The sequence below is a fragment of the Drosophila suzukii genome, chromosome 2R, assembly GCF_043229965.1.
Source record: "Drosophila suzukii chromosome 2R, CBGP_Dsuzu_IsoJpt1.0, whole genome shotgun sequence".
In the NCBI taxonomy this organism is placed as follows: Eukaryota; Metazoa; Arthropoda; class Insecta; order Diptera; family Drosophilidae; genus Drosophila; species Drosophila suzukii.
Genome location: NC_092081.1, coordinates 20,392,596 through 20,858,958, shown reverse-complemented (window position 1 = coordinate 20,858,958; position 466,363 = coordinate 20,392,596). Strand labels below are relative to the sequence as shown.

General features: G+C 40.4%; 61 protein-coding genes, 1 long non-coding RNA gene and 2 other non-coding genes across 114 annotated transcripts; 29 read left to right on the top strand and 35 right to left on the bottom strand.

The window, feature by feature from the left end:
- The first annotated feature begins 12,780 nt into the window (after positions 1-12,780).
- Positions 12,781-47,519, top strand: Pkc53E (Protein C kinase 53E). 13 transcript variants are annotated; one of them, XM_070994633.1, is made up of 16 exons: positions 16,486-16,618; positions 18,429-18,516; positions 18,641-18,847; positions 20,451-20,477; positions 24,025-24,056; positions 24,137-24,216; positions 25,421-25,535; positions 42,285-42,413; positions 43,078-43,234; positions 43,296-43,644; positions 43,953-44,126; positions 44,186-44,277; positions 44,337-44,538; positions 44,601-44,789; positions 44,847-44,987; positions 45,051-47,519. In XM_070994633.1, the coding sequence occupies exons 3-16, from the start codon at positions 18,648-18,650 to the stop codon at positions 45,201-45,203; spliced, it is 2,040 nt and encodes a 679-aa protein (XP_070850734.1). In that variant the 5' UTR covers positions 16,486-16,618; positions 18,429-18,516; positions 18,641-18,647; the 3' UTR covers positions 45,204-47,519. The 13 variants fall into 13 exon arrangements, with proteins under 13 accessions (XP_065719874.1, XP_070850734.1, XP_065719875.1 ...); XM_070994634.1 differs by having other exon boundaries at positions 16,499-16,622; XM_070994635.1 differs by lacking the exon at positions 16,486-16,618 and adding an exon at positions 16,786-16,874.
- On the top strand, positions 31,655-37,676 carry LOC108009246 (uncharacterized). 4 transcript variants are annotated; one of them, XR_011603670.1, is made up of 8 exons: positions 31,655-31,765; positions 31,821-32,770; positions 32,826-33,829; positions 33,894-34,591; positions 34,656-35,606; positions 35,671-36,321; positions 36,382-37,384; positions 37,452-37,676. It is a non-coding gene; the product is annotated as an uncharacterized protein (transcript). The 4 variants fall into 4 exon arrangements; XR_011603673.1 differs by lacking the exon at positions 31,655-31,765 and having other exon boundaries at positions 32,620-32,770; positions 35,671-36,311; positions 36,382-36,397; positions 36,470-37,384; XR_011603672.1 differs by lacking the exon at positions 31,655-31,765 and having other exon boundaries at positions 32,620-32,770; positions 36,382-36,397; positions 36,470-37,384.
- LOC139352468 (uncharacterized) lies at positions 37,758-39,201 on the top strand. Its single transcript, XR_011603674.1, has 2 exons — positions 37,758-38,854; positions 38,911-39,201. It is a non-coding gene; the product is annotated as an uncharacterized lncRNA (long non-coding RNA).
- Positions 39,329-39,780, top strand: LOC139352178 (uncharacterized). Its single transcript, XM_070994637.1, has 2 exons — positions 39,329-39,558; positions 39,618-39,780. The coding sequence occupies exons 1-2, from the start codon at positions 39,450-39,452 to the stop codon at positions 39,710-39,712; spliced, it is 204 nt and encodes a 67-aa protein (XP_070850738.1). The 5' UTR covers positions 39,329-39,449; the 3' UTR covers positions 39,713-39,780.
- A 298-nt stretch (positions 47,520-47,817) lies between the features above and the next one.
- On the top strand, positions 47,818-51,196 carry LOC108008852 (uncharacterized). Its single transcript, XM_017072757.4, has 3 exons — positions 47,818-48,853; positions 48,917-49,094; positions 50,488-51,196. The coding sequence occupies exons 1-3, from the start codon at positions 48,243-48,245 to the stop codon at positions 51,124-51,126; spliced, it is 1,428 nt and encodes a 475-aa protein (XP_016928246.3). The 5' UTR covers positions 47,818-48,242; the 3' UTR covers positions 51,127-51,196.
- Positions 51,090-51,609, bottom strand: LOC108008853 (uncharacterized). Its single transcript, XM_017072758.4, has one exon. The coding sequence runs from the start codon at positions 51,476-51,478 to the stop codon at positions 51,167-51,169; it is 312 nt and encodes a 103-aa protein (XP_016928247.2). The 5' UTR covers positions 51,479-51,609; the 3' UTR covers positions 51,090-51,166.
- Positions 51,610-51,665: 56 nt separating this feature from the next.
- Positions 51,666-52,177, bottom strand: Vha16-4 (Vacuolar H[+] ATPase 16kD subunit 4). The gene has a single exon (XM_017074318.4). It carries the CDS (start codon positions 52,162-52,164, stop codon positions 51,688-51,690), a length of 477 nt encoding a protein of 158 aa, XP_016929807.2. The 5' UTR covers positions 52,165-52,177; the 3' UTR covers positions 51,666-51,687.
- Positions 52,178-52,371: 194 nt separating this feature from the next.
- On the bottom strand, positions 52,372-59,264 carry mute (muscle wasted). The gene is made up of 8 exons (XM_017074317.4): positions 58,667-59,264; positions 58,281-58,611; positions 57,144-58,224; positions 56,617-57,088; positions 54,717-55,737; positions 54,521-54,654; positions 54,131-54,459; positions 52,372-54,072 (listed from the first exon to the last, which is right to left on the bottom strand). Exons 1-8 carry the CDS (start codon positions 59,168-59,170, stop codon positions 52,692-52,694), a joined length of 5,253 nt encoding a protein of 1,750 aa, XP_016929806.2. The 5' UTR covers positions 59,171-59,264; the 3' UTR covers positions 52,372-52,691.
- On the top strand, positions 55,949-56,599 carry Ufm1 (Ubiquitin-fold modifier 1). Its single transcript, XM_017074319.4, has 2 exons — positions 55,949-56,065; positions 56,164-56,599. Exon 2 carries the CDS (start codon positions 56,250-56,252, stop codon positions 56,511-56,513), a length of 264 nt encoding a protein of 87 aa, XP_016929808.1. The 5' UTR covers positions 55,949-56,065; positions 56,164-56,249; the 3' UTR covers positions 56,514-56,599.
- Positions 59,265-59,638: 374 nt separating the features above from the next.
- On the top strand, positions 59,639-61,500 carry PIG-V (phosphatidylinositol glycan anchor biosynthesis class V). Its single transcript, XM_017072272.4, has 2 exons — positions 59,639-59,839; positions 59,907-61,500. The coding sequence occupies exon 2, from the start codon at positions 59,917-59,919 to the stop codon at positions 61,270-61,272; it is 1,356 nt and encodes a 451-aa protein (XP_016927761.2). The 5' UTR covers positions 59,639-59,839; positions 59,907-59,916; the 3' UTR covers positions 61,273-61,500.
- Positions 61,501-61,690: 190 nt separating this feature from the next.
- On the top strand, positions 61,691-63,176 carry LOC108010187 (protein C1orf43 homolog). The gene is made up of 2 exons (XM_017075030.4): positions 61,691-62,405; positions 62,463-63,176. The coding sequence occupies exons 1-2, from the start codon at positions 61,780-61,782 to the stop codon at positions 62,884-62,886; spliced, it is 1,050 nt and encodes a 349-aa protein (XP_016930519.2). The 5' UTR covers positions 61,691-61,779; the 3' UTR covers positions 62,887-63,176.
- LOC108010186 (glyceraldehyde-3-phosphate dehydrogenase) lies at positions 63,042-64,303 on the bottom strand. The gene has a single exon (XM_017075029.4). It carries the CDS (start codon positions 64,259-64,261, stop codon positions 63,182-63,184), a length of 1,080 nt encoding a protein of 359 aa, XP_016930518.2. The 5' UTR covers positions 64,262-64,303; the 3' UTR covers positions 63,042-63,181.
- Positions 64,304-73,719: 9,416 nt separating this feature from the next.
- On the top strand, positions 73,720-73,790 carry TRNAG-GCC (transfer RNA glycine (anticodon GCC)). Its single transcript has one exon. It is a non-coding gene; the product is annotated as a tRNA-Gly (tRNA).
- A 6,581-nt stretch (positions 73,791-80,371) lies between these two features.
- Positions 80,372-105,785, top strand: Cbp53E (Calbindin 53E). 2 transcript variants are annotated; one of them, XM_017073522.4, is made up of 12 exons: positions 80,372-80,561; positions 92,816-93,030; positions 93,628-93,713; positions 93,778-93,867; positions 94,833-94,919; positions 94,998-95,138; positions 95,676-95,731; positions 95,800-95,845; positions 100,870-100,881; positions 103,850-103,906; positions 103,990-104,061; positions 104,117-105,785. In XM_017073522.4, the coding sequence occupies exons 2-12, from the start codon at positions 92,880-92,882 to the stop codon at positions 104,261-104,263; spliced, it is 945 nt and encodes a 314-aa protein (XP_016929011.1). In that variant the 5' UTR covers positions 80,372-80,561; positions 92,816-92,879; the 3' UTR covers positions 104,264-105,785. The 2 variants fall into 2 exon arrangements, with proteins under 2 accessions (XP_016929011.1, XP_016929012.1); XM_017073523.4 differs by lacking the exon at positions 100,870-100,881 and having other exon boundaries at positions 80,374-80,561.
- LOC108009293 (uncharacterized) lies at positions 105,703-107,026 on the bottom strand. Of its 2 annotated transcripts, none has more exons than XM_017073525.3 (3): positions 106,887-107,026; positions 106,052-106,472; positions 105,703-105,997 (listed from the first exon to the last, which is right to left on the bottom strand). In XM_017073525.3, exons 2-3 carry the CDS (start codon positions 106,414-106,416, stop codon positions 105,805-105,807), a joined length of 558 nt encoding a protein of 185 aa, XP_016929014.2. In that variant the 5' UTR covers positions 106,417-106,472; positions 106,887-107,026; the 3' UTR covers positions 105,703-105,804. The 2 variants fall into 2 exon arrangements, with proteins under 2 accessions (XP_016929014.2, XP_016929013.2); XM_017073524.4 differs by having other exon boundaries at positions 106,052-106,495; positions 106,887-107,015.
- ste24c (ste24c prenyl protease type I) lies at positions 107,024-108,494 on the bottom strand. The gene is made up of 2 exons (XM_017073518.4): positions 108,344-108,494; positions 107,024-108,283 (listed from the first exon to the last, which is right to left on the bottom strand). The coding sequence occupies exons 1-2, from the start codon at positions 108,452-108,454 to the stop codon at positions 107,024-107,026; spliced, it is 1,371 nt and encodes a 456-aa protein (XP_016929007.2). The 5' UTR covers positions 108,455-108,494.
- Positions 108,494-110,042, bottom strand: ste24b (ste24b prenyl protease type I). The gene is made up of 2 exons (XM_017073520.4): positions 109,878-110,042; positions 108,494-109,822 (listed from the first exon to the last, which is right to left on the bottom strand). The coding sequence occupies exons 1-2, from the start codon at positions 109,977-109,979 to the stop codon at positions 108,581-108,583; spliced, it is 1,344 nt and encodes a 447-aa protein (XP_016929009.2). The 5' UTR covers positions 109,980-110,042; the 3' UTR covers positions 108,494-108,580.
- Positions 110,043-110,177: 135 nt separating this feature from the next.
- Positions 110,178-111,886, bottom strand: ste24a (prenyl protease type I). Its single transcript, XM_017073519.4, has 2 exons — positions 111,700-111,886; positions 110,178-111,536 (listed from the first exon to the last, which is right to left on the bottom strand). Exons 1-2 carry the CDS (start codon positions 111,790-111,792, stop codon positions 110,274-110,276), a joined length of 1,356 nt encoding a protein of 451 aa, XP_016929008.2. The 5' UTR covers positions 111,793-111,886; the 3' UTR covers positions 110,178-110,273.
- An 11-nt stretch (positions 111,887-111,897) lies between these two features.
- Positions 111,898-113,546, top strand: AsnRS-m (asparagine--tRNA ligase, mitochondrial). Its single transcript, XM_017073516.4, has 3 exons — positions 111,898-112,056; positions 112,119-112,326; positions 112,391-113,546. Exons 1-3 carry the CDS (start codon positions 111,967-111,969, stop codon positions 113,473-113,475), a joined length of 1,383 nt encoding a protein of 460 aa, XP_016929005.2. The 5' UTR covers positions 111,898-111,966; the 3' UTR covers positions 113,476-113,546.
- On the bottom strand, positions 113,480-115,195 carry NiPp1 (nuclear inhibitor of protein phosphatase 1). The gene is made up of 5 exons (XM_017073521.4): positions 115,041-115,195; positions 114,765-114,979; positions 114,487-114,701; positions 113,846-114,425; positions 113,480-113,782 (listed from the first exon to the last, which is right to left on the bottom strand). The coding sequence occupies exons 1-5, from the start codon at positions 115,067-115,069 to the stop codon at positions 113,661-113,663; spliced, it is 1,161 nt and encodes a 386-aa protein (XP_016929010.1). The 5' UTR covers positions 115,070-115,195; the 3' UTR covers positions 113,480-113,660.
- Positions 115,196-115,484: 289 nt separating this feature from the next.
- Positions 115,485-117,687, top strand: LOC108008337 (phosphatidylinositol 4,5-bisphosphate 5-phosphatase A). Of its 2 annotated transcripts, XM_017072165.4 has the most exons (3): positions 115,485-116,538; positions 116,985-117,254; positions 117,329-117,687. In XM_017072165.4, exons 1-3 carry the CDS (start codon positions 115,795-115,797, stop codon positions 117,356-117,358), a joined length of 1,044 nt encoding a protein of 347 aa, XP_016927654.2. In that variant the 5' UTR covers positions 115,485-115,794; the 3' UTR covers positions 117,359-117,687. The 2 variants fall into 2 exon arrangements, with proteins under 2 accessions (XP_016927654.2, XP_016927653.2); XM_017072164.4 differs by having other exon boundaries at positions 116,985-117,687.
- A 60-nt stretch (positions 117,688-117,747) lies between these two features.
- Ehbp1 (Eps15 homology domain containing protein-binding protein 1) lies at positions 117,748-129,137 on the bottom strand. 7 transcript variants are annotated; one of them, XM_065863807.2, is made up of 14 exons: positions 128,994-129,137; positions 127,769-128,019; positions 124,817-125,024; positions 124,572-124,753; positions 124,319-124,503; positions 122,938-123,781; positions 122,380-122,582; positions 121,926-122,323; positions 121,671-121,760; positions 120,589-120,891; positions 119,854-120,529; positions 118,992-119,088; positions 118,737-118,925; positions 117,748-118,678 (listed from the first exon to the last, which is right to left on the bottom strand). In XM_065863807.2, the coding sequence occupies exons 2-14, from the start codon at positions 127,870-127,872 to the stop codon at positions 118,600-118,602; spliced, it is 3,558 nt and encodes a 1,185-aa protein (XP_065719879.2). In that variant the 5' UTR covers positions 127,873-128,019; positions 128,994-129,137; the 3' UTR covers positions 117,748-118,599. The 7 variants fall into 7 exon arrangements, with proteins under 7 accessions (XP_065719879.2, XP_065719882.2, XP_065719883.2 ...); XM_065863810.2 differs by having other exon boundaries at positions 122,938-123,715; XM_065863811.2 differs by having other exon boundaries at positions 122,938-123,712.
- A 440-nt stretch (positions 129,138-129,577) lies between these two features.
- On the bottom strand, positions 129,578-133,294 carry Paip1 (Poly(A) binding protein interacting protein 1). 3 transcript variants are annotated; one of them, XM_017074899.4, is made up of 4 exons: positions 133,144-133,294; positions 132,899-133,013; positions 131,664-132,610; positions 129,578-131,162 (listed from the first exon to the last, which is right to left on the bottom strand). In XM_017074899.4, exons 3-4 carry the CDS (start codon positions 132,573-132,575, stop codon positions 130,323-130,325), a joined length of 1,752 nt encoding a protein of 583 aa, XP_016930388.2. In that variant the 5' UTR covers positions 132,576-132,610; positions 132,899-133,013; positions 133,144-133,294; the 3' UTR covers positions 129,578-130,322. The 3 variants fall into 3 exon arrangements, with proteins under 3 accessions (XP_016930388.2, XP_036669429.2, XP_070850732.1); XM_036813534.3 differs by having other exon boundaries at positions 132,899-133,044; positions 133,144-133,227; XM_070994631.1 differs by lacking the exon at positions 133,144-133,294 and having other exon boundaries at positions 132,899-133,089.
- Positions 133,295-134,129: 835 nt separating this feature from the next.
- Positions 134,130-137,355, top strand: NtR (neuronal acetylcholine receptor subunit NtR). Its single transcript, XM_017072312.4, has 8 exons — positions 134,130-134,516; positions 134,997-135,128; positions 135,203-135,355; positions 135,587-135,774; positions 135,838-136,369; positions 136,641-136,781; positions 136,932-137,098; positions 137,153-137,355. Exons 1-8 carry the CDS (start codon positions 134,204-134,206, stop codon positions 137,273-137,275), a joined length of 1,749 nt encoding a protein of 582 aa, XP_016927801.2. The 5' UTR covers positions 134,130-134,203; the 3' UTR covers positions 137,276-137,355.
- Positions 137,356-137,473: 118 nt separating this feature from the next.
- LOC108008240 (cuticle protein 16.5) lies at positions 137,474-178,752 on the bottom strand. 2 transcript variants are annotated; one of them, XM_070994630.1, is made up of 3 exons: positions 178,538-178,752; positions 138,335-138,658; positions 137,474-137,768 (listed from the first exon to the last, which is right to left on the bottom strand). In XM_070994630.1, exons 1-3 carry the CDS (start codon positions 178,670-178,672, stop codon positions 137,505-137,507), a joined length of 723 nt encoding a protein of 240 aa, XP_070850731.1. In that variant the 5' UTR covers positions 178,673-178,752; the 3' UTR covers positions 137,474-137,504. The 2 variants fall into 2 exon arrangements, with proteins under 2 accessions (XP_070850731.1, XP_065719563.2); XM_065863491.2 differs by lacking the exon at positions 178,538-178,752 and adding an exon at positions 139,322-139,721.
- a (arc) lies at positions 147,367-193,497 on the top strand. 4 transcript variants are annotated; one of them, XM_065863214.2, is made up of 10 exons: positions 147,367-147,433; positions 148,576-148,845; positions 166,761-166,820; positions 181,506-182,281; positions 183,816-184,067; positions 189,444-190,926; positions 191,185-191,675; positions 192,745-192,915; positions 192,979-193,096; positions 193,161-193,497. In XM_065863214.2, the coding sequence occupies exons 4-10, from the start codon at positions 181,531-181,533 to the stop codon at positions 193,189-193,191; spliced, it is 3,297 nt and encodes a 1,098-aa protein (XP_065719286.2). In that variant the 5' UTR covers positions 147,367-147,433; positions 148,576-148,845; positions 166,761-166,820; positions 181,506-181,530; the 3' UTR covers positions 193,192-193,497. The 4 variants fall into 4 exon arrangements, with proteins under 4 accessions (XP_065719286.2, XP_016929580.2, XP_016929579.2 ...); XM_017074091.4 differs by having other exon boundaries at positions 191,185-192,416; XM_017074090.3 differs by having other exon boundaries at positions 147,395-147,648; positions 191,185-192,416.
- Positions 149,233-150,592, top strand: LOC108009611 (ribonuclease kappa-B). The gene has a single exon (XM_017074097.4). It carries the CDS (start codon positions 149,625-149,627, stop codon positions 149,940-149,942), a length of 318 nt encoding a protein of 105 aa, XP_016929586.1. The 5' UTR covers positions 149,233-149,624; the 3' UTR covers positions 149,943-150,592.
- Positions 152,123-153,853, top strand: gom (gomdanji). Its single transcript, XM_017074095.4, has 4 exons — positions 152,123-152,141; positions 152,306-152,427; positions 152,512-152,835; positions 153,129-153,853. The coding sequence occupies exons 2-4, from the start codon at positions 152,382-152,384 to the stop codon at positions 153,683-153,685; spliced, it is 927 nt and encodes a 308-aa protein (XP_016929584.1). The 5' UTR covers positions 152,123-152,141; positions 152,306-152,381; the 3' UTR covers positions 153,686-153,853.
- LOC108009610 (uncharacterized) lies at positions 182,493-183,413 on the bottom strand. Its single transcript, XM_017074096.4, has one exon. The coding sequence runs from the start codon at positions 183,411-183,413 to the stop codon at positions 182,610-182,612; it is 804 nt and encodes a 267-aa protein (XP_016929585.2). The 3' UTR covers positions 182,493-182,609.
- Positions 193,454-195,338, bottom strand: LOC108009608 (tRNA pseudouridine(38/39) synthase). Of its 2 annotated transcripts, none has more exons than XM_017074094.4 (5): positions 194,981-195,338; positions 194,830-194,921; positions 194,291-194,773; positions 193,665-194,228; positions 193,454-193,609 (listed from the first exon to the last, which is right to left on the bottom strand). In XM_017074094.4, the coding sequence occupies exons 1-5, from the start codon at positions 195,262-195,264 to the stop codon at positions 193,533-193,535; spliced, it is 1,500 nt and encodes a 499-aa protein (XP_016929583.2). In that variant the 5' UTR covers positions 195,265-195,338; the 3' UTR covers positions 193,454-193,532. The 2 variants fall into 2 exon arrangements, with proteins under 2 accessions (XP_016929583.2, XP_065719287.2); XM_065863215.2 differs by having other exon boundaries at positions 195,000-195,159.
- Positions 195,339-195,728: 390 nt separating this feature from the next.
- Positions 195,729-198,241, top strand: Fbxo42 (F-box protein 42). Its single transcript, XM_017074236.4, has 3 exons — positions 195,729-196,136; positions 196,195-197,573; positions 197,632-198,241. The coding sequence occupies exons 1-3, from the start codon at positions 195,956-195,958 to the stop codon at positions 198,070-198,072; spliced, it is 2,001 nt and encodes a 666-aa protein (XP_016929725.2). The 5' UTR covers positions 195,729-195,955; the 3' UTR covers positions 198,073-198,241.
- Positions 198,167-204,195, bottom strand: LOC108009691 (uncharacterized). 2 transcript variants are annotated; one of them, XM_017074238.4, is made up of 2 exons: positions 203,999-204,195; positions 198,167-199,305 (listed from the first exon to the last, which is right to left on the bottom strand). In XM_017074238.4, the coding sequence occupies exon 2, from the start codon at positions 199,295-199,297 to the stop codon at positions 198,257-198,259; it is 1,041 nt and encodes a 346-aa protein (XP_016929727.2). In that variant the 5' UTR covers positions 199,298-199,305; positions 203,999-204,195; the 3' UTR covers positions 198,167-198,256. The 2 variants fall into 2 exon arrangements, with proteins under 2 accessions (XP_016929727.2, XP_070850729.1); XM_070994628.1 differs by lacking the exon at positions 203,999-204,195 and adding an exon at positions 200,874-201,010 and having other exon boundaries at positions 198,167-199,306.
- LOC108009692 (uncharacterized) lies at positions 200,243-200,843 on the top strand. Its single transcript, XM_017074241.4, has one exon. The coding sequence runs from the start codon at positions 200,343-200,345 to the stop codon at positions 200,841-200,843; it is 501 nt and encodes a 166-aa protein (XP_016929730.2). The 5' UTR covers positions 200,243-200,342.
- On the top strand, positions 200,938-203,901 carry LOC108009690 (uncharacterized). The gene is made up of 2 exons (XM_017074237.4): positions 200,938-201,205; positions 202,520-203,901. Exon 2 carries the CDS (start codon positions 202,520-202,522, stop codon positions 203,771-203,773), a length of 1,254 nt encoding a protein of 417 aa, XP_016929726.2. The 5' UTR covers positions 200,938-201,205; the 3' UTR covers positions 203,774-203,901.
- Positions 204,196-204,497: 302 nt separating the features above from the next.
- On the top strand, positions 204,498-207,110 carry MED16 (mediator complex subunit 16). Its single transcript, XM_017072168.4, has one exon. It carries the CDS (start codon positions 204,572-204,574, stop codon positions 207,029-207,031), a length of 2,460 nt encoding a protein of 819 aa, XP_016927657.2. The 5' UTR covers positions 204,498-204,571; the 3' UTR covers positions 207,032-207,110.
- Positions 207,111-207,634: 524 nt separating this feature from the next.
- On the top strand, positions 207,635-210,880 carry EndoB (SH3 domain containing GRB2 like, endophilin-B). Of its 6 annotated transcripts, none has more exons than XM_017074779.4 (6): positions 207,635-207,840; positions 208,003-208,500; positions 208,597-208,632; positions 208,708-208,898; positions 209,070-209,274; positions 209,802-210,880. In XM_017074779.4, exons 1-6 carry the CDS (start codon positions 207,763-207,765, stop codon positions 209,928-209,930), a joined length of 1,137 nt encoding a protein of 378 aa, XP_016930268.1. In that variant the 5' UTR covers positions 207,635-207,762; the 3' UTR covers positions 209,931-210,880. The 6 variants fall into 6 exon arrangements, with proteins under 6 accessions (XP_016930268.1, XP_016930269.1, XP_070850727.1 ...); XM_017074774.4 differs by lacking the exon at positions 209,070-209,274 and adding an exon at positions 209,480-209,720 and having other exon boundaries at positions 207,641-207,840; XM_017074780.4 differs by lacking the exon at positions 208,597-208,632 and having other exon boundaries at positions 207,636-207,840.
- Positions 210,805-213,313, bottom strand: LOC108009994 (uncharacterized). Of its 2 annotated transcripts, none has more exons than XM_017074773.4 (5): positions 213,176-213,313; positions 212,899-212,990; positions 212,704-212,840; positions 211,306-212,641; positions 210,805-211,229 (listed from the first exon to the last, which is right to left on the bottom strand). In XM_017074773.4, exons 1-5 carry the CDS (start codon positions 213,198-213,200, stop codon positions 211,134-211,136), a joined length of 1,686 nt encoding a protein of 561 aa, XP_016930262.2. In that variant the 5' UTR covers positions 213,201-213,313; the 3' UTR covers positions 210,805-211,133. The 2 variants fall into 2 exon arrangements, with proteins under 2 accessions (XP_016930262.2, XP_070850726.1); XM_070994625.1 differs by lacking the exon at positions 213,176-213,313 and adding an exon at positions 213,121-213,138.
- Positions 213,314-214,153: 840 nt separating this feature from the next.
- LOC108009865 (uncharacterized) lies at positions 214,154-219,084 on the top strand. The gene is made up of 6 exons (XM_017074567.4): positions 214,154-214,304; positions 214,414-214,505; positions 214,571-214,722; positions 214,788-216,123; positions 218,612-218,906; positions 218,960-219,084. The coding sequence occupies exons 1-6, from the start codon at positions 214,211-214,213 to the stop codon at positions 218,962-218,964; spliced, it is 1,974 nt and encodes a 657-aa protein (XP_016930056.2). The 5' UTR covers positions 214,154-214,210; the 3' UTR covers positions 218,965-219,084.
- On the bottom strand, positions 216,359-218,369 carry Acadvl (Acyl-CoA dehydrogenase very long chain). Its single transcript, XM_017074568.4, has one exon. The coding sequence runs from the start codon at positions 218,327-218,329 to the stop codon at positions 216,440-216,442; it is 1,890 nt and encodes a 629-aa protein (XP_016930057.1). The 5' UTR covers positions 218,330-218,369; the 3' UTR covers positions 216,359-216,439.
- A 905-nt stretch (positions 219,085-219,989) lies between the features above and the next one.
- On the bottom strand, positions 219,990-233,016 carry Tab2 (TAK1-associated binding protein 2). Of its 3 annotated transcripts, XM_017074500.4 has the most exons (6): positions 232,723-233,016; positions 224,220-225,873; positions 221,746-221,949; positions 221,106-221,678; positions 220,500-220,553; positions 219,990-220,436 (listed from the first exon to the last, which is right to left on the bottom strand). In XM_017074500.4, the coding sequence occupies exons 2-6, from the start codon at positions 225,841-225,843 to the stop codon at positions 220,408-220,410; spliced, it is 2,484 nt and encodes an 827-aa protein (XP_016929989.2). In that variant the 5' UTR covers positions 225,844-225,873; positions 232,723-233,016; the 3' UTR covers positions 219,990-220,407. The 3 variants fall into 3 exon arrangements, with proteins under 3 accessions (XP_016929989.2, XP_016929988.2, XP_065719826.2); XM_017074499.4 differs by lacking the exons at positions 219,990-220,436; positions 220,500-220,553 and having other exon boundaries at positions 220,639-221,678; positions 232,723-233,015; XM_065863754.2 differs by lacking the exons at positions 219,990-220,436; positions 220,500-220,553; positions 232,723-233,016 and adding an exon at positions 226,445-226,693 and having other exon boundaries at positions 220,639-221,678.
- Positions 233,017-233,242: 226 nt separating this feature from the next.
- mip40 (Myb-interacting protein 40) lies at positions 233,243-234,299 on the top strand. The gene has a single exon (XM_017072503.4). The coding sequence runs from the start codon at positions 233,340-233,342 to the stop codon at positions 234,132-234,134; it is 795 nt and encodes a 264-aa protein (XP_016927992.2). The 5' UTR covers positions 233,243-233,339; the 3' UTR covers positions 234,135-234,299.
- A 190-nt stretch (positions 234,300-234,489) lies between these two features.
- On the bottom strand, positions 234,490-235,412 carry Fkbp12 (peptidyl-prolyl cis-trans isomerase Fkbp12). Its single transcript, XM_017072468.4, has 3 exons — positions 235,262-235,412; positions 235,029-235,099; positions 234,490-234,960 (listed from the first exon to the last, which is right to left on the bottom strand). Exons 1-3 carry the CDS (start codon positions 235,296-235,298, stop codon positions 234,742-234,744), a joined length of 327 nt encoding a protein of 108 aa, XP_016927957.1. The 5' UTR covers positions 235,299-235,412; the 3' UTR covers positions 234,490-234,741.
- A 638-nt stretch (positions 235,413-236,050) lies between these two features.
- On the bottom strand, positions 236,051-236,822 carry AANATL4 (Arylalkylamine N-acetyltransferase-like 4). Its single transcript, XM_017072744.4, has one exon. It carries the CDS (start codon positions 236,779-236,781, stop codon positions 236,113-236,115), a length of 669 nt encoding a protein of 222 aa, XP_016928233.2. The 5' UTR covers positions 236,782-236,822; the 3' UTR covers positions 236,051-236,112.
- Positions 236,823-237,408: 586 nt separating this feature from the next.
- Positions 237,409-238,247, bottom strand: LOC108008875 (arylalkylamine N-acetyltransferase-like 2). The gene has a single exon (XM_017072780.4). It carries the CDS (start codon positions 238,172-238,174, stop codon positions 237,506-237,508), a length of 669 nt encoding a protein of 222 aa, XP_016928269.2. The 5' UTR covers positions 238,175-238,247; the 3' UTR covers positions 237,409-237,505.
- Positions 238,248-239,934: 1,687 nt separating this feature from the next.
- Positions 239,935-248,276, top strand: DAT (Sodium-dependent dopamine transporter). Its single transcript, XM_017075101.4, has 8 exons — positions 239,935-240,187; positions 241,322-241,575; positions 245,146-245,280; positions 245,341-245,495; positions 245,614-245,789; positions 245,845-246,222; positions 246,287-246,524; positions 246,846-248,276. The coding sequence occupies exons 2-8, from the start codon at positions 241,389-241,391 to the stop codon at positions 247,473-247,475; spliced, it is 1,899 nt and encodes a 632-aa protein (XP_016930590.1). The 5' UTR covers positions 239,935-240,187; positions 241,322-241,388; the 3' UTR covers positions 247,476-248,276.
- A 110-nt stretch (positions 248,277-248,386) lies between these two features.
- On the bottom strand, positions 248,387-255,323 carry Syn2 (Syntrophin-like 2). Of its 2 annotated transcripts, none has more exons than XM_036813186.3 (10): positions 255,031-255,323; positions 252,425-252,489; positions 252,213-252,362; positions 251,875-252,160; positions 251,647-251,811; positions 251,068-251,252; positions 250,845-251,003; positions 250,544-250,768; positions 250,282-250,485; positions 248,387-250,145 (listed from the first exon to the last, which is right to left on the bottom strand). In XM_036813186.3, the coding sequence occupies exons 2-10, from the start codon at positions 252,482-252,484 to the stop codon at positions 250,035-250,037; spliced, it is 1,545 nt and encodes a 514-aa protein (XP_036669081.1). In that variant the 5' UTR covers positions 252,485-252,489; positions 255,031-255,323; the 3' UTR covers positions 248,387-250,034. The 2 variants fall into 2 exon arrangements, with proteins under 2 accessions (XP_036669081.1, XP_016930502.1); XM_017075013.4 differs by having other exon boundaries at positions 255,145-255,323.
- A 13,404-nt stretch (positions 255,324-268,727) lies between these two features.
- On the bottom strand, positions 268,728-270,647 carry loopin-1. Its single transcript, XM_017072403.4, has one exon. It carries the CDS (start codon positions 270,425-270,427, stop codon positions 268,844-268,846), a length of 1,584 nt encoding a protein of 527 aa, XP_016927892.2. The 5' UTR covers positions 270,428-270,647; the 3' UTR covers positions 268,728-268,843.
- Positions 270,648-272,291: 1,644 nt separating this feature from the next.
- Positions 272,292-308,387, bottom strand: Sema2a (Semaphorin 2a). 3 transcript variants are annotated; one of them, XM_017074641.4, is made up of 15 exons: positions 292,324-292,383; positions 291,295-291,688; positions 281,570-281,657; positions 280,927-280,978; positions 278,631-278,699; positions 277,668-277,775; positions 277,283-277,420; positions 277,078-277,210; positions 276,437-276,793; positions 275,683-275,911; positions 274,903-275,239; positions 274,570-274,733; positions 274,351-274,503; positions 273,818-273,926; positions 272,292-273,385 (listed from the first exon to the last, which is right to left on the bottom strand). In XM_017074641.4, exons 2-15 carry the CDS (start codon positions 291,458-291,460, stop codon positions 273,314-273,316), a joined length of 2,175 nt encoding a protein of 724 aa, XP_016930130.1. In that variant the 5' UTR covers positions 291,461-291,688; positions 292,324-292,383; the 3' UTR covers positions 272,292-273,313. The 3 variants fall into 3 exon arrangements, with proteins under 3 accessions (XP_016930130.1, XP_036669196.1, XP_016930131.1); XM_036813301.3 differs by having other exon boundaries at positions 291,295-291,621; positions 292,324-292,345; XM_017074642.4 differs by lacking the exons at positions 291,295-291,688; positions 292,324-292,383 and adding an exon at positions 308,252-308,387.
- Positions 308,388-312,999: 4,612 nt separating this feature from the next.
- Positions 313,000-315,902, top strand: knon (knotted onions). The gene is made up of 2 exons (XM_017072492.4): positions 313,000-313,286; positions 313,727-315,902. The coding sequence occupies exons 1-2, from the start codon at positions 313,132-313,134 to the stop codon at positions 315,810-315,812; spliced, it is 2,241 nt and encodes a 746-aa protein (XP_016927981.2). The 5' UTR covers positions 313,000-313,131; the 3' UTR covers positions 315,813-315,902.
- Positions 315,903-321,148: 5,246 nt separating this feature from the next.
- On the bottom strand, positions 321,149-323,496 carry S-Lap8 (Sperm-Leucylaminopeptidase 8). Its single transcript, XM_017072425.4, has 2 exons — positions 323,196-323,496; positions 321,149-322,871 (listed from the first exon to the last, which is right to left on the bottom strand). Exons 1-2 carry the CDS (start codon positions 323,295-323,297, stop codon positions 321,369-321,371), a joined length of 1,605 nt encoding a protein of 534 aa, XP_016927914.1. The 5' UTR covers positions 323,298-323,496; the 3' UTR covers positions 321,149-321,368.
- A 2,644-nt stretch (positions 323,497-326,140) lies between these two features.
- On the bottom strand, positions 326,141-327,328 carry LOC108008793 (chymotrypsin-like protease CTRL-1). The gene is made up of 4 exons (XM_017072690.4): positions 327,092-327,328; positions 326,925-326,973; positions 326,688-326,863; positions 326,141-326,628 (listed from the first exon to the last, which is right to left on the bottom strand). The coding sequence occupies exons 1-4, from the start codon at positions 327,303-327,305 to the stop codon at positions 326,183-326,185; spliced, it is 885 nt and encodes a 294-aa protein (XP_016928179.4). The 5' UTR covers positions 327,306-327,328; the 3' UTR covers positions 326,141-326,182.
- A 151-nt stretch (positions 327,329-327,479) lies between these two features.
- LOC108008837 (serine protease grass) lies at positions 327,480-328,656 on the bottom strand. 2 transcript variants are annotated; one of them, XM_070994624.1, is made up of 4 exons: positions 328,431-328,656; positions 328,246-328,312; positions 328,020-328,195; positions 327,480-327,965 (listed from the first exon to the last, which is right to left on the bottom strand). In XM_070994624.1, exons 1-4 carry the CDS (start codon positions 328,645-328,647, stop codon positions 327,556-327,558), a joined length of 870 nt encoding a protein of 289 aa, XP_070850725.1. In that variant the 5' UTR covers positions 328,648-328,656; the 3' UTR covers positions 327,480-327,555. The 2 variants fall into 2 exon arrangements, with proteins under 2 accessions (XP_070850725.1, XP_016928232.2); XM_017072743.4 differs by having other exon boundaries at positions 327,502-327,965; positions 328,246-328,294.
- On the top strand, positions 328,452-330,630 carry LOC108008238 (protein G12). Of its 2 annotated transcripts, XM_065863599.2 has the most exons (3): positions 328,452-328,572; positions 329,977-330,443; positions 330,499-330,630. In XM_065863599.2, the coding sequence occupies exons 1-3, from the start codon at positions 328,548-328,550 to the stop codon at positions 330,610-330,612; spliced, it is 606 nt and encodes a 201-aa protein (XP_065719671.2). In that variant the 5' UTR covers positions 328,452-328,547; the 3' UTR covers positions 330,613-330,630. The 2 variants fall into 2 exon arrangements, with proteins under 2 accessions (XP_065719671.2, XP_016927518.2); XM_017072029.4 differs by lacking the exon at positions 328,452-328,572 and having other exon boundaries at positions 329,797-330,443.
- Positions 330,631-351,198: 20,568 nt separating this feature from the next.
- On the bottom strand, positions 351,199-351,943 carry LOC108008237 (uncharacterized). Its single transcript, XM_017072028.3, has 3 exons — positions 351,686-351,943; positions 351,458-351,634; positions 351,199-351,402 (listed from the first exon to the last, which is right to left on the bottom strand). The coding sequence occupies exons 1-3, from the start codon at positions 351,941-351,943 to the stop codon at positions 351,229-351,231; spliced, it is 609 nt and encodes a 202-aa protein (XP_016927517.2). The 3' UTR covers positions 351,199-351,228.
- Positions 351,944-352,643: 700 nt separating this feature from the next.
- LOC108008236 (uncharacterized) lies at positions 352,644-353,648 on the bottom strand. Its single transcript, XM_017072027.3, has 3 exons — positions 353,390-353,648; positions 352,983-353,159; positions 352,644-352,926 (listed from the first exon to the last, which is right to left on the bottom strand). The coding sequence occupies exons 1-3, from the start codon at positions 353,645-353,647 to the stop codon at positions 352,750-352,752; spliced, it is 612 nt and encodes a 203-aa protein (XP_016927516.1). The 5' UTR covers position 353,648; the 3' UTR covers positions 352,644-352,749.
- Positions 353,649-354,163: 515 nt separating this feature from the next.
- Positions 354,164-354,920, bottom strand: CheB53b (Chemosensory protein B 53b). The gene is made up of 3 exons (XM_017072026.3): positions 354,645-354,920; positions 354,414-354,590; positions 354,164-354,359 (listed from the first exon to the last, which is right to left on the bottom strand). Exons 1-3 carry the CDS (start codon positions 354,900-354,902, stop codon positions 354,177-354,179), a joined length of 618 nt encoding a protein of 205 aa, XP_016927515.2. The 5' UTR covers positions 354,903-354,920; the 3' UTR covers positions 354,164-354,176.
- A 766-nt stretch (positions 354,921-355,686) lies between these two features.
- On the bottom strand, positions 355,687-356,454 carry CheB53a (Chemosensory protein B 53a). The gene is made up of 3 exons (XM_017072025.3): positions 356,196-356,454; positions 355,961-356,137; positions 355,687-355,903 (listed from the first exon to the last, which is right to left on the bottom strand). Exons 1-3 carry the CDS (start codon positions 356,451-356,453, stop codon positions 355,733-355,735), a joined length of 606 nt encoding a protein of 201 aa, XP_016927514.2. The 5' UTR covers position 356,454; the 3' UTR covers positions 355,687-355,732.
- Positions 356,455-378,347: 21,893 nt separating this feature from the next.
- Parp16 (Poly(ADP-ribose) polymerase 16) lies at positions 378,348-379,888 on the bottom strand. Its single transcript, XM_017072641.3, has one exon. The coding sequence runs from the start codon at positions 379,602-379,604 to the stop codon at positions 378,516-378,518; it is 1,089 nt and encodes a 362-aa protein (XP_016928130.2). The 5' UTR covers positions 379,605-379,888; the 3' UTR covers positions 378,348-378,515.
- A 1,999-nt stretch (positions 379,889-381,887) lies between these two features.
- Positions 381,888-396,427, bottom strand: LOC108010178 (uncharacterized). Its single transcript, XM_017075021.4, has 9 exons — positions 395,792-396,427; positions 395,446-395,552; positions 394,376-394,694; positions 394,171-394,275; positions 393,297-393,958; positions 392,831-393,055; positions 383,820-384,457; positions 383,122-383,336; positions 381,888-382,553 (listed from the first exon to the last, which is right to left on the bottom strand). The coding sequence occupies exons 1-9, from the start codon at positions 396,368-396,370 to the stop codon at positions 382,446-382,448; spliced, it is 2,958 nt and encodes a 985-aa protein (XP_016930510.4). The 5' UTR covers positions 396,371-396,427; the 3' UTR covers positions 381,888-382,445.
- LOC108010177 (NADP-dependent malic enzyme) lies at positions 392,782-395,447 on the top strand. The gene has a single exon (XM_017075020.4). The coding sequence runs from the start codon at positions 392,867-392,869 to the stop codon at positions 394,739-394,741; it is 1,875 nt and encodes a 624-aa protein (XP_016930509.2). The 5' UTR covers positions 392,782-392,866; the 3' UTR covers positions 394,742-395,447.
- Positions 396,428-396,918: 491 nt separating the features above from the next.
- Sema2b (Semaphorin 2b) lies at positions 396,919-448,872 on the bottom strand. 4 transcript variants are annotated; one of them, XR_010653474.2, is made up of 16 exons: positions 448,650-448,872; positions 433,706-434,258; positions 410,584-410,671; positions 409,015-409,066; positions 407,608-407,676; positions 407,237-407,347; positions 406,349-406,486; positions 405,799-405,931; positions 404,958-405,314; positions 403,526-403,754; positions 402,284-402,787; positions 401,285-401,437; positions 400,394-400,502; positions 400,122-400,215; positions 399,171-399,415; positions 396,919-399,034 (listed from the first exon to the last, which is right to left on the bottom strand). XR_010653474.2 is itself a non-coding variant. In XM_036813271.3 (15 exons), exons 2-14 carry the CDS (start codon positions 433,881-433,883, stop codon positions 400,129-400,131), a joined length of 2,205 nt encoding a protein of 734 aa, XP_036669166.1. In that variant the 5' UTR covers positions 433,884-434,258; positions 448,650-448,872; the 3' UTR covers positions 396,919-399,034; positions 400,122-400,128. The 4 variants fall into 4 exon arrangements, 2 of the variants coding, with proteins under 2 accessions (XP_036669166.1, XP_016929598.1); XR_001767459.4 differs by having other exon boundaries at positions 399,171-399,302; positions 448,650-448,871; XM_036813271.3 differs by lacking the exon at positions 399,171-399,415 and having other exon boundaries at positions 407,237-407,344.
- On the top strand, positions 411,739-413,833 carry Menl-1 (Malic enzyme like-1). Its single transcript, XM_017074110.4, has 4 exons — positions 411,739-411,984; positions 412,035-413,234; positions 413,289-413,583; positions 413,667-413,833. The coding sequence occupies exons 1-4, from the start codon at positions 411,811-411,813 to the stop codon at positions 413,831-413,833; spliced, it is 1,836 nt and encodes a 611-aa protein (XP_016929599.2). The 5' UTR covers positions 411,739-411,810.
- On the top strand, positions 413,944-417,668 carry Menl-2 (Malic enzyme like-2). 3 transcript variants are annotated; one of them, XR_010653607.2, is made up of 5 exons: positions 413,944-414,090; positions 414,146-415,342; positions 415,400-415,694; positions 416,289-416,529; positions 416,795-417,668. XR_010653607.2 is itself a non-coding variant. In XM_017074111.4 (4 exons), the coding sequence occupies exons 1-4, from the start codon at positions 413,944-413,946 to the stop codon at positions 416,465-416,467; spliced, it is 1,818 nt and encodes a 605-aa protein (XP_016929600.2). In that variant the 3' UTR covers positions 416,468-416,745. The 3 variants fall into 3 exon arrangements, 1 of the variants encoding a protein (XP_016929600.2); XR_010653606.2 differs by having other exon boundaries at positions 416,289-416,683; XM_017074111.4 differs by lacking the exon at positions 416,795-417,668 and having other exon boundaries at positions 416,289-416,745.
- A 5,782-nt stretch (positions 448,873-454,654) lies between the features above and the next one.
- LOC108009625 (uncharacterized) lies at positions 454,655-456,169 on the bottom strand. The gene is made up of 3 exons (XM_017074112.4): positions 455,925-456,169; positions 455,563-455,701; positions 454,655-455,504 (listed from the first exon to the last, which is right to left on the bottom strand). Exons 1-3 carry the CDS (start codon positions 456,108-456,110, stop codon positions 455,398-455,400), a joined length of 432 nt encoding a protein of 143 aa, XP_016929601.2. The 5' UTR covers positions 456,111-456,169; the 3' UTR covers positions 454,655-455,397.
- Between the last annotated feature and the right edge of the window lie 10,194 nt (positions 456,170-466,363).

Genomic DNA, 466,363 nt, shown 5'->3' with positions numbered 1-466,363 from the left:
GATCCTAAAAGTAGTTTGCGAGACTATCAACACTACTTTCCTCTTTATTTCAAGATCACTTCTTCTCGAAAATCAACTTCGATAGTATTTTCTTCTTGAATTTAAGAACGTTTCTTCTTGAAAGCTTGAGAAGACAATTTCTCAAGCTAAGAACATTAATTTTTAAACATCGCTTACGTAATCATAACATGATTATTTTTTAAGGCTTCTTTTTAAAAAATATAAAAACTAAATAACTAACTAACTCTTGTGTTAATGGTATATTCTTGTTCTTGCTCAACTTTTCTCTCTGTGTTCAACTAAATGAGATCTGGCTGTTACCAAGGGAGTCGCCTCGGCCCTGCCACATTTGTTAATTACTTTTTGGCCATAGACAGTTTTGTGCTGACCTCAGCGCCAACTTGCTGAGTGAGGCAGAGCTGCGGGGCTCAGGACCCCATCCCATCAGCCTTATCTTATAAATGAACAATTAAATAATGCCAAGGCCGAGAACAAACAGGTGAGGGAAGTAATCAGCTATGCGCCAGCTTGGACGTGGAGCGAGATGGATGTGGATCTGAATGTGAAGGGGAATGGACTGGAAAGGAATGCGCCGTGAATCAGCTCCGTCACAGGCCATAAGTCACCCAGGACATTGCTCCATACTCTATGCTCAGCATGCGTAATTATGGGCTCGTAATCAATCCCAGACTGCCGGGGAATGGAATGGTAATGGAGAAAGGGGTGGGACTTTCCCAGCAGGCAACTGTTGAGTCTAGAAGTAGACCCACGAAAAGAAAGTAATAAGCGGCAATCGTAAATTCAAATCAAGTGCCTGAAATTGCTAGATAAAAGCCAAGTCCAGCCCTCTCAAACACACATGCCAGACAGAAAAAAAATACAGGATATTAAGGGGTATGCAGCACTCTTAATAATGATGTTTTATTGCTTAAGTATTTTTAATAAATTTAAGTTTATTTTTTCAGGTACAGTTAGAGAAATATACGAACAATCTGTATAAAATAGCTGAGGTATAATAATTAAATCTAAGAAACTTTAATTAACCAAGGGTAAATAATACATATTATTTAAGTATTAGTGCAAGTTCCCTAATGTATACTGAAAAATTGGTAGAAAAATTGGTAAGCCCTTTACTCAAATACATTTTTATAAATTTGATATTAACAAGGATAAATAAAATACAGTATGCAAGGGAAATAATTTCCATGGGAAGGAAATCTTTAAAAATGTGTATTTCTTCGGGAAAACCATTTACTGAAAAGCCATCTAAAAACATTTTTTAAAAATGCTTGAAAATTATAATATGATATTTAATATTCTTTATTAAGTATCCCTAAGCACTCATTGTAGGATAACTAGGTTTTGAGAATGCTAATTTCACAGTGACTAATTTTAATGACTGAAAGTGGTTCATGAGGCAGAATAGGACAACAGGCGGTCGACTCCTCCGCTCCGTTCGTCTGAATCCCTATCTCCGTAGAGCTGGCAGCTAAGTTGCCAGCACATCGCACAATTTATAATTTTAATGCTGCTGCTCGGCTGTGCTCTTTGTTGCTGGCCGGAGATTCCCCAGACCCCATCCACAGACCCCATCCACAGACCTTTCCCCGCCATAACACTTTTAGCACATAATAATAGTCCGGGCCCCGCAATTACCGAGGGTCAGGAGCGAGCGACCGAGGCGCCGAGGGGCCAGGATAACGAGCAGGACAACGACGGCGCTCAGGACACTTAAAGTCGGCAAAGTGTAAAAAGGACCGCACCCGATCGATAGATGTTTGACCCCAAAGCAAAGTTTGCCTTAACTCGGACATTGGGTCTCAAACTCAATCTGTTGGTGATGGGTTCAATGGGTGTGCTTGCAGGAGTAGTTTCCTGCTCAAGGAGCTGCTCGGTTTCGGATTCAGATACGATTCCCGATCCAGATACAGATACGGATACGGATACGTATACAGATGGATTCACATTCATTAGCCGACGCTTCTCGCTACAGTGGCGGGCGATTTGATTACGGAGCGACTGCAATCAGGCGGCTAAACAAATCCCCAAGTGCTCATCGCACTGCCGATGACAGCGGTTCGATATCGGGGAAAAAACTTGAAATGGAATACTCGCTTAATGGCTGGCAAATTCAATTTCGATTCCAATTCCGCAACATAATGAGCCTCGCTGGGAAATGAGATGGAGCCATATCTCATACACCACGGTGGCCCCAGATTGAGTCCTTTCGGGCCAATTTCTTGGCCATTTCGCAAAGTTTTGCTTAATCTGTGAAAGTTTCCTGGATAGATTGGATGTTTGGCAAACACTTTAAATGATTCCCCGACTTTTGTTGCCTGCATCTGGCCTTGAGCAGGTTATAAATGACCCTCTGTCGGGGGAGGAAAAACAGGGCAGATGGACAGGTGACAGGTTGGCAGGAGCCTCCTGCTGCCCATCTTTCACATCCTGGCCTTCGTTCCCACACTCATTTGTCTTATTGAGCGCACTCACATCTACATAAGCTCTCACTGAGGCCTCGAAGATACTTAACTGGCACTTGAGATACTCTTAAGTTCAGGTGGGAAATTAAGCAATTATGAAGGGGTAAACATAGGATGGCTCTTATATATTCTAGAGGCAAACACATCATATCCTTTTTAACTCCTTTGTTACGATTTGTTTACTTTTGCAGTTTTAGATTGCAAACTAAGTTTTGCCAAAGAAAGCATATTGATTTACCATATGAATTCTAAAGTAACTTGGTTTATACACTTAAAATTTGTTTTGGTCTATTAGAGTATTCACGTTTTAGGTTTTTCAGAGGCAAGCATCCTTATTGACTTATGATCTCATTATTGATTTATCATATGATAATCATTATCATTATTATTTACTATTTAAAATACTTGTTTTAAATACTTATAGCTTGTTTTGGTCTCTTATTTATTTTAAGTTCCTACATCTTTCAACATCTACAGAGTATTGAGCTAAATGGCTTTCACCATTCTGGATTCTAATTAGCAAATGGCCAGTGCTGCGAAAAATCAGCACAAAGCATCCCTAAGGGATTTGAATAAATCAAAATGGGAAAAGCTGGTGGTAACTGAAATCTCGGGAAGCGTTTACATTTCAATTCAATATGTTTGAGCAAGATTTGCCTGGCCTGCTTACCCATCCTTGACTGGTAAAAGTTTTTCCACACTCCTTCAATATTTATTTAGCTCGGAACTTTCTCCTCTGCGCTCGACCGGTAGAAAGTTCAAGTTTCTGCTGCCTTTTGTGTGTGCGGGGGTCTGTGGAAAAAATGGAAAATAAATTTGATTTATGCCAACAACTAAACCGAATCCATTGTCGCCCCATCAGATAGCATTGACTTTTGTTTGCCTCTATCGAGTTGCATATATGCAGCTGCCGGTTCTTGTGGAAAAAAGTACAACACAAAAAAATTGCAAATAGAAAGCAGAGGGATAACGATTTGCAAATTTGTTGTGCGAAAGCTTTCTTTGTGCCCTGTTTTTTCACATCCTTTTTTGTGGTTTCATCAGCAAACATTTGAATTTCCGATATGTGTTTCGGGGGCTGCTGCTCGAAGGCCTTCCCTCGAATGTATGTTCTCTCAGCCCCGTTTGTGTTATTAATTTTTTTGGTACTTCCTGTGTTCTGCCGAGTTTCCAATTGGCCCACAGACAGACGCAAGGGAAAACATCATTTTCGAATTTTCCACCAGACCAAAATGCGTTAGCCCAGTTAGCTGTTGGTTTTCCTCCGTTTTCCCGGTTCTTCTCGGCTTGTTGCTCCCAGCCAAATTGGCATAATAAACAATGACAATGGAAGCCACTGCCGTCGAGTGACTGATTTCTCCTTCTCCACCAGGCCCTGGATTTATCCGTATCTGTATCTACATGTATCTGTATCTGTAGCCGGGTTTGCGTTGCACGGAAAGTGAGTTAGCGACAGGAGTGTTGCAAGAACCAGAGGATGTGCGGATGTACCAGCGGGGCTGCCACACATGGCCCAACAATGTGATTTCGAGGGGAACATTAACGAGACAGCTCGTAAGATTTTCAATGCCGTCAGGAGATGAAAGATACTTTAAGTTTCCAAGTGAACCAACTCGATTTCCTTTTGATGTTTACCTTGCACTTAGTTACAAAGTGATTTTACACCAAGATCATGGGAAATACGAGAGTTTTTAAAGGTATCATAACTAAGAAGAGTCTATAAGAAAATGTATATATTATTTTAATATTTTAATATTTGTTATAAAATATATCCCATTTTGCTCATTGTACCTCTTAGCTTAATTAAGACCATAATGCATCGTAGGACATTATCTAATGCCAATTATCGGAAACCTGACAAACTTGTGGCAAGCTCACAAAAGTGGGCAGAAGTCTGCCATGCCTGAAGAGGTAAGACAATAGTACTTTTCCCCCTCCCCTGCCATCTCCCCACCCCCAAGACATTTCCCAAACAACATGGCTTTCGCATCTTTCGAGGAGGTCCTTGCTCAGGGCCATTCGTCCTTGTAGGGCTTGCATCTGCTACATCCCCAGCATATTGAACATCGACCACTACAACATCAACAGGTTCCCCGAAGACGATGATGACTGACCTAACGATGTTCCAGCGCCAGAAGTTAGGGTCTCGTCCCATGATTGATGGGGGGGACACAAATTAATAGCTTTAATTAAGCGAATATCGGAGGGACGTGCATGTCTAAGCCATTCATCATCAGAAGTCGTCGAGAGGGATTACAGGGCTTTCTTGGCATCTTCTCATTGGAAATGTCCCCTTAGAAAACTGAACAATAATAAATTGTTTGTACACACTCGTCTCTATACAAATACTTATGGAGTTTGCCAGCATTTTGATGTATTTTTAATGCTGTCTTTGTAGGGAATATATGATTAATGGTTTATGCTTCGAATATCTGTGTGTTTGGGTGTGTCCCCAAGTGTTGGCCTGTATGGGTATTTATAAGTCATTGGGTTCGTTATGTGTCCTTTAACGATTCAATGAGCTCTAAAACGGTTTTATTGATTTTGTGTTAATACTGCAGGGCAATCCGTAGAATTGGGGGAGTGGGTGGAAAATGGGAGCGGTTGGGGGCCGACGACTATAAATATTGATATGCACAATTTAGACCGCGGCGATACGTGCCATTTACCCATCTGGCGGTTCTGCAGTTTAATGAACTGTCCCAGTTGGCGAGGCGACAATCGGATACTCAATCTTGAGATGTATTCAATAGTCACTGGGGCAAAAATATGGTGTGAGATTTAAGATAATAATAGTATATATTATTTTAATGCTATGGAAATATATTTAAAAATTTTTTTAACTTATAGTTTTGATCTTATGATTTTTAAATGGTTTTTGTTATTTTTATTAAAGTCCATAAAAATTTCTTAACTTTTTTAAATGACTAGCATAAAAAAAGATTACCTAATATTATACATATTAACAAGGAAACTAAAAATAAATTTATTTTTTGGGAATGAATAAGATCTTATATTTCAAAGCCAATGAAACTATATTTTGAATTTCGAAATACTAGATAATATCTCGTTAACGAATACAAATATAAGCTGATTACCTACTTTTAGGCACTCAATAAATGTTGTTTCAAGTCTTTAGAGGCTACACAACCCATCTTATAATTCCATTTTCTCTGTGCAACTAATGTGACATGCGAAAACCGCAAAACAGCATCCGTTCTGCGTAACCACATACCCCCATAACCACCAGGACAATGAGTTCGAAGAACCATTTTCGTCCTGTTGATATTGATTTGTCAGGCAGCACCACCCAACCGCTGAACCACTGAACCACCCACCCACTTACGCACAGGTAACGATGTGATAAACGTGCCGTGCAACAAATATGCGACAGCCACGCCCATTGCGCCCCCGAGCCACACAACAAACCCCAACCACCCAACCCACCGAACCCACTTTTCGCATCCCATCGCAAAAAACCCACCGAAATTCCACGTCATTCAGCTGCCAAACGAAATTCAAGAGCCGAATCGGGGTCAGGGGTCACGGGGAGTAGCGGACGGATGAGTGGGCATCATCATAATCATAATTAGTCTGCTGAGAATGGCAGCCGCAACGATGTTGGTTTCGGTCTGTTAAGTGCAAAATATTGTAAAAAGAAGAAAGATTTTCGTAAATATATATGGTACATTTTTGGGGGGCAGGGAGCATAACATCCATGTACCATAAACATCTAAATACAATACATTATCATTTTTTTAATATACTAAGGACTAGTATTTATGGAAACCTTATTTAATATTACGAAACACAAACTCTTCGGTTTTAATTTAAGCCTGGTGAAGAAAAACGTCCTTACACTTATATTTATAAGTTTTTTAAAGAAACGTTAAAGGAATTGCTACAAAAATCTGTATTGATTAAAAATTTGGTTGTTGGTGTACCTACGTAAAAATCGAAAGCAAACCTGGTATACGCCTTAAAGGGTCAAAGTATGTTATTACGTTTTTTGAAACATTTGTATGGTAATGGTAGCCATATTCAAAAAGACATGAATGAAAAAATGCGAATTCTTCAGTTTCATTATTGAATTTCAACCTATTGAAGTATAATGCCTTTTTAATTTTACTTAGATGTTTTATAAAGAGAGATTATTAGAAGTGCCACGAAAATCTGTAGTGATTTTAAATTAAGAAAGAAGAAGTACTTATTGTAAATTCTAAAAACAAAATGTAAGCTTGGTATACACTCAAGTAGTATAGACATAATTTATAAGGTTTCAAAATATTGTTTTTTTTTAATTTTTATGTTAAAGAGATTTTTTTCTGTGTATATTTGGACTGATAGACTGGCAGACAGACAAAGAGGCATGCAAACAAGGATGAGCACACAGAGGTGCACAAACACCCATACAGCTGTGCTGCCTGCTTTTGGGCATTAGGCAATTGTTTCAGCCTCCATTTTTCAGGCGGAACCCCCGCTTTTCCACCCCGGAAAAGCGTCGGTTGCCGTTTAACTGCCGCTTGACACAGGCCGAAAAGGAAAAGTGAAAATAACAAAAGCGAGAGGCGAAAGACAACAGAGCGAAGAAAGCAGGCTCGATGAAGGCAAATGCCAGTCGAAAGTGAAGGTGAAATTTGCCATGAAAACAATGCGAGACAGTGCGGTGGTTACGCCTCTTTTTAGCCCACTTTGCGGGGCTTTTGACTTTCGTTTTGGGCCTGAATTGCGACAGCTGTGTAAGCACAGAAAGACATTTAATTATTCATTGAAAGCACAACCAAATGAGGAAACAAAATACACTTGAATTATGGCAAAACCTAAATCAGACAGAAAGTAAATTAACTATTTTATATTAATATAAAAAATAACCGATTTAATTAACCTGTTTTAAAGCCAAAACCTTAAGGGTCAAGTGCTTAATTTAACACTCGAGTACTTGACGCCCGCACACGTGTGCAATTAACGCAACTGACTGATTCAAGGCCAATAATATCTTGACCAGCGCGTTCAGCTGGAATTCATTTACAAACAGTGGTCACGACAAGGATACATTTGCTATCCGTTGGCCAAGAAGTGACCACAATTAGGAAACTAATTAATGAAGTGGGAATTACTGAAAGAAGGCCTTCGAAAAGGAGGAGCACAAAGGCCTTGCTACTATATGTCTTATAGAAAATGTTAGAAACAATAAAATAAATTAACGATTTAAATTAAAATCAAAATCCTAGGAAAACCAATTTATCAGCTGTCTAATAAAATTCACTAATTTACCACATATCTTAAATTACAAAAAATGCAATGCAATTGTTGAAGCTTTTCAGACCTTTCAACTCTTCTCCCATCTGAATCGTTTGGGAGTTGAAGCATTCAATTATTTCGCTGGCACATCCTGCTGCAAACTTTCGGTTGGTTTATTTATTTTCTGAAACGCTGGTTTTTTCCGTCTATAGAAAGTAATTAAAAACCATTGAAACTTTCGACCGCCGCTGGGAAATGGCAATGGAATTAGTGCGCCATTTTACTTGACCAGGGGGAACAGAACTTTCAATTTCAAAGGAACTTAGCGGATTTACAGGGAACCGAAAGTTCAGTTCCCTTTATTTTAAGGGGCAGCAGTGCAGATGTCCCGGGGCCCTTTTCCAAAATTTATGCGTGTATACGCTGCGTATACGTGATGAACCCTGCATTTCGGCGGCATACGTATTACGTATTCGCCCTGATGGCCCAGTTAGAGCCCGGCATTTCTCATTTGTCTCGTTTCGTATCGCCTCGTCTCCATTTAGTGCTCCATGGCACGCGCTACAATTCCATTTTAATTACACGACCACAGTCGTCTGTCGACTGCTCGGCCCATTTGGAGTGCTTTGAGTGTAAATTAGTAGCTGGCAAACGATAAATGGGGATTTCGCTTACTCAGCCCCCCAGCCAGTGGGCCATTTGGTAACTCCGGGGCCCGAGATGCCACGTGTTGAATCCTTTACGACTGTCGGGAGACAGAGCCAGAAAGGGGGACCATAAACATGCCCAGGGATCCGTTGGCAACGGATATGGGAAGTCGTTGTCGGGGGCACTTCAACATTCCACCGCCCTGGCCTGGTCTAAATGAAAATTATTTTGCGTTAATTTGTTGTGCAAATCTCTGGTTTTAAACGGATAACTTTGCATGCAAATTGCTGTTTAAAAGGAGCAGCAAAAATCCAATATTTCAGCCAAAATATGCAGTAAACATTCGGTTTTCGAGCTGTTATTATTGTAATGAGGGAACAATAATTGGAAAATTGTAACCAATTGACCGTGGAATGCCATAAGAATGCAAATGGCCGGTTGAAATGTGCGTGTGTGCAATCAGCGATTCGATTGTCCAACTATTGATTGTGTGTTTATAGTGTGTTTATTGTAATCCGGCTTGTTTGAGGGCCCACTTATTGCAGTCACTGTGCAGCGAGGATATTACCCTTAATCGCACTCACTGTTAACTCAATGAGACGCAAACGGGCAAAGGACTTTCGATGGGGAATTAAGATTGATGGCAGTCAATTAGCGAACAGCAGGTACGGGTAAACCTGTGATTAAGCAGAGATTAAATTCCGAATTGCCACTATTGAAAGTACTTTGGGGGATTAAAGTAACAATTAGGATGTTGCAGATATTTCGGGGAAAACTATATATGCGAGATAAATAAATAGCAATTGTTTAACAGATCACAGATAAGTAATCATGCCTTTACTTTGGGATATTATAAAATTGAACGGATAGATTTAATTTTTAAAGTATTATAAAATTTCCAAAGAAAACATACCAAAATAAAAATTGAATTCATCCGTAAGTGCCAAAAAAGCGTTTCCATGGAACTGAACCAATCACTCACATCGATTTTATAAAAACTGGTGGCAGGTATATTTAATTTGTAGGGTATTTATAGATTTCCAAAGAAAATTAACCAAAATATAAGTAGAATTCATCCGTATGTGTCAAAATAGCAATTACATGGAATTTAACGAATCACTTACTACGATGTTATACCATTATTACTAGAAAGAAACCTGTTGATAAGGATTGATGCCAGTTAATTAGTGGTCATCCAGAGTTTTACCAGAGATGATTTCCTGAAAAGGCTTAATTAAAGTACTCAGGTTATTCTGACTTCCAATTATGTTTCGCATTCATTGTTCCTCCAGCTCAAAGTTGACCCACATCCAGTTGATTATCCTTTGTTCCAGGAACTCGACTTTCATTTGCACTGAGTTGTCCCATTCCTCATTATCAGCGGCGGCATCTTCTGGGGCATTTGCAGCTGGGAAAGGCACTGGGAGCTGCCACATACAGGACACCGAAGTGTCATCGCCATGGCAACAAAAGCTGCGGCGGCCTTTGGTTGCCCGCAGTTCGATTGTTGCTGCCAACCCACTTTTGGCCACCTCGGCCCACTGAAAACCCCCCCTCCCCCTTAACCATTCATGCCAATGAGGAAGCCCATTGTTCTAGCCTGTTTCTGGCCGGGCCAAGTGGCCTCTACGCTTGCTCTTTGTGCCCCGATGCCTGCGAATTGGATGAGTTGTGGGTCAAAGTGGGTGAAAAACACGCACATTGATGGAGGAGACACATGCCAAACTTCACCAAGCAACCATGAATAGATCTATGCAAAACTTTCACCAGCAGGTCACAACATAAATGACACTGATTCTATACAAAAAGCTATGCATTTTTAATTTCTGTTAAATAAAGGTTATTTCTTAATTAAGAAAAGAGGAATACATAAAACTTAAGTCTAGTTAAGCCTTTGAAAAATTTTAAAACATATAAAAAGTAAATACATATAGGGGATAGGGATGCCACACAAACAGCTTTAAATTCCACTTTTATTTGCCTTAAAGTATGCTACAATATATTCATAAATTCATTGCATACTTTTAGACTCCTAAAAAGGTGGTTTATAAATAATTTCTAAAATGTCGTGATAATAGTAACGTTTATAAAACACAAGTTCTAGGTTTTATGCACAATTTACTTGATTGAAAGCAAATAGCATATTTTCCAACTCAACAAAAACAGAAGTCAACAGCAATATATTATCATAAAGGTTATATTTTCGCTTAATAAATATAAACGTCCGATGCTTTCAATTTTCTTTGCCACCCTCTGTGTTCCTCCAATTAAATAAGACGGAGAAAGTTGCCCTCGTAGCGATCCAAAAGTTTGGCCAAACTTTCTGACAACTGACAAGTTTGGACATACAAAAGAGCGAAATAAAGCGAAACCATTTTTCATTAAATTCTTATATCCTTTAAACTTGGCCTAGTCAGGCAAGTCAACTTTAAAATTAACTATTTAATGAAAGCAATCTATAAGAACCGTATGTTAAGTAACTTTTTAAGTTGGTTCACTTTTTGGTTGAGCAATTACCATGTAAATATTTGTTAACTGAGCACTTCCTGCCAAAGCTTTTCAAAGCATCCCCAAAAGTATGTCCCAAAAAGAAATCAAAGAACTCAGTGAAACCAATTCCCTATATCCCCAATTCGATTCACGACAAACCGCCCAAAATGAACGAACATTTCCCCAGGCGAAATGGGAAAGCGCTGAATGAATTTCGTTGAATTATTTATGGGCTTCCTTTTTTTTATTTACATGAAGCTGCTTTTTTAGCTGATAACTCTGCACGCGAACTGGGCAATCTGTGCTCCATAAAAAAGCCGAGCTATCAAAGAACAGCAACACTTTGCCCCCAATACCAGGGCATTAATGTGCACGGGGAGATAAAAAATACAGTGAGTAAAGAGATTTCATTTGCATGTATTTCGTTCGGGATTCCCTTTTTATTTAGGCGCAAGGCCTTGACAATCGCCATGTGATGACGTGCCAATGTCGAATTGGGATAGGTTGTTATTTCAGCCGATGGTGATTTTTTAGCCACAACCACTTCATGGATTTTGGCACTCGGCCAGCGGGAAAACGAGAGAGGTGGGGCAACATATGCAGATGCAGAGATACAGAGATACAGAGATACATTTGCATCTGCACATCTGTTCGAGGCCGAAAAACGAGAGGAAAAAAGGGAGAACTGCAAGAAAAACAAGCATTTAAAATCGCTTTATTGTTATCCAGGTGGCAAAAGGGGAGAGGGGTCGCAACGCAATTAGCCGCGGATTCGGGGGATCGGCGGACAAGTTCCCAGCGCCACTGTTGCGGCAGCAGGCCAAATTGAATGTAATAAGAAAATGCAATAAATTCTCGCAAAAGCCAGACAAAAACGAAATGGGCCTCAGTCTTCACCAAGTCGATGGGGAAATACCCTTTACAGAGGAGGAAAAATTGTATCCACCAAGATATTAATGGAAAGAATGGGTTAAAAGAAGATATAACAAGTACATGAATTTTAATATAATTAGATTTACGTGTAGACCTTAATATTATACCAATAATATACTAATAATTTTATAACGTTTGCCTTTAGGTATAGAAAAATAAGACCACATAAAAATTACATCATTGATATTGGAGAACAGAGAAGCTAATCAATCAGGTTAAACAATATTTTGAGCAATTATTATTTGATCGATCTTTAATTTATTTATTTTTATTTATTATTGTTTATATTATATTATATTTATTTATTTATTATTAAGAAAGACCAAAAATATATTTTTTGACTTGTATTTTTTTTAACATGATAACTAATTACATCTGATATGTTTTGTACCAAAAGCATGGCTTGATATTCATACGGATATTTCCTTTCATAAACAAAATCATTTAAAGATAAAAATAATTTTTCTTAATTTAAAAAGTTATTGACTGCATCGTATAAAGCTAAAAATAATTGTTTGTATTATACAAAATTATTCACTTGCACTACTTAATCGTGACGACAGTGCAAAATAAAGTGTTGACACACCATAAAGACGTTAAAAAAATAATTTAAATAAGCAAAAAACCATAACGCCGGTTTAATGTCCGTCGTCGAGCGGTAATTAAAAGTAATGATTAACCATTAATTGGTAATGGCGAGTTTTCGTGGATTTTTTCGTTGTGCACCAAATAGATCAGCATTTCCACTCGACCGCCGCCCCAGCAGCGCGATCAATTAAGACGCAAACAAAAACCAATCGCTGCCCGCTGCACAGTGGGCCTGATCGGGGCAAAAGTCACTAGAATTGCGCCGATTTCACGACCGTCAAAAGAGCAGCGGCTGCGACGCGACTGCGAATGCGATCGCTTTTGTGGGGCAGACAGAAGCGAATTGTATCTGAGAGATACGAGTTCGCCGACAGTCCAAAAGTTCGACTGAACGGGTCGTGGGGAGCGTTTTTTCGGTTTTTTTTTGTTTTCTGCGGCAAATGGCAAACGGCCACCGATTGAAAAGTGCCGAAAAATATAACAAGACCGGGAAACGAGTAAAAATAAAAACGAATGTAAACTCTCACTGGCAATCTAATTGTTTGGACAACAGCTGGAACATTTGAATATAACAAAGCAGCGAAATCAATTGGTTCTTCCGCATTTTAGCCAAGAATTATACATATTTAATGGCATTAACTATAATATTTATTAAATAAAAGAAATGAAGTTTAAATTAATAAATAACTAAAGCCACGTTAGTTTGCATGTGCATTAATACAAAATTATTAATAAACAACCACAAAGAAATGTCAAATAAACTGCAAATACATCCCCAGTTTTAATATTTATAAAGCAAATCATCAATAGTGCAAAGTGAAAAATGTGTATAAATGGTAGTTAGAATTGGCATAAATCGTTTGCATAAATTAAAACATTTTAGTAAACAAATCGTTAATCACCATCAGTGGCGAAATGTGAAATGCGCGATAAGATTGGCTTTGTTGGTTTGATTGTGAGCTTGATTGCCACAATTTGTGTCAATTATGCGTGAGTGACACGCCCTTTTGTACCACCGCCCACGCTTTTAATTGAAATTTGTCTGTTTTTTGTCGTTTCTGCCGGTTTTTCGTGTCTTGTGTGCGTGCGAAAAATGCCCAGTTTGCGCTGATAAAGAAAATTAAAGCTGCACAAAGCACTCGAAGGCGGGAAATGCCAGGGAAAGCGGGAAAAGCAGCCAAGCAAAGGCAATAACAAAAAACCAAGGCCCTGAGGGCAAAATAACACAAGCAAAAAAAGCAGAGCAGCCGAGTGAAAGTATGGGATTCTGATTGGAAATTACCATTTGAGATACGAATCGATTTAATGATGATTTAGCAGGTTTGGGTTTCCAGCAGCCACCGCTTTTAAGACCCTTACAAAGTGTTCAGATGTGGGCTAAGTGCACTGGAGCGATTCTCAGAAATGAGCCAAGTGTCGAAATAATTTATTGGTTTACAATTAGGGGGGATTAGCACATTGGGATACCCATTAATATGGTTTCCGATGAATAACATTTGTGTGGTCATGGAATTTAAGCAAATTGTTATCTACGAAACAAAAATATTTATTTGGCTTATTTTTCATTCACAAATCTTATGAGTAATATATTTTGGATATGCGTAAATTACCATTATTAAGTTCAAAACAATCTGCTCATGCTTGTTATGAAAAGTATTATCCACTTTCAAAAATTTGCCAGTGTGAATAAGCGTTTCCGGTTCCAATTCGAGTTAATATAAATTAACGAATACATAGTGAATGCAGTTTAAACAATTTAAACCGACATTTCCATTCGTGAACAATTCAAGCAAAGTGTGGGGAGGTTTATAAAAAATATCCAAGAGGCAAGTCGACTGTAAGATGCCCTCTAACTTCTTATGCTTCTTATATTCTGGCTTAACAAACCAATAACTAGCATACCCCAAATACTGTATGATGTACAAAATAGCTTGCCGCCGAGAAAATACTTCAATGGGTTTTAATTGCCTTGCTTGCAATTGAAATTTATTGCCCAGTGTTTGCGATATCTAAAGCAAATTATTCATAAATTACTATCTGCTTGGCCGAGTGACGCCAGCATTATCAGCTATCTACTGTGCGATATTCCGCTTTATCTATGCAACCGAATTCCGATGGCTTTCAACATGCCCATTTACATGTCGACCGACCAAGCAATTGGCAATGGGAATTTACCACAATATTTTATCTCCAATTTTGGGCGAGCGTATGTGTGCGTTAGGAGGGGTTATTTATTCGCCCGCCCAAATATTTGGTATTTCTATTAGAGCCAAACCGACCGACTAACCGAAAAGCGAAAATGTTGTGATAGTTTATGGTCTGTCCGTGTCTCTGGCAGATAAATAATTATTGCATTAGCCGCGAAAAGCGTCCGAACCGCTCTCGATTCGATTCGTTTCGTATCGTAGGAACGCCCCAGCTTGATTTTGAGCCGGGCCGCGAAACGTGACACTTGGCTATCAGATGTGGCACCGTGGCTAAAAGCGGGGGCATGTGGCACGTAACAGGTGGGCCAATGGGTAGTGGGTAACAGGTAACAAGCAACCACGCCGAAGGTTGCGGTTGGGCAGATGTAAGCGGAGATCCGCCCACATCGAGAATTTATCTCATATCCTCTGGTTCGGACGCCAAGCCAAACACGCTCACAAAATTGGTCATAAATAATGGAGTGGTAAATACATAAATTAGGGCTATAAATTACCAATTTTAAGTTCAACTGAGTGAAAGGAAACCAAAACCAAATCACAACAAGATTGTTAGGTTAGGAACTGATATAAAGTCTTAATGTATTTTTGTTTATATCAGACGAACCCTTACTTAATCAAATTCATCATTATAAACTTGACGATAAGGCGGACTTGCCTTTGAAAAATATAAGGATTAACCTTATTACTTTTGAGTTGCAATAAACAAGCTTTAAAATATGAGCAATAAATAATGGAGTCCAATCACTCGTCTAAATAGCAAGTGGAACGGAAATATTCCACACAACACACATTAGCAAATATTTCCACAAAATTTTCCTAAAAAATGTGTACTTATGAATTCTTCCAGTAATTATTCGATATTGATCTTTATCTGGTTTATGACTCTTAGCTTTTATATGGCGCGTCAATGGGTGTTGTGCAATAATGATATAAGTACGTCAAGGTAATTAAAGCTTAAAAAGAAATAATTATGGTTATAGTATTTTTATTTTTATCTTATCAAAAGTAACTTTATAGACAACTTATTAAGCTCCACACAGAGAAAATTCTGACGTTTTCGTCTGAGTTAAAAATGTTCTTAAAAATATAACGACATTTTTGAAGATGAAAATGGTTTCACTTTGCTTGAATCAATCATCAAATAAACTAAAAGTCTAGTCAGTAGTGTATTCTTATCAAAAAGTTTTAAGGTAAACTCAATTTAACTTTTCTCTTCTCACCATTTCGTTCTAATATTAAGAGCATTGATACCAAAATGTTCATAGAAGGTTTTTAAGAACGAATGTTCTCAATTAAAGAACAATGTTCTTGAATATTTCTCTCTGTGCAGATGTATATCTTTCTGTAAAGCATATGTTCAGTTAAAGTTCGTTAAAAATATTACTGATGAGATTGCTCTCCCTAAAAAATTTATATCTTTTTTATAATACTTACTATATCCGCTATATAATCAAAAAATGATATGTTATAAAGCTTATTTTTGGTCCATGGTTGCTATATAACGTTGGTAACCAGTAGCTTTGATAGTTAGAGATCATGTTCCCTATCACTTGGTCCGATCAGCTGCGAAGGGGATTCCATTTCCAAATCGAATCAGCTCTTTTTCGACTTTTTCCACCGCAAGTCCCCGCGAAGTGGGCCCAAAACCGGCTGGCCCGTGACCATTTAACAAGTTTCGTTCAGTCGAATCAATTAGCGCTGACGATCGGATCGCCAAGAGCGTCATCGGGGGCTCCAGGGTCTGACGTTTTGGATCGTTTCAGATTCAGTTTTGGGTTTACTTATGTTAATCAGCTGGCCGGGATGCAAATGAGCGTTAACAGAGCCGCTGCTTTGGGCTAACAGAGCTCCCAAAAGCTCTCTACGGATATTTTGCTCCAGAAAATAAAGGCAGTCGGTTGGCCAGAACGCGTTTGTGACTCGAGCGAAGCGCACGTGCCGGGAAAACGATACGAATTCGCAGAGCCCAGAGGCCAAGAAAGGAAAAGCTGGGGAAAAACTGCCCCTACATTTTCCAGCAGTGTGTGTGTGAGTGAGTGCGTGCGAGAGGCAGAGGAAATCTTGTGTAACCCGCGGAGAGGCAGTGGGAAAGAGAGAGGGCGACAGCTGGGAAATTCACCACAGGCCATGGACTTGGATTTTCCGCTCGTGTGAAAATGTATTCGCACGCTCACTACGTTTCGGTACGCCACCAAAGGCAGTTGCTCCTCTGATTTTCCCGTCTCGTGCGTGTAGTGCAGTGTAGTCCCAATAAGACCAGTCACAGAAAGTCATTGCTGGAAAAGTAAACAAAATAAACGCCAAATGCCGATGGCACAAGTGCTTGAAACTAGAAATTTAACTCCCAAATACTGGGCTCTATAAACCAAAAAATACCTCTCATGAGAATAGCAGAAAAGCGGTCATAACTATTACAGCCATTATGGTTAAAAAAGTGCCCTAAAAAGCGGAAAACAAAAAACAGCGCAGCCAAGTGATACGGAAATGATAGTAACTGTTGCTTTTCGTTGGCAAACACAATTGTATCTGTGTTACAGGAACACAGAGCTTCAATCGAGTCCTTTGTGGATTTGTGTTTGCGATTCCGTCTTTGGATTGTGGCATCAATCAATGTGAACTCTGCAGATTTTGTATGCCTAGGCAGGGTAGCAAAAGGGTTGCTTTAACTATTAAACAGTTAGATTAAAGTGGTAGAAAATAAGGAAATTTAAAAAATAAAAAAGTATTTACATTTATCAAAACGCTTTCAATTAATTTAAATATAGCCTTATCAGTGTGTTTTAGCCCTAACACATTTAGAGTAGCAAAGGCCTAATGACACTAGCTTGAGACTTGGGAAACTGACTGGATTTATTTTAAAAAGTCAAGACAACCTAACTTCAATATATAAACTAATGAGATGTAGATATGCTGGTTACCACTTCTCTCTAGGTTTTTAAAATAGGTCCAGACAGTTAAACAAAAATTAAGCAAGTGTCATAGGGGCTTAAAACAAAGAGCACACTACGTATGCTTAATTTTTTTATAGATAGAACTAGGGTCAAAATTAAAAACTTTAAAAAAGTGTGATACAGAAACTGTTTAGGGAGTGGTAACAAAGTGAAACAATAAATAAAGAGATTATTAAACTTATCTATAGCTGTTTAAAGCCATACCAAATGGATTTTTGGATAGATCACGAGCTACAAAATGACCAAAAATTGTTATTCAGCAGGCAAACGAGGAATGCAATCTAATATTTATGCGAGCGTTGTGAGTTCAAAACAAATATAGGGTGTACCCCGATCGAATCCCGAATTGGCCCACCTGCACAGGTGAGAGCAGTGGCCAGCAAGAACGTGTCTGTTGGCGAAGCACACAAAAATTGGCGTTGCAAAAATTTCGATAAAGCTGAAAAACAAAAGCAAAACATTGAAATAAATATTATTTCGTTTGCACTTCGCTTTTTTATTTGCACGCGCGTCTCTTTTTGCGGGGAAAAATAATATTATTTGCAAAGTTCTTATTTAGCTGCCAGCCCCCCAAAAACCCCTTCAGAAATTCAGAAATTCAGAAATTTGTACAATCAACCGTCGGCGCATTAAAATTAATACTAATTATGAGCTTGTTTGCCCGTCTACCGGTGACATTTGCCTGACTTTTTGTTTAATTGCTGCGCTTGTTATGAGAAAAATCAATTGAAATCGATGCGAGTGGGACGCGAGTGAAAAATAATTAAATAAACGGCCGAACGTGCGGCCAGTGATTAATAAAATTATGCAAATCGCTTTGGGCATCTCGTTTAAAGCGGGCATCTCAAGTCCAGTTTTTGCATCGTTATTTTCTCGCATTATTATAGGATGACATTTAGGGCCTAATAAAAACACGCCGAGAACTAAAACTGAAAATCAATAAACACAAAGCCAACCAGCCAGCCAGCCAGAGAAGTACGTAACAAGCCAAATGCGGCAACAACAAGTGAGCAAGTTAAAGAACCTTTGCGATTTGTAAACGCTGCGAAATACCCGTCGAGCTAAAAAATAGAAGAAGGTAAAAAAGAACATTTAATAGGCGAACAATGTCGGAGGGCAGCGATAACAACGGGGATGCCCAGCAGCAGGGGGCGGAGGGCGAGGCCATGGGCGAGAACAAGATGAAGTCCCGCCTTCGCAAGGGAGCCCTCAAGAAGAAGAACGTCTTCAATGTCAAGGATCACTGCTTCATAGCCCGGTTCTTCAAGCAGCCCACGTTCTGCTCCCACTGCAAGGACTTTATCTGGTGAGTTTCCTATCTGTAGTATGTAGCATCCCCAAGTTATGGAGCCCCCCATCACCCAAACATAGAACCACCCACATATACCCATAGAAAACTAAACCCCCCTCCCTTCGACGGCACTTGTGGGTCTACCAAGCATGGCCAGCAATGCGTCCACATAACATCAGTGGTGGGAATCGATAAATGTATATTGACAAGGCGAAAGAACTGAGCAACAATAGCGGAATAGCGCAAATAATAGAGCCACATGGCAACAAAAACAAAGCACCCACAATGGGTGCCAGTGGTCAAACCCAATTTTTAGATAAATATCGAATTAAGTCTTTGGTCAGCATAGCACTCCTGAAGGTACTTTGTTCCAGGCCAGGCACTACATTTAATAAAAGATTTCAGTTGTTCGAAATATCCACAAAGGTGTATCCACAAATGGGCAATCCGGTTTAAGTGCATGCATTTATAGTATTTATTCAGGGTTTTGTTTATCATCACAAAAAGATTAAAGTTGGCTTTCTTTGCTTTTACTAAAATTGTTGTTTAGATTGCATGGTCAACAGTAGGTACATATCTTAAGTAAAGAACACAGAAGTGACAATCTAAAGAAATTTTACTGAAAACTTAAAACAAACAAATAAAAACCAATTATAATTAAATTTAAATATTCAATGCTGCCAAAGTAAATTATTACATTTCTTATTAAGATTGCATAGTTGTCTTAAATAAGAAAACGGAAATGGCAATCTAAAGAAATTAAACTGAAAACTAAAAACAAATTAATAATGGCCCACTCAATTTAACTTAATACAAAATGCAAACAAAATATATTCAAAACACAATTTCTAATAAAGCTAAAAATTCATTTAAGCAAGAACCGAAAAAATGCATTACTTGCCAGATTTATTTAATTAAGATTATTATTCCTCATTTATTTAAGGGGTGTAAAATATTTGACAAATAGAAAAAATTTAAAAGCTCTATTTACTAGAAATATTAAAAGGAGAAAGGTATTTAATAAATTAATCCCTGCAATTAAGAAACTCACATTTAGTGAGCAACTTATTTATAACGTTAACAAAATAGTTAGTAAAATCAAATCAGGATTCCGATATGAATAGTACACATTCTAAAAATTCAAAAAAGTTAACTTTAATTAAATAAATTTGTTTTAATTTTTAAAATCTGTTTGAAAAAGGTTGTACCCCAAGTAAACAGACCCCTGTACCTCCAGTCAAGTAATTCCCCTCAAAGACTTGTTGTTTTAGCTGGTCCTAAAGTTCAACCTGAAGCTACAACAAACCAGCAAAAACAAAAGCTAACCTGTGTAATATTTAATTTAGGTAAGGCTGCCGAAATCTGTCTTAATCCATTGTTGCTCCCTAAGCAAAAACAAACAGAAGGGCAGGGTAAAAACACCGAAATTATGTGGGGTAACCTGTTTACTTATGGCAGTCCTGCCCGCCGAGACCCAGAATTCACTTCCTGGCCTGCCAACATCCCCGTGGATTATAAATCAATTTCATGCGCATTAAGTTCCCCCTCGAAAAAACTCCTCCGTTGAAAAAAACACATTTGTTGACATGAATTTTGAACAGAATTTTGGTTTTTGCAGCGGTTATCAGTCGGGATATGCCTGGATGTAGGTATTCTAAAAGGATCTACTTTACTCCATTCATTGCGTAATGCTAGAGAATCGTGGTAGAATTTCGAATTTGAAAATCGTTGTAGAATTTCCATCAAAGAAAGTGGAAGTGTGTCGTGTGGCCCACACAAATTAATTAATTCGCCACTTAATATTCATAGTCAGAGTTGCCCTCCAACCACAGACACTTTGACGAGCCATTCCAGGGATATTAATTCATATTTAATAAACAAACACACTCGGTCTCTGCGCAAAGTGTCATAATGCCGCATCGCTGCGATGACAATTTAAAGCCAGAGTCTAATTAATGGATATGGAAGTCGCTCGCACAAAGCGCAGCCAATTTATTAAGCTTGTCTTGTGACTCTAGTCATCGCTTTGGGCTCTTTAGCTAATTGTCGGCCAAGACATTTTGGCAATAATTAAATTAATTGCTGTTTAAAATGCGAAACCAGCCGCCAGCATCATCGATCTATGCCCATAAACCTGGGTGGTTCCAAAATCGAAATTTTGGCCACCCCAACGCCCAAAAAAGTATCAAGTGAAACAACAAAAAAATCTCTATTCGCTGTTTTGCCGGCACTGCATCATTATTACACGTAATTAACGCGCTTTGACAGCAATACCAGCAAATTGGCTAAGTGCCACGCCCACCGCCGCAAAACGCCTGCTTTTTTTGGTAGGGGGGCTGCAGCTAATTAACAACTCCAGCCACTGTTACACTTGGTTTCGACTTTTAATTAATAGTGCGGGGACTTTGGGGGCACGCACACAGGGCCCAGTGTTGCAAAGAGGCGTTGCAGGCACGTATCTGACGCACCGGGGGGTGGGCGGTTGGTTCCGGGGGTGTGGCTTTGGGGGGCACTGTGGGTGGTGCGGCAGAGCTGCGGCGGCAAAGTGTCACCCGCCTTCTTTTGCGGGTAGCAGGTGAAACATTTGCCGTGTTTACGGCACGTCATTTGCATAATAGCGCGGAAACCGAAAAGGTCACCATGGAAATTCCAGATGGAACCTCGAAATACCCTGAACATATCAATTTGCATTTTGCAAATGATAAGAGAGGGATTAAAAAAAGTTCACTGATTTTACATCATGGTTTTTGAAGTTCTGAATAATTTACTGTTGAAATTAAATATTATTTGGTAGATGACAACATCTTTTATTAATTGAAAAAGTACACTGATAAAAATTTTATAATATACATAAAAATTTGCTATTTAATTTAACATATTTTATTTTACACATATTTATAAATGATTTAATTTTTAAACATATGAGTTTGGGTAGAAAATATTAGACACGACATTAGTCTAATTAACTTTAAGGAGTATAAATCAAATTTCATATTAAAATCAAGATGTAACATCTTTAAAATGAAAAACATGGCAAAATGTCGTTTACTATATTCTCAGTGTATGCAATTTATCTAACTTTAAATAACAAAGAGTAATTTTAAAATGGGCTTCCGATAAGATAACTAAGTTTGTAAGCCTATTACGGCTAATTAATTGGCTAAAATTCAATTGAATACAAAAATGCCACAAATTTTATGCTGTTTAATTTTTAACTGCTAAAATAAATATTTTCCTGCGATTCAGGACATTCCATATTTCTGTTTGATTAATTAATTTAAATTGCAAACATTCTTAACCCCACCATCCCTTTGTGTCAGTTGGGCCTTTTTTCACGTTGTTGAAAAATATGCGCTTAATTAAAAATTGAAATGCATAAAAAAGATGCCTCGAATCGTAGCATAACTGCAGGCGCGGGAAAATTGCTTTTTCACATCATTTGATGGGCAAACAAAAAGCGAGGGAAAAGCCGGGGGAAACTGAAACTGAAAACAGCGAAAAGCCAGAAACAGACAACCTGGTCGGACAAAAGAATTAAAATTAAATGGAAAGTGGAAAGTGGAAAATGCGGGCTCGATGGAGGGAAAGAAACAGAATTATGAAACGAGCCACAATTTCGCACTCGTTAGCAGCGATAACAAATCGCCCGATTTGTGTGAATTGTCCAAGTGGTTACGACCTAATCGGATCAACTTTACTTTGGTTAACGGACCGAACTTTGACCGGGTTTCGGGCCCGTTCGTGCTGAAACTTATTCAACTGCAGTTGCAAAAGTTGGCCAAACAATTTCCACCGCCTCAACTTGCTCCTTTTATAATTTATATATATAGCATATAGTATATATGCGTTTTCCCACCGTGCATGTGAATAATTTGCCTTGTCCCAAATTGCAGTCCGGACTGGACACCAAAGGTTTAGGGGCTTGGGGTGGCCAAAGCGGTTTGTGGTCAAGTCATTTATGGTCGAGGGCTGGGACTCGGCTGGGAGCGGCCTTTTGGCCCTCCAACAGGTCCTGGCCATTAACTAGTGGCCCGAATTGGGGCTGAATGGCTTTAAGTTCTCCATCTAAATAGGCAAATATTCAGGAAACTCTTTTAAAAGGGCTTTAAATATTTTTAAATGTGAACAAGAGATACAAAACCTTTAAAGGCAATAGAAGAAAATTCTTTTAACATTTATAACAAACTTTTGGAACCGTAGACCTACATATATTATACAGCAAAGACCAACAATTAAAAATGTTAAGTCTTAAAACATACCTCTCATTTATTGATATTCGTTCAGATATCAACCAATCAGCTATTCATTTTATTAATATTCCGTTGCAATAGATATTTATGTATATGGTCCTGTGCTATCATGTAAAAATAATTGACACGAAGATCAAACGTGTTTTAAAATATATTCAATATTTGATTTTCACAATAAAAAGTCATTGAACAAGTGTTATTTCTCATTTATAAGAACAAGATTTATTTTTTAAAATAAATCGAAAATAAAATCTTTTGCTTATTTTGGATAACTAAACCGAAATAATATATTTCGTGGCCTCCACTTTCATGTAGATTTATTTTTGTCACTTGATTTTTTTTCTCCGTCGCATAACTTTTAGTGACAGAGTCTGGATTGTATTCATTCATTATTTTCATTAAAGTTTAAAGTAGGTATAGTTTAAAAAAAAACAATGTAGTCTTGTTAGTCTCAAATTCTTCATCCCAAGCATACATTTACTCAATAGGCTAAAGGTATGGACTTACCATAGCTGAATTATTTTATTAGATAAATATATAAAGCGTAGTCAAGATCAAATCAGTTGGTATTTAATCAGTATACTAAATATAAAATCATGCTAAATTGATATTGCAATAATTATCATCATCACTGTTCAAACTTATTCCTCCGCTTTTTACTTAAATAATTACGTAAAGTAATCAGGTTCACTTAGAGTAGTTACGATAAAAGCAAAGCAAACAATTTGACATTTAAGCAAGCCTAAACTGTGAGATTCTATGAATTCCCTGAACCGATTTTATATTGATTATTTTAAACGACCCATGGGGCTGGCGACTGATTGGTCCCCCCTCGCGTAGCGTATTGATTAATGGTGAATTAAGTATTTATGCTAATTGATGTAATGCGAGTAATGTAATAGCTCTGCGGACACAAATTGACTCGTTTCAATTTTTTTACAGGGGCTTCGGGAAGCAAGGATTTCAGTGCCAAGGTAAGGGATCCCCCCTCGGGAACTTCGAGAACTTCGACCTGCAAATAACCCTTGCTACTTTCTCCTTTCTCCGCCTGCAGTCTGCTCCTACGTGGTGCACAAGCGGTGCCACGAGTATGTCACCTTCATCTGCCCGGGCAAGGATAAAGGCATCGATTCGGTAAGTGCGCACCAACACATATGCTAAACAGGACAAATATATATATATGGATATATGGATATATATGTGTGTGCAGGATAAGGCACCCGACTGCAGTTCCATGTGCGAGTGGAGGCGGAACGGGGACTTATTTGCATTGCTTTTAGTCTTTGTGGGCTCTGTCAAATTAAACTGTCATTTGGATTTTCGGTTATGCCGGGCTTCGTCCATCCGTCCATCCGTCCATCCGTCCGTTCCAAAAGTCCCAGCTGTCATGTCCTCTCGTCCCGACTCGCCTGTCAACTTTGCTTTGCCAGCTAAGCAGACTCGGGCTAAAAATGCGAGTTTTCCTTTGCTGCTGGGTTATGGAAAATGTCATTCGGATTTTTTCGCATACATCAAGCTTTCTAGAGTGTATTTATTCAGGCGAACCGCAACACCCAAAGAAATGAGGACTTTCCATATTTTTCTTTATACTATAGTATATGATAATCAGTGTTGGGAAGTTCCCAGATACCTAGGTACCATTCTTAGGAAGTAATGCCTTTCCCAACACTAGTAAAAAAATGTTTCTTTTTCGCTTTTATATTATGATCACAGTTTACGTGATTTTATATAAAATATTAAGTACGTCCCCAAAAAAATAGGTATAAAAATCTTTGATCGGGTCGTAAATATTCCTTAGAATTTTCTTTCCGTGTTCTGCTGACTATCCAAAGGAAAATGCTGTGTTGGGGAGACAAGCAAAATATGGCAGGAATATATAGAGAAAAGAGTCTCAGATGGATTGCGTTTTGGGGAAGGACAGCTATAAAATAGAGTAGTTTTTTCCGGGCTTAAATTTCAGTCCCCCCCCTCCGCCAAACAACGCACATGGAAAATGTAGGAAAAATATTTTAGCTTAAAAGCAGTTGCAAACTTACACTGAACTTATGTAGAGTTTGTCATTTGTTATGTTTTCAGTGCGAAAGTTAAACGCGAATTTGTTAATTTGTCATTGTGCTCTGTTGATTTACCATGAACAAAATTTGTACTTTGTATTCTTTTCCATGTGTGCATCCACCAAAATCAAACCAAAAACTCAATTCGCTGTCCAACTCACGCTGTCACGAAACCACGCACCAAAAAATAAATAAAAAAACACAACAAAACAAAATGAATTCGCAATCGAAATTGAAATTGAATTGAAAATGTTGCAACCAAAAATAAAAATAATCGAATAAAGGACTCACCAAAAACTCAACACAATTTCGAGCCATTCACATACGCAGGACCCACGTTCTGCGATCATTGTGGTTCCCTGCTGTATGGCATTTACCACCAGGGTCTCAAATGCTCAGGTAACCCCCAACCCCCTAAAGCTAGAACCCTTTTTGTAACCCCGATAAGTGTTTTTCCCCTCCGGCTTCTATCTTCTATCTCTAACCACAAAAGTTTTTCGCTTCTCTCTTTCACTTAACTTTTAATCCTTTTCCGAAATACCGAAAAAACCGAACAACCCGAAAAAAACCCCGACTGACTGTGTAAACAATGATGATAATGTGTGTGTGTGTATCTGTGTCGGAATTAAATTTTAAACGCAATTTGACCTGGTCAACAACATGGGAAAGTTTCTTTGGCAGGCCCTAAAAGTTAATTATTTAAATTGTTTAACCTACAAACATACAGATAGGTAGCTATATATATGTGTAAGCAGGCCGCACCTTTGTAAATATGTCGATACACCCGGGCAAAGGCTTCCTTTTTCCGTATATGTATGTATTGCTTTGCTTGCTCTTCACTTTCCCGTACCGAACCGCACCGAAAGTTTTCTCTGTGTGCCACGTGTAACCCACTTTTCCACCCACTTTTTCGCTCATATTCCCCCTCCCTTTTTCCTACCAATTCATTTGCATAATTATGCACATGCCAGGGATACTCCGAGGATTCCAGTGGATGCGGAATGGGCCCAACTTAGTTGCCAAACAATGCTCGTCATTTGTTTAGACATTTTTGTGCAGCTGGCCTGTGATATAAATATAATTTTAATGTCTTTTGGGCCCACTAACAAATTGTGGAAGTGCCACAGATAAAAAGTTTTGCAGGTCGGCCCTGCCTCGAGGTTGCAACAACTGTGGCATGTGCTCTGAATTCCTTATCCCTACACATTTTTTCTAACTTTATGTGTTTATATTGTAGCCCTCAAAGCATTTTTGATACAACTACTATACAAATTACGAAGGTAAATAAAGATATCAGGATAGAACGAAATAATTGTTAGCTTGTTAAATTAATTTTTTATGTTATTAAAATAGAAAAAAAAATAGAAAATAACACTAAAATAAATTTTATATTTCATAAATTACTTTATTATGTTCTCAAAATAGGGATATTTATTGGCTATTATTTTAATCCTCTAATTCGGAACTCTTATAAACTACCAAAGACAAATGATAATATTGTAGAGTTGTCTATACAGTTTAAAGATTGGCTTTATATAGGACTTTTTCAGTCATAGAGTTTAATTTCTAATTTGAAAATATTATATATATCTATTATAGTAATTTTGAAGACCATAAACTTTGTTTTAAAAACGAAATAATTTTTTTTAGTAAAGTGAAATATTGAATGTAAATATCACTAAAATTGTATATAATATTTTTTAGCTTGATTTTTAAATTTGATCTTAGTAAAGAAAAATCTTGGGAATAAACATGACTACATCCCTTTTTAATATTTTTGACCTGGATTTTTAAATTAAACCATGAAACAAATATTTGTTTTTCATTTTTGCCAGTGTATCCCTTTATTAAATACAAGTCAAATGTTTTATGTAATCAAGGTTTACCCCTTGAGTAGTTTGATAAGTATTGTTTCGGCTGCTTTTCTAGAGAAACTGTAACTACAGTAGACCATCTTCCATGTGGCTTGTCAGTGGATCTGGCAATTAATTCACAGCCATGGCAACTGGCCTAATTAGAACGAGTCACAAGTAAACACCTGATGCAGAGCCAATAAAAGAGCATTCTGCGAATTGGAAAATCAAATGTCAATTCCAAGTGTGCCGTCAAGTGCGAAGCCATGGCCATGGCAACCCCTGGAAAATGCTTTCCCCCACCTTCTCACCAATTGTGGCTTTTCCCCCGGCCCCCTGTTCGTGTGTGTGTGTGAAATACAATCTGGCCTAATAACCTTACATGTTGCCTTTGTCAGTTCCTTTCGCTCTTTATTGCATCAAATCGGATCAAATCTATTGCGACAGGTGTAGGCAAATCAATTTTTGCCAAAGCTTAGCTCTTCACACCTGAGCAGAATCGTTTGGGTTTTCTCGAAATTTGATGGTAATTCGTACTTCAAGCGGAAATTGAAAACAAATGCAGTTAGGCTCATAAAATGCCATCATATGGCCGTCGGATCCCCAGCGATATGACCACGTTTAGGAACCCCTGCCCATCTGTTCTTATCTACGTTGTCTGAATAAATGACATGGCAATTTATATTTGCCAACGTTTTCCACCACCCCATTTGTTATCAAGCATCAGTTGTTAATATGCTGGCAGTTATAGTATGTATGCTGGCGTTTTATATACCAAAAATTACATTCAATGGAGTAATGGGAGCCGTCATACCATCCCACCTAGCTAGATGATGATGATAGCGATATGGAAAAGTGGAGCGAAGCGATTTTTACGATGGTGAGGCACAAATTTGTTAGGTGACAGCGAGCGACGCAAGGAATGCTGTGATAAATTTTCGCTGCAAATATTTTTTACAAATTTCTGCGCTGGCACGTGGCAAATAAGTAGGCGTCAAATGGGGGCGTGTTAGCCAAATGAAATTCTATCTGCGTTTAGGCGAGTGTGTGTGAGTGTGCGGTAGCCAAAAGATTTATTGGGAAATGTCTGGCACAGGGTGTTTGTTTACGATGCTTTCATGTGGTGAGGCTGATACTGTGATGTAATGATAAGAATGAAGCACATTTTATACAGTCAAGCTTCAGTGGCTGGAACTTTTATTTTGGGGTGTAGTAAATTGGTTTGGTACATACATATTTCATTTTAATTGGGTCACCAGTGCCTTTTTAAACAAGTATAAGATTAAGGGCTGTAATCATTATAAGAGATACTGAGAGAGACTTTGTTTTATTATTTTCTCTCTAAAAATAATCAATATTTTTCAGTTTTATAACCATTTACCAGGTGTAGTCATTATTTCTAAGCCAAAAAATATGTGTCGCTCAGAAATAATTATTATAATAAGATTATAAAATAATATAACGATGATATTCCTACTCAAGGTGGTATTGAATTCCTGATAAATAACACAAAATCATAATATGTGCGAAATTAAAACGGTTTATTAATACTTACCAAATGGTATTATTATTTATTTGATAGTTTTCTGATTCTTAAATCAAACATATTGGTTATTTTTGATCCCTGGGTAAAAGTTTTCTTATCACTAAACAAGAATTTATGAATAGACATACCAAGTATATATTTTTGCATTCATTTTTATTATTAAAGTTCCAAGCCACATTAGAAATTGAACAGCCCATTCTGTGAGCTATTGAGGTTCCACTGTGCACCCGAAATTCCGCAATGTCGAGGGCCTCGGGACTCAATTCGAGTTTCGGCACCTGTGGCTATCCAGGGTCCCTCAAAGACGAGTCCAATTGGAGGCCGCGTACACACACGTGTTTACCCTCAATGCGATTGCATTTAATCCAAACAAATCCGCCCACCAACGCCCACCCACGCGGCCTTGAGCATGCCCGCCAAAGTATGCAACAACTTTTTTCGTTGCTGCCAAGGACGTTCGTGGGTGTGTGTGTGTGGGTGTATGTCTGTCTGAGTGTGCGAGTGTGTTTGCTTTCCGCTGGTGTTTGTCTTTTGGTAGCAAAAGGATATTAATGGCTGAGCAGCTGTTGAACCTTGGCGGAGACAAACAACAAATGGCTGGGGCCCCCAAAAAAATAGAAGGAAGGACTACGAGTATATATGGGGGAACTACTCAGTGGATGCTCATGCTGGCGCATAATGCTATCAAGTGTCCTTGCCTGGGGCACCACCCACATCCCATCCACCCACCGCAAACTGACACAACAATCGAGGGCGGAATGTTCAACCCACCCACCCACGAAAAAGAAATAACCTTAAAGTTTGCACCCAATGTCACGTGTGAGAAAGAATTTTGTTTGTGTGAGTGTGAGAGCTCCTTGAAAAGGATTAGGCAGCATTTGTCTTTGTGTGCAACCTTCGCTTATGTTCTACTGTATAATAAATATATATATTTCTGTGTATATACCCACTCATCACACTGCCACCATAAGCCCGCCCACATTTTCATTTGATTCCGCTGTTTGTGACATGTGACGGCCAACTTGCAACTCAATTAACGTCGCGTTTATTTCATTAGCACGAAAGCAAAACTGCAGAAGTGGAAGGCATCTGCAACAAAAACCCCCGAAGAGGGTGGCATTTTGGATGTAAACAGCTATTGAAAACGTTTCTGGAAGTCATTAAATTTTTCGATTTAAGCTACCATTTTTTAGAGGTTGAGACATTTCCATCCATGCTAAAAAACCATTTTATCAGTATATCAAATCAAATATTTTCGGAATAACAAGAATCCATTTATGAAAATATTAAAATCCTCTCAAAAACCTATGTATATTTTTTTGTATTAAACATATGATATAGATCGGAAATCCTTTTAAAGATCCTAATATTACTTTCCCAAACTAAAAATATTAAAGAACCAAAAATAAAATATATTGGACCGTTGACTATTAATCCTTATAATTTAGCCCATACCTTAACAAATCTTTATTTAAATCAAACATTATAAACTATGTTGGTGTAACACCATTAAATCATTTTCAGTAGCATCAGCTTTTGTTGCCCATTTCGTGCGTCCTTAATGTCAAGTTCCTTTGTAGTCCTTTGTGTTAATTTGCAATTGCACCTATGTACATAGCTATTACGAACACCTATTCCCATGCCCTGCGTTAATTTTCCATTAGTTTTCTCTTCCAATTCGAATTCCAAACCGAAATCGAAATCGGGCAGGCGCATCAAATGCCCCACAAATGGCAGAATGTCACCTTCCTGTCGCCGACGTTCTGTGACCATTGTGGGTCTCTTTTGCACGGCATCACGCACAAGGGTCTCAAGTGTCGAGGTAAAGTCCCCAGAAGTCCCCCCCCCCCCCCTATATACATAGTATAGCCCCCAACTTGTCGCCGAAAGTGTCCCAACTCATTTGCATTTTTGGTGGCGTTGCCGCAGAGTTTTTAGATTGTTGCAATTTACAATTAGCAGCGCTTTGTTTTCCGCTCAAGTGTGCACTTGTCTCTGTGTTTGTGTTTGCCAGGGTGTGCGTGTGTGTGTGTGTATCTGTGTGTGTGCGGGTGGATGAGTGTTGTGCACACTTGGGCGAATTGTTTGTTGTTGCTTTTGTCACTGCCGCTGACAAGTTTTCCGCCAGCTTTTCCTTTTCGCTTTTCCCGCTGCCTGCAGTTGCTTTTTCTTTATTTTCCTTTCATTTTTCGTTGACATTCTTATAAACTTGTTAATTTCCACGTTATTGCAAGTGCATGTCAAGTTTGCCAAGGCACTTAGTAAATGTTCACTAATTTTAAAGGGTATATTTACGGACTTACGGATTTGTAGATCCCATGTTTAGCGTATAAATTTACGCGTCATTTGGCGTTATTAAGGTATTTGTGGCATGGGTATGTTAGGCCTTTTTTGGTCCACAAATAAATTAATTACGCGCCATTGACCCAAACAAATACACACAAAGACCACCTGGCCCGAAGCAAATGTAAATGTGTGGGTGCCCAAGGCGGAAGTCCCTGGAAGGTGAGCCTCTCATTGTTGTTTACGATTGTATTGTTCCGGCTCCCCGAAATAGTGTCATTACGTATTCTTAATATATTATATGGAATAATCCAAAAATTCAAGTTACAAAATTTATTCATTCATATTTTACCAATTTAATAAAACATTAGGTCTGAAAATATTCTCGTTTAGGTTTAATATATATTCTGAGAGTATTTCATAGAAATAATCAGAATCAAAAAAGGATATTTTACAAGCTACATAAACCGGATTCTTATAAAAGGCAATGAGAAATACTAATATTATATTTGTTCCATCAGAAACAGTAATATTTTGATCCATAGTTATCGTTTTAACTAAGGGGCGCATATCAAGACTTTAAGAAAGTTAATTGGCTTGTGCGATCTTCAAACATTTTTAACTCATCAAGATACTTTTTTTTATTCTTTTAATAGTTGATTTAATGACAGTTATTATGGCGACTGCAGTTTTGAAAGAAAGAGTCATATTATATAAAAATAAAAAAAACAACTATGTTAATCCAGACCTTGACCAAAGCTTTTAGCTAATAAAGACCTTGACAAATGAATTTTCCGTTACCCACTATAAAAGCTCCTTGAAAAGTTTACTGGGGTTTACTTAACCATTCACCATAAGGATGATCAGCTACATAAAGGTCCTTCTGTTGGCGGCTCTTCTGATCATCAACATAGATTTTGGCTGGTCTCAGTATCCTCCCTATAGGAGTCAGTAAAGCGACAGTAAAGTGTGGATTGCTACTAGGTGTTCTAAATTTTCCAGTATGCTACAATTTGAAAGGATACTGTGGATCAACTCGCGCCCGTTGCAAGGAGATAGGAACTCGTGAGGAATGTAGGCCAAGGGAAAAGTGCTGTCTGAAGTAGTTCCTCCAGTTCGTACTACGATTTGGCCAAGATGCTGCCTTCTTCATCTTTTAATTAAAATAAAAAAGCTTACTTGTAAGGCCCTTTAAGTTAACGAATATTTTCCCCAAAACTTTCTATGTCAGGATAAGATTAGTTACCCTTTTAAAGTCTGTATTTGACAATTTTGCTGTCAATTTCTTAATAAAGTTTTAATACAGTGGCCCACCAAAACCACATACCAATGAATTTGAGCTAATGAAAAAATGCTGATGGTCCAAAGAAAATACACAAATTTGCCCTAAAAGGTTACTTCTTAATTTATTGTACAAATACAAAAATATTTATGTTACTGTTATTTATTTATTTCAACATAACTGTTTTTCAGCTATAACTAAATAAAACTGTTGTGGTGTAACAGAGTTTTTATCCTTAAGAGTATGTATAGGCAGCTAATCATTTTCTTAACATTAAATATTTTTTGTAATCCATATCCGATTACCTAGTACCAAGATCAATAATAAGCAAAAACACCTCTTAAAGAGGTAAAAAACTAGTGACGATCGCACTTTCAACATTCAAAAGTTCTGAAGTCAACTTTTGTTATATTTTTTCCTGTGTAATTTGGCACGAGCATATAATATAGAAATTAAAGAAACAATTATGTTAATCCAAACCTTGTCCAAAGCTTTAGCTAATAAATACCTTGGCAAATTAATTTTCTATATCACCTGCTATAAAAGCCCCTTGAAAAGTTAAACTAGGCTTACTTTCCATTCACCACAAGGATGATCAGCTACTTGAAGGTCTTTCTGTTGGCAGCCCTTCTGATCCTCAACATAGATTCTGGCTGGTCTCAGTTTAGAAGTCAGTACGGCGACAGCCATGTGTGAACTGCTAAAACGTATTCTACATTTTTCAGAATGCGCCATGGGGCGGGGATACTGTGCATCAGTTCGCGCCCGTTGCAAGGAGATAGGAAATCGTGCGGAATGTAGGCCGAAGGAAAAGTGCTGCCAGAGGTAGTTCCTCCAGTTTGTACTACGTTTTGACTAAGATGATGCCTTCTTCCTCTCCTATTTAAAATAAAAAGCTTACTTAAAGGGAATTTTCTGTTAACAGATTTTCTCCCCAAAACTTCCTATGTCAGGATAAGATAAGTTACCCTTTAAAGTCTGCATTTGACAATTTTGCTGTCAATTTTTTAGTAAAGATTTTATACAGTGGCCCACCAAAAGCACATACCAATGAATTTGACTTAAAGAAAAAATGCTGATGGTCCATAGAAAAGTACACAAATGTGCCCTAAAAGGTTAGTTCCTACTTTATTGAACAAATACAAAAATATTTATTTTACTGTTGCGGTGTAAGAGTATGTATAGGCGTTTAATCATTTTTTTAAAATAAAAAATTTTTTGTATTCAAGATCTATTGATAACAAACAAAAACACCTCTTAAAGAGGTAAAAAACTAGTGACGATCGCACCTTCAACATACAAATGTTATGATGTCAATTTTTGTAAAATTTTTTTCTGTGTAATTTGGCACGAGCATATAATACAGAAATTAAAAATCAATTATTATAATCCAAACCTCGTCCAAAGCTAATAAATACCTTGGCAAATGAATTTTCTATACCACCTGTACAAAAATAAAGATATTGTACTTACTTCGTCACGACGTGGACTGACGTCCACAATGATTACGTGTATATCACTAATATTAAAAACTTCCTTGGACCAAAGTGATTTTCTTAACCCAGACTAATCCATTTAGAATAGGTGTTAATATAAAAGCCACCATGGGAAATTCTATTGAACTAGTTAACGACAATGTCCAGATTCTTTTGGGTCTTTCTGCTGGCAGTTCTTCTGACGCCGAACGCTAGTCCTAGAAGGCACCGGCCAAAAAGGAGTCTTACTGCACGTTCGTATATTATCTATCTTATTAAATACTAGCCATCACTGACATAGTCCAATCCGTGCTTCAGGATGTGGATCAGGATGGTGTTTGCCTGTGACTTACCACTGCCACCGTATAGACAATAAATGTTGGGACCCGAGGACAAAGTGTTGCTTATGGAGCGAAAAAGAGTGGAATAAAATTCCGTAGGCTCTTTTTGTTCCAATGAAGAATCCTCGCAACTCCATCGGGATCAAAGCCCCTCCCTTCACCACCTAGGTGAAAAAAATGATACAAGATGTCTTAAGAACACTGAAAATAAAAATGTTTTCCGAAATCCTGTAATTTTCTTAAAGGGATATATACGTAACGAGGTAAAAATCTAGTGAAGATCGCATCTTCAGCAAACAAAAGTTCTGATATCCACTTTTGTGACGAAAATTTATTATACAATCTATTATACAAATACAATTTCTTAATTTTTTTAACATTCGCCACGCTTTATCAAAGTAGTACAGCTAAACCCAAGCACATTGAGTAGCAGCGTGCCGAATGTAAGAATATTAGGTAATTGTATTTATTTCGTCACTACATGGACTGCCGTTCACACTGATTTTTAACCCAGACTAATCCATTTAGAGTAGGTCTTAATATAAAAGCCACCATGGGAAATCTTATTGAACTAGTTAACGACAATGTCCAGGTTCTTTTGGGTCTTTCTGCTGGCAGTTCTTCTGACGCCGATCGCTAGTCCTCATAGAAGGCAAAGGAGGAGTCTTGCTGCACGTTCGTATATAATCTATCTTATTAAATGCTAGCCATCACTGACATAGTCCTATCCGTACTTCAGGATGTGGATCAGGATGGTGTCGGCCTCTGACTGTCCACTGCCACGTTATAAACTATAAATGTGTGGACCCGTTGACAAAGTGTTGCTTATGGAGCCAAAAAGAGTGGAATACTAAATGGCCGCATGCTCTTGAATGAAGGATCCTCCAGGGTAATTCGGGTTGAGGATGGCTAATAACGAGGACTACAACTTTTCAAAATATGTTTGATTAATGTTTAAATCTAAATGAACTATATTTAATGTTCCTGGATGTCATCCAATCCATTTGTTTTTGTGGCGGACTCACGGGGCCTTATATGTTGCCTATGGAGTGAAAAAGAGTGGAATAAAATTCCGTAGGCTCTTTTTGTTCCAATGAAGGATCCTCGCTACTCCATCGGGATCAAAGCCCTTCCTTTCACCATCTAGGTGAAACAAATGATACAAGATGTCTTAAAAACCCTGAAAATAAAAATGTTTTCCGAAATCCTGTAATTTTTTTAAAGAGATATATAGACAAAATGGATTATATATATATATATATATATATGCGTAACGAGGTAAAAATCTTGTGACGATCGCACCTTCAGCAAAAAAAAGTTCTGATATCCACTTTTGTGACGAAAATATATTATACAATCTATTATACAACTACAATTTCTTAATTTTTTTAACACTCGCCACGCTTTATCAAAGTCGTACAGCTGAACCCAAGCACATTGAACAGCAGCGTGCCGAATGTAAAAATATTAGGTAATTGTATTTATTTCGTCACTACGTGGACTGCCGTTCACACTGATTTTTAACCCAGACTAATCCATTTAGAACAGGTGTTAATATAAAAGCCACTACGGGAAATCTTACTGAACTAGTTAACGACAATGTCCAGGTTCTTTTGGGTCTTTCTGCTGGCAGTTCTTCTGACGCCGATCGCTAGTCCTCAGAGAAGGCAAAGAAGCAGTCTTACTGCAAGTTCGTATATTATCTATCTTATTAAATGCTAGCCATCACTGACATAGTCCTATCCGTACTTCAGGATGTGGATCAGGATGGTGTCGGCCTCTGACTGTCCACTGCCACGTTTTAAACTATAAATGTGCGGACCCGGTAACAAAGTGTTGCCAATGGAGCCAAAAAGAGTTGAAAAGTAAATATCCGCATGCTCTTGAATGAAGGATACTCCAGGGTAATTCGGGTTGAGGATGGCTAATAACTAGGACTACAACTTTTCAAAATATGTTTGATTAATGTTTAAATCTAAATAAACTATATTTAATGTTCCTGGATGCCATCCAATCCATTTGTTTTTGTGGCGGACTCACGGGGCCTTATATGTTTAAAAAGCCATTACTTAAGCCTTCTGACATTAACAATATTCTTGATGAACTTTAACATCTACGGTCAATGTGTTTTGCTATGCTATTGAAATTGGGCCGGAAAGGTTTTAAGTAACGCGCAAAATGGATTAGACTGGGCCTTAATGCCACATTCATTTCCTGTTTTGAAATCCACAGCTACCCAGACTAATTAATTAAGCTAAGCTCTGTATATATAGCCCATCGGAAAGTCTGAATCTTGTAGTTTTTAGCCATGGTTCGATTCTTGAGGGTTTTTTTCCTGGCAGCACTTCTGGCTGCGATGTTCAACACTGCATATGGGTATCGGCGAAAAAGAAATGTAGGCGAACGTACGTGAACGATACCTTCCTATATATATATGAACATAAATGGACTTATTAATAATTTAGGATGCGGAGCAGGATGGTGTGTATTAAGGACTCATTCATGTCGACCGATTAACTCGTTGTGTTCCACATATCGTGAAAAATGTTGCAGATTTCCTGGATGGCGTTGATCTGAAAGATAATGATGTGTGTGGAAAAGGACGGCGTGTAACTAAATCAACACTTGCCACAATGTATTTGATTGTTCTTAAAATTTAAATGAAAGTGTTTAAACATTTCCTAGACCATGGGACTGAAAAAATATATGCACTTCAATAAAAATTTGATTCATAAACACAAAATTGAGACCGCCACAGCCTTTTAATATTTGTAAGCGTTAGATTTCAAAGATCTCTACGTTCATACAGTCAGACAGTTGTGATCCTGAACAAAAATATATATACATTACAAACGTTCCCTTACATACATTTCAACGAACACAACGGGTATATACATTTTACTTTATTGTTCAATGTTTAAGAGCATCACTGCAAGGTTTGGGACGACCAATAAAAATGTGGCCATGGAAAAACATATATTAACTTTGAAGCCAAGCTTTAAGCCAATTTGAGCAAAAGAAAATGCAATTGTCCCGGCACTGAGTGTAAAAGAACCTCAAACAAGTCAGTCAGTTAAAGCTCTTGGGCAAATTAAACGAAGATGATCCAAAATGAAGATCCTAGCTATAGAAATGTTTATAAAAAGTATAAAAAGATAGAATGGGAAAGATACATATATAGTATTTTGGGTCAAAAAGGCCTAGGATTGATACAGATGGTTTTAGGTGATGTGATAAATGGATTAGCCCGGGTTTTCATTTCAACCGCTTTTAAGAACTACAGCTAAAGCATTTCAGTCCCAAACTAATCAATTAAGCTTAGCTCTTAATATATAAACGACAAGAAAAGTCGAATTGAAGTAGTTACAATCATGATCAGCTTCTCTTGGGTCCTTCTGCTGGCAGCTCTCCTGGCTGCTATCTTTTATCCTTCGTTTGGGGATCGACAAAGGAGGACAATTGGTGCACGTACGTACATCCATTCTGGTTTTTCTATACCTCACCCCCAACTGACATTGTTCTATCAATGAATTAGGATGCGGACAAGGATGGTGTGTTACTAGGACTAACCCTTGTAACAATACATTTGATTATTGTTCAAACCGTAATGAAAAATGTTGCCTATTCCCCGGATGGACCACATTCCAGGGTAGTTAGGGTTAAGGATGGCTTATAACTAGGACTAAAACATGTCAAAATATGTTTGATTAATATTTAAGCCGAAATATAAAATATATCATGTTCCTGGATGCAAGTCCAATCCCTTTGTTTTTGAATTACAGTTCTGAATTACAGTTCTCTGGATCCTTAATGTTATTCTCGATTAGATTAGATTACTAGAGTGGGTCTTTGTGCCACATTAAATTTTCTCTTGTAAAATTCACAGCTACCCAGATTAATCGATTTAGCTTAGTTCTTAATATATATCCCATTGGAGAGTCTGCATCTTTTAGTTACAACTATGGTCCACTTCTTATGGGTTTTAATAGAAAAGAAGGCCATAGAAAAGAAGGCCATGGTAAAACAGACATTAACTTTAGAACCGTGCTTTAAGTCAATTTGAGCCCAAGAAAATACAATTGTCACGGCACTGGGTATAAAAGAACCACAAACAAGTTAGTCAGTTAAAGTTCTTGGGAACTTGAAGATCTTTCTTATGGCAGCCATCCTGTCACTGATCTTTGGTCCTAGCTTTGGACTAGTTCGTTAGTACAAACACTCGTTAGTATCCTGTAATCCCTCTAAAATTCTTCTCAATATTTTGGGCTGTGGTCACGGGGGCATATGTACAGACATCCTCCCAATTCCGTGGCCAACGGAGGCAGGACATTGCGCAGAAGGACAATGTTGTCGCGTAAGACTCTAGAAGTTTCCAGTTTATACTAGAGAGATGGAATAATGTTCATAAAATGTATAAAAGGATAGAATATTATTTGCTCTTGCCAAATATTTGAACTGTTGACTGAAATTTTCTAACTTGCTTTCAATGAACTAGGGTGGCCTTACACATATGACAAAAGTTTACGTAGCCTTTCAAATACCCTTTGCCATATGGTAATTAACCATCGAAGGGTGTATTGTAATTCATCAGTTTGTAAAATTTCGGACCAATAGAAAATGGTAGTATTTTTAGAATTTCGGGATGATATTTTTAATACTCTTATAATACCTACAGACTGAATCTATCTTGTTCTGAAAGGAAAACTTCATTACTCGTAATCATTTCCAGTCTTTTCTGCGATAACAACCTGCCTGAAGTTGTCAGCTTTAATTTTATAATTACACGGTCAAAATGAATTGTTCATGCTACCAAGTATTTAGCTCTTAAGAAAAAGCACCTAAACAACTAGAAGTATTGAACGAAGATGGTCAGCAGCTTGAGAGTAATTTTGGTGGCAGCCTTACTGTGTGTGATTTTTAGTACCAGCGATGGGAAGCGTAAGCTCTTACACTTTAATATTGGGATCTTGCAATATAATCAATTTACGTTTTAGGATGTGGAGGAGAAGGATATTGTGTCCCACAATACTGGGTATGTCAGGTGATAGATGGTTTCTGCAGCCTAATTGAAAAATGCTGCAGAAAACCCAGATCAGGGTGGAAAAACTTAGGAGACAGTGGGTGGAGACAGTTAGGATGAGGAGAGGTTTCGCCCCAAGCCGAATAGTTCCCCCACCAAAACTAAGTTACATTACAAGCGTATAAAAAATGTCATTGACATGTAATATTGTTTATTTTTCATATCACGAAATATATCAGGAGGGAAAAGTCAATAATTTCTATAACACGTTTAAATTATTTTTTCAATTATAAATCGATTAATATTAAAACATCTACCTAATTCATACGAAGTGGGATTTCTTAATTTCATTCTATAAAAAATCAAAAAAAATAGGTAAGCCAAGGTAAGGTAAATGTTTTAAAAATAATCGATTTATAGAAAATAAATTTTGTGAAATCAGTAATTCCATGGTAGTCCGAGGCAATTGAAATTATTATGCCCCAACTTATTTAAGCTTCTTAAGATAACAAAATGCACTCATTTCAACCGTTGGATTATATGAGGATGGTTATCTTTTCAAAGACCTTTCCTTTGGTATCTTTGCTGTCCATGATATGTTATTCCAGCGCAAATCACTACGGTGAGTGTATATCTTTTCATATAAGAATCCAGCTCAAAAAGTGTTTTTAAATGCTATAGCGCCTTGTACGTCAGCTGGACGCTGCTATACCGTCAACAGACCTTTCGGACATTTTCAACAGACAAGGTGTGTTCCCTGCGCAATGCACGAATGAGTTAATAATATTATTACGCTTTTTAGTTTAAATGTAAACATTTAAATAAAATTTAACAAAAAAAAGAAGCCATAAATGTGTACCACATTTTATGTGACACCAATATCAGCGACCTTAAATTTAAAGAACCACCTACGATCCCAAATATTATGCCTTAAGAGCGTTGAAGGGTTTCTAACTTCCAAAAAATTTCTGTCAGAAAGGCCAATATTATATAGATTTAGATCCATAATTTCAGTTTTTTGTTATTGGTAGTATTTGAAAATAGGTTTCCGTAGACAATGGTATACAAAGTTTCTTGTTGGATTGATCCGCATGATAATTGTTGGAAAAATAATCAGGTCACACATTTTTATTTACAAAATTTCGTTATGCATTTTAAAGCAAAGTAACTTTACAAGCTTCTCAATTTATCATAACAGTTATTTGTCTGAGCTAAAATGGTGAGGTATTTGATATTTCTTACGATGACATTCCTGGTCGGCTTCCTTGGTATTTGTTCTGCCTATCACTACAAACGTTAGTACCTTTCTTATAACGTAAAACACAATCAAAAATTGTTGAAAACCTAAGGATGTGGAGCTGGACTTTGCGTGCCATCGGATATCAAATGTAGTTCTCCTAGATCATCGATTTTCTGTACTAAACTACAAAAATGTTGCTTTCTGGGAGTATCAAAAAGGTCCGGAAGGAAGGGAAAGCACTGAACTTTCGTCTTTTTTTTGTATGCGTAGCTACTTTGTATACGTTTCAGCTAAACGTTAATCAGCTGAAACGAAACAATTTTAAATGGCATAATTTAAATATAAAAAATTCAAGTACGTCTTAAAATCAGTTTCATTTACCAAAATGTCGATCCACTTGAGTTTTCTCCTGATCTTAGCTATTTTAGTTATAATAAACATTGGAGAATCTTTTCGCTTAAAACGTTTGTATATTGTCATTATTATTAATTGTCTTGCTAATTAATATATTTTAAAGGCTGTGACGATGGACTCTGTTTGCCAAAATACGTTTCTTGCAAAAAAAAGGTTAAAACGGAAACAGAAATTTGTAAGAAAAATGAAAGATGCTGTAACAATACATAAACCTATAAGCCGATCATCGTGACTCACTAAAAATCACGATCATACAAAAAAGTATTCCTTTCAGAAAACATGCGCTGAATTTTTTTTAAATATAAATGATGATATGAGTTAAGACTATTATTTTGATTCTCCCGAAAATAAAGTAGTATTGTACTTAACAACAGGGAGCTTATTATAATAAATATATATCCCTTATTGACATCCAAAGATACACTAATTCTATCCCCATGCACAGCACATTTGCATAGGAAGAATCATTTTTGTTTAAAATAATTTACATATTTCTGTAATTAATAATTGTAACAAAGAGTAGAAGCCACTACTGAATTCATATTTATTTTTTGCAAAAATGTGCGTCAATCACATTTTTGTAACTTAAACAAAAAATACATGAAACATGACCGATAGCAAAGTTCTAAGTTTGTTTTACAAAAAATTGCAAAGTTCAGATGCAAAAATATTTGAAATTCGGCATGTAAAACTTTTAACTGATCCACAAACTGCCCACAAAAATACACTTGATGTAGACGAAAATAGTATATGCAAACAGACGGGGGAACTCAAATACATATGAGTGCAAGGATACAACCCGAAATGGCGCCCACATTATGAATACACACTCACAACTGAATGTTTTTTTTGCCATGTCAAAGTTAACCCTTTTTTTTTTTGCCTTTGTGTACACATTTTTGCACATTCTGTGCTGACCAACATGCCACAGGGCCGCCCCGCAAAACGTATCTTAAATATCACGCATACGCAGGGGGAGCCGGACATTACGTATACGCAACGTTCGCTCGAATGAAATTAAGACCTTGCCAAGGGTGGCGGTTGGGAACCGAAAGTAATTTTACACTTCACCAAAGCGGAATGTTGCCAGCAGAAAAGAGCCCCAAAAGGAAAAGTCGTGGAAAGCGGATATGTGAGAGGAAACTGAGGCAATCGGCAAAAACAGGATGACGCCCATTGATGCCCCATGATGGCCGATGATGATGGCAAAGTGCTTTAATTGAAAACAAAACGTATTTCATGAAAATGAATAGCAATTCGATTTTAGCGAATAATTTCCAATCGAACGCTTGCCACTTGTCAGAGCCAGAAGAAGCAACAGTTTGTCAATTTCCGTTGGCAGTGAAATGGGAGAAAACAAGTCCCCGAAGAGGGGCAGATGGGTGGAAAATTGGCTTGGGTTCTTTTTTACTGATTGCTTTTGCCAGAGGGCAGATTTATCGGCTGAATATCCACAGGTAAACTTTAGTTTCAACGGCGTGCAAGGTAAGTACCCCACTTAGTTGTGTGTGCGAGACTGTACTTTTGTGCGTGAGAGTGTGCGTGTGTGTATGCTTTGTTCCACTTCAACATCCAACTCATGCCTTCTATCAATCCCACTAACCAAACTCTATTAGCAAGCCCTTACTCCTTTGCCTTTTAACTATCCCGGGACAGAGAAATAAAGATTTTAAAAACTTTTCGAATCCCCTCAGCATGTGACATGAACGTGCATGCCCGCTGCAAGGAGAACGTGCCCAGTCTGTGCGGATGCGATCACACCGAGCGGCGGGGTCGCATTTATCTGGAGATCAATGTCAAGGAGAATCTGCTAACTGTCCAGAGTAAGTGGCCCCCAAAGCCAGGGGTATACAAATTTAAGCCGCTTAAGCATTGTTACCAATTATGGCCCAATGGCCTAAGTTTTTTATTTTGTTTGTGCGCCCGCTTTGAGGCAAAAGTGGGCAAAAAGTTTACAGAATATATGTAAGGGCAAGTGGAAAAAAAAAAAAAATTATGCCCCGGGAAACCTCAAAGTTTCCCAAGCAACGCGCTTAAAATGTTACATCTTCTCCACAGTCTTTGCGCCTTTGTATTGCTCGGTTGCTCTGCGTTCCGTTTCGTTTCGTTTCCTGTTGGGGGAAAGCTTTGCGGCCGAAAGTTGCAGGTCCTTTGGGCTCCTGGGAAAATTGCTTACGATTTGCATTAATTCATTATGCGCGCTTAAGGAAATTCTCCGTATTCGTTCTCCTTCGTTAGCCGCAAATGCCACATAATGAATACCAAACTAGAATGCAGTTGCAGAACAAAGGAGCGGCATGGGATGGTTGGATGGATGGATGGGTGTCCTCCAGGACACAATGCTTTGTTCGTGCCCAGGAGCATATTTCACGTAATTTCCGTAGCTGCTTTTGTGCCCGGAGTTTTCACTCAACCGGGATGGGTCTTAATTGACTGCTTATGCCACTAAGGTTTGCATTACCCACATTCTATTGTCCTGCTTTTCAGTCAAGGAGGGTCGCAATCTCATACCCATGGACCCGAATGGACTCAGCGATCCCTATGTGAAGGTGAAGCTCATACCGGATGACAAGGATCAGTCGAAGAAGAAGACTCGCACCATTAAGGCTTGCCTGAATCCTGTTTGGAACGAGACACTCAGCTAGTAAGTGTTTTTGAGGTAATTATTATCGCACTTATAATTATACTATTGTAACTATTATTAGTGACCTGAAACCCGAGGACAAGGATCGGCGGATCCTGATCGAGGTGTGGGATTGGGATCGAACCTCGCGCAATGACTTTATGGGCGCATTGTCCTTCGGCATCTCAGAGATCATCAAGAACCCCACCAATGGTTGGTTCAAACTGCTCACTCAGGACGAGGGCGAGTACTACAATGTGCCATGTGCGGATGACGAGCAGGATTTACTGAAGCTCAAGCAGAAACCTTCGCAAAAGAAGCCTATGGTTATGCGCAGCGACACGAACACACATACGTCCTCCAAAAAGGACATGATCCGGGCCACGGACTTTAATTTCATCAAAGTTCTGGGAAAAGGATCATTTGGGAAGGTGCGTATCCTGACTTATTTCTAGAATATCAATGAGGACTGGTAAATTTAGTATAAGTCCTACTTAAGTATGGGTCGTATCACTATGATGTGTCCGCCCTCTTGCATTTTGCTCTCTTCTTCTACTTCGGAGAGTTTCGAATATTGCTATAATTGATATAATTTTTAAAAAGAGGAAATCTGAGGATTACTATAAAAAATTCGAATATAAAATTGATCCCTACTTGTTTTTTTCTGTGCATCAACCAAACCTTTTCTTTTAGATTATTTGTAAATATTTTCCATACTTTATTTAATCATACATTTTAGGTTTTGTTAGCCGAGCGCAAGGGCAGCGAGGAGTTGTATGCCATTAAGATACTCAAAAAGGATGTGATCATCCAGGATGACGACGTGGAGTGTACCATGATCGAGAAGCGTGTCCTGGCGCTGGGTGAAAAGCCCCCATTCCTGGTACAACTGCACTCCTGCTTTCAGACAATGGTGAGTCTAGCAACGGGGAAGGGGTATCCAAGAATAGATAAAGAATACCTCCTCTTCAGGACCGATTGTTCTTCGTGATGGAGTATGTGAATGGAGGCGATTTAATGTTCCAGATCCAACAATTTGGCAAGTTCAAGGAGCCTGTTGCTGTGTAAGTGTCCTTGAAAGCCTACAATCGTTCCCGTTAGTTATTTTTCTCTCCTCCAATAGGTTTTATGCCGCTGAAATAGCCGCGGGACTTTTCTTCCTACATACCAAGGGTATACTTTATAGGGATCTGAAGCTGGATAATGTTCTCTTGGACGCCGATGGACATGTGAAGATTGCGGACTTTGGGATGTGCAAGGAGAATATAATGGGTGACAAGACCACAAAGACCTTTTGTGGAACCCCTGATTATATAGCTCCCGAGGTGGGTTTTACAGAAAAATATATAATTAACCAAATAACATTGTATGCTTACCATTCCTTTAGATAATTCTTTATCAACCCTATGGCAAATCGGTGGACTGGTGGGCCTACGGAGTGCTGCTTTACGAAATGCTAGTGGGTCAGCCACCTTTTGATGGCGAGGATGAGGAGGAGCTGTTTGCAGCCATAACTGATCATAATGTGTCCTATCCAAAGAGCCTAAGCAAGGAGGCCAAAGAGGCCTGCAAGGGCGTAAGTTATTACTAGAACTTTTAGATGATAAATTATTAATAATAAAATGTTGTATAGTTCCTAACCAAACAGCCAAATAAGCGATTGGGTTGTGGCTCCACTGGCGAGGAGGATGTGCGTCTGCATCCCTTTTTCAGACGCATCGATTGGGAGAAAATAGAAAATCGCGAAGTGCAGCCACCTTTCAAGCCGAAGATTGTAAGCAGAAACAGCCTTATATCTATAAATCACTACCTTAATCGTATAATAATTACTGTCCAGAAACACCGCAAGGATGTGTCCAACTTTGACAAGCAGTTCACATCAGAGAAAACAGACTTGACGCCCACGGACAAGGTGTTCATGATGAACCTGGATCAATCGGAATTCGTTGGGTTCTCCTACATGAATCCCGAATACGTCTTTAGCCCATAGATATAGATCCGATCTGATCCGATCTAGTTTCCATGCTGCGAGTTGTGTCCCCTAAGTCTATTTTGATATTGATTACTAAAAAGACATCTTGTTACTCTCTGTTAAGTTTTCTGTTTTGCTTTTCGACCATTATGTGTATCTATATTTATTAAATTGTTAAGTTTTGATTTAATTTTAAGTGCTAGAAACTGTGAAACAGAGCTTTAGTTGTGGAATTTTCGAATACTGTTCAAGAGCACGTCCTCACCTCAAGCCAAAAAAAAAGAAAGCAATAAAATTGAACATTTCAAATACTTGCTAGCCTATCACTCTGCGTAGAAGTTTCATCGGTTCTGTCCGATTTCAAACCATTTTTCAAAAATATATATTATACATTTCGGCAAGCTATAAGCATTTGCATTTTCCATTTGGAAGTTAACTTTTTAGACAACATCTGAGTGTTTTTGTAGCCAATTAATCGATTTTAATAGTCAATACCGTGGGAAAGTCCCCATACTTTCGCCGACAGAGCAAAGAAGTGAGAGAATTAGGAGTTTTGGGCCAGGTTCAAACGTCATTCGATTGTAGTGCTAGCCCCGGCATTATAATCAAATCGAAAACGCGTTTAGGTGAGTTCGCCAAAGAGGGAGAAATCAAGGAGAACAACAAACGTTCCCATTATATTCGAAACTTAAGCAGAAATATCATAGAATATGTGTTTTTTTAAATTCCATTAATATATCAATGTGCGTGTACATTAATTTTACGATTTATTTAAAAAGCATTGCAAACACACGTATATATAGCACGTCTATATATATGGCTGGCATAGAGTCTCAATGTACCATAACTAACAAATTGCATAGCAATAAGTTAAGCCTAGACGATACTTAACACTTAAACTGTAAAACTAAAACTGTTTGCTCCTAACCGAGGGATAACTACGTTAGATCGTTCTTGAGTTGGAAACTTTAGTACCTTCCCAGGAATCTAGCTACTAACAACTACTGTTTAACTATGGGAAAAGACAATCTACTATAAGCATGTAAATCTATAGTCATCGTATATTATAGCCTAGACCGATTTCCAAATTAGCGCCAGCCGAGCTAAGCTTTTGTGCCTCTCGTAGCTATCTTTCTCTCATAGAAGAAACCTTAACAGAATTCATGCCAAACGAGGCTATACGTATTTATAGGGAAATTATAATATTATTATATATGTATGTCTGTCGAAGTGGAATTGTAGCCAAGCTAATTGCGTAGGGCACAGCAGAGTAATTAAATCAGAACTAACAATTAACATGAATTGGTAAAGCTTAAAAGTAGTTTGAACTAGTACATTCGATGCATAATAAACTTAAATACTTATAAACTCGAATAGATAAAATTGTGTAACTCCGAACTTGAAGCATTTAAAACGTTTAATTTAACTCTCCAATTTGAAATCAAAACGTAATCTAAGCCAACAAGGTAGATCAAAAAAGCTGTACTCAATCCCAAGTGGATGGGTTCGAATCACAACCACGATGAGTAGCACTTAACGTTCAACCCGAGGGATAAAGAAATTTGCTCGTATTTTTAAAATAAATGTAAAGCCTAATTAACATATATCAATAGATGTATATGTGTGTCTGAATTACTTTAATGACTTTTATGGCAAATGAAGGGAGCGAAAACACTTTTCAAGTCTGTTCAAATATTGAAAATATTACAACTTGAAGAAAATTAATTTTTATTATCAAACTATATACATATTGAAGTGCATATTGGTAGGACTTTAACTGCATACAGTTTTATTTAGAGTCAACACTTTTACAAAACATATTTATGTAATTTTGATGATTTTCATGGTCATTTTTTAAACCAAAGTCTCATGCGTATGTATTTTAATTGCATATTAAATTAGTACAAAACAAATAGATATATACACCTATACATTAATATATTTATATCTATGAAATATCGATGTGAATTACTTAACAGATATAATACCATACGATATCACGCGAGAGAAAGAAAAACTTCCAAACGAAACTCTCGAGAGAAACCCAAACTAAACTAAAGAAAACTATTTTTACGTCTGAATAATTCACCCATACCCCTGAACAATCAGTCGAAGCTATATGCCTGTGCATATATGCATCCACTATATACACTTTCGAGTACACACAGACCCGAGCTAAATGTAATCTATAATTTATTGAGCCAAGCCAAACAAAGAGAGACAAACTCAAATAAATCAAACCATCGGCTTTGGGCTCACCACACACATACAATACGAGTACCCATGAGTAAATAAAAATACTACTAAATACATCTGAATCTCTGAAAATTAAAATGTTTATCTTGGGTTACGGAATTTTAAATCTACGTTTAATGTTCTTATTAATTTCACACAGGAAAAAAAAAGTACTCAAGGTTAATTTTGAAATTCGCATGGTAAATTATTTATTGGATTTTTTCTCTTTGAAAATTCTCTCAAAACAAAAGAAAAGAGAGAAAAGAGCAAGATAGCGATAAAAGTTACTCTGGGTAAGAGCGAAACAGCAATATTTGAAACTCTCCGAGAGAGTACAAGAGAGAAAAAAGTTAGATGGTGATTATGTCAAAGTGATACTGAATTTCATCAATATGATCATCATATCTTATCAATATTGTTCTCTGTGTACCATTAGCAATTATAGACCTAAGGGACCCCAAAAGGTATCTATAATTCGACATACTATAAACATATCCAAACCTGGTGATCATAAATTTGCAGAGCCCCACTAGGTATGCAACCAAAAAAAGAGAACGCTAGGATGTCGGACCATATATACTTATAGTACCTATATAAAGGCTAGATATTAGATAAAGGGAGAGGGCGATCGGCTGAGATAGAGCTCGATGTTGAGGTGGGTTTGCGTGGCGGCGTTATCATTGATTGCGTACAAATTAACATTTATGCGTCCGTTAGCGTTAGATAATCTTATCGTGAATTTGCAACAATTAGATAGACGTGTCCAGCGGTCGCTGCCAAATCCTCCTCTTCACCCAGTCAGCCAGTCAGTCAGTGAATAACATGGCCAGTCATCGAACCGTTCCATCTGTCATGTACACCATGAATTTCACCAGACCAGACTCCGGCTGGAACCCCGAGATGGTGCACAGCGATGAGTGCATCTTCCAGAGGAGCCCGCCCAACGTGGTGATCTTTGTGCTCTACGGACTGGCCGTGCCCACTTTGTCTGCCTTTGGACTGTGCACGAATTTCATCAATGCCGTGGTCTTCATGCGACCCAAGATGACGCCTTCGGCCTTCAGCTATCTGGCGGCCCTTTCCTGGATGGACTGCATCTCGTGTCTGCTCATTACGCTGACCGCCCTGTCCAGGAGCTATTTCTACGACATTCCAGCCTGGATCGCCTACGACTATCAGTGGCAAACGCCATTCTTTGGCATCAGCACGGGAGCAGCCAATCTTATCCTGGCCTGCCTGAGCTTGGATCGATTCACCTATCTGTCCAGTTTCAAGAAGAACAATGGAGCTCCTCGGTTTTGTCGCCGGAAGGTGGCTCGCTGTATGATCCTTGTGGCCATAGGCACCTCCGTAGTGGTCAATTTGCCGTACTTCTTTGTCTTCTATGTGAATGACTCGGGAACTTGTCACGTCACTGACTTCTACTACTCAAAGTGAGTTAAAAGAGATGTGGATTTGGCGATTTGATATTTACAAGAAGGTTATCTTTTCGTCAGGTTTTATAAAGTGCAAAACTGGTTCACCTTTGCCTTGCTGGCCCTTTTGCCAGCTATATTTCTGTTCATCGGCAACGGGGCCATTATCATAGCCTTCCGAAAATGGACGAAGCAGAGCCGACGGTGTCAGGCGACCAACACCAACGCCAATACCCTTACCACCGCCAAGAGATACCAGGTATGACTATAGGAGTGATTCTGTTTATGCTATTAAAGTGGTTCAATTTATGTGGAGGAAACAGAATAATAATAATAATATAATAATAATATTAGTAATAGTCCAAAAAATATAATATACATTCATAAATTGAAAAAAATAATATTCAAAAAACAGTGAAATTATATAAATCATAGTCCTAACAAGAAAGGACGCTATAATCGAGTACCTCGCGCGAAATAATATTAGAATAAGGAATGCCATACACCGTTGAACTCGTTATTAAATTCCCTATCGATTGGAATTGAAAACATCAAGCTTTATTATATCATTATTTGCAAAAACAAACAAAGATTTTTTATGCCTACATCTACGTTCTTTAAAAATCTAAAAATGGATGCATTTTTCTGACGAAATCGATCTGCACTTGCGAGTTTAACGGCTAGTTTCTTGCTCTTTAACACCAGGACAACATAATCCGTAGGAGGTGGCTGCTGGGCGCTAACATTTTCTTACTGGAAGGCAACCGTTAGTTTAGTATAAGCAGACTAGAGATGGGGAATCGCTTGATCGGCAACCAAGCCTCCACATATTTTGAAATGCCACACCTCTAGATAGGCCTTAAAAACTAATCGTTTTCCACCTACGAATTTTCCTGCTCACCGGGTGCTCGAAATTGAAAAATCTCTAATTTAGTGTAACAAATCAAAAGGATTCGTAACAAATTTTCTGTAAAAATGCTGGATTTATGGCTCTCAGACACCAGGCGAACAGAAAACTTAGCAAGTGACAGTTGGCAGCTAAAGGTGCTCTTAAATAACTGTTCATTTTCAAAATGGCTGCCCTTTCCATATTTCCCCTTCTCCTACTGACCAATAGGAATCTATCAGCATGGGAAACAACCGTTAGTTGAAAGCTAAGCGCAGACTAGAGATGGGCAACCATGGCTGTATCACGAGTTTGTCACGATATGCACGAAATAAAATTGAAATCCTATGCATATGCACAGGTCGTGCCAAAATTAAGCAGTCACGAGGCCATCTCCAATTAGCTTACATTAAACAAATCAGCTGATCGTTTATCTACCTGCTAAACGTTTATTTTCGCCTGGTATCTGAATTTAAGAAATCTAGCAATTTGACAATTTTCTGGACGATCAAATAAGGATTTTTGGATTTCTATGAATTGACATTTCAATAAGGTCTGAAATTTAATTTCTTGATCATTGACACCAGGCCAACATAATCCGTAGCAGGTTGCTGCTGGGTATAAAAATAAATTATATATATGTTCTATAAATGTAAAAAATAAAATATATTTTTTATTGTAATTTTTTTAATGTATGCTTTTTATAACACTACTTATAACATATTTCTGGCACAACCCAACTTACACTATACCTTTCTAATTGCAGCACCAAATGAAGCTGACCATCAGCATAGTGATTGTAATTACATTGTACCTGGTTGGTGAACTTCCCGCCCACATGACTGCCAGGAAGAGCTCCTTAAATCTAATATTCGGCGGTGATATCAACAAGGTTGATGAGTCCTTCATGGAGCAGCTGGAGGTGATCTGCATAACGCTAAATGCGCTGCAATTGTCCCTGAACATAGTGGTCTATGCCGTGATCAATCCTTCGTTTATGCCTGAGTTTTTCCTGTGCCTCAAGGGAACCTCGGATGTGTGCTTCGGACTGTGCTGCTTCCGGGCTCTGCGAAGGATGTGGATTCGGTGCCGGGCTCGGCGACATCAGAACGCTACGGCGGAGGAGCAGGTGGTCAGCACTGTGAGTCTCCAACATCCCCCGGTGGATGAGGCTCTGCCATGTGGTTGCGAGAGCTGGGCCAGTGATTCCGGCTGCAAGAACAATGCCCATTGCAAAACGGCAGTGGGTACCTTTACCATGAAGGATTCTGAACATGAAGAAGAGATCCATTGCCGTCGCGAGTCAGAGGTTTTTTACACCAGATCTAGCGCCTGCCTGCACTCAAAAGACTCCGCTCCCGACGAGGATTCCATATTTAGTTCTAGCTTTATTATCATAACTTAAGTACACTTATTCACTACACTTTAGACTTAAGAGTAATCAATTAAATGAGCATTGTGCTATATCGGTTGAAGAGACGGTTCCATATCTTATTGGTGAATGCTCGAGCTGCCTTCTCATTGCCATCGAAAACCTTGTAGTACGGATCTCCAGGTTGAATCTTGTGTATCACGATGTGCATCATTCCTTTACCCTGCTTATCATCCTTATGAAGTTTTCGTAGCATTATTCGTTTTTTAGTGACATTCCCTTGGATATCAGTTGAATTGGCTATCGTTGCATTGGGTTGAGCTTGAACTTGAGTTAGCAAAGTGCAACATACGATGTAGAGACCAAGAAAGTAATGGAGATGCATCTTTATATGAAGTGAAGCCAATGGAATCCGAATTGTAACTGATCTACTGAGAGATATGTAACTGGCTCTGAAAAAGTTTTAACAGCTGATCAAACAGTTTCAAACTTGATGAATGATCAGCAGATGGAACAGACCATCCAAAACCAGTTTCATACCATTGAGAATTACTGAATTAATAGGTGAGATGAAACATGTTTATTAACATCACATTACTTTGTAAACAAGTAAATGGCCACAATGAGACCATAGAGTCCCAAGACCTCGGCAAATATCAATATTAGAATAATGGCCACAAAGAGTTTCGGTTGCTGGGCAGATGCCCGGACTCCAGCTTCACCCACCACGCCAATAGCAATTCCAGCCGCCATCCCAGAGACACCCACCGCCAGTCCAGCACTTAGGTTAAGGAATCCCTTGTAGGCGCTATAATGTTTGTTTAGCGATCCAGCCAGCAGGACCGCAATCACCAAGCCATAGATGGCTATAATGCCAGCCATGACCACTGGAACAATCGCCTTCATGATCAGCTGGGGATGTTTGATGGACATCGAAGCTATTCCCACAGAGGACTTGGCGGTTCCATAGGCAGCACCCAACGTGGAAAAGACAATGGCCGACACGGAGCCCAAAACGCAGAAGAAGGTGGCGAAATGGGGTTGATCCAAAGTTAGCTCCGGACTTGACATCGTTTAGCCGAATATATTGTACTTCTCGGAGCAGGAATAATCCCAAAGTTCATTTACTTTTAAAATTCAAATAACTTTGAAGTTCTTCAACGATGTTGCTCGATAATATAAATATCTTGTGTTTTCTAATACATTTAATATGTTTTTATATACAGTCTTTAAAATAACCGATAACGAAAAATATTTTGAAATCAGTTTAAACAATGATATTTTGAACACCAAGATGTTTGTTTTATTTTACATTAAACTCTCCTTTAATAATGTATATGCTTTGGACTCCTAAATAGTAGTCGAATTTAACTAAAAGTAGATTTCAAAATACTCAAATGTATATTATAGAAAAAAGATATTCTAGAGAGAATTCATATAGTTCAAAATAAGCAATCAATCAATATCAACTGCGTTTCATTTCTTTCTTGAACCATTCATAAAACTATATAATGTCTTCGTTTATGTACAGCTTAGTTATTATTAGTAACCTATTTCAGCGCGAGCTATAATACACAAGAAAATATTTCAGACAGCACTTACTTTCCCTGCAACTTGGACAGAAAATCCATGAGGAACTGATGCCTTCCACGTAATTCGCCTATGCTGCGGTGCTTCAGCTTGGCGCACATGCGACGAATAAGCTGATCTCGATCGCGTGCCCCCATTTTCATTTCGATAAGTATTACTTTGTCCTCTTCACGCGTCCAGGCGGCCGAGTGGGAGGTACCAGACTCAGATTGCGATGTGCTGGCAGTCGAAGCAGATGCTGCAGTTGTTTGATCTTCGTTGGGAGTGCAGTTGGCTAGCGTGGCCACAACATCCAGCTTGCAGTCCTCGTCGCTGTCAAATTGCGTGGTGATCACGTGCTGCGGCGTATTCCCTGCACTCACTAGTAGTGGCTCTAGCTCCTCCTCCGATTGATCCAAATCCATTTTGAAGGGCGTAAAAACTGGCATGTTCTCGGCGCTATCGTCAAGGTTCACAGGCTCGGGCTCAATTTTTGTAACAGTTGCAGGACTAAAACGGATTGCTGGCTGTTCCTTCGCCTGCGCAATAATCCGTATGCCCGCCTTTGTATCAGATGCATCCCGAACACTTTCTTGATCAATCAGCGTGCGCAAACGTTTGGCGCACTCTATGGCCGGCGAAGATGAAGGCTGTGACTCATGGATTACGACCATAGGCTGATTACTGGCACGTTGTCTGCCCTGAGTTTGATTAAGAGGAGATCGGACCTTTTTGGTGGGTGACTTTCGTTTGTCCACATGAGGAGAACTATTGGTCGTACCCAATAAAGGACTCAATCCGGAGTTGTTAAATGCCGATTGCTTGCGTGGGGATATGTCACCAAAGTTAATGGCAGTTTTCTTAGCGTGTGGGTGGTGGTGACCATGAGAGTTAGCCATATTGGGTGTGCTGGTGGCTGCGTTACTAAAGCTGGAATTTGTATACAAACTGGCATTCAATCGGATGGCATGCGCTCTTAAGCCCGCTTCATCGCACATCTCAATGGATGAGCAGCTGTTCTGCTCATCCCCTGTAGTATCGATAATCAGAGCACGACTGGCATCATCCTCCTCACTCCGATCCGCAGCATCGTCGCTATCGGTATTGGCAGCCAAACTAAGAAGCTTCTCTCCCTGGGCACGAATACCATGGGCACAGGTCAGGGGTTCACTGGAGACCGTTGGCACGTCATGAGATTGTTCATTGTAAATACTAGCAGCCATAAAGGAAAGCTTGGCAGGTAACAGGATCTTGGCCCCATAAAATATCCGACCATTAATATACTTTAAGTGACAACCAGGTTTACTTGGCGTAGGTACATCTACGAATTCATGAATCGTTTCCGTATATTCCCCCGTTGTGTTGTTCTGTACATCATGCAGATTTATAGTCTCCACAGGAGACAGGATTCTATAAAGGTCAAAAGGTTATAATCAAGTAACAGGGGTGATGGTTTCGTTTCCCTCACCTTTTCGGGGGCTTTCCCTGCGGGAATTGCTGCACAAACCAATCGACCAGAAATTGATTGCCCTTGAGCAAGGGCATTATCTTATTCTCGACCTTCTTCATGCTCACATTAGGCAATTCCGCCAACTCGCTGAGGCAGGCATAAATCTTTCTGATCTGAGCGGGCTGCTTGCAGAAGTAGATGTTGAGTTTGTTGATGAAGTTGGTAGCATTGCTTATCATAAAGTGCTCGAAGAATTTGCCGATCTCAGCGGCCTCGGCAGGTAGCAAAAAGTTAAGGAATACCTCAGCCAGCTCGGGGTGATTGGGCAGCAAAATTTCTTCCACTTTCTACGGGATGAAGCAAATGTTTTATAATGCACAGACGATAAGCAAAGCAAATAACTCTTACCAGATATAGAGCGGAAACTTTCTCCTGCCTGGGATCGAAGTTCTGCAGGAGACTATTGAATTTTCGGCAATCGTCTATGCGATCGGCATTTAGCAGGGCTTCCTCAACTTTGTCATAGAAATTTAGCGCAAAAACTGTAAAGGCAAGGGAAATGAATAAGTTTCTTTCATTGATTGAAAGTCAGGGCTAAACTTACTGGCATCTTTGCGATTGCGTTCTTCAGGAGAATCTGGCTGGAGCATGTGGCGCAGCATCTCCTCCTGCCGATTGGCCCTCCTAAGCTTTGCCGCCTCTTCATCTCCCCTGGATCTCTTTGGCTGCGTTGCAGTTGCTGCCTTCGCGGTGGTGGTGCTGCAGAACATCTTTAGGTCGACCAACAGTTGGGTGTACAGTTCGAGGGCCAGAAATCGAATGTGCACGAGCTGCACCAACTCGCAGGCTTTAAATTTTTCCCTACGCTGACGCAGGTAGGACTCGTAGGTGATGATTAGCGAATGGCAGCGCTTGCTCAGTTTATGGCGCAAACGTTCGCGCAATTTGTGGTATCGACTGCGGGCTGACGATGATCCCTTTCTCGATTTATAGGCGGATTGAACCTTTGGCTTAAAGATTTGGTAACGCGCCCTCTTGGCGTATCTACCTGCAGATGAGGTGCTGGTATCCTGCTTCGGCAACAGATCCTGCTGTACTGCCACGCTGGTGGAGTCTTCCAACTGGCAGATTTGCAGACTGTGTGTGAACTCGTCTACTTGGAAGTTGATGGCTGGCGGAGCATCGTCGGCCAGAGGCGGAGGAGCTGGGGGCAGGGCCAATAGACCACTGCAGTCGGCGCTAGTATACAGACTGCGGTTGATGTTCAGCACATTCTCCGCCAGACTTCCGCCGGGCACAAGAGGCACGGAGACCCCAGAGATTCCGGGTAGGTTTCCAGCGCTTGCATCGCCGCCAAAGACATAATTCACATTGATGGTGAGCTGCGGGGGCTGTTCCGCCGGACGGGGCTTCCTCTGTGGTAGCTTCCTCTTCGGTTTGCAATCCTTGGGCGGTTCCGAACCAGCAGCACTGCCATCAGGGATTGCCGCCCGACCAAAACTGTCCGGCAGCAGCAAATCCTCGCCGACAGCCTCGCGCACAAACTCCAGATACGAGGCACTGGCTACCGAGGACGCTTTCAAGGGCTTCAAGTAGCGACGGGTGCGCTTTTGCTCCCAGGATTTCTGCAAAATGTCAGCGATTGAAAATTTTCCGCAATTTATAAACACAACAGAGATGGCACAAGCTCGGTATGTGGTTATCGATAACTTGTATAATCGGTACCTAGCCACCTATAGACAGAGATCGGACCTTTAAGCTGTTGTTTGCATGCAACAATTGGTAAAATCCATTGTAAACAAGTATATGTATAGTTTTATAAACAAAAGTTTGCAATTTGATAAATAAGCACAAGTACCTAACCGGTTACGTACCTAGGTACGATTATCTAAACAAAATCCGTCACTATCGATAACTAGGTGCCTGCCTATCGCACTTTTGACTGCACTAAAAGTAAGAGCGACAACATATTTCTTTGTTTTTAAATAATATAAAACTAAGTTTAGTCCACAGACCAACTAATTTATATTCTTTCAAACTATTCCCAACAGGGCTTAAAAATTCTGACGGCTACAAACAGCAAAAACCCGTTTTAACTCGGACAAAACTAAAACTGACCACGTCTGCACATTCCAACATGAGCAAAGTAACCTTCAAAATCACGCTAACTTCGGACCCCAAGCTGCCCTTTAAGGTGCTCAGTGTTCCGGAGGGAACTCCTTTTACCGCCGTCCTGAAGTTCGCCTCGGAGGAGTTCAAAGTGCCGGCAGAGACGAGTGCCATCATCACGGACGATGGCATCGGCATCAGTCCACAGCAGACCGCTGGAAATGTGTTCCTAAAGCACGGATCCGAATTGCGCCTTATTCCCAGAGATCGGGTGGGCCACCAACTAAGCTAGTTTCCTAGGCCCTCTGTATTTTCCCACTGAGATTCCCCCCCTTTTTCAATGCTTATTAAAATGTTAAACGATGTAATCCGTAATAACCCATTGTAATCCTTACCTCAATGTAGTATCGCCAGCCACTGGGCAGCTCCTGGTGACGTTCTCGTGGTGTTCTCACTATTCCACCCTCGAAGCCCCAAAGGATGTGGTTAGCAGGCGGTGCCCGGTCGCGTTCGAGGAAGTATTTCACTGGATTGTACTGCTTCGAGTCGCGCAGCTCAGTAATCTTCATGAAAATCCGACGAGCTGTCTTGCCATAAATCGTATCTTTGGCCATTCGTTTGCAGGCAACCCGGATGGGATCTGCCCCTTTGCGTAGTGGTCTTTTGGCTTTTCCAATTACCGTCATGTGCTTCTCCAGACCTATGGCAATGAGCTGATACTCGGAGGGTGCATAGGCGGTGACCTGGGTTAGTTTGGGTTGAAAAGCCATCCGGGGTAGATACTGAGGATACATAAACACCCGGCTATCCAACATGAGATCCATTATTCGAGGCGCTAGCCTGGGAACCTGGCGCGTGTGGCCATCACTATAAAAGGGAAGATAGCGTTAGTCTTGTTTTATTGTAACTACCTTCAACTTACGTCAAATCGGTTTCTTTGTTGATGAAGTCCATCATTTTCTCGTTCTCCTCCTTAAACTCATCACTGCACAGATCCTGCTCCCACTGCCTAACCAGCTGGACAGCCTCATTTAGATTCCAGCAATTAAAGCTTGCATCTTTAGCTGCCTTTTTGTGAAGATCTTCCAGCATTTCCCTGGGCTTCTTGGCCATGGGGTACAACGTGGGATGGGAGTAGGTTTGAAGATAACTCTGACTCAGCAACTGGGTATGAATGCGAAGCTGCTGCTGAAGCATGTCATGCTGGCACTGGGTGAATCCCTTGCTCCTGGCGAGGTGATTCAAGTTAGATGGTTGGACATTTCGCAGGTTTTCAAACTGGTCCTCATACTCCGAGTAAATATGTTTCTTCACTGAGATGTATTCCCATGTGAAGTTCGTATCAAATGGTTTTTTGTAACGATCTTCATTGCTTTTTGGTAACACTGGTGGTTGAATTGGTTCCGAGTTAGAGAAAGCCTGTAGAGATTCTTCTGTCAATGGGTAATTAACCAACGTGGAATTATTGGCTACAACTTTGGCAAGTTGGAAGCAATCGGGTTGTCCAGGTATAGGAACAGCGATAAGATCGGGGGGAGTACTCAAAGCACTAGATGGTATGTTTACAACCTTGCAGGGTGGTCCTCCAGGACCATTTTGCAGGTTTCCCTCCTGCATCACAGCCAAGGGAACGGGCATTACCATGCCCATTTCGCTCCCAGAGGGTATCACAGTTGGTTGAAAGACCTGCTGATCTTGCTGCTGGCAATTTATCACTGCCTGATCATCAAAATCGATATTCCGGCTAATCTGATCAATGGGAGCCATCGAAACGTTGGCACTTTCAATGAACTTCTGAGGTGTTTCCAATTCAATTGATTCCAAAGAGACACCCTCTTGCAGCAGGCCAGCAAATAGCTCAGAGACCAGGTCAGTCAATTCCTTTTTGGATATGTTGACATCGCGCAGCTCCTCGGCGTTCTCATACTCCGAATCCAAATGATCGGCGGCAACATATTCCGGATCGTTAATAGGATCATCCTCGTCGCCCAGTATAGTGTTGTCTGTAAGATATTAGAGTTTATAAAGTGTACCAAACATAATTCAAAGGCCTACTAACTCAGTGGCTTTGTAAAGTCATTTAGGAACTGCATCCAGTCCGCGTCGGTGGCGGTCATTTCGTTTTCCACCACATCACTGGGCTCTACGTCAGGCGGTACAAACTCCGACTGCAAATCTTCGATGGTAGTCTGTTGCAGACAGAATTTTGAGCGAGTTCTGGTGGCAATACGCAGGTCTTCTTTATCGAGCAGACTTTTGTCCAAAGGCATCTTAAAGCAACCATCATCGGAGAACTTTACAGGGGATTCCTCGTTTGCAGTTAACGGAGTTTGAGGTGTGCAGGGATTGGAATCGAAATCCGATGCTATGGTGCTGGGATCATCATCGGACTGCGGGTTGAACAAGGGTTTAGCGTCGGTCAAGGAGCTTACTTGTCATACCTACAAAAAAATCCTCCTCCTTGAAGGTGTATTCTTCGTCCTCCTCATCGGAGTGCAAGTCCTCGCGTATTAGAGCCTCTATGCCATCATTGTCGGTGGGAGTCTCATTGAGCTGGGGCAGGGAGATGCCGGGAGTGCAGTTCAGTTCCCGGGCCTTGGCTCGGGTGAGTTTAGGCACGGATGGAGTGTCCGTGATGATGATGGCACCCCTTTTCTGCTGCTCCGCCGACTCCAACTTCTTTTCTCGCGCCAGCTCGTCCTCCGCCTTTAGGGTGACCAATGCCAGGACATGATCGTTGCGCACCACCTTCCGGACCACCTTTTGCATGTCCTCGGTGCTGATGGAGTTCTCTTTGGCCACTTTCCGAAGCCGGCGATCAATCTCCCTGACATCCTCGTCCACCTGCGAGTCGATGCTCTGGCGGTCCACGCGACGCCGCTTTCGCGGCCTACGGGGAGTGGAGCTACTGCTCTTTGTGGCCTCCGACTTTTTTGCACTGTTCGGCATTCTGTGGCTTCATTTGTTAATGAAATTCCAACGTAAACTTAGCTCAAACAGCAAAACAAATTCACAAACAACGAAATGCCGCCACTATAATATGCCATATCGATTAGAGATGGGACAAAGTCGATAGGTCGATAGTATCGATTCAAATAAAAGTTAAAAATTAGTTTAATTTAAAAATTTTCAGTCCTTTAATTTGATCCGTTTATATATATCTTGTAAGTCAATTTTTAACTTAATGTATTACATCTAATACTTGTCCCGACAATGCTCGCTGATTTAAGACAAGTAGTTCTTATTCAAATTATACATTTAATAAATGTTTGATGACTAGATGTGCAATCGTTTTATTAAAATGTATTATTTATATATAAAGTAAACATATCGGTTCCCAGTTCGATGTCTCATCGATTATATCCCTGCCAAACATCGATGCTTCCGATGTTTTCAAAACATCGATGACATGTTTGCTAGAATCAATGTTTCTCCACCTCTAATGCTCTGCTTTTCCGGGCTTCTGCCCAAAAGTAATATAAAATAAAACCCGCCGGACGGAGCAAATGTCACCGGGAGTGGAGACAGCTTGAGTAGCAACCGAGAAGCTGAGCCGCCCTCTTCCCGCCGCGGGAGTGTCTAGACCAAGAGTTCCGTCTCCATTGCTGCAGACGTGAGGTAAGCCCGCGATTTGACATGAATCACATGCACAGCGAATGATGAGTGACTCCACCCAACGCTCTAGAAACCGGAAGATGACAGAGAAGGTTACCAAACTGGCGCTGGCCAGTCGCCTCATCGTGCTCGTGGTCCAACTGATGGCCAATGGAGCCCTGCCGGAGCACAAGCCGGACGTATTTCGGATGCCGGTATCGGACGAGCCGAAGGGCTGCTGCGAGTGGATAGACAAGCTGGTTCAGCGCTGCTTTGGCGGCTTGAGGCACTGGGATGGAGAGTACTTCCTGCACATTGCCAAGAATCTGTACTCCTACGAGAACACCCTGGCCTTCTACCCACTGTATCCGGTTGTGGTGCGTCACGTGGCGCAGGCATTGGAGCTTGTCGGACTGCCCTTGTCCCCCGATTCCATTCTGCTCCTAGTGGCTATCGGTCTGAACGTCTGGCTCTTCTGCGAGTCGGCCAATCTGCTGTTCCAGCTCACCCACCGTATGTTCAACGACCTAAACAAGAGCTGGTATGCGGCTTTGATATACTGCTTCAATCCTGCCACCATTTTCTTCACGGCTGCCTACTCGGAGTCCTTCTTCGCCTACGCCAGCTTCTCTTTGATGCTGGAGTGCCTGAAACCGACAGACCATTTCCGGTTTTTACGTTTGGGAGCCGCTTTAGCCGCCTGTTTGGTGTGCCGTTCAAATGGATTGATCACCGTGGGATTCCCGCTGTACTTCTTCGCCCGCCAGCTGCTGGTCAAGAGCAAGGAAGGTACCTCCTGCTGGCAGATGGGAAAGATGGTCCTGACTATTCTGGGAGCCTTGGGAATTCTACACACCTACTATTTCTACATCTACCGGCTGTACTGCCTTCCCTCCACGACGGCGATTCATCCGAAGCACATCGTGGACTACGCCGAGGAGCGTAAATACCTAATATCTGGACGGGGATCTGAAGGATCTCCCTGGTGCCAGTACACTTTGCCATTCCCGTACACCTACGTGCAATCGCACTACTGGGATGTGGGTTTTCTGCGCTACTACAAGTGGAAGCAGCTCCCCAACTTTCTGCTGGCCCTGCCCATGCTGAGTTTTATGCACTGGCACTGCTATGATTACCTGCGTGACTTCATCAGGTCGGTCTGGGCTAAGGTCACGCCTTCTGGCTACAGGGAGCTGGTCAAGGACCACATCACATTCCCCTTCGTGCTGCACGCTGCGTTTCTCACCCTCATCTGCACCGTTTTTGTGCACATCCAGGTGTCCACCCGACTGCTGGCCTCGGCCACACCAGTTTTCTACTGGTTTGCCGCTGACCACATGCCCAAGACCCTGGCCCAGCTTAAGCTGCGCTCTAAGGCGGGAGCTCTCTTTATATGGTGCACTACCTACAGTTTGGTGGGTACGGTGCTGTTCTGCAACAATTACCCCTGGACGTAAGCTACTGGAGTAATGGAGAGGGAGCTAGAGGAGACGCTGGTTGCCAAAGAGACTGTTCACCCGCAGGGATTGCTTTTTAGTCTGTAAATAATCGTCCAATTTCTCTAAATTTAATTGATCATTTTTGAGACGCTCAAAAGTATTGGTTTCCCATGTAAGTTTCTCATCTATAAAGACTTTAAATTAAAAAAAAATTGCAAAATACAAATTGTTGAGATTTTTGGCTAACTTTGAAAAGTTTTCAAATATTGTGGGACTAACATATTTGATGTGGCGGTTGAAAATATTTTTCACTATTGTACAAACGCATTTGAATATAACTGAATGGCGGGAGCTTTTGAATATTTAAATACTAGTGCAGTATTTTCAAAAGTGGCTAGCATCTTTTGTTTTTTATCTATGCGGTCACACTGTCAATCAGCTGTTTTGGGTGGCGGATCAAAACAACAAAGAAAATTGTGCAGAAAATTGTTTATTATTTAAAATCCTCGCGGAAAATATATTCCCATGGATGGGCATCTGCGCCTGCACAAGGTGGGCGACTTCGCCGCACCGAGTCTCCAGGAGAAGTCCAGCAAAGCGGGCGGCACCATGGAGCAGCTTTCGGGTGTAATGATAATCATCATAATCAGTGGCGGTGTACTCACCTGCCTGATGTTGTTCATCTTCGCCAAGCGTCAGATCATGCGCTTCCAGCTGCGAGGACGTCGTGGCCCCCACGTGCCGGTGGGCAACGATGCCAAAAAGGCGCTGAGGAGGGAGATTGAGCGGCGCTTGGACTGCATCCAGAAGATCACCCAGGAACCGAAGCTGCTATGGAACGATGGCGACAAGTACATCGTTCAACCGGAGCAGGACTCGCCTCCGCCGCCTTACTATTACCGCATGAAGGCCGTGGACGATGTGAAGCTGCTGGAGGCGGAGATCGCCCGGGCGGATGGCAGCTCACGACATGCCCCGGAGAGCCTGAGGGCCTTCCTGCTGACCACTTTGTCGGTCACTTTGAATGGAGCCGGTCAGAGGATGATCCATCAGTACTGCGATATGTACGAGCACGCCCGGCACGATCCAAATGAGTTTGGAAAGGATGAGTACGAGGCGTATCACCACTTGCTGCTCAAGCTTTTGGAGGCGTGAGTTAATTGGAGATGTACTTCTCTAAGATAAATAACTAAGCTTCTTTCTCTCAGATCCAAGCAGCTTAAGAACTACAACTCTCGAAAGGCTTCGCCCGCGAGAACTCCACGAAAACAGACCAAAATGCATTCCCTACTGGATCCAGCTCGCCTGCGACCACCCACCACCTTGGAGAATGTTCAGCCCAGCAGCGAACTCACGACTGGACAGCACGCCAAGGTCAATTTGACGCTGGGTCTGCAGGGTGGTGGCGGTGGCGGTGGTGAAGGGGAGGCCGAGCTGGCCACCAATCCGCTGCATCTACAGGCGCCCTCAGAAAGGGATCTTATCATACGCAATAGAATTAAGACTCCCACTTTGGACGACATCATCGTAGAGGCGGATCACCACATGAGCAGTGATGTGGGAGTCTTAGAGGACAACGAAATTAAGAGCATTTCGTCCATGCAATTTCAACGGAACTCCAGCAATGTCTAAGCTTATAAATAGTAGTACTCAGCCATTTAAAAAATATTTGTTATTATCGCTTATACTTTAATTTAAGTTATTAATTTCTAGTAGTCAAAACAATAAACTTTTTGGATAACCCACATCTTTTACATGTTCTTCAAAAAACCTATTGATTTGTATGCTCATACTTTTATTTAAAATACAAGTTTAACCGCTTTAACTTATCTATAAGAAGCGCGTGTAAATCTGGTAAAATTGTTTCAAGTGATTCAATGTTTCTAGAGAAATATTAAAGTAAATATGATTTAAAATTCTAATCTATTCACTTCTTGCAAGGATCATCCTTTTTCTTGCAGGGATCTTCTTTCTCCTTACAAGCATTTTTTTCCTTCTCGGCGCACTTGTCGGCCAACTGGGCATAGAGAACCAGGTCCAGGAGTCGACAGGAGTAACCAGTCTCGTTGTCATACCAACTGATCAGCTTGACGAAGGTGTCGTTCAGGGCAATGCAGGCCTTGGCATCGAAAACGGAGGCAAACCGTGATCCGTTAAAGTCGGTGGACACCACCTCCTCCTCCACATAGCCCAGGATTCCCTTCATATCGCCCTCGGCCGCTGCTTTGATGCACTTCTTGATGTCGTCCATTTTGGCGGGCTTGGAGAGGCGACACGTAAGGTCCACCACAGAGACGTTGGGTGTTGGCACGCGGAAGGCCATTCCAGTGAGCTTTCCGTTCAGGTCCGGAATAACTTTGCCCACTGCCTTGGCGGCCCCCGTGGAAGCGGGGATAATGTTGGTCATGCCACTGCGTCCGTCCCGCCAGAGCTTGCTGCTGGGTCCGTCGATGATCTTTTGAGTGGCGGTGGCCGCATGCACGGTGGTCATCAGGCCCTCGCAAATCTGGAAGTTATCATGCACCACCTTAGCCAGCGGCGCCAGGCAGTTGGTGGTGCAGGATGCATTCGAGATAATCTTCATGTCCGGCTTGTATTTATCGAGATTCACTCCGCACACGAACATCGGAGCATCGGCGGATGGTGCTGATATGACCACCTTTTTGGCCCCACTGTCCAGGTGCGCTTGGCAGGTTTTCAGGGTGGTGAACCGGCCGGAGCACTCCACCACCGTGTGGACGCCCATGTCTCCCCACTTTACCTTCTTGAGATCCGGCTCCTTGAGCAGCTGGATCTTCTTGCCATTCACGACGAGGCAGTTTCCCTCTATCGAGATCTTCTGGTTGAATTGCCCATGGGTGGAGTCGTATCGCAGCATGTAGGCTAGGTACTTGGGATCCAGCGAGGGATCATTGATGGCCACAATCTGCACATCCTTGCGCACCAGAGCCTGGCGGGCGAACATCCGTCCTATGCGCCCAAAGCCATTGATTCCGATTCCGGACATTTTATGACTCGAATAATTTTGAAGAATTTTGCTATGTGTATAGAAAGATTATCCAACTACATACATAGTAGGTGAACTACGAAAAAGCCTTCAAGAGTAAAATGATTTCCGGATCCCAGCTGCCCCTGATCCGCTTCAGCTTTTGGCTCCCTGTTGGAAGGCATACATAATTACGCAGCTGGGTATAAATCAATCGAACTCGACCACCTGCCGAAGTTTCTCACGAAACAAAATTACAATAACCTTCGGGAACGCCCATTCCGAATTGTCTGGAGCCCCAAGGAAGTGGGAGTGGCTCCCAAATTGCTGCCCACACACATTGCCGTGCATAGAAAATCCAGCTTCAAGGGTCATTACTCACCTTTGTGCGGAATGCTCGAGTCCCTCGGGACCCCACCCTTTCTCACACTTTGAAAAACTTACTGACGATATTGGGTACCACATTAAAAAAAATAATTTTCCAAAGAACTTACATATTTGGTACATGGTTGACTAGAACTTAAAAAATCATTTCTATTTTTTCGGAGACTTAAAAAAAAGCTCATATTATAACTGGTGATAGGATCATCAGAAAATTAAGATGTTTTTTTAAGTCTTTTGAAAAATATTTATAATAGTAATATTAAAAGTAACAAATAAAAATGTTATTTTAAATTTTTGGAGAGGCTTTAAAAAATCAATTATTAAAAATACTAAAGTATCAAAAATGTTAAAATTAAAAAAAAAAAAAATTGGTTCATAACGTTTTGAGTTATGTTGCCACCATTTTTATGTAAGTAGTTTTTTCTTTTTAAGCATACCAGATGACGGCTATCAACCATAGAAATTTCCGTTCCCGGTAGCCATCTGCCCGCTCGGCCCATGACTTGGCTGGAAATACAATATTGAATCGAGTTGTATTCGGTCGGCCTTTGGTGGAGACCCCACTCTGGTATCGACCTGTACCTGGGTTAGGGAAATCGTTTTGCGTCTTCAACTAGCTATGACAACTTAACTTTGATGAATATTTTATTTATGGATCTGAAGCAACAGCAGGACGGCTGGCAGCATGTTGCTGGCAACATTTCGACGCCCCCGCAGAAAATTCCAACTGAGCGCAAGGACTCTCTCTCTCTTCTAATTTTGGCCAGGACAACGGGGCTCTCCGGGTCCTGTGTGGTGAGTTTTCCTTTTTGGGGCCGCGCTGATTACGAAATTGTTGCAGTAATCGCAGCACCCGCAGTTGCAAGCCCCGGATATCTGGAAATCCGAGCTCCAAACTCCTACTCTGGGTATCATTTATGTTAGAACTCAGGATTGGTAGGTGCCATAAATGTTAAACACTCCTCATGAAATCCTATTAAATTTTGGTTTACTTTATGGACTCTGGTCGAACGGTTGGGGTTCTAAGCTGGGTCCGCGGAACCCTTGCAACTTTGTTGTAGCTTGTTTACTTTAGTGTCCCTGCCACTTGAAATTTATGCGAAAAACTTTCAAATTTGAAACTTGCCTGCTGAGAAATGGTCTACTAGGAGCCATGGGAGCAAATCCCCTTTTAAGAGCAGCTTTAACCAAAGTTTGACAAAGTGTTGAAATATGGAATATATGAAATTTAATTCAACGCAAAACAATAAAGATGGTGGTAGAGTTAGGGAAATTTTGGCATAGGAAAGTTTTAGCAGTTTACTAAGGTAAGCTCTAGCTAATGATTTTTGTTCAAGTTTTATCAGCTTGAAAAGATCGCTAAACTAAAAATGAACTGCCCTCCAGCAAGGTTGGAATACTATGTATTCCATATGAAGGGGATTGTTTAAGGCAACCTTAATCTTAATCACTGTTTTTCAAAAATCATTAAGAAATATGGTAGCCTTTTCATATTTCCTACCGTTAAGCACGTAGAACAGTGGGCTAATAAATCTTTTTTGATGGTATCGTAGTAACTTTAATGTACCTCAAGATATCTAGGGAATTTTTAGTTACCAAGGCATACCTCATATACAACATTTTCCCCCAAAATACAGTCAATGTCAGCGCACAAAATGCCCTTTAAATAATAAATAGTAACATCCACTTTGATTATATTTTTGTTCGTGTACTTGCGCACATAAAAGACCAATGGTAAATGTCCCTCCAGGGCCTCTTTAACTTGTTGGCCGGGCCAAGAGCCCTACCAAAGTTGGTCTACAAGCCGGATAAATGTATTTAAGACCGTTGCTGGCATTAAAGCAGACCACACCAGGCTTAAGCTGACTGAACGGGAAAACAAATCGCTTGCGAAATGTTGCGGAAGTGCCAATTGTTTTATTATATGTTTTTCAGCTGCGAAGGACAAAGTGCCTCCATAATTTCCACAGCTGTCAATGCGCTGCGGAACAGCTTAGCATTGGGACCAGAGATTCCCCAGCTCCTTAGCTCCTCCTTAAGTCCTACTCACTTTCTGATCGCATTGAGCTTATATAGTACAAGTACTACACAGAAAAAAAATCTGTAGGGATCAACTTGATACTTGCATGGTATATATTTGGTATATTTTTTACCATTGAATTATTTAAATACCACAAAAAGAGAGGAACTTTAAAAACTCTCTCAAATCAAAAAAGAGAGGAATGAGTGAGATAGCGCTTAGATATTCTCTGGGTAAGAGCGAGAGGTCAATATTAGAAACGCTCAGAAGCAAAAGAGGAGAGCGAAAAGCAAGATGGCGAACATACCAAAGCGATATCTAGATATCACTCGTATCTATAGATGGAATTAATACTGAATTTCATAAAAATGATCGTGATATTTTATATACTTTTTCTCTTTGTGTATATCCCTTTTTTCGATGGGTGCAAACATGTTGTTTGGCTGCTTAGCGATTATCAGGGGGATCAATATTCGGCAGCCAGCCGGTCCCCAGAATAGTTTTCAGTAGCCGGGTGGTACATCATCTCCAAATTGAATTGTCAGGCACAAGTGCGCTGCTTTGCTGCAAATTTCGGGAGGAACAAAGAGCTGTTCGGCGAACAAAGGGATAAGGAGTCGGGGCCACATCCAGCCGAGCTCGACTTTATACTCGCATTCCAACTGACAGCTAATTGTGCGCTCAAGTGCCTAAAGGGGGCGTGGCCGGGATTTGCATACCCAACTTCTCAACTCCCCCACAACTTGTCCTCGCCAGAAATTGGAATTAAATCAAAGGGCCAATGCGGCAGATGGAAATCGTTTATTATGGGTTTTTTCTTTTGTCTGCCTCTGAAAACTTGGCATTTTTGGCAGGTCATGAAATTCGTAACCTACATGAGTCGTATCTGGCCAAACAAATCAGTTGCAACAGAATACCCAGAACGAGGAGGAGAAAATGTTCTCACAGAGGAGTCAACCCATTCAATGACTTAGATATAATTCAATTTGCATTTTTGCGGATGCACAACGACATTTTTCCGCTCGTGTGTTTGTGTGGTATTGAAAGTTTTCGTGGAACTTTCAGGGTAACTTAGTAAATGAGTTTTCAATAAATGTACTGCGGGCATTCCGAGAGGGAAGATGAAGGGAAATGTGATTTATCCGAAATAGGGTTGCACAGGAAAAAGAACCGAAAGGGGGCTAGAATTGTGGATTATATAATTTGGCAATCGATATTGTGGTTTCAATGTTATAAAAGATTGTTTATTGGGATATAGTATTTATAGGATTTAGATCTTATAGGATAAGATCTAAAAATACTAATTTTCTTAAATACTTAAATATATTGTTAGTATAGATTCTTTACTAGTTTTTAAATTTGGAACTTTCGCTTGACTTAAGTTTAGCTTTTAGCTTGAACTTTCATTGAAAATGCTTTCAGTAATGGGGATTAAAGAGTTTTCTAATAGAAAAGTTCTCAGCCTACACCCACTCTAACTTCCTTTAAATTCTTCAAAATTGTTGCAAGTTGCTGTTTAGGGGGGAAACCCGATTGAAAGGATTTCCCTTAAATGGCCCCATATATATATATTGGATTCAAAGGACTCTCCCTTCCTCTATAGACTTCAGCCACCTTTTCTTGTGTTTTTCCAACAACTTTTGTATAAACTCTCAACTTTTCGCTTTCCATGGCTGGTGGCTTTTGACTAATTGACCCCACTGACCAAGTGAGGAATGGCCTTAAATTGAAATTCAATGGAATAACAATTAATTGAGTATACGGGTTCAGGTGCGGTAATTACGTTGATATATGCCTGTTCGCCGGGCTGGCCACTCTATAAATAAGAGAACATTACGTATACGCAAAGGATGCCAGCCAGCGAGTGTGTGTGTCTCTAGCCAGGATATATCCTTGCTGGCACTGTGAAAGCGAGTCAAGTGCCATGAAATTTCATTACCTTCGAGAGCAGCGGCAAATAGCATAAAAGTTAAGCTGCTAGCTAAACCAATTACACTAGAGCCGCGATGTTTCAGCTACCGGGGAGCAACCCACCAAAAGCAGCAACAACCACAGCACTAACTACAACAATAATGTCAACAACGAAGCCAGCAACGAAAACAAATATGTAGTAGTAGTGAAGCCAAGCCGGAAAAGCGGGGAAATTCTGGGGCAGAAGGGAGGCAAAAAGCAGCAACTGTTGCCCACTAAAACAGGAAGAAAAACAGAAGCTTCGGCGGCAGTGGTGCCAACTTCCTATATCAGGACTTCCTCATACGATTGCTGGAAAAAGTACTACCAAACAGTTTAAAGTCTGATATATATACTCTCTGGTACTACCTATTAAGTAGTTGTTAGATTTTATGTGAAATCAATTTTGATTAAAAAATGTTTTCATAAAATCATTATTATATATATGTAGGCATAATCCAATTTTCGGTTGTAAAAAAATATTGTAACCAAGAAGGAATTGCTGATAATCGGATTTATAAAAACGGATTTAACATAAAATGTAAGGTAGGTGTATTGATAAGAAAATGAAATTTTTCATAATAAAATAATATTTTCTTTCAGCTTAATATTGAAAATTTAATAAAATATTACTTTTATTATTTTAAACTTATTGAAAATTGTTCTTATCGTGGTTATTACTAACTAATTTTCAACTTATCGTAGTGAATCGTATAAACAAATCAATAAAATAGAGGGATATTATTTAAAATAAATTAGATTTCTGTTTGAGCATGCTAGAAAATATTTCCAGACAATTCCTCTTGAAAACTCTGTCCGGAAAATGGATGATTTACCAGCACAGTTCGGCGGGGACATTAAAGAGATTTATTTATTTCTTCAACATGGTGTTGTGAGCGAGTATCTGAAGCGAATAAACGAAACGGAACGGAACAAGGGCAATTCCTTCACTTGTCAGCTAACACCTCACCCCAGAAAAAACCCAAAATAACCCCCACCAGACAAAAAGCCAGCTCACTTTCTCACTGCGACTGTCAAAAACTCATTTATTATTTAAATAATATGCAAAGGAGCCGGGGCCGAAGGAAACACGAATAAAATTCAGCCTGTTGTTCATTTTTATTTGGAGGGGCCAACGCAGCAAAAGTTTTGTGTCAAAGTTCGAGCTTCTTTTTTATGATGATGATGATGGGGAGCGACAGGCTAAATTTTTCCTGGCCCAAGGATGTTTGGTGTCAGTCCGCAGACATCCGCTGTCAGTCGGTGTGGCGAGAAAGGAATCGCATTTGGCAAGTCGGGTTACGAAACCCGAACAAGACAATACAAATCAAATAGTTGATTGCACATGCATAAAACAACATTCCCCAGATTATTTACGACCATTGCAATGCATTCAAAACCTCTGATAAATTTGGAAATGTTCGTATATATTTTTGTTAGCCTTAAATTAAATTAAGACAATTGCCTAAAATTGTAACTTCTTTGGGCACCATCCATCCCAAGAAAAGACACGCGAATATGACGGAAACGGGCCCAACTGAATTTATTTCATGACATTTACCACTTACAGTGCCTTATCATTGTCACGACCCATCTCGGCACTCGGCGTTTGAGGGGTTAATATTTTCTCCATTTCACTTTCTGCATAAATAATTGTTTATATGCACGTGCACAAGACTTTATTGCCCTTTCGAGGGGGTCTTATCATGTTGTCCAAAAGTTTCCAACACTTTGACCCTATAAAGTTGGTCTATGTTTTATTTGGCTGCCTTTTTGAAGTTATCTGGGTGTTGTGTTTATTATGCTGTAGGCATTGGATAAAAGTTGGTGTGATGTAATAAACATAATATTGTTTTGAATTTTTAAACAAATGTTTGGCTTTAGAGGCTTAATAAAGGCTCAGATTCAGAGTACCAGAAATTAGAATCCCTAGTTTACAAAAAAAATTTATTGAAAACATGATCTCTATAAATATATATGATTATTTATTCCTATGGAAAATTTGAAATATTTTTACCTTTTAAAGTTCCTCTATGTTTTATTTGAGATAAAAGATAGTGTAGTTTTAAAGTTATTAAAATTTTTTTTTATTTATGGATCCATATTGAAAATGTAGTCAAAAATTCTTAATCCCATACATTATAATTCTGAAGAGCTGTCGATTCGGAACTCTTTTGCTAAATTGAAACTGCATCCGAAAAATCCCTTCCTCATAAATTATAAAGCCCTGACCCATATAAGATATTCATAAGGGTATTCAAGTCGAAGTAGTTGATACATCCACTTTTTCGGAGTTGACTTTTTGCATACCCCCACTGCCAAACCTGCGCTGTCCCTTCCACTTGTTTTCGCTTCATTTGGGCCAAAAACATGCAAGGCAGAGGAAATGGTAGGAAAATGCCTGGGAAATGGGAAACTGGGGGCTCGCGTGACCCGAGTGTAAGAGGTGATAAATAACTGCAAAATGTAGACATCAGAGGCAGGTCGGCTCCGTTCAGCTGTGCCTTTCATGGGTGGGACAAACAAAGTGGTTCGACAAACACAGGAGGGCTTTATGAAGTTCGCCTGGCAGCTAATAGGCCGACAATTGGCCAAGTTGGCGGGGCTAACGAGTTTTCGGACTCCCCGAGATGAATGAAATGCAATTTTCTGATTGCGCCCAAAGCATCCCGAGGACCTTGGCTCGCCTTCTCCATATAACATCCGTACACCCAGTGTCCTTGGCAGTCATATATGGGGTTGGAGATGGGCATGTGCAGATACTGGGGGCAATAACAGAACGTCATGAATGCGAAATGCGCTGGATTGAGATATTTTAGAATGCAACCGGGCTATTGTCCTTGTCTCCTTGACTGTCCTTGGCTAAAAATAAACATAAATGTAAATATGCTGCGGGTAAGACAAAGCCAGCCGCAACAATCGCAATGACAATCACCATAATAATAACAGTGCAGACGCAAAGTGCTTGTTAAACAATTTCAAAGTAACTGCAGGATGGGAGTGGGCCAAGCTGTGCATAAGCAAATTAACTGAAAATAGGCAGGTAATAACAGTCCTTAGCACTAAATCACTCCCCACCCCCAGAAAGCAGACAATTTCATTAGTTCAAGTAGATACTTTTGTTTCGGTTCGATCCGATTGCGCGTAATTCCAAATTAATGCACTAAAGTTGACAACTTAATTGAACTGCACCGCTGTACTTGACATCCAGGAATGGTGGACAGAGCAATAAATTACTAATGACCTGTGACACTTGGTGCGCTGTAATTATCCTAATGATAAGGGGAACTTAAATCAAATGGTATACAATACAAGGTAGGCATTTTATTGAGGGGCTTAAAATTGTTATTAGTCTATAATCTAAGCATATTTAAAAGGGTTCATTAACTTTATAAACATATATCAATATTTCATTAAAAAACGCACTCAAAATAGAATATATACTTTTAAGCCAGGCTGATACTTTTTTTATACAATAAATAAACATTCAAAATGCAATAAATTGCACTTCTGCTTAAATATTTGTTAAATCTCCCTATCGTGACAAAAAATTAAAAAGAATCAATATGTAAAATTTATATAAACCTTAACAACTTAAATCCAATGTAAGTAAAAAACCAAAACCTTTATTATCGCATGAATTTAAGCAACAGTGCAGTCATTATAATCTTCCACAATGTTAAGCAATGAGAAAATCAGAAAAATAAAACACAGCACACTACATTTAATTGAAACAATTTCACAAGCCATATTTATTCATCTGTTGAAACCGCGGAACTGCGGCCTTTCAAAAGAAATTTATTTGGCAAACCGTTAGGGGATTTATTATACGAGGCTTATAGATTATAAGAAAGAAAAATAAAACACAACCAGTGTTTTATGTTAATTAAGATAATTACTTTTTTTAAATTGCTTTGATTAGGGAAAATCTGCTTGAAAATGCTTATAGTGCTTAAGGAATTCAATTAAAAAACATATATATAGAGCCAGAGGACTTAAGCAGGAATCAGAAAAGTTTCCATGGAAATGCTGTCACATTTCTGCTTCCGATTTGAAGCCCCAGTTTGTTCATGTAAATGCGAACTAAAAGCGGCAAAAATTTCACATAATCCTCAAACAGGCACCCGGAAAAACAAACAATGAACTAGGAGAAAATCCAGGAGCAGCAGAGGGGGCGCAGGACTCCAAGGATAACTGCCGCCTGTCCGTGCATATTTTATGAGTTCCACAAGTTGTCAGCGGGGAATGGTGAAAAGGGGAGTTGGGAAGAACCACCCCTAAGCTTTTAATTGGCCACGGGAAAATGGAGGCCAAGTTTTCCACTGTGAAAACTCTGGAACGAACCCCCCAAAACAATGTACGCATTTCATCGCCCAGCGACGAAGTGAAGTCATTTCCCCAGCAAAGTGCTCAATAAACTAGTAAATGAGATATTGCCACAGCCATTCCTCAAGCCATCAGTTCATCAGTCCATCCATTCATCCACTTCCCACCTTTTCAATTTCCCCCGCCCATGCAATTTATTGACTTTTGTTTTTCGGGCCTTTGGTCTATTAAATTCCACGCAGTACAAAATTATACCAAAGAATCATTATTTTGTTATGGCTGCACATTTGATAAATATAAACAATATTACGGAGGCAATTTATGGTGAAATTAAAGAATTATGTTGAACTCCGTTGACCGGAACTCGGACAGACGTATCTATAAAGTACGAATATTTATATGCCCTTTGTACAGATATGAAGACATATTTAATGCTTGTTTTTTGAGGATTCCAGGAAATTTATAGCTGGTGCAATTAATTCTTTAAATATTTATAAACATGAAAAATTTTTTACATTTCTAAAATTTACTTTTTAATTTATGCATTTATGCTAATCAATAGAAAAACTTATCATTCTTTTTTGATCAAGTAATAAATTACTTAAAAACATTGTTATAACTTTATTTGTCAATTTAATCTGTGAATTATGACTAGAAACTTATGTGATAAGAACAAAGTTTATTTAAATATTTATAGTTAGTAGTTAGGAACAGCTGCCCAAATAAGTTATTTATAGACTTTCTTGATTAAGCCAACCAGCAAGTGGAAATACATATTTTGGGATCCAGTTTTCAAGAAGCATCGGTGGTTCAGTGGTAGAATGCTCGCCTGCCACGCGGGCGGCCCGGGTTCGATTCCCGGCCGATGCAAAATAAATTTTTTATTATTTTTCTTACACGAAATTACTTTTTATTTTTCCTTTCTTTTGCTGAATTAATTTAACTCTAATCGTTTGTATAAAAAAATTAAGTATCCTTGGCATTTTGATTGAAATGAGGGCTACGTCTTTCTATTCAACCTCATAATCTATACAAAATCTCCCCAAAAACCAAAACACCCATGAAAAAAGAATCTTGCTCGAACCATCACCATTAATCCGAATGAATATTATTTTAAATCGTTTGTTGAATTTTGTGTTTAGGTAAACAGCTCACCAGAATCCATCAATTTTTATGTGATTTGCTACACGAAAGCTAGATTACTCATACGCCCCGAGTGCTGGGCGAGCAAAAATGGCGGCAATGGGCGGGAAAGTGCACAAATTAGCAGTGTGCGAGGGCAAGCATGAAAAGGGGGCGGACTGGGGCGTGATTAAGTTGCTTTAACGTTCTATTAATCATACGCCATGCTGGCCATTCAACAGTCTCTCACTTATCATTTTAAATTATTTTTTAAGCTGCGCGACGGGGATTGAATGTATTCATTATTCAGTAAGTGCACTCACTTAAGAGGAAAGCAAAGTAACCGAGAGAAATAATGCAGAATTTCCAACGAGCGGGAAAACTTTTCATCGATTGCCCGCGAACTTGTAAATTATCGAGAACTTTGCAACCGCAAAAAATTGAATAATTATGCAAAAGCCCTTCAAGATGCGACGGAAAAGTTGCAACCCGCACACTCGAACACTCGGTAACTGGCTGTCTGTAAATATTTGAGTAAGAGCCTTGTGGCAGCCACATGAACATCGGCTTTATCTGGGTGAAAGGAGGTGTTAGGGGGGATTCCTTCAACGTTGGCATAAATATTTAGGATCCAACATCCTGCCACACGTGCACATGATGATGAGAAACCCACTGGGGCGCCGGAAAATTCGCATACGAGCTGCCAAATTACACTTTACGCGGATATTACGCATACGACGTGGTGGCAGCGCTTTAAGTTGCACAAATCCGTTGGATAAATACGTGCGAAGGAAACCATCTCCATCCCAGAGCACCCTAATTCCTTATTTATCCAATTTATTCTTATTGAATTAATCCTTCAACTGTTGCCGCTTCGTTCTTACTGCCAATTTTATTTGGCTCTCATGGCATATTAAGTGCCAGCCATTTACCAAAAGCGAAGCATGCAACCCGGTCTTCCAAATTGAAAGGGGGCGTTAAGGGTGTCAGGGGGCGTGGCACACACACACACACACAGACACGAGGGGGCGTCAAAGTGGGCGTGATAATGAGCTGCAGTTTGTTTTGAGTCATGCGCTGGGCGGGGCAAAAAGGAAATTTGCTTCGTCTATCCAAAGTTAACGAAGTAACATTTCATGTGGCTTTGGAGGAATGAAATCAGAGCAGCATTATACCATATAATCCAGCCTTACATCAACTCAATAAGCAGAGAAGGCGGGGTCTTGAAAATGTCAATGGTAACTGTTAGCCCTTTGTTGGTCATTGTGCACTTACTTGGCCAACTAAGCTAGCTTGGCTTTCTTGGAGCATTTAAGGATAAAAGTCTGTGATAAAATAACAAATTTAACAAGTACCACATTATAATCCTGAAAAACCCCAGCCAGCTTTAAGTTTTTACATCTGAGTCAACACCCTGGCAGCCTTCAACTTCACCTTCAGTCTTACCTTTCAAATTAAGCTCAAAAATTCTGTGAGTTGCCTCTGGAGACCCTGTAGGATCTTCTTTGAGAGCTTTGTCCGATTTTATATTGCACACAGGACTTAGTGGGAAAATGGTAGCAGGACTCCTAAAATAAAAAATAAACTACATCTACATATTTGTAAATGTATTCAAACTACAAGGAATGCTAAGGAATATCCTATAACTACTTTACATAATTTCCTGTAGATGGGTTCACCTCCACCTATTTAATCCCATAAATCACAATGGAACATATTTTCAGGCCATTACAATCGTACTACAATTACAACTGTAAAATCAATTCGCAAACTGAAAATTGAGATGGAGTAAGGGAAGAAAAGTGACAGAAAAACGAGTGAAAGTAGAGAGTGCATTTCCTTTTGACTATGCCAATAGCCTGCAGCTGTCGGGAGAAACCAAATGGCTCGTCAGTGCCAAAAACCACAAAAACATGGTGAGGAGGGAAAACAGTAGAATGCAGCAGCATCGAACGGGGAAATTCCCGCAAAAGTGAAGGAAAAGCGAAAGGAAAAGCAGAGGAACCAACAAGGGAAATGGATCAATGTCGAATGTCTGCCAAGTGGATGGTAATTTAAGAGAGGCTTATGCTTCCAATTGTAATTGGGATTGAGGTTCGGAGAAATTCAAATGAACGGAAGCAGCTTAAGGGATAGACATGATTAAATTATAATACTTTTGTCAGGATAAGCTTTAATAAATCTAAGGATGGTTGTTATTGATGAGTAAATTAATAATCATATATGATATCATTATATTGAAAAATAAAGTAGCGTTCTCCAGAATCCTTCAAATAAATGAACTATAATTCATTTTAAATTCCCTTTACCTATTTAAACCTACTTTAACAATGTTGTAGTTCCTATGAAACCCAAAATTCCACTCATCCTCTAAACCACCCGATACATCCAGGTAAAGTATTCCTAATTAAAACCACATTTCCCCAGCCCGTAATTACTGCATTGTAATTAATACATTTCTAATTTCCCATGCATTGTCTGCAGCCACATTTAAAATAGCTACGCAATTGTATTTCATTTCACTTCCACAGTTTTCCCCCCCAGCTGCCCGTATTTATTAACTGATTTCAATGTCGATAGAGCCCAATGGAATGTCCAATGTCCAAATTTGCACACATGTGTGTATATATATTACAGACCCAAATCCAGTTGCAAATTGCAACATATTTGCATTCGCCACTTGCAACATTTACGATCGACTAAAGCACTCACTCAATCATCGCTGGGGGACAAAAACAAATACAAACAGCAACCAAAAAATACGACAAAATGGGGGAAAATGCCGCAGAAGGGAAAGCGGAAAAGCGGGAAAATGGGTGAGTGTAAGGGTGAAAGTCATCGATTGCGTGCAGCGTTAAATGTCAGCCCGCAGCCAATTGCAGATGTCAACACGTGCACAGAGAAAAAAGAAGGGGAACAAAAACACACGCACACAATTTGAGCCTAAAGTTGGCAGACATTTTCACGACTGAGTGAATGATGGAAAATGCTTTGATTTATGCACGTTTTTCCGGCTGTTCATTGCGTGTCCAAAGCGTTCAATTGCAAAATGCCAAAACTGTCCGATGATTTCATTTTAGAGCAGAGCATCTCCTACCATTAAATTCATTGTGCTGCCTGTCAATCGCGTTAATTTATAATTATTAACCGCGCAGACACATTCCTCCCCACACAAAGGCCAACTAATTAAGCAAGGCAATTATCTTGAGCAGCGACTAAGTCGTCGCACGAACCACTTGAAACTCCAATTAGGGGCGTGGCACATCCACAATCTGTCTAATCCCATCGGGGGTCCAAGGTGATTTGTCCACATCTCACGATTTGCCTATTACCCAACCCCCATTCTGTATCTTTTCCCAGTGTTTGCACTTTGAATTAATTAAGCTGAATTGGATTTGAGTGAGTGTGTTTCTTTTTGTCCTTTTGATTGCAAGATGTTTAATGCAATGTAAACAGAAATAAATAAAGCTTTTGGGCGGCTGCCACACAATCTGCTTTCTCCTAAGCCCCTCCCACACTATGTTATATAATACGCTTTCCCGATGCTGATAAGATGGCGAGCAGAATACAAAAGAATCGGGGGAGCTAAAGGAAAAGGTCCAGCGAAGGCAAGCCGATCTTAGGATACTCTTCAACCGAAACTTGAAAGTAAAAACTCCAAAGATACTTTAAATAAAATATTAATATTAATAATATTACAATCCTTAATGTACTGCCCACTATATGTAGTATATTATTAATAATTCTTATATTAATAATAGTATACAATAGTACAATCCTAAATGTACTACCCATTAAATGAAGAATATAATACTCATATATAATATATTACTATTATTATAATCCAAAATGTACTCCCCAATTAATAACTAGGTATATTTGAATATATTTTCATAAAATATTTAATATATACTTAAGAATTCATATACTGTCAGCTAGGGCATCAAAACAAAGCCACCCAAAGAAAGAAATATTAGCAGGCACATCCGAGAGGATTGTTTTGCGCCTTCACAAAAAGTTCTCCGACGCAATCAAACAAGCGTTCCCAAAAAATATAAACTTTCCGAATTTCCGTCAAAGAAAATGCATACCATCAGTGGAAAACAAAAAGTTATGCCATTCCCAAAGAATGTGTCAATAAATTAAAAGCCGCATAAGGAAAATCACTCCTCAGAACCATCCTAACTAAAAAATCCCCGATTTATTCGCTCCTCTGCAAATATTTGCTCCTTTTGGGGTGAACGTGTGTGTGTATGGGGCCCGATAAATTTTCAAAATTTATTTGAGGCGGCCTGTGGCTGCATTTGAAGTGGTAACCATTACCAATGCCATGATGATGATGCCCCAGTCCGCTTTTCGTATGTACACATTTGCATGGCAAATTTACTGAATTTCTTTTATTTCGTTTTTACATTTTATTCGCTTAATGTTTTATTCATGCGACCCCACAAAATCCCATTAACAAATTTACACATTTTCAATATTGAAAATGTTCTTTACTTTTTGAATAATAAAAACAAACCAAGCTAAATCCAAAAAAAATAACCTGTGAAGCAGAGAAAATTAAGCAATGTAAACAAAGATATTTGCCGAAAAACTTAACTTTTTCACATGCTTGAGGCACTTGTTTAAAATCTATTTTTGAGTTTTTGTGGCTGCTGTTCTATGCTCACATTTATTTGGTATTCAATTATTTTAATCGAACAAAATACACAAACACTTGGTTTCCTCTGTTTTGGATTTTTCCCTTTAAGGCCAAAGACAGTGTGAAAGCTTCTTAGCCTTCCTCAGTTGAGTGATAAGCGGCGCATTAGTGGGGAAAATTTATGGCCAACTTTCATGAGCCGAGCTGCTAATGCCGGGATTTCACAGAGATTTCTAATGGGATTGCTGTCGCGGTTTCACAGATTGTGTTTCTTGTAATTCAGGGGGTAGGGAGTTACTTACACATAATATTCAGCGGTTAAGGTGTTACGTTCATACAGTATTCAGGAGGTAAGGTGTTACGTTCACATAATATGTGGGAGTCAAGTTTGGTTACAACATTGAAATAAAACATAATACTCTGAAGGGGAATTCTTGGAAAGGTGCCATGCAATACTAACCAGAGAGAAAAAAGGCGATAGGAATAAAATGTTTGTAAAATCGTGTAAGGATATTTTCCTAGGAATAAAATCCTTTTTCTTCCTTTTGATTCCCTGAATTTTAATTAATTTTAATCGGTGATAAAATAACAAATTTAACAAACGTCCCGTTCAACAAGTACCAAATTTTAATCCTGAAAAACCCCAGCCAGCTTTAAGTTTTTACATCTGAGTCAACACACTGCCAGCCTTCAACTTCACCTTCAGTCTTACCTTTCAAATTAAGCTCAAAAATTCTGTGAGTTGCCTCTGGAGACCCTGTAGCAATTGCATAATGGACCGTCAGTGTCCCTTTGATATGACCCCAAGATTAGAGAACGAGCACACACAATGGCGTTCATGGGGCGTATGATTAATAAACACTTTTAGTTTTCATTCCGGCCATAGAGAAAACCTTTTCCAGAGTCATAACAATTAACTTTAAAGGTTTAGACATAAATCCTTGCACAATTGTAGTCCTCAAAAAACATACATGTGTATAATAGAGCACGAAGAAAAGGCAGAAAGTGAAAAGTAAAAGATGAATAATGAATGAGCCGCACGCGAGCAGAAGAAAACCAGGTGGATTGAGGGGGCGGGAAAAGGGGGAAAAGCTCGGTGGCCATGCATGAGTAACACTTGACATTGCCTGGCCGATGAAAATGGAAAATGGGAAAGGGGAAGCCTACACCCACCCATCCACACACGCACTTCGCCCGAAGGGCAGCCGAAGGAAGCTCGTTTCTAGTGAATTATAATATGGCATGCAGATAAAACATTGAAAGTCAAAAGGCCCTGGGGGAACTACAATTAAGACTAGTACTTGCCACCCTTTCGCTAGAAACCACCCACAAATGAGGGGGAAAACACGGCAGTTTCAACATTGCCGGAAATCATTTCCATATGTATGTTTATGATGCTTTGTAGATAACTGCAAGAGCTGGCGAAAAGTTTACTCGGCATCAGCCATATCACAAAAAACAAAGCCGAAATTCTGCTTTGGCCAAAAGGAATGGAATTTCGGGAGGGGGCCAAAAACCACAGGCAAGAAAAGCTGGCCAAAAAGAAAAACAATTCAACAGTTTGTTGCCAGCAACATGTTGCCAACGCGGCCCCGGGTAAAATTCGCTCTCACTCTCCCACGCTCTCTCCGTGTTGGGTTTTCCACTTTGATAAAAGCAAAAGACCTGGCCAAAACCGAAACAGTCTGCAAAGGATTCTAGGCGCTAACGGTTCTCCAGAGAAACATCCCGTCAAGATCTACCAACGGCAATCGTCGCGTGCGTTTTAAAAGAATTTGTTACCCGTCGAAAGTCACCTGAAAAAACGGTCAAGCGAAGTGAATTTTAATTTTTGGAAAATTATTTATTCCAAAAGCAAGAAGCAGTTATAAAAAGTAAATATTACAAACCGATTATTTGAAAAATTTATAATGGTGAAAACACCTTTGAACTATGTTGGTTAAGAACGGAAGTTTATTAAAAAATAATTTAGATTACTAAGGAACGTAGAGAAATTTTAAAATGTGGTATCAAATCTACAGAAATTTTTTAAATTTAAGACTCTCTTATGTTTTGAAATAAATAAATAGTAAAGTGTTTCTACTTGGATTTTATTTAGAAGGGTACTATGATTAGTGTTGCGAAGTTCATTATAGTTGTGATTATGCTTTTAAAAATTAGTTTTTAACCAAAGTATTCATCTGGAAAACGGGTCTTACAAAATTATTTAAGAGATTAGTAACAGAGCTTTAAGAAGGAAAAAAAAGACCACAAAACACTTCTCTAAATCTAAACATGGTTCAAGGACCTTCATTATTCTAGAACCAAATATGTTAATACGACCTATAAAGAAATAGTAAAGTCCTTTACATTCAACACGTACTACATTTCTGGGGGATTTATTTTTATGAACCGTTTAATATTTACAAACCACATTCTAAAAACGGGACCATTTTGATCTTTTTGACCCGTTTTCCAATCATTTTATTCAAATTTTATAATTTATGCTAAAAGCCTTTTAAATCTGGCCTAAACTAGCCTAAGCCACCAAAATCCAGACCCGACAAACTCAGAGCAGATTTTCCAGCTAGCCAAAAAAGCTCAATTTGCAACGGTTTCCAAAGAGGTGGAAAATTGGTTTGAAGAGGTCGCCGAAAGAGGAAAGCAACAGGGAAAAATGTTTCGGCATTTATATTCAACCCGCTGACAGCTTAAAGCGTGTCAAATAGCTGAATTATTTTTTTTTTTTTTGTCAGGGTCGAAGAGCAAACCTTTTTGTGATAATTTTTGGAAGAAGCCTGCATTCAATTAAGCGAAAAGGAAAAGGCTGCCCTCATTGGTATGCCAAATGGCAGCCGCAGAAGTTGACAGTGAAATGCTGTCGCCGTGTGTCCTTGACTTTGCCTATTCATACGCAAAATTAAACACCATGGTGGCAAATAATGAGCGGGAATGGGTTGGAATGTCATGGTAATGGCATACACTACACTGTGGCAATGGCATGTGGATTGGGCTGTGGATGGGGCTGCGTGCCAGCATTTACGAGTCCCCCTAATTTATGCTCATTCATAAATCTCCCTCGGTGGAAATCTCTTGCATTCGCCGACGCTGCCGTCGCCGTCGCCAGAATGTATGCAACACAATATAATAAAGCAAATTGAAAATTATGACCATATCAAGGACGTCTAGGAGGCGCCGAGGTTCCAAATACCCTTCAACTAAGCAGGGACACATTATAACATATACCTAAGGATGAGCTTTGTAGGAGTTTATATTCCAATCAGTTTTGGAGTGGATGAGACCCTTTTCAACAAAACAAATTGAAAGTGGTTCGGAGATCTTTATCTAAGAACAGCATTTTTATAAAAAACGTACATTTACCTAGGGACAAGCTTTGTGGGAGCTCATTTTCCAATCAATTTTAAAGGTTAGTGTTAGTCTCATCAGCCCTTAAAAATTATTGGAAATCAAACTCCTACCAGGCTTATAAGTTATAACATAACATATTGAAAATGGTTCAGAGATCTTACATTTCTGATAGCAATCTGATAGAAAATTTAGAAGATCCAAATCAAGCAATAAATATTATTAAAACCAAAAAGAAATTCGGTTTCTTTATCTTCTTTATAAAGTAGATGAACTTTAAGAACATGCGTTTTTTTAAATAAATAGCTCAAAATAAGTTTTGGAAAGGTAGTATATATTTCTACAAACTCATATTTTCAAATTTAATAGAAAATAAACCAAAAAAGGGACTAATAATTACAACAGATAGCAAACATCAAAATAAATACTAAGTTTACTGGTTTTATCAACAAGAATTCCCTGCCTTAATTTACTCTCTCATGCACATTCTTATTGTACAAAGAATTTCATAGATTTATGACAATTATGCTGCACAACCTTTTATGTATTCTGCAACCTAAAGGGAGCTGTCTAGAATAATTGAGAAATATCTAAAAATATTTCGACCCTATACTGAGTTCCCTTGAATTTTTCAGTACATTGTGTTGTCTGCCAAGTGCCAAATTGGCTAATTAGATGACATATGTATGTACCAATTTAAACTTGCGCGAGCCGGATTGTCTACCATTTTATTAAATTGCTTAATGGCTAATTACATTCCTTGTTTAAGACAAAATCAAGCGGTTAAATTCTTGTTTAAATAATTTAAAATACTAATTTCCTGTCTTGCAATATTCCGAGAGACCCGTGCTTTTGTTTGCGTTTTTCTTGATTTGAACGGGGCGCATGGTGCACGCTCTCGGGCAGCGTAAATAAATAGGAATATCAAAACCGAAGAATTATCAAAATAAATACGTTTGTCAGGCCAGAATGAAGGCCTTGTTTGCATTCCACCGCCCGCCTTCTCGGCCATTAAATGGGTTTGGGAAGGAAGTTGGTTATAAATAGACGGCTATTTGCCAAAGGATGGGTGATTAAGCGGAAGGCAAACACTGGTTAAATACGGCGACGTCATTTGACAGACCCAGAGATGAGCAATGATTGCCATTAATTTGAATTAATTTCACACTATCCAGCGGCGCAAGATTGATGGGTTATTTGCAATTCAAATTGTGTGGGCTTTTGCATTATAAACTGGAAACAATGATGTAATCTTTTCCCTGCCAACATAAATATGGGCTCTCTGAGTTTCCAGTATCTTCGGGAAAATTCGTAGAACAAAGCTTCCGGTAATTGTTTTTCTGTTTCAAAGAAATCCGTTTTTCACAAAAGTAATTATGGAATATTTTGATAAAATGCGTGGTTTTTAGAATTCGCTCTTAGAATAAATAATCTTTATAATACAAAAATAAATATAAATAGTAAAGAGAGCTACATGATTATATATTTTTTTAAAAGGAAAGAGTAACAAGATTACTTTTGATCTTTTTTTGGTTATGTTCAATACTTTTTTTTTAATGTTCCTTTACACTGAGGCGTAACATTTCCCACAGCTAAGTGCTATTAATTTCCGCACTTAAATCTTAGGACCCACTCTCTATTCAGAAATGTCCTGCCAAAAGTAAAATACCCAGTTTCCCCCACAGGTATTGGCCGTAATTATCTTTGAACAATGTCAAAAACCAAAAGTGCCATTAAAAAGCATTCGCGCCTAGCCGCAATAATTATTGTAATTACGAGGCGTTTTTGCGGAAAAGTTCTCGAGGTGCTTGAAATCCCCGCAGGCCCTGTCAAATATGTATTTTGTCCGAGCAAACAATCCAAGAAGTGGAGCAAATCCCCCGGCAATCAGCATAATTTTCCTCTTGTTGTTTCTCACATTTTTCCAAATTGACTCGGGCCTGAAATCTTTCCACACGCCGACTTCCAGCTGGTTAATTACAGCTATTGGACCCCAGGCCCATTATTATTTATTATTATTATTATTTTTTCTTGATTATTATTTACGCACAAGGAGCGTAAAAAGGGGCCTCTATTAGCTATGTAAATATTTACATCATCACTTGAGGTTTTTCGGCAGCAATTGCGCGTTACGTCACCAAACCGAATAAACATTCAGGAAGCCTTTAAAAAGCGGTGAAGTAAATATTCAGGTGGGGAAAATATACATATGTATACAGCCATACGAACGCAGTCTGCATTTATTATGATCTTTTTATGGTTCTGCTTTTTCCTGAGTTTCATGAAAAACAAAAGAAATTCACTAAAGAAAAACATATGACGCAGGTTTTTTTGTCGGAATTTCTGGCTTGTTTGTCCGGTTTCCATTTTCACGGTGTTCTTTTGTCGGTTCTTTATTATAACAGGTGATATGAATGCAATTCCAGAAATTGGGCGCACTCCCCTTCTGGAAAATTTGATATAGATTGGCAGGACTCCACACTCTATTTTGTTATTTATAGCTTTTGATTTCTGAATCCTTTCCGACCCTCACAACTGTCATGTCCTGGCTTCTAGTGACAATTTCCAAATTGAGTGACAGGCATATCCATTACGACGTGCCTGTACTGGAAATGGTTAAACAACACGAGTTTTTCCGGTGATTTGTACTTTCATTTATGGCATATCAATTTTAATGTATCTTAATGTGACAGAACATTGGAATTTATTCATTACAAAATAAGCAAGCCCTTAGATTCAATTTTTATTTCGAAATGGAATACTTTCCCAGCTTTGTCACATACAATACAATCAGTATGGACCATAATTAATCTATTCTCCCATTTTATTGCTTCTGGAAAACAATAGATCAAAGTCAGAATCCGTTTGCATGTAGAAGAATCGAAAGCTTTAATTCACAGCTGACGGGGACTAATAACAATCCATAAAAAGGACCACATGGGGAGTTTTCATCGCACGACATCGGTTTCCTCTCTGCCCATTGGGAATTTAATTAAAACTGTCTAAAGCGCAGCGGGTGTCAGTCGCCGGACAAAGAAAAAAGCGTGTTGTCATGCATGAAACCATTATTCCTTAGATTTTCATTCATGGCCGAGTATTTTTCAATATAAATTCACCAGAACCCAATGGTTAACCAGAGTTGGCCAAGCTAATTACGGCACCGCGGTGACCAATATAATGTAATTAAACTTTGGCCAGCAAAAAATGGCCAGAAAAAAAGAGTGTAGAAAAAGCTTAAAAGGAAACAACTGCAAAATAGTTTCCCTCCGGCCCTGCGAATTTTCACACATTTTCTTTCGCACGCAGCGCCGGCTGCGAGGAAAAAGAAAAATACAAATGAAAAATAAAATACACAAAAGCTTTCAAGCAGCAGGCACATCAACAACACATCGTAAACAATTCTTGGCCAGCCCAACACGACAAAAAAATCGTTTTTGCAGTTAGAACAAGGATGAACCTATAGTCAAGTGCCTCGACTATCAGATACCCTCAGCTAAAGGTAGTGCGAGGGAGATGGAGATATGCATGCAGCAAATCGGCTGTTTTCAAGATGGCATACTTCATTTGCTTATAACTTTTTAATGAATTGTGCGATTTTGACCATTTTTGATATGTTGGTGGGTATTGATAATAAGAACAAAATCCCATTTACACTTTTAGAAAATATTAAAAAGTGTATGCGCCATATAGAGTGGCACCCTGCTGAAATAAACTTGCGCTGCGCAAGAACCTCAAGAGTCTGCATGCTATCTCAGCGTTCATATATATTATCGATTCGGCTAGTGATTGTAATCTAGAATATATATACTTTTTAGGAAAAAGCATCTCTCTACCTATTAAATACTTTCCGACAAATCTAATATACCCCTTTACTAACGGGTATCAAAATTGAAGAAAATTTGAATTTGTAAACCGAAACAGATGCAAGACCCCGCGATTCTTGTAATTGAAAAAATTGCTTCTCTAACACCAGTATACAAATTAGGCGGATTATCGACAGTAAATTACAAAGGCATTCTTCTCGGGGCTCTATAATTTCGATAATTGTTTACAAAGTGCCCGAGTCCGGAGGAAGAGGCATCTCCAAGTGCAGAGTACATAAATCAACATCAGAGGCTTCCTACTAAATCGCTCGCCGTTGCAGAGGAAGGAAAAATAAATAAGGCGATTTATTAAAATCAAAGCCCATAAACCATTCAATTAAGTGAGTTCCCTGGGAACATCGGAACATCCACATAGGCATGTGAACTATAATTATGCCAATTGAAATGACCACTTTTGGGCAATTAAAATTGGTTTTTGCACCTCATAAATTTGGAAATTTTCATCCATAAATCAGAGACAAGTTGCCAGTCTTTATTAGCACTATATATTAGCCGATTTAGATATTCATCTTGTGCTTTCCCCATAAAATCTAACGTACCTTGGCACGCAATCAGCTGGTTTGCGATGACCTAGCAAATTGGCATTTAAATTTTTAACTGCATTTTTATGTGGCGTCCGCAACCCCCTTACTGCCAATTTCTTGGGGCCAAATAAAATAAACCGTAATGCAATAAATTAAGCTGTTTTTTGGTTGCCTCTTTGCAAATTGTCTGCCGTACTTTGGGCCATAAATTAAACCTTTACCAAACTCCGAATCTTTTGTGTCCGGCCTAAGCCGTTTGGGATAAATCTCCGGCTTTTGTGGGCGGACACGCAAATCAATCCGGGCCTGCAGTTTAATAACCAGCTCATGGGATTAACTGATGAACGCTCCTTTTTATGGCCATCCTTGCATAAATAAACATATTTCTCAAGGCGTGCCAAGCAAATGTCAATGTCAACTGGCGTCGTTTGGGCCTTGGTTTTCCTTTTTTTGGGTGGGGATGGGCCAAAGTGGCTCCGAGCCAAGGCTAAGTTTATTATGCCGCGAAAAATGCAGGCCCTCAAGGGTGAGTGCCGTAACCCTTGCACTCAAACACATAAGAAAAAAAAACAAAGAACCAAGTCAGAGTACACCCACCAGCAAGGCACACAATGAAGGCCACCTTGTGTTTTACATTCCAAATGCTAGGCACAGTACTTACTCCGAAATAATACAAAATGGGATCTGCATACCCTATTAATGTAGCAAATATTATAGATGATGAACAAAAAGGTTTTCAAAATACACAAGTCCACTATTAAATAATAAACGGAGACCAAAAATAATCATTTTTGAGTTATATTTAAAAAAAAAGCAAAACGGTTTTGATAATTTTACTCCTGTTCACAAGAGGATATATATAAAATATTGAACTTTTTTAGTCTGGTCATTTGAGTATCTTGATGGAGGAAATATATTTTTTGTGGAATATGGTAAATTCTTATTTATAATATTTCAATTCAAAATGTTCTTTTAATACATAATCTCTCTAATAACTAACCAAAATTTAATTTTTCTATTCATAGTAGTTCATTGAATTGTACTTGTTTTTAATGAATAATTATAAATCGATTTGGTTCTTATTAAAAATAATTTAAAAGCTTAATCCTTCAAAGTTGTGTTTGTCCTGCTTGAATAATTGATCTAATTTATGTATATATTATTCCCACGTATTTCATTAAACACATTCAGACAATATAATTATATCTGACATTTTGTTTGCATTGACGTAAGGTAATTGGTCATTTGCATTTCGTTTCTATATTTGTTCTGTAGTTATTAAGATAATTAAATGGTTTTTATTTTAAGAATGATATTTCAATTTCTAAATAAATTTTTTGTTGGTCAATTAAATATGTGGCTGCTTAACCAGAAGACAATATATTAAGCTTTCTCTGTAAAAAGAACTGGAACAAGCCTGGGCAAACTTTCTGTCAGTCAGTCAGTGAGTCAGTCAGTCAGTCAGTCAGTCATTCAGTCAGTAATTTATTTCAATTTGGTCTACGATTCTTGTGCCTGAGCTTCAGGTCCCCTGCACTTGAACACACTTTACAGCGGATTGTCTGTCGGCTTGGTCCGCTCATGTCTCAATGTCAGAATGTGTGGGAGCGTGTGTAAGCAGGAGTTTTTCATATTATTATTTATGAATACGACTTTGGCTGACATTTATATTTTGCGGCAGATGCCTGGGTTGTACGACTCGAAAGAGTAAGGGTTCTGGCTCCTTGGGAGAGTGGTCTTCTAGTTTTACAACTGCTTCACTCAGGGCCAAAGACAAGGAAAGCGCAGTAAAAGTGGAAAAATTATGGTCAGGTAGTAAACAGGAAATTTCCTATTTCGCGAAAGCTAATAGAACAACGGGCCGGGAAGTCCCTTCATTGCGGGACGACTTTTACGTGAGTGCATTTTTAGGTGCATTAGAACATTGATATGATTCTATTAGCTCACACACTCGGGTTTTATCACCTCCAAGGGGGATCATCAAGAAAAGGCATTAAGGGAAACGGTAATTGATGGTGGAAATGATGGATGCCAAAGGATGCCAATGATCCATTAAGAGGTCCTTGGGTGCACGGAACCATAACAAGTCCCTTTTAAAATTGATGGGGTCATTAATTTTAAGAACACCTTTACTTTTGAAAAAAAAAAAGAAACTTTATTAGTTGGTAGTCCGATCAAGATTTTAAAGAACTAAACAAATGTTTCTGATAGAAAAGGTAAAGATTAATAGATATAAAAGATAGTTCCAGTTGAAGTCATTTTAACCTATTAGTTATTACATAGAAAAAAAGCAAATAAGGATAAGTATAATCGCATGGTAAATTTAATAAGTATAATTTGTACCTCCTTAAAAATTCTTTCAAATCAAAAAAGAGAGAGAAAAGAGGGAAAGAGCAAATTAGCTCAAATTACTCTGAATTAAAGCGAGACAGCAATGTTCATAGCACTCCGAAATAGAAAATGAGAGCAAAAAGTAAGATGGCCAACGAATTAGAGTGATACGCGCCGTATCTAGTTAGAAATGATACTAAATTTCTCAAAATGATCATCATATCTTATCAATTTTTTCTCTGTAATTGTTAGTGATAAAAAACTTTTCGCGTGCGGTAATTAAAGCTAAATATAGCCGCACTGCAGGTCTCAGACCAAATCAAGGGAAAACACTAATCCATAATTCAGACTTGGCAGAAAGCCGCAGTCGGGCCAAAGGGCTTAAAATAGAAATAATAACAGACACGCCAGCAACAAGCGCAAGGAAAACCGGAAAAGCGAAAGGGAAAAGGCGAGGGAAGTGACAGCCCGCCGGGCGGGGAAAATAAACAGAGAAACACTTAAATTAAATTGCGAACTGAGCTTAATGCACTTAAAGACGGGACATGGCCAGGAAAAGCTGGGAAAGCTGGGAAAGCGGGTGGCCTTTGTGAGCCACTGTCAATGTCAGACAGACGGAGGGATTCCATTGACAGGTGAGCAGTGCGTTCAGATTCGCTTTCCCCGCATTTCCGCCCACTTTTCCTGGGGCACTCGAGCACGCGCCCAGGAAAAGCCAAGAACTGAGCACCGAGAATCGCGGCTTATGCAATGCGGCCAACGAGGCTTGACAGTTTGGTTTGCTTATCTCCGTTTTTGGCCCAGGGGCCTCCATTTCTGCCTCTTCTGCCTCTTTTTGCCATGCAAGACGGCCATTAGTGACGTTGACTCACCCGAAAATAATTCCCATTCAATAGGTCGCCTCCGACTCCCCATTGATTCATTGCTCCAAAAGAATATTTAAATATGAGGTTGGCAAGAAAGTTTATTTCCTTGGGGACTCTTTGCTTCCGTTTTCGTGGATCGAACTTTTTATCTGCAGTATTTCATTGCTTGTTTTTGCCTTATCGTTGTTTTATTGATTTAATTTGTTTGGCCCCCGGCCGAAAAGTATTGCATATTCGAACAGCAGTTTGGAAACGCCAGTTAAAAAGTTTTCTTGTTTATTCAAACCGACATTTGGTATGCATTTTTGAACATGGAAACTGAAAGTTGAATTTATTTCCTAAAATAAATGTGGTTATTAAAGCACTGAAAGGTTATTTCCTTTGGTGAAACGTACTTCTAATCTATGGGAATGATATTGCAATCTAAGATTGGGCCATAATGATTTATTTTTTTGGCTCTAAGCTGGAAAGGATTGAATATTCAAGGAGCAATTGAAAATTCCAGTTGAAAAGGTTTCCCATTTATTTAAACTGTTCAATCTGAGATTTAAATATTTCGTTTGCAAGCCGGATTTCTTAGCAATCTATTGCTGTGGGCGTTTCTTTTATCCAAGCCATTTTGAAGTCAAGACAATTTATGGCTGAAAAAGACAGCTGCAAATGGAATTTGGCTTCCCAGGAATTCTTTTCCCCAGTCTCTTATCTACTTGGGCAATTAAAAGGTTGTTAAATTTCCTGAAAATTTTGCGAGCTTTTCAAATTATTAAATTAAAATCCTCTATCTTTAATAAATACATAAGGAAGTTTTTCTTTTTTATTCCACATTAAATAAACATATTATACAATTTGGCATTCCTGCAGTACTTTTTCCATGCAAATCCCATTATTTTAGCAAAGTACCTTCTCGGCTTAACCCACAGCTCATTACACAATTTATATTAAAGCCGTAACTTAACCCTCGGCACCCAGGGCAACATTAGCTGGCAGTTGGAGCGGGGCCAAAAGTATTTGCCATATTGCACTCCGGATTGCAAAAGTTCTTGGCCAGCATTCCGCTATAATCGTATAACTACGTATACAGTTCTAGCACTTCCTTTTCCAACATATATATGAGAAAACAAGGACAACAAAGGATGTTTGTGGGGGGTGTGGCTGGTGGAAAAGCGGAAGAGGCTCGAAGCCATTGCAGTGGGTGAAATGCAATTTCCAGGCCATAAAATGGCTGGCCGGGGAAGGGCAGAAATGTCCTTTCAGCCGGCCTTAGCGAAAGCGTTAGCAGGTAATGGCCATCATCGCAGCCGGTTAATGCGGGTAACTTGTTCCTTTGGCAGATAACACGAGTTCCCAAAGTCCTCGCGAACAAAGCGGAAAGTTTCGCTGCAAATTAAATGAAAAGTTAATATTGGCAGCGTGTTCGATAAACAATGGGGACACAGTCAACAAGTTGCTCCTCCTAATGCGATTATTGCACAGTGCCTGATGTCTTTGATAAATGAGGTTTGCTATCTCTGTCCAGCAATATTTAAGCTAAATATGGTTCTGAAAAGGTGTCTTAAAGTATGCTATTTTTATTTTACTGCATACTTTTGGGCACCTAATGCGATTATTGCAGAGTGCCTGATGTATTTAATATTTATTTGTATATCAATATTTTTAAGCTATTCAATTTAATTCACTAAACAAAATGTTTTATTTTCCTGCATACTTTCAGGCACCTTTATAAGTAATTTCAAATGTTGATTAATATTTGCCGACTTTTAAGCTTTCTTAAAGTGTTTTTAAATCCCTATATGGAAACCCTTGTTAAGAACTCTTACCACTTTTCGCTCTTCAAATTCAAATTAGTCACGGTTTTCTTGAGTGCCAAGAACAGTGTGCATTGCGAAACTCATTTAGTGGCAACAGCTGGTGCAAATTTATGCTCACGGCTCTTCTATTCTAAGCATTGTTTTAGCCACAGAAGAGCGACCACAGCAAACTGTCAACGATTCCCACCGCATATATATCCGGATGCCCATAAAGCGAGCAACCGAGCTGGCTAAATCCTAGGCAAACACTCGCTGTTCAAAGTCCACTTGAGCTCAGCTTAGCTTCTGATAAATACCACATGGAACCGTTGTTCAAAATTAAATTGTTTGCTCTAACATTAATTTGCAGGCTATATTTCGGCTTAAAGTCTTATGTGTGCACATAATTAAAACGCCCGAAAGACAAATCGTTACGGTTGCCTAGAAAGCTTAATTTAATGTGGGTATTAGGTATATTGATTTTATATTTAAATTAATTTTAGCTTAACTTAATCCCTGGGAGATTTAATAATACAAATGTTAGTACCGAAAAGTATGCAATGGATTTTTTTTTAGATTATTATAAAAGAGCTGGTTGTCTCTCCAACCAAATTGCTTTAAATTTTATTTGAGCAGTATATATACAATTTAAAAACTTTATAGAAAATTCTAAGGCCCCTTTGAGCGCAAGGTCAATGTTATTTTTATAATTTCTGTAGGTTTTGGACCAATCAAACATTCATTGCCTTACAATAACATTCTGTGCGTCGCAGAAAAATACATGATTTAAGTGGTTTTCCACACAAGGTTTATTTAAATAGTGGCCCCTTTGGTAATTATTTTTTTAAGTGCTCTCTTTTCAGTCGCAGCTTCTTTCTTTTTTCCCCGTCCAACATCATCTGCAGCACCGCCTTGAGCCCAGGGCTTTCCTTTCTTATTTTTAGTGCCACCCAGCCGCGAGGCAACTGCAGACGTGGGTTGTTCAGCAATTTTGTTTACATTTCTTGTTTTTCTTCTTTCCGCTGGTGTATTTAACTCACAATGACTTGTGACAGGGGCGGTGTCAAGCGAGGAGGGGTTCTGCAAGGGGGTCACTTGGGGGTCGCGTGGAGGTGACGTCCTGTCTCATTTCAGCCGCGGGGAATCCCCGCGCACACGAATGCAATGTCGACGCTTTCTGCGCTGCAATGGGACTCCCATTGCGACCATTTCTCACCCGAAACCCACTATCCACTACCCACGTACTACCCCTGTGCCTTTCTGGGGGCGTTTCTGTTTTATGCTATTAATTTGACAGTTTCAGCTGCACTGACAACTGGCTTTTCCCCAGACACCGAGCATAGCGTTTAATGGCCGCAAATTAATTGTTGTATTCCCTGGCTCTTCCCCAGATAATTGCTCAGCATCCAGCTTTTTTTGCGAGGACAAGTAACTAAAAAAAAAGGAAACTTAGAAATGGATTCAGCCGCAGCCGCCGCCGCCAAGCGCGTTCAAATCGAAAAGGCCCACAACTTCATGCGCCAATATCGCGATCCCGAGTCCAGGGAACTCAAGAAGCTGTCGGCCAACCAGTTCATGGATGTCTGGGCGCACTACGATAAGGATGGTGAGTTCAGATAAAGCATTTCATAAGCCAAAACCACTAGGATGTGTAAGAGGGGGTGGGCCTTATGACACAAAAAAAAGTGTTATAACGCCCAAAGACGTTATAGCTTTATGCAGTTAAATATTCTTAAGTTTTTCTGCAATATAATCATCAGATCCAATGGTAAAGTTATAGCTTGATCATTTGAAGAAAGATTTTAAAATTAGAAAAATGCTATAATATGCAATTATACAATTGTTTTTAATGTTAGGTCCATATTTTGTCAATTTTTTATTTTAAGATATAGTAATATCTATGCCACATAGATTAAATATTTTTAGGTATTTTAAAAAGAAAATCATTATTTTAAATATTATATTATTTTATTTGGATTAATGCACTAATATATTAGTGTTTAATGCTCCATAATTTGTTAGCTTTTAACGACAGATGGTTACTATGTCTGATCCTAATTAGCTATCCAGTGACCTGAACTCCTGGGCAAATTAACTTATGAAAACCATTTCAATATTTACCACTTCTACAACCTTATTTGGATAGCAATATCATAATAGAAATGAGCCTTCTATTGTTACATTCTCCCTTTGTTCGCCCCAGGAAATGGCTACATTGAGGGCACCGAGCTGGACGGATTTCTCAGGGAGTTCGTGTCGAGTGCCAATGCCACAGACATCAGTCCGGAGGTGAGCTTTAAGTGGATCTTGAAGTTGGTCAACTGCATCTTAATCTTTCTGCCCCAACCCGCAGGCTGTCACGGACACCATGCTCGAGGAGCTGAAGTCCTGCTTCATGGAGGCCTACGATGACAATCAGGATGGCAAAATCGATATCAGAGAGGTGGGTACTACCTACCAAAACTGACCGACCGCACATTCGGGCGCAAATATCGCTTTGATGGGGCCACCATGACGTATGCGCAATGTTGTCTGTATGGCTTTTTGTATTCCAAATGACATTTCCTTCAGTCGAGTCGTGGTGGCGCCTCTTCCAAATTGGTTTTTAAATGTCTCGGCCCAACCGAGAGTCCCATAAATTATTGGCGTTTTCCCTTGTTGAAAAATAAGAAACTTTCTGGCAAGGTCTTTCCCCAAAAAAAAAAAGTATTTTGTGGGGGCCACATTAAATGAGTTTTTAATTGAAGTTGGACCAACAGCAGCAGCCTGGACTATTGAAAGGAGATTTTTCTGTATGGTTTGCATTTTTTTTTCTACCAAATAATAAGGCACTCTGGGGAGCCGGCTTACACAATGGACTTTTGATAAATGAGCCACCGAAAAAAGAAAGTTTCTGGGTAAGAAAAGTGAAAAGTTCGAGTAGCCGGGCCCCCCTGGATTGCTGATTAAGGTTGGCTGGCAGTACAAAAGGATCCAGGCATTCATAATTCATGTTGTACACCGTATTCATACGCCACGTCGAACATCGATTGCAATGGCTTTGGGTTATATTTCGCTGTCAACATGGGTTTGGCCCGGGGATAAAGTTTAATTGCGATAGTGCGGTAATTACCAGCAGCAAATAAAAATGTAAATTCAACAGCCACAGCGAATTATAAACTTTTCCCGACCACTGCTGATTACTAGTGAAGGGTGACGGCTTCAATTCGACACTTAAATTATGCCAGAAAGTTTTAACGAATGCCTGGGGCGAAACTTTTCCTGCTGTTCGCTAATTAAAGTGCAGTAAAATTTTCTTGGTTTCGCACCCATTGCACCGTAAAACTAGAAGACCCATTTAGTCTCCTCTTAACAAAACCTATTTCATTGTCAAGTCACGCATTGAAACAAGAGGCATTCCTTTTGCAGCTCGCTCAACTTTTGCCCATGGAGGAGAATTTCCTTTTGCTCTTCCGCTTCGATAATCCCCTGGAATCTAGCGTGGAATTCATGAAGGTGAGTGATACTTGGGAATTTCAAATCCTGAAATTCCCCAATTAATTTTGAATTCCCTCTTGTTTCAAATTAAATTAGATCTGGCGTGAATACGACACCGACAACTCGGGTTACATCGAGGCGGATGAGCTGAAGAACTTCTTGCGCGACTTGCTCAAAGAGGCCAAAAAGATCAATGATGTGTCCGAGGACAAGCTCATTGAGTACACCGACACCATGGTGAGTAATCAGAGATCGAAATGTTATATTATTCTACATTTTAAGCAAGAACTGGCTCTCCTTCGAATTTATAATACATATATTAATAAATATTCCAATAAAAATTGAGTATGTAAAATACTTGAGTAAAGATTTTTTAATGAACTAAAAGTTCCTGCAATACAAAAAGTATTGTGTGAATTTCCCAAAGTTACGATTTCATATTAACCTTGACAATTCCTGGAATAAACAAATATTTTATATGCCGCAACATACTGAATACCTCATTAATTTAAAATAGAAAACACAATATACGAATTCTTAGAAAATTAAAATTGCTTATGATGAGTAAATTACTTCTTCAAATAAACTGTATAATGATAGCAACGCATAAATGGAATGCCTAGACAAAAACAATTCCTTTCAAACATGCATTAGCACAATACTATTCTGATCATTGACAGATGCACTAATGTATGCAATTCACACACAATGGTGTAAATAATTCAGTTTCCCAATTAGCAGACAATAATGTATGCCCAACCATTATCCTTTCAGCTCCAAGTATTCGATGCCAACAAGGACGGACGTTTGCAGCTGTCGGAAATGGCCAAGTAAGTGTCCTTGAGGCGGCATTCTCAAATTCCAGGCAGCAGCCAGCAAACCAACTTATTTATTGCAGATTGCTTCCGGTTAAAGAGAACTTCCTTTGCCGCCAGGTGTTTAAGGTAAGTGACAAGCATTTGATATGCCCCCAAGCCAGAAAACATCCTTCAATCGAGGAAATTGCCATCAGGATAGAGCGGTTTTCATAAAATATAATACCAAGAACTTGCATAAGTGAAACTGACTCGGCTTGCCTTGAAAACAAAACACGTTTAGCACCTAGGTTAGCCTGGTTTTTTGGTTTCTCACTAGCTGCAGCCTTTGCTAAATAATTATTCAATAGCTTTGCAACTAACTCAATCAGCAATGCATTTTAGTTAAGTTTTTTATTTGATTTACCTATTATTTTGAGCATTGTCTGTGCCGACTTGGGAGAAATAAACTCTCAGAAAAAATAACAATGACATAAATTTATGAGAGACTGTCATAAATATAAATTCAATTTGTATGCTTAAATAAATAAATCCAGAACCAGACAGGAAATAAAGGTGGGAAAATACAATAATGTGAATGAAAACTAAATGAAATCTGGTTAATAAATATTAGTATAAAAGCTTTCACTCATGAGCAAGCAATTACTCGGATAAATGCAATGCCATATTTCTGTGCATTCTATTGCATTTCCGTGTGTTAAAAATAAATAAAAACCAATTGTCCATTCAATAAAGACTTTAAAAATAAATGGTTCGAAGGGGAAAGTACGTACTGAAAGCAAATAGGATTTTAAATGTTTTTTTTTCCTATTTGAATAGATTCCTCGAAGTTCTAAACCCTTTTAGGGACTTTTCTACCCGCTCGACAGATCAGAGAACAAAGTCACTATTTATTTTTTCTTTCCTTTCCAAACAAATTCGACACTGAGTGCAACATTGAAAAGTTGTGGCCATAATAAAAAATATTCGTGAACCCCACTTTGGCTCCGTCGCAACAAATAAAGCCATGGCCAAGGCAGAAATAGCTGTTTCGCCATATAAAAAAGGCAAGAAATATTGTCTGCAATCGTAAAAATAAACGAAGCAAAATAGCGAAGCTCAGCTGAAACTGGCAGGTGCTTTCACCCACTCTCTCCGCTTTCTTTTTTTCGGCGAAATGAAATGCGTGGGAGCTGGCGGAATCAATTTCCGAAAGCACAGGCTTTCCCATTCCCCAGTTTCTGCCGAAGCGTCAACAGATTTGATGTGATTTGAATTGGGTTGTAAAAAGGCAGAGGAGAGCCTAAACAGCAACCACTGCATAAACAGAAGGTGGAAAGTCCCCAAATGGCTGGCCATTAAATACTTTAATATTAGTTTGCCCAGACTCAGATACCCGAGCAATTAGCAGAAGAAAAGCCATGTGGTGTTTGGGAAAACAAACTTTCTGGCCACTGCCGCCAGATGTTGGGGCTTAAAATTCCCCTGGGAGATTCTACGAACCCATTTGGACTCGGTCCCGAAATGCTGATGATGCCAAATGCGGTTAAATGAAGCACTGTCATTGCATTCGAGGCTGCCTCCGAATGTCACGTAACTTCCCGCAGGCCAAAACTTGGCCAGAAGTGTATGTATTTCGAGCATGTTTTCCGTTCTCGCATTTTAAGCATTTTGGCTAGGAATGGGGACATCTCCAAGAACACCAAGAATCCTTTTTATTTGCTGGCAGCAGCAGCTGCTTGAGAAAGTCTTCAAGAGGAAAACGCCCCAAATTTATGCAGGCCTAATATTGATATTTTTCTCAAGACTTTTGTTTAAGATGGGCTATATGGGATTAAATAAAATATTTATTAGAATCGGTTGAAATACTTTTATAGGCCCAAGTCCCAAGGTGTAAACCTTTATAAAGTTAAAACTATTATATCTTAATAATCATATCTTTGGAATTATACAATATTTTGTAACATACTATAAAGAACTTAGGGCATAACTGATGGGGATTTATGCTTACTATTATAAGACAGTATTAGGTTCATGAGCTCCACTGTCCACAGAATACATACTACTTATAATGGGCAGGCGGAAATAAATGTGGAACCCTCCTCAGCCTTGATAACTCCCAATTTGCTGAGCCAGCCCCTTCGAAATTTTCCGATTCGCGTTTCCCATGCCTTGGGCATACGTAAACTCTTTTTTTTCCGTGTTCGTCCTCATGTTTGGATTTCCTTTTTGCTGTTTGCCACATGAACCACATCGCCACATATGTACAATCCATGGAACAGCAAAGAAAAACCACCTCCATTCGATTGTCGGCGTTGTTCTTGGCAATCAAGTGGGCTAGATCCACAGAAAAAATGGTCTGAAAGCGGGGATATCGGGGGGCATTGAGGGCCCTTATTGTTATTTGCTGCAAATGTACGTGCTTCAGTCGCATTGACGCTTATTCTCATTGCTCATTGGCAGCAGTTGCCGAAAACTTGGATGGGTGGTATATCGAAAGGATTTTGCCACCCCCAACAGTGGCATCAAAGTCCAAAGTGTTGCATTCAGCCTGTACTCACTTTGTATTGGTTTGGATTGCAATTGGATTCCCATTGCACTAAATCACTTTGCTGGCACACCCACGCTCTGTTCCCAAAACTAAGCGAAATTGGCCTTTTCCATGTGGCAAGCCACTCTAGTATTTTAAAGCTAATTATTTCGGGTTTTGCAAAGTTAAGAGAGAACTTATTGCGGTGGAAATGCATACTTTGAAATTGAAACCCAAAAATAGTTGGAAAAGCTGGTTGGCTTATTTCTTGAAAGGCTAAAGCTTGGTTTTTCGGGCTTCAACACCAAAAACAAAGAATTATGAGTTAAAATAATAAATATAACAGTGATGAATTTATTATTTCTATTTAATTTACATGTTTTCCATTCCATAAATCTGATTGAGAGGTTTTTTACATTTAAATAATTAACAAGCCCAAAAGTTATATTATTTTCATAAATTAACAAGTCGAATTTAAAGGTAGTTTGACATTGAATATTGTCAATCAATAGTGCATATTTTGGAATTATCTCCAAATATCAGTTTTTGTTTCTTGATTTCTAAGTCATCTGGTTTTCGCTGCCGATTGATGCTTCGTTTTTTAGAGGTTTCATTTTATAAAGCAGTTTAGATGGTTATTTAAAGTTATTTTCCCTTTAAAAGTAAATATATAAAAGTCAGCTTACTGTGAGCTTACATCCTTCACGCTTTCCAATTCGAAATGGGAAGCTGGTGTAAATTCAAATTCAGCTCGCATGTCCTCGCAACGAGATATTTCTGTTCCGGGTGGAGAGGAGAAGTGGAGGTCCTTCTCGGGATCTGGAGGGGGAACCTGGGCAATGTAGCGATGTGCACTCAGTGGAGCGGCAGTCCGAGCGAAAGGCAGCAGAAGCCGCAGGATTGCACAACGAACAATGCTCATGGGTTGCATGCCGCATATTTGCTCATTGTTACAGCTCGCAGCACAAACGACATTTTATTTGGGTTTTATTGATGGCGGTGGAGTGGGGCATCTAGCGGATGAGTAATGCATAACAATGTAGCGGGACAAGTTGGATTTTAATCGAAAAGTGCCGGCGCGGACATGGTTGCTGTCTCCTGTCTCCTCTCGGTTCCAAGCCACTGAATCCTGAATCCTGAGTCCCGAGGAATCCCGGGAAGCCCCCAAGGGCACCTGGCCAACGGAGATACGCGTATGCAGCGTACTCTACTTGCGCACCATCGTAAGTCGGTCGTTATGGAGTGCCATAAAAATGCGGACAGCCGGGGCTCAGGCAGCCATAAAATAGGCATTTCCAGCACATTTAGCCAAGGTGCAGTTATTACTTTTTATACAATTTCTTAGGACCATAAACCCAGGGCATGCATCAGCATTTTGATATCCGCAGCGGAACGAAGGCCAAGTTATATGCAGGATATGCAGTGTATGCGGGACTCCAAAACTTTTTGGAGGAGCTGCATGACTTGGCAAAACTTCTGTCTCGGGGCGCCTCCAATTATGAGGCACACTGTACTGCTGGCTGGTGGCCAAAAGTGCCAGAAAGCGTTATGCTAATGCACATCACGTATTCGCCGCATGCACCGCAACGAGCAGTGACATAATGTGCTGCAACAGGAAAAGCCAATGGAAATGGCAGCAATAGGTGTGGACAGGACAGCACAGAAAAAGAGGGGGGGACAGCCCAGCAGGACATTGGGAAAAACAACCTGGTACACTTAGCTTTTTGTCACTCGCCTTATTTCTAATGTTTTACGGTTTTTGTGGCTCTAAGTGAAAACGTGACATTGCGGCACAGACAAGTTTTCAGTTCGATTTCTTATGAGTTCCTTACAAACTTACAACTAGTTCGATCTTATAGCCAACAACTTACAAAGCAGAAACCGTTTGCTCTCTAATTGGTAATGCATATGTCTGGTTAACGTTCAACTAAGCGTATACTTAATATTTCTCACTTTTATTTTAGCTGCATCCAGATCTTAGATCTTTTAGCTTACTAAAAAATAACTAAAATTCTAGCCTAAAAACATGTATACCAATTTTAAAATACAGGGTAATCAAAGCGGGTAAATCAATATTAATTATAAAAAGTATTCCCCCCTTGACTACCCTTAAACAAGCAATTTAATTTTAGTTCCTGACCTTTCTAACTTTCTATATATATCTTTTTCGTTTCCCCCCGCCTACCTCCTCTATGCCATCTGTATCTATATGAACATAACAATATACTATATCTGCATATACTTCTATAATCTTGTGCATTTTTATTTCAAAACCAACAACAAAACAATAATCAAACTAAAATAACGATTACCGACTTAATCATACCGTGCACGTGGTGTATAACATTTTGGGCTGCCACCTTCAACTTCCGACTTATCTCACAAATGCAATTCGAAAATCAACTCTGAAATAACTAAACAATTACCGCAAATCAAAACCTTTTGCCATCTGCTGTATATACAAAAAATTTGCATTCAACAATCTGCAACCAATTGCACTGCCAACAATGAAAACAAACAAAATATTTCGTAAAACAATACACAAACTATTTACATTCCTGCAAACAAAACCGAAACCAATGAAATGAAATAAATAACATAAAAAACGTATATGTACTATATATATAAAAACCACACACTAAAGGAGGGCATTGATGTAAGTATCTTCCACCTCATCATCAAGCATTCAAACAATAATACAAGTGCCCCTAAAAAAAAAACCATGTGGGTATAATAACGATTATAGACACTGGTGGCCCATTAAAACTCTCCATAAAATGTTATTATTTTGTAATTTGGATAATACTTGTTTAAACAGCCGTTCTTTGTTTCACTCTTGATGAGAACTCAAGAATCCCAATTGATTGGATTGGTATTTTGTTGTAGTTAGCTTGTTTTACACCCTATTCAGCAAACAAAAAATAGAAACACAATAAAACAAGAAAAGTGCTTTGAATTGGCTTGAAAGAGTCTTGTTATTGGACAGAAAAGCATGACTACTGCATGGATATTTTTTGTTCATTTTAAGTGTGAATGAATCGTTTAAGACTATATAAGTTTTTGCATGAAATAATAAATATATTAAAGTGAAACGTATTTATGAGGTTTTTGAATCTATAAATCATTTAACATGCTACCTAAAAGGATGCAATAATACTATAAATTTTGGAACAGCAGAGTTATTACTATTCAGAAGGTTTTCGTATCTATAAACCACTTTAAAAGTTACCTAAAAGTATGCAACAATATTTTTTATTTCGGAAATTCATCAATTAATAAATACCTTCAAGTTAATCGCAGAGTGATTTATATTTATGAGGTCTTAGTATCCATAAGTCACTTCAAAGTTACCCAAAAGAATGCAATAATACTTTTATTTTGGAATTTAAATTTTTTATTATTTTATAGCCTACTTTTAGAAAACTAATGAAGGGATTTTGAATCAATAGCTGTATTAATCTTCAAAGGTTTCTGCAAGGACCCCATACAAACTATATTAATTTGTTCTGGTGATTAATAAAAGCCCTCTGCTGATTAGCGATAAGAAACTAAACTTTCTGCCAGTAAAAGTTTAAGTAATTTGCCAATTTTTAGGGACCTGTCTCGAGTTACAAATGCGACCCCAACCGCAGGGCAACCCGCACCAAGAGAATGATAGCTACGAGCTACTAATTAGACTTTTGATGGCGTTGGTCCACCCCATTTCCCACTTAACACATCCGCATCCCGAGCCCAAGTACGTGAACAGCTTTGCTCCTAACGATGTGAGGTCCACGCAAATTACACGTTGATGTGGAATTCCACCTCCTCCTCCATGGGAACCTTTTGCATAATTTAGTCATTCGGTTGGAGGGCTGAAGAGCGGGGCATGGGGGATATATATTTTGTGGCCCTGCCATATGGATAATGGCAGCCGCAGGCTGACACACGCTCTGCCACCGGCTTTTCAAAGTGTTGAAGTGTAAAATAATTACTTCATTTCATCAATGTGTGGGCGTATGCCACATCACATCACGTTCAAGGCGCCATTCGACTTAAGTATGAGCAATTTGACAAAGAGCCAGGCCACAAAAAAGCCAGGTCAGGCCGAGAAAAATATATATCACCGGGTTCGTGTGAAATTCAATTTAAGGAGCTTAGCCACCGCCAAGTGGAAACGGGTTCGAAATTTATAATGCCAGAATAAGCACATTTTTTAAAGCTTTGACGGCAAAAGGGTGCCCACTTAATGGGTTTCTAATCCCGTTAAGAACGCAAAAAGAATGCGCCAACTGCGTTTTCATGGCGCCAGTAAAACAAATGTTATCCGACTTTTCCAAGGATAAAGAAAACAAAACGATAAGTTCCACCTCGCAGCTTTCCACTAGCACCTTTAATGCACTGGGGAATAAAATACTTTTTTTTAAGCCTCTACTTCATTGAATTTACATACTTTAAACCTAAAAACCTATCATATCAAAAATAGTATCTTATTTAAAAGTATTGATAAATATCTTAAATAATGAAGGTGTATGATAATTTACATCTTTGCATACTTTTAAGCAGTCTTTTAAAAGATTTTGAAAATATCTATAACTAAAGTATTTAAAAAAGGTTTGCTCTTAAAAATTTAAACTTTGTGTCTAGTATAAAATAGAATTTGAAGGAAAATACTTTGTAGAGCAATAAAATATATATATATTTTTCCCAGTGCACAAGTGAAAACTTTTGAACTTGAGGCGCCACCTTGGCCACGTTGCATAACCCCCAAAATTACAAACTGCATGAGTGTGTGGGAGTGTACTATATATATATAAAAGGTGGGCTTACACATGAGGAAAAATAATTCGAGCAATTTGCCGGGCGCAAATGGAATCAATAAATTTCGTGTTTCCCTCGAGGAAAACACATCCGGTGCAATAGCAAATGAAAGCGGCGAGTGCTAAAGACAAATCTGCTGTACCTGAGCCATAATTCATATTAATTAGCGAATGTCAACGGCAGAAAACACATGTATTAATTGGCTGCATGTTTCATTGGGCTTAATTAGGCTTTAGTATAACGAATGAGTGTGAATATGGAATACCTTTTTTTATGCCTTTCGTATTACTTATTCCATTCCCTTGGGTTATTTCTAAGCATGACTTGTCGTGTGTCATTAAATTCCTAAAAGCATGTTTTTATTATAATTGCGGATGTTTTGCATGAGTTCATGTCATTGGCGCTTTGTATTTAACCAATAAAAACCGAAATCGCACCAAAAGACACACCTCGACCTGTAGTTTAGGTACATGATATTATAGGGGAACATTATTTAACATAATTCGAAAACTTGCAGGATAATCTGAGCAAAAAGAATGTTGTATTTTCCCCCACAACTTACTATTAAATATTTGCTGTACACAACACAAGATTTCAAATTTTTTATGGATTTAGCATACTTAAAGCTCATAAAAGTTAAAGTGCAATGATATTTTCCTTTGTTTTATTGATGAGTTTCAAGTTTTATTGAGCTTATTCAGAATAAAACAAGTATGCCAAATCTAGGTTGTACCCCAAACTTATAAATAAACCTTTATGTAAAACTTGTATTTGTACGTTTTTTAGAAAAAATCATACCAATTGTTATAATCTTATATCCACAGGGCGCCACAAAGTTGACCAAGGAAGATATTGAAAAAGTATTCTCGCTCTACGATCGTGTAAGTAAACCAAATAACTAAAGAAGCTTGGAATGCAAGGCCTAAGCATTATAAAATTGTAAAACATTTTTATATCAACCCAGGACAACAGCGGCACCATTGAAAATGAGGAGCTCAAGGGTTTCCTCAAGGACCTTTTGGAGCTGGTCAAGAAGGTGGGTACCCTCTTAAGGTTAGGTAATGGGAGCTATATTATTTTGGTGTTCCCAGGACGACTACGATGCCCAGGATCTGGCTGCTTTCGAGGAGACCATCATGCGGGGAGTTGGCACCGACAAGCATGGAAAGATCTCCCGCAAAGAACTCACCATGATCCTGCTGACACTGGCCAAAATATCCCCCGACGACGAGGAGTAAGCCGTTGGCTGGAACACATACCAAAAAGAGATTTTAGCCAACTCTATTTTTGTCACCCGATCGAGGGGAATCCAGATAAGAGGCCAACGAGGGCTTTGAGGCAATTGTTTACTTTAGAGCTGCATCCAAAGGGCAGCGAAAAAAAGATTTTGGTATAGGGCGACGATCCTGAGCGAACTGGGATCCAAACCGAAACGAAGCTATTGGTAACACAAATCTAATATAAATGTTTCAATCTTAAATAAATGTTTATCGTACGTTAAGATGTTGAGAGTATATTTCCCCCAAAGTCAAAACCAAAACGGAAATTTATCCAATCAAACAATTTGCAACACTGAATCGAGCCACTTAAAGTAAACAATTAAGAAATGATAACATCAAGATCAGTACATCGATTTTATATTATATTATACATGTATTTATATTTTCTATGTGTATTTGCATAAAGTATTTTATTTAATTACCAATTAAAACTCGAAATAAAAGTAGTTATATATTTAAGGATACAATATTTATTTGAGATTACCTAAGCATAAACGTATATGTGTGGCTACAATCTGTAGATAATTGTTGTTAATAATTGTGTCAGTATCCCTTAACTCGGCAGCGTAATAAGTATTCTTCTCCCATGCTCGAAGGGTGGGTGTGTTTAGCACCCACATTGTACTATGTATATCTCCCGCAAACATCAATCAATCAATCAAGAGCCACTTGCATCAGCCCGAGGGTGGACGCTACTAATGCAGGTGAATGCAAATGCATCTCCCACCTGAACGTGACACTGTCACGCTGAAGGGTGGAAATGTATCTAGTTAACGTTAGAGACACTCGTCCTTGTATTTTCCACCTGAGGGTCTGCGCGAGGGGAGATTACGAGGTGCAGATTGAGGCCAGCTGGCAGCATTTCCACTCAATTTCCCTGCTTAGGCGAATCGGTAACTAAACCTTAACGAAAACTTAAAGTTAACCTACAACGCTATGAACTATCCAACGTTCTTCAAGGTGCTATAGCTATACAAATTACTACTTTTTCGGTTCCTTCCTTGCCTTTACCATAAATTTCTTTGAAACCAATATAATTGAAATCTAAAAAACTAACAATTACTAACTTAAGCTTTAACGCCAAGACAAATTGGTACAATCTTGAAACGGAAATTACCCAAGGAGTCACTTTTAAAATTTCAAAATGATACGGATTAACTGAAAACCACTTCCATCAAATTTAAAAATGGAACCCTGAGTAAAACCTATTGTACACACCCGTACATGCAACAAAATGCCAACTTAACATATAAATAAACTAATTACGATACAACTCTATATGATAACATACTTATGCTAATCCTAAGATATTGTTCAAACCATATGCATGTAAAGCTTCGAAACTGACTTTCTCTATATATACAAGATACCAAATATCGAATATATAACTGGATATATGTCTAATACTATGAAAATACAACAGAAATGTTTTAATAAAGTAAATACAATCTATGCAGACATCAAGGGGTCAGCACTCCAATCGCGGTCTTTCACTTTTCCTAATCCTTATAGAGGCGTTTGTAGCGCCGATTGCGTTTCTCCTGGAGCTCGAGAAGATCATTCAGTTTTTTCAGGATATCAGTGGCATCTAAAACTCGCTCGCTCATGGCGGGAGTAGATTTATCCGGTTCCAGTTCCGGATCAAGGAGTTGGTTGACAATGTCCATGGTTTTCTTGATGCGCAAACAGAAGCTAAAATAGAGTTTTGGTAGTGAGTTATTTAAAATAAACCTGAGATATAGTTACCACTTGGCCTCTGTCATTATATTTCTGACGATAAGCTGCCAGGCCATGCAGTTTTGCAAATGCCAGACACAATAGCAACTCCCCAGAGTTTCCGTGAAGGGATCTTTCCATTCTTCGATGATCGCACACTGAGCTGGCGGAAACCTTACCTTCTCCACCAGCCAGGTGTGCCAGATAACAGCATCTCTGTCCTGAAAATTCACTTCACTCTTCCTGCCGTTCAAAGGCAAGGACGAAAGTCCCTGTTGAGTTGCCATTGATGCCCAGACCTTGGGGTTCCTTCCGAAATGTCGCTCCAGGAAGGCGGCCGCCTCTTTTGGGTGGTCATGCGGATGAGGTTCACTTACGGGACCCAGCTCCATCATCCCATTTTGGAAGTTCAACCAGGAGGGATTCGCGCAGAAGGATCGTGTTGTGTCATCTGCATAAGTAATAAAGGTTTCGCTAACGGATTTTATTTTGGAGAGTACTGAACTGGAATATACAATTTAACTTCTGTAACAGGTATTTCCCTAAGTCGATCATATGGATATTATATCGTGCACTTTCCGTATGTATACTCAAATCTTATTTTCAATAAATGTATAATATATTTTTGAAAAACTTTCAAACATTTTCAAAAAATTTTAAGACACTATCTCAATCTACACTCAAACACCTCTAATCGCATTGTATTTCGGTATACATTCTAACAATTACAATTTTATTCACAGGAAAGAGATTAGGTGGACAGGACAGAAGAGAAGAAATGCGGAGGGTCACATCAGAGCTTGAGGATTTCCCGTGATCGATCCTCCACTTTATTTCGCTTCCTCTATAGATATTCGTAACTCACCCGCTGCCGATGCTGACCACCAATTTGGTAATAGTCCCACAGCGGGGCGTGGCAATTTGTTTTCGAGTCATACTGAAAATTTTTTGGGGATATCTCGAAAAACGTACATAGAAAATAGAAGTAACAGTCGGAGACTACTAGCTGTTTCCAGCTCTCATGGCTTTCATGTCCAATTTCTGCTGGTAAGCCAGTCTCTGAAGAATAGTGGGATGAGTGTGATGCCAGCAAGCATAGCAGTTGTCGTAGACCGGGAAACTCATGTGATCTGCATAAATCTTGATCAGGGCCAACCTCAGTTGGATGGAGTAGCCCATGCGATGAGCGAAGCTATCGGCGGCATACTCGAAGCGCCGTAGATTCCACAGCATGAGTACGTTGGCCAGCGTGAGATATGGAGTCAGAGCAAATCTCAGGACAATGATGAACCCCACGATAATGGGCATAACGCCGGGCGCGAAGCCCACTGCCATGTACAGCTGCGGGCAGTGAAAGAACAATCCAAAGAGTCCCATGGTGAGGAAGAAGTGAATCTTCATGATGATCGTGGCCTTGTAGAAATGTCCGTGCTTCCAGTGACCCAACTCGTGGCACACCACGCCCGCCACCTGCATGTTGGTCAGGCCCCTGCCCACCTCATAGGGCTGGATCTCACTGGTGTCCTTTCCCTTGTTCAGCAGCAAGGTGTCAAAGATCACAATCCTCTTGAGACAGCAGCTCCCGTAGAAGTAGGCATTACTATACTGCATTGTCCGCGTCTTGATAATGAATACACGTTTCATAGGGAAGCCAACCACATCGCAGACACGCTTCACCTCCGTATAGAGGGCAGTGCCCTCCGGCAGAACAACTTGTCGTCCAATGCACGGAATACAGCAGTAGGGCAGAAAGAAGACCAGCAGCAGGGTAAAGACGGCCCAGAAGAGCCAGAACCACAGGAAGAAGTAGTAGCCGATGAACTTTACGCTCATCACAATGGCCGCCGCCAACGGGATCAGGACGAGCTGGCTCAGAACAATGGCGAGGAGACCAATGCAGCAGTAGAGGTACCAAGGAAATTTTCCCGACATCCCGTAGCGCAGCTCCAGCAGGCACTTGTCGTAGATCAGCACCGGCAGGAACCTCAGACAGATGTAGATGGTTAGGTAGAACACGAAGATCATGCTGATCCAGACCTCCTCGGCGGTGACTCTTTGCAGGGACATGGCAGCCAGGCCCCAGAGGAAGGGATAGAAACCCAAGATCAGCTCACACAGTGAAATTATCAAGTCAATGATGTACTTCCAGAGCTGTAGCTCCGTTTTGTGCAGCTCATAGATACGAGCACGATGGTAAATTTCCGGTGGAATGATTCCTCTCAGCTCCTCAGGCACCATAATCGCATTCAGGCATACCAATTGCTAAGATAAAAGAGATCCGGGATCAGTGGCTCAATCCAAACAGAATTCATCACCACTTACCTGTCTCTTGGTGAGTATCATTTCCCATATTCGGTCAACTAACACGATCAGACATAAGATCACCAGTACGATGATAGGGTCTACCTTTGGCCAAGTATCGTAGAATGCCATCAAAACTTATCATGTTCCCCCAACAAACAACAGCACCAGTTGTAAAATATATATCTATATTACCCAAGCCGGATAATTCAATCAGAACCTACTATGTTTGAAAAAAGAAACCGAAAAATATGTTGCCTAACGTCGAACATCCTCCAGGCGAGCCAAACGATCCAGAATGGTGGGATGCGTGTGATTCCAGCTGGAGTAGTATGGATCCGAGACGGGAAATGCCATATTATCCGCATACAATTTGAGCAGCGCCTGGCGAAGTTCACCGGAGTATCCGAGCCGGTTTGCAAACCTATCCGCCTGATACTCAAAGCAGCGCGTCAGGCTCAGCATGCTGAAGTTGGCCAGCGTCATGTAGGGGGTCAGTACGAATCCGAATATGATGAAGCATCCAATGACGATGGGCTGCAGGCCGGGGGCAAATCCCACAGCCTGATAGATGGGACCGTGGGCAAACATGAATGCAAACAGCAAGATAGTCAGTATGAGATGGACTTGGAAGGCCATGATCGCCTTGTAAAAATGTCCGTTCCTCCAGTGACCCAGTTCGTGGGCCACAACAGCCGTCACCTGGGGATCCGTCAATCCCCTTCCTAGCTCCTCTGGCGACAGCTGGGTGAGATCTTGCTTGCCCCTATTCAGCAGCAGGGTATCGAAGATCACAATTCTCTTCAGACAGCAGCATCCGTAGAAGAAGGCATTGCTTCCCGTGTTGGGGTCGTGCACCCGGATGATTCGCACCTGGCTCATGGGAAAGCCCACTTGACGCGTAAGGTACTCCAGTTGGTTGCGCAGGTTCGAGTTCTCCAGCGGCACACGCTTGCCCACAAACGGGTCGATCAAAAAGGGAACCAGCAGCAGTATTATGACCGTCAGGATCAGCGATTGAAGGTACAAGCCCAGGGGAGCGTAGGGTCCCAAGCCGATAAACATGTACACCAAGGCGACTACTACGGCGATGGTAACTACTGCTCCCAAGATCAGGTCGACGACAAAGTGACAGATGCGGAAGCACAATGATGGTTTTGCCCTGGGTTGCAAGCTCTTGATGCAACATTTCTCGTAAATCATTGCCGGAACGTTCTTGACCCAGAAATAGACGCTCAGCATGAGCACGAAGATCACGGAAACGCAAGCCTCGTGCTCCATCCACTTGCCCAAGGCGCATTGGGCGGCCATTTCATACAGCCAGGCGTAAAAACCGAAGTACAGCTCCAGAACACCCATTATAACCGCCGTAAGCAGGGTGTTTACAATCGTGAGCCAGCCTTTGTGGATTTTGTAGACGCGCATCTTGTCATAGAGCTCCTGCGGCAAATACGGGCTGATCACACTCGGGACTTTGTTTGTTTTGTATGCCAAATGTATCTGTAAGAAAAATGAATATGAAAAAAAATACTTGAAAGATACGCTCATCACTTACGTCTCGCAGCAGCAGATAAACGGCCCATAGATTGTCCAGTATCAAGAAGGCAATGATTATATAGAGTATAGCTGCTGGATCATCCCAGAAGTATGCAGACATGTTGGGATCCTCTGACAACAGTCTGACATTTTAGGCATATTTTTTTTAAATTTTATAGCTCCGTTAGGGAATCATTTTCGGCTAGGTTCTGACTGACGGATTTTAAACTACCAGTTTATATGTTCAAAATCAGTTCAAAGTAATCAAAACTTGCAAATGATCTGTTAAATTAACATTCCCCTATTGCAAAGTCTTAAATATTTTGTTGGGGCTTGTCCCCTTACTTTATTATTTATTTGTACGTTAAAACAAAGGGAAACGTGTATACTTTGGTCTTGTGTGATTTTAGCGGTCCTAGTTCAGTTTCTTTTCCTCCTTAAGCTCCTTGAGGCGATTTAGCCGCTGGAGCAGAGTGGGATGAGAGTGGTTCCAGGTGGAGTACAGCCAATCGTACACGGGGAAGCCTAAGTTGTCCACGTTTAGTTTGATAAGAGCCTGACCCAACTGCTCAGCGAATCCCAGCTTGAAAGCGAACTCATCAGCCTGGTACTCAAATCGTCGCGACAAGATCGTCAAGGCGAAATTCATTAGGGCGTTATACGGGGCCAGAACATAGGTAAAAACGATCAGCAGCCCCACGAGAATGGGACGAGTGCCGGGCTGGAAGCCCATGGCCACGTAGAAGGGTGGATATTTGAAGACATTGCCAAAGACCAGGAACATCAAGAAAAGATGAACCTGCATGATAATGATGTTCTTGGTGACGTGTCCCAGTTTCCAATGCCCCAGCTCGTGTCCCAAGACAGCCAGCACCTCCTCGTCGGTGCAGCCCTTTCCCTTTTCCTCCTCAGACAGCTCGGAGTCGTCGGGTTTACCTTTGTTTAACAACAGCGTGTCGAACAGCACAATCCTTTTCGAGTTCCAGAGGCCGTAGAAGTAGGCATTGCTGTGCGAGGAGCGCTTGGATCCCTCTACCACAAACAGCTTGGTGAGCGGGAACTTGAGCGAGGCGGCCAGATCCTCGATGGACTGCCTCAACACACCCTTCTCCAAAGGAGTATACTTGTCAAACAGGGGAGCAATGAAAATCGGGTACAATGTGAGTAAAACCAGCGAGATAACGCCAGTGAAGATCCACAACCAAATGAAGAAGTTGTCTCCGCCGCGCTGGACAATGAAGATAATGGCGGCCGTGATGGGAATCATGAGGACCTGGGTAACAAGGAAGCCCTTGAGCTGATCCCAGGCGAAGAACCGTGCCGTCTGCTTGTTGAATCCGTGCGTCTCCTCCAGCACGAAGATCTTGTAGATCTTGAAGGGCAGTCCCTTAAATGTGCTCAGGACATTCGAGATCAGAACGAAGAAGCAGCTGACGATGATCTCGTTCTTGGAGTCCCAGTTGAGCTTGTCCACCACCTCGACGGACAGCTGCCAGAGCAGGGCGATCAGTCCGATGTAAAGCTCCAGGCAGAGCAGGCCCACGTCCATGACCACCGCCTTGAAGATGCCGAAGTTCTCCTGATCAAGGCCGTACTTCCGCGCCTTATGGAACGTATCCTCGCCCATGTGTGACGTCAGCTCGGCGGGCACCTTCAGTGCGGTGCGGTACACTTTCACCTGGCGGTGGATGAAGAGGGGAATGCATTAAACGGGGCAAGCAATCCGCGCAGCCAATTAACATTTGCGACTCTAATTTTATCATTCGCGATTCCGCATTGATAAAATTCCTCGGCAATGTCGCCATCTCGCTTTAACAAGCCGGCAACAGGGAAAAACTCACCTGGCGCAGCGATATGTAGATCTCCAGGGCATTCTCAATGACAACCAAGAGCAAAATGCTCAGCAGCACGGTCTCTGCGTCCAATTCCGACATATTTAAATGCTATTTCATTAAAAACTAATAAAACTGGAATTTTATTTTACAATCGTTTCGTGACGAACCTCTAGTATGACCGTCGCGCGGCCGTTAAAATATATCACGACGCAAGCGATTTGACAGATCTGGCAACGCCGGCTGCAAGGGAATCAAAACAAAATAGGAATAAAGATGTTATTCCTGCGGCGATTTTATAGCAAATCGGAGCGTATAGCCCAAATATGTAGGTCCCATAAGCCAGGAGACTCTTTGAGCGTACAGGTAGGCTCCATAACTAACAGTCTAAATCCATTGCCCATTCAAAAAATGTAATTTCCAACTAGGGCTGGATCAAAAATGTTCGCCGACTGAAGAATAACACATTTCTGGACATAAATGATGGATCCACGAGCAGTAGGTTCCAGGTGGTGGTGCCTCGGACGCCGGAAAACCAGCACTTAGCTCCGGGCAGCGTCATTTCGGCGGTGGGTCAAGTCCAAGTGTCTCCAAATGGCAGCTTTGAGTTGCATGCGGATCGGGTGGAAACGTTGGGTAACTATGGTGGCTCCAAGATTAAGGAACAAGAACACCTTAAAACAACATATCCTTCCCCCAGCTGAAGGACACCTGCAGGAGGGCTATCCATTCAGCCCGAAGCAGAAACATCCACCGGAATATGTCCGCGAGCATTTGCATCTCCGTTCCCGCGTTGATTTCGTGGCCGCCCAGATGAGGGTCAGGCACAAGGCCCAAAAAGCCATTCACGACTACATGGATGAGCTGGACTTCGTGCAGATCAACACTCCCCTGCTGACCACCAATGACTGCGAGGGAGCGGGAGAAGTGTTCCGGGTGCAACCGGACTCGGAAGCTCTCCTCAAGCAGATGGCCAGACCGAATGTTCCCCTGGAGCAAAGCTACTTCGATAGCAAGGTGTTCCTCACCGTCTCCGGGCAACTACATCTGGAGGCCATGACCTACGGCCTGGGGAACACATACACTCTCTCACCAGCCTTCCGAGCGGAGAACTCCAAGTCGCCACTGCATTTAGCCGAGTTCTACATGTTTGAAGCGGAACTGGCCCATTTGGAGGAGTTGGAAAAGTTGGCGCGGTTCATTGAACAGATGCTTAAGTCGGTGACGAACCGCCTGCTGAAAACGAGCTCCGAGGATCTTAATTTCTGTCAGAAGAACTCAAACTCCAGCTCTGATCTGCCTTGGTTGCAAGTTCCCTGGAAGATAATGAGTTACGATGAAGCCCTGCAAGTTCTGCAGGAAAATAAGGATAGCCTGAAGACTCCCATAAGCCTCGATGAGGGCTTCTCCAAGGACCAGGAACTGTTTCTAGTGGCCCACTGTGCTGCTCCCGTGTTCGTTGTGGATTGGCCTGCGCAGCAAAAACCCTTCTATATGAAAGTCTCCCACACGAATCCCAATCGAGTCCATGCCCTGGATCTCCTGATGCCAGCTGTAGGAGAACTATGCGGTGGTAGCCTGCGTGAAAGTGACCCAGCGATATTAAAAGCCCATCCGCAACTGCCAAAGGATCTGTCCTGGTATGTTGACCTGCGAAAGTATGGAGGAATTCCAACTGGCGGATTCGGCATGGGCTTTGAGCGTTACTTGCAGCTTATCACGGGCGTTAAGAACATCAGAGATGTGATACCCTTTCCCAGGTATCCGCACAGCTGCAAGATGTGATTCGTTAAAGGTGTAAAATATGTCGGTTTATTATGTTTGAAAGTGTAATAAATGTATATTACTCAAGACAATATTTTCAATCATAAACATTAGGAAATTGTAAGTGGGGTCTACATAAAATTGGTTTCTTTACTACGAACATAATTCTCGGTGCTCTGTAATCTCTCAGGCCAGCTAATAAGCCTCTATAGCTGCCCCAACATGGGCTTGCGACCTGGCCAGGCCTCCTTGGCGTATTTCTTTTTCTGTGGACACAGGGCGTCGCCCTCTCCACTGGAGTCATGCGGATCCTCGCCATAGCGACGCACTAAAAAAGGAAAATGGGTTATCATGGGTGAATCTGGAGTGGGATAAGAGCTTGTAGCATTACCATTTGCATTAGCCACAGCCAACTTTTGGGCCAATGTCGAGGTGGGCTCCACGGCCTCATCGAAGACGGGCATCACCTCGGGCGCGGGATTTGGCAGCAGCAGGCCCAACTTGGAACCAATGCTCAGGGGAGAGATGGGCTCCAGATCACCCTTGCCATGGGTTTCGGCTGGGAGGCCTTGATATAGTGAATTAGTAGGCGAGTGGGGCACTGCATTGGGTGGAGGCATTTCCCTGTGCTGCTGTTGCTGGTGCTTCATGTCCGCCAGGCTCTGCTGGAACAATTGGTGCACATGGGCGGCATTGGCACTCGCCAGGCTGCTGCCCGAATGGATACCCATGTGGTTGACATCGTATCGGGCTCTCTTGGCAGGTACCACAGTGGTTTGCACCAGGTTCCTGAAGCGCCCCACATTGGGATCCACATCCTCGGGGTTAATGACAATCTCCTCGTCGTTAAATGTGACATTCCGGATGCGCCGACCCTGCTTTAGGGCGTTCTGCTTTCGCATGTTGGTGTCATCATCGATGCCCAGCATAGAGATGCGTCGGTTGTGGGCCGTGTTGTACTCCGTGAGATTCTGGATGGGGATGGACGGTTAGATAACATGGAAAAGAGCGTCTACTGCAGACTTAACCCACATCAAGTTCGGTTTGGCTTTCGGGAAGGCCCAGCAGAGCTCCATCGCTGGTTTCACTGAGCGGCAGGTCCTCCATAATGTTGCTGTGGTGGCCAGAGGGTCGTTCCCTGAGTATGTAGTTTCGGGTGGAAGCCCCAAAGTGAAAGGTGCTGTTGATTTGCAGTTGTGTGGGCTTGTGCGCCTCCAGTCTGAGGGTTCCAATAAAGGTGCCATGGGCTGGGGGAGATGACAAGGGGGTTAGGATGGGTAGATACCCCTAATTCGGATTTGAGCACTTACTGGAGCCCAGATCCACGAGGTAGGCTATGTTGAGGTGCTTGTGGTACACAAATGCTGAGTGGACCCGCGAACAGGAGGCGTGGTCAATGCAGAAGTCGTTCATCTGGCTGTTGCGACCGAATAAGTAGCATCTTTTCTCATCGACCATCAGTTTCTGGACTAGTTTCTCGTCTTTCAGCACATCCAGATGCAGCCCAGTGGGCGGTTTGCCGGCCCTAAAAAGAGCAAATATTACTTGCTTCTGGGGGAACACAGTTGCTGCCTTTATTAACCCACCAACTGGGGATGTCGTAGCTGCTGGCCATGCGATAAGATTTAGTTAATTCGTATTGAAAGTCGGTTAAACCCGAATTTGTTTATTTTTATGAAAAATCCTTGCCCACCGGCCAGTGTGTACACAAATATGGTCAAATATTGCGTCCAATACGATAGTATCGATAGCCGAAGTAGCTATAAAAGGGGTATTCCTCCTTTTTAATTGGTAAACATAGGGGAGTTGTTTGATATTATTTTTATTTGTTATATATTTTAGCTTTCTACTTAAAGGTTCAGAATAACTTATTCTATATTTATTATAGTTATAAATAACCTTTGTTCATTAAAAAATAATAAATTAATACAAAATTAAAAAGAACTAGCTCGATAGTCATAAGCCACCGATCATACCGACGGCCAGAATGTTATCGATAAGTAATTCGTTCTGGGTGGTGTATTTGAATGATCGCGGTACGGTCATACCTTTCCAACTCAACGGACGGAGAAATAAACATAAATAACGACAGCTGAGAATTCTAAAAATAATATAGGCGACTACCACTAGTTAATCCAATTAAAGCGGCTTAATTAATTAGAGCTCTAAAAACGAATGTTACATTAATGAAAGTAGCGTGTGCAAGTAGCCCTTTCGCTTTGTTTTTTAATGCTGTCGCATCCGCAAACCTGTTTTGGATGCCCGTGAACTCATCTATTGCCACCTTGTGACGACGTCTATAGCCGAAAGTATTAATCATAGATAATTGACGGACGGAAAATGGTTACGACTTCGGTGATTGCCGACCTGTGCATCTTCCTGCTGACCTGGAACGTTGGCACTCACTCGCCGCGGGAACAGGACCTCAGCTCCCTGCTGTCGCTCAATGGGAACACCACCTGTCCGGACAACCAGCTGCCCGACATATATGTGATTGGGTTCCAGGAGGTGAGCACCTCTCAGGTGCTGAAGATCTTCCAGGACGATCCGTGGGTGCTGAAGATCGCCGGCGCCCTGCAGGACCACCAGTTTGTCAAGGTGGACTCCAAGCAGCTGCAGGGCATCCTGATAACCATGTTCGCCCAGCACAAGCACATTCCGCACATGAAGAACATCGAGTCGGAGGCCACGCGCACCGGTCTGGGTGGTCTGTGGGGCAACAAGGGAGCAGTGAGCATCCGACTCTCCCTCTACGGAACGGGCGTGGCCTTCGTCTGCTCCCACCTGGCGGCCCATGATGATAAGCTCAAGGAGCGCATCGAGGACTACCACCAGATAGTCGATAACCACAAGTACAACGCGGAGGGATATCGCCGGATCTTCGACCACGACTTTGTCTTCTGGTTCGGCGATCTCAATTTCCGCCTCTCCGGGGAGATGTCCGCCTGGGATGTGCGCACTGATGTGGAGAACATGCGCTATGCGGATCTGCTCAAGCTGGACCAGTTGAACCTTCTGCGGGAGAAGGGCAGCGCCTTCAGCCTGCTGGAGGAGCAGCAGCCCGACTTTGCACCCACTTTTAAGGTAATTAGTAAATCTTTGACCTCATTATCTCAAAGATAGAAGGGTTTGCTAACCTAGACCTTCTTTATCTCTAATTAAATTATATCATATTAGATATCAGGTTCAATTTAGATAAGATTTACTAGAATTTTGTTTTGTTTTTTGTCACATGCGTGAATAGGGAATAAATCTGCTCGTTTTCTGCCGCTACAAAAACAGTGTACAATAGCAGTCGTCACACAACTAATATGATGCGCTGAGCTATTTTAACTTCGTTAGGGAATTCACAAAAAGTATTATCCGCTGGGGAATTCCCCTTAGTTCAAATTGCCTTGGTTGTCAGTCAAAGCCAGCAAAGTACCTTTTTCCAGCTAACTTTAGTGCCAAAAGCTGGCCAATAATTAAGAAATCGATTTAATTCCCCTTATCTCAAGTAGCCATTTAATGACAAATTTATTTCCCTGCAGTTCGTGGAGGGCACCAACAACTACAACTTGAAGCGACGACCAGCCTGGTGCGATAGGATTTTGCATCGCGTGCAAAGCAACATTTATCCGGGCATTACCCTGAGTGCCAACCAACTGTCTTATCAGTCTCACATGGACTACATGCTCTCCGACCACAAGCCCGTATCAGCCACGTTCAGCTACAAGGTTGACGCAGCCAATCGGACCTTCACCGATGAGGAGCTGCACGAGATGACGCACGGAGCTGCTCCATCTCCCACCGCGCCAAATGTTAGTCTAACCGTCGCTTTTGCTGTGCTTGTAGTTTTGTCCCGTACTCAACTTTGATTTCGCTTCTTTTGTAGTTATTTAACGCTGAGCTAGAGCAATGGTAGCGCCGCCATGACGTCACTTAACTGTATACTTATAAATCTCTTTGCATGCTTTTGCGTAGAATCGATCTGTAGTCGAGTTGTAGAGTAATCAAAAGACTTCCTTGCAGAAGGAACCAGAGAAACGAAAATAATATCAAGTACAATGTGATGGAATCTCGCTAATATAGCAATCCTATAAGCAATTCTCAAGTGATCCAATACACGTATCTAAACTCATAGTATCAGTCAATTAAGATGCGATTTTGTTAACGTTTGATTATATTAAATAAATGTATTTTTGTACAAAAACCTGTTGATCGAATAAATAAATCTGTTGGCTCTCGAAGTGATTCATATTTTGTTTGTTTTTAAAACTGAATTATAGGAGGATGAAAAGTTTAAACACTCGATTTGTTTTTGGGTTTTATCAGCAATTTGTATTCTTTATTAGCTATGTTCGTGGGTTGAACAGTTCTTGTCCCTCGCCTGGGCAACGTAAAATAAAATAATTATAAATATAAATATAAGTATATACATAAGCCACCTTTAAATTACTATTAAAGCGCTTTGTTGAACTTAAGTATGCTGAAATACGTTTTTGCAAAAAGGTAATTCACAAATATATAAGGGTACATTTTTGTTTCTAAGAATAAGTAGTATTCTCAATTAAGTATGGTTAAATAGGTCTTCGCATAAAGGTAATTAATAAATATATAAGTGTACATGTATTTTTGGATGAAGCGTTTTTATGTGGGATAAATGCTAAGGTACAAACTAACGTAAAATTGCCACCTTTATTTCCTAACTCACATTAATTTGCGTTCAGGATTCACTTTAGCTGTGGTTCAGATGGCACAACAACAAAACATTAAACGAAGTTAACACAGTAAAACTCGAATATCTGATTATCATATTGATTAGCATTATTGAACCAAATGAGTGTAAAAGTGTCCCTTTTGAAGTGTCTGTTCTCGATTTTTGTATCTTAATTTACTAACGGACGTTTTGTTCTTTTTCTTTGAATTTCTTTGCTCGAATAGATAAGCAATTTGTTTCACAGTATACCTTTTTTCCAATAACCATACCAAGTGGTCCAAGTATTTGTTGTCGTTGGATATAACGATTGCATAAGAAGCGACACCGAACCACAAAAACCACGCGACCTTATCGCGTGTCTCCGAACATAGTTGTTATCTAACTAGTTACATAGATACGATTGAGTGTAAGTATAATCTCCAGTCAGGTTTGGTTAATTTCGATTTCTATTGAAGAACACATTTGTCTTTTTCGCTGATGTCCACGTGCTCCAGTACCTTCGCGATCTCCTGGTCGTCCTCGATCCTGAAATGCATGGGGGCTTAATTTTTGCCATGATCATAGGGCGAAGCTCCTAACTTACGCTTTCTCTTGGTTGTGCAGATGCTGCACCAACTGGTCACGCTTGTCGACAATCGTCATCAGCTCCTCGAGCAGCAGCCGCTCCTTCTCCCGCTGCACTTCCGTCTTGCGCCAATCCTCCACAGATTGCGCCGCCCGCAGCTCCTGGTTCAGCATTGTATGCTTTCGCTCCAAATCTTTTTCCTGTTCGCTGCGGGGTAAAAGAAGCCATATGATTAGGTCACCCAACTGATAGTGAGGTTTGATGATTGCTTACAGTATGTTCAGCTGCATTTGTCGCCGGAGAAGTGCGTTCTTTTTGTTGACCAGCGTAAACCATTGCGATAGCAGTTGCTCCTCCGTTTCCTCGGTCTCTGTGGAATGTTTAAATGTCTTGTTATTGATAGCCTTTTTATGGGGGTTTTTCTTTGTGAATAACTAAGATTAATTGAAGCTGGCCTGTTCTGATAGGACTTGTTAAATCATTTTTGGAAAGTTTTTATATCCGTTTTATAAGTAACTTAGAATACTTTTAGTTATTAATAGATATTATAATATCATCTAAACCGTTGTTGAAATTAGTTAAAAGATTATATACTTTTATACGAGAAATACGTTTAAAACGGCTAAGTATTAATATTTCTACAAATCAAATTGGAGTAAAATACTCGAAAGTAAAAAACGTAACTGGCCTGGTAGATAAACTTAAACAATGGGAACCATAGATGGTTATACAGTCAAAAAACCAGAACAGGCTCTTCGTGCTTGGTTTTTGTCTAAGTAGACGTCCTTAGGCGGTCTTTAAAGCTGCTGCAGAGCGCTGACTCTGTGATTAGTGAGCATTATACCAGGTCAGATAGAACCAAATCGGAACATATATAGTTAGACACAATTTGGAACGGTTGGCCCGGCCAAGTTAATAAGCAAACACAGACACAAATTAGCACAAACAAACGGCACAGGGGATGAGCGATTGATTGGATGCGATTGAAAGATGCTAGCGGGCAGGCGGAAAGGCGGGCGATCCGGAAGATCTGGGCGGGCGGGCAGTCAGGCGGTGAGGCGTGGCAGTGCATCGGCAAAAGCGATTGGCAGAGCAGCTCAATGGATCAGGCATGAGGGGATGGGCCGCACTTTACCACAATGACTGGGGGTGTGACACAAATGGGAGCGCCGCTCCCGCCGCTGACGGCGTCGCCTGTGGCGATCCTGCTGCCGCCGCAAGGAAGCCGCCCGGCCGGTGGCCGCCAGCGCCAGGACCTCGTCATCCTCGCTGCACGCGGGCAGATTGTCGCAGGAGGACTGCTGCGAGGAGAGCGCCGACGGGGAGCTGTCTAGCATGTGGGTGTAGGGCACAACATGATGCACATGATGCGGACGCAGATGGGCGGGCGAGGTCATGGTCGATGGATGCACACTCTTGGGCACATTCACAAAGCACGAATGGGAGCGCGGCCGGGGGCGCTGGCGCGTGTGCAACTCGTCGCCGGAGTTGCTGACACTGTCGCTGGACGTGTCCCGGTCGTCGTCCTCGCTACCACCACCACCACCACTGCCGGCACCTCCTCCACCAAACAGGCTCTCGTCATCCGAGTCGAGCAGCTTGATGCGTATCACATCACCACCACCAATACTATTTCGGATTAGCCTAAGGATGGGGTTGCCGTTTCGGGCGCTACCCCGACGATTATTACTTGGATTGCCGCCCATCACGGCGCGCAGCTTGGCCTCCAGACTGCTGGCCTTCTGGTCGATGGCCTCCTGCTCCCGCTCCAGGGCCTCCAGCTCGGATTCAATGTAGGACATCTTGTCACCCTGGAAACAGCACTTAAGTTATACCTTGTCACTCCAAAAATCAACCTCTTTCAGCCTACCCTCTTTTCGTGCTTTGGTGAGACGCGGTCCACAATTGCGTTAAAGGACTGCAGGGGACTGCCATTAACTCCGAGGCCCTTAAGACCACTTAACCTATGACTAGGACTGCCCGGTTCCTGCGCATCCAGCTTCTTTGACTGCTCCAGGTAAAACTCCTCGGCTCCGTTGTGGATGGGCGAGATGGTCCGCTCCAGCTTGGGCCTCGTGGGGCTGGTTGGGCTCTCGACGGAGCCGCCGCTCCGCACACGCGTCTCCAGGATGAGGCGACGAGCCTGTTCCCGCAGACGCGCCTGTCGATCCTCCTGCCAGGGCAAAGACATCGAGAGAAGTGAGTGAGGATATGAACTAATTGGCTGTTTTATAGTAAGAAAAGTATACGTAATATAGGGTTTTCTTGGAAACTCAATGAAAACTGTTTAGGATCGTGAAAGATGATATTTTATAAGTGCCATATGGCAGCATGTAAGCAATAAGTAATGTACTAAACAATTTACTTTTACAAAAGGCTCAGTACTTTAGTTTACTTTAGTAAAACGATCAGGGCCTATATCTCAATGTCATGTCAGGACTCTGATTTCTTAATTGTTAAAGAATGTTAAGAAAACTTTTTTTTACATAGAACATTGCCTCAAAATATGTGTTTTCAGCCAGATAAACAGTAATATGATATTGAGCAACTGAATGTTTCTAAAAAAGCAAGTTAACCCAACAACAAAAGTTTACTTGACATTGTGAAGTCGGCGCTTAGTCAATATAATCGCTAAAAAATTATTATTTTTGAGAGGAAATATTAGTCTGCATTGTGTTTTTTTATGTTGTTGGGGAACCCCCAAAAATAATAATATTATAATAACACAAAATCATATATAATAGCTAAAGAATTATAATCGTTGACTAAAAAATATTACAGTCTCATTGTCATTGTTTTTATATTTTTTTTTGTTATTTTTCAATGCGCTTATATTACTAAGGAAATCCCCATAATAATAATACTGTTTATAGGAATCAAGAAGACATGCAAGAGATAAGCTGCGCTGCGTGCGGCGAACGCGAACTGCGTCTCTGGCAAGAAGCTACTTACGTCGTTCGCCTCGCTGGAATTGTAAAGCTTTAGCTTTTCCATCATCAGCTTGGCTTTTTCGCTCATCAGCTTGTGGCGCGTTAGGATTCGCTACAAATCAAATCATAAATAAAGCAAAAAACAATAAAACCAAGTATATACAGAACGGAAAAGCTATGGGAAATCAACTGCAAAATAGGCAAGTAATTAAAGCAACAACTCAATGGATAACTTCAACTCAACGGGGCAAATACTTTGATCCTGGCTTTTACTCACACTGGCCGCCTGGGGATCAATGACGGATTTGGAGATGTTCTCCTTGCCACCCACGGGAGGACCTTCGTCCAGGGAGTCCTCCTGCGGCGGAGGCGACGTCTGGCCGCTGAGCACCGACGACTGATTGGCATGCTGCGATGCGTTGATCGAGTTCTTGTCCTTGGTGGGCGACATCACCTTGTCCAGTATGTTCTTCGAGTTGTTCAGAATCTGATTCTTCACATCCTTTTTCCTAGTGGGCGACAGTTGCTCTGACTTGTTGTGTCCCATGATCTCCTCATCGATGGAGTTTTGATGCAGCAGCAAACTCTTCGGGTGAGAAAAGACGATGCGACTCTGCGACAAATTGTCGGACATATAGTCTCCAATCACGTAGCTCGACTCATCTGCCGTGGATCCTAAAAAGAATACAAGTTTTAAGCTATATCATTTGCATTTTCTTGTCTTGGCGTACCAATTTGCTCGATTTTCAGCTGCTTGCCGGTGAAATGCGCCCTCAACTGATGCAAATAGGTCATCACGCCCAACTTGTCTGGCACTGTCAGCATGTTCATTTCCCGCGGCTCGATTACCCGCGGTATTCCCAAGGATTCCGCCGCGTCAAAGGCAATGCGACAGTTACCCACCACATCATGGGCGCTCAGCTGGGACATGTCACTAAAAAGGGAACACATTTAATTAGTTCACAGTCGCTTTTGAGAATAAATAATTAGTTTCAACATTTAGAATATTTATATATAAGGTAGAAATAAGATAATCAATCATTTGTTCAATCTTTGTGTCTCTAGTAATCTTATTTCGGTTGAAAATACCAATTAAATTGTGACGAACCACATAATCTTAGTTGGTTTTTGAGAGTTAAGAACTATAGAACATTGGTGGATACTTAGATTAATTTTAAGATTTAAAAGGAATATTAGAAATCAACTAATTTTAACGATTAAACATAATTCGTTTTATCTTTCATGACCTTGTTTCGGTTATAAGTAACTAATAAATCATGACAACTCACATGAGCTCCGGCGCAAAGTGATGGATGATGGCGCAGAAGGCCATGCCGTTGCGCCAGCTGGTCGTCAGGTTGGTGACCTTAACATTTTGGTAGTCTTTGGTAACCTCTTTGCACCACTCCAGCAGATCCTGCCCGGGAGTGTTCGTCTTCAGCACGATCTTCTCGACGGGCTTTAGGCTGTTGTTCAGCGAGCCAGAGGTACTCAAACCCGACTGCGATCCTGTGGATTCGTTTATCACAGATGCGGGTGCGAGTGCGGGTGCGGGTGCGGGCGCAGGAGTCGGCGAGGGTTCGTAGCTCTTCTTCAGGTTCAGGGGCTGCAGCTCGGGGCGCTTCACACTCGGTGGCACTACCACCACAGATGAGGCCTCCTTAGTGGACTTGTTCTCCTCTTTGGTCGCTTCCTTTTTGGTGCTGCTGTCGCCACTTTCCTCCTTGAGACTCGTCACCCTCAAGTCCTGATCATCCTCCTTCTCGGTGAAGAACAAGGCCCTTTTCTTCTTTGGCTTCGCATCATCTTTGCTTGCTTTGGGTTCCAGCGGCGTTGAGGTGACCATTTTGTCAAAGGTCTCGATGGTCTTCGACCTCGCTGGCTCCACAGGTGTTTGCTTGGGCGGCTGCCTCACCTCCCCAGGTGACTTAATGGGCGTACTGTCCACCAGGGGCTGCAGTCCATTGGGAGTTTTGAGGGACTCGTCGGCACTACTAAGACCACCGGTTGCTCCGGTTGCTGTGCTCAAGTCTAACTTGCTCGCAGCCTCGCCTTTGCCGTCGCCTTCTAGTTCAAAATGCAATTGATTAATGGACTCGGCCAACGGTGTTGGATCTTCAGATAACGAAGGTACTACATCATAACAAACCAAAAATGAAACGAAAAACAAAAGAAAATATACATTTAACAATTTACGCACAAATTACAGGTTGCAGGAAACCATTCAAGATACGTGATGTTGTGTTGTAGATGTTATGGGATATATAGAAAGGAAATAATTTCGTTTTCAGTCAGAGAGAAATGTCTGTACAAGATATCTACAGCTAAAATGCTAAAATTAGAGCCAATTGATTTGTTGTCTCAGAGTTTGTGGAATTCGGAATTCTGATTTGTGTGGATTAGATCATGCATGATCAAGTTTACATATATGGCATCTACGAGATGCGTAGTTCGAGAACTCTGATCTATTACATTTACTAACGTGTAACATACTTAGCCAAAGCGCTTCTCATAAATGAAACAGAGTTTTGAGCTCCCTTTCCCTTATGTTCAGCCATGGATATACATAATATACATATAGGTTCTAGTCCATTTTTACATACTAACAGATACAAATTCTTGACTTTAAGTACACAAATCATTATAACTGGGTTATGGAAGAGTTCTTACCACTTTGAGGGGTGTCCAAATCAATGCAGCCATTCAGGCTAATTGTCAAATGCTTAAGTTGCTGGGTAAAGTCAGTGATTTCACTACAGTTGTCAAAATCGGGAATGTCCTCCAAGTCATCCAACGGCGCCACATCATTGTTGTTCACGGACATCATGGAGACAACGCTCTGCATGTCTTCGTCCCTGGAATGGATAGAAATAACCCATTAAACCACCATTCTCAGTACTATTTTCAAGGATATGGGACTTACGTGGCCTTTCCTTCCCTCAAGAATACACAGCTTATCGTGAGTTCCAGACTGGCTGCAGTAATCTTCTTCGAGACTGGCTTTAAAGTCAACGTAAAGCTCTGCTGAGTGGATTCTACGCTGGCATACTTCCTCATATTGATGCTGGCATTGGCCAGGACGCGTTTCTTGCCCATTGGGGTGACCTGTTCAGGGATAGATCACCGGTTACTGGTAAGGATCTAAATTAGTTTGGTAGTTTAACCCACATCTTCGATGACGAACGTCCAGTCCTTGTCCTCCAGCTCGTGCGTCCGAGGATCCTTGAACAGGGTGACCGATATGGTGTGATTGTCGGGCACTGGCCAGGATATATTGCCCACCAGGGGATTCATCATATCCGGCTCCCATGGCAACGGAGCACTGGCCACTCGTCTAGATCTCCTGGTCCAAACGATAGAAAGGTTCGACGGTCGCCTGAAAATATGAACATCATATTATTACTAATTCATGCCAAATGGGGATCTCAAAAGTTCTTTCAACCATATTTCTGTATAAGATCATGAATAACAATTTCTGTCCGCCGGATGCGAAGTCATTATATGTACATATGTATTTGGGCTCTTTAGCTGATAAATGAATGTGATGAATGTTTACTAAACAAAAATTCTGGAGGAAAAAAAGCAGTATCTTTCGAATGTCCGAAGATATGGATTATAAATGGAGAAAACCGAAATATTTATAAGCTCTTCTATTCTTGGAACATGTCGTTGCTATCAAGACTTTAAATTGAAGTATACATGCAGTAAAAAAACGTATAACGTAAGACTCGCTTTATTTGCATGACAATCTACTGCGGGAAATCGGATTAATCTATATAATTAGCTTTTCTTCAAATACTTATTACTGCTTCAACTTAAAATAATGCAATATTACAGAGAAAATAAAGGTCAAAACACTGAAGTGATCAACTATCAATCAAGTAAAGCTTATTTTGATGAATATATTGTAAGAGTTCCGCTCGAATTCAGCGCTAAGGGATTTCTGTGGCACCCCCGATAAGCTTGGAGTTCTAAATATAGAGCGCATGGACAAGGGAATCGGAAGAACATCTATGGCTATCATTATTTGTTTAGTAAACAAGCTTTCGGCTCTTTGAAATGATAAGAAATGATAAGGAAAACTTTTTTTAAACAAAAGATAGTACGAACTAAAGGGAAAAGGTCTGCTGATTATATAAAAAAAATAGAATTGAAAACAAAACTAAAATAGATATTCGTGAAATGCGTAATTTTAGGAATAATATATACTAAGATAATTATAATATTTCGGCTTGTAATATAAGGAAAAAAATCATGTTTTTGCGCAGTATCCAGCTAACAAAATATTATTTTCCAAGGCATTATTTAATGGTCATGTATTATATACAGCTGCGGCAACAAAAATAGCACCAGTGTGTAGGCAATTCTTCTTTGTGCTACAGAATGGTAATTTTTTGCAATATTTTTATTCTGTTTGTAAGGGTAAGTAGGGTTACATATCTATTAACTAAAATAAAAGTGGTTACGCCCACAATACGGATGGTTTTTAAAATTTCGATACATTTATCAAAAAAGTAGCAAAGTTATGCGGCAACAAAAATAGCACCACTTAAATAAAAAACTTAAAAAACTTAAAAATAACGCGATTTGAAAATTTTTTTTGATTGAAATGTATGATTTCATACACCTTAAGGTAAAAAAATATTGTTCTAAAGCTTGGGCTGCAACAACAACAACAACAACGACCGACCTTGACGTCACTAGACACCAGAATCTTCCCTTGGCAAAATTGTTGTCTGGCTCTTTCAAAATAGCTCGAGGGCAGTTTTTTTTCTTCGGTTTTGCATTAAAAACATAGTTTTTAACATTTCTGCAAAGATTTTCGATGTGTTTTAGTTCTGGGGCTTGTAAGGTCCCCATTATACCATTTAGCTTAAGGGTTTTAAAACTTTGTACGACTTTCTGACTGATTTTTTTTGGGTTATAACCGTGGTAAAGCTTCGGAAATAAATTAGTTTTGTATTACGAATAAAATTGCATCACAATTTCTGAGCTATCAAGGTGAACATGTTGATCCTGTATGGGTTTACATTATGATATGGTACCAACATTATAGTACGAGAATATGCCCATACCATTATACTTGCTTCACCATTATTATTCTTTGCAAATGTGAAATGGGGACTCAATTTTGGATATGTAGGTTACCTGATGTGAATTTAAAGTCTTTTTCATCTAAACATGAGCAATTTTCAGCCGCCAGACCATATAAGAGTGTTCCTTTTATTGTGGGCCTTATTTAAAACTCGCCCTTCAAATTCACCCATGCTCTGCAGTCTAGGGAGATTTTTTTTTTGGACGTCAAGCGCATAATTGATTTTTATGTACATTATATCCAACTTTTTATGTACTTACAAATATTAAAAAAAAAAAAGCGACTTGATAGGCGCCTAAAACGGGACCTACTTGCATTCATGCAAATGACTTTTTAACAGTTATGGGGTCATTGCGGCTTTCGTACTGCGTGCTATTCTTTTGTGTTCTTGTTTTAGGTAACTACTAATCATTATTTTAAAGAATTCAACGATTCAACTTAACTTATCTTTTGCATTGCCTTTATAAATTAGCTTTTTAAATGTCCTTCTATCTGTATCATTACAGCGCGCTAAATGACCCATTGGGAACACTATTTTATGCATTATTTTACCAATTCACTTAGTAGTACTTATTCTTAATACAACAAAACGAAAAACAGCCAACAAATCTGAGCAAATGAAGTTTTATACCCAAAAACCGTTAATAGTGCTATTTTTGTTGCCGCATAATTATGCTACTTTTTTCATAAATCTATCGAAGTTTTAAAAACCATTCGCATTACGCCCACAACCATTTTTACTTTAGTTAAACGATATGTAAACCTACTTACCCTTACACACAGAAGAAAAATATTGCAAAAAATGACCATTTTGTACACAAATAAAAATTGCCCACACTTTGGTGCTATTTTTGTTGCCGCAACTGTATAGGGAAACGAAATGCATTCCGCTCAAAATACCGCTATTAGCCCTTTCATTTGTATACTAGTTTGCCCAAGTAGAACACTTAGGCCCCGCCCCCACCTACTTGAACCGATTCCCCAACCCATCCATCCATTAATCCACTTTCATATGGAGCACTTACCACTTGGCGGTGGTTTCCAGATGCAGATCGTGGTACGATGCAGTGAACTGGAATTTGGCGGCGCGCTTGAAATTGCGCTGCAATCGCTTCCAGACGCTGGCCATCTTAGCGGGTGTGGATCGTGGGGTTCCTTAATTGGGATTTTTCGGGGTGTTGAGGTTTGTATAAAAATTAGACCCGTTTCGATCGTCGTTGCTTGGTTTGTCACTAATTTATTGTGTCATGTTTACCACTTAACTTCTGCAGGCAATCTGGGTAGAATGAAAACCAATACAAACGATAGATCATAACTATACCATGGTTATTGTATTACACTATTTCTGGTTAGTTTTACAAGGTTCATTCATAAAAAAGTAGTGCCATCTGCAGGTGCAAAAGTGTTTACTTTTGTAAGGTCCAGAAATCACAGAACCACTTTTGTTTATATGTATACATATTTTGGATACGATTTTATTGCTTTGTTGTCTGCGAAATTACTCAAAAACCCACACACACATATATATACGAGAGAACACTGTTTGTTTTTTTCTTTTTTCGTTGTTTTGTGACCTTCAGTTTTGCTTTTCTTATAAATACTCTAGATTTACAGCTTATTGCCAGTTTTGTTTTTGTTTTTATCTATTAATGTTTTCGCGAACGAGTGTTTGTATCTAAGGAGGTTGACCCAAGTCTCGGAAATAGGGTATATCAACCGAGCAAATAGTCTTAAAGCGAAAATAACTTTGACTTGGTGTACTTAAGTCATTATAATTCCACATAGAACTCAAAATTGGCTGATTTCGGATCTGCCAAACACATAAAGTGAGTGAGTTTGTTTGATGTTTACGTACATTTCACTCGACAATATTTTTGAGACCCAGAACTGAGTCACCCCTGTGGCTGTGAACATTATTCTCTTCGCTACTAGGAATACCTAGAACGCTATAACTTTGAAACGACATTGCGTACTAAAGAATCCTTTTGACCACACATTAAACAAGGGTTATAGGTGCAATTAATGGTTTAAAAAAATCGATGTCGTCACTTAGTTTTGGTCAACCTCCCTCCACCTTTGGCTCGCTTCTCACTCAACTCGTTAGCCTCGGCCAAAGCAAAAGGTCTGGGCATGTGTGTATAGGTTTTTAACAATCTTTTCTGTTCACTATTACGGCATTTTTGTTTTGGTCTCCGATTTCGCCTAAAGGTATCTCGGTTTGGAGACCTTATATCCTATATATCACCGTACATTTGCGCGATTATTACGACCACTCGCGTTCGTCTAGTTTTTTATCACATTAGTGCGAATAATAATATAATTCACACCGATTCAGACTACGACCGACGTCTTTCTGCTAGAGCTGGAAATAACATCGGCGATGTATCGATACATCGATGTTTTCCAAAACTCGGGAAACATCGACGTTGAAAACGATGTTTCCTCTTTACACTACTTGGTAGGAAGGAATCTTGGTAAGCTAAGCAAATTTTTTATTAATTAAGTAAAAGAAACTAAAATATACGTTCAAATTGGTATAGATTTCGACAAATATTTGTGTTGGCGGCGCTTCGATATAGAGAAGACTTTGAAAGAGCAGAACAGCAATGGTAATTAGACCGCCTGATATCGAGTATAACTATCGGTATCGATTTATGCACAATCGAGTGTATCGGTTAACATTAGCGAATACACACACCCTCTGATAGCCGATTCACCCACCCGACATACCGTTTCAGGATGGTGTATTCGCTACTGCTACACGCCTTATATCTTTCAATCAGCCCATTGAACAACTTCTTTTCCCCCTTTCAATCAAGTTGTTCAACTTGAACTTGTTTTAAACGCAATTCGATAAATTTTATTTATAATTAAATCATGGTTTCGTTAACATTAATTACAATTATTTAAAAATTAGGCGTGGCTGCTGTTGTTGTTTTCTTTTGTTTTTTTCGTTTTTCGATTTGTATGATCAAGAGAATGTTTTTAATTGAATGTGAAATTTGCGGTTTTGTTTTTTTTCTGCCGTTTATGAGTCTGCATATGTGCCATGCAAGTGTGTGGGTGCGCATATGAGTACGAGTCTTTGAGTGCAGCTGCGTGTGTGTGTGTTAGCGGTTCGAATCGGCGTGGCAGTGGCTTTAATTATATATTTTCACCGTTTACGGCTTAAATCCTGGCTTGGCGATTATTCAAAAAACTGAGAGTTAAAAAGTACAAACTGATGGGTGAACTGGCTATCCTGGCCGAGAGTTGGCTATCAGAGAGATACAGATACAAAACGGGCGTATCACACAAAAAAGCGTTCGAACAAAGTCATAAACACATGTCATAATATGGTAGGTGCATGAAACACGAAGATATCACAAACAATTTGCTATCAATAATTTAAAAGATAATCACAATTGGTTCTGAACCAAGCAACTGCAATCATCGATTCTACAACCGAGAATTTGTTGGAAATGCTCCACTCCTCCGCTCTCTACCATCTACCGTCCTCTTTCTACATCCTAAGCTATGTCCTGCCCACGGCCACGCCCCTGCGAATCCGCCCAACGCCACACAGTCCTCCACAGTCGTCTAGGTCTTCTGTTTGCCCTGCTTGCAGAACTCCTTGTAGGCGCGCTCGGTTTCCTCGTCCATTTCGGCGTCCATTTCCAAGTCTCCGCCATCGCCATCAAAGTCGTCGGCATCGCTGCCCTCGCCGTCCTCGGTGGCCAGGAAGTCGGTCTCCTCGGCGGTCAATTCGCGGCCATCGGGTCCATAGAAGACGGGCTCATCACTCAGGCGCGGCGGCTCCGCCACTGTATCCTCGTCGCCGCCCAGGGCATTGGACACCTTGCGGCCCCAGTTGTTCTGCTGAAGGGCAATCACATTGGCCGCCATGGCGTACTTGCCCGGCGACTTCAACTCGATCGCCTGCAGGGCCGTGATGATCTCCAGCATGTCCTTGGGGCAGTCGGCCGACAGATCGTAGCCAGCCAGCTTGAGCGTCTGGCACAGGCAGCGCACATTCTCGTTGCTCTCGCTGGCCAGCAGCTTACTCAGTGAATAGACGATATTCACGGCGATCAACTGGATGCGCGAGTCATCGTCGCCGCGCAGCTGCATGTAGAGTTCGGCCAGGAAGAGGGCCGTCTCGCGGACCTTCTGCTGCTCATTGGAGCGCATGTACTTGGTCACCTCCTCCTGGTGGTAGTCCAGCTTGCACTTCAGCAGCGTGTGGAACAGCGAGTCCGGCTTCGGGTTGAGCATGTGCAGCAGGTTGTACAGCTTGGCGCCCATGTACCGGAAGTTCGGCTGCTCGATCGACTTCTCGAAGATGTCCTCCATGGCGATGGAGAGCACGAACTGGTTGTTCTCCATGCCGTCGAAAATGGTCAGGAAGCGTGATGCAATCGTATCAAATTGGCCCGGATTCTGCAGGGGGGAGATCAAATGTACTGGTTAAGTGGAATGTTTGTAGTTTAAGGGTGTATAAAGGGTATCATAAGGTCAGCGTAAATTAGATTTATTGCAGGGGCTTTACATGATGAGACTATGAGGAAAACAAGGGAACTTACAGCCCTTAGGTTTACAAAAATAAAAATCAACAAAGTTATAGTTGTCACTTTCCAGTTTAGACCAGTTTTTAAAATATGCTTAATTCTATAACCTACAAGATTGTAGAAGTACTTTAATGAGTTAAATAAAAAGAAAAAAAATGGGACTTAATGCCATTTGATGGCTTGGCAATCAAATCACGCTGTCTTCTATGATAAATTGATTATAGAAAGTATGCATAATAGCCCCCCATTTTGTATTCACCCATTTTTGCAGCTACATGACATAAAAGCTTCGTAGATTTCCAGATTTTTCAAACACACATAAGAGCATCCCCGACATTAACCCTCCAAAAGTCACATCAACTCGATTCCTCACCTGGTTAAGGCAATGTATGACTGTATCGAGATACTCCAGTGCAATGGTGGCCATGTCCGGCTGCGAAGAGTTCGAGGACGACGAGGAGGCCGCCGCGGACGAAGTGGATGGCTGCGGTTGCTGCTGCTGTTGGTTCTGGTTCTGGAAATACTGCTGCTGCTGGTGGCTGTGCTGCTGGTGGTGCGGCTGCTGCTGGTGATGCTGCTGCTGTGTCTGCTGTGCGATTTGTTGGAATGAGTTATTCAAGTGGGTATGCCGTTGGAACTTGGCGTGTTGGTTGTGTGGCTGATGCTGCTGCTGGTGGTGTTGTTGTTGTTGGTGGTGGTGTGTGTTTTGTGGGTGTACCTGCTGCTGCTGCTGATAGTAGTTGCCACCCGAGCCCTGCTGGTTGTTCAGGTGCAGGCGATTCTGCACGGAATTCGTTAGCTTCTGCATATCGTTGTTGAACTTCTGCTGATGGTTGTGGTGATGGTTGTAGTGCGGCTGCTGGTGGTGCTGCTGCTGCTGATGGTGGTGCTTGTAGCCGTTCACATAGCGCTGCTGCTGCTGCTGTTGGCCATAGGGAGCTCCTCCGGAGGCGCCTGCTCCACCAGCCTGCTGGTACTGCTGATGACGCGACTGCTGCTGCTGCGGCTGCTGCTGGGGGGGAGCCACTCCTCGAGGGACGAAAATAGAGGCCGTGGCCGACAGCTTGGACAGGTCGGACAAGGTCTGGGCCTGCGCCTGAATGGGCAACTGCTGCTGGTAGTTCCCAGCTACCTGCCCGTAGCCCTGGGCCCCGCCGGCATACTCCCCGAAGAGATGCGCCTGCTGCTCCAGCCCGGGCATGGCCACTCCGCCGGCTCCTCCGGCATTCGGCCGGCGCAGCTGCTCATACTGATCGTCGGGCTGGAAGGGGGCGCGGCATGACATTGCGGTGGCGGTGACGGCGGCGTTGGACTCGAAAACTGAAAATCACAAAAGGGGTACATTTCAGTGGGGGGGTGTTGGGGCTAGGGGATTAGCGTCTAATCTCTGAGCACAAATCACATTCGTCTTTGAAATCCAGCGTGGTTACGTCTGCGAGCGTCGTCGGGGACGCCAATTCCGTCAGGGTCGCGGACATTTTGTTTTCCTCGCACTGGTTTTAGGCCTTTCCTTTTTTTTTTTCTTTTTTCTGCTCTCTTCTCTTCTTCTTTTCAGGCAATGAACCCTTTTTCAACCGGACTGCTTGCTATTCAATTTGCAATGCCTACCTTAATTCTGTCAAAGTTGAACGTATACGTCGCCGATTTTTCTTTTTGTTGCTTCGTTTTGCTGCGTCGTCACTTTCTCGTCTGCGTCTCTGCTGCGCTGCTCCGATTTTTCTGGCTGGTTTGATAGGGGGGAATTGCACGTTTTACTGGCCGTGGGAAATGGTAAGTCGAGGGGGGTTGGTGGGTGGTTGGGCGGACTGCGGGGGGCCACTGACCGCCGATAAGGACTGGGTAGAGCTACGCACCTTTTATTCGCGCTGCGGCAATTCGTTACAATTATATTTCGATTTCGCCTTTTCACCGTCGGTGTGGTCGCAAGTAGGGATGTGAAAAATATCAAAATATCAATATATAGGTATTTTTTGAATAAAAATATTTGTATCGTGATATTTTTGCACCGGTATATCGCTGTTATCGCTACTCACGTAGTAACGTAACTGTCAGCAAACGTAAGAGCCACGTTGGTGTCAGTTAAGGAGGGAGAAAAAAAAACCCTTTGTCTCAGTACTATTGGTTAGCGGAAAATTATATTGTTTAATAATAATATTAACTATTAAGATTATGATTATATATTAGAATACCTTCGTTGTCTTCAGCGGCCGGGTTGCTCGATTAATCAATATATCGATATTCATCTGAATCAGCGCCACTTCCTTGGTCACTGAAAGTGCTTGGGGATGTTAAGGGCCGTTTACACCGGATCAGACTTTTAGGGTTGTCGCACTTTGTCATTTTAAGTAGGTTTTAAACCAAGAAAAAGTAGCGAAATTAAGACGCTAAAACCTTCTTTTATTTAAACATAAGGAGAAATAAAGGGACCTAAGAATGCTTTTAATTTATTTGTTTCCATCACAAAATGTAATATCACAATTTTTGTATGTTGCTTCCTAATTAGTTTTTTCATTTTCATTTTGTTTTAAATTTCAAGAGTATATTCGAATGAAAGCGTCGGTTCGGCAGAAGAAGTGGCCTTATTAAGTGGAACTGCAGGGTATCATAACCTCTGCAATGGTATAAAAGTCCACAGAAATACTTTCTCCGCACCTTACCAAATTTCGCGAAAAAATTATGCCAGATAAAGCTCTAAAGATGTAAAAAGTTTGATTTTAACCATTTTTAAGTAGATCGGATGCTTTAAACCCAGTATAAGCATTGTGGGAAAAATATCCAAGCTTAGATATCCCAGCTTTATCGGTAGAGAGCGAGACTGAGCTGAATGCTTCAATTCTTTTTAGTTCTTTTTAGTCGATGCCTCAGCTCAGTCAGATTTAAACCGCGCTACGGGAAGGATATCCTAACGACACGATGAACAACCTTATCAAGTGCTTAATGACGATCTGCTGCCTGTGCCTGGCACTGATCGATCAGGCGGAATCGGAACAACCGTCGACTAGATTCAACGTGAGCTTCTCCCAGTTGGATTCTTGCGAAAGCTTCTCGGTTCCAAATACAGGATATGGCTACCGGAAGTTCTATATGCTCCACGAGCTAAGCAACAACAACCGAAAGGCTGGGGAGCGGCTGCACTTGAAATTTTACGTGTTGACCTCTATGGATGCCCACATCCTGCTCTCGGTAACGAGTCATCCAAGGGTAAATGATCGCGTCTACGAGATCGGTACGTAATCTCGGAGTAAAAGGTTCTGTTTTAAAGAGGTTCCTACAGCTTGTAAATTGTTTTTTTTGAACAAAAAGGATGGATCTATAAATTTTTTTAACTAGCAAAGTATAATAGAATTAGGCGATTTTTTTAAGATTTAAAATTATGAATTTGTTCATAAATATTTAGAGAATAAACTAAAAATTCGGGTTTCATTGAATTGATAATAGCTTTTTATGCGACCAACTGTCTAAAATTCCAAGCATGTATTCACTTTTTATCCCCACTGTTTATGCTTTCTAGAGATATTCGCAATAGAACACAACTCATCAGTTTTTGAAAAAGTTTTAGTATCATATTTAACACAAAGAGAAACATTTTACTTGGCACTTACATATTTTTCGAATGACATTGAACTGATTTTATAGACTCCATGACCGTCAATTGAATGCTCTTTCATGACACTGTTTTTATGTGGTATCTTCATTCCGCTTCCAGTGATAGGCGCCGGCGGAAATACGTTCTCCGCGATCCGTACCTCCATGGGATTGAGGCGAGTGGCCACGAGTCAAGAACCGAACTTGGTATCACTGTACGAGCCAACGCCAATAGAGATTGTCCAGACGCAGAGTGAGTTTCCTGCCCCGCAATTTTTCCATATTATCTGGTATTCCCTGCTCTTCAACCCCCAATACAATTCACAGATGGCGAGTTGTTTGTTTATATACCCGGCTTCAAGTCTGAGCCGCTGATGCAGTTCATCGATGAATCTCCGCTGACCATCAACTATATAAGTTTCAGCTCTTTTGGTTCCAATACAGCGCGCTGGTTCTACGACTGTGGCTTTGATGGTTATGGTAAGGATATATATGTATCCCAAACAAATCTTCAGAGGGTGTTATAAGTAGACATCGGATTATATGTGATAATAATTGGATTAAGGATGAATGTTATGTCATAAAAATAATTATTATGGCTTGAAAATTAAGAATTACTGGAAAGTGGATGTTAAAAGATCGATTTCACATATATTCCGATATCTATTCCTAAGTGTATATGAAGTTTTTAAACCTCTTCATAAATTTCAGACAAGGAAATATCTCAGGAGGTGCACGAACCGACTCCAACTGAGAAACTTTTGGACCGATTGAACTTCCTGGCGGAGAATGCCAGCTTGCCAGCGAATCTCAGCTCCGTATTGTTCCACTTCCAAACGCGATCACTGGCCTACGAGCAAACGAACTCCATGCTGCAGACCCGTATGCACATGATGATGGTAAAAAAGGATACCTCTTAGAAAAGTAATGTCAAAATTAAAAATTAATTTATATTCTTTCAGCACTGGCATGACAGTCGCCTTGGCTGGAGACCCCAAGATTTCGGATCCCTGAATTCCTTCGAGCATCCCGATCTGCGTATATGGATACCGCATATGAACGTACTCAACGGAGCCCTGCAGTCCGTGGGTGAGATCCTCCGATCCTATGAGCTGAGGGTCTACGCCAACGGAAACATCACCCTGTACGCCAACAATCTGCAGCTGACCAGTTGGTGTGTGGATAGTGCCCGAAACTGGCCGAACGAGCGGGTGACCTGCGACATCGAACTGGGTCTGAATTTCCAGGAGGGACAGGAGACGTTGGCCCTCATCTACGATAGGTACCGCAAGCCCATTGCGCCCAATGAGCACGTGAACTTGCCCTCCGGCTGGTCATTCACAGAATTATCCGTGGTGCGAGTGGACAGCGATGCGGCGAGGAGATATAATCCCAAGGGAATGATGCAGAAAATGGATGGGGATGTGGCCATAGAGTTTACGCTACAAAGGAACCGCAGCTTCTACATGACCGTCTTTTACTTGCCTCTGCTTGGTAATATATCATATTTGCTTCTCTGCTTTCTATCAAGTTCCTTATTGTATTTTTTTGCTTTAAAAAGGATTATCTCTAATTATCTTGATTAGGAAACCAGTTATTTTTCTGTAATGACTGATGCAGAGAAATTTCTGTTCATAGATTTTACTTACAGGAAGGTTTTTCATATCGATAGCATTAAAATATTTATTTGCTTCCGTAATTAGTTCCATCTCGACAAGTTTGGTAACTTTTAATTTCTCATTATAGTATTTCATTACATTTCCAGCCTGCCAGATGTTCTTGATATTGTCGTTTGTGCTGCGTTCTACTCGTAGAAGTGCCCTCATCCTCATCGCCCTGCTGATAACCGCTTGGGGCCTTATGTATATGACGCGCCACGCCGCCCCGCACTATGAGCCGCCCCTAAGTAAGATCAGAATGCCTTCAGGCTTCGAATATTATGTTTTCAAATTCAGTATGAATTATTTGGTCCTTGTTCCGAATAGAAAATGGATAGTATTATTCTAGATATTATTTCTTTAAGACGAGCTCAATTTAAATATCGTTTTCCCCACAGTGACTGCCTATAAGGCTGTAATGATGGTCGCCACCTATTGCTACATCCTGCACATTTGCATGATATGGCTGGAATTGTATCCTCCGAGGTCACAGGCTCCTGACTGGTTGGTTGCCCTGATAAACTCCAATGTGCTTCGCTGTGTTCTGGGCTTGAGATTTGCAGATGTAAGTGGCTTAAGACTTATTAAAAACCGAATAATATCATAACTTTTTCTGCAGTCCAACGACTATTGCGACATTCAGACGAATCCCTTGCGTCATCTGGCCAAAATCCTGAACAACTTGAGCTCTCTTCTGGTCATAATTACCTTCGCCTTCGTAGACATAACAAGTGGAGTTTGAAAAATCGAATTTTTCTTTATTGTGCCTTTGAGAGAATAGTAATGGTTTCTTAAATAAATAAGAAGTAAACAGAGAAGAAAGTGAAGACATTGCGACTACGGGTTGAGAGGGTGAGGGGAGAACGTGCCTCGGCTGCTGCGACTCCTCGCAGATAACTGCTCCATTCGCTCCATCTCCGACTTAAGATCGACTGGGATGCGGATTTGGAGTATGGATTTGGTATCGGAGCTTAGTGGTAGCCGTAGCCGTGATCATCGTAGCCACCCAGGGACAGGGCCGGAGCAGAGTAGGACTTCAGCAGGGTCGGAGCTGCGTAGCTGATGGATGGGGCCGCATAGGACTTGAGCACCGTGGGAGCAGCGTAGCTAATGGCTGGGGCGGCATGGGCGTAGCTGATGGCCGGAGCAGCGTAGGATTTGATCACTGGAGCTGGAGCATATGCGATGGCCGGCGCAGCGTACGACTTGACCACGGGCTGGGCGTGGGAAACAACCTGGGGAAGATTAAAAAGGGGTTAATACTTGCATATTTAAGGGGTAGCACTGGGGATTCTTTCATAAAATTATTTAAGTAAGAAAACTATCCTAAAACTTCAATTTGATCGGACTAATAGTTTATGAGATATGGGAGTTTGAAGTTATGTTCTTCAGAGTTCCTTCTATATTTTTTAAAAGCTTTGCCGAAAACTCAATTCATTATTTTCCAAGTTTCTTTGATTAAATAGTAGATTTTGAGTTACACTAACAGATACAATGTGGATTGTAGTTTTCTGATGTTACTGTGACCAAATATGAAGTTCTTTGGGTAGGTGCTTCTTTTGAAGTCTCAGTAAAAGTGGTTTTAAGGTGAGATTTTTAAATATTTTTGAGCATTTCCTTTTAACATACTAAGCTAACATGTATGGAAAATTTACCAAGTCATAAAGTATCGGTTAAAACATAAAAAAAAATTATTTTTAGTGCTTGTTTTAGGACATAAAACCCTATAAAATCCCTTAAGTGTTTATACGTGATACTTGCATAGTTATCTGATAGGAACCCAAACCAATCCCGATCTTACCGAGCTGAAGTGCGAGTAGCTGGTGGCCGGAGCTGCCACCTTCACCGCCACAGGAGCCGCATAGGACTTGACCACCGTAGGAGCGGCGTAGCTGATGGCGGGAGCAGCATGGGCATAGCTGATGGCCGGAGCAGCGTAGGACTTAATCACTGGAGCCGGAGCTGAGTAAGTGATCGCAGGAGCAGCATATGACTTGATCACTGGAGCGGCAGCTGCATAGGTGATGGCAGGGGCAGCATGGGCATAGCTGTAGTCCGGTGCCGAGTGTCCATAGTCCAGAAGTCCAGGAGCAGCATTGGCGGCAGCCAGCAAAGTGGTGAGAATCTGGTGGGGTATGAAAAAGAACATGTTAAGTTAAACAACTAAATGTTTACTAGATAAAAAGCATTTCAATAGTCTTTAAATAAGTATTCCAAAATTATTCGTTGTTTTTCTATTCTTTAGGTGGCCCAAAGCTAGAAATTAAGAACCGCGAATTCTTCAGAACACTGGATGACACATTGTATAAGGACCGTCGAACTTATTAAAGAGACTGTTTTGTTCATCGAAATTGTTTTAACTTTCATGTTCAACTTATAGGTTTTTGAAAGTCCTTGTTAAAATATTTTAAACATTGATTACATTTTTTTTGAACAATCTTATTTGCCAGGCATGTCTTTTTCAAATATATCCTGTTAGTTAGTCGAACTCTAATCAAGTCGTTACCTTATAAGGAGGATTTAGTTGAATTTTGATCCTTTGAAAATCAGAAAATGGGGTGTCATACTATCACTAAATTAAAACATTCACTTGACTATTGATTTTATTTTTCCATGAACCAACCAAAGGTCCTAAGTAATTTTACTATACTGAACTTTTAGGAACGATTGATGTAACAAATTGAACGGCAATTCGACAAGCAAAGATCTAGATACACTGTCCGAGTAAGCTAGTTCTATTGGCTCTGATCTGATGATCCTGATCCTTGGCCCGGTCCTTCGCACTCACCAGAAGTTTCATGCTAGCGCTGGATAACGAATCACTTGGCTTGGAGGGAGAATTGCAACTGTAAGTGGATTGCGTGCATTGCGTTACTTTTATACTGCTCGACGACAAGGCAGACCAAGACCACGCACTCGTACTGGGGCTCTCAAACGGACAGTGGACCGGCGGACAGGCGGACGAGCGGACAGAGACAGATCTTGACTAGATTTCGATCTGAGCTTCGGACGGACGAGCGGACAAACAGTCAACAAAGCGGGCCAAGCAGCACCAATTTGTGAAGTATGTATCGCGGCTGAGGTGAAACAGCAATTCTCGTAGACGCAACTTGGAGAGCGCCCCCAAAAGCGGATGACGCAACTCGAACTGGAGCTTGGAGCTGGGAGTTGGGAGCTTGGAGCTGGGAGCTCCGATCTGAAGGCAGACCACTTGCCCGCTAAGGAGTCGCAGGAAAGGCGGCATTTCCACTGGGGGTCTCGAATTGGAAAGCGCGCGCGCTAATTGAACACGCTGATTAGCTGGCCAGTTTTGGGTAGCTCCAAGCTTCAAGCTGCCAGCCTCAATATTAAGGACCACACCCAACGAAAAAATTCAGCCTTGCCACTAACAACTTAATTAGCCAAGCGAGAATGCCGTCTAATTGCTTTCGATGCCATAAATAAGTATTCTCGAAACAATTCTCGGTGTCGCTGGGAAATTCTCCCCAAATTGCATAATGAACGCTTGCCAAATCGGCGAATGTCGATCCGATCCGATCCAAACCGAACAAACAATCCCCGGCTGGCCGAAATATCTAGGCGAGCTTCATATTTATCTTTATCGTGCCGCGAATGCCGCTGCGTGCCACATTTGACCATATTGGATGGGCGATTTCAGCCGCAGCCACGCCGTCTCGTCTCGAGGACACTTGTGCGTGGAGAGGGGCTTTGGATTGAGTCAGCCCCAGTTGCCAAGTTGCCCAGTTGCCCAGTTCCCCAGCTCCAGCTCTCCATCCATCGATCCATTGGGTGTTTGCCCCTTCTCCGTCGGAAATCTGAAATCTGCAATCGGCGGTTGAGCATCTGGCAGCTCGTGGGATTTTTATTGCCGCCTTGATTAACCCCCTGGGGTGGGTGGGGGTATGGAGCTATGACAGGCAGCGATGGCCTTGGGTTATCAAAAACTAATGGTGCTACAAATTTCCTAAATTATTCAGCGAGCTTACAATGTTCTTATCTTAATAAAGGCGTATGCAATGATCAGATTATTTATTCAAATGTCTAACAAACATGGCATTAACTCTTATGGGTGCCTGGAATAGATAGTATTTTGTAACATAAGTTTCTTTAAAGCAAATATAGTGAAAGGCTGCGAATATTGGATCACATATTTGAATACCTCTTAATCTTTAAATATAAACCCTGCATAAATCAACAGTGCGAGACATTACTTGTTCGAAACATTGTTCATTTTATTCGTCTGATTGGATTCATCTAAGTCTGATTCATAGGCTTAGGTCTCCTAAGTGATAGATTATTCTTGACTAAATAGCTGGAAATGAATGTGATTTATGTTAGGATATAAAATGTGAATTGAAAAAAGACCAAAGCCCCATTTGGCTCCGATGTACAAATAGTTGGAACTGTTGCATTTGGGACATCATCGTCTAAAGAATTCGCTTTTTGGTCATGTTATACCATCCTCTTCTTATTGCGGTCTTCTAAAGTAAAGAAAAAGTGGTGTGAAATGCCCGAGAATAAAGATTTATATGAATGAAATTCACATTTTTATAATTTTTATAAGTGAAACTTGTTCGTCCCTTAATTTCAAAAACTGTATTGTACTGATAAAATAACGTAAGGGAGAGAATCCCCAAAATATATATAAACAAGGCATTCGTATGTTGCACATTTCTGTGTTAATTCAAATCTGTGATCGAATCATATTGTTCATGTATGCAAGTTTCTAACATAAACCTCAGACCAACTAAGTTAAACCAAGGTAACTTAGTGACTAATGCTCTGCTCTCTCCTATCTTCAACGCCTTAAAAGTCACGTAGAGTTAAGTCACAGGAATTGCAATAATTTGCAATGTCTCAGATTGGCGCATGCAACTAGCAGCACTCCAAACGGAGTTTCCCCTCAAGAGGCCTCGAAAGCAACACAACAACCTCAGCATCACCATCAACATCTCGAAAATACTTAGCACAAAATGAGAAAAAGACAGCACGAGATGGCAGGAAAGAGACGGAGAGTCACCTGCGATCGGAGTTCATGCATAAATCATGCCAGAGGAATGTGATTTATGTGAAATCTATTAGCAAATATTAAGTCAATAGCAGCAATTGTTGCCAGTGGTCGGCGACTGCCAAACAAGTGTTCCATGTCCAATTCGATGCGGACAGATGCGGACACATACGGACAGATCGCTGTGGTTGGTTGGTTGGTTGTTGTCGCCTCGCTTTATAAATAAAAGATTTCCCAGCCACTGCCCCACATTTTGGCCAGGTGGAAAGCAATTTTCCAGCAATCGATAGTTTGCAGCCAGAAGGGTGGCAAACTCGAGTGCCAAATTGCCACAGTAACACTAAAAACTGAAAACCGATATAAGGCGCTCAGCCTATCCGATCCAATCCAATCCCCATCCCCAACCCCTCTTTCATTTTTTTTGGTTTTGTTTGAGAGCCAAGTCTTTAGACGTATTTGGCGATCGGGCGGCGCGAGCTCCAAAATGGGTGCAAAATACCGCGAATTTTGGATGACGGGCCTAATTAGCCAATGGTCACAGAATGGACGAGAATTCGAGAAATCGAACCGATTGCCCAATGGCTCGCAAGCGCAGAATTCTTCAATTAATTAACGCCGCTGTTTTTGACTTGCAAATGTAATTCGCGGAAAACGGCCAAGAAAAACATTGCAAAATGGAAAATCGCTGCTTAATTAAATCAGAAACAAACCGCGAAACCAACCGGGCAGAAAAGCAAAATAAAAACCGCGTGGCATTTATGACGCTTTGCCTGAATTAATGAATGAATCGTGGTGGACATGGAAATGGACTCGGATCTCGGATTTGGGAGCTGACAAACTTCAAACCTCGTTTCTGACGTGACTGGCAGTTTTTAAAGTGCACAGAAAAGATTTTTATGCTTTTGAGATCGTATCTACATTTTTCCGGTTAATATTTTACTCGTTTTTCCTGAGATTTTCGTATAAAGTTTTTCTTTTGATAAGCAAAAGTAAGGGTTCATTGAAGGTGTGCTACGTGGAACTTAAACCACCTTCACCTTTTGTAGTTGTTAAAAACTATGTATTTATATGGAAAAAACTATATACAAACATGAAATTTTCAATATTTTTAAGTATTGAGGATTAACACATCCTTAAGTTGAGGTAAATTTTTTTTTCTCACTCATTGAAATGAAAGCCTTTTAAATTTGAAACTTTGTTAGAAAAAGCTGTATATTTAATAATACATCCATATTATAGGTTCCCTAGATTTTAATTTATCAATTACAAAAATCAAATCCTTACTGATATATTTTTTTTCGGTACTACGAAGTCCATTTGCATTTGGCAATCCCATCTAAATGCTGACCAATGACAGTTTCCACTCCATGAATCGATTTTTCGCCTTTTTGTTTGTTTTTGGTCAACAGGATTTCTTGGTAAGTGCTTTATTTATGGGATGACTGCTTCGAGGTGGTCGGTTGTGAAACGGTTATTGCCTTTGTAATGGTCAAGATGAAGTGGATGTATGATGAAAGATTCCGTTCCAAAATAGTTATTAAGATAAGTAATTTTTAAATAGGTCTATTGGTTATAATAAGGTAAGTTAAATAATCGTGAAAAAATCATTAGCTTATTATATTTTCCTAGTTTAATTTAAAACTAGTTTGCTTTAAGCTTTAACTTTAATCCAGCTTTTTTATTTTATCAGCTTAATTTCAAGCTTGGCTTAGTGGCGCCATCTGACAGGTTTTCCGGCAACTTCACAGTGCAACAGATGGCGCTAAAACCCGATTTTAGTGCATGTAGTTTTCATGTACAATGTAGATAATATTCATGTATAATATTAATGAAAATAGATATATATTAATAATTAAAATAGCAACTATGGCCGACTCCTCCCTGTACGTAAAGTCTTAAACTTTTGGAAACAGTGTACAATAAATAAAATAAAACATGTTAGAAAAATTAGGAAACCTTATTTGTTGATAACAACATTGAAAATATTAAAAACACAACAAACATTTATAAGGTTATTTTTTTAGTTAATGCTTAAAAATAAAGAAAATATGTTAGTTATTTCCATTAAAAGGTAAACTAAATGCCCTAAATTCAAATAATTAATTTACGTCACTCTTATTCAACTCTTCGTTCTTTTATCGATTGCCCTTTGCAGCATTTCCACGGAAAAATCTGCTACAAGACCCAGAGACTCGAATAAATATAGATCAAAGTCACTGAAGTTAATGACGTATGCACAATACTGCTTTGGGGTGTCGACGATTTAAAGGGGTTAAATGGCGGTCACCGATTTGTGCCCCTCAGAATTCAACAGGTGAGCAAATGGGAGGGTGGAATGGATGTACGGATGGACTTCGCTGAGCACTGACCTTAAAATCCATTTTTAAACACGTTTTGTGCAGAATGCCCCCCTTTCAGGTTTTCAAGTTGGATTGATTGATTTAAAATGGAATAAGATTTAAAGAAGTGCTATAACTTAAATAAAAGAAAATCAAATTAATAAGCCTAGATTATAGGCTGCTTAGTTACAAACCATCCACTGCATTTGTGTGATTGCACACTCAAGATTTTTTATTATATTTGTGCGTTTGTCAAGTGCAGTTTGAAATTCAAGTTGCCTAATAACTTAAAACCCCAAGCAGCTTTAATGGCCATAATTCGTCTTGGCCGCAGAAAAAGTAGAAGAACCCGAAGGCAAAAGCCAAAAGGAGTGTCTTGGTGTTGTTGCCATTGCTTTTGTTGTTATGGCGGTGTTAATGTTGTTGTTGTAGCAGCACTATTGACATTATTGATGGAAATTCTTTTGTGTTTTACGAAAAAAAAAGAATGAAGAAAGTAAAACTTACCGAGAAGCATGTCGAAGTTCTAATGCTCTGAAATACATGATAGATAGATAGGACATTTTCTTGAAAAGTATTATGAATTGGTACATACAACATTTTGTAACTCATTACAATTTGGTCTATACTTTTTTTTATAGATTAATATCAAGGTGCTTTATTTGTTACTATAATATATTTTTATAAATATTATGCAAGCCTGTATATACTATTATATTCCGACTGAGAGTTTGATCCCTTCCTGTATCTTAAGTTAAAAACTTTCAGGTTAAGTAAGTTTTTTTATAAATTAAAATTTAATATCATATCATATAAAAGTTTTATTTTCCTTTTTCAAGGTTATCATTAGCACTTTAGACATTTCTTTTCTAATTTATATGAATGTTATTATTTACCCAATGAAAATTTAGTTATTATTTGGTTATTATTTTTAACATGATAATTATAAGCCGCTTTTGAAATGCAAAATGCTTTCTTTTTGTGAAATTTAGAATACCTTCTGTTAAGAAGAAGCGACGCGCGCTGTTTACCCTTTCCTAGCAGCAAATGAAAGCCCAACGTGGACTTCGTAGACGTTATGTGGACAGGTGCAGTGCCCAGGTAAATTCAGGTGTGTGCGTGTGTTTGCCTCCGTTTTCATTTGCCGTCCGTCTGTTTTTCGAATGCGGCCCATTCCAATAGTATTACCAACACCAATACCCATAACCAGGCCCAAACCCAGACCCAAGGCACATCCATATCCCCCGACTTCTGGGCCCAAAACGAACAGTTATGCAAATCGAGAGGAGGCGCACCTCCTCCCCCTCCTTCCTTTTTTTATTCTCCCACTCGAGAGCTTTACTTTTTTGTTTTTCTGTGTATTTAGCGCCTAATACCCAAGTTTATGTCGCTTAATTATAGACCTTAAGCAGCCGCCGCGAACCGTTGGTTGGTTTAACATGCTAATCGGTAAACTCGGGGGTCTAGCCCTTTTTCCCATCCTGGCGGCGGTGTCGAATGACCTTCTTCTCATCTGAGACGCCACTTGATGATCGAGTAGGGATAGCATGGAAATTCTAGTAGCTTGGGAGCGGAAATCCGCGATGCGAAAGCTTTTGTTAGCCAAATTGGGGTAATCGATAGTACGCATCGATCCCACATCAATCGCCGGCCTTATAAAGCCAACTGTTAAGCGGATTTGGCCAATTCGGTAGCGAGCATAATGAAACCGAATCGAACACAGATCTGCTTTTAATAAGACTTAAATAGCTCTCAGCGGCCACGATTAATATGCCATAAAGGTTGGGCTTTAATTGGCCGTCGAGTGGGACGCCTAAGGCGTTAACTAAGGAAAGTGTTTGCCAAAAGAACAGAACTTACTACAGAATAGAACTTACACTGATAAAAATCATATTAAGGTGCTATTAAATAAGAAGTAATGTTTTTAAAAATAGTATCTTTTTATTTTGATTTTAAGCCATGTCAATAAAAGTATAGATCAGAACTCAAGATATTTTACTTGCACATCTTGCAACTATCTGTATGTTACCGAATTTTCTTAGGTTGAGGTCGAATAACCTAAAATAAATTCGCACAATCAAAGCTCTATTGATATGAAATAAAAACAATTGTTAAAGTATTCATTTTCAAAAGATTTCTATTTTTATTGAAATACACTTTCAAGTGTATTCATTCAAGACAGTCTTTTTCCTTGGAAACTAAAGCTAAGAAATTAGTTTGTAAAATATTTCCAAATCAATTTCAAGATCATTATACCTATAGAAACTTTTCGCCGTGCCTGACCATATGAATATGATGTAAAGTTTTTCAGCTGGCATTGAGAGATAAGAGTAAAAACACATTTCCCGATGCACTTTGCCCTTTACACGAAATATGAATGCCAGGGACTGCATTCAGAAGTGACCACCCAACAGGTGGGCGGTGTTCCAGTGGGTGGTGTTTCAAGGGACCGCGGGCAGCAGTTGTCCTTCATATGCCCTTTTACCTATGACATTAAGTGAGTGAAATTGAGCGACTGACTTGATTAAACCACTTGGCCAACGTATTTGCTGTCCCATCTGATTATTGAGTGCACTCATAATTAATGCAACTTAGCGGGTACTTTAATTGCATTTCAATTTAAGAGCGGGATGCTAAAATTCTATTGAGTGGCGAATACCCTATAAATTTGTCTTTGAGAATGGTTAATTCTTAATAATAGTATTTTATTTAAGAAAATGTGTGATCAAAAGATACCAAATCACTTAAAAAGAAGCTTTGAAAAAGGCAGAAAAAGAACGGTATACCTAACTACAAATTATTTTCACAGTTAATTTTTTAAAAAACTCTTAAGGAATTTATAAAATTTTAAAGTGTTTTACATTGCTTTTTTAAACGAAAATAAAGATTTTATTGGGAACCCATATTTCATATTATTACTCTTTGACTTAATGGACTGTCAAGCTCTCTCCCTCCCTTTCTAAGGTATTTAACACCCACAACATCGAGAGCTAAATGGAGAACGGTGTCGTGGCAGGCAGCTTTTTGTTGGCTACACTGCCCCCACTTGTTGCTCTCTGAGAGTTACTTTTTGAGTGAAAGAGAAATACTGCAGAGAACTCTGCACAGTGGGGTGGGTCGGTAATTTAAAGAAAACATTTATTAATATTGCCTTTGGCCCTTCTATTCTTTCATTACCTTATTGTCCCTATCTTAGAGACAACATTTATCTTAAATATTGACCAAAAAATATTAAATATATATAATATGTAGTTTTCTAATATTGATTCACAAAAAATGTACCATTAAAAAAATTTATATTTATATATATACCAAATAAAAGATTTGGGCGTAAACCATTCTTAAAATATTTATTATATTTAGTCATCTTAAGATCTTATGCATAAATACCATCCCTAGTAGTTGACTCCCACTGAATCGGACCCGATCCACTGTGCGTTTGGAGAGAGAGCCAGAGACCCCAACTATTTAAGCCACAACGCAACGAAACTCTTGCTCAATCTTTGTTTTCGCAGCGCGGCGGTCGCATCGAAGTCGGAAATTAGAAGTAAAGGTGCACGGAGAATTCGATAAATTCAACTGAATAGTTTTGAATAATTTTCAGTGTTTTTTGAATTTGTGATTTTTGGATTTGCATACCGGTTTTTGAAAAACACAGTCGCCATAAAGTGTTATGTTTAAACTTAAACAAGTGCTTCGAAGTGCAAACCCAACGAAAGATACAAGAAAATGTTATAAGCGAATCAGAAATATAAGATGAACAAAAAAGTATGAAGTGAATTTTACCAGAAATGCTATTTTTCTTATCAGTGTGAAGATTTTATTTTTAGAAAGCATAAACTAAGTTCAGTGAAAAAGTAAAGTCTTCAAGGGAAAGGCCAAATTGAAAGCCAAGCATTTATTTCTTGATGAAGTTGCTGTTTTTTTTCCATCGAAATATTTGTACTGATTATTCCTATAACTGCGCTTACAACAAAAACATAAACAGAAATACGAATCAAGTGTGTGTGTGCAATTGCAATGAAAAATGTGCTAAGCAAATAAGGCAAATAACAACCATTTAACTGTAACCGAAACTCCACACTGAGAAAACAACAAGTCGAGAAAAATATTGTCATTTGAGAATGCTTCTTGGAATTCATAATAGTAAATCTTAAAGATATGAACAATTTTAAAATGATATATCCGATTATTACTTAAAGTAATATATTCAATAAATTTAATAATTTCTGTATAGTAACATTTTTATGATAAAAGGCCGAGTTCATAATACTTTTTAGTATATTTTATACTTGCAGTTAGAACGAAAACCTTTTATAACCTATACATTAACTTCAGAATATAAACATTTTTCTTAATTACTTTTTCTTCTGTGCACTCGTAGTGGAACACGGATAAAGACAGGTTGATTGACTTGTGCAAAGGGGAATTCGAGACTTTTAAGATATTACCAAGTTCAGTGGGCAAACGCCCTAATGTCAAGGTCTTTCGCTTGGGGATCGTATTTTAGCCTAATGGACTTGACCCTAATTTTGGGCTCTACGAAATTCGCAGCTTATGTTACCAAAAAACAAATTTTTCAATTAGAGCTGGGGCCTTTGGTCTCAAGTTGCAGCATGTGCCGAAAAAGTAAATTAAAAATATTAATCAATATTTTTTAATGAGTTTTTCTAATTCTTGATTTCTCTCTCAAAGTGTTTAGTAGCCCATGAAACTAACTAACGACAATATACCTAAACAAACAAAGTTAGAAAAACGTTAAAAAACAACCGAGTGTAATAAAAGTTTAGCAACCGCGAAAACGACTTACGAATTTTCACAACAACTTGATGTTTTGTAACGGATTTTCAACAAACTGGTAAAAACTTTATTGTGGATTCTTCTGCTGCTTCTTCTTTGCAACTGCGACAAAAATTTTTTGTGGCTCTGCGGATTTTTTGAGAACGCAAACCATTCACATTCACGGTAAGTTGTGCTAATTATTGCTAAATTATTTGGTTAGCTATTGCAAATATAATATCTTAAGCATGATTCATGGGAGCAATCTAAATCGAAGTGCGCCCTTTAATGAATCAGCTTCTTGGGATGTCCTACATTAAGTTTAGATAAAAGAACTTTCGATATAAATAGAAAATGCATTCAAAGGAATAGCAATCCAATTAAAAGAAACATTTTATTTTTAAAGCCTTAGGAACACGGAGTACGGTTACCTACTTTCCAATCATTTAATTCAAATCAAATAATAAAATATTTAATTAATTTGAATTAGATTATTTAATCCCCTTCTTAAGTTCATGTGGCCTTCATTTTCATGTAAGCTGATAAAAATTTGAGTGCCTTTTTTAGTATCTGTAAAATATAAAATATGGTAATCTAAGCTACCCAACTGGTTTCATAAGTGCTAAAATTCTGAAATATGAATATGGTATAGAAGACTGGCTCTGTCAGCTGTCCATCAACGGATCACATCGAAATTAAACCATTTCGAGTTGAATAAACCCAACCGCAAAGACGTCGAAAGCGAGTGGCACCGGCACCTGAACTTTATAATCCGACCACTTTGATCTAGTACCTCTGAAATCGCACAAGGTTGTGTATATCTATAGGTCTAGCGGGTCCGACACATTCCGATTTCGGTTTCGCTTTCGAAGTCGGCCTAAACTTGGCACCTGTTGCGGTCAGAGCAACACTCGCCTACACTGTCGCACAAAGTTCCGATCGAAGTGAGTTGAATAGAATCGAAAATGGTCTGTGGCCGAAAGTGCTGTTTGTTCTGCCTGTTTATGAGCTCGTGGGGCTTCCTGATGCTGAATCTTCTGGGCATTTTTTTCTATGTCAAATCACTTAATCTGCTGGAGGCCCTGCCCCTGCCCCATAGCTTCAGAAGTCTGGAGGAGTTTAAGGAGCAGGCGGACGAGGCCTACCAAAAAGTATCCATCCGATGCTTTGTCGCAGCCGTCGTCTATCTGGGATTCGTATTCATGTCGATAGTGTTCATCCGCCGTGACATCAAGAGGAGGAAGCGGCTCTACAAAGGGGGTGCACCCCGACACCGACGTTGATCTGTGTTCTCTGTGCGTTCTCTATTGGTTACTGAATAAACTATATATTTTCATGGTTCCAATTGCATTGCACCCACTCGCCGCAAGTCCACCCACTTGTTAGGCCAGATCAGAACCAGTTTGTTGACCGCATTCTGCGATTAGCCTTAGCTTCTTTATCGGCGAACCACTTTTCGAGTCTGCCCCGACTGTCCACTCTTTATTATGCATTCGTCTCGACCAACCGATTTTTGACAGAGCACGTGACACCTTCACCGAGGTGTGTTCTCTTTCGGGCATCATAAATTTCCGTGAAATTCTCTTTCCGAAACATGCTAATGGGGTGTGGGTTCTGAGTCTTCGGTCTTGCTTATTCTGGGGGCCCCCGCCTCTGGGGTTATGAATGTTATTCTTATCGCCGGAGCTTTTGTGTCTTACACGAAAACCGTTGTGTAAATTATCGTGCACGATTTTCTAGTTGTACATTTGTGTATCTTGCTTGTTATCACCATCAAGTGCAGTCTGCTAAAATGTAGTTCACTGCATTTTGGGGGAATTTGGGTAAACTGATTGGGAGATCTTGCGGTACTTGGAAAATGTTCTTATTTACCTGTAAATACAGAACCTAAAAGCCTTATGCAGAACTTGTTCTGGCTGGTAAAAATAGATTTTGTATTCCTAGATCTATTGGGTGGGCAAGAAAGTCATGTCGTTTTTTTTAGTAATCGTTTTTAATCTAATTTATTTACGACTAATCGAGCACCAGGGTCACACTTTTTAGTATCGTTTTAAAGCTTATTGTCTTAGGTACTATCGACGAAAATTTGGTAATTATTCGATAACATTTGTGGAAGCTATAGCAAATTAAACATGGAGGACCAAAGTGAGCATTTTCGGCATATTTTGCTTTTTTACTTCCGAAAAGGAAAAAAAGCGGTCGAAGCTCGCGAAAAATTGTGCGAAGTGTATGGTAAAGATGCCATGAGTGATCGCCAATGTCAGCGCTGGTTTGCCAAATTCAGGCTTGGAGATTTTGGAGTTAAAGACGCCCCACGTTCTGGTCGACCATCGGCCGTTTTTGACGAACAAATTCAGGCTTTGCTGGATGAAAACCGGCGCTATTCAACGCGGGAGATGTCAGAGAAGCTCAGTGTGTCGCATACAACGGTTGAAAACCATTTGAAGAAACTTGGCTACGTAAGCAAGCTCGATGTTTGGGTTCCGCATAACTTAAAGGAAATTCACCTAACTAAGCGTATCAACATCTGCTATTCTCTGCTGGAACGGATTAAAAACGATCCTTTTTTGAAGCGGATCATTACTGGCGACGAAAAGTGGGTTGTTTACACTAATGTCCAACGAAAAAGATCATGGAGCAAGAAAGATGAGCCAGCCCAAGCCACATCAAAGGCCGATATCCATCAGAGGAAAGTTATGCTGTCTGTTTGGTGGAATTGGAAGGGTGTAGTGCACTTTGAGCTGCTGGGACGGAATGAAACCATCAATTCAGATGTGTACTGTCGCCAGCTATCCAATTTGGCGGAAAAAATTAAAGAAAAGGAGCCGGCACTAGCTAATCGCAAGGGTATAGTCTTTCACCATGACAACGCTAGGCCCCACACATCTTTGGTCACTCGGCAAAAATTAACGGAGCTGAATTGGGAAGTGCTACCACATCCACCTTATAGTCCGGACTTAGCACCTTCACATTACCATTTGTTTCGCTCTCTTCAAAACTCTTTGAATGGTAAAAACTTTGATTCAGATGAGGCTGTCGAAAACCACTTGTCTCGATTCTTTGCTGGAAAAGACCAAAAGTTCTTCGAGCGCGGAATTATGCAGCTGCCCGAGAGATGGTCATTAGTGGTCGAACAAAACGACCAATACATAATTGATTAATTATAAGTCCTGATATAAATAAATCATCTTTGAAAATATTGAAAAAAAACGACATGACTTTCTTGCCAACCCAATAGTAGTCTGTCATCTATCCATTGGATAACTCCCAATAAATTGTATTGACTGTTAATATACTGTTGGTAATTTGTTAACTATTTTTCAAGTGTTTTATTTTGCACGCAAAAAGTATCACCTTGAGTTAAATAATATCCGGTTTCTGATCAAAACTAAATTATAAAGATGAACTTCATAGCTTAACAAGTGTAAAAGTATTTAATTTTGTCTTTCACTTTAATACTGCCTTCAAAATATTCTCTCGCTGTAAGTAATTTATAAAACATAATTATAATCATATATCCCGAAAACTCATTAACTTAGGACAGCAAAGACAAATGAATGAAGACTTTGGCTGAACTCAGCAACATTTGATTTTGACATCGATTTGAGATTTTTAAGTTCTTCACTCGATAAATTTTATATTTTAGTAGACAAACACTTGGCTAAGGAAGTACTGTTTCCCAAGACCACGAAGGTGTAGAAGAAACCGCGGGATCTAGAACCATGTCGCGATTCTTAGTAACGGCCAAAGAGCGGCTCCAAAGGGGATGTGAGTTAAAGATACGGTGGTCATTTTATTTTCATAAATTAGATTTAAGAAGTTTTGGATAATAAAACCTGCCTGAACCTCCAGTGCGCTTTGGCCAGATGTTGATCCACAACACTGGTTCTCAGCAAATGGCAGCCAAGAAGCCTCCAGCGCCACCCAAAGTGGTCAAAGCTACTCCACCGCCACCCAAGTCCTCGAAGCCGCCCAAGTGTCCTGGAGACAACAAGGATATGAAACGGAAGCCGGGCTTCTTCGCCAGTGGCGGTCAGCACGCGGTGCTCAATGATTGCCCCAAGCCGGAGGGCGACTTCATGAAGGCATGGTCGGCCAAGAACGGCCGCTATAATCTCATCCTTATATCAGGTGCTCTGGCAGCAGGGGGATCCGTGGGTTATGCCCTTTCTTCAGGTATGAATACAAATATAGTATTGAATTATATTTGACTTTTATCGGTACTAAGAGTTTATGCTAGAAGAAAACCATTATATTTAAGTTTCTCGAGATATCTTATAAGATATCACTTCTGGTGATATTATTTCAACACATTAGGATTAATTAGATGTGTCAACAATGCTCTTCGATGGCTGCGATATATTCGATAAGAATAAGAATGTAAAGGTCTTCGATAGTTCCGATAAATTCGATATAATATAGACCATTGCCGATCGTTGTATCCTGCACAATATACCATACTCCCCCAGGTATCCTTTGTCTAAATTGGAACATTCCCGAGTATCCCTACACCGAGGACGAGATGGAGGAGTTCGAGATCGAGGAGGAGCGTCGGCGGGAGGAGAAGGAGGCGCGCGAGGAGCGCCACCAGGATGCGGTGGAGGCCAGGGAGCTGGGCATCCGTCGCCGCAGGGCCAAGGAGGCCATGGAGCGGGAGGTGGACCTGATGCAGCGGGACATGGACGGTGGGATCACCGACGCCGAGTTGGATGAGCTGCAGCGCCTGGCCGCCGAGCGCGAGGCCTTCGAGCTGTGGGAGAAGGACGAGCTGAAGCGCCTGGAGGAGCAGCAGAAGGAGCGCGAGAAGATCCGGAAGGAGAAGGCCAAGGTCAAGGCCGAGAGGGACAAGGAGCGCGACAAGAAGCGGAAGGAGAAGGAGGCGCAGCTCGAGAAGGAGGAGGCGGAGCGCGAGAAGGCCCGCGAAAAGGCGCGCAAGGAACGCGAGAAGGCCGAAAAGGAGAAGCAAAAGGAGAAGGAGAAGGCCGAGAAGGAGGCCGAAAAGGCCAGGAAGGCGGCTGGATACTAAATTCTCCTGCCAAAGTTCAATTTACTTTGCTGGCAGCAACAAAACCACAACAGCTATCAAAATGTTCCAGTCCGGCAAATACAAAAAACACCCAAGGATTACAGACCCAAAACACTGAAAATACTGTTCAATAAATTAACAAAATTGGTTGCTGTTGGCCTGCGATAAGCATTGTGTGTTGTATCTATAAGATGGATTTCTTAGATTTCTAGACAGAATAAGTAAATAGGTTTAAAAGTAAAACCTAAAACCCAAAGCAGTTTGCTTATAAGGTTGCACGTAAATTTTATTTTCAGAACTCTAACACTGGCTTGTGGGACATAATGAACTTAATTTAAGAAACCTATTGGCTATAGTCTACTATATTCCAAAAAGTAAGAAAACAGTTCATATTATATTATTTTAGATTAATTGTCTGAAATAGAAATTATGGTGTATTTCAAAATTGTAGCTAACGAGTTACATAACAACAATCCCGTATTTTTCAGGGTATACCTCACTCATTACTACGAAATAATAATATAGTCAGCACTAAGCTATTTTTACCCATACCATTGCATTAAAATGAAAATGTGGTCTATTGTAGGTCATACGTTACATCCTCCCTTATAAAATCTTAATCTAATCGAACTGATATCTCTAAACTACATAAAAGTCCAGGACTTAAAAGTTTTTTTAACATTTTAAAATGTATAATTAGTTTTCCAATAAAGACTAGTAAAAGCTTTCCCCAATTACATCCGGCTTAAGGCAGACAAGTTTTGTTCAAAGGAGCCAGGACCAGCCCAACGTATATCGAGGGTCCAGCCAGCCATCTCGCTCCAGCCACTTTATTAACTACTTACCTCGCCACATGCGGCCATTTCCACTGCTATAAAGTCAGCGCTCTGTTTCGGCCCAAATGAGGTGCAACAACAAAATGCTGGATGGCCCGAAGACCGATTTCAGAATGTTATGGCCATCCCCCCGTCCATATGGCATGCATTTAGAGTCAGTCAGGCAGTCAGTGAGCTGTAGAGGAAATGGCTCATTGCATGTAATCAAAGGCAGCGAAATTGTATCTCGCGGATAGAAATACATAGAGCTCAGCATAGAGAGAGCACCAGTGCGAATTCAATTGTGGCTTCAATTACGCATCGTCCACTGTTCGCATAACAACGAGCACTTGTTGTTCGGCCCAGCAAAGTGGTGTTCTTTCTCTGATTCTGATTCGCCCCTCTAATCTATTTAATGAAAATTCGCTACCGATAGATAGATAGATACATTTCGCCCCCCTAACCTGCGATGTATCTGAGTTTGTATCTGCTGTGCTAAGTGTGCCGGCTTGTGCGCACATAATGAATCACAATCGTCGTCAGTTAAGCCCGGCTTATCATTAATCAAATTAGCTGCAGCAACATCAGCGGCAGCAACTACAACAAAACACTTGCTTGTCTGCCACCGAGTTGCAGTTGCATCTTGCGACTTGCAACTTGCAATGCGGCACAGTGGGCCAGATCGCCAGATCGTAATTAACCATTACCATGAGTGCCGCGATTGTGCCATAAATGAGCAATTGCCGAGAGCTTATCAAATGGAGTAGAACAATCAATTAACTGGAAGGGGCGAGGAGAATTCTGGTTCAATCGGGTTCAGTGACCTGCAGAGGTGATCTTAAGACAGCGTGTATCCTATACGATTTTTTAAGGGGCTCTCAAATGCGTCATGGGAATAATAGTATTCCCTAACGTGTTATAAAACTCTAGGATGAGGATGTTGGATCATAATGCTCTCATTAATGTTGGTTTAATGGTTATTTCTACAGGTAGTATCTAAACCTATAAAACACGTGCTGGGAGCACTAGTTATTCATTAGTGATATCTTGGAAACTATAAGACATTAAATGGTTGCAAGTAAATTAATGTTATTTAATTAACTGATGTTGAAAGTATAATATACTTGTTTTTAAGTTATAATATATTATTTAAAAAACGATCATTGAAAGGTTACAATATTTGTTTTTTGGTATTTAGTGTAGTTTAACAACTAAGATTTCCATAAAGGCTCATGATACTAAGTAGCTATGAGGTCTTAAACTTTTAATTTTATAGGAATTTACGGCATATAAGTGGGCTATCTTATTGTGAACATAAAAGATAATAACTAAAATATTGTACAATGTTTTCATTAATTTCATATTATACATACTTTATACAATCTAATTTCCTGCTGCTAACTGACCACTGTACAGTGCCCACACATGGCCAGCCCGCTGAAGCTAGCTAATTTATCACTGGCATTCACGCTTCGGTATTCCCTATTCCACCTATATCCATGTCCATATCGGACCTCGGACCCCTCCCCATCGTCCATTTCTGACTGCGAGTGACATTATTACTGTCACACTGTGTCGCCCGATGCAGCTCCTCTGCCTTTTATAATGCATTTATGCTGCAATTTGTTTGAATTAGCGGCCCGCGGAGCTCCGACTTCCAGTGGATCGGAGTGGATGGAACTTATGGAGCGACTTGGAGACGGGGAAGAGTGCTGCGGGGGCGGAGTGGCGTGGTGTCACCGGTTTAGTGGTTTATTTGGGGCGTGTACCCATGTATCTATCCCGATCCCGTTCCCGTACCGTTCCCCAACCAGCCTGGTACAAGTATCTTATGCAAGCAGAGCTAAAAAAAAAAGTGAGCGAGAGATTGGTCTAAAGTAAAAGTAGCTGCATTTACCCAGTTGCAACACCGCCAGTTGAAAGCTTCCGGGCAGGGGCGTTGCCAATGGAAATGGGATGCAGCAGCTTGAGACCAAAGAAATTCCAAAGTAACTGGAACACATTGCCATGAAAATCCCCTCAAATTTCCATCTACTATGGCTTAAAACAATGCATTTATCTCACATTTATCATGGCAAATAAGAGTTTACAACCGAGTTTATGAGTTTACACTATTTGCTAGATCGTGTCTTATCGGGTTTTACATGTAAATATTTGCATCGGTTGCTGGTTTTTGGGTTTGCGATAAGGTTAAAAGCAGCATTTACAATCTGTAGATTCTAGAACTTCTTTGTTATTTATGGTTTAGGCTGGTGTGGGAGAATGGTTATTAGGGAACCTTTTAGTACTTTATAAAGAAAGAGAGTCTTGGATATTTTTTTTAAGTTCTTTACATTCTTTTCTTTTGTGATGGGTTTTCCCCTGGTTCACTTCTCTTAGAAGTAATTCCCCGTTCATTGACTGGCAACTTTCCCCACCTAAACAAATTGGAACTCTCACTTGATAAGTGTTACAGTAATTAAACAAATTGGCCAATTGGCTTTTGGGGGCCTTTTGAACCAATCCAATGGCGCTGGTAATCGAAGCTGAAGAATTGAGAGTAGAGAATTGAGAACCGAGAATGGAGAATGGAGAACGGCGGAGAACTGCGAGCGTGCCAAGCGGCGTTTTGTATCTGGATTGAGGTCTTGCCACAGTTAGCCGAGCAAAGCGCAGTTATACCAATTCTCCATAGCCGTCTCGGCCACAGTGGGTCAATTCTCCATGCTCCACTCTCGGCAATCAATTTGTGGGACTTGTTCTAGGCCTTCTTCGCCGCTCTTCTGCAGTCTTCTCCGGTCTTTTGCTGTGCAGTGCACGTAGCCTGACTCATTCGTACTCCTCGCATTTGGTATTCCCATTCGCATACTCATATTCGTAATCATTGTAATGAGCCATTTCTCTAGTTACTTTCCTCGCTCGGCGTATGGGCAGGGTTTTTAATTAATTTTCCATTGACCAAGCCTGACAGCTGAGCCTCAGCTTTTGGGGAGCTGAGCCCAGAGCTCTGCCAGCCCAAGAGCATTTCGTATTAATTCTCATTTTTTCGGGCTCCATTTCGGGGTTTTTGGATCCGCCTCTTGTGTGTGGCCTCCGGTTTCGGCGGTCTTCTGTCCAAGCTTTATACTCCAGCTTATTTGCTGTGTGGCCATCGTCAAATTTCGCATTGAAACACGAGACAGTGGAGCCAGAGTCATGGGAATGGTTCAAAATTCTTAAGGTTTCGGGAGAGAAACAGACTGTTTTAATATTTGGAGAGCCAGTAGAACAATTTTCAGAAAAATAAAATATTTTATCAAAACATATTTATGCAGTATTTTACTGAAATCTTTAAAGTAATACACGATGTTATTTTTTATTATAGTAATTATAGATTATATTAATTTAAATTCAAAACATTTTTTACGGTTCTTTATAATACTAATAATAATTGTAATCAAGCGTACATATAGCCAACTTTTACATTATTTTCATGGTACATCCAAAAAATGACATATCCTAGAAGTCCTAAGAGTAACTAATGTTTATTATTTTATGTAAATAAAAAAATACTTATTCGATGCCGAAATAATCAATAAAATTTTTGGGATACAAGCTAGGAGGTTAAAATATTTTCTCTATCTATCTTAACCATCCTATCTATCGGTATATTTTTAATTGATCCTTTACACTTTTCCCAACCTGGTTCCACTGTGCATGTCCTGCAACTGAACTTTGTTATAAATTAAATTATTTTTCATGTTCATACATATATCTCCCTGGTATTTACGAACCCATGAGCAGTACTGATATCGTTATACTAAATTGTAATGTGGGCCTCCTGAAGAAAGAAGCTCGGAACATCAGAATGGAAGAGAGGGCGTAAGCGATTTGTCTTTTGGTTAATTTTTTGTCGGCCCCTTAAGTCAAAGTACCGCTAGGGCCACCGCCTTCGATCCTGCTTTTTACTCCAGTCTTCAGCCTGCGGAATCTCGGGTAATAAAGTAATTAAAGCCCCTGACACTGTTCAATATTTCATCTCTCATCTGGCGGACGGGAGATTAATTGAGATTGGGGCGGCGTACCGGGCATGCAGCTATTACGTACTGATTTGCATTTAATTGCATATGATTGAGAAACGAAAAAAAAACAAAACGTATTAATTTTCACTTAATTTCATTTGGCAAATGCATCACGAAAAATGGTTTCGTTTAGTCAAGGGAAAGCAAACAAAACAGCGAAAGACTGAGGTAATGAGTGCAATAAAACCCATTTGTTGATGACTTTTAAATAAGCAATTTGTGGTTATTTCTGAAGTCCAAGTCTTCAACTTCTCCATCGTTATATGTATATCTGATTTTTCATTTCTTTTGTTAACTGTAAAACGTTTTACTTTCGCGCGCATTTTAATTGCCGCCTGCTGCTTCTGATGAAGATGAAGATAATGATAATGATGATGATGATCTGCCAAATCCGCAGTCCCAGAAACGTTTGGCAACATTTGTTGGCCACGTTAATGTGATGTGGCCACCATAAAAAGCGTGTGAACCCGCTGTTAACTTAACGTGGCGACACTTGGCGACACTTTTCCCTGGCCTTCGCTTTTCCTCAAAGGTGAAGGCGGTTTTTCTTGGCCATTTCCATTTCCCTTAATGGCTTTAGTGGCTTCCGTTGAAAGTGCTTTGGTGGGTTTGTCAAATGGCAAGACACCTTTCTTTGTTGGCATTAAAGATCAACGAAAATTAAGAAGGAACAAAGGATCAGGAATGCTGAATATAACTTCGCATTTATAGTAATATTTTAGAAAATCTGAAAAACTTTTAAGTTTTGGTAAATATGGGATACAAATAAAATATTCCAGAATTGAATAATATATGGTTTTCCAAAATGTATGCTTATTATAGTGTCCTTAGCCACTTTTGAAGTTTTAATATATATTTAAAATAGGATTTTGAACATATTTGAATACTAATACTTTTGGAGTTTTAATATATATTTAAAATGGGATTTTGAACATATTTGAATACTAATTTAAAAATCTTGCATTTCATTTTGAAGTAAACGATATCTGCTATTTATTAAATAAAGCTTTTGCCCATTTTCCAGGCTTAAACTACTTAGTATCTTAATTTTTATGTTTTAAATTGATTTTAGAATGTATTTTTAACAATCATTTTCAATAGTATTTCAATGCATAGTAGTTTCTCAATAAAGTTTGAAAATGTTGTGGCCCAAAGCCACTCACCTGAACCCATTTTCCACCGACCGCAATCCAATTTTCATTTCTTAACCCATTTAAGCACCCTCATTTTCTACGCCACGCGGTTTTTTCCACTTGCATTTTCCGCGGAACGCCGCTGGGCAATCAACAAGTTGCTGATCCACAAAATAATCGCACATTTAATTGCGGTACTCGACCGATCCGTGGCAGGAAAATGCAGTTGCAGTTGCAATGGCAACTTGCAACTGTCAGCGGCTCTTAAAAAATACAGCAAAAAATTTTAATTTCGATTCAGTTGCACAGTGGAAACAATGGACCCTGGATGGCCAACAGTGGACAGCCACTGTTATTTTATTTGTCATGAAAATTGGGTCAACGCCGAGAGAAGACTGGGGGAAGACTGGCCAAGAACGATGACTAAGAAATGTGTTAATGATAGTGAGTGGCGTAATTAGCCAGAAATATTTGTCGTTGGTAAAACGAAAACGTTCGCCATCGCATGCCACACAAAGTGCTCGCATTTTTTGGGCAGCTGGCCCAGAAGGCAGGAAATTGCGTGAATATTTGCTGCAACTTGGAAAATGGTTGGCCATACATAAATTCATTACCTTTTGCATAAAATTAGTTAACCTTCGGTGGGTGAACGTAAGCAAAAGTAAAATCAGAAGGTAAAACCATATATGTATTACCCTTTTTCCGCCATTCGCTTTCAAATGCTTGCTTTTTGATATATCAAAATATTTTTGGTACTCTGATCAGAAATAATATCCATATTATCTATTATCTACTATAATATATGAGATATAGTTTATATAACCAATCGCTTTCAAATGCTTGCTTTTTGACAGAAATCAGAAATATTATCTGTACTATCTACTATCTACTATCTACTAAAATATATTAGAGTATAATTGTTAATAAACTTTCAGTGTGGCACTTAATTTTAAAGCTCTAAAAATTTAATTGTTTTTCCCCCCAAAAAGTTTCCACTTCATTTCTTCATTTCCAGCTTGATTTTACCTCGAGGGAAATAGAATTTCCAGTTTTGTTTATTTAAATATCTGAATAAATTATGCAGAGCCGAACGGCAGCAGCAAAAACGATTCGAAAATCATCAACAAATGAATGTCAAAATAATAACAAATTAACTGCTTCGGTTGCCGTGGCTGCCACAAGAAATATGACAGTTTACAAACGGTAAAAAAAACATGGCCCACAGCAGCGGCAATAAACATTAACTTGGCTTAGATGACGTTGACAATTTCTAAGGCGTCAACTTGTCAGACTTGGACAGCTCATAAGGAAATTTGTCTGCAGGTTGGAAATGGCAGTGGTAGTTGGTGGTGGTGGTAATGTTAGCGGTTAATTAGTTAATACTGCAAAAGAGGTCAAGGAACTGCACTTAACCTTAAGGGGTACACCGAAAAAAAAGATATAGTTATGATGTTAGGATAGTATCTTAAGGATACATGTACAAATTGGGGCAAGGCTGCTTCAATTTAAAACAGATTCACATTGGATTGGATTGATTTACCAAATAGATTAATAGATTTTTTAAGTATTTTAATCAGGATATCTTAGCAACAGAATCCTAAGTTTTATAAATATTTTCTCTATTTCTTTCTGTTATTAAATATTATTTAATTTCTTTAGTTTTGTCAGTGTAAGAATAAGAATTCTGTTTCTTTGTTTGTTTCTCCACCTGTTTGCCCACGCGTCTTTCTTACATGATAAATGATTGAGCAAACTCGAAAGCTCATATCTATTAGGCCAAAGGCCATATGCAGGTAGAACATCATTAAACCCTGTCGTCTCCAGTTTAATTGATATTTTTATGTGAAGAAGATATATGGAGGAGATCCGGCCATCGCTTTGTATAAGATTAATTTCGAGGGGCTTTTTCACGCTGCTTAATGGCAAATACTGGAAAACATTCAACACCTAACCAGCTTCCGTTGCACTTAGACTTCCTCCACCTCATCTTCTGGAATTTAAAGAGTCGGATATAAGTTTGTATGGGAGAGATCCGACTTCAGACGACTTCAACGGAAGTACATTCACGACTCGACTGGCGTTGGTTCGCATAATCAAAGACCCGCAGACAAAGTGTAAAGACCCTTTAGAAATTTATGCTTGAGTCATCCATCGACAGCCGACTTTGGCGGCTTTGGATATGAGTTTTGTGTGGATCTTAGCTTTTTTGTTTGGTCTTTGCTTCCGTTTTTCAAACACAGAACAGCCGCTACGACCGTCAAAACTATCAAATAAATCCACTGCAATTGCAGTGGCAACAGCAACAGCTACGTTTCCGCTGCTTTTGGCCAAAAAAGGCATTCGACAATTATTATTATCGAGTGTGAGTGGAAAGGAAAAGCAACAAGTGCATTACTATATAGTATATACACTTAAATTGCGCCCACTAATAACCCACTGGCTGGGTAAAAGGGACAGCACTACGTTGGCAACTTCTTCGTTTTTATTTGCCAACACGAAAGGCAAAGACCGGTCAACTTGGAAATTGTCAACACAGCCAGCCACTTGCCACACAACTTTGACTACAACTCCCCAGAGTTTTTTGGAGTGGGGCAGGAGGGGGCTAAGAGACTTCCAGCTGCGTAGACAGAGCTCAGACATTGCCCAAGCTGCCTCGTCGTTTTGCACTTTTCCAAAAACATCAATAGACCGGCCAAGTAGGCGAAGACTGTCTACGCTTCCCTGACAAGAAAATCACCGGGAAGTGGGAAATGAAAACGGTGGAAAAGTAAGACATCGTATGTACATATGTTGGTACTTGTTTGTACTTATACTTGCCGATTCCCAACTATAAATATGCTTACATGATTGGGTTTTGTAATAATACAGTACTACTTACATCATGCGTAACAGATATAATAATTCTTATAGCAAAGAAAACTCAAAGTTAAATTAAAATAAATTTAGCAGCCTTAGGAAACTTTGATACAATGATCAAATTTACGTTTAAGTTTGAATTCACAATTACAAAGAGGTGTAAAACAATATGAACTTTAACAAAATGAAAATGTAGCTTAGCAGGGCCAACTTCAAATTTCTCTTCAAATTCCCTGAAAAAGTTATCATAGTTAAGTAAAAACTTTCAAATTTAAAAAAATTATTTTATGCCTGAATAATACATTTTATTCTGTTATAATAGATTCAAAAAAATATATTTATTCATTTTTTAAAGGGAAATGGCCAAATCAAAAATGAAATGATAAGCGATACAGGGATCTTAATCAATAAATAATTTTTCAAGGTATCGTATTCATTTAGCATTGAGGGTTTACCAACCATTTGGCATAGTTTTTGTACCGATTTCTTCTATTTGATTCTCTATCCATAATCTTTTGCAGTTTGGTTGCTTCTTTTTTTTTGGCATGCGCCGCGTGAAAAACGAAATGAAAAGTTGTTGCTGTTGTGTCGATGTCGATGCTGCGATGTTGCAGTTGCTAGTGTTGCTGTTGCTGCTGTTGCTGTTGCTGTTGCTGATGTTGGTGTTGCTGCTGCAGTGGTCAGTTGCCGGCGTATCTTTTGGCCGCCGAAGGCTGCAGACCCAGCGAAATATAGACACACACTCCCAAACACATTTGAAAATGGAAAGTCGTCGTCTGGGTTGTCGTTTGCAGTTTTGTTTTGGGGGTTTCGTTTGGGGTTTCTTTTTATTTTTCTTTTTTTCCCCCCATTTCAGTTTCATATTTATTTTTGTTTTTCATTTTTGGCTGGGCTGCAACCGGTTGCATTAGTGCAACGGCAAGAAACAAGAAACATTAGCACATGCAACAAATTTTTCGTATTATTTTTATTAGATTTTGATTTATTGTTTGTGTGGATTGGATTGCCGGGGCCTATCCGCTAATTGGAATTGGCCAAGTGGGAAAATGTGGTAACTGCCGCGAAGGAATTCTGGTCGAGAAACGAGAAATCTGCTCTTCTCCTTGCGAAGGAAAGCGAAAGTTAGACGCTTTAAATTTGAAATTGAAATTTCTTGTTTCTCGGTTTATGGCCGAGGAAAGGCAAAAGCCGCGATTCGAGCCAAGTGCACGTTTTGTTTGGGCCATAAACTGTGGGTTGTGGGCTGTGGGCTGTGGCCTGCCATTATGAGCTAACTTCGCCAGGGCGGCGGAGAGGTTTCTTTTCGCACTGGACGGGGTTATATAAGGTTTGCGGTTCGGCAAAGCCTTACCGAACGTCATTAAAATTGCAAATTTCTTTCCGTCTTTATCTGCCTGTGTGGATAATGGGACCAGAAACTAATAAGCAGGTGCCGAATGGATACAGAAATATCTTTCCAAAGATATCCCATTGTTACAGACGCCAGTAAAAACCCCAGGGCAAACTGTCTATTTTCTTAGGGGGTTCTGCATGTCAACGCTTCTATAGAATAAAGTTCATAAATAAAACATCAGCTTAAATTAGTGACTGGCCCTGACTGTCTATCGGTTGATATTTGTATGGAAACAAAAACATAAATTGGATTGATTTATAATTTGTATTGTGGGTTTCCTAAACAAAAGTTTGAGACAAAACTACCGTTTCATTGCCAATGCGAGCTATTTAAATATGCTATTATATCTTTTTGATAGCCTTATCGAAGTTAATAAGGGGGTTTTGAGAATGTTTAGAACGGTTTATTTTCATATCTTACCTTTTACGGCTTATAACCAATTAACAACTAAATCCTATGCTCTTCTTTTAAAGACCTGCCTTATAAGGAGTGAATTTCAGAGCACTTTCTTTAATCCATTTAACCATATATACCCCATCCCACGACAATCTCAATGGTAGTAAAATTTCACCCGCTTCAATTTCAATTTCAGGCCATAATCAAATATATTTGGCCAGTGCCCACACAAAAAACACACGCACAACAAGTTAGCGAGTTTATCAATTAACATTTGGATTATATTTACGAGCAAAATATTTCGCTCTTTCATTGCCGTTAAGTGTTTATAACTTTCACTGCATCGAGGCTGTCTCATCTCTCAATAGAAAACATTAATTAAAGCATTAAATGCACATAATTAACGCATTCGCAGATGCTGGCTCTTCTTTCTCTCGGTTATATATGGTTATATATACACAGTGTATCTTTCTCCCCGTTTTTGCCCAACAGTTGCGCATTCGTATCTCAAAGATTTTAATGATTTTCCTTTGTTTTGTGTGTTTTTCGCAATGTTTTCGCATGGGAAATGATTGAAGTGCAGCTTGGCGGGGAAAAGCCGTAGTCATTGAGGAAAAGACATCAAGTGAAGTTAACCTTGAGTTTTCCGGGGTAATAAATTAAACTGTTTTGTGTGTGAGTGGGGCCATTTTCAGTTGCGGTAGGCATAATTTCTTTTCTTCATATGCGGAAGGTATGATCGAATGGCAAGGAAGTGAAACAGACGAAGGCTTCTGAGGTAAAACCGCAGGTTGTTAAGAAAGTTATCAACATTAACTGCCATTTTAATGATAATACAACCAGCTCTTGGCACAAAGACAACAAAACCCATTAATAAATCCCCTCATAGACAAAAGTCTATTATCTCTGACCGTATCGCAGTTAATTTCATGCCAACATTATGTAAACGAAGCCCAAACCAGGCGAAAAGATACAACCAAAATTATATTGGAAGCTTCACCCAAATAAACTGAAGTTTTACAGTTAAATCAAGATGGGCAAAACGCGGCATGTGTGTCAAATACGTTTAAAATGTAAAAAATGCACAGAAACAGAAATCCAACCAAAAAGTAAAGGAAAAATGCAAAATAAAAGCGAATAAAATTTAAAATGTTTACCTTGCAAACCGGTTGGAGCATAATAATCATATCAGAACCGGTTGGATTTAAGAACGGTTCGAAATGAACTGTAGTCAGACCCAGAATCAAATCGCCACAGGTTTTCTTTATTTCCCCCCTTAGGTTGTTGTAATATGCCCAACTTTTTTGGCAATTAATTTTGTAAGTTAAGACAAAATTAATTTAATTTAAAGTAGTGTCAAAACGGATCACAGCCTTATTTCAATTTAATTTGATGGGAAGTTGATTGAGATCTGCGGGTGTGACAAGCGTGAAGCATGCAAAATTGCCGCGACTCTGTAATATTTATAATAAACAACTCAACGCTTTTGGCCAAAAAAAGAGGCAAAAACCAGCCGAAAAAAGATTGCCAAAGTTATTGCCTGCCAGGCCAAGTGACGGCTGCCCAATCTCGGATTTCTCGGTGTACCCCTTACTCGTGGAGTAAAAGGGTATATTAGATTGGTCGGAAAGTATGTAACAGGTAGAAGGACCCCTTATAAGGTATATATATATTCTTGATCGGGATCACTAGCTAAGTTGATCGAGCCATGTTCGTCTGAGCTGAGTTCTCAGAAAGTATAAAAGTTACAAAGTTGGGATTCAGCAAGAAGATTCTAGGGATTCCTGCGCAGCGCAAGTTTGTTTCAGCAAAGTGCCACGCCCATAAACGCCCATGACGCTATAACCTGTCAATATATTTTATTGATAAATACCTATCTAAATGCTAAGAATCGTAACAATCGCATTGCTTTTAATAAAAGTTATGACTAAATAACAAAGGGTATCTGAAAGTCGAATCACTTGACTACAGTGATTCCTCTGGTTTCTCGTTTCGTTTTTTCGGCACATCTCGGTTCCCGCTGATTATTGAAAAGAACTCTTCCGGAACCGCAAGGGGACTATGGTATAGTAATACCTTGGCAGTAGATAAGCCATCGGGCGAGTGCTAATCACAAGCTGCCTTCAACGGGTCCCCTGGCCATTGATTTATTGCCAGATTTCAAGTTAACACTTTTTTGCCCGATCCCAAATTGAGTTATTTATTCCCGGACCGAACGGTCACGTACTCGGCAGCAGCAACAGGTTGCAAGTTGCACATTTCACGTTGCAAGTTGCACGTTGCAAGTTGCAGCTTAGATTTATATTCGTAGATTTTGGCAGTCGTGTTAATGAAGTTTGCTGATTTATGTGCTTATGAGGCTGTCGCCAGTTGCCCACAGGAAGTGCTTTTCGAAAATCGATTTGGAAAATCTAATTGGAGTCTCTTTTTTCGCCTTTGCAGATTCTTCGGCAGCCCAGCTCTCTTCTAACACTGGAGTCATCACTGGAAACCCATTAAGTGGTAAGTGCTAAGACATAAAAATATTTAACAGCTGGGGGTATTTGTCAAACATTCAAGCTGCCAAATAAACGCTTTTGTTTAGTGACTATGGTCAATAGATTGGCAGCCAAAAGAAGTGAGGAAAATATCACCATAAAACCGGGGATTTAATAAGCCATCATGCTCCAGTTATGATCGTTTTGTTCAAGATATCAAGGCACCTTTCCACCACAAAGACAAACCCAACGATTCGTCTTTATTCTGCTGCGTTTTATGGATCTGCTTAACTGCATAACCAGTTTCGGTTTTGTTAATCAAAACGTCAGAGAAACCTTTACGAATGACAGAAAAATGTCAAACATTTGGCTTGTAGGGAAAAGTGAAAATCTGGGAAAATAAAAATGTTCAAACGCAAAAAGAAAATTACTTAAATTGTGGTTTATTTTCCCTGGCAATTCATGCATAAAAATGGGTGCCAAAGTGAAACTGAAACTGGCTTTTTGGTTTTGGTTGAGTAAAGTTTGCAATCATGCCTTTAATGGGTTATAAAATGAGGATTTTAGGGCTGTAAATGAGGACCCAAGGATTTTTACGGTTTTTTTGGGATAAGGAATAAATCAAGCTCAAATTTGGGCATTTATTTCTTGGCCCGAACCGATGTCTTCTTTACACTTAGTCACTTTTATTTTATGCTTATGTTGTTTTATATTTTTTTAACCAAAAGAAAAGTGATTCATGAGATTTTGTGGGTCAAGTTTATTGTTTTCTGTGGGATTACTCTTAGCCCAATGAATCATTTGTATCTTGGCCAAAAACTGAACTCATTTTCCACAACTATGTATTTTTTGAGGCTCATTAGCGATGTTTAAAAAGATGTTTATCCAAACTTCGCACATCTATCGTTTTTATTTTGGGGTTCTTTTCGTTTCGCACTTTATTGTGTCAACACAATTCAAAGCAAATTGCCAATTGTTGTCGGTTTGTCAGTTTTGCTAATTCCCAAACACAACAAACGGAATTATCTATCAAAGGCAAAAAAGAAAAACGTCTTTTGGGCAAACAAAAGGGAGCCAAATAGTGCCCCCAAGTTCATAAATAATTTGTTACAGTTTCTGCGTTTTATTTTGGGTTCCCAATGCTTTGTTTTGGTCTTAAACAACTATAAACCTTTTGAAAGCATTGAAATTTATAGATTCCCCCCAGTCAAAAGCTTTCAATTTTCTGTCCAGCAACGATTCTTGATTGAGAGTTATGAAAGGAATGCTGGGTTCTATAGTTGGTTCTTTTCCAGTTAAACGACTTTCCCGCACAAAGACTGGGGAATGGCGTATAAGAATACTTTCTAAATGCACAAATCACGGCAGTGGGTAAAGAATTCCATGGTGTAAAATAAACATTTCGGTCTCGGAAACCCCTAAATAGGCTTTAATTAACAATTTATGTGCAGTGGACCATCATCTTGATGCATCATCCTCCTCATCGCAGGGGTTTTATCTCCATCGGGGCCTCTAATCTGCTGGCTACTGTGCGTTGTCACAGCCAGCTCCTGCAGCTCCTCTTTTTCTTTTCTGCCCAGTCATCCTTAATTATTATGATTATCGATGTTTTATGCTCTATAATTGCCGTTGGCAGTCGACGGTTGGCGGTGACTTGGTCTTTTTGGGCGTCTCCCTGGCCAGCCCCCAAAATTGCTGTCTTCTGTGCTCCCGACCCTCTTCATTTGATCCCTCCTTTGGCCCTCTGCCCCCTGCCTAATTGATATAATTCTCCAGTTTAACTTTGGCTTACTTTGTTGCATGTCGTCCGACGTCTTCAGGCCCGTCAAGTTCGTGTCCTAAGTCTTTTGTTTTGGCCGTCAACTGCCGCTGGTTCTACATAAATTACGTCGAGTTAATGATTATCTCTCAGTTGGTTAGCCAAGTGTCAGTCTAACGCAAGCCAAACACATATATGTTCGCTGAGATATATGTATATATAAACACCGGCAAACTAACAGTCGACATCAGGCGAAGATAAGTTCGCTTTTGACACACTTGCTGCACAGTGGAGACGTGAAATTATTGTAATAGGCAGTGTGAATACAGTTTAAAAGTGATATAATTATATTTACGCTGACATGTACTACACAAACTATTACATTCGGCTATTATCTAGAGATATTAACTGATTTAAACGTTTTCATAATTAAAATTTTGTAGTGTTGGACCTAATTTGCAAATAGCTTAATAAAATTAAAATTTTTTTAACTTTAACTTTAAATATGACATACTATAGCTAAATATTATTCTTACATTGAAAATACTTTTACATTTTTTTTATATGCTTTTGATCGTTATTCATTTTTTACAAGAAAATAAATTTTATAACTAATCGGCTTAAGATATGACTTTTTTAAGCTGTAATAAATTATTTTCGTTTAAAAAGTTCTGTAAATTGGATCTCTATTTATTTCGACTTATCAGTAAGTAGTTATTATTCATTCGAGTACCATTTTAAATCACTTTGAAGTCACTGTGAGCCAGTTTGTCGGATGGCAGCTCTATCCGGACCACATCCATCCAACTGTCCGGAATGTCCAGGGCGGGCGTGCATTAAAATTTATTATATAAGCCAACAGAGTCGCCTTCGCCGAGTCGCAGTCGCAGTCGCAGCCGTTGCAATCTCTTAAAAATCTCGCGTACTCATCAACAACATTTCAAAGTGTACGTACATCAAAGTGGACTAGCCCCCGACTTCCCCGCCTAACAGTTGTACATGGAAGGTGTATCGCATAAAATCACAAAAAGCTATCTAAACAGGAAACCCAACAGCAACATCAACGGCAACATCAGCAGCAGCAACAGCAACAACAGCAACCACAACAACAACAACAATGTCGTTGGCGGCGTCGAGTAAATTAAAACAAAACGTTGTCGTCGTCTCCTCCTTCTTCTAAAAGAGTTCCTCGGGCCTTGCCACTGATCCTGCCCCCGAAACCCATCCTATACCATCTTATAGCACACCATCCCATCCCCGTTTATACCTGTTGCTTAGATGTTCTACTCCTGCTCCTGCTGCGGCTACTGGATTGCTCCTCCCGGCTGTCTGACTATGTCTGCTACTGTCTGCTGCTTTGTTGCCTTAACACTTTGCACAAATATTATTATGTATTATGCTTTTTCGCCATGTTCCTACCGATTCTACTGCCTCTGCTGCGGGGTGGCAGCCACAACTTTGATGGATTGCACGTCTGTCGTGAAGAACTCAACTTCGACTTCGACTTCAAGCTTTGCCCAGTGAAATGGCAGCCACTTTTTATTCATTTTTTGTTAGTTGGGCGTGAGTAGCAGACACAAATACTACAATATACATGAAAGCCACATCAAGAGCAACAGAATTTGAAGGTCAGATTTGAGTTGGTTTTTTGGGAAAGTCTCCACGGAGCCGAAAACGTCGTTTATTAGCATCATATTTTGGAAGCTCAGATGTGGGACGGAAAAAAAGAGATACCTGTGTGTCTGGGCGCACTTTATGTAAGAGATTTATCTAGCGACTGCATTAAGCTTTAGCGGGGTATCTATTTTAAGTATAGATGTCATCTAAGCATCTGTATCGTATAGGGTTATTTATAAACAAAATTTTAAAACTTTAAAATTGTATGCAAGCAATAGAATTAAAAGCTAATAACCAGAAAATTATGTCAGCTGTCAAAAATGTCATAGATGCATCTGTATAATATACAAGCGATACATTTAAAATCATATATAAATATATATAAATCATATTTAAAATTTTTAACACATTTTGATGACCTTGATTTTTATACCTTATTTTAGTCAAAAGAATATATGAATAAAGTAGGTTTCCTCATGTCGATACAATTCCCTAATGGTGTTAATATTTTAAGACTACGCCTCTGACTTCTCCCCAACTCTTAGTGCAATGATAACAAATATTTTTGTGGCACGCAATTCCCCCTCTCTCCAACGCCTCTGCTTTTCGGCTAGGGTGCGTCTGAACCATAAGCCCAAAAATCAAAAAAAATGACTAAAGATGGAGCTGGTGATGAATTCGACATTGGAGTGCCAATCAAGGGAAAAACTGGGCTCATAAATCGACACGAAAATGTGTAGTATTGAGAAAATCAGGCATGATCTTTTGTCGATTTCGGATTTACAGGGGAAGAGCCCCAGCTTTGGAGCTGTCGATTGATTAGTCACGCCTTTTAGAATTTAGAATTCCGACCTCAGCTGCAGCTGCACATCCCAGGTTCCTTAGCATCGTGGTGTAAAAGAGCTGAGCAAACAGAATTCAAATCTGAATCTGAATCCAAAGCGGCAATTAAGCGGCCAAACGAGTCTAACAATGGAAACTGCGGCCATAAAACAGCATGTGTGCATATACTTATACTCACACTTGTGTTTCTTTGCAAAACCGAGAGACTGCAAAGGAATCTGAACCACAAAAGCAACAGGTGCGCAGCTGGGGATCAGCTTATACAGCCCATATGCACATGTGAGAGAGCAACAAGTTTACCATAATCACAATAATTTTCAACTCAACTGGACACAAGTGGCACAAACGGAAACAACGAGACCAAAACCATACGTAGAATGTGCCATAAAGTGGGGAAAAGGGGTTCGGATTCGGATCGAAGCCTCAAATTGTTGATGGACTGTAGAACCCAACTGGGAAATGAGAACCGAGAACTGAGAACTGGGCAAGAGAAACGATTGTACAGGCAAATCCAAAGCGATTGCTGCCACTAATGATGGTTTAGTATCCATAAGATGCTTCAAGCTGGTCCGAGAATTTGTTATTACTTTCTCTGCTGATGGTTCTTTCATGTGGAAAGATCGTAAAAGATAATTATATGCTTTTAAATGATTTCTTTCACCGCCAACCTGCATTTCTTGGGATTAGTGTCCTGAGTAAATATAGAAGATGTATGCATTTTTATTGGTCTCGTTTATTTTAAATTAGAGTATAATATTAAAAAGAGCTAATTGAGTAATTCCTTGAAAACATGCACTAAAAATAACTTGTTTCTTTGATTTCTTTAACTTCTTCCTGTTATAAGAATGGTTTCAGCTGGAATTTATACCTATACCTACTTATTTATATTGTCTTTCCTCCAATTTCATTCAATGTTCAAATGTGTTAATCAAATTGAGAAAAAATCAATCTATGTATTCCCAGCGACTCGAAAAGTAAATGGTATTCTCCACATAAAATTAATTCTTTTTGGGAATCTTCTTGAATTTTTTTTAAGGGAAAAAAGATGGCTCATTAATATAATATCTTTTATAATTGCACTGAGCAACAATCACTTTTCATGAAAATAATTTCTATTTTACACAGGGCATACATCAATTCTCTTTATTCTCTGTTTGCTGACCTCCGATACTTACTTATGTTTTCTTAAATTCTCTTCATAAGACCCCTTGTATTATAATACAATACGGTTCTCTGGAATTTCACCCAATCTCTAGATCAACATCTCGAGATCCCTAGATCGATTCATGGCCAAGCTTTCGTTCTCGTTAAGACATTCCATGTACATCAGGTCGGTTTCTTTTCACTCCTGGCCATTGTGCAAATTATAAAGCCATGTCCAGGTGATTGACATGCCACGTAACGGGGCAGGAGCCCAGGAAGAGCCGCTCTGAGTCACATTATAAAGCCATAAAAATAACACCTTCGGATGCAGCCGGCAACAGCCGAAGACAAAGTGGCATCCATCATTGGGGAGCGTTTTCTTTTTCGGAGGGGGCCACACGCGGCGATCGACAAGATGGAACGACAAAAAGCCAAGCTAATTACATGCCAAGTAATTTCAATACCCACAGAAAGAAGTTGCTGCCCAGTGCAGTGGTGCTCAATCGCGAGGGGCAGCCAACACGTAATGTGGCAAGCAGCAGAAAACAGATGAAAACAAATGATGGTAAAAAAGCGAAACAACAAAAAGTGGTGCAAGTGAACAGCATGAGGGCCAATGGACTCGCAGCGGCAGTGGCATCATCATCATCATCATCACAACCAAGTCAACCAAGTGGCTGCTGCTGTAAATGGCCAACAACTCGGTCTTGACCCATGGCCAACATCTGTTGCTGGTGGCTCACTCGATGTTGCTAGTTGCTCCCAATGTTGCTCCTGTGCTTTTAAGAGCTTGGGTGTGGAACAGGAAGTCTGCTTCGCTCGCTTTGATATGTAAATTGTGCCAAATCAATGCCTGCCTCTGCCTCTTGGCCTTTCTGCCCAATGTGGTAATTAAAATTGTTGGTAGGCAAAAAAAATGATAGTGTATAATGCCTCGTCTCTAAGATACCCATTGTTCCCTTAACCTTAGGTTAAAAATAAAAAACAGTTGAGTATAGATGAAGAAACGTTGCTGATGACATTTTTATCTACTTTAGATTTTCACATTTTACACTTTACATTATATAGAACATTGTGGGCGCTACAGAGTGCGCTGCGTAGAAATCTGAAGAATCTGCCTGCTTATTTCCAGTGTTCAAGCTGTTACAGTTGCCCAGATCTCAGCGTTCATAGTATGAACTTCAAACGGACAGACAGATAAAACATGTAGCCTTTTAGGGTCGGAAACGATTCCATACACCTGTTACATGCTTTCCGAAGAAAGCAATATACCCCTTTACCGTACAAGTAATGGGTATTCGGAGTAAGCATTAGTATGCAACTCTCACTCGGAGACAGCAGCAGCAACTGCTATCCATATAAGCGGACTGAAAAGAAAGGCCAACGCTCAGTGCTCAACAAAACAATTTACCAAGTTTGGCCTAAACGGCCAGTGACAGTCCGGCGACAACAACAATTGCAACTGTTGCGGCAACAACATCCTCATAGCGAGCATAGCAACACGTGCGTTTGCCTTTTGCAACAGAGCAACAAAGCAACAGCAACAGCAACAGCAACATCCACGGAGCAGCAGCAACATCAACAACATCGAAAGGTGCTTGGCCAGTGGCCAGGTAACTTTGAAGTTTTTCGCGCGAAATTTACTAACGGCACAGGAGCAACATCATCAGCGGACTGGGCAACTAAAACGCGCGTGCGCAACATTTGCCACAAATGGAGTTATCAACCAAATGGGTCTTCATCGATATAAAAATTGATGAAGGCGATCTTCGCGGAGGCAAAACTTTGGCTCTGGCCTGTCCCCAGCATCCTGAGCGATTGCAGGCAGCAATTTTCCAAGGAAATTGCTTTCGCCCCTGGGCCTGTTTGAGCGATGTCGCTGTTTTCTGCAGTCTTTGGAGACTTATTTTTGCTTGTTAGCCATTGCCAGTGATTTGTGTTCTTAGCTAATGAGCAGCTATCAGAAGAAATGTCCAATAAATTATGGCCGCAAGAGCAGCACATTATTCGACTCGAACAAAAGTGAAAAGTGGAAAAGCCCCCTGTGTGGATATTTATTGTTTTAGTATCGTGGAATTTGTCGCTGACTTTGCTGGCGTGCTGTTGTTTGCCTGACACACAAAATCATCGAGGTGTCAAAAGTGAGCGACAACATTTACGAGACACTGTTTGTTTCCTAACCGAGGGCCCGAATTGCGGCCATAAACCTGGACACACTCAACTTGCAGCGTCTTAAAGATGTTGACAGAGATCCGACACAAAGTAAACTTGGATCTGCTAATCCTATGGGATAATGGCGGGCAATGTGGCCCCTTGTTTACCTTTCACTTTTCAACCCGGGTCTTCTTGACACCTTAGAAACAGAGAAGGATCCATTTCTGCGCAAGTTCTTATACTTTTTTTTACAACATTACTACACCTGCGAACCGAAAATACACTGCTTCGAGAAAACGCAATTAAAGCTTTGGGAAGATAATGGCACCCAAAAAGCTATATCTAATGCAATCTGGGCATATTCTTAGATAGCTATAAAATTGAAAAATCGTCACTCTTATGAGTTATTTTAGAAGATTTTGTAAATTATTAGATGTTTCAGCTCTAAGTAGTGCTTATTGTTATGATAAAAGACATCAGTATATAAAAACCCACCTTTTCTATGCAAAACATTGTGTTAAGATGTAAGTTACGAAATATTTATTACAAAAGCCCCCCTTAACCAAGTCTTAGCTACGCTACTGGAGAAAGCAGTAACAACAAACATGTGTATGTGTATTAAACACAATATTATTAATAACTGATATTAAAGACTGCCACTGATCGAACTTTAATGCATGAATTAAGCTTTCCAACTCACAAGTACAGATCCTACAAGAGCTGAGAGGCAGGTCAAGACCCGAAATGCGTAGGGAAACAACACATTCCCCGAGTGCACATGGGCACTCATAATTGAGGTTCAGGCGGTTCGGTCGCATTCTAAGCACTCCTTTTCCACCGCCGTCATGCATTAGCTAATGACAAGCCATGGAACTATGGCCAAATGGGTTGAACAACCTCGGCTGCCTCAGACTCACTGGGCTCCAAATGAAATTGTCATTTCAGAGCGATGCAGTTGCTGTTGATGTTGCTGATGTTGCTGTTGCTGTTGCCGTTGCTGTTGCGCAGTCAGAACAAGTTCAAGGCATAATTGCCACAAGCAACATTGGCAGCACTCGTGTGTAATTGTCGTGGCGGATCAGTCGCAACACCTGATTAAGTGAAGCATCACATGGCTGTTGCCCGTTTTTTATTGCATCACATGTTGCTGGTGTCGAGTTGCGAGTTGCGAGTTGCTAGTGGCGAAGCCCGCAAGGATGTGGATGTGGCGTCCTGTCCTGTCATTGCCTGTCAGCAGCAACACATGCTGCTGGCGCCAGTGCAACAGCAACATCAGCAGCAACAGCAGCGAAAGTATTAACTTACGTACAACAGTTGCTCGATAGCCATTATTTATCAGTCTTTTTTTTGAGCTGTGGGTGTGTGCCTTTCATCAAAATCAGAACTGTATATGTGTGTTCTTCATCAATTTTCTGGAGAAGAGACAAATATTTCATCATCTTTTGTAAACATAAAATTCAATAAGACTCAAAAAACCTAAAAAGAATAGGAATACAATTTGTTAATAAACATCTAATGGCTGGCATACTTTTACACAGATTTAAAAAGGGATCAAAAAGGTTTGAAAGATAGTTTTGTAAACTTAAAATCCTAAATCAAAAATGTTTAAGTCAAAATATTAGCAAATGTTAGCAATTATGCAAAATTTTGTTTGAAATATAAATAAGGAATATTTTTTGGCAAAATAAAAAAGCCTTTGGGTTGCAATATAAATGTACGTTTTGGTTTTATGTTTCTAAAAGTTTTTTTTTATTATATTTTAACTAGCCCTGAGATGTATGATATGTTTATAAAACTATCTTTAAAAGGTAAAAATAAAAAGAAGAATCTTTCTTTATCACCCATGGTATGGAACCATAGCATACCATACCATACTCACTGCAATCGGTAACTATTACTGCATGTGCAATAGCTGCTGCTGCTGTAGCTATTTTGATAAAGCGCGTAATCGTAAAAACGCTAATTATACGATTTTTGCAGCAATGTGATGATTAAATGTTGCAACCGCCGCAGGCCCATCCACTCTTCCTGCGATTGCCAGCCCATCTTCATCTTTTCAGATGGCAATCGTAGGGGCCTTGGCCTCTTCTAGCTGAAGATAAAACCCTGCGACTGGGTATGGGTATGGGTATGGGACTGGGCCTGAGACTGGGTCCAAGTCGCAGCTTAATTAGCGTAGAAAAGGGCGCAGCCAAAGACATGCATCAAACAACTGAACACAAAAAAAAAACTAAGTAAAGTCAATATGGCAAAATAGTAAACTTGCAATTTACGAAAATTGTAGTGTACTCGTACTTTCTTTTTTGTATTGCATAGTGTTTTAACAATTAAACTGTGAAAACTGTTATTTACAAATTCATTTTGTTCTTTTTCTCGAGTTCGAGTTAATAGTAAAATCGTAATAAAACTATTTATTTACTCAAGTGAATTTTGTTAAATAGTGTTTTTACAATTAAAGTAGTAGACCAACTTTTTACGACTTTGTCTTGTACTTAGATGTAAATTTCGAGTTAATAGTAACATTACAATTAAAATCGTAATAAAACTATTTATTTTTTCTCGTTAACATGAACTACAATTTTTTTAACAGTTCAATCGTTCATTTTACATAGTTTTTTTCTGAGTGCACCAACAACGGGTCGAGGAGGATGGGGTGGAGCTGCAGCAGGTTTTAGTGATCTGTCATTGCCGGCAAATGGGAAAAGCAACAGCAACAACTAAAAATAGTTGCACACGTGCATGAATTTCGGACTATTAGACGTAATAGCTGAATGCATCATAATTTACCTTGACATTTAGACCAATGTCTGCGCATGCCAAAGTTAATTGCCAGCGAGCAACATGCAGCATGCAACATGCAGCAGCAGCAGCAGCAACAGCAACATAGCAGCGACAACAGCAACATCAACATCAACAACTATGCAAATGGTTTGCTTACACGCCTGCATTTTGATTAGGTTAACTATTTATAGCCATGCGATGCGGCATCAACGCCGGCAACATTCCACAAGTGAGTCACTGGCAACACATATATGATATGATATGCCTAATTAGCTGGAACGGCGACTGTTTCTGATAATCCTCTTGCACTGGGCAAACAGGTGCCACCTGAAGGTCATCTACTTTTCAATAATGCCGGTTTCTAGTGGCTTACTTCTAGTTGTAATACCACTTTGATTTCGAAGTGGCGAGTGCAATTAAAGCTTTTATTGGCGCCCAAAAAATGCTAAAAATTCTGACAGAACAGATACGATTCGGGGGTTTTTTGTTTTTGGTTTTGTTTTCTGGTTTACTGCCAAAAAGACAAGCCAGCAAAATGAAACTGAAAACCGAACGCATGCGCCAAAGTCGCCGACGCACCATTCAAGGCAGCCGCCGGGCAAATGTTTTTGGTTTTCGGTTTTGGTTTATGTTTCGTTCGAACTGGTCCAAAACTCCGTCTTGGGCCCAAAACTCCAAGTCCCCGACTCCCAACTCCCGACTCCCAACTCCGATTCCGTCTGCGAGTGCGTCTCGGTTTCTGTTTCTGTTTCTTTTGATTTTCATTTTTTCTTTTTCGGTTTCGGCCTGGCCAACTTGGCAACCTTTAAAAGAATGCGGACTTGCCAGTAGTAGACACACTCACTCGCGCACGGTAGATAGGCCATATCGAAAATATATATACATACGTGTGCTTCTATATGTAAGGCATGCACAGAAAAAATAACTCAAAAAGTTTGTGGCAACAAAAGGTAACAACTCTTGTGCTGCCCGGTGATAAAGCCACCAAGTGGGGTGGTCAAGTAGTTTAGGAAACTCGGCTTAAAGATCCAAAAAATAGTTCTTACTTTCCCCCATTAATAACATTATTTTAAGGACTTAGGCATTAGGCTTAAAATTTTCTCTAAAATTACTTATACGACATGTATGCCAACTTCAGTTTTGGACAATAATCGTTCTCTCATTTTTGAAATGGTCGGTTAATTTATCTTTTTAAATAAGACTATAAATAGAAAACTAAAAAACAGTTTTTGGTTGGAATCTACGTCAGTTTGACTAAATTTTAAGAACAAAAGCAACAGTACGTATGAGTGATATTATTTGAAACCAATGTGCAGTCCATAAAATTGTTTCCACAAATTTTTTTGGTATTTCCCAAATGCTAATATTTAAAACATATTGTAAGAAACTGTAGAATCAGATATTTAAAAGCTATGGACATAAAATATTCAAAATACTCGACCTACCAACTCTTCTGGCAACCCGTGGAGCCAATCCATTGCCGCAATTGTTGGCGGGATCATTTGAATCAGTGTGCGTTGGCCAGAGTGTGTGTGTGTTGCCAGTTGCAAGTTGCCAGTTGCAGTTGCCACATGCCGCATGCCGCATGCCACAGCTGTGGCAGCCCGGCTTGTTTACAGGAATTTTACAACTATGCAGCCGGCTCCTCCAGCGAATCGGGCTAAAAGGATGAGGAGAAAATGTTGTTATTACTTATTAAGAAAAAAATAAACACACGAGGCGAGGGCAAATTAAAATAAAATTAAGTGCAGAGAAAAATGGGGGATATACGCGGGGGAAAGGCCATCGGCTTAACCCTGTCCTTGTCCGACTGAGGCGCAGTTTAAAAAATAGTTTAGCAATCGTCAGCCCCGCGGACAGAGAGTCACGTTCGCACTGCCCACTCCTTGGATCCCAGTTCCAACCGATCCCATCCCATTCCAACCGATCCGATCTGAGGCCACTCCATCCAGCCATCTACTCCACATCATCGTCATGCGGTAATGAGCCAAGTGAGGTTCTTGGAATTGCGCCAGCGGCGCGTCCTTGAAACTGGTTTCGCCTCATAAACAAGGCGGCCATTTGCCTGGATATCGGGGCTCTATAATGCGGCTAGAAACTATGACTCGGACCCCGACTGTGCATCCGACTCCGATTCTCGAACCGAAACCGATTCCATCTCCTGGCCATTAAAATTTTGCACTATTAATTAGACAACACACTGGCAATTTATGGCAATGACCTCTCAGAGACCAATTAAATGCACATTACGACAACGTATTGCTCAGTTCTAAACCGCAGGCCCATGCTTAAAAGCGTCTATAAAAATCAGCGAGACAAGGTTCAAAAGCTTCTGATAAAATTAGTAAAATTATTACTGAACAGTAGCCGGAGAAACTGGCGATGCGCATGCTTGAGATGGCAAAGGGGGGTCATTTTTAGGGGTATGAATACCTATAGACGGGGGCCATCATCGAGTCGAAGAAGCAGAAAAGAGCCGCAGGAGAATTAAATTTGGCAGTGGACCGTGGTTTAAATGTATAATAAAAATGTTCCTTACTTTTTCTAACTTCCCTTAATTAACTAACTTACTAAAGTGTTTTATATCCCCTTATTTAAAATATGGGATACATATGTATATCCCATATATGCGAAAAAAATAAATATTTATTAATAATAAATTACGAATTTGAATGGTTTTCTTTAGTTTTTATGTTTTATAAAGAAGTATAAATATGAAGATAATACATAATTAGGCAAATATTTACAACAAGTAGCAGTCTTTATTATTATTGCCAGTTAAACGTAATGGTCAATTTAAAACCAAACAAACAAATTACTTGTTTATTATTCAAGCACTAAGCAATTAATGATCAGAGGCTCAGCAATTGTTAGGAGAAGCTTTTTTAACTCATCTCAAATTTGTTTGTCTTATTGCTATTAAGCACTTTTAGAAGAGAACAATCTATGATACCATATAATAATACCAATGTGCAATAAAAGATAATACTGAGAAAAAGTTTTCAACTTAAATTAAATGTATATCTCAAAAAATATATGTGCACTTCCAGCAAATAGACAACCAAGCCAAAAAGTTTCAAATTTGGCTTAAACATATTACTTTTGATTGATTTGAATGACAAACCCCCTATTTTGAAACAATTTACTCCTGAGTTCTGCATATTGTTAGTCCTATAGGAACGCTTTTTCTGGACTCTATGATACCGCGGCCAAATGAGTGTAATTTTCCTTAATTGTAAACTGTCTAATTTTTCTTTCTGTGTACGAAGTGCGTCCGCTTGCTGCACACGCAAATGTCACATCGATTAGCAGCACCGAGGGCCACGAGATGTGGTATTGCAGCTGGCTAAGCTAACTTGGCTAACCTGGCTAACTCTGGCTAGCTGGTTAGCAGGCTCGTAAAACATCAAATTAGCTTTGACTAGGCTGGCTAATTTGTAAAGTAAGAGGCAGTTGGGCGAATGGGCCATCTTGCGTTGTGGTTGCGCAGCAATTGAGTGGTTCAATGCCCGCCCGGCCACCCACTCGACAGCTGTTTGGTGACCTTCGCCGCCTGCCGTTGACTTTCCTTGATTTCCACACACAATCAGTCGAAAAAAATGTCGAGCAAATATTATGATATGAGCAATGAGTAAAAACAAAAACCACTGAGCAAATATTATATAAGCACACACCACAGCATGTTTTCGGTTATTGTTTTTATTACCGCCTGATAATCACCTTTGATGCGTTTATTGAACCGATAAGACGACAGATCCATTAGCTTATGGGGAAGTTCCAGCCAGCTGATAAGCGTGGAAAGTGTGCGCATTTATTTATAGACTATGAACTACTCTATAAATAAAGCTGTGTATTCAACGTAAACGCTCTGTAAATATACCTACCCATTGCGCTGGGAATTAATCACTGTTATCTGGAGTAGTTCAATCAAATCAAAGGCAGGAAAGTAGGAAATCGATGGATAATCATTGGCCATGCTGTTTGTTAAAGTTGCTGTGGCAGCGGCAGCAGCAACACTTCAAAATTTGCCGCAATTTGCGTTAATTATACGCTCCGTTGGACGAAAAAAACAACAGCTGCGAACAAATAGGGAATGTCGATGGAAATTGCAGACAAATTTGGGCCAAAAAAGAGCTTGCACTACTCTAATTTCGCTTTTCCCGAAAGTAAGCCCACTATTTTCCTACACAGTGAAAAAAAATTGATAACATGCAAGCTAATTTAGATGAAGTTCATTATCAATTCAGTTTACACCTTGTTTTGCTCTCTTTTTCTAGCTCCAAAAGTTTCGAATATTGCTTTTTAAAGAGAGGAAATCCCAGAAATACCATTCCTTAATATTAAGTTTACATTACTCCATGATAAAAATGACAAACTTATTTTTACAAGTTTTTTTTCTGTGTACTTTTGCAGCAACAACAGCACCAGGCAACATAGTATGCGTCTTTTCAAAACGCGCAAATCCACCGACACCTACAGCACACTAGCCGCTCAGCAACAACAACAGCAGCAGCAGCAGCAACCCGACAACAGCAACACTTCCCAAAGCAGCAGCAAAAGTCATACGCCGGCAACATGCAACAACCGATTGACCAAGAGCATTGCGAACAGCACCACCATATCCTCATCGCTGCCTGATCTTAACGAGTCGCCCGTCATGATCCTCAGCTGCACCACCCTGGCCAGCAATGGAGCCACCGCCACAACAGCGGTCACAGCAACAGCCAGCGGAGCACCGGCAACATCTGCCGGGGGTCTGCCGCAGCAGCAACATCAGCAGCAGCCGTTACGCACGGCCACGCCCACGTGTCTGCTAAGTGGTCGGCAGACGCCCTCGGCCATATCGGTGATGTCGCTGCAAGAGGCCACCAGTCTGCACCGCCAGCAGCAGCAGCAACAGCAACATCAGCAGCAGCAACATCAGCCACCCACCATCTACGTGCCCGTGCCCACGAAACTTGGCAGCAATGGCAGCACTGGCAACCACTCGGCAACACTGCTTTTGAGCTATGGCAGCACCAACAGCATTGCCTCCATGCAGCAACAGCAGCAGCAACATGCCGCCCAGTACCAGCAATATGTTGCACAGCGACTGCACGCCGCTTCCAGTAGTTGTTTGTACGAGAAGGGGGCGAGTGCCGGCGGAGGAGCGGGCAGCAACAAGAGCAGCAGATCCCTGACCCCAAATGGTAAGTAAAAGTTATTGAATTATCAGGGGTAACACATGTCAACCCCAAAAAAAGATCACTAGAGTCTGAATGTGAGCCCAACCCTCTGTCATTTTAATGAACATTTCAAGGACATATTCTCAACTAGTAAGTTCAATCCCTTTTGGTTTTCTTAACGAATGGTTGGATAATTTAAAAAAACTATAAATCTTCAATATTTATCACTTATACATAGGTACATTGTACATAGCTAGCCTTTTCTTAAAAATGTTAAAATTAAAATCATTTACCAAGATAAGCATACATAGTTGCTTACCAATTTCAACAACTTTCTTTTTATTGTTAACTGTTATATTAAGTGTAAGAATCTGCAGTCATTTAAAAGCCATTGGCAACCAATATTCGTTTTTGACGCCTCCTCGAAGAAACCCAATCCGTTTATCACACAAAAGTGCGTTGCCATATTACTGGGGGCACTAAACAAGAAATGCGATCCTGCCTGTGATAACATGCTTATAAAGAAATGGCTCGTATCATCACAGACATTTACGAGTCTCAGCCAGTGATCTTCTTTCTCCTCATGAACCTCCCAAATGCTGCAATTGCTATTGGCACCCAACTCCAGGTGATATTCAGCACCAACATTCAACATTTCCCTTTTGTGTTGCAGGCACAAACGTTGACTTTGCAGCAAAAGTCTCAAAAAACTTGGCAAGCTCTGCCCCATATTTTGGAGACTATTGGTCCACATATCTGGTTTAGATCTTCGAAGATTTATCAATTCCTGGGCAAAGTTTGAGAGAAGAACCACATTCAATAGCTGAGATCTCTTGAGGTACCAATAGAGACTGATCCAAAGCCTTAACTTTAAGGAGTTTACAGGATTGAGTTGCTTTTGGAGTTCCAGTGATGATTTTCCTTCTTCCAGCAAACGCGCCCAGGGAATATTCCATGAGATTCGCTCTTGCTGTTCATAACTTAAAGACAAACTTAATTCCATGGTCCAATTATCAAAATTTAAAGGACACTCTTTAAGATGATTGACCACAAGTTCAATTAGAGGACTGTAAACGTTGTTCTTAATGACCGCTTGAACTGGAGGTTGTAGGGAACTTAATCCCAAAAATATTATGAGAGAGATGTAGACGACCATTGCGAAGGAAAAGTTTACTTGGAATGATCTGTATATTTCTTATGGGCTCTGATTGGAATATTTCCCTTCCTGGAATCTCTTCCTTATCGCTTGTTATTTGATAATCTCTTCGAATTTAAGAGCCGATTACACTGGTTTTCATTTCCATAAACAGATACGGATTTCATTACCATATATAGTACAGAGAAAAGAATTTATAATATATAATGATCATATTGATGAAATGAAGAATCAATTCCATCTAGATACAGTCGTATCACATTGACTTGTTTTTTTCGCTCTTACACAGAGTAATTTTCGCTTTTTTCTTTCTTTTCTTTTTGATTTGAGGGAGATAGAAAAATAATATTTTATAAATTTATCATGCCGATATCAAATAAATCCCGATTTGTTTCTGTGTAGGCCACCTGCCCGACTACAAATTGGTGACAGCGGTGCCCGTTGTTGTCCTGGACGATGAACACAAATCGAACTCATTGCCAGCCAGTGAACTGAGTCGCAACAGCGGCGGCAACATGAACAGCAGCAGCAGCAACATCAACGGCAGCAGCAACATCAACGGCAGCAGCAACAGCAACAGCAACAGCCTTGACGTCAGCAACAGCAACTCGAACTCTGGGAGCTCCACTTCCTTGGCCAGCACCACGAGAAATGGTAAGTACTTTGGCCAAAAATAGAACTCAAATCCAGGCAAATGCCGGGAAATTGATTTTCCCATCAAGTGGCGGCGCCTCGAGTGTTTTCTTTTTCTTTCCCCCTCGGAGTTTATTTTATTTTCGAGCAGATAGGAATGGGAAATTTTTAGGACAGAGGTGATGGGCCAAATGAATCCATAAATTAAAGCAGGGGCGAGTGTGTGTTGGCAGGCCGGTATTAAGAGCTCAGTTTAGAGCCCATTTTAATTGAAACAATTAATTTCCGAAGCTAAACATAGGAAGCGGCACTCCCAGTGCTTCCGTGTTTAGCGGAGGGTAAATCAGCGCCAATCAGTGGGCAATTGTCATCGATACGATGCGTGTTTTGCAGTATGCCATCCATATACTCCAAAATACCGTATTGACCCGATTTCGCATCAATGCGCGCCGACAACATCACCGCTGTAATGCGATCCGATGTGTCTGCAACTGGAATTTGTATTGTTTTCAGCTCGGCACGAGTTGGAAGTGCGGAGACCGGGCTGTGGTCTCGTTTTTGAGGAGGAGCAGAGCCCACCCCAAAATCCTACACTACACAGCAAAAAAAAAAAGCTGAAAAGTTCAAAACAACTTATTTTTTTTTTAAAGAGGGCATATTACATAAGTAAACTCTTTTTTTCTGCCCATATATCATTTATAGAATAATGTATATATTTAAGTTCTTAAGAAAAAGTATTATAAGATTGTAACAACAGATTGTACAACATTGTAAGAACAATTATATCATCTCATAAACCTTTTTTATAAAGACTTATTCTTAAAAACTTAAAATTATTTTGAGTTTAGCATTTATCCTTCAGAGAGGTAAACCTATTAGGAACATATTTTTTCAATTCCAATTTATAGTAAAATATTTTTGAATTTTGGGGATAGATAGTCTTATAAATCTTGTTTATAAGGACTCATTCTAAAAAAATTTAAACAGAGTCACGTCAGAAATAAAATAGTTCTTAAATTATATATTTTTTCTCGATTTTATACCTGAGTGTAAAATAGCTAAATATCAGTTTTATTTTCAATTTCCAAATTATAATAACCTCTTTAATTTTTTATAAGATTTCGCAGAGGACCATCTGTAAGACCAACTATAAAATCTGGGTTATTCGGACCAGTTCTGAAATATTTCAATCAGAATCAGTGGAAAAAAGTATTTTTTCTTTATAGTAACAAAGTACTGATTTTATTCCTCAGTGTAATATAGCTCCCAACCAACAGCCGACGAAGTGTGACAAAGCCGGTCATTATATGTCATTCTGTGCAGTTCAGTTCAGTTCACTTTACTTTGGTTGAGTTCAGTTTAGTTTCAATGATTCGCACAAAGAGTGCTTTATTTCTTTTTGCCCGGTTATGTGATATGTGATTGAGGTTTTTCGTTGTATCGATGGTTGGAGTTATAAGAAATAGATATGGGTATTAGAGCTGCTAGTTAGATAAGCGAAGAAACGAGGGCAGGAAGTGGCTGATGAAGTGATTGGCAAATTAAAGGCGAAAATGCGAGAAAATATGGGAAAATATGAACAGTCCAAAGAAAGCAAGAACCATCTATCCATAGCAACTGCAACATTTTCCGATTTTCACTTTTCCCCGGCTGCTCTGCCGACCGCAGGCAGTCATTATAAGCCGAGTTCTTAGCAAACGGCAATTCAAATAATGTTTTTCCACCGCTCTTCGGCAACCGCAAAACGTTTGATGATTGCATTCTGAGATGCCGGCCGACAAAAGCGGCCAAACAGCTGCAAGTCGGGCCAGAAGAAGATATGGCAGGTTTTATCAGGTGCCGCGGGAATATGCAGCTGTTGCTCCTCGAGATTCATTCATCTTGAGAGCCAAGTCATGGCAAAAGCCACTCCAAAGCCATCGCCATTGCATGCCAAAGTCGCATTTTAGGTTCGTTGAGCTTTTGCCGCCTCTAATGCCGAACTTAATTGGCTTTAATTAAAGTTTTGCCAAGTGTGCCGCCCCAAGGTCGATCCCAGTTTACTACAAATGTAAGAAATAGCTAAATAAACATTTGTAAATGGCTTTCAGCAAAGGCAAAGTAAAAAACTGATGAGAAATCAATAATCTGAAAGACTTTGAGCCTTCCTCCCAGCATAAATGCTATAATTTTCGATCCAGTTGAGGTTTTGGATGGAGGATGTATCCACCTCCTCCCTCGTATTTGGTTTTTTTTTTTATCTGGCGCTGCACGCATGCGCATTTATTGTGGATTATCGCTTATTACATGTTCCCCCTGACTTGATTTCAAAACCGATTATCGATCTCTCATTTCCCGCCAACTCCATTCCATTCCGTTATGGCCAAGTCTTCTGAGAGAGGAATTATCCACGAGAATTCGCATTTGTACGTGAGATATTATTGCATGCCATGTGCATTTGGTTTCTGCCCGATTCCCAAACTGATTTCGATTCTGATGATGATTCCGTTTGATCTGAAAGTGGCACAGAATCGCGATTTTTTTGCGCTGGCATTTGCATAAAAGTATACTTAGGTATTTCGACTTTCTTTTATGGGGGACTCTCTGATGCATATCAATTGTTATTGAAATAAGATTTTTGATGCGAGCTCTTAAGATTTTAAAAGATTTGGTTCTGTATATAATTATTTTATTGTATTGTTCCATTATTAATATAAAAACTGATGATATTGGGCCATAAATTTCAAAGTGGCTTAGTTTTAATCGTTTTTTCAACCACAAGTCAACACTAAAAGTAGGTCTTAATCTCTAAATAATCTTACGTTTGCTTGGTTAAAGACCTTTAACTTAATAACAATAATAACAATAATTATTATAAGATTCCTAGATATATTAATAGTAATAAAATTAGAAGAGATTCCTTTGGACCATTCCTTTCCCTGGCAACTCTGGAAAACTCCACTTCTTTCTCCACCTCTGCACCACTTCAGATGCTCAGCTCTAAGATTCAGTTCCAGCTCTCTGGGTCTCAAATGGTTTTGCCTCAACATCGCTTGCATGTCAGCCGGCAAAATTGCAACAAAGCCATCTCCGACTAGAGACTTTTGAGGGGTGGTATAGAAGGGGGAAACGGGCCTCTTGGGCTGGCGGGCATTTGACACCGTCTTGAAAGTTAAGTGGGTGTAGAATTTGTGGCATGTGGCCGGCGGTGACTGCAGATGGAGATGGAGATGGGCTGTGGGAGGGGAACCAGGGATTCCGGCAACGGGAGAGTCTGTTGGAGTGTGGCTGAGGTTGTCATATAATTGATGCCCGCGCGCCGTTTCCTATTATTGTTTAACACTCGGCTGCAGCTCCTCCTTCCCCGTCTCCGTCTCCGTCCCCCATCCCATCCCATCCTGCCCCCCATTTCCTTCGGCTGTGTGATTGCAATGGTGAAAACTTTAATCAAAGGCGAACTCGGTCAGGCCTTGGGTGGAGTTTCGCCGTTTGGAGCGGCTGTCAACCTGCATTGGCTCTGGATCTGGCCACCCCTCAAACGCCTCCTCATCATCATCATCGTAGTCATCATCCTCATCCTCATCCTCATCCGCATCCCGGCTTCCAAGCATCTGCGCCCACACATGGCCTGAGCCAGGGCAATTTGAACGGACCAAAGCCCGCGGCTGGGCTGCGGCTATTAAACAACTTTGGCACGAGTCAGCGAAAGAAGCTGGATAAAGCCAGAGGTGGCTCAGAGTAACCCCAGTGATCACATATCCCGGATCACTGGTGGATGCAGTGACTCAGCAGCAAGAAGAATGAAACCTACTAAAGGAGTTCCACCAAAAACCGTTCCTTTATAAAGTTATAGATAAAACCTCGGATTACACATTTATGTGTACCCCTTTCCATTAAAAAAAATATTTTACATATCCTCTAGACTTTCTATATTACAAGCTTAAAAAACGAAAACATAACTGGAGAATCCTAACTTTAAACATACATATGAATTAAATAATTTGAAAAGACATAGCTCACAAATATTTAAAAAGTTCTTGAATCTAAGAATCATCTTTTAAAAAAAATACTTTTAACATATGTTACACATTAGCTAGATTTCAAAACGATATATTTTTAGGCTTAATGATAATATGTTCTACACCGAGAATCACCTTCTTTGGATATGAAGATCATCTTCTAGTTCTAAAATCCATTTTTCCCAGTGCAAGCAAGTAAGTGGGTTAGTCAGTGACCTGAGTCACTGGCTCGCATCACTGGTCACGGTTTTTGGGTCTCACTCCGCCACTTCGATTTGATGGAAATAGTTTTGGAAATTTTATTGGCGGAGCCGTATAATGGGCTTTGAAGTCAATGGCAATGCGATGCCTTCTTGATCCCTCGAATCTTTTGCTGTGCATGTTTTATGCTAATTGTTCGTAAATGCCCCGACCCCGTCCCGCTGGCTCGGCACCTCATCTTCGGGCGATAAATATGGAACAAGCGCATAAATTTGTTTATTAACCAGATTCGAAGAGGAGCATTCTAGCGCCCAGTCTCTTTGCACTTTTAAGTGTTTGCAATTGCTATTAAGGCCCAATCGTTAAAATATTTTACGATGGTATTAGATATCCGCTGGGCGATGGGCAATACGAGTCCATTTAATGATTGGTTATGCTCTATTAGCAATCGAGGTGTGTTTATTGCTCAATAACTGTGCAGAATTACGATCGTTCGATGACCAGGAGATGGGCTGCTAATGCTGGAGATCAATAGAATATGCATACATATCTTCCTGTCTTATCTATGTGGTTATTTTCTGTGTATTTAGCGCAGTTCTATTAATATACTGCTGTGGGTGTGTGGGATGTAGGTTCAAATGGGAATTAAAGGGGAATCAATTAAATACGTTATCAAGAAAAGGTGGAAAGTTAAGTTACTAAAGGTACACCTAACTTAAGAGCTTTAAAAAAATGCAAATTAGAAAGTTAGTATAATTTAGTTCACCAAATTGTTGGTTATTTTCTATAAAACATATATGGAAACATCCTATCCCTCAACTCTGAAGAAAGCCGCTGGCATTTTTCCTTGTCAAAAGACTTCAACGTCAGTTAAGGTCGAAAGATCTTTAAGGCCGACCCCTTCTTTGTGACTTTATGTGGGGGAACTCCAACCGCAGATGCCTTGAAATCAGATGCCTTTTCACCAGCACGTGGCAAGCCGGCTGACCACAGTGCAGCTGGAGTGGTAGATTGTCATTGGCCATGTCCAAGATCAAGTCCATGTGGAACGGAACCCTGGACATTTTTCATCTGTCAAGGCGAATGCGCCGACTTGCGGCGAGGCGTTGAGATTTATTGAAGTGTTATAATTAAGTTAGAAATCGCTTTCTGATTGCAAATCCTCTATCCTGCTCTCTCCTTGTTTCTCCTCCTGCAGTTTTCACCTGGGGCAAGCGCATGAGTCGCAAACTGGATCTGCTGAAGCGCAGCGACTCGCCCGCCGCCGCCCACAAATCGCACTCGGACCTGAGGAGTCTGTTCCACTCGCCAACGCACCACAAGAGTGGATCCGGTGGAGCCAACGCGTCCAGTTCGGCGAAGGCCTCGCCCTCACCCAGCAGCTCCGGATCGACGACCAGCACCCTCAAGAAGTGCAAGTCGGGCCCCATTGAGACCATCAAGCAGCGTCACCAGCAGCAGCAGCAGCAGCAGCAGTTGGTGCAGGATGTGGGCACTGGCCAGAGCCAGAGTGCTCAGTCCACGCCCACGCATCAGTTCCAGGCGACCGCCCGCCCACAGAAGGCGCTGAAGAACTTCTTCCATCGGATCGGCTCCACCGGCATGCTGAACCATCGCTCCCACAATCTCCTCAAGGCCTCGGAGGCGGCCCAGCAGGCCACACCGGCGGCCACCACGCTGTATAGGAGCAGTTCCACCAGCCAGCTGTCCAGCTGCTCCTACGTCAAGTGCGACGATCCCACCGAGGGTCTGAATCTCCAGCGGGAGCAGCAGCGACTGCCCCGCATTGCCAGCATAAAGTCCAGTAGCTGCGATGATATAGCCAAGGTGAGCAGTTGTCTGACGGCCAGCACAAGTAGTGGCAGTGGTGCAGGCAGCTTGGCATCTCCTCCCAGTGGTGCAGCATCTGGTGGTGCAGGAGGAGGCGGAGGAGGAACTGCACCCAGTGGCCAGCACGATCCCTCGCGACGTGGTGCTTTTCCTTACGCCTTCCTGCGATCCCGTCTCTCCGTGCTGCCCGAGGAAAACCACGGCAACGGACCAGGTCACCTGAAGCAACAGATTCAACGGCAGCGGGAGCTGCACCAGCACCAGCAGCATCAGCGGGATCTCCTCGAGCAGGAGCAGGCCTCATCGCCCCTACCACAGCGCCGATCCCCCGAACAGGCGATGCTGAGCAATGTGTCACGCAACGACAGCATCACCTCCAAGGACTGGGAACCACTTTACCAAAGATTAAGTAGTTGTCTGAGTTCAAACGAGTCCGGCTACGACAGCGATGGGGGTGCGACGGGAGCCCGGCTGGGCAATAATCTGAGCATCTCCGGCGGAGATACCGAATCTATTGCCTCGGGCACCCTCAAGCGCAACTCGCTCATCTCCCTCAGCTCGTCGGAGGGCGTGGGCATGGGCATGGGCCTAAGTCTGGGCATGGGAATGGGTGCGGCTCCATCGACGCGGAACAGCAGCATCTGCAGTGCACCCGTCTCGCTGGGAGGCTACAACTACGATTACGAAACGGAGACAATCCGGCGGAGATTCAGGCAACTGAAGCTGGAGCGCAAGTGCCAGGAGGACTACATCGGCATTGTCTTGTCGCCCAAGACAGTGATGACCAACAGCAATGAGCAGCAGTACCGGTACCTCATCGTGGAACTGGAACCCTATGGCATGGCCCAGAAGTGAGTAGGAATAATATCATTTTAAGAAATCCTTTTTCAAGGGGCGATTTCTCAATACCATGAAAACTTTTGACTTGGAGTTAAATTACTGGTTTGAAGTAAACGGTTTACTCAAAGTTTTAGTTATATTTGTCGGTGGGCAAGAGGTTCGACCATTTAACCTTATCACAAATAGCCAACCAGTAGCTCTAAAACACATTGAGAAATCGGCTTTTAAGAGATGAAATCATCAACGTCTAACTAAACCCTTTCCTTTAGGGATGGCCGTCTTCGCCTGGGCGACGAGATTGTCAATGTGAATGGAAAGCACCTACGCGGCATCCAATCCTTTGCCGAGGTCCAGCGCCTGCTAAGCAGCTTCGTGGACAACTGCATCGACCTTGTGATTGCCCACGATGAGGTGACCACGGTCACGGACTTCTACACCAAAATCCGCATCGATGGGATGAGCACGCAGCGCCACCGGCTAAGCTATGTGCAGCGCACCCAGAGCACCGATAGTCTGACCAGCATGCAGAGCCTGCAGCTGCAGCAGGAGAGGATTCAGGGTCAGAACATGCAAGACCAGCAGCAGGAGCCGGATGTCCAGGGCGAGGATCAGTGCGATGCACGGTCCATGGCCAGTGTGAGCACCATGCCCACTCCGATGCCGCTGATGCAGCATCGCAGGAGCTCCACGCCCAGGCACTCACTGGAAGTGGGTGGGCCGGAGCACGAGCTCCTCAGGAGGCGGGCGCGCAGCTCCTCAGGTCAGCGCAGCTTGGCTCTAACACCGACCCCACTCTTTGCCAGCAGCGGGGGCAGCAGCAGCTGCTCCTCCTCCCCTAACCACCGGTTGTTGGATAACGAGCATGACCCCGCTAACGAGACCGAATCCTATACGCCAGTGTATGCAAATCGGGCGGCGAGCGTGTGCGTGGCCTCCTCGCTGGCGGACGACGAGAAGTGGCAGTTGCTGGCCCGGAAGCGCTGCTCCGAGGGATCCGCCCTGTCCGCCGCCGCCGCGTCGGGCCCCCAGCAGTTTGGCCAGCGCACCCACTACGCCAGGAACTCCATCAATCTGGCCAACTCGCACTATCGCTCGCTCCGGTTTGCCCACTCGCGGCTAAGCTCGTCGCGCCTCAGTCTGTTCATGCAGGCGCCGACTAACAGTCTAACCGGGGAGGGAGTCGCTAACACCCCATCCTCTACAGCCAACAACACAACCACTGATCTCACTAACCAGCAGCAACAGCAGCAAAACCAGCAACAGACACACCACCAATCACTGTACATCAAGCACTCGCCAAAGAGCGTCTCATTGTTCTCGCCTAATCCCTATGTTAACGCCTCATCCTCACCAGCCTCGGCATCCACATCGGCGGGAGCAGGCGCCTCCCTGGCCCCGCCGTCCGCTGCCCTAATGCATCACAGGCCATCGTTGCCGGTGGCCAAGCTAACCATACGCGACGAGGAAATGGCGGAGGTCATCCGAGCGTCCATGAGCGAGGGTGAGAAACAGTAACCCAATAATCCACTAAACAGCTTACTAGAAGAAATCAATATATTACAAATAATTCTGGGGCCGCCACATAAATCTCTAGGGTTTTAAGTCACTTTTAAATATCACTTTAGATATCTTAAAGAATGCAGTGTACTTCCAAGCTTATAGATGTGTTCTTGCATACTTTTAGGCACCTAAAGTGACATTTATAAGAGGTTTTTAAATTCTAGTAACTAAAATTTGGTGTTATTAACTTCAAAATGAAATTATAGAAAAACTAGTCCCCACCACTAAACATTTCCTCTGCATAAACTAAACCCATCAAAAATTTACAGGCAGTGGTCGTTGCACTCCGAAGATCATCACCTTCTTCAAGGGACCTGGACTAAAATCTTTGGGATTCAGCATAGTGGGAGGACGGGATTCGCCCAAAGGCAATATGGGAATCTTTGTCAAGACCGTATTTCCCTCTGGACAGGCAGCCGATGATGGCACACTGCAAGCGGGTAAGTTTTTTATTAGCTAAAATATGTACATTTGTAATCCTCACTACATTAAATCCCCTACAGGCGATGAAATAGTGGAGATCAATGGCAACTCGGTGCAGGGCATGAGTCATGCCGAGACCATAGGACTCTTTAAGAACGTTAGAGAGGGCACCATTGTGCTCAAGATCTTGAGAAGAAAGTAAGTGCAGCAAAGCCAACTTCTTTTATAAATTCAAAACTAATTTGATATTTTTGCTTTGCAGATTGCAGAAAGCTAAATCGATGGGTTGTTAGTTAGTACCCACATTTGACGTTTCCCTTTGATAATACCTGATTATGGACAGCCTGCATCGTTTAACCAAGTTAAATGTTAACTTCATTAATAAAATGAAGCCCTTTTTTGTAATCGTACAAAGCCCCTTGAAAGAACTATACTTATATACAGACTCTATTTAGCATCTAGAATCCCAAATAGTACATAATCAATTGTATGGAGTTACAATTTTAAATTATTTACCCATTCTAGACTAGGCTAAGATTCGAAACGTTGTACAAGTTATATTTACATACGAGTTAAATATATTTACCTGAAATGCAAAATATTTTTTGTTTTAATGAATATTTACTAAAATAAATCACGCTGTTTCCGTTTCGTCCTTGACAATCAGTCGTTGCTTTTTAACGAAATGTTCTATGCGATTCTCCAAACTCTCTGTAAACAATATTGATTAGGGTTAATTTAATATATAAAGAATATATATACATACCACAACGTTTGCGTTCTAAGAGAGGCTGATATTGACGCGGTTTGACGGAATCCTGCAGCAGGATTACTTGTGCCTGCACCTTTTCTTTGGGCTTAAAGTTATCCTCTAATAAGATTTCTAATTCGTGGAGCACATTTCGTATCATGGTGCTTTTCACACTGAATTGCGTCCACTCACATTGAGTGTTTTCAATTAGCTTCTGCAGATTTTCTTCGCTGTATATCCAGTTCGTCAGATCTCGTTCCTCTGAATAAGCGGGAGCACCGGAGGGTTCCGTTTCCTCGGTGGCTACATCCATGGCATCATCATTTACATTCCCATCGATAGGATGATTTACACTCCTCGTGGTCTTGTCCCGGAAATCACAGCGGAAGAGGTTCAAGGGCAAACCAATGGCGGGCGTGTATTGAGGCTTGCAGGGATTAGTCTCCACATCGAGCAGTTTACTGATTACGCTGGGTTGCTCTTTCCTTTGACCAACAAGCAATAGCACAGCCATGATGCAACGGATCTGGTGCCAGAGGAAGGCATTGGCTTGGATTTCAAGGTAGTACATGTCGTAGCCTATGGAAACGTTATAAGAAAAGTGAGGATGTAGATATACTAGTTTTAACACCCAGACATACCTGTCTTCGATTGATTCTCCTCACACGCTTGCACCCTGGCTGATTGCAAGTTTCTCATGTAGTTGGTCACCCCGTTGTGCACGTCCATTTTGCAGAAATTCCTGAAATCCGCATGGCGTACTAGGAGTCCGCATGCTTCCTGCATTGCAGAAATGTCCAGGTCGCCCTTGGGAAAGTAGTAACGATAGCTACGCGAAACGCAATCGAAACGAGCGCTATAAACTGGACTACGCAGTGGCATCCAGGCCACACACTGGATGTTCTTGGGCAGCACCCTATTTAGGAGACCACAATAGTCGATCTCTGAGGACAGAGCAGAGGGATCGAGTTGGGTTTCGGGTGGATATTTGCTGCGCAGATCGATGGAGATCACCTGGCAGAAGGCGCTCACCTCCTTGTCGGTGCGTCCACAGCGATGATAGTTCGAGGTGGCGCGGGATTCGATGAGGCAAGTGCGACTTAGAGCGCGGAACAAGTTGGATTCTGTTGGGTAAATACAAATTAGCGAAAATGTACTACCGGATGGGTAAGGCATCTACCGATGGTGTCATTGGAGTCCTCCTGGCAGGCAAATCCTTGATAGTCCCAACCAAAGTAGGTGATCTTCAGCAGAACATGACGCTTGTGGGCACTGAAAAGACCATGGAAACCATTAAGTTTATTAAATCTCCTAAAACCACACCCACTTACCTGCTCCAATCGAACTTACGTTGCTTCTGTGCCTTGCTGGACACCTTGGTTTCTTTGGGAACACAGTCCTCCGTTTCCTTTCCAAACAATACAGCATATTCCTCATCATTTTTGTCTTGTTCGGTTAATTTCTTCTGCAGAAGGTTTCGCAGCTGAAAATTGTAGGCCTCCAATTGGACAACCTTATCAATCAGCTCTGTTTGGCTCAGTTTTTCCAGAGCCTCGCGGGGCAGGCCCTTTAAACGTTTATTTATAACAATTCTTTTATCACTTGTTGCACTCATTTTGGCGGTAAATAGAAAATAAACAAATTAAAAGCTGCACGTGAATTCAACCAAGCTGATTGCCATTCGCAACGAAACGCCGGCATTGAAGATGAGAAACATTTGGTTTCACTGGTAATACCTAATTTCCACTATCCCCAATTTATGCATTTCAAATGCAGAATTACACTACAAAAATGTTCTTCTGTTTGTCTTGATCAATAATAAGTAATAAATTACCACCAGTATAATATTTTTACATAAATTTTTTGGTAATTATTCTACAATAGACCATGACCATCAAGTCATTTTGTATTTTATACATTTGTTGATTATGTAAACTTGGTTATAATTATTATATTTATGAATTAAAAACCAATAGAAACTATTAAACGAATCAAACACTTTAAAGGTTAGAACAACAGTTTGTTATGTGAGTAGTATTTTCTGTTCTGGTATGTTTTTCTGAGTCTAGTATCTTTCGTGACTCCACGCGCGGTCATACTATCGCACTGTTTATAATTTATTTTAGTTTCCTCAAAAAAGGCAAAAATCATCAGGAGATCGGGCCAGAAGAGTGTCCTAGTACACGGTTACGCGACCCAAGATCTTTCGCTGCCATTTGCTGCCTCTGTGGTGCAGCATCTAAGGGTGAGGGACACCACGAACGCCAGGAAGGCAGGAGGCAAAGGCAGCAAGGACATCATAAAGGATGGACGCGTGCAGCCACAAGGTCGACGGCGAAAATGAGAATTGCGAGGCGACCTTGGCCGCCGTGAATCTGAATGTCCTTCCCGATGAGATACTGGAGTTCATCTTCACCTACCTGCCGCCCTACGGCGACCTGGAGCACTGCAGCTTGGTGTGCAAGCGATGGCGTGCCATTGTGAAGAGTGGGTAATCAGTATTGGAGGTCATAACACTCTTTAAATAACTTGTAATTCTCCCCAGATCTCGTGCGCCGCTCCAAGTTGAACCTGGAGAAGGGCCTTACCGACTTTCGACTGCGCTGGGAGGTGTTCTCCCAGCAGACGGTCAATGGCGGGGCCGGAGCACCCCTGTCCTTCATCGCCGGACGATTTGCACACTCGGCTGTGCGGCACGATAACTCCATGTACGTTTTTGGTGGGGGTTCCTCCTCGGACACCACCTTCAACGATCTCTGGCGCTTCGATTTGACGCACATGCGCTGGGCGCGGCCTGTGGCCACAGGGACCTATCCCTCCCCCAAGGGTAGTGCATCCATGGTGGCGTGGCGAGATCAGCTGGTGCTCTTCGGCGGCTGGCGCTACCCCTCGCTGCATCCACCGTACCAGCCATGGTGTCTGTTTGACGAGCTGCACTACTACGATCTGGGCAAGAACCGATGGCTTCTGCGCAACTCCCTATCCTGCCCTCCACCTATGGCTGGGCACTCGGCCACGGTGCACGGCGATCGGATGGTCATCTTTGGTGGCTACCAGATCAAGGACGATGTCAACGTGAACTCGAACGATACGTGGGTGCTGGACCTTCCGGAGCAGCGCTGGTGGCAGCCGCTCTTCGTGGGCAACACGCGACCCAGTCCGCGATACGGACAAATCCAGGTGGAACTGGGCAGAAACCATCTGCTGGTCGTGGGCGGATGTGGAGGCGCCAATCGGGTGTACACAGATGCCTGGCTGCTGGACATGACCAGGGACGTGTGGTGCTGGAAATCGCTTAATGTGCGCAACAAGCGCTTCGGAGCCGTCCACATGTGGTGCAATCCCGGCTGCAAGGTTAACAACTATCTTGTGGTTGTGGGACCTTCGCCAAACATGCCGCAGGACTTCCAGATGATGAAGCAGAGCAGAGTCCCGGTCGTGGGAGGTCGTGGACCGCCGCCTCCGAACCCTCTTCAAAATCTACCCCCTAGGGGACACCGAATACCAATGCCGGAGCGTCGATTGGGCGGAGGGATGGGTGGTCCTGGACAGAATCGCGGTGGAAACATCCGTCCTGGAGTGGGAGGGGCAGCAGCTGCTCTGGGCCCCCAGGAGCAGTATTTGGCCAACCGAAGAGCAATACTCAACCAGCATATGCAGCAGGCCCAGCAGTTCCTGCACAACAGCAATGTAAACAATAATAATAACAACTACCAGCCACGATCGGGAAGATTGAGTGATCTCCATGCCCCGCCAGCTCCAGCTCCTGCTGCATCTCCCCCATCCCCGCCAGTGCGACCAAACGCTCCTCCATCTCCCGCCGATGGCGATGTGGATGCCGCCCAGCGGCTGCAAAGGAACCTGGCTCTAAGGTGTCGTGATAATGAGCCTAGGCTGCCCAAACGTTTCGATGAGCTATACGAGGTGAGTAATAAAAAGTGCTCTCCCAAAAGCCCTATTAAATATTAATACTTCCCATCAGGATCCCTTTCGTATGGCCGCCTTTAATGTGCCCACTCGATCGCGAAGTGCCTCACGGGATCACAACGAGCGCATCCGACGCATGGAGGAGAAGATGAACGCCATACGGAACTCGCGACGCAGTGCACCCGCCGCTGCCCAAGTGGAACCACAACCACTGCGCGCCCCCTCTCCTAAGCGACTGCGCTGCAATGTGCAATCCCTGTTCGTGTGCGACATCTCCAGCATCCTGGACAGCAGTGAGCCCGCTCTCGACTGGGTGGAATACAAGAACTTCGGCGTGCTTAAGGGCGCTCCGGATCGGTTAATCCTCTCGAGCCTCATTGCTGGCAACGGCGAGCTGATCCTGTTCGGGGGCGTGCACAAGGAGACACTGACGGACATCACACACCATGTGTCCAATTCCATACACTTCCTAAGTGTGCCACGTGATATTATCTAAGCCCTGAACCGACGCCCGTCCTAGTCCTAAGTTATCCGGATAGCAGACTGCCGCTGCTAGCCCTCCCAAATCCTTCAAAGTTCGGCGTTCGACGTTCATTTAGATATTAAATTGAGTGTAATCGATGTGTTTTATGATTATAAACGATTAACTACTAGTGGATCTCTAATCCTTGGCTCTAATTCTAGCTGTCCAGCAGTTTTATCAAGTCGTAAGCTTGCTGAAAGCGCATATCACAGAGGTCATCTTGGCAGGCAACGCACTGCTCCAAGAGCAGTTGAAGTCTTTCGTTGTCTATAGTCTTGAGCAGGACATCCCTTAGCAAAAGGCACGCCTGGTAGATATTCGCATCCAGCTGCTGGCCGGAGCAGAATGCCGAAACATCGAAGGTGAATCCCTCGCCAGGCAGCGGCTCGTACTTCTGTGCTTGTCCAGAAGTGGAGGCAGCGTCCACCAGCACCAAGGAGTCCAAATCAATAAGAACCACCTTCTTGCTGTCTTCGTCGTAGGCCAAATTATCAGCCGTGAAATCGGTTAAGTAGATGCGAAAGTCCGAAAAGCCGAAGGTCAGCTTAAGGGATAGTTGGAGCAACTGGCGAGAGAGCTCCAGGCGAAGATTTTCCTCCGCTTCAGCATAATCTACTAAAGTACGTCCTGCGTAGGATTGAAAATGGGTAAGACCACAGGAGGCATGGGTTTGGGGCACCGGAAATTCAAGCAAATACAAATCCTGCATTAGCAGCGGACTGACATAGTGCATCATGTAGAACCAGGTACTGGCGGAGGCATGGCCACGCTGAGCCAAGTAATCCACAAATCGGGGTTTACTTAAAGAAGTTCTGCAAAGATGGAAGCCACCAGGTCGCTCCTCCAGCTCAAGGAATTCCTTTACCACGTTTTCCGCTTCATGTTTCTGTACATTAATGTCCTTTCTTTTTGCCACTACTTTGGTTTCCTTATGATCCTCCTTCAGCTCTAGAAAGTAAATCGTCCGTTGATCGACGAGCAAGGAGAGCGCTTTCAAAAGTCTGCTCCAATCCGAGGGTTCTGCTATTTTCTGGAATATCTCCTCGCACTGCTCGCGCTGTCCAGAGAAGCAGTCGGGACACAGTTGCAGATCCTTCTCGAAAAGCTCCTGAAAGAGGTCGCTTTGCGGCTTCACCTGCAGCTCCTGCAGCAGGGCCAGAATGAGCACGACTTTCAGTTGTCCAGGCGGCAGGTGCATCACAGGGAGCTGCAAAGGCAAAAGGCAGAAGATGTTAGTGTTAAGGCCATGGCAAAGGGGCTTGCCAAACAACAAAAGAAGACACATGTGTGTGTATCTGGGGGAAATGTGCGTGAGGGCCCAGCCTCCAGTGGCCACTGCGCCATTACCTGTTTGGCCAGCCACATGCCAAAGCCAAACTCAAAGCAGCTCAGGTAATTATTTCTATACGAAGCATTTTTACTCTTTATTAAACTAGTTTGTGAAAACCTATTAATTAATTAAGAAGAAAAAATATGAATCTACTTACAAACTTAGTCGTACAGCTATTAGCTGATGATTAGAATGATTAAAAATCATGACATCAGAATATGAGAAAAGTTGTACAATGCCTACTTATCTGTTATAAAATTTTAATTGCTTTCGGGTTGATTTTTGCTTGTTAAAGATTTCATGTATTTCAAGATACCCCTAATTGATCATATTGATTATTTTATTGATTGATCATATACACATATAACTAGGTATACTATATTATTCTATTATATCCCTTAGGATTTTTAATTTATTTTCCGAAAAAGTGTTATATAAAATAATGGATTTTATTCTTATAATTTGTTTATGACTGCGATTACAGGTGTTTTCCTAAGTTTATACAAAACTTTCAGAGCGTAAGCAAATGGTGTTGTATTCCTATGTTTTTAGATCGCCTTTGACCATTTTCTAAAAACAGCAAATTTAATTCGACCATGATTAAAGCTGATTAGATTACTATGCCAACATTGTTATTTTATGTCGTCATACTCGAATGGAAGATGTACCCCACGGAGTGCGTAGGGTACAAGAGCGACTAGGATCTACAGAAATAACTTTGGTGTGCTTGGTTTCCCGTGCTGAACTGAAGAAGAGTCGATTGAAAGGGTTCAAGGTTGGCCATCAATCGCTGCCAGCAAAAAGCCAGGCAGTCGCTTAATTTGTAATCTCCGCCAAGGTGGGAAGAGCAGCCATTATGGAGATACCAGTCCCTTTGCTCTGCCTCATACTTCAAAATTAGTAGTGCCCCGGAATGGACTGGATCTGGGAGAAGACGTTTGAGTTCTGGTGCTCCTACTTCGGCGACCATGTGGACAATGGCTTTGGTGAAGACTCAGCACCCGCACCCACGTCTTCTCCGGAACTTCAGTCTTCTAAAACTAAATCCCGTGTTAGGTTTAGCAGCAGCACCATAAGGAATTATCAGCTTCACGAACTGGAAAAGTTGGGCTCTACAAATGCCTTTTTCAACTTCCTGCTCGCCCAGCGAATTCGAGAAGTGGGCCTAGTCGGTCTCAACTACCTGGATGTGGTGAATGCCAATAGATTAGTTTCAGAGAAACACATATGGGACTCTATGGATGAGATGAAACGAGAGCCCTATCTAAAACTGGCCAAAAGTATTCGGCAACGCCATATGGGAACTTTTCAGGATAAAAGGAAACGGGAAGAAACGGGCTACCAAATCCGAAGAAGAATCATATATTCGGACCAAAAAAGAGTCAAGAGCCCTGAGAACTCGGCGAAAAACTGAGAGAACGCGAGAGGCCAGAAAAGAAGAGACCTGTAATCGCTTGGAGAACGTCCCCCCATGCCAAGTAAGATCAGTTGAAGGTGGCGCGTTGCGTTCGACGGTTGTCGTTATTCTGGTTCTTGTTCAAGTTCTCCGATCGTGCAACAGCTGGGTCCTCCGGCGCATAAAGACGCGATATCGGTCAAGTTCAGGCGACGACGCGACGATCACTCAATTAGACTCGCCGTGAGGACGCGTGAAATTCACTTTTAATTTCCCCGAACTCAATTTTCGTATACCACAAAAGTTTTACCATATAGATCGCTTTTGTTACGAAGCGTTCGTGTGTTTGCTTGGAAGCGAATTTGTCACAGTGCCAAAAGGTGTGTTTTCGTCTTGGAAATGTCCACTTAAATCGCATACTTTTACAATGTTCTAAAAAGCCATTAATTAGTTTTAAGGTCGTAGGCGAACCCTTCACCACCTTGGTTAGGTAAATTTTACGCAACGGAATCGCGCGATTTGAGTTTAGCAAACAATGTGCGCAGCAGATTTCCAGATTATTGACTGACTGTGCATTAAAAAGATAAATATTTGCATGAGCTCAGCTTGAGATTTAGAAAAGCAGGAATCTGGTGATTAGCACGATCTTCGAGACGAGCCCGCTGTTTACAAATAGCTTTATAAGTACCCTTTACTTAAATTGTAAAGCTTATCATTTCGTTATTATTGAGGGCTATATAGTTTGTCATTAATTTGATATTATGGGGCATATAGTAACCTCCGTTTTAGCTAACCATAAATTATATACTTGATAAGAATGACAAGTGCTGCTCACTGACTATATAAGGCCCCCTTAAAAGTCACCTTAGCCTAATCCACACTTGTCCAAATGAAATCTGTAAAAACACTTAGAACCGGTTTTAAATTACCCCCTGGAAAAAACAAATACAGAACCCGAGCCGGCAATAGATAAATGAATAGCTGGCTGGCAAACTGGCTTGCCGTAGTATTATTTCGGCTTATTGATAAACAAAAGACTGGCATGTGTGCGATTACCTATATACCTATATGTCTGTTTATTATATATTTGCATGCGGTAAACATGCGATATTGGCCATGACTAAGGAAATCTAATAAATGCGGGGTAATTGATATTATTCAATTCAAGTTACGTCACGTTTATTTAACGTACACGAACCTCCTTGACTTTACAGATAATATTTTCAAGGGGGATTTCGTTATCGGACTTTTAATATTTTACGGATCTTAGGCACACGCCCCTATATTGAAGAACCATGAAATGGCAAGCCGAATTGAAAGTGTGCAAATTTGTATTATAAAATATCAAATGATATGGCACTTATGTCTTTGTTTCCTAGGTCTTCTTGAGTCTTAAACATTAAGTCTATATAGGAATATTTTGGGTAAAACTTTTTCCTTGCCTTTCCTTTTTAGCCCTAATCTCTAGTTTGCGGTCAAACAAAGTTTCAACAAACAGGTTTCTGTTTCTTTCAAATGAGAGTCAGCATATTCTTTTGAATCTTTATCCCACTCGTCTCGCTTTCTATTCCCCGTGTCGAAATAGTTTCTACTATATTTCCAATGATTAATGGGCCCTCTTGACACGCGCAAATTAGAAACTGGTTTTCTAATGGCTCATTAATATTAACCACCTTTCTCTGCCCCTTTCGCAGATGAGCATCTCGGCGGTGGATCGCAAAGAGCAGGCCAGCGTGGGCAGCGTTCTGGGCAGGCGTTACGGCCAGCTGCTCCATGGAGCCAAGTACACGGACTGTGTGTTCCACGTGTGCGAAGAGCAGGTGAAGTGTCACAAGCTAATCCTCAGCTCCGCCAGTCCTGTTTTCGAGGCCATGTTCTTTGGTCCAATGCAAAACAACGAGCCAGAGCCGGAAATCGAAATCCACGACATTAGTTCCGCCATCTTTAAGGTGCTGGTGGAGTACATCTACACGGGCGTCGTGGACTACAATGGCCTGGAACTGGTGGCCTGTATTGAGCTGTACTATGCGGCAGAGAAGTATCTGCTGGAGGAGCTGATCGCCGACACGTTGATGGCCATCACCCGCAAGCTGCGCTTTGCCAACATCCTGCCCGCTCTGGAGCTGAGTGTCTGCATGGGCCTGGACAGTCTGCTGGAGGTGTGCATGAACTTTTTTATGCGTTGCTGTGTCAATAATGGACAGTACATGAGCCACCTGAAGGAGCACTATGTGCACGTCTCCAAGGAGTGCGTAAAGGCTATTATAGCGGCCTGCAAGGAGCCGCACAAGCTGCTCATATGGTACGTTTACGAGTGGACGCGCCAGGAGTGCGAGCAGTTGGGTCTAGGTCCCAGTGATGCGGATCTGGTGGTCCACGATTTGGGTGGTGAACCAAGCGATTGGCCCGTGGCTGCGGCTGTCAATGATTTGAAATCTCCAGCTCTGGCTCCTGTGGTTTCGGTGGAGCGCTGTTACTATAAGGCCTGTCGGCCCTTCACAGTGGATTCTGAGTCTCCGGTTTTCCGTCTGCGCCTTAAGTGTTCCAGATTTATCTCACTGATGGGTCTGGTGTTGAACAGCCGGCTGACCCCCAACCGTTTGGGTCACGTTCAGCAACTGGAGTACCGGGAATCGCTGCGCCTGGACCTATGTGAGGTGCCCGCCGAGAGCGAGGGTCCGGCCAGTGAGCCCGTGTGGAGCCACGTAGTCCAGAGCCAGAGCACCAAGTACAACTGTGATCTGCATCTCGGCTGGCGGCGCGAGGAGGCCTGCGTGCTGAATCCGGAGTTGTCCTACGAGCTGCAGATACGCTGGGACACTGGTGCCTACGGCGCCGAGTATCCATGCAGCCTGCAGTCCTGCCAGGCGGACGGAATCCGGTTTACAGACGAGGACAGTTTCAGCGGAAGTCTGGTCAAGGGACTGCGCTACGCCAACCTGGTGTAGTCGCTCAGGGAGCGATACTCGATATCATAATTAGTTAGTCCGTAAGACGTGTGTGTATTTATTGCCCTAAGTTAATGTACGCTGCCTCAGAGTTCAATAAACTGTGAGTAAGTTCGCTTCAAACACAAGGTGTCGACAGGCGGAAAAAGCCGGTTTGCGGGCCGCTTTTTGTTTGGCGGCTGTCGAACTCGATCGATGAGCGCGGTGTACGAGAACTTTACTCACCAGTTTTTGAGAGCACAAATCAAAACACCTGCGGCACCAAGTCGACTATAAACATCGGAATAGTTAATTATTAAAACCAGATCAGTCAGTTCAGATGTAAACAAAACAAAAATTGGTAGGTCCCAGTGTGACCATTCGTTGACTGTGCTTTTAAGCTGAATTATTCAGACTGAAGAAAAAACTTCACACCTAAATGATGTATTCCCACTGAACCTTAAATATTTAAAATATACATCATTGGATATTTAATCATTTAAAATGATATCTGTATGTAAAAAAGTCACAAATAAAATCTCTTTTTAGTTGGGATGTTTTAAATTTTCTTTTCTAAAATACGACTTACAATATATATTTGCTTTTCACCTTATGCATTGATTAACTTAACTAAAATAATTTAAATTTAAATAATTTCGTAACCAGTTTTAAAAGTAATACCTTGGAAAATGCTGTGTGAACACGAATTAATATCCCCTATAGTGTTGTAAAGTTCCGACATGACTGAATATTAGTGTTGAAAGCGTCGCCGCCTGAAAACAATAATAGTCCGCTTTGGTTTTTGTTTACGCTGCTAAAATGACTATTTTGTACAAAGTGGAGGGCAAGGAGTTCGGCAAGGACAGTGTTTTCCCGCACAAGAATGTCCTCTGCTCCGTCTCCGCGCGAAATATCGTGGCGTTCAGTGCCCTGCAGAGCAGGGAGGAGATGCACCCAGGAGATGCCGGCGAAGGATCCCTGCCAGGAGCTGGATTGGGTGTGGGCGCCAGCAACAGCCATGTATACGTCTGCGACATTGTGACGCCCTGGGAGTACTACAAGGTGTGCTCCTCCAAATCCATGATCAGCGTGCTCCAGTGGAGTCCCAATGGAGAGCAACTGCTGCTCGGCTACGTTGGCGGTCGCGTGGAGATTTGGCAGACGAGGAACCAGTCCATCAACTTGTGGCACCTGCAGTTCCACGCCACCGTCCCCAGCGAGGACATCATCGAGGCGCAGTTCTTCCACAACGGCAAGGGGGTGATCTTCAATCCGCAAAAGAAGGATCACACCTACTACGCGGAAAAGTTCGAGCGGATGGAGCAGCAGAAACCCACTCTCAGTGGATTCGGCGGCGTGCCCAGCGAGGGCTGCGTGCTGCTCACTTCCTCTGGTCTTCTGGCTGCTTTCAGTCTGCCCGTGCTCCAAAAGACATCCGCTGGCGGAGGAGGAGGAGTAGAAGGCCCCGCCCACGAAATAGTCGAGCTGACGCCCACGCTCTACAGCATCGGTATCTCGCGCAGCTTCATCGAGCACTGCACCATGACGCCGAGTCCATCGGGAGCCCTGAGTGTAGCCTTCAGTTGCGGCTGGCAGCAACAGTTGGTGCAGTGCTTCAGGATTTTCCTCTCCTTGGAGGGCGAACTGGGTCTAGAGCAGCATTTGGTCATCAAGTCCGAGTCGCAGGCCAGCATATTCTTGGGACCCCTTGACGGAAGGCGGATAAGCCACCTGAAATGGACTCGGGTGGCCAGCGAGGAGGTGATCTTCATAGCCTACGCCTGCCCGAATGGTGGTGGAAGCCAACTGGAGCAATGGACGTTGACACGCCGGCACCAGAGTGTCCACGCACTGCTCCAGGGTGGAGGAGGGGCCAACAGCAAGCCAAACGAGTTCGTGCAATCGGAAAGCTGGGAACAGGTGGGCAAGGTGCAACTGAATGCATCATTGGCCGACATCAGCATAACCCGACTTTCGGTCTCCGCGCCGGACTGCTGCCAGGTGTACGCCATTCTCCAGGACAACAGTGTCCAAGTGTTGGAACCCAACTCGCTAAAGCAGCTCAATCACACACAATTCGAAAAGGTATCAGACGCCAGTGGTGGGGTACATTTCGTCAGCGGCGACTTGACGCCCACCAGCCAAATGCTCCTGATCTTCGATAGCCATGCGCAATTGCACGCCATGCAGGCACCTCTCCTCAAGCAAGCAGGATCAGGTTTGCTGCTGCTGGAGTATTGCATCGTCACTGGCTGCGATGCCAGCGATGTGCTGCTCCTTAATCTTGGAAATCTGGAGGCACTTGTGGAGAAGCTAACGGACAATTTTACGCGGCAACCTTCATATGTGCGCCACTACTACTATGCCAACTTTCTGGCGCTCAAATCCAATCTGTGCCGCGTGCAGCAGCAGGAGTTCGATAATCTAATTATCCTACACGCCATATCCACAACATTCAAGAGTCTTCTTCGACCCTCTGATCTGGGCTTCCAGGACAAAGGACCCGCTGATAACTTGGCCATAAAACTGGCCGAATCCATACCGGATGTAGACACCGTGATGCTAAACCTGGATGCCAAGGACTTTACTGTTGAGCCGGTAATGCTGCAAAGTCTGCAGCAACTGATCCAGTGGGTCACCGACCTGGCCCTCAATATGCTGCATCGCCTGCCCGAGGAAGTGATGAAGAGCAAGCTGTCCGGGAAGCGGCCCAGCTACGATATCAGCCGGGACATCGTGGCCATCAGCAGTCTGCGCGAGCTTCTCGTTATGATCCGCATCTGGGGTCTGTTGAACACCCAGTGCTTGCCCGTATATACCAAGACGATGGACAACATCGATGTGCTGGTGATCCTGTTTCGTCTGCTAACTCGCTTGGCTCAGAATCCCGCGGAGCCGGATGAAATGCTGCTAGACGAGTGCAGTCTGCTGTCCAAGCAACTGCTGATTCCCCAGCCCACAAAGTTCAATCCCACCACACTGCTGAGTGCCCAAGGATTCGCGGCCGTCAAGTCGGGTCAGCTGCAGTTCACCTCGCTGGTGGAACCATCTTGTCTGCAGGACATGGAAACGGAGGAGGTGGTATTCGCCCGCTCGGTAAAGGATGGCGTGAGCAATCTCCAGTTGGGCGCCCGACCCAGCACCATTCGGAGGTGCGCCCGCTGCGGATTCGTCTTCGTTAATAATGCCAACAAAGTGGCCAAGACGTCGGCTCTAAAGGCGTGGTTTAGTAAGTGGCTGCACTGCCACTGCGGCGGCTTCTGGAAGCAGATACATTAGTTAATCTTAGCTTGTGTCAGCAGTATCCTAGGTCCTTAAGCTTAGTCTAAGTTTGCAATAAAATATTTCAAGATACCCATTGTACCAGCATTTAAATTTAAAAGTGTTCATATCAGTTAGGTTTGCGACTCTGTAATATCAATATTTTCCCTCAGGACGACTTTGGAAACTTTGAGAGAATATAAAATCTTTTGCAAAATGTGCCAAAGATATACTCCTGCTCAGGACCTTTGTGTCGGAATTCATAAGCTTGTTTATAAAAATAAATGTCTTCGAATTTAAAAAAAAAAATGCAATATGATAATAATTTCAGATCTTTCGTCCTTTTCTACGGAAACTAGTCTCAGTTTTAAAGCAATCTGTATGAAACTTGGATTCTTGTTTTAGATTACTGAATTTTTTTTTTTTATAATTTGACAACTAATTTAAAGAATTGCGACAAAAAGAAGGATTGAGGTTTCAAAATATTTTCGAAAGACGAAATAATTTCAAAAATCCAATTAATATTTGCAACAAGAACGTAGGTCCTTTTGCAACATTTTGGTATATTGGTCATACTCTTGGTATATTATTTTAGGGTCTTACCATAACGCTTCACCGTCTGGTCATACTAGGAAAGTGCAAATTGGATAGGATAGGATAAATACAAACAAATTGGACTGCAGAGAAGCTGAAGATTAATTTATAATTTTATCTGTATCCAACACCTATTGGCGAATTCCTAGGCAAAAATGAACATAAATCTGCCGAATTTCAACATGAAGAACCTTGTGAAGGAGGCGGGCAGCACGATATCGCGAGTGGTGCAGGTGAACAAATCAATGATTTTGGGTGGGCTGAAAATGCGGGTGGGGATGGTGTGGTTCCTGGTCTTGCGGGGGAGGAGTGGGGTGGGTCAACCCGAGCTCAAGCACTTTCGTTGACTCTTTGCCCTTTTCACCGATTCTCCTTGGTTCTTAATGATTTTTCAGCTCACGGAGGAGAAACTGGGCACCACAGAACGCACCGAATACGACTTGCACTTCCAAAATCTCGCCGAGCGGGCGGATGTGACCAAGACCTGGACGGAGAAGATTGTGCGGGACACAGAGTCGGTGCTGATACCCAATCCCCAGAACCGGGTGGAGGACTTCATCTTCGAGAAGATCGAGAAGTCGAAGCCTAAGCGGCTGAGCAACCTGGAGCACCTGGCCCTGGACATGATCGAGGCTGGGGGGGATTTCGGACAAGATCTACCCTACGGGCAGGCGCTAATCAAGGCTGGCCAGGCGGAGCAGAAGCTGGGACAGTGCGAGCATGACTTTATAGCCACCTCGGGCATTTGCTTTACACAGCCGCTGCGCAAGTTCCTCGAAGGCGAGATGAAGACGATCGGCAAGGAGCGCGGCATCCTGGAGACTAAGCGCCTGGACCTCGACGCCTGCAAGAACCGGGTGAAGAAGGCGCGCAGCATGCTGGGCCAGCAGTCGGTAAGTAAATGGGTGGTGGGATTATGGGGGGATCGATTTCGTAATGGCCTTCTTACTCACGGTATTTTTCTGCCCTCTGCTGCTTGGATTGTACAGAAAGATGGCATCTCGCCAGAGGCCGTCTTGGAACAGGTATCGAAACCTTGACCGAGCTTTAGATTCATGTTTAATCAATATGCGGATTACTAATTCCAATTGTTTCCTTAGGCGGAGCGCGACTTGCGGGTGGCCCAGGCCGAGTTTGACCGGCAATCGGAGATCACCAAGCTGCTGCTGGACGGGATCAGCACCTCCCAGGCCTCGCACTTGCGCCACTTGCACGCCTTCATCCAGACGCAGGTGCGCTACTACAAGCAGTGCGGCGATGTCATGGAGCAGCTGCAGCGTGAGCTGGCCAAGTAAGTTGATGGTCATGACGATAGAGGATGGCTGTGTGAGTGACTCTCAAATAGGCACTATAAGAATCCGTCCTTGCACCACAAACAACCAGGCCCCATCCCTGATGTATCCCGTGTGCTCCCTTCTGGTCATCTCACTGTGCGTTATGTTATCTGTTTGTGGTCTTACAGAATGCAGCACCCCAAGCCACGCCTGCGCATCAATAGCGAAGACGTTGATGGTGGGCCTCCCAGCTCTGTGTCGATGCATTCCTGTGATTCCGATTCCTTAGTGGGGCTAGCCCTAGATAGCGATCCAGATCCCGATCTGGACAAGTCGTTAACGAACCTGCTGGAAGACTTTCACATAGAGTTCGATACGACGGCAGTCTCCACAGTTTAGGGGTCTTGTTTGGTGACCCCCTCAAATGGAATCGGATCTCTTTGCCAGTTAACATTAACATTAATTATATGTAATAGATAGGTTGTTGTTATCCGTCATTCGTAGTTGTAAAGGTCAGGTTTCAGCAGCTCATCCCTTCATTTAGAGTCCCGCAATCGAGCCGAATCAAAAACTCATTAAACTCTGCATCTTTCATCAGCTTGGGAGGCCCCACACCATACATTCCGCTCGACGTGAACGAGGCCGGTGCCAGCAAGTCCAACACATCGTCCGGAGCCGCGGCCCGTGGTCCTGGCAACAACATTGCCGCCAACGCGGTTGGTCCCGGCCACAAGCCCAATCAGCCCGTGCACGTCAGCACCGATCAAATGCAGCGGGCACGCGTCCTCTGCTCCTACGATGCCAAGGATCACACCGAGCTCAATTTGAGTGCAAACGAGGTGAGCCATTCAGATCTGAAAACCGGGGTTGGGAAGTATTGGGACAAATAGCAATTATTAATAACTAATCAATGGTTTCAGGTAATCTTCGTCACCGAATGTTCGCCGGTGAATGAGGACTATATGTATGGGAAACAGGGCCTAATGAAGGGTCTGGTGCCACGGGCTTTTGTCGAAATGCTCGACGAAGAGCACGACGTAACCCTCTAAGCCATCCAGCAACTTGTTCAGCAATAATTAATCAATCAATAATCTCACGAAAAATACTCCAAGTACGGCAATACTCATACGTTAAGGAAAAGGACATCATAGAGAGGAGGGAAAGGCAATTGGACAATGATATAAGATGCGGCCAAACTGGCATTTGGCACTAGCAAGAGAGTACAATAATTTATTAGAATATACATACATAAATATATACAAGGCATATACATACATGGGCGTGTTGTTGAAAATCGCATTGTAGTTTAGGCCTCGTTGATCCTCAAACCCTGATCCTTGCCCAAAACAGCTACGCTTCTCACCTGCACAGGACACGCTCGCATAGTGTAATCAAATATACATCCTCTGCTGCCTGAATAGCCGTCAAGTTATATTTATAAATCTATGAAATTGTCAACACTATAATTGTTAAAACTTATCGCATATCTAAAGAGAAAGTGCTGTTTAATTAAGCTTCTCTGCACTCGACAAAGTATTATATTTGTGTTATGTTTGTCTTGATCTTTGTTAACAAGCAAAATTCATATTACCTATATATCCTATAATTATTCACATGCTTAAGAGATTTTTAATCCTATTATCAATATATTCAGCGAAGGCGTTTCCAGTTTAAGCTAGTTATTATCAAATGTATTTACTCCTTCCTGGTGCAAGTATTAAGTTACAACATTTTTTCGTGCAATTTTGGAAAGTCAATTAATTGAATGTTGCTCGTTAAATTTAAGACAAAACTCTAAACACCAATGCGAGACTAGCGCTTAATAGCTGAAAATTAAAAGCAAAATATTGATGAAAAGGTACAATACAACAATTACAAAGTAAACAACGATGATTTTTAGGTTTTCAGCAAAGAAACAAAAAGTTGTACTAGAAGCGAATTTTTAAAACACAAACTATATTTAAAAAATTACAAATATATGATCAAAATGAAAAACAAAGTGATAAGTGTTAATTGCGCTTTTGGGTTTGTTGTATAAATTTAACTAAATTAGTTTGGCAGAGGGTTTAAAGATAACTATGTTAAATCGAACATCACTCCTCGAAACTTTTTAAAGCGCGATCTTAGTTTCTTCAGAACAAAAAAGAGTTTATGTTTCCTTTAGTTTTACATAAAAAATATTTAATTGATTGCATATAAAATATAGTAGGTAAATACAATATATTGGCAGTTCACATAGAATGCGATCAACATCACTGCTCGAATAGTTCCATCCCAGTATCGTGTCGCAACTTTTGGTGATCTGTGCACTTTATTTGAATGATATCTTCAACCACAACTTCAGGAAGCTAGAATGTAATTGTGAATTAAATGAGTACACAATTAGCAGGGTATATTTAGTTTCCAAAACTATAGAATACTTACTGCCAATTTGAGCGCATTAATTTGCTCGTCCTTCATAGATAACCAGAGTTCGATGGGTAGCTTCCTCTGATTCACGTTTCTTGCGATCTCCTGCCGCACTCTGGTCGCGATGCGTCTTACGAGATTGATGTCAAGCTGGGTGCATTCCTCCAACCGCAGATAGTTCAGCTTGGAACATAAGCAGAACATATATAGTATCATGTCGTCAATGGCGCTTGAGCGCCTAAAACAGATCCTTTCCAATTGACTAAGATTTGGTAAAATCCTCAGCAAAACATTGGAAAAATCCGTATCAGGCATTATTAGGACGCGAAGGCCTTTGAGCCTGGCAATTTGTCCAAGTTGTTGGATGGGTACTGACTCGAAACCAAACATTTCCAGCTGCTCCAGCTGAGTTGACTTGTGCTGCACCAGCCCACCGATAAGGTTTATACACAACTTATCCGTGAACTGCATGTCATTTGTAACGTCATTGTAGATGGTCAGGTGCTTTAGTTTAGGCAGACTAGGCACATAGTCATAGGTGGTCCATGGGTGGGCCGACACTCTTAGCACCTCCAGCGAAGGACAAGAATTCTCAACCGCCATGGTGCGAAAAACTTTCTCAGGCGATGTATTAATGTTCTGTAAGTTCAGCTCCTTTAGATTGGGTAAGTTTCTGCAAATGCCTGGAAGGTATTGGGTTTCCAGGTCCCGGCATCCGTTAAGCCCCAAAACCTCGATGGAGGTGGGTAGTCTATCCAAAGTGCGCCCCGTTAGTGAGTTCCAGCTCAAGTTCAATTTCTTTAAGTTAACGAGATTTTGCAGATCCAAGAGCGGTTCGTCGGCTATTTCGGAGTTATGTAGCATCAACTCCACCAGCTGATATCCCCTGTGGAATATGGTGTGCATATAAAGTCCGAATTGGGGGCTGCACACCACTTGCATGGACTTTAAATTGACACAATAATCTCTTATAAATTCAGCCAACCGCTCCATATGATCCGTTTCAAATCTCCCATGAAAGTCCTGCACCCGTGCCCCGAACATTTGGAAAAACTCACGCATGTCCCATGCGGTCATGTTCCGGAATTCACCCAAGTCCACTGAAGAGTGCAGCCTGGCGGGGGTTCTCTCTAAGGCCGCCCTAAAACGAGGACAGGTCCTGCCGAAGCGCACTTGATCTTGCAATCCTAGCTCTAGCACGATGTGCATCAGGCAGTCATCATTGAGAATCGAGAAAAGCGATGTTTCTTGGAAGAACGTCAGTTGCTCGCGGGTCCCATAGGCATCAGGTTGCTCCCAACTGTCGCTGGCCTGTACAGTGAACACATTATAGTCACTGGCACGCAGGGCTCTAGGATTGAATTGAGAGAAGAAGGGACTTTAGGCTGTGATAATGAAGTGAGTCACACTTGCCTGGCTGCATCCGTTGCTTCGGCGTAGACCACATGACCACTTTGAAAAAGTTGCAACTCATTTCCGGGCCTAAGTATGTGCATTTCAAGTATGCGTCCAAATTGCCCAAAGTAGGTGCACAGAACTCTTTCCTGAATCTAAGGTAAACCAAGGATTAGGCACGAGATTATTGTCCATTGGGAAAGCAAAGACTACCTGGGTAGGGGCATCGCACCAACATATTTTCCTCACAGGAATGTGATCCTCTGTGTAGGCAATAAGGTCCTCGAAGTAGTAGTTTCGTTCCACTGCACATGGAAATTGAGTAGACACTTAAGTAGTTTAAAGATTACGAATTTGGTACACTAAGTCCCGTTTTCTCGTTCACTAAATATAGGTTTTACAAAACGTATGGAAGTTTTGAGTTTTTAAATATACTTTTGGTTTAGTAAGCACACGAGAAAACTACACCTATTTTGAGTGCTTCACTCACTGGGATCACTGATGAAATACGACATTTTTTATATTTTAGGCAACTGATAACATATGACCTTGAAGTCAAGCTCAGAAAAACCCACCAAAATTATTATAAGCCGTTTGTATGTATGCGTTGCTCTCAGTTCTCAATTATTGCTGGTTCTTTAAAACCAAGCCTGGCAACCTTTCTACTTTGTTTGGGATGTATTTTACCTTTTAAAAATTTAAACACAACATTTGTACCTCCGAGAAGAATGTGGGCGCCACAGCTATGGGCGAATTGTGGGCGTTGAGCCTGCGCATGAATCGCTCGAATCTACATGCTTAATTAAATCTTTTTGAGTCAATTGATTGAATGGAAATTTTGTATTAATTTTACTGCAGGAGCCAGTTTTCCGAAACTTTGTATCTTTCGTAGTTCCCGAGCTTATAGCATTTATATGGACAGACGGACATGGCTAGATCGACTTGGCCAGTGATCCTGATCAAGAATATATATACCTAGTAAGGTCGCAAGCGCATCCTTCTACTTGTTACATACTTTCCGAAAAACCTAGAATCTATAATATATATTTGGATGTTTCCGAATTTGGATATTCCGAATTAAAATTGATGATGATGATGTACATATTGTAGTATTCATATATATTTTATTTTGGAAATTAAAAAGTAAAAACTCTTTGGAACGTTCGTCAGTAAGAAATTGGGTTGAGTTTTTATACTATTTATTTAATTATATAGGTGGTAAAATACAAATTCAAATTAAATTCAAATTATAATTTAGTAGAAATGAAATACGAATTCAAAACAGGTTTCGTTGTATTTCACGGTTATCGTAGCTTAAAAAATATCAAAATATTTTTTGTTTCGGGGATTTGTATTATTATGAGCATCTTGCACCGAACGTCCTGCAGGGTAACACACTTTGACACAAGCCCCCGCGAAAATGCCATTTCAAATAGTTCAGTGGTGGTATATTTCAGAATACCAAAAGGTTTGATATTTTTTGGCGCACTGCCTGCGGTCTTACTAGTCTTGGCGCTTGAAATGAATGTCAGATTCTTTATTACAAATCCAAATTCAAATTACGAATCAGCGCAGCAGGATAGCAGGATCGAATATGTCTCATTTCGTGAGTAATCCGTGTAAGTAAACCAGTGGCGTGTGCTAACTGCACCCAGTGCACTTGGCTGTCCGAGAAATGCACATGGTTTCGGCGGAATTTATGAATGAACCTACTGCGTTCTATTGCAGCCCATCAGAACTACTACTTCAAGGACTCGGTTGCCTACACCGTGGACCACATCCCCGTGCAGAAGCTCTATTTTTACAAGGTTCCCCCGGAGGTAGGTCCTCCTGGCGCTCAGCCCCTAACACGCGCCACTTATCCCCTGTTGATCCTCTCCTGCAGCTCACCCAGAACGATTTGAGAAAGCACTTTGGGATCTACGGGCGCGTGCTTCGCATGCAGATCTACCAGCCCCGCGGACGAGGCGGACGCAAGCACAAACCCAGTCTGCTGACAGGCTACGTCTCCTACGCCGAGAAACGAGATGCAGCCAAGTACGTTCTGGCCCTCCGAATTCCAAACTCCAAGCTCTAACCGCTTACCCTTACTCCTTTGCCAGGGCTCTGCACAGCCGGATTCACCACCTGAAAGGTCACAAGTTCCAGGTGCAGGCCAGTGACAGCTGGCACCAGCCGGACGCCTATGGGCCGGCGATGCTACCGAACGACAAGGTTAAAGCGCCGCCGGCAATCATGAGCCTAAACGATCACTGCTTGGAGCATGTGCTGCAGTGCCTCACACTGTCCGATCAGATACACTTTGCCAGGACTTGCCTGCGCTTCAGAGCGGTCTACCAGATAGCCACCGCCAGGCTGCACAAGGAGGTGAGCTTGGATCAGTTCGATGGCATGACCGTCTGGGACCTTCGCGACTTCTTCGAGCTGTCCGGTTGCCATGTACAGAAAGTGGAGGGCACGATGCCCACGGTTCACGAGCTGCGCCTGTGCGACTTCTTGGCCGTCAAGTGCAGCAATATCCAAACAATGGAGCTGTTCAACACTCCCATGTCCTCGCGCAACATGCACAAGGTATTCGGAAAGATGCCCAAGCTGAAGACGCTCCATTTGATCATGTCGAATGTCTCCGATAGCAATCTCATGGCCCTGCGAAATCTGCGTAGCTTAAAGACTCTCAATCTTGATGGAAATCCATTGGAAGGCAAAAACCTGGCGAAGATGCCGCCCACCATCGAATCATTGTCACTTAACAAGTGCAGTTACTTTGAGGACAATTACCTTTCCAGAACATGCAACTCCTTTCCGCATCTTAAGGAGCTCAGTATAGTGAACATAAACCTGTCTTGTCTTAAGATCTACGAAACCATAGTCAACGAAAAGTCCTGTGCCCAGCTTGAGAGCCTGTCAATGTCCATCGAAGAAGACGTAGAGTACGAGTTTGTTGCTCATTTGCCCAGCCTGAAGCGACTGTATGTCTTCACCACCACGCCTGTGCGCGACCATTTTCGCAAGGAGCTCTTCGAGCAGCTGGCGCAGCACAAAGCGGAGCAGTTAGAGAGACTTGAGATTTTTGGTCACGTCCCCCTGACCAGTGAAATGATTCTTGACGTTGCCAAGCTGGTCGGATTACGCACTCTCACCTTATCCCGCATGCAGACGGACCGTTTAATGGACGCTTTATGTAGTCTGCACACGTTGGAGAAGTTCACCCTCCGGCACTCGATGACTGTACCGGACACTTTGATCCTGCGCTTCTTCAGTGCCTGCCGCAATCTAAGCTACGTGGCGCTAGAGGATTACATCGCGCCTAGCGAGCAACTGGTGCTGGGCATCGTGGCCAAGGTGCGCGAGGAAATTGCCAACATGCAGCTCAAGCGCAAGTTACCCATCCAGCTCTGGATCCCGTTGGGCTTCAACCTCGAGAAGCTCTTCAAGGAGGTAAGTGTTGCAAACCATTTTATAAATGTAGGGATCTCCGCTAGAAAATTTGAAGTTAAAGGGCTAATGGTAGAGAACTCAAGTTTGTCCTTAGAAGTGTTCTCCATTTGACCATTAAAACTTATATATTGCTCACTTACTGGAACACTTATACTCTATAAGGGAATAGAGACAATGCATACTGATAACGTTCAACATTTTAGCAAATGGCCGATCTTTACTTTAAGGCGTAGTGTTTCATTATTTACAAGACTTTATTTGCATTCATATTTAAGGGAACAATCAAAGGCTTTAAATTCGTATAAAATATTATTTTCTAATTTTGATCTAAGACACCAGTCGTATTTACACCGCCATTTTCCAGAGTAGTTAGGGCAATTGTCGAAATTTTCTCATTAAGAGCCCTGTGATGCCTGGATGTGGCAGCCTGCAAATTCTTAATCACTCGATCAGAGGCCTGAATGGTCAAGGCCTTTGTCATGTTGAGCTCGTGCTGAGCAGTTGGAAGATTAAGAGTGACTGCGCGAGATGATCGTGATTGCGTCACAACCATAGAGTATATATCAATGGCCGCGTTCGCCAGTCGTGTTAGCAAAATTTGCTCGTTTACTATATTTTTGTTGTATCGCAGCAATAGCTCTTCCACCGATTGACCAAAAAGATCAATGCAATGGGCCGTTTTCTTCGCATAGGGCAATAGTTCATCCACCACGTGGACACTTAGATCGGTCCCACCCAGACCGACAGTGGAGGCTGCACGCTTTGAGGCTTCCTTGAAAATCAGCCCCAAATTGGCGGAGGGATTCTTAAATGCACGCTGCAGCTCCTTAAGATGGGATCCTGCGTATTGGATTCCAGTCAGCGCAATGAACAGCCGGAGAATGTCGTTTGTGCCCTCGAAAATGCGGAAAATTCGCAAGTCTCGCAGGACTCGTTCCAGACCAGTGTCCACCATATATCCCATGCCGCCCAGAATTTGAATGGCCTCGTCGCACACATACCAGGCGCTCTCCGAGGCATAGATCTTCGAAATCGCGGCTTCCAAGTGGTAGTCCTTGCTGCCAGCGTCCATGTTTTGCGAAATGGTGAACGCCATCGACTCGGTGGCGTATTGCAGGATGTTCATCTGGGCCAATTTCTCCTGAATGGATCCATAGTTCTTTAGCTTCTGCCCGAACTGCACCCGATTGTTGGCATGGTCGGTGGCCAATTCGATGCATTTCTTCATTGTTCCCGACAGCGTGGCTCCCATTCCGAAGCGGCCGTTGTTTAATATGTTCATGGCAACCTTAAATCCGTCACCCTCCTTGCCGAGCACATTTTCAATGGGGATTTTCACATCCTCGAAATAGACTTCGGCCGTGTTCGATGCCTTGATACCCATTTTCTTCTCCGGCGGACCATTTGTAACGCCTCCGAAGGATCGCTCCACAATGAAGGCCGTCACCTTGTCCTTCTTTTCGCCCGTCTTGGGGTCCACCTGCTCGGTCTGAGCGAAAACAGTCATGATTTCGGCGATTCCTCCATTGGAAATCCAAATTTTGGAACCATTTAGGACGTAGTATTTCTGATCGGCCGACTTAACAGCGCGGCATCGAATGGATCCAGCGTCTGAACCGGAACTTGGCTCCGTTAGGGCAAAAGCTGCGTAGACCTGCTCGGCGGCCACCTTGGGCAGATACTTCTCCTTTTGCTCCGGGGTGCCGTACAGGAGGATGCCCTTGAATCCGATACTCTGATGGGCGCCAATCGTGATTCCCAGTCCCAGGTCATTGGCACCCACAATGGCGCACAGCCTGCCGTACTGGGTGTTGTTCAGACCCAAGCCTCCGAAATCCGATGGCACTTGGATACCAAAGGCGCCCAGTTCCCACAGAGCCGTCGCCGTGGTGTCATCTATCTTGGCATTTTTATCGTTCCGCGCGGCGTCATTGACGTCGGAGAAGAAGCGTTCGAAGGGGTCTATCAGGCTATTGGTCAGCTCCTTCTGGTCCGAGGTCAGGACATCCGGATAGGGGAACACTTGACTGGAGACCAGAGACCCCCGGAATATGTTGGCCATGAAGGACTCATTCTCACTTGCCTTCGCCTTCTCCTCCTTTCGATTGGTTTCCGCGCCCAGTTTGGGACTGTGCGTCGCAATTCGCCTGCAGAATGTAGCATTTCCTGCCAATTTGCTGCTATTCAGGATCGTATACCTCCACATAGTTTCTAATTGTTTGTAAAATTGCCCTTTGTACCGAGTATTAGTAAGCCCACACTACCGATCCCCAAAAATGGCCAACGCGACCTTGCGCAATTCAAATGTGGTATATTATCTGGTATTTAAGATTTCAGTTAAATCTGGAGATTTTCAAAATCACCTGAAAAAAGAGGTTTTACCATTTAAAATTTATTTGCTTTATTGCTTTGCGATCAATACCATAATATTATAACACAAAAGCAGATTAGAAAAATACTTGATTGCTCTTGCTAAACCATTTTTCAGCATCCTGATAAAGTTCCTGAGGATATTATCAAAATTAAGTGCACGTCCTCCGACGAATACGTTTTGAACAACGAATATGCCATGATACAGACCGATGAGGACTTAGATTCGGATGATCTGGACCTTTTTGATGACTCAGATGATGACTCTGAATACGACTTATACGATGCAGGTTTTCTGAGCGATGAAGAAGCGGGCTCGGATTCCGATTCGGATCCAAATTATGGCTACGTTCATCCCTCGTGGCCCTACGACCATAATGGAGATTTTATTGGTTTCGGAATATGGGATTCAGGTATGTTTTTACTTTTGCTGTACAAATGGTGTTTCTAACTTTTGTTCATCTAGATTGATTACCAGGCAATCCCAAGAGCCGTTAAACCTTATAATTTTTTTGATACAATTTATATCCATTTTTAAATGGAAATGAAAATTTCGTTAACAAATAAACAGGAGATCGTAAAAAATTAAAATCTGTTTTCTGAATAAGGGGCGGAATAGTGTTATGTAATATGGAAAGCCAAGCTGAGATTTTATACGAGTGTCTGAAAACAGTGATTATAACTAATCTAGACAGGACCATTTTTAAATATCTGGTGCTAAGACTTGGACGTTGATGCACTATGGTCAGTACAAACAAGTGGCCCTTACGACACCAAGCAATGCTTGTTACGCGCGGAGCCCTAAACCGATTTGGGCAAGTAAACGAAATCGGGGACATGGAAAAAGACGACATAACAATAGACAGTTTAAAATACATGCTCACATAGAATGGCTAGTAACATAGAAATTTACAAATTATTGGAAGATAGAAAATACATAAGTTGATCATAATTAGTTGCATTAGGGCTATCAAACAGTAAGACGTGACACAGTGCATTGTAGTCGTCACAAAGAACCCGAAAAGGATCATGAAGGGCATAATTGGATCTACAAATTGGCAGGGACAACGGACGAAAACGACGAACTGTTCTACAGGGTACATTCCAGTTGAGGGAACTAAGAAGGAAGGGAGAGTCAACATCACCATTAATTACTTACTTAGATTATCCAAGCTGTATTAAAAGGCGGTAATTTGGTTTGGATCTACGAGGGGGAAATATTCGACAGCTTATTAGTTACCTAGTTAAGTAACACTAATATTCTATAAAAATAATGTAATTATCGATATTTATAGTTTTTGGAGAAACATCATTTCTTTTGATCGTCTTTTATATACATATATAGCAAGAGTTCGATATTCTATCTTAGAATAAAGATAGTCTTTCTGTTTTTAGCTCTTGTTTGTTTTCATTGTGTGAACGGGCCTTAGTTTCAACACAGTTGAATAATAAGTTCGTGCATAAAAACTTCAGACAATATTAAATAAAAACACAAATCACTCTTCTAAGTTGCACTTTAATGTCGTTAAGTATGCGGCTTTTGAAAAGCTTACAAAAGTTTCTTTGCTAGTTGACCTTTTCTATTTCTCTTGTAGAAAACCCCTAACTCATATATTTACCTGTTAGCTTAGCGAATATTTACAAAATGTACACGGTTATCTTACAATTAATATTAGCTAGTTTCAGTTGCTGCTCCAGTTACTAAAAGTCTTTTCTTACGGATTCAAAGTATAATAGTGCCTTATGTAGTACAGAAAATACAAAATTTGCTGCCAGCAGCATTGGGCTAAATATTTCCTGACATCTTTTTACAAAACCTTAGAATAGTTTCCGAAAAGTAAACCGAAATTCAGTTTAAGAATCAAGATATCTCTGGGGTTGTCTATGTTCTCATGGTGATCGTTTGGCCGACTGTCATGATAGTATCCAGGAGTGTATAATACCTGCACAACGAAGGATATCAATCAATAAGGATAATGCTACTTGACGCTTAAGGATATACTCACGATTTTCGCCCGGCGAGAGAGTTATATGTATGTCCTCACGACTCAGCACAGGGGCTAAAAGTAAACATTTGGCCAAAGCCCACACACATTTATATTTTGCGTTTTACCAATCAACGTGTAAGGCAACAACTGGCGAAGCTTGTGTAAATATTTAAATAACGTTCTTTATTTATTTTTAAGGTGGCTAAAAATAATATACTCTGTTTTTCGTTGGCTTAAAGCTAGTTAAAACGGTTAGATATTACGGATAGAATAAACGGCCTGAGGCTGAGGCGATTGCAATTAATTAAAATGAAATAAAATAATTTAATTAGGCCGCGGTTCCGTTCGCTATTGTTTTCGCCTTGCCCATGTCTTTCAGTTTGAGCCATGCAGTGGATAATGCACCGGCCTGCCGCCTACTACATAATTTAAATGCTATCACAGTTTCAAAGTCGAGCGCATGCAGGAACAATCGGAAGCGAGCTCATGCACGTTTGCTGCAGCTTTTGGGTTATGTATGCAGGGCGTACGGCTGCTGGGGCGGCTGCTGTTGCTGCTCAAGGGTGCCGGGGGGCGTGGCAGCAGCAGCGGCCCCGCCTCCGCTGGGAACAATGCGTATCATACCCGGCTGGATCCTAACGTTCTCACAGGCCTCGCAAATATTGAGTTGCGGATGGTTGCGGAATGTACACATGTTGCAGGCCCAGGAGTCCAGTGTCTCCTCCTCCTCGTCCCCATCGGAGTCGGACAGGAATTCCTCCTCCTGCTGTGTCTGCTGCAGCTGTTGCTGTTGCTGGTGCTGCAGCTGTTGCTGGTGCTGCAACTGTTGCTGGTGCAATTGTTGCTGTCGCTGCTGCTGCAGATATTGCTGGAACTGGTAGTACTGGGCATACGTGGGTGGCGGCTCCAGCTGAAAATGCTGCTGCTGCTGCTGATGGCTCTGCTGCTGGGGCGTCAGGCAGGCCGAGGTCGGAGCACTGCTGTGGTGCTGGCCAAAGTCCAGGCTCACCGGTTGGGCGGTGGGTGCTGCCGGCACCGAGTGCAGACGCAGTGAACTGGGCGGCGCCTGGACGCGAGCACCTTGACGCTGGCGCGGGAATGGCTGTGGCTGTGGCTGCTGTGGGGCATTGCTGACGGGTGACGGATGCTGGCGGTTCATGGGATGGGCCGCGGAACCAGAGCCATTCGCCTGCGGTTCTGTGGGGTTGAGACGAAAAAGTAAGTAAGTATTGAAAGAACGAAAGTTGCAGCACAATATCCTTACCGTTTATGCAGTCAAGCAACCGCTTACAGTCCTCAGTCAGTCGCATGATATCTCTATCCAGTCTTTCAGATTCGCCCACCGGCACCGGCTCGGTCAGGATGTTGATCTCCTGCTCCAGGACCAGCAGCCGCTTCTTGTTGTCCCTCAGCGCATTGGCCAGCTTGTCGCGCCGCTGCTTTTGCCGCTCGATGGTGGCGGCATGGGCTAAAATAGAGAGAGGTAGAGGAAAATTAATGGATCAATCGATTGCCTTTGGAATGTCTGAGTTTTCTTGGCCTGGTAACAAGTTGCCTGCCTTTCGGCATTTTGCATTTCCAAATCTTCCCCGCAGCTAGATTTATTTTTACTGTCTAACGCCTCACATTTTATTACTCTGTTTTGTTGCTAAAAATAATTACCCCACCACCCGCACGGCTACCACAGAGCGGGTGGGGTTCATAAACAGAACTTATATTTAAATAGATAAATTTAGTGAAAATGCGCAAGCAAGCACAACCAAAAATCAATCTAATAATAATTTATTCCTACGAAAAAATAGGTAAAAATAAATGAATACAAAAAAAAAACATAGACAAAGTCTTTTCGATGCATTCTGTGTTTTGATTTGGACGACTGTTCATCTGAATATTTTTAGACGCTTGATAGATTTCCAACGGAAATAGCCAAGAGGGCAGTGGGCCAAGGGATCTCCGGATCTATATCTATGTTTGTGCCGAATGTCACATCATTAAAGATCTTAATTGATAAGTTAATTCCTTAATGGCCTTTGCATTTCTGAATTCCAAAATGTTCTGGCTAAGTTGAGAACTTTCCGACAATCTGAACGACATTTAAAGTGTTTTCTCGTGATTGCGTCGCGTGATTAAATGTCAAAGTGTAAGTGCCTTTGGGCCCACGCTGCGTATGCTTAATATGCTTATACCTTAGGTGATCAAACGGAGAGATTTCCCGTACCGCTTTTCTTCTCTTTTCCTTTGTTTCTCTCTGATCTTAGCACCCACACATTTCGCCCTGAACTTGAACGTCTCGCCGCGAAAACAAATTGAAAACGTCGCAGAAAGAGCGGCAAAAGCAGAAAGCGTATAAATAAAGCGGAGAGAGAAGGTGCTAAATCGAGGAAAACATGGCCAAAGCCAGACAAAAGACATTTCAATCTATAGGATACCGATCGCGTGGGCGTTTGATATGGATCATATTTGGTATATGTATATATGCAATATGCCAAGAGGCAAATGAAATGCAACAAAGTAAGGATAGGGAAGATTTAAAAGCTGAATGTATTATGTATAGTTTGGCAAATTATCATAGATTCGATAAAGATCATAAAACAACTTGCATCACCAATATGACGATTGCATGGCATATATGAAAACTCATATACATAATATGGCTATCTGTTTGTTTCACCATTCTCAATTAAACACTATCGCTTGTTGATAACTGATTCTGTCTCGTTTTTCATGACGTCAATATATTATTCCATTGGTTACAAAATGCGTTTGCTTTATAATTAAAGTTCCTTAATCCCGTATCTTGTGAACACACCCTAATATCGATCATGGCACCGGGTAACCCCTTCGTTGTTGCGCCTTGAACCTTCCTTTGAAGCCATATAATTCTGTCAATAAGCAACCAGCTACATTTTCCACGTTTGCGAACCATAAGACGGCCCAGTTCCCGCTAATTCTATTTCAGGGCGTAATTCAATTTCCTTATCAAGTGTAAACAATATTGGGCGAACCTGCTAACTGATAACCAAACTGAGGAGCCCAACTACGACGTCGTCTGGTCGATAAGCATTGGAATCCAACGCGCGTTGGTACACAGTAATAACAAGATTGGAGGGACAGATTCTGTTAACGAATCGCGGGATACCCTTGTCAAATTATTATATAGATTATTTTGATCATTTATAAGAAGAGTGGCATATACTAAAAATGGATTAAAGTAGAACGATGAAATTTGCACACCACTTGGATTATTATTCTTAGGATATTCCTGCGTCATTATATAAAAAGTCACGTTTTTCGAATTACATGTTTGCTTTAAAAAAAAAGTATTTTAAGAAATACTCGTTAACTAATTAGGATATTTTTGAATGGCTTTGAATTTAATATTTTATTGCAGTGATCTTTGCTTTTGCTTCTGATGAAATTCATTGCTAACACAAGTATTCGATGTTTGCTTCTAGACACACCAGCTGTTTCATAACCCATATCAGACTCAGTTCAAAAAAGTGTTTGATTAAAATTAAGACGATTGTTTGCATAGAAACAAAACAGATAGACATATGTATTTAAATATCACTCTCTGCCTTGCAAGTTTCTTATAAAATGTATGCTACCCCTTCCTAGGGTAAAACAAAAGAAAATGGTCATAAAAAAAGCACTTGACCAGGCACATGTGCCCCATTAAAGCCCGAGATTCCTGCTATACAATGTACCTAATCCCTATTTCAGAAAATGTAAACCCACCTTCGCGATCGCACTCCTCCATGACGCCTTCGTAAAGTGGCATGGTGGGACTACTGTCTACGCTGCTGCTGATCCCGCCGTTGTTATTGCTGCTGACGGCATGGTTGTTGTTGTAGTTGGAGGCCACAATGTGGTTCTGCTCCTGCGTGGGATAGGGAAACACGTCCGACGTCATTTCGGCGTCCCCAAGTCCATCGGCCACCAGTGCGGCCGGCGGCGGAGGTTGCTGATTTGCCGGAACACTGACCACCGGCTCACAAGGAGAGGCGTATGGATTCCTCGGACGAATGCAGCCCGCACTGAAGACACTGCCCTCGTCCGTCACCGTCAGCTGGAAATTCTTGTGCGTTCCCCGACGCGCGTCGAAGCTAACGCTGGAGTAGGTGATCCCGCTGCCCTGGCCACTGGGCGCCGGACCGGCGGTGATGTCAATGGCCGATTGCGCCGATCCCGTCGGCTGGCGCAACGTGAGATTGAGCGAGGTAAAGCTCTTGCGTCCGCCAGCAGCACCTGGTGATGCTGCCGAGCTGGGCGAGGGAAGTGGCGGCGTAGACGTTGTCGTCGTCGCCGGCGGAAAGTCAATGCTGCGAAAGTCGCGAGCGTACGGCGGCTCTGGCTGGAGCGTAATGACTGAGCGATGTCGCACGGGCGAGGGTTGCTGTTGTTGCGCTGATGCGATTGCTGTTGACGCTCCCTGTACAGCTGTAGTCGCCATAGCTGCCGACGTAGGCGACGATAAAGAGACCGCATTGAGCGAGAGCTCCGATTCGCTGGAGCTCATGGGACTGGTGAGACAGGAGGAATCGTTGGAGAAGCTGCCAGGCTTTGGTTTCGGTGGCGGCGGAAGAGGCGGTGCCCGGCGCAGTGGCTTGCTCAAGGACGTGGGCGTCAGCTGGGGCGGCTGATTATCCCTCTGCTGACGCTGCTGGCGCTGCTGAATCTTCTGCTGCAGCTGAGTGCTAAACTGACGCTGCAGATTGAGCGTCGTGGGTCGTGGCCTGGGTTGCGGATTGAGGTGTGGGCTACCAATAGCTGGCGGAGTAGCCACTCCATTGCTCTGAACCACTTCCGGATGTGGTGGTGCTACGCGCGACGGCTTCAGCGGTGTCGGCGGCTTGGCCTGCCTATTCTGATGCTGTTGCTGCTGCTGCTGTTGCAACACCTTGGCCGGATAGCTTTGCACTGGGATGGGATGCAGGGCTAGCTCCTTCCTCAACATCTGGATGCAGTTGTCGCGCTGATGGCAATTCTCATTGACGCATTGCGTCACTATGGCATCGGGTATCGTGGGGAACTCCTGCTTCATCTCATGGAACAGGTGCATAATACTAATGTTGGTGCAATGACAACTTGGCTTGGCCTTGCCGCCGTTGGCTTCCTGCTGCAGCTGGGGATGCGATGGATGATCCAGCAGCTCCAGCTGCTCATTGCTCCCGCTGCGACTGGAAGTGTTGGGACTGCTGGAGTTCGGGTTTTGGTTGGGACTAGGACTCTGGTTCTGGTTCTGGTTCTTCCGCTGAAAGTGCTGATTGATCGCGTCGGTTAGGGGGTTGCCCTTGCCGTTCGGTTTGCCATTCAATTGGTGGGTGCTTGATCCGGGCGGCATTGGTGGTGTAGCCGCCATTTTAGGCCATCATCTGTCACAGCTGGAGACCTGGGAAAATGCAAGGAAAAACAGTCATTAGTCAGGTGCTTGGCTCTAATTCAATTACTGGGGGGAAAACAAATCGATTTCTTCGTTCACCCACACAGGGTTATTCCATTGCCCGATTTAGAACATCAACTAAGCGGTTTAGGAACAGTATTCTATATTACTTATCATTTTTTTTGCCGAAATAATAAAAAGCTGCGGATAAGCAGAGGCAAGAGGAGATCTCTCGCGAAATGACATGGGTTTTTAAAAATATTTATGACACAACTTAGACGTGCCATATTGTCTATACCTCGCTTTGACTGACCAACAGAATCGGCCATTGTCAAGGATGGCGAAAAAAATAATCAGCTGCGTTATATAGTAAATACTATCGAAGTTGGAGTAGATAAGCTATTGGCGCCTGCTTTTGCTGATAAGGTGAAATTATACCATATCCATGTCTATAAAAAGATGATAAATGGAAATAAAAAGGCATATGGAAATTGGCGAAGCGAGATATATTTTAAAAATTTTTAATGTTACACAGTCAAACATATTTAATATTTAAGCACAACCCTCATTTATAACTTACATTTTATATAATTATGAAAAGGTGTATTAAATAAAGATTTTCAGTTATCGTTGACAAATATTGTTCTATAAAATTGTCTCAGGAAAATAATTTTCTTTTTTAGTTTCGCCTTCACAATAATTTAGTTAATTAAAATATATTTTACATCCTAACAATGTTTGTATTGCCAAAAAATGATCACTTTATACACTTTTATCGTTCTTCTATTTGTTATGAAACACGTTTTCGCTCACTTTTGGTTTTAAACAAACTTATAGTTATTTCTATTGATTTATTTTACAGTATTATGCATTACACTTCGATAAATCCAGCTTAAAAAATTGTTTAGAAATCATTTATTTATTATTTGTATACTCGTTTTCAACACAATACATATTAATTTTAATATTTATGCTTTTATTTCGATTATTGTGAAAATCTCACGCAGTTCTTAAGAACAATTATTTCGGATTTCAGTTTGCTTCGAACGCGTTTGAACGCTTTAAATGCCAGCGAAGAACTGAAAAACAAATATCAGACACTTTCGAGAATTAAAGGCCTAAAAATCTTGAAATAATCATGAGCATAGAGAGATATCTTTATGCTTGTGTGTGGGAAATGTTTGGGAGAGCGTAAACAAAACATATATTATACACTTCTTTCCGAAAAAAATGATTGAAATTCGAACTAGAAATGCAAATTCAACAAATATAATATTACCTATAATAAACGGGGTTACACATACGCACTGTGGAACAAAAGCGATTTGATACGTTGAAAACATCACAATAAATGTAAGAAAATAAAAGAGCCCGTAACGAATCAATTAAATCATTCAATATTTTTGCCACACCAATACCAGGTTGTAAAAGAAATTTCGCTCTTTTTTTCTCTCTTGTATAAAAATACATTTTTGTGTGGGTGTCTCACACTAACACTGAAAAGCCAAGAAAATTGAATGAAATATTCGAAAAAAAAATAAACCCAGCAATAACAAAAAAACCATGTACGTATAGAAAATATTAAAATAAAAAAAGAAAATATAGGCAACAAATGAATGCTATGTTGGCTGAGGTAAGACACTACTGTCTTAAAAATTAATATATAAAATACCAAAACCCATCAAGTGGGATAAACATTTAATTGCTATCCATCAGCGAGCATAAGAATATAGTCTAAATTAGCCAGTGGCTTAGCCAAGTATTAGAACCGCCCTCGCACCTCCACCTTTTGCTGACACAATAAATAAAAACAAATAATAAAACGAAACCAAACCATGTCAGCGACACAAAATCTATAGGAACTAAAAGTATAATTCATTAAAGATATGAACCACTAAATTCGCCGAGATGGCGCCTTAAAATTGGCCAGCAAAACATTAACAATAAATTATAAATTTATATATAATTCCCACTTTCCAGTTTCTGTTTGTATTAATCCCAGGGCGAAACATTTTTTCGCCTGTGATAACAAGATTTTCAAGTTGCCAGGGAAATTAAGAAGCCATTAAAGATAAACCCCAGAAGAATATGATGATTTTTGTTTTGTCTTTCCCGATGTTCCACAAAATTCCACCATCATATTGCGGGGTACTCATAGGCGGATGAGCGGAACACGTAAATTGCGATCTGATATTTGAAAATATTTAGCGTATAAATATAAACAATTTCTCCTTTTTGCCAGGAATTTCTTGTGGAAAAGAGATCAAATTGGTGGGGGAGGGCGGGATGGCCAGGGGTCGATGGGGAGGCAATGAAAATTCATTTTGTGTGCTCTTTCGATTGCTTCGCTTTGTTTGCCAGCTTCGTCTGCCTTTCTTTTTTTCCCCCCTTTTTTTTTCCTTATAGCGGGTGGCAGACAAACAACAACAAGAATGGGGCGATCGACTGCAGACGTAAACGACCTTCACAATTAGCCAGATATATGCAGGGCAGATAGACGAGATAGAGATACACCCATACAGACGCGGGGCCCAGAATGCACAGGCCGCTAGCCAGAAAATCGGAAATCGACGTCAAATATTCCGCAGCCCCAGTATACACATAAGAAATTGAGAGTACTCGTGGAATGATAATGCCATGGATACATATGTTCATAAGCAAGCACATAAATACAGCTCAGTTCGGATTCGTGTATAAAAACAAAATTTTTTTAAATATTTTTTTATTTAAATTATTTTAGATCTGTTTCAGTTTCAAGTTACTAAATAATAGATCATTTAATATGTTTTGAAATAATTTGTCTAGGTATATTTTAAGGCTAATATTTACTTGATTACAAAAACGTAGGTATGTTTCAAAAATAGTTCTTAAAAAATGTCAAGGTTTCATTTCACGATCCGAAAAAACGGAAATCGAAATTTATGAAAGTTTTGAAGTGAACATTGGGCTTCATTTTAATACACTTTACTGGGCTTTCCATTACTTTTCTGATAAATTAAGAAAAGTATAACAAAATTTTTTGTTACATGTTTAACAGTAACATCTCTTAAGCTTTTTTTAACAAAGAGTGCTTAAATTATATTTTTTATTTAATTTCAAATTTATATATTTCATAAATTACTTCAATTTATGCTACGCGCTGTTTAGACATTATACTTATTCTACAGGTAAAAGATAATTTGTCTTGGTCTAGGTCTATAGTTCTTGTTTTTTTGTGCTTTCTCGAGGACACACAAAACCGACATAAAACCTGCTAAGAGCTATAATAACAAGAGAAAACAAATAAAAGTTAGCACTGTGTGCCAAAAACATACAAAACAAAAGCAAAATTAAAAAAAAAAGTTTACAAAGTCATTAAAATTATGGCAGCCCACGATTGTTTAGGTATTTTGGATTGCGAGGGAGTGAATATTGGAATATTGGATGGGTGGGGGCAGCACTACACGGGAAACTCTTGTAATTAGTTGAGCAAAATTTCCATTCATTAAAATGCCTTTGTAAAACTATGGTGGGAGTGATGTGGGCGTGTGCTTTTCCCAATTTACATGAAATTGTCTTATGGGAATTTCCAATGATTACATTTCGATACTCAGGGATGAGAAAAATCCTATCTCGACAGATGTAGCTTAATTTAATGTTTTGTATTAAACAATTATTTGAAAATAATATAGGTTTCCTTTTTTTTATAAAACGAAGCAATTTACAAATTAACGTCTTACTTAAATTAAATAAATACTTCTTATTCTGGGGTGTTCCAAAATTCTCTTTGGTGTATTTGAGATTTCTGTTATAACTAAGTATAACAAAAAGATAGTTCTATAATAACCTTTTCTTGTATTGGATACATCCTTTATAAGTAATTTCTTTAAGCAAAGTAAACTTGTCGAATTTTAAGTTTTTCAATTAACGTCGAATATATCTAGTGTTCCCAATCAAAATGTTCTGCTAGCCAGACAAGCTTGTAATCTCTCTGTCTATCAATATAATGAGCCTGATAAAATCTTTGCTGGACTTGGCGATCTAACATTCCGTCTTGGCGCCCTCAAAGACTTTGAAGTATCGATGCATATTGACCGGAAATCTCGCTGTCTGGCACGTCAAAAAATAAATGTATATAAATAACAAAAAATCGCCAAAAATATTTTTGTATACAAAAATAAATTGAGAAGGGAACTACGTGTACAGAGGCATGTCCTTCCCGCACCTTCAACTTGGTATTGAAACACAAAACATATGGACGAAAGAAACTAGCACGATATCCCAAGAAGAGGCCGAAGTAAATAACATGGAAAACAACTTTCACTTTGTGTTGAAACAACAAAAGTCTTGGAAATTAAAAAAATACAAACGAGATAGAGGAACAAAAAATATGTGGAACTGTGAAAATTATAAATCAAATGCAAAGACATGAAATGAAATGGAAGCAGCACACAAAATACCAAAAGACGAAAAATGGAACGAAAATAATTTTATTTTGTATTTTGGTGGTGCTCGGCGCTTTTCTTTTGCTTTTCTTGCCTCGCCAATAATTTGAAGAGGCGTTTTGCGGAATTTTCAGCAGACGTCAGGCCTTGACGTCATTGCCGACTTCGAGAATTGAATATGGGCATGGGAATCGGAATCGAAATCGGAGGGGAAATGGAGGTGGGTATGGGTTTGGGAATGGAAAGTCAACGTGGAGCACTTCGCCTGTCTCCTGTGCAGACTATCCCATCTAGTCCAGTTCCTATTTATTTTAAAAATGTGAAAGTAATCAAAGCGGAGTTATTTTTAGTCCATGTCCAAGTCCCACCAGGTGTGGTGAGGTTGAGGGGGAAGCCCGCCTTATCGCTACATTTCTGTCTCCTCGCAACAGGGGACATACATATACACATTTCCCCTCTCAACCCCTTCCGAAAAAACACAATTTCAAGCGATAAGATTGATTTGAATTGATGGGAAAGTTTTCATTGTGGGCGCGAGTATACACCGAATAGTAGACACTTAGGATAGTATTTCTTCAGAATTTTAAGATACTCAAATTGTTTTGAATCCAAACTATAGGTAGATTGTTTGAAAAATAACCGAAACAATAAATAAATTATGATTTAAATTAAATAGTACGACTTAAGAACCCTCCGTTTACTATGGTAAAGGGCCAATTACAAGAAAGTTTCTAAAGGTAAAATTAAAATTAAATGAAATATAAATTTTATTATATATTTCTCTCGTGGTCGTATTGATGCAACAGCATAGTAGATTTGGATGGGTTGTAGACCGACCTTTAACAAATATGAATGATAATTGTTTCAGATCTTGTTTTGGAAGCTTTTCAAATATTTTTAAATAAATTAAATTAACTTTAAATGTTAATCTTTTAATATAAATACTAAAATGTTGTTCATTTATGTACACATTGTACACACTTTGTGTTACGATCTAAAATTGTTTAACTTATGTTAATAATGTTTATATTTAAGTCTTGTTGTGATTTATAACGAGAAAACAAAATAAATAGTTCCTTGAACAATTATATTTTATAGTATTTAATTTGGCTTTAAGTACTAAGTTAAGTTGTTGCAGAGCAGTGTTATCTCCCAAAAACTGAGAGTAAGTAGAGATAATAAGAAACAGATGATCATATTCTCTCTCTGCTTCATATTTGCACTCTCAACTGTGCAAATGCCGGGAAATTCCCGCATTTACAACAAAACAGCCACATAAACAAAGGCACAAAACGGAACAGAAACAATAATGTACACATTGAAAAATAAGCTGCTCAATATTAAAACGAAATGATTAGGTTAAATATAAATTTATTTATATTTTTTGAATTGTTTTGATTTGTGAAAAATTCTATTAACATATTTCATAAGGTAAATATAAAGGAATTCTGTACTTGTTCCATGCAACCCAGCCCCATGCAAAACTTGGCTGAGTTTAAATAAATGGTTTTTTTTATTACTTTTAAAATAGTTTTGATATTTAAGACATAGGGTGAATGAAGGATTTATAATTTAATTTAAATCATAAAGATTTTTATCAGTGTAGGACAAGTGCAAAACAAATTTGTGAGCTTGATTTCGCATTGCGAAGACTAAACCGAAACAGAAAAGAAACAGTGACCGCTTATTGTTATTGATAGTGGTACAAAATCTAAAAGCTATGTATGCAAATGTGTATGTAGAAAATCAATATTTGCACTTTGCGATTAGAAGCGGTGGCGTTTGGAAGGGGGATGGGGGTACTCGTGGGCGGGGGGATGTACCCGAAAGTTTCGTTTACATATTTCCAAAAGAATTAAGGCCATTTCGAGTGAGTTTTAGCCGTTATCAATAGGCGGAAATACGTATACGTATGCATGTGGTGGCAATACAGTTACGTGCAGTCTTGCACAGACACACATACCCATTTGCGAGTGCGAAAGAGACACGTAGACCGTGTTAACGGCAAAAGATAAAAACCAGCTATGGCCAGTGTGGGAGCGAGAGAGAGGGAGGGAGAGAGCGCGAAAGAGCGCACAAAACAGGTGACATTGGCAGCTACGCAATAGTACATAGATAAAAAAAAAACCGAGATCGATTTGAAAAGTAAAATGTTGGGAAACTTTGCAGTGCCCCTCCCCCTTCAAAAAACGCATTCACAACTTGTTGCCCGTGTCTAAATGTGTTTATTTATTGCTTTTATTTGTTGCACTACCTCACAGTGATCTACATATGTATGTATGTACGTGCGTCTGTAGGAGTTGTTTTTCACATTTTGTTATTTGCACACTGAGCAGAACCACCCACACCTGTGCAATTTGGCTGAGTGTGTGTGATCAGCAGAACAATTATCCAGATAATCGCATTTCGTATCCTTTTTCCCTTTTCCACTCACCAAATAATTACTGATTTTCCTTTGTTGATCCGCTTCCTTTTGTTTGTTTTCTGGCATTCAATTTCGTGATTTCGATATTTTGCTGATTTTCACTCTGGCTCTGTTCCACTTTTTCCCTTCGTTAGCTGATATTTCGATTCGTTTTTCCCACGCACTCACAACTCCGCGCACGAACCACGCAAAAGCTCGGCTTTGTTTCAAATCAGTTTTGTAATTATTATATTATTATTAATTATTACGAATTTTTTCACGTCGCCTTTCGACCAACTGATCTGCTCGTTAGAGGTGGAGAAACTTCGATGTTAACATCGATGTCATCGATGTTCCAAAGCATCGGTAATCGATGGTTGGCAAACAAGTTTTCTATCGATATCGCTCACGCTCTCTCTTTTCGGAGAGCAACAGCAGAAATCTTTTATCTCGCTTTTTTACTGACCTTACGGTTGCTTACGTTTGCTTACGTTCGCTATTTAGTATTTTTACGTGGCGGGAGTTAGTAGTGTTGATCAACGACGCCTTGTTTTAGTGTTGCGAATCGCCGTCTTTCCGTTTGATTTCTGTTTTGACATTCGAAATAGATTTTCCTTAATTTTCCACTAAAAAGAAAAGCGCCCGAAATGAAGACCACGCCAAAGAAGAAGGAGACATCCCTACGCCTGCGGGAGTCGCGTCGCGAGGAGCAGAAGCCTCAGACGAGCCACCAGGCGCAGGACGAGGATGCCGATTCGGATCTGCCCATTCGGGGCCGTCCCTCGAAGAAGCTGCTGATCCAGCAGCAACAGCAGCGCCAGTACCAGGTGAAGCTGGAGCCGAATGTCAAGGCGGTCACGGCGGGGGCCACCGCGAAGCCCTCGTCCTCCTCGTCGGCCCTCGTCATTGGAGCACGCATCAAGGCCAGGCGAGTGCTCTACAAGAAGAGCGTCGGTTCTGGATCTGTCCAGAAGGCTCCCGGCGAGTCTTATGTGATGCGCCTGTTCGAGCGGAGCCTGGACCTCTCCAAGTACCAGGACGGCACTCCTCTGTACCCCATTTGCCGAGCCTGGATGGCCAATCAACCGAGGAATCCCGCCGTGGCCGCCTTTCAAACAGATGGTTCAACTACGGCCCCCAAACGAGAGGACAACGGCGAGGAGATACTCTCCAAATTGAGAAGCGGGGAGATGAAGATGCTCACCGAGCTGCCGCAGCCCAAGCCCACGAATCTGCCCATCATTCCGCCTCGCCTGGAGTTCAGCCAGGAGGAAAAGAAGCGGGAGAAGGCTCTTGAGGGAGCCGATGCCCTCGAACTGCTCTCCTCCAATGTGGCCCGCTGGAAGAAGGTGCGCGGCCACTGGCTAAAGCATGCCCAGAAATACGAGCACGATCGCTATAATCTTATTGACCAGATTATGAACGTGGTCTGCAAGAACTAAGGATTGAAGGGAAACAGGGTATGACGGGGGATCGCACAAGGCTCGATTCTGGAAACATTGACTAGAATAAATGTTTAAAAGATTATTTGTATACATTATATAAAATGTTCTTTTCAAACTTCAAACTGTAATAAATAAATTCATTAACTTGTGTAATAAACTTTACTACTTATGTACATTTGTCAACAGAGCGAAGTTTATAAATTAAAAAACCTAAGTTTTGGAACAATTTTAAAGGTATTCGTTCAAAACAAACCCCTAACTCTCAACTAAAACCTGATAAAAACGTAGTCTTCAAAAACTGAAAGCCACAGCAGCCATATCTAGCATCTTTAAAGAATATAAGTGAAACACATTTGTTTGTCATTGACTTGAATAAATGTTTATTTGTATGCGTAGAAGATGCGTTCCCATTGCGGTTAAATTAGTTCTAGTTTAGAGCTGGGTTTGAGTTATCATTTTTATTTCGGGTTGGCAAATGCTGCTGGATTGTTCTGGTTCCTTCCGATTTTGGTGTCCTTCGGCTGGGCGTCCGTGCGCCGGTCCGCAACCCCCGGGATTTTCATTGGGGGTATACACAACGGGCGGCCTGTGGACCTTTTTTCGCCTATTCGACCTTGAGCAGCTCCACGTCGAAGGTGAGGGTGGAGTTGGGCGGAATGACGCCGGGGTGGCCGCGGCTGCCGTAGGCGTAGTCCGGCGAGCAGATCAGCTTGGCGCGCTGGCCGACGCTCAACTGGGCGACTCCCTCGTCCCAGCCGCGGATGACCTCGCCCTTGCCGATGGTGAACTTGAAGGGCTTGTTGCGGTCGCGCGACGAATCGAACTGCAGGATTGAGGTGGGGAACGCCTGGTTAGCTTTGGTGTCCATCAGTGACCCAGAGAACTACTCACCTTGGTGCCATCGTCCAGGGTGCCGGTGTAGTGAACCGTGACCTTTTGCCCATTCTTCGGGAAAGTGCTGCCTGCGGGCAAGGAATACGAAAATGGATGTGTGTGAGCGAGACGACCGTATTGTTGCGGGTAATTTTCCGACCAGTGCATCGCGAATATGCACTTCTTAGGTTAGAAATGCCGGTCTTTTCCGGCACTCTCCGGAAATTCCAATCTCATAACTCTGTACTCACCATCACCATTAGCAATTGGAACTACTTGTACGCCCATTTCGATTAGTTTTCTCTGGCAAAATCCGAAGCGGAAAATAAGCACGTTGATTTCTTTTCGTCGCGTCGCCGAATGACAGCTAGTGGTGGGCGATGGGGCTAGGGCTGCCAACTCTTCGTCTCATAAAAAGCTATACCAGCCTTTAAAAAAGCTAGAAATAGCTAGACAAAAAAAAGCTAGAGAGGTAAATCAACATTTTTATAGATTGATTATTTGTCTTTCCGGAGTAGACCGAAGAACAAAAACAAATGAAGAACACAAGAGATGATTTGAAGAAGCTAAAAATTCGCCAATTTTTCTTGGAAAACATACAAAATTCTTGATAATTTACATTTTGTCCAGTACTTCCCAATTGAAAACCGATAGATCTAGAGAAAAAATAACTACATTGGCAACACTGGTTTGGGGGAAGTATCGTTTCAAAGTAAATACGATTAATAGAATGTATCCACTGCACCATTTCAACATTTTTAATGAATCTTTTTCCATTTGGCGTTTTATTTTGAATTTCAATAGAAATACAATTTATATTCATCCAATTCTATCTTACTGTCAACATATAATTACGAAAATATTCACTACGTTTTGTTATTAGCTGTTCAAAATGTAATGAAATACGATTTCTGAAAAGAATTTGGTATGGGTAGAGGTAAAGCAAAGTATCCATTTTTAATAGGAGCCCGGGACAAGCTACTTTGCCGATTGCTAGAAAAGTTTCATAAACAATTCTATTATATTTTATTTTATTTAAGTCTTTATATTATGGAATAGTCAATTCTTCAGGGATTTTTTGATGAAATTTTCAGATGCCGGATCACAATTTTATGGCCATTACTCTAAGCGTGGTGTTTGGGACTGTTGGAGCAAACATTACTCGTCCCTGATCGTCCGTATAGTCGGCGTAGTCCAGGGAGTAGATGCACTCCATCCCAAGGGCCTTCTTCTGCCGAGCGGAGTAAAAGCTGGTGCAGTAGGCGACCATGACGGGAAGTGCCTGGGACCGACCCAGGTCCATAAGGGTGGTGGCCAGACGGGAACCCAGGCCCTTGCCCCTCATCGAGGCGGCTACACTGGTTATGTGGGAGTAGAGAACGTTTGAGACGCCGTAGCGCTCAAAAATATTGGCTTCGCGTTCGGCCTTGGTCAATATTACAAAGATGCGGCCCCAAGCGTTATCCGTTAATGTCTTGACTGTCTTGGCGTTTCTTTCCACATCCTCGGGGACTTGGGCTCCTGCCAGGACGAAGCCCACAATTCGGCCATCATCGTTCTCGTCAAGGGCCAAAAGGGAAGTGCCCTGGGCGATCATCGAAAGGTTTATCGCATCGTTCTCCTTCTCGTTCTGCAGATGAACGTCTTCACCGCAAGATTGGCACAAGGGTTCCGCATTGAAGTACTCTTCCTTCATAAACAACTTCAGTTTTTCGTAATCCTCCAGGACCATAATGCGTATCGTGACGCCTTCCTTCGTGTTGAAAGTCATTCTGTTTGTTTTATGCTTTTTTTCGATGAAGAAGGCAACACACTGCTTTTATATACTGGCGGTTATCTTGCCAATTTCTTCAATAGTTCGTTGGCGATTGCTTATCACACGTTTTACTACAACTACGGATCAACCAAAATAATATTGCAACCTACATACAAGTTCGATAAAAAAAAAATGCAGCCTACACAACAATGTCTAAAGTTTATTACCCGATAAAATTTAATTTTGTGATAACAAATACAGTAAATTATTGTACACACAAGGAAATTTTTGTGGTGAAATTAACCAATGCAGATACTATAAAAATAGTACTTTAAAGTGCTTTAAATAGTTAAGCATTTAAGCATTAGTTAGGTATTTTGTTAAGGCAATAGTAAATAGTTAATAGTTATTAAACTATCAAAAATAGGTATCGTAACGCAAAATCTTCCACACAAATGTATGCAAAGATAAAATGTGTGGGATGAACTCACTTTTGAAAATTCAATTTTAAATGTACCTTTTTATTTTGCTTATAAATTACCATGCTACAGAGACGCATCTCTGAATTTAATTTATAATTTTATCAATATAAGTTTATATTTGTCTATTTTACCAAAGAGTTTCTTTATGTGTATACTTAAATTAAATTAAAACGAATATTCTTTATTTTTATGTTTACACCGTAACTAAGACTACCACAATATCAACAATTCTTTTAACTTGTTTTCTAAAAGATCTGTCAGAGCTTGGCAGCCACGACCCGCATATGGGTATGTGGAGCTGGTGGATTAAATATCGTACGGCCCTGATCGTCCTTGTAGTCGGCATATGCCTGTGAGTGGATGCATTCGAGCCCTTGCTTCATCGCCGACCGTGCCGAGTAGTAACTGCTGCTGCAGCCAATAAAAAGGGGGAATCCCCGAGAGCGACCCAGGTTCAACAGACACATGCTAAGTTGGCCCAATAGACCTTTTCCCCTCATCGAGGAGTGCACGGAGATGGCTATTAAACTCAAGTATGTGGAGACACCGCAGCGCTCGAAGATGTTGGCATCCCGCTCCACTTTGGCTACCATCTTCCGGCTTCGACCCAAGGCATTAGACTCCATTTCCGCGGCCTCCTTGTGTTGTTTCTCCATTATGTTGGGGTCCATTTTTTCGGCAACGGCAATGCCAACCAGAAGATTCTTGCTGTTTTCATCGAATGCCACTATGGAGAGACCTTGCCTGATCACCGACAGGTATTCCTTGTCGACCTCCGCCTCATTCTGTAGATGAATTTGCTCTTGGAGGCCTATGCCCATAGGCTCGTCGTAATGGAAGTAATCCCTCATGAAAGGTTTCACGATTCCGTAGTCGCTCTCCTTCAATATTCGTATTGTTATACCGTTTATTTGGCTGAGTATCATTTTGAAGTAGTCACCGATATTCTCAGGATCTCTAGTATTGCTCTGGCATTCTACTAGTGGCTGTATTTTATGGTTGCAGTTGCCTTTTAAAGAAACCGACGTGGTTTATCTACATATATCGGCTTGAGTTCAAGAACACCTTTTTTTTATTTATATCGCAGTATTATAAAATTGTTAAGATAAAGCCTATAGTCCAGTGCCTTAACTGGGGGTTTACTTTTCACGTTTGATATCGGTAATCGGTAAATATAAGATCCAACAATTTAATCTTCTAACTAGCGAAACGATGGGTCTGCAATAGGCAATAATTATCATAAATGGAAATAAACAATAAGTTAATATTTAATCAAGCCACATTGTATATATTTTTTTTCATAAACCTATAAAGTTAAGAATATTCATTGATTCATTGATTCATTGATTAATTGATTCATTGAATCATTGATTCATTGATTCATTGATTCATTGATTCATTGATTCATTGATTCATTGATTCATTGATTAATTGATTCATTGATTTATTGATTTATTGATTCATTGATTCATTGATTCATTGATTCATTGATTCATTGATTCATTGATTCATTGATTCATTGATTCATTGATTCATTGATTCATTGATTTATTGATTTAGTGATTTATTGATTTATTGATTCATTGGTTCATTGGTTCATTGATTCATTGATTCATTGATATATTGATTCATTGATTTATTGATTCATTGGTTCATTGATTCATTGATTCATTGATTTATTGATTCATTGGTTCATTGATTCATTGATTCATTGATTCATTGATTCATTGATTCATTGATTCATTGATTCATTGATAATTGATTAATTGAATCAAATCATGAATCGAATCATAGAATCGAATTATAGAATCGAATTATAGAATCGAATCATAGAATCTAATCATTGAATCGTTGAAATTTTGCTATTTATAGACAACAGTAGATTTTGTGAAGGCCCGTGGACGTTAAGCTGTAGGCTATTCAGGCTTTATAAATAAATAACATAAATTTTAAATTCACAAAATTTGTTTAATAGAGTTAATGTTGTAAAACCTTTAAAAGTTTAAAGTGTATATGTAACATCCTTAATAAATTTAAATTTGAATTGTGGTAACAAATAATTGCGTAGTGAGTGACATAGTAAAAGTAACATAAACAAGCACATAATTTCTTTCTACATTATTATTTTTTCTGTTGTTAGACTAGATGAATTTTAGTAACATCTTGGCATTGTTCTATAGATACAAATCTTTCAGTATCAATAAGAATAAATAATGATAAAGTTTCCCAACAATTGGAATAAATAGTTCCCTTACAAGGAGTTAACATGGCGCTGTGAACAGCCTCTCGAGTTAACAGCAGCATCCTCTGCTAACAGCTCACACGTACAGCGAACTGTGCCCGCACACAGAGGCAGCCTGCATGTACACACGTACATCGCGTATACGCACCGTTGTCGCTGTATATGTAAGGCAACTCTAATTGGTCACTTCCGTTCCGGTTCCGTCGACGTTTCCTTGGCGCATGCGACTTCTGGCTTTCATAATTCCGAATTCAGCTCTAGAGGTTCAACTTTACCGCCGCTGCGCTTGACACACACACAAAACTTTTCCGCACATAAGTGTTGAGGGGGTTTAAGTGTGTGTGTGTGTGTTGGGGGCTATTCCAGTGTATGGGTGTGATAAGAGATGCAGCCGACGTAACGGTAACCACTTGTCGCGGGCTATAAAAGGCGCTGCTGGCCAGCAGCCATTTGCAAACGCTCGCATGTCACCGAAGGCGCAACAGCTGCGATTCTGAACTTCCCACTCGAGTTGAAAGTTTTTTGGAAAATATCATAATACATCCTCAAATGTATTTAAAGTGAAGTTCGGTATTTCGCATTCGGCATTGCTTGTGTGGAGCTTTCTTCTACATTTTCTGGATATTTTTCACAAGTTTTACGGATTACTTAACAATGGATTGGTGCAAGTACATGATTTGAGCGAGGTATTTGTTAGGTAAGTATGGGGAAAAATTACGGGTACACATTTTTAAAAAAACTTTAAATGAAACTAAGTGATAAAATGAATTCGAAAATAAAACAAAGATGAAGTGCCTCTGAATTTAATAAAGCGTAAATGGAATCTAACAAAATGTTACTAAAGAATTACTTAATAAATATTTTTAGAATCTTTAAGAGTCAAACAATCATAGATTTAATTTGTAATGCAAATGATAGCACATTAAAATGCTGTTAAAAGTTGTATACTTACGACTTAGTAGATGCATGCCAAGAAAGCTAAGCTACACAAGAATCTTTATATGTGTACATCAATTACAGTGCAATTACAATTTTAAATACACTTAAAAAGTATTCGCCCTACATCTTAGCAATTTAAAGTCAATGCCGAATTTTCTGTAAACGATTTTTCTATGAAAACAAACTTAATAATTCTAATAAAATAAAGTAAAGTAAAAAGTAAAGTAAAAAAATACCTTCTTACTTGACTTAAAATTTCTAAAATACCTATTTTAGTGAGAAATCTAAAATTTTTAATACTTTCAAAAATAGTTTATTAGAAGAGATATAGAAAACCATCAATTTCTTTTTATTTATTTATTCAAAATGTATTTTCTTCAGACAATTTTTGACCAGCAAAGATTGCCATCCATTCTAGAACAGAAAGCATGATGCATTCTAGTCTAGTTCATAAGTACAACCGGAGCACTTTAAGCACTCAATCTGCGTTCCGGCTAATTGATCACAACTCTGGGCAATTAAAGTCAGCGGGGAGGAATTAAGTAGATCAGATTAATTGTTTGACGTGCTTGTGGTTTCATTACACGCAAAGATTCCCCAGCGCTGAGCATATATGGCCAGATACATGTGCTTGTTCTGTGGTGTGGATGGATGGTCAAGTGTTTGCTGGCCAGTGTGTTTGAACATGCCACCTGTCGTATGCGTAATGTGCCAACGAGCTCTTCAAGGGCTCGGTGAGCACATGTCGTTGCCAAACGGGTTTCAAGTGCCCCGAACACACACTCATTGAAGTCCATGAGGGGTTCGGGTTCGGGCTAGGGTATGGGATTTAAATGATTCGAGCGGGGCGATATTTCCGAGCTGACCCATTGAAGTGCTCTGGTTTTCACAGATTTCAAAGTGCGGCGGCGGGAACTCCACGTTTTGGATCAAGGACACGACGGGTTATATAGTCGCAGATGTCACCAACCGGACACATATCCAAATCAAAGACGCCCACGCCACACGATAACGATAACAATAGCATCAGCGACGAGCGGGAAACATGGAGCGGCAAAGTGGATTTTTTATTATCGGTTATTGGATTCGCCGTCGATTTAGCAAACGTCTGGAGATTTCCCTATTTGTGCTACAAAAATGGCGGTGGTAAGTACCGCTTTCTTGATCCTATTTCTTTTGAACCTATCTGATAAGTCCTGACAAATTAAGCGCAAGTTGTTAGAAAACTACTTTATTATACAAAATATATAAAGGGAAATATGAAAACCCTTTTCCAAATTATTTAGGACCATATAATAAGGGAATTTTTATTGATTTATATATATATATCTTTAATAAATTCAAATATATTTTTTTGGATAACTAAAATCATTTTAGCTTGGATCATATAACCAATACATTAAAATGGGGGCTGAGGATAAAGAAAATCACGATCTGTAAACATTAGTCTAATGTATTTGGGACCATTCTATATCAATATCTATAACATCTATGTGCAAATCTTAAGAATATTTTACGAATACCTAAGCTTTGTATATCATATACATTTGTTAGAAATATAAATGATAAAGTTATATACCATCTTTAAAGGGTACTTATAATATAATAGCAATTCATAAAATAAGGTTGACCTATCGCAGGCCTTTTTCCTCCGTGTGAACTGGCCAATTAGGGGATAAAGACATTTCGTGAATCGCTCTGGCTGAGTGAAAATAATTTATATGGCTTTACACATCATTGGGCTCGCCACGGAACCCGTCGCTTTCCGCTTTCTGCCTTCTGCATTTTCCTTTCGGCCTTGTTAACACTTTGTCAAAGTGGTGCCAAGTGCTGTCGGTTTGGGGAGAGGGGCAGGGTGGCCAGCTTCCTTTGTCAAATCGCAGGGTTTCCCCCGCTGGAAAAGCGGCAAAGGACACACACTTACTTCGCATCCTGATCCTCATCGTCAACGCCATCATTCAAAACAATTCCAAAAGTTAAGTGCTTCTGTATGACAACTAAATCTGGCAGTCATAATCGCATTTGGCCCGCTTACCCTCTTTCACTCTTTTTCCACACCCCATTTCTGGGCAATATGTCAGCCTGCTTATGTGGAGTTCTCTAGGCTTTTGTTGCCGGAGCACTTTCCACCATCGCATTGTGGGAAATTCATGTGCGAAACATGTCTCCATCTCCATTTCCATTCCCTCAATTTTCCCCCCACTGCGGCACTTTCCCGCTGAATGGATGTGTGGCTCACAGGGCCTTCGATATAGTTATTACTATTTTATGAGCATTTTTTCTCCTACAGCACGCTGCTCTCCCTTTAAAATCATAATAATAAATTGTTATATTTATACGCTTCATTGCGTTCAATCAGTGGCTCCGGCTCCAGCTTAAGTTCCACTTTGGGTCCGTTGCCAGGACCACCAACTCGCTCAGGTTGCGATTATTACCACAGCTTAGTCGGTATTATTTATTCTGTTTCCCATTTCCCATTTCCCATTTTCCTGCTGCCTGCAACTCGAAAGTGGCAGCTTTGATGGCAGCAACAGGCTGTGCCAGCCACATTGTCCTGGATTATGGCTAAAACCCCAGGAGCAGGCTTACATCGCGCATACTTACCACAAGTGTTTCTACATTAGTTAGCCATGCATTCAATTATTATATTCTAGCGCTTCTAGTTTTATAAAATAATTTGGACACTTCCAAAAACAACGCACATTAAATGAACTTTTAGCACTAAATTATATTAAAGCATATTAAATCAACTCAAAATAAAACTTAATATCTTTTTTAAACTTTTATATTGTTAGAGGGGTTTTACTTACCTTTTCGACTTATTTGATTACATTAAAAACTAAATTATCTTCAACTAAAACTTAAGGGTTTTTTAAAACATTTATTTAGTTAGATGGGTTTTCAAAAATAATTCTTACAATTAAACCCTTTTAACTTATTTAGTCTACTTTCGAATTTAGTGAGAGTGAGTCAACAGCTTTAAGTTTATTAAAAAATGTAGAAAAAAATGTTAGGAATAAAGGTATTTCTAAATTAAGTTTGCAGGCGTTTTAATCAACCTTTGCCAAAAGCATCCACATATTAATTTAACCATGCTGGTCATAAAACATTAATGCTTTTCTTGTTGAAAAGTTGTGTAACTAAAGAGAAATATCCTAGCTAGCTCCATAAAAAAACGAATGGTTATTGTATTTCTTTAATTTTATAAAAGGTATTTTCAAAAATCAATTACCTAATTTATAATAGATTTTTTACATACCCATACAGTCATATATCAGCCTATGTTTTCTTTCCAATTTGGTGTGAAAAATATATATGAGCTTAAGTTGATAAGTTTGTGGCAAGTGATTAAATATTTCTATTCTAAAAAAGAGCTACTTCTAAATTAAATTTAGGCTTCACTTTGAGGGACCTTTGCCAACAGCATAATTAAAATAATTTAAAAACTTAGTTTCATTGCTTAAAAGACATAACTTTCGAAAATAATTCAATAGAAAATCAATCTGCTACTCACTCACACCATCACTTCCACATGTCCGTCTGAAATTGACCAAGTTTTGACCGAATTATGGCCAGGGAATCGAATTAGAGGCACATATCTATGCACAGTGTCCATGACGAGCTGGTGAAAAGTGGGGGAAATGCACTTGAAGCACCGGAAATTATGGCTTCAACAACAGTGACGGGCGTCATAGATGCCCCGACTTTATTTTAGACGTTTTTGTTTTACATTTTCAACATAATTGACACGACAGAGGGCGGAAGAACCGGGGCTGTCAGAGCCTTTGTAGATATAGTACATATAGAACACCAGAACACCCATGCATATAGCAAGTCCCGGGACAGACGACTTTGTCGGCCACTTTGCCTGCTAATAGACATAATCAAATCATAAAAACATCATCCCCTGCCACTCAGCAAAGTATCGATGGCACTCTACCAATTGTCAGGCCCAAAAGGGGGTGTGACTTTGGTCCGGGTTTTCCGGAGGTGACGGAGATGACTGCCGGAGACAGCCGCGTCGAGGCTTTCCCCGCTTTCCCCGATCGCCTTTCTCCTCGCAGGCTGCTGTTAATGTTTTTAAAATGTCCTTAGAGTGGCACTTGTAAAACAATTTGATTTTGTGTACCATCGAACATACATAAAGGTCGGGTGTCTATGTAGGAAATATGTGTGCAATTATGTAGGTTTGTCGACGGAAGCAGGGCGAAGAACAATGCAGAGGTTGTGACACGGGTCAGTCTCAATACTCGAGATGAGGCGGTTATGCAATCATTATTATAAAAACTGATATAAAAACAGGCAGGGTAAAAGTTGAAAACCTATGGGTAGTCGGAAATTTAATATGATTTGTAAAGATAACATGATGTTCTTTCACTTCCGTGGTTTTCCTGCTAAGAAAATAACCATTGCCTGCTTTTGGGCGACTTAAATCGAGGTTTCAAATCAATGAAAATTATTATAGCATAGATGCACAAAACAAAATGTATGCTTACAATTAAAATATTAAAACAAATTTTAAATCATTACTTGATTTAAACAAACTTTCTTAGATTTTCTGTTTTAAAAAATTATTGCCGGTGCTTTTAAATGGGGTTTGAAACCCCTGCAATTTATTGTGGTTCTGCTCACAGCAAATATGTTCTAACCTTATTAGTTTATATGTTTAAAACCATATCTTATATATGTTCTATATTATAATTATAATTATTTCAGGCGCTTTTCTTGTGCCCTACGGCATTATGTTGGTGGTCGGTGGTATTCCTCTATTCTACATGGAATTGGCCCTGGGTCAGCACAATCGTAAGGGAGCCATCACATGCTGGGGTCGCCTAGTGCCACTCTTCAAGGGTAAATAGTTTGCTTACTATATTTAAATTAAATCCATTATTATGATCTACATTTTCCCAGGAATTGGCTATGCTGTGGTGTTGATAGCCTTCTATGTGGACTTCTACTATAATGTGATTATTGCCTGGTCGTTGCGTTTCTTTTTTGCATCCTTCACCAGCACATTGCCTTGGACGTCGTGCAATAATGTTTGGAATACCCCAAATTGTAGACCGGTAAGTGAAGATTTAAATATAACTAAGTTATTACTAAGATGTCGGATTTTATGTTATAATACGCTATCCTTGACTGGTTAAAATGTAATTTAATAATTAATTTCAATATTTCTACCAGTTTGAGAGCCAAAATGCTTCTCGTGTTCCACTGATAGGCAATTACAGTGACTTTTATGTGATGGGAAATCAAAGCCTGCTCTTGAACGAATCCTATGTGAATGGTTCGATAAGTTTGGAGACGCCTTCAGTGGGTCATGTGGAGGGCTTTCAATCCGCTGCCTCAGAGTATTTTAAGTATGTATGATCTATATTTTCCTTTAACAAATAATAATATTATAACTATATAAAGTCGCTATATTTTGGAGCTGAACCAGAGCGAGGGCATCCACGATCTGGGCGCCATCAAGTGGGACATGGCGCTGTGCCTTCTGATTGTCTATTTAATCTGCTATTTCTCGCTGTGGAAGGGAATTAGCACTTCGGGCAAGGTTGTGTGGTTCACGGCCCTCTTCCCCTATGCGGTGCTACTAATCCTACTCATCAGGGGTCTCACACTGCCTGGATCCTTTCTGGGCATTCAGTATTATCTCACGCCCAACTTCAGTGCCATCTACAAGGCCGAGGTTTGGGTGGATGCGGCCACCCAGGTGTTTTTCTCATTGGGTCCAGGATTTGGAGTGCTGCTGGCCTATGCATCCTACAATAAATACCACAATAATGTGTACAAGTATGTTTCTGATTTGGGTTCTGTTTTACTTATGATATAAAACACCTAATAAATATCTTTATAGAGATGCTCTGCTGACCAGCTTTATCAATTCGGCTACCAGCTTTATAGCCGGATTTGTGATATTCTCCGTGCTGGGCTATATGGCTCACACTTTGGGAGTAAGAATCGAGGATGTGGCCACTGAGGGACCTGGCCTGGTTTTCGTGGTATATCCAGCTGCCATCGCCACCATGCCGGCCAGTACTTTCTGGGCTCTCATATTCTTTATGATGCTGCTAACCTTGGGCCTGGATAGTTCGGTAAGTGTTATTTATAAGCAGAGAAAAAAAGATAAAATATGAGAATTATTTTGATCGTATTAATTATACGTCTAGATATAGATAAGTGGCGTATTACTTTGGAATGTTCGCCCTATTGCTTTGGTGTTTTTTCGAATTTATCTATCTCGCTCTTACCCAGAGTAATTTTAGGACCTGTATCGGTATTTTTTCTTTTATCTTTACTTTTCTTTATCGATTTGAGAGAATTTTTAAAGGTCGAAAAATGATAGTTAGTAATTTTACCATGTGAATATCAAATTTATCACTATGTTTATAACTTTGAATTTACTTACCTTACAGTTTGGTGGCTCTGAGGCTATTATCACCGCCTTGAGCGACGAGTTCCCCAAGATCAAAAGGAACCGGGAGGTGTTTGTTGCTGGTTTATTTTCCCTGTACTTTGTGGTTGGACTGGCCAGTTGCACTCAAGGTGGCTTCTACTTTTTCCATTTGCTCGATCGCTATGCCGCCGGCTACTCGATTCTGGTGGCCGTATTCTTCGAGGCGATTGCCGTGTCCTGGATCTACGGAACCAATCGATTCAGTGAGGACATCAGGGATATGATTGGCTTTCCCCCGGGGAGGTACTGGCAGGTTTGCTGGCGATTTGTGGCACCGATTTTCCTGCTCTTCATCACTGTATACGGCCTGATTGGCTATGAACCTTTGACCTATGCGGACTACGTGTATCCCAGTTGGGCCAATGCGCTGGGATGGTGTATAGCTGGCTCCTCGGTGGTGATGATACCGGCGGTTGCGATTTTTAAACTTCTGACAACGCCGGGAAGCTTGCGTCAAAGGCTAACCATTTTAACCACACCCTGGCGGGATCAGCAGTCGATGGCAATGGTGCTGAACGGGGTCACCACCGAGGTCACCGTGGTGCGGCTAACCGACACGGAAACCGCCAAGGAACCCGTCGATGTCTGAGTTCGGCCAATGGCTCGTTTTCAAATTTACTACGTTTAGATTTGGAAATTTACCAACAACTCACGTTCACATACGTACTTGAGTCGCATTGCATGGAAGTTTGTGTTTTTGGTTCGACATTAGGAGCAGGTCCTGGAGGACCGGCAAATTTCGCAAACAACGTACTTAGGTTTCGGCACCGAAGGAGAAACAACCCACAAGCAAGATCAGCTTCAAACCATAAGAACTAAGTTAAGACTAGGTTGTAGTGCGTATGGTTAATGCCAGTTATAGCATACACGTTAATACAATGCTGTGTAGATAATACCAAGTTAAAAAAAGACAGAATCACTCGTCGGTTAATCCACCTGAAAATCCTTGAGAGAATGTTTGCATATGCCAATGGAATTAACGACACGATCGTGGCTCAAATTGGGCATAGAATCTGTACATACACACAATGATGATGTAAAAGCTTTAAACACGTTATAGGATATCTCATGGAACTGAAGCAAAAGCTGCCACAGTTGATCAACGAAATCCCCTCAAACAGCCATGAGGGGATTTTGTCATATGCAAAGGTTTGTTCTAAACTAATTTACCCCCGTCCAAGCAACTACGATTGTTTGTTTAAAACAGCCATTTTAAGCAATCAATTGGGAGTTATAACAAAGATTCCCAATTCTAAAATGGTTTCTGTATATAGATTTTTGATATTTTCAAATTGTTTTAAGAGTTTTTTTCACGCTGAAGCAGAACTAACAGCCATGAGTTCTGTTTCAATTTGTTGAAATAAATTATTATACTTTTAGTTACTGAAAAGAAATTGTTATTTTGATTGGTGGGTGAGCTATATCTGAAAAATACTGAAATAGTAGTTTTATGGATCGATTGAATACCCTCTTAAAACTAAAATCAAACAAATCTTAAGGTTCTTGATTAGATATTTGGGGTTTTATTCCAATTTGAATTCTTTTTTTCTTGTACAATAATTTCAATTAGTAACGTATAAAAGTAAGGAGTGGACCGTAACCAAACCAACACAAATGCTTTTCATATCGATGAATTTTATCAAGTAGCGCAGTTCCAGATAAATATTGAACTCTCTTGCAGAATCGCAGCTTTTGAGTAGTATTCTTAGCTTTGGGGTACATATGGCATATATATTTGTATGTCGCGCACTTCATACAGCACTATGTAAGCTTTGCATTAAAAATATATATGTTATGTATGGTTAGTTCGGATGGGGGAGGTCTAACTCCCTGGTAATTGATACTCGTATAACATGTTGCGGTGTATGCAGATTACGTATGTTGGTCGGGTTTGGGTTAAGGTTGCGATTAGGGTGCATCTAGTTTGGTTGCCTTGTGAACTGTATGCAAGTATTATGTCTGCGGTTATGGTATATACTTCATTTCTGGTGCTATAGAGCGGATACTAACCCAATAGAGCTAAGCATATGTACAGTAAATATTTTTGATTCTGGTTTTTCTGCTTTGGTATGCGGGTTATACATATATTTTTTTATCTTTTATAATATTCTGTTAGGGGTTTGGGGGTCTTGCGAATGCGCCAACTTGATATTTGTGTGTTTACATATATGATCTTTGTGCTCGTCGATGATTCGCTAACTAATTCGTAAATATGTAGATGTACGTATGTTGTGCAATAATGCCTAAAATCAATACAATGCAATATGCATAAGCAACAAATCGATCTTGCCACTGAAAGACACTTTCTGAATTGACAAATGACCTAAGTGAGTGTCTGATGGAATCACTTAACTGGCTCTGATTAGATGTATAACAGTTATAAAATCTAGTTCATATTACGTCTGTGCATTGAGATTTGTTCGGTGGATGTTATATATATATTTTATAAGGTATATATCTAATATGACATCAGCTATTATTTCAGTAAAAAATAACAGTTAATCCGACCTTAAAGCATTCGTTTTCTTTTGTTTCGAAAATTAAATTTTCATTGAGAGCGCACACAAAACATACTTCATATTTCGATTAATTTTTCGTTTAACTTTCGGAGAAATATTTCTAGAGGATACAGCACGGAATAAAGCCTTTGAGGCCCCTCATTCGAAGCCTTTCGGCTCGTAGCAAAAGCGACAAGTTTCTGTTTCTGACATTCAGTATATCGGCAGACCTATGTGGTTTCATCGTTCCGTAAGTAAGGTAAGTAATTCAACTATAAAGGCTACATTGGGAAACAATCGATTATAAACGATATAAATTTGTTGTCAATTTTTAAGTACCAAGTCTACGTAATAGGAAAAATGCCTAAAGTAATTTCCTTATGTATGCTTAAAATTTAGTGTAATGCACCAAGAGATTTCACTTTCAGTTTTATCAGCGCCATAAATATATCCATATCAGTATCCAATTACAATCATTCAGATCAACATACATACATATATACGCGTACTTGTTTATAATAAGTACAAGCAGACAATCATGTATGAGATTCCTAGTCCAACATTCATATTCGAATTATTTGCTATGCACTTTACGAATATTCCATATACCATTTAAATGTGAGTCCGTGAATCCTTGTCAGTATTTTGATTTAGGTCTGCTGGATAGAGCTCAAAAATGCTGGGTCCACTGAGGCCACTTTGGCCGTGAGAAACGCGTGCATGCAGAAGAGCAGGCTTTGTAGGACTTGACACTCCAGTTCCTAGAGGAACATCAATAGAAAAATGTATGGTATTATTATTAAAATTATTATTTTGAGGTAAAATCAAAATATTTTAAACTTAATCCTATAGATATAGCTGTTATCTTATAGATTTAAATGAAAATCATAAATCTACCTTGGTTTCGATTGCTCGACTTTCGTGATCCTGAAAATGCAACTTTAGCTTGGATTTGCCATCATCACTAGAGCCCCTCAGCTGGGAGAATTTATACTGCCAAACTGTAGCGGAATCGGCTCCTTCAGTTAGGGAAAATCCCGCTTGCCAGTCTAGAGTGAGTCCACCACTTTTTCCATGATGCGAGACGGCAAAGGTCTTACGCTAAGAAAAAATTATACATGTTTAGTTCTATAAGGTATGAACAACTCGTAAGACTTACGCTCAACTTTATGACACTGGTCACAATGGCCGCATTCCAGCTGTTTTCGATCCTTAAAAGCTCTTGACGGGTTTCCACGCTCAAATATCGGGGTTCATGACCCGAACTTTGCAGCAGGAAACAATGCTGACGACTATCCACAGTCTCGGATTCCTTGACGATGCGGAACATGGTCTGATAGACCTTGTAGACCACCAAAGCCTTACTGATGCCAGCCACATTCAACTAATTTTGGGGATTCACAAATAAAATATATATATTTATTACATATTTAATATAATTATATAACTATATAACTTACTGGTGGCGTCTCAAAGAGCATTACTTCGGTTCCCTTGAGCAGTAGAAATCTGGGCTTGTAACTCTGCCAGGATATATTGTTGTTAATCACTCCCTCGTTTACCCAACCCATGTACTCAATGCGCTCGCCCACAGCAAAGTTTCTATTATATAGCTTCATCTAATGGGAAGACAATACATATTATGTATTGAGGAAAAGGGTATTGGTCTAACTCCCATCTTACTTGTAAGTGCGTAAGGCCCACCACATTGTCTGTGATCAATTTTAGCCATTGACTAAGTATGGCCAGTTCATCGCAGTGTATAACACCTGTGGTAATGCCATTGAGACCACGTACTTCAAAGGCGTTTTGTCGAAGTTTGTCGGTGCCATAAATATATCTTGTTACATATGCCATCATCAGGGGTACTGCAAAAAGAGATATTGGTTTAAATACAATCATTTAAAATCAAGAAAAGGTTCTGTGATGAAGGACCTTAAAGTTGGACAATATATGTTTTCAGATTTATTCTATTTATAGTTTTCTAACTTCAAATACCTTTCTAGAAATATTTTTTTAATTTTATAACGTTATATTTTTTCTACAGGGTGAATCATATTGTAGTTAGCATAGTAAACTAAATTAATTATTTTTCTACAGGGTGAATCATATTGTAGTTAGCATAGTAATTCAAATTATAACTTGCAGTAGATCCTGCATGGGTCTTTAAAATCTAGGTCCTTTAAATCGTAATTCGATTATTCTTCTGTCACTTTTAAATTAATTATATCGATGATCTTTATCAAGAATTCCGAAACTCACCTGCCACCACATCGGTCCATCGTTTTTCGGGCTCCGAGCAAATTGACATGGGGCGACTACAACTGCGACTTATGGTTCCACTATTGACGGAGGACTTGTAGCCCTCGTCTGCCTTCAGTTCGGCACACGTGGCATCGTTGTCAGAATCCGGCGTGTCCTTGGTTACTAAGTTATCGAAAAGAGGTTAATATAATATTAGTTAACCTGGAATAAAATCCCTATACTCACGTTGCTTCTGAAGGAAAGGCGTGGCCGCGCGATAGTGCTTCACCGTGAGTACAACTATATCTCCAGCGTTTCTTAATATATTGACGGCATCGTCGTGAGGACATGCCGTAATGTATTCGCCATTAACCTTGATGATGGCATCGCCCACAAATAGCTGGCCCGTAATATCCGCCGCTTGATCCTTATAGATACGCGATATCAAGATGGGTAGTTTGTGCTCGGCTCCACCCTTTATGCTCAGTCCTAGGCCGCCCTGCTTTTGGCGCGTAATTTGAACCATACGTTCCTAAAACAAAATTTGGATTAAGATCTGGAGTTCCTAAAACCATAAATATTACCTTTGATTCCATTGGGGGTCCATTGGGATGGCAACTACTGGGCGTAACGACTTCCAACTTCTGCAGCGAAAGCAACTCCATTGTAAGATTAAGTCGCAGGGGTTCTGGTCTGCTCTTGCCATCGCTCACATGGACCATACCAGTTCGCACCTGAGAATGTAAATAAGACTATCTTATCATATCATATCACTTATGGTATATTTTTGGGTTACCTTCAGGTTTTGATCGAGTTTTTCTTCTATTGGAGTGGCCATGGTGTCAGAGAGCTTCATAATTCCTGAAATAATTTTGAGAACGGGGATATTGAAATGATTTATGAGCCAAAATAGAAATGGTGTCGATGTTCTTAAAGGCTTAAAAGTATTATGGGACATCAGAATAATTTACGACCCAAATCAAGAGACTTAATGGATTAAGAAGTAATGATTCAAGTAAACACTCGAAGTTACTTAAAATAAATACAGATATTAATAATTCAGTGGAAAAGGTCTGCGAAAGGTTGAAGTTTGCCTGACTTGTGGCAATAATGGGACGTCTACCCTTGTTAACCAATCCGCCAATCAAGTTGGCCTAATAAACAGGTGATTTCTGCGAACATTCCTCTTTTTCCGCTAACATAATCGTGGCCATGGCAATGAGGTCTGTGGCAAGAACTGCAATCAAACCGAGTAGCCGGCTCCGATGGCCTTTATCGATTGCCTTTTTCCGCGTAATAGACACTAGTAGAAAGCAAATCCAATGCAATTGCATTTGCAATCATCGCATATTGAATTACGTTTACACACTGGGCCCTCCGTTGAGCCGATAGTTCAAGGTGAACCGTGCAATTGCCTTAATTAAATTACACATGCAATTAGAAACAATTAAGCGCAATCAGTCGGCGGCGCAATGTAATAGCATTCATCCAGATCGAAGCGATCCATATCCATGGCCATAGAAATACCTTTGCCAAGTGCCTGTTCCTCGAACTCATGCGTCGGCATATGTTTTCCATTAAAGTGGAAAATAAATATGCTACCGGAAAACTAGAGATATGAGTGAAAACACATTGAAGTGTTCTCCATCTGCAGACGTTGTTTGTGGTTTTCCTGGTGCCGAGTGCCGAAGTGTGGCCGCAACTGTTCCTCGGGAATGGGCAGGCAGAATAAGTATTTCGGATAACCACTTGTGCTCCATAAATAGGTGTTTTCCCGGGGGATGAGATTTTTAGGAGGGGAGGCGATTTGGGCGCCAAATATGTGCATATGGTGCCAGCCGCAATGCCATCTGAGATTGAGAAATTTTGAATACGAGGGGAAGCACTTTCGCTTCACTCGATTTCTGCAAACTGCTTCATGGTCAAAGGATTTTTGATTGCGAATGTTGTGGTTTTCGTTACGGTCCTTGATTGGAAAAATAATTGGAATCGGTTTAGTTTGGGTTCGTAATACAATTCATGAAACTAAAATAAAATTTGAATATGCCAACAGTAATTATAATTAACATTACAAATTAAATCTCAGCTTACAGAAATAATACATGTAACACAATTAATATATTAGCTGGTTTTTTTTATTTTAATTTTTATTGTTAAACAGAAATAACATATACGTCTCGATAATTATAATATATGTATGTTAGTACAAAAAATATGTAAGAAAGGTAAATTTAAGATGTTTATCTGATGATATAGTAAAAATTGAATAAATTATAGTCAAAATATAACATTTAAACTGAAAATTACTTATGGATTGCAAGTAAGTACTTGTTTTAGGAACAGAAAAAAAAATATATATAATTGAATGTAAATATTTATTCCAAAACTTGTAAAATTGGTTTTAGCTATGTCAAAGATGTAAGTATTTCATAAAATATAAATATATTCAAATATACTATATTCTATTCAGTAAATCGAAAACTTGTATATCCCGTTTATTTCTAACATAAAGTCAATGTTAATGGTACACCAAAAAAAAGAAAGTTAATATTTAATATTGGTTGTAATAAAAACAGTATTGAAATTAAATCACACTTTCAAGACTAAATAATTTAAAGTCTATGCTTTACAGTTTCATTTAATATTAAAGAGTCTAGTATTTGGATTTGTTGTATTAATTTTATCTCAAATCAAATTAATTTAATAGCTTGGAAAGTATTTATTTAATAATAGTACTTAATAGTACCAGTAAGGCTAATTTTCTCTCCAAAAATGTCAAGACCTGACCTGGCTAATTGCTCAAAGTGCCCAAACGGTCGACTTTTCGCTCTGTCAATCCCTGAATCCTTGGCATTCCGCGTGTCATAGCGACTAGCTGGTGGTCAGGCCACCGACCTCCCCTGAAAACACGCATACGCTCCGTTGTCCCGGGTTACCTTTGATTATGGCTTTATTATTACGTGTGCACGCTGCGCTGCCCTTTGGGTGCGTGCTTCAGAGCCGTAAGCCCGTAAAGCTAGGCCCAGAGAACTCGGGTTCTGTTTTGGAGGGGACTGAAGATTGGGGGGTCCTGAGCTTCAAACCAAACAAGCCAACATGTTCGCCATGGGGACTTTGGAAATCAGCTGTGCCTCGAAAAAGAGCAGCAGCAGCAGCAGCAGGCGAAACCTTTCGGGCTGTTTGCCTGAAGTTTCAGCAATTGAACTTTTTTTTGCAGCTCTGCCAGAAAAGTAAAACAAACACACGCACACCAAACTCGCATAACCGATACTTTTTGCCCCAGGCCCAAAAGTGTTGATTATTAATTTATGTGTGTTTGCTAAACAACTCCACCGCGCCCACAATATCGGCATGGGGATTACCTACTTGTATTGACGGATGTACTTAGGCTCATTCACATACATGTATGTATATAGATAGGTAGTTTATATGTAGCTACGACCCGTTTTCGCGTTTTCAATTGGGTCACATTTTGCACATCTTCGATTTTGCTGGAATGGAGGGGCTTGAACTCACGATTTGGCCAAATCGTCACTCGCAAAAGTATGCTAACTTTCCGTTCTGTTTGTCACACTTTTGGCCACTTCAGGCCAAATGTTGTATATATATAAACTGGCTGGCTGTACTCCCAGCGTGGAGCTGGTCCTTCGGCGGTCCAGAGCACAACGTTCCCAGAGCCTGAGCGCGAGCGAACTGAGAGTTCCGTTATAAACACATCGCCAGCGGAGGACGGAGCGGTACGATTACGAGTGCTAGGAATTCTCCCCATTCTCTCTCAGCAGCGCAGCTTTGTGCAGCCTGCCAGGCCATATGTTTTGGGGTCGTAGAGTTGCCCCAACTGGGAGCTTTAGCCGGCTCTTCAACTCTTCCAGTTCCACCCCCACAGCTTTGGGGAACTTTTCGGTGTGAAAGCTATGAATTACTTGGGTTTATATGTTCTAGATGGCGCCATCATAATAGGGGGTTGAAGTCTTATAGTTCTCACAAGCAACGTATACTTGATCTGTGGCGTTAGTATAATGTAGAACGTTTGTAAAATGTACCCTAAGATATTACGCTATATTTATAAAGATGATTTATATAAATATGAATTATTTTATTGATTTAGGGGGGTTACATTTTTTTGCTTTATAATACATTTTAACTATTTTAATGTATACAAAATATTTAAGGGAAGACCAACACTGACTATTCGTCCGAATCTGACGTGGGTAAAGGTAGTAAGCCTCTTTAGTTAATTAACAGATAGAAATGTGGGCACACAACTAACTATACTAAACCTTTTCTTTTGGTAACCCCCATTATTATGTATTCGGCACGATTGAAAGCTTGTTAAAACTCTTATATTTAAAAAAGATAAATACAAATGTATTACAAAATTTTAATTTTAAAAGGTCAAACTTAAATAATTTTGACGGTAGGGTCTCGTGTTTTACTATAACCTTTCTTATACTCATATACTACCGACTCTTTGCATTCTAGAATCAGTTATATTTCTAAAGTAGATAGCATATGGACCATTAGCTAATGGTCAAATAAATAATTTAACCAGAAAGCATCTCATAAAATTAAAAAAAAGGGATGTCGAAATTGAATAACAGGAATCTGTTGCTTCACCTGCGAATAATATGCCGCAAGGTGGTCAAATCGAGCCCTATTTCTGTGTAAGTTGGACGAAGTGCTCGTTAAATGTTAATTAGAACGCTGAATCAGCGGCGTTAGCTCATTAAAAGTTTGGCGCTCCCATTTTTGTTGTGATTGTTAAGCAGAATACATAGGGCTAGGGCCAGGGTAAGGTTTGTGTATTTGTTTTTGGCCCCGACCCTTCGGTTGGCTCAATGATAAGCCCACGAATAAGTGGCATTCGAATACAATGGTCGGAGGCAAAGTTAATTAATGTATTAGCCGAGGTGAAGCCCCGTGGCTCTCACTTTGGCAGGTCATCAGGATACCTGTTTAATTCTGCAAAGAAGCAGCCTAGTCCTTATTTGCATTCATCCTTCGGGCTGATTTTAGTTAATTCAATACAACTCCTTAAGACAATGCAAATGTTAGACCAAAAGTGGGCTCCTGTTTATCTCGGGGATATATTTTGCAATAACACAAAGAAAATATAAAAGTGTAACATATTAATTTGTTAATTCCAAAATATTTGGAAACATCTTATACTGTTTAAATAACATCTACTTATTACTTATTCAAAGCACAGTAAAAAGAACAAGTAATGAATCTATATGATCTTATTATAAAACATTTTCGAATTTTCATACTAATAAAATTTTAAAATATTTGTAACCAGTAACTAGAAGAACAAGAAATGCATCTGTATGCATTATAAATAAATTAAATTTTATATTGATAAATTTTGTTGTATACTAATGAAAATATAAAGTAATTGTTTAAATTCCAAACCTAATTTGTATCTTAATCTATTTGTATAAAATGGTCTTCATTCTACCCGAGATCCGGCTTGAAGGACCAAATGTTTTTTATTATAATTTTAGAATAATTTGGAAATAGGTTGATAATTGTTTCATCCGATATCACATTATTTGCCATAAGGATATTAACGGATTAGGTACTTTCCTAATTAAAAATAGTCTTTAATATTTTCATATTTTAAATTTACCCCTTAAAAACAATGTAAAAACGTAAAACTCCTTTCCCAGTAAACCAATTCCCTGCATACTTTTGTTTTATTTCAGTCTGAGAAGTTGATGGGTAAACTGATTCCCTAGAAGGTGGGGCAGGTGCATCGGATCACTCGCAGTTGCCCAGAAGTTGTCTTAACCCTCGACCACCGAGCCCCAATTGTCACTGCCACTCAGCGCAATCAGTTGGGATTTAAGACATTGGCGGCGATGGAAACTACAAAAAGAAAAGCAGTCTGGAAAACAAGGAAAACAACAAAAGCCACAACAACGTCGTCGGCATTATTGACAAAAGTTTTCCGTTTGTTTTCGGCGCTTTTCCTCACTCTGCATCTCACTCGCTCTGCGGTGGCCGGAAAAGGGCAGCAAGCACATTTTTGTTAGCTGATTGAAATTAGTTGATGCATAAAAAAGTTTGTTTGCTAACAATTTCGTTCGAAAATATTTCGGTTCTAAAGTAAAATTATGACTGCTTTGCATATTTTTCGGTTACCAATGTAAAACTTTAGTCCCCGGCCCCAACTTATTGGCATTGGCGAATGTTGGGAATTTATGGCCTGTGCAAATGTTGGTCTACCATTCACAATTTCGCCAAGAGTTTGCCCTTTCCGTTTGGCAAATATCCGCCTGGATTCCTGTAATTGCATTAGACCTTCGCTTGTTGATTTTGGTCGGAGCGATTACGTTCTTAGACGTCTTAGGGATCTCCTTTTTTTTTAAACCCAAGCGAAATCAACAAGCAACATCGTGTAATTGAATAATTATGTTATTGTGTGGCTGAATGAACTTGCGAGATTTCCGTCTGACAGCTGCCACGACTGGCTGGCTTTGGCTTCGTATCTGAAAGATACTTGTACAGTGCACAGATACAAGATGTGCGCCCTCAAGGATACACATGCACACAATCTCCTCAGCCGGCAGCAACACAAAAACTTAATTAAGCCTCATTCTGGTCTTAGCACCTCCGGAACATTAGCAAATCAATTGAGTTAGGCGACGGCAAAGCCTCATCATATGTGCACGGAGAAAAATGTTGCTCGAAAAGGTTGTCAAATCGCTTAGTACTCAGATATTAAATATAAAAAATTTGTTAAATTTTTAAAATTTTCAGGATAGGGTACTCAACTACTGATTAAGGCATGATTTTCATGAAATAAGACCTAATATTCTTAACAGGGACGTTTTCTGCCCGAGAAAAGTTAACCGGAACTTGGGGAACTTGCTTTTTGTTAGTAATCTTTAATTACATTAAATTGAAGCCTAATATTGTTATATGAATAAGGTTATATTCATTAAAATTAGGTCTTTAATTGACGCTTCAAAAAACTAACATGGCCTTTATCTGGCTATCAATTTTAACCAGAACTTGAGAAACTGGTCATTAGTAAGTGGATTAACTTTAATTAAATTATATTAAATTCTTATATCGTTATTTTAAAATGGTTATTATTATATATCTAGCTCTTTCGTTGCCGCTTAAGGAAACCAAATGTTCTTAACAGGGTATTTTTTTGTTCCAGAAATATTAACCGGAACTCGAGAAACTGGCCATTAGTAAGTAAATTAACTTTAATTAAATTAAATGGAATCCTTATGTTGTTATATCAGTAAGGTTATAAACATTTTATTGAAAGTATAAGATCATGTGGTGGGGTTTCGCTATGTGTATGCTTAAATGACATGTATATTCCGATTGATTGGATGGTTGTCACCTCCAGGATAACCAATTTTAATGCAGTTTCACACTCTGTGCGGCGATGAGATGAGCTGCGCTGAGCAAGCAAACAAATCGCACAGCCTGCTGGCGATAAGGATAAGGAGGCTGAGGATCAGGGAGGGGGCGTGGCAGTGGCAGGGGCAGTGGCAGGGGCACTGGGGATGCAGACCACGCATGCAACACGCCAGCGACAACTTCCGTTCTTTCTCCGGTTTCTGCGAATATGTATTTTTTCTGCTGCCGCTCCTGCTGCTGGCAACCGAGATTCACGGCACGGAAAATGCTTTCAATTTAGCAACGAGCACGATTCGGTCGAATGCATGGCAATCAAAATGCGGTTAGTTGCGTGTGGCAGCAACGGCAACATTGGGTTGGGGGTTGGGAAAAACCCGGGGAAAATACGACAGTGGGCGGCTCGGGCCACAACAACCGCGGTAACAACGCTGACAACACAATGACAACAACAGCGATGCGAAAAAAATGACAATTGTCAACAATTTTAATTTTCATATGCACGCAAACGCAGCAAGGACCACTGCAACTACAACAACAGGAGCAACCAGGATTAAAATACATCGTACCCCACCGGAAATGAACTCACACTCACACACACACACACACACGCTCACGTATGGAGTGCTGTTTGTGTGTTTGTGCAGTTTGTTTGCATTTGTATTGCTAATAAAGAGCGGACGGCCTATGCCACGCCCACCGCACACTGGCGGTCAAAATATTGTTAAGACTGGCTTAGGCAAGAAATTAAAATTGTGTTTACATTTATAAACCATTTATGAAGCTTTTCCACTTCGTTGCGGTTTCACAATAAAACTTAAAAAATCTAATTTATCATTTTATTTAGCCATAGGTAATTGATTTATGTATTTCATAAATATTTGGTAAACGTTCAAATTGAAATCCAATTGCCGATGAAAGGTACTTTCCTCTTATAATTGATTAATGATTTGATAGATTTGATTTGATCCATTTACAATCTACAATCAATTTAGCTGCAACTAGTGCACTTAATGCAGTATTGAAACACAAAAAAGTGGCAATTCAATTACTAGTTCTGCCCAATGCATTTATCTTGGCAAGATTTAATTGAATATGCCCACTTACACTGGCACTTACGCTGATTTACGATCTATATCTATAGAAATAGTTGCTGTAATAAGCAGTGAAAAAGGTTATTATTACAGCAGGCATCCATCGCCAATTGATTTACGCACTTTGCCATTAAATAGCATTTTGGGCTTCCCGCCACTCCAGAGCAAAGCTTATAAATTAATTAAAAAATCAGTATAAATACATAAATCAATTACCCGCCTCAATGAGACGCGCGGCACTCTTTGGCGCTGGGAAAATTACTTGGCAGCTGCAATGACAAGAGGTCCTGGGGATCCTGGGGGGTGAGCACCGAAGGACGAAGAAGGATGAGAAGGAGCGCAGCGATAAAAACGGCAACATGGCGTTCAAAGTGCACAAAATGGCGGTAATTCGCGCTTTGTTGCTGCGCTTCAATGGCTGAAATTGCAGTGAAAAAACTGGGCAATACTAGCATTACAAAAATTTTTTTAAAATATATAATACAAAATAATGTTTCATATTTTAAGTAAGTAAAAAAACCTCCAAGATTGTAAATAATTTACCAAAATCAAGAAAGAAAATCAAAGAAAGTTTCTTTGACTTTGAATAGTATTTTTTAAAATCTCCAGAAGCTTAAAATCACTTTTAAAGACGTCTAAAAGTAGGGCACAATATATTTTCACTTACAATTATTTTTGGTAATTTATTAAAATCATGAACAAAAATGTCTCACTTTAATAATATTTTAATGTAATCTTCAAAAGCTTAAAAACAGTTTTATTGGTGTCAAAAAGTATGCTACGAGACTTTTCAAATTGGAAAGCCTCTTTGAAAAACACATGGATAATACTTTTATATTTTACTTAGCATACTTTTAGGCGGTGTAACAAATCCTTTAAAGATACAGAAGTATCTTAAGCCGATTTTGTTTTTAGAGTAGTTTGAAAGTTTATTTTTAAGATCTTTGTAAAATGTTTAAAAAATCTGTAAAATTACTTAAAGTTTTTTTCAGTGTAGCCCAGCACAGCGCACAGCAAAAGCAAGCATAACCACAACAAGAGCGCGAAAAAGGACCTTGCAAAAAATGCGAAAAGGCAAACAAGAGCGCTGCTAATAAGGGCGCGGGCGGTGGGAAGGAAAGGATAGGACCGGAAGTTAGGGGGCGGATGCAGGCGCTGCACTTGCCGAAGAAAATATATTGTTCAGCTTAATTTCTTCCTTGCACTTGCACTTCCACCCGACTTAACTTTGTTCTCCTCCCGGTAGGAAAAGCGTGAATTGTTAAAAGTAAATGCTCGGCCACCCACAAGAGGGCCCCCCCTTTTTCACCACCACCGCGGCAGTATGTCATTAATGATTTTCTTTCATGCGGCCAATGCAATTACGTTCTCTTCTCCATAGCCCGATAAATTGATGGCAAACCCGGGAGTTTGCTAAAGTTAGCATAAAGTTCCTCTTATTGTCTGGGATTCCCTCATTATCCAACTTCCTCGAAAGTTTCCCCAGGAATTATGATGCCACAATCCGGGGAACAGATGTACATATGTCTAACTATGACAATTTCATTAAATATTGCTAATCAAATAATGTAAGCAAAGGGAAGCACTAGTCCGAGTGCATAAAAACTCTGACAAATAGAAGTTCACTTCACCATATTTTATAGCTGCGAAGTTTTTCCACTGACCACAGGAAAAGTGGACGTGTGTGTGTGTGTGGAGATGGAAAACAAACTTTTTCGTTGGACCATCAAAATTATGAAGTACCATATGCCCGGAGATGTACGAACATCGTTCTGGGAATTGCTACTTTTTCGGGGGCGGAGGCACCAGCTGGCCGAGTGGGCGTGGCAGGCTGTGAGCGATCTTTTTGGCCAATGCACTCGTACATCAACCTGAGTGTCGACTATTTTGCGGCATTCGAAATAACTGAAAGTGTGAGATAACACAGACACTTTTCAGGAGTGTTTTAAGTGTGGAGAGGAGTGAAGCACATATATAACAAGAGGTCTGGTCTGAACCTGTAACGTTTAATCACATAAGGTTTTTTTCAGAACTATTTACATTAACTTTCAATGAATGGTTAGAAAATATGTTAGGAAGCGATAGTATTTGCTCTTTAAATTTAAATACAAACAAACGTTTAAGTATACTTCTTATTTTAATTTTTAAAAAATATCTAACAAATAAGAGAGTGTTTTTAAATATTTATAAATATATTAGTAAGTACTAGTACGCATTTTAAGAGATCTGTTATATATAATTCAGGATATTGTGCTGTGAGCACAATGTTTGATAAGAGACGTGTTACCTTTCGGAAGGGAGTTATCCCCAAAATGGAAAAACGAAAGGTATATGTCAAAAGAAGATATTCCCCATCAACTCAGAGTAGCTCGTCTTTATAATGTTATATGTTATAATGCAGTATATTTAGTATATTAGTAAGTATTATTACGCATTTTAAGATATCTGTTATATATAATTCAGGATATTTAGAATATTAGTAAGCATTTTAGAGTACGCACTTTAAGAGATCTGTTATATTTAAGGTAGTAAAGTACTCGTATTATTATAAAAATCAATGGTATCCCTTACCAAACTTCTTGTTCCTTATTTTATCTAACATTTTTTCGAATCCCTCCTTTGCTCGACGGAAGATTTACAGATTTTTTTTTTGGTTTTGATATGAGGTTTAAGATGTGTAGGTAAATAGGTTTAGAAATAAAGATAAAGGGATGAATCCGATGATCTTAACGGGCTTAGTTTTACCTTCAAGGAGCACTTAGTTTTAGCCTGGCTAAAAAGTGTTAATTACTATATAGCCTGAAGTCAGATTAAAGGTTGACTAATCTCCCGCTTCCTGATATCTGACACCATCTCCCTAACTGGCCGACTAAGGGCTTAATGGCATTCCACAAATCAGCCTTTGCCGGTGGGCAAATCCTTGCCCCGAAAAGCAAACATGGAGTGCTCTGCATTTGGGCCTCCTGTTCTCCAAGTGGCTCCTACGTTCCTACCAACTTTTCAATTACTGCTGCCCGGGCGAAAGTAATGGCTGAAACTGAAACTGAAACAGGGCCGAGCAGCAACAACAACTGCCAGCTGGCAAATGGCACATTTTGTGCTTAATTTCATTTCCGTTTAGGTGCCGCTCCGAAAATGCCATTCGTTTTGCCTGGGAGGAGGGAAAGAGACAGGAAAGGGGGAAAGACAGAGACGGAGACAGGAAACGCGGTCCATACTGCGCAACAATGAAGCGCTTGGGTAACGCTAAATTTCATTTTAAAAGCATTTTCATTTACATTTTGTCCATTTGATTTTGCCATTGAAATTTCGAAGCGAAAAACTTTTTCGCCGGCAAATTTTATTGTTTCGCCATTATTACAGGTGAGTCTGTGTGTCTGTGTGAGTTCGCGGCCCCCAAAAGCAGTTTTATGACCCCAAAGGTAAGGCACTCCGCGCAGGAACTCAGGATCTACGGAACCGGGCTCTTGATGGGCTCCCTAATCCGTTTGTGCTTTTAGTGGCGGCCAAATTTTAACGACGCATCTTCGGAATTTGTTTAAGAAATCTATAAGAGCGCAGCACACTTTCTTATTGCTGTTGGACTCCCCTTTAGTGCCATTCCAGTGCACCCAGAGAAATAAATGTCTTGAAAAATTATTATCAACATTGGCTTATAAACATCTCTTGGGATGAGAAAACGTTTTTGTTATTTTTATTTCGAAAAAAAGAAATAAAAATGTTTATATCATAGGTACTTTTGCGACATCTTTTAAGAAGATATTAAAACACTGTCAATCTTGAGTTTTTTTAATGTCCTGAAAATGTTTTCAGCGTGTTGATGAAAAAACGTAAATTGACTTAATTATAATATTTTAAGGCACTCACCTTGAAGTTACCCAGTATTCAAAATAAAACTTAATACAAATGGGTTAAACTTTGGATTAACCCCTTGTCCAAAATGTACAAGTATATTTTTAATAATTTTTAAAAATAAAACCAATTAATGAGAAAGATTTTATTATTTATATAATTTAACTTAACATACATCATAATAAAAAAATGTTACAAATTTGTTAATTTTTGAGCTAGCTACTTTTTTAGAATTTACAATCAATGTCAAAAATCTTTCAAAAATATTTAGATTAAAAAATTTTGCAGTTCTTTAGTTTTTTTTGAGATGTTATATATCTGTACTAATATTTTTCTCAGTGCATGTGATTTTTCGCATTGTCTGCTTTTGGCTGCATCCATTGTTTGTGTTTCTTTTAGCCCGTTTCTTGCTATTTCTTTTTGGTTTTTACGCGCGACGCTGGTTGAACGCTTCGCTGCTTTGATTTGCCTTGCTTAGCCGCCTAAAACTCCCCTGACCCCTGACCCCTGGCCTTTATCTTGGCCACTGCAGGATACCCCGGCCAAAGTCCTCGGACGGGACAGAAAGCAAACTGAAACTGAAACAGAAACAGAAACAGAAACAGGAGCAGCACTCGTGCGCACTTCGTGCTACAAAGCAACAAATCGAGTTTGCGAATAAATGAAATTACTTTTCGGTCTAATGACCATCATCTGCTGATTTTATTAGATTTGCTTCCTCTTGCCCTGTGTTTGTTTACGGCTTCTGCTGCTGTTTCCCGAGCATTTTCCACATCCACTGTTGCAGCATCGAACTGCTCAACAAACTTTAAATGACTTTTGTGCCCAATCGCTGTGAGCACAATGTTTGATAAGAGACGTGTTACCTTTCGGAAGGGAGTTATCCCCAAAATGGAAAAACGAAAGGTATATGTCAAAAGAAGATATTCCCCATCAACTCAGAGTAGCTCGTCTTTGGTTTTCTGAAACTGTTCATATCTGAATTTTTGTTGCACTGAAGGAAACAGAGTATTTAAGAACCTCAGAAGGTTAAAATATCTGTTTATGGATTTTCTAATAAGAAAATATACATTTATATGTGAAACTACATGTTCCAAAAGTATAGAAAATGTTCGTTATACCTATAATAATATACAAATACACCTATTTCAGTAAAAAATCTCTTTATCGCAAGTGCCAAACAAACCACTTCGTTTTTGAAATTTTAGGTGTCTGAAAGTATGCAACAATATATTTGAGGCTCAGAAGTACAATAAAATCGGTCAAAAAGACTACTATACTTTATTTACTGCATACTTGTAGGCATCCAAAATTACTTATAAATGTGATTTAAAGCCCCTAATGATTTGTGGCACCCCCTATTTAATGTTTTTATTTTCTCCATTTAAATATTTAGTTCTTTTATTTCACCATTTTTATTTTTCCCATTTTTTCCAAGTGTTCAATTTGATTACGTCGTATTTGTGTTGGCTTGGCCCACCAACTTTCCATAACCTGTCACCTGTTGTTGTTGATTTTCCTGCTGTGCTGCTGGGCCTCTGTTTTCCCCACTTTTATTTTTCCTTACCTTCCCCCAAAACTGACATTTCATTTTTATGAAACATCTTATTTTTCTAATTTGCAACAGCAGGTGTCGCCATTTTCTGCAATTTTGTGTTTATATGAGAAAAGTGCTGCTGCTTTTCCTGCTTTTCCGCAACACCTACGCCCCGCTGTTGAGCGGGTGTAAATTCAGTTTACTGTAAAATTTAATAGAAAGCGAATTTTCCCCCACAACAGCTGTGTGTGTGTATGTGAGTGTGTGTGTGTGTGTGCTTTTGAGGGCAACAGTGCGTATGTGTGTGCGTGCAAATTGGGGTCTTTTGTTTATAGTGTTTCACATGTTTGCATATAAAGTGAGAATTCCTGTAAAGCATGCTGTAAAAATACGTTTAATAAGCTACAAGACGCCTTGTATTATCCCGCTCGCATTATGTTTTGAAGTCCCAGTCGGTGGGGTTTTAGGGGTTATGGGATGTAGGATATAAGGATTGGGGACTTCCAACCGACCTGACGTCCTTATTAATTCATAAAACGACAAACTCCAGGTGTCGTTGACGATATGTCTGAGCTTGGCGTTTTTTTCATGTTCTTAAAAGTCAAACGGCGAAATTTAGAATTTTTTTTGTTTTCCCAAATTACCAATAAAAACAATAGCCGAGCAAAAAGCACACCATATATACACAGGGCTACTTGCATATGTATGCAGGGGAAAATCATTTGCCCAAGTTCCCTCCACCTAGTATAATTCGTTATCTCTGGGGCGTATCAAAATCACGCTTGATTAACTTTTTCGAGCCATTTAACAAATAAGCAATAAAATCCGTGCATTTCCTTAGTCCGTGTCCAAGGCGGGACCCCGCCCACTTAACCCCCGGCCGCCCACGGGGGCAGCCTTTTCGGTGTTGTCTTGAGCAAATTGCCATTTTGTGTTCAAATGAGACGTTTATGTTTTTTAATTTTTTTTTCTTGCTCCCGGTAATGGCCCAAAGTCAATGGGTTCAGCTGAGGGCAATCTGGCCATCGGGGATTTGGATGTGGAGAGCTGTGAATGTTTTTTTTGGCTTTTATTGGGAGTTACGAAACCAGAATGTCCTTTATTCGCCTTTAGGTATTCTAATTGAAGACAAATTAGGCGTATTTTACAAAGCAAAGGAGACTAATTAATTTATGTTTTAAGAGCTATTCAGTGTACACAATGCTATGACATTTTTGACACTTGATATTGTGTCTTTAAGCTTATTTACTTTTAAATGGAAAATCAGTCAATCGTATTTAAAATGGTATAAGAGTTGTAGAGAGGGGGTAGAGCTTAAAATGTATTGTAATAGAAAGTCGGTCAAACGTACATTTATTTGTGATTTGTGACATAAACCCTATTATAAATAGACATTCTTAACAATAGAATGTTTACAATACATTGGTGATAAAATAAACATACTTTGAACTGATTTCTCAATGTCAGGTTAAGTTTATAAATTGATATAATTTAAAAAATATTAAAATATTTACAAGTTTAACTAAACAGATACAACCCAACATTATATTGAGAAACTAAAATTATTCCAAACGGTAATTTAGCCCAATGACATAAGTTAACCTGACATTAAGAAATTGGCTCTTAGAACCAAATATATAAAGCAAAAACAAATCAATTATAAGTGCTCTTTCTCGGTATTCCAGAGAAATATTTCTATTTATAAAGGTATTTATTAGCAAATACCAACCGCCAATTTGGTAAAATATAAATTTATTTGCTGTTCAATAAACCCTGTTTAGATACAGATATTATAAAATATCTGCCAATTGAGCTGCCAATGAATTTCAAACTCGTTTCTGTATTACATTTGGGCCGCACAATCAGCACTTCAAACACAAGCCGAGGCATAAATAAACAAGCAGAGGAAATTGCAAATCCCCAAATTAGCATTAGCTAATCAAGGTAACAAATGGCAAGAAGGGCCAAGGGGGCAACGGGGGGCAGGTGGGTGGCTGGGCGGATGGAAAATCTTTGGGCAAATAGGACATTGTGCGCAGCTGTATGCGTTAAGTGCAATGTTAAGGTTTCGACCCGAGGCCCCAAGGGACTGTGTGTATAATATATAATCGAGAAGTATGCCATTTCGCATTCGAGAAGGCGAAATTAAATTTGACCGGCCAAGCGGCCGCAAACAAACCGAGTCAAAAGCACACAAACGGCGATTTGCCAACATTTGCCAACTGCAGCTACATGGCTTGCAGTCAAATGCCCATGTTCACCTGGCGAACATCCTTTGGCAGCCAGGACCAACAGGACCAAATCGGAGTACCAGAGGACCGGAGGACCAGTTGAGCATCTAAGCCTGGCAGGGACCAATTAAATATTGAGAGAGACATTTGCCATTTCGTGCTCCGTTTGCAATTAGCCGTAACATTCTGCCGGATAAATGCTGGCACGTTTGTATGAATGAGCACACACATATGTATGTGGACAATATCAAGGCAACCTCATAATGCCATTTACCGAATTCCATTGATTGGCACCTCTGCACCCCGCACCACAGACTTCAAAGCAATTTTCCCGTCACTCCAGCCAAGAGGTAAATATTTTATAGTCAACATAATCACATCGCACATCAAAGCCCCAAAATCCGCAATGCTGCCATCAATCGAGTTGGTAAATCAGGCCATATTTATTCGATTGAAAATCAAATTTTGATTTGACAGGTGGGCACCAAAGGAGGCCTCAAACTGAGGTGAAATTACTCAACCTTAGGTTGCACTGTTGGTCTAAGTTTTGCTTGATTGAGTACTAATCAGCGGGGAATTGTATTGGGGTAATTTTAGCTTAATCAATAAATTAACCATTTCGATAATGGAATTTATAAAATCATAGAACAGATAATGGATGTTAATTGCGCACTTTGGGGTTAAATACGTATTAATGATGGTTACATTTCTATATGAACATCTTTCATTTAGTGCCGATTTCTCAAAGCCATTAAATAATTGCTTCGAAAAATAAAAACTCTTAACTAGAGGTTAGGCTCTGGTTAAATGCCAGCTCTTCTTTTTTAGGTTTGACGGAGCGAATTATGTAACAAGATTTGTCTCCCGAGAACGATTTTAAGTTCATATTAGCTTTGACCCAGATAAGCTATAGCCTTAACCGCACATTGAGAAAATTTGATAATTTGTTATCCTCATAATTCATACAATTTATTGTTAACGATATTAATGTGCACATTTACGATGATCGCTATCCCAGGCCAGAGGTCAATTGCGTACACAGTACGAAAGAATCAAATATCGAATACATGGGCCAAGCTACAATACAGGCCCACAAATGAGGTGTCCATAGAGGAAGGGTTCTACTGGCCGGAACAGGCCATCTGGTACATGAACTGGATAACAGTGCGCGTCGGACGTCCGGTCATCGAGTCCTTCAGCAGGTAGGGCCTGGGGTTGATCTTGGTGGTCATGCCGGTGCCCCGGATGTCCAGATGGGCCCAATCCACGCAAGGAACCAGTGAGTGCAGGATGGCAGCAGCCAGACAGGAGCTGGCAGGACCTCTGCCCGTGTTGCAAAGGTCATAAGTGATGTTCTTGTTGACGATCTGCTTGTAGTACTTGAAAAGCGGGAAACGCCAGATGCGATCGCCAGTCAGACCGCCAGACTTCCTGAAGTTCTGCCACACCGACTTGGAGGTGGTCCACAGGCCACTGGCTCCTCCACCCACCGCATAGTTGACACCCATGGCCACCGATCCGATGTCGATGACCAGCTTGGGCTTGAAGGTGGCCTGGGCATAGAGCAGGGGATCGGCCAGCTGCACCACCGGCGCCTTGTCCACGTTCTTGATGCCCATGGTGGTGCCATTGAGCAGGGTCACCACATCGCCGCACTTGACCGCCATTCCAGAGGGCATGTGCTCGCAGAGCGGCATCACCGCCGTGATGTTCATGGGCAGCGAAAGGGCGGCGGCGGCCCGAAGGACGCCCACACAAACAGCGGCTCCGGCCATGGCTCCTCGGTACATATCCATTCCCTTCTTGGGTTTCAAGCACAGACCACCACTGTGGAAGGTGAGACCCTGTCCCAGGAGCAAGACGGGACGATCCTCGGGCGAGGTGCCGCAGTAGCTGCACTCCAGCAGCAGGGGAGGCTCACACGAACCCTTGGCGATCATCAGGAAGGAGTTCAGGTTCATATCCTCAATCCAATCCATAGAGCGAACCTCCACGGAGACTCCGCAAGGGCACAGGGCATCCACGGCAGCCTGGGCGAAAATGGAGGGGGTCATCATGTTGGCAGGAGTGTCTGACAAACGCCTGGCCAGATTCTGGGATTCGGCCTTGAAGAGACCCCGCACCCAGGCATCCCGATCGCCCTTGCCGTACATATCCAGCTTGGGCGTCATGATGCGGTTCTTCTTCCTCTTGTTGGCATTGTAACGCCAGACGGCCAATGCTGCACCCTCAGCCGCCTGCTCCGGGTACTCCATGGCGTCCACATGCACCTCGTACATCCCCTGGAGCTGCAGGGCCCGGGCTCCAGTGCCCGCCGCCACTCGCACATTCTCCATGCCCTCATCGAGCTCCTCGTTCTCGTTGTAGGAGGCGCCCTGGTTGCCAACTCCGACGACGGCCACCGCCTGGAATTCGCCCTCGAAGCCGCTGAATAGCAATCCCTTGCCGACGGAACCGTCCATTCCACGCTCACGGATCAGGGTCAACAGTTTGCCTCCGAGGGCATCATCCAGGGTCACGGCATTGGCAGTGGTCTTGGGTGGCTTGTCGCCATCCTTGGAGTAGACGCCCACCACCACGCCCTTGGGTTTCTTGCAGGAGGCATAGCTGCGATGGAGCGGAACCATCGACTTGCCGAAATCACTGCGACTTCCCATCAACCGCAGACCAGCTCGCACCAAAGACATATCCTTATACGACGGCATACTTCAATATCAATATAGAAACACTGGAAATTTTTCAAACGCGTATTTATACTTTCAAAACAATATAGAGGCAAATAGGTCACTGAGCCACGTAACTCTAAATTTTTAGTCACGCGCGATTTTCAAAGATTTTATATTAACACTGAGAATTTTGTTTCTTTTTTTATTACTGCGAGCTCATCTGTGACCCGTACGACATGCTAAATTAAACTGAACTTTCCCTGGGCACGAGCCTGTGTTTCGGATTGACAGATCCCCCAGTTGAGGAAATGGATTACTTGGATCGGTTTTTTTTTGGGAAAAAGTTTTTGGTGGGGTTTGGTTCAGGCAGGCGCTGGAATTTTTCAATATCAGATATATTAGTTTTATTTATTATTGAACTATTTTATAAAACACTTTAAGGTTATAGGTAATAGCTCAAAGTGAATATTATTATTATGTTTATGAATCTTTCCAAATGTAAATATAATAAAATAAATTATTTAAGTAAATGCCTTTAAAAGGTTAAGTTTAATTAAATATATTTTTGTATAACTTTTTTTGGGATTTCGTACTAGAACATTTGGTAAATATTTTATTCTTTGGTTATTACTTATTACCTATGAAGTTGATCAGTTATTCGACTAACTTCATAGGTAACGTGCAAAATGAGATTATTATTGTCAAAAATCATTATTTAATTAAAAGTTTGGTCCCTTTTCATCTCATATTTAACACTTTATAATTGTTAGCCAAAGCTTAGGGTTTTCAGAGTTGGCCACTAATATGCATTATTTTCATTTAACCAACAGCGAGATTGAGCTGCCCAAGAAGTCCTGTCAACGAGGAACTCCCTGCCCGGGATTAAAACGCCCTCAACGCTATTTAAATGATAATGACAAAAGTGGAGAGCGCAAAGGAAAAAATCATATGAATTTCAATTAAGTAGTCAACAACCGGGGCCGGAAGCTGGGCCCTGATGCTCCGGCCAAGTGCACAGCGATAATAATAACGGCGAGTGGAAATAATTAATTTTCCAAACCAGTGAGTCAACGCTAATTAAGCTTAATTTTTGGTGTTGCATAACTAATTAAGGTGGGAACAGTCAGCGGCAGCAGGCGCAGTTTGCAAGGAAGGCACACTCACTATGTATTATGCAAAAATGCTACACTTTAATTCTATTTGTCTGCGGGTGGACAATCTATAATTGGAAAGTATGCTCACGCTTATCTCTCGACTATTTGAATATGGAATTCAATTTAATGTTGCTCGTAGCCGAGCGTAGAAATATGCAAATCTTTTCCCACACATTCAACGCAAATGTTTGCCTTTTGGCTTTGAGCAAGGTGAACCGAAGGGTCGACAAACCAAACACACAGGCAGCCCGAAAACCAAATTGGAAATTTGGTTATTTCTCGCCTTTGCGCTTGACCTGGCCGAAAGGCCGGAGTCCCCAGCACGACAAACTTTGTCTCCAACAACCTGGCTAACACACACACACACACACACACTCTGTTGCCAACCGGGGGTGGCTAACTTTGCCCGATGTCCGGCTTGGGTTTCCTCGTTATAAAATATTTGCCCAAGTTGAATAGTTCAAAGTATTTGATTTAAAATTAACATTTGTCTTTGCGCACTCGGTTGGAATTATGCAATGTGTTCGCAGATAAGCAGAGCTGCAATGAAATTCAAAATTATTATTATTTGGAGAGCATTTTCTCACACCCCCAATTTGGGATCTATTATTGTTAAATGTAAAGCTTGGATAAGTATTCAAAGACATTTACAAATATATAACCATTCATATATTTTGAAGATAATGAACTATCATTTAACTTTATAAAATACCTCTATGGTAGCCCAATTAAAAACCCAGTGAAATACCTTTTAATTTTAGATATTTTTTATTAAAATGTTTTTTATCTCACTTTATTATAACTAAACGCTTAATAACTAAAGATTTTTGCAAATTACCTTAAGTACATTTAGTCTGAAGAGAGTGCAAGACACTTAAAATCATAATCGAAATACCTTCTAATAAATTGTTCAGTGGGGCAAGATGGAAATGGGGTTTACGATTAAACTGGCTTCCGAAGTACACATACATAATACACATTAATGAACATTTGTTGGATATCGTTTAGTATATAAGCTATGGACCGATTCGAGTTAATTATGTCGATGCACATTAGGCGAGTATTGCTTGTGAGTTTAGAATTGTATTCGATTTAGGGCTGATTCATATATCCGTTTCGTATGCTTGCGTGTGTACAATCTCAATTTATGTGTCGTTATAGTACATTTATATTGTGTTCATCGCGATTATGCAGTTAGGCTGTTAATAAATTTATCAAAACTTAACATCACATTGCTTCTTCGATTACATTTAGGTTGCCATATTTATAAGGAAGCCTTGAAAGTTCAAAGTTTGGATATATGTATATATATATGTTGTTATCATACTGAAACTGATCAAAGTCTAGATTCAAATAACGATATGAATGTGCGATTCTGCGGCAGTTTTATATGTATCTCCATGTTCAATTGTCGTAACTAACTATTGGTTGTGGCGTATTTATGGTATTATATGTGAATCGATTTAAGTGGATGAAATGCACCATACGGGAGGAGCTGTGTCATGCGATAATACCCTAGGTCTAAGTCTAAGTCGATGAATGCATTGTAAATGCCTCGGTAAATGCATAATCCTTTAGGAAGAGTTTTCTGTTCATTGCTGAAGAAAGTATGTCTATGATGATGTCGGTGATAATAATGATTATAATGGGTTCTTGACCGTCCTCCTTGCTGGGTCTCTTATTCGGCATCGGCATTGTTCTCTTCGCATTCGATTTACTAAAACTGATTGGACGATGACGGCATGTTGAGGGCGAAACTCTGTTCGTGATATCAGACGTTGGGCTTGCGGAAAATCTCATTCGGATGCTGATTGCTGCTAAAGTTCTGCCGTGTCGAGCATTGCTATAAACGAAATGGAAAAGAAAGGACATAAGACACACGATTAGTAAATATAACTGCGGGGGTACGTACATTTAAGCCCCAAAGTGATTGCATTTTAATTACATTTCCATTGCATCTCCCACCCAGGTGGGCAATTACCCTGCATTTGGGTCACACCACAGGTGGGGCGTTTGGATAATGACAACTTAACTACCTTACACCGCTTTTATTATTATTTTCCCTTTGATTTGATGTTTCGGTGTCAGTTTGGACAGCCGCTCCGCGGCTCGAAGGCTATTAAAATAATTGCCAGTAAAATCGTTTATTATGGTGTGTGTCTGCCTTCGGCACACCAGTGCCCCCAGAAACACCATAACCACCAACACCACCATTCCGCCAACCTAATTTAACCACAAATCCACCCCCGGGGCATTGGGTCTCATTATCACTTACCGCTTGCTTCTTTTCCCAGGACTTCATTGCTGTTTTGTACTTCTCGAACTCGTGGCACCAGTCCGAGTAGATTTTCTGATAGTCATTGCTCTTGTTTGGCGGAGTGCACCTATAAAGTAGGATTATAATAATTATTATGTGGGAGTAATTTAATATCTTTATATCTTTTATAGTAGAGGATAAGAAAGAAGTAAAAGGGTATACAGGGTTAGTCGGAAAGTACGTAACAGGTAGAAGCGATTCCGACCCTATAAAGAATAAGTTCTTAATCAAGTTCACTAGCCGTTAAGTAAAAGTGGGATTGGGTTCTGATATCCATACCGATCTACATGCCAATCGGACTATTCATTAAAAGTTTTAAACAAATAATGTGTGCCATCTCGAAAACAGACGATTTTTTGCATGCATATCTCTCTCGCACTACCTTAAGCTCAATAACGGATATTTAATAATCGAGGCCATCGACTATAGCGTTCTTTCTTGTTATATCTTTAAAGATAGTTTTTCAATAATGATAGAATATATTGGCTTACCTATGGGCATCCACCGTGATGTTGTAGCTGCACAAAAGCGAACCTCCCAAATGGCAATCGTACCGACCGCCATCAGCTTCGTTCACAGAAACCACAACCAGGCCACGTTCAGTGGTTTCAATGTATTTAGTCGGCGAGTATCGAATCTCGTAGCTGCAAAAGATACCCATACGATTGGTTATGTGCCAATCAAACCAAATTCCAGTGAACTCCACTCACCGTCCCTTGTCCTTGGAGTGATGATACCAGGTCACTTGCTCGTTCTTCAGCACTTCGGGTATTTTGACAAAACATCCCAGGTGCACACTCTGCCCATAGGTGACCACAATCTTCTTTTTGAGCACACTTGAATCGCAAATGTCACTCGTCTCGTTGGCCACATCCTGTAGATGAAAGCGTGATATTATATATTTGGTTTTATCTGCGATTTTCATTTAATTGGAAAAGGTCTCTTTACTACTTGATGATAAAAAATCGTAGCAAGCAAGTTTTTCACCAACTTTAACCACATTTTTGTTTGGTTTTTGGTGGAAGTTAAATCATCCTATATACCTGCAGTAAATCCAGCTCGTAGGGTCGGCACGTATTGGCCTCCTTATCCCAGCCGCAGTAGGGATCACGGACGCAGCGGAAGCAGTTGTCGTAACGGCGATTGCACATGGCCAGGTCGATTTGCTTGATGCGATGATCGGTGCCAATGTAGAGGCTCTTACGTGTCTGGCTGATTTCCATCACTTGGATGGCCTCGTTTGGAGCCACCTCAAAGATATCCAGCAGTTTGGACAGCGACTCGCCGTTGCGGTAGTACTGCACGATTTTGTAAATGCGACCCAGATTGGTGCCCACATAGTACACAATGTATTCCTGATTGAGGATGTCAATGCGGATTCTGGAAAAAATGTTTTAATACGCATATGAGTAACCTTGAATTAACCTTATACTTTTAAAGCCGCTTATGGGATTTACCAGTGAGCCTTTAATTTACGAGCTCAGAAGGGGTGAGCGATATGAACTCATTACTCATAATAAGCTTGCAACTTGCAGCTGCTTTATTTCACATTTTCTTTTGAGATTTATTTAATTTCCCTAGCTTTAAATTTAAATATAATGGATGTACATATTTTACAGGTAATAATCACTAAGGAATTTAAGTTGTGAAATGCTTTAAAATATTAAGATTGTTTCTAAAAAATAAACACCAAAGTATATATAACAAAATTCCTCCAATTTCTCTTTCACATTTACCGAATCCCAAAAGGATTAAACTACTAAAATAAAATGTCGAATATCACACCTGCAAATAGAAAGGATACACTTTGTTGCAACACTCACTTGTCAACGACGAGCTTGGTGAAGACCAAATCCCTCTTATAATAGACTGGATTGTTGTGCTCGTGATTTACGGCTTTGTCCATAAGTGGATGGGATCTGATGAAATTCAGGACGGTATCGGGAAGGTTTGATGTATCGTTGACACATGTACCCGGCCGTGGTTCCGGGACCCGGGAGTTAAGCACCGGCAGCCATGCGGAATTCGATGAAGATTGCTCCTTGAATTTACCTGTGCGCGTCGGATAAAAAGTAAAAGAGCACAGAATAATTGCTCATATGAGATTGGAGGAAACAGAAAAAAGTTTATCAAGCTCTGGAGTGCTGAGCTGCAATTGAAGACTTAAATCTACGACCAAAGGTGTCAGCTGGTGCCTGGTGCTCCTCTAAGCCTTCAGCCGGTGGAGAATAAAGAGAACCACCATGTGTGTGGCCATAATCCATTCAAATGGATTTTCTAATGCGATTTATGTTGCGCACGGCAAGGAATCGAACTGAACGGAACTGAACTGAAATTACAAAACACTCAAACACCCAGTTGGGGTGGAGGGATCGGGATCTCTCTCGAATGGATAAAACACTGTATAGATGGCAAATAAAATTTGCCAATAAGTTGCATGGGGCGCCATTTCCATTTTCGTTTCCAATTCCAAGTCAGTGCCACCCAATCCACTTGGGGGACAATGGACAAGCGGAGAAAATTGCATGTCAACGCGATGCGATGTGCGGATCGCCCCCAAAAGGCGAATGGGCTTACCATTGAAGGCAGCCTGAATCTCGTTAATGTGGAAACTGCATACGGCAGATCCAATCAGGCCATTAGTGCTCGTCGTGAATGTGGCGAAGAATCTGCTCTTATCGGAGGGCAGCTGGTAGACCGATTGGATCTCGTTGAAGTAGAACGGGAACTCGCCGGAGATGCTGCAGTTGAGCCGGGCCTTCAGGTAGGTGGCCCAGTTGTGGGCCAGCAGGTTCTTTCCACCCACATCCTTCTTGCACACGCGGGCAATCCGGGAATAGACGGCCTTGCCACAATTGATGTATTCCACGGCGGTCTCACGGAAGAAGAAGTACACGTACTCCCCAATGTCGAAGGATCCTACGAAGTTTGGTTCTGAAAATTAGAAAAAATAATTTTTTAATACTAAAGAAAATGATAACGATAAGGGATTCTATAAAATTCTAGGATTTTCCCAGAAAATGGATGCTCAAAACTAGGTTTTTATAGTTATAAGCAGGTATGATACGGTAACATTCATATATTATTTATGAAAACTTGAATTGTATGAAGGAATTGCTTATAGCAAATCCCACGAAAAAGAAGGATTTTTAAAGCCATATTTTGTGATGAATGATTATGATAATGTTAAAAACAATGAACATTTATCTGATACTTACTGTCCAACCACTTGGAGTCGTATTTCAGGGTCCTCTTGAATTTATACTCCAAACGTTTAGCCGAAGTATTATACAGATCAGTGCGGAAAATAACCGTGTCCGCCTTGGTGAACTCGGCATTGGTGCCGGAGTACTGGGAAGGAGGAAATTTACAGCCTCAGTTAGGGTCCGAGAAAGTTTTAGTTTATGCGAGCAATTTGCTTACCAGGCCGGGCAAGCCACCCGGATTGCCGTCCTCCACATAAATCGCAGTGGAGTTGTCGAGGGGATCGTAGGGGCACTTGGCAATGCCCAGGCCCACGCCAATCACATATTCCGAGCGCGGCAGGTGAGTCAGATTCGCCTTGGATTTGAAAGCAGAAGAAAAGAGTGAATAAGTGAAATGTGTGTGGGTGCACAAAAGATTCCCCTTCGAGTGTTTGACTTTAGTTTAGTTGCTTTATCTATGAATACATAGATGTCAAGGGCTGAGTGAGCAACTGGTGATTGCCATCTAAAGTCAACTGTCGGTGGCAATCTTTTGTATGGCTACATGAATGAAAGACGGCGAATGGCAGATGGCAAATGGCTTCCCAATCGGCGGGACTTACATAGATAACATAATCCTTGGGATTGTGGGCGTTGGTGCCGCACACATAGAGCCTATCGCCCTGCTCCATTGACTGGATGACACGCACATGGTTCTTACAATCGAAAATCTGCAAAAAACACATATCGATTATGGTTAAGCATAAACACACACAAAAGAACAGGATGGGTTGGGATGACAATGACAATGTTGTGGGGCTGTTTTTCCAATTTATTGTAAGGCAGCAGCGCAGCAGCGACATCATCTGTTTTGTACCCCCGAAACGCAGCAATATCGAAATAGTTCCGTAATGCTGCAGCGAGTTTGTGGCAGAAATGTGGACAAATTGCAATAGCACGCGTCGCTGCCGAAGCTAAATCAATTGGCAACAATGCAACGGAACGCTGCAAAAATTACTACCAGCGCCACTGGCACACAAGCAGCTTTATGATGACTTAAGCAGGATGCCCATGTGGCCCCATGTTGTTCGTGTGTGTGCAACATGCAACATGCTGCTGCTGTTGCTGCTTCTGGTGCTGCAACTACTGCTGCTGCTGCTACTGCTCCTGCCACGAATAACTTGAAATTGATTTCGAATGAAAGGATTTGCTGTCACATTATAAACGAGTTGCAACAGAAGCGTCTGCCACATTCCCAGTCGATGGGATTTCCTTGGCTTTAAACTGCAATCGAGTTACTGAAATACCTCCGCCGGGATGTGATTTATTTGTGAGCATACTACATATGGGAATATATAAAGTAAGTGCAGCAGAGCACAGGAATTTGACGAAAAAGTAAAACAATTGTGGGTTGCATATTGAGGAAATTCTTATGGATTTTTATGGATTATATTTCCATGTGGAATTTAACTTTTCCACATTGTCAGCGTTTTTTATAGTTTGGGGAATTTTCAAAATTTAAATAAAGATGACAGCCTGCACTTTACAGATATTTCTTGTTATATTACAAATATTTTTGCACTCACCTGACTTTTTCCCTTGGAAACACAGCTAACCACATCATCGCGCGTGGGCTCCAAGTTGATTACATCGCGCTGCAAAGTAAACCAAAGATAAATTATATAAATATATACAAAATCCAGTTCATCTCAGTTCATCCCAAGGATTGCAGCCATTAACCATTAGGTTAAAAGCTCACGTGCCGTGGCTTCTATCAATTCAAAAATTCAATTTACTCAAAAAAGCTGAAGTACAAAAATTGTATATTGCAAATGTTGAGCAAGGGAGGCTGCGTCTGCCGCATGCGGCATAAACTACAACTAGCAGTCGTCCGTGGCACCTTCAGAATGCTTTCAACTAAATTTATTTATAAATCACGTAATGTTACCCAAGCACACACGAAATATTTTCACGCACCAACCTCCATTGCCGCCGCAGCCACCCACAGGGCAACCCACCCAGCACCACCGGCCTTCTAGCCACCCAACCACCCACTTTACCACCCATCCGCCCACTTGGGAGGCAGGCAGTCGCAGCAGAGCGTTCATATAAAACCAAAATCATGTATTATTTAGTTGAATTTGCATTTGGCGCATAAAGCAGCGGGAGCAGTGTGATGAGGAGCCAGGGATCCGGAGGAGGAACAGGTGCAGGAGCTGGGAGCAAACGAGGCACAGGGGTGCACTGAGCCGAAATAGGTAGGGACATCCCGAATTTCTTTGAGAAATTGAAAACTACCAAAAAATATCTTTAATACTATAATATAAACTAATACTGGGGTTCAAAATCAAGAAGATAATATATAAACTAAACACATTTATAGTTAAGATCAAACTTTAGGGCCGATTTCTCAATATCATGTTAACTCTTGTCATTAAGTTAAGTTGTAGCTTCGGACAAATGAAGGTTCCTAATACAATGTTAGGTTTTATTTGACTTAATATCTCTTAACTAGGGAAAATATTCAAGTTAAATTTGTCTATCGAGAAGCGAATCTGACCGATATCTCAATGTCATGTTAACTTTTGTGGTGTTTTAATTGCGTTTTCGAAAAACATTCTGTTTCGTAATAGCATGTCAGAGTAATATTTCTTGTTTTCCCACATTGGGAAAACGAATTCGTGTTTTAGGCCAATATAACCTCATGTTAACTTTCTCTGACAGATAAGAAACTGAAAATTTAACATGAAATTGAGAAATCGCCTTTAAGACATTTTAATGTATGTGCTAAAAAGTCAATCTACACTTTCCAGTACACACAATATGTCTTTCTTCTCCCAGTTTTCTCCAGTGCAACTCCGTGTGTATAGGCCAGAGCCAAATGATGCCCACGGCGAATGTATTCGCACTTAACCGCATAAAATATATTGACGTATCCTGGGCCGGCGAACATGCTACAAGGAAATATAACCTCTTAGACTTTTACGATTCGGCTCGGAGATGCGTTGCAGGGCTTGGAATATTACCGAATGGCAGGGAGCGGAATGGAATAGAGGACGGTACCAAGTCAGGTGTGCGGTGCTCATAAAACAAACTTTTGCAAGTCATAAATTCATAAACAGCCCAAGACCAGGACACGGGGTAGCACTTCCTGTAATCGAATTGCCTCGCAAATGTTGTGGCAAGTTCGCGTATGTGGCGTCGCCCAAAAAAATATATATATCTGGGCAACGCATAAACCTGAGCCTGCCTGAACCGAACCAGTTTGGGGAATACTACGGGAACATAATGCCCGGACAAGAGAGTGCATATTAAATATGTTTTTTGGCCCTTTTTCCGAGGTTGATGCTGGGTAGGTAGGACCTGTGGGTTAACTAAAATAAACATTTTTTTCTGCTGCTGCGCCGAGGGAATCGAAGATTTGTGGCTGTCGACGTGGTTGTTGCCATTTGAAGTGCGCCTAAAAGGCTGCTAAGCCGGTGTATTGTGCTGACAACGTTTAGATGGCGCTTTATGGCCACAAAAAGCGGCAAGAAGCTTAGCGGCCATTTGGAAACTATGGCAAACACATACACACAACAATCCTCATCCTCATCCCCAACTGCCAACGCGGCGCATAATGAATTTTTAACAATATGCCACAGAGCAACAGCCAGAGCCGCAAGCAAAGTTGTTTAGCCCAAAAGCTTTTCACGATTTTTTTCCCTTACTGCTGTCAGTTGGATTTGTGGTCCGACCCTGGACAACCTGCCACCTCCTGGACAACCGCCCCCTTTGGCGACCCTTGGTGACGAAAGGACTTAGCCTAAAAGCGTGCCCTAGGATTATCATATCTGAGGCATTTAGTATAATCAGAGGCGAAGTCATGGCAGCGGTACTTACATTACAATTGGACGAGGAGATGTTCTGCAGGTTCACACGGAATACACGATCCCTGAAAGAAAGAAAATATATATAAATAATCGTATTTCGTTTGGTGGACATTTTTGATTTACGGCTAAGAGGTTGTGGTTCTATCAATAATCATATACCCCTCATTAAAGAGTAAAAAATCAGATCTGAAAATAAGCTTTGTAGTTTATCCAATTATATTTCATTATGTTTTGTGCTTCAGTTCAGCGGACGGCACGCTATACAATAATTTGTATAAATAATTTGAACGGCGCTCTACACTGTTTGTGTGGCGGCAGAGATTGAGGAGAGCAATTCCCTATGCCCGCTTAACTGAAAACTAGTCGACAGCTGCTTAAATTTAACGGTGTTCCTAGTATTTTCTTTACTTAAACAAGTCTTAATGATAATTATAACTACGAATTTATGCGAAATCATTTTTGAAGCCTCAATTTTTCCGCGTGTGCCGACTGGTTACAAATTTGTGGTACAAAAGCAAGATGTAATTGACTCGTATACTTTAAAATGATTTTATGAATATATTTCGGATGTTAACTAATTAGTTTTACCTATAAACCGTAATCTTGTAATAATTATTACAGTTATATTAATTTATTAAGAGATTTGTACTTACATGGCTCCCACATAGAGTGTATCCCGATCCTCGTTCATATGGAATGTACGATAATACAGCTTTCCGCAGTTGAACTCCCGCACATGATCTGAAAAAATAGGAAAAAGGGAAATATTTCAGTTAAGTAAACTCAATATTTGCTCAAGAAATTTTCCCTAAGTGAACCCAGTCGCAGACGCCGGACATAGCGTCTAGATAGTCAACAAAGTTTTCATTCCCGAACAGAACGCCGGACAGTTCTGGCCACAGACAAAAACAGGAGCAGGAAGCTCGGTTGGGGGGCCAAAGATACAGATAGATATCCCATTTCAATCAAATGACATTTTCGAGAACATGTTTTGCCCTTGCAAAAAATATAGAGAGCTTGAAAATTGTCCTGTTTATTTACATTAAAGTTCTGCCCGTGGCAAAGCAGAAAATAAGGAGGGTTTAGGGCACGATACAAACAAGACCCATTAATTATAAGCATTGTATTATGTTAATTTCAGTGACGTCGCTTTGTCTGCAAAATTGTTTGCCCATCGGGAGGATGTGGACCATGTACAATGTACATGTGTGGTTAGTTATGTGGTTATCGCTAAATGCTGAGCACACAATTCTTTAATTAAACTAATTTGTATTTGCCCGCCTGTCACTCAACGCTACTTCAATATCATCAGCAATTAATTTTGCCGCCAAGGAGCTGATGGGAATTATGAGAGATGTTTAGAGGAGTGGGAAGCGAATGGGAAGCTGTGGCAGCCAAAAGTGTCAAATGTCGTTCAAGTAATATGGATGACCGAGGCATTATCCCCCTCAACGGACGCCGGACAATGGCCGAAAGTATGACAGAGGTCAGAGAGCAAGGCAGCAAGCAAACAAAGGGCAGGACCCCAGAACACAGAACCCAGCACCCAAAACCCAGACTCAAACTCAAACCCAACCAAAACCAACTGGCATCCGATTTATGCTCATGCCCAACAATGGGAATATGTAAATACGGAAAGGAAACCCAAGACCCCACCGGCAGAAATGTAGCTATTTTTGATTTCCGATTTCGAGTGAATATATTTTTGGGGCAGAGGGATAGGGAAACAAGGAGCAACCTATTGGCCAACTACAATAGAAGTGCGCACATATACACTCGCTCGTATCCTTGTTTGCATGCACAATTCGGATAGAATGTCCTTGCCAAACAGGAAGTCGACTTGTGTACGCTTGAAATGCTTTTGTACATATTTTTATTGTGAATGCCTGTCGAACTTTCCTGCTTTTTCTTCGACTTTTTGCCTTTGCCATTTGCCTTTTTATTTTTTTACAACTTTTTCAGTTTTATTTTCACATCTTAAACGAGGAAAACCTGCTCTTAAAGCCAGCCCAACGAAGCATAACAAAAACTAATAAATAATTTGCATATACGCAACTTAATTGGCCACATTGAGTTGCGAGCTAACAAGTCAATAACGCATTTGACCTCTGAGCCAGAAAACTATAAATGTTTCATGAAGTCTGCGGAAATGGTTAAATCTCTCCGGCGCACAACGATTTGCAAAATTGTTTATGGGGGCCAATTGTCATCGGCAGCCAGTAAAAACATATTGCCACGATTTCATGACTGGATTAAGCCAATAAAAATATGGCAAATATTAACATAAAATTGATGGCACTAAAGAACGTGAACCCTAGCGAAACGAGGTTATCCAATCGGTTTGTGGCACTTAATGGGGCGGAGTGAAAAAGGCTTTTAAGTTGGTGTTTTGAACCAATTGTATATTTCTTGGTTTAAAAAAGGTTTGTTAAAGACGTTTTACCATTTAGTTAAAGAGTAAACCTTACTTTATTTAGTTGGTCTTTGTTAAAAAATGGTAATCCCTACTCCATCCAAAATGTTTGAAAATATATTTTATATATTGTTATAAGGCATTAAGAGTGTTTGAAAATATTTTTAAAAAATCTCCTAAGATCTATTCCTCTTTAAAGTATATTTCTTCTCCTTTGGGATTTATCCATACTCCCCTTTAAAGTCCAATCCAAATCTCCCCCGAATGTTCCTCTTAAGTTTACCCAAAGGCAACTCTTAAAATCCTTTCAAAATTTGACATTTAAGATGTGAACTTTATTTGCTTTTAATCCAAGTCCAATCAAAATCAAATTGCATTTACGAGCTGCCTTTGAGTAAGGCAAAAAAAAAAAAGAAACAAAAAACGCCAAATTTTATATTCCTTTTTTTTGGCTTGGCAATTTTCTTTTGGCATTTTCAGGGGAAGGAGTTTGGGGAGTGCTTATGGGTATGAGCATTTATGACTCCGCCATATATGTCAATAATTTTTATGCTCTTCATAAATATGCGTTTGGCTTTTACGACCAACCCCACGTGGCAAAACGGAGCGAAAAGAGCCAAGATGAGGCAGTCAAATCAATTTCTGGAAGGGAGAAAATGACATTTCCGAAAACGTTATTATCAAATCAAATGCGAGTGATGGCCAAAAGGGGAAGTCGAGGGGCGTGCAATGAGCATATTGTAGATTTAATGTTGTGCCACCCATTCAATCCGCCCATTTGACCGTGCCCCAGGCAGATGTAGGTTTGGAATATGTGTATATATATACGCCCATGTCAGCTGCAGGTGCACGGACTTTGGCTGACATTTACCTTTGAAATGTTTAGGTAAATACCGAATTGGTTGCAAGAGATGACACATAAACTGGAACCAGCTCTCAAGGCTTTTATGTCAAATCAACAGCCCAGGGCTACTTTTAAGTTAATCCAAAGCTCGCCAGGGAAATAACCTTTAAAGTAGGAAAACTCAAAAATCCTTTGATAATTTTCTGCTCTTTGACAGCTCAACATTCCAAAGTCTAGACAAAAAAGAGATTGTGAAAAAATGGGGAATAAGTTTAATCAACAGAAAAGCCAATAAAAGATAAAGAAAACACAAAGAACTTAGGGTTGGGATTATATTTATAGACAATTGAAGATTTTAATATATCATAACAATATATTTTTGTCATGAAGATTGTTCTGATACATCCTGAAGAAATTATATTATATTATACTATAAGCAAGTGCTTAAAGTTTGCACTCCGAAATAAACCACCTAGTTAATTTTCCAGCTTGGCAGTGCCCATACAGAGTATTAAAGTTTTGAATATATCCTAAAAATATATTTTAGTTCAGAAGATTGTTCTGGTACATCATTAATACAGTTATACAATAAACATATACAACTATTTAAAGAAGCTCATATCACCCGAACTTTTAATAATATAAGCAAATTCTCAAGGTCTGCACTGCGAAACAAACCATTTAGTTAATTTCGCAGCTTGGCAGTATCCACCCAGAATTTCCCTGCTGAAAATTCCCCACTTATTTCAGTGCCTTTGCTAATTATGAGAAATTCACGTCGGCTCTAAGCACTCGAAAAGCCGTCTAGACGTCTGCACCTGGGCTGCAAACTGAAACAGAAAAGGGGGGTTGTCATGGGGGTGCGGTTGAGAAAATCCAAAGAAGAATAGGGTTTTCCGGGAAGTGGGGGGAATGAATACCGGGGAGTCAACCGAAATGTTTACCCAAAGTGGTTGCCATTTCATTTGCACGAAACAACACAATAGACCCACACACAGTCACTCCCAGGTTGTCTCCTTCCGATTGTCTGTTGTGTATATAATTAAAACGCATATGCATGGTAAATATACTTATTGTCAGCACTGTACGACAGTGAATATGCCCAAAGGCTTCGGGCAGCAGCTTTAAAATGCAATACCACACTGCAGCCATGAAATTCAAAGGGGGGCGTGCGAAACATTTTCAACTCAATTTAGTTCATTTTATGGCAACAGCAGTGCGCAGCAGCAGCGCAAGTTCATTTTGTTGCAAAATAGCAAAAATGCAAAAAACCCGACGAGCGCACTCATAAAAAAGCATCAAAAGAGCAGTCAAAACACCACTAGACAGAGCAGCAACTGCAATGGCAACAGCATCCCATGCCGCACCATAACCATCCGAGTATCCTAGTTATATGGACATCGCCCAAAAGCTGCCAACAAAAACGCAACAAAATGCGGATGCGGTAACTGTTTCATTTTTGGTTAAAAACGAGGCACAAGTAGAGGTGGCTCCCCGGTGCAACTTCATTTGATGAGCTCGTGTGTGAGTGTGCCACATAAACGGTTCAAATAGTTTTAAAACCCCACTTTTTATACCCTTGTAGGGGGTAATTCCTTTTTCAGCTGAAACTCAAAACTGAAATGAGCAAAAACATTTTTTAAAAAACAGAAGATTTTACTTACACAAACGTTACCCAAAAAACACCAAACAATTACGTATAGGATTAGGTATCATTACGAGTTGTGAGTACAAAAAAACTGGATAATCAAAACCAATTTGTAAAAATATTAATTTTTCATTCAAATTTTATAGCCACGAAAAAATTGTAGTTTTTAATGACGTTTACTGAAGTGCAAGTAATATCATTTTATTTTAACTTTTTCTTTTATGTAATATAATAGGCTTTTTGAATCGGGGTTATCAGATCCTAACCCCTATTAAGTTAGGCTTTCGTAATATTCTAAGGTAATATTTATTATGATATTAGCACATTATTAATGTAAAATGTTTTATAGTTTTTTAAACGCTCCCTTAATAAGATGTTAGGTTAAATAAGAGCCATTTTTAAAAATATTAAAACTATATTTTAAACGTTTTCGAACTATAAGAGTATTCCCAACTTCCTTATCCCAAACTACATTCCCCACGTTTTATTTTTCTACCCAGCACCTTTATGGCAAATTTGCTCGACAACTGAAACATTCTGCGGCTCGCTTAATTTGCCATGAATTCAGGGAGTCCAGCTGGAAATCTTGTTGCCACTTAAGTGCGCACAAAGCCGCAGCTTGCTTGCCATATGCAACATTCTGCATTTTGGCCAGACAAAAGAGAATGCAAATTCTGGTCTTTAGCATGCTTAGCCTAAGTCAATTAAGCCGGCACAGAATACAAATACAAATACGCATACACATACGCCAACGAGCAGGCAGTGAATAGAAATTTAATTAAATTTCACCTTAAAATGATGGGCAAATTGAAATTAACGTTAAGCGAGTTGTTTGCATCAATTTAAGGTGATTGAATTATGGCAAACGACAAAATCTGTGGCCTAACTGCATTTGCAGTTGATTGATTGCATTTAGCCTGTTGCCTGTGCTAATTGCTTTTGCAACATTTTGCGACACTTTGCTATCGGCCACAGCTTCCTCGGACTTTTCTCTTGTTTTTTCTTGGCGCTTTTCCTTCGCCCGGCGAGCGATAAGCGTACTTCCTCTGCTGTAATCAGCAACGCCTACATTAAGTGGGTTCTATCAATCGGGTGTTACATAACTGTGTAAGTACATGGGTCACTGAAAAAAATTCTAAGTAACATATATTTGGTTTTTTATGATCTTGTTTTTTTCTATATACGATATAGACCAATATATTAGGTCACGGTTTCTTAAAGAACATTTATAAACATCATTATCGAACTTGGTTCTTGGTGATAACAAACCTTGACATCAATAAACAATATTATGCAAACATTCTTACATCAACAAGGAAATTTGTAAGCCTCCGAGAATAATCTCAAAGAAATTTCTATATGAAATAGATAAAATTGACTTGGGCTAGAAGCTGACTGAATTTATTTTAAGAAGTCATGGCTATCCAGATAAAAATGAATTCACAAATGAAATCATGTTAGAATCGTCGAGAATTCTTAAAATATATCCAGTAAGTTAGTAAAGAATCAAGCAAGTGTAATAAAGCATTACTAAAGTAAGGTCTTTAAGATTGTAAATACTAAAACAATACTAGGCTTTATTATCTTTAAGTATATAAAAGTCAAATCGAAGGCGCAAAATGTTAACTACGTGTATCCTGTTCTGGTATTTCCTTAAATAACATTAACAACACTTAACATTTCAAATTAAGCTAAGATAACTTAAGAAATCTTTCCGATTCCCTTGCTGACTTCCACAAGTTTTTCCTCCAGATTTAAGTTGTTTTTTGCAAGTGGACTTGGCAAAGTTGTCCAAGGCGAAACGTGATTTTCCCTCCGTTCAACGCTGGCCAACTAAAACTTGGCCAAAAGGGTCCGCTTTAAACACAGTTTTAATGATGTTTTCCCGCCGCTTGTTGCTTGGGAATGGTTCGTTCCGATTCGCAGGGAAGCAATATTAAGCCCCACTTGCAGCTGGAGGTGTCGGGCATTGCATTGAAATTCAATTTCGCGGCAAACTCGCCATTGTGAACAGCTCCACGCAGCTCCGTGCTGACATGCTTTGGGTGGTTCCCCAGTTTCACCAGTTCCCCAGTTCCACAGTTCACCAGTTTCCCAGGTGCTCGGCTTGATTCCCGGCTCAAAGCCAGGTAAATCCCCACCCAGTGGAACCGACCATCCACCCAACTCAACAGCAAAGGGGTGGGCTCAATGGGGCTACTGTGTGAACAGCTTTTGACATTGCCATGATGAAGTGGAACCCGCTGCTGAAGCCCCACCACAGGCTACTCCCCCTAAAAAGACTACAAAAAATAAAGAAAATCACAAATATAAAAGCCGGGGCAAGAACTCTGCTATCCCTTTATCGCTTTTGTCGTTTTAATGGGTCAGCAGTGTGCCTACAGTTTGACAAAGACCACAAGTGAGTGCGAAGCTCTTAAAGCTCTGTTGCATTCGGAAGGAAATCAGACAGCTTGCAAGCCATTAATCCCCAGCTCCAGCTCTATTTGTGGCAATAAAAAATTAAGCCAAGAGTTGAAAACAAATAAGAAATGACTGCTATAATTCTAGACTGTCTCACTTGGCAGTTCTCTGCAAAGTTTTACTAGCTATGGTTTTTGTTAGACACAAGCTAAGAAGAAATGAACAAATGAGTTCATTGCAATGGACAAATTTTGAAGGAAGTTCAGAATATACATATATCTAACCCTATAAGACCCAAGCAAAACAAGTATTTATATTTCTTTCTGTATAAGTATTTTGTAAAAAAGTACAAGATCATAGATGTATTAAAATACTGTATTATATAAGATTAACTAGCATAAGATAGTATTATAATACCATATTTTATACCATTGACTAGCATAAAATGTGTGAATACTATCAGCAGAGTTCGTATTTCGAACCACTTTTGAGACCATTGCAATTGACTCTTTTTGGAGGAAGTTCAGAATATAAATATTTCTTATCCAATAAAAAAAAAAGAAGCCAAGAGATCTTATTTGTAAATAGTAATATTATATCGTGTTAAATAAGGTTAACTATCATTAGATAGTATTATAATATGGTATTATATACCATTATATTAAGATGTGTGAATAGTATCAGCAGAGTTTGTATTTTGAACCACTTTTTGGGTCAGCAGGAGGCCTGTAGTGTTATTTTAAAAGACCTGCAGTTTCAAGGGCTCAACCTTAGCTACCTGCCTCCGAAATGAGTCGATAATCACTGGTTTGGTCTCTATAATGAAGTCATTACACCTCATGTCAAACAGCAGGCCAACTTTGTATCTTTTGTGAGAGGCCGAAGAAGACAAAGTAAGGGGAAGAGCAGTCTGGCAGACACAAAGCCGATACAAAAATAGAATTTGGGGAAACGAGTGGAAGAAACATCTGTCAAACCGCTGAGTCAACCGATTGAAGTGGTGGCGGTGGTGAAAATGGATGGGCGAGGCTTTGGCTATGAGAAATACCATAGAGAGACATAAATTCAGTATTCCCCGAAAATAAAGTGCAATTAATTTCATTTAAATCAATAAAAATAGTGCTTTTTCATTTACAGACGTGGAAAAAAAGAAAACATGTAATAAATATTCCGCATCAACGGGGGAATTTATAGTTGACATTTTAGAGGTTTGTTGTTATTCAGTTCGGTGGCTTTTGTGGTTTAAGTGTTTTAATTTATGGCCTGGCGATCGGTTTATATAGTGCATCTGGTGCAGTGTCCTTTGCAGCTCTATCGGTATGGATTTTTCTCGATATATATATATATGCTATATAACTCCCGGAAAAGTATGCGCAAACAGCTTAAACGATTCCCTAATCGCCTCACGTTTTCCTTAAAGGCAAGTGCTTAGCTATTGAGTTTACAGCGTAACATGCGGCAAGGACCAAAAGTTGTTGTCGGCACGTGGAGTTTTATGCTGCACTTATAGCTTATAGTTAAAGATATAGGGAGACAAGGAAGGGGGTACATGCCGGGCATTCTGGAACGTGGACTATTAGAAAATGTTTACTGGTCTTGACCCGAAGTTCTTGTTGCTGTTCGTCAGCCTGGCCAAATGAGATTTAAATTTTTTATACAAAATTCTCTACGTTCTTGACTTGATGGCTTCTTCCATCGCATTCATTGAACTCTGGGGAACTTTTCAATCAACCTCAAGATGATAAATTAATGCTGCCCGAAATTATTAGGCAAAATCCAAGCATGTTGGCCGTAAAAAACTGAAAAACCTGTTTCTGACCTCACATAGTTGAATTTTAAATTACTTTTCTGCCTTAATGACTCAATAAAACTGGTCAAAACTTCGAAAAGAACAAGGCCTGGGAAATCGACTTTGATTTCGCATTTAAATGGTACAGCATTCACATTCTTTCGGGGGCGGGTGGCATTAAGGGGACCCAGTCAATTATATATCATTCAGGATTTATCTCTGTGGATTATGGGACTGCATATGGTTAAAATATGATTACATTATTGGTATTTGTTTAAACATGAAATATGCATATGAATAGCAACAATTCACAATTGCACGGCCCAGCAATATTCGCTATGAATGCCACGCATTAATATGCAAATTATAAATAACAACAACAATAACAATGCTTCGGGCCAGAAATGGAAAATGGACCAAACGACACAAAAAAATAGGTGCAATTGAAATCGAACCAAACGAGATAAATAATAAAGGCACAAAGAACATGTGCGAATATTATGGGAAATAAATTACAAATTTGTTGTTGCCTGAAAGATTGAAAAATAATATTGGCAACTGTTAAAAAACGGAAGAGCTGGGATGTTCGCGTAAATCGAAGCTTAAAGTACCCTGTAGAGAGGATTTTGTAGATATAAAACATTTGTCATGGTTTTACTAACAAAATAAGTCGGACCATAATACGGTTTTATTATCACCAAAAAAGGAAAAGAGACCATTTTAAAAATCTTAAAGGCAGTAATACTAATAACAGAACCTTAATTCTGCAAATAGTGTTTAGGATCTTCAATGTTTGAAAGTACTTTTAAATGATGTTTTCATAGAAACTATTTCTGAATTAAAGGAAATTAAGTGAAATGTTATGGTTAAGCTTAAATACCTAAGTAAAAGCTATGTTGACTAAGATTTGGAAAACAATTGCGAACTTTAGGGAACTTTAAGTTAGGCTTATTATAATAATGTTTAGAAAATATATAAAGATATTATGTGCACTTAAAAATAAATTAAAATCATTTTTTAAGGAATTTTGGAGTAGGATTAATTTTGGAAGATTTTAAAATAGGCTTTTTGCAAAGATATATGAATATTTTAAGTAAGAGTAAGTATATCAGAGTTTCGTAATCGGAAGTGCTGGGAACTATCAATAGTTCTGGTTGAAAATTAAAGTACCCTCTGGAACACCCAATAAAAAGCGGGTGTACACGGAATTTAAATTTATTTAACAAATACCTTTTAATCCCTTGCTCTCCCTTTTTCCCCGTTAGTTATTTGGCTATTTACCTGCGCCGTGTTTCCCGTAGTTGTTGTTGCCCTGATCGCTTCCAGTGCAACAGGGACGCTCATAGTAGAAGTTCCAGGTGTTTTCGTAGTCCGCAGCCGTCTCGCTCACACTGCAGGACAGCAGCAGCAGGAGTGCGATGAGAGGCGATAGCTGGAGTAACGGCATTGCGGGGGCGGTGCGAGCAGGAGAGGTGGATAGAGGGTGGGGCGAAAGCGACCCCCAAACCTCAATTGGATTACGGTGCGAAAGAGAGAGAGGGAGACCGATTGCTTGTTGATTTTACCGATGTGCGAGGAAAAACCGGCGTCTTTTTTTCCCACGAATAACTGTTAACACATTTAACTTGTATTATTTTTACACACTTTTGCGGCAATTGCAATGGAATTGATTTCACTGGCAAATGGATTTTAAAATAAACTTCTTCCCTCGGGCGATTTATAGCGCCCCCCGTTTTTTTTTGGAACCCCCGACTCGTAGTGCCAATTTCGTTTCGGATTAATTATGTATGCGTTGCAGGCGCATAAAGGCGTAATGCATTTTACACAGTAGTGTGTTCAATTCGGTTTTCGATTCGATTTCAACGCATTTAGCACTCGTAAGGCATGTGCGATATAAAGATAAAGGCAAAAGGAACGGGAAACAGGTTCTGGTTTATTATAATATGTGAGGGCATAGGGAAAACAAAAGAAAAACGGGGGGACAACAGAAATTCCTCAGCTCTCGAGGGGGGGAAATACAAAAAGAGACAGCAAGAGCGGGTAAACAAACGCGGACTTTAAAGTTTAAACAATTTAAGAGGCCCTGCCTCAATAAATAAATGATTAATCTGCAAATATTTCCTTGGTTTTAATTTTAACTTTGCCTTTAACTGCCACACAAACACTCACACATACACAAATAGAGATACACACTTGAGTTGTTGTTGGGAGTTTTGGGCTATTGGAATTTCGAAAATCGAACTCCGAATTGAATGAACTGATGCACGCCACTGGGTTAAGTTTAAGCTAAATGCCTTTCCGGTGCTTTACCACTGCCAATTAGGTACCGCCCGCGGAAATTAACACTCGGAACAGCGGAAACACGAAATAAGAACCGACAACAAGTAAAAAAGGAAAACAACAACGCACGATCACCGCGACGCACGATCACCGCGACAACGCACTTGTGAGAAATACACTAAGGCGTTTTTCGGGCAAATATCGCTAGCAGATTGCGGTATATACCAACAGTGGCGATCTATCGCATTTAACGGAAAGTGTATTTTTCGGGGATTTTTCTTTTTCGAAAAGTAACGACTTCATCGATATTACATTGAAAGAATATTTTTAAATGTTTTTTTGTAGCCTATGAAAACCGATTGAATATTTTATTCGGAATGTGCTCTTTTATTATAGCCATTCACAACACAATTAATAAATTTGGGACGCTATCAAAACATTAAAAACCTTTTAGTTTAGACATGTACATTTGAAATATATATATTAAGAAAGGACAATTTGTAAAATAATTTAATATTTTAAATTCACAGAAATCTTGTTCTTTGTAAATCTAATATGTTTTCTTGATTTCATTGATTAGTTTTGTTTTAATTTACCGTGTCAGCTAAAAAAACATTTAACTTAATATTTTAATTATAACGGTACAAAACATGAATAACCTTTTAATTGTAATTGTAAAATATTAATTGCAATTTCATTGAATTTAAATTGTGGCAATGTTTCAACTGATGGTCGATTATCATTAATTGAAGTAAAGGTAATAAAAATAATTATATCTAAACTTTTTCTTGTGATAAACCTATGGTTTGTCTTTAAACCAAGGTAAGTCCTGGACTTAAGTTAAACACAGAACTTGGATGCTTAGATTATAATATATATTTTGTACTTTGTTACAACTGAGTGATGGTTCAGAATTGAGATATCTTTTCTTAGGGGGCTTCTTAGCGCGGTTCTTCAAGGAGTGTGCTCAGAGATGTTTTTTGATACCAATCTCTTCTGAGGAGTTTTTAGCGATGCCAGATGGCAGAAAACATGATCGCCACAAACCTAAATATGATGATTAGCTACAAATTTTTGTCAGTTTGTTTAAAGAATACATCTAAAGTTTCTTTCAACCCGAAAAGATTGAAAAACATTGGCGTTAGTCAAATTATTAACACGACTAAAAACAGCTCATGAAGTGGTGTCAACTTTAGATATAAAATTGTTTTAATATTCAGGGGAACGCCCGAAGTTTTCAGTTGTCTAAATCATCTTTGCTCCTTCCCGCAAACATCCTCTTGCAAAATGGCGGATTTCAATTTTCGTATTTTACCGTGCGGAAGCGGCAAAGTGATTTTTAGCAAGGACAACGACAATTTTGGCAATAAGCAAACATTTGCTAAGCCAGACAAACAAAACGGTAGATGGATGGCAGCTACACAGAGCCAGGTAGGTATGCAGACGAACTCTTGCATTTAGCAGCCTCGGGCGGCAATTAAACACAGTTTGGTAGTGTCTCTGGCATTTGAGTGTCTGCTCGGCAAAATATTTAATTAAAAAGCAAGTCGGTTATGTTTTCGTCTCTACTTGATATTTGCAATTGTGTATGGGTGCAACCTGTGCTTCCATCAGTGGCGTACGAAGGGGGCTCAGATAGTTGAACAATTTCCCTTTAACGTGGTTTAGGGACTATATTTTAAGTTTCCTTTTTGACTTTAAATGTTATGACAAACATCACATATAATAATTCCAATCTTAACTTAAATATTTTCATAAATATTAAACATAAAATATTTGTATAGATTAAAATGTTAACTACAATATAAATTTGTTTGTTTTTACTATTTCACTTTTTTCAGTCTACTTATAATATACATATATGTACACCAGGGTGAAATTGTATACGCTTAAATAAGATATTCTGGCTCTCACTGTCTAAAATAGTATTTGGGATTTCAGTAAAAATTACCCATACGACCCATAAACCCATTTAGAACTTTCTCAATATCTTGATCCCTCTCTCCTATTTAGAAAGTCAAGTAGTAGCTTATAATTATTTCATATATCGTAACATTTTACAATTATAATTTGGGTAGTTCCCCATTAAAACCCTTTAGCATATCCTGCGTACGCCCCTGGCTGCCATTGTCTCGTTGGCCTCTTCTCTCTGTTTGCCTGCTAATGAGTTTTCGCAGAACCACCACACTAGTCGTCCCCCTCGCACAACTACTCAGCCCCCCAAAGGCACTTGCATCATGATACTGTTGAAAATTTTTGACACATGTTTACCCACTCTATCCCATCCTATGTATCCCCCTCGTCCTTTCTCTTTCTATCCCCGCTTGTTGTTGCTGCCTTTGTAGTTGCTTTGATGTTGGGTGCCATTTTTGGGTTTTTCTTTTTTCGGGGGATAGCCTTTCAAGTGCAGCAGCGACAACGTCGCCATTGTCATTTGTTTTCGCAAACGTTTCTTTCACACAATGTCAACTTTCGACAAAGGACTTTAATTAAGTCCTTAATGACAGCTTAATTTAGCGCACTTTGCACAGCGCGTATGCCCCAACACGTACACAAACAAAGGCACAACGCTCACACACGTAACCCCCAAACACATACACAGTCCGTCCCGCTCTAACTTACTTGGGGATCGGTAGTTGTGATTAGTTTTTCTCGCTCTCCTTATTTTGGGGGCGTACGGTCAGTTTAATATTTGGTATTTTAAAATCGAAGGATCACATGCATGGGGATATTTCCCCCAAACTGTCTAATATTTCCAAAAATGTTTTTGAGTAAATTTGACTATTAGGAATAGTTTCATAACTGTAAAATAAGGCTAACAACTGTTAAGAATAGTTTCGTGTATTTTGTTGATGCTTTGGTTAGTATTTAGTTATAAAACTAACATAAAATGGTATGTAGTTTAAAATAATCTAATTATTATATTCACAACCCTATAAGACTTCCGCAATGTAGGAAAATACATTTTAGCATACCAGGTAAACTATTTTATATGTTTAAACAAATATATATAGTTTTATTAAAGTTAAAGTTTTAGATAAATTGAAATAAATACATTTTTGAAATAAAAGTGACGGATCATTTTACAATTACGTAAAAAAGTTAACCAACAGAGTGATAACACTCGGATCCTTTGAGCTATTCATTTGACCGAATTTGTGGTTGCACTTTATTGCTTTATACTTTTAGCCCGAGGGTGCGAAATAAATTGAGGGTTGACAGCGTGGGAGAGTGCTTAAATAGCATTTTGATTATGCCAAATAAAACATGAAAACTTGTCTCGCCAAACATTGTTGTTGGTCGCTCAACTTGTCAGCGGCCAGCAACTTTACGTGCATTATATAAAAAGTTGGCCAAATAACCAGCAGGGAACTACACCACAAACACACTCACACACACACACAGTTTGGAAAAGCGATAAAAACCATTTGTTGTGGATGTCCTGTTTTGTTATTTGTTGTCCTGCTGCCTGTCCTTTGTTGTTTTGTTGTTGTTGCCCCAAGTTGGCTTACTCAAGTTACTTACAAAGATTTCAATGCACTTTCTTCCTACCAACTTGTTCGCACAGAAGGCCAAAAAGCAAAAAGAAATCAAAAAGAAAAGCTGGACTGACCGACAAGAAAAACAAAAACAACTACGGTAGGACCAGCCTATGGCAGACTTTTTGTTCTTTATTATCATTTGATCTAGAACGTTTAGTCCATGAAATAACCCTTGTTTATTAAAGACGTCTAAATAATTCTTCGCTTTTCATTGGTATAGTTGTATTCATAATTCTTCGTTTTATTTTTGTCTTAGTGATAATAATAACAATATTATTATTGTATTACCGTAATGTGGATACTAAGACCATTGATCCAAAGACCATTTTTTTTACTGATTCATAATCCATTTGTTCCGTTTCTATAAACATCGAAATATTAAAGAAGTGCCTGGAATACTTTCAAGGACTTACACCTATATTTGTTTTTAATGTTTTGAATAAATTGATAAAACTGTGATAAGACATTGGTTTATTTAGTAACAATTTTAAAGATACCATTATAAATTAGCAACTTTTCATTTACATTGGCAGTCACCTGTCTTCTGAAACATACTTTATATTTTAAAGATTTGAAAAAGTATATGTTTTTTAAATCTGGTTCCTGCTACAAAGTTTTGACTGTGCAAAAGCAGTAGCATCAGCGGCGAACAAGAACAAGAACGATTTGACTTCTGGAAACTGTCAGAGCAAGCAAATGGCACTAAATATTAAGTTTGCCGTTGGAACTTGACCAGAAAAAGTAAGCTACGACGAAAACTTGGCCGGCCAGAACTAATGAAAGCTTTCTGGTAGTGTGAGGAGTGTGTGTATGGGTTTGGGCTAAAAGTTTTTGCCTTTTGGCTCGACCACAGAATTTCTCATGAGTTGGCGCTGCGGCTGCGGCTGCACTTGTTTCAAGTTCAATTAATTTTAAGTGCGGCAGCAATTGTGTTGCACATTGTTGTTCCTTTCCTGCACTCGTTTGTTTACTGCGTCTCACTCCCCGGGTGTTTTCCCTCTTTTTGCCACGAGCCCAAGTCGCAGTTTTTGCCTTTTTACGGGATTCAACTCTGACCTGACATGCAATGTCAGCGCCCATGTTTATGCCATAAATAATGCAGCATATTTTGCATAATGACAAGTTATCGCAAACAAAACATAATTGCATGTGTTTGTATTGCATACTTGATGACGTCAGCTTAACTATAGGGGGCAAGGTCCTCGTTTAACCATTACCTCTCTATCCCAAAAGCCTTTAAGTATTATCTCCTCAATACCCTAAAACTCTCTTTAGTTTGACTAATAAGATTATTACTAATTATCCATTATAGTTTAATGGTGTATCAAAAATACTGATTTACTTAATAATATCAAATAAAAATCCCTATTTACCCTATTTATAAAGCAATTAAGCATAGAACAGCTAAAATACCTGGTGCTCTTTTATAATATTTTGGATAGTATCTGTTTTTTAAGCAATACTCGTAAGAATTTCCCTTTCAGTAATCTCAATATCTTAATAATTTTTATTTTTTATAAAATGATAGTTTTGATAGTTTTTTAAATATTTTTTGTAGATCAGAGTGATTCTACCATAGGTCCAATATCTAAGGATCTTTAATAACATTTGTGGTATTCAGTGATTGGTATGAAAGGTCCATAAATAGATCTAGGTTTTTTAAAGACCTTACAAAATGTAATAAACCCACTGTTAAGGTTCTTTAATGATTTCCTTTAGCTCAGAGTTTTTCAAAGTAAAGCAAGCTGCTACAGGTATTAGAATGGCTTACATCTGAGGCAGATCCATAAGATCAGATCTTATAGGTCGGAAGTGCATGTCGCATAAGTCAGCTGGATGTTGCGTGTTCGGGATTAGTGTCACATGAAGCGGACAGATTGCGGCGAACTGCAGCTACGGAGTGATAACAACAAGAGTTGCAAAACAAGCGGCGAAGGAGCCAGATAAACAAATCTCGTCTAGCCGGGAAAAACCAGAGGAATAGGGGATTGGATGTAAGATGGGGCTGGAGGACGGGACCCAGAGACAGACTTCAGACTAGTCAGGAAGTTGGCTTGGCAGCTTCAAAGTCTAACTCGTCGGCAAACAAAACTTGCCGGCAGTTCTTCCTCCTCCGCTTTTTTGTTCTGTCTCCCTTCCATGTGCATAATTAAAAAAGCATTTTGGACGCCAGCGAGACGGGGTTCAACTACTTTCGGATTTATATTGTGTCACTCAATGCGACTGCGAAATGCAAATGCGAATGCGAATGCGACTGCGAATGCAGCAGACGGTGCAGAATTCGTTGCATTTTGAATTGGGGAAAACAAAGCGGCCGGCGCTCGCAGCAGAAACCTTTTGAACGCGTGCAACAGACTAGAAGAAGTGCTTGCCAAACTGGGGACGAAATTAAGCATTTTAAAGTGTGGCCACACCTACACTTTGACCCTCTCCTGTACCAGGTACACCCAAAAAAACCATCTAAAAAGGTTCTGAAATGAGTTTTCAAACTCAAAAAAATTTTATTCGAAAATAAACCCTTTTGAAAATAGTTATACTGCAGCAAGTAAAATTAAAGTCTTAAACAAACGATCTATTGCGCTATATGTAATATTTATATTGAAAGAACTTTTATAAAAAACACTTGGTATTTGCGGTCCCTGCTTTAAATAACTGTGTCCAATAATGTCTTTAGGTTAAGATATTACTTTTTTTTCCATTTTTTGAGGACTACAAATTTGTATAACTCTTCAAAATTCTCAGTTTTATGGATTACTTAATAATTTAAAAGTGCACTTGTTTTTACACTCTTTAAATGTCAAAACGTAAGGATACTTAAAAGAGTCACATATAGACTATTTAAAAAAAAATTGTATATTATTTATTTTATTATTTTCTTTTAATGTTTTACTGATATATAGGGTTTTTCTTCTTTTCCATTCCTCATTTCAATTTCTCCAAGTGCCCAGCGCTGTCACTCGCCATTTGCCGGGGTAAATGTTTAAAAAAGGTGGATAATTTTATCGCTTAGCTACGGTGAGACCGCAGCAAAGCTGGGTTTTCTGATGGGTCAGAAGCCGCAGCTTGCAGCCGCATGTCAGCAAAGTCTGGGAAAATCCGGCTCGAAGTTTTCCCCAGCACCGCAACGCACTGGCTGTCAACTCTTTTGGCCCAGAAATTGCCACCGCCCTTGCTCTTTTGCGACATCAGGTGCAGAACCACACAACAATTAACAGACTTTTGGTTGGGGAAACCGGCTTTTGATTCGGCAGGAGCAGATTCTCGCCTCCTCTCAAAGGCTCTGGAGGCACAAATCGGCTCGATGAGGGGAAATTTTAATTCCAGCTGTCAGGCGGAAACATCACAAAGCCCTGTCGATGGCACACAGATGCATGATTCCCCAGTTATGGCAACATTTTTCCGATTGCCACTCGTTTGTCATTGGGGGCTTTCTTCTTTTTTTGGTTTTTTGGTTTTTTCCGTCTGTCTCTCTTAGGCTGACCTCAGGAAAAAGCTGGGCAAATGTGCTTGTCAGGATCTGGATAATTGAATTTCAAAAGTTGCATCTGCCGGGGCAGGAGCCGAAACATAGCAACAACTGGAAAATGTCGGATTAATAATTTATCAATGTCGCAAGTTTATTGAAATAGATTTCCGCCCTTGTGAGACATTTGCATTTCCTGTTTCCGCTGAGCCATTGTTGTTGACGTTTGCCTGGCTTGCATGTGCAGTAGTTGCATTTATGCAAATATATTCGGAATACGTATTCCAGCATGCATACTTAAGTTTATTACATTTTGTGTGCACTGAGGGAAAAGTGATCGCATGGAAATCAGTTAACGGACCTACTTTTAATGCACAAAAATATTTTTAAAATAATTTTATTTTCCAAAAACAATATTCCTACCTATTTTCCCATTGCATTATTTTATGCGGATTTTATTTTATGCAAATTAATGCTAAATTTTCTTTTGTGCAACATACCCCAGTCCGATCCCTAATTGATTGAGATGAATCTGCCATTTCTGACTAGTCTTCTCCTGTTTCAAATCCCCCACCCACTTCATTTTCATTATGTCAGATTAGAGCAAAAGTTAAACATTTCCAGCTACGAGATGCATATTTGTATTAGCCAAGAATTGAATTTAGTTTTGCATATTTGAGATGCTCTCAACGAGATAACTGACCATTGTCTGCCGTATTTCCCCCACCTCATTAAAGGAAAAACTCGGAAAATTATGAAATGACTTTGCATACTTTATAAGGGGCGGGGTCGGGGGCCACGACGATTCCTTTCAGACTCTCAGGCATTATTAATTGCACAAACACAAATACTAAGTACAAACAAACCGATTCTGATTCAGACTCCGAGGAGTTCCTTCAGCGACTGTTATTGTTACCGTCTGACTGACTGCTGCCACGCCCCTTTTTCCCCAGTCTGATTGCGCCTTTGAACAAACAAAGGATTGCTCCTTTGTTGCCATTAAGTAGGTAGGCTTACTAACTTGCAGCAGTTGGCTCTTTTGTTCCGAATTAAGCGCATTAAAATTGGTTCGATGTGAAGATGCTTCTTTGGCTGGCAAAAACAAGAAACGCATTTTCAGCCACAAGTGCAGACTCAGTGTTTAACCCAAGGCTTTTTGATTTCAAAATGAATGATACTACCTCTCATCCTTTGGTCGAAATAGGGATACCTACTGTATTAATGTTCTAACAACTTTGTGATATATCATTATAAAATTAAAGATCTTTTTTAAGTAACACATTTATATGCGCTTTAGAAATTTAATGAGGAACATCTATTTCTTTAATTGCTACATCTGGTACTGAAAAAGAGATACTTAACAAAGCAATTTTCTAATAAATTTATGATATATCATTCTAAGTTAAAAGATTTTTCAAATAAAATTTTAAGTATAGATTGTAATAAATAAATAGTTTCTTTGATGACGCATGAAAAGATTTTTGGTAATATCATAAGCTAATCCTTGACGAATTTCTTTAGAAAATGATTTTCCGAGTGCTATGGTTGGTAAGCTAAATTCTTAAAAATAGGTTCTTAAAGTGAATATTATTAATAATCCTAATCCTTACTCCAAGAAAATGATTTAATACGTAATTTAACTGAGTTCTCTTTAATACGACTAAAATGAATATGGTTTTATATAATTAATATTGCTAAATTGTATAAATGATGTTTTGGAAGGTAGTAATAGTCTTATAAAGTAGCTAATCATCATAATCTTTACTCAAAGATATTAAATCCATGTGTATTATCCCATTAAGTTTAATACTTAGTATCACAAGCCAGTTGTAGCTAATCGTATCACTGGTAATAGATTCGTCTAAACACACCTAAAAGTCATATAATTCATTGGGCACTTAAGATCATATTGCGTTGGAAGTGCAATTTTAAACGATGTTGCGTGCTCGAAGTGGATGCCCTGCTTGACACTACTTCTTGGTACTGCAAAGTCAAGTGCAAATAAGCAAGTAGATGGGGCTAAAAGGTTCGGAGAGGTGGGTGAGGAAATGTGTGCTGCACGTTAAGTATTATCAATTTACAGCTAACATCGCCTGATTGCCGAACAGCACACAAAAGGTGGGCAAAGGTAGCTACAGGTAAAGCCAGAACCGAAAGGGGGAACCAAACTCCCTGGGAAGGACACACTTGGTCCAATTGGCCACTTGAGCTGCCGTTTGCCAGGAGCTTTTTTATGGCTCATTGCATTCCCATATATAGTACGTATGTATATGGCCAACGTCTGTTTCTTTAGTTGTTTGGCAGTGTGCTGTACATTTTTCAAATAATTCCAGCTTCCAGGAACACACAGAAACAAATATATTGATAATATTATTAGCTAGACATCGGATTATATTATTCTATCTTATTCTATCTTATTCCCATTGTTGAAAGATATATTTTGTTCTAACATGGTAATCTAGATTAACATACCATGTATAGTAATAATAAGAAATATACCTAAACCAGTATTAGATATATTATAATATCATTATATATATTATTAATATAATATAATTTCAATGACTATGGACTCATTTACTTTGCCAAGTGTATAATTTCGCGATCTATCGCTATTTTAGTTACCATTTGGTTTTACTAATAATTCAAAATCGTGGTAATTACAAGTATAAATAATACAAATTTTGGTATAGAGATATCTCCATTGTGTTATTATTCTCTGTGCACGAGTGCCAGGCTTCAAGTTGAAGTTCGAGTCCGGGTTTTTGGCTTTTCCTTTTCCTTTTCCGGCAGGCAAGGCCACTCGGGAGCGTATATCCACATGCCACATGCAATTGACGTGCTAAGTAACTGTGTCTATGCCACCCAGCTGCCACCCCCACCCCAAAGTATCCTTTGTACCCCATCTACGATATATCCTATATGCTATATCCTCTACGTGTCTCTGGCTCATTTGCCTTCGCTCTCGGTGCTCCTCTAATTTTGCAAAGCTATGGTACGTACTTCTTCCCTTTTTCAGATGTCTCTCAAACGAAAAGACATATGCACTTGTCGGCCGTATCTGTGTGTTGTTTGCTTTGGTGTTGATTCCCAAAAGTATTTTGTATTTTCCATTGTTGCTGGCCCGTTCTTGCCTAACAATTTCCATCAAACTGTCTGTGTCCCTGTGCCCCCATCCACTTTTCCCCCTCCCGAGTGGCTTTCTCTGGCTTTTGTTTATTTGGAGTATTTGTTCCAGTGCAGAACATTTTCGGGGGAAAGAGCACACTTCTGTTTAAGTTTTAGGATGCTCAATAGAACATGGTGTTGGGAAAGAGGAATTCCATTTTTGGGCATTTCCTAATTGGGAAAATTTGAGTTTCTTAAGGTTTATGGGTGTTCAAAATGATTGGAAGATAAGGTATTTATTTTAGTTTAAAGATTGTACTTATAAAATCGATTTTAAAGTTCTTTTGTCTGATTTTATTGAGAACAATGCATATAGTCGCTCATTACCAACTATGCATAATTATGAGCTGGCATTGGGGAATAACCAAAATCAAAATAATTATTATTTCGGCCCGGCCCCGAGCATTTCCAAAGTTCAAATTGAAATCCAGCCAGGATTCGCTTTGAAGTGCGAGGCTAAAAGCCTGAGGCCCGAGGAGCTGGGAAAAAGTTTTCACTCGCTCGTTTCCACCGGAAATTTCTGGCCGCCGGGCTTCGCTCAAATGACTCATTAAATTCTTGTTTTTTGCGGGCCTTAATATTTCGCTTTTTTCGGGAAATTTTCCTGAAACACTTTTCTCTATGCAAAAATTTTCACTTTACTTCGCATTCAATTTATTTCCCTACACGGGACAGATGCCAGCGACAATTTACAGGACTTTGGGCACCGGAAAAGTCGACGAGGGGTTGTGAAAACCAGGGGGAGGGAAGGTCAGGGGTTACGGTGGTCCAGGGACTCCGTGCCATAATAAAACGCTCACTAACACAATTAAATGGGCTTTGCCGGGGTAAAAATGAATGTTAAGCAAACATGACAAGGCTTTTAAGTTTATGGAGCCACCCACCCATTTTCATCATCTGTGGGCCAGGCCAGACTAACATGCTCTCGTTTTTCCTGTGGAAAACTGCTGCACTTAATGTCACTTTTCATATGCAAAGCGCTGTATGTCTGCCGTTAATTTAATAACATGTAGCATTTTGCCAGGATCAGGTCCTCAGTTGGGCTACAAAGTGCCCAATTAGAGGGCGGAGTTTGGGGTTCTGTGGGTTGGCAGTTTACCCCAGACTGGTTTTACCCCCATCACTCCACCCCTGCCATTTTTACAGTCACTGCATTTTGCAATAAATATCCAAAATTGCAATTGCCAAACACACATACACGGATGCGAACGATTTGGCAAGCATTTTTGGCTTTTGCGGAAGTTCGGCGAAAAATCGTTGACAAGCGACAAAACACTTGACAGCGTCAGCAGAGCCAAAAGAAAAAAAAAGTGGGAGAAAGCTGGGGAAAAAAGGTGGAAAATTCGGAAAAAGGTGGGCTAGAAAATGCCAAAAACAAATAGAATCACAGCTTCCAGCAGCAGAAACACCAAAAGAAGTTAAAACGAAACAAAAGATAAACAAGCCAAGAAAGTTTTGGCTGATCAAAACTTCAATACCATGTTTAGGAGGACTTTATGGATTATATATTGAAGATTCTTGGGAAACTAAGAAAAGTTAGAAAAAATATGTGGTTAGAAAAATAAACGAACTTGATAGAAAATATTTCCTAAAAACAAAATAGTGGGGCGTTGATTTGGAGTAATTAGAGTATATTTAAAACCTGCAAGCTGCAAACTGTTGAAAACTAAACTACAAATAAATATTATAGTAATTATTTTATATATCTTTAAAAGTACTATGATTTTTATTGGTATTGATAAAGAATTATTAACTTTATTGTAAGGATATTGTTGAAGCTAATCACTGTCATTGAAATAATTTATTTAAAAGATTGCAGTGTATCATCCCTATAAAAATCCCATATAATGATTAGGTAGTTTATTACTATCCAACAAATATACCCCAAAAGAGCGAGGGTACCGACACGTTCGAAATTTTGTGGTGCAAGCAAACCTTAGTGCAAAAAGTGGGAAAAGCCGGACCGATGGCGAATAAAAAGCAAACAACAAAATGTGTAAATGTGCAATCAAATGAAAGAAAACCAATAATCGAAAAATGCCAATGCAGCGTACACACACAATGGGGCCAAAAAAAAGTGGTAAGAGCGGATAGCCTGGGAATTATTGGCTCAGGTGGGGGGGTAAAGGTGTAACAGGGGGTTCGGCGGTGGAAAATGCACTAAATAAAACATGAAATTGCAAAAAAATTCGACCATGTGAGCGGCACAAGGATGTCAGGTGAACCCCTTACCCCCTCACATTTCACCCTCTCAATCTTGCTGGCCAAGAATTTGCAGCTATAAATTGTTGTCGCAAAATAAAAGTGGAAAGTGTATAGAAGACTTCCTCCCGAGAATAATTGTGCGCACAATAAATCAACTTGAGCAGCGGCGAACAAAAGGATTTTTTCAATTTGCTAACGAAACAGCAAACAAAAACAAGCACACAAAATAAATGATAATAGCCCCAGAATGGCCAACTATTGTTGGCCAAGTGTTTTTGCGACAGCGAAAGCCGCAAGCCAAAATGTCAAAATGCTAAATATTAATCATCATTATTTCAATCAACATTTATTAACATGGACTTTGCATTAGCACATAATGTATTTTTGACCTTTTGTCATCCAGCTCCAGAGGGTTATATCCTTTGTAGAGCGCCCAACCCCACCCACAACCCACAAGTAGAGACCACATTTTCAATTTTGCCACGAGGGTCAGAGGCAAAAGGAGCCAAGGAAGAGTCACAAAGGCCGGGACCCATTCGTTTGTCTTTGCGGCCTGTCGTGTGTGGCTGTGTGTTTTGGCCCCCTTGGCACTTGTTTGTCAGCTCCGGCCCATCCTCCCCTCCCCAAAAGCCATCCAAACCATCCAACCCAAAAACACCCATCCACCATTCCATTCCAGAGTCATTTCAAACTCGATTTCAGTCATTTGTCTTTTGTCATATTAATAATTCCCTTTTATTATTGCCACCATGATAATAAGCTGTCTGCTATGACCGTTCCACTCGAACATCCCCATCATCCCGAAACATTTTCCATTATCCCCGACTTTTATAATTTCCCATCGCAGCAAAAAGGTGCGCGCTCACCTTTTTTGCGTCGCTCATTAATAATAATATAAGGGAAATGGAAGTGGCTGGGGGATGCGTACCCTTCCTTCCCCAATCGGGAGATGTTCGAGTGCTGCATTGTCCACTGGTACAAAACACTCTGTCCCTTGTTTTACACTGAGAAAAATGATTTTTTTCATTATGCAATCAAGTAATTGCAAGCATTCTTTTTGTAAACAATTAGCTTTTTATCAGCATAATTAGACTGTGCATTTTAAACATACATCAAACATCAAAAGTTTTAAAAAACATGAATCCAATGATTTTCTTACGTATACCTAACCAAACCTGACTAATAAGATGAAAAAAATAGTAAATAGTAGTAATAGTAAAGTTTGGTATTTTTTTGGGGTAAAAAAAAGTGTGACCACTTTAAGACCTTTTTCCAAACTAACCTATTTTGGTATTTAAAATAAAATTGTGGTCTTCCAAAAGTCCCAAAATTTGGTAATGATTCCATTTTTAAGATGAGAGATAGATTAAGTAAAAAAGGGGGGGAAAAAAAAAAGTTGGGCCAACCTACAGTCCTTTTTTCTCTAATCCATTAGCATGGTATACCCATTATAAAGGCATACACATAACACAGCTCATTGAAATTTTGTATTTAGGAGCTTTTTTATCAGGATAACCACTCTACAATCATTAATCAATTATGTAATATCAGATGACTAATTTTTTTCGCAGTGCTCGGCTCTCCACTTGCTCTTAAAGTCATTAATTTTCATCTGTTGTTTCTGCTGTTGCTGTGAGCTGTGTGCATCCCTCTTTTTGCAGGCAAATAATCTTAAGTATTTGCTCGTTGCGGTTCGCTTTGTAATAGATCATTAATAAGGAGTAAAAAATTCCACAAATGCTGGGCAGGCAAAGTAATATTAATGCAGTCAAGTGAGTTATTTACTAATTTGATAGATAACCGCAAAACTTCCGAGCCAAAGGAGCGCTCCGAACTTTTAACGCAACTTTCATTGTTCAAATTTGTGTGTTTGGAGTGTGTGTGGAGTGTGTGTGGGTTTTTTGGTTGTGAGTCGAAGACAAAGGTGTAGAACTTCAAGTTGTCAGCTTGTTAAGGAGAGTTCTAAGCCTTTGCTGGCGAAGACAAAAAGTGCTTGCCGAAAACCTAAACAAAATGCGAAAGTTCAGAGCTCAGAGTTCGGAGTGTGTGTGCTTGTGATTCGATTAGCTTTGGGTTCAGAGCAAGTTGGCTCCATTCAAATCAAAACCAAAAACCACAAAATATCAAGTGCCAGACCAGAAGGAACCTAACTTGATTTGCAATTATTATTGTTTAACAAGAAGCATAAGCCGACACTTATCCCCACTCACATACATACATCATCGTCGTGGCAAGTTGGGCTGTTATTGTTGATGCAAGGAGTCCTCTGAGTAGGGAAAATTTTCAAATACTTGAAAGCCTTCATCTGCATCTCCAGATACAGATTCTGATTCGCATCTAGATCCACACACAATTATTGCGTTGCTCTGTGAGGTTGGGGCACATAAATCCAATGACAGAGCCAGACCAATGTCATCTTATTTTAGGCAAATGATAAATTGACAAATTTATTTGGGTCACAGCCAGGGCACATTCATCATCATTTGCAGGAGGATTTCCACTGGGCCACGGGGAAATTGAAAATTTCTCTCTGTCGTTCGTTTATTATTTTGTTTTTTTTTTTTGGTTATTTCGAAGGGACTCCCACTCATAATGGAGTTGCTGGCCAACAACAACTGACACTTTTGCCTAATGCTAATGCAGTTATAATGAGCTCTAAGCCAATTGGATTGGTTGTCTCTGATTTGGGTTGGTTCGGGCCGGGTTGGTTTGGGTTGGCCAAGTCGAAGTCAAAGTCGGACATTTGCATAATTAAAATTGATGTTCATGCTGCCAGGGCAGACCGTACTTGTGTACTTGCAGTTCCATCGAAGGGCCGTCCGACTTGTCCATTGTTTATTTATAATCCCAGCAACTAGTGCGCTGATTGAGTTGCCCAAGTTGAGGAGCGCATAAATTTGCATTATAGATCGACACACAGGAATCGTAGGACCAAATGAATGAAGGAGGTCCACTGAGGGAAAATGTGGGTTATAGTCGGAAGGAAACACTTGATTTACAGATCAAAACCCCTGAATTCTTAAATGGTTTTGTTTTTTAAAGGACCTAACTTTCCTAATATTCATAGTAAAGACTTTGTAATAATATTAGTTATAAAAATATCACGAAATATATATTTTTTAATATTTAAAGAAAGTAAATAATCACATTTAAAATCAGTTTTATGGAAACATTTTAATGTAAAGAACCAAATAGCTGAATTCGTAACGAATTTTTTATTTTAAAAGGTCCCAACTTTCCTTATATTCATAGAAAAGACTTTTTGATAAGATAGAGTTCATAATACAATTTAAAATCAGTTATATGGATATAATGTTAATCTCGCATATTTCCAAATTATTCCAACAAATTCCTTCTATTATCTGCCATTTCTTACAGTGTAAATATATAGTAGTAGTGGGTCTGTTGTTTTGACCTACTGTTCATCTGCATGCAACATTCGTGCTGCAATTTCTTTTTGCATAATGCAAGAGACTGTTCAACTTGGGCCCAGACGGCAAGGCTGGTTCAATCAGCCCCTCAGTTAAACGGAAACATTGAAATATTCTTTCTTTTTTTTGCTGTTTGTTGAAAAACTCACCTGGTGAAAGTTCCTCGGTGACTGCCTGTATTTGTGAAATTAGCATGAGGCAACTGCCGAGCAGAAGCCATTGTACCCTGCTCATTGTGGCAACACTTTTGCTTCGAGTTGGTCGAGTTCTGTCTTCAAATTGGATCTGAAATGGTTGGGTAAAACATAACAATCAATTAATAATGAGCTTTGAAATAGGAATCGCTTTGATGAGAAAAAGTGCAGTTGACTGCTAAAACAGTTATGATAAAGCCAACCTTTTTGAAAGTATTGAATGTTAACCAGGAAGTTTCGATTACAGTGATTTTTAACTTTAATTTTATACAACTTTCTTTAAAGGGTCGAAATCTCAATGTCATGTTAACTTTTGTCATAAAGTTAAATTTCTATTTTGAAAAATATAGTTTCTTAATATCATGTTAGATTTTATATAATTGAGAACTCTTAACAAGAGACAATGTTCTAGTTAAATATTTGAATATGTTTTTCGAAGAATTTAACTTTATGTTAGCTTTTTCTGACAAATAATAAACCACAACTTTAACAGGAGATTGAGAAATCGGTCGCTAAACACTGAAATTTAATGATACTGGCTAGTTATTTATGGAACTGTTATTAAATTGGATAAAAAACTCAAATGAAATACCTGAACATTGTTCATTGAACAACCCTATTCTCTACGATACAAAACTTCTTTGTTAACTGCAAGAGTGTAATGCTTAGTTCTCGCATTTCTGCTCTGTGTAATTACTCATATAGCAGGTATATAGATACATCTGCGCAATTTGCCATTAAGATTTCCACCATCGACAGGCGGCAGTTCCGACGCACATTATTCACTGGCGCTCGCGCCGCAAAGTATGCAACGTCATGCGGTGTGGCAGTGAGATGACGATGGAAAAGTGGGGGGTCTGGAGCTCCGGAGGTCGGAAAACGGGTGGAAAACTGCGGAAAGGCGCCGCCAAAGGCGAAGGTCTCGATTGGGGGGCGTGCCCCGAGTCCTGTGCCCTCTGCCACACGTCAAACACATTCATCACGAGTGCCAGAGTGACAGATGGCAAATGCGCCTACGGTCTCGTTTGTCCGCCGCTTCTGGCCAGGAATCCTTGATCCTTGGTCCAGTTTGGCCATGACAACGGACGGACAAGGGCAAAAAGGACAAATGGAAATTTTTCCAATTATTGCCGCCGGCAACAGCCGCCTCGGCGCCAAACAAAAAGGAGCATTTAACGCTTTAAAGTGCCACAATGCCCATATTTCATTCATGGCTACGCTCAGGCTCCGAGATTCCCTGGAATCATCAATAACTAATTGCAAAATTTTGACTGACGTCGCCAGTTGATCAAAAACTCATTCTGTCAGCCGCATGTGGACACGAATCCAATAAAGAACGCCAACGCCACGGCAAAAATATATATTTATTCTAAGTAGTGCAATATGTAATGTGGTCACATCTGGGTCTGACATGATTTTGGCATTAAAACGAAAGTCATTTTTCGGGCGGCTTCTGCAAAGGACCTTTCAGCTTTTCGCTCATTTTGAGTTTGTACAATATTTGGTTGGTGAAATTCACTTTTATTTTAGACTGACAGCAGCTGCTGAATAATTACGCATACACAAAGGCTCGTGGACAGGCTAGGGTTAGGTGTACAGTGCGAGACATAAGTTTGGCGGGACTGCTATAAAAATACCAACAAAAGTATTAGGCTTACATATTTTATAGAACCTTCTTTTGAATATGAAAATTTCTAATATTTTAATTACATTTGCAGTTGTTGCGATCTAAAATATGGACTTAAAGAAATTATCATGTATCATTTCTTCAAAAATGTTTAATAAGTTGGAATATTATTAAACTTTCATTGTAAGCATTCACGAGGTTTAAAAATTGTTTACTTAATCCATAAGATACTCATCTTGCTAAAAAAGTTTACCTAACTAAAACGGTATTTCGAAATATTATTTATTTTTAGGTTAACCTCAACCTAGTGTGATTAATATTATCCATATGGATCCAAAAAGAAAGTTATATTTATCCATTTTACGGTGGAATACATTATTCTCCTTATGATTGATTAAATCCAGAGGACTTTCAGCAGCGAAACGGACTGTAAATAGGCACCATATGCTGGCATATGACCCAAGACGCGGCTCAGTGGCTCCCATCAACACTTTCAATTTCAAAAGGAAACTTTTGGGCCACCGACCACACACCCACATACACATGCACAGGGGCGCCAAACAAAAGGGGGGGCGAGTATGAGGTTCTTTTTGGGGGGTGGGGATGGTGGTTTTGGCACTGGCGGATTGGCAAGGTTTTACGAGGTCCTGTTAACCGCGGGTATTTACACTAAGTCTAATGAAATGTTTAACAAGCACTTTGCTCTGCGCAAATCCCAATGACCCATAATATTAGCATAAAATCACTTGGCACACTGGAAAGGGGGGGGTCGAACCTAACCCAACCTACACCGTGCCTAGTCCCCCTAACCCCTAGCCCCTTCATAAATAAGTAGTTTTAAGTGTGTTCGGGTGTACGTAACTACTTGCTAGTCAGCCTGCGTGGCTTGACACGCTCTACGGGAAAATGCGGGCCTCAGCTCGGGAAATTTTCATTTAAATTGCACACTTTAAAAGTTTGCCCAGCAGAAGGGATAAGAGCGGGGAAGGCCCCGAAGAAGGGCTTAACAAAGCACCGACATGGCCTATGGCAGCCTGTATATACATATATATTTTGCCATTACGCTGCATATAAATTTTTATGTTAGTCCATACTTTATTTGTTTCTGGCCTCCGTTTGGTTTTCTGCCTTCTGCACACATTTTCCCCATTCCCCCTTTGGTACTACCAAAAATAAATTACATTAAAATTCTAAGCCATCAGCCGGCGAGCTTTGGAAATTTATTTTTCCACATTATTCGCCGCTTGCCGCAAAACTCTATTTTCTTCGTGGGGTTAAGAGTTGGGATCCGGGCTAAGACCCAGAGAAGTTGTAAAGTATCATTCGAGTCAATTAGTTCATTTGCAGAATTTCATTTCATTTCGGCCCGAGGGAATTTTGATGAGTTTCATTAAGTTTTGAAATAAATTTGAGCCGAAAAGTGGGTGAATGTTACCATGACCACTGGGCGACTGGCTATTATTTTGGGCTTACTTTGTTTATGTGATTACTTTTTTGGGGATTTGATTTATGGGTTTCGAGCTTGATTAAAGGGTTTCTAACGCGACTAAAGCTTGGATTTTATGGCCTAACAGGTAAATCTCCAAGATGAGATCAATTTTAATATTTTTTTTAATTATTTATATTGCTTAATTAACTTAAAAAAAGTGTACATAATATCCTTTGAAAGTAATATATTGAAAGAACTTTTTAGAAATTCTATTTATTTCTGATCGTAAAAATAATAAAAGATAATAAATTTTAAAATATCTAAAATTCAAACAAGAATGATAATCAATTTTAATTGTATCAGCCGTTTAAACCTTTTTATTTGTTTTGATTCTTACTGCTTATAAAATTCGGGATTTTGTGTATTTGTTTTCTTTTCTTCGGTAAATTCAGGACAGCCCACATGAAATCCTTGGCCCAGCTTGCACAGGTATGTCCTTTTCCCCCACACTTGTGTACATACATGTGTTTGTGTACATATACATACACTTCCAAACAATGACATACAGGCAGGATTCTCGATATATTTTTATGGAAATAATAACAAAGTACCACCTTAAGTCACATCACCAACTTACTTTATTAAATAACTGTGTCAATCCCCATAAAAATCTTTGTTAAACCATGTATTCTATTGTTTAGTTCTTGGTTAGGAAGAATAGAAAAAATGTAAACACACTTTTGTATGGTACACACAAACACGCGAAAAGGAACACGAACACGAATAAGCTGATTCTGGGTTTATTTGGGCTAATCAAAGGATTCCAACGTAATCACAACCATGTCTCACTATTTAGATGCCTAAATATTAAGTTTCACTTGAGTTTTGAATATTTTTAAAGGCAAAAACACAGAAAAAATGGCATTAAAATTTACAGACGCTCGAAATTTGCTGACAAACGGAGCAGACAAACTCTCGCTCTCTCTCTCACTGTTTCGCTTCCATTTCGTTTCGTCCTGCGGGAGAGAGGCAGCTGTTCGAGTCCTTTGGCGAAAGGACCTTTTCGGGGGTGAGAGGGTTTTGGCAACTGTCAAAATGACAGCGAGGCCTTTGAAGAGCGCAGGCGCTTGTTTCGCTTTGTTTCCAAATCGTTTCAAGGAACATATCCTGGGATTTCAGAAGGGATGGTTGGTCCTGCCTCTTTCTCATTTTATTTCTCTAGAGAAACAGAGAGAGAGAGAGCCGACAATTACCTGGAGAATTGGCATTAGCCCATTTTCGTTGCGTTATAAATTGCGTTTGTCACTTTGGAGCATTCTCAGACTTTGGGATCCCAACATACACGCATATCTAAGGGTGTGATTTTACATTTACCCCCCGAATCACCCACCTGATTTTACCATCAAAACCCCCCCATCCCATGCAATTACATTTAACTTTCCTTGAGCAGCCTGCTGGCTCGGAATTAATTTTCGATTTTATTGTCAGTTAGTCAAACCCACTTGCTTAGCTGTCGCTGCGACTGACTCTGATTTAATTGAAACTGCATGAATATGCAATTTCGGGCTATAAATTGAAATCTCGATTTCTCTTTCCCCCCTTTTTTTTATAGCCTTTTGGAATTTTCACTTTTAATGGCTCTCAGTTGGCTCCTTGGCAGTTTTCATCACACACACAACCCACATTTGTATAAGTTATAGAACAGACTGGAGGCCAATGTGAACACCTGTACGTACATATATTGAAAAATTCAACCCAGAAAGCTGAGGAAATTGAAGGATGTGGGAGAAACTGGTGAACTGCATCAAGGGTAATGGTGGGGCCCAGAAGACAAGCTGCCAGGTTGTCCAACTGGCCGATCTGATGAAGCAGGTTCCTCCGAACCAGCTGAAGATGTTCCAAATGTTTGCCAAGAAGCACGAGGAGTACAAGGAGTAAGTTAGGGGTTACACAAACGGGAGGGGTTACCAGGGTCACCAGATGGGGAAATCATGGAACGTCAGTTAAGTAGATAAATTTTAAGAATATGCTTGAATATGCTTGATTTTTGGCAAACTTATAAGTTCACTTTTTATAAAATACCAGTTTATCATTGTTTAATCAAATTGCACTTTTTGTATGGTTAAACCATCCTCCTCCGAATAATTTACGGTTCTTATGTTCATGTGTTGGGGTTTTTAAGACAAAGAAAAGGATATAGAACTGCGAATTCTTCAGGAGTTCTCTATCCTAAAGAGAAAATTAGATACAAGGATTATAAACAGGGACTAGTGTTTTTCTTATTTCTAAGCGAGATATTAGCTGTGATAGAATCATTCTGTTGATCCATGTAGGGCTTAGATCAATAATTGATGATCCTACATATCTTCCCCAGTCGTGTTCGCAAATACCCAGAATCGATGCCACCAATCGACTGGGAGTACTACCGCCAGAATGTTCGCGAAGAGTTTGTGGAATGGGTGAAGGGTTACGAGACCAAGTATGATAAACTTCACTCCGTCTTTGAGAATCGACATGCTATGGTGGATCACAAGCGCTACTTTGAAAAAGTAGATGAGGAAGCAGAAGCGGTGAAGAAGGCTATAGCAGATTATAAGGCTGAATCGAATGAAAGAATCAAAAAGCTTACGGAAAATCTAGAGTGCTTAAAGGCCATGCAGCCGTACGAGCAAATGACCATGGAAGAATTTTGCTTTGCCCGTCCTCATTTGGCACCCGATTTCATTAACAAGCCCACTTTCTGGCCCCACACTCCCGAAGAGCAAATTCCAGGTCCTTCTGATCCAGAGGCAGCAGCAGCTTTGCATCATGATCAGGAACCGGAACCGCCAAAGAAACCATCCCCGGAGAAACCACCAGAAAAGGCTTCCGAAGATCCTAAGACTGCAGCAGCTGTGGCTCCAAAGAAACCCTCGGAGCCAGTTGTAGACACCACTCAATTGGCTGAAAAGGCTAGTGGAATGGCCAAAGAATTGGTGGCCAAAGCCATAGTGCTGTTCAACAGTCTCAAGGAGAAACTGTCGGGCATGGCGAAGAACGTTCAGAAGAAAGCCGAAGCCGCTAAGGCAGCCCGTGCCGAAGCTTCTGGCAAGTCGGTAACTCCCACATCCACATCAACATCCCCATCCACACCCACAAAGTCACTTGACAGTATTAAAGAACGCGAATCCGGCCCAAATATATGTAACCAGACCATATTACGCAGCGAAGAGGAAGAAGCCAATCCGGAGGTAAAGGCCAGACATGCTAACCTATCCATTGAGGCAGATCCCTGCGATGCCCAGGAAGAAAGAACCAGGGAGATAGCCAGGGCTCTAGAAAGAAAGCGTCAATTAAGGGAGGCAGAAGAACACAGGGAATACCAGAAGAGCAGGCAAGTCTGCGAACCCAAAGAAGAAGGGCCAATCTGCGAGCCTGATCCTTGTAAACCTAAAGAGGAGGCCATCTGCGAACCCGATCCTTGTAAGCCAAAGGAAGAGGAACTCATCTGTGAGCCTGATCCTTGCAAGCCCAAAGAGGAAGAATCCGTCTGCAAACCAGATCCTTGCAAGCCAAAGGACGAAGAAGGTGCCTGCGAAGAAGAGGAAGATCCCTGCAAGGAAAAACCCAATGAGGAAAAAGACTGCAAGTTTGATAAGGACAACGAAGGTAATTTAGAGAAATCCCAGGAGCAGGAGCAGGTCTTTATCAACATAGCCAAGTGCAGCGAAGATTTGGCCAAGAAGGAAGAAGAAAAGAAATCAGGCGAACCAGGTAAACCCAAGGAAAAGGCCTCGCTGACAGAGATAACTCTGGGTTCCGATGAAAAACCCATATTGGGCATGCAGCTAACAGATTCGAAGGCTGCTAAAAAGGATCAGAGAGCTAGAATTGATGGCGCAGACGAAGTGGGTCCTGTCTATACAGATCCCAAACAACTTGCAGAATTGCTAGCCAATGAGAAAGAAAAGAAAGAACTTAAGGAAAAAGAGGTGCCTGTTATAATTGAAGATGCTATTAAACCCGAAGACGATAAGCCAGTAACCATCTATCCCAAGCTGGAGATATCAGCTAAGCCCAAGACCGAAGATGTAGATGAGGCTAAGAAGTCTCCCAAGGATATGGCCAAGCAGGTGTTCAGCATGGCCTCGGGAGCTGCTTCTCTACTAACAGAAGCCACAAATACCCTAGAAGACTTGAAGAAGAAGAAGGAGGAACGTCTTGAGGCCCTGGAACAGGCCTATACTTCGGCTCAAAGACAGGCCCAAGGAGCCTTGGCCGAGGCCTCAAAAGCCGTGGAGGCAGCCAACAAATTGGCCCAGAGATCTGCCGAAAAAACCGGCGAAGTGAGCAGCCGCGACAAGGAGGCCTTGGAGATGGCCGAAAAGCATGCTATTTTGGCCAAAATGATGGCCAGTCGTGCCGTGGCCCTAAAAGACGAGATCGCCCGTGTTCTCAACGATCTAAAAAAGAAACAGTAATCCTTACTTCACAGATTTCTAAATAATTTTGTACCACATTTTGTTTGTTGTATTTTCGTATTAAATTTTCTGTTTTATTTTTTTTCCCCGTTCAAAGTTTCGCTTTCATTTGACTTCGAGCCGTTACGTTTGTTTTTATGCAAATGTTTTTAGCCAGCTTTGCTGACCAAAAGTTGAGCGCCGGGCAATAAATTTTTTTCTTTTCCACCAGCTTCGGTTTGCTGCTGAAAAGTTTTCTATTTGGAATTAGCCGGCGAAATGTGTGTGAGGCGCTCGTAGATTGCATAATTATGCTAATTTTGTTGTTTTTCCACCCGCCACTTGGCAAGTCGAAAAGGGTATATGCTGTGTGGAAATGGAGAGAGGACATGACAGAATTATTAAACATGTTTTTAAACTTGTTTACGATGCGCTATTCACTCAAATGAATTTTACTAACATTGCTGATTTTATATCAATATATCATGTATACAAATACAATAAATCGACAGTTTTATTTTTAAAAACCCATAAATCTAAATATGACGCAAAATAGATAAACAACTTTTTAAAATGCGGTTAGGTTTATTTTGGTGCTCTCTATTAATTCACTCAATTAACTTTTATCGTTGCATTTTATTAATACAGGAATAAAAACATAAAGTATCAGCGAATCCTGTAGGTGGCATTGTTCTGAAGAATTCGCGGTTTTCTATATTTTTATCTTGGGTTTCCAAAAACAGAGAATGAGCAAATAATCTTCGGAAGTAAATCTCAAACCCATGTGGAAAAGATTATTTTAATTTTGATTGCGATAAGTACAGTCCGTGCCATAAGTAAATATTGTTATCCATCCATATTTTCCCTATTATCACAAGACTAGATCCATTCAAGTACTGCTATTAAATACCCACTAAAATGTTGTAATATCGCATTCCGTTTCCAATTCACCTGCTTAAAATAGGGTAAAAAGCAGTCAAGCCAGTCCACTTTATGGCTCCTCTACTTTTTGTTTGGCATTCAAAGCAGCCTTTCGTAAAGTGTTGCCTACATTTTGGCGCACCGTTTTCGCAATCAAACACATTTGCATAATTAGCTGGTCCTGTGAGTGCGTGTGTGTTAATGTTGGTGCGTGTTTAATTCCAGTTTGATAGTTTGTTATAAGCTTTAAGCTGAAACATTCCTTTTGTTCGCCCAGAACAATGGGTCGGTCTGCTTTTTGGCGGACAATGTAAACATTGCGCTGAAATCCGGCTTTAATTTATGTGTATTCATCGGCGTACACGTCCATATAAATTTCTATATATATATTTGTTAACTTAAGCGGCGTTAAACAAGCCGTATAAATTCAATTTGAAAGCGCTTTGTCTGCCGCTCTTTGTGAGTTCTCATTGTATCCACCTTATCGCTTAATCGATTGCGTAGGTGACAAAAACATTTTGCAGAGTGCGAAGGGATATTCGGGGTTTTGGGGGTCTAATGTACCTTTTGGGACACCTTTTCTGGCCCCTGGCGGAATTTGCATATTTATTTGGATTTTCAAACTGATTTTAAGCCCCTGGTAAGGTTAGTCGATTAAGCTGAAAAGGATTATTCATGAGCTACAAAGTGCCGGGCAAGGCTTAAAGTCAAAGCCAAAGCCAGATTCGATGGAATTGGCCATTTGGCAGGGTCTGGACATTTTCCCCACCACTTTTCGCCCGCCAACTAAACTTTTGCTGACTAGTCTCATGTGCTCGCTGACAATTTCCCGCTGTTTCTTGTTGCGGAAATATAAAATATTGCGTTTATGTTTATTGTTTTCTGTCTCTGGCAATTCTCAATCGAAATAGATTCTTTTGGCAACCGGATTGGCTTGCGAGTTCAACTGGCAGTGACCCAAACATAATTACAAATCCTCGCGCTCCAAACGCGATTTTACCCAGTCGGCCAATAACTTTTCCTTACGGGCATTACGAGTGTTTTTATGGCCCCCTTTGTTTTTGGTTTTATTTTTTGTTGAGGTATGTGCAGCTGATTAACGGTTGGCTTTTATGGTTAGCTCAGTTTTTAATAGCCCGGCCAGGAATGCGCACAAAAGGCCCTAATTAGCGGCATTTAACTAAGCCTCATGTTTGGCGACGTGATCCTGATTATTACAGCAACAACAACGTCCCAGGCGCCATAAAGGACCCGACTCCACCTGAGTGCCCGCGACCCGGGGACATTGAAAATGTAAATTTTCCGCTCGCTCGCAGCGGGAAGCCATATAGCTGGCGAGCTTGATTAGTGAATGCCACCGACTTCGCCGCTCCGACTCTCCGGCATCCCGTAGACCCGTAGACCCGTATCCCTATCCCTAGCCGTATCCGTGTCCTGGTTTCGGCGCGTGTCCCTCCACAAACACTGGCAAAGGCACCAGCTCTCTCGTACCCCCACTTAACGACGTAGTTAGCGTTAGTTAACGTATGTACGTGATATCGTTAAACTTGGTCTAACGTTACCAGACCGGCATCGCATAATAAGTGTCTTATTAGTTATGCCGGTGTACAGTTAGCAAAATGTTAGTTGCCTAAATTATACTATAGAAAGTACATAGAGAGGTTTTCTTGAAACAAAATAAAATAAACGGATTTTTTTTAAATTTTTAAACAAGTACTTATCTAATATATAAATATATATATTTAAGTATATGAGACTAGATTGACTTTTCTAGTATATATAACACTAGTTGATAGCTTCCTATGCTAAAGTCATAGCACGTTGCTCTGCCTATTCTCTGCCGCCACACGAACAGTATGCACAGTAATTAAAGAACAATTAATAGATTTCGCATGGGATATATTTATAAATAAAACCTAATCCGACTTAAAAATGTTTCTTTTCATATTATACAAAAATTTCTGATAACTCTGGATAGGAAGAAAACAATTGATAAGATATGATAATCATTTAGATGGTATTTAGTACCCATCTTTTTCCATTTCGGAGAGCTTAAAATACTGCTCTTAGCCAGAGTAATTTTAGGCGTTATGTCGATCTTTTCTCCATTTTTGTAAATAATTTTTTAAGAGAAAAATATGATAGTTAATAAATCTACCATGTGAATTTTAAATTTATCCCTTTGTGTTCCTTATTTCTATTTAAGAATAATGATGACCAACCTTTAAAAATTATTAAACGGAAATGCATTCCGTTAGTAAACCTAATTTTTTCCCCAGTGTAGCTGAGGGATCCTGGGCAGGCAACCTGAAGCCAAAGGCAAACCCAGTTTTGGGACACGCACCACTAAACTGGGGGACACTTTCCATGGCCAGGGGCAAGCCGAAACTTGGTCTCCCGACTGGCGTCTCATCAATGGCCAAATTCTGTTTGCTTGGCTCAACTGTTGCCCTGAATTTCAATTTGTTGTTTTGGCCCCCACGTGTGTGCGCACTGATATGTGTGTTCGGCACAAGAATATTCCCCATTCCCGCAATTCGCTTCAATTAGCCAATTGCTCATGGTCCTCCTTGTACGGCTGCTGCCAATTGGCAGGGCATTGATGGGTTTTAATTAATTCAAGGCAAATACTGAGGCCAGCCGAGGCAGTTGTAAAGTTTTCGGGGCGCGATGAATTCTTACGCAAGCAGGTCCTAAAATAACAAACAACCTGCAAATCTATTTCCAAGATAAAATTACCGCTCTTTCTGCGGGGGTTGGGGGAAAAGAAAATTAAATTCCAAACAGCCGGTGGGCCTCTTTTGGTGGGTGGGGTGCAAATATATATATATTCAGCCACCCTGAAACGTTGGTGCTGTCCAGGTAATCGCCAGCGTGTAGTATTTGCTCTTGGCGCAGCTTGTTTATTTTTTAATTTCCTTCCAATTAAGCAACAAACAAGATACCGAAAACGAAAACGAAACTGAGACTCGCTCCCAGTCCGCCACAGTGACTGCGATAAAAAAGCGCACGAATCAGCAACAAAAAAGGAAGAAAGGAAGGCACCAGAGGAATTAAATCAATTCGCAAGACCTTGCTCGAAAATTCATTAAAAAAGCTGAAGCAGGACAGTTCTATTTGTGGTGGTTTTTCATACTCTGCAGAGGGTATTATAAACTTGGTTAGAGGTGTAAAAGACCTAAAAAAAGAGGCAAGCTTTCCCAAACCCTTTGGGTTGTACTACTTTATTGACATTTTTTATTGATATCATTTTGGTCTCTTCTTAATTCCTAAGATCTGTAAGGGTATTCAAATTCCGTCTCAGTAAAGAAAGCTTCCGTTCTTGGTTTTTGTGTAATTTAGTAATGCCATTTTATCAGATAAAATTCAAAGTGATGGAAGTTTTATCTTACAGTAAAACTGGACTCTTGGTATTAAAAGATGGCTAATAGCCGAATATATATACGTACCTATTTATTATATATATACTTAAATAGATCTTATTACTACCTTAAAGATCTTAAGGCCTTTCATATCCATTATAGTTATTAGCATTTTTTATCTTTAAAATGTATACAACCTTGAGATAAATGGGATTACCTTTGCTTACCAGTTGTTTATTTAGTTTTCTAAAAATAGGCAAGGTTGGCGTTACAAACTTGGAAGGGAATATATTAGTTGGCCATGATGTGCGTAAAATGAAGGTACGTTCTACGTATGAAGGTAAAACCCTCGTCACGCACACATATTCGACTCTGAAACGGACTGAAAGTTGTCCCCTTGCATGCAATTACCTATGCAAAACATGTGCGCATTAATGAGGAATGTGAAATAGGCCCCGCATCTCTTTTCAGCACGTACACATCCAGCGTTTTCTTGGAGCAATTAGGTCCTGTGCCGAAAGACCCGAATATGCTTTCTTTTTCGGCACTAATTAGGCATATGTAAACGAGTCCTGCTGGCCAGCACTTAGTTCTGGCTAATAAAGGTGGCCCATAAAGGTGGCTCAAAAGCTAGGTCACGAGCAACTTGGGTTTCATAAGAAAATATATCAAGATATCAAATGAATTTGTAGATCCTTTTAAAGCAGATTTAATGTTATATAAACACAAGGGAGCTTTAAATGCTCACCCTTTAAGATGGTTGATTTCAAAGAGCACTATTAGATGCGCACTAGTCTCAAAGTTTTCCTAACTATTACTTATACGATACATAGTCTGTTATAATATTACAAATTGTTTTTACTTATAATTCTATTTTTCTTTAAACTAAGGTTTCGCTTACACATGTAGGTGATTAGAATGAATTTTAGACAGAGGGCAACATTACGTATGAGTAATAAACTGCCCAAAGGAACATACTTATTTGGAAAATATTTAAATACTTATTTTTTTGAATTGGAAATAGATGATATTAGGTTCCTGCTTTCTTTTTAAAATGCTATTGATATTCATTGAGTGACCTGAATTTTATTTTATTGAAGCTTACAACCATTCTGACACCACAGAATACATGTTTCAAATACGTGCTTAACACCATACTGACTACCAGTTAACCCAAAAGGGACGTCAAATGGATAATATAGAACAAGTGACACAGCACATGAAGGACACTGAATTTACGTTCACAGAGATCGGGATCCCTTGGATCCCTCGTCAAGTTCTAAACAAAGATGCATCACTTGCAGGCCATCTGGTAAAGAAACTGGATGATCGATCGGGTTGGGCGTCCTGTCATGCAGTCTTTGAGCAAATACGGAGGCACTCCGTGCTGGGCCAGCATTCCGGTGCCATGGGTGTCCAGGTGGACCCAGTCGGAGCAGGGAACGAGTTCGAAAAGGATGGCAGCGGCCAGGCAGGATGACGCATGTCCTCTTCCCGTGGAGCAGATGTCGTAGGATGACAGAGGGGCAACTAGATTGCGGAAGTACTTCCACAGGGGCATGCGCCACAGCCGATCACCCGTGAGAGCTCCGGCCTTCTGGAAGTTCTTCCAGAGGAAAGAGTTATTGGTCCACAAGCCGGTGGCCGAGGCACCTAGTCCTTTGCGAATACCACTGGCCATCGAGCCCACTTCCACCACCAACTTGGGCTTGAATGTCGACTGGGCGTAGAGCAGGGGATCGGCCAGCAAGACTGTTCCGGCCAGGGAGACGTCCTTGATCCTCATGGTCTTGCCGTTGAGAAGGGTGACCACATCTCCCGGCTTGGTGGCCATTCCCGAGGGCATGTTCTCACACAGGGGCAGTACAGCGGATACATTTATGGGCAGGGATAGAGCAGCTGCTGCCCGAATGGCAGCCACACAGACTGCTGCACCGGAAACTGCTCCCCGGTACTCATCCATTCCCTTCTTCGGATGCAGACACAATCCACCACTGTTGAAGGTCAGTCCCTTGCCGAGCATCAGGATGGGCCGCTCCTCCGGCGAAGTGCCACAATAGCTGACCTCCAGGATGATGGGAGGTTCGCACGAGCCCTTCGCCACCATGAGAAAGGAGTTGAGGTTCTGGCTCTCGATCCAATCCATGGATCGCACCTCAACTGAAACTCCACAGGGACACAGGGCATCCACGGTGGCCTGGGCGAAAATGGAGGGGGTCATTTGGTTGGCGGGTGTGTCTGCCAGACGACGGGCCAAGTTCTGGGATTCCGCTTTGAAGAGGCCTCTTGTCCAGGCATCCTGATCCGTGGATCCATAGAGCTCCAGCTTGGGAATGGCCAGACGGTTCTTCTTGCGCTTGTTCACATTGTAACGCCATACGGCCATGGCAGCTCCTTCGGCAGCCTGTTCCGGATATTCCATTCCATCCACATGGCAAGTGGTGCATCCCTGCATCTGGAGGGCCCTGGCCCCGACGGCAGAACAAACCCTTACATTCTCCATGCCCTCGTCGATGACCTCTTCGGCATTGTAGCCAGCACCTTCTTTGCCCAGACCAACAACCGCCACGGCCCAGTATTCCTTGTCTATATTCTGGTAGAGTCGACCCACTCCGAGTTCCCCGTTGAGTCCAGATTCCTTGATTAGTTCCGTGATCTTGCCGCTCACACGGTCATCGAACTTCTCGCCACCTGGGGTGAGCTTTAGACCCTTGTCACCATCCTTGGCATACAGGCCAACCACGACTCCTTGAAGGTTGCAGGTGTTGCAGCCACCATCCTCGCTTTTGCACCTCACCTGGGGGTTGTTAAATAATGTTGCAAATATTTATTAGTATTTTTTTTAATATTCGGAACAAATTACTCTTGAATCGAACAAGAGAGTGAAGCACATGGCGCTGAGAGAGAGATAGCAATATCAGAAACTCTCCGAAAGAGAGAAAAGAGCAAGAATCAAGATGGCGATTGATCTCAATGAAGGCGAGACAGCAATATCTGAAACTCTCCGAAAGAGAAAAAAGAGAGCAAAAAGGAAGATGGAGATTGATATGTCAAAGTGACAGTCAAGCAGATAAATTATTTGATCATTTCAAGAACGTTGATAGTGTAAAGAACATCTCACCTGCTGCAAGCCTGGTCCTCTGGCAAAAACGAGTGCCCTTTGGCACCTGAATAACCCGGAAGTGGAACGGCGTAAGCAGGAGATAACATGCGATCGAGTCATTTTGTGCAGCAATTTGAATAAACTTCGCTGGGAATTTTCACCGACTACAGAGAGTTTCTGAGCACTTTATAACAATTTAGTAACGCGACCGAGTGGGTGTATCAGTTAACCAGATCAACTGCTAAATACTGGACTGAAAAATATAATACAAAAATCGTGTTTTTATTAAAAAAACAAAGGTAGTGTTAGCTCCGTTGAGCTGGAATCGAGAAACTGAACTGACCCAAAACAATTGACCAGATGACATGTTGTACATTTTGATCGACAGTTTACTAGGATCACAAATATTTTATTGTATAAAACTATGCAAACGACTCTTAACAAATCGTAATGTATAAGACCTTCAGAGCTGCCATCAAAGGAATTTATTTACCCACAATTCCCACGAACAACCTGGCCGCACTTGAAACTTTATGTGATGATTAAATTTGCAATTATCTGCAACAACAAGTGCATTTCTGCAGGCGACATAATGAAAAAGCGAATTGCAGAAGGGGGTAAGTGCGTATATAAAAAAAAATTGCAACCAAGCCGCAGACGAAACACGTAAAAGCAATAAAGCAATAAATTGCCCAATTTGAAGCACTATTGTAGCCAATAATTTGCACAGCCACTTGGCCGGTTTTCTGCTGCAGAAACCCTTCTGCCAACCAGCCCAAAATACCACCACTGCCACCCACCTCTCGAAAACCCTGCCCCTCACCACCCACCGCATATAATTTTCAACAAAAATATTCACATTTGTCAATGTCGCGTGATTGATGTGGTCGAACGCATTTCCGCCGAGCCGAGTGGGCCAGCCAACGTGCTGATGGGCCAAATAAAAAACAGTCATCGCACAGTCACAGAGGCTCAAATACACGGAAAAAAATTTGGATCTTTAAATTGGTTATTAACTACAGATACCCCAAAAATATTACTTCTTACTCCTATAAAAATTGGGAACAAAAATATAATAGAAATAGAATAAAAAATGTCCTCTCACATTTTCGAGATTAAACGTTCTTGAAATCAAGACGAAAGTACTCTTGAAATTGTTTTTCGGGATAAAGCGACCTTGAAAAAGAGATGAGAGCAGTCTTTTGTAGAGAAGAGAAAAAACTTAATATCGATTTTAAGAATTTAAAAAACTGTTTTCAAAAATATGAAACAAAATTTTTAAAATGGTGAGTAACATAAAAAGAGTCTTATGATATATCTGGGCAATATTAAAATATCAATATTTAAATATATTATTTCTGTCACAAAAGGTTTGGGAATTATAATGAAGAATGCTAATTTAGGATAGAGATTCGCGGTGTATTCATGAATATTTGAAAAGATATTTATTTTATTATATTTATATATTTGTTAAATATAGTTCAAAACCCTTAGAAACTTACAAGACCAAATGTATTCTTCAGATGTAGGTAATTAATCAAATATTCATTTGTAAAAACTTGGTTACTCTTTTTTCGCTCAGTGCTCGCACAGACACATACACACATGATTACACTGGCAAGTAGGCGGCGCATAAAAACAAGCAAAAACATTCATTTTTTGTATACAAATGAGTGTGCAAGGCGGATGTTGAGGCCAGGGACATGGCCATTGCCATGGTTATATGTAGCTATGGCGGTGAATCTGGACCTGGATCTGAATCTGGGCTGTGGGTCTTGCCATTGGAATGGGCGTGTTGGCGACATTACGCGATTTCACGCATGATTTCAAATTAATGACAGCCGAGGGAGCCGAGTACACCTTTAAGTCAGCATTGGGGGAGCGAAATTTAAAATGTCCACCCGCACAGGATGTTTAATTTCCTAAATGCATAAATCTCACTAATACGCCAAATCTAAATCTAGTGTGGTTAACGCTTTTTTGGTGCTGCTGCTTTTTCGGGGGTGGTGCGTGCAGCATCCGAAAATCATAAACAAACTTCAAAGAGGACAATGGCCAAAAAGGCAGGGGGCCGTAAAGCGTTTTGCAGCTTATTACGCACGGTAACCAGTAAACTGGGTAAACTGGCATCCTGGCAACACCGCAACAATTCAGTTTGGCTGGATCTGATGGGTCCGTGGGTGGTTGGTGTTTCGAAAGAGGCCTCTAGCCGACTTCTGGGCCCCCAAAAACACACGTAACGCGTTCGATTCCATTGCCATTTCCGTTTTTTGTCCTCGAAAACACCAAATGCCCCACATAACACACCTAACTTGGCTGGCACTTTGGGTGGCAAAAACGGCTGGGCCACGGAAGATCCTTTCACAATCGAACCCTCACCTTCTGCTCGGTTATTTGTTTGCCTTTGCCACAGAATATTGCCAATTGTTGCAGCATTGATGCAAATTTATTGCCTGCCGTCTGCCTTTTGTGCGGCTTTTCAGATTAAAAGAGATCCCAAAACTGATTTGGTGCTTTAACATTAATTCGGGGCTTGAATTGATTTTCGGTTGGTTATTGCATTACCACAGAGCAAACCATCAAATCACCTAAAACATTTTAATAACATGAAAGGAACGCAGCTCCGAGGATTTAATGTGGCCAAGCAATATATTCAAAAATATCTTGAGAATCTATAGAATTTAGTAGACCGATCGGCAAGAGTTCTTTCATTAATATATATAATATCTTGTGACTCTTTTGTTCTCAATAAGAATCCCGATTGGGATGCTATTGCCTACCTGGTGTTGCTGGTCGGGTCGGAAATATCTCCATAGAAACTTCTAACCCAAACTAAAATTCCCTATGCAATGGATTAGAAATGACAACAAATTATAAAAAATGTTTAAGAACTTGGCCACTTAAAGCGACTTTTCATAGTAGCCTTTTCGTTTGAGTAGTACGCGTCAAAAGAAATACTGTGATTAATAAAATGTTTAACCCATACATATGTATTGTAAAAATCTTTAATGGTTTTTCTGTACTCTAGGCGACATGTATCGCTCGTCATAAGAAATGGTCCGCGCAATCCACTGGGTAAAGCTTAAAACGTTGGTGAAGACGGTAATCCCTCTGCAATCTTTAGCTCCACTACTAACAATCCCAACTTGAGCATAGACCTTCCTTTCATTATAAGTTACACTCAATCCGAGCGGGCCACCGGAATCACCAGTGCAGGCATACTGCTCGTAACTTCCGGCACAGATATGGGTGTGATCGACGGCATATCCATATTTGTCGTGACAGATTCCCCGATCGGTTTGGGTAAGATTCACTGTTTGAAGCTTGGGACTAACCGAATGCGATTTTGTTGCACCCCAGCCAGTCAGAGTGAACTCCCTCACCGAATCCACATACCAATACCATTCGTCCGCATTCTCATGCATTATCAAACAAATGGGTCGTATGGTCTCTGTGAAAAGAGAAATTTTTGCAGCTGATTAGAAGTATTTGCATAAACAAGTTGATTACCTGTAAGTAGCACTGACTGGTCCAGTTTTAGAAGAGCTATATCATGGTCAGCAATAGTCCTGTACCGCGGGTGCGTATAGATTTTTATAACCATGTATTCGCTATAGGGTGGGGCACATACACGACCGTAGCAGTCTTGTTCTGAGGTCCAATCATACTCGCCTAATCGAACTATTCTATGTTCATAAAACAACAATAAGAACTTTGTTTTTATTAAAAGCTCAACAGAGTACTAACAATCGCTTGGGAGTGGGAATAACACAATGTGCAGCGGTTAGAACAAAGGCTAAAAAGAAAAAGTAAATACAAATTATAAATAAATAAATGTTTCTAATTATATAGAAGGTATTTTCATACTCAGTAACAAGATGATTGTTTTTATAAAACCACAAAAACATACAAACCCCTCGTAATTAGAGAACCGCCGCAAACAAAATCCATTCGATCATTTAAAAACACCATCCATGGAGCTGAATTCAATTCAGCAGACGTGCCACCAGATATTCGACTTCGAAATCGCCGCGCCAGACAATTTGGGTCCAGTAATTTGGCTAATCCATGCAAAACTTGGTTTCCAATAGTCAAACAAAGGAGCACAATAAGAATGTTCTTCATCATAGAGCTTTTTAAATGAAACTGAACCCGCTTATCGGTTTTAAAAGTAAATATGTGAATACTTATCAACGTCTCTTGACCCCTTTATCAGTAAGTTGAGAAAAGCAATCCAAATTCTTTAAAGAATTACCTATTTATTTATTAATAAATTTATTTAGTTGTTTGTGTGCACTAAGAAATACAAATATATAAGAAATACATATATGAAGAAGCTTTTATTAATTGTATAATTTTTATAACCCGTTCGTTCCCCTTAATTACTGGTATTGACAACTATAGTTTGATAGATCCAGTTTGAGTAACTCAAAATATTCGTAAATACTGAAACGCCTTGGAAAGGTTTTCGAAGATGGCTTACGATGCCGAACTGATAGAAACGTCTATCATAACCATAGTTCACCATGCTACCCAGTGGCCCTCCAGAATCGCCTTTGCCCACATAATGTTTACTTTCGCCGGCACAAATGTGGGTACGATCGACAACATATCCATACCAGGAGTGACAGGTCAAACGGTCAATCTGGGGAATTTTGGTAATCTGAAGTTTTTCGCTTACATCTGTGTAATTTGTGGCACCCCAACCAGATATAATAAAGTATCGAATGCTGTCCAGATATCCTTGCCATTTCGAATTCAACATCACGCAAATCGGCCTAATGCTTTCTGAATTAAGAACTCTTATTTAATATTAGTGAAACAGACGGGGTACTGGATTACCTGAATATATAACGATCCGGTTAAGTTTGACCAGAGCTATATCATAATAGTGGGCTGTTTTATAGTAGGGGTGGACGAACTTTTGCATTACCCAATATTCTGAAGGTGCCGGCGAACAGTCATAGTTATCGCAATCAATTCGTTGACTTGAATCGTTCTCTCCCAATCGAACAAATCTATAACAATAAAAGATTAGGATGTTATGGCATTTAAGAATATCACTTACATTTTGGCATTATGGTCTTTGAAGCAGTGTGCAGCTGTCAGAACAAACCCTAAAAATGAGTTAAGAACTAGGTGGGATTATAAATATTACATATCGAATAAAAATTATAAGTTTTAATGAGATTTTGAATAGTATTCTTTTATTAAACATTTTTAATGAATTGTATATATATATATAGTACGAACAATGGTTGACAAGCGATCCGCCGCAAATAAATCTGGGATTCGTATGCAAATAAGCCATCCATGGGGCAGACATCAAATCGGCATCTTGGCCTCCAGTAATTCGGTAGGAATATTTCGATGAGCCGCAATTATTTTCCAGAAGGTAAGCAAACCCCGTGTAATTTCGATTTATAAGAATCAAGAAAACTAGTAAAACAACGAATACAGTTTGCAGCATCTTGAAGCTTTCGAATGCAACTGATTAATGAGTTGTAAATTATATTACGAAGCATTAACGAAGTTCTTATCTGTGAGTCAACAGTTTCCGCAGAATCAGATTGATATTTTATGCTTTTAAAGGAGGAAATGGTGATGCATTCTTAGTACCATTTATTTCTGTAAGCTTTTAATCTCTGAATGTAAATCATTCGTTTTAATATATTTTAAATGAGTTTAATTTATGGAGTTTACTTATCTAAGAGGTTTTTCTTACTACACCCGTCTGACAAATATTTAAACCTACCTTTATTTATAGTTCTACTTTAATAGATGTAGTTTCTTTTCACACAATATTTGGTATGTACAACATGATTAATGCCACTTAATTAGGTTTTCCATTTAGCTTTCTGGAAATGCCAAATTCAATTTAAGAAATAATTCATAATCTTTATTAGCTTTGGCTTCAATACAATGTGTGCACAGACAAATGCTCCGTGGTTGGCTTTAATGAAGTGTAGATTTCTTCGATTCAAAGTGGTGGGTGTATACATAGGCATGGAATTCTCAGAAGGCTCGTAAATTTGCCGAATGCATAAATCACGCAATTGAATTCTAATTTTTCGGCTTCTGCAGACAACAGAACAATGTAGCTCTGGTTGTCTGGGACTGGGAAAGGAAATGCATTTCGAGCCAGAATCAATCATTATTTTTAATGCACAAATGGGAGCAATTACAGTCAGTTTGGGCCAGACAAAAGAATGTCTCACTTGATTTATCGAGGTTTGGCCAATGTTTGTTGACCATACATCTTGTTTATCATGTGCGAAGTCGCTGCTTTGAATACTGAGTACAGATAGTAGCCAGTGTATTTATCCCCAGTGCTGGTGAAAGTAAGAGTATACAGTGGAATACAATTAATGTTATAATGATGTACACTTTGATTGATATGAAATCCAAGTGGGCCTAAGAGTTTTTGAATTTTATTTTATCCAATAGCTAACAATCAAGTGGACCCTTTCTTACTTTAAATAAGAAATGATTAGTTTAAGTTTAAATAATATAAAAGATTTTTACTTTAACTTTTAGATGAACAAACATGTTATTGTTATAAAGATAAATACTTTTTCCGCTGTGTAATAGTTTCTACGGTCTAAATAGTTGATGAGACGGGTGACAGTCTTCAATTAACACCTGGCACACCCCCTCTGTAAAAGACAAAGACAAATATTGTACCCACAGCAGTATATAAGCAATATCTACTCTTAAAAGTCTAATAGTCGCATAATGGCTTTCTCCACCTCCGTGTCGGTTATTTTTGTGATCACGGCGATCTTTTGTTCGGTCTCAGTTTCTGGAGATTTGCGAGCAGACCTAAAGGATTTCGTAGCTCTGGTTCCCCGTCGAAGAATTGGATTTATTGCCGCCAGATACTATATCTTCGATCCCAAGTTCCGTCAGGCAGTTGAGTTTGTGCGCAGCGATGAGTTTACGACGACCTGGAAGCAAGTTCGTGCCGCTCCCGATTTTGTGGATATAATTAACTATGTGACCGAGTACGGTTCGGGTTATGATATCACTACTCTTGTGGATAGCTTACCTACTCGGTTGCGAGCTTATCAACTGTCGCGCACTGTCCCTGTGGAACTTATGCTGCGGCGTGATTTGACTACCTTCCTTCGAGATGTTATTCAAAGTTTGCCCAGGACCAGAATCTATTCGTTAATGTCACAGAAAGTGCGACAGAGTAGCGAATTTGCAAAACTCTACAAGGCTCTGAGAAACAAGGAGTTTAAAGAGCTAGTGCAGCGTGCCAGGGTTAGATCTTAGAAATATCTTTACTTTATAATATCAATAACTCTTTTCTTTTCAGCGTTCCGGACAACTGCAAGCCCCAATACGAAAATTGAATCAAAAAAGTATCAACGTCGACGAACTTCTCCAAATCCTCTTTGAGGTAATCAGTTGGGGTCCTCAGATTTCTTAAACTCTTTAATTTTAGTTCCAATGTTGATTGCTTTATAAAATAATTTATTTATCATAATACAGTACCATATCAGCAATACAAATATTATATAATTTCAATATGAAAATAGATTGTCATCCTATAATAGAGGCTTTTACCCAAAATTCAGAATGTTAAATACAGTTGAGATGTGCAATCGTAAACCGAACCTACAGGAAAAAAGTATAATAATAAGGCCATTTCTTATCAGTTCTGAGTAATAAATACTTTTAATTTAATAAAATTTTTGCATTGCCCTGCATCTAGAATGGGACTTTTTTTCTATTTTGAGTTTTTGTTGGAGCAGATGATATAGATTATTTTTTTTTTATAAATCTCTTATCACTTAAAATTGTTCAATTCTTAACTTATACTAAGTCAAATGAAATGAATAATGTAAACATGACAATATGTTCTCATTAAAAGGAAATATATTTGATTGCAATGCAATGAATCTTAGCATAAGTAAGTAAACAAATTTTAGAAAGAAGGTATTATATATTTAGATAGATATTAGATATTTATCGCTTTGAATGTAGGGACATCCCATGCCTTTTATTAAAGTAACTGATATCCTACATTCTAGGTATGGTTTTCTTTTAAACAATGAGTTTGCATTAAGTACACGAATCATAGAGCTCTTCTGCCATTTTGACCTCCAATAACTTTCGGCCGATATTGTACAATTGTACGTACACTTGTAGTCTAGCAATTGTGTAGTTTCTACTATTATTATTATTCCGAGGAACAGCAATATAAGTAGGTATAGCTCTCATGGTAGGTATAGCTCTCATGGTCGCCATCTCACTTGCAACTACAGAATTAAACTGATGGCAACAATGACCAAGTCCTGTTTCAATTCTCTTCAATATTTCCATAAAACTTGCCATTTATTTATTTTCTTCCGAAAAAAGAAATTAAATAACGGATCAGTATTTTCGTGAAAAGTGTTTTCAAAAGAAAAAGCTTAGGAATTCTTAGCAAAAACATTCTACTTACAAACAGAATAAACAAATTTTAATATATCTTTATTAAAAAGAAGGTAGAAACTTCAGAGCTTATTGATTTACTGCTTTTATTACAATTTCTTTATAGGTATTAGGAAAATTTAAAAAAAAGCAATATGAAATGTCAAAATCTGGAGCAAATCTGCCGTTGCACATCCATCCCTAAGAAATGACTTGTGGGGCTTGGTTGCCATCTTTTAACCTCTGATGTGTGCAGTCAGTAGACGGTACAATGTGGAAAATCAGCAAAAGGGAAAATCCTCATCGTCACACACGCACAATATGCCATCATTAGTGCAACTGGAAAGCAGGTCGTTTTCCGATGACAAAAATCCCCAGGAATGCTTCATTGATTCGGCTTTTGGGCCCAGTTGTGGAGCATCCATAGGGCGCCTAAAAGTCACACTGACAAGTCGGTGCTAAGTTTCAGCTGAATGAAGGATTTTATACTGTCGTGCATAATTTGTCGACATCGACATAGTTTTTATGGCTGGCAGTTGCAAGTTTATTTGCCACAAAATGCGGCCATATAAGCGTTGCCAAGTTTATTTCGAATCAACCAAATTGCGCTGGCTTTTGCTGTTTCTGTTGTTGCTGCTGCTGCTGTTAATGTTGCAACCATTGCTGCTGAATATGCAACAAAAGTTGTTGCACTCGGAACGCCCACAACACACATGGCTAGCTGGAAAGCCAAGTCAAGCCGATCCGGCACGGCCCACATCATTTTGCAGCAGTTTTTGGCTGACAGAGATGCAGAGGCGGCGAACGGGAACTTTCGGCCCCCTGCGGCTCCCTTTTGCTCATGCCCCTGCCCCTGCCACCCCTGCTGCTTTGCTGTTCCCCCATTTTGCTTGACATTAATTTTATGCCATGTTGCTGGCGTGCCAGCGGTCCAAAACGCGCTTAAATTGTCGCATTTGTCTTGCCGTTTTAAGTTGGCTGTTGCTGCTGTGTTGCGGCTGTGCTGCTGCTGCAGTTGCTGTTGCTGTTGCCTGTGCTGCTGCTGCTCATGCAGCTCCTGCTGCATTGCATAAACTTTTGTGTAATCCTTTCAATTTGTTGCATACTTTTAGGCGGAAATTAAAATAACAAGCGCTACGTGGTGGCTGCTACACTCGCAGAAAAGGAAAGCAGGCTCAGGATCCTGATTAGAATATGTATATTATTCCTAAAATTCATTTTGTAGTTTTTTCGTAGAATTATTTAAAAAATATATATGTATATTATGAACTATAACAAATATTTCCAAATCTAAAAACTTCGTTAGCTCAAGTTTTATCCAACTCGACAAAACTTTTTGGTAGTAGTATTTAGCCACCTTAATTCATACAATACTTTATTCGTAAGTCAAACTTCCTTAACTCAAGCATCTCTATAAATGTCCGGGGAATTCAAGGAATAATTTCTGGAGATTACAAATGGTATATTGGTGTCTTATTTAAATGTTGTCTTATAGGCTTTTCTTTTAAAGAAAATTGACATACATATTAACACCTCCACAAATATTTTTGAGGGAAAACAAATTTGTTCTCCATCTCGAAATCTCTGTAAATAGAAACTTTAATGAGGTTTGATCTATTCAAGTTTTACTGTAAATCAAATAAACGAAATTGCTAAAATTCTGGATATCGAATATGAATGGTTATACCTTGATATATTTTATAAGTTTATTAAGACTAATATCTTAAAAACCTTACCTACACCGAAATCCCTCTCTAAAAATCCAAACTTTAAATTCTCCGCCAAACTTTTGGCTGAGTGTATTGACTTGCTTAGTTACTGGCCTGGCGTTTGTTGGGAAACTTGGTCTACACGTGTTATACCGTACACTCTAGTTCATCAATTAGTAACCTAGACAATGTTGCTCCATATCTGCTTCTGGTGCCTTGACTTTTCGAGTCCCTCGGATTTCCTACCCCCCGTGCTTTTCCTTGGGAAATGCATTCATACAGCTGGAATTTATGCTACGAATTTTCGGTAATGAATTTTGCAAAATAGTTAAATTGAATTTTATGCTACGAGTGCCTTGTTATGCCAACTCCCTGTTGTTGTCATTCGGCATCAAGTAAAAGTAAATAATTGCTGCTTAAAATGCTCGTCAGGAGTTGGCCATGCACTCGTACTGCTGGCTAACTGCTGCTGCTACCTCATTCGTATTTTATTTTCATGCTTGGCCAACAGCCCTTTGGCCCTATTTTCTGGGTGGCCAGAATTTTGAGTGGCAGCAGCAGCAGCAGGAGCGGTCGATTTGTTTTTTGCTCCTTGGGCGGCAGACTCGTTACCGCCTTAACTGCAATATCAGTTACAGGAGTCACTGCTGCCGTTCTCCATTTCAAAGCAACGTTTTTGGAGCCCCGAAGTACCCGCAGTCCCACGAAATCCCTCGAATCCATTTCCATCCTGTTCACTGGCTGCCGGTTATATTTCGACCAGATTGTCTGTATTTGCGGTTTGTGCGTACGTGACATGGATGTTCGTTCGTTCATTCGTTCGACTGGCATGCCCGCTTGCTTAACAATTAGTTTTAAAATGCTCCAGGACACATCCAGTTCTTGTAGCTCCAGCTCATCCTCGTACTCATTAGAGCTGGGGGGAGTTCGAGCTCGCCCCTGCAAAAACCCACTGCGTAATCCATTGCCCAAATAAAGCTACCACTTCCACATCCACGACCACCGTTAAAAATGGGAGGGAAAAAACATCTAGGAAAAGCGAGAAAAAACGGGGAATAAAAATCAACAACAACAATCAATGTTGTCCCGTAATCAATTAACGATTTAACGTTCGTCTAGGGCTGGTCAACTGGTCACTCTGTGCGCCGTCAGCATTTGGCGCCGCATCTCCCAGTGCCTCCCCCTTTCCACCCACAGCCGCCCCTTTGGATAGGTTTTGTTTGTGTATGCGTTTGGGGTCGAAGGTCGGGGGTCATGTTGACAGGGGCTGCATGGACACGTCATCGGGGCTGCGTTTTGGGGAAAGCGCGATTGTCTTTGTGTGTGCAAGTGCACTGACGAAAATCTATTGGAAGTCATTGAAAACAATTTGAGATTAAAGCCCACATTCAAAAATATACTACATTTCATGAGCTTGAGATAGACATTGACCAATACTTAATATTCTTCGCCAAAAAGTATGTTATAAAATATTTTGCTATTCGAGGTTATAATTCCCAAGTGCTTATTTCTACGATAAAGATAATAATCCATCTAAACTCTTAAACAAAAAATGTTCATTTTACGTACAATTTAAAATCCCCATTTAAAATGAACTACATCTTGAAAGGGCATGAAGGACATTATATTCGTGTCCTCCGAAAAGTGTGCAATATTCTCCTGTTCGTCTTTATAATTCCCAAGTGCTTTTTTCGAAGACAATAGAACAAAATTGTTAGAACTATAGTAGGGATTATTACAATAGGGCTGATGTATTAAAGGTTTGTGATGGTAATTATAAATTAAAAAACTGTTTTTTCAGTGCTTAAAGTGCGGAGACTGACAGGGCTGTCATCTCGCTGGAAGATCCTCTTAACTCCTCCATTTTCGGCATGGGGCGCAGTGGGCGCAACTGCAAGCGAAATTCGATAATCTGCAAATGGCAATCTCATTCTTGATTGCCTGCGTACCACTTCCATTTGAAACAATTATTCCGGGGCGTTGGCAACCCTGCCGCCCTGCAACCCAGCGCCGCCTGCAAAAGTATTTGTTGGGGGCTAATGTGATTACTCCTGTCATTATTTCGTCGCTACATCCGTCTCTTCAATGGATCCGCACACCACCGTAAAGCCCCAGCCCGCTGCCATTAAATTGACCACCGACTGGTTGTCTCCCCTGCCCCTATATCTATATATCCATACATATATATACCAACGTTTACATTTGTGTGTGCGTGTCTGTGTGCATTTAACTGCACGTTTTCAAACTTTGACCCGCACTCCATTCCGAAACTCTGTCCATGGGTCCTTCCATCCGTGTACTGGGGACTGCGGGGCTTGGGGTTTGATTGGTTATTGACTTTTAACAGAAAAATTGATGTAATGCAATTAGTTTTACAGCTAAACCGTTTGATGATTGTGCAAAAAAAACAAAAACAAGAGCGCTGTGCTAAACGAGCACTTTACAGCCAACAAGAGCTGTTTAATGGTACTGGTTGACGGAGGGTTAAGTTGGCTGGGATGTGGTATGACCGTGGCCCATGTAGAAGTATCTCTGTTTGTCCAAGGTGAATCACATACTGGGGAAAGTTCCTAACCCAAACGAACTTTACTTCCATACGAAATGATTAAATTCATTGAGAAATTAATTATGTCGGGGGTGCCATAAAGATGACTATGGTTTTGAAATAGCTTTTAAAGGTAATTTTAGGTGTCTAAAAGTATGCAGCAATATATTTAAATCCCAGAAATCACTGCATACTTTTAGGCAACTTATCTTCGATTAAAGATGACTTCAAAAATACTATGTTTATATGGCACCCCAAATTTAAAGTTCCTTGAAATCGCCCGAGAGGTTTTAAGTCTCTTGCAGCTGTGCCCAAAAGTAGGCAGTAAAATGCCTGATGCCACCCTAATTTAGATATTTAAGTGCTCTCCACCCTTATTTTCCTTCTTTTAACGTTATAATTAATTATTAATTTTAATTATATTAATTATGTACCTTACGAAGATTAATGAAGCATTATTATTTTCTTGCTGTGCACTGGTAACCAATAAAATTTCCATTTCCATTTCAATCAAACTTTCGAAGCTGAAATCAGCTAAATGCGTTACCATTTTCTAAAGCTACAATTTCCCCGTTCGTTTGGTTCCATGTTCGAATTTCCCGAAATTATTAATTAAGCCGAGGGCGGCTATCAATTACACGCGTGCTACAAAATTTAACCATAACGCGGAAATTCGCAGGGCAATAAGAGCAAGATGAAAAGCTGGAAAATAGCTACGGCTACAATGGCAACAAACCCGAATCGAAATGCCAGTACATATGCGGCCAAATGAAGTGAAACATGAGCAAAAAGGGAGGCAATAAGGGTAGTTGAAATTTATTACAGTTGTACGAAACAAAGCGTAAAATTTTTGCTGCTTAATTGAAAAATATAAATTGTTGGCACACACACACACACATATGTATATGTATGTGTGGGTGGGTAAATGAGCGTGTGTGTGTGCGGGCCGGAAGTAAAGTCAAAAGCAGAACAACAACATTAATAACGCTGCCAACGGAAATAATAAAATCCATTTTAACGATGACGCCAAAAATGAAATAAAGAGGAATGGCACAAAAAATATACATAAAATGGCTCAATATTGTGGCAGTGCCAGTCATAACTGTAACTGTTAAATGGTCTTAATGGGCTACCGAACTTCCAGTGCCAGCCAATTACTTTCTTTTTAGCCGGAAAGTGAAAGTCTGCTCTGAAATAATTCCAAGGATTATCCTAGTTATAACTTACCTGATTATTAACTTTCGAACGAACAAAAGGGAAAGTCATCCTGTAATTGGTGCTTAAACTATTAACAATTATGGTTATTATGAGTATACTACACAGAAAAAATAACTTGATATTATTAAAATCAATTTGATATTAACTAATATTAAATTAATGACAAGTCCACTATTGGAACAAATGTAATATTTAAAACATTAAAAATCGTAATGTGGCAGGTCCTCTTGTTCTGAAGAATTCGCGCTGTTCTATTTTTAAGTTTATGTATAGATTTTAAAGAACTGACGATGGATTTAGTTTGAAAGGATTCTATGTGACCAGTTTTCAGGAAACTATTTCTCTTGTTGGTCAAAAAGAGATATTACAATTAAATTATAATAAATTAAAATATATAATTAATAGTTTTTTTGTATGTCCTAGAACTTAAAAAAGAGAAAGTCCCATGCTAGGAAAACCCCTACCTGATCTTCAACTCATCATCGTCCATCCCCGTCTCAGTTCAGTAATTTACAAGCGGAAAAACGACAATCAATGCGGGTCAATATTTACCAGTAGTAAACAGAAACACCAACAGTAAAAAAAATGGTAAAAATCACACATACCCACGGCCAAAAGGCAAAAGAAACCGGCAAAAAGTCAAGTGCAAACAAGGCAAAAAGGAAAAAAATAGAAGGAAAATCCGGAAAATCGAGCGACAGGGAGTTCAAGAAAATGCGACATGCAGGTAGCATAAATGGGTTAAAAAAAATACAAACACAAGCACAATTATCACGACGTCCGCTGGGGGATCCTTTGATGATGAGCACATCCTGCACATCAAAAGCCAAAAATAGAGCAACCAAAAGGCCAGCGGGTCGAACAGGTGAATCCAGTTCCTGGGGGGCTGGATGAGGGGGGCTGGATGGGCGGGGCAAAAAGGATTCAAAATGGGCAAAAACGTAACGAACAAACAACGTGCCCCGATGTCAGCCACACAAATTCCATCTCTCTATGCGAGTGGGTGCCCGTGTGGTCCTGATTGAAGCTGTGCCTCCGACGGAGGCCACCAGACATTTGGGCACCCACAAAATCCAACCCCGATCCCGACCCCCAAAAAAGCAAAAAGAGCGCACACACATCCCAATGGACATCCATATGAACATAGGTAGAAAGGCAAACACGCATTGACTCTCGGTCAGATATTCTGATTTGTTTGAGTTTCTACTTTTCGAGGCTTAACAAATTAAGCGCTCAATCTGTAGGCCACGAAATGCAGACGGGGGAATCCCGGTAAAAAGAAAATCCAGGGGAAAACTAAAGGCCGTCCAACAGGCCGAGTAATCAGTCGATGAAAAAGAACACACCCAAGTAGCCTTGTAAAAGGCTAACAAGAAAAACAAAGCCAACAGCAGGAACTAATCACCATCAGCCCATCTACAGGGCACACTCTATACAACAACAAACTGTTGGCAAATCCATAACGAAACACTATTGCACTCAGAGAAAAAATGAGGAAGTTCTTTGGTGAAGAATTTTACATTTTAAAGGACTTCAAAAGATATAACATATTAATGATGTTTCTGATTACAACATATTTAATTAAACTTTTTTGATTTCTTGGAATATTTTAAAAGAATTAAATTTACTTCCAACTTAAATTAAGCATTTTTGTTTAGGTATCGAAAATAGAAGTAATATTTTATAAATTATCTTTAAAAAAATATATATATAGAATTTTTGTAACAGTGTTCAAAGGTTTTTTTTCATACACTAGCCTTTTATAGTAAAAGTCAATAGAAACAGTGAATTGTACACATTTATTTAATTGTAAAAAATAATAGTTTCAGATAGCTTTAATATTTTATCGGAGAACTACTACAACTGCTATAAAAAGACTTTTAAAATTAAAGCCCCTGCAAGTTTTGTTAGTCTTTCCTCGAAAAAATAAATCAGTCCACGACTTTTAAAATAACCTTTGTTTTGGAGGTGGGATTACCTCTTGTAGAGACCTTGCATAGTTCTTTTTTTTTAAACAAGTATGGCACAAACATATATAATGTATTTATATGATGTTTAAGATGATACATTTTTTCTGTTTATATTTTGTTTTAATTTCTTCCTGTGCAAGTAATATTTATTCAGAAAAAAGCAAACGCGGAAATCGCAGCGTTTTAGGTGACAGCAGCGGCGACAGCGATTGAAGTCAACTCTTCGTTAGTTCTGTTTGTTGTGGAGCCACTGCCCACTGCTCAGCACCACCCAGCACCACCCTGCACCACCCACTACCTACCAGCGCCACCCACTATCACCCACTTTCACCCACCACCCACTGGGACTTGCGTGCGCCACCTGCGTGTGCTGTCGACGTTCTCCATTTGTTTGCATTCCGTATGCGAGGGTGTGTGTTGTTGGCTCCTCGTTAGTCCTGTCGGTTGATTTCCCCTTTCTCCTTTCTCCTCTCCCATTTCTCCTTTCGGTAGCTAGTTTTGATGAATTTATTCGCTAAACATGTTTATTATTTGCCAGCAAATCACACAGCAATTTGACAGTTTTAAAAGTTTACCTGTGCCAGTTGATGTGTGAAAAGGAAGCAACAACATCCACGGTGGGGGTGGTAGATATGTATTTTCGTGTTTTCCCGGGCTTTTCTTTTGCTCCGCTGATTAATGGTTACCCACAGAGCTCTGGCAGCCAAATTCGTTTGGTATTCAGTCCGCAGTTTGGTATTCGGTTGTGCTGCCAAATCAATCTGCCGCAGTTTCACTTGCCCCATGCCACAAATCGGGGGAGTTGCCCTGGCAGCGGGGTTAATATTTTAAGCTGCGTAATTAATTTAAAACCTTGTAATTAATAAATAACACCAGCGTGTAGTGGGTGGTATTTGCCAGCCGGGAATTGTTTTCGAGAAACAGATAAGCGGTAATCATTAACACTGCGGCCAGTTTGGAGGCTGTTAATGGATTTTACTGGCTTTGCCTGCGGGTTGTTGCTGCTGTTGCTGCGGATGTTGCTGCCGTGCTTCGAGTGGATGTTGCATGTTGCCGCGGGGCGGCAGCAATTTGTGCGTGCCGCGGGGGCTTTTAGCTGTAACTAATTCAATTCGATCGGAATTCACGGGCTTAGTTGCGAGCTTAAAACATTTTTAAATGTTTCACCACGTTTCACAACTAGGTGAGTGGCCAAGTGAGTTATTTTCCTACATGGCTACGTTATTTAGACCATATATTTTTGGTCTTATTCCTGACTTTTTTTAACAACCTAAATGCAATTAGTGAACAGCTTTTCCACTTGTTTGCTATTTTTAAAAAATAAGTTTCTCCTAATGAACCTCTTTTTACTTTAATTAAGGCTGCCGAAAGCGAACATTTTTTTGGGCTCTGCATTATATGCTTAACATCTGTTATGATCTAAAGCATACATATAACAAATTTAATTTTTAAATACGTATGAATGTCCTATATTTTTAATTGTATTTGATTTTTGTTTGGATTTTTAGAAAAGCACTTATCTCAAAACGTTTTGTGTTGAAATAGCTGTTTTAATTTCAATACTATTGATTTCTCTATTAAGTTGATAGGCCAGCTAGATATTCATGTTACCGATTTGCGAGCAAATTGGTTCTATGTCCAATCCAATTATGTGTGAATTTAATTGAGGCCGGTTTCATTGTTAAATAATTCACGACTAAATTTCGTTAAGCTAGCCTCCCCCAAATTGGTTTTGCATGGCAACATCATTGATATGGCAATTGCCACTTGTTCTATTAGATGGCTCACACACACACACTGCCTCACAGTGTCCTAGATATATGTGTGTATATATATCCTGATGATCATCAATCACTGTGGCACGCGAACCAGAAAACCAGGCCGGCTGACAGTGCACTTTTTTCACCGAATCCCCCTGGGGGTCAGAAATTGGAGAGGGGTCATGGGGAAAGGGGAAACTTTGGTAGGTGGATTGGTACAACTATAATTGGCAATTCATGCAGGAAACAGGCCATTATGCCGCTGTTAACTTATTAGCCGGCCATGAAAACGGCTCTCGGTTCGATCAGCTGGTGCTGCGTCACTGCATCCGGGCCTGTCACCTCCTCGAGTGGATTCGCCGGAAGTGTCCGTTGCTCTTTTATCGAATATAATTTCCATACCACCCACAGTGGCTTACCCCAACCTCTTCAACCCACAAAAGCTCCCTCAATTCGGGCGATGTCTTTCGGTTGGCCTGCGGCTGCCATTGTCTCTGTTCGAGAGGTGTTCAACTGGATAATACACTGGCATACAAATATTCCATTAATTACATCTTTGGAACGTGGAAATTTTCAGTTCCAGTTCAGTTAAGCTCAAATATCTCATTCATTTTGCATAGCCAGCTTATAGTTAATACCACATCAATAATTTGGTCTCTTGGGCTTGTATTTTAGTTATTAAATGGTACGTCCAGAACCATTTGGGTTGGACAAGCCTTATAGTCCTCATAAGCAGTTATATCGTTACTTTAAAGGTAATATATTATTTCTAGTTTTAAAATGAAGATATATATTAATCTTGCACTATTTTAAGGTGTGGACTGCACTTGACTTTCAGCTAGTGTGTAAGTGTGCGACAAACCTTGATAGACAGAGCGCTAGAACCAGTTGGGAATTATAAGAGTCAAATTGGAAAAACTTCAAAAATCTACTCAAAACCAAAAAAAAATTTGTAGGATGTTACGTTAGAGGGTTTATTAATCATAAGTAAATAACATTTTTTCAAATAGTCACAAGATACAACTAGAAAATACATTAAACAAAGTAAACCTTGTACACTAGCTATAATGATAATTGTTCTTCTATTAAAAAGGAACGGCAAAATACATTCCCTAGGACTTCCAATCGTGGAATACCTTTTATATCACCATGGCCCATTTGACCATCCCTTTTTTTTTGTGTGTAACAATAAGCAGCTTAATTGCAAATGCAGCAACAGCAGTTGGAACAGAAGCAGGTGATGGCCCGAGGCGCTGGCATAAATACATGCACTTGGGTTCGCATTAGAACACGTCGTGTCAGAGGCCTGTTAATTACAATCGCAGAACGCCGAAGGCTACTGCTTTCACACACCTCCCACTCCAATCTCTCCACCCATCACCACCCATCACCACCCACCGGCACCCATTATCGCCCATCCATTCTGCTGTATAATCAAAGATGCCTCCAGGCATCTCTGTTTATGGCGCTATTAAGCAAAGGCAGCACTGAGCAAATGCAGAATTTGCAATGTTTACTCGAGGACATAAAATTACAAAATCTTGGGCCCTGAATTAGCACGGCCAAAAATGCCGGGACATGTGCCAAATTCTGATGTGTTCAACGTTGGCAGTTCAAACACAATAAAAATTATGCGTGTCATAAATCCAACTGATGAGATTTGCATTTTGCCCCCATCCCAACGTCCCTTTGGCCAAAGTCGTTATGCCATCAACTTGAGGAGTGACGAGGAGGTGGGGGAACGATGTGGATGTAGATGCTGTTTGATATCCAGCGGGTGCCATAATAATTTTCGCCTAATAATGATGCGCGTTATGGCTTGACGACAACAGAGGAACCTTCCTCACCGCCATAACTTTGCATGTCTCCCTGTTCCACGACATTGCAGGGAAACAAATGACGTCGTTCAGCGAGGGAGTCCTCGCTACACTCAGCCAAAATGTAGGGTCCTCCTTAAGATCTAAGATACCTAAATACCTACATAAGTTTACTTACTACAACTAGTGATCATTGGGACTCCAATGGAATTTTTTTCTATTGATGAACAAAACTATTTTCAGATGTTCTACTTCTACGATATTCCATTTAAAGCAAAGGAACACGGAATATAAACTTTGGAAACCTATATAATAGATCTATAAATATTATTATAATTATTTCTCAGAATACTTGGAAAACTGATGTATTATGAATTGTACAATCCCTTCTTTTCATAATTTTTTTAATCAAAAGTGAATACTTCAACTTTTAAAGAATGATTCCAGCATTTACGGTTCAGAAATAATGCTCTAAGCTATTGATATTCAATTAAACTATCGATCTTTAATCTTTTTTTTTTTATTAGGTGCTTAATCTTTGGGTTCAAGAGGAATACATTAAACAAGTAATACTATATCCACTTTTTTGTCTATTTCTGGATCTTAACTTATGATTTTTTGCCAGGTGTAATGTGTGTGCAACAAACTCAATCATAATCTGTGGCCAATGGCACTACCCCCACTTGCGAGTACGACGATGTCATGACAACTTTCCGCTGAGGCAACGAACGCATTGCAATAACTTTTCGTTTTCTTGGCTGCTGCTGGGGGCTGCTCCTTTTAGAGCTTATTCTTCCCGGTCTGAATCTTCATCTGGCCCCTGCAGTTGATAATCAGTGGCATTGGCATCATAAACATATCAGCAGGAAGTAGATAAGACACTTGCCGCACACCAATACAGTCGAAGCGAAGTGGATACTGGCTTAGCCTGCCTCTTAATGGGTTTTTGGCAGTGGGCGGGTGTGTGTGATTAGGTTTCATGAGCATAAAAAGAGGGAATTTCCTACAATGTTTACTCAAACACATTCCCAGTCGCAGGAGCATAAATACATGCATGCTGCGTACTCCACTGAGAAAATAAATCGTTTTAGGATCAAGATTAGCTTTTTTTGAAATCAATGGTATAGCGATTTCGAAGTAAAAGGATGTTTTACACAATAAATGAAAAAGAGTCAATATGTTTAGAATAACATTACTATGGGTAAGTACTTTAAGTCCTTAGCGTTGTAAAGATATATTTTAAGTTTTAAATGCTGGGTAATTATTGTACTAAATTTCCATAATACCAAATGTCCTAAAAATGTTATACTTTTGAATAAGGGATGAATGTATTTTTGATATATATTAATTAATTATGTTAATTATTATTATTATTTTTAAAAATAAATATGTTAAAAAGAACATACGAGTATTTAGTCTTCATTAAAATTATGTAAGAGTTTTTTATTCTTGAAAATCTGTGATGATTTGCTATGATCGTTGTTTCCACAGAACTGAAGTCTTAAATGTTTTATAAATTTCCTAAATTTCAATAATTCCAAATGTTTTAAAACATTGTACCTATTGCAATAGTGATGTTTGGTAAAAATATTTTTGAGTTTCAAGAACTTCAAATGTTTTAAACCTTTTACCTTTTGCAACAGTGATGACCGCATTTCAGATCAACAACCTTGGTTTTCCTGAAGTGTTCCCAACTGAGTGTAGGATTCATTGGAGCATTTCGTTTTGGGCTAAGCATGGCAAATTAGGCATCTGATTGGGGACCCGAAAATGCAGCCATGAATAATTTATGTCCTTGCCTATGTCTCCTGTGTCCATTCGGCAACACCGCAAAAAGTTGTGAGCCAGGGAGACGGCACTCACTCTGCATAATTGCCTTTAAATGTCTGGCAATTTCAAGAAGCTAAAACATTCAAGTCTTTGTTTCAGCCCACACACACCACTCACACACATCGCTCACACACACCCGTTTGAGCCACGTTGTGCATTTCCCGTCCAGAGCATGTTGACAAGAAATTGCATAATTATGGCTTGCCCGGACAAGCGGTCAGATCAACTCAACCGCAAGTGCTGTCTTTACACGACAAGGGCAAAATAGGGTAAATGCTGGAGGGAAAGACAGCAGGAAAATCCTGGGAAAAGCTGTGGGGGACTGCAGGGGGATGCAACTATCTGAAACTGTGGCTTAGCTCTCAGTTAGGAGCCAGCAAACAGAGTTTTGGCCGCAGGCAGCTGCTGGAGGCGACCACAGGTACGAGTATCCTGCATCCTGGCCGTAACAGGTGAACAGGTGAGCAGGTGAACAGGTCACCCAAAAAAAAAAGAAGGGAAGGAAAACCGGAGACCAGGTCCTGTGTGGTGCATGTGCATAAGCGGGAAAGGCTGGCTTTAGCGCAGCCCTGGGAGGGAAACTTGGGCAATTCAATTGCATAACATGAATAGAAATGAATTGGCAGGCTGTGGAGCCGAGAGCAGGCTTTTGTGGCTGCCCAGCGGAACCAGTTCCACGAATGGATTTGCATATCCGCTGGACTAGTGGCGAGCACTTAACATTTCTCACCAAAAGTACTGCAAGTGCAGGGTTTTTGAATGGAGTAAAAAACTCTATCAGTAAACTTCCTATGAAATCGTACTTTAATTAAAAACGATTGGAAGCCCTATAAAATGAAAAATGAATGAAAACATATATATAAAATAAAGATAACAACATATAAACTACTGGAATAGGTCTAAATTGAATACTTTTATGTTTGCATTTGTACTATTTTTATTAAAATAATATGTTTAAGATATGGAAGGATATATTTTTTAGAAAAACCAAATTAAATTAACAATTTATCAAATATTTTAGGTTCCATTTAAAGCAAATGATACCCACTTGTAACTATTAAACCACCTGGTGATTGGTAAAATATGTTTTGTTTTAAATTAAATATTATAAATAAAATATATTAAAAAAGTTTGTGTAATTGTTATTTTTTTTATTGCATGCCCTTGTCAATATTTGCCTTTTTCTACTGCCAAAAAAGTAAAGTACTAAACCCCCTTTAAAGCCCGTTTTCTGGCTAGACTTTAAACAGGAAATTCCTGGGGCAACCCAGAGCAATTTTCACACTCGATTAGCTGAATTTGTGCACGTGCCAAACCGAACTCGAATAATACACAACAACGCCGGCAAGCCGGGAAAAATAAAACAAAAACAAAAAGGGAAAAAACAGAGGGAAAATTACAATAAATGTTAGATTTTCATTAAAACCAAAGGGAAACCTGCCCGCGTGAGCATGTGTGTGTGCGTGTGTGTTTGCTGCGATCCAAGAAAACGTTGCCTACTTTGCAGCGCACACAGCGAAATGGAAAGTTAAGCACTTGAGACGACGACAAAGGGGACTTTCCAGGGGTGAATGTGAATGTGAATCTGAATGTGAGTCCCCGGCACCCCTTTTGGCCAAATCGCACAATACAAGCCCCGTTTCGCTGAGCCCTTTGTTTGGGTTCGGTATATTTCACTTTATTTTTTTTCTCTGCACTGAGCTGCACACAATAATGAAAATGTTGTTGTTTGTTAAATTCCAACAGCCGTTGCTAGAACACACTTGAGCGCTCACACACACATCTGAAACAACCCCCCCCCCATGCACACACACACACACACATATGAGCCCAGCTACATTGCATTACTTCCGCCTCAATGGTAATAATTTTAAAATCAATACAATTCAATAAAGTTTTATTACTAACGCTGACAAGGGTGGCGAGCTGCCTCTTTCATTTTTCCGCCGAATCCGTGGAGTGTGGCTCACTTGGGGAGTTGTTTGGGTTAAGACCGCTGAGCTCTTAACCCCCGACTGCCGGCGAAAAGAAGAGGAGCCCGGGCTCCACCTGCTGCTGTCGCCGCGTCGCAATTGCTGGCAATTAGAATACGTTTTATAAGCAAATTGCCAGCGAACTTATGCGTCAAAGTCCAACGCCCATTTGTATGCAAATGGCGAGCAGGCACTGGGAGAAATGGTTTTTAAATATCTAACTCTTAGCCTAAAATAATTTAAATTTTTTGAGAGGGATGCATAATAGTTTTAGTCATAAAACACCTATACTTCTAGTAATGCCAAAAAATATATTTACTTATTCACTAATATCGGTTGTGTTTTAATTTTTGGCTTTATATATTATAATGGCAAAATATGTTATAATGAATTCTTAATCTTTAAGTAAATATTAAAATGCACTTCCTTAGAGAATTAAAAAAAGAAAAGCCAATTTAAGAAAACACATTTATTTAGATATGATATAGATAGATAGATATTATTTAGATATGATGATCATTTTTATACATAATATCACTTGGTATCTTAAACTTAAATTGTTTTTTTCGTATATTATGATATGTATATTTTTTATTTTTTTAATAATATTGAGACCATACATATATTAGATAACTAATTTCTAAAATATTTGGTTGGGAGCATTTTGTCTAAAAAATGCGTTGATTTCTTCCAATTTTTTTTTGCGGTGCAGGTCAGCGGCTGTCGCAGGTTCCCAGCCACTTTCCCTCCTGATGAATCAAAGTCATAACGTGGCTCAAACGCCCTGCCACGCCCCTCCTCTTCCCTTCTCGACGGTTACGCATCGTTATGCACAGCGGCAGCGGATGACTGTTATTAAAATCAGTTGTTCGGGGGTACAGTCTTCTTTGGGGCAGACAGACAGGACTGGATGGATATGGATATGGAGATGGTGATGGAGGTGGGATGGATCCAGGATGCTGGATTCGGGATGGGGGATTTGGCACAGCTGTGCCAGCACCAACTTCATTATAAGCCGCGGGACGGGGTACAGTGCGACGCATTCGTTTAATGTCTTAATTCAGCACTCAGCCAAGTGAAAAATTAAAATGGTGTGGCTCCTTTGTTCGGGCTGAATCCTCATCAGTTACAGCAGCCGGGCCAGGTAAAATGAGCTCCTTTTTTTTGGGCACAACGGTCATAAGTCTAATGTCCGCCTTGTTTAAATATTAATAAAGTCCGTGGAGTGGCCTTAGCCACAAATTGTTAAATTGAAGCTAATAAAATTTGGCCATTACGCGTGGCCAGTGTCCATTTTATGGGCCACAAATTTCATGGCGATTAACTGTGATGGCGGTGGATGCATCAAAAAACCCCAAACCCTCTGTTCGACTCCATTGCGTAATTGTGGCCAAACACTCTAAAGGCAAAAGAACAATGGAGCTTGAAAATTTATTTAAAAAGAAGCCAGCACACAAAGAAATAAAGTAAAAATTAAAGCGCGAAAAATGCAAATCTGCGGGGGGCGTGGCCATTTGGGTGGCAAATGGTGGGCGGCTGGCGAATCACCCAAGCGTTTGTGCAAATTATGGTTTAACACCTCATTGAACCCGCTGCCAGGATGCCAGGATGCCAGGATGCCGGGCTGCCAGGGGGAAAAGCTAGAGCTGCGAAAATTTGAATTTGAATATGAATTTCATATTCAAATGAGTTTTCAAAGACTTTGTGTGGCGCCAAACGGGGAATAGAGTTAATTATATAAAAATTATGGCTTATTGTTTCCATTTTTGCCTTGCCCAAAAATATGTAAATTGGCCGCGCAAAATGCCATTTAATTTGAGACCAGATCAAAGCGATTATGGCTGAGTTGGATGAAAAGCAATGCATAGATTAAGTTAAAAAGCTAGGAAAACCCAGGGAGGAATTAGAAAGTTAAGAAAGGTTTTCCTTGACTTAAATTGAATTTTAATGTATAATCAAGAATTTTTATAAAACTCTTTTAAGCAATTCCTTGGCCTAATTATAATGGTTATTAAAAGTGTGATAATTGGCTGATAAAATAAATGTAAATAAATTATTCTGTAGATTTATCATAATGTTTTGACCATTTTTATTGCTTTTCTAAATCAATAAGGAAGTTGTAACCATCCTCTTAATATATTTTTATGTATGTGTATTTTATTTAGAATTTATACATATTTAACCCATGCTTCCTATCAATTTTCCCCCGAGTGCATTGCAATTTTCACCCAAGATTAATCCACCGATTAATCAGCAAATGCCTTACGCCACGCCCACTCACTTTCGCAGCAATTGTTTTGCGGCTGGTGTGCATATGTAAAACCTAATTACAACTAATTAGTATTTGCACAAGTGACAACCTTTGACCCAATGCAAACAATGGCGGGCAGTCAACAAGCCAAACAAAACCGAGCAGTCGAACAGCCGAACAGTCGAACATCCAAACATTCAAACAGCAGGAGCCAAAGGAGTGGCAGCAGCCGATGACCAAATGCAAATAAACAAAACGCTTTGATTAGAAAATTTCATTACACCAAATCGAACGTTTGCCAATGGCACACAGACAAACACACGCACAAATGCAAATACAATCAGTGCCAAAGCAAACAAATAAATGCACAAAGGGGCATTTTCGGGCCGAATGCAGCTGGCCAAATGCATCAGTTCATTAAAATGCCAGTGCCCCCTGCTTCTGCATCCGTTCGGTTCCCCAGTTTTCTGTCCCATCTGAAAAACGCAATTTAATAACGCCTGCAAATGAGCAACGCTTTGGCCAGGACCCCATTCCCAGGCCCATTTCCATTCCCATTCCCAGTCCCATTGCCCTCGAAATCCGGCATCTGTGGGCCCAATGGGTGTCCTGCGTTTGTGTCAAATTTTATGGCCCAAAGGCGCATATCAAATGAAATCGACAGGCCTGTCCCCAGCCTTTGTTTGTGTGTGCGCCTGGGTATGGGTGCACTGAAAAAATCATTTACCATTAAGGCAAGTCGAACTGTCTGAACAGGCCTTACGATCCTGGATTTGCTACTAACTAAAAGAAATGGAGTGCAAGGGAGATGGAGATATGCATGCAGCAAATCGACTGTTTTCGATATTTACTCCACGAAGAACGGTTTAAAAATGGTATTCAACGAAACAGCATTTTATGATTTCCTACATTGAATCAGGACTTTTTAAAGTAAACGCAAGTAAAGGTTCTATAAAATTAACTGAATTGGGTGGTACATTTTATTAAGTCCTGACAGATGCTAGTTTAAATCAGGGATTTACTTGCTAAGTTATCGAACTATAAGGTTTCGAAACAAGGTCAAAGAGTTGTAAGCACACTTTTATAATACCCAAGTCGGAACAAATAATTTTATTTTAATGGAAACCAAATATTAAAAAAAACATTACTATTTGGTTTTAATACTTAAAAAACTTTCTTAATATTTCTTGGGAATTAAAATATTTGTATAATATTTTTAAAACTAAAGGAACATATAGTTGATGTTCAAACTGGGGTTTGTAACTATGATATGATATGATAATTTATTTATAATAAGTACCATATTTGTTTGTTATAATTTTAAATTGACTATAAAAGTTGATAAAACTATCAGGAAGAGAAAACTTGAAACACATACTTTTTTCCAACATTATTCGCTGTGTGTGCTTAGGCCAAATCTGTTGCAGTTGCAAGCTTCACTGGGGATCCAACTCAATTTATTAATGCATCCGCACAACCGGACCTTTGATGCACAAGCTAAGTCAGTGGGATTGCATTCAGAGAGGATGGGTTGGGATGGAATGGGGAGTTGCATCACCATGGGAGCAAATGAGGACTGATCACTTGGTGCTCCGCAATTCTGCAGCTCCTTGGAGACTTAATCGAGAAATCACGGCTTAGACGCGTTTGTGGCCCAGAGGCGATACCATATTTCATTGGTCGCGGCACCAGGTGGCCGCAAATATTTTAACACTCAATTAAAATTGCAATGCAAATAATTGCAGCGCATTTAAAGGCTATCGCCGCGCCCTTCTGCACACACATTTAATGCATTTTTGTGGTAATGGCAGCAAATTAAGCGGAAATTACATGGCCGGCGAGATATCGATACCAGCCGCCTGGCAGCCAGTTGAGCGTGCCGCGGTGCACGTTGCTCAAATTATGCTGATTTATATATAATTTCTGTGTAATTTCATTAAGAAATGCAAATTGCACATTAAATGCTATAAATATTGATAAATGAATGCGAACCGTTTGCGGGAATGCCAACGAAAAAGAGCAGCCGGAGTGGAAAAATATATGTGGGAATAAAAATATTTTTAGTTTACATTTTAAGGACTCCATTGAATCGACGATGTGAGTAGTCTAAAAAGACTAGTAAAATATTTGTTTTAATAAATAACGGTTTCAGGGGGTAACTCGAGAATACGTTTTAATTTTAAGGATTAAATATAATTTATAGAGCAACAAATTGTTCGTAAGCTTTATTACAAATCAAAAAAAAAATGTTATTTGAAAGTAGCTGTTGAAATACAACTTGAACAATCGCAATTGTGAAAACATTAAGAACTTATTCAACAAAAAAAAAAGAAAATATGATCAAAACAACTATTCAGTTTCCGATAACGACTAAACATTAATTCGAAGTCCTAAAATAAAATTGAAAATGGGAGCCATCTCCGATTGATACTCTGCAAGGTTATAATAAATTTTTAACTTATTTATCATTGTACAAAAAAATATATATTTTAATATATAATAAATATATATTTATAAAAATCACATGTATTTACTTCTATTCATACAAAGGACGGTTTCAGTTGCGTAATTTTTTAAAATCCCCTCTGATTTCAAAACAGATATCGTTTGGGCGCTTTACATTTTTGTCGAATGCTGTGAACCTATAAAGAATCTTATAGCGGCCGTTCTTTAAAGGAAATCCGATAGAGAATATTAAATCCACCGAATAAGTTTCAAACATGATTATTGTCTGTAAGAACTGTGATCTTAAAAAGGTATCGGAAATTTATTAAAATGATACTTACCCCTTTGACTCGGAAACATTTTTCCTTAATCTCTGCGCTATTTATTATGTGTTTAGTAAACGAATCGTACCAGAACTGATTTTGGTCGAACAAGAGCTTGCAAAAATCATTGTACATTAAGTTAAGCGTGGTTGGTTGCCAGGTTCCGCGGTCGAAATACAGTACGCTTACAGCAAGCTAAAAAATTATATTTTAATTTCCAGTTGGTAAAACGTCCTTTTTAGTCACCTGAACTCGGTCAGATGGCTGGATGTCCCAAATTATAGTTGTGTTTCCGGAAATTGTCACACCACTTTCATCCATGTCGAAGGTATTTTCAGAAAAATCCAATAAACCATGTACATCTAGTGTTTGCGGTGGTTCGTCACTGCAAGCAGTGAATATACGCTCATCCTCCATAATAAATTCGTATTTAATTTCCATTGAACTTTGGATACTGTCAAACAGGATCAGAAGCTGCCAAATTTTAAAAAGACCTCGGTTCATCTTCGTTTTGGTAGGTAATGAATTGCTATGGGAAATGCAGCCACTTTATAGGCTACCACTCGACCTTTGCTGGTATAATTACTATTATTAATTTGGTTTTACCAACCAAACTGGCTTCCGGAAGAGAAGTTTTAAATTATACATCTGGTTATATAAACAACTAATATACAGTTTTTAAGGCCCTAGGTTCTGCAAATGGCTTCGATAGCAATCTTTATATAATGCGCCTAACATACAAACCAAAAATGTATAATTACTGATAAAAGTAAAATTTGTGATGTATAATTTATGATAAAAGAAAACCTGAACATGGCTTTAAACTCTTATAAAATAAAGGGGAGCAGTCTTTAATCTAGTAAGAAATTTACAAAACACTGATTCACCAATTTTCGAAAAACTGACTTCCAGTACCAGTTGCGAAAAACAAAAGTAGTTAGTGGTTTATCGATTCAGTAAACTTACCAATAACTAAAAAAAAAAAACTGGCTTCCGGAAGTGAATTTTTAAATTATACGTTTAGTTATCAAAACAACCAATATACAATCACATGTAGCCTTAGTATTTTGGAAGCTATGCGCATTATAAATCCACGCTTTTTAATTTTTTCTGTAACAGTGGTAAAAATATGTTGTTACTTTAAGTTCCTTAATAAACTAAGAATAATTGCAAAAAAAAATGGTCAAACCAACAAACACACATCTAGGTCTTAACTTGAAAATATTCCAAACAAGCCATTGGAATCCAATAATTTTTATTATTCATGAAAGTTTTCATTATACAAAAATGTATTATTACAAAGGAAATTTTCAGTTGTGTAGTTTATTAAAATCCCCTTTAATTTCAAAACAGCCTTCGCTGGGACGCTTCATTTCCTCTTTATCGAATGCTGTGAACCTAAACCGAAACGCATAGCGACCGTCTTTCAAAGGAAATCCACTGGAGAATATAAAATCCACTGAATAAGTTTCTAATATCATTTTTGCCTGTAAACAAATATTTCCTTCAAAAAGTTTTGGAAATTCACTATTATTTTTCTTACCCCTTTCACTCGGAAACATTTTTCTTTAATCTCTGGCGAATTTATTATATGTTTAGGATAGGAGTCGTACCAGAGCTGATTTTTGTCGAACAAGACCTTGCAAAAGTCTTTGAACATTAAATTAAGCGTCGTTGGTTGCCAGGTTCCTCGATCAAAATATAGTATGCCAAAGGCAAGCTGAAAATTTAGTTTTTAATTTCAAGCTTAAAAACAAAAACAAAAGAGATCGCTATAGTCGATAGGCTCGACTATCAGAAATCTTTTTAAAAATCTTCAAACATTTTAGTGTTATGGGTGTTAAAGGGGGCGTGCCCAAGAACATTACGAATCTGCAAGATCTCAGCGTTCATACGGACGGGTGAACAGACGATCAGACGGAAAATTAATTTTTAATTATTTCTAGTTACCTGAACTCGATCAGATGGCTGGATATCCCATATCACAGTTGCGTTTCCGGAAATTGTCACACCACTTTCATTCATGTGAAAGGTGTTTTGAGAAATGTCAAACAAACCATTAATATCTAGAATTTCAGGTGGTTCGTCTCTGCAAGCAGTGAATATACGCTCATCCTCCATAGTAAACTTGTATTTAATTTCCATTGAATTTTGGATACTGTCCAAAAGGATCAGAATCTGCCAAATTTTAAAAAGACCTCTATTCATCTTCGGCTTGGTTAGGGAATGAAATGATATGGGAAATGCTGCCATTTTATAGGCTACCAATCAACCTTTGCTAGTATAATTACTATTATTAATTCGGCACCACCTACCAAACTACCAAATTATACGTTTAGTTATATAAACCAGTAATATACAATTTTCAAAGCTTTAGGATCCGCACATGACGTCGATAGCAATCTTTTAATTAGCGATAGAATTGTGCTAGTTGAGATAAGTAACTTGTTATAATATAAAGTTTGTGTGGGAGCACTTGTCTTTAAACTTGTTTGGAAGCACAATTCTTCAAAGATATGACATTTTGTATTATTTAGTTAGAAGGTTTTAGTAAGCTTAAAAAAATTTAAAATTGTTCAGGATGCAACATTAAATGTAAAATGCAGAAAACATGCAGAAGAGTTACGTGAAAATACCTACAACTGTGGATTTCCTAGCCGCCTATAATTACACCCATAAATAGAGCAGTTTTTTTTATGAAAGCAAACACTCCTTCATCAGTAACTTAATTTGTTCTTTATTTCCATTGACTTGATTTTTTAAACTCGCCCTTGATTTCGTAACAAATTTTATTTGGACGCACTAGCCCAATATTATCATAAGCCGAGTGCATAAAACGCATTGCATAGCGACCACTTTTTATTATCATTCCACTCGAGAATACCGGTTGTATTGTATACTCTTCGAATATTATTGGAGACTGAAAAAAAAACTATATTGTAAGTAATGTAAAATTTCAAGGAATATTACTTACTCCCTTTACTCTGTAACAAGTATTGTTGACTTCTGCTGCATTTTGTATGTGCTTACTATACGAGTCGTACCACACTTGCTTCTCATCGAACATTACCTTGCAAAAGTCTTTGATCAGCATATTAAGTGTGGTTGGTTGCCAGGTACCGCGGTCGAAATATAGAACACTCACAGCAAGCTGAAAACATGGTTTATAATTTCTGTAAATCTCAGTGAATTTATTTTTTGTCACCTCAACTCGGTCAGTTGGCTGGATATCCCAAATAACCGTTTTGCATCCCGAAAGCGTCACCCCACTTTCGCTCATCTGGAAGGTAGTATTAGTAAAATCAAATAAATCATTTACATCGAGTGTTCCCGGTGGCTTGTCCTTGCAATCACTGAATATACGCTCATCTTCCATAATAAATTCGTAAGTCATTGCCAAGGACTTTTGGATATGTTGCAAAAGGATCAGAAACAGCCAAAATTTAAATAGAGCTCGATTCATGTTCGGTTTGGTTAGGAAATGAATTGCAATGGGAAATGAGGCCACTAATAATGCTATATAAATATATATATCTATTATATATACTATCACCTATAATAGTCTAATTACTATTATTAATTTTGCACTATTAAGCAAACTGGCTGCCGGAAGCGGTGAACATTTAATTATACGCCTCTACTAGTTTAATACACAAGAAAGGTACATGGGTACCTATAAAGGTATATCATTTTTAAAGCTTTAGCTTGGGTACACCACGTAGATTGAAATCTAATAATTATACGCCTAGTGCGACACGTAAGTTCAATCTGTGTGTTATCAGAGCCGTGGCAGAAAAAATGTGTACCCAATGGGCTGGCATTCTATTGGGTATTCTCCTGACGATGACTGATTTATAGATATACGGTATTGGATAAGACGATATGTTTGATATAGTTAATATTAAAAATTCCGTGAAAATATTGGTAAAAAAATGACAGTTTCCTTGTTTTGGATCTTATGTTCATAGGAGTATTCTCTGAAGTATTGCGTTTTTATTTAATTACATCATTAATTTTTTTAATTTTTTATTTTGATAGGCAAGCAATACGTTTTTTTGTGTGTTTCGTCAAACTCAAATCAATTACACCCATGGCAAACATCATCTACAAGGAAACTACAACTTTACAACGCTTACCAGAGTTAGTCTTCACTATCGTTTTTATGCGTAAGAATTGTTTCATAGTTGCTTTATATGGTTTCAGTAATACAATTTTAAGATTTAATAAAAAACGGGTGAATGGATTTTAAATTTTTTTCATAATACATTTTAATATAAAAACCAAGCAACATGTTCAGATCTTGAAAAAGGTTCCTCTTACTTCGTAGCAGACATCGTTTGGGCGCTTCTTGCCTGATTGGTCAATTGCAAACACACGAATTCGAAGGGTGTAGCGACCGGAAATTAAAGGCACACTACTGCCAAATCGTAGCATTATTGTATATGTTTCCATTAAAAGCACCGTCTGTAAAGCAGAAAAAACTATAAAATAATTGCTTGATACATCACAATTATTACCTACACCCTGGTTTTTAATACACTGGTCCTTGATGACATCTCTATTCGTTACCCGAGAGGCCCATTCCTTGTACCACAGCTGTTTTTCATCGTACATAACCTTACAGAAGTCCTTTATTGCCATATTGAGCGTGGTCGGCTGCCAGGTGCCTCGATCAAAGTATAATAGGTTTCCAGTCACCTAAAACAGGAGTATTATAAGAAAGGCCTTAAGTTTTTAACTTGCCTAGGTGAAAAACCTCAATGCGATCCGAAGGCTGGGCATTGAAAACATTCGTCATGTTTCCCGACAATATAATTCCTTCTGGGGTCATGGTCGTGCTCAAGTTGGTCATGTCAAACAACCCATTTATGTTGAGGGTTCCGGGCGGTACGTCACTGCAGTTGGTGTAAATGGATTCGTCCTCTAACTCGAATTCGTACTCAATTTGCATTGACAAGTTGACCACTTCGAAAATAATAAGTAACATCCATTTCCAAATCAAGCAGCGCTTCATCTTGTGATTGGTCCTCGAATAAGCTTCATTTTTTGGTACGGCTTTGCTTTTATGGTATGATATGATATACCTGAATGATATAACTGAATGATATTTGAAAATAACACGTTTTTACCGGGTGAATGGAACACACGTGTAATTTTTACCTCGAGTAATGAGCTCTAATTACAATCATTTTGTAAAAAGTGTATTTTCATGTATACTAAGTACATTTTCATTTATTTGATATATCTATTTCGGGTAGAATATGTTTATGACGTAATGCTTTCAATATGATGTCATGCCTATCATAAGATATTGCTAAAACCCTTGAAAATTTGTATTATACAAATAATTAAAGGTATACAGAGTTATTCTTTACCATATCTGCGTTCGATTCGTCTTCTTTATAAAGAAGACTTTGGAAAACTCTTATCCAAAAAATCTCTTTATAAAACTATGCACTCGAAACTAAGAATCAATGCTCAGCGAAATCCTCTTAAATGACCCTTCTAAATCTTATAATGTCTCAATTTCTAAAGCAATATTATATTTTTAAGGTAATATGGGGCCCCCTTAGTATTTTATATTTCTACTGTACTAGTCACATTTTATTAGAACTCAGGCTTTCTATAGCCATAGCTTCCATTCTCAATGCAACTGTCGTGGACCCAAAGCATTATTAACTTATTTAACCATCAATAAGTGATAGCCGTAAAAGAATTTTGGCCACTCATCACTCCGGGGAGCCCCTGCTAACTTATGTAAGGTAATCCCCGACTGACCTCAACTACCAACCGCTGAGCTTTAAACGGGGAACCGAGCTTGTTAGCCTCGTTTTCCACACTTCTGCATGGCAGAGCACATTTGGTGCTTTATAACTATTTGGCATTCGGGGCGGCAAGTCGCACCAGCCGTAGATAACGCCCCTTTCTCAACACTTTGAGAAAGTTTAAATATAAATTAAAAAGTTTTCCCATTTTTTGTTGTTGCCCATGTTGTTGCAGCAATGTGGTGCTGGTTTTTTGTTGTTTTATTTGGTATGTATTTTATGTTCATGCAAAGTGAAAAGTTTGCCGGACGACATCGAAGCGAATGGCTTGCTGGTATCTTTTTTTTTCTATTTTGGGGAAGGGTTTTGAACCCGGCCGATCAGCCTAATGCCGCGGCAACTGTTTAGGCCATTTAATCCCCTACCAATTTCCGCACTTATTTCATTGCCTTCACAGCCGGCAATTTATGCATTTCTTTGACCATTGTGCGCCTCTGGTATTTGCAATACATTATTGCTGTCAGATGAAGTTGTCCTTTTGCGAAATTAATTGCATCCTTTTTGTGGGCGATGGGAGGTTGGGGGTGTTTAGGAGGCTGTGGTCCTCTGACCACAGGCAGACTTCAAGACCCGGCATTGTTGTAATATTTTTGTTAGTAAAATGTGGTCAAACTTCGGCTGCCATAAAGGCGCAAACAACTCTCGGGGCTGCCGTGTTTGTTTGGGTGTGCCTGTGAGTTTGCGGACTGGGGCTCGCCGCAAACATCTGACCGTAATGCAAACGCATTTGCTGCGTGCCTCGCTCAAAGCCAAGGCCCAAGTCCATGGAACCCGAAAATGTTGACCATCTCCATTGCTAAGTCCTGCAGCAGGACCTCCAATCTCCAACCCACTACCCCCTGCCTTCTCCTCATCTGTTTGCCGATCGTTAGCCGGCTTTGAAAGGCATCGCATTTGGCTGCTTGCGGCTTGCTTGAGGCACTCAACCTTGGGCTGCAGCTCCGAGTGCAGCAAAAATCACCGAGTGTGTGTCCACTTGCCGAAAAATATATTGTTATCTTTCAGAATAAAATAAAAAATATTCTTGAAGGTTTTCTGAAAATTTTAGACGATTGAAAAAATCAAGAGTTGTTCCTAAACATTTTCAAAAGATTAAATATTTAAGGACGAATGAAATATTTATTTTCGATTGTTTCAATGTCAATTAGGTATTTAATATGTAGTTACATTTCTAGATTATATATATTTTTTTTGTATTATTGCTAACTGTATTAAAACTTTATGTAAAAGAAATATTTTAAGATTTATTTAAATAGAATTCAAAATATTTTAAAATTATGAAATATTTGATGATGTTGTGAATTAAGTATTTATTTAAAAAAAATGTAAACTTTTTTTTTAAGGTCAACTGCTAATAAAAAATTGTATAATTTTCTATTTTAGGGATTATCATTTATTTAACCACATTATTTATCTTTAATAGTTATTTTATAATTATTGTACCTTAAAGGAATGACTCATATTTCACATAAAAAACCATTAATAGAGTTAAAAAAAATATTTTAAAAACATTGAATTCTAAGCACCTCTAAATATTTAATATTTCGTTTAGTGTTCCTGCACTAAAAGTCATCTTTGACTGCGGCCATATATCTCCTTTGCAGCGGCTTTTACTTTGCTTTCGTTTGCTTTCGTTGGTCAAAAAAGGAAATTAAGTTCAATAAAAGGAACATTCGTAATTTATTAGGGTGAACCCAATGGTAACCCAAACCCAGCTCCCCACCCATTTGGGCCATTCAATATTAAAGTTTTGGGCAGAAACCCACTTACTTAGCGAGTGCGAACTGCCATGTTCCCAATTTCAGTTTGATGGCACCGAGGAAAAGTTATCATTTTGACAAGTTCTTAATATGCAATTCCATTAAGCTGCAACCAAAGTTGAACCGCTGGGCTGTCCCACTTTGCGATGCCATTCATTCGTTCATTTATTCGCTCATTCAGTTTGCAGCAGAGTAAAAGGCGGAAAAAAACGGAGGAGGGCGTGAGCAAAGCATAATTGCATTTCGTGGACAATTAATTCCCTTTCTATTGCCCATTTCGTCGTAATTTAATTGCAAATTACTTCCCCTTTTATGTGTATTTGTAGACGTAATTGTAGCTTCATTTGCCTTCAGTTTGTGCCTGGACACGCAAGGCGATCCCAGTTGGCCAAGACTTGCTCCGCCACTTTGTTGGGCGCCATTCACCATTCGCATTCGGCACCGAATTGCCAAAGTTTCACGCAGCAGTAAATTCTGGAAAATTGCATGTGAGCTGTGCTGCTGCTGCTTTCGCTGCTGCTGCAACTTTCCTCAGTGGTCACACGAAAATTTATTATTAAAATTCACTCCACTCCACTTTACGGCGAACCGGAGACGAGAGCCACTTGAGCAGAACATTGAATCTCATTTGACAATTCCGTCCTTCTATTTGTTTTGTGTTTCTTTCCCTGCCCGTCTTGTGTTTTGCATAATTCGAAGCAAAGTAACTCCAGCCGAGTGGAACGATAGAGAACCTTGGTCAGGATCTGGATGGAGATGGTGATGGAGATGGCAATGGAGTTGGAGTGGGCGAAAAATGAGGAACCCAGGGGCGTTGGTCAGCTGTGTGACACGAATCAAACAAAAGCGTCAACTTTTCACAGAGCAAATGAAAGCGTAAGGCCGGAGTGCTGAGTGCTGAGGGGGTGCCGGTCGCTTTTGCTTTGCTTACATTGCCAACAAAGTAGAAAATCCGTAAGAATAACACAAAACTCTCGGCTCCTTTTCTCTGTCGCCCGTTGGCCCTGTGTTTTTGGTCCCGCTCCCTGTTCTTCGATTATCCTGCGACATCTTTCCTGGTGATTGTGGCACCTGAAAGCGGGGAAACGGGGGAAAGGGGCGCCACGTGGCACAGACAAAGTAAGCGCCCCAAGCTGCAGTTTCCAGCAGCCTCGGCACTGAGAGAAATTTACTGGAATAGTTGATAATATAGCTAAGAAATATATATTACATTTGGTCAAGAAAATACTCTAGATCAGCGGGGTTGCAGATAATACAATGTGTGAATAACCGCTGTTACATACCGTGTGTGTGGCGGCAGAGAGTAGGCATCAAGAAGAATTCTTTAAAGGAAATATGGGGTATATCTGGCAGGATTTTTCTGCCTTACGTCGACCCAAATTTTATAATTCTTCCAAGTTTGAAATGGAACACTCTTTTTGTCGCCCCTTTTCGGGCACTGCAAGAAATTAGGCTTAATAGCATAGTGATGAAATAGTTAGTAAGTACTTATTTCGTTGCTAAGAATATTGTTCTAGATTATAATCTAGAAAAATAAGTTCACAAGTGTGGGTAATCTCACCGGAACAGCTTATGCATACTGTGCGTGTGGCGGCAGAGAATGGGCAGAACTTTCTGATATGCCCCTTGTTTTATATGAATCTAGAAGAAATCGTGAAATAGAAAAAAATGCAAATCTGAAAGAGTTTTTCTGTGTTGCAACTATACAAATGCTTATAGTTCTTCACCATTTCAGTTTAACCACACCTTTTGTTGCAGTGTAATTTTGCCTCTCTGTTGCTGCTTCATCAGTGGCAATTGTTTAGCTGCGCTTTTTTGGCCATTGGATTCATTTGAAATTTATGCAAATTAAGTGCGGCACACAGCAGCAGTAGAAGCAGCAGCAGCAAAAGCAGCGCAGCGCATACTGCAGTTGCATAATCCTTGGAGCGCAAAGGATTTACACTTTTGCTTTTGCCAGATAATTATCTTAATTGCAATTTTCGCTGCTCTCTCGACTCGACTTCCTGCTGGCTAAACGGGAAATTTACAATTTAATTAAAGCTACGCAAAATGTTGCCAGCTAAACCAATTAGTCTTTCGGTGTGTGAGTGTAGTTAGCATAACAAATTAAATGGCAATTAATTTGCGAACGCTTCCCGAAAACATTAATAAATGCAGGCCCCATTCATTATTTTGCAACCTGCACTTGCGAACTGCCGACCCAAACTTTCATTATTTGCCATCGGTTTTCCGTTTCCTCCTGCATTATCCTCCCGATCTGCAGGACTTCAGGGCTGCATCATTTTTCAAGCGAAGGCAAATGAAAGCACTTAATCTTGCTCCCTGAACTTTGCCACAAAACTCAACTCGAGTCGACTCAACTCAACTCAACTCAAACCGAAGCCAAAGCAAACACTCTGCACTCTTGTAATTTTAATCAATTCATCTTAATTTCGTTTGAAGTGCACATTAACCTAATGGACAGACATCCTGGGAGGGGGCGTGGCAGTGGGCGTGGGCCCCAAGGACCTCACCTACGCCCACCTACCGGCCAATAGGTGGCGCTGCCCTATTAAAATGTTATCTTCTACTTGGGTAGTTGGGTAACAGGATGAAATATAAATACTGAATATATCTTGGCCCCGTCCTGTGGTCTTTAAGGCAGCAGGCGAGGGACCGGAAAGGTGATGTTTCATTTTCCATTTTCCCATTTATCTTGTTTAACCGAGAAGACGCCTCAAGGTGGCGTTCTTCTCCGCCCGGCAAGCTGTTCAAATGACTAACATCTGAGCAGGCTCTCTCCATCTTATTCGAAATCGGAATACACCAAGTGGAAATTTCCTAAAACCTCTGGGGGCTTAAGTTCTTGGACTCTAGATCTACTTCTCATGTTTTGGAAACCAATGTTAATTCGATACATGTACCATTGTGCATCGTAGACTTAACAAGCTATTGGAAAAGCAGAGAATGTTATTTTCTAACATATTTGTATTTCTTAAAAAAACAATCCTTTTATTTTGAGTAGTTTTATATGTTAGAATTTTTTTGTATTATTATTCAATGTTTTATTACACACCCAAATACTGTTGGTATAATAAAAACTATAATTTATTGAGGAACCCCAAACGAAATGTGAAATCAAGCACATAAGCTATTAAACTTTAATAACGATTTCAGAAGTCCCTGGAATAAACCACTTGAAATATGCACCTAATGCAACTTACTTTTGGTTTTGGAAAAATATGGAAATTACGGATGCATTTGTAAGCAATAACAAATCATTTTTTGATTAACTCATGCGTGTCAATTTGACGTAAATCAAATATTTTCCCAACACACACACTCAGATAGACACACACAGACAGATGCACAAATAGCTAAGAGAAAGGAGTTGGGTATACAAAAAAAAATGTGAAAAAAAGAAAAATGTGGAAATCATGCCAAGGAAATTGCAGTCAACAACTAAAGAAGCATTTTGCCTCCTTATTTGCCTTCCGTCTGAGATTCCCCGCCCGAGAATTGAACTCACAAAGATGTATGCAAATGCAAATGCAGCATAAACAAAATTCAGCATATTTATTTCTGAGGAGCGAGAGGTAAAACGTATTTTTACGCTTCATTGGAATAAAAAATATATAAATTCTGCTGAGTGGCGAGTGGAGTCGGCACACGGATGTGCGGATGCATTGACAACGATTTCCGCTGAGCAGGAAAGTAAGGTATGGCATAGTGGGAATATACCATCCCATGATCCCAGAAAGGAAGCGATTAAGGTGCATCCACGTTAGCCAGGCCTCACTGCTCCGGTTTCGGTTACCGAACCTGGCCAAATCAGATCAAATTAAACACGCTTGCTGATTAGATTTGCCGACAAGATGTGAAAGTGGCACAGTGAGGCCAACTTGGCCGAAAGGAAGCGAAAGCGACGGCAACGTCAAATCTAAATGAGGTTATAATTAAAAAAGTTTTCTTATTTGCCGTTGCTGTTGCTGCGGCGGCTGCTGTTCCTGTTGCCGCTGCAAATGAAGAAACAAGTAATTCGCCTAATAACGAGCTTATGTAATTAGCTCATAAACAACACGGAAGCAGGTCCAGCAATTGCAGCCCCAAATAAAAAAAATGAAAAAGATTTGGGAAAAACAACAGCAGATAGAGAATTGTACAAGTCAAAATGTAATGAAAAAGTTCTGGCAGCCAAAAAGTTCGAGGAAATTCGAAGGTAAGCTGAAAACGGCGCAAAAACCTGTCGCCTGTCCTTCCGAAAAAGTTCCGCAACGCTCACACCTACATCGGATATAAGTATATAGATATATAGATATATATAGGGATGCGGCAAATGGAGCATAGTGTATATGTGCGATTTGATAATTCGCACATCGTTAGTCAAGTAAGCCAACTGCCACGGAAATTATAAAATTAAAATGGGATGGAAAAAGTTGCCAGTTGTAAATTGCTGATGTGATTTCTTATGAAAGTTTTGAAGTTGAAAGGAAGGAACTATTTAAAGTTTCTTGAAAAAAAGTTACTATTGTAATAAATCCAAAATAATAAGAAAATCAATCATCAATTGTTAACTAACCTTTATAATAACAATCGTATAGTATACTACTTTTTGTGTTCGGTTTAGGGTTTTAAGAAATGGCTATTTGTTATAGAATCTTATAAATGTTATTATAAGAATAATACAAACAATTCATTATAATATACTTTATAAAATATTATTATAATATTACTTTTATTTGTATTCAAGAGCACCTTATACTTTATTTCAACAGTTTTTTCAAGGCACATATAAATTTGCTTAGAACTTACATGACCCAACTTATGTACTCAAAAGCACTACAGAGAGGCAGTTACTTTTTAAGCCCATTATATTTTTCTAGTTCTATACATTTCTTATCAAAATCACGAATCTCCAAAGAACTTTCCTTGTTTTTTTAGGTATTTGTTGAAATACTAGACTGATTTCCTTTAAAAACAAAAAATGGCATCCCCTTCCCCAAAAATTCGTTTAGCCATAATCGATTCTTGGGACCGGCTGGGTCAACTTGCAATGGCCCCACCGCAGAGGCCCCAATTCCGACATAATTAACCACTACAGGGCTCGTTAATGCTCGTTACGGTCTCCTATATCCGGTGGTCCCATGGAAACACTCCGGCATGTGGAATGACTTTTTCAGAGACCTTCTCCCATCGCCGCCTGGACACTGGGCTCATCTCATCCGAATCCCCTGGAACCGCAGGCTGTGTGTGCGGCCAGCAACACTTCCGCTGACATTTCAATTACCTCCACCACTTAATAACCCTGAAGAGGGAGTGGGAGTGGGATTGGGCTGGGCCACAATGGAGGGGCTGACAAAGCCTGGCCAGCGGCAGTTGACCAATGCCATTTGGCATGTGTGACTGACTAGGGCCAGGAGGACCTTGTGGCGAGTAGCAGTTTTTTGATTAATGTGTCTGCAACAAATTACAAAAAAGAAACGACCAGAAGGACAGACAATACGTGCTACCAAATGCAAACCCATTCGCATCCGCACTTGCAACCACCGGATGCCCACCACTGCCCAACGCCCCACGTTGGGCGCCACGAAATGAAATAAACTTGGCTACTAATGTGGCAACACCCAAACTAAATCTGCAGCCAACCCAATGTGATTTGTGCTTGGCAAAATTTACTTAATAAATTTCTGGCAAAGTGGCAAAGACAGCGGCAGTCAAAATGATTTTCTAATTAAATTGCCAGAGCCCCAACGAGAAGCAAACTTTGGCGGAAAAACAAAAATATTTCGTCTTTGGCTTGGCGAAAAACTTTAAAATTCAATTAAAAATAATGCGGGCTCTCTGGCAGATCGGGGCGGGATATTTCGATGGTGAATGGGGGGGATGGGTGGATGGGACTATGTGCTGCTGGGGCATATGGCATAAGCTGACTGGCCGCATGCAAAATGAAATACAGCCAGAGACGAGCATTAAAAAGACTCGCAAACTTGCAGCAGCTGAAACTGAAGCTGCGGCTGTTCCTGTTACTGTCTCGCCAGTAATTTTGTGCAAAATTTTACTAAAAATTACTGCCAAAGAAAATTTGCACATAATTTGATTAAAAAGTTACACGCATTTGCTGTGGCGTCAACGTCAGCAGCAACTTTGTAGCACTTTATGGGAAAACGAGCTAAAAAAATTTGCGAAAATTAAAAGTGCTGCGGCTGCTGTGGCAAAGGCGGCGTCGGGTGAAGCCTAGCTTGAAGTACAGTGAGGTTTCCTATAAATTAACTTTATAAAAAAAAATATAAAAGAAACTAAGTGTATATCTGAAAACATATAATTCATATTCAAGTATAATATTTTTGTACTGTCTATGGTTTTTTAAATGACTTTTATTACATTTTCCTAATAATTAAATATCAAAAGCTTATAAGTATAACATTTGTAATAAAATATTGAAAGGGTTTTTCTTTCTACATGTTAAAATAAATATTTTTATTTGATTCGCTTTCACTGCACCTTGCTTACCTCGTAGCACTTTTTCTGCTCTCATAATATTTATACAATCTCAGCTGGAAGCACACTAAGCTCGAGGATGGGAGGATTGGATTTTCTACCTCAAATGCGAACAGAGTGAGGGTCCAGGGACTTATTGCGGCTTTAACGCTTGAAAAGTTGGCTTAAGAAAACTTTCGAAATGATTTCGCAACTGCAACTCGAGATCTTCGTGAACCACGGCCTACTACACATTAGTTCGCCCAACTGCCAACTCTTAAACTCAGCTTAGGAGTCCAACTTTGTGAAAATAATTTGCCAGCAACTCGCACCGAGTGTCTCAGATATCTGAGTAAACATTTTGGGATCCGAGCGGTAGTCTCTCCATCAAATGTCTGCCAAAGAGTGGCAACTCTGACAGGGAGGATCTGTCATGATGGGGGCCCAAAAAAAAAACAAGTAACTCCTCCTAAAGAGTGGGAAAAAGTTGGCAACTTTTGTCTAGCTAATCAAATATTTGCAGCCAGCGGGCGATGGGAAAGGGGAAATTTTGGTGGGGGTCGTACCGATGACAGAAGGCATTCGTGCGAAGTGCGCTGAAGGACTCAAATCCTTTTAGGCACGTGTGTGTGTGCAGAGCACCGTTAATATGACAGGAACACCATGCTCAAGCGTGCGTATGTGTGTGACATGCAAATCTTGTTTGTCAAGTGCCACGTCACAGTACCCGAAAAATGAGTAACAAAACTCGTTGTTGCTACGTTGCCTGGGGTTGAAGTGCGTTTTTTAATTGAAAATTATTACGGAAAAGTTGTAAATCCCTCGTATTAAGCGCACTGGATGATGGGAGTGGAGTGGGGAACGTGCACTGGAAGTAAAAAGCATAAATCTAAGCATTTATTACTAATATATTTGGGATAACACACAAATTGTTAGTGGCTTTAAATCACTTGAAAATATTACCTTTTTCAACACTAGATTTTATCGATAAACATGTTGTAGCTTGAATTGGCATTCAGCTTTTAGACGCAATAAAAATCAAGTGGTTTTTATGAAGTGCATGCTACAACGCCCAATAGGCCTTTAATTGTAATATGTGTGATATTTATTTAGAAATACTACATTAAACAAAAAAAAAAAAATGTTGTATTGAAATATTTAAAATTAGTGTTATCTAAGCTGTGCCGTCATTATGTCTGAGCTCAAAAATGACCTTGGGGATAAAAGTTAGATTTCATATTTAAAAGTCTATTTTTTTTCCAAGTGTATCGTTTACTCACTCACATTATTAGAGGGGCCAAAGGTGGTCGTCCGCATACAGCGGATTGATGTTGTTTAATTAAATTAAACCGCCACGGCGCCACACGTCCGCCCCATCATCCCATCATCCCATCATCCCAACTTTGACCCAGCTCCCAGCTGCCTTTGTTGCGGAATAAAGGCGTTATTAATATGCTTATGTGCTGCGGATCGGTGCAGTATACATGTTCTTTGGGTGTGGGTTGCGTCCAAAAGGGTTGCATTCACAGCCAGGTGCTTAACATAATGCCGCACATTAAATTTTAAGTGTCAATGGCGCCGCTTCTTTGTTGCCTTTCATTATCATAATGCTGCTAGCCATAAAAGTGCTCAACTTTTTGGTCTTTTCGGACCCACAAGTGCGGATGGGTCTTGTACAGCTTTATGGTTTTGGGCAGGGACGAACCGAATCATATCTTATAAAAAATTTAATTGTCCAGACTAATGCTGCTCATCATTTAGAACCTAAAATGTTTATTGCAATTATATAGATCCTATATTACATGGGATAAACTGCCAATACAGAAACTTAATTAAATTCCTTGCTGAATTAATTGTTTTGGTGGAATTTGATTATAGAAAATTCAGTTCCCGCATTTACAGACCTTAAAATGTATTTTGGATAAAAGCCATTGGAAGTGTTGCCTCTAAATAATTTTCAAAAATAGTTATACCAAAGACATTGGAATATTAAAATGCGTAACGTCATATGCCAGATTATATTGGACTTTGCTTATACTACAACAAGAAAATAAAAGGATAACAGATTAAGTTTCCACTTTAGCAAATTAAAATTTGCTTTTTTATAAACACTCATACTTATAAAGCTAAAAACTTCTGAGCCTTATTTGGGATTATATATTGATTCATTTTATTAAATTACTGGTATCTTTTTCGAGATACAGATTGATAGAATGTTGCATTGGAATCGATTATACACTCACAGTGCACTCCAGTTAAATACACTTTGTTTACTGTCTCTTAAATGAGTTGCCCTCCCTGGCCAGGCCTCACTGTAGTGCTCTTTGTTCGCTTGACTGGCTTTGTTTGTTTGTTTATTTATTTGCTTGTTTGTCTATTTTGATTTATTTCATTTGGAAATGATGCAGTGTCGTCGAGGTCGTCGTCAACCCATGAAAGACGAGCTTAGCTAGTTGGGGGTTAGGAACTCTCGAGAGTCGGCAAGTAGTTTGCCGGCATATGGCTCAGAGCTATTTTTATTTAATTCTTGTCTTCAGCCGAGATGCTCCCCTCCTCGTCCTGTTTCCTGAGCTTCTTATTTGTTCATGAAAATTGCACTGGCTGTGATATTTGCCCTGCGTCCATCCAACCCTCCCTTCCTCCTTCGTCCAAAGGTACCCTACAATCATTTTCCATTTCTATTTCATTTTATTTGTTTATTCTGTTGTCACCCAGGACTTTCATATCCTTGGTTTCGAGCGCCCTGCCAAGCTTCTTATAAGTTTTAAATACCTTGCTCTCAATCCCCTTTGGTTTGGTCAAAACTTTTTAATTAGCCTGATCTTGAATAAAATGCGAAAATTTTTAATTACGCCCAACTTTACGGCAAAGAAAAACTTATTTGAAAGGAAAGTTTCCCGGAGAGTGGTGCAAATAAAAAAAATGTCAAACAGATCACAGGGCTTCATATAGGGATTGTTTGTACCCGCTTTCACCGTTATGCATAATGAGCGTTATGCGAGAGGCGTACAACCCAGACTTTCCAAAAATTTGATACCACCCCAAAAAGCATTTTGTAGTCTTCGCACGTTCGTAAATTGCGCTCATTAAATTGCAAATTTAAATTTAATTAGTTATTTATGCAATTTGATATTTTCGCAGGCTGTTTTCTATTTGTTTGCATTTTGCGGCCATTTCAATGTAAATTTCATCACGATTTGTTATTCATATTGAGTTGAAAATTTTTTCGCTCGCGTATTAGTTGTTTTACGCCTTTAATTTTCATTTTCGCTATTATTGTATTTGTGCGTAATTTTTTCTATAAATATTCAGTGGCCATTAAATGCAGTTATACATATTAAAAATTTGTGCTGCATTTGTGATTTTTTGCATTTTGTCTGTGGCAAATAAATATTTGATTGCCCATTTGTCACACATTGACCCGAATGGAATAATTTCTGCGCATAAATATTAATGAGTTTCGCTTGGTCTGTTTAAACTTAGTGCTCATTTAAATGTCATTAGCTGGATGTCATGTCTGTTATGCTGGATGCAGTAATGGCATAATGTCAACCATTATCATATTTTGTGGCACTGATTCGAAGTTATATGAATTTCGAAGTACTTATTAAGCTGTTTATGTGGCAGCAGACTTAATGAAGACTTGCATTGGTAAACTTAAATATGAAGTATCTGGTCACTCTAGCAATGACAACGGTATACTTTATAATATATGAGAATGAAGGCTTGTATTAATAAACTTAAATATTGAGTAGTTAGTCACTCTAGCACTGACAACGGTATACCATATAATAAAAGAGATGGAACTTAAACTTAAACACGAATATTTGGTCACTCTAGCCCTGACAACGGTATACTTTAGTAAACTTATATATGAAGTATATGGTCACTCTAGAACTGACAGGGGTATTCTTCATAGTAAATGATCCATATCCAATTATGAAACTGCTTATGATTCTTATTAATGGTTTATTGATGCTTCTATTTTGCTTATACATAATACTTAAAATCCGAAAACAAATACATTGTTGAAATAAGTAATGCTCTGCGCAACCCCCATTTAAATTTTCCCTAAGTCCCCTTTTAATTTAATATTCCCATTTGTGATTCTCGAAATCAAGTCGCTATTAAAGCTGCTTTCCCCGACCATAATCCATCCACACTTATCGCAATCGCTTGTCATGTGCAAATTTGTTTGCGAATTTGTAAATAATTCCAAATTCATTCACTCGACTTTTTTCTAGCTTTCGCTGTGCTTCTTTTCCCATGGCCACGCATCAAGTTGATTTATTTGCAGGGAAACTTTCTTCACTCTCGGTCCGTCTGTCTGCCTGTCTGTCTGTCGGTCGTGAAATGATTTACATAGGGATAATAGAAAAAAAATAAATTGATTTTAAATCATTTCAACAGTGTGTAGGCGGCGGGCCAACGCCACTGCCAGGGTTGCCAGGCTTCCGCACTCAGTCCGCCGCATTTGCATGCAAATACGCGTGAAAAAAAAAAATAAGAAAATAAAGAAAAATAACAAAAGGCAAGTTAACGAGTATTCAAAAACGAGATTAAAATAGGAGTGCTCTGTGAGTGCCGCCTGCTGTGATTTATACGCCTCGTTCCCATTTAGCATCCTCATGATGTCACATCAGTGTGGATGAGCCGAGGAGTAATCCATTTTTTCTGGGGCTTCTCACCCCTGAACCCCCTAAAAACTGGTCAGGGTGGCTCAAGATATTATTAACATGTTGCTGCACACTCTTTGGCCAAAAATTGATTCGCAACTTTGGAGCGGTGATGGTGGGGGTGTGGGTTTGAAAGGCAACTCAGCTGTGCTCAACCCCGTTTACATTCTCGTAATCTTTGGCAAGAGGCATTTTGCCATTTTGCATAGTTCGACGCTACAGTTCGGGCCAAAAGTCTGCCTGGGAACTCAAAACCCTGCTCATGATTTACTCGCCCAGTCACAAAATATGGAAATTGCTCGTGTCTCGGGCTAGGACATGTCACCGTGTCCCACCTTTTCGACCCATCCCCTCGCACCTGCAGTTGCTGTTGCGGTTTTTGTGACATGCCGCATCAATCTATCGCCATTTTGTGTCTCTCGATGCTGTGCAGCCTGGCAGGATATAGTCCTGTTCGATCTTTTCCCTGCCATGTGGATGGCTGTACTCCTTCTGCTCCTGCCGGCAAATTGAATAGATTGCTAGGTGGACCGGCCGCAGTCGCAGTCGCTTGCTGGCAGCATTTTGGCCCGAATTTTGCATACATAAATATTTATGAATTTATTAAAAGTGAACCACACACACTCGCCCACTCCTTCGCTTTTCGCTCGCCGGGCGGGGCATCCTGGCGGCTGACTGGATGGATGAATGCGTAAGTCAGCCGCTCACGAGTGCCGGGGGGTGAAGGGGATAAGTACACGGAGAGAAATCAATTTGTTTTTTTTTTTAATTAAAACATATTTTTATACGGAATATTTTTAAAACCCTTTCTTTTTGTTCAGTTTTTATCATACATTTTTAATATTTTGAATCTTTAATGGAAGATTTTTATAAAGGACTATTTTTAAAAATGTCGGATTTTCGTGGGTTTTACTTTAAAATATAGTGTACATTATTTCAAATGAATAATAAACTAATAATAACAGTGATGTATATATTATATAGGTTAGTACATTAATAAATAAAATAATAATGTGAATGAAAGTATTTTCTAGATCCTATTTCTATTGTTGAATTTTAGAGCATTTTGTTGATCATATTCTAAAACCTTTTTAAAAAGTGGTAAACTTGAATGCATATTTTTTCAACAAACATAATAATAGTTCGTTTTATTGTAAATATTTATTATTATTAAATTACTCTTAAATATATTTCACTGTATAAGCGAAAGCCTTCTGACTTGCATTTGGTGCAGGGGGGGTGTGCTGAGAGTAAAACGGTGAAAGGGCGTGGAAAAGGGGGGCTTCTAGGCCATCCAGCCGTCAGCAGCAACGCCTGCACACATGCCACAGCAGCGAAAAGGGATTGGGGGTGGGGATCAGGATGGGGAGCAGCATGCTCCATGTACAGCGAAATGTTTGGTACATTTTTGTGAAAATTTGCACCACATAGCGCCATCAGCAGACCGCCACCCCCGCACACCTCGACCACCCAAAGGGGTAACCCCCTTAAAAAAAGAAAATAGAGAACTGCACAAACTGGCGCGTTTCGTTGGCTCTGGGCCCGGGTTTTCGGGGTACGGGCCTTTGGAGGAGGACCTGCCCTGGACCCGGAGTTTCGGGGGTCCATTCATTTGCACCAGAACAAGGCAATCGCATATTTGTGGCAGGAGGACGAAGGACGGTGAACGAAATTGTCAAGTTTCTGAATGCCTCAGTGGCTCAGCGGCTGTCGCTGTCGTTCAAAATGTGGATGAGGTCCTGGGTCCATGGTCCTGGGTCCTTGGTCCTTGGTCCATATGTCCGTATGTCCATATTCCCCGGGCCCCGGGGCAGGCATAATGCATGAGGTTGTCATTATCAGGGCCAATTCAATTGAGAATTTTCGTGCCTAATTCGGCACAGGGGCAGCGGGTGCAACAAAAGAAACCAAATTTCGCATAATTGAAAATTTTTGGTGGCCCAAAAAAGGGGAGTAGCCACGTTGATTGCGAAAATTTTGTTTGACCATTGACATGGGCACTTGATTATACCCCCTGTAACTTTGGTAAGTGGGTGTGTATACCTATGTATACGTACGTCTGTGTATTGCCAAAGTAATTTAAACTTGATGTCAAATTCAGCAGAGTCATTCAATTTCAATGTCGCTGCATAATTTTGGGCACTTTTGGGTGAAAAGTGTGAAGGACACTCGAGGCTGGCTGCCCTACGTAATTACCTGAGGCCCCACGTAATTGCCAAGGACGAGGGTTCTCCCGAATGACGCGCCGCATTTTGCGGCTCCTTACTCATCACTTTTGAGCACCCATCCAAGTTCGACTTGAACGCAATTTATGCAAATTCGTTGGGGAAGACAACGCACATGGCAATCAGCAGGATGTGTGTGTTGACAGCCGGGTCCCGAACCGACCCCATACCATCCGAAATCCAAATGCCTATTCTCCCGACACGTCTAGCCTTGGCACATTTAACAAGGCAAGCCGCATCGAAATCCGCTCGATTAGCATAAACGCATTAAAAATATGCCACCCCCATGGAGCGGTGAGCACATGAGTTCTGTTAGTCGAAAGTAGGTGGATGGGTTTGGGATGGGGGTTCGGTTCGGGGTCGGTCGGAATTTATGGATTATAATGTTTGTTTTGACATGCTCGATGACAGCCTCCGTGGTCGTTAAAGTTTTCAATTGCCGAAACATGTTGCTCGGCACATGGCGAAAAATATAAATTAAAGGTTCTCTAAAGTGGCTTTTATGTAGCACTAGTACTTTTTATGTTTATCAGACCAAAACCACACTTTAAATTAAATTAAATTAAGGTAGGTAATAACAGCAAAAGTATTCAAAAATAAAGTATTTTGATCTAAAATATAGGTTAGCAGTGAATACAATAGTATAAACTATTTAAGTAATAAATAGTCATGCATCTTTAATATACCATTCACTCTTTAGCCTTGATAATGCTCAGTCTCCACGCTAAATAGCGCAATCAATATGCAAATGTTTTATATTAATTTATATTTAATCGGTTTCAAGTGCAGACAGCGCTTGCACATGATGCCTTTTTCAAGGGTATTGAGTTATATGGGGGTTATATGCGGAAAACGGCCAAAAGGGCACAGGGCGCTGAATGCAATCATAAATAAACAGCACGCATCTAGAATACTTGCATGCAAATAGGGGGCCAAGAACCAAACAGCGTCGCAACAGGGTTTTCTCTCCCTCTGCCCTTGTTGTCAACGTAATTTACCATTTTTCCTTCAACTTGCATCGTCTACGGAATGCATCACTCACTCACTTAGCACCCCTTGCTTACCCCTTGAGGTCCTTTGTTATCACTTGAAAAAAAACTTTGAAGTTTTAGCAATATTAAGAAAATATGGTGAACAAAATGGAGAAAATATGATGATATGAATATGATACAATAGGTATATCTAAGTATTTTGGATTATAGTATATATACAATAGTTCCTTAAATTGTAATATATAAAATAGTTAACTTATTTGTTATAGACATTTTTGATTTATATCGAATATTACTCGAAAGTATAGGTTATAAATTATAAATATAAGAACTAGTAATACTTTTGGGATATTACTAATAATACATGTTTATTAAACTAATATTACACAATATTTTTTAAAATACATAATCAATTCCCTTCTTTTTTCTCTATAGACTTACAATTTACTCTAAATGACTGCAGACTTTCCCTTTTTTTTCTGAGTGTTCCTCAAATGCCGCGCTGATGAGCTCTGTGCATTGCATACTTCGTGGCGCAGACTTTTCAACCTGCCACGGACACCGCCCATCAGTTATTTGTCTCGCGCGGCATTGTTTGTCTTGCGAGTTGCAAGCTCGGCAGCTGCCTCATTTGCCGCCGCCTCTTTAATGTGTGGGTAAATGCGACAAAATCAAGTTAACTGCCAGCATTAACGCACATGCAACGCAACAGGATAGCCGGGAAACTTTCGACGCGACTTTGCCAACTAACTGGGTTTGCAGAGCAAATGAAATTTGCCAAAATGCCAGCCCCGCAGACCGACATCGAATTATGCTGCCATCAGGAGGATTTTAAATCAATTTGGAGGGCCGTAGCTGCGTGACAAATAAACCTAAGCGGCGCGACCACACTGCGTATGCGCAATCTGCAGCTGTGGCAGCCGTGGCAGCTGCTCCACGCTCCACATGCTGCTGCTGCTGCTGCTGCTGCTGATTCTGCTGCTGAGGCGATTAGGTCGTCCAGACCGTCATACGACCACGACCCTTTGTGCCCGGCATTATCTGCGTGGCCACTTGAGCGAGTCAAAGGGGCACTTTGATCTCTGCGCCCCATTCCGCCATATGCCATCAACCTGAGATTCAGCCAATCTCGGAGCCAATCCGACACGGAAAAAATATATGGAGACGAATAAAGTAATTTAAATTGTTCAAGAATATTATCTGATAAAAATAGCTATTGAATGTATCAAAATAAAATATAGTCTTAAAAACTATATTACTTTCATATTTAATTTTCAGTTATATTCAGTTTTCTCTTTAAAAATAAAAAATAAAGACCTTAAAAGAGTACAAAAATATTAACTGGTGAGCAACAACTAATTAATGTGTCAAAATAAAATGAAGTCTTTAAATATATATGATTTAATATTTAATTTTCATTATTCACTTAAAAATAAGCACTATTAATGCATTTGCTTTCTATTAACTCTTTTCACCTGGAATTAAATCACATAGTTAATCATATTTAAATGTATTACCCTTTTAAGTATACATTAATTCTGCAAAAATATAAGTTTTATATAAATATGACTAAATAAAAAAGAATTTTTGTAATAAATTAAATTTATATTATTTTTCAGAAATATTTGTGCTTAGCATTAAATAGTTTTGAGTGTTTTATCACAGTGCAATCTTGATTGCCCTCGGCCATCAGGCTCTTCATGTTGTGGTCACTAAGCAATGGACATGGACACCTGATTGAGGGCGAAGTACTTGAAGTTTGCATTTGGCCATAATGGCGGATGCAGCTAATGCACTGATTACCAAGGTGAACACACCACCACACTGAGGAGGATGGGAATCCTTTGAGTTCAGTGCGAGTATTTCCAATAATTAAACAATCCCCCAGTGCAGGAGTGGATGCTACACCCACTTGAATCTATTGAATCGTACGGAATCGCAGTGAATTGAATCGAATTCAATGGAGAATTTTGCCGAACGTTGGGGGAACTTCAAGTGAGTGGCATGTTGCACTTTAACTGGATTTCGCTGGCGGGGGTTTCCCGCCACCCATGCCACCAGCCATGAAACCCCGCACTATCGGTGGCCACACTTTTTTCCCGTGTCGGTACAAATCAATTTATGCCCGGCCAGCGTTTGAACAATTTCTGCTTCTGTTTCGGTTTCCATTGCTGGTTCTCTTTGTGCAATTGACGGGCCAATAATTAAGCCGGTGCCCAGGGAAAACGATCGGAAAACGCATGGAAAACCGAATGTAACTCTGTCTGACTGACTGCCAGTTATGTGGCATGTTCTTATGACTCCGCCGTCGCTGCAAAGTCAATTTCCTTGCTTATTTAAATTTCAAAGCGTATGACAGAAGGTGTTGTTGCGCTGCCACAAACTGGATTAAATTTCGTTTAAAATGTAAATGGAAAAAAGCGTGATAGACAGGTTGGGCTTTTGCCGCCCGAATCGTATCCAAATTGCGTTTACAGCGCCGAAACATCAAAAAAAAAATCGAGAGAGAGGAAAAACTAAACAAACACCTCATCAAAGAACATCAAAGGCCGCCCCAAAAAGTAAAAACAGGAAAAACCCCAACAATAACCGGGTGGGGGAGGAAAATCAAGAAGAAAGGCAAAAAAGGTGGTTCGAAGAAAGAAAAACATTTTGGTGCGCACGAGGCAGAAAATAAAATCAAGAATTTCACACCTTATCAATTTTGCTAGATTAACAAAACGAACAATGGGCTGGGCCACTCCTGCCAGGGAAATTGCATCATCAACGTCCTTGCCGCATGGAGATCGACATCAACATCATCATCATCCTCCGCATCTTCATCCTGTGGATGCAGGGAAGCCAACGTCACCACACTTTGTCATTAAGGAAGTCAAAAACTTCGACCCCAAGCAGTGAACTAAGGAAATCGGGGGATGGTATGGCATGGTACTCTCTTTCTTACTGCAAAGCTCGGAGAAATGGAGAAAGCGGGGTAGAAATCGGTTTGGCTTTGTGTGACAGCAGCGTTGACATTTATTTTGATTCCAGTTTCGAGTGCAGGACCTAAGTGGGTGAACTTTCTATTTCCCTTCATCTGTTATCCACTCCAACCTGTTTAACTCCCCCTGCCCTTTGGTGCACTTAACAAAAATAAGCTCACAAGTGTTCCAAAAAATATTTGAAAAATTGGGTTTAAAATAGCTGTTATATCCCTAAATGCTTTCTAAAAAATGTAAGTTACAGAAGGAATTTGGGAAAATCTAGAGACTAATATAAGAATAACTTTTAAATTCTCAAAACTTTGAGTAAAAAATAATACCAAGTAAGTTTACAATTCTTCTTTGAGAACTCCCCTCGCTTAAATTAAAAATTAAGTACTTATATTTTTGTTTTACTCCGATCTTTGTTCTTTTATAGCCCAAATATGTATGATTATTGGCACTAAAAATATTTAAATACATTTTAAATATTCTTTAAACCCAAATTGAATAACAAGATGCTGTTTTTCTCCCTGTGCATTCATGCTAATGTGCATCTCGGCTTGGCTTTTCACTCGGGGGATGGCCTTTTTACTTGGTGTCGCTGTCACTAAATTGAATTTTATGTGGCGAATGCCAACTTTGATGTGTGCCTTTATTAATGGTTGCTGGGAACTGTCAGCCGGGCCCAAATAGTGGTCCCAAGGAGCGGAAAATGGGGTCTAAATCAGCACTGATAGAGCGTCGGCGGAGAGTTTACGGTAATTGCAGCACAAACAGGCGGCGAAAACCCCGAGTCGGGCATGTAAATTCAATGAAATATGGCTGGCAAAAATGTCTCGCACAAGCAACGCCTCAAAATGCCAGCAATGTCCCGCCGACCATCTAAACATCCGACCATGAGACGAGGAGACCAGGGGACCATGATACCATGTGGCCATGCGACCATGATACCATGTGACCATCTGACCAGCGGCGGCAAAAGCCCGGACATCGAACGGCAGCTTGGCATTCCGGGCATAACTTCTTGCAGCAACGAGCAGACGAGCATATGTAAAAAGCGGAGCCAGCCAGCGACACATACTTCGAGTATAAGTACACACGAACACACATTGCTGGCGGGTTTCCATGACACAAAAAAAGAAAAGCGTGCTCAAAAAATGGAATGGAAAATCTAGCCCAGCCAAGTCTCTAAATTGTGCGGCCCTAAAAGTGTCCGGCGGCACATAATGCTCACAGAACGTGCACTTAAAATAAAACATAGGGGTTGTCCTTGAATTTAAAAAGGGGTAACAAATATAGAAACAGATGAAAGAAATATCAAAATTAAAAAAGTAGAAGAAATAAGGTATTGAAATTATTCTAGATGGCAATATGATGTTTTTATTGTAAATATTAAATTTAATTTACGTTTCCAGTTTGACTATATGGTGTACGAGGGCAAATAGTTTACTTTTCCTTTCTTATAAAATTTCATTGTGAATACGAGATAAAAATGCATTATTTTAAATGCGACTTTTTGTTTACTTATTTCTGTGGAACTTAATATTAAAGCATAATTTATCAAATCTTAAATATTTCAATATACTCTTTTCTTCTATTCCTAATTTTTCTATTAACAGGAATAGCTCTTAAGTAATATTAAATCGACAGAGTGTGATACAAAAACCTATAAATTACATTTCTAAGTTTCAGTTCAAAAATAATATTTTAAATTTCTCTGAGTGCATACCCACTCACAAGTACACACACAAATCCGTCCGTGTCCTTGCCACATGCATCGTCTACTGGAGCTGCTGCTGCCCAATGGCCGCAAGGAATTTCACACAATTGCTAGAAAAATTGCAGAAAATTGAAAATGTGCGAGAGCGCATAAATTTTTACTGCGTCACTTGTGAATGCTAAATTGTTGTTATTTATGTGGGCACTGTAAAGCCAAGGTCCGCCACTTTACAACCCCCCTCCCCTTGACCTCAACTTCCGCAATAGAAGATAGAATCTGTGAGAAGAGTTAAAGACACAAATCGATTTCATTTCACACATAACTTGATGCCCTGCCACTGGGTTTTGTGGCCAACTTCAGTGGGGAATCCAACTGAAGTCGGCAACAAAACCCTGCAGCAGTTCAAGGTCACAGGATATGGAAGTTGCTGGGATAAAAGTTTGCGATTATCAATTTTCACAGCAATCCCCGCTTGAAGACGTGGAAGCCGGTTCGGGCAAAGAGGCGGAAGAAACTGCAGCCAAAATGGGCCATCGAGGAAACGATCAGCAGACTGACGCCCAAGGAAATGGCTTCATGCTGGTGGTCCTCCAGCCAATTGAGCAGTTTCCTGGCAGGTTCCCTCAACAGCTGCATTTGCTTCTCAGCCGCATGTTCGTGGCAACTTTGGCCATATAGGAGGATATAGGAGACCTGCATGGTTTCGGCATCCCTGATGATCACATGCCTTTTATCCGGGCTGGTTTCATTGTCCTGGAAGACGAACTCCACCACAGCCACGCAGCGCAGGATGGATCCGCACCGGGAGCCACCCACTCCAGCCTGGGGCTTACTCTTGGATAGAGCTTCATTCACATCGCTGGTTAGTTCTAGAAACCGTCCTTCATTCAATGAGTTAGCATTTAGCAGGGCGTACAGCTTCTCCAACTTGCAGCCATAGAATCCCAGGCGTACGGACTCCCTGTTGTCCCGCCTTAAACGGGCGTAGGCCTCTCCCGTCTGGTTTTCCCCACCCATTCTCACCTCAAAGATCTGGGTGGGTGGTCTGCTGGGAGGGGGCATACCCAGGTGGGCGTACAGCTCACCAAACTCACAGGGTCGCAGGGAGCTCAAGGACACGCGATCGGCCTGATCCACTAATACGTCCGTCAGCAAACGAACCACATTGGGGGAGCAGGCCTGGTACTCGCAGTGCATGAGCTGCTGCTGCAGTGCCTCCAATCTGGGTGTTTCGCCCAGGGTGTTACATAAGAGATCTATGGTTCCCCAATGGCTGGGCAGAGGCCTCAGCCTCGTCCTGTAGCGATAACTCCAGGCGGCGGCCACGAAAATCGTCCATAGAGCCTCACAGGCCAGGAAATCATCCTGAAGACGTCGCTGTAGGAGAATTAGATCTTTAAAATTGGGAATCTCCCTTCCCCTTTCCGCGTTAAATGGCACCACTATGGACTGCGGCAGTAGGGCCGCCAATCGCCGCCAGCTGATCCGCTTCGCCGGCATCGTAGTGGGAAATCCCACGGATGTGGCTCCCGTTAGCACAGTCATTTTCACTGGATTCTGATTTTGATTTCCCTTCAGAGACTGAAATTTTGAAATTGTTTCGCAGAGTTTTCGGCAAGCCGTCGGGCATCAATCTAAGCCTCCGACAATCTCGACAATCGAATGAAGTGTGTCGCCCAGGTGGCAGGTCGGATGATTGCCCTGCTCTGGTTGCAGGAGATTGGATTTCGTCCTGCAAGGCACTTGAAGAAATAACTCAAGGATTTTATTGGGGTTTCTCGAATATTTTCTAATATTTGAAATCGCTTTTTGGGCTCTCAATTTTGACATTAAACTCGGATTTCGACTTACTTATAAATTATTGCGAAGGTTCATAGTTCTGTAGTTTAAAGAACGTTATAAAAACCTTGTTTAAGAATAACAACGATGGTTTCTTAATATTTTGATGTTTAGTCAATTATTTTGAATTTTTATTAAGAAAGATAGATACATAGATACATAGATACATAGATACATAGATACTTAGATACATAGATACATAGATACATAGATACATAGATACATAGATACATAGATACATAGATACATAGATACATAGATACATAGATACATAGATACATAGATACATAGATACATAGATACATAGATACATAGATACACAGATACATAGATACATAGATACATAGATACATAGATACATAGATACATAGATACATAGATACATAGATACATAGATACATAGATACATAGATACATAGATACATAGATACATAGATACATAGATACATAGATACATAGATACATAGATACATAGATACATAGATACATAGATACATAGATACATAGATACATAGATACATAGATACATAGATACATAGATACATAGATACATAGATACATAGATACATAGATACATAGATACATAGATACATAGATAGGTGGAAAGATGGGTAGATGGATAGATGGATAGATGGATAGATGGATAGATGGATAGATGCATAGATGGATAGATGGATAGATGGATAGATGGATAGATGGATAGATGGATAGATGGATAGATGGATAGATGGATAGATGGATAGATGGAAAGATGGTTAGATGGATAGATGGATAGATGGATAGATGGATAGATGGATAGATGGTTAGATGGATAGATGGATAGATGAATAGATGGATAGATGGATAGATGGTTAGATGGATAGATGGATAGATGGATAGATAGATAGATAGATAGATAGATATAAGGATCGATATATAGATATTAAGCCTATAATGCAATATTGAAATCCTGCATTTCAATGAGGGTGAACTAGCTGTTATATTCCAGGTTCTAGATACCTAGTGTTGCACCAATCTTTAGATAACTAAAGTATTATAGTAGAAGTAACCATTTAATATAAATAGTTACTATTTTCCCTCGCTTATTTTGATTATGACTTCACAAGTCTGTAATTTCTTCGAGTGCAGGCGTTAGTAACAGTTGGCAAGTGTGATCTCCGGATGGGTTATGGTTGGGTGGCTGCTGTGGGTGGTTGGATTGTTGCCTGGTTGGGCTGTAATTGATTAATGGAGCCTGATGTCGAATGCCTGATGCCTGCCGTCTGCCGCTTGATGGCTGACGCTCACCTTATGTCGGGGGTGACTTAACCTGGGACGACCCGAGATGAGATGAGATGAAGTCGAGAACGAAGCAGAAGCCACCACCGAGGGAGCAGCAATGGAATGGTCAAAGTTGCATCATAGCTACGCAGTTAATTGGATACTTTTTCAATACTTTTATCTGCGGCAGCAACCCCCAACCGCTGGGATTCTCCACCTGCTGCTGCATGCGTAATTTATTGATATACTCCCGCTAAATTATGAGTCTCCTGGGGGGCGCGAGAACGAAATAATTTTTTGTTTTCCCCACCCTGTACCTTTTTTTTTGCCCACCGAAAGCGAGGAGGCTGCAGGTGTGGGTCTGTGTGGAAATCAGTTAACCGAAAAAGTTTGCAACTTTTTGCCTCTGCCGTGCTCGCTGCCTGTGAAATCAAAGTTGGAGTTTATTCAAATAAACGCCGACATTAAGAGAGTTGCAACTGTTGCGTTGCGTCGTTGAAGGCGTCTCCTGGCATTCGGCGGCATAAATCAGAGCCAACAGCCGTGGCAACTTTTTTCGCAGATAAACTTTTGACGTCATTTAACCCTCTTTTTTCAGCTTTTTCGGGGGTGCCTGCAATGTTATTAATATGCCCAAGTTTCTTTTGGCGTTGTCAATTCCCCGGAGGCGCCTCCTGCTAAATAATTCCAGTTCGCATCGATTTCCCGCCACCAGGACAAACGAATGTCTTTAAAGGATTTCCGTTTATTACACACTAAATGGGGGCCCATTCTCATATGCTCGGGGTAGGCAAAAAGTGGCGGTTAAACAGGACACACAGAGATAGGAAAGTTACCAAATTATAAACGTATAAGTTGGGTTAATAGATAAGACACATTTTTGGAAAAAGGTTGTTATTGAAGTTATGGGTGATATTATGAAAGTAAATTGGAAATTGAATGAAGTTGGGTAATTAACCAGTACAAATTTCTCAATGTAATGTTAACTTTTATCATTAAGTTCAATTTTTGTCGGACCGAATTTACCAATGATAAGTTATGTTATCAGTGATAGCAGACTTTGTGAAGAGTTTAGGCAATTTTTAACTTCTCATTCATTTTACCTTCCTGTTAGTTAACAAACGAAAACTTTAACCTGACATTGAGAAATTCGACATAAGTAATTTAAGTATTTCATTTTAAATTCAAAAATCAGTAAGTTTATTTACTTTCCTTCACTGCTGCCTAGTTTAACTGCCACATTTAACATGCCGGCGAACTTTTAAAAATCCCCAAGACTTAAGCAAATTAAAAGCTGGAGATGGATAAATACGATTTCACAGACTCCACAATCCGCTCCACGTAAATGCTGTTGTTGTGCAGGACAAATAGGAAATTTCGCAGCGGCAATGAGTTCTGAAACGCAGAAGATGAAACGTGGAATCAGTGCGGCGAAATCAATTATCACAAACACTCTGCATCGAATGGCTGATAAATATATATGTATGGGCTCGGTACAGACCGGGGAAAATAAATATAAATTGCCTGCTGGCTGGCGATTTGATTTCATAAATATGTGCCTCACGTAGCCCAGCTCAATTGCCAATTAGAAGCGAGGCGAAAGGAAAAAGCTGTGGGAAAAGCGGCAGAAAAAGCATAAAAAGAAAGGCGGTGGCACTTGAAAATTCTGAGGCATCAACGGAAGTTGATTTGTATACGGAATCGCATATAAAAGTAGCCCACTTTTAACCTGCACCTTCTTTCTGGCCAAAACTCAATAAAGCAATCGGAAATTTTTCTCACGTCCCTTTGGTAAATTATTATGGAGCCTGGCAATCGAGCACGGCCGTTTCAAATGGAATTCCTTTAAACAATTTTCCCCAAGAATATGTATTTATAGGAAGGGGATGGGGCCCGAGCAAACAAAGCGTGTCCCCAACTGAAATACAATTACCACATGGGGGTTTCCGGTTTTTCGACTCACCTGCAGCCCGCTCAGAATTTTGGCAAACTTTGGACTGCTAATGCTGTCGACAAATGCTGCGAACTGTTTGTTGCTCTCGAACTCGTCGAAAAATAGGGCATACAGTTGGTCCTGCGGCAGGATCTCCAGGACCCTCTCCACCATTCCATGCAGGCCACTCTGCTTCTCCCCGTCGGTGGAGCTGCCATCCTCGGTGGTTGCGGCTTTAGATGCTTCTAAAAAGTAAAGTATTTTCTTATTAAGGGAGATGTTTTATAATTGTTAAATTTCTAAAGATTTTTGTCAGATTTGCCATTGAGAATATAGTCTGTTATTTGTCGGTGAAAGTTAACATGAAGTTAAATTGCTTGGAGAGACAATTTCGTTTTCTCAACGTGATGTTAGTTTTAAATAATTTAATTTAATTTAATTTTCGTTCTCTAAGTTTTGTTTTGTGTACTCGAATATTTAACATAACATTGCAAAATAGGAGCATCATAAATTTCTTAATGTAAAAATTGTGTTGCATATTATATTATTTGAATTTAAGTAGTAATAAAAATCATTGAGGTCTCTAAAAACTAAATATTTAAAGGAAAGTACAAAATTACAAACAATATTTATAGAAATGTGAACTATATACTTCTTAAAATAAATTAATGTAATATTTTTTAAAGCTTGAAATTTTTTGGAGTTGCACAAAAATCACGTATACGCACCGTTGACGTCAGTTGAGCCCAGAATGGAGGGTTTGAACACCCCCGCCACCGCATGCATCACCTTGACAACATCCAAACCATGGGCACCCAAGTAGTTGGTAAACTCCAGGACTTCCGGCAGCTGAAGGATCTTGCGCTTGATGTCCGCGAAGTCGCTGCTGGCTAGGAAGGCATAGGCGCGTTGGAACTCCGCATCGTGGTGATAATACTGCGCAGCTATGGACTGGACTTCTTGTAGGGGAATCAGGGCCACAAAGGCGCTCAGATCGAGGGAGTTATTAGCAGGAGTCGGCTTCTTGCGACTCAGGAATATCAAGTCATCGGACTCATTGCCTTGGTCACTTTCGTCACTTTCATCGCTGGCGGTTCCATCCAGGGTCACGAAGCCAATGCCACTCACATCCGACTCGTCACTATCCGGTCTTATCAATTCTTTCTGTGGAAAACCCATTGCCAGGGAAATGCCAGCGGCACAAACCACTAAAAGTACCAGGTGACCGCGATTCATTCCGGCGATGTGATCTCCTGCACCGATTCTGAACTTCTGGCCGCCTCTTCCCACGCTACTTTTTGGTCCGCCAATTTGTGGAGACTTTGGAGACCATTCGAGACTGTGACAATCGTTTTGTCCCAGCGATTATTTAATTTAATCAGTAGCATTCAACAAAAACCATCAGTTATGGAGGGGATTTCATGACCGAGGTGCAGCCAAGAGAGGTCACAACACTCTGAAAATAAGTTATACTATTTTGAAAGCTATACTTTACAAGCAAGCTTAAGTTTAAGGAACTTAAAAAGATCAAAATAGAAGTCTTTTAATAGTTAATTTTTTGAAAAGCCCTATAGACATTATACAGACTTTCTATGGATTTGTATGTATCATTATTCTATAGTTTCATAAGTTATAAAAAATATATAATAACATTTTTAAAGGGTTTTTGGTAAGAACTTGCATTACCAAAACATTAAGTTTGTTAGAACTTAAATTATATTTGAATAGCAAAATTAAATCTAAACTATACTTAATTCCTTTTTAATAAAATTTAATATTAACGACTATAGCTCATTTTATAATCCTAGTTAATAAATAACTCATTTTTGAACTTAATAATCGTATAAGTTATCACTTTATATTTTGTTCAGCTTCAGTTAGGTACATTTTACTTTAAGTGTACCTTAAATCCATAGTAAATAAAATATTGATTTATGGTTCTTATCGGTGGCTTCGATTAGGCCATAAAACATGACTCGCAGCCATAGGAGCCCCGCTTCGTCCTCGTAAATTATCCAAAGTGGGCGGGCTTCCTGTGGGCGACTCTGGCCAACTGCATTTCCACCGATGGAAATCAAAGAAAAGCGCACCCAAAACACCCCACTCAGCGGGCGCTTGAGTGTGATATTCACACTTTGACAGCTGGCGGGAATGTCACCCGGTTAGTCACTGTGTGTGTCACTCAGTCACCCATTCAGTCAGTCATTCACCCAGCCATTCAGTCAGTCATTCAGTCAATCGCTCAGACGCCCATTCAGGTCTCGTTTCCAGCTCGCTCGCTTGTCAAACTGTGCATAAAATATGTACATGCATATGTACCCATCCCATCCCATCCCCGCAATCACACTCGCACTCACACTCGCACTCATTCCGGCTGATATATTCATTTGCTCATTCAGCAAGTTAAGTAGGAATAAAATTGTCAATTTTCATGTCATTATTTCATGTCGTCGTCGCCGTCGCCGTTTGCCGCTCACTTTCGCATGTGTCAACTGTGACACTCCACATTCCCGCGCTGCGTGCTCCCAGATATGATTTATTCACTTGGCTTGATTTATTACAGGCCCACAGAACACAGAACACATCCCACCACAGCCTGCAAATTGCTCTGTTCTGCCTACAAACCAATAATAATTGTATCGTCGTCAACGTCAGCCGACCGAACTTTAGTTGCACCGCAATTTTTTACATAAATTATTTCGCTAAGCCCCCAACTTGATTAAAACTTGGCCTATACTACAGACGACGGGGCTCTCGGTCTCGGCCTTCCCCGTAACGTATGACACTTTATGAATTTGGAGCGCAAAGTTTCGAGGGCTCAAAGTTTGCCGGTGTCGGCTCGGCTGGAACCGTAAACAATTGGCCCGGCCAGTTATCCAGCACTCTGAGAAATTTAGACTGATTCGATTTTATGTGAGGTTCAATTAATTACTTAGAAAACCACAAGAATCTCTATTTAAGTATGGAAAGTATTGTCACGAAAACTTTGTAATATTTTTCGTAGGAATGCTTTTAAACATTTCGATTTTCCTCGCAGTTTTTTTATATTTTTTAGTTCTTTAATCAATTATCTCAACATTTAGAATACATATTTTCTTAGCTTACAGGTAAGAGACCCAATTCCTTGTATCACAGAATTTTTAACATTGAAAAGATTTCAGCAACACACCGGTAATGAAACGTGAAGATACACTACAAAAAATGGTATAGAAATTAATCTCATACTCAATTTATTACCTAAAAAGTATAATCATTTTAATGAATATATTTTGTCACATTGATTTTAATCTGAAATAGTTGTTTATACGGATTAAAAATACCTTAAGTTTATATGACTAACATAGAAACAAAGTTATTCCACCATGGCTTAAATATGTTAAGATTAAATCATTTTTTTAATATAGTTTGTAATGACTAGATTGTTTTTGAACTAAGTTAAAAAATGTATTATGAAATTTCAATTTTTCAACAAATATTTATTTATACTCCATGTATTCCATATTTTTTCCCATGTACATATATACCGCACTTAAACATTTAATATGAAATTTAAAATTTTATATGCAGATATTTATTTTTACTATTCTAAACATTTTTTTAGTGTATATATTCACACCCCTTGCCCTGTTTTCTGCCAGTGTGTCGAGCGGACCAAACTTATAAATTAATTTGGCCCCAGCAGAATACTTCAGTGAGCTGCTGGCATACCTCAGCTGCCATAAAGGTGGCGTCGGCCCAAGTTGGCGGCGACTTAATTAACTGCAGTCCGGCAAAGTCAGCGGTACACACGCACCTGAGTCCCAGGATGAGGAGGTGGGGGATCACAGGACGAAGTGCATCCTGGCAGGACGAGGACGAGGACCAGTTAATTTCATGCTGCCTGGCTGCCCCCCCTCGACGCCATGTGTTTTAAAGTGATTTTCCTGGCCAGGCGCCTTTTGTTTATGTTGCGGCATAAGAGCTCCGCTTTACCGCAAGTGTCAACATTTATTTCCAACTTAACACTTTTGGCGTAACATGGCGCTTAATCCGCAGCGCCAAGTCGAGCCGCGCCAAGAACTTGACTAATTTTGTGCAAAGTTCAGCATTAACATTACCGCAAATTAGCAAAAGTTTTCGCACAAACAGCCGCAGCGGAGAAAAACAAAAAAACTGGAGGGTAGAATCGGTGGAAAAGGGGGAGAGTTCCGGAGGAGTAGTAAATCCGATTGCAGGGATTGCATGGTGGAAAGCCCCGAGAAGGGGGCACTTTGAGTTGTGGCATCAGCAGACGTTGCCTGTAGTATCTGGGATGGTTCACTGACTGCCATAAATTAACTTGTCTAGGCCCTTGCCGGGCGGCCTGTCCCCAAAAACTTCTTGCCAGATTCCCCAGCTGGAGCCCAGGAACCCCCCCATCCCATCTTCCCGAGCTTGTAATCTGTTTCACACTTAATGTTTTCTCTTTGCCAGTTCGGTTTGCACTTTAGCAGCACGTAGGAAGGACTGTTGTTTAATTGGGTACATGTCTCTAAAATCGAAATGTCAGCAGATCAGTAAACTACTGGAAGGAAAAGGATACACAACTGGAACATGATAAACGGCATTTTATTTACACATTTAACAAACTATAGTTATGATATTTATAGGAATAGATATATTTATATATGCATTTATTTATATTGTTGTTCAAGTGAAGTATATGAAATCATTTAAATTGGTTTCTATGAAAGAAAAACTATATTTTCAAGATTAAGCCGAACCAACCTTTAATGCATGCCTATTATTCATAACGTTTTTCTCACTGTGAAGCTTGGATTAGGATTATGTGTAAATATTCTTAAAAGATATGGCACATTCACCCATACATACAGAAATATATTATTAAAAATCAATACTTTATAAATAGATTTACACATTTATAATTAAAAACAAAAATGATGTAAAACTAAGCTTAATTAATATTTATATTGATAATAATTAATTTATTTACTATTCTCTATAATTCTATAAACTAGAAATACCTATGGTAAAATGTAAATTAGTTCCAATAAATAAAAATGATATATTTTAGGTATACTTATAATAATTCTTAATTACTATATATCAACCTGAGATATGTGGTACCATATACATAAATTGGTTCCTATAAATGAGAACTTAAATTATAAGAATTACTATAATTATTCTTCATATTCCGGCAATTGGAAAACTCTGGTTAGATATAAATTGGTTTCTATAAATAACCATATATATTTAAGGAATTAACCAAACCGACATATTTAATGCCCACCTATTTATGTGACGTTTACCCCCACTGTGACATTTTGATTACGATATGGGTTATTTATAGACGGACAGATCAATCGATATGTACTTTATCCACGCCGACTTGTCCCCGTCAGTTGTCAATCAATTTTTCGGGTTTGGCTTTGATTTCCAGCTCCGCCCCCGCCAAGGATGTCAGCAGAGCGTAACAAAAACAGAAATTATGTCCTTACACACAGGTCAACGCTGTCGACCGACTGCCTGCGCAACCTTCAATCAATTGGGGTTTTTGGCATTTTCGTGGGGTGGTGGGAATTCTGGGGGAATCCCCAACCCATCCTTCAGACTGAAGAGCAGAGTGTTCCGTCGCTTTTGACACGTTTGGCAAATATTTGAGCACGTCTAAAAGCGCGTTACGGTCTTCGGGGCAGGCGTTCAATATTTTCCGAGCAGCATCCTGCTCAGATGACCGACTTGCCCCGCCCACTTTTCGGCAACTAGGTTTTCCAACGCCCCCACAGTTTTCCCAACCATGGCGTGGCAGTGCGTGCTTTGCCCTTGGCCTGTGGCTTAATTAATTTTCGCTTCCGTTAACAATTTTTATGCGGACTTGGCTCCTCGGAGGCGCTTCGCATGCGCTGATTTCGTGTTTATGGGTCCTTTAATTCGCCACTAATGCGGCTCCGTTTGCGGCGGAATTATTTGCCGGATACATGCGATTAGTTTTGCCCAGATTGCGAATAGTTTTTGCAAGAGCGTGCAACAAGTTAATTACATAATTCAGCTGGACTGCGGGGGCTCTCGGCTCTGTACTTCCGGTATAAACCAAATAAACACTAAATTCCGGTTAAATAGGCAACGACACCAGCAGAAACGCGCCAGAAACTTGGTCAAAAGAAATATAAAATAAAATTAAATTAAATAAAATAGGAAAGGCAGCTAGCTGTAGGGGGCAGCATCAAGAAAAAAGAGGACTTAAAAAATAAGCTAAAAGTCTTTTGAAGTTGCCAAAGTAAAAGCAGGGGTAAAATGGCAAGGGAGGATGGGAAAAGCGCGATATAAAGTTGGGGCTTTTTGGCTTTGACGCACGTAGCTCCCGATTTGAAAGTTTGTCGTGTGTGCTCTGTATATATATATATTTTTGTGTATATGCTGCTATACAAGGAATCGACAGAATTTCCCCACACTCTGTGCCTTTGCTGCATCGCTTTTATTAAGCTTATAAATTTTTTATTTAAGACTTTTCACTTTGAGCAGTTTTGTGCAAGCCTCGGGGCGAAAGGCAAACAGCAGCAACACCGACAGTCATGTGACATTTATTTCAGTTGCCAGTAGGTAGGATCCAGGATCCAGAAGCCAGGATACAGTAGCACTTCCATTTCCCCCTTAACAACAACCTCCCACACTCCATTGCACTCGTTCTAAACCCATCGAGACCCATAAATTATCCAAATAGTTAATGCCGAAATTGTGAAATAGTGTGACACTTTCATTAAATGCCCAGGGCGCTGAATAAATGGAGAATTTCAATAAAAATGCCAAAATGCACTGGCCACGACAGGCGATGCGAAAATATTTGATAAACTGCAACAATTTCCCCAAGGGCCGACCACTTTTTTTATGGCAGCCAACCGCCTGTATTAGTTTTGCGCATTTTTAAGCTGCAAATGCGACCAAATCCATATGGAGTTTATTCGATTTGATTTGTGGCCAGCTAAAGTTACCAAAGTAAAAATTTTACCAATTTCAGCCAGTTTGATAATAAGATGGAGGGTGACGTTTATTTGTGTATGGGTACAGGGAAAGAAAATATTTTAAGTTTATTCGGATTATATAATAGATGAATATAAAGCCCTAAGAAAATATAATGCTTTATTATGTTATTGTTAGGCAATTAAAAAGGTGAAAAAATTATGTTTGATTAACAACAAAGGAGAAACTGAATTTAAATTCGATTGTTTATTATTCTTTGAAAACGAATTTGTTTATTTGCGAATTGAAAAGATTATTATGCTATTAAAAAGGGCAAAATATTTAACTTTGATTAACAAAAAAAGATATATCGAATTTTAATTTGCAATGTGTGTTATTCTATGAAAATGAATTTGTTAATTTGCTAATTGAAAAGATAAGATATCAAGTATACACTACATATATTATTAATCAATTAACAAAGCCCTTTTTCATTTGCTTATTATTTTCCGAGGATATTTTGTTTTCCCTGTGTAATAGGTGAGGCTGCAGGGTTCTAAAAAAGCGTCACGTGGTGCATATAAATTGCCAGGTTTCAAAACTTTTTCGTATAGGTGCAAATTACTTTTGTTCTTTTCTGTTTGCTCTCGGCGTATATTTGCTAAATTTCTGTTTTTTTTTCTTTCTGCAGCCTGACAACTGTCAGGCACCGAATTGACCAGAGTTTTTGGCATTGCCTAAGCGTGCGTGTGAATGACCAAAAACTGGACATCGACATGGACGCACAAGTATTTATAGCAGACTATCGAGTATGTGTGGTCAAAGGAAATCAATTTCCATATGCAAAACTTTTTTAGTGCACGTACTGGACGAGAGGGAGCCGAAATCGAATTTTGTCCATAAAATATTCAAATTGTTCCGTATAAACGACGCATAAACATTCTTTGTGCAGGGCACCTGCAGCCCCATATCCCCAACCCATTTCTCCACCCATTTTCATTCCCATTTCGATACTACCCCCTCGAATCGCATAAATTTTTATGTTCAAATGCCAAAGGCCGTAGGCAGGCGATCGCTTAATGTGTCCCGCGGCAGAAATTCAATTTGTAGCACATCCGTGGCCGAAAAGCGAAAAGGTAAAAAAGGCGGCACACAGAGGGGCCAAAGTGCAAATGCGAAAAAAGTGCAAATGTCCAAGGAGCAGGGAGCCCCGAACAAGGATCCCAATAAAGCGAAACAAAACAGGAGGAAAAGTCTCCCCCAGGAGAGCTGAGAAAAACACTGCTGCTGTTGCTTTTGCTACTTTGCTATGCGAACGATTGATTGAAAATTGATTTCATTATGAACCTGTGATGCATATTCCCCCAACCATCCAACCATCAGACCCATCCAACCACATATCCTTCAACACCACCCGGCTTTCCCACAGAGTTTTGTGCATCTCGGTAGATAATTGGATTTCGGAAGGTCTCCGGTCTCCAGTCCCTGTTTCCTAGTGTGTATTGTGCTTTTCCACTTCCAATTAGTTATGGAATTTTTGCTGTATTTAAATTTTTGTATCCCCCCGTTAGTCCTATCGGAATGTGCAAGTTGAGTAGGGCGAAACAACCCGGTTCCCAGACATTTTCCGAGGAAATTAAGCCGCTTATGGCCGGGCCATTCGGTTCCCTTTGTTTTTTAATGCTCAGCCAGGGTCCGCTCCACCCCGTCCAAAAGAGATCTTCGGTTTGGGGCCAAAAAGTATTACCATTCCACTTAAGATTCCGCTGGCCAAGTGCACTTGGGATGGCCACAAATTTCAATGGCTGTTTCTGTGTTGTCTGTCGCGCGTATTTAGCATAAAAGGTGCGGCCAAGACTTTGATGTTCGCAAGACCCAGACTCCAGACCCCCAGACCCCTAGACATTGTTGATATTTTGCATCAAAATTCTGACAAACTTGTTCGGCGGGGGGTTCTAGGGGGTGGGGGTGGGGTGTGGGGGTTCTAGATCCGAAGCGGAAGTGGCGACATTTTAGGATGTCACTCCGAGTTTGAGGTCGCCGCAAAGTGCGCAACACAATTTGCATAATGCCCGGTGGGACGGATGGATGTGGATGTGGCTGCGGATGTGGATGTGGATGTGGATGTGGATGCGAATTTGGATGTGGATGTAAGTGGAGATGTGGCGAAGCGCGGGGAATGACGATGCTGAATGCGGTCTCAAATTTGGTCTACGTTTTGGGTTACTGCACTGCGGAAAAAAATAATAATTGAAATTTCATAAAGAACATATATTTACTTACATTCTGTAAACTTCTTTTACTTTTACTTACTACGTTTTTTTTACGTTCTCATAAAAGATCATGTCTTTCTGAACTTAAAGAATAAATCAATAAATGATCTGAACAAACCTTATCCCATATATTCTTATAATATTTTCAGGGGCGGATCCAAGATTTTGTAGTTGGGAAGGGGTTATAAAAAACATGTGTTGAGAAGATATAAACAATTTGAAATAAAATACATATTAGGTATACCTTTTAAACCGAGTGGGGTAATCTATCCCCTATATCACCCCGTGGATCCGCACATGCCTTATTTTCTAAACCATAGATGAACTTTAAATATTAATAATCCGGTATTTTACATTTTTAACAAATAAAGTCTAGAACCAAACCAAAGCTAGTTTAGTATAAGGCAAGTACAATTTGTCTCAGTGCATGCAAATGAGTGCGAGACGAACAAGCAGGCGGTGCTATCTGCGTCAGTATTGGTTCAGGTCTTGTTCGGTCAGTAATATTCCACGTTGTTATACCTTACATATCCCGACACATCTCACATCCCGAAAAAGGCAGCATGCCCAAGGACTCGTTGGCAATGTCGCCCAGGACGAGAAAGGAGAAGGCGGAGCAGAAAAAGGAGGCGGAAAACAAGCTGAAGTGCGTGAGCGATTTTGAGAGGTCCCAGAAGATCGACTCCCTTCCCCGCCACCTGAACACCTTCTGGAGGACGGACACCCGGCTGTCGGCCTCCAAGCTAAATGGTCTGTGGATGCTGAACAACACGAACTACAACAAGGGACTGGCCTTTACACTGAACGAAAGGCGAGTGCTGTCCATCCATGGACTACTTCCGGTGGCAGTGCGCACCATTGATGAACAGGTGACGGCCTGCGCGAAGACCTTGGACACGTTTAACACCCAATTGCAGAGGTATGTCTACCTGACCTACTTGTCGCGCAGGAATAGGAGGTTGTTCTACTACCTTTTGTTAACCAATCCCGAACGCTATGTGCCACTGACGGATGCCTCTGGTAACATGGAGGTGCTCAAGATCCACAGGATGCTGCACTCCGTTGGCCAGGGTCTGTTCATCTGCATCAAGGATCTGGGTCATATCCCTCAAATCCTGGCCAACTGGCCTTATAGACTGGTTCGTTGCCTGCTGGTGAGCAATGGGGCTTCGGTTCTCAGTCTGGGTGACCTGGGTGTGGATGAGATGCCTGTGCTGTTCTCCAATATTCACAATAGCGTCGTATTTGGCGGCCTTCATCCGGATCACTGTTTGGCCGTTATGCTGGATGTGGGCACCAACAATGAGCAGCTGCTGCAGGATCCAGCCTATACGGGATTGAAGGAGCCTCGTGCCTCGGACGAGCTGTATGATCAGTTCTTCGAGGAGTTCACCCTGGCCGTGCTGCAGCAGTATGGCTCCCATGCCCTGATCCTGTGCAAGGACTTCGAGGCCCAGAAGGCCAAGAAGCAACTGAAGTTGTACCGCGCCCGCCAGTGCATCGTGGATGTGGACTTCCAGTGCCTGGCTGCAGTGGCTCTGGCTGGGGTTATAGTCTGCAACCGCTTGAAGAGGGTCTTCTTCTCGGCGAATATCTTTCTGTTCTATGGAGGCGATGCCATAAATATTGGAATGGCTAGACTGTGCATGGCCCTGCTGAAAAGAGAGGGTATTATTGAAATGAAAGCCCGCGAGAAAGTTTGGTTCTTCGATTCGAATGGTTTGGTGGTGCTGGGCAGGAAGGATATTCCCGAGGAGCTGATGGAATTCGCCAATCCCAGAGAGCCGATAACCACTTTGGTGGAGGCTATTCAAGAGCTGAAGCCCAATGTCCTGGTGGGTGGCTCTTCGCAGCCGAATAGCTTCACTCCCGATGTCCTGAGGGCCATGGAGAAGAGCTCCGACCAACCGGTGATATTTGCCTTGTCCAGACCCCGGGAACAGGCCGAGTGTTCGGCGGAGGATGCCTTTTCCTATACGAAGGGTCGCTGCATCTTCATCTCGGGCTCCAAGCTGCCTCCTCTGAAGTATGCCAACAAGTGGTATCAGCCGGGTCATTGCACCAGTACCTACTTGGTGGCGGGTTTGAGTTGTGGCGTGATGCTGGCTGGATTCACCACCATTCCAGATGAGGCCTTCTGCGTGGCCGCTGAGAGATTGGCCAGTCTGGTCTGGCCCTGCGATCTGGAGAAGCGGAATGTCTACCCGCCGATGAGGAAGATCAAGTGCATCAGCCTCCAGATGGCCGAGGCCATCTTCATCTACGCCTTTCGCCGCGGATTGGCCACCCTGTGGCCGCAGCCGGAAAACCCCATGGAGTACATCAAGAACTCCATGTACAATCCGGAGTACCGCATGAATATCGTCGACGTTTACTGCATGCAGAACCGTACTATCGCCACCACCGAGTCCCGCAAATACTACACGCTCAACATCTAGGACCTGTACTTACTGCGGGGTTATTATTACATGGACTTAACCAGAGGGTCGGGATTAGGGGGCTGCACTAACTGGGGGGCAAATTGCATGGCATATCATGTCTAATAACAGTTGTTTGCCCCAGTCTGCATATTGATTTCGATTCGAACCAAAGTCGGAGTACAAGTGCGCCGTCGGGCAATTAATTGCATGCAATTTTCATGTGTCAACTCATGCTGTGTGGCCATACTATACCATACCATATATGTGTACATATATGTAGGAGTGGTCCTCTGGCTGCTTTCTGAATTCCCCACTGACTGCATTCGAAACTATCGCCGTACGACAATAAAATAATTGAAACAACCACCATGAAATGGTAGGAAACATGGCCACAACAAAAAGTCAGACAAATTAAATTGCACGAGTCTGGCTTTGACAGGTGTGCGTCTGAGCGAAAGCATGATATTCCATTCCATTTATCAATACGGAAAATGAAATGCAACCCGGCATTGTGTCCGTTTGTCACATTGAGTTATTTGCTTAGGTTTTTCACTGCATTTTCCGGCTATCGTTTATTATCAGGCGAAGTTGGCCTTTTGGCATGAATGGAGAGCCCAGCTGGAATTTTTATTAGCCACATATTTTTATACAGGTGGCCGTAGAACTCGACACATGATAAGTTCCGATTTTATTAGGCTTAACTTGTCAGGCATTTCACACACTACGTTGGACCCCAGGAGATGACTTCATAGCCAATAGTTTTCAGTTCCTGCGCATTGATGGAATGACCTGAGAGCTCGCGAACCACGCTTTGGACATTGGGGGTGTTCTGAAATTAACGGAGGTGCTTAGATATAAAAGATATAGTGCTTCACAGAGCAAAATCGACAAATGTATGCATCTTGTTAAAAAAAATATTAATGGTAGCTAAAAACCAACATTTAGATATTTTATATTACAAAATTTGCTTTGCAGCCTGGATTATTGGATATCAACAGGAACTTAATATTTTAAATGCACTCTCAGCGTATTGTCTTCTTCCTCTGATCATAAACTAATGATTCTTACCCAAGCTGCTTCAGATTTTGTCTTGAACTCAGCACTTTTCAGTGCCGTATAGAATTCAGCAAATATAGCACTTTTCTGTCGCTTTTCATTGATCAAAGCCACAAATCGATCTCGGGGCAGATGTGTGAGTAGTTCCTGCACAAAGCTGGTAAAAGAACTCAACTGTCTGGTCTCGTAGATCGGTTCAAGTAGCACCAAAATAATCTCCTCTCCGATATCGTTTCCAACTGACCTCCGTAATCTGTTGTAATTGTCATGGTGCTTTTTTCTTTGGACCGTATCATTCAGGTGCACAAAATTAATCAGATCCACAACTTCTGGCAGAGATTCAGTGCTTTGTTGTAACCTCTTGAAATCGGAGCTGCGCAAAAACTTGATGGCTTTGCGAAAACCCGAGTCCGTAATCATGTGCTCGGCGACTAATTCGTCGATGGTGACAGCGGGAATAAGTTTTTCAAAGTCTTTCAGTTCGCTTATCAGCTCCGGGGAGTATCTAAACTTCCTGTAATAGCGAAACTTTCCCGAAACTAGTACGAGGCCAAGCAGAATGAATTGAAGAGCCAGTCGCAAGGTTGACATTCTTGCAGATTTTCTTGTATATTTTGTTTATGATCAATGGTAATCAATGCTACTCGGTCAACGGTTTGTTTTTTACTACCTACTTCAATTTTTTCAGATGAGATTAAAATGTGTGTTTTGGTATTGCCCTTACTCTTTTAAAAAAGGTATTCTTGATTTTAATGAAAGGTTTGTAACTGAGGTTATATACCATATGAAAATATGACACTTATACTTATATTGAAAATATGTTACTACATGATCAGATAAAACACCAATTTATGATAACTCACTAATTAAACCTTAACACCCATACTTACCATTTAAATTTGTATTACGAAAAGAGTATTCCAAATTCAACTCTTCGAGGCTATTTAGATTCTTCCAAGACTCTCTTCTTATCGCTCTTTTTGCTCGCTTTCCGCTCTCCACAACATTACTCATTTCGAATAAATATAGGCTGAGTTCCATGAACGTTCGAAGTCGAATTGAAATTCGAGTTCGACTAAGAACAGTTCCCTTTGTTCCCCCTTTCACAGTCGCCTCCCCAAATAAAAGACCACAACAACTTTTGACTTGCTTATTAAAGAATCTTATCACATTTATTTACTGCATTTTACTTTTTATGTGTTTACACCTAGTTTGTTTTCTTAATTTGTTTCTTGTATCTGATTTTGTTGTTTTCCGGAAATATTTCGATAGCTCGTGAATCAATCTGCGTTTGAAATATTTCGAATGGAACCTTGAATTGGGTATATTCGAATGATGGTTAAGCGCAAATCTTCTTTTATTGTATGAATACTTTGTAAAAGTCGTTTATCTATTTATGTATATATATATTTACCGCGATTATTTGTTTACTTTGTATTAATATTTTTACAGTGAATTGTTCGTTAAGTACTCAATTAATATTAATTTCCATCTCTAATTGCCTCATTGGCAATTTAATTCATATTTTTGCTTGTTTTTTCCGAGTTTCCATTTAATTTCCTCTTTACTCTGCATTTGTTATACTTTTTACTCAACATCATGTGATTGTCATACAAAACATTTCACATAATCTTTAAATTATTTACAATAAATGTCTAAACAAAAAAACTCTACTAAAGGCAACGCAAAAACATGTCGTCCATTAAAGTTAGAAGCTCAGAGCATTAGTAGCTTTTAAATATCTGTTGTTTAATAGTTTTCTTTTTGTGGTTTTGGTTTAGTTCATTTACAATGGCAATGCCCGTATGCATTGCTAAAATGTTTGCTTTATTTTATGTTTTTGTTTTGGTTAAGTCCTAAGATGAAAACATTAAAAATTTTTGCAGAGAAAATCTTTAGAAAAATATTTAGAGAGTGTGTGAGTGAGGGTAATGTTCAAGACTTTCTTTCCATTGTCCCTTTGTGTTTTTGTTTTCCTGTGAACAAACCTTTTTTGGTTTTGGGTTGAGTGAAGCGTTTGGGTTTTCCTTGATTTTTGCTATATTACGGCAGTTTTCGCGGATATAAATATGTTTACTAAATGCAACGAGTCGTGTTCTTGAGTGTTTTCCTCTTGTTTCGTGACAATGAATATCTGCAATATTACTAAAAACGAATTTACTTGCCACACCAACTTACCTACGCTATTTACGGGGTAAGTAATCATGAGCATGTTGGTCTCAATGCAGTAACTTCATGTATCTATATTTATTTATAAGTACGCATATGCATATATAACTATGTATTGCTTATCGTAAACATTAGGCCAACGCACAATCTATACAAGAGCGAGTTAATGCCGAATACAGAACTTCAAATTAAAATCGTGGCCGAGTAAGGGTCCAAATCAATGCTGGTTAATACTTATCTTCTAAAGCTCTCCTATGTACATGTTCGCCCTAAGCCATATAGTCCATATAGCCGTTTTTGCTGTGCGTCATTTGTGTGTTTTCCGAAACGTTATTTCCGTTTCTGGTTTTGGCTATCGTAATAAGTTGGTTCCGTACTTGTCTATGACCTAAACAGGGGCTGCTACTCGTGTATATGTATACCTTACGCTACGTTTAGTCGAACAAATATGGCTAAGTAATATACAAATTCGTTTAAGATCTTCCCAACCCCAAACCCGGAATGGCCAAGCGACGAGTTGCCGGAAACAGAACCAAATCGAAATCAAAATCAAATCGTTGCGCCTCATGAGCCCGGTTAATACGTTAATACTTTAGGTCAGATTCTCACTTAGGTGGTTGCAGTTCCATCTGTATCTGTATCTGTAGCTGTATCTGTATCTGTCTGTATCCATATCTGTATCTGTATCTGTTAGATTAGCTTAACCTTAGCTCGAAATAGAAATAGTGTCTTCTGTAGGTGTCTTTGTGTGAGTGTAAAACCGTAATTTCCATTTGACTTATGGCAGGATCCTTTTGCTAGTAACTTTTCTCGTTTACTCCATCTTTGTATATCAGTTAGTTAATGTCGAAAATTATTCAGTTTGACGCTGACAACATCTCAAAACGAAACGAAAGTATGACCAAAAAACGCATCGAAATTATCGGAAATATTGTCGATTTTAAAAGCTTAAAAATTTCAGTCTTTGTAGTGGTTTTTTTTTCCATTTTCCTTATTTTCTCATTTTGTTTTCCCTCAGCTCGGCCCTTGTCACATTTTCATAGTTGTTCTCCGCATTTTCCTCGGGTGCTTACTGCTTTTCTGCGCCTGCAAACAGAGTAAGCCCAAATAAAGCAAATATGTTTAGATATATAGAAAGTGAGATTGAGTGGGCAGAAGTTGTGGGAAAGAGGGTAGAATCGGGGGGTTAGTGTGGGTTGTCTTACATGGGCACTCAACTTACATTTACATTTTAACTAGAAACTTTAGAAGCGAGCAAATATGGTAAGCACGAACACGAAAATGTACAATTTGCGGTGGGCGGCGGCCACGCCCTCCGTCGACGACGACAAGAACTCAAAGCTGTACAAGTACTCTGGGCAGCGGCAACAACAATTTTTGAGGGGCGTCAGCGGCAGCCGAAAAGGGGGGCGGGGGATGGACAAAGGACACTTTTGGTTAGATTTCGTCAGGGTCTAAGTAGTACTACTAAAAGTACAAATACTGGTTATGCTGGGACACATGATGATGATGGTTGGGTGTACTGCGAAAAAACCAGCTCTAAAATCAAGAGTTTAAATCTCACAGATAACATTTGACTTAAAAGCATTATTCAATATTCTACCAAAGCGATGGTATGGTAACTAAGAATTTAATGAAGCTGCCAAAAAGTATGCAATAAAAATTATATGACTTTCAGCTCTAAGGAACGAATTCTTGATTGTAGTGCTCTGCAGCTTTAAAAACATTTACTTAATATCTAAGTTCAGTTTTCCATTTCAAGTAAATATGTATTTCTCTAAAAAAATGTAAGATAGTAAAGCAAAGATATGCTAATTTAAAATCATCTGTGAAGGTGCAGAAAAGTATGCACTATAAATTGTATAATTTCAATGTGGCTTTCGGATCTAAAGTAGAATATCCTGGATGTAGCTCTGAGCACATAAGAAAACCTTTATTTTCTATCTGAGTTAAGTTATTCTATTTTAAATAATTATTTTTTTTTTTGAAAGGTGGCTAAAAGTATGCACTACAACTTTGATTAGCTTGTTATACCTTGTATAATCTCAATTTGACTTTCAGCTCTGGAGAATGAATTCTTGATATTATAACTACTTTTTTCGCAGTGCTGTGATTATGCAGGGACTAAAGATAGAATGGGTTGTTCTATTTTCTGTGACTCAAGGATACTCACTTCTGGGTCAGACCAAGGCATCGTTGCTGAACACATCGTTCACGTGCTTGCCGTTGCTGCTGATTGGTCCTGTTTTGTCCTTGAGGCCGCATTGCTAATAAAGGGAAATCGAAAGAGAGAGAGAGACGGGGAAAAGTACTTAGATCTCTGCCAGCGAATTACAAAATAATTAAAACTCAAAAAGCACCCCCGCACCTGAGGCCCAAAAATTAATTAAAACAATTAACGGCAGCTGGCGCCCAGCCGAAAATATAATTCCCATGGGTACACACCTCCTGTTTGGCCTGCCATTGCTTCATGGCCGATTTGTATTTCTCGAACTCGTTGCACCAGTGCGAGTAGATTTTCTGGTAGTCCTGCTTCTGCGACGGCGGCGAGCATCTGGATGGGGAAAAGCGAACAATAAGTTTTTGACATTTCAGCGGAAATTAGCCTGGAGGGGTTGGATTTCACGTGCAGACAGTGCTGCCAAGTCGGATATTTTCCAATCTAATAACGAGGCAATGGGTAATCAAGAAATGTGAGGTCTATAAAGCTTTAAACTATTGAAAACTTGAACTCCCATATTAATGCAGTATATTTGGCTTATCAAGAGGGTAATTTGGCTTATCAAGAAGGTAATATAATTAAGAGGATTTTATTATTATTTAAGTATGAAGACAACTAAACTCTCTCTAACCCTCAGTTAAGCCATTTTAATTCTCTTTACTGCTTAAGAACTTTTAAAAATTTAAATCGTTTGCTTTGAAATATCTCCAATAGTGTAAACCTATTGGTGGTTACAAGTCCGTATATTCAATTTCTAAATATGCATATAGTAAACATTAGTTTAAGAATCGATTTCTCAATGTCCAGCTAAGTTTTTAATTTTTTATCTGTCAGATAAAAATAATATAGAGTTTTATTAAAAATGCATACTCTTAAACGACAAATACTTACAGACTCTGTAATTCGTTCTGTCAAATATTGAGAAATTCTTTTTTCTGTAACAAGAATCTAACTCCAAGTTAAAAATTTAACATGACATTGGGAAAATGGTCCTAATTTTATAATACTAAATATTTCTTTTGTTCACTTAAAGTTAATAGATAGATGGAGTTTTGGGTAATATTCAATAGGCAGCACTGGCTGCCTTTTTGACTCCAATTTTCTCGCTGACTCACCTGTGGGCGTCCACGGTGACGCCGTAGCTGCAGAGCAGGGTGCCATCCAAGTAGCTGTCGTACCGCCCGCCGTCGCCCTCGTTCACTGCCAGCAGGACCAGACCGCCCTCGTTCGTCTCGATGTATTTGGTGGGCGTGTAGCGCACCTCGTAGCTGCCAGACAGAGATGGGGCGAGAGATAGGGACAGATGTAGAGAGATGGCTTTTCAGATGGCTGCTGCGATAGCGCTGGGGATTTTCCATTTTCTATTCGCATTGGAAACGCACAATAAAAATCAATATAAACTGTGTGTGCGAGACACACACAGACTATTCAGTTGGAAAGTTGAAAGTTTTTCCATTACTTGGGCACCGGCAGCAGTGTAAACGCCAAAAAGCAGTCTTCGAGCGCATTTTAAAGTGTCAATTTACCGCAGCATTGGCACGGCTAAGTGAGATGAAGCGGCGATTCGCTTACCATTTCCCCTTCCATTATTCGCTTTCAATTTTCCCAGAGATCTGCGTTTCGGATAGACATTAAAAGTGCGGGGTTCCCCTCGAAAACTCAAAATACAATGCTCTTTCGGTTTTAAAGTTATTGGTTTGAAACTTTCCTGATGCGAAAGTTGGTTAGAACTGATGGGTTTGGTTTACCATATCATGAAGCTGTCATGGGTCTAGGAATGCCAAAACAGTTCAGTTTTGTGAAAACAATATTTGGTAAAATCAAATTATGAGTTCAAAATGCCGTTTTACCACATCATGTTTTTTACAAAATTTAAATTTCACTAATTTCTTTAGAGGAAAAATAAACATTTTCCTTACTTCTTTGTATCTTTTTTCTACTAATTACTTTGCCTATATTTTTAAAAATAGCTTTCTGTTAATAAGTCTGCTTATGAGGCAAATGTTCTCTTTATTCAGCTGAAGCCCACTCTTTGCGAAATTAATTCATTGAAAATTGGAATATTCCCAGTAATAAAAGCTTAATTGTTAAGGACATCTAAGGACAATACTCACCGTCCTTTTTCGGTGGAGTGGTGGTACCAGCGCGTCTGCTTTTTCCTCAGCACTTCCGGCATTTTGACAAAGCAGGAGAGGTGCAGGGTTTGGCCGTACGAGGAGGTGACCCTCTTTCGCAGGACACTCGTGTCGCAGATCCCCGACGTCTCGTTGGCCACGTCCTGCAGGAGGCCCAGTTGATAGGGTCGACAGGCCTTGACGTCCTCATCCCAGCCACAATAGGGATCCGCCACACAGCGGAAACAGCTGTCGTAGCGCCGGGCACACATGGCAATGTCGATCTGCTTCACCTGGTGATCGGTAGCCAGGTACAGGGATCCTGTCTTCTGGCTGAGGGTCAACTCCCGGATCGGCTCGTTGTGCGGCGAGGCCTCGAAGACATCCACCAGGTTAGAATGCCTTTGGCCGTAGTGCATGAACTGCACTATCTTGTAGATGTGACCCGACGTCGTGGCCACAAAGTACACTAGGAACTCCTGGTTCAGCTTGTCGATCCGTATCCTGCGGGAGAAAAGAGGCAAAAAAAGCCAGGAGTTCTAGCGTCAGTGGCGAGCGCTTAACTGAAAACACATCCTGCGGCACTTTGTTCACAAGTTCCGGCCAAGACAAAACATTTTTCGCTGCCAGAAGTACTGACAGCACAGAGCCAGCCCAGGAGTCTGTGCACTGAGCAAAAGTATGGACACTTAAAGCACTTAAAGAAACTTTATTTATTGTAAAATAACTAATTCAAGGAACCCTTGCCATACACAAGGACCACATACATTTCTTAAGTCTTGAAATATTTTTAAAACATGCTTGAAAGTATGCAACGTAAATTTGTAGTGTTTTTAAATCATTTTAAAATATCCTCGAAAGTATGCAACAATAAAGTTATAGATATTGAAAATCATTTTGAAACCTTCTTAAAAGTATGCAACAATAGATTTGCAATCTAGAATCTCTTGATTAATTCCGTCCAATGTTATATTTTTTATAGCATACTTTTGGAAACCTTTGAAAGAAGTGTCAAACCACATATGAATTGTGAAGACCGTCTGAAATAATTTCGAAAAAAGGAAAATACATCTTAAAAAAATAAACAATCTTCAAATATTTCTCAGTGCACGACTACATTCGCCCCGACAAATGTCAACAGGGAAACTCCCATGCGACTGGCTCCTTGCCAGACCAACAGACCACTGGCAACTGGAAACTGGCAACTGACTGGCGGCGCTAATGAATACAGTTCTCACTTACTTGTCCACCACCAGCTTGGTGAGTATGACGTCCCGCTTGAAGAAGACCGGATTGCCAAATTCATGATCGACCGCCTTGTCCATTAGCGGATGTTTGCGAATGAAATTCAACACGGAGTCCGGCAGCGTGGCGGTGTCGTTGTGGCAAGTGCCCGGACGTGGCTCCGGCACTTTGGAGTTCAGCACGGGCAGCCAGGCGCTGTTCGAGGTGGCCTGCTCCTTGAATTTGCCTGTAGATGGATAGGGATGTATATAGATAAAGGGAAGCATCAGTACGGAGTTCAGTTGAGTTGGGTGCCGGTGAACGCTGCACTTAATTTATGTGTGTCAGTACGGCGCGAAAGCTGATTTGTGGCACTCGCACTCGGTAAATAAAGAACACAATTTAAGAGTCGCTAACTGAGCTTTAATGTTCATGCGAAGAGCATTTTGTAAAAAAAAGGAATCATGAAAAGAAAATTGTAATTTAATCACTTTACCTCAATAATTGTATTCATAATTTTTTTAAAAATGGAGAAAATGTAGATGCGATTGGACCACACTTTGATTGACTAGGGTTTTGAAATCATTTTTACATTTTATTGTAGGTGTCTAAAAGTATGCAACGATATATTTTCAACTCATTCGACATCTAGAAAGACGGGCATCCTTTATTTACTGAATACTTTTAGGCACTTGTAAATACAATTAAAAGCACTTTCAAATCGCTAGTGATTTTTGTGGCAATGTCTCTTTAATCTCACTCTTAATTGACACATTTTCATTAAATTTCCCAGTGTGGAATGTGGCCTTTTGCATACTCGTGTTATTTTCTCTACCCCGCATGAACATTATTACGTGGCAAGTATGAAATACAATTTAAGAATCACATTCTGGCCTTCGAGTGCGGCAGCATAATCGTTTGTGGCCATAATTAATTGCTGTGGCTTTCCACATTTTTTTATCGCACTCGCTGCTGTCTGTGCAACATGCCCGCAAACTTTTCGTAATGAATTTTAAGTGTATGCCAGATTTTTTGCACCACATTGCCCGGTGGCAGTGTCTGTGCGGATCTGTCTGCCCGATTGTCTGCCCGTCAGTCTTGGCACCGCTCCACACTCGCGGCAAGACCCCAACTTTATGGTGTTAATGAACTTTCCTGGGCCAAGTTGGGTTAAAAAGTGTTGGCTGTACTCATTACTTGGACCGGAGGGCCGCCGTTAAAGAAATGCAACTTGAATGTGAGACTGTTTCAATAAGAGAAGACGGCGGCGGTGAGGCCACCATCAATTTAATATGCGCACCATTTAACGCTCAGATTCCAGGGACTGGGCCTCCACCTGTGCGCGTAATTCCATCCGCAGTCGTCGGAGGAAAGGAATCCCCCGGAAGAATTATGGACAGTGCAATAAATCACACGAGCATCCCCACTCGCATCCACAGTGAACACTCACCGTCGAAGGCCGCGTTGATGTCCCGGATGTCGTAGCTGCAAACTGCCGATCCAATCAGGCCATTCGTATTCGTCGTGAAGGTGGCATAGAACTTGGTATCGTCCTTTGGCATCTTGTAGACCGACTGTATCTCGTTGAAGTAGAAGGGGAACTCGCTGGAGATGCTGCAGTTCATCCGGGCCTTCAGATAGGTCGCCCAGTTCTGGCTGATCATGTACTTGCCACCCCGGTCGTTTTTGCAAACGCGAGCCACCCTGGAGTAGACGGCCTTTCCGCAATTTATGTACTCCACGGCATGTTCGCGGAAGAAGAAGTATACGAATTCTCCAATCTCAAAGGAGCCCACAAAGTTGGGTTCTGAAAAGGTGAAAAAGATTTTATAATTTTAAATTGGTCCTTTGGGGTATAAGGCAGGCTGAACCTAAAAATGTTGATGGATAGAGGTTGAGTAATACATAACAAATTCGGGGGTGTCATACAAATCACTATGGTCTTAAAACTTTAAATGTGAGATTTGGTGTCTCAAAGTATGCAACAAAATATTCAAAGCTCAGAAGTACATGAATGCATTCAGAAATACGACTGTCCTTTATTCTCTGCATACTCTTTGGCAGTTAAAATGGCATTTTAAGTTGATTTAAAGAAAATAAAGAAGATTCTCTTAATAAAATATAACTAATAAAATATGATTTATTTTATTTTAAGATGAAGAAAGGTGTTGCTTTTGACAAAATGAAATATATGCACCCAAAACATTTCAGAAATTAATATATTAACTATTAAGGCTTACTTTCCATCAATTTATCGATTTTACTTAGTGTTACTTATGGCCACAACTTACTGTCCAACAGCTTGGAGTCGTATTTCACGGTTCTCTTGAAGTTGGCCTCCTTCCGTCCATTTGTCAGGTTGTACAGGTCCGAGCGGAATATGACGGAATCCGCCTTGGTGAACTCTGCATTCGTGCCGGCGTACTGCATTTATTTTGGGGAATCGGGTGAAAAGGACACAGACATACTTGGTTAGCGAAGGGAGACTGTTGATAAGGCTCGAACATCACGCATACGCCCAGTAAGCCAGGGCACGCACGCACACAATTACGCATAAAGTGTACGCACGTGCCCCCTCCTATCCACTGTGTATGTGTGTGTGTGGGTATGCCTTTTTGCTCTAATTTAATTTTAGCTGTTTTATTGCCGCCTTTCTCTGTTTTTGCCGTCTTTAAAATGTTCTTGCCCCGTCCCAAACACAACTTTGGCAACTTCCCTCTGCCGGCTTCCGTTGGCCCCGCTTTACTTTCGTAATTTTATTACAATTGACATTTTTCTTTTTATTTGTGCCTTCCTTTATCCTTACTTTTATTCCACTTCCGCTTTTCGGGTCGAACTTACCAGGGCGGGCAGGCCGAAGGGATTTCCGTTCTCCACATAGACGGCGGTTGAGTTGTCGGCAGGATCGTAGGGACACTTGCCAATGCCCAGACCCACGCCGGGCACGTACTGGGATCTGGGTAAATGTGTTAAGTTTGCCTGGGGGTGATTGAGGCATTTTGGGTGTGGGTGGGTTAAAGAGAGAGAGCAGAGTGAAAAGCGCATTAGTTGACTTTAATTTGGCCGCCCGCTGGGCTGAAATGAACTTCAAAAACTTGACTGACATTCACAATTAGGCACTTTGATGAGGTCGCCGGAAAATCCTATTTTCTCCTCTTTGAGAAAAAGGAATTTGTAATTTATGAGTGAAATTTATAACAGAAATCTTTAGTGATTTAAAAAAAGTTTAAGACTGTCTAGAAGTATGCAACAATATATTTATAATAGACCGTTTACAAACAGATTTTTAAAATCTTACCTTTCAATAGTAAGCAAGAATTCAGTTAATATTTAACAATCAATCATTAAAATTCAACACTTTAAAATGTTAGCTGTCTTAAAGTATTCAACGAAATATTGATTTTATATATGTAATATTTTAAACTGTTAATAATTTTTAGTTGCGTTCACGAAATTGATTTTAAAATATTACTTATAAGTGCTACTAATTGTAAAGTTCAGTTAGTACTTGGCATTCAATCAATAAAATGTACGGCTTATAAATCTCTAGTTAGTTTAAAACAAGTTTAGGGCTGTCTAAAAGTAAACAACAAAAATTTAATTTTTCAAAAGTTATTTTATAAACTTTTAAACTTGTTTTAGTTCCGTTTAAAATTAATCTTTAAACCTCACATTTCAAGAGTTATCAAGTGCAGTATTAGTCTTCGTTTTTTCCCTCGGCTTACTTACATTTATTACGTAATCCTTGGGGTTGTGGGCGTTGGTTCCGCAAACATATAGCTTCTGGCCATTGAAGTTCATCGGCTGGATGACCCTTATGTGATTGCGGCATTCCACCTTCTTGTCAAGCGCCAGAAAATGCAATTGCGTTCGATTTGGTTTTTTGTTTTGTGTAATTGTAATAAATGTTAGAAAATAATAGTCGTAAGGAAATCATACGGCGGTTTTTGTGGGTTTGTGGTTGTCGAAATGCAAATGGAAATAAAATGGGCAGGGCCGTGGCATGAGTTAAGTTCACAAATTCGTTGATATTAAAGGACAATTTTGCACATGCTTCAAACGGGGACTAAAAGGTCAGTGAAAAATCCAGAGAAACTCACCTCCCGCTTGCCCTTGGACACACAATTCAGGATATCCGATCCGGTGGGCTCCAATATGAGGACATCGCGCTGCAAGAATGAGAAATGGCATTGGGTTTAAATTTATGTGTGCCAAGTTTATTGAAAGCGTGCTGGAATGCGATGCCAGGGATGTTCAACCGAGAGCACGCGCCAGAATTTTTGGTACACTCGCATGTCGCGTTTTTATTTTCTGTATGTGGCTCACGTTGGACATTTGTTTATTTAATTCGATTCGCTTTTTTGTCAAGCATTGAATCTCCTCTCGAAGTTTGTATTGCTGCAAATACTTTTGCCTAAGTGAAAGCCACAAATCAATGGCGGGGGCGAAAAAAGCCATCGACTGACAATTTTTATGCCTGACATATAGACACAATATCCGGTGGCTCTGTGGATGCACTTGCCACTTTTATTTCCACTTGCCCGGAGTGTCAGTCCCTTTTGGCCGGGCTCTAAGTGCTGGGACTCGACTTGAAATGGTATTCCCTTCCTTTTGGCCAACGCTCGCACAGAAGTCAGCACAAATAATTGCTGTTAAAAGCATTTGCTACGTCTCAGGAGGTGGCGATAGTGCACTGGGCTGCAGCTTACAAGGACGAAAAAACTGGCGGAAAATGGTCGAAAGGACGAACCGAGGCGGATATTGATAGTTGAAGATGGAATCATTAAAGAGCAATTGCGAGCTGTCAGTGACAAGTTGGTCACTCACAAATGCAAGGGTGGTTGGTCGAGGGGGTGGGTCTTTAAGGAACTCGGTCCTTGAGCTGTCACGAGGCCATGAATTCATCGATTTTAATATTCGATATTGGGTGTAGCCCGGAAATGCATATAAAACAGGAGGTTTTTATGTACTTATTTGTTAAAGCTGTTCTTAAATTACAAGGGAATTTATTCTTGAAAACTGTATTTTCATTTCTAATACCTTTGTTAAAATAAATCGAGAGTTTTAAGGAAGTAGCTTTTGAAATTTAAAATTTCTTATAAAGATGTATAAAAGTATGCTACAATAAAGTAGCGCTTAAAAGTTAGAGAAGTATGCTGAAAATACATATGCTAAAGGAGTCTTAATATAAATTTTTATCATAATGCTGTATTTAATATGGTGTTCATTTTCAGAAACTAAAATTCCCATTCAAATAGCTTTGTCAAAATCAATAGAAAGAAAGCTCTTGATATTACAAATCTCTCATAAAAGTGTATAAAAGTATGCTACGATTACTTTACGAATATGTGTAAAAGTTTGAGGATGATGCTGCATTACCCACAGCATACTTTTAGGTAGCTGAAGAAATATTTGTGTTTTCTGATCTATAGTTTTGTATTACTTACTTAAAGTGTTAGGGGGCTTAAAACTATCTGTAGCAATATTAAACCTATTTATTATCTTACCTCGCAAATCGATTGACTGATGTTGCGCAGATTTAGCCGAAATATGCGATCCCTGGAAGAGAAAGGGCAATGAAAATGAAATGAATTAGCATGGTGAGGAGGAAAACTTTGTCAACCCCGTGGCACTCGGGTTAATCCCGACTCGTGCCCCCTCCTGCGACAAGTTAATGCCACACCAGTGGCCAGCTGTCTGGCCCCGGTAAACTTGGGCTCATTGACATTTTTTCAGGCTTTCTTCTGGTTTGAAAAATCGTTGTCGGTGCGCACACACCTGCTGTGCAGCAGTGTGCTGCCAGCCTGCCAGCGTACTTATTGCAGTCAGTGTGCCCTGATTGATTGATATGTCGAATGTGGCAATATTGCCAACGAGACAGACACAACTTTAAGCGCTGCCAGGGCTGCCAGGCAGCCCATCCGCCCATCTTCCATTTTCCGGCCACTCGAAACTTTTGCGGCGCCCCGGGAAAACAAAAGGAAAACGCAAAGGGCAGCGGCGACGGTCTAAAGTGTGTTTTATGTAGTTACTGCCAGAGTTTTTGGTAGCTTTCCCCCGACAACTGCCAGACCATTAATCTTCATTTCCCTGCCGGCTTTCTAGGAGCCCGGCAATCGCTGACGAGAGCCGCCAGCTGTGGTTGCGTGGGGTCGTCGGTGGATCGGCGGTTCGGTGGCTCGGTGGTTCGTTGGTTCGTTGGTTCGCTGGTGCCTCTCAAGTCAAGTGGTAATTTTGGTTACTTTGTTTGCCAGCATTTAGGCGTCCCTGCCCCTGGTTTCTTGGGTTTTTACCAACTCCCCCGAAGCCGCAAAACTGTGAAAATGCGGCCGTGTTCAACTTGCCGCAGACAAATGAGCAGACGGGTGCGCTCCCTGTCAAATTGCAGAACCCCCAGACTTTGCCCCTCGTCGGTGGCATTAATTCATAATTATGTATGCCGACAGTGTGGCCAAGAGCCCAGGAAAAATGAAATATGCAGCCCCAAATGCGTTCGGCTTGCCAAATAGGGGGCTGTCTCAAGCGGAACTTTCTAATTGTCTGCGACCGGAAAAGAAAGTTTACTGAAAATTATGCCATATTTTGCCACATTAAAGGGGTCTTGTGAAGCCCTAAATATTTATTACGGTCTTATAATTAATAACTATTTATATAAATAGTTAATTGCCTAGTTTCAAGGTGAATGGAAGTCCTTAAACCATTAAAAATGATTTATGCTGATTTATTGTTAGGACCACTTTGAATCCTATACACGATAAAACCCTAATAGCCCACTTTAATAATCGCATGGTAAATTTATTAAGAACCTCTTACTCTTAAAAATTGCTCTCAAATCGAAAATGAGAGGAAAGGGCGAGATGGCGCCTAAACATGCTCTGGGAAAGAGCGAGACAACTATACTATAAATTCTCTGAAATAGGAAAAGAGAGCAAAAAGCAAGATGGCGAACATAACAAAGTGATACGCCCGTATCAAGATAGAATTGATCCTGAATTTTACCAAAATGATCGTCATATCATATCAATATTTTTCCTGTGTATAAAAATAGAATCCCCTGAAACCCGAGTTATACTTACATGGCTCCCACATAAAGCGCATTGTTGTTCTCATCCATATAGAAGGTCTTGTAATGCAGCGGCCCGCAACTGAAGTCCTTGACATGTTCTGCAAAAAGATGAAGAGAAGACAAGATTGAGTATACGCACCGTGTACATTGATTAACAAAAGTTGAGGCAGTTAATTAATGCCTAATGAAACTGTCAGCGGCAGTTAGGATAGGGCCAAAAACGAAATGAACTAATTAAACTATTATAATTTCGGCTCAACAAACACAAAGTTAATTTATGGGGGCCAGGGTAAATAAAACACAGCCGGAGGACAGACTTCTCGTCCATGTCCTTGCACATTTGACACTGACAGTGTCACGTACTCCTGCCAGCGATGTCACGTGCTCAGAGAAGGAGTCCTGGAATCCTGGAGTCCTGAGTCCCCATTCCGAACCCCAAAAAACACAAGTCGAAAAAGTTGCACCGCTGTCAATGTCATTAACAAAAGATTGAGGCATTTAGCTGAAATTTTTACGACATTAAGTTGTCAACTAATTTGGCACAATTAGTGAAACAACAACAGGAACACAGTGCACAAGCAAACACACACCCGAGCAAACAAAAGGACAGTGTGCAAGGACAACTTTTTATTTTTGGGCCAAAGCCCGAGCAAATCCTTTGATGGCCGCGCTAAGAGTCATTTGTGCTGACTTGGCCCGCTCCTCGTCCTTCGTCCTTTGTACTGGTCATTGACAACCCTAATGGCAGGCCAACAACAATAGCAGTTACAAAAGTGATTTCCATAATAATGCATAATGAGTGATAGATACGGAACTGCCTGTGACCTCATGCAAATTAGCCCTCTTTTGGCACAATTGCCCCCGAAAATTTCGGCAGTTTTGTTTTGCTTTCCAAGTAAAAATTATTCTTTTTGTGGTAATGGCTGTCCTATCTAGATTGTACTATTTCTAGGGCACTAAGTGCCCCAGTGAAATAAGAAAGTTCCAGTCTTTTTCTTTAATTATTTAATGTATGATTAAACTTACCCCCATTATCTACAATTCAGTAGTATTACCTAAAAGGAGTTTTCGTTTTTTTTCTTGTTTTGGTAATATTTTCTTAAATGTATATAATGTAAAAACAGAAGGTATTTTACAAAGAATGTACCAAGCACCAAAAGAGGCTTTGATCCCAATATCATTTTATCCCTTAACACTTAAATATTTCAAACTTTAGCCAAATTTTAGTTGCCTTAAGATGAGTTTCTTTAGAATATTGAACTTTGGTGTAACACGACGGACTTCGATGTCAAAAACAGAACACCCATCAAGATCTGATGGGAATCCAAATTTAATAAGAACTCGTGCTGCCTCAACACATGACACCATACGAGTTCCCATAGAGGTGGTTCTTTCCGAGAAGTATAATAAGGTAAGGTATGGTATCTATAATCACAGAGTTATAACAATAGAACTCGATAGGCTTTGGCATTTACATTAGAAGAGCGCCAGCGATTGTGCATCCATGGCTTAATGCCGGCCTGCGTTCGGTCTTATGAAGAACAGATGTTGGGCATCGAGACGAACTTTCATTCCTTCCAAACGAATGTGGGGAGATATCGTTACTTGAGGGCCCTGCGCCAGGGTTACGAAAGGCTGTACTTCCAGTTTGTGTCCAAGAATATTAAAATAGTGCTGCCCATTATCTACACACCCACCGTGGGCTTGGCCTGCACCATTTATGGAATGTTGTACAGGGGAATATCTGGACTCCACATCACCAAACACGATCGAGGACATATGAAGCAGATCCTGTCCAACTGGCCTATGCGGAGCACGGTAAAAGCCATTTGTGTGACCGATGGTGAACGTATTTTGGGATTGGGCGACTTGGGAGCCAATGGTATGGGAATTTCGGTGGGAAAAATGGAACTCTACACGGCTCTGGCAGGGATTCCACCCAGTAAGCTGATGCCAGTCTGCCTGGATGTGGGCACCAATAACAAAACGCTCCACGAGGATCCGTTGTATATTGGTCTTCGGGATGAGCGTTTGAAAGGCGATGAGTACGTGTGCTTTGTGGATGAGTTCATGGAGGCAGTGGTACAGACCTTTGGCCAACAGACCCTCATCCACTTCGAGGACTTTGCCACGCCCAATGCCTTTATGTTTCTGAATAGATATAGGAACTGCTATTGCCATTTCAACGATGATATCCAAGGAACTGCCTCTGTGGGTCTGGGAGGATTACTCGGAATCCAGCGGATAACCAAGAAGCCGCTGGAGGAGCACGTCATCCTCTTTGCCGGAGCAGGAAGTGCTGTCATGGGTATTCTTTACCTGCTTAAAACGGAACTGATATCCCGAGGTCTCTCTGAGGAAGAAGCCGTCAAGAATATATATATCTACGACCAAGAAGGTGCTTTGACCACCAGAAGAAAGAACATTCCGGAAAATCTCATAGTGTTCGCCAAGGATATGAAGAAAATCAAGTCCCTGGAAAAGCTTGTGGAGGCAGTTAAGCCTTCTATTATAATGGGTGCAACCTCTTCAGCAGGACTTTTCTCGGAGAAAATAATAAGATCCATGACTGCTAATCACGAGCGACCCGGCATCTTTGCTTTTTCCAATCCGACCGCAAAATCCGAGTGCACTGCTGAACAGGCCTACCAATATTCAGATGTAAGTGTTTCGGATGGAAATGGTATATCATAATTGTAATTTTATTTTTTGTAGGGAAAGGCTATTTTTTCAGCCGGTTCCCCCTTTCCGCCAGTGGAGTTCAATGGGAAAAGGCTCACTCCCGGTCAGGCCAATAACTGTTTTGCATTTCCCGGCGTGGTTTTGGGCACAATGGCAGTTATGGCCGAAAGTATGCCTGACGAAATCTTCCTTTTGGCCGCCCACATGCTATCGAAATTCCCAACTGACGAGGAAGTAGAGGGAGGTCGTATCTATCCATTGGTAGATCAGGCCAAAGATGTGGCTTATAAAATTGGTGTTGCGGTGGCCAAGTATCTGATAGATAATGGTAATGTTAAGACACCGGATTATCCGAATGGATATCTTGTAATCTACCATTTATACTTCTGTTAAAACCCCTAAAATAAATAGGTTTCGCCAAGCGCTCTCTAGAATCAGATGACGTCGAGGATTATATCTTAAAGAATTCTTATGAACTGGAGTATGGAAGTGCTTTGGCCGAGACTTGGAAATACCCTAAGATGAAACCGCATCCAAGTATTGCGGCCTTTGAAAAGAAACTTCCTAAGAAGAAGTAGGCGTTAATCAGTTGAAAATGTGAAGTGTCCCTTATTTGGTCACCATTTTAAAATTTTCAAATGACAAAGTATATATTTAAATTGTGAGTTAGATTATAGAAGTTTTATACATGGACTTTCGCCGGCTGCATCCACTTTTGCGACTCTCAGCGCGACCACTTTTGAGTTTTTGCAGAGGGGTCAATATATATGATGACGAAATGGATCAAATAGCACGACCCGATTGGCATCTTATTATGGATGGGAAGTATAATAAGGTAGAAGTTATACTTAGTTCTATAACAATTTTATAATGCAAATATTTTTGAATAGGGTCTCGCGTTCACCATTAAGGAGCGACAGCGTTTGGGCATTATGGGGTTAATGCCCTGCTCCGTGCGCTCCATTGAGGATCAGATGGAGGCGGCCAGGACGAATTTCGAGGCCAGACCCTCGGACATCAGCAGGTTCACCTATCTGAGTGCCGTCCACCATCGCCACAGACGACTGTACTATCGGTTTATCAGGGAGAATATCGAGAGGGTGCTGCCCATAGTTTACACCCCCACAGTGGGTGATGTGGTGGCCACCTATGGACTGAACTTTCAGCATGCCACCAGCTTGTTCATCAGCATCCACGACAAGGGTCACATCCGGGATCTGATGCACAATTGGATTGATGATGGGGTGCGGGCCATTTGTGTGACGGATGGAGGAAGGGTCCTGGGCCTGGGCGATATGGGAGCCAATGCAATGGGCATTAGTCTGGGCAAGATGATCCTCTACACGGCACTGGGTGGCCTTCCGCCCAGCACTTTGATGCCAGTTTGCCTGGACGTGGGCACCGATAATCAGTCTTTGCTCCAGGATCCCCTTTACGTAGGCTCCCGCATTCCGAGGGTCAAAGGTCCCGAGTACGAGGAATTGGTGGAGGAATTCATGCAGGCGGCGGTGAAATGTTTTGGACACACAGTCTTCATCCATTTCGAGGACTTTGCCACACCGAACGCTTTGAAGTTCCTGGATAAATATCAGTACAAGTACTGTTGCTTCAACGATGACATCCAGGGAACCGGGGCCACTGGACTGGCTGCCTTCATCAATGTGGAAAGGATCACGGGCCTCAAGCTGGAGGACACAGTTTTCGTTTTCGTGGGAGCTGGAAGTGCGGCCCTGGGAATCGCTAATATGTTGGTCATGGAACTGGAGGAGCGTGGTATTTCCTACGAGGAGGCCACCAAAAATATCTACCTGATGGATGCCGATGGCTTGTTAACCTGCGAGAGTCCAAATGCACCGGAGCAGGCAAAACGGTTTGTTAAGCCCATGGAGCCCGTCAAGGATCTATTGGCGGTGTTGGAGAAATTGAAGCCCTCAGTCCTGGTTGGAGCCACTGGCATTGGTGGACTCTTCAATGAGCAGGTCCTGAAGACCATGGCCAAAAACCACGAGCGTCCAGCTGTTTTTGCCCTCTCGAATCCCACCACCAACTCGGAATGCACCGCCGAACAGGCCTTTACATACACTGAGGTGGGACTCTGTTATATTTTCAGGTTCCTTAAATTCTATATCTTATTTTCCCCAAAGGGTCGCGTTCTCTTTGGATCCGGATCGCCCTTTCCGCCAGTGGTGATCAATGGTAAGAGGTATACCCCCGCCCAGGCCAACAACTGTCTGACTTTTCCGGGCATCGCTTTGGCTGCCATTACCGCGAAGGCCCGATATCTTCCCAATTCTGTGTTTTCCGTGGTGTCACACGAACTGGCCAGGAACACCACCCAGGAGCAATTGGATGCAGGAACCCTGTTTCCGGCCATCAAGGATGCCAGCAAGGTGGCTTTTAATGTGGGCGTGGCATTGGCTCAATATCTTTTTGATAATGGTAAGATATATTCAGAGGTATAAGTCTTTAAGTCTATTCTTCACCCTTAAAAGTTAGTAACGAAGAAACTGGGTTATAGAATACCTTTAATGAGCATATGTACTTCTTATATCTAAACTCTGTATGAGTCGTATAAGTTTTACTGGAATTATAAAGTATGTAAGTTCACGAAATTTATTCTATACCTTAAACACCCGTAACTTAAACTTTTTGGGAAGGAACCTTGAAGAAAGTCTCAGTTACGGAAGATGATAAATACCCTTTAAAGTTTTACACTAAAAATATATGATAAAATACTATAGGTAGGTGTTAGACCACAAACACGTATAAAAACTTAGAATTGACTACTTTTAGTTTAACATGCGGATGAAAAACCAACCCTTAAATGGGAAAACTAAAATTATATGATGTGTTTCCCGTAGTTCCCTTACATTTTTGAAGTCAATAGATATTTAGTACAATACTTTCGATCACCTTCTCAAAAGGTTTAATACCTTTAGGAATTTTAAAGATTTTTTTTCTTTACGAAAATATAAATTTTAAGTCTTCAACAAGGTTGCCACCTAATGTCCTTTGTTTACCATGTTCCCCCAGATCTTTCGAATATTTACCCCAAGCCCGATGATGTTTGTGAGTTTGTGAAGAAGTCCCTGTACACGTTTGAGTACCAAAACTCGCTGCCAGCCACCTGGGATTATCCCGAACAACCGCCAACGCCGCCGGCGAAAACTCAACCCGAAATTGATCCCCAGGAGAAGAAGAAAAAGGAGTAAACTTAGCAGGGATTTATCCCAGGAACTACTGACCTGGTTTTTTGCTGTGAATAAAACCCAGGGTAATTAGTGGGAAATAGAAGACGGCACAGGACTAAATACACATACACTGCAAGCACACACACACAAACTGGCACGATAAATGCCCGACATTTTAACGTTATTATTGTCCTGTCAACGGGAAGCCAGTTGACATGCTCGTGCGCCTGTGTGTGTGTGAGTATCCTGCTGATTTGCATATAAAATAGGACGAAATGTCTGCTCACCAAAAATGTCAATCAATTTCTTTCTTTGCCTCCTTTGGCCTCCTTTTTTCACTTTTTTTAGAGAGCAGAGAGACGAGAACGTGCATGCATTAAAAAGCAATTGGTGTTAAAAGAGCAGTCAGGCGGCAGTCGCACGTTGTCTGGCTGTCTATCAGTTTGGCATTGGCATGTGCCACGCCCCTCCCGACCTCCGCCCCCTTGGCTTTCCCTACGAGAAAACAGAGAGAGAGAGCTTTCCCCGGGAAACTCCGCCACGAAGAAGAAGCCTCGGCAAAATGGAAGCAACAGAAATGCGAAATCATTTCCCTCGACTGACAGCTGTCAAAATATTTGCTCTCCTTCGATGGCTGCGTGTGTCCTTGTCCTCTGTAAATTTCATTTTAATATTCATTACTTCACACTTAACACTCGGAAAAGCCCTATGGTGACCACATTCGGTTCTTTAACCCATGGCTGTCCTGAGGGTAAAACTTAAAGGACCGCTGGCTTAAAGTACAGATCTTAAGAGAAGATGGTCGGTTTCGTCACGGTTAGCCTGGCTTATGGAATTTAATTGGCCATAAAAATGTATGCGGCTTGTTGAACGTGGCAAACTGTGGCCGTAAATCGTAAATTTCCCTCTTTCCCCATTTTCGCATCGATTTACTCCCCACGATAAGGCTCTAAATTTAAATGCCAGCGGCAAAGGTTAAGGGTTTTCTCTGTTTTTTTCGTCTGGGATAAAGATTATATGATGCGTCAGCATATAAATTATAGGTCGGATAAGCCAGATAAAAGGCAGCTAAACAAAGTCAGTCCTTAAACTTAAGGATTTTATGTTTTATGTTTATAAGCACGTTTTACTTGGTTATAAAAGTTTTCTAAAATGACAAATATATGTGGCAAAGGGCAATGAATTACATGGGAATGCCCAATAAAAAATATTGAAGGCTTAACTGTTGAACAGCTTAAATATTTATATGAAATTCAGTCAATTGACCAAACAATATTGGTTTTGTGTTTTCTTTTTAAGGGAAATTATAATAATTGTTTTGCAGGGCATCGTTTATAAAAGGCGCAAGTAAATAGTGAAGGCTGAGCTTTAAATTATTTATTTCTGCATTTCTTATGGAAAGAAAACATACATTTGAATACGTTAAATTTTTTTTTTGACATGGACTTGACAGTGTTAATAGAAGGTAAAAGTAAATATTATAACAAGTTTATTTTTTACATGAGCTCACAATATTTATTTTCGGGTTTCATCAGGCAGAAAAAACCTGTATTTGATTGCATTAAATGCTTTCTTAGTAATCATTTTCCTCTTTGCGGTTAATTGAAGTCTTTTTCGAGGCCGATATTTGAATTGGCCTGGCCTAAGCCTCGGTGCTATCTATCTGGCCAAGTCTGAGCCGCAAATGGGTCAGCAGTTGGGGGCCAAAGCCAAAGCCAAAGCTCACTTGACTGTGCTCAGTCGATAAGTAGCCCCAATAAACACAAAAGTCTACTCAGCCTTTGGACTCTGTTGCTGTTGGCCGACCGCTACTTCATCTTTTTGAAGATTTTCATTTATCTGCTGGCCGAGATAAAAAACAGGCAGCTGGGCAAGAAGGCCAAAAGAAAAATGCGCCCAAAAGCAAGGCAACCGAAAGAAGGCGGCACTTAAATCCATTTAAGCGAATTTTTCAAGCATTAAATTTGCGTTTACGTTACGTATACTTAACTTCCAATGGCAACGGCAAATGCTATAGCATCCTTATAAGGATGTGGGGATGCCAAGGATTCCGGGGGGAGGGGAACGAAGGACTAAGGACGAAACTCTGAGGCTGGCAGCAGGTAAATGAAAAATTTGCCTCCGTTTTTCGTGGAGCGCGGCGTCCAAATGTATTTCGCATCATTTGTCTTAGCCAGGCCAAGGATCTCCCTACCCATCTGTAACCACCTATCCACCCACACATGTACGGATCCAGAAAACACCTGCCCTTGCATATGGTCACAGTTTTCACACTCCCCATATGAAAATGTAGGTTTTTTCTGTGCCTCTTTCCACTACCCAGTAAACAGTTTTGTTTGGCTGCTACTTCCATTGTTGTGTTTTTGCGGTCATGTAAATGCCCTGCCACGCCCACCTACCACCACCTACGCCCCCGCCCCCGCCTACTTTTGTTGTTATTGTGAAGCATTTTTTCTTATCTCCACTTTGCATGCCGCACAGTGTTTTTCCCCCCAGTTTTCTTTCTTTTTTCCAGACGAACTGAGTCAGCACTTAATTTTTATTTGATTCTGTCTCAGTTGCGTTGCGGCTGCTTGACTTGGCTTCACTCTACTTCACTTTTCCGTAGATTGAAGTCGAGTGCCGGGGAGTGCGTAATTTTTTATGGCGTTAATTTAACAATGATTGGCTTTCGGCAGCCAAAGGAAAAAGAACCTGTACTGCTTTGTCAGTTCTTAAAATTAAACATTCCTGAGGACCCCGTTTCTGTTGAGTAATTTCTAGCTACTGGAAAATAAACTAGAAATCTATCGATGCTGATGAGAATACAATTTCAGGGCTATTGAATTTTCCTATAAATCCTAATAAACCTTCTTATTTAGTACATAATACACCTAGTTCTAAATCATCAAAACATTTCTTCGAAAATAAACCAAATTTTCTACGTGTGTACTAGTTAGTTTTCCGGATCGGGAAATGTAAGTCTCGGGTCTTGGCCATGCATCAAGCTTATCTCGCTTCCAGCAGCAGGAACTGTCGCACAAATCTCGAAGCCATTTGCCAATGTCCTGAGCCACCTGCCCACCCGTTACATATAAATATGTGTTCGATATTTAACAGCTTCCAGTCGAATGCTCCTGCCAAAGGGACAAGAGACGGCTTGGTGGCGATGCAGACGAGACATATGTATGCAAAGTGAACTGCGGCCGGTGTTGGCCAGGCTTAAATTTGGCTCTGGCTTTGGGGCAAGTTTGTTCAGGGAGCCCGTGAGCGGGCCAAGTACAAATAGTAGCAGCACTGGGGAAAATGTCATGGAAGTTGGTGAAATATTTGGAAAATAGGGATGGAAATATGCTAGGAAAATAATATTATTATTATTACTGACGGAAAAATCTCTTTGGATTGCCCTCTTATGAAGATCATTACAAGTGTGTCCAGAGTTAAGTCCGAAGAGATTCCTGTGTCATTACTATTTATAACTTTTTAGTTCTTAGATGATATATCATATGATGTTATCTATATACAGAGAAAAGCTTGACTAGGTGAGATGTTTTGGTATTTTAAATAGGACATATTTAAAATTACGCCAATTTATTTATATTATACCATTTTAGAAAATAATCTTAGAGAAAGCTAAAAAATATGTTATACTGACCCATATAGGTATTATTATTAAAAATCCCATTTTAGTAAGAACATTTGATTCCAAGCAATGATATTTTAAGCTTTACGTGATGATCTGTAGCCAGATTTCATATGAAAAATCGGTTGTAAGTGTAAGGATATACTAGGCGAATTCAAGATATACTGCCATAATTCTATTAAAAGGCTAAGAAAATTAATACCACTAAGTAGGTAGCCAGTATATTAACGATAATGCACCATATTGTAGTTTTTTGTTCGGTGTGTGCTGTAAAAATCCAATAAGGTAAACGGCAAACAGCCTGCGATGGCACTGAGTGCGAGTGTGTGTGTTTGCGAAAGCACCTGGCATTTGTGTTGAGCACGTTCGTACCTTATGTGGGATTTAGTTTAGACTTCATTTTACTGCGCTGCGCTTTTGGTTTCATTCCGTGTGTCTCTTCTGGCCCTTTATCTCTCTCTTCTGGCCCTTCTTTATGCCAGTTTATGATGGCAGAGCCGTAAAAAAGAGAGAAAGAAATTGGGCAAGGCGCGGAGAAAGGAGGAGAAAGCGCGCGCGGCGGCGGCGACGACACAGAAGTGTGTGGTACATACAGTAGGGCATACTATATAGAATAGTAAAAATAAAGCCATAGACATGGCTGGCACCGGCACTTGAGGCCCCTGCAGGCTGTCCAGGACCCTCCGATGTCCCGGGAAAGCTAGACAATGCCGTAATCTAGCAGCACAAACGTGCAATTCTCCGCTGGCCGTAAATGCGGTCGGGCACACAGTACGTATGTGTGTTCTTTTTTTCTTGCACACTCTCGACACGAAATGGCGTGGGAATATATTACAAGTTGGTTTACAAGGGAAGTATGTCAGTGGCTTCGGGAGCAGCGAGCTGCAGAGTCCTTAAACTTCAATTTTTAAAGCCAAATCCCCGGGGATGCCGAAACTGGTCAGAAATCGAGGCAACATAATTCAGCGGATGAGTTTTACGACTTCATCGGAAGCTGCATGTTGCAACAACTGCAGCAGCAGTAGCAGCAGCATCGAGAGGAAACATTAGCAAGTCTAGACACCTACGTCATGCGTCAGCAACACTGGCAAAAGCTGCCGAAAAAACGTGCAGCAGGACGAAAAGGATGTGTACTCGAACCAAAGGAGCCGAGGAAAGCGAAGGAAACTGGGAAAAAATGAGACGTCAAGCAGACGATGAAGTCGACGTGGTCTGACAGCCATCCAGACAGCCATCCCAAAAGGATCTGAGCCAAAAAGGAGCAGGAGCAGGAACAGGACCAAGACCCAGAACACCAGGAGCATTTGAACCTCTTGGCTTGTTTAATATGCTGAAAAATACGCGTCTCGACTTACTGCTGTCCCCCACCCCTCCTTTTCCACTTGGAATGCATTTCCGAGTTTTACATTTCCATTTCAATGTAACGACACATGTATTTGTGGTAAAAGCTTATGGGAAAATCTATAGAGCGGAAGAGCAGTGGCAAGAAAACGTGGAAAATGGGTGGGGGGGGGTCTAACATTTCCCTGGAATTCTTCTGCGCTTTGAAGCGTTTTTAATTACAGCGCATAATTGGAATTCGATATCTAACCGCGTCGGGGTCACCACCTGAAATTACAGCAAAAGCCAGCTACTACGCCCGGGTGTTCGTGGTTCGAGTGTGTGGCCAAATTTCCAGCAGTATGATAAAAATTTTCCAATTACCAATTTTACATATTTCAAAGCGCCCGCATAAATATTTATGGCGAAAATTTATGAAAACTAAACGTGAGAGCTGTACGGTGGCAAAAGTGGGTGCATGGCATTCGCATAGATGCATCTCACAACCATCGAGCTGCACTGAAAAAATAAATACCAAAGTATTATCTAAATATATGTTTAAATAAAATTAAGGAAATAAGAACAGTTTGCTAATTATAGAAATTACAAAGCGATTAAAGGTTTAGTAAGGGAGCAATTTCCATCATATTAAAAAAATGGTCTGAAGAATTCGCGTTTTCTTCTAAGATCTACCATACGTTTTTCAAAAAGCCCAACTTTTATTTGTAATGCAAGGTGAGGGCACCAAACAACCTAGTTCAAGGACAGATATATTTTTCTCAGTGCTTAATATATTTACATGTAGCTGCGGGTGCAGTGGATAAGTTTTTACTATGTACAGGATGTGGGGTATAAATCTCTTGCATATTTTGTAGGTGATTTGAATATTTTTAGGAGGGGGCACTAAATTTTTTGCAGCTTATCCCCCGGGCTGTGTGTCACCGTGTTAAGGAAGCTTCCAGCGGAATATCTCTGGCCCTGAATGTGGCGCCCAGAACACTTTCCCTGCTGCCCACCGATTCCCAGCGGCCACGTGACATTGGAAAAGGAAAACCACGTTTGCATGCCGAGGACTTTGTGTGGATGAGTGGCAAAAAAAAGGGGGAAAGGAGGAAAAAAAGCGGAAAACAAGCAGAGCGGCGGCACTTTACCTTGATTTCCCCAAAGCTCAACCGCCCATCGGATCGGCCCCGCCCATCAGTCACTTACTCACTTACCAACTGGCTGCGCAATTGGCCGCAATTTGTTTTCAGCTGCTAAACAAGTGTGGGGGGGGGCATTTCCCCTGGCACTTTCGGTGCGTTGCAAGTGCTAATTAATCTTAGGCCAGGTATGCCTTATGCCTCAGCGATATGAAGTGAAATGTGCCCGGGGATAAGTGAGTGAACTACCCCTTGCCCCGGTGGCCATTAATTAAATTACGCAGAGGAAAAAGTTCAAAAACACATAAATCAGTCTGAATCATTGGGGTTGTCTCTCCGGGTCGAAGGTTGCCTTGGGGGCCAGATGGCCTTTTAGTGCCCCTGCGAGACTCTACATAAATATTTGTACCACTTTCCACACCCCTCTGCGATCCGCACGCACTGATAAACTCATTTAAATGTTAATGCAGCGTCAAAAGTTTCTCGAAACGTAGGAAATTGCATGCATTTTATTGGCCATTATGTTTCAGTATTGAGACGTGGTGGTTGCTACTTTTTGGGTGGTTCTGGTGGTGGTGCAGGCCCCGTCGAACTATTTCCCATCTTGGTTTAATAACTGCAACACTGTTGCCTTAACCCCTGGTGTGCCAAAGGGGCGAGTTCGAGGGGTTCGGCGTTGTAGGATGGGTGTGTGCCTGTCTGCATGTTAATTACGTGGCGAAAAGGCGAAACTAAACAAAAACACATGAAACTGGTTTTTTGTGGGGTTGTGTGGGCCGATAGAGATGTACAGTGCAGGACGGAAGTGTAAGACAGGTAAGGGGTTTTCATTTTAATTAAGAACTCTTTGAGGTTTTCATAGGTATACGAATGTTTCAGTTATATAGATATTTAACTATCATGTTTGCTGTCTAAAAGTATGCAACAACATTTTTAAAACTCAGAAGAACAGTGCAGGTCGGAAGTGTAAGACAGGTAAAGGGTTTCATTTAAATGAAGAACTCTTTAAGGATTTGATAGCCATACAATTGTTTTAGATATACAGATATTAAATTATCATTTTTTGCTGTCTAAAAGAATGCAACAATATTTTGAAAACTCAGAAGTATGAAGTATCCCTTACTTACTGCATACTTTTAGACACCTTAAGTGACATTTAAGTGATTAAGTGATTTCAAAACCCTAGTGAATTGTGTGCAGCCCCCATATTTCTGGTTATAAATTATTATAAATTATATTCTCGCAGATGACATTATGCAATTACAAAGTTGCGAAATTCCTCTATCACATAAATCCTTAAAATCATACACTTACTAAGCACACGAGAAAGTTTTCCTAATTAGTTGAAGGCATGCAGATGCAGTTGAAACTTTGCCCAACAAAATACAGACTGCCACCTGTCCCTCCTAACCCTTCTTGGCCCACTTCATGTTATTGTTTATAACACATTTGCTCATCATAATAGGCAACATTTTCGCAAAAACATGCCAAGACAGTGGCGGCGCCATTAACCCTGTTAATGCTGCAATTATGCGGCAAGAATTATGTTCGTGGAGCAGGTGAGGCCCCAGCAGTTAGCCGTAGCCGGGGCCCACTGTTACAGTGGGTAGCTGCCATAAATCCAGGGCGTCTTGCCGAAAACTCGAGAGTGTGTGTGCGGCATAATGATAGCTGGGGAGATTTTCGAAAGGAGTGAGTCCTGCTGGCAACACAAATACAAAGTGTAGATAGGAGGGAGGGAAATGGAGATGGTGCCATGGAGTTTATACCTACAATGGCACTAAGTTGTAAGTTTAATTACCCACATAACAGAGACATGAAGACGGGTAGCAACTCTCGTCTAATTAGACAGACACGGTTGGTCCTCTGCAACTGGCACAGTTACTATAATATATAGGAGCCTGATGCCCCTTTACGATCCTTTTATTGTGTTCGGTGTCCGTGCGTGCACTATAATTGCATTCTGCCACTGCCCTGCCAGCGTATAAATCGTAAAAATGTTGAAAAATAATCATCATAAAAGACAAACAAGAAGCCATGCGGCACGCAAGGTGGCCCTGGATCCTCCTCACCTTTTATCGCAGATATTATTTAAGTTCCTGTGTCCTTTCTTGGGCTGTCGTGTCCTTCGCCCGGGATACACATAAATCATTTGACTTGTTTGCCCAGCCCAGCGCGCCCTTCTCTTCATTTACTCATTAGATTTGCCCGGGTTTTTGTCGCTTTCATAACACAAAGGACATAATAATATGCTTATTTCCAGGATACACCTTTTGTGTCAACAGTCCAGGGTTTTTTTCTTCCTTTTTGCCCATCCTGCGTCAGCAGAATTTCTCTGGAAGCAACAGCCACTGGCCTCGACGTTGATTGGTTTGGGTTTCGGTTTGGGATTGGGATTTGGGGGGTTTTCCCGGCTGGCTGCCTGCTATTTTCCTAATTTTCAACACGTTTGCTTCCGCTTTCTGAGGCATTTCTTCTTTTTTTTGGGGACACGCCTTGAGGGGCCGGACAAAGGAGTATCTATTTCGTGACAAAGGGCAACTTTAACTTTGCCCCACTACCCATAACGTATAACTTTACTTTGGTCTACCTGGCAAAAAAGTATGCCAACGCCTTGCAGCACGCACATGTGGCGGAGTGTTAAGGACGAAGTGGAGTATCCTTAGAGCCTTTTTGCGTTTCGTATGCGCATAACTTTGCACCTCGACCAGACGCCGCCGAAGTGCGTGCGACACACATTTCTACAGAGCGAAAAAATATCAAACAAATGGGTTACTGCCGATTTTTATGGCCCAGTGACGCATATCGCAAAACGATTAAACAATAAAGGGAGTATCATGCAATTCTAAGGAATAAACAGTGGCCTTTGACAGCTTATAGTCATAAATTCTACATTTCCTATATACAACGTTGCATGTATATAGAGTTTTCTATCATCTCAAAGTTCCTAAAAGCAATAAAACTATATCACCTGAAGTAATCTAGACATAGACAAGTATGTAAAAATATATAATAGATGTGAAGGAGTAGAAATGTAACATTTAAAATGTATTTATGGGGTTGGTCATACACTCTTTTAGTAATAAAATAACAAGGAATTATATTTTTAAATAAATAATATATCAAACTCAAACCTGGAAACAACATTATCCATTATTATTTCCTTATAATATAATAAAGTTATCATTTTATGTATTCCCCTCATAAATTTTCCTTGAGTTCTGACACAAATTGAAAGAAACACATTGAATTAATTCCGTTCCGCACTTTCTCTCTCTGTCAAACACAACTTTAAGGATTCCCTTTAAGCAATCTACCACAGCTTCCTTTGAGCCTCCATCTTTTTCCCAGAAAAAGTGAGGATGGATGGTGGCATATTCGGAGGCATTTCTTTGACGACGCGTGGCCTAAATTGTTTCAAATTACAGGGGAAGACAGGACAGCACCTGGCCACCTTAATCCGCAACTATGCCGTCTGTATGTCCGCTCGAATCTCCGTTTGTGTGTAGGTTTGCCGTTTCCGGCAGCTCATTTCCGTTTCACCTCAATTGGGTAAACCAGAAAAAATAAAAGCTTCTTCTATAAAACTCGTGTAGCACTAAAAAATCGTATAAAGGCAACTCCGAGGGGAGCACATGCAACGCAGCAGGTTGTGCCGTTGCTTTCAGAAGGGTGCATAAATTAGAGAGTTAGACGAGGGGGGTGGTTAGATGGGTGGTTTCTGGGGGTGGGGGTGGTGCTTTATGGGTAGAGGCAAGGTTGCAGTTGACCGTAGACAGCTGGCGGGCAAAGACAGAAGGAGAATCCACCCCCTGGGAGGAATATCGGGCAACACCTCAGCACTTATTTATGGTGGGGCATTTTAAATTCTACCCACCTTCGCTGCACAGAGTCCCCCCTCTCTCCACCGCCTATGCCCTCTAATTCGAAAGTGTGGCAAATTGCACAGCACAAAAAGCACCCCATACCCCACACCCCAAAAACCGAAGGAAATTTGGCCCAAAAATTGCACGGTAATTGTAGCCGCTAAATTTCACTTTTGCTCGGGCTTTGCGCCAAAAAGGTAGAAGGCAGCAATTGAGCGGTTACAACGGCGGGGAAAAGCGAAAACAACAACTAAAACAACAAAAAAGTGAATTATGCGGCAGACTGAAGTTTTCCCCCTGTGGAAAATCCCCTCTCATGACAGCCTGGCCGGCAGTTTTCATTTTTAAATTGGCGGTTTTATGTGCAATTCGAAATGGCAATGTATGCAGGGGGAGGGGGGTTTCCCATGTGTGTGTGTGTGCCGTGGCATGACTAATATTTGCACACTCCCGCAAACACACCACTACAAACGAACACACGCACACTTACAGCCACAGACAGTCTGCTTGTTGTACGCATTAGCCAAATTTTATTGCATACTCTTGTGCGCTATTGCAATTTAATGTGCCCCCCCTCCACGACCATGTCCTTTTTGCCATCTGCGCTCCGTGTGCGGTTTTTATGCTTTACGCATAATTTTTGCGTAACAATTGAAACACTCGCAGTGCAAATGCAAAATTTCCACCGACTGAGTTGAGATTTATATATTGCTATTAAGCCACATTTGCCCGGGCAAACAAGGCGCGTCGCCCCATTCCCCTTATATTTTCCCTTACCCCGCAGAAACACCTCTTCTCACCGCAAAGGGAAAGTTCATTTTTCATGGAAATGACTTTATATGATTATATTTGTGGCGGCCCTTATAAGGGAAAGGTGCGTGACGGGACATTAGGACGCTTTGAGTGTCAGCAGTCGATGGGTGCTCATTTATGTATTATTTTTCCAAAATCAGTTGTTAGTGCTTGGAAATACATCAAAATTATAATATTAGAGCTTATAAGGGGATTTCAGACTCCCTCGTACTTAAAATATAACTTTAGGTGTCTAAAAGTATGCCATGAATAAGGGATAGTGGTCTTTTTGATGGATTCTCGTAATTTTAAAAATATGTTGCATACCTTTAGGTGCCTAAAAAGAAATTTATAAGTGATTTCGAAACCCCAGTGATAAGTTCAAGACTTTTAAGGTAAGATCAGAGCTGATTATGTTATTAAAACTGACTTCTGAATTTAATTAATTCATTTCAATCGAAACCAATCCCCTTTGACTCGCTTTTATGTCCGGTACTGTGCAAATACATATAGTACATATCTCTGTACGAGTTATATATGTACTTCCAATGCAACTACCATTTAAATTCCAAGCCGAGTTGCGGAAAAAAGTGAAAAGTATTTGTTTATCATAAATACTTTGTCCTTCTCCTTTCCGTTTGCTAAAGGGGAGAGACCATCTCACTTCCACTTCGGGGAATATATATATTTATACAAATGAAGTGAATATTTTCTCGCATTGATTTCAAATAGCGTGATTGCAGGACGCCACACAGGGCCGCACACGGCGTATGCGTAATAAATATTGAATATCCATATGAAGAAGTTGTTTGGCCATAACTTTCCTTTGTCTCCCGTTCCGTGCCTGTGCGTGTGTGTGGGTGAGTCCTTTGTTTCGGGTTTATTATTTATTATAAATGACTGCACACACGGACAGGACTGAGGATCCCGCTTAAACACTGTTATTGAGTTCGGATACGACTCCGTTTCAGAACCTTGAGTTGGGAGTCTCTGCAGAGGAAGCGGGTCAATCGATTCCTTTCTCCTCTTTTTTTCTAGACCCTTTTTTCTGTCTGCTCTGCCACTTCGTAGGCGTTTCATTGGCAGCACAATTTTCCATCAGAAACACACAATGTGCCAGCTGAGCATTAATTAGAAATGGTTTTTGCCACCCATTCCATTTTCTCGGCGGCGAACTTTGTCCGTCTGATTGCTTTGTTATCGCTTTCCATTGTGCGTCGATTAAATGATGTGTTAATTTTGCTACCCCCTCTGAGTTCCGGAATTTATCATGCAAAAAAGCTCCGATACATCCATTTAAATCAGTCGATTCCTATGCAGCACGAGTCCGAAAGGGAGAAAGGCTGCACTTAATGCAATTATTTGGCATGGCACAAACTTTTTTCTGTGTCATAAAAATGGACAATAAACCAATTTAACTTTTGCAATATGCCGGATAGCAACCCCCGGGAAACTGCGTCCCCCCAAACTTTTTCATGCCTTATGCTTTCGGTCAAAATAGTTCGGTGTCCACTCTAAAAATCCAGCACAAAGCGGGTTCTCCCCCAATTTCACGCTATTCCATATATAAATTCCTAGAGAAAAAGGGGAGTTCCGACCAACCCACCACCACATGTGTGCTCGGGGGTCAGGCCATAACTTTAATATGTTGTATTTCACTACGAATTATTTCTGACGGACACACACCATCATCCCCTCTCTCACTTAATGAATGAACATATTTCGGCTGTTCATATTGTTTCTAGACCTCCTTATATGTATGCCTTATAACTCTGTTGTTATCCTTGTGGTTGGTGTGTCTAAATACATTCAGGCAGATAATTGAAATCGAGTGTAAATAAGTGCACCGTGCGTGGCGGTAGTGTAAGGCCGAACGTTAAGTGCTATTCCTGAAGATCAAAGTTTGCCATTTACGTCTAGTTTTAATGATTATTTATGTTTATAATATCCTGGCGGGGGGCTGAGTTTCGAGTGTGTTTGTAATGGCCATAACTAATGAGCGAAGGTTTTCAGGGGCCAAGATGCATTATGATTATATTGGGAATTTAGGGTGTAGACTTGAAACAATAGCTCAAAGGCTATGAATATAAGATAAATAGTGGTAAAATAGTTGGGAGGCCTACAGGTAAAAGCCCTACACTTAGAAAACTATCGAACGTAAAAACCAAGAGCAAATCTTCTTGAATTCAGTATATCTTCTTCTTACTTTTTTGAGTACAAGTGTTCTTGAAATCAAGCGTAAAATGTTCTTGACTTGTTTTTTTAAGAACACATTAATCTGCGCTGCTTTTCATGCTTTTTATATGAAAGTCAAATTATGTTTCTTTCTTTAAAGTTTAAACGCTTAATAATTATATACCGTTCAAGCTTTGGCCTCGCTTATTTTAATGTTTAAAGTGTTTAATTAAAAACACACGCCTGACAACAATGGCGGCGTAATATTGTCAGGCCGGGTGTTATGGCCATCGGGCTTGCGCCATCATGTGTCAGCAGCAGAAGTTGCTGCTGCAGCTGCAACAGCAACGGGAGCAACATCGGTCACAGGAGCAACATGCTGCAACAAAAGCCGCAGCGGTCATGTAAAGTTAATTAAATCAAGCGACATGTGTTTTAAATAAATTGAATAAACTCGGCATTAACATAAAATGAAATTAATTTTAATAGGCTTGCCGTAAGTTGTTAAGCCAAAACTATAAACAAGTTGCCATTGTCATTTCGAACGGCACCAAAGAAATGTTGAAAGACCAAAGTTTTAATGCCCATCTTTTTTTGTGTATCTTTTTTTTTGGGGGGGAGGGGTTAATGTGTACAAGTATGCCATCATTATGTTAACGAATTTATGGCAAAAGCCACACATTCACTCGGAGTGAGAGGGAAACGGAAATGGGAAATTGGAATGGAAAACGTAAACTTTTATAATCAAATTTAGTGGCGCAGACATTTCTGGTTTAATTAATTTGTCGTCATTAACTTGAGCCGAAATGCGAGTGGCTTGGAGACGTGAGGATGGCTGGTCGGAAAAGTCCTCGAGAGGAGGCGCATCCTTGGCTCCTCTCGTTCTGCGGTCGAGGAGCCTTATCCTTACCCATGTCCTTATCCTTCGAGGTGTCAATACACACACACACAAGCAGGATCTGCCTTTTGTTTGCAGGCAACATGAAACCGCAGCCTTTGTGGGTGTAAGTGTATTTATAACCGTATCATGGATGCTTGTATCTTTCTATCTTTGTATCCTATCCCTGCGAAGGTCGTCCTCGCTACGCCCCTGCTTTTTGCATTAAGATAAATTACACACTCTGTGTGTCAAACAAGCATTTGTACTTGCGGCCAAGCGAACTAAATTATGGCACTCGTAGTTGCAGTTACAGTTGGCTAATGAATCCTATAGGCCAGAAAACCAGGTCAATGCGATTGTAAATTATGGCTTAGTCGGCTTTGGCTTTGCCTTTGGATTTGGCCCAAACACACAGGTGAATCTGTTCAGCCTGCTATTTATGGCGGAAACACACATACATGTGAAAGGGAGTATTGATTTTCTTAAATTCCGCCCTTAGGCATCATCATCCCCCACATTGCGTATACGCCCTGTTACTGCCACATTGATTGTGCTTGCGTATGTGGCTTTTTCTCTTTCCGATTTTGGCCAATTGTACCTTTGACATGACTCCAATTGTGTGTTGAATTCTCTGATAAACTTATGGAATCCTGCCGAAAAGTTGCAGTCCTCCTTTGGCGTTTACAGCTGAAAATTGCTGCTTAATTGCTGATTTGCTGGGCTGGCTAATTTAGCTGCCCACAGCTGAAAGTATGTACTCCCACCTGCTGGTCGAACGTAAAAGTTTTCTCGTTTTCAGCAAAAAAAAAAAGAAATGGGGGGAAAAAAACCAAGCAACTCAGGGTGAAACAACAAACTTTTGTTGGCTGCCAGTGCTAAATGCTCGAAATTCTTTAAGTTTACGAGAGGAATGAACATTTGTGAGCAGTTTTCATTTTCCTGCTTTACGGCTACCCCGTTTTCCTGTTTTCCCGCTTTTCCTGCTTGTGTTTTTTTGGCCCTTGCGTGCGTGAGGGAAATAAGGAGCCAAGTTTTTTTTGGTCTTCGTTTTTGGGCCCTAGCACCCCTTTTTTGCTCTGTTTCTATTTACGCAATGTCCGCAACTTTGGACCAAAAGCCAGGTGGATTGAGGTTTTCTGGGGGTCATTCCGGCGGGGGAGCGCTAATATTCGCCATTAAACTTTTGCTTGTTTTTCTTTAATTAACAACGCAAACATCTGATATGCTATGCCAACGCTTTTCGCCTCGTACTTTCCCTTCCTTACTCTCTTTTTTTTGTCTGGTTTTTGTTGCTTACTTTGGCGTCTCGGGAAACCTTTATGAAGTTGAAAATATCCTTCTCTCCCGTTTTTTCTTTTTTGGGTCGCCGGAAAAGTTTGAGCGCTTAAAACTCGTTTCTGTTTACATTTTTGCGGCTGGAAAATCCCTCTCCAGATTGCAGTAATTGTAAAGAGCTGGGAATCTTTTGCGTAAACCCAAATTGTTTATGTAAATACAAATGCTAAACAAAGGCGAATTTTCACACATAATAGCCCCGTGATAGTAGTCATAATTTCCGATGAGCATTAAAAAGTTTCGCATTATAGAAGTCCTTGCACTTTTTCTGTTGTTGGTTAAAGCGGATTACTTACTCACATTCATCCGATATGCGAAATGAGTTTTAATTATTCAGCGACAGCTCAGTAAAACGAGAATCTGTGTTGGGCTAAGCCCGGCTTTCGGACCATAAAAAGTCCACTTGAAAACTAATTAAACACTAATAGTTGGGAGGGAAAAAAAAGAAGAGCTCCGGGTAAAATAAAACACATCTTAAGTGGCGGAAGTGACGGTCAGTATGGGGGAAAAAGGAAAAAAGGAGAAAGAGGTCCTGCCATTGAACAAACAACAAAACGAAGCAAAAGTTTTTAATTTTGCTCGAGCACTGGCGGAAAAGTAAAGTACAAGGAAGCACAGGCTGCTGCGCGCGAATGAGTCTATAAGTTCTCGGTTCCCCGGGAACCCCTTCCTTGGAACCCCTTCTTTAGAACCCACTCTTTGGAACCCCCCTTATCGACTTCACACAATGCGGAAGAGAAATGTCTTGCCGATGAAATGAAACAATGGCAAAACAATGGCAATGCGAACGAGTTCTGGGTGCCAAATGGCCAGAGTGGAGAAAAGAGCCGGGTTGAAAAAGGATAACAGACGTCGCCGACGGAAGTGGACCGAAATGGCAAATCAAGAAGAGGAGAATGGGAATGAGCATGAGACGTGGGCGGTAAATCCGCTTAAAGTGAAAATTATTCCTTTTGGCCATAAAAAGGGAAACCCCCCAAAACACACACACACACAATTCCATTCCGGCTTCTTGGCATTCGCGGCTATGTAAGCTGTTGACTTATTTCCCAAACTTCGATCCTGGGGCCCTCAGCCCATTGTTGTGAATAGTTTTGTATGCCGGAGCTTAGCTGGCCGGGAATTCGAGGCCGAACAAAGTGGGCAAAACGTTTAAGCCATTCTATTTGTATTTCGCATTTTCCCATGCAGAGGCACTACAAAAAATATCTCATTTCGAGAGCTAGGCTGGAAGTTTTTAAAGATATTTCTTGAAATTTGCGGTCAGGGTTCCTTAAAGAAAATGCCTTTTTGTGAGGCCGTGTAATTCCAAGAAGTATAACCCACAGGCCAAGGCAAACGTTTCTTAAATAAATTGGAATTTCAATGATATTTCCTACAACTGCAAACAAATGTTTTCAAAAAAAACAAAATAATACAATATTTGGTGTAATGATAAAAAGCAGACTTTGGGTTTTCTAGGAAAAGCCCCTTTTTATAAATAAAATAATCAAGTAAACAACTTCTAGAAAAGGTAATTTAATTGAAGATATTTTCTACACCAGTTAAAATTTTTACCAAGAAACAAGATAAAGACAAAAAAATACTTGGTGAAGGGATAAAACGGTGACCATCGGTATTCCAAGAAAATGAACTTATAATGATCCAAGTATTTAAAAATATTTATTTTATTATGGATGCGACAATAACTTATCAAGATATTTCCAAGAGAAATTGCCAAATTTTAGGGACAAAATAAAGAGTGCTAGAAAGTTATAAAACTAAAACTGTTGTAAGATTATGTCCAAATACAAATAAAGGGACTGTTAAAAATATTCCCAAGCAGTTCTCAGAGCAGTCCCTAAGCAAACTGAATTTACTTTGTATATAAAGAGTGCTAGTAAGTTAAAAAAAAACTAAGACTGACATAAGATGTCCATAAACAAGTTAAGGGACTATCAAAAATATTCCCAAACACTTCTCAGTGCAGTCCCTAGGCAAACTGAATTTAGTTGGTATATAAACCCTCCCTAATCCGGCGGCAAATTAGTCGGGACTCCTTGGGCACTCACTTACCTTGACTGCGAATGCGACTTCGGAATGGGATGGCATGAAGTGCTCTGAATCTGAGTAACTGGAGGGACTTACCTTTGTGGTGGCGCAGATGGTGGCCAGCTGCTGAGCCCGTGCAGCAGGGCGGCTCGTAATATAAATTCCAGGTGTTCTCATAATCCGCCCGGGCGTATTCCACGTGGATGGTTTGGGCGACCAGGACGAGGAGCAGAGCACTGAGGCTGCAGAGCCGGTGGTTCCCCGTGGCACACATGCTGCCTGCCTGCCTTTTGGCCTGGCTAGTAAATCGCGATAGAGTTTAGTATCTACTGACTAGTTGTAGTCACTTCTGAAGTTCACTTAGTTCACTGATTGAGCAATCTTTTGGTTGGCATTGAGCGATCTTTATATATTTTTCTCTTCTACGGGCGATCAGCGATCTTCCCGTCACACACACATGTTCCTTGGCTTCCGTTTCCGTTATCGCCTGCGACGTACTCGCTTCTGTTTCCGTTTCCGCTTCCGCTTTCCCTCTTCACTGTGGCGCGCACTTCGCGAGCAGCAGACACGAACTGAAGGCTTTCGCCACGAGGAAGTGTGTTAAATAAACACACTCGTTTGGGCTTCCTTCGGCAGGGTTCGGGAAAACCTTAAAAGAGCGACAAAAAAGTGCGAGAGCATTATTAGTTGGGAAAAATGACGCCGGCGCAGTGGAAAATTTGGAAAATGTCCCACGCGCGATGAGTGGATTTCCCAGTAATGTTTGTGTTTATGCCAAGTGTATTGAACTCATTTGCAACGGGCAATGTGCAACGTGCAACGGAGTCTGCAGCGGCCGCATTTTCAAGGGTAAATGCAGCAGACACTTTCCAGCTGAAGTGCATCCAGCAACCCAGCAGCCCAACCACCCACATTCAAACTCCCGGAAAAACCGGACAGCCCAAAGCGAGAGCAGACGGCTAGACGATTGAAGGGTTTAAGGATGGAGATGGAGATGGAAATGGTACCCCCTATATGGCTATATGGCTGAGAATCGGGGCTTTGAGCCTAGCAGACGCCTGCACTTAAAGTACGCTCCTGCATTATTATTTATGCATATGAATGTCTAGTTGTGTGTGTGTCTGGGAAATTCTCCTCTTTTTTTTCCAATGCTCCGCATCGCGCAGCGTCGCGTGTTTCAATTTGCAATGCAACATTGTATGCTGCAAAAAGTTCTCTAAAGCCAGACATAAGTCACTCAGACAGGCCCTGAGGGGGCGGAGGGCCCAAATAGGGGGGAGGGGCCCGTCGGCCAGACAGAGTCGAGCCCAAAGACAATTAGGCATTGTGTGAGTGTGCGGTAACCTTCAGACAGTCGGCTCTTTCGAATGTCTTGCAGCTTACTTTTGCTGTCCCTGCCTGAATGTTTGACTTGGCAACTCTGGCCGAGAACATAAATAGGAGTTGGAAACCAGAAGTCTGGTCAGTTCGCTGGAGCGGGAAAGTTTTCAGGAATTTTCGGAGACCTTTGTTTGACAGGTTAGTCCAGATGCACTGTGGGGAAAGTGGGGTTTATTTGAAGAGCAAATGTTGAAGTTGCATTTATAAGCCTAACATTATTCACTGAGTTTATTGGACCTCTCTATTTGCATCATTATCAATTAAGTTCTACAATATGAAGTAGTTATTGGGAACTAACTGAATGTTTGATATAAAATTAAAATGTATATCAGTCTTTATGCTGTGTTATAAATAATATATTTAAAAAATAAATTCTGCCTCACAACAAGTCGAATCTGTAAAGTTGTAGATACATATGTATTTACTTACTTCTAATAATATTACACTATCCGAGGTAAGACCATGGTTCTATTAAAACATCGTTTTAAAAATGCAAAATGCTTTCCAAATAAAATTATAGCAAGAATTTAAAAGCAGTTAAATATGTCATGCAATAAAAATATTATTTAAAATAAAAACACTACCACAAATAAAAAACTATAAAAATAATATAAATTTAATTAATTGAAAATGTATCTGATGATGTCAAATGAATATGAGTCATTCAAAAGTTGATGTTTTTGGGAACATTTTCAGTTTCCTAATCTCCTTTCAAAGTATTTGCTGAAAAACTAGCCAGTGTCCATTGTATTTTGCCCTTATCCCCGTTTTTCCCAGCGTGTCCTGAATATTTATCCGCAGTGCCATATGGCTTCAATGTCCGATGCAGCCGTCAAGGAAACGGGCCAAGAAGCCGGCACCCACACACCTGTCGCGGCCAACAAAACGAGCTCCACAATTGCCTTATAAATGCCCCCAAACTTCGGCTAAGCCCAACGAAAAACTTTGATTAATGTGCGCTTAAAGAGGAGCCAAATACGTGGAAAAACCCCAGGGGAAATGGCAGGGTAGCAGAAGCAGCTCAGGAAAGAAAAGGCGGGCAGGAAAAACAACGACAAAAGTTTTCATAACTTAAGGCCAGAAAAAAGGGGGAGTAGAAGAAGGTCTAAACGGCGTGCAGCCAGCGGCTTCTTGGCCAAAGCGCAGCACAAAAACTTGTGCAATCAAGACGGGTTATGGGGGGGGGGGGGAATAGTGGCTGAAGGGGGGTTTAAGGACCAAGGACTGAAAAAGGTTCAAGGCGCCGCACAACAATGTCAGGGACCCGCTGGCAGGACGAAGGAATCACAGCGCGAAAGCGTTAAAAAAGCGAATTGTAAAACAAGCAGCAAACAAACGAGCAACATTCGCTCAGGGCTGGTACCCCATTTACCCACCCATGTCCACCCCCTTTTTGTACCCCCGCACACAAAGTAGCCACACGATCCCAAACAACCCCCCTCTTAAAGTTGGCTAATAGAAAATGTAATTCGATGCATTTAATGCTGGCAACGGTTGCTGAATGGAAATCAGTCTATGGCAACTGGGTTCGGGGAAATCCCCCAAGTTTCCCTCGCACAGAGCGTTTTCCCGCTGAAAATTGGCAGGCCCTGTCTTTGTCTATTTTTATGAGCTAGCATTGCATCCCGACGAGGTCCTGGGCACTCGTCCTTGTTTGAGTTGCTTACCTAATCCCTGCAAACAAGTTAAAAACGTTGTAAAACAAACAACAGTACAAAGTGGGTGGTGCATACTTTTTTGGGGACTCCAAATGGAATGGGGTTTACAGTCGAAGTTGCCTAAGTTAAATTCCTAGCAACTCTTGCAAAATTGTGTGGCAATAGCGTTTAATAGCCAAACTTCACAGACTTTTCTTAGAGAGCATTAAGTCTTGAAATAATTCTAATTTAAAAAGATATTCTAAATGGATAAGTTAAAGCTGTGGAGAGGAATGTTGAGCTGAAAACTATTCAAGACTTTACTTGAAACATAAAGCGCTTAAATATATTATATTTTTAAAAATATTGTGTTGTTATTGGGTTGTATATCCCAAAAGAATCCTTAATAATCATATATAGTTTATAAAATCTTTTGCTTTTATTCTCATAAATCATAGTAAATACATAGTTCATCCCTAAGGTTTATTTTCTTTTCAAAAACTTAAAGCCTCTTTAAAATGAAATCGAATCATTACATATAAATAAACATTTTCGTGTGACATCTGGTGGTTCGAGTTATTGAAGTTGGACTGTTTGAAGTGTGGGAATGGGTGAAAACGAAGCGATTTTGACTGACATCGAGTGCCATGAGAAATACAAACAATCAAGCCGGGCAGACAGTTGCATTCCCTCAGCGAGTCACCAGCCAGCACCCCCTTCTGGCCACCCCTCACCCACTTTTTCCACCCCTGCAGCAACTTTTGCAACTCCATCCAACCCTTGGGTAACCTCAGCAACCTGCGGAGCGTGCCGCAGCAATGAAAACGAAGCGACAGCAATGCTAATAGAAATTAAGCGAAAGTTTGGTAAGAGGAGGGGGGGCTTGGCTTTCCCAGCAACCCATCAGCCCAACCATCAACCCACCCACCCACTGCAACCACCTGCACCACCCTGCTGAAGGTCGCCTGTGCAACGCTTGCTTTCATTTCGTTTAGCCGCCTTTTATTTGCGACTATTTACATTTGCTTTTATTAATCATAAAAAAAGCGGAACGACGGCAGGAACGACAGGAATATTTTGCCGAAATTGCCAAAAACGCCTGCTCGCCACCCCATTGCCCACTTTCTACTACCACTCCCAATTTCTCCTGATTCTGGCTTAGTATCCTGGCCTGTGCCTGTGCTGCACGAAAGTGCAATTTGATTTTAATGGCGGCAAAATGTTGAATTCTAGTCGCATAGCCAGACAGAAGGATAGCCCCCGGTTCCCCGATCCCCGGTCCTCCCGCCATATCCCCTTGGCTGTTGCTTCCTGCCTGCAATCAGGAGCCATTTGTGTTTGTCGTTGATCCTCCTGGTGCAAGGCTCACGCACGTGCACTGAGAAAAAACCATATGAGGTTTAAAAAAAGGTCTTTAGATCGAAATACTTAGCTATAAGAACCAAACTAGAACTATAACTGAAAGGGATGGTTAAAAGGAATTGTTTAAAAAGAGTTTTTTAATAATATAAACAATGATACCGTAGCCCAAATGCCTCTTTATAGAGTATATTTAATATAATACTAATATATTTAATTGCACTGGTTAAAAGAAGTTTTCTTATAAATAGGAATTTCAAATAAAGAAATCGGCACAAAAGAGAATAATAATCTATTTGAATATGTACTAACAGTTATTTTAGATAGAATACGATTCTTAATAACGTTTTATTGGTTTAATAATTTAAATAATGGTATGGTCAGCTAAATGCCTCCTTAGAAAGGGAATTAAAAATATTTAAGGAATAAATCGTAATAAATATAAGCAAACATAGTACCTACTTCAAATAATAAAATTTACCACAAAAAAAAGTTATTAACCTATGGATGTATTTGTATTTATGAATAGTATTATGGTATTGGAATTTTAGAATATTATAAGGATACTTTACAACTTTGATGACTTATAAATACCAAGTCTTTATCATAAATTTATCAAAGCTAAAGCATTTCTCACTTTCAAAACAACTGATTTTCCCCACCCATTTCTTTTTAGATTAGATTATTTCTAAATTCCTTGCAGCCTATTCTTCCCAGTGTAGACACACACACGGACACTTTCCCCATGGAGTGTCGTCTGCCTGGTTCCGTTTTGCATTTTGATTGTTTTTTATGAGCGAGTGTGAGTGTGAGTATGAGTGTGTGTCGCACGGAGTACGTGCGTGCATTTGTTTGTTTGTTTGTTTGCTCTGAATGTTTGGTCGAGAACTGAGGCAAACAACCGCTCGTCACTGTCATTAACGTCATTGTGGCTCCGGTCAGGAGCAGCCTGTGCCACGCCCCTCCCCCAGACCGCCCACTATCCCTGATGTCCCCTGCGTTTGTCTGGCAATCGAACGCCGAGCGCGTCTAACAGTTTAAATTATTCAAACGACATTCTTCCACTGGCCGTGCCTGCTCTTCCCCTAATTACATTTGGCCAAGGTTTAGTTCAAGGTGGAGTTCGATGAGAGGGAGCCATGAAAACTATCAATTATTCATTTATTTTCATTTAATCGACTGAAATTTCTGGCGACACACGCCGACACACGCACAAATGCCATTTGCATTTCCTCGTTTTTTTCAAGACACGCCTTCCGAGGAAATTTATTGCCAACGCATTGACCTTTGTTTAGGGATATGAATAGAAAGTCTTCTTATATAAAGCAAATATATATTTAAGAACTCTTTCTTAGGAAAATTAGTTTTCTTAAACCCCAATATTTATATTTTCTTGATAACATTCTTTTTGAAATTAAAGAATAAACTTATTAATAACTTAAGAAGTCCCTTAACTGCGTTTTTTGTTGCATTCAAATATGGTAATATTACATTTAACAAGTAGTTAAGGATTTTAGTTCAAGTATTATAATCTTTGGTTTTAATTTAAAAGGCTTTTTTATTGCCATAAGTAGATATATAGAACTCTTAAAGCGAGTATGATCATTTTAAATCATGCTAAAACTATTACAACCTCAAAAATCACTGAGTTATTTTTAAAAATATATTGCAAAATATTGGATCTTAACTTTTCGAATTTATAGAGCTCATTGTGTGATTTTCCTCCACTGTCCAAGGGAAAATCTGAAGAGTGAGGTGCTGGAGTGGGCCTTCCGCTTTTGTTTGCTGATGCTTGCAGAAAGTCAAGTCGGGGTTGGACCTGCCTGACTGTTGGTGGGTCCTTGATAAGGGTTTCCCAGCGGCACGCACATTAACCCACCCACCCAACCACCCATCCCAGCACCACCCCCACCCCACCACAATGCAATGCTGTGTGCATGGACTTAACCCTAGTTTATTTGTTAATGGTTTATTTATTAATTCCTGCGGATTATCACATCAGACAGACATTGCCAATGGCAACGAGATAAGGCACGAATGGACAACGGAAATCCATATGCCATTTAGTCGCCGGAGGAGGGTGAAAATGGCGGCGGAAAATCGGTCTTATCGGGCTGCAGCTAATTCACGCCCCCCTTTTCAATCTTGAGCAAATTGCAAATTTGTGTTGAAGACCTTGGCTCATGCATTAATAATGGCTAAGGAGCGGATTTGGCTGGCGAAATAGTTTCCCACATACACTATATCCGCTTAAAAGTGCCAGAAACATGCGTAGACAATTTCCTTGGGCGCGGGCAGAGTGGGTGGGCCGGAAATTTGAAAATTTTCAGGCAACTTTGAAAGGGAAAACTGCAAGGGGATTTTCCAGCAGTGCGTTTGACAGGCTGTGAGTGTTCAGGCGTGTGTGAACTTCCGCACATGCACACAGACGTAAGGGGGCACTCATTCAAGGAGAAACAGATTTTCCAAAAATGTATACGTATACGTATACGGCAAATTCTGAGCAATTAGTAAATAAAATGTTTCAACTAAAATTTTACCAACCCCGAAATTCACAAAAGGGCAGGGAAAACGACTGAAAATTGAGCAAGATTCGAATTTTCGGTGTTTGGGGCGGGGGTTGCCGTAGTCGAAAAACCTTTTAAAGTATTCAATAACATGAAAATGCCAACCCTGCTCCACAAATAACCCCCGCCACACTTTCATTTTAACCTGATGGACGTGACAACAAATTGAATTTCTCACGCCTTCAGATTCGGTTGCTACAATTTTTGTCGTTATTTTTAAACACGATATGAACCCAGCCCAATACCCCCATTTCCCCTCCCTTAAAAGCATATAAATGTCATCAAGTTCATTTTAAGCGAAAGGTTATCGCAGGAATGTCATAAAAAGCAGAGATATCCTAGAACTCCTTTCCAGCGAGCGCATCGAATTTCCAGGACTATGGGTTTAATCTCGAAATGGTTGGAATTTTGATTATTTAAACTCTGTCCCCGGCCATAATCATCAAAATAAAGCCACTTAGCCTATGCCCCTTTCCCCGAGCCATAGAAAAACCAAATTGAATGTCAAATTCATACTCGAGTTCAAATTCAAATTCAAATTCAGACTGAGTCTGACATTGAAATTTGCATATGGCATGACGGTTTGTTTGCTCTTTGTTTCTGTTTTCCCCCAGTCCATACCCCCAAAAATAATTCCTGGGGGCGGCGGAAAAGCGTGGCAGCCTTTGAAGTGTGCCAGCATGGCGCTTAGCTGCTGATAATCCTTTTTAAATAAATTTGTTGGCACAAATCGTTATGCCAGTCCACACAGAGGGGGTTCTAAAACGCACCTTTCTGCTTTTATTTTTTTGCAACCCCTTTTCCATATCAGCACTGCGTTTTGTAGCTTTCCCTTACTCGTTTTCAGTGTTTTGCTAAGCATGTTAATACACAGGAAATTAAACACTTATGCGGAAGTCATTGAAAAGGTAACTCCCACACATGTTCACTGGGAAAAAATACCTACTGTTCTAGATATAGAACTATTCATATAAGGTCTCTTTAATTTTCGGTAAATGTTTTTTCCTCTTTCTCTAAAGAATTCGCTTTTTTTTCTATGAATCTATATAATAAAAGCTATAAAAAGTATACAGTTGTTCCAAAGAATTCGCGTACTGACCTTATTAAGGAATTTTACTATGGTTTTAAATGGTTAAAACTATGTTAGTTTAACTGACATATAGTTATAATGGTCCACATTAGTTACTTCTGAATTGTAGAACAGTCTGTATCATTTTGTTGAAGAACGCATATTGGTTCATCAGGTTCTGAAGAATTCGCGCTCTCAAGCAACTGCTTTGTAAAATAAATTCCTGCATGATTTTAAAGTGAAGCTGCAAACATGTTTTCATGCCATTTATTTCTCAATGTAACCATACATATTGCTCCCCGGGACTTAAGTGAAATTTGAAAAGCGTCTGAGCATTCAATTATGCACAGGACAATGGGGCAATTGCGGCCAAGGTATTGTACCATCGGCCTTATGACGGCAAGTACAACTAGGGCCCAGATGTTAATGATGATCACAAGGATGTAATGATGATGATGTGGATGATGCCTGGCCTGATGTACATGTAGCACCCTTAATAGACACCCCCAAAACACATTAACACACAGCCGACAGAGCCAGAGGACCGGGAATACGGAAAAAACAAAAACCCACAAAGCTGGAGAGCATGAAGAAAATTTCATTTAGTTTGCACTAACACGCTGTCAACAAAAAGGGCGGGGAAAATGGGGGGCGGGGCCGACTGTGTTTTCCCTTGCCGGCGAACTTAAGCGATTTTGCATTTCATTACGGCTTCCTTTTTTCTGCGGTAAGCTGTCTCTCTCTCTCACTCTCTCTTTTCGCAGCAGACAAAAACTGAAGATAAACACAAATACATAATCCAGGAGGGCAAACAAAAAGGGTTAACCCCCTGCCCCCTGCCAAAAGACCCAAATCCCATAGCCACTATCCGTTCTCCTTCAGCCAAATCTGTTTTGTTGGTAACGGCTTGAGTTACTTAAATACTTTGTGCGGCGCATTCGAGCGCAAAATGAGGCACGGATTGACCCCCACAGGATTGTGTTATAAGATAATTGCTTAAAAGGATAAAATCCTTTGGGGAGTGAGCCCCCTTTCCCGCTTTCCCGCTTTCCCAGTCTCTCTACTCCCATAAAGATGGACAGGAGAAACCTCTGATTGCCGTCGAAGCAAAGTTTCATTAAATCGTAAATTGCCATAATTCAACGATTTACATTAGCCGCTCTTTAAAATCAGGGATCAGAACGGGCTGAAGTGGAGCGCAGAGCGACAGCCAGACATCGATTAAATTGCGCAACAGAATGAAGCAATAAACATTTAGAGGGCTCAGGACTCGGGACCCAGGACGATGTGAACTCGAGCCAGGACCAAAGCCAGAGCACACGACAAAAGCAGAAAAATTATCGCAGTATGTGTGTGCCACTCACTGAAGTGCACAGGGCGAAAAAGGATTGTTTTCTAATTGAATCACGATTTAAATCTTAAGCTCGTGAAGTACTCATATATTGCTAAAAGTCTAAAAATCATAGCTGTAAAAGGTTTTTCAAAATGACTTTATTGGTACCATAGTAATTTTTAACTTATAAGGCATATTACTTGGCTCCATACATTTGATAATGATTTGATGATGATATTTCCGAATTCATGCCGAAATAATAAGAGATTTGTTTTTACTAAGGTCATATCCTAAATTATCATATACTCGTATATATATTATCAATTTAATATTTATATCCCATTGAACCATATAAATATTTAACAGAAGAATATATATCTTTACCATCTAATATTTATTATTTGAATCGAGCAATTATTATATTATATATAGCTTCCCAAACGAATTGGAAACGTAAGTCCAGTAAAGCAAGTTTTCATTGAAAATGTAATTCTAGCAACTCAAGATACAATATTATTTTAAAATATAACATTTCTTCAATTCTTATCTTCAATATTTCTCATAATTTCTCCTTTTTTTGAGTAATGATAATATTTTGAAGTATAATTTTTAATTCTTCGTTGATCCCCCATCTTCAATATTTCTCACACATTATTTTTTCCAGTGCCCTGTTTGTGTGAATATTTGCCAGTGGGTTAAACGTGTGCACATCGACATCCGCATCAAATGGCCAAGCGACGTTTAGCAGTCGATAAAGTCATTCAGTGCAGCACGTGAATGCCGGCTAACTTACGCGTGTGTGTGTTGGCCCTGTGCCGTCGTTTTGGCCCCTCATTTTCCGCTTTTGTGATAAAGTAATCAGCTGATGCCGCCGGCCAAAGTCCAAAGTCCAGGGAGCGATGGCCATCTACATCGATGGATGCCCGGATATGGATGTAAACTGGGGCCACGACACTGACCATCGTTAACCGCAAAATGCTTATTGATTATTTGCGACACACACTGCCGCACGTTTTGTGGTTTGATATTTACGAAAATTGTATGCAAACTTTTAGAATTTATTTACCAAACAAATAGCTGGGACAAAAAGTGTGTAAAATAAATCAAACCAGGGCCAGTCATGCCGAATTGGCCAAAACAAAACCGAATACGGCAAATACCAAATCAAAATAGTTCGGCCAAAACAAATAGGGACATCAAACGAGGCTCTCACAGCCTCGTCTAGACGGCATTGCATTTCGGCCATGGCCAATAAAGCAAATGCGAACATTCGTGCTACACTAAAAATTAACAACGGCGACGACACGTTTTGGCCAAAACGGGAAAAAAGCAGCCAGCAAAAAGGGGAAAATTCGGGGAAAACACGAGTGGGGAAAAGGCATAAACCAAAAGGCAGACAACTGACAGACGGCCAAATGGAATAAGAAATGGCAATGAAAATAATAAAAGTCCCGAATGAAAGAACCGGCAAAAAAAGGATGGAGCGGGAAAACCGTGTGGCCATGAATGAAAATCGGAAAATGCTAAGCAAACAGACGCACACACACGCGCGCAAAAAAAGCAGGTTGTGCACTGAAATAAAAACGCAACAATGCGCAATCATCATTATCGTTAAAAGAGGCGCTTACAGAACTAGACAAATTGCCACTTTGGAGAGCCTGGACCAGGCCAAAAGCCAAAAGGCAAAAGGCAGAAGGCTCAAAGTGGCAGTGGCAACGGCAACAGCAACACTTGCAGATGCCACAACAGCAACATCAACAGCAACATCAAGAGCAACAACAGCGGAAGTTGGCGGCCAAGCAAGCGTCTATAATGACCTCTGGGCAAATGGGCCAACACGCACACTCGCACACACAATCGGGCTAACACACACACACACTCGCACTTGAACGCCGACCCCGCATAAAACCAAAATGGCGCACATTAGAGACCCTCGGCGCTCAGAAGTATGCTACGCTTGGCCATTTCAGGCTATGTTGGCTAACCGAAAACGACCAAAGAGCCAAAGAGCAACAAGCCAGCTAGCAAAAAAAGGAAGAAGGCTGGGCAAACACAAAAAAAATAACACTCATAATCAACTGCCCCCGCCAACTGAACACAATGAATGGATTCAAACATAGAAACGAACCCAAACAGAGGCAAGTTCAAGGTTCATCTACTCTCATTGCTGGCTTTTGTTTAGCCCTCGGAACAGCATAGGCCAGCACTTTTTTGGCCTTAATTATAGACACGCACACGGGTAAAGCAGTCACAAACATGAAGCGAACAATTATGTACGGCTCTGCAAAGCAGCAACAGTCGAGCGCAGCAGAAACATGAGCCTCAAATTCGTTGTAATCCACCGAAAAAAAATAAAAAATGTAATTTTAAATGATGTTAATAAATATGTTTAAATAAAGATATATTTTTATAGTCTTAATAACATTTTATTGCATAACCAAAAGTTAAAAACAATCTCTCACCGAGATTCCTATAAAATGTTTCGCTTAAAAATGTTTGCTATTACGAATAAAAAGGATTAATTTTTAAAGTAAACTTAACTGTATATAACATTCCTGATATTATATATATGATAATATGGTTTATATGGAAATAATAGAATAAGAAATAATATAACTAATTTTAATGTTCTAGCTCAAAAGAATATCATCCAATACAACTAATATTTAATTTTACTTTTTTTTAATGGTTAACGAATAACCTATTTATAGTCAGGAATTTTAAAATGTGTGATCTCCTAAATCGTTTTTTGGATAGTTTTGGGTTTAAACAGACGTGTTATGCATTCTAATTTCTGAAATAATGGATATCATCCTTATAAAATTTGTATATTTTGTTAAAGTTAGTTTCAATAAAATCCTTTGAAGTAAAAAACAATATTTGTTACAATGTATACTAAAAGGTTTCATAATTACAAGTTATTTCTAGGTATTCTTAAGAATAATAGATATGTTATGCATTGTAATTTCTGGAATTATAGATAACATTCTTATAAGATTTTTATATTTTGTCAAAGTATATTCAGAAAAAACCTTTTAAATATAAAACATTACTCTAACTTCCTCCAATGAATGCTAGTATTATAATTACAAGTCGCTGAATTGTAATGATCCTTTATCAACATTTTTTATAGAAACCTGAAACAAACCCTTTTTTTAGCACCACTTTTTTCGCCTTGTAGAGAACCACAAACTTTTTTGCCTGCATGCTTGGTAATTTGCAGGCATCTAAATGCTTTCCAAGAGCTCTCATTAATAGGGGGTCAGGGGCCCCCAGTCACCCCTTTTCACCCTTCTCAAGGGCTCTGATTGCTGCTGCGGCCATGCTGCTCATGCAATGGCGACAGCAATTATTGTTACAATTAAAAAACCATTAGGCGTAATTTGGTTACCTTCTGGGGCTCCTTTTTCTCGGCCATGTTGGGCCATTGTGTATTTGTATTTTTATTTTTATTTGTATTTGTTTGATTGGGCCACACGACACTTCCGCTGGGAAGGCGCCGGAAAACGCAATGAAAACATTAATTTGCCGCCTCAGAATCAATAAGTGAAATAAAAGTGCGCAATGAGAGCCGGGAATAACTAATCCCCTTGGCTTTGGTATTTGCCCCCGATTTCAAATATTCATGGTAATAACGCAGAAATTGCTTAATTCCATTTAATAAGCTGAAAATGTCTCTCTCTTTCTTGTCGGATTGCCAGCAATTGATTGTGTACACACGGTGTGTAATTTACTGGCATTTCCTTGGAGAATGTAAGCAACTTTGAAGTTAACTATTTATGAAATTGAACTTTGGCTCCCATTAGCGCATAATTTCCTCGGCTGTGGGACCAAAGGAAAGTTCGAAACGATTGCTGAAAGCGTTTTTCCTATTTTCTCTTTCTTTTTGGCCTTTTTTCTGTGTGTTTGTGTTCGTAGCACACATGCAACATGCCACACGGCCCAAAATGGCCGCAAAGTGATGGGCCTAGGCTGCCATTGATTGGCAGCTGTCTCACATGGCACCCCCTCCCAGGAACCCCTAATCCAGAGGACCATGCCCCCTTTTATGCCACCAGCTGAGTGTCAAAGGCGCTTAAACGCTTTGAGCATGCCGGTCCCCCTACTTCTCCTTGCCCTCCCTTTTTTTTTTGGCCAGGTTCTTTGGCCGTTTTTTCGGCTCTGGCCAATCTTCTCAGGTTCTTTTGTGCGGCGCGAAACGGGCTAAAAACGCTTCTGTGCCTTTGCATTTAATACTCTTACGGGCTGCGGCGAAATTCCACCGCTTTTTCTTGCGGCCTCTGTAAAATAATTAAGGTCTAGCATATTAAGGATAATTTAGGGATCTGCTTCGTTTGACTGTGACCACAAATCCGCATTCCTTTGCTACCATAGTTTTTCAGCTAAAAAAATATCACTTTTTACTGAGATACAGTGCCCCCATTCTTAAAGGTAAATCATTAAAACACTTCCTCAAATAAACCCAAACCAAAATCAAAGTATATTAACAAAAATTTAAGTTTACATTTTAAATTCCCATAAGGTATAAAAATTCTTTGAAGTCTTAGTAATTGTATTTATAATATTATAAATAAATTTGTAAATTTCATAGATTTCTAAAGGGATAAGTAATATAATATTAAAAGAACTAAATGATATTTATAATATGTTCTATAAATACATTAATAGAACATAATGCTATTTATAGACCATATTATAAATAGCATTTAGTTCTACTAATTTCATGAAATTTATTAGAATGATTGAATTATTGATTGAAGTGTAAGTGTCTACAGATTCAAAACATATTATTTTGTGTTGATAGGACAGTATCATATATCATTCACCAGAAAATAACAAAACAATCGAAGTTCAAGCTAAATAAAGTGCTGATTAAGCCAAATACCACACTTCATTTATGAACCAAACTGAATGTAATGAGTTTTTGCTTAGTTCTAGCTTCCCCTACTTATAAGAAAATGTTATATAAGGGCATTTAACCGGCGACTCCCTGCACTTTTTCTTGGACTTCTGGTGCGGTTCTGCGCTTATAATCACCAAAAAACAGACGGAGGGTCGGAGTGCTTTTGAAGTTCTTTCTGTTCGCATTGTTGTTGCTCTTGGGCGTCCAAGGGGGGTATGCAGAGGCGTCGAAAGGGGGTCTGCAGAGGGGGCAAGGGCATGCGAAACAACCTCGACATGCGATGCAATCGCCAGCGCTTTTTACGACCAGCTTTTGTGTCTTGGTAGCGTTTTTTTCGCGAGTCGCGAATTGCAACCAGGTGGCTACTGTTTCCACTGTTTCTACTGCTTCTTCTGTTTCGGCCAAGATATTGCACGCTTGGCTCGGAACGGAAAAAAAAGCGAGAGAATTCCGCTTAGAGCTCTTCTAAGTGGCAATAACAATTTGACCGCTTGCATTTGCAATTTATGCGATGAATGGGCCAAGTTGGCTGCACTGCAAATGCAAATGGCAACCGAGGGCAGCCCAAAAATAACTCCTTTGTCTCGTTTTTCCCCCTTCGAGCTTTAAAGTCTTACGTTTTTTTAAGCCAGGAGAGAGAACGGGTTGCAAACAAGTTGGCTTCAACTGGTCAGCGAGGGTAATGCAAAGTGAAACACGCTTGGCAGGTAGCGCTCAGGTGGGATTCTGATTGGATTCGGATTGGAGAACGTTGTGTTGCACAGTCTTGGGCATCGAGATTTGTATATTCACCTCACTGGAATTTGGGTTCCCCGATGAGATATAGCTGATGTAGCACTCGTAGCACTCGTATCACTCAAGTTTTGGTTTATATTTATGGGTTTATTTTTTCACTGCTCACAGTTTCCACTGGTTTTCAGCTGGGTTTCTGACTGCGCTTTTCCGCTTTTCCACTTTCCCGCTCAACATCCGCACTAGAGAACCGTTCGAGTCGCGTTTTAAAGACAAACTGAATCTGAATCCGTCGCTGTTGCTTCGCCAGCGAAGTTTTCGCACATTTGTATCTTCGGTTCTTGGGGCTCGGCTTCGGTTCGCTCTCATTCGTTTGGCGTTCGCCGGAGTTCGTCAAAAACGAGTTTCGAGCTGGCAATGCCAAGAAAAGTGTTCCCGGGAACACCTTCAGGACCTACCGGCTTTTTTAACAGTTTGTTTTGCTGTTAAGTTTACAGAGGTGGGGAGTTGGCTTGGCAAGACAGGCTTCAAAATGTTAAGTTACTTCGGTAATTCCATATTAATATTTAAAATATAACTATATGTTAGTGCATACATTGACAATATTATTTGATATTTCCTTTACGAAGTTTATTTCCTCAATCTTAAATACTTCAAACACTATTGGGTCCTTGAAATTGGTTTATTAAAGTATTATATAAAAATATTTTATATTTCCCTTACGAAGTTTATTTCCTCAATCTTAAATACTTTAAACACTTTTAAGTCCTTAAAATTGGTTTATTGAAGTAAATATTAATCAACATTTTTCAGATTATACAACATTTTTAAAATTGGTTAAGATTCCAGAAAGATGGCACAAAGATACATTAAACGGGTAACAGGTATTTTATAGGCAAAGTACTTGAATGAACCACTTATTCTTTTTTATGTTTAGAAACTTTTCAATAACAAAAAGATATTTTTTTTTATGTATCTCTTTAGCCAAAAAGAATTTACAACATTATTATATTTTTGATCATATATGTAGCCTATGTAACATTAACACATATTTAAGTTTGTGAAATACCTTAAAATAAATTGTCTATTAGATATTATTTTATTTATTTTTATTTATTTTGGTTTTTGATATTATAATCACTTTTTTTTTGGTTTGTGCCCACCAGGGTATTAAACAATATTTATGTATCCTTTTTTTAGTCGTTATAAAAAAGCTCAAAAGTTTCTTATAGTAACAAAGAATATGGCAATTTCTCAAATATGTAACTGAACATTAACCATATTCAATAAAAGTCGTCAGAAAGACACTTCCATTTCCACATTATGCACTTCTGCTTGTATGGAGTTTATCGTTTTACTCTATGAAGAGCGGCTATTAAAATGAATTTCTTGTAGCAAGTCAATTTGTATTATTTGAATTGAAAATGGAATAAAATATTAAATGTATGACGCAAAATGTCAGCCGCTAACACTGTCTCAATTAGAGCAGGCCAATAATGAATGTGCCGAGCTTGACCATTTCCCTAACACCTTCTTCGGCTTTTATAGAACTTTCACTTAATTGCCATAAATTAGAAGTGCCAATACGTGTTGCATTAAAATTTCAGATCCATTCGGTGAGCGGGCAATCAAGTGATTGACCACAGATTGCGCGGCGGGGGAGGGAAATCGCTTGGAATTAGGCCATGTGGAATAATTTATGCTCGAATTAATAATGGCACGTAGCCAATCATTTGAATGCGATTTAATTAATTTGCCTTGCCGACCTTCACCTGGCACTAAACCGGGTTGGACTGTGCTGGACTGGGCTCAGTAATGACAGGTCCTAAGCCACTCGTTGGCCGAGATGGATGTGCACTACTTACGACCGCTTGTATATCAATAAAATCAAATAAATATATCGTTTGATGCCGGGGCCATCCACCTGAGATCCGCACGCATATAAATAACCAATGATGCGGCATTTATCTGCCCAAGACCCCACTACCCACTACCCATTTCCCACTCCCCATTTCCCACTGCCGGCCATCAGTCTCAGCTTACGTTCCATTTAAAATGGTTTTGGGCCGTCGGGGGGCCATTGAAACTAAAGACGGAGAAATTGTTCTTTCAGTGCACTGCGAAAGTTCCGGGGTCCTGCGAAATCAGGAATATTTTCAGGGTAAAAGAAAGTTAGCAGAGCTACAAGTGTCCTACAAATAACTATATCATTCTATAATAACATAGGAAGTCTTATTAAAACTTCTATTAAGATTATACATTTATTTTATGGTAAAACACTTTTTGCTAACTATAATTAAATCATAATATTCTAAACAAAATAATTTTACAAAATATTTTATGTTTATATAACATTTTTACCATACCATTGAATTTTTTAAAGCAAATATTGAGCTACTTAGAAGAAAAAGTACTTTAATCTTTATCAAACGGTTAATAAATGGTGTTGTTCTTGAAAGAAATGTTTATTTTGTGGTTTCCCCTTGAGATCTTACCAGTAAAACCTGGTGTATTACATGGCTTTCTCCATAAAAAAGAATTTCTCTCAGTGCTTCTCAGCCATTGTTCTGAGGGAGTTGGCAGAAGTCCTCCCGAGCCCAACTTGGGGCTAAAAGGGATAAACGTTTTTAGCATGGACTGCACGATTTTTATGCAGGGAACGTGTTGTTGCTGCCCCTTTATCCTTTCGCCCCCCTGCCACGCCCCCTGCCCCCTGCTCTTGCCCCTTTTGGCTCAGGGGCTCTTGGCCATGTCCGTGCGACTGTTTCGCGTCATTTGCTCTCTGCTGGATCGTAATTTTATGGCTGCCAGCAGCTTCTTGGGTCTCCTATTGCCGGGAAAAGGAGCACAAGGAGCTGAAGGCATAGCAGGCAGTCAAAGCAAACGGAAGTAAACTGAAGCCAAAAATTCTCGTTTTTATTTGACGAGGCGTTCAGTTCCTTCATAGCATTCCTCCAGAAGTTGTCAAAACAAAGCGAGCGAAACTAACAATAAGTGAGTGGTGGGGATGGGGCGGAGGGTGGGGGTTTGGGCCAAGGAGGGGCAACAATGGGCCAACTGCATCACCTGGCATCGGACCAAACGGCAGGCGGAGCCGAGAATATCGCTTACCAACTCGTTTGGCAATTTTTCTCAATTTTCACATTGAAAACTAAGCGCCGCCACCCCCTCCCCCAATAGTATCGTCCGCCCCTAGCCCATCCCATTTAAGCCCCCTCTTTTCGACTTGATATTTGGGCTTCCAATTTGAGTATGGCACTGGGGGATGGGGTGGCGAAGGGGGTGGGGCCCCCGGAGGGAGGTGTCAGCGGCACAAAGCCAACTGGATTTCCGCAGGCCAACTCGGGTTCGCTGGGCACTGCAAAAATGTTGTGCATGTATATCGGTTAAAAAAAGAATATTTCTTTTTGTCATTTAAAATAAATACATAAAACCTATGTAGACAATTCCTTCAAGATTTTTTTTTTAAATTGGTGAACTTCAATAGTTGAAAGGAAGTACTAAACTTTTAGATGTTATTGCATAGCTATAATATATTTCAATTTTCAAAGATACTGTATTTGTTGAGCGTGGTTTATAAAACTAGTCCTTGCTAGGACCTTCTAAAATATTAGGACTAAAATATTTAAAGATATAAAATATTTAAGAAGAAAAAACTAATATCGGAATATGGATTACTATTTTATAATATGATTATAATATTGTAATTGATTTAATTTAAGGGTTAACTTGATTTTGGTTTTGATTTCACAATGGTAAACAGAGTAAAATGTAAGGAACTCCAAATATCCTTATAATTTTTACCTCATTTTTTCTTGAGCTGAAATCCCCCGTATTTTCTTCCAGTGCAGATATAGTATCCACCTCCATCTTGGGGCTGCTGGCCATGTTGCTGTTGCACGATTGCTCTTTGGTGATTTGGATTCCCAGCTCACACACACGCACACGGGGCGAAACAAAGCACAAATTGTTGTATGTAATTGTGCGTTGCCACACACGCACACACACACACTCTGGCTGGCATTAACACACACAACAACAAGTGGGGCAGCCACACGAGCTCACCTGCCGCTGCGTGCGCCGAATTCCATTGCATACTTGGCGGCGCCTGCTCCAGCATTCCTCCCCCTGCCACGCCCACCGCTGTAAGGCTACCTTTTGCCCACCGAAACCCCCTTTCCCCCCCCCCCCCCCTTTCCACAGAAAACTCTCCACAAACCCTGTGCAAATAAAAAGTGATATACGCGCGACACTGAATGAATATTAATCGCTTTCTTTCCTTTTTCAGCTCGCATTTCCCATTCGGCCAGGGGCACCTTTGTGGCTCCCCTTCCTCTCTTCTGGCCTTTTGTTTGGACCATCTGGCCGGCTGATTTGGCAGCTTAAATGATTTCCGCTTCGACTTGACTGCGTGCGGAATTCACGGGAATTTATTAGTTAAGTCTAGCTGATTGTTACTGGTCTGCCGTTTGGAATAACTCGGGTTCCCTTGATTTTCAGTCTGGGTTTCAATTTCTTTTTCTCCGATTTTGAAAATTCACACTCTTTTTACCAAAGCACTTAGTCGAAACAGGAAGAATATAAAAATAATATAGTGTCTGGCCTTACTTATTATATGCACTCAGGGAAATATCTTTAAGCAGATTTAAACTTTTGAATCCTTAAAAATTTAAGAAAAGGTGTTACTGTTTCATTTGCTGGATTTTCGGTTAACTTAAAAGTTTTTTTTTAGGTCATGACATCCTAAGCTTGTATGTTTTGAATAAATGTATAAGTAAAGAATATGTTTTATAGGTTTTTTTATAAGACCTTCATTAGGGAAATCTCATAATATTTTAATATCAGCTCAGAAAATATCGAACGCTCTTGTGCCTACATTTTATTTATAGTTTTCTTATCTTTAAAAGTTATCTAATAATATTTATTGTAAGTCCCCCTTTTTATGAGTGATAAAGCCCCCTGAGCCACAACTTGTCATGAGGGTTAACACGCTCCCTTTTTTTTTCGTTGATTTTAACTCCCCTTGTACTTAGCACCTTTGAAGGGCTTCACTGTGTCCCCGAAAAAAAGGAAAAAACCTGTCAAAATTTCGGGCAATTCAATTGGGACTCCCGGAGGATTCAAAGTTTGTTTGGGAATTCTTCGAGGTGAGGTGTTTTATTTTTAATGAATTTTTCGCATTAAATTTCGCAACAATGAATCGCTTTGTGCGAGGGGTTCGATGTCACCAAGGTGTTTGCATCGCTTGACACCTCGTCTGTTGGAATGACCCGCCCCAGCCCCCCTAATCCTTCCAGCCCCTGGGTTCCTGAGTCTGTCAGGTATTTCCGCAAACATGTTTGCATGTTTTGCCACACAGAATTTATAGTTAATTTTCAATTTTGTTCAACAAGCTGCACAGACACTAACGCTCACAGGCTCACATAGATTTGAATGAATGGATTCCATTTTGCAGGCATGCCAGGTGGAAGGGGCGTCGTTGAGGGGGGGTCGAAAGGGGGCGGGGCCGAGGACGGCACCCCGTGTCAAAGGCAAACTTTGCAGACAACAAAAGCCGGTTGCAGACTGGGAGGGAAGATGCAGAATCTGGGGACAAGAAGGCCAACGGGGGGAGTTCAAACTTTACGCTCTCCATTCTAATTGCCAGTACTACACCCCTTTTTTAGGTGTCACGGGCTACGCCCATGCGGCTTTTGATTCTCTGTGGTTGGTGCGTCTACAAAAAAAGACAACTAAATAATAAAAAAAAACTCAGACACACTCGCAACGAAACTAATCTGGTAGTGAACCCGAACATGACACACTCACTGGAAAAAACATCGTCACCCAAAGAAGGAAGTGATAAAAGCCTTCTTTTTTAAGAACAGATAATGGGGCGGGAGAATTGGTTTACAGTAGATTTGCGTGCTTCCCAGAAAAAACTTGGGACTGTATTATAAAAGATTCAATTTTTATCCATTTAACCTGTTTTTTTATTCCTTACATATATAAACTATTAAAAAACCTAACTGTTTGCGATAACCATTTATTAATGTTGTTTATAGATCACTAGAAATATTATACTGAAATATTCTATTATTTTAAAGATATTTGATCTATTCTGTTTATCTATGTTTTACATTTTTTGAGCTTACAGAGTATCTTATGGATATGGATTATTTTTCCCCTGTGCAGACATCTCCCTATACACCAGCATATACATAGAAAAGCAATTTGTTTGCGGCTCTCACTATTGTTGCATGATTATTGTTTGTTTGGATGCGTCGTCTGCTTCCCAACCGAATCGCGGCTCGAGTCGCCTCCCCAAATTTTCCCCATTTCCCGCCGCTTTTCCGCTTTTCCCCGCCATCTTTGTCACACTTTTTTCCAGCAGCCCCACTGTGTGTGCGAGTCTGTCCTTGCGGTGTATTTAACCTGTCTGCTTGTTGGATTACGACAACCAGTCCACAGACAGTCGGGGGTGGGGATTTCGAGGAGGGGTTGGCAAACAAAACAGGCAACAAAACATGTATCTATTCATACGCCACTTTGTGCCGAGGGGGGTGCCAAAAAGGGGTGCGAGTGGGTGCTTGGGTGACTGGGTAATGCAATACGCATGCAACGATACCGCAAGAGCCCCCAGAAGAGACCCAGACCCAGACCCAGAACCCAGAGCAGACTTCCACTGGGTTAGCAGACATTTTAACGCTTATTTTACTTTTGGCTACAAAAGCACACCCCCAAGCAAACAACACACACCGACCGCAATGTTCACACTTATTTGCCCTTACACTCAGCTCAATTGCGTTTCACTGGGTAAAAACGCGCGTTAATACTCCGTTCGCACCGACTCCATTATGGAGATTATCTTGATCGATTCACTTTGCAGTTGGAGAAAGTCCTGAAAGACATCGTACACGAAATAGGACCAGATACCTTGTTAAAAAGATTTCTTAAGTTAGTTAGTTTATTGATGAGGAATATAATAGGTTACCTGCTATAAATGGAAGTAGGGGAACCATCATCAACATTCTGCCCTCTAGATGGGTTAAATAAAGAATGGACTTGTACGACAGCGTGTATATCAAAATGATGGAGGCCACCATCCAGGGCAAAAAAAGCCAGTGATTATTCTGAAAATAAACACATATTTTGAAAAATATTTATAAGTAAATAATATCACATATCTCAATGCTAATATAAATGTGTGATATATAGGGTGATTTACTGTAGTTCTAATTATAAAAAATGTTTCTATGTTTTTGATGTTGCCTAATCCATCCATAATCCACTTGCGCTATAGGAAAAGCTCAATTTTTTTCCAATGTCTCCTATAAATCTCAACATTTTCCTTACCTTCAAGGAACCCACAAATAGACAGATCCCACCGATGACCTGCAGCACACAAACGTGATTCCACACACTTATTTCACAGCACTTGTCATTCTCCAGCCACGTAAACTCCAAAATCAGGAAGGAAACAATTACGGAACAGCCAGCAATGGCCATTCGCACGTATTCAGCTTTCAGCGATCGACACATTTTCTACAGCTCAACAGAACCCTACGAACACTCCATAACAACTGCACGAAACTCACTATCCAGACCTCCCAAGTGACAGACCTCCCATAGCTGGGGAGCCCTTATCAATAAGCTTATTCAAAGTAAATAAAAACATAAATCGAGTTCTTTTGCAAGCCGAAATGAACTTACCCTCGCAATTATATACATATATACTTTTTTGAAAAAAATATTTGATAAAGCGTTCAGATATCACGTTTGTTTTTGGTTTATACAAATAAATTCTGATAACAAACATTTTAATGACGTGTATTAACATTTATAAAATATTTGGGAAACACTATTTTCATTGTCCATTTGAAAAAATTGTACATTATAATAGATTGTTCAGCGCGATAAAATAGACCTGCAGTATCATTTCTGTTTTTTGGTAAATTAAAATTTCATTTATCTCGAATGAGCTGTTTATTAAAACCTAAGTTTTGTTGTGAAACCCAAAACTACTAACGAAAACTTTAACCAGACTGGAGGTTATGGGGCATGGGCCGCGATGAATGTTCGTCTTAAGTAGCTGGAGCTTTTCGCGTAAATTAGCCAAGTGTAGACTTCATTAAGTTGGGCCAGTAAATTAAGTGCTAATGTCGAAAGTTTTGACCGACAAAGTGCGCAATGAAATGCTGTAGTTGTTGCTGCTATCCGAACTGTTGTTGTGCTTGATATTTTTTTTAATGTTCCCTTGCTGCGGAAACAGCCAGCGGCAATAGAAAAGCAAAAGGAGCAGCTTCATCCGTATCCTCCCGTATCCTCCGCATCCTCATACCCAGAAACCGCATCAACAACAACGGGAGTAACACCAGGAATTAGGGTTAGCCTATTGGATCGAATATGGGAATATCCTTTAAGAGTAATTATTAGTCATGAATGATGATAGTATATGATTATATTATATTGTCCTGATGATTTAGAAGGCTTAAACATAAATACTTATAGATCCTAATCTTTAAATTGTTGCTATTTTATTTAAGATCCAAGTATTATCTAAATAAAATTTAGATTTATTAATATATGGAAGGGATTCTTAATAAATTTTTAAGTTTAAAATATATTTTGTATATATTTTTGTTAATTGGAATTTTTTGAATTGTTAATTTTCCAAATAAAATCAAAAAAATCCCTCTTTCCAGGGTATAAGAATAGGAAGAAGAAGAACTAGAGCGGAAAGAACGCTAAATTGATGATGTAGACCAGCGAACGAAAATTGCACTCACTTTCCCCGGTAACCAAAATTCCACTCCCCCCCAAAAAAAGAGAGGCTGCCACGCCCCACACGCCATTATACCCCCCTTAATGTCTGCGTAAGGCAAAAACAGTCTGCAAATTTTTAATGCTTTAATCTTGATGCTAATAAATCTTGAAGTTCCCTGGCACTTTTACATTACTTTCGGGCAAAAAGGGTTTGCCAAGGGAAGGTGGCAAATACAATTAGACAGCTGCACGCTTAACGTAAGCCAATTTGAATGCACTTTAACCCCCCTACTGGCCAACCGCCCCACGCCCCTGGATAATTGCAAGTGACACTTGAGGCGAGTGCCCTGCTGACATCGCCTCTAATCGAATTTCGAGCTGTTCGGTGCGTGTGGCCAGGCCATTGATTAACCCGACCAGTTTTCCATCAAATAATGGGGGGGGGGGGGTTTGATAAAGGGGGGAAAACTTCGGCATAATTTCCCAGGCAAAAGTTGGCCACAATGTCATCAGCGGCACTTGCCAGTTGACAGTTTTGCGGTGGATGGTGGATGGTGTATGGAAGGTTGGATGGTGGAGGCGATCCTGACACACAACTGTCAGAATGGCGTGTGACAAATTTTCGTTATTAGAGCGGGGCAAACCTCGTTTTATTAACTTGAAATTTATGGCCAGCCATTTGGCAAGACAAATTAATCAAAAAGGCGAAACGCGCTCGCTGCTTGGCTTGGCTTTTATTTCCGTGTACATAAATTTGTATTTAAAAATGAGTTAGACGCGGAGCTTTGGCTCAATTTCACGCCATCTCAGCTACCAGATTCTTCCACCTGCCAAATGCCAAATGGATGCCATTTCTCTTCGCCCTTCTCCACCGACTTTTCTTATTATGTACGAATTTGTCATTTCCTCGAGCTGAAATGCAATTTAAATGCTGCCGGGTAGCGAAAAGGAATTTTAATGTTCTCCTTTTTAATGGGGAGACGTTAAAGAGCCGGCGAGTAAAACAAACTGGGTGTCTTTCGAGTATCCCCTCATCAAGCCCACTTACTTTTCCAGAAGAAGCAGCATATGTTGACCACTCACTTGGGCTTCTTCTTTATGAGGTGGACCCCGAATTCTGGCCACTTTATTCCACTGAAGTCTGGGAAAAAAGTGCAAAAATATGTTGCACATAAATTCGTATTAAGTTTGGCCCGCTGTCACTTTTTCTTCGGCCGCCTAAGCAATGCGGGCAGACAGCATAACGACATAATCATAAATTTAAATATGCAACCCAGAGTTCCTGCCCCGCCGCCCTTTACATCACAGCCCAAAAAAAAAAAGAAAAAAGGATGGAGAAAAGCAGCTCAGTGGAAAAAAGCGCAGAGGAGAACCTTGGCAGTGACAGTTTCACTTTGCCTGGCATAAGGAATTTCCCCGGCTTGCCAGGCACACATGTTGCCCCAGCTTTATGCGTCCCAAATGGAGTTGTTTTCCAGCCGTCGAGATGGAAATAGAGGGCTGGGAGAAGCGGAAGTACTGCCCTCTACTCAGAAGAGGTCTTTATTAAGGTCTGATATAACCTGGAATCAGATTAAAACGAGCATTTGGGGTTCAAGTGACACCCCTAATGTCCCAGGGCATTACCAAGGAAAATATTAAATTATATGTGAAAACTTATACAATAAATGTAAGACCTTAAATTTCAAAGAGGACTTCTTAAAATATTCAATCGCGTGATTTTTCAGTGTATGTCTTCAATTTATTTTTTAAATGATATAATTTGGATCTGCCAAATTAATATTTAGATAAAATATTCTTAAAAATGTATTTCTTATAAAAGAAAAAATTGGTTTTCAAATTTAAAATCTCGAAAAAAAATTTAGAAAAGAAACTATTATTTTCCTTAAATATAATAAACATAAATTAAAAACATCGATCAGAAATGTGATCTATATTTTTTAAAATTTTTATTTGAAAGGTTTATTAAATAAACTAAATATCTTAATGCCTGCTGTATCTTTAAGACCATGCTTTGTATTAAGTAAATGTTTAATAAAATAAAATAAATTTATAGTACACCTCAGATTACTACCAAATGTTACCTAAGACAACAATTAATTAAATACATAATCAGCAGCCAAATTGACAAGCTGACCCGAGTATCTTGAGTTATGGTCACCATTGGCACCATTACTATATTCCCTGTTCAATCAAGTAATTTCAGGCTATTTACCAAAGAAAAGTGGCAGGAAAAATGCTCGGAAAAGTAGGGGGGATCCCACACCTGGGCACCCTTTTCACCCCTTTATCCCCCTTAAACCCCTTTAACCCCCGGCAGCCCCCGTCGTCATTCCGAGTCCCCAAAATCTGACGCAAACATTTTCGAGTAATCCGAGTGAGAAGGAGCAGGGCAGAAACGACAAATAAAATGTTTCGCAAAGCAAACTATGGGCCAACAATGGATTTGGGACCTTCGAGGGACCGGGAAAGCGGCAAGGAGTTGGCCCCAAAGGAGGGACATTAGTTTATTAGAGTGTGCGAGAAGCTTTAATGCCCGAAACCTAAACAAGAGATAAGGAGAACGGGAATATCCTTTTGAAAGGACTCCTTCCGAGGGAAGAAAGAGAGACAGGACAGTGCGAGTGACAAGGCAAATGCATGTTATTGTGTGTGCTTAAAAATAAGAGAGAGAAATCTACTTAAATGGTGAAAAGTTGCGGACATGGAAGGTGCTTCCGGATCAAGGATATACGCAAATAATGTTTGTAAACAATTTTTATTGCTTTCTGGTTGAGATGCGGCCCGTATTTGCTTGCAAAAGTAAAAGTTGTTGATAGAAATCACAGAACATAAACAGAGAGAGAGATGCTGGACCGAAAGATAGAGATATATCTCGGGGTGTGTACACAATAACATAAATTGCAGAATGTGACAAAGGGTTGCCCTTTGCCCCCTCCTCTGCCAACCAATCCTCCAAGTTGAGTGGGTCAGCAGCCCGAGGAATATAAATAACAAAGGCCAGGCCGGAGAAATTCCCCCGGACTTCTGTCGATGACATCAGCAAACAGTCGAAGAAATTGAAAAACCAATCCGAGTTGGCCACATACATGAGTTCCCCCGGCCACCGCAGCCACTGACATGGCCAAAACCAAAAGACAGCGCAGAAACCAGCCAACCAATTCGCCGGCAAAGTTGGTACTTTAAAGTTAAAGCCAAATCGGAAAGGGGGAAAATGGTATGGGTATTATCCCCCTGAAACGATGCACACACTCACCTACACATGGCCAAAAAGCAGACGGGGAGGAAATTGCTTGCCTTTCCTAACTAAAACTTGGGGAAATTATGAAATTCATACAGGAAGACAATTTTCTTCAACATCTAATTCGGTTGCTGCAGCCCCAAGTATGGGTACAGTAAAAATAATATTTAAAGAACTTTATTTATGTGGAATAAATTTTATCGTATGACGATAACTTGATACTATTTGAGATTTATAAATTCCACAGGAACATAATTAATAATAATAATAATAATAATTGGACATAAAAATATACATTGGGTAAATTAAGTTTCTTTACTCTCATTCTGTCATAGTAAAGAACACGCTAAAATCTTAAATTTAAATCTAAATAGAAGTGATCTTACTTTATTACACCTAAAAATTATTAACTCTATACAATCTTACTTTTAAGAGTAAAACATATGTAAAGTTTTAAGATTTTAAAGGTAGTTAAACTAAAACCCAGAGATGTCAATCGACTAATGCATTATATTTAAAAAAATACTATCTCTTTTTCAAATGTTTGGTAGTTTAAATGCCTTTGCCACTTCATTTTCTGATTTTACCACGTTAAAAGTTTATTTTAGGAAAGTTGACCTGTACAGCTTTAGCAACATTGCATCAGCCCGAAATTTGTTTGCGGTCTTAGCCATAAGTTTGTCCGTCGACAGGCAACTTGCGGTGGCTGCTGGCTGTTGGCTGCTGCTCCTTGCCAGCTTTTGACTTCTGACAGCGGTAGCTATCCAATCCCGAGTCCCGAATCCCGCATCCCGAATCCCGAATCCCGCCGCCCAAAGGATTCCCTGCGCGAAATCTTGGGAGAGCCCGGGAAGTGAACACACTTCGGGGACGCGGTTAAAGTGCTCAAGTGCTCAACTCCCGGCATTTATATATTTCACCTCCATTTAGACTCGCACTCTGCCGTCTTGCCTCGAAAATAAATCCCAAATTTAGCCGAAAGGATAACCAGTGTTCGTTGAGAGCTGCGAGTTTCGAGTCCTGGTTCTGTGGCACTTTTGACGGAAATCCTTTACCGCTCTCGCCTTCCGCAATCCTGACCAATTCGTTTGGCTTTATTTAAGTTGCAATTTGCCAACAACTGATAGGTAGCCAACCGCCAGTTGGCCAAGCTCCGACATCTTGACTTTCATTAAGATTCTGCATATTTGGCAACGTCTCAGTTTCAGTTTCAGTTCTGGTTTGCAGGTTGTAGCTGAGATAGCTGGCTGACTGTCTGGGCAACAGGTTTAATTTGGATTTCTTCATTTTCTACTATTTTATTTTTCCTTTATGCCAGCCAATGAGCAGGAGAAGGAAATCTAAAAATTACATAAGGGATCAGGGGATTTTTCAACAGGCACGGCCTTGTCGCACGCCAAAAGAACAGGAGCCACAAGGCTCCTCGGCTAGATTCGTTTGTTATTGTGCTCCATCTAGAGCCCCTGCTCCAGCTCCTCGTCCTGATCCTGCTCCTGTGTTTAGCTGCCATCCGATTCCCAATGCAATAACTTAAAAAACACGAAGACAGCCTGACAGCTCCAGCTCCTCTGGATTCCGTTCAGGATTCAGTTCTGCCTGGAGTTCTCTCCTTGGCTCCCTCAACAATGGACGGCTGGCAGCGCCTTTGGGCCGGAAGTGCCGCCATGACGAGCATAATTTAACAAGGCCAACGCAGCAGCCGTTACCAGTTGGCCCCTCTTGGAAAAAGCAAAGCAAAAAAATGGCCAAAAGCAACCATCCAAATGGCCAATGGCAGTGGACACAGCGGCCCAGGTCGCAGAGCTGCAAAAAATCATATTTTCCCCCAGCTATTGACAGCGTAATCAGCAGAGTTGTAATAAAAATCCAAATACAATTTATTGTTGAACAGGACCAGGTAATTCATTACTTTATCGCTGCGAGTAGTTCACAATGCAGCAGCTGCGACCACACGCGCACTGAGCGAAAAAGGGGGTGACAATAAAATAAATGACAATACTACTTAGTTCAAAATTATGCAATCTAAGAATATCATTTTTAATATAGATGGGCTAAGGTCAAACAAATAAATTGTTTTAACAAAATAATCTAAGTTACCAAGAAAATAATAAAAAGTTGATTCGAAATATACTTTTTTCCATGTAAGTCCATGGCAATCTTTGAAATATAGTATCTTGGATATGTATGTAACAGTAGATAGTACATTGTACAATATATTTCGACAATACCACATATGAGTAACTGAAAAAACGCCCAGTGAAATAACGTCTTGTTTTAGTTTAATAACATATTTATCGTAATTTTTTTTAATTATTTGTATATGTATCCTAACTTGGTTCTATTCTGAGTTTTGGTTTCATCTCGTTTACTTATTTTGTGATAACAAATCCTTTGTCGTATTATAATTTTAGCTATGATTACTTTAAAAATTGAATCTTCTAGTAAAGACATTTAATTCCCCATTAATAAATGTGTAAGTCCACTGACTTTCTAAAATATTAATTCAACAATTCTAGATACTATACTAGAAATGTGCTCAGTGCCTTTGCCTTGCAGACTCCCACTAAAGCCGACAATTTATGTTCTCTAGCCGGGCTTGTACACACCTCTACCTCCATAAGATGGTCTAGATTGTCGCTGGTGCGATGCAAATGGTAGTAATTCGATATTTTCCTTAGGCTTCGGCCGCAGACAAAGCCAAGACAAACAGTCAACAAGCCAGATTTCGGTGGACAGAGTCAACAGTCGTGTTTGGACAAGATCAATAAACACCTCAGAGCAAATAATAATAATGGAATTTCTGGGCCCAGCTCTTTGTGCACAAATTATTGCTGATACTGCCACACATATAGATATCCCGCCAACAATGGCACGTACAAGTTTCCCTTTCCGGATTTTCCTCATTTTCTTTGGCCCACAAAAGTATGCTACGGGAAAGCGAGTGGGGGAAAATAAATAAGCATAAATGGTCAACCAACCGACGGAATAACAATAATGCCTGCAATAATAACAAAAGGCCACGCAGCTTATGCGACAGCCAAATCAAGTTAAAACACAAGCGAACACAGCTGGCGGAAAAGCCTAAGAGAAGTCGCAACTCGGTGAATATTTTAAAAATAATGTCGCCTGGCGGCAAATTGAAAATTAAGCGAAAAACTTAAAAATAACTATGAAAAAAAAAGAAAAAAATTAGTGGGGGCCAAGGAAAAGTTCCAACACTTGCTGCTGACCCCAAAACTGTAGGCCCAGGCACAGGCACATGCTGAATTTTCCATTTTCCATTTTCATTTCCCATTTGCCAGTTGGCTGTTGGCTGTTGCGCAAGTGTTGCCAACTTAATAAAACGAAGCTCAAACATGAAAAGTTGACCAGGCCAAGAGCACGCGGTCCGGCAACAAAAACAGCGGCAAGTGCATGTAAAAGTTGTGCCAAAAAATACATTTCCCCTCTTGTGTCTCATTTTTTGGGGGATTTTTCCTGCTGTCACTAAGGTTTCCCTTTCCCCCGGAAGTGGTCCCCTGGTAAACAGATGCGGTCAAGAATATATAATTGCCTGTGGAAAGGTGCAAATAAAAATAATAAAAGTTAAGACGAATAAAATACTACGTACTGTAGTTTTTAAGTACTTATAACATCTTATTTAAAAGCGTTGAAAGTTTTTTGGTGAACTAAATTTATATTTTGATTAAGTGTAATTTTTATAGCACCCTACTAAAAATCGTAATATTAATATTAAAGCGATTTTAGCGCGATTTATACTTGATTTTATATAGTATTTTTGGGCTGATGCGTTCTTGAATCAAGACTAAATCATTCTTAAAACCCAAATTATCCTAAAATGTTCTTGATTCAATAACATGACTTTCATAAAAAAGTTTGGTCAGTTATTCTAACTATAGGCAAATATTATATGGCCCTTACTAACGCAACTTAGCTATAGTTCGGGAAAATATTGAAAGTATTACTTTCTTTTTCTTTAGCAACTATTATTCTAACCAGAACTGTTTGTGTGTATGCTGCGTACATAGGCCAGCTCATATTTTCCAGTGGCAGCCTCCATTGTGAGTGCGCGGATGTGTGGACCTGGGGCTGGGGGTTTAGTGCCAGAAGTCTCAGCGGAGTGCCTAAATTGAATATCATCAAGGCTCAAATTAATGTCTTCAACAGCCAAAACTTTGCCACTTGGACCTCGGGCCCACGGATCCAAGGACCACAAGGATTCGGCGGCTACTCGCCCCAGAAGTTTTCCACTTTTTTCCTTTTGCTCATTTTTTTCCTTTGGCTTTCCTTCCTTCTTTTTTCTCCTTTCCTGCTGTCCGCACATTTTGCGTTATTCCAAAGTTTTTGGGCGAGCTCCGACGCTCTGAAGCCGGGGCTTCTGGCTCCTGGCTGGTTGCTTCTTCCCGGAAAGTTTTATGCGCCTCAAATTGAAATATTTCCATAGAGCTTTGCACACTCTAACGATATGAGGGTACTTCCAGCGAATTATGGATCTTGTAAGGGCTACTTTAATTATAATTTATAAGTCATAGAAGAGTTCTTGGATAGCCAGAAAAATGTTAATAGTAATAATAACATGTATGTTATATTTATCTTGTTAGATAAATATCAGTAGAACATAATCTTCAATCTAAGCTAGTGTTCTAAAAAATCTTAAAGGGGTTCTCCTTATAAAGTCGGAACGGCCCTTTCAAGATGATATTCTTATGCAAGCTTATAGCAGCAGTAAACAAAGTGGAAACAATTTGATTGGAATTTCTCAAGTGCTCATTAACTCTAAGGAATTTCGTTGAGCGTTCATTAAAAGTGTTTCTTTATGATAATTAATATTAAGCCCCATATCAAGAAAGATTCCACCACCTTAAGCTGAGCTACCCCATGCCCCGGATTCACTGGCTAGAGTATCCCAAACTCATCCTCCATTAGCCAGATTCCCTTCCATCACTCTTGGCTAATTGCACGCATTGCCACCGCCGCCAATTTGGTCAGAGATTTGCCTTCCCCCTCAACGGAACCCCTATATCTTCCCCCGATTTCCAGGGGCACGCGTCGAGGCGTAAACCGCGCAATGTGTTATGCATCCCTTGGGCCGACCGAGGAAACCAAAACTAAAACCAATACCTGCGGTCGCCCCCCTCGACCCCTCGACCCCTTGGACCCCATTAGCCCCCATGCGATCCGGGGCGTCTATATGGGCGAATGCGTGTGTTATTAATCCCAGGCAATCTATTAAAAATGTAAAATGCATGAAGCTCGAGACAATTGCAGTGGCAAGCAGGCCAAAGTCTGTGCACTGGGGAAATGTCTGAATGTCTGGCGCACCGCACGTAGCCTTTAAACAGGGTGGAATACTAGACTCTAGGTGCACTGGAGAAAAAGGGAATAAGTAATCTAGCTACTCAGAACTAACAGGCTGTATATGAAAATCACGCTAAACCTTCTTAAATTTGGTAACATTAAAAAGTAATGGTTTTTATTTGGTTATTTTTTGTATGTTGCTAAGATCATTACTAGAGTTCGGATTAGATGTGAAATCCCTATTCACACATTAGATCTGCGTAACCTTTAACATGACTGGAAATGAATTATGATTTCATAAAGAACATTTTTAACAAGTATCACTGCAAATCAGATGTTAAAAATAATTTATAATCCGACCTTAAGTCATTACTTATATGGTTTTTCAGCCCTAATGAAAAATATAACATAGTTTCAATATGCCCTGAAGTATTTTCCGGCATATATATTTAGCATTATATTAAGAACTTAAATTTATAAAAAGCATTGT

What these genes read in the sequence shown, in the direction of transcription:
- Pkc53E (XM_065863802.2), top strand. Translation starts at nt 18,648, where the DNA reads ATGTCGGAGGGCAGCGATAACAACGGGGATGCCCAGCAGCAGGGGGCG. An exon ending in TGGAACGAGACACTCAGCTA is followed by an intron (nt 43,235 to 43,295) that starts GTAAGTGTTTTT and finishes AACTATTATTAG; the next exon opens with TGACCTGAAACCCGAGGACA. An exon ending in CACCTTTCAAGCCGAAGATT is followed by an intron (nt 44,988 to 45,050) that starts GTAAGCAGAAAC and finishes ATTACTGTCCAG; the next exon opens with AAACACCGCAAGGATGTGTC.
- LOC108010177 (XM_017075020.4), top strand. Translation starts at nt 392,867, where the DNA reads ATGCCCAAGGACTCGTTGGCAATGTCGCCCAGGACGAGAAAGGAGAAG.
- Tab2 (XM_017074499.4), bottom strand. Translation starts at nt 225,843, where the DNA reads ATGGCGGCTACACCACCAATGCCGCCCGGATCAAGCACCCACCAATTG. An exon ending in GGAGGAGTGCGATCGCGAAG is followed by an intron (nt 221,950 to 224,219) that starts GTGGGTTTACAT and finishes TCTCTATTTTAG; the next exon opens with CCCATGCCGCCACCATCGAG. An exon ending in GTTGCTTGACTGCATAAACG is followed by an intron (nt 221,679 to 221,745) that starts GTAAGGATATTG and finishes TCAACCCCACAG; the next exon opens with AACCGCAGGCGAATGGCTCT.
- Fbxo42 (XM_017074236.4), top strand. Translation starts at nt 195,956, where the DNA reads ATGGACGCGTGCAGCCACAAGGTCGACGGCGAAAATGAGAATTGCGAG. An exon ending in ATGGCGTGCCATTGTGAAGA is followed by an intron (nt 196,137 to 196,194) that starts GTGGGTAATCAG and finishes AATTCTCCCCAG; the next exon opens with ATCTCGTGCGCCGCTCCAAG. An exon ending in GTTTCGATGAGCTATACGAG is followed by an intron (nt 197,574 to 197,631) that starts GTGAGTAATAAA and finishes ACTTCCCATCAG; the next exon opens with GATCCCTTTCGTATGGCCGC.
- LOC108010187 (XM_017075030.4), top strand. Translation starts at nt 61,780, where the DNA reads ATGGATGGGCATCTGCGCCTGCACAAGGTGGGCGACTTCGCCGCACCG. An exon ending in CTGCTCAAGCTTTTGGAGGC is followed by an intron (nt 62,406 to 62,462) that starts GTGAGTTAATTG and finishes TCTTTCTCTCAG; the next exon opens with ATCCAAGCAGCTTAAGAACT.
- Ufm1 (XM_017074319.4), top strand. Translation starts at nt 56,250, where the DNA reads ATGAGCAAAGTAACCTTCAAAATCACGCTAACTTCGGACCCCAAGCTG.
- knon (XM_017072492.4), top strand. Translation starts at nt 313,132, where the DNA reads ATGTGGGAGAAACTGGTGAACTGCATCAAGGGTAATGGTGGGGCCCAG. An exon ending in AAGCACGAGGAGTACAAGGA is followed by an intron (nt 313,287 to 313,726) that starts GTAAGTTAGGGG and finishes TATCTTCCCCAG; the next exon opens with TCGTGTTCGCAAATACCCAG.
- LOC108009608 (XM_017074094.4), bottom strand. Translation starts at nt 195,264, where the DNA reads ATGAGTGCAACAAGTGATAAAAGAATTGTTATAAATAAACGTTTAAAG. An exon ending in GGAGAATCAATCGAAGACAG is followed by an intron (nt 194,229 to 194,290) that starts GTATGTCTGGGT and finishes ACGTTTCCATAG; the next exon opens with GCTACGACATGTACTACCTT. An exon ending in CTTAGAACGCAAACGTTGTG is followed by an intron (nt 193,610 to 193,664) that starts GTATGTATATAT and finishes TATTGTTTACAG; the next exon opens with AGAGTTTGGAGAATCGCATA.
- LOC108008337 (XM_017072164.4), top strand. Translation starts at nt 115,795, where the DNA reads ATGGTTACGACTTCGGTGATTGCCGACCTGTGCATCTTCCTGCTGACC. An exon ending in ACTTTGCACCCACTTTTAAG is followed by an intron (nt 116,539 to 116,984) that starts GTAATTAGTAAA and finishes ATTTCCCTGCAG; the next exon opens with TTCGTGGAGGGCACCAACAA.
- Vha16-4 (XM_017074318.4), bottom strand. Translation starts at nt 52,164, where the DNA reads ATGTCAAGTCCGGAGCTAACTTTGGATCAACCCCATTTCGCCACCTTC.
- LOC108008853 (XM_017072758.4), bottom strand. Translation starts at nt 51,478, where the DNA reads ATGCATCTCCATTACTTTCTTGGTCTCTACATCGTATGTTGCACTTTG.
- LOC139352178 (XM_070994637.1), top strand. Translation starts at nt 39,450, where the DNA reads ATGCACTCATTTCAACCGTTGGATTATATGAGGATGGTTATCTTTTCA. An exon ending in TTCCAGCGCAAATCACTACG is followed by an intron (nt 39,559 to 39,617) that starts GTGAGTGTATAT and finishes TAAATGCTATAG; the next exon opens with CGCCTTGTACGTCAGCTGGA.
- Ehbp1 (XM_065863807.2), bottom strand. Translation starts at nt 127,872, where the DNA reads ATGGCCAGCGTCTGGAAGCGATTGCAGCGCAATTTCAAGCGCGCCGCC. An exon ending in TTTGGACACCCCTCAAAGTG is followed by an intron (nt 123,782 to 124,318) that starts GTAAGAACTCTT and finishes GTTATGATGTAG; the next exon opens with TACCTTCGTTATCTGAAGAT. An exon ending in CAAATGCAGCTGAACATACT is followed by an intron (nt 118,926 to 118,991) that starts GTAAGCAATCAT and finishes TTTACCCCGCAG; the next exon opens with CGAACAGGAAAAAGATTTGG.
- mip40 (XM_017072503.4), top strand. Translation starts at nt 233,340, where the DNA reads ATGAAGACCACGCCAAAGAAGAAGGAGACATCCCTACGCCTGCGGGAG.
- Menl-2 (XM_017074111.4), top strand. Translation starts at nt 413,944, where the DNA reads ATGGACTTTCGCCGGCTGCATCCACTTTTGCGACTCTCAGCGCGACCA. An exon ending in TGGATGGGAAGTATAATAAG is followed by an intron (nt 414,091 to 414,145) that starts GTAGAAGTTATA and finishes ATTTTTGAATAG; the next exon opens with GGTCTCGCGTTCACCATTAA. An exon ending in TCAATATCTTTTTGATAATG is followed by an intron (nt 415,695 to 416,288) that starts GTAAGATATATT and finishes ATGTTCCCCCAG; the next exon opens with ATCTTTCGAATATTTACCCC.
- LOC108008240 (XM_070994630.1), bottom strand. Translation starts at nt 178,672, where the DNA reads ATGCGGCATGTGGCAACTGCAACTGGCAACTTGCAACTGGCAACACAC. An exon ending in ACGGGTTGCCAGAAGAGTTG is followed by an intron (nt 138,659 to 178,537) that starts GTAGGTCGAGTA and finishes ATACCCCACCAG; the next exon opens with ATTCTCACCACTTTGCTGGC. An exon ending in GCTACTCGCACTTCAGCTCG is followed by an intron (nt 137,769 to 138,334) that starts GTAAGATCGGGA and finishes AATCTTCCCCAG; the next exon opens with GTTGTTTCCCACGCCCAGCC.
- LOC108008837 (XM_070994624.1), bottom strand. Translation starts at nt 328,647, where the DNA reads ATGCTGCAAACTGTATTCGTTGTTTTACTAGTTTTCTTGATTCTTATA. An exon ending in AAAGACCATAATGCCAAAAT is followed by an intron (nt 328,196 to 328,245) that starts GTAAGTGATATT and finishes TTATTGTTATAG; the next exon opens with ATTTGTTCGATTGGGAGAGA. An exon ending in CCGGATCGTTATATATTCAG is followed by an intron (nt 327,966 to 328,019) that starts GTAATCCAGTAC and finishes TTCTTAATTCAG; the next exon opens with AAAGCATTAGGCCGATTTGC.
- a (XM_017074091.4), top strand. Translation starts at nt 181,531, where the DNA reads ATGCGTCTTTTCAAAACGCGCAAATCCACCGACACCTACAGCACACTA. An exon ending in GGCCAGCACCACGAGAAATG is followed by an intron (nt 184,068 to 189,443) that starts GTAAGTACTTTG and finishes CTCCTCCTGCAG; the next exon opens with TTTTCACCTGGGGCAAGCGC. An exon ending in TGATGGCACACTGCAAGCGG is followed by an intron (nt 192,916 to 192,978) that starts GTAAGTTTTTTA and finishes AATCCCCTACAG; the next exon opens with GCGATGAAATAGTGGAGATC.
- CheB53a (XM_017072025.3), bottom strand. Translation starts at nt 356,453, where the DNA reads ATGAAGCGCTGCTTGATTTGGAAATGGATGTTACTTATTATTTTCGAA. An exon ending in AGCCTTCGGATCGCATTGAG is followed by an intron (nt 356,138 to 356,195) that starts GTTTTTCACCTA and finishes CTCCTGTTTTAG; the next exon opens with GTGACTGGAAACCTATTATA. An exon ending in AGTGTATTAAAAACCAGGGT is followed by an intron (nt 355,904 to 355,960) that starts GTAGGTAATAAT and finishes TCTGCTTTACAG; the next exon opens with ACGGTGCTTTTAATGGAAAC.
- Fkbp12 (XM_017072468.4), bottom strand. Translation starts at nt 235,298, where the DNA reads ATGGGCGTACAAGTAGTTCCAATTGCTAATGGTGATG. An exon ending in TCCAATTGCTAATGGTGATG is followed by an intron (nt 235,100 to 235,261) that starts GTGAGTACAGAG and finishes CCTTGCCCGCAG; the next exon opens with GCAGCACTTTCCCGAAGAAT. An exon ending in CCCTGGACGATGGCACCAAG is followed by an intron (nt 234,961 to 235,028) that starts GTGAGTAGTTCT and finishes TCAATCCTGCAG; the next exon opens with TTCGATTCGTCGCGCGACCG.
- LOC108009691 (XM_017074238.4), bottom strand. Translation starts at nt 199,297, where the DNA reads ATGCACCTGCCGCCTGGACAACTGAAAGTCGTGCTCATTCTGGCCCTG.
- LOC108008236 (XM_017072027.3), bottom strand. Translation starts at nt 353,647, where the DNA reads ATGAATAGAGGTCTTTTTAAAATTTGGCAGATTCTGATCCTTTTGGAC. An exon ending in AGCCATCTGATCGAGTTCAG is followed by an intron (nt 353,160 to 353,389) that starts GTAACTAGAAAT and finishes CTAAATTTTCAG; the next exon opens with CTTGCCTTTGGCATACTATA. An exon ending in AATGTTTCCGAGTGAAAGGG is followed by an intron (nt 352,927 to 352,982) that starts GTAAGAAAAATA and finishes ATTTGTTTACAG; the next exon opens with GCAAAAATGATATTAGAAAC.
- Acadvl (XM_017074568.4), bottom strand. Translation starts at nt 218,329, where the DNA reads ATGTGGAGGTATACGATCCTGAATAGCAGCAAATTGGCAGGAAATGCT.
- mute (XM_017074317.4), bottom strand. Translation starts at nt 59,170, where the DNA reads ATGCCGAACAGTGCAAAAAAGTCGGAGGCCACAAAGAGCAGTAGCTCC. An exon ending in TGACTTTACAAAGCCACTGA is followed by an intron (nt 58,225 to 58,280) that starts GTTAGTAGGCCT and finishes AATATCTTACAG; the next exon opens with ACAACACTATACTGGGCGAC. An exon ending in AAGTTTCCGCTCTATATCTG is followed by an intron (nt 54,460 to 54,520) that starts GTAAGAGTTATT and finishes TTCATCCCGTAG; the next exon opens with AAAGTGGAAGAAATTTTGCT.
- LOC108008238 (XM_017072029.4), top strand. Translation starts at nt 329,913, where the DNA reads ATGGCTTTCTCCACCTCCGTGTCGGTTATTTTTGTGATCACGGCGATC. An exon ending in AGCTAGTGCAGCGTGCCAGG is followed by an intron (nt 330,444 to 330,498) that starts GTTAGATCTTAG and finishes TTTTCTTTTCAG; the next exon opens with CGTTCCGGACAACTGCAAGC.
- DAT (XM_017075101.4), top strand. Translation starts at nt 241,389, where the DNA reads ATGTCACCAACCGGACACATATCCAAATCAAAGACGCCCACGCCACAC. An exon ending in GTGCTACAAAAATGGCGGTG is followed by an intron (nt 241,576 to 245,145) that starts GTAAGTACCGCT and finishes TAATTATTTCAG; the next exon opens with GCGCTTTTCTTGTGCCCTAC. An exon ending in GCTGCCTCAGAGTATTTTAA is followed by an intron (nt 245,790 to 245,844) that starts GTATGTATGATC and finishes AACTATATAAAG; the next exon opens with TCGCTATATTTTGGAGCTGA.
- Cbp53E (XM_017073522.4), top strand. Translation starts at nt 92,880, where the DNA reads ATGGATTCAGCCGCAGCCGCCGCCGCCAAGCGCGTTCAAATCGAAAAG. An exon ending in CCACAGACATCAGTCCGGAG is followed by an intron (nt 93,714 to 93,777) that starts GTGAGCTTTAAG and finishes CCCAACCCGCAG; the next exon opens with GCTGTCACGGACACCATGCT. An exon ending in TTTTGGAGCTGGTCAAGAAG is followed by an intron (nt 104,062 to 104,116) that starts GTGGGTACCCTC and finishes TGGTGTTCCCAG; the next exon opens with GACGACTACGATGCCCAGGA.
- LOC108009692 (XM_017074241.4), top strand. Translation starts at nt 200,343, where the DNA reads ATGGACTGGATCTGGGAGAAGACGTTTGAGTTCTGGTGCTCCTACTTC.
- ste24a (XM_017073519.4), bottom strand. Translation starts at nt 111,792, where the DNA reads ATGTCGGAATTGGACGCAGAGACCGTGCTGCTGAGCATTTTGCTCTTG. An exon ending in TCTACATATCGCTGCGCCAG is followed by an intron (nt 111,537 to 111,699) that starts GTGAGTTTTTCC and finishes ATCCACCGCCAG; the next exon opens with GTGAAAGTGTACCGCACCGC.
- LOC108009625 (XM_017074112.4), bottom strand. Translation starts at nt 456,110, where the DNA reads ATGTGTCGATCGCTGAAAGCTGAATACGTGCGAATGGCCATTGCTGGC. An exon ending in TATTTGTGGGTTCCTTGAAG is followed by an intron (nt 455,702 to 455,924) that starts GTAAGGAAAATG and finishes GTTTATTTTCAG; the next exon opens with AATAATCACTGGCTTTTTTT. An exon ending in CCTACTTCCATTTATAGCAG is followed by an intron (nt 455,505 to 455,562) that starts GTAACCTATTAT and finishes CTTTTTAACAAG; the next exon opens with GTATCTGGTCCTATTTCGTG.
- LOC108008875 (XM_017072780.4), bottom strand. Translation starts at nt 238,174, where the DNA reads ATGATACTCAGCCAAATAAACGGTATAACAATACGAATATTGAAGGAG.
- MED16 (XM_017072168.4), top strand. Translation starts at nt 204,572, where the DNA reads ATGACTATTTTGTACAAAGTGGAGGGCAAGGAGTTCGGCAAGGACAGT.
- LOC108009610 (XM_017074096.4), bottom strand. Translation starts at nt 183,413, where the DNA reads ATGGTCGTCTACATCTCTCTCATAATATTTTTGGGATTAAGTTCCCTA.
- LOC108008237 (XM_017072028.3), bottom strand. Translation starts at nt 351,943, where the DNA reads ATGAACCGAGGTCTTTTTAAAATTTGGCAGCTTCTGATCCTGTTTGAC. An exon ending in AGCCATCTGACCGAGTTCAG is followed by an intron (nt 351,635 to 351,685) that starts GTGACTAAAAAG and finishes ATAATTTTTTAG; the next exon opens with CTTGCTGTAAGCGTACTGTA. An exon ending in AATGTTTCCGAGTCAAAGGG is followed by an intron (nt 351,403 to 351,457) that starts GTAAGTATCATT and finishes CAGTTCTTACAG; the next exon opens with ACAATAATCATGTTTGAAAC.
- S-Lap8 (XM_017072425.4), bottom strand. Translation starts at nt 323,297, where the DNA reads ATGACTCGATCGCATGTTATCTCCTGCTTACGCCGTTCCACTTCCGGG. An exon ending in GAGGACCAGGCTTGCAGCAG is followed by an intron (nt 322,872 to 323,195) that starts GTGAGATGTTCT and finishes AACAACCCCCAG; the next exon opens with GTGAGGTGCAAAAGCGAGGA.
- LOC108009611 (XM_017074097.4), top strand. Translation starts at nt 149,625, where the DNA reads ATGGTCTGTGGCCGAAAGTGCTGTTTGTTCTGCCTGTTTATGAGCTCG.
- LOC108010186 (XM_017075029.4), bottom strand. Translation starts at nt 64,261, where the DNA reads ATGTCCGGAATCGGAATCAATGGCTTTGGGCGCATAGGACGGATGTTC.
- NtR (XM_017072312.4), top strand. Translation starts at nt 134,204, where the DNA reads ATGAACAACCTTATCAAGTGCTTAATGACGATCTGCTGCCTGTGCCTG. An exon ending in TGATCGCGTCTACGAGATCG is followed by an intron (nt 134,517 to 134,996) that starts GTACGTAATCTC and finishes TTCCGCTTCCAG; the next exon opens with TGATAGGCGCCGGCGGAAAT. An exon ending in AGAGATTGTCCAGACGCAGA is followed by an intron (nt 135,129 to 135,202) that starts GTGAGTTTCCTG and finishes TACAATTCACAG; the next exon opens with ATGGCGAGTTGTTTGTTTAT.
- Menl-1 (XM_017074110.4), top strand. Translation starts at nt 411,811, where the DNA reads ATGAGTTTCTTTAGAATATTGAACTTTGGTGTAACACGACGGACTTCG. An exon ending in AGGCCTACCAATATTCAGAT is followed by an intron (nt 413,235 to 413,288) that starts GTAAGTGTTTCG and finishes TATTTTTTGTAG; the next exon opens with GGAAAGGCTATTTTTTCAGC. An exon ending in CAAGTATCTGATAGATAATG is followed by an intron (nt 413,584 to 413,666) that starts GTAATGTTAAGA and finishes TAAAATAAATAG; the next exon opens with GTTTCGCCAAGCGCTCTCTA.
- ste24b (XM_017073520.4), bottom strand. Translation starts at nt 109,979, where the DNA reads ATGTCTGCATACTTCTGGGATGATCCAGCAGCTATACTCTATATAATC. An exon ending in TTTATCTGCTGCTGCGAGAC is followed by an intron (nt 109,823 to 109,877) that starts GTAAGTGATGAG and finishes TTTTTCTTACAG; the next exon opens with ATACATTTGGCATACAAAAC.
- LOC108008852 (XM_017072757.4), top strand. Translation starts at nt 48,243, where the DNA reads ATGGCCAGTCATCGAACCGTTCCATCTGTCATGTACACCATGAATTTC. An exon ending in ACTGACTTCTACTACTCAAA is followed by an intron (nt 48,854 to 48,916) that starts GTGAGTTAAAAG and finishes TCTTTTCGTCAG; the next exon opens with GTTTTATAAAGTGCAAAACT. An exon ending in CCACCGCCAAGAGATACCAG is followed by an intron (nt 49,095 to 50,487) that starts GTATGACTATAG and finishes TTCTAATTGCAG; the next exon opens with CACCAAATGAAGCTGACCAT.
- LOC108009994 (XM_017074773.4), bottom strand. Translation starts at nt 213,200, where the DNA reads ATGTCGTATTTCATCAGTGATCCCA. An exon ending in GAAGCAACGGATGCAGCCAG is followed by an intron (nt 212,642 to 212,703) that starts GCAAGTGTGACT and finishes ATTCAATCCTAG; the next exon opens with AGCCCTGCGTGCCAGTGACT. An exon ending in TTAATGCGCTCAAATTGGCA is followed by an intron (nt 211,230 to 211,305) that starts GTAAGTATTCTA and finishes ATTACATTCTAG; the next exon opens with CTTCCTGAAGTTGTGGTTGA.
- LOC108009293 (XM_017073524.4), bottom strand. Translation starts at nt 106,957, where the DNA reads ATGACTCGAAAACAAATTGCCACGCCCCGCTGTGGGACTATTACCAAA. An exon ending in GTGGTCAGCATCGGCAGCGG is followed by an intron (nt 106,496 to 106,886) that starts GTGAGTTACGAA and finishes AAAATCCGTTAG; the next exon opens with CGAAACCTTTATTACTTATG. An exon ending in ATAATGACAGAGGCCAAGTG is followed by an intron (nt 105,998 to 106,051) that starts GTAACTATATCT and finishes ACTCTATTTTAG; the next exon opens with CTTCTGTTTGCGCATCAAGA.
- AsnRS-m (XM_017073516.4), top strand. Translation starts at nt 111,967, where the DNA reads ATGTTATTCCTGCGGCGATTTTATAGCAAATCGGAGCGTATAGCCCAA. An exon ending in GAGACTCTTTGAGCGTACAG is followed by an intron (nt 112,057 to 112,118) that starts GTAGGCTCCATA and finishes ATTTCCAACTAG; the next exon opens with GGCTGGATCAAAAATGTTCG. An exon ending in GGATCGGGTGGAAACGTTGG is followed by an intron (nt 112,327 to 112,390) that starts GTAACTATGGTG and finishes TCCTTCCCCCAG; the next exon opens with CTGAAGGACACCTGCAGGAG.
- NiPp1 (XM_017073521.4), bottom strand. Translation starts at nt 115,069, where the DNA reads ATGGCCAGCAGCTACGACATCCCCAGTTG. An exon ending in AGCTACGACATCCCCAGTTG is followed by an intron (nt 114,980 to 115,040) that starts GTGGGTTAATAA and finishes TGCTCTTTTTAG; the next exon opens with GGCCGGCAAACCGCCCACTG. An exon ending in GGCTGTGGCTAATGCAAATG is followed by an intron (nt 113,783 to 113,845) that starts GTAATGCTACAA and finishes TTCCTTTTTTAG; the next exon opens with TGCGTCGCTATGGCGAGGAT.
- LOC108009865 (XM_017074567.4), top strand. Translation starts at nt 214,211, where the DNA reads ATGTCAGATTCTTTATTACAAATCCAAATTCAAATTACGAATCAGCGC. An exon ending in TTTACAAGGTTCCCCCGGAG is followed by an intron (nt 214,506 to 214,570) that starts GTAGGTCCTCCT and finishes CCTCTCCTGCAG; the next exon opens with CTCACCCAGAACGATTTGAG. An exon ending in TCGAGAAGCTCTTCAAGGAG is followed by an intron (nt 216,124 to 218,611) that starts GTAAGTGTTGCA and finishes ACCATTTTTCAG; the next exon opens with CATCCTGATAAAGTTCCTGA.
- AANATL4 (XM_017072744.4), bottom strand. Translation starts at nt 236,781, where the DNA reads ATGACTTTCAACACGAAGGAAGGCGTCACGATACGCATTATGGTCCTG.
- EndoB (XM_017074774.4), top strand. Translation starts at nt 207,763, where the DNA reads ATGAACATAAATCTGCCGAATTTCAACATGAAGAACCTTGTGAAGGAG. An exon ending in CGATATCGCGAGTGGTGCAG is followed by an intron (nt 207,841 to 208,002) that starts GTGAACAAATCA and finishes ATGATTTTTCAG; the next exon opens with CTCACGGAGGAGAAACTGGG. An exon ending in TCAATTTGAGTGCAAACGAG is followed by an intron (nt 209,721 to 209,801) that starts GTGAGCCATTCA and finishes CAATGGTTTCAG; the next exon opens with GTAATCTTCGTCACCGAATG.
- Syn2 (XM_036813186.3), bottom strand. Translation starts at nt 252,484, where the DNA reads ATGAAGCTCTCTGACACCATGGCCACTCCAATAGAAGAAAAACTCGAT. An exon ending in GACCCCCAATGGAATCAAAG is followed by an intron (nt 252,161 to 252,212) that starts GTAATATTTATG and finishes ATTTTGTTTTAG; the next exon opens with GAACGTATGGTTCAAATTAC. An exon ending in CCAGTGTCATAAAGTTGAGC is followed by an intron (nt 250,486 to 250,543) that starts GTAAGTCTTACG and finishes ATTTTTTCTTAG; the next exon opens with CGTAAGACCTTTGCCGTCTC.
- LOC108010178 (XM_017075021.4), bottom strand. Translation starts at nt 396,370, where the DNA reads ATGTCAACCTTGCGACTGGCTCTTCAATTCATTCTGCTTGGCCTCGTA. An exon ending in CAAAATCTGAAGCAGCTTGG is followed by an intron (nt 395,553 to 395,791) that starts GTAAGAATCATT and finishes CGTTAATTTCAG; the next exon opens with AACACCCCCAATGTCCAAAG. An exon ending in ATCCGTCAGTGGCACATAGC is followed by an intron (nt 393,056 to 393,296) that starts GTTCGGGATTGG and finishes CAGCATCCACAG; the next exon opens with ACCATTTAGCTTGGAGGCCG.
- loopin-1 (XM_017072403.4), bottom strand. Translation starts at nt 270,427, where the DNA reads ATGCCGTCGTATAAGGATATGTCTTTGGTGCGAGCTGGTCTGCGGTTG.
- PIG-V (XM_017072272.4), top strand. Translation starts at nt 59,917, where the DNA reads ATGACAGAGAAGGTTACCAAACTGGCGCTGGCCAGTCGCCTCATCGTG.
- Sema2b (XM_017074109.4), bottom strand. Translation starts at nt 433,883, where the DNA reads ATGTGTGCCACGGGGAACCACCGGCTCTGCAGCCTCAGTGCTCTGCTC. An exon ending in CCAAGGATTACGTAATAAAT is followed by an intron (nt 406,487 to 407,236) that starts GTAAGTAAGCCG and finishes AATCACCCCCAG; the next exon opens with GCAAACTTAACACATTTACC. An exon ending in CCTTCGGCCTGCCCGCCCTG is followed by an intron (nt 405,932 to 406,348) that starts GTAAGTTCGACC and finishes AAATAAATGCAG; the next exon opens with TACGCCGGCACGAATGCAGA.
- gom (XM_017074095.4), top strand. Translation starts at nt 152,382, where the DNA reads ATGTCGCGATTCTTAGTAACGGCCAAAGAGCGGCTCCAAAGGGGAT. An exon ending in AGAGCGGCTCCAAAGGGGAT is followed by an intron (nt 152,428 to 152,511) that starts GTGAGTTAAAGA and finishes CTGAACCTCCAG; the next exon opens with TGCGCTTTGGCCAGATGTTG. An exon ending in GGGTTATGCCCTTTCTTCAG is followed by an intron (nt 152,836 to 153,128) that starts GTATGAATACAA and finishes ATACTCCCCCAG; the next exon opens with GTATCCTTTGTCTAAATTGG.
- LOC108009690 (XM_017074237.4), top strand. Translation starts at nt 202,520, where the DNA reads ATGAGCATCTCGGCGGTGGATCGCAAAGAGCAGGCCAGCGTGGGCAGC.
- ste24c (XM_017073518.4), bottom strand. Translation starts at nt 108,454, where the DNA reads ATGGCATTCTACGATACTTGGCCAAAGGTAGACCCTATCATCGTACTG. An exon ending in TGATACTCACCAAGAGACAG is followed by an intron (nt 108,284 to 108,343) that starts GTAAGTGGTGAT and finishes CTTTTATCTTAG; the next exon opens with CAATTGGTATGCCTGAATGC.
- CheB53b (XM_017072026.3), bottom strand. Translation starts at nt 354,902, where the DNA reads ATGAATCGAGCTCTATTTAAATTTTGGCTGTTTCTGATCCTTTTGCAA. An exon ending in AGCCAACTGACCGAGTTGAG is followed by an intron (nt 354,591 to 354,644) that starts GTGACAAAAAAT and finishes CCATGTTTTCAG; the next exon opens with CTTGCTGTGAGTGTTCTATA. An exon ending in CTTGTTACAGAGTAAAGGGA is followed by an intron (nt 354,360 to 354,413) that starts GTAAGTAATATT and finishes TTTTTTTTTCAG; the next exon opens with TCTCCAATAATATTCGAAGA.
- LOC108008793 (XM_017072690.4), bottom strand. Translation starts at nt 327,305, where the DNA reads ATGATGAAGAACATTCTTATTGTGCTCCTTTGTTTGACTATTGGAAAC. An exon ending in CGGTTCTCTAATTACGAGGG is followed by an intron (nt 326,974 to 327,091) that starts GTTTGTATGTTT and finishes TTTTCTTTTTAG; the next exon opens with CCTTTGTTCTAACCGCTGCA. An exon ending in ATTCCCACTCCCAAGCGATT is followed by an intron (nt 326,864 to 326,924) that starts GTTAGTACTCTG and finishes TTATGAACATAG; the next exon opens with AATAGTTCGATTAGGCGAGT.
- Paip1 (XM_017074899.4), bottom strand. Translation starts at nt 132,575, where the DNA reads ATGTCATGCCGCGCCCCCTTCCAGCCCGACGATCAGTATGAGCAGCTG. An exon ending in TCATACATTGCCTTAACCAG is followed by an intron (nt 131,163 to 131,663) that starts GTGAGGAATCGA and finishes TCCCCCCTGCAG; the next exon opens with AATCCGGGCCAATTTGATAC.
- Parp16 (XM_017072641.3), bottom strand. Translation starts at nt 379,604, where the DNA reads ATGACTGTGCTAACGGGAGCCACATCCGTGGGATTTCCCACTACGATG.
- Sema2a (XM_017074641.4), bottom strand. Translation starts at nt 291,460, where the DNA reads ATGCCGTTACTCCAGCTATCGCCTCTCATCGCACTCCTGCTGCTGCTG. An exon ending in CGACTCCAAGTGGTTGGACA is followed by an intron (nt 276,794 to 277,077) that starts GTAAGTATCAGA and finishes TCTAATTTTCAG; the next exon opens with AACCAAACTTCGTAGGATCC. An exon ending in GATTCAGGCTGCCTTCAATG is followed by an intron (nt 275,912 to 276,436) that starts GTAAGCCCATTC and finishes CGACGCGCACAG; the next exon opens with GTAAATTCAAGGAGCAATCT.